The 568,287-nt window shown below is 39.6% G+C and overlaps 23 protein-coding genes, 2 long non-coding RNA genes, 1 other non-coding gene and 2 pseudogenes across 45 annotated transcripts; 17 read left to right on the plus strand and 11 right to left on the minus strand.

Annotated features, from left to right (window-relative positions):
• Positions 1–774: 774 nt before the first annotated feature.
• Positions 775–14,058, minus strand: snx16 (sorting nexin 16). Of its 4 annotated transcripts, XM_088001240.1 has the most exons (10): positions 13,698–14,058; positions 12,971–13,027; positions 12,046–12,572; positions 10,778–10,864; positions 9,570–9,718; positions 9,323–9,392; positions 7,707–7,843; positions 7,509–7,625; positions 6,360–6,402; positions 4,068–4,207 (listed from the first exon to the last, which is right to left on the minus strand). In XM_088001240.1, the coding sequence occupies exons 3-9, from the start codon at positions 12,451–12,453 to the stop codon at positions 6,384–6,386; spliced, it is 987 nt and encodes a 328-aa protein (XP_087857366.1). In that variant the 5' UTR covers positions 12,454–12,572; positions 12,971–13,027; positions 13,698–14,058; the 3' UTR covers positions 4,068–4,207; positions 6,360–6,383. The 4 variants fall into 4 exon arrangements, with proteins under 4 accessions (XP_087857365.1, XP_014836921.2, XP_087857366.1 ...); XM_088001239.1 differs by lacking the exon at positions 6,360–6,402 and having other exon boundaries at positions 775–4,207; XM_088001242.1 differs by lacking the exon at positions 4,068–4,207 and having other exon boundaries at positions 4,838–6,402.
• On the plus strand, positions 13,457–16,446 carry LOC148153317 (uncharacterized). The gene is made up of 2 exons (XR_015761577.1): positions 13,457–13,761; positions 14,057–16,446. It is a non-coding gene; the product is annotated as an uncharacterized LOC148153317 (long non-coding RNA).
• Positions 16,447–19,590: 3,144 nt separating this feature from the next.
• On the minus strand, positions 19,591–23,709 carry LOC148153318 (leukocyte elastase inhibitor-like). Its single transcript, XM_088001349.1, has 8 exons — positions 23,532–23,709; positions 23,308–23,448; positions 23,074–23,191; positions 22,743–22,885; positions 22,521–22,601; positions 22,298–22,387; positions 22,035–22,215; positions 19,591–21,256 (listed from the first exon to the last, which is right to left on the minus strand). The coding sequence occupies exons 1-8, from the start codon at positions 23,706–23,708 to the stop codon at positions 21,027–21,029; spliced, it is 1,161 nt and encodes a 386-aa protein (XP_087857475.1). The 5' UTR covers position 23,709; the 3' UTR covers positions 19,591–21,026.
• A 3,563-nt stretch (positions 23,710–27,272) lies between these two features.
• Positions 27,273–34,417, minus strand: LOC148153319 (leukocyte elastase inhibitor-like; annotated as a pseudogene). The gene is made up of 10 exons (XR_015761737.1): positions 32,297–34,417; positions 32,225–32,250; positions 31,990–32,155; positions 31,796–31,913; positions 31,584–31,610; positions 30,730–30,737; positions 30,547–30,623; positions 30,348–30,437; positions 29,985–30,158; positions 27,273–28,167 (listed from the first exon to the last, which is right to left on the minus strand). The product of XR_015761737.1 is annotated as a leukocyte elastase inhibitor-like (transcript).
• Positions 34,418–39,064: 4,647 nt separating this feature from the next.
• LOC148153320 (leukocyte elastase inhibitor-like) lies at positions 39,065–41,583 on the minus strand (annotated as a pseudogene).
• Positions 41,584–44,104: 2,521 nt separating this feature from the next.
• Positions 44,105–48,624, plus strand: LOC148153321 (leukocyte elastase inhibitor-like). The gene is made up of 8 exons (XM_088001313.1): positions 44,105–45,344; positions 45,430–45,570; positions 45,647–45,764; positions 45,947–46,086; positions 47,020–47,100; positions 47,232–47,319; positions 47,396–47,578; positions 48,407–48,624. Exons 1-8 carry the CDS (start codon positions 45,168–45,170, stop codon positions 48,622–48,624), a joined length of 1,146 nt encoding a protein of 381 aa, XP_087857439.1. The 5' UTR covers positions 44,105–45,167.
• A 39,227-nt stretch (positions 48,625–87,851) lies between these two features.
• On the plus strand, positions 87,852–93,296 carry LOC106914550 (leukocyte elastase inhibitor-like). 2 transcript variants are annotated; one of them, XM_088001439.1, is made up of 9 exons: positions 87,852–88,021; positions 88,805–88,986; positions 89,068–89,208; positions 89,285–89,402; positions 89,588–89,730; positions 91,587–91,664; positions 91,806–91,895; positions 91,968–92,148; positions 92,437–93,296. In XM_088001439.1, exons 2-9 carry the CDS (start codon positions 88,810–88,812, stop codon positions 92,661–92,663), a joined length of 1,155 nt encoding a protein of 384 aa, XP_087857565.1. In that variant the 5' UTR covers positions 87,852–88,021; positions 88,805–88,809; the 3' UTR covers positions 92,664–93,296. The 2 variants fall into 2 exon arrangements, with proteins under 2 accessions (XP_087857565.1, XP_087857566.1); XM_088001440.1 differs by having other exon boundaries at positions 87,855–88,021; positions 88,920–88,986.
• A 1,307-nt stretch (positions 93,297–94,603) lies between these two features.
• LOC106914568 (leukocyte elastase inhibitor A-like) lies at positions 94,604–99,605 on the plus strand. The gene is made up of 9 exons (XM_014981432.2): positions 94,604–94,982; positions 95,795–95,976; positions 96,062–96,202; positions 96,279–96,396; positions 96,589–96,731; positions 97,226–97,303; positions 97,413–97,502; positions 97,586–97,766; positions 98,690–99,605. The coding sequence occupies exons 1-9, from the start codon at positions 94,913–94,915 to the stop codon at positions 98,926–98,928; spliced, it is 1,242 nt and encodes a 413-aa protein (XP_014836918.2). The 5' UTR covers positions 94,604–94,912; the 3' UTR covers positions 98,929–99,605.
• A 2,237-nt stretch (positions 99,606–101,842) lies between these two features.
• LOC106914569 (leukocyte elastase inhibitor-like) lies at positions 101,843–111,059 on the plus strand. Of its 3 annotated transcripts, none has more exons than XM_088001248.1 (10): positions 101,843–101,962; positions 102,200–102,381; positions 102,528–102,595; positions 104,312–104,393; positions 105,691–105,808; positions 106,082–106,224; positions 106,981–107,058; positions 107,302–107,391; positions 107,469–107,532; positions 108,809–111,059. In XM_088001248.1, exons 2-10 carry the CDS (start codon positions 102,205–102,207, stop codon positions 109,018–109,020), a joined length of 1,032 nt encoding a protein of 343 aa, XP_087857374.1. In that variant the 5' UTR covers positions 101,843–101,962; positions 102,200–102,204; the 3' UTR covers positions 109,021–111,059. The 3 variants fall into 3 exon arrangements, with proteins under 3 accessions (XP_087857374.1, XP_014836919.2, XP_014836920.2); XM_014981433.2 differs by having other exon boundaries at positions 101,844–101,962; positions 107,469–107,649; XM_014981434.2 differs by having other exon boundaries at positions 101,877–101,962; positions 102,315–102,381; positions 107,469–107,649.
• Positions 111,060–113,574: 2,515 nt separating this feature from the next.
• On the plus strand, positions 113,575–121,637 carry LOC106914567 (leukocyte elastase inhibitor-like). 2 transcript variants are annotated; one of them, XM_014981429.2, is made up of 10 exons: positions 113,575–113,716; positions 114,042–114,223; positions 117,266–117,367; positions 118,688–118,828; positions 118,992–119,109; positions 119,781–119,923; positions 120,290–120,367; positions 120,453–120,539; positions 120,623–120,803; positions 120,899–121,637. In XM_014981429.2, exons 2-10 carry the CDS (start codon positions 114,047–114,049, stop codon positions 121,123–121,125), a joined length of 1,254 nt encoding a protein of 417 aa, XP_014836915.2. In that variant the 5' UTR covers positions 113,575–113,716; positions 114,042–114,046; the 3' UTR covers positions 121,126–121,637. The 2 variants fall into 2 exon arrangements, with proteins under 2 accessions (XP_014836915.2, XP_014836916.2); XM_014981430.2 differs by lacking the exon at positions 117,266–117,367.
• Positions 121,638–122,531: 894 nt separating this feature from the next.
• On the plus strand, positions 122,532–130,785 carry pigm (phosphatidylinositol glycan anchor biosynthesis, class M). Its single transcript, XM_014981428.2, has 8 exons — positions 122,532–122,798; positions 123,220–123,393; positions 123,489–123,609; positions 124,369–124,618; positions 124,799–124,902; positions 125,088–125,242; positions 126,400–126,501; positions 127,133–130,785. The coding sequence occupies exons 1-8, from the start codon at positions 122,628–122,630 to the stop codon at positions 127,298–127,300; spliced, it is 1,245 nt and encodes a 414-aa protein (XP_014836914.2). The 5' UTR covers positions 122,532–122,627; the 3' UTR covers positions 127,301–130,785.
• Positions 130,786–139,415: 8,630 nt separating this feature from the next.
• On the minus strand, positions 139,416–211,368 carry ahrra (aryl-hydrocarbon receptor repressor a). The gene is made up of 9 exons (XM_014981426.2): positions 211,023–211,368; positions 210,535–210,627; positions 209,022–209,203; positions 157,501–157,619; positions 152,371–152,460; positions 147,234–147,378; positions 147,018–147,151; positions 145,927–146,129; positions 139,416–142,980 (listed from the first exon to the last, which is right to left on the minus strand). Exons 2-9 carry the CDS (start codon positions 210,594–210,596, stop codon positions 141,867–141,869), a joined length of 2,049 nt encoding a protein of 682 aa, XP_014836912.2. The 5' UTR covers positions 210,597–210,627; positions 211,023–211,368; the 3' UTR covers positions 139,416–141,866.
• Positions 211,369–223,506: 12,138 nt separating this feature from the next.
• On the minus strand, positions 223,507–233,981 carry anks6 (ankyrin repeat and sterile alpha motif domain containing 6). 4 transcript variants are annotated; one of them, XM_014981425.2, is made up of 18 exons: positions 233,368–233,981; positions 231,770–231,988; positions 231,473–231,674; positions 230,074–230,224; positions 229,116–229,160; positions 228,821–229,025; positions 227,971–228,077; positions 227,745–227,896; positions 226,745–226,997; positions 226,599–226,648; positions 226,115–226,309; positions 225,861–226,023; positions 225,594–225,784; positions 224,633–224,825; positions 224,483–224,550; positions 224,264–224,380; positions 224,069–224,165; positions 223,507–223,977 (listed from the first exon to the last, which is right to left on the minus strand). In XM_014981425.2, exons 1-18 carry the CDS (start codon positions 233,703–233,705, stop codon positions 223,928–223,930), a joined length of 2,796 nt encoding a protein of 931 aa, XP_014836911.2. In that variant the 5' UTR covers positions 233,706–233,981; the 3' UTR covers positions 223,507–223,927. The 4 variants fall into 4 exon arrangements, with proteins under 4 accessions (XP_014836911.2, XP_014836910.2, XP_087857527.1 ...); XM_014981424.2 differs by having other exon boundaries at positions 226,599–226,651; XM_088001401.1 differs by having other exon boundaries at positions 224,264–224,550.
• Positions 233,982–235,588: 1,607 nt separating this feature from the next.
• On the plus strand, positions 235,589–236,978 carry rps20 (ribosomal protein S20). The gene is made up of 4 exons (XM_014981423.2): positions 235,589–235,804; positions 236,289–236,388; positions 236,559–236,632; positions 236,753–236,978. Exons 1-4 carry the CDS (start codon positions 235,604–235,606, stop codon positions 236,933–236,935), a joined length of 558 nt encoding a protein of 185 aa, XP_014836909.1. The 5' UTR covers positions 235,589–235,603; the 3' UTR covers positions 236,936–236,978.
• On the plus strand, positions 236,428–236,497 carry LOC148153322 (small nucleolar RNA U54). Its single transcript, XR_015761742.1, has one exon. It is a non-coding gene; the product is annotated as a small nucleolar RNA U54 (small nucleolar RNA).
• A 1,118-nt stretch (positions 236,979–238,096) lies between the features above and the next one.
• LOC106914561 (kinesin-like protein KIF20A) lies at positions 238,097–243,694 on the plus strand. Of its 3 annotated transcripts, none has more exons than XM_088001441.1 (18): positions 238,097–238,395; positions 238,497–238,592; positions 239,033–239,152; positions 239,222–239,360; positions 239,436–239,620; positions 239,708–239,804; positions 239,997–240,140; positions 240,214–240,325; positions 240,395–240,457; positions 240,594–240,740; positions 240,828–240,993; positions 241,079–241,243; positions 241,352–241,491; positions 241,573–241,738; positions 242,736–242,859; positions 242,933–243,000; positions 243,055–243,189; positions 243,286–243,694. In XM_088001441.1, exons 1-18 carry the CDS (start codon positions 238,318–238,320, stop codon positions 243,505–243,507), a joined length of 2,367 nt encoding a protein of 788 aa, XP_087857567.1. In that variant the 5' UTR covers positions 238,097–238,317; the 3' UTR covers positions 243,508–243,694. The 3 variants fall into 3 exon arrangements, with proteins under 3 accessions (XP_087857567.1, XP_014836907.1, XP_014836908.1); XM_014981421.2 differs by having other exon boundaries at positions 238,099–238,395; positions 239,994–240,140; XM_014981422.2 differs by having other exon boundaries at positions 238,104–238,395; positions 239,994–240,140; positions 243,070–243,189.
• Positions 243,695–244,322: 628 nt separating this feature from the next.
• On the plus strand, positions 244,323–249,301 carry rgs9bp (regulator of G protein signaling 9 binding protein). Its single transcript, XM_014981419.2, has 3 exons — positions 244,323–245,468; positions 248,078–248,384; positions 248,872–249,301. The coding sequence occupies exons 1-3, from the start codon at positions 245,373–245,375 to the stop codon at positions 249,252–249,254; spliced, it is 786 nt and encodes a 261-aa protein (XP_014836905.2). The 5' UTR covers positions 244,323–245,372; the 3' UTR covers positions 249,255–249,301.
• A 1,828-nt stretch (positions 249,302–251,129) lies between these two features.
• On the plus strand, positions 251,130–288,697 carry mcur1 (mitochondrial calcium uniporter regulator 1). The gene is made up of 9 exons (XM_014981417.2): positions 251,130–251,562; positions 284,973–285,089; positions 285,203–285,306; positions 285,535–285,636; positions 285,831–285,872; positions 286,038–286,109; positions 287,017–287,070; positions 287,149–287,263; positions 287,866–288,697. Exons 1-9 carry the CDS (start codon positions 251,280–251,282, stop codon positions 287,919–287,921), a joined length of 945 nt encoding a protein of 314 aa, XP_014836903.2. The 5' UTR covers positions 251,130–251,279; the 3' UTR covers positions 287,922–288,697.
• On the plus strand, positions 269,814–273,554 carry LOC148153323 (uncharacterized). The gene has a single exon (XM_088001481.1). The coding sequence runs from the start codon at positions 270,005–270,007 to the stop codon at positions 272,519–272,521; it is 2,517 nt and encodes an 838-aa protein (XP_087857607.1). The 5' UTR covers positions 269,814–270,004; the 3' UTR covers positions 272,522–273,554.
• A 135-nt stretch (positions 288,698–288,832) lies between the features above and the next one.
• dph2 (diphthamide biosynthesis 2) lies at positions 288,833–294,691 on the plus strand. 3 transcript variants are annotated; one of them, XM_088001482.1, is made up of 8 exons: positions 288,833–289,092; positions 289,299–289,457; positions 289,549–289,661; positions 291,359–291,579; positions 291,659–291,799; positions 291,869–292,339; positions 294,031–294,213; positions 294,342–294,691. In XM_088001482.1, the coding sequence occupies exons 2-8, from the start codon at positions 289,308–289,310 to the stop codon at positions 294,464–294,466; spliced, it is 1,404 nt and encodes a 467-aa protein (XP_087857608.1). In that variant the 5' UTR covers positions 288,833–289,092; positions 289,299–289,307; the 3' UTR covers positions 294,467–294,691. The 3 variants fall into 3 exon arrangements, with proteins under 3 accessions (XP_087857608.1, XP_014836899.2, XP_014836900.2); XM_014981413.2 differs by having other exon boundaries at positions 291,659–292,339; XM_014981414.2 differs by lacking the exon at positions 288,833–289,092 and having other exon boundaries at positions 289,099–289,457; positions 291,659–292,339.
• On the minus strand, positions 294,574–301,736 carry ncf2 (neutrophil cytosolic factor 2). 2 transcript variants are annotated; one of them, XM_014981416.2, is made up of 15 exons: positions 301,526–301,736; positions 301,174–301,256; positions 300,898–301,006; positions 299,372–299,506; positions 299,189–299,296; positions 298,967–299,026; positions 298,359–298,402; positions 297,437–297,578; positions 296,604–296,672; positions 296,378–296,432; positions 296,256–296,284; positions 296,022–296,161; positions 295,827–295,932; positions 294,857–294,974; positions 294,574–294,784 (listed from the first exon to the last, which is right to left on the minus strand). In XM_014981416.2, exons 1-15 carry the CDS (start codon positions 301,697–301,699, stop codon positions 294,693–294,695), a joined length of 1,464 nt encoding a protein of 487 aa, XP_014836902.2. In that variant the 5' UTR covers positions 301,700–301,736; the 3' UTR covers positions 294,574–294,692. The 2 variants fall into 2 exon arrangements, with proteins under 2 accessions (XP_014836902.2, XP_014836901.2); XM_014981415.2 differs by having other exon boundaries at positions 296,378–296,435; positions 301,526–301,735.
• Positions 301,737–303,108: 1,372 nt separating this feature from the next.
• Positions 303,109–312,325, plus strand: garem1 (GRB2 associated regulator of MAPK1 subtype 1). Of its 2 annotated transcripts, none has more exons than XM_014981411.2 (6): positions 303,109–303,482; positions 304,026–304,166; positions 304,918–305,048; positions 306,476–307,672; positions 308,265–308,419; positions 308,502–312,325. In XM_014981411.2, exons 1-6 carry the CDS (start codon positions 303,341–303,343, stop codon positions 309,343–309,345), a joined length of 2,610 nt encoding a protein of 869 aa, XP_014836897.1. In that variant the 5' UTR covers positions 303,109–303,340; the 3' UTR covers positions 309,346–312,325. The 2 variants fall into 2 exon arrangements, with proteins under 2 accessions (XP_014836897.1, XP_014836898.1); XM_014981412.2 differs by having other exon boundaries at positions 308,505–312,325.
• Positions 312,326–313,665: 1,340 nt separating this feature from the next.
• On the minus strand, positions 313,666–351,103 carry prkdc (protein kinase, DNA-activated, catalytic subunit). Its single transcript, XM_014981410.2, has 86 exons — positions 350,808–351,103; positions 350,246–350,322; positions 350,047–350,151; positions 349,884–349,958; positions 349,475–349,583; positions 349,280–349,392; positions 348,943–349,042; positions 348,794–348,849; positions 348,103–348,133; positions 347,480–347,637; positions 347,212–347,358; positions 346,923–347,087; positions 346,672–346,840; positions 345,826–345,875; positions 345,604–345,711; positions 345,352–345,501; positions 345,141–345,250; positions 344,815–344,974; positions 344,633–344,719; positions 344,430–344,549; positions 343,980–344,139; positions 343,778–343,887; positions 342,959–343,046; positions 341,257–341,420; positions 341,020–341,172; positions 340,826–340,933; positions 340,520–340,746; positions 340,305–340,399; positions 339,757–339,859; positions 339,548–339,681; positions 339,218–339,448; positions 338,919–339,145; positions 338,628–338,836; positions 337,956–338,088; positions 337,425–337,583; positions 337,074–337,277; positions 336,688–336,876; positions 336,495–336,599; positions 336,233–336,400; positions 335,791–335,918; positions 334,841–335,048; positions 334,572–334,750; positions 334,316–334,484; positions 333,666–333,731; positions 333,520–333,583; positions 333,241–333,389; positions 332,240–332,380; positions 331,990–332,109; positions 331,634–331,777; positions 331,134–331,285; positions 330,601–330,732; positions 330,362–330,473; positions 330,138–330,262; positions 329,894–330,043; positions 329,107–329,280; positions 328,280–328,378; positions 327,980–328,190; positions 327,719–327,893; positions 327,434–327,637; positions 326,688–326,803; positions 326,467–326,598; positions 326,208–326,387; positions 325,919–326,127; positions 324,838–324,976; positions 324,506–324,694; positions 323,784–324,008; positions 323,426–323,534; positions 322,850–322,952; positions 322,606–322,768; positions 322,348–322,522; positions 321,224–321,417; positions 320,925–321,108; positions 320,501–320,661; positions 320,126–320,337; positions 319,942–320,029; positions 319,697–319,840; positions 318,361–318,568; positions 318,167–318,234; positions 317,863–318,083; positions 317,626–317,718; positions 316,841–316,924; positions 316,657–316,728; positions 316,375–316,576; positions 316,104–316,292; positions 315,579–315,718; positions 313,666–314,141 (listed from the first exon to the last, which is right to left on the minus strand). The coding sequence occupies exons 1-86, from the start codon at positions 350,968–350,970 to the stop codon at positions 313,937–313,939; spliced, it is 12,327 nt and encodes a 4,108-aa protein (XP_014836896.2). The 5' UTR covers positions 350,971–351,103; the 3' UTR covers positions 313,666–313,936.
• A 1,233-nt stretch (positions 351,104–352,336) lies between these two features.
• arhgap29a (Rho GTPase activating protein 29a) lies at positions 352,337–388,098 on the plus strand. 2 transcript variants are annotated; one of them, XM_014981408.2, is made up of 23 exons: positions 352,337–352,605; positions 354,032–354,414; positions 369,242–369,385; positions 372,645–372,741; positions 373,984–374,056; positions 374,469–374,529; positions 374,975–375,121; positions 376,782–376,846; positions 376,944–377,054; positions 377,164–377,244; positions 378,092–378,280; positions 378,369–378,506; positions 378,589–378,779; positions 380,264–380,433; positions 381,310–381,438; positions 382,836–382,934; positions 383,081–383,244; positions 384,085–384,273; positions 384,467–384,604; positions 384,706–384,941; positions 385,576–385,876; positions 385,962–386,070; positions 386,155–388,098. In XM_014981408.2, exons 2-23 carry the CDS (start codon positions 354,129–354,131, stop codon positions 387,114–387,116), a joined length of 4,080 nt encoding a protein of 1,359 aa, XP_014836894.2. In that variant the 5' UTR covers positions 352,337–352,605; positions 354,032–354,128; the 3' UTR covers positions 387,117–388,098. The 2 variants fall into 2 exon arrangements, with proteins under 2 accessions (XP_014836894.2, XP_014836895.2); XM_014981409.2 differs by lacking the exons at positions 352,337–352,605; positions 354,032–354,414; positions 369,242–369,385 and adding an exon at positions 371,366–371,712.
• A 140-nt stretch (positions 388,099–388,238) lies between these two features.
• Positions 388,239–431,584, plus strand: abca4a (ATP binding cassette subfamily A member 4a). The gene is made up of 51 exons (XM_014981404.2): positions 388,239–390,100; positions 390,452–390,572; positions 390,917–391,010; positions 391,143–391,284; positions 391,871–392,010; positions 394,163–394,290; positions 395,694–395,891; positions 402,061–402,150; positions 403,185–403,419; positions 404,485–404,624; positions 406,835–406,951; positions 408,602–408,799; positions 412,255–412,460; positions 412,533–412,709; positions 412,802–413,024; positions 413,538–413,759; positions 414,102–414,306; positions 414,402–414,479; positions 414,574–414,771; positions 415,098–415,275; positions 415,356–415,487; positions 416,602–416,741; positions 416,823–416,960; positions 417,087–417,265; positions 417,477–417,579; positions 418,507–418,712; positions 418,931–418,985; positions 419,422–419,502; positions 420,506–420,663; positions 420,817–420,941; positions 421,022–421,120; positions 421,211–421,400; positions 421,526–421,620; positions 421,727–421,759; positions 421,991–422,096; positions 423,093–423,167; positions 423,274–423,443; positions 423,582–423,759; positions 423,852–423,967; positions 426,733–426,880; positions 426,963–427,086; positions 427,660–427,789; positions 427,892–428,012; positions 428,102–428,164; positions 428,257–428,363; positions 428,608–428,749; positions 428,873–429,007; positions 429,107–429,210; positions 429,297–429,389; positions 429,482–429,731; positions 430,494–431,584. Exons 2-51 carry the CDS (start codon positions 390,507–390,509, stop codon positions 430,611–430,613), a joined length of 6,951 nt encoding a protein of 2,316 aa, XP_014836890.2. The 5' UTR covers positions 388,239–390,100; positions 390,452–390,506; the 3' UTR covers positions 430,614–431,584.
• A 989-nt stretch (positions 431,585–432,573) lies between these two features.
• On the minus strand, positions 432,574–442,300 carry tecrl2a (trans-2,3-enoyl-CoA reductase-like 2a). 2 transcript variants are annotated; one of them, XM_014981407.2, is made up of 13 exons: positions 442,244–442,300; positions 438,337–438,387; positions 438,174–438,225; positions 437,677–437,721; positions 436,592–436,695; positions 436,394–436,509; positions 435,209–435,314; positions 434,985–435,057; positions 434,336–434,379; positions 434,208–434,265; positions 434,007–434,095; positions 433,830–433,875; positions 432,574–433,064 (listed from the first exon to the last, which is right to left on the minus strand). In XM_014981407.2, the coding sequence occupies exons 1-13, from the start codon at positions 442,265–442,267 to the stop codon at positions 432,937–432,939; spliced, it is 936 nt and encodes a 311-aa protein (XP_014836893.1). In that variant the 5' UTR covers positions 442,268–442,300; the 3' UTR covers positions 432,574–432,936. The 2 variants fall into 2 exon arrangements, with proteins under 2 accessions (XP_014836893.1, XP_087857345.1); XM_088001219.1 differs by having other exon boundaries at positions 438,337–438,421; positions 442,245–442,267.
• Positions 442,301–493,778: 51,478 nt separating this feature from the next.
• On the minus strand, positions 493,779–499,816 carry LOC106906306 (uncharacterized). The gene is made up of 2 exons (XR_001415342.2): positions 498,319–499,816; positions 493,779–494,428 (listed from the first exon to the last, which is right to left on the minus strand). It is a non-coding gene; the product is annotated as an uncharacterized LOC106906306 (long non-coding RNA).
• Positions 499,817–500,656: 840 nt separating this feature from the next.
• Positions 500,657–530,934, minus strand: olfm3a (olfactomedin 3a). Its single transcript, XM_014971537.2, has 6 exons — positions 530,838–530,934; positions 513,069–513,212; positions 509,550–509,705; positions 505,114–505,333; positions 503,005–503,111; positions 500,657–502,019 (listed from the first exon to the last, which is right to left on the minus strand). Exons 1-6 carry the CDS (start codon positions 530,838–530,840, stop codon positions 501,342–501,344), a joined length of 1,308 nt encoding a protein of 435 aa, XP_014827023.1. The 5' UTR covers positions 530,841–530,934; the 3' UTR covers positions 500,657–501,341.
• Between the last annotated feature and the right edge of the window lie 37,353 nt (positions 530,935–568,287).

The raw sequence follows: 568,287 nt of genomic DNA on the forward strand, positions 1-568,287 counted from the left end.
AACTGCATCCTTATGACCGTTCATTACACGCAGTAATCCATTTTCAATTAGTCTGATTTTCTACTTTCGGTTCACCTCTACTAAGCGTTGCACAATTTGGACTCTGAGTGAAGTTTCTATTTAGGAACCCGCTGTCAAGTGATTTTAACTGCTTTATAAGTAGCAACAGGCAAGTCAGGAGAGGTAGCTTCCTCTAACTGTGGCGCAAACTTTGGATCAGGAGCAGAAAGCAAAACTCAGCAAAGGTCTATAGATAACTTCTCCAAAAGTCGGTCAAATTATCCAATTTGCCACATTGGGTTTTGTAATTGATGATCCTGAGAAAAGTATTGAGGAGAGCATGGAGTTATAATTAAGGTTCGCAAGAATGTAGACCTGATGTGATTTCCCTAATCGTATCTACACGTACTGATCAGTTTACCTAAAGCCCTTCCACCGCTTCTTGACACGCCTGAAGACACGATGTAATGGATAACATAGACAGGAACTGATGGAGAACTTTTCATCTGGACGAAAGCTTACAAAACGTGTGTTCGGACATCTGGTCGTCTGAAATTTAAGAGACAATTTTGACCTAAGTTGCTTTTGTTGTGTCAAAGGGCAAGTTTTAGTGGATTTGACACTTTTTATGTAGTTATGTTGTGCTATGTGGTATTTTCACAACCGATAACCAAAGCATCACTCCCCTTTTTATAAGCGATTCTCTTTTGGTCTTTTGTTTAAAATTCTAATACAGAAAATTAAAGTCTGTGGTTGTAACAAGACAAAAAGAGGAAAGGTTTAAAAGGTGAATTTTACTGATGCACAATTACATGTTGAAGGAGCCAAGATACCAAAAAGAAAAAAAATCACAAAAGAAGTTACATTCTTTGGTTTTTTATGTTCTCATTGATGAAAATCTGTCATGAAAATCTTATCTAAATGTAAAGAAAAAAATCCAACAAAGTGTCCTGTTAGTCATCAGTAAGTGGGTACATGAAACTTCATAAATTGATAGTCTGGTATTTTAAAATTTATGCACAAAGCGCGTAAAATTTACCAAGCAATACTGAAAACAGATTTGTAAAGAGAATGCAAGTACAACTTAGAAGGAACAGATTTCCAAAAGATTTAGATTCAGAACGGCGTCGATAGAAAGATGCATTCCTATTAAAGGTGTCAATTTAAGGAACAAGCTTGACATGAGATAAAACAATCTAAATCTCTTTCTGCATTTAAAAGAAATGCGGAAATAATTGTAATGAAGCAATATTGAATAAGCTGATGTTTTGTTGTGTATTTGAAATACGTCTGTAATAGACTGAGCTGACTAACTTTCACTCATGATTTCGTTGTTACATGAACTATTGATATGCATTATTGAGCGAGTGAAATAAAAATGAAATGAAAAGTGCAGTCGTGCTTTCAAGAAGAAAAATCTGTAAATGTTCTAAATGTTCTTTGACCCATGACACTGTTAGGCAAACAAACTGAAACCAGGACACCGTGAACCAGCCCGACCCCATTCGCATTTCAGAGGGACAATAAAAGAGGCAGCACAAAAACATCGTTTTGATAAACTGCGTCTTGAACAAAACGTCTGACTTAAGCTGACTCTGTCATGCCAAATGTCTGAAATGGGTCCCATATGAGCGAAAACCGCTAATCTAGTGAACGGCGCTCAGCAACAAAACAGCACTTTGGGAAATTAAGAGCTGAAAAATGATCATTATGAGTAACGACAGGCTATTTTTCCACATTAAATAATTACAACTTTTAGAAAGCGCCTTTTTCCCCATCCCCTTAAAAAGTCACAACATCTTCACAGCAGATAGATCCAAAATTTTATTTCACAGAAACCTGGTGACATTTATTGCCATGGTAACACCGAATTTAAACATAAGGAAACAGAAAACAAAGGTAGGTGTGTTCAATACGTTACTCCCTCTTTAATCGTGAATATAATGTTTTACATGATAAGCAGCGTGTGTTACAGTGTCTACAGTATCCTTTTCATATTTTGGATCTTGTTCGCATATATGTTTATATATTTTTAAAGTGAAACTACAGGTGTAAATAAGCTAAGATTCAATTTGTGTAATATTAGAAAAACATATCTATTCAAAACAACATTATATATATATATATACACACAAGAGTGTTATTTAAAACCTTTCCATCACAGGGAGAGAGAGAGGATATGTTTCATGTCCTGCATAAATCTATAAAGCAATCCCAACTCGTCAGAAGAAAAGCTAAGAAAACAAAGAGAAACAACAACACAACCCCTCAAGGCACTTAATGATGCAAGAGGCAAATATCCAGAGCGCCACAGATCATAAACAAAATATTAACGTTTTAGACCCCGTCGGAAATTAAGACGGCTTGTAGTGATCAAAAAGGCATGTGGCCTTCGTAGAAAGAGTAAAAACAACATCCGAGCAGTCGTTAAGCTTCGCCATTCATCCATAAAGTGCAAGACCAGGCCGAGCGTGAGAGGCCATCAGCTGCAGCCCCCCCCCCTCGTTAAACGACGATTAAAGAGCAAAAGCCACATATGCGTCTGCCTCTCCAGAGTTGCTTAGATTGAAAAAAAAAAAAAACAAACAAAAAAAAAGTATGGCTTGTGTGTGTCTGTGACGTGTTCGCCAGGAACAGTCTGGGTGTCGTTTTCGGAGAAGTTAATTAGCACCATTCGCGATGTAAAAGACGGGCTGCTCTTCGCTAAGTCTTAGTTCACTACAATCTTTCTCTTGTAGTTTTAACTCACGGTCACTTGGCCGATCAAGTCACCTGAACACCCCGATGCCAACTGTGACAGTTGGGAAGTAAAAGTGTAAAAAAAAAAAAAATCTCACTTAGTGTTGAGTAAATTAAATACATCGAGTGTAAATAGCAAATTATTTTTACAGAAATTGCAATAATCCAGAGTTCAGAATCTTAAAGTGCAAGTGTTGATGTAAAATATTCCAGAGCTCAAACACAAAGCTGCATGTTAACATGTAGCTGTATGGAAGTAAACTGTCTGAAATGGTCTTTTAGTGTTACACTGCAAAAAACACAACTAAATCTTACCAAATGTTTTTGGTCTAGTTTCTAGTGTAAATATCTTATTACTTGAAATAAGACAAAAGTAACTTTTCAGCAAAATATAGGAGCTTGTTTAAAGCCAATAATTTCCTAATATTGGTGAAAAAGTACTAATTATAGTTGGAACTAGTACTTCTTCCACTTTTATAAAAGGAAATTCTGACTTTATTTGCTGATATGTTACTTGAAAGTCAGTATACTTGAAATAAGACAAAAGTAATATATTTGCAATAGAAACTACACCAAAAAAACTCGTTTTTTTTTTTGTAGTGTACCTTACATTATTAAACAATGACTGTAGCTACTAACACGACAGGAATCAGATGTGAGTTTTTTTTTTCTTTCTTCTATTTAGTTATGAAATGATTGGTGTACGGTATTGCATTTCATGTCTCCATCTTGATTCGTTGACGCTTCCAAACCACACTTGGCACTTAAAACAAGAGGGAATGTTGGCTTCACGATGCAAACCGAGGGCTTGTTTACACCGATAACAGTCAGTGGGAGCACAAAGTACCTGGATATCGACCGTGACAGAACCCACCTGGGTACATCTGCCCAGAAAGCCACAAGGGGGTGCTGTTTCTCAGTTTGGAGAAGCCGTCTTCTCAAAAAGGCAACAAACGTCCAGGGATGTCAGTGTTTGCTTTTGTTGTCGATTGTCGGTTCTGAAAGTCGTCAAGCCTTCAGGTTTCGTCGGAGCCACACTTTCCGCAGGCAAAATTATAACAAACACTCAACCTGGCAGAAGCAGGAGGAGGTTAGAGAGCGACCCGGATCGGCTTTTCGTCTTGAGGTTGTCGGGTTTTATAAAGTGTTTCGGGTGCCGGGTTAAATAACCCACAAGGGGCGTCAGTGTGAAACCATTTCCTCTCCGTGCATCGGGTCGAGCTCTGCCCCCTGTGAGGTCAAACAGCAGGTCCAGCCTGAAACATGGAGGAAGGTGAAGTCACATGAAAGTCAAAGCCAATTGGACGTTGGAGGGGAACGGGCGGAAAGAAAAAAGAAAAGGCTTGGAGTTGGGCTTCAAGTGGTCTTGTGGAACAGCTGAGTGACCTGGATGACCGGAGGGGAGGTGCTGAGCGCCGGGCCGCACCAACAGGCGGCGGACCGCACCGGCTGGAGCTGACACCTGCCACTGCCGAGACAAAACACACGTTACTTCACTTCTTACTGCAACTGCAGACTGATATTGTTATAGAGCAAAACATGGAGAAAGAGGTGGTGCTTTGCAGATGTATTCATAAAACTTTGACTTTTCCACATGTTGTCATGGCATAATCACAAACTTTAATGTCATTTATTGGGATTTTATGTATAAAGGACTTACTCAATTGTGACGTGGAAATAAAATTATAGATGACTTCAATCTTTTCACAGTAAAAATCTGAAAAGTGTGATGAAATTTAGATTCAACCAATCGTATCAGTGCAAGCTTGTTCACCTTACATTTTTGACCTTAGGCAGACTGAATGTTTTTGCCTTTTCTCAGTAAGATCCAAATTGTGAACATAAATTTTTCAAATCTTTCCATTCTCGTCCGGATGTAGCTCTGGACTTTGACAGGGCCGCTCTAAACCATAAACATGCTTCACTCAACACTGTACTTTACAGCGGGAAGCCTCCCTTCAGAATGAAGAGTGCTGTTAATTTTTGCCACATACAACATTTTGAACGTTGAAGTGATTTCCTGTCAACAGACTCTCTCACCTGACGACTGGATTTCTGACGCTCTTTTTGCCTTGGTGGGTTTACAGTTGTGAAAACATTTTCCTTTTCAGATATTCAAAGTTTAGGGCATCTATTTATACCTATGCCTGGTTTAAACGTCTATGCACCTTTCTTCCTGACGTGTCTGCTTGTGTTCCTTGGTCTTCATGATGCCGTTTGGTCACATTGTTCACTAAAATATCAACTTTGTGAATGAAATTATATTCAACATTAACGGGAACTCAAATGACATCTGCACTTTGGCAGATAAACCATATATCTTTAATTATGTCTAGCATAAATTCACTGAAGTCTGTTGGAATGTGACAAAATGAGGAAAAGTTCAAGGGGAGCAAATACTTTTGCAAGGACCTGCAGAACAGCCTGAGTTATGAGACAGCCACTGAAAGAGACGCACACAGTGAACACACACACCACTGTGTGAGAAGCAGTCAGCGAACGTGTTAGTTGTACAACATGACGGTCCTTTTCCAGCTAGCAGCTAGCAGCTAGCAGCGCGGCTCGTCTCAGCACAACTCTACACAGTGTCTGGTGGTTTTTAGCGGTGCACCGGCAAATCAGCCCCGATTTGCTGAATTTTCAGCGATTGGCTGATACTTGCATGTGAAACCAATATTATCTACATTTGCAAAAGTCTGAAAATCAGCCACTATCCCCGTTTTCTCTGCCATGAGAGGGCTGACTGATGGACCCGCCCATCTGGTCACATCCGCACATGCCCAGTTAGCAAGATTTTAGCCCGACTGAATGCTTACTAGTGGAAAACCCTTGTGACAGAGTCGAGCTGCGCTGAGTAGCCGTTGGTGGAAAAGGTCCAAATATGTCCAAAAAGGTTGGAAAGGCACAAAACATGGCTGCACAATAAATCCACACCACAGCTGGGGGGTCGAGTCTTCTTAGGTTTCCTCAACATGAAAGCCTTGCTATCAGCCAGGTATTGTGACACCACTATCCAGTGCATTTCTGTGGCCAGCAGCGATGTTTTTACTCGAAACATCAGCTGCTGAGCCTCAGGAGGTGAAACACTGGGCTTTGAAATGTGTCATCATGTCCACACACTGAAAGAAAGTAACCATGTGAGGGGGAAGACACCTGAACTTGCTACGGTGAAAAGAAACTCATCCCAGCTCTAACATCAGAATCTAAATAAGTAACATGTGCAGTGCACATGTTACTTCACGGCACCTGTGAAGTATTTCTTCACAGGTGCTGTGAAGAAATACTTCCCCCTGCTTACAGATTTCTTTTTTTTTTTTTGCCTTTTTGTCACACTTAATTGTTTCAAGTCATTCTACTGTGAGAAAACAAGAAAAAAACACAAGAAAATCCTTTTCCACAGCAACACCGACAGACCGATTTCAGGCATCAGACAGGAGAGACGCCAAAGTTAGCGGCACATTTAGCATGCAAGACTTGTAGAGACAGATGTGGGGAGGAAAAAAAGCAGCTTTGAACACCCTGACAACACGTAACAGAACACCTTTATAGCACGGGTGATGGGATGCGTGTTACTAGTAAGAATGCTGCAGTTCAGCCCGTCGAGTTCGCTTTCAGAATACCTGACGAGTAAAGACGCTGTGCTTTCAGACCGGAGCTGCCCTGCTGTGAAAGAAACCATCACAAACAGGAACACTGTAAAGACTAGAAAATAATTATAACGGTAATAATAATTACTGATTACTCTTCTAATCGTGGGGCGTCTGGTTTTGAAATCATGTTCGCTCTTGACGAACAAGCTCAGACTGGAGCCCAGATTTCTCACGTATTTCAGATACATTTCCCCAAATTAGACTGAATGGAGGCAGAAAGGAGGTGAAACTCCCTGTAGGTTCCAGCTGTGGAGGTGCGTGTGGCCAAATGCTTCCATCTTTGCTCTGTTTATGGCTGGGACTAATGATTCTTTTAGTAATTAATTAGTTTTGGGTAGAAAATATTTACAAACCAAAGAAGATTTTTTATCTTAAAAGCAAAATGTATATATATTTTTTGCATAGTTTTGGCTTGGTACGTTGCTCTTTCAGCAAATAGCCTTTTTTTGAGTCTATATAATCTATTGTGAACAACCAGGATTAAAATCTGAGTCTTTACATTTTTAAGAATATTTTGTGTTTTTCACTGTGAACCAGCTGAAAAGATCATCAGTATTGTTTCTGAATGTCTTTATTTTCCTGCTGAATGTGAAAAAAACGTGATTCTATGCACTTTATTTCTGGCCGTCCTTCAAAAGCTCTCTTTAAATGTACTCGTCCCTTCATTGTAAATAACACTGGTAAAAACTTAATCAGAATTATGTTCAGTAACTTTTATGGACATCATAAAACCACCATTTTCCTTCCCGTCAGATTGGATCACTGCAGTATTTATGCTTTTGCTGTAGCGAGGAATGCTTTTAAGAACTCGACTCTAATCAGTCTCGTCTGCAATCAATAGCTACTCTTCTGAAATTAGGGCCTCTTTCTTGGCTGCTTCTCTGATTCATGTTCTCCCCCTACGAGGTGGCAAATTGTCAAAGGAATAAAAAGTGACCAGAATGCAAGGCAAGAATCCAACGTGAAGGTTCAATTCACAAATATGGCGCAACATTTCGGATCATTTGTTCTGCACTGAATAAAGTTGAACGTTTAGCAGAGAAGTGAAGTAATTTAACACCTGGTGGAGTATCCACTCATGTATCTTTATAATATTTGCTGTCTGGGTGTGTGGTTTACCCCGTGTCGTCGGGCGTGTCCTGATCAGCCTCTGCTGCAGACGACTCCACGTCGGCGTCTGCACTGCTCTCGCTTCCCTGAGCCGACAGAGCGCAGGGAGACCCCGGGCTTCCTCCACTGCAACAATCACACATCCATGAGTAACAGGGTTGATAAAAACCCACTAAACATCAGTAAGGCGACGTTTGGTCTACTGACTTGGCGTGCTTCTCCAGCATCAGGATGGTCTGCTCCTTTTCCTCCAGTTTCCTCTTCAGAGAGTCGATCTCTTTCTGCTTCTCCAGCAGCTCCTTCTGCAGGCGGTAGTTGCTTTCCTCCAGCGTCTCACAGAACGCCTGAAGGGAGAGGAAAAAGCTTTAATCTATGACAGACTGATGCAAAGTTTGCTTTAGTAAATAAAAACTAGGGGCTTAATACAAATGCACAACAAACATTCTCTTTTTATTTTTTTCTTCTTCTTTGGGAAATAGCGTATTATTTCTCGTTCGTTTCACAAACTGCTAAAATACACAAATACCTGAGACCAACGCTGCTTTTTTCAATAATTTAAACACCAAATATCCCTTAATATGCATTAATACACTCTGGTGGGGACTAATTCAGCACTACTGCAGAAGCTAACGTCTAGTCTCTTCCTTATCTCCACTCTTGTGGTTACAACCAATCATTGCAAAGGAAAATAAATGTGCTAAAAATGAGAAGGATGCTCAGTTTCCATCTGACTTTAATGAATGAATCTTTTCAGATCCTATCAGTTCTGTACTCAGAGGATCAGTGACATCCAGTTCCTCAGACCCACTGCTGGTCCCAGATGAACACAATGTTTGAGCAGCATAAATTTAAAAAAGCGTTTCAGGAACATGAACGACTTCTCTCTCTGCAGAAGCAGAATGGTGCTGGTTCGGGTTTTCCTTGCCAGCCAGGTGTCAGGAAATGAGACCTGGCTGGACCGCTCCTTAAAGCAACAGAACTGCTCTCACACCGAGTTCTCCAAAAACACAAATCTGCCATTTTATGCCTTGTGCTCCTTTTCCAACCCACTCTGTTACATAACATGGGGGGGCTGTTCAAAATAATCCCAGCAAATATGACTAAAGCAGCTCAAAAATGCGGTAAGGTCTAAATATATGAGGACTATAACTTCAGAAACATCAGTAGGACTATTCCAGTCCTGTTCTAATCCGATACCGATGTCAGAAAATCGGTCTGATATCAGCCAAAATGTGAGTATCGGAGTATTATCTCTTGATAAAGCTCTTTCTAATATTCCGCACAACAAAATAAGTAATGAAAGTATACCTGATTTGTGCTGATATTGTATCAAGTCGATATCGGTATCAGCCAATACTCAAAGCTGCGATATCGGTATCATATCAGTTATACCAGAAAACCCCTACCTGTTTGCTTCAACAAAATAGCTAGAGGTGCACGATACACTCTTTTTTTCCCCACTTTGATACCGATATATGAGGTTAGATAGTATCTGAAACCGATCTGATACAGAAAATCAGTGCTGAATTGACACAAAACATTTATTTTAGAATTAGACTGAATAGATCCATTCTAATGGATCAGGCACATCATCACAGATACCAAATCTAGAATTTTATTTTTCAATATCGGGACCAATACAGATATTCATATCGGATCAGTGCATCTCTAAAAATAGATTCCTGCTTGTCATCTGTTGGTATAGAGAGTTCTCATCAAATCGTTGGTTATTACTGGATCAACAATCAGGCATATTACAAAGCTTCTACTGACTTTTACTCAACTGATTGAAAAGAGGAATAACTAGCTCTGTGTGTGCTTACCCTGCTCTCCTCAAGGCTGTCAAAAGGCCCAGGAGGATCATCGAGGCACAAAAACTCCCTCACTGGAAGGCTGTCAAAGAAAGAAAGCACAAAAACAGAACCACGCTTGATTTTTTTTAACACATCAGAGATAAAATTACATTCCAGGCTGTTTATATCAGATATCGATGCTGACTTCCAGTTAAGTTGAAATACACGGACAAAAAGCTGAACCAGCAGCGTCCACTAATACAGTTTTTCGAAGTACCAGTTGCCGATGTCTTTGTGTGCAACTAAGTTCTGCAAAAAAGCCTGTAGCCCCAGCTGCCGGTCCTCCAGGAAGTCGCTGTCGTAGTTGTCTTTAAACCACCTCTTAGGAGGCAGCGAGAGTCTGAAGCCGGGGAACATTTCCTTTAGCTGGAGGAAAAAAAACACACAGAGAACAAAAATAGCATAAAACTTACATAAACCAACAACTGTACAGGAAAAATTACCCATATGCCAGTCAGTAAATGTGATACTCTTTCTTTCCTTTATTTTTTGGTATTAGTTTCAACAAGCAGGATCCACCCTCCATTCAGAAACAGCCATTGTAGTTGAAAACAAGTCCAACATGGTCTCTACTGTTACCCTCAGCCTCACTGGGAGATCAAGTTTTCCAAAGGAAGACAAACTAGGAAATTACTCAACTTCCTCCTTTGACATGGAAAGTTGCGTTAGCTAGTGACCATTTACTAAATGTAAACCTTATGCAGTGGGATGAACTGAGTCATTTTACACATTAACACATTCCATTTGGCTGCTCTGATGGGCTATTTCACAGAAAACCTACAAACCTCAACAACTAAATACACGAGTTTCTCATTTTACCTCAAGAATCCAAAGGTTGATAAATATTAGCATCCAGAAAACAACGTCGCAGGCTAAACGGCTCACACAACGTAATCAAACTCTGCATATAATAAAACAGTGAAAAACAAAGTACGATGTGACACTATTACAAAAATACTCAGAAATGATCGGCGCGAACAGTGACACTTCGGAAGCTAGAAATACTGCAGGATTTTTGGAGGCGTCTCATGAAAAAGATTTTTAAAAAAAACAGCAGAGAAGACTATTCTATTATCTTTAATCTGAAAGAATGTGCAGACCAGCACGGATGGCCGCCAAACGCCTCAAGATTTCCTGTCTATGTAATGTGTATTAAACATTCCTTCCCCGAGGCGTGAGAGCGCCGTCCACCTTGTGGGCTCGGGTCTGCTTGGCTGTGTGGGAACAGAAAGATTCTTTGTGCAGCTCTGACCGTTTTCACCGCGCGCTCAAGAGAGAAAGCAGCCTGATAACAGAGTGTTTGCAAACACCAGCATGAGATAAAGATTGGAGCGGAAAACATCCTTAACATCTGGGACGGCTGCATGGAAACGCAGAAAAAAAATTTCACTACGAAAATAAATAACAATAAATAATCAAAAGCACCTTGTCGTTGAGTCTGGAGAAGTCGGTGTATCTTCTAAACACGACCCAGTTCTCGTCTTGACTCTTCCTCACCAGGAGCTTGTAAACCTGCAGAAAATGAAACTTAAAGCTGTAAGCATGTAGCGACGTGTGAAATAAAATGAAATCATTTTAGTAGGGGCGCACCGATTGCAGTTTTCTGGCTGACCGCCGATTACCGATCTTTTAAAAAGCCTAACTTACCGATTCTGATTTTGGCCGATACCATTTTTTTTGTCTGAAATGTTTCCTCTATATCAAGAAAGCTGCTGATTTGGCAACAACGAGGTGACTATTGTTAACTGTAAATGTGCAGACATGACCTGGTCGGGAGGTTTGTCAGTAAAACCTCTCTCATGGGAGAAATGAAAAGCACAGTGGTTGATCTTTAGTGGTTGATTTGCCGAGGTTGATAACATCGGTGGATAAGATCGGCTTCACGTGTAAAAATCGACCAATCACCCAAAATTAAGGAAATCGGCACCTATAAATCGGCTGATTGATAAATTGGTGCACCCCTAAATTTTAGCACTGCGGTCAATTCATGACACAATTCTTACTCTCAACACAACATTTAAAAAGTTCTGCTTATTTGGAGCGTAAGAGAATTTGTATTTTCACAGTTGTTTCTGTAGGCCAAGGCTGTTCGAAGCCATTTCCAGCCGCTGGACTGATTTTTGTGTGTGTTTGTTTTACATTATATTAAAGATTCCTAATTGGACTTTCTGAACCAATCGAAAGAACATTTGTTTCAGTTTATTTTTGTCAGCTTCAGTTCCTTTATTATTAATTTTAAATTGACTCTGATACTTCTAACTGCACCGACTGAACAAATTAAAGCTGTGTTGTTTATATATGTTTCACTGAGCTTATAGAGCTATTGGTGTATTTCAGTGTGCTGTATAAAATAAATGTGCAATTCATTGCATTTACGTTTGTGTTTAAAAAAAGAAACGTTTTAAATCAATTCAGGACTGATTTTCTGTATCAGATCGGTATTGGCTGATACTAAAACTCAGATATCAGTATCGGAATGGACATGAGTGGATTTGGATGCATCCCTCGTAAAAAATAAAAAAACAACTATGTTTTTGTGGCTTCAGTTTTTAAAAATTAATTTGTTTTTTGATCTGCAAGAATTTCTGAGCTGTAGATTTTGGTCAAGAGTGTTTGGACCCCCTGGTACAGTAAGACTGATCATCAGTAAAAAAACCTCCATCAAAGCAGTTGCTAGGCAATCATGTTGTTACCGTGAACTTGGCTCTCTCCTCCATGACCTCGTACCCCAGCACGGTCGGGGTGATCGGCCTCTCCTCCGCCTGCTGGCTCCCGGAGGGGTCAGACATGGAGCGAGGGCACGTCGAGTACTGGACGGACGCCTCCAGCGTCCCATTCACCCTGGCCTGGGGCAGGGGGCTCTGCTGCGGCGGGGGCGTCAGGCTGCGGTTGGCCCTGTCAGGGCAGCGCGACTGCCGCTGCGATCCCGACCCCCCGCCAGTCCGACCCCGCTCGTCTCCCGCCGACCTGGTGATGGGAGACGACGACTCGGAGCCACTGGAGACGCTTCCAAGAGATGCGGCGCGCTGCGGCCGCCTCAGCCTGCCGCCGGACAGCGCTCTGTTCATGGGGATGGGGACAGGCACGAAGGGTGAAGCCATCTCCCTGAGTCTGGCGCCAGAAACTGAGGCGTTTCACACCAACGCAGACCTTGGTTAGCCTCAGTAGTACGATGGCGGGGTCTAACAGCAGCGTTCAGCTTGACAGGATGACATTCACCCTGAAGAGGCAGTATGAAAGTATTTTCATGTTTTTAATTAAATAAACAGAGAAAACGTCACATTGCTTGAAATGTGGTTAAATCTATGTTCTAATTGTGGTATTAAGGACATCAGATCAATTATTATGTACCACATGTCATTTACAATTTTATAATTTTACAGGGCTGGGCGATAAACCAAGGTTATCAAATTGAATTTCTAGTTTTTGAAGGCTTAATTTTTGAAAAATCTCTCTCTTTTTTTGCAGAATATGACCATAAAAAAAACTAAACAATAAAATAAATAATACATACTTATTTTTGTATTAATATATAAAAAACATTGCAATAATAAAGTCATAATATACTTACTTAATTATATTACCCAATTTTATTATCATAATTTTTAAATCACTCACTCAAATAATGACATTTTTAGTTGAATTCCGGGCACTTTTGGACTTCCATAGAGAAGTCTGCAAATAAAAAGCATAACATGTGACCTGCTTATATGACTGACCTGGATTTAAAATGTTTGTAGACGTGTGAACACATTCAGCATTGAAACAAAAGGTGTAAATAGAGCTAAAAAAACACTTTCATGGTATACAGTTGCAAACCTTACCTGGAAAACACGTCAGCAAAAACACTCATGATAGCATAAATAATGTGACATCGATCCTACTAATCCTACTATTTGACAGTTAAATAATCAGTCTTTCCATAATGAAGGTTATTTTATGAGCACTGTCACCTCCAGCGGAATATTAAAGTTATTCTGAGTTCATCTGAGTGTCAAGGCAGGCACAACTACCAACAAAAATATTGCACAATGGGGAATACTCTTAATGTGCTGACTAGGATGTTGATATTACAACACGAACTAAGCAGCCAACTCGCCGAAATAGCTTCGCAGAATTACGCAGCATTTTTATATGACTTAATAAAAGCGGTAAAATATAGTTTTCTGATGCAGTTCTCCGCAAACTAAGCGGGTAACATTTTGAACAGTGTTCGGTGTGCCTACAATCTCTCTGACAAGACTGGAAAAATAAGCTATCATTCATCGTGCTCACCTTAAGCTAGCAAGCTACAAAGGATAGCTGGAGTGGAGAACAGCTGACACACGTAGTAAATGGGACTCACCTTCAGCTTCAGAGCGAAATTTAATTCCTTTTAAATTACAGCTTTATTTATCAGAAGATTAAAGGTAAATGTCTGTTTATCATATTCCAGTTTATCCAGCGCATCCCGTCCAACCCTCTGTTAGCTTGTTTAAACTCAAACCGATCCGAGTGTTATGTTTTAGAACAACCACCTGGGGGCGCTGTATTACCACAGCGGGACAGGTTACACCATGGGTTACACACAAGTGATTTCTGACCAGAAAACAGTACTTTACGTCTGTTGCAGCTTCCTGTTTGCTATGAGACAATGATCCATATTTTAGCCTTTCAAAAGTCACATAACCTCATTAATTAACTCACTTTGTTTCACATCTTCAGTGTGAGCACCTGGACATGATGAAGAATCTGCTGCTGCTGCTGGGTCTGAAGCTGTGGGTCAAGTGGATCATGATAAGTTAACTAACTATATCTCTAATGTCACAGTCTCACTGAAAGTTAAACATATTTGCTTGCAAAAAACAAACAAACAAACAAACAAACAAACAAAAACTAAACAAAAAACAAACAAAAATGCAACCAAGCTGTTATAAGTAATTACAACACCAAGTATAAAAATAAACACCCCAACATTGTTTTTCTTTGTCCTTAATTTCTTATTGTAATAAGTTCTTCAGTATTATCTACGTTATTCAGTGCGATTCCACAAACGACCGCTAGGGGGAATGTGGGCAGGTTGGGGCATAGAAGAATATACCGTCCCGTTAGATGCTAAAGGAAGCTGAGCTCATCGTGTGTGATTCATCTGGTCTACATCACAGGTCAGTTAAAATATATTTTCATGAATGCAACAAATGTGCAACAGGTTAAAGAGTAATGTTTTTGTATAAGAGACAAATTATTATTCTGCTAAAACAGTGGATAATTAAAAGCTTAAATGTTTTTATATAAAAGTATGCATTATGTGTGCAGAATAGAAGTTGTAAAAGTTATTAAAGTAGCAAATTCATCCCGTTAGTGAGTTTTAGAGTCCTCAGCTGGGCTGCGAGTCTCAGAAAGTCTTACATCCAATTTGCGTCTCTGTCCACACCAAGTGTTCGCTAGTTCGGCCAAGTCCGTCACAAATTTGTCGATAAGCCAGGAATCCACAAGTTCTAAACAGCAGAAATCCTGTTACCATGAAAAAATCCAGGGTGAATCCCACGGGGTGTGTCCCCGCAGAATAAGAGGGCTCTCCTGTGCCCAGTCTTCTTATCATAAATTTTCTCAATTGCGTTGAGAGATTGGTTGTCCAGAACCATAATTTGCAGATTCGGAGGATGTGCAAAGAAAGGCTCCAAAAATAGAGAAAAAGACACGACAAAAACAGAGCAAGGAAGGCAGGCATGGGCAGGGAGGAGGGAGCAGAGGAAAGAAGCGTCCGCTTTCGCCGAGAGAGAGAGAGAGAGAGAGAGAGAGAGAGAGAGAGAGAGAGGGAGAGAGAGAGGGAGAGAGAGAGAAAGTAAGGACCATAATTATTTGCACAGTAAGCCTTCCAGGAATATGGTGGAAAGTGAGCTGGCTTTGCTGTTGCCTAGCAACATAGGATACATTACATTATTCCACTGATGGAATCTGATGATGTCAAAGTGTTATGATGTCATAGGGGACAGATACCTTGAATGTTCTGGATCTGAAACAAATTTCAGAACTCAAGTAGCAGCACGGAGGTTAGTTTTTCCATATTGGATTGTATTGGATTGTATTTTTTCGTAGCTTTTCTGATACATCAGTCAGACACTCAAAATGGCGCCAGTTCAAACTGATTTGTTAACAAAGGACCAAATTAAACAAATGACAAGAGATGAATTGGTTATCGTGCTTCTGGATTGGTTACAACGGTTTAGAGAAAGATCTGCAGCCCTCAGTAGGGAGGACGCACTACAGGACAATTTGGAAAAAGCTCAAGAAGAAATTGAGCTTCTAAAAGAGAAAATTGATAAACTCACCATAGAGTTAAACTGGTCAATCAAGCAAAGAAAAGACCTGGAAAGTCAGAGAATCCCAATGTTAAAACAAGAGGTAGAGAGCCAGAGTTCCCACAGGAATCAGCTGCTGTCTGAGGTAAAACGCTACAGAAATAAAATCAAAGAGCTTCAAACCTCTTTAAAAAAACAAGCGAGGGACTCAAAAGTGCAGATTGAGAAGATGGAGGAAGAAAAAATGCAAGTGATGTCTCAATTCACAGCATACGATACGAAGATTGAAAAGTATGAAAAAGAAGTGATGAAACTTCAGTTTGAAGTGTCCAGAAAGATCGACGATATCAGCTTGAAGAATAATGAGATTATGAGAGAAAAAAACAAGTACAGACTTCTTGAGAACAAGACAAAAATTCTGGAAAAGGAGTTGACTGAGACAGTGAAGGAAAATACAATTTTTCTGAAGAAACTTTCAAAAACTCCAACGGAGCAAGCCATAGATAAAACTAAGGAAGAGTTTTTAGCAAGGTTGAGTTTAACTTCAGGGGTAATACTTGAGGAAAAAATGCGAAACAGGGAATTAGTACAACGTCTGATGAGAAAAGAACGTGAGGTGAGTAAACTCTTGGAGCAGCAGGCTAAGACCGCCAAGCTCTTAGCCTCACAACCACAGCCACAGAAAGAGGCTGTGGTTGTGAAAAAGAGATTTGAGCCCACAGCGTCTGATTGGGAAGAGCTGAAGAACGAAAATAAAGCTTTAAATTATCACATAAAAACACTAATCAAAAACAGGGACAGGGATCAAAATAACATTAAAGAACTTACCGACCAAGTGTTTATGGTAAAGAAAAAGTACTTCAGTGAGAAGATGAAGCACGAGACTTTGAAAGAATCCTACGAGACTTTGAAAGAATCCTTAAAGAGCCAAGAGGTTAAGGAAGAGGATGATAATGCTTTGGAAGTTCCTAAAGATGAAAACAAAGTTCAAATCAATGATAAACAAATCAATGATAAACAAATCAATGATAAACAAGATGCTCTTCTACCATCCATCCAAGAAACAACCCTCCAGCTACCCAAAACAAAGTCAATTAATAATCTAAGAGTTCTGCCTCTGGGTGAAGGCAAGTTATTGCCAGACTTTAAAGAAGACACAATCATAACACCAGGAAAGTTAAAACAGCTTAAGCCAACACCCCCGAGCAAAAGGAGACCTGAAAGGCCGCCTCATTCACCATCAGTCAGGAAACGTTTTCTCAGGGAAACTGAGCAGAGAAAAGATAGCGGGCAACCTGGCAGGAGTGCCACAGAAGAGGAAGGTAAACTTCCCCCTTTAATGGTTAAAGGCAAAAATATATCATGAGGTGTGTTTCTGAGCCCTTGGGGCTGGACTTTAACCCATGGAGCCCAGCCGGGCACAGCCGAAGAGGAGAGGGTTGGGCTGCAGTGTCGAAGGGATGGCAGCAGAAGGAGGGGACCTTGATGATCTGATCCTCAGCTACAGAAGCTCCCTCTAGGAACGGTGTCAGAGTCTGGTCCTCATTCCCAGCAGTCACTCGGGCTCGTTTCCGATGAGAGTTGGACTCCGCCAAGGCTGCTCTATGTCACTAATTCTAGTCAATACTTTTATTGACAGAATTTTTAGGCACAGCCAAGGTGTTGAGGGGATCCGATTTGGTGGCCTCAAGATCGCATCTCTGCTTTTTGCAGAAGATGTGGTCCTACTGCCTTCATCAGGTCGTGATCTACAGCTCTCACTGGAGCGATTCGCAGCCGAGTACGAAGTGGATCAGTAACTCCAGGCCTGTTCTTGAGCCAGAAAATCTGGTTGGGATGCCTCCTGGACGCCTCCCTGGTGAGGTGTTTCAGGGAAGTCCCACCGGGAGAAGGCCAAGGGGAAGACCCAGGACACGATGGAGGGACTATACTTCTCAGCTGATCTGGGAACTCCTGGACCAAGTGGCTAGGGAGAGGGAAATCTGGGTCTCCTTACTTAGGCTGCTACCCCTACGTCTGCTTAGACTTTCTTTTATTGTTGCAGTTTGGCCATAACCATAATTTTCAACTCTAGATTAACTAATTAATTAATAACTTGGATCCCTACCTGTACTAAACATTGTGTTTCTTTCTACAGTACACTCTTTAAATGGGATGGATAGTTTTTCTCCGGGTGCTCCGGTTTTCCCTACCATTCGAATGGTAGCCTAAAGAAGTGATTAGGCTAATTGGTGTCTTTTAAATTTACCTCTGTCTCTCGCTCACTAACTGTTGGAGACACTCTTTAAACTAAATGCATAGGTTTTCTCCGGGTGCTCCGGTTTTTCCTTCGGGAAAAAAAAGTGACTAGGTTGATTGGTCTCTTAGTTTTACCTCTGTGTCTCACTCACTGGCTGTTAGAGATACAAAGGATATGAACTTAACTAGTGCAGATTCTTAATGCGTTTCTTTTTAGCACGCACTCCTTAAATGGCCTCATACAACGTCCTATTCATTGGAAGCAAGGCATTGCGTTAGCCTTAGCATTAGCTAACAGCTAATTAGCACTTAGCTAATGCTAAGGCTAATGCAATGCCTTGCTTCCTGTGCATTGCTATGGTAAGAAGCACTTACTTACACTTATTTAGCAGCCCAGAACAAAGATTAGTATTGAAGCCCGTTTCTGCCACTCTGTTAAAATTTTTTTTTATCTCATTATAATGAGAAACTATCTCAAAATAATGAGATAGTATCTCAAAAATATATAAATATATGAAGAATTTTTTTTAATTTCCATTCATTTTTTTATGTTTTATAAAGACAATAAACTTCAGCTCAAACACACAGGATGTGACACAGAAACAGGAAGCAAGAAACAAGAAAATAAAAGCTTCTCCACCAAAATAAAATACAATTCAGAAACCAAGAAAAACAAATATACATAGATCATGAGGTGAAATATAAACATCTTTACACACTTGCTACACATACACCTCAGAAACTATGTCGTTGCGCCCCTGGCTTTGCCATTACTTTGTGGTTCATTCATTCCACAAAGTGGAATGACATCTGCTGCTGAAACTGTGGCAGCCTTGTCACTCAGACATATCTCAAAAAATTAGTAAATGCAATATTGTCACAAAGTTTTTATCAAACTCATGTTTAGTTGCAGGAGAGTCAATTAAATCATATTTAATTGTAATATTTTTTAGTTATTAAAATGATCTGTAGCCAAGTTAATGTTGACTATCAGTGGCTGTTTTCTTTTGTGTCATGGACTGATTTGAGAATAAAGACATTTGATGTTTCAGTGTATTGGGAGTGCAGTGCTTGTTGGAGCAGGCAGTATTCTTTGATTACTGCCTGAGTTTTAATTTGCCTCCTGAAAAACTACAATTCTTCAAAACTTCTCTTTTTCTTGGAGTTGGCTCTCTGTTCCCTTATATTTTTACTCATCAGGGAAGAATTTTACTCTTCCTACAGCTTTAAGTCTGTTTCTGCTGTGGAAGACTGATATATCTTTGCTGACCAAAATGATAGTGGAAATTTCCAGAATGTGAAAATTTTGGAGGTGGAGGAGTTAATTATTTTTATTTAATAATCTTATTGTGACTCATCATCTTAAAGTATTCCCAGAGGTCAGAGATTTTCTTCAATCAAGTTTATTTGTGTAGCACATTTCATTAACAATACAGTACATCATAAAAACACAAGTATATAAAGTCATAAAGTACACCATAATCAATCAAGAAAACCAGTAAGAAACATTACACTTTGATGAGTGCCATCATCAAAATCATTAATACATATCATTTATTTCAGACAGTGCTGAAGACAAATACTCTCCTCTGATGCGCAACCAATGAAGCAGCACGGCTCATCATGCTTTTATTTTGAAAACCGACACACAAAATGAATCGGTCACGTGAGTCATGCAATGCGAGGGGACAACTGCTGCTCCTCCAAAAACCAGAAAAACTGAAGAAGTGAGAGGGGGTCGAGTTTGGAGCAGAGGTCCAGCTCCACTTTTTCGTTGTCCATCAAATGATAATAATGACATAACTGCATTTTGTTTCCATCCTGTCTCATTAATATTCATCAAGTTGAACAGATAAGTCACATCGTTTAACTGTTTCTCTGCAGTGAGAACGTTTTTGAAATCAGGTAGCATTTCACCAATTGAAGTAATCAGAAGTGGGCAAGACTTTGAGACTTTGATCAAGATGCTGGCAGGGAAAGCGTACATGGAACGACATAACCAAGTGGCGGGCATAGTGTACAGGAACATCTGTGCCGAATATGGACTGGAAGCCCCGAGGTCAAAGTGGGGAACACCCCCAAAGGTGGTGGAGAATGACCGAGCTAAGATCCTGTGGGACTTCCAGAACCAGACAGACAAGATGGTAATGGCGAACCAACCGGACATTGTGGTGGTGGATAAAGAACAGAGGAAAGCCGTTGTGGTGGATGTAGCAATACCAAGTGACCACAACATAAGGAAAAAGGAGCACGAGAAACTGGAGAAATACCAGGGCCTGAGAGAGGAACTGGAGAAGGCCTGGAAGGTGAAGACCACAGTGGTGCCTGTGGTCATTGGGGCCCTCGGGGCAGTCACCCCCAAACTGGAGCAGTGGCTCAAACAGATCCCAGGAACAACATCAGACATCTCAGTCCAGAAATGTGCAGTTCTAGGCACAGCCAAGATACTGCGCAGAACCCTCAAGCTCCCAGGCCTCTGGTAGAAGACCCGAGCTCAGAGGATGAAAGAGAGAGACCACCCGCGGAGGGTGAGAAGGGAATTTTATTTTTTTTTTTGTATATATCTGACACTATAGTGTCCCGCAGGCGCAGTAGAGGGCGCAATAACCTCAGGGTTCTCAGTGTTCTGCCAGCCGCCATAAAAAGTAGTGCTCAGTGTTTGCGGAAGTAAACATAGAGGCTAACGGTGGAGCATAGCTTAACCATTTGAGTTGTTGTCCGACCGACTATATAATCCTCATATTGTCCGTCATAGTTGTTTTTTCTTCCCGCTTGCTCATATCAGAACACAGAATAGTGAGATTTGTTGAGTATCAGTGACGTTCAGATGAATGCAGCCTGGACGTTAGGTCACATTTGAAACGGATACATATCAGATATGGGTCGCATTCGAAAAGAATCCAACCTGTGCTGTTCAGACTGTCATGAAAAGATCGGACACAGGTCGCATTATGTCAAAAAATTTGGAATTGGGTCACTTTACACCCTTGTCACTAGTGGGGTCAGAAGGGGTGCTGGTGCCTATCTCCAGCAAGACATTTCAGGCGAGAGGCGGGATACACCCTGGAACGTCGCCAGTCTGTCGCAGTACTGCCCTCTATATAATTTGTAAATAAAGATCTTCTGCATTAAATCCAACCTTTCATCCACAAATTTCACTCAGGGCAGCAGAATCGTCCAGCAAAGAGAATGCTCTTGGTGGGGCTATGGCGGATGAAGAAGAGGAAGGGGTGGTCTGCAATGAAGATTGGTGGTGGTGGTGTATAAGACAAAGACAGCAATTTTCCAAAAGGAGCAGCTCCAGCTTCAGTTCCCTCCTCGTTCACGTCCACAAAAGCCTTGTGGGAGACTTTGGACAGAACGAACTCCTTGTTGCCAGACATACCTGTCCCAGGTAAGAAGAGAAACATTGCACGACTATGTACTATGAATACATAACATACAATTAGAACAAATATCAGTATTCATTTATCAGAGTCTGGTTATGTGACTGCATTTCCCTCCTTATTTCAGGTAAATTATAGTTTCCCCCCAGAGAGTACAGATCAATAAACTGCCGTCCTGTTGCCTTGATCTAACATACACTCCCCTCCAAGATTATTGGAACAGCAAGGCAAATTGCTTTGTTTTAGTTGTACAATGAAAACATTGGGTCCAACATTAAAAGAAGAGCACGAGACAAGAGTTCAGAATGTCAGCTTTACTTTCCTGGTTTCTACATGTGTTAAACAACTCAGGACATAACACCATCCATTTTTCAAGTGAGCGAAACCATTGGAACATGTGACTGACAGATGTTTCTTGTTGACCAGGTGTTGCCTTTAACGTTGATTGTTCAAATGTTAAATAGTTTCTCTACTTGACTAGTCTACTTTTTGGCCTGTGCTTAATCCTATAACGTAGGTATTATGGCAACATGAAGACCAGAGTCATTGGACAAACATTGGGCATAGCAAGCACAACAATTTGGAATGTTCTGAATAAGAAACGTCTGGTGTACTCAGCAACAGACATCGAACAAAAACAAAGCAGTTCGCCTTGCTGTTCCAATACTCTTGGAGGGGACTGTATGACAGATGCTGCAGCATCTGAGCACAGCTGGTTGTTCTCACAGTCAACCAAACTACATCTGAAACATCTCAGTCTCCTTCCACATGTCTCACCAGAGAAGTCACACTTTGTCTCGTCAAAAGCGTCCACCATACCCATGCTGCTCAGGACCTTCTTCAGGTCATACGTCTCCTCCAGCTTGAATCGAGGCAGCTTCACGTCAATCTGACAACGTTTCATCTTGCCTGGATGAGTCCACTTCATGAATTTCTCATAGGTCAGACTTTTTTCCAACTGGATGGACAATATATCAATAATCAGATGTGTCAACGTGAATATAGACATTCATTAATATGTGAGGCTGAAAGAGTCCTACCTTCTTCAGACCTGTTGTACTGTCTGCTATCCTTCTAGGTAAAATGATGAGCATGCTCAGTTCCTCCCCTTCGTAAGGAATCTCCAGGATCTGTCCAGCAGAGATTATAGCAAAGAAAAACAATAAATACATTACATCCTAAAATCACAGTCAGTGTTTACCTGGAGTCTGATGAATCTATTGATGAATATAATACCTGACTGATGACCATGTGATTCATTACCTGACAGTTGACTTCATCAATGACGGTGAAGCGGAAAACATAATTTTTCACACACATCATCTGCACTGGTTTTGTTGTTTTCTTAAGAAACACATAAAACTTTTTTTAAAATTACTTAGCATACAGAGAAATACATGGCTAGCTAACTAAGAACTCAAGACATTTCTTTAATAAATTCAAACCCTGCTTGCTGTGATAAACTGTGTTCATGTTCTCTGTCACCTTGTTGAGTCTAAATGGTTCCTCTCTAGTACGAGATTTTTTGAATGGTTGATTCCAGGCAGCTTTAAAGTAGATGGCATTAACCAGAACCATCCTGGTCATGCTGTCCACTTCGCCCTTAGCCACAATATCCTTGATTATACCTGGTGGCAACATGGAGGCAACATGGATCAGAACCAACACCAGAGAGACTGAAGCTTTTAACAACATGACAATAACACACTGTTCCACTAGATGGAGCTCTTGATCCTTAGAGTTCATCACCATCATCATTGTGTTGGTTAGTTGGAGTCATGAACTGATGGTGTGTGTGTCAGTGTGTGTGATCCACCTTGTGTCTTTTCCTCCACCCAGTTGTTGATCTTGACCCTGGCTTCCTCACTGCTGGTTCTGAAGTCCACAGCCTCCGGCTCTGAGTTGTAGTGAGTCTTTGTTTGGGTTAAAAACTCCTGGAAGAACAAACAGAAGATCCATGAATTCATCCTGAAAACATTCACCATGTATCCATGTGATCTTCATGGTTACCTGCAGAAAGTCCATGTATCCATGTGATCTTCATGGTTACCTGCAGAAAGTTGAAGGACTTCTTTCCATACAGTCTGTTGGCAACACTGAGAGCAAATGGAGCTTCTGGCTTGTTGATCTCACTCAGCAGTTTGGCAAACAGAGTGTGGACATCATCCTGACAATCTTGGGTTTTCAAACACTGCGGACAAAATTTAACAAATGTTACATACAAGCATCTACGTTTTTTATTCAGCAGTGTCTTGTTTAATGAATAAAGATCACCTCTGATATCTGAGTGGCTGTGTCTCCTCTGGCTCCCAGCATCGCCATAGCCAGAGCTGAAGAGATGCTGAAAGGAGAGAAGAAGATGTTTGCAGTGTTGTTGTCCTCACTCAGCTTTCTGAGCAGAGCCAGAGAGAAGATGGTGTTGGCCTTGGAGAGAGGGCTGGAGGAGGCCATAGTTTCTAAAGGGAAGGAAGTGAAAACATTTTCTTATTAGTCACTGTTAACTTGCCCCAATCAGATGCAACCTTAAGCCTACATTCATAGCAGTGCTGCTTTGATTCGTTCTAGAAATCTTGAACTGATAATCAACTCTAATCACTGACAAACTGTTTTGATTACCGTCTATTTGTTAGGTATGTTTGGGAAAAGGATGGACCTGAATGTCTAACTGCTTAAAAATTAAATGGTTAAACTCTAAGTTATATAACAATTAAGCGGGTTCTTTTGAGAATCATATCTTTCTAATACCTATGATGCCGTGGACAAGTTTTGTACTCCAGCTTCCTTTGCTTCCTATGAGCCAAAGGACCTGGCAGACCAAAGCTCACTAGATATCTAGTTCTAATTTTGGCTTTAGCACAAGAAAAATCACATCTGAGATTTCACCATTGTCAGATTAGCTCCTCTGAGTTTACTCAGACTCACACCAAGCGCAACAAAAGACGCCTGTTGTAATGATAAACTTTTCCTCTGAAAATACAAGGAAAGCAGACAGGCAGCCTCAGGAAGACCGAGGCAGATGTCAAGGAGCTGTATGAAAGGCGGGGTGTCCCGTCAGTTCCGAAAACTACAATAAATAAATAAATAAATAATAAAAGTTGTAAAGTCGCTCGTGGGGTCCATCGGAGGAAGTCGCAGGAAGTGTCACGGTTGTTCCACTCGACCCATCGTGGGACTCCATCCCGGTTAAAACTGCCTGTCTGTACACAAAATCTGAGGACCGTCCTTTCCCTTGTTTTTTTTTTTTTTTCTAGAAGTAAGATGAACAAAAGTTTTGTTTACGTGCCTTTTTTTCTGACCGACGTTTCTTCCTCGTTCGCATCTTTGAAGGGGAAACAACAAGCAGAGTTGAGCATTGCTGCTGCTGCTGCGTCAGGGCTCGACTAAAAACATCCCAAAACTCAGCTCAGATATAGAGGCTCGCTGCTCCGACAGCTGCTGTGTAGTGACGTCATTCTGACTTGGCTGTCCAGTCATCCTTGGCTCTTTTCGGAGAGCCAGCTCTCATGGCTCTGCTCCCAAAGAAGAGTCGGCAAGTAGCCTATGTTTGCTTTATGTTTTGCTTAAGGTTAAAAGGTGTACAGTGATAATTAGACCTTTAATAAACGGAAGAGAACAGGGATTCATTTCAAGCACCTGGAGAGGCTGCAGGGGTGTTGTTAGGATCCAGAAACACTGGGGCCTTAGCCCCAGCACAGAAATACGGCTTTATTTTCTACTTGCAAATGTAGAACATTTATAGACCTTAGCCTGTTGGCTGTTTTTAAAATGAATTTGAATTCAACATTAAACAAAAACATTTACAATCATTTTTACTTTGTTGTCTTTATAAGTTAGTGTATTTGGTAATAGTCTTACAGAAATCCTTCAACAGGGTTGGTTCATCCTGACTGATAGCCTACAGAATAATCAAACTCTAACTTATTTCTTTCTGGTCTTGGTCAGATTAGATCCCAAACCCATAATATTTTGATTATTTATTTTTGATGAGATCTCACCTGATGTGTGAACACAAATGAGCCTCTAACTATGTTTCATAACCGATTAACTACCCCTATGTATCATCTTTTAATTTTGGAAAAGACTAAAGGTCCAATGTGATCTTAAGGAAACGTTGATTGAAAGTTGGAGCAACTGTTGATCTGTAGTCACAATTTTTTCCACCATATTTGTCATTCCCCAACATGTAGGTCTTACTTTCAAAATAGTCTTTTCAACATTTTCCATATTTCCTTTAGCCCATGACTTCACCATCTTTACAGTGCTGTAGAAAAGTCTTTGTTTCCTTTAAGATTTATCCTGTTTTTCTCACATTAAATCTTTTTCAGAAACCAATTCTAATATCAGACAAAAATAACCTTGATATTAATAACTAAGTATAGTAATCAACTTATAATTTAACTAAGGGAGAAAACTTCTTTAACTTTGTCCAGTGTAAAATACTACTACTACTACTACTACTATTACTACTACTACTACTACTACTACTACTACTAATAATAATAATAATAATAATAATAATAATAATAATAATAATAATCCTTCCTTAATAACTTGTTTATTTACCTAGCTGGACTGCCATCAAATATTTGCAGTATATATGACCCACTCTTTCACTGAGACGTTCACAATTTTATTGATGGTTTAACTATCCTCCCACTTTGAGACATTAATATTTAATCAGCTCTGTACCGCTCTGGTCTAAACCAACCGATAAATCCCACCAATAAATTTTATTGGTGTTAATTTTAGAGTTTTATCACTATTGAGGAATGTAAGATTATAGTGATTAAAATAATTGAATTTCCACAACTTTTAAAACTTTAATCAGTTAGATTTAGCTACACAGCTTAATTCAGTGGAACAGAGTTCAGTGTTGGTCCATAACATGAAATACACTAAAGTGTGTAAATGTGGCATGAAGAACTGTGAATACCTTTTAAAAGGCATTAGAAAAATTGAGGGGTTAAGTTTTTTTTCTTTTTACAGTACAGCATTTTCAGAGAAAAATAAGGACTTCAACTGAGAATTAGTAACAACTCAGTATTTACTCTAAAAGCTTCCAAAGAACGACTTTCCACAGATATATGTTCATCTAATGTTTATCAAAACTGTCTTTTTCTATAACTGCTACTGCAGTTTCTCAGTGATATTTGGAGTATTTCATACTCTAAATATGTATTACTGCATATGAAGTAGTGTATATGGAGTATATTGATTACACAGAAGAAGAATAAACATCTTGTTTGATGTTAAAGGAAGCTCAACTTGTGACTCGTCTTTCCTAATCACAGCATCGCATGTTGAGAGACAGACAGGAAAATTACCACATTGTCCTCTGTCCATCTCAGCTTGCTGGGAAACACAACCATTAAGCAGGTTTTGGTGCAAAGACTCATGAGTCGTGTTTTTTGTACTTCCTGTGAACGTGATTTACTCGGTATCTTCTTGTGTGGGGCTTTTTTTCCGTTCTCTTTTTTTTTTTTTTTGTCTGTGCAGCTAAGCATTCCTTCTCACGCATCAGAGGCTGACTGACTTTCTGGTTCTCCTAACTTCTGCTGGGATCTAAGTTTGGCTCCATGTTTTTGCTTTTGGTATTAACTAACTGTAATCAAACCAAATATAGTCCATGTTTCCCTGATGGGTGTAAAGTTGCAGTTTCTGCTGGAGGGCTGTGCTGATTGTGTTGACAAAGTAGGGACACTGGTGTATAATTATTAAAAATACGCTTATCGCCAGATTTAAATAGAGGAATAACCTTTACAATTTTCATTGTATTTGGAAATGTTCCAGTTATGAATGACAAGTTGCAGATGTAAGTCAGTGGGTCTCCAATATAATCGGTTGTCTTCTTAATAAGTGACATGTTAATTTCATTCCAGTCCATTGATTATTTTAAATTTTTATTATTGTTACACTGGTTAACCATCTCCTTAATTTCTATTTTGTCTATAGGTTTCAGGTACATAGATGATGTATTTCGTATTATACAATTTTCCAGAGTGTCCCGATCCTGTAGGTTTGAATTATTTATTTGTTATGTTAACTTAGGTCCCACATTTACAAATATTCATTAAATCCATTCACTATCCCAGCCCAGCCATTTCATTCAGGGTTTTGTCATTATAGGTAAAATATTCAGGGTGAGTAGTTTCGGAAGAATTCTTTCTCATCAAAGGATTGATAAGAAAGAATTATGTTTTACTGCCATAATTTTAGTTTATATGTTTTATTTTGCATTATGCATATTTTTTTTTGTTATTAGGACATTTATTTTGATTGGTTCTAAGTACAAACTAGAATCCAGTATGTTGGTTCTGCTGAGGCACCAGGAAGAAGAATCACCCACTGAAGCATGACTGTAGCAAACAGGAGAAGAAAAGACAAATTTAAGGTAAAACTGTTTCAGGAATTTGTTTAATGACCTAATTTCTACCTCTAAGGAAGGGTCAGCCAGCGAAGTATGTTTATGTTTTTATATAATATTTTTATGTCTTTATTATATTCATTACACCATCTCATTTATGTTGTATTGTAGTTCGACGGTGGCGTCAGTATAGCTTTCTTTTGCGACATAGTATAGTGACAGTTTCAACAAATACAGCTGGTTATAGTTGGTGGAAAACTGCAGGTATCCAGTTAAACATGAAGTTTTTTCTGCCTTGTAGTCAGTTTAGTCCACATCACTCAGGGCAGCAGAAGCATCCAGCAAAGAGAACACTCTTGGTGAGGTTATGGCGGATGAAGAAGAGGAAGGGGTGGTCTGCGGTGAAGATGGCTACTTGAGGCATACGAGGTTTTCGATGACAATGCACTGTAGTGGCTGCAGCGGCTTCGGTTCCCTCCTCTTTCACCTCCACGAAAGCCTTGTGGGAGACCTTGGACAGAACAAGGTCATCGTTGCCAGACATGCCTGCCACAAGGGACAGAAAAACACTTTGAATTAAAAAATGAACTACTGGGACCATTTCAAAGACCTGATTAAGAAGACCTTGATAAGTCACTTCAACAACTTCCTCATAGGAATGAAATGAAAAATAAAAAGGTCAGTATCCTGCCCCAAGTAGAGGAGAGTAAGTCCTCTACTTGGGGCAGAGGTAGGGCAGGGTCTTGTTCCAAACAACTGAAATAGGTGCGTTGCACTAGGGCTAGGCTAGCTTCTCTGGGGGAAATGAGGGCAAACTACATGGGTCCCAGAATGTTTTGTCCGCAATTTCCAGGCCAGCCTGGTAACACCTTCCCAGACCAGCCGGGAAACGGTTTCCATTTGTCCATGGAAGCCACGGATAAAACCTTCTGGGACCCATGTAGTTTTCCCCCAGAGAATCTCGCCTCACTCCAGTGGGGTCTGAACCAGGCCAGCTCATAACCTCTGAGTTGTCAGTTGCACAACTCCAGATATTTTTTGTTATGGCTTGGTCTCAGTAACTAACATCCTGAGGTTGTTAACTGGAAATTGAGTCAGGACAAAGTGTTGCAGAATGGGATCTTTCCATTTGTGGTTTCAATAGTAGAAAACAACAGTCTCCGTGAGATAATTTTTTATATTTCAACATTTCCAAATGTCTCCCAATCTCCAGTGTACATGGATGCACCAAAAACTTTTTTTTTTCCTCAAATGTACAAACTGGAAAGCTTTTTAACCCTTCTGCGGTCTTAGCGCCACGCTCAGGAAGAACGTCATGGTCACATGCGCGGGTGTCCAATCAGTTCCCAAGCCCTCCCCTCCCCCCACACACACTCGCACACCCACACACGTTTGCATGGCTATCTTTGTGGGGATTTTCCATTGACTTCCATTCATTTCCACAGCCTAAATCTTACCCTTTTCCTAACCATAACCCTATCCATTTCATAACCCTAATCAAAACTCAATTCACACCTTAGTCCTAAATCTGACCCCTGACCCAAAAAGGTAAGGGTTTCCCCTAGTGGTGACCAGGCTTCGGTCCCCACAAAGAGCAGTGGGTCCCCACAATGTAGTGTGTGTCAGGAAAATTGTCCCCACAAGGTATTACAAACAACACACACACAAAAGAAACTTGCAAAAGTATTTGTGGGGTCAGTCCAACCCCGCCAGGTAAAAAGCAGTTTCACATGCTAAAAAAACTCTTGGGGTCCAATGGACCCCATCTCTTAAGACCGCGGGAGGTTTTCAAACATTTTGAAAGCTCGCATTCAAAGTAGTGTATATAGGGGTTTGGGGTGTAGAACTGTAAAGAAATAACTTTTGAAGTAGAAGATAAATCAAATCTTAATATCCAATAAAGATAGCCATGGCAAATGCAAAATTAGGTTTTTCAATTAAGAGTAAAACTTGAAAAAATTTATCAAAACCAACTCAATCTAAGTGAAAAAGTCATTGCTTCTCTTAACATAATAACTGGTAGTGGCAACTTGACAGCAGCAACTGTCTACGAGCACTGAATTAATGCAACTGAATTCATTTGTGGGGCAATTGCTAGCACGCTGCTAGGGCAGCCTCTTTCCCTTCCTAAAATAACTAGAAAAACCTTGCTTTTTGTATTTATTCAGGTTATCTTTGATATTCAGTTTTATTTAGAACGTCTGTAACATTACATATATAAGAGGAAAATATTTACTAGCAATGTAAATCATGAAACCAAGCAGATAAATAAAAATATGTGACTCTTAGTTAACCAGATATTGGTGTGTTTTAGCTCTTCTCTAGTTTTGCCGCAGCTGACAGACTCCTGTCCCATGTCTCACCAGAAAGGTTACACTTTGTCTCATCAAAAGCGTCCACCATGCCCATGCTTTTCAGGACTTCCTTCAGGTCTTCTCCAGCTTGAATCGAGGCAGATTCACCACAACCTCATAGCGTCTCATCTTGTATGGACAAGTCCACTCCATGAATTTCTCATAGGTCAGAAGTTTCTCCAACTACAAGACTCATGATAATACCCAGCCAGCATACCTTGGTGGGCCCCATATGGGAAAAAAGAGGGCAGACAATATGGGTCCCAAAAGGGTTTGTCCGCAGTTTCCATGGTCACCATGGGTCACCATGTAGCTCCACCATTATAATAATTCTTCTTATTATAATAATAAGAATGTGTATTTTTATCTCACGTCTTGCAGTCCTGTTGTGTCATCGTTGATTTCTTCAGGTAAAAAGATGAGCATGCTCAGCTTGTATCCTTCGTAATGCATCACCAGGATCTGTCCAGTAGAAACATGAAGGTCATTGTAAATGCTGGGATCACTGCAAGTCTCTCAAAGTTTGATCATCGCAGTAATTAATATGTTGAGCAAATTTGTGCTTGATTACCTGGCATCTGACTTCTGAAATGAAAGCAAGGGGGAAATAGTTTTTTGGGACATCATCTGGACCGGCTTAGTGACGACCTAAAGACAAGAAACATAAGAATTGCAATGAAAATATTTGACGATGCAATAAGTGAGACTCCAGTTGACAGCATTGTTTTCACACAACTTATTATAACTTGGTAACAGTGTCGTCTGATTAAAGATGGACTGATCACAGACTTGTGGCCAGTTTCCTTCTCTTCACGTTGTGGTTCATCTAAAAAGAAGCTGTAGTGGCTGTGATGATATGGTGCTGAGGAAAGATTCTACTGTTTTTGTCTTGATGAACTTTTTTAAAATGATCTTAGCATGTGTTTTTAGAACAAGGACATGTCCTAAAAATGTTTTGACCTGCTAATGACGTTATTTGGACATCCATTTTCCCCATTTTTTCACAGTACTCAAATAAATTCCATATCTACTGCCATAATCGTTCAACAAATGATACAACAACGAACTCTCGGTCATTCACCAATTCTGTTTCATTTGAAGAAGGTGGAGGGGGGCAGCGGCAACTTCACTCAGGTAGAGCAACATTTCTTTCAATTCAAGACGCTCTATTTACATCATTTGCCGAAGTAAACATCATAGGTCAATTCTGAAACTAAGATAAAAATGTGTAAATTTGAGGAAAGCTGGAGCTTTATTATTTGCTTAAGTATAAGTTTATTCAGTTCATTTTTCAGCATAGATATTGGAAAATATTCCAAAACAAATTATTGGGTTGATTTTGAAAAGTTCTATTAAAACTTATATCTCCAGGCTCAGCAATAAATTAACTTCTATCAATTAATGCTAGTCAGGGTACGCTAGTAAGTCTCCTGTTTTTGTTTGTTGTTATTTTTCTTGTTTGTTTATTTTTCCTTAGGGAGCGAAATACTTTATAATGCAAGCTGCCTTGTTATTCAAATAATAATTTCAAGATTTTTTTTGTTTTGAAACGATACACTTCTCTGGTTTGCTGAAGAAGAAACGGTGAGTTTCACACCTAATCTTCACCCTCAGGAACAATATGCTTGATTTTACCTGGTGACAACATGGAGGCAACATGGATCAGAACCAACACCCGAGAAACTGAAGCTTTTAACAACATGACAATAACACACTGTTCCACAAGATGGAGCTCTTGATCCTTAGAGTTCATCATCATCATTGTGTGGGTTAGTTGGAGTCATGAACTGATTGTGTGTGTGTCAGTGTGTGTGATCCACCTTGTGTGTTTTCCTCCACCCAGTTGTTGATCTTGACCCTGGCTTCCTCACTGCTGGTTCTGAAGTCCACAGCCTCCGGCTCTGAGTTGTAGTGAGTCTTTGTTTGGGTTAAAAACTCCTGGAAGAACAAACAGAAGATCCATGAATTCATCCTGAAAACATTCACCATGTATCCATGTGATCTTCATGGTTACCTGCAGAAAGTTGAAGGACTTCTCTCCATACAGTCTGTTGGCAACACTGAGAGCAAATGGAGCTTCTGGATTGTTGATCTCACTCAGCAGTTTGGCAAACAGAGTGTGGACATCATCCTGACAATCCTGGGTTTTCAAACACTGTGGAGACAGAAGACTGGAGCTGCTACAAGAAGACACACTGAAAAAAAATTAAGCTCATCGTAACATAGTCATAAGCTATTGGGTTAGCTACTAGATAGCAAATGATTGAAAAACGCACTGTACAAGATGACATAGAAGACCAGATGTCAAATTAAAAGATTGCCTCTGATATCTGAGTGGCTGTGTCTCCTCTGGCTCCCAGCATCGCCATAGCCAGAGCTGAAGAGATGCTGAAAGGAGAGAAGAAGATGTTTGCAGTCTTGTTGTCCTCACTCAGCTTTCTGAGCAGAGCCAGAGAGAAGGTGGTGTTGGCCTTGGAGAGAGGGCTGGAGGAGGCCATAGTTTCTGATATGAAGAAATCTTCTGTATTGAAGATAGAGCATTATTGAACTTGCACCTCGAGCGACTTGTAGTTGGATGCAAATGCATGAAAAGGGCTGAAATCATCCTTAATTGAACTCTCACAAATCAGATAAAGTAACGTTTAAATAAGAATAAAGAGTAACTGATACACCACAATGTGATCAATAAATGCAAAATGATTCTCAGTAAGAGTAAAACACATTGATAACAATGGACAAGCATCTACAGCTGAATATAAGTAAAGCAGAAGAAATATGAATGCAATAATAAAATGAGTAAATGTGTGATTATAAAAATGATAGCCAACACATTTCTTCCAATATAGTTGTCAATTTAGTTCACAAAGTAAGCATATTGATGTGGAAGTCCCTTAGGATGAAGAAAATCCATCTTCTGCATATAAAGCAATGGGGTTAATATTACGGTACTAATATTAATGTTATATTAATGTTAGTGACACCATCATAAAAAATGGTGTCACTGTCATGGTTTTTAGAATGTTCCGAACCCACATGCAGCAGACACTCAGGAGAAAACTGAAGATTAAGGGTTTTATTCAATAACGAAAAAAGGTGATTTGAGCTGGAGTGGCTATGAACAGCAGACAGGTCGGAAACGCCGGGGCTGGGTTTGGGGTTCAAAGGACGCCTGCTCAGGGGAAGCGAGGGAGAGGAGAGTGACTCGGTGCTGGTGGCGGCGCAGGGCTTTCCAGGGCGAGAAGATCCAGATCCCTGTCCGGATCTAGCCTGGGTCCAGGGCTCGATCAAACCTGAGACGAGGAGACGAGAGGTTAGAACAGGAACGTATTATAACTCAAGGCTTTCAGATGGCTCTTAGTTACCACAAGGGTCAACACTCTGGCGTTGAAGTGTTGGCTGGAGGCTCCTCTTATATAGTCCTGGAACTGATCAGATGATCTGCAGGCGTGTGCAGACACACCCGCAAGGTGGAGCGTGTCAGAGTCACTGCCACTCCATCAGCTGGTTGGCTGCACCTACAAGCCACTTCTTGGTAATACAACTAAAGGCATTCCCCACATCTGTTATCTTTCCTTATACGACTTTAATGTAGGCTGACCTTGTCAGATTTTTTGAAAACTTAATTTTATTTAGGCTAATTTTTGAAGTTTCCTTCTTGACATTATATCCTCAGGAGTCACTAGCCTGTTTTTTTTTTTTTTTTTTTTTTTTTTTTGTGGTTTATTTTATTTTTTGTAATTGCTCTGATGGTGCATTATGTCTACTGTAGATAAAAGGGAGAGTAAATTTTTGCCAAAAAAAAAAAAATCCAAAATTTTGAGATTAATCTCAAGAATTTTCTAGAAAACACAAGGACATTTCAGACTTTGAAAGGTCAAAAACTTGCCAGACAAAAAAATTAAATAAAAAAACTCAAAAACTTTGGAAAAAGTTTGACTTTTGCAACTCTGACATGTACTAGAAAACTTCTGCGTTTCAAAAGCCAAACATTTTCCACATTTTTTGTTTTCCTAGCAAACGTTTGACTTTTGGTACTCAGAAATTCTTGCGATACTTGATACGCCATCAGAGGACCCAGCAGTTAACTGCTTTTTAACACATCTCTTAAGCTACGCTCTGTGTACGGGTGAAATTCTGGATCCTCGTCTGATCTGTTGCAAATCTATTTATGCTGCTGCCCACAAATACAAGCCATTATGCACAGTAGTTGCTAAACCTGTTAAGAACAACCAGTTTTGTTTACTTGCCTGTTTCACTGTCAGATATTTCTTTCCGTGCACAACCTCGCAGACTTTATTCTCTGCCTTGCTTGCTTCAGGGTCAAAGTGAGGTGGAATTCAAGCAAGTCAAAGCCGCTAGTTATGCAGAATCTGCTAGAGAAAGGAAACTAAAATATGAACAGAAAGTTCAATAAGTCGATTCCACCACCACAACAAAGGCAAACAGAAAACTGACACAGCAATGACACAATTATTTTGTTCATTGCATAGGTAATAAATTGAATAAGACAGAAAATGTTTTGATAATTGTGAAAGGAGTAGAGACTGGGGTTTTTTTGGGCATAAAATATATGATCTTAGAGCAAATAAATAAGAGGCCATAGGCTGGAGGCCAGGAGGACAAGAACAAACAATCGATGATCACATCGATTGCTGAAAGTTTAAATTCAAACCGAGTTTAAAGGATTTATCAAAGATTTCGAAGAAGATCCAGATTTTGTGTTTTAGCTCTGCAGATAGGGAATATTTAGGATTGTTACTGACAAAAAAAAACATGCAAAAAGTAGATGTAGCTGGTTTTATTTCAATTTTCTCTGTATGTAATGTTATCATTGAAGCAGATAGCTAGGCCATAAGAAAGACTGGAGGGAAAAGGGAAAGGAATGTAGTAAAGCAATGACATTCAAATTCAAAAATACTTTATTGATCCCAAAGGGAAATTAAATAAATAATATTAATAATTAAGCAACAGAAGCAATGGCGTTTATAAATGATTAAAAAGAAATAACAGAATCTGACTGAGTATAAGACATTAAAAGCCAATGTGCGGAGAACTATTAAAAATGCAGAGAGATTATTGGAGGAGGTGGTTTTGTAAGACACAGAGAGGTGTGATCATATCCTCACATGTGATTGGCTACAGGCTGCCATGCTAATCAAAGCAAAGATCTGCCGTGAGCAGGCCATTCACTGAAAGAGTGAGAGCTGAGCAGCAAAAGCTAAAAAAAAACAAAAACACAATGGGGAGACGGCTTTCTCTCTCTTCTACTCTCTGTCGACTTCGAATGTAAACCATTTGCTCTGTGCACGTTTACGTGGAACATTGGGAGTTTTCCGACGCAAGGGAAAGGACGGTCCTCAGATTTTGTGTACAGACAGGCAGTTTTAACCGGGATGGAGTCCCACGATGGGTCGAGTGGAACAACCATGACGCTTCCTGCGCCTCTGAGCCCCGCATGCGACTTGACAAGTTGTTTTGTTTTGTTTGTTTTTTTTTCTTTGGTGGTTTTCGGAACTGATATTTTAAAATAAAGATTGAAAATTGAAAATCAAATTAAAACATTCAGATTTTTCTATTTTAGCATTTCTTTTCTCATTTCACCAGTGGTGGAGAAAGTACTCAAAAAATGTACTTAAGTAAAAAGTACAAATACACAGACAAAAATGTACTCAAGTAAAAGTTAAAGTACCACATTAATATTTTACTTAAGTAAAAGTACAAAAGTACTAGCTTTTAAAAATACTTAAGTATTAAAAGTAAAAGTACTTGCTGAATGCATTACCTAATCGCTAATATCATTAAGTGTACCATTCGTATTTAATTTCAATACGTTAGAAATGTGCCATTTTAATGAAAAATACCACAGATAAAGCATGTTTTTATTATGTTTACTCTCTGTAACATAGTTTAGACTTAGATATGTGATTCTATGCATCATAATTTCAGGGATGGAAACATCTTGTCTCCTGTCCTAACATAGCATGAACTTCACTTTTTTTTTTTTGCCACTAGTGGCATTTATTTTGAAAGAAATCCAACAGAAAGGGGATGGAAAGAAGGTGGGTGGGGGAGTTCATGCAACCGAGGAGCCACGTAGCAGAGTTGTAGTCAAGACCACCTACCCAAGACCAAGTCAAGACCAGCACCCCGTGCTACGTGACACAATAAAATTAAGTTTACCTATCAAAATTGCTTCACAAATTGATCTGAAAGATCCACAATCCTATAAAAACACCTAGATATTAAATACTTAGAGGTGAAATAAATTTAACCAGTATCAATTCAAACTCTTCTTCATTCTGTTTTGCTTTCATCTCTGTGCCACAATCCACAGAGGTCTCCTGCCATCCCTAAAAAAAATAACGCCCTGGGCGGTTGGCCATATTGTCCATGTCAGAAATAACAACTGTCTGCACCATTAAACATAGCAATTAACAGTCAATGCTCAACTATGAACACTGTAAGTAACCAAGCAGAAGGAGCACCGTGACTGTTCTCATCTTCCCTCCTGCTGCAATGTCTGCCACCATGACAGGAGATGAAAACAAAGAGCAATGAACATGCTCTGTGTTCTTATGTTCTTGTTTTATTTATTCACCAATTAAATAAATATAAATATATGTGAATAAAATAAAATAGCTACTCCAGTGTACGCAGAGCATTACAAGGACACAGAACGGCTCTCAGTGAGGCTTCAGTCCTATCAACCTTAGTAAAGATCCGTCCAGAAGAATCGGATTGTTCCTGAATGTCATATTACTATATTGCACTTTGGTCACAGCGTTGTCCCATATCTGCGACACCTCAGTCAACACCTCCACACAATAATTCAGTGCATGAGTGACAACTTTTTTTCATCGCGGATGCAACATATGTCTCTGTACAGCTAGCTTTGCTTTTGACACAAACGGAACCCCATACAACATAGAATCATGACGTAGATCATCATACACTTTGTTATTAACAGCAGTATGGCTTAAATAAAATCATATGGTAATGACTGCGTATACCTGTCTGAGCTAAGCGTATGACTATCTGACAACGTATGCTCATCTGACAGAACACCGGCTAGCTTTACCGCGGTATTTTGATGCTGGATCAACAGAAATAAATGGGCTGCATTTACTTCTGACTCTCCATGTGCATTGGGTGACGTCGGTGTTACGTCATCTGAAACCCAACAATACATTAAATGTAAAACCTTTCAATTCAGTTTTAGCAATCAGTTTTCTGGAGTTCAGATACCATCAGTTGTAGTGAGTCTGATCAATCTGAAATTAAGCTGAGCTGTCCTACTAGGACTTATTCAGATTTTCTTTGTTACTTCAAAATTTCTGGATATCTTGTGTCATTTTCTCTGATTTAAATGCTCGATCAGATATTTGATGTTTACATGTTTGTTGTCTGTACTAATACAATTTTCATATCGACTCATTTTGTTTGAAATAAAAATGAATAAACGTCCACAATTTTATTAAGTCAATGATTTGTGCACATTAATGCCTGGTCTTTTCAATCAGCAGTCTGCTACAGTAAAACCTGCTTTTTGTTTACGATTTACCGGCGCGTCGGGACTCATTTTTTAACACGACGCTGTCAAGGAAGTTAGAAAACAAAACAAACACGGCCTCGAGAGATTTCTGGTAAGTTTTCTCACAGAAATATTCGCCTACAAGCAAGAATAGAAAGCTGAACCGCTAGAAATGAGTAGCTACAGGCTCCAGTAAGCATATCATCTTTGTTAGCTCTGACGTCAGTTCCAGAATATTCTCTAATTTCCCAACTGGAGCGGAGTGATAAAAGGGGAGCATTTGCAGAGAGCTTTTAAATCCAGTGACCCACAACAGTTACTGCCAGTCACTCTCTCAACTTAGAAGACCCCCCTGTCCCATTTCACTGGAACTGTGTTCTAGTAAAGCTACATTTGTTTTATTTTTATTTTTTTTAGCTCTTGGGTATGGAGAGCAATGACATATGGAATATGTAATGTGGTTGGCCTCCATATTCTGGGTTTGGAACCAGAGTATAAGTTGTGGAGATCTCATAAGGCTGCATCCCAAATTTTATTTGCATGCTACTTGGAAATTAAATATATCATATCCTCTTATCCATTGTATCGACCACAGAGAGGTTTCTATGGGGACATAACTCACCTCATACAGAACAAACACAAGGACAGTTTTGATAAACACTTTTCGTCTGTGGAAAGTCATACATTTATATTTATTGATTTCATTTTTTGTAAGGCAAGAATGACAGAGACAACAAAATGCGTTATCAACAATGTGCAAAACACAGACATAATCAATGACAAACAATAAAATGTATACATGTGTTCACAAATGTAACTGAATAATCTGACAACAGCACAGAAGGACAAAAAATATATAGTTAGAAATAATGGTACATATCAATATCAATCTATCACTCTGCATGTTTGTACCAACACACATTGAATAAAGTTTCTGACTTGCAGGAATTTAATGAAATCTTTATTGGGATCTCTGTGTTTACTTTTGAATTTGTTGGAGTGTGACACCTGGGCGTCCCTGAATCGTGTCAGGAAGTTGAGATTTATGTAATCAGGTCATTTCAGGTTGATGTTTTTATGTTTAGTCTAAAAAATATTTTCTATTCAAATTAACTGCAACTGATAAATTTCACAATATATGTGGGAAAGGTTGTGAAATCATTCAGAAGAAGCTAGAATTTTAATTTAGATTTGTACAAATTTAAAAGCCACTGGACATGTACATGTATATGATTGTTTTTTTTCTTTTACATGCAAGTGTGTGTTTCTAATCGTTATGCTAAAATATGACAGCTGGTTAACCACAATAGAAGCCACAATTTATATTTTACAATTGAACTACAAACCGCAGTTGGAACTGCAAAAATACAAGAAAAAAAAATCTAACTATCATTGTTAAAGCAATATTTGGCAAAACATTATGTTTTAAGTGACATGTCTACATTATCTGCATGCTGATAATATATTTAACCATCTAGATAGATCTTTACTACCCTCAATAATTTTAACTAAATATCTGCTGCGTTAAATCCAACCTATCATCATTCAGACACAAATTTCACTCAGGGTAGCAGAAGCGTCCAGCAAAGAGAACGGTCAGGGTGGGGTTATGGCGGATGAAGAAGAGGAAGGGGTGGTCTGCAATGAAGTCTGGTGGCGGCATAAACATGTAGATCATAACTTCAGTAGCAGCTCCAGCTTCAGTTCCCTCCTCGTTCACGTCCACAAAAGCCCTGTGTGAGACGTTGGACAGGTTGAGCTCCTTGTTGCCAGACATACCTGTAAGAGGTAAGGAAAGACACATTGCATGGTTACAAACCATAAACACAAAACTAAAACAGCTGGTTGTTCTAACAGTCAACCAAACGACATCTGAAACATCTCAGTCTCCTTCCACATGTCTCACCAGAGAAGTCACACTTTGTCTCATCAAAAGCGTCCGCCATGCCCATGCTGCTCAGGACTTTGTTCAGGTCATACGTCTCCTCCAGCTTAAATCGAGGCAGCTTCACCTTGACCAGACAGCATTTCATCTTGTTTGGTTTAGTCCACTTAGTAAATTTCTCATAGGTCAAATGTTTTTCCAGCTGGTTGGATAATATATCAATCACCAGATGTGTCAAAGTGAAGAGAGAGATTCATTAATCTGTGAGACTGAGAGAGTCCTACCTTCTCCAGACCTGTTGTATCGTCTCTTATGTCACTGGGTAAAATGATGAGCATGCTCAGTTCCTTCCCTTTGTAAGGCATCTCCAGGATCTGTCCAGCAGAAACATTTCAGACATTACAGCAAAGAAAACAATTAATAACACAGTACATGCTAAAATCACTGCTGGTTTGATGAGCTTGTTGATGGTCAAAATACCTGATTGAACATTTGATTCATTACCTGACAGTTGACTTCACGAATGAATATGATGGGGAAATAGTTTTCCTGAAACATCATCTGCACCGGTTTAGTTGTGTTCTGAAGACAAACACGAGAAATATTTAGAATTAAAGTGTTTCAGGTTCAGGCTGTAATTTGGTCAATTACAAAAAGAAGAAAAAAAATTAAATCAAAATAAAACACTATTTTACAAAACAATAATTTACCAAAAACGAAAAGGGCTGAAACCACGGCGTATGGCGTATACTTGCTTATCCTCTTCATAGACTGTTTCTGATCAGCTGCCCCAGCAACTTATTCCACAAACTCCATCATAGCTAAATTAGTGGAGCAATAATTTCTGAAGCCAAATCATTATTTAATAATTCTGCTTTCCACATGTTCAGGTAATTTTACTCTAAAGTTAAAGGCTTTATCATATAAAATACACAAAATATATAATGATCAATAAAAGGAAATACAAACGAAGTTGCCGAAAAGAGAAGCAAACATTTATCTTATTAATTCTAACCCGCTTTCTGGCTAAAATTGTTCATGTTCTTTGTCACCTTGTTGAGTCTGAACTGAGCCTCATAAGTGGAACCTCGATCAAATGGTTCATCCCAGGTTCCAATGAAGTACAAAGCATTAACCAGAACCATGCTGGTCATGCTGTCCACTCCACCCTCAGCCACCATATCCTTGATTTTACCTGATGACAACATGGATCAGAGACTGAAGCTTTTAACAACAGGGCAATAACACACTGTTCCACTAGATGGAGCTCTTGATCCTTAGAGTTCATCACCATCATCATTGTGTTGGTTAGTTGGAGTCATGAACTGATGGTGTGTGTGTCAGTGTGTGTGATCCACCTTGTGTGTTTTCCTCCACCCAGTTGTTGATCTTGACCCTGGCTTCCTCACTGCTGGTTCTGAAGTCCACAGCCTCCAGCTCTGAGTTGTAGTGAGTCTTTGTTTGGGTTAAAAACTCCTAAAATCACAAACACCACATTACCACTTATACTCACAAAAAAGTCAGCTAAATGGTAGATACCCTATGCTTGTATATTGCTTTATCAAGACTTAAAACGACTTTACACTACATTCAGTCATTCACTTATTCTCCAGGACCAACTCCTACTGCTGTCGCCACAGCAACGCGTCCTTACCTGCAGAAAGTCATAGGACTTCTCTCCATACAGTCTGTTGGCAACACTGAGAACAAACGGAGATCCTGGCTTGTTCATCTCACTCAGCATTTTACCAAACAGAGTGTGGACATCATCCTGACAATCCTGGATTTCCAAGCACTGTGGAGACAGAAGACTGGAGCTGTTACACAGAGGCTCAATCAAGGAAAGAAAAACTCAGTGCAGAAGATTTGAAACATTTGTGATATGCAGAGTAGGAGACCCAAGAAGACAGGATGAAGAAACACTGTACAATAAACTCCAGTTAAGAAGAACACATACATGTCCATCTCAGTTTTACATTTAAAATGGACACACAGCAGTGTAATGGTGACTACCTCTGATATCTGAGTGGCTGAGTCTCCTCTGGCTCCCAGCATCACCATAGCCAGAGCTGAAGAGATGCTGAAAGGAGAGAAGAAGATGTTTGCAGTGTTGTTGTCCTCACTCAGCTTTCTGAGCAGAGCCAGAGAGAAGGTGGTGTTGGCCTTGGAGAGAAAGAGCTGGAGGAGGCCATAGTTTCTGATATAAATAAAGGAGATCAGGTGTGTCATCATTATTTATGCTGATCAACTTGTAGTAAGTTATCATTAAAAATTACAGACAATATATATATAATAACTCTATATTGAAAGGTTCATTTGGCTGTTACCTGGAAACTAAATGTATTTTATGTCCTTACGTACACATTATATCGACCACAGAGAGGTTTCCATTGTACGATCGCACATGTCATAGACCGTCATAGAACATCTGATGAAGATATTATATCTGCGGAAAGTTATTCTTCTGATCTTGTAGGTTTTTTCAAATAGAGGAAGCGCTGCCTCTATTACTAATATTAAGTAGATATTCTTATTTTTCTCTGAAAATGTTGTACTGCAAAAAGAAAAAAAAACATAACCCCTCAATCTTTCTAATGCCTTTTAAAAGGTATTCACGGTTCTTTATGCCACATTTACACACTTTAGTGTATTTCATGTTATGGGCCAACACTGAACTCTGTCCCACTGAATTAAGCTGTGTTACTAAATCTAACTGATTAAAGTTTTAAAAGTTGTGGAAATTCAACCATTTTAGTCACTATAATCTTACGTTCTTCAATGGTGAATGGTCATTTATTGGATTTATCGGTTACCTTAGTCCAAGATTATTCGATCAACACCCCTTGGTCTCCATATGAGTCACTAAAACGTTCCTGAATCTGATAAGAACCACTTGCAGCAGTCTGAACTGTGACACTTTGCTGCTGGGTTGGTACGGCTGAGTTGCAGAAGGAAGAGGGCTGGGAGGATCAGTCTAGCTGTTAGAATCCAGGAGAGGTTCCCTGATAGATTCTCTATGATTTCTGAGGTACAATCTGTAAATTTAGAGATCCAGGTACTGGAGCGGTACAGGGCTAATTAGGTATTAACTGAACACCTGTTATAAAAGTGTGAACATCTCATTGAAATTAGTTTGAGGCGAGGAATACAGCATCTCACACAACAACATAGCATTAAGTAACTATGCAAAGAAGAGTTGGCCACAAATATTGCAAATATTTGATGGACGCCCAGCTAGTTAACTAAACAAGTTATTAATGACTTTTTTTTTTTTTTTTTTTTTTTTTTTTTACATAGGACGAAGTAACCAAGTTTTCTCCCTTAGTTAAATTATAAGTTGATTACTATACTTAGTTATTAATATCAAGGTTATTTTTGTCTGATATTAGAACTGGTTTCTGAAAAAAAAATTAGTGTGACAAAAACAGGATAAATCTTAAACAAATACTTTTCTACAGCACTGTAAAGATGGTGAAGTCATGTGCTAAAGGAAATATGGAAAATGTTGAAAAAACTATTTTGAAAGTAAGACCTACATGTTGGGGAATGACAAATATGGTGGAAAAAAAGAGTTTGTGTCTAAAGATCAACAACTTTCAATCAGCTTTTCCTTAAGATCACATTGGGTCTTTAGTCCTTTCCAAAATTAAAATATGATATATAGGGGTAGTTAATCAGTTATGAAACATGTTTAGAGGCTCATTTGTGTTCACACATCAGGTGAAATCTCACCAAGCCCCTAGTGTTTCTGGATCCTAACAACACCCCTGCAGCCTCTCCAGGTGCTTGAAATGAAATGTTCTCTTCCATTTATTAAAGGTCTAATCATCACTGTAGACCTTTGAACCTTGAGCAAACCATAAAGCAAACACAGGCTACTTACTTCTTGTTTTTCGTCCGTCCACATCTCTCTGAATTTCTTCTGGAGAGTCTGTTCCAAAGCGACTTCATCCTGTTGCTCTTACTTTTTCAGTACCCAGACTGGATTCAGACTCTGGTTGCCTCGACAATGAAGGTAAACTATTTGCTCTGTGCGCGTTCACGTGGAAAAGTGGGCGTTTCCCGACGCTTCCTTCATCCTCCTACGAAGGAAACCTGAACTGATGATTGAATTAGTGTCATAGTGTTATTTCAAATTACAAAAACAAAGAAAAATAATAAGAAAAAGAAAAAAATCACTTTAATTTGCGTTAACTCTTAATGACGAGAATAGAAGAGGCATAAAAAAAAAGGCCTTGAATTACATGATGAGGGTTTTTCTGGGGGTCCAGATGTGAAGTGTGAGGAATTCACTCCTCTGGAGGGCTGCCTGCATCCAACCCTTCAAGAATCATCATTAAACTTGATGAAGAGGTTGTTGTCCTGCTTTTTTTTGTTGTTGTTGTTGTTTTCAACATCAAATTATATTTGAAACAAACTTTAGTGTATGCAGTGCAAAAGAAAAAAATTTTTAAAAGGGTTTTAAAAAAAATATTAGAGCAGTGTGTCTTTTTTTTTATTGCCCATCGCTGTTACTGTGTAAACAACGAGTCATTGTTCCTGGCAACATGAATCCCGCCTAACTTCCAGTTTTCACGATAACGCGCTCAGGACAGCCTGTAGTTTTCTGATAAAGTCCAGGTCAGGCTATGGCTGGTCTGCAGTTCAATCATCTCTAAAGCGGCTCGTCCAGTAGAGCTCCTGGAGCTATCAACACTTCACCAGGGTGTGCTATTCAGGTAGACAGGAGAGAGATATACTATTAAAATATAAATTTTAATAAACATATGTTGCTCATATCATAAGCAGCTCTAGTAAATCACCACAAAAATGATGTAATATCAGGGAAAATGAGTATTTATTTAGTTATTTGGGTCGGTCGGGAATGTTTCGGCTCTTGCAGCCGGCTCTTTGAAGTGAACGACTGGAGCCGGCTCTTCCTTATGAGGAGCCGTTCTTAATTATCACGGATGGGGCTACAAACACACACAAAACTGATTTGTTCATCTTACATCTGGAAGTAAAACAAGGGAAAGGACGGTCCTCAGATTTTGTGTACAGACAGGCAGTTTTAACTGGGATGGAGTCCCAGGATGGGTCGAGTGGAACAGCCGTGACACTTCCGACTTCCTCCGATGGACCCCACGAGCGACTTTATAAGTTTTTCATTGTTTTGTTTTGGATTTTTTTTCTATTTTTATTTTTTTCTTTCGTGGTTTTCGGAACTGACCCCGCCTTTCATACAGCTCCTTGACATCTCTTTATCTGTTTATCATTACAACAGGCGTCATTTGTTTTGCTTGGTGTGAGTCTGGGTAAACTCTGTGGAGCTAATCAGACAATAGTGAAATCTCAGATGTGATTTTTCTTGTGCTAAAGCCAAAATTTGAACTAAATATGTAGTGAGCTTTGGTCATTGCAGTTACATTTATACAAAAATCTGGCTCATAGGAAGCAAAGGAAGCCGGAGTGTAAAACTTGTCCACAGCATCATATCTTTTTAATATGATTCTCAAAAGATCACTTTATTGTTATATAACTTAAGAGTTTAACCATTTTATTTTAAGCAGTTAGACGTTCAGGTCCGTCCTTTTCCCAAACCTACCTAACAAACAGACAACAATCAAAACAGTATGTCAGTGATTAGAGTTGATGATCATTTCAAGATTTCCAAGGAAAACACTGTCATTTAAACAGAGCAGCACTATTATGAATGTAGGCTAAAGGTTGCATCTGATTATGGCAAGTTAACAGTGACTAATAAGAAAATGTTTTCACTTCCTTCCCTTTAGAAAATATGGCCTCCTCCAGCTCTCTCTCCAAGGCCAACACAACCTTCTCTGTGGCTCTGCTCAGAAAGCTGAGTGAGGACAACAACACTGCAAACATCTTCTTCTCTCCTTTCAGCATCTCTTCAGCTCTGGCTATGGCGATGCTGGGAGCCAGAGGAGACACAGCCACTCAGATATCAGAGGTGATTCTACACATCGAACAAGACGCAGCTGAACAGAGAATGTGGTGGGACACAACTGAAATAATGTAAAACAATTTGTCCACAGTGCTTGAAAATTCAGGATTGTCAGGATGATGTCCACACTCTGTTTGCCAAACTGCTGAGTGAGATCAACAATCCAGAAACTACATTTGCTCTCAGTGTTGCCAACAGACTGTATGGAGAGAAGTCCTTCAACTATCTGCAGGTAACCATGAAGATCACATGGATACATGGTGAATGTTTTCAGGATGAATTCATGGATCTTCTGTTTGTTCTTCCAGGAGTTTTTAACCCAAACAAAGACTCACTACAACTCAGAGCCGGAGGCTGTGGACTTCAGAACCAGCAGTGAGGAAGCCAGGGTCAAGATCAACAACTGGGTGGAGGAAAACACACAAGGTGGATCACACACACTGACATACACACCATCAGTTCATGACCCCGACTATCTCACATGATGATGATGAACTCTAAGGATCAAGAGCTCCATCTAGTGGAACAGTGTGTTATTGTCATGTTGTTAAAAGCTTCAGTCTCTCTGGTGTTGGTTCTGATCCATGTTGCCTCCATGTTGCCACCAGGTATAATCAAGCATATTGTGGCTGAGGGCGGAGTGGACAACAAGACCAGGATGGTTCTGGTTAATGCCATCTACTTTAAAGCCGCCTGGGATGAACCGTTCAAAAAATCTCGTACTAGAGAGGAACCATTTAGACCAGTGGTTCTTAACCTGGGTTCGATCGAACCCCAGGGGTTCGATGAGTCGGTCTCAGGGGTTCGGCGGAGTCTCTGCCGCGGAGATAGACACACTTGTGTAAAGTCGTGATGACGCCCCGTTTTACCATCACTTGCTGCAGAGGATCACGTTACATTGCTTAGCCAATCAGAGCTGCGGAGGAGCACTGATTGAAGGAGCTCCACTCAAAGCATGGATTTGAACTTGTGTCTTTAATTTCTTCAGCAAAACTCACCGCTTTTACCAAATTCTGTAGCTTTCGGTGTACTTCTAAATCTGCTCCTTAGTCGCATCTTTTCGGGCCTGCTACTGCCTCTAGCGGCGAGGGGGCGGTAACACAACTAATATAATTACATTACTAAATCAGAATACCGCAAAGTCTTTATTATTTATTATAAATTTTTCATTCTCTTAAGAATGTAGAGCTAATTACATGATATAAACAAGACATTAAAGTGATTCCAGTTTCTCTCGAAGGCCAACCTGTTGAAACTGTGGCAAATTTGGGTTGTTCCTGGACAGTCAGCTCAACTTTGCTGAAAACACTGACTACATTTTGAAGAACTGTTCTCAGAGACTCTACCTTTTAAGAAGACTTAGTGATCATGGGGTGACCCAACTAGCCTCTAGTTGGGTCACCCCTATGTCTTGAATTTGGGGGGACAAAAAATCGTATTTTATTTATCCCTACAGAAGGGTTCAGTGAATGTGCATATGAAACTGGTGGGTTCGGTACCTCAAAAAAGGTTAAGAACCACTGGTTTAGACTCAACAAGGTGACAGAGAACATGAACACAGTTTATCACAGCAAGCAGGGTTTGAATGTATTAAAGAAATGTCTTGAGTTCTTAGTTAGCTAGCCATGTATTTCTCTGTATGCTAAGTAATTAAAAAAAAAAGTTTTATGTGTTTCTTAAGAAAACAACAAAACCAGTGCAGATGATGTGTTTGAAAAATTATGTTTTCCGCTTCACCGTCATTGATGAAGTCAACTGTCAGGTAATGAATCACATGGTCATCAGTCAGGTATTATATTCATCAATAGATTAATCAGACTTCAGTTAAATACTGACTGATTTTAGGATGTAATGTATTTATTGTTTTTCTTTGCTATAATCTCTGCTGGACAGATCCTGGAGATTCCTTATGAAGGGGAGGAACTGAGCATGCTCATCATTTTACCTAGAAGGATAGCAGACAGTACAACAGGTCTGAAGAAGGTAGGACTCTCTCAGCCTCACATATTAATGAATATTCACGTTGACACATCTGATTATTGATATATTGTCCATCCAATTGGAAAAAAGTTTGACCTATGAGAAATTCATGAAGTGGACTCATCCAGGCAAGATGAAACGCTGTCAGATTGACGTGAAGCTGCCTCGATTCAAGCTGGAGGAGATGTATGACCTGAAGAAGGTCCTGAGCAGCATGGGTATGGTGGACTCTTTTGACGAAGCAAAGTGTGACTTCTCTGGTGAGACATATGGAAGGAGACTGAGATGTTTCAGATGTAGTTTGGTTGACTGTTAGAACAACCAGCTGTGCTCAGATGCTGCAGCATCTGTCACACAGTCCCCTCCAAGAGTATTGGAACAGCAAGGCAAACTGCTTTGTTTTTGTAGTTCACTGAAGACATTTGTTTCCAAGAAGAGCATCAGAAATGAGTTCACAATATCAGCTTTTATATTCTGGTGTGTATATGTAGATGTATAAAGTAAATTAGGATATCTCACCATTTGTGTTACACCACAGCATTTTTAGGTGAGCAGACGTAAAGGACCAAATAATCTTAAAGAGAAGTATTTAATATTTGGTGCCATAACCCTTGTTTGTAATGACTGCCTCAAGCCTGCGACCCATCAATATCACCAAACTGCTACATTCTTCATTTGTGAAGCTTTTCTAAGCTTTTACCTCAGCTTTTTTCCAGTTCTTGTTTGTTTCTGGGTGTTTCTCCCTTCAAGGAGCTGAAATGCATTCTGTATTGGGTTGGTGTCAGGAGATTGATTTGGCCATTCTAAAACCGTGCTTGAGAGTAGAGGTACGAGGACATCTGAACCAAGGCGGTCAGGTTTCTTTGGAGACCCTTTCTTTTCCCCCTTGATGAAGTCCTTTATTTTGTTGACTACGACTGATCAGTGTTTTTGCATCTTTGGGTATATACCCTCTATATTTCTGCTCTCTGCGTCTTCTTCACACAGTGGATTGGGATATCTTCCCACCCTTACTGTGGAGATTGTTGGTGATGTCACTTACTGTTTTGGGAGTTTTCTTCACAGCTCACAATATGTCTGGCATCAAGGGCGTAGGTTCGGTCTAAGTTTTGGTGGGGACAAGGCTTTTGTGGACGTGAACGAGGAGGGAACTGAAGCTGGAGCTGCTCCTTTTGGAAAATTGCTGTCTTTATCTTATACACCAGCACCACCAATCTTCATTGCAGACCACCCCTTCCTCTTCTTAATCCTCCATAGCCCCACCAAGAGCATTCTCTTTGCTGGACGCTTCTGCTGCCCTGAGTGAAATTTGTGGATGAAAGGTTGGATTTAATGCAGCAGATCTTTATTTACAAATTATATAGAGGGCAGTACTGCGACAGACTGGCGATGTGTCCACGGTGTATCCCACCTCTCTTCCTAAATGTCTCGCTGGAGATGGGCACCAGCACCCCTTCTGACCCCACTAGGGACAAGGGTGTAAAGTGACCCAATTCCGAATTTTTTGACATAATGCGACCTGTGTCCGATCTTTTCATGACAGTCTGAACAGCACAGGTCGGATTCTTTTCGAATGCGACCCATATGTCATACGTATCCGATTCAAATGCGACCTAACGTCCAGGCCTCATTCATCTGAACGTCACTGATACTCAGCAAATCTCACTATTCTGTGTCCTGATATGAGCAAGCGGGAAGAAAAAACAACTATGACGGACAATATGAGGATTATATAGTCGGTCAGACAACAACTGAAATGGTTAATCTAAGCTCCACCGTTAGCCTTCATGTTTACTTCCGCAAACACTGAGCACTCGGCTGGTAGAACACTAAGAACGCTGATGCTATTGCGTCCTCTAGTGCCCATGCGGGACACTATCAGGTCGTTGCCCGTTCACACTGCAGAACACATACAGGTCGCGTTTGGCAGTGTGAATGACCCTGGCAAAAAAAAAAAAAAAATTGACCAAAAAAAAAAAAAATCGGAATTGGGTCACTTCAAACTGCAGTGTGAACGCAGCCTAAAGGTCCATCCAGTTTATCAGTTTCAACTTTAAACACATGACTACTAGGGGGTGAATGTATTGCAATTTCATAGTACAGAGGACATCACAGAGCTCACTAAATTAGTCAATATAGGGGCAATTTCTGTCAGAGTATCATCTCTGATCTGGAAGCTATAATGGACAAGAAGTTTTGGAGCGCGTCTAGCAGTGTTGTGGTACTCAAAGTTGTTCTTGGTCTCGAGACCGGTCTCGAGAACATTTTTCGATGGTCCCGGTCTAGTCTTGGACTCGACCGCATTTGGTCTCGGTCTAGTCTCGGTCTCGGGCTCTGAGGACTCGGCATTTTATTTCAAGACCAGTCGAGACCGCAACTGTGAAAATATCACTAAACGTACAGCATATTGTCCAGTTTATTTGTTAACATCTTTGTTTTGAGTGGATGCAAAACGCACCGATTAAAATCCAAGCAACTACGTGTTTCTGTTACTCCCCCTCCCCCTTTCCCTCTCCACCTTTAACTCGCGCACGGCGCTCCAGGACATGCGCAGGGGTTTTCTCTCAGCGGCAGAAAATGTTTGTCTAATCGTCAGTAATATAATAGCGCTGCATAAATAGTAAGAAATCCGATGGCCAGAGCTAACTCAGCAGGGCTTCGCTTTCACAGACGGTGGAGACAACGTCTAACTTTTTTCATCACTTAGAAAAGTAGCTCAAAGAAAGGTAAGCGTGATGTTAGCAAAGCTAGCTGTACAGAGACACATTATTTGTGATGAAAAAAAGTTGTCACTCACTGCGCTGAATTATTGTGCGGTGGTGTTGTTAAGGAAGAAAATCTAAAATAGTTAACTTTGGTAAAAGTTTGGCTCTCTCTTCCTTTAGATCCCAGGTCCTCTCGGCGGGCCACGTGTAGCCACAAGGAAAACAACAATGCGTGTTGACGTCACAGAATTACAGAATTTAATCCAATATAAGACAATGCATAAACTTAAAAGTAAGACAATGCACAAACTTACACCAGAAACTGCAGAACAACGGAGACATACATTCATTTACCTCACAGACTTGGAAAAGAAGGAAAGAAAGCAAAGACGTGCAAAGACATCTTTGGAGAGTTGCAAGAGCAAATCTAATGTGTTACTTCTGTGTAGAAAGTTTTATAGTAAAAGGCGTATTCCTATCTTTAATTTATTCAAATAAGGCGTATCTTTGCTCCTCCAACCAGGACCTTCTCTGACCCTCTCTCTGAAGCCTAAACCCCTGCAGTGTTTACGGCCTCTCACAGATGCGTGTGAAAAGCCAGAACTTTCACTGTATTGTTTTGCGACACAGACAAAAGGCAGTTTAAACGATCCTAGCAAACCATCTGCTGTAACTACAAGTAAAATAAAGGTCAATAGGCCAGAATAAGTTACTGATTTAAAACCACAATTTAGGCCATTTGAATCAAGACATGTTAAGTTTTAAAACTAGCTTATTTTAAATTTATTTTCTCAACAAGGTGTAGACTGACTTGTCGCATATATGGGACAACGCTGTGTCCAAAAGTCTGCAACATAGTGATGTGACATTCAGAAACAGTCGATTCTTCTCCACGGCTCTTTACTTATTAGATAGGACTGGATTGTCACTCACTGAGAGCCGTTGTTCTATCAGATAGCCATACGCTGTCAGAATAGCAAACATGCAGTGGTACCATGCCTGCGCATGTGCATTAAGAAGTCCGACCGTCAGAGGAGTTGTCAGTTCACCATACGCAGCAAGTTATGACGAAAATAAGTCATTAAATTATTTTCAATGATAACTATATAGATATACATGCGTTGTCATGGTTTCAAAGTGTATTTAAAGCAGGGTCTGGCTGCAGCTGGAGTCAGCTACAACAACCTGTAACTGCTAAGTCAGGATGCCATACAACTGTTAATAACAAAGTGTATGACGATCTATGTCATGATTCTATGTTGCTGATTAAATGAAATCTTATAGTAATGATGTGTCTGACAGATATAGCCAGTGTTCTATCAGATAGCCATACGCTGTCAGGATAGCATACATGCAGTGAGTACCATGCCAGCGCATGCGCATTAAGAAGTCCGACCGTCAGTGGAGTTGTCAGTTCAGCAGAGGCAACAAGTTATGACGAAAATAAGTCATTAAATTGTTTATAATATGACATAATATGATAACTAGATAGATATACATGCGTTGTTGTGGTTTCAAAGTGTATTTAAAGCAGATCTGGCTGCAGCTTGATGCCATACCACTGTTAATAACCAAGTGTATAATGATCTACGTCATGATTCTATGTTGCTGATTAAATAAAATCATATGGTAATGACAGCGTATGCATGTCTGAGCTAAGCGTACGACTATCTGACAACGTATGCTGATCTGACAGAACACCGTGAGTTTGTGTTAAGCGTATGACGATCTGACCTGACAGAACACCCGTTCTTTGTTCTTGTAATGCTCTGTGTACACTGCATCATTATTTTATTTAATTATGTACGTTGATATTTAAATTAACAAATAACTAAAACACAAGAACGAAAGAGCACGCAGAGCATGCACATTGCTCTTTGATTGTTTTTTGTTCAAAGTGGCAGCTGTAATGTCTGCCATGGTGTCAGACTATCTGGCTTCATGTACTGGGATAGAGTGAAAACAGTCATGATGGGCGCCTTCTGTTTGGTTACTTCTTGCTTGTTGCTCCTTGGTCAGTGTTCATAGTTGAGCGTTATTTACCGTGAGGGCATTGCCTCAATTGCTATGTTTAATGGTGCAGACAGTGGTGGTTTCTTACATGAGCAATTTGGGCAACTGCCCAGGGCGTTATGTTTTTAGGGATGGCACGAGACCATCACACATTGTAGCACAGAAATGGAATATTTAATATTGGTAAAATGTATTAAGTATTTAATATCTAGGTGTTTTTATGGGAATATGGATCTTTCAGATTATTTTGAGAAGCAATTTTGATCATATTTTACATTTTATTGTGTCATGTAGCACGGCCGCTGGTCTTGGTCTTGACTCGGTCTCGGACCCTAAAAGTCTTGGTCTTGTCTCGGTCTCGATACACTCTGGTCTTGGTATTGTCTTGGTCTCGGGTTAGGTGGTCTTGAACACAACACTGGCGTCTAGCGCAGCTGATCCGCTTCTGCAGCATTTTCTTCCCACTGATGGGAGAGTGTGTGGGATCGGGTAATGATCAAAGTCTTGCCCACTTGCCCACGTGAATTATCTGTTCAACTTGATGAATATTGAAACAGGATGGAAACAAATTGCAATTATGTCATTATTATCATTTGACGGGCAATGAAAAATTGGAGCTGGACCTATGAGAGGCCCCATGGGCCAAAACTTACAAACTCTTTTGGAGAGTTTGATAGTACGTGTAAGAGAGTTTGTAAGTTTTGGCCCATGGGGCCTCTTATATGGACCTCTGCTCCGAACTCGACCCCCTCTCACTTCTTCAGTTTTTTTGGTTTTTGGAGGAGCAGCAGTGGTCCCCTCGCATTGCATGACTCATGTGACAAATTAATTTTATGTGTCGGTTTTCAAAAATAAAAGCATGATGAGCCGTGCTGCTTCATTGGTGCGCATCAGAGGAGAGTAATTTGTCTTCAGTACTGTCTGAAAGAAGTGATATGTATTAATGATTTTGATGATGGCACTCATCAAAGTGTAATGTTTCTTGCTGGTTTTCTTGATTGATTATGGTGTACTTTATGACTTTATATACTTTCACCAGTGTTGTGTTCAAGACCACCTAACCCGAGACCAAGACAAGACCAAGACCAGAGTGTATCGAGACCGAGACAAGACCAAGACTTTTGGGGTCCGAGACCAAGTCAAGACCAAGACCGAGGGAAGTCGAGACCGAGTCAAGACCAAGACCAGCCCGCGCTACATGACACAATAAAATGTAAAATATGATCGAAATTGCTTCTCAAAATAATCTGAAAGATCCATAGTACCATAAAACACCTAGATATTAAATACTTAATACATTTTACCAATATTAAATATTCCATTTATATGCTAAAAAGTGTGATGGTCTCGTGCCATCCCTAAAAACATAATGCCCTGGGCATTTGCCCATATTGCTCATGTCAGAAACCACCACTGTCTGCACCATTAAACATAGCAATTGAGGCAATGCCCTGATGGTAAATAACACTCAACTATGAACACTGACCAAGGAGCAACAAGCAAGAAGTAACCAAACAGAAGGCGCTCATCGTGACTGTTTTCACTCTCTATCCCAGTACATGAAGCCAGGTAGTCTGACACCATGGCAGACATTACAGCTGCCACTTTGAACAAAAACAATCAAAGAGTGCATGCTCTGCGTGCTCTTTCGTTCTTGTGTTTTAGTTATTTGTTAATTTAAATATTGACGTACATAATAAAATTAAATAATGATGCAGTGTACACAGAGCATTACAAGAACAAAGAACGGGTGTTCTCTCAGGTCAGATCGTCATACGCTTAACACGAACTCACGGTGTTCTGTCAGATCAGCATACGTTGTCAGATAGTCGTACGCTTAGCTCAGACATGCATACGCTGTCATTACCATATGATTTTATTTAATCAGCAACATAGAATCATGACGTAGATCATCATACACTTGGTTATTAACAGTTGTATGGCATCCAGCTGCAGCCAGACCTGCTTTAAACACACTTTGAAACCACGACAACGCATGTATATCCATTTAGTTATCACATTATGTCATATTATAAACAATTTAATTACTTATTTTCGTCATAACTTGTTGCGTATACTGACAACTACACTGACGGTCGGACTTAATGCGCATGCGCTGGCATGGTACTCACTGCATGTATGCTATTCTGACAGCGTATGGCTATGTGATAGAACACCGGCTATATCTGTCAGACACGTCATTACCATAAGATTTCATTTAATCAACAACATAGAATCATGACGTAGATCGTCATACACTTTATTATTAACAGTTGTATGACATCCTGACTTAGCGGTTAAGTGAGTTTTACACGGGCGTGTGTTGTAGCTGACTCCAGCTGCAGCCAGACCTGCTTTAAATACACTTTGCAACCATGACAACACATGTATATCTATATAGTTATCATTGAAAACAATTTAATGACTTATGTTCATCATAACTTGCTGCGTATGGTGAACTGACAACTCCTCTGACGGTCGGATTTCTTAATGCTTAATGCATGTTATGCTATTCTGACAGTGTATGGTAATCTGATAGAACAACGGCTCTCAGTGAGTGACACTCCAGTCCTATCTAATAAGTAAAGAGCCGTGGAGAAGAATCGACTGTTTCTGAATGTCACCTCACTATATTGCAGACTTTTGGACATAGCGTTGTCCCATATATGCGACAAGTCAGTCAACACCTCCGCACAATAATTCAGCACAGTGAGTGATAACATTTTTCATCACAATGCTTATGTGTCTCTGTACAGCTAGCTTTGATAACATCACGTTAACAGAGCTTACCTTTTTGAGCTACTTTTCTAAGTGACGAAAAAAGTTAGATGTTGTCCCCACCGTCTGTGAAAGCGAAGCGCTGCTGAGTTAGCTGTGGCCATCGGATTTCTTACTATTTATGCAGCGATATTCCATTACTGACGATTAGACAAACATTTTCTGCCGCTGAGAGGAAACCACTGCGCATGTCCTGGAGCGCCGCGCGCGAGTGAAAGGTGGGGAGGGGAGGAGGAAGGAGAGCAAAAGGTGGGGAGGGTGGGGGGAGTAACAGAAACACCTAGTTGCTTGGATTTTAATCGGTGCGTTTTCCATCCACTGAAAACAAATATGTTAAATAAACTAGATAGTGTGCTGTACGTTTAGTGATATTTTCACAGTTGCGGTCTTGACTGGTCTTGAAATAAAATGCCGAGTCCTCAGCGCCCGAGACCGAGACAAGACCGAGACCAAATGCGGTCGAGTCCGAGACGAGACCGAGACCATCAAAAAATGGTCTTAAGACCGGTCTTAAGACCAAGACCAACTTCGAGTACCACAACACTGACTTTCACAGTAAAAAATGCTGGGTTATTTTCATAACCCAATTTCTGGGTTGAAGCTGTTGGGTCATAGGTTGGGTTAGTTTGACCAAATATTGGGTCAGAATTCACAACTCAAGAGTTGGGTCAGAAATTTACCGGAAGTCTACAGCTTGAACACTTCTGTTGGGTCAGGGGTTTTGTAGATTTACCCAAACTGTTGGGTTAAAGACGAAACTTGGAAGAAGGCACGCCCCTCTTCACAAGCCTCCATTTTCAACAAGACTATGAACGTTGCATATCGGACTTCTCTACTTTGAAATAAGACATGGTAAGTAAAAAGAAGATAAAGTTTCACCGTGAATAGGATTTTATAAATAAATAGAATTTATTTTGAACATGTTTGATATTTATTTTTATGGTTATTTAAAATGTTTATTACAGTAGGTTGCTCTGACAAAGAGCTTCGGTGTTGCTACAACACGGCTGTTGGAAAAAATAATTAAAAAACAGATGCAGGGGAAGGGTACAATTTGTCAAGTAAATTAAATTCAGTTGTTCAATATAACCTCAATCATATTTGTTTGTAACTTAATATAGTCAAATTTCTAAAAATCGATTTAGTTTTAAAAGAAAAGATAGTTGACGGCTTGTCCCCTGATTTTCGCGGGCTTAGTTCACTAGCAGGGTGCAATATGCGCGCGCATTCTCAGCGGGCTGAGGCTACATGTTGGAACACCAGTAGTAATGGCGGAGGTGAGCGAGCAGAGCTATTAATGAAGAGGGTTTATTATGCTTTTTGAAAATAAAATAACTTTTACAAAGTTATTAGGCGATAAATTAGTTGTGTAAACCTGAATTATGTGCGCGGTTTATTAACATATAGCTTAATTACAAACATGCTCGGACGTGTTCGGACTCATCAAAGTGTAATGTTTCTTTCTGGTTTTCTTGATTGATTATGGTGTACTTTATGACTTTGAGATGATGGGTCACAATAAGATAATTAAATAAAAATTATAATGAGAATTTTTTCATTTATTGTGAAAATTTCATCATGATAAGAATTTTGAATTATTTTTGTCTCAATAATTTTCAGTCATTGATGGTAAAAAAAACAAACAAAAGAAAAACACAAAACGGATTGCATTATTGGACGTTATTTTTTCTATTTTTATTTTCCAATAAATATCAGTAAAATTGAAAATATGATTAAATGCAGTTGCTGTGTTCAGCTTGGTGATATAATCACACTTTTTTTGTTTAGTTAATGGTGTCCTGAAGAAGCCTATTTCAAATAGAAATGGAGGGCTGGAGGACATTGTATGAGGCCATTAATGAGCGTGTGCTAGAAAGAAACACAGTTTTGTTCAGTTCAGATATTTTGTATGTCCAACAGTTAGTGAGTGAGAGACAGAGGTAAATTTAAAGACACCAATTAGCCTAATCACTTCTTTAGGCTACCATTCGGGTTTTTCCTCCCAAACAGTAGGGAAAACCGGAGCACCCGGAGAAAAACTATCCATCCCATTTAAAGAGTGTATTGTTGAAAGAAACAATGTTTAGTACAGGTAGGGATCCAAGTATATATATATAAATATATATATATATATATATATAGCTAGCTGCTAGCTCTGATTACAGCCAATCAGAGCTAGCAGTAATCAGCTAACCGCCATGCTATCAGGAAGTTTTCATTTTCAGTAAATCTGGATTGTTTATTGTAATGGAACCTGTATTTGCCTTTGAATGTCAAGTTTCATACTTGAACTTCTTGGCAATGTTGAGAGGTTTTATTTTGGCTCTTTGCGTTATTTAGCCTCTTCAGAGCCTTCATATGTTATCAGTCTGTTAAAGGTAGTATTACTGATAGCAGTACAATTCGCACAATGCCTGTTTTGTTTAGTTTTCTTCTTGGAAAAACTTATTAAAAACAAGTTTTTGTCTAAATTAAGGTTAATTCATGGTTCCTTTTTCCACATAATGTAACCGGTAGTGTTTATGATAAAAAAAAAAAATAATAATAATTATGTGATCGGTATCGGTGATCGGTATCGGTGATCGGCCCTCATGGGTGATCGATATCGGCAGGAAAAAATCTGATCAGCACATCTCTGATGTCCATGTTTGAGTAGCTCAAACATGGACCGGATGTGCACTTTTATTGTGAAAGCAGCACGTAAATGGGTGTACCATAATGTCTTGAGCGACCACGCACTTGTATATTGTGTGCTGGACCGGCTGGAGTCAGAGCCGGCTAGCTTTACCGCGGTGCTAGCACCACCGCGGTTTAGCACCGACATGTATACGCTGTCATTGCCATATGATTTTATTTAATCATCAACATAGAATCATGACGTAGATCATCATACACTTTGTTATTAACAGCAGTATGGCATCCTGACGTAGCGGTTAAGTAGGTTAATGAGTTTTACACGGGCGTGTTGTAGTTGACTGCAGCTGCAGCCAAACCTGCTTTAAATAGACTTTGAAACCATGACAACGCATGTATATAGTTATCATATTATAAACAATTTAATGGCTTATTTTCGTCATTACTTGCTGCGTAGGCTGAACTGACAACTGCGCTGATGGTCGGACTTCTTAATGCGCATGCGCGGGCATGCGTACTGAGTGCATGTATGATATTCTGACATATCATACATGCACTCGGTGTTCTATCAGCTATCTATCGCTATCCGATCCACTGCAGTGAATCCGTCTCTCTTTATAGATATCTCCCTCTTCTTCCTCACATCCTGTCTTTAGGAAATTTTCAAAACAGAAACGGAAGATTTAGGATGTATCTTACTTTTGACAGAGTGAAAGAATATAAATAATAGTCTTTACCACCTGTGTAAACTTTGCCGGTGAATGTTATAACACATAATATAAGTTTTATAATATGTGTTATATTGTTTCATTTCTAATATAGGCCCTTGTGTCAGATAATCTAAGTCAATGTTAGAGAATAATTAATTTTTTTAGATTTACGGAATCTCAGTTAACCTTCATAGCGGGGCTGAACCCATATTACACCAAGCACTGTAGCTAATATTAGCTGGTATCTCGCCGGTGAACATAAATACAGTAAAGTAATATTCTAATCACAATATATACACAATAATATGTCCATCTTACTTGTGAAATGTTGTCTGTGGAGCCATCACATCAATAGTCCATCGATCTGAACAATATCCCTCAGTGCTGAGGCATCTTCTGCTGTTTTGATTGAGCAAAGTTGGAGGGTATACCGCTCCAAGATGGCCGCCGTATTTCCTGCGCCGGAGCGGTCCATGAGGCGTCTATGCTTATATTATGTCTATGCCGCACCTACTAATGGCACTTCTATGGGGCGCCACAGGTGCCACTGTTTTCGGGGCTAGCTGCCAGTGTTGTCACTGACTTCGGCTGACTTCGGCATAGACATACTATAAGAGTAGACCCTGCATTGGCTGGTCCGGCGCAGGAAATACGGCGGCCATCTTGGAGTGGTCGTCCCTCCTACTTTGCTCAACCAAAACAGCAGAAGATGCTTCAGCACTGAGGGATATTGTTGTTCTGATTGATGGACTATTAATGTGAAGGCTTAACAAACAACATTTCACAAGTAAGATGGACATATTATTGTGTATATTTTGTGATTAGAATATTACTTTACTGTATTTATGTCCACCGGCGAGATACCAGCTAATATTAACTATTGTGCTTGGTGTAATACGGGGTTCAGCCCCGCTATGAAGGTTAACTGAGATTCCGTAAATCTAAAAAAAAAAAAAAATTATTCTCTAACATTGACTTAGATTATCTGACACAAGAGCCTACATTAGAAATGAAACAATATAATACATATTATAAAACTTATATGTTATAACTTACAAAGTTGAAGTTGGTTTCCAATTCCAGCTTCCGATAGCTAAATTCAACTTAATTTTTCACAACCTTCCGCATCATTAATCGACTGTAGTTTAAAATTTACTACACCTAGACTCTTCAAACTTGGACTAGATTATTCTGCTCTAATAGCAGAATATTTAAAACCATGGTTGGGATTTGTGAAACCTTTTTCTGATTTGTGAAAACTCAATAAAGTTAGACTTACACCATTTTTTGGCACCACTTTCATTACTAGAACTGCTCTAATTAAAAATATACAACTCCTTGACTCTTCAAACTTCGACTGGATTATTCTCAACTAAGAACAGAATATTTAAAACCATGTTTGGGATTTGTGAAACTTTTATCTGATTTGTGAAAACTCAATGAAGTTCAATTTTCACCATTTTTTGGCATCTGGATCACCATAGATCTACTCTAATTTAAAAACTACTCCTAGACACTTCAGACCTGGACTAGATTATTCTCCTCTTCAAGCTGGATATTTAAAACCATGTTTGGGATTTGTGAAACATTTTTGGGATTTGTGAAAACTCAATAAAATTCGATTTTCACCATTGTTTTTCATCTGGATCACCATAGATCTGCTCTAATTAAAAAACTACAACTCCTACACACTTCAAATCTGGACTAAATTATTCTGCTCTAATAGTAGAATATTTAGAACCATTATTGTGATTTGTGAAACTTCAAAAAAGGCCAATTTTGCCCTATTTTTCGGTCTCAATCAGACAGGAGTTGCTCTAATTCCAAAACTACAAGACCTAGACTCTTCAAACCTGGACTAAATTATTCTGCTCTAATAGCAGAATATTTAGAATCATTTTTGTGATTTGTGAAACTTCACTTAACAGACCCCTGCAAAAGATCTTTCCTTCCAACAGCCATCAACATCTTACGGAAGCGCATTGCTATCACGCAGGAAAAAAAAATTCGAGCGCTATCACGTTATAACGTGATACGCATCTTGTTAAAACGTGATAGTATCTTGTTAAAACGTGATACGTATCTCGTTAAAACATGATAGTTATCTCGTTAAAACATGATAGTTATCTCGTTAAAACGTGATACGCATCTTGTTAAAACGTGATAGTATCTCGTTAAAACGTGATACGTATCTCGTTAAAATATTATAGTTATCTTGTTAAAACATGATAGTTATCTCGTTAAAACGTGATAGTTATCTCGTTAAAACGTGATGTGTATCTCGTTAAAACGTGATGTGTATCTCGTTAAAACGTGATGTATCTCGTTAAAACGTGTTATGTATCTTGTTAAAACGTGTTATGTATCTTGTTAAAACATGATAATTTTATGTCCAGGAAGTGGCGGTATTATGCTAGGCTAGTACAGTGGCTTACATGAATTGGTCAGGTTTCCTTTCATGTTTGGTCTACAACATGTACAGATACGGATGCTGCTTTGCACTGTGGTTAAAACCATTAATAGCCTGCGTACTCTGAGCAGGATCCTAAACAGAACGGGACTGCACAGAAGGAAACGTTAGTCCGGTCCTCTAGCTGTAGCGGCGTTCCTGACTGTCTGGATCGAAGCTCAAGTTGGCTTCCGATTGTAGCTTCTGATTTGGGAAATGGCTAAAGGGAGATTATAACGGAGGCTCAGACGTATTTGCTGAACAGTTTCTGTTCAGATTTGTCGTTGCTAATGATCTGCTCCATATAGTAAACACATCGTTGTCTTCAGGTGTTTTCCCCCAGACTTTGAAAACAGCAGTTATCAAACCACTGATAAAAAAGAACAATCTAGACAAATCACTACTGCAGAATTACAGGCCGATCTCCAACCTCCCATTCATCAGCAAAGTTATTGAAAAAGCAGTTTTTAAACAATTAAATAACTTCTTAACAATAATGAATCGCTTTGACTCCTTCCAGTCTGGTTTTCGTGCTCACCACAGCACGGAGACGGCCCTTGTAAAAGTGTTCAATGACATCCATATAAACACAGACTGTGGGAGAACCACAGTGCTGGTTCTGTTGGACCTCAGTGCAGCTTTCGACACTGTTGACCATGACATTTTACTGAATCGACTGGAGAGTTGGGTCGGACTCTCTGGTCCAGTGCTCAACTGGTTTGAATCTTACATAAAGAACAGGAATTTCTTTGTTTCAATTGGAAACTTCTCATCAGAGAGGTCAAAGGTCACATGTGGGGTACCCCAAGGCTCAATCCTAGGACCCCTTCTTTTCAATATTTATATGCTCCCGCTGGCTCAGGTTATAGCAGGAAATAGGATTAGCTACCATAACTATGCGGATGATACACAGCTCTACATCACGATGTCACCAGGTGACTCTGAACCCATCCAATCACTGAACAGATGCTTAGATCAGATAAATGTGTGGATGGGCCAAAACTTTCTCCAGCTGAACAGAAACAAAACTGAAGTTATTATCTTTGGACCGAAAGAAGAGCGAACTAGAGTCAATGCTCAGCTTCAGTTATTACAACTGAAAACCAGTGATCAGGCCCGAAACCTGGGAGTAGTGATGGACTCTGACCTGAACCTTCAGAGCCACATAAAGACAGTCACAAAGTCGGCCTTCTATCACCTGAAGAACATCTCCAGGATTAGAGGACTAATGTCTCAGCAGGATCTAGAGAAACTCATCCATGCGTTTATCTTTAGCCGCATTGATTACTGCAACAGCATCTTCACAGGTCTGACTAATAAATCAATCAAACAGCTGCAGCTGATCCAGAACGCTGCTGCTCGCATTCTCACTAGAACCAGGAAGATAGAGCACATAACACCAGTTCTAAAGTCCCTACACTGGCTCCCTGTAGCTCAAAGAATAGACTTTAAAATACTGTTGTTAGTTTATAAATCACTGAACGGTTTAGCACCACAATACATTAAAGATCTGTTATTGCTGTACCAACCATCTAGACCCCTCAGATCTTCTGGTTCTGGTCTGCTCTGCATCCCCAGAACCAGAACCAAACGAGGAGAAGCAGCATTCAGTTTCTATGCACCACGGATTTGGAACAAACTTCCAGAAAACTGTAAAACAGCTGAAACACTGGGTGCCTTTAAATCTCAACTTAAAACCCACCTGTTTACAGTTGCTTATGGCAATTGATGCCTTCTATGTATTTGCGAGTGACTGGGAGTCATTGCGCGTATATAAAACCCTGTAAATTCTAGACTAACAGGTAACCAATTAATGCACAAAATCCGCGTAGGACAGCGAAAGTCCTAGCGCAAAATTTTCGCGAAACAGGCGGACGGAGCCTGGTGCTGCAAGGCTGGAGGCCTTGTCCTGTTAGGCTGTGATTTTATCTTTTCTTTTTATCTTTTTATTACTTTCTTTTTCTTTCTCACTGTTTAACCCTGTAAATTCTAGACTAACAGGTAACCAATTATTGCACAAAATCCGCGTAGGACAGCGAAAGTCCTAGCGCAAAATTTTCGCGAAACAGGCGGACGGAGCCTGGTGCTGCAAGGCTGGAGGCCTTGTCCTGTTAGGCTGTGATTTTATCTTTTCTTTTTATCTTTTTATTACTTTCTTTTTCTTTCTCACTGTTTAAAATTATGTAAAGCACTTTGAAATGCCTTGCTGCTGAAATGTGCTACACAAATAAAATTTGATTGATTGATTGATTGATTTTAACGGTACACTTGCTGAACAACGGCAAGGGCTGTTCGTAACCAAGCAACCGAAATCAACAGAAGGCTCAATAGTGGCAAAAGACAAAACTAGATCCTGTTAAGCATTCTTCAAATAAAAGACTTCCTCTCTCCAAAATAAATCATAAATCAGCAAAAGCTGAATGGCCTCCTTTAAGTGTCCTGAGAAACAATCACCTAATGATCCTGATTCATAAATCTCTACTCGGCTTGGCTCCAGCATACTTAAACTTTCTTTTACATAGATCTGTTAATTCCCATTCTTTACGTTTTAACAAGATTTTTCTTTTGCATGTTCCACTTTTCTGAACTGAAAAAGGGAAGCAAGTTTTAGTGTGATTGCTCCTACAGCCTGGAATCAGCTCCAGTCTGAAATAAAGATGTCAAAACTGGTTCCACTGGACTTATTTCGAGCGATTCTTAAAAACAGACGAGATTCTATTAAACAGTGTCACTGTTTTTAAATTCTTTTCTACTGTTTTACACTTCTGCATATGTATTAATTAATTTTATTTTGTAACCAGGTTGCTGTGTGTTGCAGACTTCTACCCAGGTCCCTCTTGAAAATAAGATAAGATGTGTATCAACGGGGTTTACCTGATAAAATAAAAGAAATAAAATAAAAAATAAAATAATGATATTTGTCAAATATTGATCAAAGATTTTTAATATTTGTCGACAAACAAGGAGCAAAGAAGAGACACCTCTCCTTTACCATATAGGTGACTTAAAATAATGTCTTCTAATGAAGACAAAGAGGGTAGATAAAGATTATTGTGTTGCTTTGATAAAATAAAACTCTGAACTTGAAGATAGTTATAGAAATATTTTGTAGGAATATCATGTTTGTTTTTAATTTCTTCAAGTTACATAAGTACCTTCCCTGGAAAAAGATCAGACATTTTCGCTATATCCTTAGCAGTTTAAATCCTGCTCTACATGGATGAACATTACATCGGATTGTTGTTGCATTTCTCCCAAATAATCAAATGTTTTTTTTGCCAGATCATCATTGTATTTTTCAGAAATGGGTATTTTGTTTGCTTAATTAACCTTTTCCTGCCTGATGAGTACATGTACAAGTCTACAACAATAGAGATCCAGTGGGACACAATAGTAACCCATGCTGGGGGCTGACTGGCAGTAAAGTAAAACATTGCTGCCCTGATCTGGGTTGAAATAACATAATAGGTTTGATAATTGTTAACACCCTCTGTCATATGGCAGATATAAGAGAGACAGTTTCATTCTCGGGCGTTTACCATTTAAGTGAAGTTGGAAAAAGTTATATTTAGCTCCTTAAAGAAGAAGGGGAGTGAGGAAATTGAAACTGATTGGAAAACATACGAATTTTGTAATTTTTATAATATTGATGTGACCAATTAAGGAGATGGGTAGCATCTTTAACTATTAAACTTTTAAAGCTAACATACTTAGACACTTCCGACCTGGAATAGATTATTCATCTCTGATGCTATGTTGCATCACTATAAATCGGAATCTGAAAAGTTGTTGGCATTATTATCCCAGCTGATGGATCCTTGTAAGGCACACAAAAAGGCAGGTGCTCTAGGACAAAAAAGTGAAAGAAAACAGAAGGTTAAAATAATAACAAATATTGTAAATGTGATAGGAGTTTATTTCTAATGCATTCCAGATGCAAACATATTTTTAAATCTCTCATTACTGAGGTTTCAATTCAGATAAAGATTTCACAAATCACAAACTAGGTTTGAAATATTCTGCCATTAGCGTAGATTAGAATAATCTACTCCAGATTTGAAGTGTCGATGTATGTTCGTTTTTAAAGCAGATCAAATGATTTCTTAACATTTATATGTTAAATATAATTTCCATGATTAGTTACTTATTTACAGTCATATGTCAAGTCATATGTTAAGTATAATTTACATGATTATTATTATTCACCGAATTTAACTTGATTGTACACAATTCCAAAAGGTGACGTGAAAAATAATTAAATTCAAAGCTTTATGTATGATTTATTTTGGAGAGAGGAAGGCTTTTATTTTGAAGAATGCTTAACAGGATCTAGTTTTGTCTTTTGCCACTATCGAGCCTTCTGTTGATTTCAGTTGCTTGGTTACGAACAGCCGTTGCTGTTGTTCAGCAAGTGTACTGTTAAAACAAATCTGAACAGAAACTGTTCAGCAAATACATCTGAGCCTCCGTTATAATCTCCCTTTAGCCATTTCCCAAATCAGAAGCTACAATCGGAAGCCAACTTGAGCTTCGATCCAGACAGTCAGGAACGCCGCTACAGCTAGAGGACCGGACTGACGTTTCCTTCGGTGCAGTCCCGTTCTGTTTAGGATCCTGCTCAGAGTACGCAGGCTATTAATGGTTTTAACCACAGTGCAAAGCAGCATCCGTATCTCTACATGTTGTAGACCAAACATGAAAGGAAACCTGACCAATTCATGTTAGCCACTGTACTAGCCTAGCATAATACCGCCACTTCCTGGACCTAAAATTATCATGTTTTAACAAGATAAATATCACGTTTTAACGAGATAACTATCACGTTTTAACGAGATACGCATCACGTTTTAATGAGATAACTATCACGTTTTAACGACATACGTATCACGTTTTAACGAGATAACTATCACGTTTTAACGACATACGTATCACGTTTTAACGAGATACGTATCACGTTTTAACGAGATACGTATCACGTTTTAACGACATACGTATCACGTTTTAACGAGATACTATCACGTTTTAACGAGATACGTATCACGTTTTAACGAGATACGTATCACGTTTTAACGAGATACGTATCACGTTTTAACGACATACGTATCACGTTTTAACGAGATACTATCACGTTTTAACGAGATACGTATCACGTTTTAACGACATACGTATCACGTTTTAACGAGATACTATCACGTTTTAACGAGATACGTATCACGTTTTAACGAGATACTATCACGTTTTAACGAGATACGTATCACGTTATAACGTTATAGCGCTCGAAATTTTTTTTTTCCTGCGTGATAGCAATGCGCTTCCGTACATCACGTTATAACGTGATAGCGCTCGAATTTTGTTTTTCCTGCATGATAGCAATGCGCTTCCGTACCATCTACAATAACTCTTTGAAAAATTAATGAGTTACACCAACATTTTTATTTCCCATTGGGATTAATAAAGTAGTTTTGAATTGGAATTGAATTTGAAAAAAACTGCATGGAACATGTATGAATAATAATCTGAGAGCGCGGTCCATGAGGCGTCTATCCTTATATTATGTCTATTGTTTTCGGGGCTAGCTGTCAGTGTTGTCACTGGCTTCGACAAATGGACTACATATTCCATGATGCTTTATAACTAGTAAAAGAAGAACTTGAAGACAGACGAAGAAGAAAGAATTTTGTAGGGTTTTTTTTTTTCGCATAAAGACCTATGTTAGCTGAATTCCGACACTTTTTCGTATATCATTATGTATGATTCGTTCATCCTATTTATTCACTAAAGTTCATCTGAATAATCCAGCCGACTCCTTTCATCTTTGAATTAATCGAATACACAGCAGGTATCAGGGATGCCATTGGTTTCAGCACCTTTGCAACAGCTGAGTCTGGCTCCCACTAGAGCTGCCGTTAGGTGTCCAGGATGTTTCAGAGCTGTCACAACTGGTGCCGATGTTTTGGGGGATGGCAATGCCAGTTTTTGGAAAACGTGTTTCTTATATTGCCTGTTTATAAATTTTTATTTCAATGATAATTGTATTGGTTAATTATCCGTTTAACAACTTGAATATTTTTGACTTAATTTAATTGAAGGAAGATGGCCAAAGTAATTGAATCTACCACTAAGTGTCACTATCACAGTGGAACCTGTTGAACCCCGTTGGGTTGCCAGATAGGGCTTTGGCCAAGATGGAAATAGTAGTAGTTGTGTAAAACGTATATTGTAGAAATTAATAAAGTTTAAAAAAAAAAATTTAAGCATAATGATTATAATTTCTCATGGAGGAATAATAAGTTATTTGATCCTGATGTTGTAAATTCACTCGTTGACTAAACATGAATTTTACAGTAGACTTCAAATGATTTCAGAGAGGGATTTTATAATACACAAATATTTTAGTTCTTGGCTATTGAAAACTTAAATGATATGTTATTGCTGTTTAAAGTATTTACATACAATGGCTAATAAATATTGACAAATCAATTACTATGCATATACTTTGTGACATAAATTTTTAAAAATGTTGAAACATATCTGCCAAATAAAATATGTAAACAGCACAATTTTCTTTGAAAAAAGCATTTGCATCTTAAGTACAACCCAAAGTAATATTTATTTCCAAAAATATGTAACAATCTTGTTCTTAATGCTGCTTAGGATTCACACATTGTCAAAGTTTTTGAGGTGTACATACTTTGTGTTTTGACTTATCAATATTCAATATTAGTGTAAAAAATTTGAAGGTGTTTTAACTTGAAAGTGAAAGTCCTGCTGCCTTGAAAATGCTATTGAAATGCATTTTGTTGCTCAGATTTTAGTCATTCTCTCATCTTTGAATAAGAAAACTTTGAAGACAATGAACAGAACCAGAAACGAACACGGAGAAGCAACCTTCATTTATGCCACACAAATCTGTAATGAACTTGACAAATAATGAAAAATAGCAGGGATTAAATTTATTAAATAACAACAAGTAATAACTCTTTAAAACTGGTTAACATGCATTTTTGGAAAATTATGATATGTTTTCCAAAAACTCTGCATTATCTTAAAAAAAAACTCTGAAATTTATAGTGGCTGCCTGGTCTATTAAGCAATAGACCAGGCAGCCACTATAACTTATGACATCCTGTGCACTGTCATGGAACCATGGTGAACATAATGTCACTCTGGAATTGTCAATATCTCATGTTGCCACTGTCACCAATATTAACTAATAAATCAATATTAGCACTTCTGCTGACACCTGCCTGCCACTGGAAGTGTCATTAGTAGGTGCGGTGTTACGATTTGCGCCTGCTGTCTCTCCACCATAGAGCTAAACTGGTCAATCAAGCAAAGAAAAGACCTGGAAAGTCAGAGAATCCCAAAGTTAAAACAAGAGGTAGAGAGCCGGAGTTCCCACAGGAATCAGCTGTTGTCTGAGGTAAAATGCTACAGAAATAAAATCAAAGAGCTTCAAACCTCTTTAAAAAAACAAGCGAGGGACTCAAAAGTGCAGATTGAGAAGATGGAGGAAGAAAAAATGCAAGTGATGTCTCAATTCACAGCATACGATACGAAGATTGAAAAGTATGAAAATGAAGTGATGGAACTTGAGTTTGAAGTGTCCAGAAAGATTGACGACATCAGCATTAAGAATAATGAGATTATGAGAGAAAAAAACAAGTACAGACTTCTTGAGAACAAGACAAAAATTCTGGAAAAGGAGTTGACTGAGTCAGTGAAGGAAAATACAATTTTTCTGAAGAAACTTTCAAAAACTCCAACGGAGCAAGCCATAGATAAAACTAAGGAAGAGTTTTTAGCAAGACACAGTTTAACTTCAGGGGTATTACTTGAGGAAAAACTGCGAAACAGGGAATTAGTACAATGTCTGATGAGAAAAGAACGTGAGGTGAGTAAACTCTTGGAGCAGCAGGCTAAGACCGCCAAGCTCCTAGCCTCACAACCACAGCCACAGAAAGAGGCTGTGGTTGTGAAAAAGAGATTTGAGCCCATAGCGTCCGATTGGGAAGATCTGAAGAACGAAAATAAATCCTTAAATTATCACATAAAGACACTAATCGAAAACAGGGAGAGGGATCAAAATCGCATTAAAGAACTTACCGACCAAGTATTTATGGTAAGGAAAAAGTACTTCAGTGAGAAGATGCAGCACGAGACTTTGAAGAAATCCTAAAAGAGCCAAGAGGTTAAGGTAGAGGATGATAATGCTTTGGAAGTTCCTAAAGATGAAAACAAGGTTGAAATCAACGATAAACAAATCAACAATAAACAAATCAACGATAAACAAGACGCTCTTCTACCACTCATCCAAGAAACAACCCTCCAGCTACCCAAAACAAAGTCAGTTCGTAATCTAAGAGTTCTGCCTCTGGGTGAAGGCAAGTAATTGCCAGACTTTAAAGAAGACATAATTATAACACCAGAAAAGTTAAAACAGCTTAAGCCCCTACGTCTGCTTAGACTTTCTTTTATTGTTGCAGTTTGGCCAGAACCTTAATTTTCAACTCTAGATTAACTATTTAATTAATAACTTGTATTCCTACCTGTACTAAACATTGTGTTTCTTTCTACAGTACACTCTTTAAATGGGATGGATAGTTTTTCTCCGGGTGCTCCGGTTTTCCCTACCATTCGAATGGTAGCCTAAAGAAGTGATTAGGCTAATTGGTGTCTTTTAAATTTACCTCTGTCTCTCGCTCACTAACTGTTGGAGACACTCTTTAAACTAAATGCATAGGTTTTCTCCGGGTGCTCCGGTTTTTCCTTCGGGAAAAAAAGTGATTAGGTTAATTGGTCTCTTAGTTTTACCTCTGTGTCTCACTCACTGGCTGTTAGAGATACAAAGGATATGAACTTAACTATTTCAGATTCTTAATGCGTTTCTTTTTAGCCCGCACTCCTTAAATGGCCTCATACAACGTCTTCCTGCTCTAGTGTTTCTGTATTTTCTGTCTTCTGAATCTTAGTCGTCTTAATTTTTAACCGGTCATAGAATATGACTAGTCTCTCTACGTTGGAGTGTCTTCCTGTTAAAAACAAGTTGTTCCTCTCCACTTGACTGCTCAGGATGAGGGACTGTAATGTAAGATGATTTATTTTTCCTTTTCAATTAATATAGTTTTATGTGAGATTGGTTATTTGCTGGGGATGTTGCATGGATGAGTGGGGGCGCTGTGCCTTTCAGAGGATATATTTCTTTCTTCTTCGAGGGTGTAGCGGCTAAAATCCTATATTTTAGGCTACTGGTGGTTGTTGTTGAAAGGCGTTGGTTTTACGTGCGCTCAATTAAGATTCAGCATGCCGATCTTCCGTTTGATATAAAGTTAAGTCATTTATTTACAGTACAATGTCCATTGTCTTACTGTTTTCCTTAAGATCCACATAAATTCGACATACATCCAAAAACCAAGCACAGTAGAAAACTGTTTGCCTCTACCTATCAACAACACCTGAACAGAATCATGATTGACCTTAAATAACCCATCCCCCATCAGACACTCAGAACTCAAAATAAAATACGCCCCCTGGTGGCGATAAACACCAGAAAGGATAAATGGCTCCTACAGAGGGTTTTTTTTTTTTTTTTGTCTCTTCGTTGGGGCTCCTTCTTATGAGGGGCGGAGACGTTAGGCTGTTCGGTTAGACGGTTGAATCAAAGTCTGCAAAGCTACGCTATTCCCTCTCAGTGTCTGCTCTTTCTCTACCCACGACCTCTTATTTTATGGTGACCCATAAAATAGATATCACTACGCAGTGTTACACTGGTGGCAGCGGGTTGTGGACGCTTTCAGCGATTGAAGAGGTGAGCACATGCTACGCATGCTAACCACAGATAGCTCATGCTGCACGTGCTGAGCGGCGTATATAGCGGCTGCTGAAGACGGACTTTTTTTTGCCCTGTCTCTCATCCTACTGCTGGTTACGGAGACGAATACACAGCTATGGCGAGTAGTTTTGGGGATCAATTACCTTTTCATTCTACAAGTAGTCGCACCAGGCCTCACTACAGCCACATTTTCATGGGGGATGGAAAAGAGGATTTTTCAAAATGGTGCAGGCGTTTTGAAGTGACTGTTGCTGCTGATCCTGATACCACTGAGGACAGTTTGGTGAAGCTGCTACCTACATGTTTAGGAGGTGCTGTTTTTTAGACTCATCAAACGACCGAAACACACCTAACCACAGTTCCAGTTCATATGTGAAGGATGGACACAACCAGCGGGGTCCACGTACCCTATCTGGATCATCTGAACGCTACACGCAGGGCTATAGCTCTTCAAACAGAGGCTACGTGGCCGCTCTCCTGACCGCTATGAAAGTGGCCGACGTAATCACTCTCCCAGCCCAGGGCGAGTACGTTTCCGGTCTCCTTCACATTCGAACCATGATCAGGTAAACTAGGAGTAGCTGACAATGAGGGCAAATTGCTACTGACTTCGCCCTAGCCCAGACACACAATGACACCTACCATGACACCGTTGCTAGTTTGGCTGATGTAGAGAAGAGATATGTGTCAGTTGTTATTGAGGACACTGTAGTGCATGCTTTTCTTGACACTGGAGCGGACGTTTCAGTCATTAGTGAGGACTTTAGAATGGCTACACCTGCTCTTCACAGGAAGCCCATTGTAAAACGGTTTATTCCTCTCACTGGTGTCACAGGTGACCCCCTTGACTCTGTAGGCTCCATTTATGTGAACCTAACTATTGCAGATAAGCTCATGACACACACACTTCAAGTTGTCAGAAACTGTACAAAGCCAGTCATTTTAGGTTGGGATTTTATGGTGGCAAATGGGATTACAGTTGACACTCGGAACATGACTTGCAAGGTAGCAGGTACAGCTCTGCCACTAGTTAGTCCACATCTGTATGTTCCCTGCCTGACTGCTTTTTCAGTATCATCCACCGTTAGCATTCCTGCTATGTCTGAGAGGGTCATCACTGCTACTCTGGATGCACCCCAGAAAGGGTCGTTACCTAGTGGCTACATTGGTGTGTTTCAACCACATTATACCGACCAGTCTGCTGTGGGTATTGCATGGACTGTGGCCAGGGTAGAACGAGGTTCTATTTGTGTTAAAGTAGCTAATGTTTCACATAGTGATGTCATGTTACATAGTGGTACACAGGTGGGCCACTTTCATGCTGTCTTAGCAGAGGGCCAGAGTGAATTCACCATTATGGACAGTTTTATCTGTAACATTAATACTCAGACACCTGACAGTCCCAGAATAATCCCTCTTACAGATAGTACAGACTCAGATCTGACACCTTTGCAGAAAAAACGACTGACAGAGACTTTGACTTCTTTTGCAGATGTTTTTAGTCAACACCCACATGACTTTGGCAGGACTGACATGGTGACACACAAAATCACTACGAACTGTGACACCCCAATCTCACAAAGAGCCTACCGCACCTCTCCGGCCATGAAGGCAGAAATTCGCCGCCAAGTTGAAACCCTTAAATCACATGATTTGATAGAGGACAGTTCAAGCCCCTGGGCCAGCCCAGTAGTTATGGTGAAAAAGAAGGATGGCTCTTACAGGTTTTGTGTAGATTTTCGTAAACTGAACTCTGTCACCATTACTGACGCTCACCCCTTACCGAGAGTTGATGACAGTCTAGATGCGCTTTCTGGTTCGCAGTACTTTTCTACCATGGACATGTCTAGTGGGTACTGGCAAGTACAAATGGATCCAGCAGACAGACAGAAGACTGCGTTTACGACAGGTGATGGCTTGTATCAATTTAAGGTCATGCCAATGGGGCTTAAAAACTCACCTCCGACCTTCCAAAGGCTCATGGAGCTGGTTCTGAGAGGACTACACTGGACGACTTGTGTCATTTATTTGGATGACATCATTTGCATGGAAAAAACCTTTGAAGATCACCTAGGCAATCTCAGACATTCTCACTCGTTTTTGACAAGCTGGTTTAAAGTTAAACCCAAAGAAATGTGACTTTTGCAAACCTGCTGTGAAGTACATGGGGTACATTGTGTCTCGGGATGGACTGGCATTGGACCCTGTAAATAGTGAACGCATCAGAAACTGGCCTGTTCCACGCTCTCCAACAGAGGTACATGCCTTTTTGGGACTGTGTTCATATTACAGACGTTTTGTACATAAATATGCCTTTATTGCTCAGCCTCTGCATAGGCTTACCCAAAAACAAGTGGTGTTTGAATGGACAGATGACTGTTTTGCCGCTTTTCAAGCACTTAAGGATGCACTGACTTCGCCTCCAATAATGGCATTTCCCAACTTTGACCAACCATTCATTTTGAGTACAGATGCATCTAATTTTGCAGTTGGTGCTGTACTGTCTCAGACACAACAGGGACAAGAAAGGGTTGTATCTTTTGCAAGTCATGTACTTTCAAAAACAGAGAGAAAGTGGTCTACATATGACAAAGAACTGTATGCCATTGTGTGGTCAATTAGACACTATAAACATTATCTGAGTTGCAATCCTTTTACAATCATCACTGATCATCGTCCTTTACTCAGCTTAAGGAAGATGGACGTCACGCATGACCCTACCGGACGCAGGGGTCATTGGGCATTGGAGTTGGACCCGTATCAATGGAAAATCACTCACAGAGATGGCAAGAAACACACAAATGCCGATGCCATGTCACGTATACCATTGGAGCAGGACTCAACTGAGGTGACAGTTTCAGCCCTGCCTGATGGTCACTCTTCTCCTTGCGATACAGAAAAATCTGTTTCACCGGCCGAGTCGCCATGTTCAGGCCCTGAACGTTCAGAGATGACCAATGTTGTACCACAAGTGTGTTGTGTGGACAATGATAGGACACATGTCAATATGGGGTTTGCCACATTACAACAGACATTATCCAATCAAAACATGGACATTGTATGTGCACAACTCTCTGATCCTGTTTTCTTTGAAGTGTATACCTGGGTGAAAAACAAGAAACGTCCCTACCTCAGACAGGTAAAAGGTAGAGTTCAGAGAAAACTTTGGTGGCAGTTTCCTAAGTTATTACTATGTAATGATTTGCTTTGTCGCAAAGGTCAGAGTGCACCGGGGAAACCCGAGGTCTGTCAAGTGTTAATTCCACCTCCACTTGTTACGGAAACAATGCATTTTCTGCATGGTAATCCTTGTTCTGGTCATTACAGTGCCGAGCGTACATTTAAGAAGGCATTGACAGTGTGTTATTGGCCAGGAATGAGATCTGATATTGAAAACTTCTGTAATCTGTGTAAGACATGTGAAGCTTTCCGAAAAGCTGTACCAAAGCACAGAGCCCCTTTGCAATCTATTCAGACTGACAGACCATTTCAGTTGGTCTGTACGGACATTACTGAACTTCCGGTTACCTTTCTTGGTAATAGATATGTGCTTGTGGTACAGGACCATTTTACCAAGTATGTAAACGCCTATGCTATGTCTGACCAAAAAGCTGCCACAGTAGCACAGTTACTGTGTGAACGGTATATACCTGAACATGGTGTTCCTGAGGAACTGTTGTCAGATCAGGGACGACAATATGAGTCTGAAATTATTCACACAATTTGTCAGAGACTACAAATGACAAAGAAAAGAACCTCTCCATATCACCCAAGAGGGAATGGTGTGGTTGAACGGTTTAATCGGACTCTGAAAGAGCAGTTGGCCCGACTCATTCAGGACTACGGAGGCGAGTGGGACCACTACCTCCCTGCTGTGGTACTTTCTTTCAACTCTACTCCTCACTTGAGCACAGGGTACTCACCATATTTCCTTGCTCATGGACGAGAACCCCAACTACCTGCTAATGTCCATATTTCATCGCCAAAGGTTTCTGATTGCCCACAAAACTATGGTTCAGAACTGGCTACACGGATGAACGCTGCTTTTGAGACTGTTCTTCTCCATCGCGAAGAACAAAAACAAAAACGAGAGTACTACAAAGACACACGGTTTAGGCCTTATGCTTGTGGTGATCTGGTATGGATAGATGACCCCACCACACAACGACAAAAGCTTTCCCCAAACTGGACTGGTCCATTTAAGGTTGTATCTGTGGATGAAAAGGGACTCCTTTACAAGCTGGTGGATGTTAAATATCCTCAGGCTGCGACCAGAGTCATTCACTATGATCGTTTAAAACTTTATTGTAGCTCCACAGACACATTACCCACAGATGTCTCCCAGTCTGTATTTCCTCCAAACAGGGACACACTGCCGAGGTATACCGCTTTGTCTGGTTCATTGCCCTGGCTTTTTGGCCAAACAGCGGCAGCCCAGACATCAGGAACCACTAGGTCATTGCCATCTTCACCAAGGAACCCAACAGGACTCATTTCCCATCAGCCTGCACAACCACCCCCCAGCTTCCCGCCTTCTGGGGGTGCAGTTATTACCAGGTGTGGGCGTACTGTGCGGAAGCCACAACGACTGCTGTTATGAGAAAAATGATCTACAGTTGTTCTTATTAGGGGGTGAAAAACTGGTTCAGTTAAACCCAAACATGTTGACCGTTGTTCTTTATAAAGGTCTTATTGTGAGTTTGTGTCCTTGGTTTTGCAACCCCCCCAGGTGATATGTGACAGTCTGGAAGGATTGTGCTTTGGTGAAATGATTTATTTTTTTTATGTAACAACTTCATTTTGAAATGAGGACATTTCATTTAAAGAGGGGGAAGTATGTAAGATGATTTATTTTTCCTTTTCAATTAATATGGTTTTATGTGAGATTGGTTATTTGCTGGGGATGTTGCATGGATGAGTGGGGGCGCTGTGCCTTTCAGAGGATATATTTCTTTCTTCTTCGAGGGTTTTTTTTTTTTTTTGTCTCTTCGTTGGGGCTCCTTCTTATGAGGGGCGGAGACGTTAGGCTGTTCGGTAGACGGTTGAATCAAAGTCTGCAAAGCTACGCTATTCCCTCTCAGTGTCTGCTCTTTCTCTACCCACGACCTCTTATTTTATGGTGACCCAGATTTAGATATCACTACGCAGTGTTACAGTAACATCAGTGACTCAATTAGATGGATGGATGGGTTGGATGCTAAATTTTTCTCTGGGTGTTCCAGTTTTTTCTACTATTTGGGAAAAGAAGTGATTAGGTTATTTGATCTCTTAAATTTACCTCTGTCCCTCACTCAAAAGCTGTTGGACATACAAAATATCTGAACTGAAGAAAACTGTTTCTTTCTAGCACACGCTCATTAATGGCCTCATACAATGTCCTCAAACCCTCCATTTCTATTTTAAATAGCTTTCTTCAGGACACCATTAACTAAACAAAAAAAGTGTGATTATGTCACCAAGCTGAACACAGCAACTGCATTTAATCATATTTTCAATTTTACTGATATTTATTAGAAAATACAGTGGTAAAAATAGAAAAGATAACATCCAATAATACAATCCATTTTGTGTTTTTTTTTTTTTTTTAACCATCAATGACTGAAAATTATTGAGACAAAAATAATTCAAAATTCTTATCATGATGAAATTTTCACAATAAATGATAAACAATATGATAAATGTCAATGCATAGGAAGCAAGGCATTGCATTAGCCTTATCACTAGCTAACAGGTAATTAGCTAATGCAATAAAAAAATACTTTAAAAATAAAATTGTTTATAAATATAGCTGCTTGTATAAGGTTTCCAGTAACAAAACAGCGTGTTATGAAAGACTAAATGCTCAAATACGTCATTGTGCCTGTCAAACGTATAACGCTGAGTGGAGCGGTCGACCTCTCTAAGATGGCCGCCCTAAATCTCGTAAGCGAAAATAGGCAAGAGCGGTCCGTGAGGCATAGGAGGTGTCAGTATGAGGTCGTGGAAACCCTTGGAAGGTGCCGAAGTCAGTGACAACACTGACCGGTATCCCCGTAAACAGTGGCACTAATGGCAGGTGTCAGCAGAAGTGCCAGTACGAGGTGCCGAAGTCAGCCGAAGTCAGCGGCAACACTGGCAGCTAGCCCCGAAAACAGTGGCACTTGTGGCGCATAATGACACCTGCCGCTGGAAGTGCCATTAGTAGGTGCGGTGTCACGATTTGCGCCTGCTGTCTCTCCACCATAGAGCTAAACTGGTCAATCAAGCAAAGAAAAGACCTGGAAAGTCAGAGAATCCCAATGTTAAAACAAGAGGTAGAGAGCCAGAGTTCCCACAGGAATCAGCTGTTGTCTGATGTAAAATGCTACAGAAATAAAATCAAAGAGCTTCAAACCTCTTTAAAAAAACAAGCGAGGGACTCAAAAGTGCAGATTGAGAAGATGGAGGCAGAAAAAATGCAAGTGATGTCTCAATTCACAGCATACGATACGAAGATTGAAAAGTATGAAAATGAAGTGATGAAACTTGAGTTTGAAGTGTCCAGAAAGATTGACGACATCAGCATTAAGAATAATGAGATTATGAGAGAAAAAAACAAGTACAGACTTCTTGAGAACAACCTGCAGAGATGGAAGAGTGACTTTACAGATATTACCTGGCCAGTAATGTCTATTGTTAAACATGACATGAAAGGGGGATAGATGCCATGTTAAGAACTGTTTCATACAGGAAAGTGTACCAAGAGACTGTCTTCCAAACCTGTCTCCATACCGGCTGAAGACTCAGTTCTCCAGAAATGCTATTATGTCGGGACGATATTTATTTTGAGGGGGAGAGTGTGGGGGATCAGTTGCTGAGGACTTTGGATCAAGGACCCTCCCCCCCTTGAACCTCCCATCCCCCCACTCCCATTAAAATATGAGTCCATTCTCTGTTCCTATGAATGTTTTGTTTTATTAAAAAGCACTGTTTTATTGTCCATGTTTAGCGGAATATTCACGTGTATGTTGGTAGCTATTCGGACTGAGAGTGACACAAGTTTGGACAGTGATCAGTTTCGAACAGGCGCTTAGGGCAGCCTCGGGTCGGAAGGGTCCTAAGTTTCAAAGAAGAAGAGAAGATGGCGAATAGAGTAACGCTGTAGTGTAACGCACGGATCGATGAATGTGTTTTGAATGTTCAGAAAAAAGGAAGTAAAGGAAATTTACAATTTGGAAAAAGCTCAAGAAGAAATTGAGCTTCTAAAAGAGAAAATTGATAAACTCACCATAGAGCTAAACTGGTCAATCAAGCAAAGAAAAGACCTGGAAAGTCAGAGAATCCCAATGTTAAAACAAGAGGTAGAGAACCAGAGTTCCCACAGGAATCAGCTGTTGTCTGAGGTAAAATGCTACAGAAATAAAATGAAAGAGCTTCAAACCTCTTTAAAAAAAGAAGCGAGGGACTCAAAAGTGCAGATTGAGAAGATGGAGGAAGAAAAAATGCAAGTGATGTCTCAATTCACAGTGTGACATCACAATGAAATAAAGTATCTTAAGCAAAGAAAAAAATTAACCTCCGAGAATAAAACATGGGTTAATGAAATACACATAATTTTTGTTGTATTGATATGTATGCAAGGATGTCTTGTATGTATGTATTTTATTTGTGAAAGTCCACGAAGTAAAAAAATATCTGGGTCACAACTTTTACCGGAACTGATAAAAGGAACAAGGGACACTGGATAAAAAAAAAGGAGAGAAGTGGGTGTGGCAGCACATAGACATAATATAAGAGTAGACCCTGCATTGGCCGCTCCGGCGCAGGAAATACGTCGGCCATCTTGGAGCGGTATACCCTCCAACTTTGCTCAATCAAAACAGCAGAAGATGCCTCAGCACTGAGGGATATTGTTCAGATCGATGGACTATTGATGTGATGGCTCCACAGACAACATTTCACAAGTAAGATGGACATATTATTGTGTATATATTGTGATTAGAATATTACTTTACTGTATTTATGTCCACCGGCGAGATACCAGCTAATATTAGCTACAGTGCTTGGTGTAATATGGGTTCAGCCCCGCTATGAAGGTTAACTGAGATTCCGTAAATCTAAAAAAATTAATTATTCTCTAACATTGACTTAGATTATCTGACACAAGAGCCTATATTAGAAATGAAACAATATAACACATATTATAAAACTTATATTATAAGTTTTATAATATGTGTTATAACATTCACCGGCAAAGTTTACACAGGTGGTAAAGACTATTATTTATATTCTTTCACTCTGTCAAAAGTAAGATACATCCTAAATCTTCCGTTTCTGTTTTGAAAATTTCCTAAAGACACGATGTGAGGAAGAAGAGGGAGATATCTATAAAGAGACGGATTCACTGCAGCACGGATGAATCTCGCATCGGATTTTGGACTCGTCGGCTGAAAAACAAACATATATGTGTATGTATGTATATATATATATATATATATATATATATATATATATATATATATATATATATATATATATATATAATTCAGTATTAATCATTATTTATTTGTGCCATTATTAATCTTTATTAGTGTTTGTATAGTTATATAAATATATATTGATATTACTAAATAATTTATTAAATAGATTATGAACGGCTGTGTGCTTTGTAATATGCTCTTCATGCATCGATATCAGAATATTCCATTCCTATTCTATTGTTATAGCCACTAAGCATATTTAAATATGATGAACTATGTATTAAAAACTTAAAAAAATACAATTGTTTATAAATGTAGCTTTGATAGATGTTTGAATATGGTTTCCAGTAACAAAAAAGTGTTTTCTGATCAATTAAATCCGCTGATACGTCATTGTGCCTGCTAAACACATAACGCTGAGTGGAGTGGTGTACCGCTCCAAGATGGCCGCCCTAAATCTCGTCAGCGACAATAGGCGAGAGCAGTCCATGAGGCGTCTATTCTTATATTATGTCTATGTGGCAGCACGCTGGAAAAGGACGCCGAGCGACAGACCGAGGAGCTCGAAAGATTAGCCCAGAGATACCTGATTGTGGAATAAATGCGTTGCCAGATCAGCTACTGAAGGAATCAAAAGTCTTCTGGAGGCAAGATAAAGCCAGTTTAATTCAAGCAAGATGGCCAATTGAATATACTATAAAGTGTCACTATTACAGTGGAACCTGTCACTATGTTCAAGGACACATCTGGTTAATCACACATCACTGATAGTTAATAGGACTTTTTACTTAATCAAAATGACATTCAACTCTTGCCCATGTTTATATCGCAGAACAGTGGCTGACATGGTGCAACAGGAAGCCAAATGTTGCAACTGGATAATAGTAATAATAATCAGACTCTGTAAGCTATGCTAATTAACGTATATTGTAGAAATTAATAAAGTTTGAAAAATAAATTTAAGCTTAATCATAATTTCTCATGGAGGAATAATAAGTTATTTGATCCTGATGTAGTAAATTCACACGTTGACTAAACATAAATTTTACAGCAGACTTCAAATTGCTGTTTAAAGTATTTACATACAATGGCTAATAAATATTGACAAATCAATTACTATGCATATACTTTGTGACATAAACTTGAAAAAATGTTGAAACATATCTGCCAAATAAAATAATATGTAAGCAGCACAATTTTCTTTGAAAAAAGCATTTTCATCTTAAGTATAACCCAAAGTAATTTTTATTTCCAAAAATATATAACAATCTTGTTCTTAATGCTGCTTAGGATTCACACATTGTCACATTTTTTGAGGTGTAAATACTTTGTGTTTTGACTTATCAATATTCAATATTGGTGTAAAAAAATTTGAAGGTGGTTTAACTTGAAAGTGAAAGTCCTCCTGCTGCCTTGGAAATGCTATTGAAATGCATTTTGTAGCTCAGATTTTAGTCATTTTCTCATCTTTGAATAAGAAAACTTTGAAGACAATGAACAGAACCAGAAACAAACACAGAGAAGCAACCTTCATTTATGCCACACAAATCTGTAATAAACTTGACAAATAATGAAAAATAGCGGGGATTAAATTTAATAAATAAAAACAAGTAATAACTATTTAAAACTGGTTAACAGGCATTTTTGGATAACATGTTTCTTTTTTTTTTAATTGCATTATCTTAACAAAAAACAATGAAAGTTATAGTGGCTGCCTGGTCTATTAGATAATAGACCAGGCAGCCACTATAACTTATGACATCCTGTGAACTGTCATGGAACCATGCTGAACATAATGTCACTCTGGAATTGTCAATATCTCATGTTGCCACTGTCACAAATATTAACTAATAAGTCAATATTAGTGAACTTACCCGGTTTAATAATCAATAGCATTATATTAAGGTCACTGTATGAAAATAATTAGAATCCGGAATTGACAGGAGCTTGTCAGCACTGACATACCATGGCAACCGAGTGTTAGTTGTAGTGGTAGGTACCTATGGTAGCTATTATCAGCTGTTGCAGAAGAGGTCCCATCTGACAGTGCAGGAGTTGTCTTTCTCTGTTAAGTCTGAACACCGGCTGTACATTTAAATATGTATGAGAATTATGTTGTAATTAAGATATATTTTATTTCTATTTGTTTGAACTAAAGTTATCCATATGCTACATTCTGTCTGAAACAGATAGAGAATGAGGTTAGCAGCCTGTGGCACCCATGGCCACCTTACTTGTGCCACCTAACCGGTAGTAAGGTGGCACAAGTGGCACCTTACCCAGAAGCCCGTGGCACAAGTGATAGCTTATGGCAACTGTCAACATGTTTTCACTGAGGCTGTTTATTGGAAACTGAAATTTGAGACTGTATAAAAAATAGACCAGGGCATATTTGCTTTTTTAAGGGAACAGAATACTTAAGAGGAAATGCAATACTTTGTGCCAGATCCACCATTATTTTCATTAATTATAAATTCATTCATATTAAATCTGACACAGAAGCTGTCACCAAAGAATATTCTATTCCTATTCTATTGTTTTCCCCACTAAGCATATTTAAATATGCTGAAGTATGTATAATACAATTAAAAATACTTTAAAAATACAACTGTTTATAAATATGGCTGCATGTATAAGGTTTTCAGTAACAAAACAGCGTGTTATGAAAGATTAAATGTTCAAATACGTCATTGTGCCTGTTAAACATACGCTGAGTGGAGCGGTCGAACCCTATAAGATGGCCGCCCTAAATCTCGTCAGCAAAAATAGGCGAGAGCGGTCCGTGAGGCGTGGGAGGTGCCAGTATGAGGTTGTGGCAACCCTTGGAAGGTGCCGAAGTCGGCCAAAGTCAGTGGCAACACTGACAGCTAGACCCGAAAACAGTGGCACTAATGGCAGGTGTCAGAGGAAGTGCCAGTAAGAGGTGCCGAGGTCAGCCGAAGTCAGCCGAACGCAGTGGCAACACTGACAGCTAGTTCCGAAAACAGTGGCACTAATGGCAGGTGTCAGCAGAAGTGCCAGTAAGAGGTGCCGAGGTCAGCCGAACGCAGTGGCAACTCTGGCAGCTAGTCCCGAAAGCAGTGGCACTAATGGCAGGTGTCAGCGGAAGTGCCAGTAAGAGGTGCCGAAGTCAGCCGAACGCAGTGGCAACTCTGGCAGCTAGTCCCGAAAGCAGTGGCACTTGTGACAGGTGTCACACCTGCCACCGGAAGTGCCATTAGTAGGTGCGGTGTTACGATTTGCGCCTGCTGTCTCTCGGGCGAGGACCGGACCCGATGCGCTCACGTTCCAGGCCTGATAAAGGGAACCGCCTGGGTACACATACGCCATCCCGGTGAGACCCTTCCATGTTTTTTTTATTATTGTTTTTTGTGTGCACAAAGACTGATACATTTTTTGGGCCCCAACGTTGTTTTTTTTGCGTGGACGGAACTTTATTTTTGATCGCCCAATTATGGACTTTTCGATTAACTATTATTATTGATGAAATATTTTTTTCGTTTTGATTCATAGGCTGGGCTATAGATTTGAATGAGGGGTTGTTTAATTGCAAAAAGTTCGAGAGTGACTGATATAATGCCATGATTCCAGGAATCAGATGATTGGTTATTAAACGTAGCGGGCACCTCTTATCCTATCCTATCCTATCCTTTTTATTTCAATCAAATCATTTTTCTAGCTTTGATTAGGGAAAGCAGCGGTCATACTTATTTCTAAATTTGTATAAAAAATAAGTCAAAGAACTCTCTTGGGCGTGTACATTTCTAGTTTATACTAAGATTTGTTACAACAGCATACGGTATGAAGATTGAAAAGTATGAAAATGAAGTGATGAAACTTGAGTCTTACATCCAATTTGCGTCTCTGTCCACACCAAGTGTTCGCTAGTTCGGCCAAGTCCGTCACAAATTTGTCGATAAGCCAGGAATCCACAAGTTCTAAACAGCAGAAATCCTGTTACCATGAAAAAATCCAGGGTGAATCCCACAGGGTGTGTCCCCGCAGAATAAGAGGGCTCTCCTGTGCCCAGTCTTCTCATCATAAATTTTATCAATTGCGTTGAGAGATTGGTTGTCCAGAACCATAATTTGCAGATTCGGAGGATGTGCAAAGAAAGGCTCCAAAAATAGAGAAAAAGACACGACAAAAACAGAGCAAGGAAGGCAGGCATGGGCAGAGAGGAGGGAGCAGAGGAAAGAAGCGTCCGCTTTCGCAGAGAGAGAGAGAGAGAAAGTAAGGACCATAATTATTTGCACAGTAAGCCTTCCAGGAATATGGTGCAAAGTGAGCTGGCTTTGCTGTTGCCTAGCAACATAGGATACATTACATTATTCCACTGATGGAATCTGATGATGTCAAAGTGTTATGATGTCATAGGGGACAGATACCTTGAATGTTCTGGATCTGAAACAAATTTGCAAAACTTTTTTCGGACGTTGGTTTTTCCATATTGGATTGTATTGGATTGTATTTTTTCGTAGCTTTTCTGATACATCGGTCAGACATTCAAAATGGCGCCAGTTCAAACTGATTTGTTAACAAAGGACCAAATTAAACAAATGACAAGAGATGAATTGGTTATCGTGCTTCTGGATTGGTTACAACGGTTTAGAGAAAGATCTGCAGCCCTCAGTAGGGAGGACGCACTACAGGACAATTTGGAAAAAGTTCAAGAAGACATTGAGCTTCTAAAAGAGAAAATTGATAAACTCACCATAGAGCTAAACTGGTCAATCAAGCAAAGAAAAGACCTGGAAAGTCAGAGAATCCCAATGTTAAAACAAGAGGTAGAGAGCCGGAGTTCCCACAGGAATCAGCTGTTGTCTGAGGTAAAATGCTACAGAAATAAAATCAAAGAGCTTCAAACCTCTTTAAAAAAACAAGCGAGGGACTCAAAAGTGCAGATTGAGAAGATGGAGGAAGAAAAAATGCAAGTGATGTCTCAATTCACAGCATACGATACGAAGATTGAAAAGTATGAAAAAGAAGTGATGAAACTTCAGTTTGAAGTGTCCAGAAAGATCGACGATATCAGCTTGAAGAATAATGAGATTATGAGAGAAAAAAACAAGTACAGACTTCTTGAGAACAAGACAAAAATTCTGGAAAAGGAGTTGACTGAGTCAGTGAAGGAAAATACAATTTTTCTGAAGAAACTTTCAAAAACTCCAACGGAGCAAGCCATAGATAAAACTAAGGAAGAGTTTTTAGCAAGGTTGAGTTTAACTTCAGGGGTATTACTTGAGGAAAAAATGCGAAACAGGGAATTAGTACAACGTCTGATGAGAAAAGAACGTGAGGCGAGTAAACTCTTGGAGCAGCAGGCTAAGACCGCCAAGCTCTTAGCCTCACAACCACAGCCAACGAAAGAGGCTGTGGTTGTGAAAAAGAGATTTGAGCCCACAGCGTCTGATTGGGAAGAGCTGAAGAACGAAAATAAAGCTTTAAATTATCACATGAAGACACTAATCGAAAACAGGGACAGGGATCAAAATCGCATTAAAGAACTTACCGACCAAGTATTTATGGTAAGGAAAAAGTACTTCAGTGAGAAGATGCAGCACGAGACTTTGAAGAAATCCTAAAAGAGCCAAGAGGTTAAGGTAGAGGATGATAATGCTTTGGAAGTTCCTAAAGATGAAAACAAGGTTGAAATCAACGATAAACAAATCAACGATAAACAAATCAACGATAAACAAATCAACGATAAACAAGACGCTCTTCTACCATCCATCCAAGAAACAACCCTCCAGCTACCCAAAACAAAGTTAGTTCATAATCTAAGAGTTCTGCCTCTGGGTGAAGGCAAGTTATTGCCAGACTTTAAAGAAGACATAATCATAACACCAGAAAAGTTAAAACAGCTTAAGCCAACACCCCCGAGCAAAAGGAGACCTGAAAGGCCGCCTCATTCACCGGCAGTCAGGAAGCGTTTTCTCAGGGAAACTGAGCAGAGAAAAGATAGCGGGCAACCTGGCGGGAGTGCCACAGAAGAGAACGGTAAACTTCTCTCTTTAACGGTTAAAGGCAAAAATATATAATGAGGTGTGTTTCTGAGCCCTTGGGGCTGGACTTTAACCCATGGAGCCCAGCCGGGCACAGCCGAAGAGGAGAGGGTTGGGCTGCAGTGTCGAAGGGATGGCAGCAGAAGGAGGGGACCTTGGTGATCTGATCCTCAGCTACAGAAGCTCCCTCTAGGAACGGTGTCAGAGTCTGGTCCTCATTCCCAGCAGTCACTCGGGCTCGTTTCCGATGAGAGTTGGACTCCGCCAAGGCTGCTCTATGTCACTAATTCTAGTCAATACTTTTATTGACAGAATTTTTAGGCACAGCCAAGGTGTTGAGGGGATCCGATTTGGTGGCCTTAAGATCGCATCTCTGCTTTTTGCAGAAGATGTGGTCCTACTGCCTTCATCAGGTCGTGATCTACAGCTCTCACTGGAGCGATTCGCAGCCGAGTACGAAGTGGAACAGTAACTCCAGGCCTGTTCTTGAGCCAGAAAATCTGGTTGGGATGCCTCCTGGATGCCTCCCTGGTGAGGTGACGCTCTTCTACCACCCATCCAAGAAACAACCCTCCAGCTACCCAAAACAAAGTCAGTTCGTAATCTAAGAGTTCTGCCTCTGGGTGAAAGCAAGTTATTGCCAGACTTTAAAGAAGACAATCATAACACCAGAAAAGTTAAAACAGCTTAAGCCCCTACGTCTGCTTAGACTTTCTTTTATTGTTGCAGTTTGGCCATAACCATAATTTTCAACTCTAGATTAACTAATTAATTAATAACTTGGATCCCTACCTGTACTAAACATTGTTTCTTTCTACAATACACTATTTAAATGGGATGGATAGTTTTTCTCCGGGTGCTCCGGTTTTCCCTACTGTTTGGGAGGAAAAACCCGAATGGTAGCCTAAAGAAGTGATTAGGCTAATTGGTGTCTTTAAATTTACCTCTGTCTCTCACTCACTAACTGTTGGACATACAAAATATCTGAACTGAACAAAACTGTGTTTCTTTCTAGCACACGCTCATTAATGGCCTCATACAATGTCCTCAAACCCTCCATTTCTATTTGAAATAGGCTTCTTCAGGACACCATTAACTAAACAAAAAAAGTGTGATTATGTCACCAAGCTGAACACAGCAACTGCATTTAATCATATTTTCAATTTTACTAATATTTATTAGAAAATACAGTGGTAAAAATAGAAAAAATAACGTCCAATAATACAATCCGTTTAGTGTTTTTATTTATTTATTTTTTACCATCAATGACTGAAAATTATTGAGACAAAAATAATTCAAAATTCTTATCATGATGAAATTTTCACAATAAATGATAAACAATATGATAAATGTCAATGCATAGGAAGCAAGGCATTGCATTAGCCTTATCACTAGCTAACAGCTAGCTAATGCTAAGGCTAATGCAATGCCTTGCTTCCTGTGCATTGCTATGGTAAGAAGCACTTACTTACTTAAAGTAGCACTTTGGATCTGTTCCACCTAAGTTGCCGTGCCCATTGCTGAGAAACTCTGTTTCCAAAGACTGCTACAACTTCTGGGTGACAGAGGGACACCTCTAGAACAGAACCAGAAAGTTGCAACTAGATCTTATGTGTAATTTCAAAATAAAAGACCATTAAAGTAGTACTTTGGATCTTTTTCCCCTAAGTTGCCGTTACATTTACTCAGATTAAACTTTTGATCTGCCATTTATGTTCTATTAGGAATAAAATATTATATGTTGCCACCTCCACATCATTGCATTCAGTTTTTATTCACAAATTGTTTAGTGTCACAACTCTTTTGAAATCTGGTTTATATATAGGTAGTACATGTATAGGAGATTATAGAAAAATCTGTATATAAATAAGATGATTGAGTGAGGCAGCTCTTTACATTTTCTACTTATTTTTGTATATAAAAGTAAAAACGTATTATTTTAAAGGGATTTAATTTTGAAATTATAGATCATATGTGTTTGATATTTTCTGGTTGTCTTCTAGAGGTGTCCCTCTGTCACCCAGAAGTGGTAGCAGTCTTTGGAAACAGAGAGTTTCTCATCAATGGGCACAGCAACTTAGGGGAAAAATATAAAAAATGACTTTTTTGATAGGTTTTATTTTGAAATTACACCTCAGATCTAGTTGCAACTTTCTGGTTCTGTTCTAGAGATGTCCCTCTGTCACCCAGAAGTGGTAGCAGTCTTTGGAAACAGAGTGTTTCTCAGCAATGGGCATGGCAACTTAGGTGGAACAGATCCAAAGTACTACTTTAATGGTCTTTTATTTTGAAATTACACATCAGATCTAGTTGCAACTTTCTAGTTCTGTTCTATAGGTCTCCCTCTGTCATCCAGAAGTGGTAAGATTCATTGGAAACAGAGTTTCTCAGCAATGGGCACGGCAACTTAGGTGGAACAGATCCAAAGTACTACTTTAATGGTCTTTTATTTTGAAATTACACATCAGATCTAGTTGCAACTTTCTGGTTCTGTTCTAGAGGTGTCCCTCTGTCACCCAGAAGTGGTAGCAGTCTTTGGAAACAGAGTTTCTCAGCAATGGGCACAGCAACTTAGGGGAAAAAGATAAAAAATGACTTTTTTGATAGGCTTTTATTTTGAAATTATACATCAAATCTGGTTGCCACTTTCTGGTTCTGTTCTAGAGGTGTCCCTTTGTCATCCAGAAGTGGTAGCAGTCTTTGGAAACAGAGAGTTTCTCAGCAATGGGCACAGCAACTTAGGGGAAAAATATAAACATGGACCGGATGTGCGCTTTTATTGCGAAAGCAGCACGTAAATGGGTGTACCATAATGTCTTGAGCTACGGCGCACTTGTATATTGTGTGCTGGAACACCGGCTAGCTTTACCGCGGTTGAGCAAAGCGTATGACTATCTGACAACGTATGCTGATCTGACTGAACACCGGCTCCAATCTTCTTCCGTAGCAGAGTGATAAAGCAGAAAAAATGAGGAGCGTTTCCTTAAGTTATCTTCGCCACTGAAAACCAGTGACTCATCACTTACTGACAGTCATTCCTTTGGATGTGTGTGGACACAACGGACACATTATCTCAGGAGCCCTGTTACAGCAAAGCCTACGGAACTGTTGGCAAAAATAGAGATTATTAGAACAAAAGGTAAGTTTAATTTTGTTGTGCTGAAAACAAACTATTTTTAGATTATGCAGTAACAGGAGAGTGATAAAACTTAGTTTCAGGGGTTAAAACCCTTTTTCATAAATTGTTTAAAGGGGTGGTATTATGTGTTTTCCAGTCACATTGTGCCATTTATTAGCACAATCAAACCACTATGTTAAATTCAGCTGTTAAAAAATGCTGCATATATCAAATATGTCTGAAAATGAAATTTTACTTTGTAATTTAACACAATATTAGGCCTCCATCTTTTTAAAAATTCCTGCTCCTTCTGTAACTCCACCTTAAGTAAGTCATCACAACATAGCCCCACTGTTAACCATTTGACAACATTTCTGTCAGCGTTGCACTGAGAAGTAGCTTGTATAATGAGCTCAGCTGATTCACAGTTTTACTAAATGTTTGCTAAGTACTGCTGCTTAGTCTGCTGGAGCATAGTTCTCGAATGTGGCGCCAGGTCTACCCAAGCAATTTTTGCACAGCTGATTGGTTGCCATGACAGATTAAAAGATTTCTGAAACATGCATGAAAGAATCAAGGCAACACTCCATGTATGTTTTTAATGAGGGAATAACATCATAACATGATGTAAAGCACCAAATAGTTGATTTTTTTAAAACTGCCCCTTTAGTAAACACAAACAAGTTTATGTAGAATACTGACTAGATGAAATATGTTATATATAATAGTAAATAGCAAAGTAACTGTTCAAGATTGTAATTGTTATCAGTTACATTTTCAATAATGTCTTCCTATTTATATCAGAAACTATGGCCTCCTCCAGCTCTCTCTCCAAGGCCAACACAACCTTCTCTCTGGCTCTGCTCAGAAAGCTGAGTGAGGACAACAACACTGCAAACATCTTCTTCTCTCCTTTCAGCATTTCTTCAGCTCTGGCTATGATGATGCTGGGAGCCAGAGGAGACACAGCCACTCAGATATCAGAGGTGATCTTTATTCATTAATCAAGACACTGATGAATAAAAAACGTAGAGGCTTATATGTAATTTTGTTAATTTTGTCTGCAGTGTTTGAAAACCCAGGATTGTCAGGATGATGTCCACACTCTGTTTGCCAAACTGCTGAGTGAGATCAACAAGCCAGAAGCTCCATTTGCTCTCAGTGTTGCCAACAGACTGTATGGAGAGAAGTCCTTCAACTTTCTGCAGGTAACCATGAAGATCACATGGATACATGGTGAATGTTTTCAGGATGAATTCATGGATCTTCTGTTTGTTCTTCCAGGAGTTTTTAACCCAAACAAAGACTCACTACAACTCAGAGCCGGAGGCTGTGGACTTCAGAACCAGCAGTGAGGAAGCCAGGGTCAAGATCAACAACTGGGTGGAGGAAAACACACAAGGTGGATCACACACACTGACACACACACAATCAGTTCATGACTCCAACTAACCCACACAATGATGGTGATGAACTCTAAGGATCAAGAGCTCCATCTTGTGGAACAGTGTGTTATTGTCATGTTGTTAAAAGCTTCAGTTTCTCTGGTGTTGGTTCTGATCCATGTTGCCTCCATGTTGTCACCAGGTAAAATCAAGCATATTGTTCCTGAGGGTGAAGTGGACAGCATGACCAGGATGGTTCTGGTTAATGCCATCTACTTTAAAGCTGCCTGGGATGAACCGTTCAAAAAATCTCATACTGAAGCGGACCAGTTTAGACTCAACAAGGTAACAGAACATGAGCACCGTTTTATACAGCAAGCAGGGTTTGAATTGATTTAAAAAATGTTTACTTCTCTTTGAGTTATCTACCCAGAAAGCAAAATATGAGTGAATCAATGTTGTAACAGTCAAAAAATTGAATCCACGTTGAAGCCCGACATTGAAATGATATTGAAAGTGGTCAGTGACTTACATGTTGAATCAATGTTAAGATTTCAATCATATCTGACACTATATCAATATTGATTCAACCATCATCTGAATGTGGATATCCATGCACATTTTAGTTTATTTTACATTGAATCAAAGTTAAGGAATCAATATTGATTCATGTGGATTTTTTGGTCTGATAACATACCATTAAAAGTTTCTTCACTGGTGTTAAACTCTATTTTATTGGCAGATGATGGGTATTATCGTGTTCAAATTTATCTTACATTACTATATTTCCAAAAATGTATAGACAAACTTAAAAATGACAGCATAGCATTAATATTACATTTTATTTAAGAAACCAGGCATAGATCTGTAAACATATTTGACCTCTTTTTGACTGTCAGAACAAAAGTCTATTGTCCATGGAAAAACAGCGTCCATGAGGTTAAGCTTTGTACTGTATGAACCAGAGAAAAAATATAACTTGGGGTAACCCAAGTTTGATTCTGGTTGGTGTCACTTTGGTTCCTTGATGCCTTCGTCCTGCTCTGATGTGTAACGAAGCGACTTCTTAACAGTTTCACTGCAGACCTCCACATTCAGCTTTGGGTCAAACTGCAGAGCAGCAGCCGGAAAGCACAAAATGAAGAGTGAGGAAGGTCCTGATTTGGGCCAATTAGAAAGATGACAAACATTTGGAAACTTTTGAAGCACATTGAAATATTAAATAATGTACTGGTTATAGGCCTGAGGACAAAAACCGTACAGACCCCTTGTACACTCACAGTTAAATTAATAGACAGGCTAATGAATAGTCATGAATATTTCTCTTAATTTCAGTTGACATATATAATCACATTTACCCATCAAGCTGCAGCATAAGCACAAAAAAATGCTTTTATTTTTCAGTAAGCACAGTTAAGATGAAAGTAATTTCGCCAAACTTAACGCAAAAATGCTCAGAGTAGAATTCAGTTCATAAGCCGGTTGCAAACAAGCCAGCACCAAAGTGGCTGTGTGGCTTGGGACATCAACTCATGTAAAAACGCTGCTTGTAGTGTCTTGTAGATGTTTGTATGTCAAAAAAATGTGTGCACAGTCAGTAATAATATTTACAGACAAGTAAGAAAATGTACAGAAATGAATCACAACCCACTGTCCTTAATTTAAAACGTGATTAACCACCGCCCAATGATAACATCTTCTCACTCAGAGCTCAAGGAGGAGGAGGACAAACATAGGGGTGCAACAAACACTATTGATTACCAGTGTTTCCCAACTCTGGTCCTCAAGGAACACTGACCTGCATGTTTTAGATGTTCCCCTGCTTCAACACACCCCATTCAGATGAGTGCAATTCAGGAAAACCTTGTTAATCATCCATCAACTGAAATCATGTGTGTTGAATTAGGGGAACGCCTAAGACTTGAGGACCAGTGTTGAAAAACACTGGATTAGATGTTGGCATTTCAATCATTAGAATTCAACCACAAAACAACATTGATTCAATGACATCTTTTCAACATTGGTTAATTGGCTAGAACTGGATGATTGTTTGATGGTTGATCCACCTTCAATCATCAATCTGAACCAAAAATCAACTTTTTTGACCATAATTAGTTGAATTACCATTGCTTGCTATCTGGGTAGCCATGTTTTTCTTTGTATATTAGATAATTTAACAAACATTTTATGCGTGTCTGAAGAAAACAACAAAACCAGTACAGATGATGTATCAGGAAGAAGATTTCCCCTTCACTGTCATTGATGAAGTCAACTGTCAGGTAATGAATCACATGATCAGTCAGTTATTACATCCATCAACAAATTCAGCAAACTTCGTATGAAGACTGATGGTGATTTTAGCATGTAATGTTTTAAGTGTCATTCTTTACTGTAATGTCTGAAATGTTTCTGCTGGACAGATCCTGGAGATGCCTTACAAAGGGAAGGAACTGAGCATGCTCATCATTTTACCTAAAGACATAGAAGACGATACAACAGGTCTGGAGAAGGTAGGACTCTCTGTCTTGCAGATTAATTCATCTCTATCTTCATATCTGATGATTGATATATTGTCCGTTCAGCTGGAGAAACGTCTGACCTATGAGAAATTCATGGAGTGGACTCATCCAGAGGAAATGAAAGTTTGTAAGGTCTACGTGAAGCTGCCTCGATTCAAGCTGGAGGAGACGTATGACCTGAATGATGTCCTGAGCAGCATGGGCATGGTGGACGCTTTTGACGAGACAAAGTGTGACTTCTCTGGTGAGACATGTGGAAGGAGACTGAGATGTTTCAGATGTAGTTTGGTTGACTGTTAGAACAACCAGCTGTGCTCAGATGCTGCAGCGTTGACGTCTGTCATATGTTAGATCCAGGCAACAGTTTATTGATCCGTCCTCTCTGGAGGAAAACTATAAACTACATGAAATAAGGAGGAAGATGCAGTCACAAAACCAGGCTCTTATTAATGAAAATTTATATTTATTTTCATTATATTTTATGTATTTATGGTGTATAATTCTGCGATGTGTCTTTTCTTACCTGTTACAGGTATGTCTGGCAACAAGGAGCTCATTCTGTCCAAAGTCTCCCACAAGGCTTTTGTGGACGTGAACGAGGAGGGAACTGAAGCTGCTGCTGCTACTTTTGTAAAAATTGTTTTAATGTGTTATAGACGACCATCATTCTTCACTGCAGACCACCCCTTCCTCTTCTTCATCCGCCACAACCCGACCCTGAGCGTTCTCTTTGCTGGACGCTTCTGCTGCCCTGAGTGAAATTTGTCTCTGCGAGACGAAAAGTTAGATTTAACACAGCAGATATTTAGTTACAAATTACATAGAGACCGGTAAATGTCTATCCAGCTAGTCAAATATTATCATGCAGATAATGAAGACATGGCAGTTAAAGCCTAATAATCTGCCAAATATTGCTTTAGCAAGGAGGTCTAGATTAGATTTCTTTTTTTTTTTTTTTTTTTTGTTAGTCGAACTCGGGTTAGTAGTTAATATTGCAAAAGATAAACTGGGGATTCTATTATGTGTAATAGAATTAATTACACATAATTAACTGTTAATTAACAGTGCACTTATTCATATCACATGTAATATAAATATGTATGTGTCGTGGCTCTTACGTTTCTACAAACTTATGTTGAAATAGGTTCTTGTGAATCTTTTCACAAATGTTTCACATACTGTAAAATGTATCAATTAATCTGAAATAAAGTTCAGCTGTTCTATCAGGTTCTTCTTGACATTTTCTTCATGTCTCCACTTCACTGAAACACTGTAGCCATAATAAAAGATGGCAGTGGGAGTATCATCCTCTCGAGTGACTCTCTCGATATTCTTTACAACTTTAGCATTTGAATTTTGGACAATGAAAAATAAAGAGTGGAAAAAACTTTACACCTGACTGCAGCCTTTGTATTTTTTTCAACTCATTGATATTCAATATCAGTTTTGACATTAAGGAAAAGTTCAAGTGCTATTATCTAAGAATTGTTAGGAAATTAACATTAAAATATGCTAGTTTTAAATTTAACCATATGTACAATATTATATAAAATCATCAGCGTTTTAAAATAAGAACATTGGGTTCCAAGTTGCCTATTTGTTACTTTAGGTTTAATGCAGGAATCTGTTTTTTGATGAATCGCTCAGAAAAGGAAACAGATGCTCAGCAGTTCAGATAAAAACAGAATGGAAAAGACAAGTTCTGTCTGTTCACATAAGTCAAATTCTTTGGTGATTTTCTAGGGGTAAGGAAGACACTTAAAACCTGGAGAAAAACAAAACAAGGTCTAGGTGAAAAATAGATCTCTTTCTGACAGCTAGGGTCTTTGTTCAAATGTTTAGAAAGGGAGGAACAGGAGACATTCCAGATGTAACCAACATGAGAAATCCTGTTTGAGAATGACCTTTGCTCTCTGACTTTTACTCATTTTGGACCTTTGCTCTTTCTCTCTCTTCATCTTTGGTTTTGAATAGGTCTCAAAGAAGGTGACAAAAATCATTTAGACCATCCCATCTAGGTAATTTGAAACTGCTTAGAGGTTTAGAAGGAGAGGACACACCTTCAATGCATATATTAAAATTAGGAATACACCTAATGAAAACCTCCACTTCACAGAAGCAAATCGAATTGCTTTGTTTGCAGCCGCATGAGCAATTCCCAAAGGCGCATTTGCTTTTTCTCTTATTTTGGTATTTTGTTCATTTTTCTACTTTTCTCAGGTAATTAATGTCTGTTTTATGGTTTGGACTTCTTGATGGTTTGGGTGTGATGCTGATCTGTTTTTCTATGCATTTAATTGTCTGAATAAAACCCTGGATATGTCTGAAATTGAATGGCGACTGGTTGTTCTCTGTGTGGTTTCCACTTTGTACATGAGGAACCCTGAATTCGGGACACTAGAGGAAAACAACAAGCTCATATCATAAGCAGCTCTAGTAAATCACCACAAAAATGATGTAATATCAGGGAAGATGAGTATTTATTTAGTTATTTGGGTCGGTCGCGAGTGTTTCGGCTCTTGCAGACGGCTCTTTGAAGTGAACGACGGGAGACGGCTCTTCCCTTATAATGAGGAGCCGTTCTTAATTATCACGGGTGGGGCTACAAACCCAGCGCAGCAAGCACATCATGTGAGAGGTGGAGGCAAAGAGTAGAAGAGAGAGGAAGCTGTCTCACAGTGTTTTCCCTTTTTCCTGCTTAGCTCTCACACTGTAATTGGTTCCGCGCTGAATGGAGTCTGCTCACGGCAGAACTTTGTTTTCAGGTGAGTTCATCTCCTCAGTAAATAGACATGATGGGGAGGAGAGAGTGTGTGGCAAAAACACGCGCTTCTTTGGGAGCCGAGCCACAAGAGCCGGCTCTCTGAAAAGAGCCGAAATTCCCATGATTACGGGACAGCCAAGTCAGAATGACGTCACTACACAGCAGCTGTCGGAGCGGCGAGCCGCTATATCTGAGCTGAGTTTTGGGATGTTTTTAGTAGAATCCTGACGCAGCAGCAGCAACAATGTTCAACTCTGCTTGTTGTTTCTCCTTAAAAGATGCGAACGAGGAAGAAACGTCGGTCGGAGAAACAGGCACGTAAACAAAACTGATTTGTTCATCTTACATCTGGAAGTAAAACAAGGGAAAGGACGGTCCTCAGATTTTGGGTACAGACAGGCAGTTTTAACCGGGATGGAGGCCCACGATGGGTCGAGTGGAACAACTGTGACATTTCCGACTTCCTCCGATGGACCCCCCGAGCGACTTTATAAGTTTTTCATTGTTTTGTTTTGGATTTTTTTTCTATTTTTATTTTTTCTTTCGTGGTTTTCGGAACTGACCCCGCCTTTCATACAGCTCCTTAACCTCTCTTTATCTGTTTATCATTACAACAGGCGTCATTTGTTTTGCTTGGTGTGAGTCTGGGTAAACTCTGTGGAGCTAATCAGACAATAGTGAAATCTCAGATGCGATTTTTCTTGTGCTAAAGCCAAAATTTGAACTAAATATGTAGTGAGCTTTGGTCATTACAGTTACATTTATACAAAAATCTGGCTCATGGGAAGCAAAGGAAGCTGGAGTGTAAAACTTGTCCACAGCATCCTATCTTTTCGATATGATTCTCAAAAGATCCCACTTTATTGTTATATAACTTAGAGTTTAACCATTTTATTTTAAGCAGTTAGACGTTCAGGTCTGTCCTTTTCCCAAACCTACCTAACAAACAGACGGCAATCAAAACAGTTTGTCAGTGATTAGAGTTGATGATCATTTCAAGATTTCCAAGGAAAACACTGTCATTTAAACAGAGCAGCACTATTATGAATGTAGGCTAAAGGTTGCATCTGATTATGGCAAGTTAACAGTGACTAATAAGAAAATGTTTTCACTTCCTTCCCTTTAGAAACAATGGCCTCCTCCAGCTCTCTCTCCAAGGCCAACACAACCTTCTCTCTGGCTCTGCTCAGAAAGCTGAGTGAGGACAACAACACTGCAAACATCTTCTTCTCTCCTTTCAGCATCTCTTCAGCTCTGGCTATGGCGATGCTGGGAGCCAGAGGAGACACAGCCACTCAGATATCAGAGGTGATTCTACACATCGAACAAGACGCAGCTGAACAGAGAATGTGGTGGGACACAACTGAAATAATGTAAAACAATTTGTCCACAGTGCTTGAAAATTCAGGATTGTCAGGATGATGTCCACACTCTGTTTGCCAAACTGCTGAGTGAGATCAACAATCCAGAAGCTCCATTTGCTCTCAGTGTTGCCAACAGACTGTATGGAGAGAAGTCCTTCAACTTTCTGCAGGTAACCATGAAGATCACATGGATACATGGTGAATGTTTTCAGGATGAATTCATGGATCTTCTTTTTGTTCTTCCAGGAGTTTTTAACCCAAACAAAGACTCACTACAACTCAGAGCCGGAGGCTGTGGACTTCAGAACCAGCAGTGAGGAAGCCAGGGTCAAGATCAACAACTGGGTGGAGGAAAACACACAAGGTGGATCACACACACTGACACACACACCATAGGTTCATGACCCTGACTATCCCACACAGTGTGAACTCTAAGTCTTAGAGTCTAAGGATCAAGAGCTTCATCTAGTGGAACAATGTGTTATTATTATGTCATTAAAAGCTTCAGTCTCTCTGGTCTTGGTTCTGATCCATGTTGCCTCCATATTGTCACCAGGTAAAATTAAGGATATGGTGGCTGAGGGTGGAGTGGACAACATGACCAGGATGGTTCTGGTTAATGCTTTGTACTTCAAGGGCGACTGGTTTATGCCGTTCTCCATGGAGAAAACATACAAGTCTAAATTTAGACTCAACAAGGTAAAACATTAATTTAATTAATGTTAACTGATGTTGTGAGTTTAAGAAATTGAATTCCATGATCAGCTATGCAGAGCGACTTGGAACGCACAATTTTCAGCTTGACTTTCCTCACCTGTCAGTTGGAAACTGAAAAATAGTCACCACACTTTTACCAACTGAGCCACCTTTTCGCTTTGTTTAGTATTTTTTCCAACAAAAAAGAAAAAATGAATTGGCAATATTTTTCCAAGCATTTTTTCTTTTAGTTATTTTGGCTCACAATAAAATTAATTCAAAGTCTCATTATTGAGATGATGGGGGATGGAAATTCAAATATTCCTATCGGCAGGTCAAAACTTTAAAAACAGCAAATTGGCCACAAGTCCATCTTTAATCAGACGACACTGTTACCAAGTTATAATAAGTTGTGTGAAAGCAATACTGTCAACTGGAGTCTCACTTATTGCATCGTCAAATGTTTTCATTACAATTCTTGCGTTTCTTGTCTTTAGGTCGTCACTAAGTCAGTCCAGATGATGTTCCAAAAAAACTATTTCCACCATGCCTACATTTCAGAAGTCAGATGCCAGGTAATCAAGCACAAATTTGCTTAGTATATTAATTACTGCGATGATCAAACTTTGAGAGACTTGCAGTGATCCCAGCATTTACAATGACCTTCATGTTTCTACTGGACAGATCCTGGTGATGCATTACGAAGGATACAAGCTGAGCATGCTCATCTTTTTACCTAAAGGAATACGAGACAGCTCAACGGGGCTAAAAAAAGTGAGATAGAAATAAATATTAGCATTGTTATTATTACCGCACATTTTAATGTTGTTATTAATACACAACTTGTATCTTGCCAGTTGGAGAAGCACCTGACCTATGAGAAATTCCTGAAGTGGACCCATCCTGACAACATGAAAGACACTCTGGTTGAAGTGAAGCTGCCTCAGTTCAAGCTGGAGGAGACATATGACCTAAACAAAGTCCTGAGCAGCATGGGCATGGCGGACGCTTTTGATATAAAGAAGAGTGACTTCTCTGGTGAGACATGAGGCCAGAAATCTTTTCTGGAGGCACACCGATGTTTACAAATACACATCTTAGTTTTTCCTGTTTGGTTTACTGATTTTTAGTGTTTCAGATATTCAGACAAATTTGAATATCAGACAAATATAACTTGAGAAAATACAAAAAGAATTTTTTCAAGTTTTTTAATGATGATGAAACAGGTTGAACATGGCAACCTGCTGTTAATTGCCCCAAAAATTGAATCAGGAATTCTTTGTGATTAATCACATTATTTAGAAAGCCGAGTTCAGTTTTCTGTGATGGACTTATGACATATCCAGGGAGTAGCCCACCTCTCGCCCACTGACCCCTGGAGATAGAACCCAACCCAGCAAGGACAGTCGGGTGTAGACGATGGATGAATGGTTGGAGTCAGGCTTTGGGACTCCAATGAACCAAAGGGAGAGTCATTTACAATGAATGGAGAAGATTTGTAAAATACACTGTGATCTTAAAGTCATTTCTACTTGAGAACCCTCCATTGTGACTGAAATACAGCGATCCTCCAAAGAGAAGTGTTTCAAAGCCATATTACCTGATATTAAAATTGCATTGCCCAGAGACAGTTGTTGCTGTTAACCTTGGCACCAGTAATTATTTAAAAGGAGCATTTACTTTTTTTCTACCCAGGCCGAGTTTGTTTGAATGTCTTTTTAACCCTTTTAATCATTATTTGAAACTTGACACTATTTGTTAACCTTTGAATTCAAACTCAGGGTGTCGGAGGCTGAGACCAAACAATTACAATTCATCGTTTAAAAGAATATCTGGACTGGTGTTGCTGACTGTAAACACTAAGACCATCAGTGGTTACAAGCTGGTTTGGTTGAAGTTTTGACACGTAAAATGCAGCACTGGGATGATTTCAAAGTATCTTTCCATGTCCTTTATGGCAGGAATGTCTGAAAACAAGGACCTCTTTCTGTCCAGCGTGTCCCACAAGGCTTTCGTGGAGGTGAACGAGAAGGGAACTGAAGCTGCCGCCTCCACTCAGATGCGTTTCCGTTGTGGCAGTTCATTCCTTCCTCGAATTAATATTCCGATTAGCTTCACTGCAGACCACCCGTTCCTCTTCTTCATCCGCCATGACCCCACCAAGAGTATTCTCTTCGCAGGACGCTTCTGCTCCCCTTAGTGCGCTCTGTCTCTTTTAGAGCAATGACTGCATCATGAAAGGTTGCATCAGCTGAAGTATTGTCATTTTTTTTCATGACATATTAGGTCAGAGTACACTGAATAAATGCTGTGAGGATCAAGCCGCCTTACGAAGTTTTATGCACTGTTTTTATAGCAAGATGACTGAAGCTGCTAGAGTTAGAAACTTTCAGAAGCTCTGATTCTACCAAAAAGTAAACTTTCTAATAGTTTAAGTCACAAAAGATATTGAGGTAGTAATAGAAGTATAAACATATTCATCTTATCCCCTTCTTATTTGTCTTTTTTCCATTAAATTAGGACTGAAAAAAAAGTTTTCTGCTGCTTACCTACAGAGGTCTTTCATTTCTGTCATACCTCAGGTGTTTAAATTGATGTAATGTTACATATTTTTATACTTTTATAGGAGGGCTTGTCTTTTTGATGTATCTATTGCTTTACTTCTGTTCCTTTGTTCTTCCTGCAAATCATTTTAAATGTTTATTAATAGTGCTTCACAAAAAAAACTTGCACGGACGCACCTTGAAGTATTAAGCTCCTTTAAAAACAAATATTTTCTAATAGGAAAGTTGGAATGTTGATTATTTTTATGATGGGCTATATCTACATAAGTTATCTCTCAAGCAAACGCATAATAAATTTTATTTGTTGAAGCTACTTGAGAAATATTTGTGTGTGAATGTTGCTAACTAGCCATACCCAAAGGTGATGTGGATTAAACTGAGCAGAAGGGAAGAAAGGCTCACGTTCAACCAGATCCCTGCAGCTTTCCACTAACCATCCAAAAAGCTGCACCAGAATATTTTTTTTTTACATATTTGTTAAAACTGTCACTATGTTGCAACAGTAAGCTATAAGACAGATAATGTGTGAAAAAATCAAGGTGCTCTGCCTTCTCGCAGTGCTAACTGAAACAACCAATCAGACCCAGGAGGCATGTCTTAGCGCTGTCAATCACAATGTGTGCGTTTGCTGCAGCTGGCACAGCCTGTTGGGAATCCTCAAGCTAGTTAATGTAGTCACCAAAGATGGTAGATAAATCATTTTCCTTTATTAGTAAGGTGTTTCTCTGCCATTAGCACATTTAGCAGGATGTCCATGAGTCAAAGCTGCCTGAAAATGACCCTTTGATCAAAAATGGCTGACTTGCTGTTGTGTTTAGAGCATGCCTCCAACAGACCTTTTTTTTGTCTTAGTGGTTTCTACCTATGTACCAAATTTCAGCTTTGTACGATCTACCATTTGGCTCGTCTCACATTAGGGGGCGATGTAGAACCGCCCGCTTTTGATTTCATTAAAATTCTAAAAATTTCACGTGGAGGACAATTTAAAGTTTAACGAGTTTTCATACATGTTCAGGCCTCCAAACGGGCTTCTTTTTTGGGAGGAGATAAATGAACATTTGGATTCCAACTGGTCTTCAGAGCATTTTTACCTAATTCCATTCTTGTTGAAAACTAGTTTTCTGTACCTACCTCACCCAAAAGGACCAGTCACAACAGAGCTTTCACACACATATGTTCCCTGAAGGGCACAAACCGACTGTGCTCATCTGAATATGACACTGCCAAGAGTAATCTCTCTCTGCCATAGAAACCCATCTTGATCATGTCAAGCCTCTGGTGTCTTTCCATAAGCAGAGTTTTTCCATAATTCTCAAAGAAGGATGATGTCCATACTCTGTTTGCCAAAATGCAGAGTGGGCTCAACAATCTAGAAGCTACATTTGCTCTGAGTGAATTTCAGTATGTAAATAGTATGTTACAAGTAATATATGAAGCAAATGTACAAGTCTTCTTCTTGTATTATAACAAGCTATTAAAGTTGCAATCTATTAAAGTAGCAAAACGTAGTGCATTTCAGTTTCAGTAATTAATAAAATTGTACTTAAACTACACCTAAATAAGCAAAAATAAAGACTAGAAGTATATAAATGGAGAATTGGTAAGATAAGAGTGCATTTGTGGTATACTGCAAAGGTTCTTAATAAACCAAAAACAGAACTACAGGTATGTACTTAGTACATTATTTTGTAAACTTAAAATTGATTTTAGAAAAGTATTTGTTTATGAACGGAAATCTGTTTAGTGTAGTCTAACAGAGCATTAACTTAGCATACCTTCTAGTACACTACTGCATGGCACATAGTAGAACTTGCTATACTTAAGCTGATAGTCAAGTATTCTTAATGAAATAAACTTCAACTTTACCAGTTTTTAAAGGGGCTGTGAGCATTTCTGTTAAGAGGTAACATTCTGCTTTACTTCAGGGCCTTTCTCACCAGCTCTGCTGTCTCTAGGTTGGGATTTCTCTGCTGCTGGTTTGGATGTTATGTGGCTCGTTGTTGTGTTGTGAAGAATCTTCCAGCGGGTATTTCAGCATTTTCCGGTTCTTTGCGCGAAGAGGAGGTGCCACCACTTTGCCCCAGGACAAGTAAGAAAGAGAAATATCTCCTGTTCATGGGAAGTTCTGGCAGAAACTAGGTGACAAATTAAACTAGGTGGTTCTACATTAAACTGTAGTTGAAAACTTAATCTATAAACTTGAATCAATTCTTCTCTCGACACAATCTTAGCCAAGCTGTTGTAAATGATGAACTCATAAGTAGGTTAATCTGCAATATAAATATGACCTAAAGTTTTAAAAGGTCATTGTTCGTTGTCACTCATCTGGTTACCTAGACACACCCCAAAATCCCTATTGCCGCAGGGCAGAGTTATGCAAATATATGATACTCTGCTTTAAAACAAGATTGTCCTGAAAAATGAAATAGGATCTGATAAAAACACATACTCAAAGATGGAGGAGTTTAGATTTGGCAGTTCCAAGAACCAGTTTCCTCTATTTATCTCACCCAGAAGGACCAATCACAACACTCACAAAAATGAAAACGCGTTCCTTTTCAGGGCACGTGCCGACTTGAGTGTGCTCACCTGAATACGACACTGCAAGGAGTCGTTCGCTCTCTGCCACAGAAACAGCCCTGATCGCTTCAAGACAACACGGATCTTTTGGTAAGTAAAGTTTTCCTTCTCTTGGGAATATAAAAATTGTTCTGTTTAATGGCTAAACATTTATTACACGAATGGGATCTGGTCACACACAGATAAGTTTCATTTTACACTGAGTGTGTTAGGAAGTGTGGATAACTAGTATGTCAGCAGAGACTCACCGTAGAGCGAGGAATGAATACTAGTCTGAACAAAGTCATGCAGCTTGAAAATGACTGTTTTATCCTTGGTTTACGTCAGAAACTATGGCCTCCTCCAGCTCTCTCTCCAAGGCCAACACCACCTTCTCTCTGGCTCTGCTCAGAAAGCTGAGTGAGGACAACAACACTGCAAACATCTTCTTCTCTCCTTTCAGCATCTCCTCAGCTCTGGCTATGGTGATGCTGGGAGCCAGAGGAGACACAGCCACTCAGATATCAGAGGTGATCTTGTACTTTGATATCTGGTCTATGTTATTTTGTACAGTGCTCTATTTTTCAGTCATTTGCTAGCTAGTAGATAACCCAAAAGCTTATAACGATGTTACATTGCGCTTAACTTTTTTTGAACATGTCTTATGTCTCCACAGTGCTTGAGAATCAAGCATTGGGAGGATGATCTCCACACTCTGTTTGCCAAAATACTGAGTGAGCCCAGGTGAAAAAAGTATACTTTAGTATATTTCAAACATACTTATATTTGTCAAAGTACATTTTAAGTAAGTATTAAGTGTACTACCTATAAATATATCTGAGGTATACTAAAAGTATACTTGTACCAATTTTGAAATTAGAACTTTAAACACACTTAAACATAATTGTACCGAAATACACTTTTAATAAATATATTAAATAAAAGTATACTTTAAATTAATAAAATATATATTTGCCCAAGTGTAAAAATACACTTGCTCAAGTATATTTAAAATATATTTAAAATATACTTTGTGTATGTTTTAAAATATACACTCAAAATAGATTTTTTTAAAATTCACTTAACACTACTTTAAATGATTAATTTCACTATGTTTTAAATTACATCTCAGTGTAAATTTTAGGCTAATAAAGTATGCCTTTTTAAAATTTTCTTTATTTAACCAGGTGAACCCTGTTGAGATCCAGATCTCATTTTCAAGAGGGACCTGGGCAGAAGTCTGCAACACGCAGCAACCTGATTACAAAATGAAACTAATTAATATATATGCAGAAGTATGTCTTTTAGGCACCTATAAAGTACTTTTCATGTAATTTTTAGGCATACTTTTTAAGTATGCCTTTTTAGGTGCCTTAATAATCTTTTACTATTTTTGTTGAAATTGCAGAGAATAAAAAAATTATAATCATGGTGTAATGTATAAGAAAGTACCCAATCCATTTTCAGATATGACGTAAGATCTATAATCAACAGAATTAGCTCCAGTTCATACTCCAGACCAGATGGTGGCGGTATTGCACAGTTTCATTAAAAAAAATGAAATGAAAAAACGCCATAAAGAGAAGAAAAAAATTTGAACGCAGGGAAGATCACAGGCGCCATAGACATAATATAAGAGTAGACCCCGCATTGGCCGCTCCGGCGCAGGAAATACGGCGGCCATCTTGGAGCGGTATTACCCTCCTACTTTGCTCAATCAAAACAGCAGAAGATGCCTCAGCACTGAGGGATATTGTTATTCGCATCTATGGATTATTGATGTGAGGGCTCCACAGACAACATTTCACAAGTCACACTTAAATTTGCATGTTCATTGTGTTCATTTTGACGTGTAAACTGATAATTTATGTAAAGTTCATAAAGTTGTGAGTAAAATTGGACAATTTTAAAATGTCAGTAATAAAACAAAATATTTGAATTACCTTGAACATTTTGTGTAATTAATCTTTCCATGTAATTGTAGCCTAAAACAATGTAAGTGCTCTAGTGTACTTATGCATGTAATGTACAAAATAGGAAAGTATGAATAAAGATGAATTATGAGTAATTCAAATTGTACTTTATTAGCAATAGCAGTAAATCAAAACTAAAAGTTAAGTGTAATTTAAATACATTACTAATATATTAGTAGTATATTTAAAATATATTTAAAGCATATTAAAAGTATATTTTTTATATAATTCTGACAGAATTAGTACACTCAAAATATACTAATCAAGCTCTTGAATACTACATAAAAAAGTATACAAAGTACTGAAGTAGCCTGCGTACTTGAAGTTGTTCCAAAAAAGTACGTTTAAGTATACTAAAAATTGTAATTTAATACTATTTAAATATACTAAGCACAGAAAAAGTTGTTCCAAAATAGTACAGTTTAAGTACATCAATCAAATTATGTTAAAATTCAGTATACTAAAGAATACTCTTTTTTTTTACTAGGGAGCTCAACAATCCGGAAGCTAAATTTGTTCTTAGTGTTGCCAACAGACTGTTTGGGGAGAAGTCCTACAGCTTTCTGCAGGTGAGAGAGTAATAATACACGTTTTCATTACCAAATATATGTTCACTATGTGCTTTATTGGGTACACCTCTAGCAAGTCTTTTTAGCACAACTAGCGAATCATTCAATCAGACCTGGCATCCGTGGTGCAGAGTCCCACTCATTCAGCTGACTTGCTTTTGTTTAAAATGAGAATCAGAGTAGAAAAGAAAATGGATTTAAGTGACTTTGAACATTGCATTGTTGTTCGTGTTGGACAGGCAGTTTGTGAGTACAGTGATCCCTCTCTATAACGCGGTTCACCTTTCGCGGTCTCTCTGCTTCGCGGATTTTTTTTTTTTTTTTTTTTGTGTGTGTGTGCAGTTTTTTTCTCAGTGCATTGTGTTCTGCGTCCTGATTGGCTAAAATATACGTAATACAGATTGGCCATTCAGGAGATGAAAACTGAAACTTTGAATGCCTGCTGAAAAAAACTGTGGCCGGAGGCTCTGCCGTGTGAATCTCGCAAAGCAGCTTGGAGGAGACGCTTTAATGACACGACTCCGGATGACATTAATGCCGTGATTGATGAACACGCACATCCATTCGCTGACCTGAAAACAGGTTTTGTTCTTTGGTTTCAATGTAGAGTATTTAATTATGCTGTGTAATAATTGTAAAAAAAATAAAGGTAACTCTACTTCGCGGATTTCACTTATCGCGGGTTATTTTCGGAACGCAACCCCCGTGAAAAAAGAGGGATCACTGTACTTCAGAAACCGGTGATCTGTTAGGATTTTAAAGATTCAACCATATTTTTAGATGACGGAGCACTGTCTAGATAAAATATCCAGTGATTGGCTATGATTAACACAGATTCACCAAAATTAGACAAGAACAGATTTTAAGAACATTGTCTGGTCGTCACATAACTGGTTTCCTAAAACATGACAATGATTTGATTGTACTTTCTTCAGTCACTACCTCTCAATGTTTAGAACATGTCTAGAATATGGTGGAACAGGATAAAGGAAGACAACTTGCTGAATCTATTGTACAAAGAACTGAGGCACTTCTGAAAACAAAGCCTCTTTTGGTTTCAGACCTCTTTAGATAAAGTTTTCTTTACTTAAAAGCCTGTCAGGATACAAAGGTCAGTTTAAATTGTTTCATGTATGAAACATACCAAATACAATTTTTGGACAGATTCTGTAACACTAGGAAATCAGTAAAATTATACTAAAACCAATTAATCATCCTACAAAATCAGTAAGTAAATTAGTGATTGATTACAGTTGTTTTCAGGATGAATTCATGAATCTTCTGTTTGTTCTTCCAGGAGTTTTTAACCCAAACAAAGACTCACTACAACTCAGAGCTGGAGGCTGTGGACTTCAGAAACAAATGTGAGGAAGCCAGAGTCAAGATCAACAACTGGGTGGAGGAAAAGACGCAAGGTGGCTCACACACACCATCAGTTCATCATATGACCCCAACTAACCCAATATCAATGTCAATTTATTTACAAAGCACTTTAAAAACAGGTATTAACTGCGCCAGAAGTGCTGTACAATATTCATAAACACCACAGATAAAAACACAATAATGATTAAGAACTGTAAAGATCATTAGCTCCATCTAGTGGAACAGTGTGTAATTGTGATTTTGTTAATTAGGCTGTGTTTTCGGTGCTGATTCTCATCTGATCCGTGTTCTGCTCATGTTGTCAGGTAAAATCAGGAATATGGTGGTTAAGGGCATGGTGAACAACATGACCAAGATGGTGCTGGTTAATGCCATCTACTTTAAAGGCAAATGGAGTGTCCCCTTCCAGAGATCAAATACCCGTGAGGTTCAGTTTAGACTCAATAAGGTAACAATGGCCACCAATACAGAGTATTTTCTCAATATGTAGGTCTTTATCATTGCTGTTCAAAATAATGATCTTGCTTTTATAGTAACTGTGACGTGAAACGACTATGTTAATGTGGAGGGATTACTCCATCGTGTTCCCAAGCTACAAAGGATCTCTATACAGTTCTTCCAGGGTTTTCTTGGTCTGCCCAGTGAAATGTACAAACTTGAGGTGGTAAGAAGGAATCCTGAACAAAAGTCTAAACATCCCCAACTAAATCCATTGGGTGATAAGTACCAGAAGCTTCAGTCTTAGAGCTTCTGTCCATCAACCTCATCCCCTGAAATGATGTAACTACAAGGTTGTGATCCCATTCTTTACCAAGTACTCAAGACAGAACTCCAAAGGTCTGATGATATGATTGAAACAGTTGGTAAAAGGCCATCAGCTGGTTATGCTAGGTGCTCACATTCGTCTGCTAAATGGCCCCTTCAGTTTCTTTTGCATCAGAGACCAGCACAAAATTTAACCACTAGATATTAATCACCTTCAAGGAAGTGCCCTTGTCTCCATAGTCCTATCATTGTGATCTCTATAGTATCGTCATCGCCCAAACAAATGAGCAACCAGAGTCATGAAGTGCTCAAACCTCTCCACCATATTAGAAAAAAACCCCCACTGTATTTTTGCCCAATTATTGATCTAACTTAACTCATAAAGAAAGGTATTGTTATTTTTTTTCGGTTAATGAGCTCTTCCTGTGTTTGTCCACAGAAAGACACCAAACCCGTGCAGATGATGGAACTTAAAAGCCACTTCCACCGTGCCTCCATTGATGAAGCCAGTTGTGAGGTATTATTGACCTTGGAGCTCACAGGTGGAAGCTGAAATGATGTAATCAGAGACGTGTGAAGCGAGGCAGTTTGGAATGGGTTTTGAGGCGGGTTACATGTAAAGCAGCAGTACAACTCAAATCGCCTGACAGAACTTGCTCAGTGGGAAAATAACCAAACTTTATGAGGCGTCTCACTATGATTCAAGCATATTTGAGAGCCTGTACTTCTCTGTAATGGTCGTGCATCTTTTATTGGACAGATTCTGGAGATTCCCTATGAAGGGAAGGCCCTGAGCATGCTCATCTTTTTACCAAGACAGATAGAAGATAACGAAACAGGTCTGAAGAAGGTAGGGCTCTCTCTGCCTCACAGACTGATGAAACCTCACCACTGACACATATAATGATCGAGCTATCACCTGATCAGCTGGAGGACCTCCTGACTGCTGAGACATTCATGGAGTGGACTCATCCACACGAGATGGAAGGAGGTGAGATTGTCGTGAAGCTGCCTCGATTCAAGCTGGAGGAGAAGTATGAGCTGAACAAAGTCCTGAGCAGCATGGGCATGGTGGACGCTTTTGACGAGACAAAGTGTGACTTCTCTGGTGAGACATGTGGAAGGAGACTGAGATGTTTCAGATGTAGTTAAGTGGATTATGGGTGGAGTGGGGTCCATTAACTAGGCTTTTACGCTGTCAAATCATGATCAAGACTATTGCTTTCAAAATAGACTTGTTGATGACAGAAAATATCAGCCTGAAATTTAAGCTATATAAAACCTTTTTGGTAATTTTTCTTTAAAATTGTCCTTGCTGATTATGCTATTATAAGTCAGACCCCACACCCTTCTCCCATCAATGCAACTTCTGATTTTGTGGTTAGTAAGCCATTCTACTAGAGTTTAAATTGCGGCTACATATGTGGTGTTTTGGATAAATTATAGTCAGTGATTTTACAGAGGAGCTATTTATTCAACACTTTCCAATGACACAACTTTTATGAGCGGTGTGCTGCTGTGATCGCTCTGGTGGTGCCAGCAGTTTGTTTGTCCAAAAAACAAACAAACAAAAAACATTATCTTCCTACTTCTTCCTGTTGTCTTCTTTGTGGTTTTCAGCTGTAGTAACATCCGGTTGTTATTCACGTGACTCATGTGAGGTAAAAAAAAAGGTGTTTCCATTGCAATTTTGCACAATACATCTATTTTCATACGATAAAAAATAAAAAATTAATAGTATCGTAAAAACTTTTTATCAAAAAACTTGAGTTTTTACAAAATTGGCATGTTTCCTTTAATTCTCCTAATTTCAATTTGTACAATTTTATGGTTAATGGCTGCTGAGCACTTTCTATCATAGACCCGTCATGCATCGTTGCTAGTGGAAGTAGTAGCTAACAGGTCCGTCAGGTATGTGAACACATGTTCTGTTTTCATGGCTTGCTTTAGACTGACGTTCCTCCCATGAGCCCCACCGGCTGTAAGTGGGCTAAGCGGTGAAGGTGAGCAGCCGTAAAACACTGTAAACATATTGCTTTAGAACTTCAATTGGAAAAAGGAAAGGCTCAGGTCATAAGCATTTGGACCTCAAATCTGGACACGTCACACAAATTGTTCAATTTATTTGTAGCATTCCTTCGTGGAAGCACACTCTCTGTGGTAAAAGCAGCTCTTTTGTTTTGAATACTAATATATACTTTTGGTTAGATATATCCCTAAAGCTGTGGTCTGTAATCCTGGAATGTCTCTTCTCTTATCTGTGACAGGAATGTCAAGCAACAAAGGACTCTTTTTGTCACAAGTTTCCCACAAGGCTTTTGTAGAAGTGAACGAGGAAGGAACTGAAGCTGCTGCTGCCACAAGTAGCTTGGTGGCAGATAGCGTTTCCTACTTCACTGCAGACCACCCCTTTCTCTTCTTCATTCGAAATAGAATCACCAAGACCATTCTCTTCGCCGGACGCTTCTGCTCCCCCTAGCACGCTCTATGACCTTTGGAGCAGGTGGGCTACTAAACTCCAGTCTTTGAGGGTTAAAGTCCTGCCACATCTAGATGTCCTCCTGGTTCAACACGCTTAAATGAAATGGATGAGTTGCCTCCTGAACTTCCAATCAAGTTCTTCAGAGTCAAACTAGTAACCAATGGCCAAAAATTCTCACCAGCACATTCTATATCCCGTAAAATTACCAGAACAGCAGCCACACTACGTCGCTGTCATTCACAAAATTGCACTGTTACAGAGGTCGCCGAGTCCATTTCCAAAGGTTGTGCCGAAATTCATCTTGGCAGTCTATGTTTGCACTGTAGTAAAGATTCTACGATAAACATTAGGTGGAGACGAACTTATTTGAATGCACGTTTAATTGTTTTCAAGTGTTAAGCTGTCAAAATTGTAAATTTCTAAGACTAGCATGAAGCGTTAAGATCAGAGATGGTCATTCCCTGGGTGTAATGACATAAACTATGAAATTATCTTTATTCCTTCTGGTTCAAAGTGATATAATGATAGGGTGGTTTTTTTTTTTTTATATGATTTCCTTTGTAGTGCCAGAACTTGTTGCCATATCTTTGAACATTTTCTATGGATTACATTCTAAATTTTGAAATTATTTCTTAGTTGTCAAACTTTTTGTTGTCTGGACAAAAGTGTGGAAAATCCATGGGCAATAAATAGCTGTAAGAATCCAAGTAATTGTGTTGTGTGATGCAACTCTTATAAAGTAGGGTGAATAAGTATGTGATGGTCTGTTCCTCTGATTTTCTAAGTTTAGAAGATTAATTACCAGTAAAATTTCTGCTTATTTTTTACTGGATATTTTAATATGGTAGAATTATATCATTCTCTGATGTCATCATAACATCGCATTATTCTCATTTTTGCATAATACAAAATTAAAACGAATATGGTAGGTACAGTCTACAAGGTCACACACGCATGGACAATAGGTGGCGGTATGCACCTCCGAAGTTGTTTGGAATCCATTAAGAATGAGAAGAAGAAGCTTAATTAAGAATATTTAAGAAGAATGAGGATGTATTTTCTGCCATGATTACATGCCAAATGGTACAAGTTTTCAATATGTTTAATACTACTACTAACAATAAAAAATATAAGGACGGATCCCAGACGCCAAAAAAAATCCAAGAAGAAGAAGTTGACGTCATCACACGCCGAACGGTACAGATAGTGCTTCCGGAGCAGATTGTGGAGTATCTTTGAAGTGACAGGTTGCATTTAAAGGTGCGTTGATAGACTTGAGTCTTGTCCCAAAAGTGCAAGCTCCAGAAAGAGCATATGAAGATTTAATAAGACGAAGGCCTAAGTATTAACTTGAATGTGCCGCTTACTGCCTAATCCTTCTCTACCACCTGCTTTGTGTGACGCATAACAAACAGTTGGAATGTAAATTTTAGTAGTCTACTGTTTTATTGACATTGTACGGGTATGAATATGTTCACATTTAAGCAGTAATTGCATGTACTGAAGAACAAGAGGGACTCAAAACTCTGAATATATTTATTTGCAAGCACAGTTGCTGCAGCAAGAAGAAATGTGTTCATGTACATTTGCTCATCTACATTTTATAGTTGCATGTCGTATTTTGTACACATCTAAACGTTATCAAGCTTTCTTTGTATGAAATCGACATAGTTTCATGTTTGTTATGGCATAGCCAGAAATAAACTGAATAAACATTTATAGATATGTTATTTAGTAATATTTTTTGTCAAAAAAAATAAGTTTTGTTTTTTAGTTTGTTTTTAAAAACTCCTATTTGGAGTGAGGAGAAATGTGTTGTTCTTGTTGTTGCATTGAAGCAGCATAAAAATATAATTTTAGTGAATATGATATTAGCAACAAAAAAAAGTTGTCGTCTTTACTCATATTGCTTTTGCAAGTTGCTATGCTTGGGCTTGTTTGAGCAGTTCATTGCATCATGGAGTGAAATGAAGAAAGTCACTTTCCGTAATTCACTCCCAACATTCACACCCAAATAAACTAAGTGACCTTCAAGTAGCTGACTCTTCTCAACTGGAATTTTCTGCTGAATTTGCTTTTTTTTTTTTTTTTCATTACGTTTGACCTTTTTAGGTCAAAATGGCACATTAGATGTGTGAGACTGTTCCTTCAAAAATGACCAACACCTGAGCTATTAAAGGTTTTATCTAGATTTATTTGTATAAATATGTATAAATTTTGCTGCTTCTAATCAGATGTTAGAGAAAACTGATTAAAAAATCCTGGTGCGTGATGAAAGTCTACCTTTCATGCGTGGTTACTAATTTTTTCCTGCTTGGTTCCCACCTTTCTTTGAAGAAGTGGAGGTGTGGTTGGGTGGATGATCTCAGTCTTCACAGGAACAGATTACACCAGCAGTTCATGATTATTTTAATTTCATATTTGCCATTTGTTCTTGCAACATAATCTGGCATTGACAGCACCAGACCCAGAGGGCTTCCAGGTCTCAGACTTAAAATCATCTGAAGAGGTGCAAAGAGAACATTGACAATTCACGAATATCTGTATTCAATATTCTCCACTTCTATTTCCTTTGGAAACTGTGTTAAACTGTAGATTGATATATATATGTGTGTGTGTATATATATATTTGCATATATTTTATCAAACAACAAAGTTCTGCGACTAGTTCATTACATTTTCTTGTATTTGTTGTAATAGATTTTTGCTAACTAAATAAAGAAATATATCTTAAGTAAATTAATAATGTAATGCTGTATGTTTTATGCTGCATTGGTATCTTTAGTTTGTGGGGTTGGAATGGTGTCAGTTGATAGAGATAAAAGAATGAGCACGTCATTCATTTAATATGCTGAGTTTTGTGAATTTATGGGTAAAAAAAACCCTTCAAATATCTTTGGAAAATGATTTGTCATAGGTGTATTGTAGTAGTATTTATCAAAAGAAATTGAGGATGATCAAGGCATCTAAATACAAATAAGTAATCTTAAGGCTATCAGTTTTACTTATTTTGATTTTAGATTAAGCAAAATGTACCTAATTTACTTAAAAATCTTTAACTTTGTGCTTAGTATAATTTACTAGATATAGATGAATAAAGTATACTTGAATTTGTGTTATTTAAATTTTCTTTAAAAATTTTAGTGCAACTTGTCTCTAGGATTTTTTTGAGTAAATCTTACCTGTTGGTTTTTTCAGTATAGGGTAAGTTTTCCTTTATACAGTAAATTTGTCCCAGTTTGTTAATTAGTTGGCCAATAGCTATAAATAAACACTCATTGAGCTTTTTATATAAAAAAGTGAAACATTTCAGTTGATTTGTCCAAACAGTTCATTGACTGAATGAGACGTTTGTTTGTTTTTCTCAGTCAGAGATCAGCCTTTAAGCTTCATGGATTTATTTTTTTATGATATGTTCAATTTATCTTAAAGAAACAAAGGGTTGATGGGGTGACCTAGCCCTCCACCGCACCCACAAATTAGCTCCAAGAAACAAAGAAATATCTGATTTCTCAGAGAAGCTGCTGTGCAACCTGGGCGTGTGCGACATCAACACAGGTGGGACAGTATTTTGTGAGAATAAAGGTGTTGTCTCTTACCTGCTGCTTGAATTTAGCCTTGAAACTGGTAAATGTGGGACATCCAGTCTGTGACCTTAAGATGCCACCAAGTGTAGCACTATCAGTTATTTAGCTCAGGAGGCTGTTTGCCTTTCCATATAGGTTTTGGCTAACTTTTTATTCCTTAATAACTTTAAAATGGTTTTTGCGTTTTCTCTGGTTCTTTTAATAACAACTGGTATAAAGGCATTCATGATGATTTAAATGTGATTTTTTTAAAGTGCTGCAGGAAAGGAGGTATACTGAAATTAAATTGAGCTGTTAGAACATAAAATATCCAAGGTTATTAGGTGGAGATGTTTGTAATGGAAAAACCTTTTTTTTAAAAAAAAAAAAAAAAAAAAGACGGTTGAGACACAGACACACCCACAAAGTCACACTGTCCTCAATTCACATCAATGTAAAACACTGAAAACATGCAAAACCTGTGATTAAAAATCAATTCTGCCTCAAAACTTAAACTAAAAATGTATTTTGCGTCCGCTAAGCACTCATTGTCCCGTTGACTGAATCACAATTCAATCAAAGTTATAAATGTGTTAAAAGGTTAAAGTCATGATATGTCTTTTGGCAACTTATTTTGCACAGAGAAACAAAATTTCTACTGTAATATTTGTTTTATTAGTAGAGTCCCACTATATTGAAATACTATCTCATTATATTACAATTTTTTTAAATAGAGAGACGGAAACGGGCTTCCGTACAATATTATTTAGCTTTTTAACTATTTTCGTAATTTTTCCTGAAAAAGAGCTCATGACAGTGTTAAAACTACAAGATAACGTTTGTTGTTGTTATTATTATTATTATTATTATTATTATTATTATTATTATTAGTAGTAGTAGTAGTAGTAGTAGTAGTAGTAGTAGTAGTAGTAATTGTAAGAAAACTTTTTCTCAGCTCAGGCCGAAGCATTTTATCGCTATCCCCTCGGCTTCCGTAGTCATTTGCGGAAGTTTATTTTTTTGTTTGATGGGGTGTGTCCCGTGTCATTTATAAAAACCTGCGCTTCAACCAGCATTCTTCATGTGACCCAAACCCTTTCTGTGGAGCACACTACAAGCGTCTGACAGTGAGTACAGTTTGTGTCATTCAGTCTGTGAGACGCGACATTTCTGGTTTCCCAGCGAAACACCCAGAAGTAATGGAGTACAAATGATGTCGTAACATCATTTCCTGCGCCTTTATGCGTTTAATGTTGCAGCTTAAAAGCTCTCATAGTGATAGTATTGAACTAATTAGTAGTTTCCTCTTGCAGTTCAACATTCACGTTTATATTGCTCAGCTTGTTCTATTTATTGCAGTTTATTTTTGGGGGTGGAGTTTGACTTGAAAGAAGAATAAAACCTGATAATGTTCTTAATAATAACCTCTGTCTTTGTTTCATTGTCCTCCAGGCACGATGGCAGCAGTAACTCCTCTGGCTTCAGCCAACACCAGCTTCTCTCTGGCTCTGCTCAAAACGCTGGGGGACAAAGACAACACCGAAAACGTCTTCTTCTCTCCTTTCAGCATCTCCTCGGCTCTGGCCATGGTGTTGCTGGGAGCCAGAGGAAACACAGCCGCTCAGATGTCAGAGGTACAGCTAGTGAAACACACACGCCACCTGTTTAAACTGTCACATTATTAGCATTCATGAGAGTGATTTTAATTTTTATTAGCACACTAGTGACAGATTTCCTCACTTTTTGTTTTACTCAGCACCAATGAGGCAGTACAAAAACATTAAAAGTTCAGATTTTTTGAAGTGAGTTGTTAAAAGATTATAAGGAACCACCTGCAAGGAAAAACTCTTGTTTTGTCTTCATTTATTTTTATTGTTGTGAGTGTAGCTCAAAGTTTATCTGAAATTGATCAATTGAGGCAGATGTTAGAGGAAAATAAAACATAAGGACTCTATTAAATGGTAATGTGTATGTACTAAGCAGACCTCTATGCTTTGTTAGTATCTCCAATATTGCAGTCAATATGCACCACAAATTGTGTCTTTTTCTGTTTTTGGGGCGGACACAGTGCCTGTTTGTAAACGGACCATGGATGCCAAAACAACAGGAAATATCCGTTTTCTTGTGGAGGTAGTTGCCGATAAGTTAGCATCAAAGTAGGCAGGTATTAAAAGCAAAAATATCATGATGGTTTAACGTCACACAGGAAAGGAACAGGAATTAAATAATCAGCCTCTGAGTGGATAATAAGCCGTTTAAAAGGTTCATAAAACAGCATTTGTCTGAACAATTCTTTTACGATTAAGCATCGAGTTTGATATGGAGGGAAACCAAGCTTTGGGAAACTCCTACTTGTCTTGTTCTCTTCCAATTGGCAGGAATAATCTGAACTATTTTTTTTATGTGGGTCAAATCTGTGGTTGCGTTACTGTGGGAACAGGATAATCACTGTAGATGTTTAACTGTGGTTATCAGGTCTCATTATGTGCAGCAGATATGCCCAACCGTTTTTATGAGCGGTTCTTCTCAAAGTTCAGTCTGCACCAACACCGACTGTCATTTTACTACAACGGCACGTTCACGTTTAGTAATGTCATTATTTAACGACTGAAGTGAAAACTTTCTGCCGCCTTTCGCTGTGCATTGTTGATTCGGCAGCGATGGAGTTCCTACGAACAATATGAGAATGAACTGAGCTCTAGTTTTTATTCATTAGCGGGTTTTCCACTTTAGCAGAAAGATTCGGGGCCATTTTCCAGGAGGGGTGGCTGAAATTCAGGTGAAAGCTGATAACAGAGTGATTATTTGGCTTCTATCAAACTGGGACCGCAAAAGCCAAACCACACCCAGTTAAGTCAAGCTGGTAAATGTTAGTAAATGGGAGGAGCAGAGCCTCACCCATAATCTGCCCTGTAGCTCAGGTTAAAGAAACAACTCCATTCAGTGTAAATCAGTGCTGTTATCATAGCAACATGCTCACTGTAAAACTTTAAAGTGTTTTATTCCAGTCACAAATTTGTGCATTAACTTTCATTGTGTATGTTTGTTTTCTTACCTGCTTGTTCAGCAGTAGGGCCAGATTATCAATGACTTTATTAATCAGAGCAGCTAGTCTACCTGTTTTAAACTATTTTTTTTTCCTTTTACATAAAGAAGCTTTTATTTTTTCCCTACACATCCCTCCGTTGTGAAGGCTGAAGGAGGGAACTAAGGAGCCAACTTAACAGGGAAAATGATAAACTTCCCGTTTTATATATGTTGAAATCTCTAAAATAAAGCTGAGCACTTTATTTTAGAGAACACTTCCTATTGTGCATCTAAGGTATTTCGCACTGCATGTCAGAGGTTGTTATTGAGACGCTCGTTGCCATGGATGCTGCTGAGTAAGAGGGAGTGGTTGAGAGGATGGACTGGAAAGATGAGTTGGCTGTGGAGGAATGTGTCATTTAGCTGTGAAATCCCTTGGTTTGTTGGTTCCCTGTTAGCAGGCTGACATTTACTCTGCACCAACCACAGAAATGCTTGGATTTAGCTGCAGGAACTCTGGAACCGACTGTCACCAAACATCATGGCGATGACTCAGTCCAGCTTGGAAAAACAAGCTGGACTGGAAAAACAGTCCAAGTCTTATCTTAAATTTTAGTGATGATATTTAAAGTTTGTCAAATGTAGATTGTTACACAAGTGTTACTGCTCTGGCTATGCAAGTCTTTGTCAGTATTTCAGCAAATGTTAAATTGCACAACTCGGTTTGAAAGATTTTTTTTTTTTTTTAGATGGCTCTCTCTGCAGTCGAGCTTTTCCTTGTTCCAGTGAACAACTTCCAGCATCTGTAGAAAGATCTCTACTCAAACAGTGGAGAAAATACTATTTCAAGTTATTAAAGTCAAAAATGTAAAACACAATCTTAGTGCTTCTATTTAAATTTTAAAAGAAGCAACTATTCATTTAAAAAAAAAATACAGATTCTTCTTAACAATCATTACAGTTCTATCTTTGTTTGTGCAGTAAATCAGTGGCTACATTCCTGGAGACCTCAGTCTGGACCCGATTAGTAAACCTATGTTTCTTAGAGCATTCCTGTCATAAAGCAATCAGAGCATAATGTCTACATTTACATTTTCTTGACACAGCGTTCAATCCAAGTTGAACTTTACTCTCTGATTAAGCTGCGTCGAATTTGTTAGGAGTGGGAATTCGGAGTGGAGTCTCTCCAGGTTGTGAAAGACGCTTTAAATGATGACTCACCCTTTATTTATCTCCTGCTGTCAGCACAAATAATCAGTCCTGCTCAGACTCTGTCGAGGTTTTTTATGAGGATTTACCCTGGGCGGTCCTGAGTAGGTGCAACAAACTCTGCACTTTTCCACCTCTTATTGCAAACACAGAGCGCTGATGCAGACGGAGGATTAGGGCTGTACTAAGAAAAAATTAAATTGCGAGAATAAACTCGCATGAGGATAAAGTCATAACACCTCGAGGACGAAAAGTCGTAATTGTTTTTCTTAGCATGGCCCTAGAACTCCGTCATAAGAAAATGTGAATAAAGTTTAAAAATATTTAACTTCATGTGAGCCTCGGTCGCTACGTCACTGATTCGACAGATGAAATGGTTCCAACTGGAGATCGGTCATGTCTTACAGCTTGACAGTAAGTGTCCCAAATGTCGCCTCCAGGTTCTGTGCTTCACTAAGGCACAAAAGGTGAAGCAAGCAGGACCAGCGCAGATGCAGATGCAACAGAAAGCTCAAACCAAACTGCCACCACAGCTGCTGAAGGTGGTAAAAAAGCAATAAAAGAGGATCTGTTACCTGATACTACTAACAAAGGGTCTGGGTGGTAACATGGTCCGTGGAGGAGAGTTTACTTCACATTCTGCTGCCCTCTTTCTCTTTTGTCGCTCTCCTGATGCCATTTGTGGCACCACCATTAAATAATCCAGGAAGCAAACAGAAGGTGGAAGAAGCAACTTGGCCCAACATTCCAGAGTCCTTTTGCTTTTACACGATGCTGCGTTGTTATGCTTTTTCATCTGCCGCTTCCCGTTACACTAAACGGGCAAAACTCGTTTCCTCTACTGGTGTAGCTGTGATAGTGAGAAATAACTACTGTGACACTGCAAAGCTGCAGTGCCAGGCCACTGGAGTTAAATGGGTTTTACTTTTGGATGCACAGTAAAGGAAAAGATGAGATCTGGAGGAAGGAATAACAACATGGTGGAGGGATGGTCTGATGTTCTGTAATGACTTCTAAGGTCTGGATCTTTGCTTCTTTTTTATTTTAAAGGGATGAAGGGTTTAAGATATGTTGTACTTTTCTCTCTTGTGCTACATTTGGGTCTTCACGACTGATTCCTACACTCATAAACATCTTTACACCTTTTGAATTTTCCCATTTTGTCACATTACAACCACAACTGTAAATGTACTTTATTGTGTCTGGCATTTATTTTTATTCAGCCCTCCTTTACTTTGATACCCTAAATAGAATTGGGTACAACACATTGTCTCCTGAGGCCACATTTGGATGACTGTATAATTTAGTCTTAACATGGCCCAGTCAAAGTCCAGGGCAAGATGAAATCTGACTGAGCTTGATGTGTTTTGATTTGGTCTCAAGATGTGCAAATGTGGTAAATATACACCAAAAAAATCAGCAGACATAATTCCAGGAAAAAGCGATTCTGCAGTGAAATAATTGAAAGAGCTGAGCTGAGCATGAATGCACATGCATGCCAAACTTAACAGTTTTATTTGTAAATAAAATAAAAATAACTACATATCCTTTGCCTCCACTTCTCAATTAGACACTCTGAATAAAATACATTGAAGTTTGTGGTTGTGATGTAAAGCCGTTGGTGTTTGGAGACTTTTGGTATTATGGACGCTACGTAAATGCGTCTTTTTTTTCTATTAAGTGATGAGTTAAAAAATACTTTTGCTACCTTTAACAGGTTTAGATAGTTTTTATAGAGTATAAACAAATCCTTTCATCACTTAATAAACAAAATGACCATGAAAACACTTCTTTTTAAAAAAATGTTTTAGTTTGGTCTGCTTCTTCTTCAGTAAATCTAACTGGTTTCCTTTCATCTGCAGACCCTGAAAACCCTGGATGTGAAGGACGACCTCCACTCCAGCTTTGGCCAGCTGCTGAGCCAGCTCAACAAGTCGAACGCTCCGTATGCCCTGAATGTCGCCAACAGGCTCTACGGCGAGCAGTCCTACCAGTTTGTTCAGGTGTGACTTGGGGTGTGAGGGGGTTTCCTTTCAGCACTAGAGTGGATGTTCCTGAGTGGGTGTGGCTTTCTGTACATGCTAAGACCGACCAAATGAGGGCAGAAAAGCGGAACGCCGCATAATCCAGGACACATGCATCTACATTCGCTTGCTTTTGTTTCAGGATTACCTTGAGAGCACTAAGAAGCACTACCAGGCAGAACTGGAGACCGTGGACTTCGCCTCGAACGCCGAGGCAGCCAGGGTCAACATCAACGGCTGGGTGGAGAAGCAGACACAAGGTGGATCACACACACCCACACCCACCTCAATGTGTCACTAAGCCTTTAAAATGTCTTCATCAAACATAAAAATGATGGATTCATCATTTTTATGTGAACAAATGAAATTAAAAAGACAAATTAATAAGCAGCAAGAAATGGATCTGTTAATTTAAAATGTTCAAAAACAGGAAAAAGTTTCAGCTTTTTCTTTTATTCCCCTCCACTTCTGCAATATTTAGTCATCATAATCCTCAGATTAGCTTTTTCTTATTTGATTCAACTTCAGCAAACACATTTTCATGCACAAATTTGTTTAAGCCACACAAGAGACACACTGTTCTCGTGTGTGGTTTATTTGCTTATTTATTTAAGTCAATAAATAAGTTTGACTGATTTTTCTTTTTTTAGGTGATAATTTGTGCTATTTTTGTGTATAGGTATTTCTTTTAATTTGCCTCCTACATGTTTAATTATTTATTTTTAATCATTTTGAATTCATTTTTATGCTTATTGCCTCTCTCTCTCTCTCTCTCTCTCTCTCTCTCTCTCTCTCTCTCTCTCTCTCTCTCTCTCTCTCTCTCTCTCTCTCTCTCTCTCTCTCTTCTCTATATATATATATATATATATATATATAAATAATTGTTTAATTAATGTGCTAATTATAATTTTTTTGCATTGTTTCTCACCAGGTAAAATTAAGGATATCCTGGCCCAGGACGCAGTGAACTCGATGACCCGGCTGGTGCTGGTCAATGCTATCTACTTCAAAGGTCACTGGGACAAGCAGTTTAAGGTGGACGCCACCCGCGACGCTCAGTTCAGCCTCAACAAGGTAACGCTGCCATCCAGCAACCTGACCTCTGTCGGTGTGGAGAAAAAAACAACTCATCAGCTATAACGTAGACTGAATGTTAGTTTCCTTTGGCAAACAAAAAGCGTATTAGAAGCTGAACGCTGCTTCTCCATGTTTGGTTCTGGTTCTGGGGTTGCAGAGCAGAACCAGAACAGCAGCAGATTTTTAATGTATTTTTGTGGCAACACTTTCAGGGATTAATAAACTAATAGAAATTTGTGGACCTATCTAGACCTTTGTCTGATTCCTATATATTATGTAAGTGTAATTAATAACGTTTTACTGATTTCTGCGCATGAACACGATTTTGTTCTCTTTTTTTTTTTTTTTTTTTTTTTTTTTTAGAATGAGAAAAAGCCAGTGAAGATGATGCACATGAAATCAAAGTTTCCCCTGACCTACATCTCAGAAGTCGCCTGCCAGGTAACTGCAGAGATTCACAGCGCAGGTGGGAGAATCTACAACCTTCATCCAGACGACATTGTAAAAATAAAACCCTGTTTTACAGATCCTGGAGATGCCGTACAAAGGGAAGGAGCTGAGCATGCTCATCTTTTTACCCAACAACATGGAGGGTACGACTGGTCTGGAGAAGGTAGGTACTTAATCCTGCAAAGCCCAGAAAACGACAAGCAAAATGAGCCAATGGAATTGACTTTATCTTTGTCCAACCTCAAGCTTGAGCAGACGCTGACGTACGAGAAGTTCATGGATTGGACCAATCCAGACATGATGGATATGATCGAGGTCCAGGTGGGCCTGCCTCGGTTCAAGCTGGAGGAGAAATACGACATGAAGGCCGTCCTGATGAGCATGGGCATGGTGGACGCCTTCGACCAGGCAAATAGCGACTTTTCTGGTAGGACGTGTTTCCAGATTGTTTTTTTTCCTGACTCGTTCTCTGTGTCTCTTCTTTTACCATCTAAACGTTTCGGTCCCTCTCTGCTCCGACAGGCATGTCCCCGGCCAACGACCTGTTTGTGTCTGAGGTTTACCACAAGGCCTTCGTGGAAGTCAATGAGGAGGGAACTGAGGCCGCCGCTGCCACCGCCGCCGTCATGATGCTGCGCTGCGCCATGATCCCCGCCACCTTCATCGCGGACCACCCCTTCCTCTTCTTCATCCGACACAACCCCTCCAAGAGCGTTCTCTTCGCTGGCCGCTACTGCTCGCCTGTGTGAGGTCGTTTAGTGTGACGTGTCCGAACAGGAGGGAGGTTACATCAAAATGGATCTGAGTGAGGGAGAGGAGTTGGTGTAGAGTTCCCTCTCGCTAATCCCACCTCAGGTTTCCATCCTGTGTATTTAACACTGCTGTGTACAAGTTGGGTTTTACCTCTTCTCTAAGTGCCTTGCTAAAGTTTCTTCCACTGTTAAACCTGACATCCTTTGCGGGTGTATTTGTTCATGTATGTAATGCCTTACGGCCCTGTTTGCTGCAGCTGGTTTAACTTATAATGTGTCCTTTTAAAAACTTGACCTTTTAAAAATTTTACCTAATGCAAAATGGCAGCATAATTGCAACATTCTTAGCACTTTATCTTCATAAGCATTGGAATAAATAATCGCTTCACACTTGATGCAGAACCAAAAGGAGAAGAGAGACTACATGAAGCTTTACTGGTATCAGATCTGTAAATCATCGTAATGCACCCCTGAACTCCCGCATGAGGAATAAAAGTGAAACTTTCAAATCTCCTGTCTTGTGTGGTTTATTTGCATCCAGAACTTCTGGGATTTGGGTTAGATTTGGGAAATGTGACTTCATCAGAACGTTTTTGTTCTGTTGAATTAAACGTTGTATTATAGGACTTTGTTGTTTGTCACATTTGACTTTATTAGTTTGCCAAAGCTCCTTGGACATTAAAGGTAAATGGTCTGTATTTGAATAGCGCTTTTTTTCAAGTCCAGTGGACTCCAAGACACTTCACAATACATTCACATTATTTGTGTAAGTTTATGTTAAGAATAATATGAATATTATTTGGTTAAGCTAATTTCGATGTACAGGCTGAACTTGCATTGTTAGCTATTTATCTGTGTGGACTGTATGTGATTCTCACTGTGTAACTACCTAATATAACAAAACGTTTGAAAAGGTAAATTTTTGTGCCCCTTGTGATGTCATTGACCCAAACAAACAAATCTGTGTGTGCTTATTTATTGTATTTTCTTAAATTTTGTAATGGGAATCATGTCAACATTTGGTTTTGTTTTAATTTTAAGAGTACATATTTTAGTGGTAAAAATACAGCCCTGGACAGAATCTTTAAAATTTGAAAATTACGAACAAAAAAAATTCAAATCTGCCAGAATAACAAAGAACTAAACAAAATTCACAATAAATGTTACAGTAAAATAAGTACCTTTAAATCAACTCATCAGTGTGGTGCTTCCATATGTATTATTTCCAAAAGAAAACTTGTATTTGATAAGATTATGATGTGGGGTATAAATCATAATTGTGATGGCGGACCAGAGGGGAAATTGTGCAGCTATTTAAAGTTACGGAGAGTAAGGTCTATGTTGTAGTACTTACCCCACTCCAGAAGGTGGCAGCAGAGCAAAGAGTTTCTAAAGATCCAGGAAGAAGACGTTGTTTACATCCCTCAGACTTCCGGGTTGTCATGTTTGAGATGTGGTCATTCATTACTGCTAAATAGAATGAATTTGTCTGCCTGCTGATGGAGACGCTTCTTTCTAAGCTCCCCGACAAACATGTCCTCTTCCCGGCCTCCTTTGCCCTCCGACTGGCTTTGGTAGCTTATGGAGACTACCAGGACAGAACTATGGTGGTGAAGTACACGGATATAGACTACCATGTGTTCACAGATGCTGCCAGGTTCATCACACAGGTATCTACTCCCCTTTTATCAGCTGCTGATGCGTTTTTAAGAATGACAAAACTCAAAGCTAGGGAACAAGTTTTATTGCCTTTTTTTCTGTTTTGCTTCTGGGATTTGAATCAACTGCATTCCATATCATCTCTAAAAATTTTGTAGTACATTGAAAATTTTAAGCTAAGCTAAAAACGTCAATTGTCACTTTATAAGATGTAAAATATGTATACATTTTGTTCCTTCAGAGTACTTAGCATGCCATAACTTAACATAACTTTCTGCCTCGCTTATCATACCTACCACCAGGTGTCAGCAGAGGACGACAATGTATTCCAATTTGTATGTCAAAGATTGTAATATTGTGGCTGTCTAAATGAAACTCGCTATTTTCGTTAATTTTATGAACAGAAATCTTTGTGTTGTATTTTTTGGACAGGGCGAGTCTCCGTACAACAGGTCGACCTACCGCTACACCCCTCTGCTGGCCTGGCTTCTCACCCCAAACATCTACGTCGGCATGGTGTTTGGAAAGCTCCTCTTCATTTTATGTGACGTGTTGTCAGGACTGCTCATCTACAGAACTCTGTGTTTGAGAGGTCTAGACTGCAAGGTTTGACCCGTCAACATCTTTTTTTTTTTTTATTCTTTGATTTCTGCTTGTTTAGATAAGAAAAATGCTATCCGTTCCCTTACGTTTATTTTTAGACTGCAACCTGTGTGTGTTCTCTTTGGCTTCTCAACCCTCTGCCGATGGGAGTGTCGAGTCGGGGGAACGCTGAATCCATCCTGGCAGCTCTGGTGCTCGGGACTTTGCTTTGTATGGAAGGTAGGGGTACAACTAAAGATTATTTGAGTAATAGATTGTTATGTCGACTATTCTGACTAATTAATCGGATAAAAACAATTAGCACATTATACTCATTTTTCATTTAACCCCTTAAGCATTTTTGACAATATTAAAGAGACATTAGAAGATTAAAAATAACCACATATTAAAAAAAAGAACATAAACATTGTACTGTCTTAAATGCAATAACATAGGATTCCTTTAGTGTAAGCTTGATCAATTGTTTGATACTTTTTACTTCTAACATCAGCATGTGAAAACTTTATGCATGACTTAACATCAGTACAATGTAGCAAAAAGTGCTTAATAAGAGAGCAATTATTTTTTCTTTCGCTGAATGTAAACCAGGTTGAGTTAAACATATGGCACTTGAGTTCTGGGTAGAACATATTTACTGAAAAATGTTTTTTTATATATATATATGTCTTAAATGCAACTTTTTGTACAAGTTTGGCTTAATTACTGCTCTGAGTTTGTTGTTCTTTCAGGAAATTGCGTTTTTTGTGTCTTTGTATACTTCAGTTAAAGATAAATTGATTACTAATTTAGTTGAGGTTTATTTCAATAACTGATTAATCACTATTAATATAATTAATCTGATTTCAACCCTTACGAATAGTAAGGAATCTATGAACCCTCTGGGAGTTTAATGCCTCCATAAAGACTAGATGGATGTCACTGCTGCTGTCATGTTATCTCCGCAATCATGTGCTGATGCATTTTTTTTTTTCCTTTTAGCCAGGCATCTGGTGTGGGCAGCCGTGCTCTACGGCCTGTCGGTTCATATGAAGATCTATCCCATAACGTATGCCCTGCCCATTGCTCTGACCCTGAGAGCGCCGGAGGCGGGATCAGCGGAAGGCAAACCGACGCGGACGTGGAAGAAATGTGTCCTATTTCTCAGAAGTTTCCTGAGCCGCGACCTGATCCTCTTCGGAATTGTGGCCGGAGGAGTTTTCTCCGTGTTCACGGCACTCTTCTATTACATGTGAGGCAAACACATAAAGGTTTGATTTAGTCACTTCTCTCCAGGATGTTGTATATGGCGTAGTTTATTTTCATATACTTCATAGTACAAGCATTGTTCTTCATCATCTGTTGTTAGAAGTTGTAAAAAAAAAAAGGGGGCAGAAAAACAAAAGTTATGACTCCTCTGCTGTGGATGCAGGTATGGCTGGTCGTTTCTTCATGAGACGTACTTGTACCACTTGACAAGAAGGGACATCAAGCACAACTTTTCCCCGTACTTCTACATGCTCTACCTTACTGCAGGTACTCATCAGACTAGGCATGGTGGTGGTGATGGGGGGACAGTTCTTATTCTGGTCTGAGCTTATGAGAAAATAGGAGCTAAATCCAAGCAGTTTTTCTTTTTAAGTTCAAGACTGAATAAACGAACATGTGGTGCAGGTGTGTACAATATCTTGGGTTCATTCTTTTGCCTTTCTTGCTTTCAGACAGCAGGGGGAGCCAGTGGCTCGGCCTGGCAGCCTTTCTGCCACAGCTCCTCCTGCTGTTGGTGGCATCCTGGAGCTTTCACCATGACCTGGCCTTTGCCTGTTTCCTCAATACGGCCATCTTCGTCTCCTTCAACAAAGTGTGCACTTCACAGGTAACACAAGTTATAGACCACTCCAGATGTATCCTTAAGTCAGGGTTCCTAAGCAGTATTGTATGTCTGATGAAGTATGAAAAAATAAAATTGAGTTTTTGAAAATATTTTTTAAGATCTTTTTATTTTTTATATGCTTTTATAGGCAAAAGTTTATTATTTCTTAATGAAATTAATTGTTGTTTTTTTTTCAATAACATCTTTATCTTTTATTTGTCACGTCATACCTTGATGTTTTTTAACGTTGCCCATCAGTATTATGTTTTCGGACGTAACGACTAAATGCATGCTCAGTCGTATGGCCGAAATAAAACCTGGGTCGGGTTAAAATGACAAACAAAACACTGGATATTGCTTTGCTTTTGCAACAGGATAAAATGACCAATGTTCAAAAATTATACTTAAATTTTTTTTCTCTTAATGTCTACGATGTTGAAAAAAAGAACTCAAGACAAAAAAAAAGTCTAAAAATGTATGGGTTTAATATAATTAAATGTATGTTGTTAAAATGTAACTTATTTTTAATTGTCTGATTTGATGATGAAGAAAATGTGGGCTTTTTAATTAGCCTTGTGGAAATTGAATATATATATATATATTTTTTTTTTAATGGAGCGTTTGCATTAAAAGAGTTACTACTAATCAGCTCCGCTTGCTTTCCCTCATACTACTTACCACTAAATGTGAACCTGACATGTTTTATCTGTGTTTTTATTTTTTATAGGATAATTTTATTACTCTTTTGTTGTTATTATTATTACTGTTTATTTTGCTGTTTTTTTTTCAGCACTTTAGTGCAGCTGATGTTTTTAAAGTGCTTCATAATTAAGATGACGTTGACATACATTTTTATATTAATTCTCAGATATTTGGGGTATTTCTTCCTTAGACTGTGATTTGTTTGCTTACTTTTCAACTGAGTGGTTAGGGTTTTATACCTTAACGTAAATGAAGGGAATTGGAACATTTTCAACAAAACCATTGTTGAACTCATTGTGCATCAAACACATCCTAAAATCCACCAAAAACCATGTGGATTTTCAGGAAGCTTCTTAAATGTTTTTGTCCTGTAGTTTATGTGACAAATATTTTTAACCCTGCTGTAACAGAGAGTATATTATATTGATTAACAGATCCTGACTTGTTTCTGTTTCCAGTACTTCCTGTGGTACCTGTGCTTGCTGCCTCTGGTCATCCCACACCTGACTCTGTCAGTGAAAAAGGGTCTGGGTCTGCTGCTGCTCTGGTTCGCCGGACAGGTAATTCACCTTCACGTTATTTATGTTATTGTTGGGACAATTAATATCATCTCTCGTAGCTCTGACCATCTGAAATGTATATTTTTAATGTTTTTTTTTCTCTCTCTCATTTTCAACAAACTTACACAATGAGTAGAAGCTGTCATTGATAATTAACATGCTTGCAAAAAGATTGATAGTGCTTTAATGCTTAAGAGACATGTTTTTTACTCTGTATGGGGTCCAACGGGGTCACACTGACACTGTATGCATTTTTATAAGTGTGTTTTTTTTTTTTTTCTTTTTCTGACTGTTAATTTTTGGAAACGGACTGTCCTACGGGACAACCCCTCCTCCCCGCCCCGCCCTGCTTCCCCAGCTGTCCGACCGTGACATTTGCCACGCTGTACCAGAGCATCTTGCTAAGGCCGCGCCAAACCTTTGCCTGAATATGTCTGTTTTTACCCAAAACACTTAAAAAAAATTGCTTGCTAAAGAAGTTACAGTGAAAACCTTGTGAGAAATACTCGTAATTTTGAAAGTTTCCATTTATATCTTGCTATAAACTGACCAGCAAAAACAGAAAACACAAAGTTAAGTTACATTTTCAGGCTTCTTCTTCTGTGCTTCATCGGGTTTTCTCCCTACACAGGCTCTCTGGTTGGCCCCTGCCTACTTCCTGGAGTTCGAAGGCGTCAACACTTTTGTCCTGGTCTGGCTCGCCGGATTGCTGTTCTTGGTCATCAACTGTTTCATCTTGATTCAAATCATAACGCATTACAAACCCAGACCCCCTTCACAGAGACTGAAGGCCGAGTGACACTCCATTGGGTTGAAACAGGAACATCTACACTGCAAAAACACAAAATATTACCAAGTATTTTTGGTCCTGTTTCTAGTGGAAATATCTTGGTGCATTTGAAATATTCTGATAGTATTATGACTTTATTCTTGTCGTTTTAATTTGTTCTATTATAGCCCAAATACTCCCTCATCTATTTACAGTAGAAACTAGACCAGAAATATTTGGTTAAATTGTATTATTTTTGCACATATTATTCCAACCAGGACTCAAGCAGAGGAGACATTTGTATTTTGCTCAGTTTCTCTCAGCTGTCTTTTCATGGACTTCCTTCACTATAATCTAAATCATGTTGTCGGAGATCAGTCATATATTGTATAAAAGCCTCAGCTGGATTATCAGTTATCTGAGTTAAACCCTTGGATTACATGCTTATGTTGGCAGGCCGAAGCACTTAGATTCACAGCGATGCACAGACTGCAAACAATTATCACTCTGCTTTGTGTGGCCTAAAATCTTTGACTGTTTGCCCCCAAAATAACAGGAATTAGCAGATTTTCCTGACCTGTTGTTGGGAACAAAACACAGATTATAGACCTTCTGTTAGAGAATTTCCCTCTGTCTTCTTGTAAACTGAGCTCCAGGGCTAACTTAGAAGCCAGTTTTATGCTGGAGCTGTTTTACTTTGGGTAGGCCTTAATACTGCTGCTCACTTGTAGTTCTTGAACAAGGAGGGGCGCTGTGCAGACTGGATTAAATTCAGGTAAATCTGAGCTAAATCGTGTCATGGTGACCTGGATTCTGACCTGTAAGCTGCGCTTTGCTTTTCCACAAACTCTTAACATTCAGATGATATCCGCCCTGCAAACACATATAATTCAAGGCAAGGGTCCCAGTTCATATCAACGGGTGGGGGATAATGTTGATCAGAACAAGCTTCGCCGCAGCTGCAGTTCACAGTTTTCACCACTAGGCCGAAGCATTTGCCAGCGAAACGGAGCTCCGGAGCTCGGGCGTTTTTGTAAACCGCACAGATTAATCAACTGGAGCATGAATACGACTCAAAACAAACAGTGGTTCCCTTAATCTCGCCATACTTTCTCCTCCTAATCTCACATGGAAATCATCAAAGCGTTCACTTCGGTCCCGCTGATCCGGAGAGCGTTTGTTGGTGCTGCTGCAGCCCGGGGACTGACACCAGGAGGATACAATTTACGAGATAATAATACTTGTGCTTTGCTTGTCGTCTATGGCGGAAAAGGGTTGAATTTGTGGTGTTTTTCCAAAAACGTTTGTCTAAGTGACTTGGTTTGTGTGTCCCGTGTGGGGCCTGCGTGTTCGGGCTGACTCACGGTCAGCTGCGGCCTGAATACCCGGTTTATGAATCACCGGGTTGCACTGAGTAACCTTTCAGCTGGCCCGCTGCCTTTGGGCCCATACCTAAACCATTTTCATTCTTAACCGCCGTCCGTCTGGATACCACAACATTCTGGATTTTATTTTTGAAAGGAATCTGTTGACTGTAACAATGGTTGGGGCCTGTCCTCCTCAAACTGGTGTTATATTTTCTAAACGAGATGCGGTGCGTTCTGTCAGTACTAAGGAGTCACGAGAGGAACGACTGCTGAAGTTGCTGTTTTCACTCAGAACCAAAATCCAAAATGGCTTCCATGTGGTTATTAATATTTGCCATAATTCACTGTTGGTTCGTTCCTCAAGTCACCAGCCTCATGAACATGTTTCTGTGGTGTTGGAGTTTACATCATGTTAAATATTTTGTTGTTTGCATTGCTAGTGCCTAGTTAGCCTTTTACCCGAGCACTTCCGTTTGCAAACATGATTAAGTGGAATATTACGTTGTTTGTCGATTCAAATTTCAACCTCTGTGATTGAGTAGAATTCCTTGAAGCTTGCTTCAATAAATAACACATCCTCCAAAGATTCTGAAGTAAATTTCTTTACATCTAGTAGAGATCATGCTAATGCTAATTTGCTAATGGTGGAGCTAATTTTTTTTATTTATTTAGCCTGTTAATGTTTTTGCTAAATTTCAAAACATTTAGTGCACTTAGCTTCCTGTAAATCTATAAAATGAAGCACTAACCTGTAGCAAGTAATTTATTTCCATTTTATGTAGACATAATATGCAATGAAATGTAAAAGTCTTTCTCTTGCTTGTGTTAGAGCACTTTGGAGGAAAGCAGCACCTATAAAGCCTTTTCCTGCCTAACAGCAGGATGATTTTCCTCAAATTTTCAGTGCAAGTCCTTGGTCAGTAATGTCTGACCACTAGCTCATTCTTTGTTGTCATGGTAACCAACATGCTGCCAGAACCACATGGTAGTTTTCACTGTTTTCATCATGGCATTGGGTTTTTAATCAGACCTCCACCACTCAGAAGAAGTAAATAATCAGTTATTTCCAGCCACATAATGTATTTTCTACTTAAATTAACTTTTGCTCTCCTTTAGGTTAGAGCTGCAGCTGATCTGCTGATCCAGATTTTGGCCGATACTAATTTTTATATTTTTTATTAGAAAGTCCCTAAATACAGATACAAAGCTGCTAAGTTGGCAACACTGGTGTGATTATTTTTAGATTTTAGTGATGAAGGTGCTTCGGATCAGAGGGAGGGATAACTGATGTTGGAAAAGAGGGAAAACGTGAATTCATCACAATCGATAACCCCATCGCAAAATCCCATGTTTTCCTTATGCTTTGCGGCTCTAGTTTTTACTCCGCTGTCTGTTTGTATTGGATGCAAAAAGCACAGCCTATACTTAACACGTTCTATTCCTGGAATATGTTCTGAACATTGTAAAATGTTTTAAACTGCATTTTTATGGAACCACAGGAGCGTTTTAATTTTTTTGTTAGTTTTTTTTTTTTTTTGTCTTTTGTTTTTTTTAGTTTGGAAAATGATTTTATGGATGCAGAAATATGCTTTGGACTGAGCCTTGTGCTGATTTGCTCTGAGCGCTGCACTTCTTTCTTTAACCAAGCTAAAGCTGTTGATCAGTTTCGGACTCCAGGTAGGATGAGTACAACTCATAACCTGGTCGCAGAACCATAGTAGAGGAAAGCCTGAAATAACCCTCAAAGCCTTTGGATTGGCTGTTACGTGTCTAAATTGGTATTTCTCTTAAAGTGTATGGAGCATTGTAGCAAAAATGTAGTAAACTCCTGGGAGCCATTGGCTCAGATGACACCAGGAAGCCTGTGTCATTAAACTGCCTTTGACACAGAAGCCATTTAATGAAGACTCAAGCGGCTTAAGAAAATAAGCATTAAGGTGAGGTGCTTTGTTGTCCTTCATTAGCTAATTGAGGCAAACAAAGAGTTGGAGTCTTTTTAGTGGGAAGCTTCAATATTTTACTAACTTTAATATACCTTTGAGATGTCTGTTGGGTGGTATTCTTTCTTTTGATCTAATGTTTTTATTCAATGTATTTTTCAAGAATATTTTTTTATTCTGCAATCTGCAAATAAAAGCTTTAATCTAATTTTATGACTGTGCTTCAAAAGTTCTTATGAAGTATACTTAGTAGAAAGTTCCCACATTATGCACCAACCAAGCACACGCTTCAATGTATTTCTGTGGGATTTTTATGTGATGGAGCAACACAAAGTTCTCCACGAATGCAAAGTGGATGGAGGAAGATTTACCATTTTCATTTTTGTCATTTAAAAAGAGGAAAAAAAAGTAGTTTATTTGTATTCAGTTTCTTTTTAAGGCTGATTCCCCTTATTCATCACATGAGAGGTTAACTGTAATTTAATCTCCCCATATACACATTGGTTCAATCAACTTTATTCATATAAATAGGTAGATTTGATCAAATAAGGTCAGTCAGCCTTCCTGCCAGACAGGACACTTTACATCAATGTCACAATAAATATTAATATAACATCATTCAAAATGTTTTGGTGCTCAATACTTTAAAACATTAGTAACTTCTTTCCCCTTCATTGTGATTACGCTCTACTTTATGTTCTATCAACTCAAATCCCAATAAAGTAAACTATAGTTTAAAAAAATAAAAATCAGGGGGATGAACCCTTTTGCTAAACTCTGAATAAGTGCGTTAAAACTGTCTAATTATGGTTTCATATAGTCAGGTTTCTAACCCTCTTGTCGCTGAGAGGGTTTGGGAAAAGAAAACAAATGTATGTATAGTGTTTTTTTTTTGTTTGTTTTTTTTCCCCTTTGGTCCAACAAACATACAGAAGGTTGTTGGTGTCTATGCCGAAGAGTAGAGTTATATAAATGCTCATGCAACCTTTGCACTGTAAACGTAATACTGATCTCAGCCGACTCATATACTCACAGACTGCTCGTGCCTCAGAGTCCACAGCTGTCAGGACGCATCAGACGTGGCTCACACCACAGCTGCCCAGAGCGCCCGCTGCTGCCTCCTGATTGGATGTCCTCTTTCCGTCGCTCCTTTCCCCTCTCAGCGTCTCTTCTCACTTCTACGTTTGTCTCACTTTGTCTCCATCCGTATCATTGTCGATGCACAAACGCTTGGGCAGTTCAATCGAAGTTAAATATTCGAAATTTGCTCCGTCGTTTATTCTTCAGCTTTACATCTTTTTTTTTTTTTTTTTTTATACAGTATTTGCTGTTTTTGTAAAAATAAATAAATAAATAAATGTATGCCATGTGGATGAGAGCAGTGGGGAAATCCATGCCTCCACCTAGCAGTCATGTTTTTGAACTGAGGGAGGAAGCCAGAGTACCCTGAGAGAACTCCACTTTGGCACCAAATTTAATCCAGGATCCTTGTTATTTTCTGTAATTAAACTGACTGCCCCACTTTGCAGCCTTGAGAAAATTCAGAAATGACATATTTTGTTGCTCTTCAAACAGTCGAGCGTCATTAACGTGTGCATAAACAAACAAACTCACCTCCGACGCAACCGACATCTCCATATGCTGCTTAATGATCTATGTAACTCTTGGAGCTTGATGAACATAACTGGCATAAATACATTTTTGCGCAACGTTTCATACAATGTCATTAAAAAATAACCTCATTTTGTCGAACACATTATTTAATTTCTGCATTCTTGAGCAACACAAAGGGCATAATTCTGGAAAAACATAATTTTTGCATTTTATTGTAAACAAAAAAGCTAAAAAAAAAGTTTGGCATGCATTTGTTTTCCGCACCCTTTACACTGACGCCCCTGAATAAAAGTGGAAGAATTCACTTTATTGTTAAATAGGGCCTGTCTATCATCAGGGCAGACAACAGTTACATGTGGGGTACCCCAAGGTTCAATGCTGGGACCCCTCCTATTTAACATGTTTAATATGTTCCAACTAGCTCATGAGACTAGTTACCATAGCTACGCCGCTCACCAAGTGACTCTGAACCCATCCATCCACCGAACAGATGCTTAGATCAAAACAGATAGTTTAAAATGTAAAAAATACTTCTGTTAGTTTATAAATCACTGATCAGCTTAGCACCAAAACACATTAAAGGTCTTCTGTTGTCGTCGTAGCAATCTTCCAGACCTCTCAGGTCTTCTGGATATGGTCTGCAGAACCAGAACCAGACATGGAGAAGCAGCATTCGGCTTCTATGCACCACAAATCTGGAACAAATATCCATAAAACTGCAAAACAGCCGAAACACTGAGAACCTTTAAATCAAGCCTAAAAAAACCCCCTGGTAAACATTGATTTGTGGTATATTTGCCTGAAGAAATGTAATATTTATTGCTCGTTTCATAATTGACTGCTGTGTGACGTGCAGCGCTGTGAGCTGCCCGGTTGCTGATCATGTGAACTCGACTTGACTGGCGTTTTTTTTACTAGGTTGTTTGTCCTGCTGCCTAAGTGAGTTACTCAACTCTCTTTCCAAGCTAACATCTATCTAATGGGTGCTTGATATTCACTTACACGTGCACAAATGTACGTAAACACTCTCAATCATCCTAATTAGTCAAATCCCGGCACTAACTGATCCTGGCTCAGCCCAAAAGTCCCTGTAAGCTATACGCTAAGTGAGGAGAAACAAACACAGGCTTCTGAGAGGGATTAGAAGGAGGAGTGATTAGAGCGTCGCTGACAGTGTAAGGTGAGGGCTGCAGAGGTCCAAATTAAGGAGGAGTTTTAGGAAAACCTGGTGTAGCGATAGGTCAAAATAAAAATGAACCTGATAAAGCTTAAAAGCTGTGTTTCTTCGTCTTCTTCTAAAAGTTGGAATTAATTAATTTACACTATGGATACCAGATTATATTGGTTTCAGTGAATTTTTAATCTATATGGAGACTTTTCTCTCTTTTTTTTTTTAGCACAATGTAACGTATTGTTTGAGAAACCTGTATCTTTTTGATGAACAAATCTCTAATATTAAAGCAATACTAAGAGTAGTTGAGCAGACTCGCCTCCATTGGTTGCTACGCCAACAGTAACTATGGACCACAGCATATTCAGGCTTTGACATCATGTAAAGAGTCAGATCTGAAGGACATTGTCAGCTGGATGCCAGAAATGTCAAAATTTGCTCTTTTTTTTTGTTCATCTTCAGAGTTTATCACCAGCATGTTGAAGCGTACTCTGTTAGCTGCTTCAGTGTGAGGAGCAGGAAATAAGATTTCACCACAGAATATTTGCCGTTTGTTGAGCTTTGGCCTACTTAGGCGCTGCGGCCGTTCTGAAACCATTTTTTTTTTCCTTCCCAGATCTAATGAGTATAAACCTATGCGGTGTAACCAGGGATGAAACATAACAGGAACAAATTGTGAGCTTGTTTTTGTTTTCTGCGTGTGTGTAACTAGGTTACAGTCATATTTTGTTATAGAACTACAAAAAATATGTTCTGTTGCCAAGATAGTTCCCATATTTCACTGTAAATATTGCGAAAACATCCATGGCTTTGAGTTCCCTGCCTCGTTTCTTCTTCTGTGGTATTCTGTATTTTAGTTCTTTGGGCTTCCCTAAACTCTCAGCTTCTTGTGCTAAAGTGACGGCTTGAAGGAGATGTAGAGTCACTGTAAGCTCGCCTTTATGTCTTCATGGTTTTATGTTAATGTCAGAGAACAAATAGGACGACGGTGCCTCACGGCAAATACTTCATCAAAAAAAAAACAGCGCTATGCGTATATTTGTTTGTGTACAAACAAATTTCACGAGTTGGAAAAAAAAAAACAGAAGCAAACCTCTGTTTAGTTTCTGTCTTTGCGTCTCACTCTTCTACTGATTCCACTGTGACCTGACGGGTAGCAATCCCAGAATGCACTGCGGCGGACACTCCCTGTGAGAAATTAGGAGAACATTTGAGGCAGCAGCTCATTTTAAACAGCTGCTTTTCTAACTTCCTGCTGGGCATCTTCACTACTGCTAAAGCGGAAACAGGAACTAAAGATTTGGCTTCACCTTTGTCTTAATCTTATTTTATATTATTTTCTGAGTCATATCTCCAGCTGGTCATATTTTCTTTTTTGTTGACTTATAAATACTGCAACATTTTTAGATGAGTGGGTGAGAAACGTACATCGAAGTGAAAGGGACCTATGACGTTTGCAATATTCATGTATTCATGTTTTTGCACACCGCACTGATTCCTCTACAGTCACAATAACTTTGCTTAAACATGATCTCTTCATTATTTTCCGATACAGTATGTGGAGTTAAATATCTCGTTAGAACTGATGTGAAAAAGCAAAATAAAGCAATCTGAGAAGAATCAAAATCCACTTTTTTTTTCCAGCTCAGATCCGTTTTGACGAAATCGTCACACAATCGTTTTTTTCTAAAATTATCCTTATTTTTTCTCCTGAGAGACGGTACATGCAGACAGAGTCTTTGAATAATTCATTTGCTCCATCTCTTACAGTCGAAGTGAGCGGTGCAGAACGTTACTTAGTAATGTAATGAGGAGAGAACAGTGTTGACCGTTTTCCGGCCTTTTCCTTCTGCTTCTCTTCCAGGTTTATATTGGAATTCTGCGACTCGTGATCCTGCCGGATTGTGTTTTTGTCGTCAAGTTTCCGATTTCGTCAACTGCGTTTGCGGAGTTTTCGTGACTGCAAAGGAGTCTATATTGACCCATTTTATTGTAATTAAAATGGGTGACTCTGACAGAAAAGGGAGCGTGGGAAATTTAGCCGGGTGCTGTTCTCAGCTCTCTGTAGGTGCAGGAAGCATTTCGGAAGCAGCAGAATGTGTGAAAGTTTTCAAACTTAATGAAAATTTAACAATCGTCCATCGCATAGATGAATGCAGAAGCAGTTGTTTCATATATTTTGACAATTTCTGTTTTTCTAGTTCTTAATCTTTGATCTCAGAAAGTTGCTCTATGAATTTCAGCAGAAAGCCAGGCTTTTTCGCCCCCATGTGATTAACTCTAAATGCTTTTCAACTGGATCTAGACATCAACCAAACTCTTCTATGTCTGTATTCTTAACATTTCCCCTTTCATGCTTTTTAAAAAGGTGGACACCGTCCAGCTCTTTTCATCTAATTTATGAAAAGACCTTCCCCATTTATTTATTTTTCCCCAATTTTTTTTCTTGCTGTACAATCAGAAAAGGGTTGGCCAAGTTCAGCTTTCATTGGAGTTTTGCAAAGAGGAAACTTTTGCTCTCTAAGAAAAACACAGAGGCCGGATTGGAGTTTGCCAGGGAGGGAAGTAGACAAACCCAGGATCATTTGGAAACCGTGACGGGGGACGTATAAAATATAAAGCATTCTGGAAAATGAACCTGGTACCAAATGTGAAGCGTAGATGTGGAAGAGTCGTGGTTTTGGGATGCCCAAAACATCCAAGTGTGAAAACTGGCTATAGCTAAGACATATGAACTTGTGGGTCCAGTTTTAAGGCCAAATCTTGATCTTATTGATTTGTCGTGGGATGACTTGAAACATGCGGTTCAGGAGAGACGAACAGGACTGGAGCAAAGTTTCCTTAGTCTAACATCAGAGGTCGGTGTATGGCTAAAACAAGCTTCTCACAAATGGTATTTCAGCTTTAGGGGGTTAAAAATAACTACACCACATTGGCCAAAAGTATTTACCCATCCACCTTTCCAAACCGGCTTTCTGTTCTCACTCCATAGGAGTTCAGCGGAGTTATGCCCCACCAAGCTGGCCTTGCTTTGTGCTTTGGTTTGCAGTCAAGTTGGAACAGGAAGGGGCCATCCTTACACTGTTCCCACAAAGTCGGTTGGCATGAAATCCTCTGAGATAACTTGGCATGCTGTGGCGCTCACAGCTCTTTTTTACTGAAACAGTGGGGCCCAGCCCAGCTAATGAATAACCGCCCCGCAAAATAATCCCACTCGGTGCCACCAGGTAACAGTCGTTCTCCCGGCAACTGCCAAACCCAAACAAGCCCACGGGATTGTTGGAAAAGGGATGAATCAGCGCCGCACGGTGTACTTAGCAAACTGCTTCTGATATTTTGCGTCGCTCTTGACGATACAAGCTTCAGATTCTATCACTCGGCCGTTCCGTGTAGCTTCCCATGCGCTGTCCTTAACCCAGTTTGAAGGACACACATGAAGTTTAGAGGTCGGTAGCTTTCAACTGGAGAAAGTTGGGGAAATTTCTGTGCCACAGCTTCTGCCTGAGATGTGGTTTACCACTCAGTAACCGAGTTGTGGTCGTTCCCAATCTCTTTTAATGCTGCTAACGGTTGATGGTGTAATAGTTGTGAGGGAGTTTTATGGCTGGACTTTGTCTGCAGACGTCGTTTGTATCACCCTACGATGCGAATTCCTCAAAACTCCCGAGACCTTGCCATTATTTGACGAATGTTTCTCAAAACTGTGAAGAAGTCAAACTCTTCAAATAGAAATGGAGACTGAGAGGAAATGAAAATGTCTTGAATTATTCATGTCTTCATTACACTGTCCATGTTTCAGAGTTTCAACATGATATGTGCAGCCAACTAATCCTTAAACCAAACTCTCTCTCTCTCCAGGCTCAGAATCCTCTACACACATCAGAAATTATGGAGATTTGTACGACTATTACCAAAAGTTAAACTGAGCATTAAGGCTCAAGAGGAAGGCTCACGGGTCTGTTATTATTTCAGTGTGCGATGTTGGCGTTCAGGGGACGGCTCCAAACCGAGCGTGTCGGGTGTACGTTAGCTCTCTCCGCCTGGCAGGAGGAGTAATCCCGCTCTCCCGGGAATCCCGGAGATCAGGAGCTAACCGCGGCTTTTAGGTTTCATGTCCCCTGGCTCGCTCTCCGTTCTCTCTCTTTCTGGGGGGATACCAGCGGGACCCCGGGCCCTCCGCCCCGTCCCAGGCAGTGGAGAACGATGTGCGGTGGGGACTGTCAGGCCAGCTTCGCAGCACATTAATCATAGAACGAATGCGGCCAGCGGCGCTACGTATCCTCGCTGTTGTTTATGTATTATTAAAAGATTAAAGATAATCCAGAGGAGGAAACTACACTTGGTAAAATGTTTGAAAAATTCAAAGGCCATTAAGGAGACAAAGATGCTTAGCGAACAATAAAATGTGGTTATTGTTGGAGCTCTGGAAGGACGAGCAGCAGACTGTCAGACCGACCGATTTAATATGCTGCTCAAAACTATTTATTCGCCCATTATGTTTGCTGTAAAAAATTATATAAAATATGTTTTTATTAATGCTACAAAAGACTTTAAAAAAATGTCCGACTGTACAAACAAATTGAAGGTGTGACCGTAGATTCAAGTCATTAGATGAAACATTGCATGATATTTGTTTGAAGAGACAAGATTTTAGTGATGCTTTTTAGGAAAACTATGAGTCAGTTTCTTGTTTCCAAAAATCACAAAATTAGCTTAAAAGTATCACAATTAAGTCTACTGACCAATGATTTGAATGTGGCTGCCGCACTTCTCCTTCTCTCGCCATGTATGTTAACATTTTGAAAATAAAACCATACGACAGATCAAAACATGTGGACATTTTTTGTGAAGCAACAAATCCTCGTGTGCGTTTGAAGTATTTATGTCACTTTTGCTGCACTCCTCATCTTGAATATGGTGTGTATGCCGGGATCAGACGTGTGAAGTTTACAGTGTTGCGTCATGTCATGATTGGGTCGTTGACGTCATGCTTCATTAACCAGAGGGTAATGACCCTCTGGTTTTTATCAAGTCCAAAGTCAGATAAAGTTCTTCCAGTGCTTCCTTATTTTGACAAACTTTATGGAGAAGCTGATTTCATTTGCAGGACTTGGCACTCTTTGGTGTGCGCACACACACACACACACACACACACACACAACTACCAGTACCCAGTTTATTGACCTTTTTATCACTGTATTTGATTGGCCAGAAAAATGGCCTGATCTAAGCTCCAGAAAAATCTATGGAAATATGTCAGTGTTATGATCCTCAGGTCAGTTCATTTATTTTGCCCTTTGTGCTTTTGGATGTTGTTCACTTTGATTAATGTTACTTCCTCTGGCTCCCAGTTCAGCTCTCTGTTTATCATTCACCTTCCCTGAGCCTGCTAGTCTCCTCCACTTCATAGCAGTTGCCTGATTCTCCCTGCCTGCATTCTGCCTCAATATGGGTATTATGTAAAATTGTCGTTTTAGAGCTATGGTTCATACTATAATGTTATTCTGGAGTGTTGGTTTGATTCTTTCTGTTTAATGTCTGAAATTCTTGAATCTCCATGGCAACCACTCAGGAGTGCCCAAACGCTAGGCTCTCACAAAGCTCCGCCCATTTCCACGAAGATCCTCTTTGGAGCTTCAGTGCATTGGCTGAGCTTCCGCCGCACAAAGCGTGGCTTCCCCACTCAGCTCCTTCAGACTAGCCAGCAGCAATTAGCAAACACCTGGTGGAACTGCAGTGAAACGTTGGTAAAAATGGTGTTAAATGTGCGATGACTTCCTGAAGGTGGAATGTCGGAAAGAGTGGGTGCTTCTTAAAGAGACAGAGGGCAATTTCAAGGCGTCAAACTGTGAAGTCAAATTTCTTTGTGAACATTTTTCTAGCTACTGAAGGTAACAGTTGATTGATTGTCCTATAAAATAGCAATGTGTGTCTGGGAAATAAATAATACCACCTTTTAAAAACATCTGTTCACTGGTTTTGATAATTTTTTGCTGCCTTTATGGCAGTCATGCCTCAAGTGATTTTCAGACAAAAATTCAACATCCAGACTCTTTGTATGTAAAGAAAATCTTTAATATTTAAGTCCCATTTGCAAAAACATAAAAACATTGGAAGACACTGCATATATATATATGTATATATATATATATATATATATATATATATATATATATATATATATATATATATATATATATATATATATATATATATTCGCTACCTTGCAGCTACCTCCTCCATGAGATAAGCCTCTTTTTTTTGACAATTATCAAAAAGATATCAAGAAAAACCATTTTGTTTCTTTACGTTAGCAAAACGGGGAGAGCCTTCAAATTTAGACTTTTTGTTTTTTAAATTATACACTTACCATTTACAAATAAATACAAATCATGAAACATTTATTGACATGAGCACGCGCACACATGCACACAAAAAAGAAAAAGGACAAATCCACGACAGTGACACTGTGTGCAGTTGTGCGTGACGACTCAAACACGTGTCTGGGTAGGCTGAACTTCAACTGAACTATTTCCCAGTAGTGCAATTCAGAAGCTACGACGGTAGCTTCACAGAACTGAGACTCAGATTGGATTAGTCTTGAATGACTTTGTGCAACAATAACAACAAAAAAAAAATAATAAAAAAAATACTGACGTGAACACAAAAGCCAGATGCATTTGGACAGAGTAGACGACAAGGAAAGCTAACATTTCTCCCAATGACAATGTGTCAGATCTGCAGTGAGATGTAAGCTGGTGAAACGAAAATAAAACATATAATGATCTAGATACACTTTTAATGTGCTCGATAAATTAGGCGTGGGAAATCCGTCACGTTTGTCTTGACTGACTGCTTCAGTCAGAAAACATCCCGATGTGCTCGCATCGTATTTGTGCTTTAGGCACAGAAAGACTGATTTCACTCCCTTCATTTCTTCCAAAATGAGCTCAGAGCCGTGCAGCAAACGCAGGGCGACGCATCAAACCGTGGCCTGCTGATGAAAACACACCACAGAGACGTGGATGAGGCTCTGAGTTCCTCTACTTGCTGGGTTCAACCCAACAAGTGCTGTTGAATAAGATGCAAAACGTTCTTTGGCCTTACTATTAGTTGAACATGTTTTGGTGATTACCTGCACATGGACTGTGCTCTGCTGGTGTAGTTTGTAAAATCATCTCAAAATAAAGTAGTCTGTAGTGCTATTTTTAATAAACTTTATGCTAAAGCATTGGGATATAATGTTTTTTTTTTTTAAATGTAAAAAAAAATCTAGTCCAACACAAAACGTTTGTCGTTTGGTGGATTTTAAATGAGATGAATTGAAGTTCATTACATAAGCAATAAAAGACAAGCAAAGACGATTCAATTTCACATGATTTGAGTGCGTTATCTTGAACGATGACACTTGTTTATTTTTGTTTTATTACTATAGATAAGAATTTTCAAGTTTCTGCAATTGTAATGCTTGATTTCTGATCACATAGCGCCTTGCAGGTATTTATGCCTGGCTGACTTTTTAGCATTTTGTCATGTTGCAACCACAAGGTTTTATCATTTATGTCGCGCCTGACTTCTCGCACCTGAGCGACGATTCTATGGTAGCTCTTCCAGAGTTGCCGCACAGAAAAAAAAATTATGTACATAGTAGTAAATCATTTTGAAGTTTGGGGTTGATAATTTTTAAATCCACTAGGGGTATTAATACTTTTAATACACATCTGCTGCTGCAAAACAATATCTTAAATAAACGGATATGTCATAATTTATACACATTGATGGAAAATGTCAAGTACAAAGAGAAACATGAGGGCACAAATTGGTGAGATTGTCTCAGTGAAAAGCCAAATCTTAATATATCTGGCGTTCTATTGCATAAGAAAAGCCTTTCGAGTTTTTTTTCTTTTGTTCCATCTAAAGTTTGATTTAAATTCCTTGAAAGTGATCACATTACATGAATGGGGTTTTACACGGCACGCACGTTTTTGGATACATCAAAATAATATTCAAAAATGACTTCAAAGTGCATTATCCTAAACATCAGTTTAAACGAAACTGTCAGCGGATGTAAGTTTTCTCCTGTGTACAAAGTTTAGAAAAATAAAACAGTTCCTTGCAAAATCCAGGTGTAACAATACAAAAACTAAAGAAAATTTTTTTCTTGGACATTTTGCTCACTCTCACTAAATTCAAAAGTGCTATAAAACCAAAACCTGTACCTTTTTTTTTTTTTAAGTAACATCTTCTGAAAGTCAAATAGTTGATTGTCAAAACAGATTTTTGAACCTGAGACCTCTTCATTAAACTTGAGAAAAATGTCTGACATCGTGGTAGTCGTGGTAACCCTTCCTTTGTAATGCTAGCACACGTGTACGTGAAACGCTAAAGGGGAAAACAAGTTAATACGTACTGATTTGTTTGTGTCTGTGTGTAATTGTGCGTGTGAAGGGGGGTTGTGTGAAGGTAGATATCTGCTGATGTGTTCACGTGCGGCCGCCGTCCTCTCACTGCATGTAAATGTAGGGACTGGACTTGTGGTGGCCCGTGCTCATCACACATGGCATAACGTTCCTCGAGCCGCCCATCATGGACTGGTTCATGTCGTGGCCGTTCTCAGACCAGGGCGGGGAGTCCATCGGCTCCCGTTTGATCGAGTGGATCAAGCCGTGACCTTTGAACTCGTAGGCGCCGTGCTTGCTGTAGTCCAGGTGCATGTACGCCTTCTGAGGGTAGACGTTTGGCTCCATGAGGTTGACCGGCTGGTTGCTGCATAGAGAGTCCGAGTGAGAGAGTCTCTGAGGACTGAACTGGTTGGAGTCGCCGTTACTGACCAAGTCTTTGTCGCACTTCAGCAGACGAGCGGCGCTGTTGACCGCGTAGCCGGGGTAGGCGCCATTGTTGTACGTGGGGCTGATTCCTGCTTTCCCTCGTTGGCACGGGGAGTACTGCGGGTCGTAGTAGTCCGTTTCCGATTTAAGCTGCAGGCCAGTGCTTGGGTCGTACGCCCCGTTCCCGTAGTGACGGTCGATGGTGGCCTGGTTGCGGCAGGCCCAGGTTTGACCGTACGTCTCGCATCCGTTCTCCGAGTCGGAGTCGTGCTCTATCTTGATGGGCGGCATCTCGGACATCATGTGACCTTCGTAGCACTCCCCGAAGTCGTTCTCGCTCTTCACCAGGTCTACGCAGTAGGCGTCCGCATCCGACGACCCATACAGCTTTGACACGTACACGTCTGCGCCCCTGCCACCGTGGCAGCTCGGCGAGAGGCGGTAGGGCTTCCCGTACTGGCCAGTCCTGTTCAGGCGGTTGGATGGGACGTAGCCGACTCCCTGGGCGGCTCTGACGGGCCCCATCCGCTGCCGCATGGGCCACCCTCCGCCCAGGCCCGCGGCCGCGCCTTTGTGGTCCGTCACGGAGGACTTGCAGAAGTTGAGGGGTTCCTCCTGACCATAGAAGCCGTCGGAGCCACACTTGAGGTTGTCTTTGCAAAGAGGGGACCAGAGCGTGTGGTGGCTTCGCTGTGTAGCGCCCGGATGGGGACAAGTGAAGAGAAGAGGGTCTGTCATGTCACCCATTCCTCCACCAGTGGAATGTCTCCGAAGGTGTTCCCCACGCTCACTACGGAGGAAAAAACAGAGGCAGCATTTATTCACAAGTTCTTCTTCCCGGATACCAGCCAACATGTGAATTCAGTATGAAGTTTTGTCCTTTCTTTCTTGAGGGACTTATGAACAACATCTGATTAGCAAGCTGATGTAGCAATGGGTGACACGGTACAGATATGCTCTCAGTAGCATATTGCAGAAAAAAAAATCACAATTACTGGTGACCCCAGTTTCATCTTTCACTGTAGTGCACAGTCAGAGGAAGAGGAAAGAGCTTTTTCATCATGCTAAAATGACTCAGCACATTTCATACATGACAGGGAGGAACCTGAGGAGCAATTCAGGGCGAGAATTGTAACATTATTAGTTTTGTTGATCCAAGAAGGCTTTTGAATTTTAAAGGAAATGATGTTCACCAAGCTGCAGGGCGGAGATTTTTCTGGTAGATTAAAAATGATGTGTTTGGGTGAAAACCTTGTGGAAAAAAACTTGCTTTCACTCGTGACATGTGAGGGAATGAAGGGTGTTGTACATTTTGAGATTGTTCTATGATGACTTTTATCTGCTTTGAGTTTCTTCTTTCCTGCAAGAGTTTTGAAGGAAGTGAAGTGTTTTATAAATGTACAGATATTTTCGTCTAACAATAAAGATGTTTTACTACTTTATCCCAAGAGCACAATTGTGTTACCATCTGTCTTTAGCATTGTAAAGATGGAACAAAACACGTTAATAAAAATGCCCATTGATGTCAAAAATGTGGTTAACAGCTGGTTGAGTTTGATGAAATGTATCATCTTTGTTGGACAAATGGGCTAAAACGTTTTCAATTGAGTTTTCTGGGCTGAATAAACCTTAAAAAGCAACACAAAACATATCTGTGGACGTGATTGAAGGTTTTTGTGAGATACGTTTTGTTGTTCCATTATTGGCTATTAAAAGAACAAAGCACATAGTATGCACACAGCTTGACAATCCTTTTAATGAGCAACAGCCAGAGCTCACTTTCAAAAACCTCAATTTCAAATAACTCAGTGGAGTCGACAGATTGTTTGGCAAGTGTTGCTTCAGAAATAGTGCCACTCTATTCGTGTGACTACGTTGGGATTGCCCTATTTTCTTCCTTTTTACTTAAAGATGAGTCAAAAAATAAATATCTCGGCTTGATTCACTGTGGTGGTCATGAGAATAATTCCATATGTGACTCATGTTTTCTGGGATGTGTCCCATCTGAGGAAGTAACAACAGCGTTTACACGCACAACTCGAAGATCTCTAGGTTTGTTGGCAGCGCACAGCAAACAAACACAGTGGGAGTGTTATGTTTCTAGCACAGGTCGCCAGTCTGTCGATATCTGCATAAAAATTAATTAGTTTAAGGAAATGTAGCAATTAAAAAAAATAATTTTTTTGGTAAAACGTTTTTGGGGCCAGGATGAGGTGGTTTTTTGGATGTTGCTAATGGTGGAAATGACAAAGAAGGCAACAGGAAGTGGTAGGAGGATAGTGCGGGTTGTTTTTTAACAAATTATTGCATGAACAAAACTTCTCGTGTGATTTCAATAGCGTTTCTTATGTATTTCGAAATTGTGTTTTTTCGACATTAGCAGGCGACTGCTGAAGCAGATAGCCTAACCAATTAAACTGCTAATAGCTATTAGCTAATATCAGATAGTCCGATAGAGCGACTAAAAAAGATGTAATATTTCTGCACTGTTTTCCTAAATTTATTGAGTGTTTCACTTCTTTTTTCCTCTAGTTTTTGTCTCAGAATCAAAATAACAATAAATGAATGCGGATAATATTCCAACCAAGCAGTGGTCTATATCACATAAAAAACATTTGTTGCTTTCTGTTTTTAATGAATTAAATTAGATGATTTGTTTTAATACTATAAAGCGGCAGTGGTTTAACTTCATTTGAACTTATAATAACATGATAATCTCAAACAGATGCATGTCTATCCAACAGTGCCAAACACTTTGTCAAGGATCTTAAAATAGGATTTCATTTTTTTCAGCAAGTGGTCCATGAAGACACATGGACAGTGCCACATTACGAAGCCGCTCCCACGTTTGTTGATGTGCCGTTTGAGTTTCTTTTTTCTTTTCTTTCTTTTTTTTTTAATTTCCTTTCCCCCACCCATAAATCACAAACACTTGTGTGAAATGTTTGTGGTTCAGAGCAGCGTTTCATGTGTTTTACATTCAACCAGAAATGTAAAATTCTGCAAATATGTTGCTGTTTTTGTGATGTACTTATAAAAACAGATCTAATTTTGGCACCCTCTGTAATTTATGGTGCCTCCCAGGATGGAGTTTGGTTCGAGACCTCACACTGGAAGAGACTAATCTAAGCCATATACTGTTTTTTTATGCCTTTGTTAAGTCATGAATCACTTAAGTGGTACCTATTTGACTTCACCAAATAAAGTAAGCACTCTGGTGAAGAAAACCATAGTTTTCAACTAGAGTTTGCCAAAAGCAGCGTGGGAGACTCCATGATAAACAAGTTCTTTGGTCTGATGAAAGAACAAAATTGAGACTTCTGGCCATCAAACACACCATCTTCTCTGTGGAGCATGGTGGTGGCATTATCATGATGTGGGGATACTTTAAGAGCTATGGATTAAAGTTGCTAGAAAGATGCAAAGCTTAAATCAAACCACATTCATATGTCTTAGGCTTAAAATTAAAGCTAATTTCTGCTTTTTGTGAAGTTTGTGCTTTTTGTACTTTGCAAGTATGCATATTTTTCCTTTCTAGTTGTACAAATGCATAATTCAAATAAACGACTTGCAGCTGTAATTTTAGTTCAGTTTGTACCTGAATTTGCCGCTGCTTAAACACTTTGACCGCAATTTCAATCAGTGCCAGGCACATTTGCTTTCCAACCGTTTAAAGTTTCCGATTCTTCTAATCATTCAAAGTGAATGTAAGTCCTGTAGTGTCATTTTCTCTTACCCATGCTCCATCGGAGAGATAATCCCCCCACCTTTGTTCTTTCCCCGCATTAAAATATTTTTCACTTTCATCTCGCTGATGGAGGGCAGTAAGAGGGGCACGGCGATGCAGAACAGACCCAGCTGGGCGGGAACCAGCGTCCCAGAGGGCGACTTCTTTTTCTGCCCGTGGAGGAACTTTAACCGACCCTGGAACTGCATCGTCTGAAATGAAACAGAAACAAATAAAATATATGTTCATGTATTCATGCGAATTTCATTTGCTGCTCAATGTTAGCTCTTGATAATATTTTTATTTTTGGTACACCATGTGGCACAATCTAAATTCAATCTTGCGTCAAATGACTCAGCAACCCTTTTTATGCTCTAATCTTGATGAGAGCTGCTGCAGGCTGCAAGAGTGGGCACAGTTTATCTTTTATCAGCCTACGCTAAACCACGTCATCATTCAAAATGACAAAGCAGATCATTCTACTGCGTTGTTTTCCAAATTACACAGTGAAAGAGTCGACCTCTGCATTCACAGCTCTGGAAATTTAGCCAATTTGCCCTGAAGATGCTAACGCATTTAGCATGTAGGCTAAAATAGGCCGATTAGCTGATTCACCATCTTGATTTAGCTTGTTAGCAACAAATATTTGTCACTTTAATTTTGTTTTGCAACACAACTGAAAAGGGTTATTATATTACAATTGTTTGTGTCATATTTGTAAGATTTTTCAGTAGGGACTATGTTATCAACGTTTACTAGGTAATTGGCAGTAAGGTAGGAGGCAGAAGGCGACCGTGTGGAGCTTCTGGTTTGCAGAACATGGGAGCCAAACAAGACATTGTAGATGTCATTTTGCTAACTCCAGCAGAAACTTACACTCTTTTTATTCCCCAACTCTTGACCGTGATTATTTCCCTCTGCGGGTCTCAAAACCGTCACAAGCAGTGGTGCAAAGTGTGAACTAAACCCGATTAATGCTAGAGAAATAACCGTAAAAGCTGAAATTGTGCAATAAAATTGGTTGCACGAAGGCAATAATTTCAATTTTAGATTAGCTTGTGTCTTCTAGGAGTTTGCTTTGGCCAGTTCGGAGCACTCACCAAAAACCCAGACGTGCTGTCCAGGAGACAGCGGACTCTGGCTATGAAACATCTGTTGAGAAAGCAGGAGAGCTCTGGGGGAATTTCCCCTGCTTCCGGAGAGTTGAACATGCTGCTCACGACAAAGTCTTCACCTGTAATACGATGGTGAGAGAATGTGAATATGAGAAGCAATTTATGTGAGGGGAAAAAAACAAACTTGTGAGCAGTACGCACTTGTTCCCGCTGCTAACTGGCCATCTGGCTGCCCAGACATCGCCTGATGTTGTGGTGGACACATGGCCCAGTGGAGCTGGCGTCTGAACTCCTGGCGGTCGTCTATGTGGATGTAGTCGAAGACGTTTTGGTGCATCACGTCGGTCTGCGGGGAAAGGTTTCGGTCAGACAGAGGGAAGGACGAGAGGGTTTCACCAACGTGCGCCTAGCTTTAGAGAAACTAAGTCTTTTCATCTCAGAAAATCTTTAACATTGCATTATAAAGAATGAAACACTTTTTATTGGCGATCAGTAGCCTCTTTAAGATCCAACATAAGCCCCCACAAAGAACTTATTATGGATTGCTTTGTCTAGTTGCGCCATTTGAAAACGATGCTCCCAGACTGTTAGCTTTCAAAAGCTCATTTAGCAGGTTAGCAGAACAAAAGGGGCGTGGCTTAAAGCACACAGCGTTCATCCAATCAGAGGGATTTTCAGAAATCCGACTAAGCTAAGCGTCACGAACCTTTTGGTGCTTAAATGAATTTAGTGTTTCAGTCAGAAAACAAACCTGTAAGTTTTCCTCATCCTGTTATTTTCCGCTTCAGATTTTGCCAGTCGATATATATTTCCGAGATCAAGTGGAAGATGAAAGATCATCTGGTGGCTCTGCTCTGCTAATACCGACGCAGTTTACTTTGTACAACATTGGCACGTCACGCTCGTTCTGCAGTGACGTTCACGAAGGTTATGGGTTTATCATAAACTGCCAAGATGAATCAGGGTTTGATACTGATTGGCAGATTTAAACCTCCTGTCATTTTAGTCTTTCAGTTGATTGGGAGACATGCAAAACACACGTTGATCAGAAAAAAACAAGTGGTCTGAACTGGGCTAAATGTGAATTTGAAAAGGGTTGAATGTGACGGCTGAACAGAAACAGAAGCTCTTGTGTGGTCTACTGTGGTAGGTATTTATAAATTGTGGTCCAAATAAGGATGTGAGGTAATTGATTGGACCATACAGGTTTGCTTGCATCCAGAGAAGGTTCAGTAGTGATAGAACTGTGTCAGAGTACACAGTGCATCTCAGGTGTACAAGTGTTTAAGGAGCATTAAACTTCTGTGTAACAGTTTATGACGTCAAAGCGACATGCGTGCGTTGGTGTCACAAAGCAGTGGACGGTTTACTGAATCCATAGCTGCTCTCTGTGGATTCTTTTTAAAGTTATTCAGAGCCGACAGTAATGTCAAAAGAAGGAAGCTAATAAAAAGAAAATACAACTAATAGCAACGGCCTTCAGTGCAGCACTGACTACAACTTCTGTAGAGAAGTATGTCTGGATGCGCAGTCAGAGCGAGGAGTGGTGGGACTGTGATGTGATGCGCTTCAGTGATACAGACGTCTTTCGTAATTTTATAATCATAAATTATAATCATAATTTTCAACCGTTGTTTACATTCAGATTCACCACATTTGGGTTTGGCAGAATTATGATGCATGCCTCACATCAGCGACATAAATACTGGATAAAACGCGACATGACCGTTCATTCTGCAGACACTTTGGAAACTATCGGATGCATATCGGAAGTAGTACCATATGTGGAAGTGGCAGAGATCAGGTTTTTTTTGTGGGGCTCTGAAAAGATTGGAATCGGGCCGTTCAGACTGCGGTGAAAAAAGTTTCATATGGATCCCAAATGGGCAATAAAAAGTGGATTTGGGTCGCATTTAGCCACTTTGTGAACGTGGCCAAAGTCATAGAGCTACAGTCCAACAAAGGGTGTGTTAGCATCAGAACGGGAACATGTAGGTGGAAGAAGGTGGTCAGGGTGGATAAATTATGTGGGTATCCAGGTGCGGCACCAGAACTGTAATGGCGGAAAAAGGCAAGTGGCAAAGGTAGTGAGATACTTTGGACGGTACGATGCTGGAAAACCTTTGGTCCTGTGATTCACGTTAATGTCACCACGCTCCACATACAGCACTGTTGCAGACCAGGCATGGTATAATCTGACGGCTATGGGCTCTTCCAGCACCATAATGACTTCCACCACAAAGGAAAAGTGGTTGAGGAATTGTTTGAGGAGCATAAGAATGATGGCCTCATGTTTTCCCAGACCCTAAGACAGTCTACGATCTTTGGGGTGAGTGAGTAAAGAAGTGCAACGCCTGGAGGCCGCACCTCACAACATGCAGAACGTAAAAGGTATGATGCTCCAATACTGGTGCCACACTCTTGGTGCTAATGGAGTCCACGCCTCAACATGTCTGGGGAACCAACACACAGGCAGATAGTCATAGCGTTATGCCAGATCAATACACATCCCTATAAACACACACAGAGCGAGACACACAAGTCAGGAGGATTTAGTCAGTGCAGCAAACAGCCGAAGGGCAGCTGCACGAGCAGAGAGGGCAGCTGTGTTTGTCAAACATTGCGTGACACCGGCTCCTGAGCAGCGGTCCGGCTCAGCCAGCCCTCCCCATCCCTGTCCGCTCTCACACACACACACACACACACACACAACCCGAGCCGGGGCTCCATCCCGCTTTCATCAGGCCTCTCCCCTCTCTCTTTTCCAGCAATAACTTTTGCTTTCTGTCATTCCCTGACAGATTCCTTGCAGTAACGTTCAACCTTCTCCTCTTCCCTTCTCTCCCTCGACCCCCGCCCTCTCTCAAGAATTTCCATGGCGGTGGCACGCGAGGGTTTTTGATCGCCTGCCTCTGAAAACACAATCTGTTCCCACCGTCTTCGCAAAGCACTTGGCCCCGCGGACTGCGGTTCCCTACTGGCGTTCGGGCGCACAGACGGATCGAGTGACTATTGTTTTTGTGTCTCGTAAAGAAACATGCAGAGAGGGAAAGAAAGAGGGGGAAAAAAGAAGAAGTGGAGAGTAAGTGATGTTTTAACTGACCTTCAAAGGCTAACTGCTCCAGCAACAAATTGGATCAAAGACCAGTGAATGTTTTCTGCCTCTCTCTGGGGCTTTTGTTGTGGTGCCACTCAGTGGAGCCTTCTCTTTTCTTTGTTTTTTCTGTGGTATATTAATAAGTGTCCTCTCACTACAGTTATGGGCCCAAACTGGTGCAACGTGTTTGTTTGAGGCCTTGTCAAGGAAAGTATGTGTGTGTGTAGGGCATGTGTGCGTGTGTGTGTGTGTAGGTGTGTGTGTGTGTTTGGAGGAGTGGGAGTGTCTCATTTTCAAGGCCTAAATGTGGGGAAATGGAACCTTTTGATCACCAACAAATACTCATGAATGTGGTTTGCGTGCTGCGGTGTTTCGGCTCTCCTTCATGTCCTTGCGTGTCAATACCTTGTCTCTTTCAATTGAACACGCATTTTTGCATTTCTCTAATGAAAAAATACCCATGTGGAACGACTACATCAGGGCCAGTGAACTGTCACACCACCGCGACCGCACCGCCAAAACAAAGAGCCGCTTGTACGTGACGGGAGTTTGACAATTTAATTTGTATTTTAATGTTCAATTCGCAGTCCATCTGCATGGCAGGTTGCAGAATGTCCTGTCAGCCGACACAGCTTATAAAGATTTAAGGACGAAATCTTTGGAAATGATCTTTAATTGTTTTATCTAAAACGAGACCAGCAGTTATTCCTTCTGCTTCTAACGTGATTTATTACAGTTTGTAATGTTAGCTGTAGCATTTGCCATTATTTACATTTAACACATAGACTTAAGCAAAATGTAAATTAAACATTGAAACACAAAATTTAAAAGTGCGTTTTGAGAGAAAAAATATGTTTTCATTTCAGCTTTTAATGGAGTAACGACATAAATAAATATGAATAATCGGTTGGGCGAACGCTGAACTTCTGTGTGAAAAGTGGTACAAAACTGAAGATTTGATGTTTTAATTCTCTCTAAGCTATAATATCGCCACCACAATAAATTAATGGCATGAATCCTTTTTTTTTTTTTTTTTTTTTTGCCAAAAGTTGATTTATGTACAAATATCACTTTTGGCAAGAAGAAAAAAAAAGATTTATTCCATTATTTTAAGAAGGTTATTATTGAGATCACTTTAGTTTTGCTGCACAAGCTGCGTCTGGGAGTGGAATCTGAACTCTAATTCAAGAACTGGTTAAAAAGATTCTCAGAATTTGATTTTGTCCTTAAATGTGTGTGAAAACAATGGCAGCATTGTCTTTTATGGGAGCACTTTACGTTTAGCGCTACTGTTCGGACAGCTTTACGCCTCCGCAAGATGGAAAATTTGGATAACCAAATAGCATAATGCAACAACCAAATGATAAAACTGTTGATAAGAACATGTGAGCAAAGATATTCAGAGTATCCAGCCAGAATCCAGCGCTTCACTTCATTTCTGTCCCGTTACTGCTTGTATAACTACATAAATAATTCTGAACTGTCCTTTTTCACAATTTAACCCTGAGTACAAATACTCAATTATTATTAGCACAAAGGATCATGACACTTCCTAAATTTAGTATCAGCTTTTTACGCAGTTCTCTCAAAGCTTGTCTTCCATAATGAACCTTGCACAAATGCACACCGACACGTAGATAAAGTGAGGCAGAGTGTCTCAGACCACAGTGGTTTATATGTCGACCGCCTGCGGACAAAAGAGAGATTTCAACACTGAAAAGCGATTTGTTTATCGTTTTAGAGGAGGGTGGTGGCGTTAGCATGACGGAATGGGATAGCCAGTGTTGACACCAGAAAGGGAGAATGTTAAATTGTGGGGTGATTCACGCGCAGGCATCCAAAGAGTGTCAGGGTGGAAGAAAGGCTTTCTGGTACATACTGACGGTGAAAACACACCAGAACATTTCTACATGGTTGATTTTCATTTGTTTTATCAAAAATTGTGTTCAGTCGGTGTTCTTTTTATTAGTAAACTCTCTGTTACCTCAATGTTTTTTTTTCCCCCATATTCCCATAAAACACATAATCCCAAGCCAATGGTAGTTCTTTACATTATTAGCATTGAGCACTTAATCCTTTCCCACACACCTGGCAGCTTCGTTATTTTGAATATGGATTTGTTTAATCTCAATTTCCACAGCCTACATGCGACGAAAACCTCGGCCACTGTTCATACGTTTCTAATTTGAAACATATGATTTATGTATTATGTGTATATAAGTATGAAGACTTTCAACTCACCTGATGGAAACCCAAGTAATCCACAATGGTTGAGGAAGCATAAAAAACCATGCCATCACTGCTCACCACCAAGGCAAAGCCTGTTAGAGACTACACACACACACACACACACACACACACAGAAATTGTAAATTCATGCAGTAAATAAACATAAGAGCAATAACTACATTTATTTCTCTATTTATTTATTGTGACCTAAAGGAACTAAAGTACAAAATGTTTCTTTGAAGCTAGATGCTAAATGTAGCACAAATTCATTAGACATTTTCTTTTCATGAATGTATGAAAGTCTTCATAAGAGTCAGTAAAAATGGAACAAAGGTACAGAGTTCCAAATGTCCCAAAACATAATAAATGACAAATAATTAATCTTGCTGGCCATAATGGAAAAGAAATCTGCAATTGTCTAGATATGTCAATAATAATAATAATAATAATAATAATAATAATAATAATAATAATAATAATAATAATAATAATAAAACTTTGTTGTTCTTAGAATAAAAGAACAATGTTCATTTTACTCAACCATATACCTACAAAAAGTAAAATCAGAGAAATGATCATTTTAAGTGGTCTCTTAATTTTATAATATCCTATTTTACATGATTTTTGGCACTGTAGGACATCCATACAATACAATGTCAACAATAGTGAAAATTAAATACAGAAGGTCAGGTTGAAGAGTAGGCAAAAGAAACCCATGTTGTTTCTGAAGTTGTTTTTCTTTGGGGAAAATAAAGTCGTCTCTGTTGGCATCTAGGCGTGCTGTACTAGTGAAGTGACTGTCAACGTGGCTGAAACAGACACAAAGCCTTTCACCTTAAAACTAAAGTGATCGTTTTGGTCTTGTGAAACAAATAAATAAATGCGAGTAAGTCTCCAAAAGCAAAACACATTTCTTTTCTGCTGTTGTTGAAAGTTCATCTTTGTTTGGTTTGTTTGAGCAGCCTGATGAAAGCTGATCAAATAGGAATGCTGCACATAAACAATGTGGCGGCTTCAGTCAAATGTGCGGATGGAGAGGGAAGCAAAAGGTACGAGGAAAAACCCAAACAGAAGAGGGAAAAGAAAGAAGTTACAGGAAGGATATGTGGAAGGGGTCCTCTCATCTGTGCGGCTTGGATTGCGTGACAACAGCAGGACCGGCTGACTTGCGTGACTGCTGCTGCCAGAGTCTGTCACCTCTGTTTTACAGCGAGAATATGCAGGACTTTTCGGATCTGTGTGTGTGTGTGTTGGGAGGGAAAGGGGGGAGGTATTCTACATGGAGTACATCCTCATGGTCACTAAATTCACACTCACTCCCACAGTTTCCTCCCCCTTTCACAAACACCTTACAGTGATCTGATAACCATCCACAGGGGACGCCATTCCACTGCACACACTCCGTCACAACTCGGCCTGTGAACTCACTGAACTGATCGCTCTCCTTTCGCGCCGTAGAGCTCGTGATGCACTGAGAGGCGGACTGTGAAAGCCGTAACCCAGAAAAATGTCCGGACTGCGGCATCGTAATTAAAGAAGATCGTGTCCGGAAGCGGGATGAGCGCGACGAGAGTGAGGAGCCGGGCGGTGGAAGATAGGTGCTCGGTCGCGTTGATGCAGACGATGTTTGACAAGTTCAACTGCTGGCACATGTCCCCCCGCTGACCCCAAACACACACACACACACACACACACACACACACACACACACACACACACACACACACACACACACACACACACACAGAGGCACCGACTGCTCTGGCAGCCACTCAAAACACACGACTGTGAACATTTTTGGAAGAACGAATAAATACTGAATGCAGCTTAACATATTTAAGATTCCTAATTTCAAGGGATTTGGAGCGCTCGTAATATCATCCAGAAACAGAACGCCAGAGCCAGATTTAATAAGTGTGCATGAAAACAGTGACTTTAATCGTGATCCGATGCGCCTGTGGCGGAAATGTAAACATTTCTGGCGTCTGTGGGATAAAAAACGCAGCTCCGCAGGTGAAAACGTTCCGATATTTCAGTCAGAATGACCTTTTAAATGATTAAAACGACGAGTTTTTCTGCCGACGCTCATCTCTGTGATTGTTCATTCAAACAATAGATGTGAGCATATGCTGTATATATAGAGGAAAGCCATGTTGTTTTCATGAAGTCCTACAGGGGCCAAAAAGAGGTTAGTTTTTTTTTCATGTCGGTCGCACGCAAGTTTATGTACTCAGTGATGCACTTTTTTCCCTTGTGTCCTCCAAGTCACTGAAATCCTGCAATAAATGCAGCAATAAAACCCTGAAGGGCTCTGGCAGTTTTATTTTTCTGGAACAAACAGGATCTTTTAACCTGAAAGGGCGTATTTGGGCAATAAAAGCTAATGCATAGTTTTTCTACTGATTACTTCAATTAGCTTTACAAAAAAGGTAATTGTGATACATTTCTAGTGGCAAATTTATCACAGATGAGCGCAGCGCAGTCGTCGTTCCCGTGTTTGAGCACAAAACGTGGAGATTCGCTGGTTTAAGGGACACAGAATTGCGTTTGCATCGTGTTTTACATAAAACACAAATGCCAAGAACGACTAACTATGTTCCACTTGTCCACAGTTATGTGAAAACTGCAGAGCTGCAGAAGTCAGGAAAAAAAAAACTACTGTACTAACACTGGCAACGCTACACAGAGTGCCGTTTTTATATGTTTTTCTCATCATTTCCCTCAGTTTCTTGGATCCTGAAGCTTTTAGGTAGTGGAAACACCTGTTGCTGTCCCGCGGCACAAAATATCTGCAACTACAGATAGCCCCCAAGAGAAACTAAAAACTTTAACTTTCAACATCTTAAAAGTTGTGGCGCTACATAGAGAAAAATGTCCAGTTTCCCCTTGTGTTTGCTTTATCTGTTACGTCATGCAGCAAACGGCAAATAGGAGCTTTTATCGTTTTCTTTCTACAGTGACTTTCTTCTCGCCTGTTTTCCATAAAAGCCAGCTTCGTACTGGTTGTCCTGTCAAGTAGGAATGCTTAATAAAGACCTAGGATTTTATCACAATATTTTGTGGTGCTATTAATGATAGAATAACAATTACTTCTTTTGTAAGGTAGATTTATGGCACAGCGTTAGTTGCACTGCAGACATTCCTGTCTGAAACAGGCTTCTTCAGGAAGTCATTTACCTTAAAGAAGCTTGATTTATATCACCAAACTGAACACAGTAACGGTAATTGATCATATTTTTCAATTTATTGATATTTATTGACTGTCTTGTGGAACAAACACCGGAGAAAGTCAAATAATTTTAGTGTAAATAACAGTTTGACAAAAATTTTTAAAAAATGATGGAGACCACAAGAAATCAAAATTCTTATGATAATAAATTGTTCACAATAAATGATAAAAAATTAAAAATAATAAGACAACAAACTGTAGAGTTCAGATTGAGCCACACATCCCAGAAGATTTGACTTGACTCACTCTGCGGTTACAACAAGCGAAAAAAATGGAGCCGGGACATGTTAAAGAAAAGCAAAAATATAAAGGGAAGAAGCTACGCCGTTTACTTAAACAGCAGATTAAAATCTAAAATAGTAAAATCATAATTTAAAAAAAGATGTTGAGTTAACCAATTGGGTTGGATCAACACTGTGTGTCTGTGGGCTAGAACTGGGCCCAATCTAAACTAACAAAGTCTTTCACCTGGATCTCTTCTGCTCCTAAAGTTATCTCAGGCCTCTTGGCTGCTGCCTTTGGGCTGCAGCGTTGACACACTCTTCCCTGTTTCATGCAACAGCCAGAGCTCTGTGAGGCGTTTAGAGCCCGGAGTATTGTTTTATAACCTAACCCAGCTTTAAACATCTCCACATTTGTCTGTCTGACCTGCCTGCTGTTTTTCTTGGTCTTTGTGACGCTGTTTGTTCGTTAATGTTCTCCAACAAACCTTTGTGGCCTTCCCATCTGGATTTAGACTGAGATTAAATTACACACAGGTGGCCTCTATTTACCAATCAAATGACTTTTAAAGGCAAATTTCAGATTTTTCCACTTTGGTTTTGCACTATTTTTGTTAGCTTGTCACTTAAAAAAAAAGAGATGAAAAAGTGGAAAGGATTTGAATACTTTCTCTATGATGTACACTCATACAGAATCCAGTTGCCAGAAACTTTGGTAAATAAGGAACTTCACCACATTTTTGTTTTTCTTTAGAGTTTTCAATTCTGTAATAGATTGCCGATCTAGCCTAAAAGAGGGGGAAAAAACGTGTCTGATCTGATTGTTTGGACTCCACTGCGTAAAAACCCGGTGTTGCCATAGGGCTTCGGTCCAAGCTGAGTCACGCAACAGTAGATGGAACATCATTACGGTCAATCTAGTCTTTTGTTAACCGTTCCTGTGAGGAACCTAACACATTAACAGAGGACGGGGCTCTGAATCCCTGCCTGCTGGAAAATGACCAACGTCATAATTTGCAGCCTCACTGAGAGCCAGCGGGTCATGGAGAGTGTAATAATGATCTGATGTGTTTGCAGTTCCCATGCAGCGTGCTCCTGATCTGTTTCACCAGCAACAAGCGGTGCAGTGTGTTATCTATCAGCCTGTCTGTGTGTCTCCCCTAATGCGTGTTTACGTTAAAGTCCTGGTGTGTCCCATTTTGTTGTCAAACGCAATTTGCTTTGACCGTCAAGAGACAGACTGAGTCTGCGCATCTCTCCTGCTTGCTTTCACACTCCGTGAGCGCATCAAGACGGGGAGATGTGCTTCACGCAGACTCTCACGCACCTCGTCGGCTGCTTGTGGAAGTTCCTATCGCCATCGCCCTCCATCGGCTCCAACGCAGCCGCATCGCCCACCGTGTGTCACGCAACGCCGCGGCTCCACGAGGGAGGTCGCGCCGCAGGGCAACTCACTCAGACAAATCTTCTTACAGGCACGTGCGTGAACTGCAGGGCGAGTTCACCGACGGTGCCATCAACAGGGGGGGAAGGAAAGAAAGTGCAATGGCACGACATGACGGAGCATTTTGTCGCCCGAAACGAGCCGAACCGTGGCGCTTGTATGCCGAAAACACTTTCTGTTTAAGCGATCAGAAGCAGACGTCACTCACACAGGACACACACACGCACATGGGTCATATGGTTTCTTACTTCCAGGAGGAGGCTGCTTTCATTGATGGTGGTGACCAAAGGAAGGCTATCTTTCCTGGGTTCAGGGTTAGAGGATGCTGGGGTGGTGACGTGCTTCCTGGAGGGTTTGTCTTGACTCGCTGCAGAAAGAAAACACGTAAATACATCAGCACATGTGACGGAGACTGAAATCAATTACTTCAAAAGAGACTCAACAATGAGATCATTGCTTTTGTTTTTTTCGGTTGGTCGGTCGGTCGACATCGGTCAAGCAGGAGCAGATGTTGTTTTAAGCCCCACGCTGGCCGGCGCCGAAAAAAATTCAAAAAATGACTGACTGACAATGATGTTTCTGTTTACAAAGGCGCTGTTGTGAATGATTAAAGGGAGAGCTAGAGCATTTCTCAGACATGTGGCAGAGTCATTACCCGTATCAGACTCCCTTTTGGACGGCATAAATGCTAGTCACCACACCAGGCGAATGTGTTGGGTCAGTTTAAAAACAGGGAAACAGTTTGAGGGTTTGTCTAACTTTGTAGGGTTCCTTAAGCACAAAAAAGCACATCCAACAATCACAGAAAGTTTGGGGCAAACTGGAATGTCAGACTTATGTGTTCTTGCTGCCCAACCTGCAAAGCTAACCTCAGATCCTTAGTAGTTGAAGTAAATACTGTGTGATTCAGCCTGAAAGTGATCATTAATAGTGGATCCAATCCAGTACAAACAAGACTTCTTAAAGTTTGAGGAATTTGAGTGACTACTTATAAATTTAAGACTACTTAGAAAATACAAACATTTGCAGATGTAAATTTACAGAACTAAAACTACAACCTGTTTCTGGCTACTTTTTTCTTTAAAATATCACAACACTCTCTCATTATCCTCAACCTCACAGATATTTTCTCTCTTAAAGTAAAGCCTGCACAAGACAGTGCCTTATAAAAGTCTTAATGCTCAATGATCTTCTTCAAATGTTACGTCAAAGGTCCATCATCTGAAGTTGGAAAGAGGGTTACACAGCAAGCCAACCAAAGACTTTGCCGTCCGCCATAACTGACTTGAAATGCTGGGCATGGAGAGCATTACTCTGAGAAGCCTGTGGTGGCGCTGCACCAAGAACAACTGAAGTAAATGACATGAAAACCTCTGAAGAAGACACTGATCGCAACACAAAACATAAACACAAACGGAGTGTCGTCAGTTTTTAGCAGTTGTAGGATTTCTCGTTTTCTTTGGTAAGAGATGACAAGCCATTTCTCGTGCTTGCGCTACACACACACCTTTGATTTGGTTGTATTTACCCATAATGCCCTGTGCTACAGTTCCGTTTCCTGCTTTGGGAGCGGCCTCCGATCCGCTTAGCATTCACTGTGAACCACGGAAGAGTTTACGTCAACCGAACTGGGACTTAGGTTTATAGGCGGACCAGAGTTCGCTGTTTTGGTTCGCACTATAGTTCAACTGCACATTCACACAAACTGGACCTTCTAGAAAATGAATTAGTTATATTAAAGTGGACTAAACAGGGCTGGTGTGTGTTCACCCTTAAAACGGCTTGAAAACTGATGGTGACAGGTGAGTCTGAGGTATTTTCAAAGAAAAAAGAGCAAAAATGTCAAGTCTCAAAGCTGGTTGAGACATACTCTGAAAGCCTTAGAGCTTCAAATGCAGCAAAATGTGTTTTTCTTGACTCAACGGGACTTAATACAAAACACATGCCAGACTTTGTGAAAGATTTTTTTCTTTCCTCTTTCATTTTCCTTCCATCTCAAAGTTTTGTGCCGCTTTGTGTCGATCCGTCACACGAATTCCCAATTTGCGGTTGGTAACGTCAAACGATGTGATAACATTCAAGGGGGTATGAACACTTTTTGCGAGGCACCTGCTCTCCAGAGTTTGGTTTACTGAACTGTCACATGCTCTCCCATCACTGCATGTTTGGAGGCATGTTTGCGTGTCTGTCCTGTGGCTGTTCGGTCGGTGGGGCATGTGGCTCCCTCCAACAGATCAGCCCTTTGATCCATCATTCGTTGTAGCAAGCACAGATCAGTCACGCAACTCACATCCCCACATACCTCCATCTACATTATGAAAACCATTATGATCTCCACGCCAATATGTCCTCTAATGTTTCCACCAACCCCTCCCGACGCCACCACCCCCAACGTACAACCTCATTACGGCTTCAGTTCATCACCCTTGACCTTCTACTGTGTTCAGTCCCTTCCCCCTTCGAACTCTACTTCATTGCTTCATTCTCTCCACCCTATCTTTGCTCAGCTTTGTATAAAGGGTGATCAACCAATTTTGGTGCAAACAGAGATTCGTGCATCCATACATTTTGTTTGGACTCTTTTTTTTTTCTTTTCTCCACCACAAGTAATCGTTTCTTTCTTAAGCTGAAACGCAGCCCATGAAACGCACAGACAGCCTGAAAGCCGGTGCTTGTGCTAATCGTTTTGTCATCACCTCCACTAAGTGAGAACACATACAAACAGCTGCAGACGGCCGTCCCACAGAAAAATCCTTCTGTTCAATCACCAGAATATCATCCAACCAGTGGAAACCATTGCGGAGGGGAAATGAGTCTAATGACCGTCTTTATTTCCCCCCCTTTCAACGCCTCATATATTTTTGTTTTCCCTCTTATGGCGGCTCTTGGAGAGGATGCTACGTCAGGAAAGACAAACACTCGGGATGATTAATTATCGGCACCGGCACTTCCCCTGCCAACAATGCGGGCTTTATTCCTCGCCCGCTAACGTCTTCGGCTTTGCTTTTCTTCGCCTGGAACTTTCTCCGTCTCTGGTCCGAAAATGAAAACAGAGTGGGTAATGGTGAGGCGTTTATGGGTGCTGTGTGAGGACTGGGTGTTGGGGAAAAAAAAAAAGTGACAAGTACAGGGATGTGGAAGCTGCCAAAAGGGTGAGGCTTGAAGTGTTTGGTTCCTTCGGTCGGCCAGAGCCGTCTTTCCACTGAGCGTACTGAATATCAAGACCACCATCCAATTATTAGGTTACGCTCTGACTTCATTTTTACGGTAATGCCGACAAAGGACTGCTCAGAGAGAACTTTGGGTGGGGAGTTATCAAGCATTTTGCTTGTTTGATCTGAATTAATAACTGGGTTGAAATATCTTCTTACGTGTAAAGTGAAAAGGTATTTTACCCTCTTATAGGGTTGGGGTTGTCTGTTAAACTCATCAAAATCAAATCATAATATCAGACCAAGACTCTTCACCATACATTTTTGCCTTTGCGAATCCAATTATTGTCTGAAAACTACTTTTCGTTTCCCATAGCATCTGATTTTCAGGTCAGTTTGATGACATGAAACATGCAAATAAGACAAAAAGTAAAAGAAAAAAGGGCAAGAAACCCATAAGTATGCATGAACTTTTTTCACAGCAGAGGGAAAAAAAAAATAAAAGTCTTCTTTATCAGCTCCAGACGCGCCACTCCAGTTTCAGAACCTCCTGCTCTCTGCCAGCGAGCTGGCGCTCCCAACGAGCTGTTTGCTCCTGAAGCCTCCAGGGGGAGAGGTGAGCGCGGCCGCAGGGCCAACAGATGAGCAGAGAGCACAGTGTGGTTGTGTTTGCCTGTTTTCAACATCCCCTCTTTTTAAAGCCACTTCCTCCTGTAAAACCAAGAGTAGCTGAAAAAGACAATAACGCAGAGAAACGCAGCCGACAGAAAAACGAGAAGGTACTTAGATGATTTTACGGTGCGGATTAAAGAGACAAAAGAGAGGGAAATAATTTTGCCAACGTCAAAAAAAAAAAAAAAAGCTGTTGAGAATGAGTGCAAGTGATACTATTATTATGATGAATAATAATAAAGTTATAAAAGTTCTTGACTTTAATGTTGGATTTTTTATTATTATTGTGAAGCACTGCACTATTTTATGAGTGAAAATTGCAACATGATTAAGATTTACAACTTTTTTTTTTCTTAAGCATCACTTTTTCTGATCAATTACTTGAGCCGTGACACCTGTTGATGGTGCTGGCTACTTCAAATTTGTCTTTTCTGGCTGCACAGCTGCAGTTTGTTGTCATTTCATCACTATTTCCCTCTGATTTCAGTAGCATAGCACAGCTAAACATTGCAGTTTTACATACAGTCTATTCTATTTTGCTGATCTAGTTAAAAAGACATTTTCTTCATTTACAATAATGCTCACAGTGAATATGAGACAGTGTTGGCTGATGCAGTTTTTTTTTTTTTTTTACATACATTACATACATAATTCACTAAATTATTAGTGAATGTTCAGAGTTAAGGACTTAAGAGACAAGAGAAAGCAACATTAGAAGAATAGCAGAGTTGCAGCCATCAGGCTTTTCTTTATAGTCAATAACTTTGTTTTTTTCCTTAAGCCTGGACCACTGTAAATATAAAAAAATAAAAAAATAAAAACACTGCAGGTTTCTTGATGGAGGTGCTGGTTTAGAATCCAATGACAATAATGAAGGAAATACAAGATCATCCCCGTCCAGAGGCTGTTTCCCTGTTAGCTTTATTAGACTAAATTAAAAAGAAGTTCAAAATACATTTTGAAACCTAGTGTGTAAAAAGTCCTGAAAAATTGGGAATTCTTAGTTCTGATGCATTTAATGAAAAGGTTTCAAATAAAAGTCAGATTTTTCATTGGCACGACCTGCAGGTTACCGATCAGAGAACCAAACCGAGGGAAAACCAGCCAAATCTGAAGTTAAACAGCAGCCGGTTTTACGGTGCAGTGGAGGCCCCCTGCTCACTTTGACTCATGTTTTCTATTAATTCTCCCCTCCTCGTCTTGTAAAATGACAATAATTGAAGCAGCATGGGTGCCATCTCTTGGCTGCGTGTACATTTTCCGGAGAAATGTTTTCGTCCTGAACACGCATGACGCCGTGCGGCACAGCAGTTCCTCCTCTCCTACAAGGCTACAACATGTAATAGCATGCGTGTAAAGACTACTGTATGCATGTGTGTGTGCGTGCGTGTGTGTGTTGAGATTCGACTGGCTTGGTGCCACCTCCTTTGCCTAGTCCCGCCTCTTCCCTCACCACTCTTCTCTGCGTACGTCTCTCTCTCTCTCTGCAGGCACAGGAAATCCACAGTGGAGAGAGCAATACTCTCAGAGAGAGAGAGAGAGAGAGAGAGAGAGAGAGGAGCTGGCTGATCAAGGGCTGCTTGTCACGCGAGCGAGCCGTCTGTCAATCTACCCCCCCCTTCCTCCTGACAGGCTGCTGGAAGGCGGCCAAGGCCTTGCGTGCAAGCCGGCAAGCCACATTAACCCATAAAGAATTTCATAATAGCAACAGCTGTTAAATATTGATGACTTCTGGCAAGTTCTCAATGGTCGATTCGCAAGGAAAGGTTAAGCCTCGCGCTAGTAATTCGAGCTTGTGCTTCATTGTGCCACAGATCAAATGTCCGGATGTTGGCCGGTCCAGATCCGACCATTACTGCCTTCTTGTTTCACAAATAAGAGGTTTTTTAAATTGTGCTCTTCTCTTTAGAGAAACACTCAGACTCTTCCACTGGTTTTCCTCTGCTGCAGTTGCAGCTGTCTCAATCCTCAATCAGCCTATATACCAGTATTAATACCGAGTTGTGCTTTTCTAATCTTTCCCATATTGTTCCGGATGAGAATGTTTCGTTTCCCCCTTGTGACATGGTTACACGTCAAGGGATGAAACGATTTAGAGACATTCCCCCCCTGGTCTGTTGACAAAACATCATCCACGAACAGTACTTTTTTTTTTTTTTTTTGGCCAGCAATTACAAATATGCATCTTTCTGAGTAGATTATGATGCGAGTGAGTGATGTTTGCTGGGATGAACGGGGGTTAGAGTGTGCATGTGGACCTGAGAGGGAAAGCCTAATCTCTGAGGCGAGTTGGAGGGGGAAAAAAAATCTAAATAGAAAATTTGATTCCTGAACACAACAACAACAAAGGCTTTTGTTGTGCGCTGAGATGCCGAAGCAGAAAGGAAGTGATATTATGACAGCACAAATGGGATCACGCAGAACAAAAAGTGGAGATGTAAACTCTATTGTTTCCACTTCTCTGTTTTAGTTGGCAGGCGGAGGCGCTTGCCTCTGTTGTTCTACACGACTAATATGCCGACTAACTCGAGGCCTCGGGCAAAACAAACTTGAATGGCAGCTTCTCCAGTCTGCTACTGTATGCGGTTTGATTGCACGGCCCGTCGTTGTGAAAGTTTTACACCGATCCGATTTTGAAAGCCACCTCGGCGCTACTATGAAAAGCACCACCGGCGCGACAGATATTTTTTTTTACGGGGGGCGGGGCAAATAATCTCGTCTGTCGCCTTTCCAATGAATCCACCGAAAGAGTGATAGATGGGGCCAAGGCGCTCTAAGTCTGTCTAAACACTCCTTATGTTTGCCTTGTCGAGCCTTGGCAAAACGAACCACAGCGCAGACCCGATGTGGTGCAATACTTACACAGACAATTAGAAAAACTAACTCAACGCTAATGGCTGGAGGCCCTTCGCTGACACACTAGGAGTCGCATCCAAGGCTCGGGTTTGCGTGACGCGAGCCAATTAGGCAAGAAAAGAATTTTTATTTGCCAGAACCCGGGAAAGAGAGAGAGAGAGAGAGAGAGAGAGAGAGAAAGAGAGAGAAAGAGAGAGATCCTTCTAAAACGAGGCATAAACAAGTTTGCGAGTCTGTCGCTGGAGACGCGAGCGCGTTCCACCAGTTACGACCTCGACCGCGAACAGCGTGTCCTGCAAGGCCGGACTCAGGATACGGCGTCCCTCGTGACTCATGGTGATGAGAGCGACAATCCTGTCTGTGGGCTGAAAGGCAACGGATTCACACAAACTGCATGTAGAGAGAGAAAGAGAGGAAAAAGAGGGGCACACTAAAAAACACAAAGAGGTTGTATAGTTTGAGCTCAGTGGAAAATTTGTTGCGCAATTTCTGGTGCGTTTAAGTTTCTCTCTTTTTCTCCTTTGCTTCTTTTATTTGGAACATACCTGTTTTAATATTCTTCTGTAAGTTTTATGAAAAATTTGATATCACCGCTTGATTTTAGGTGGTTTCCTGCTGGCAATCTTTGAATTTAATAAAATTAGATGCGGATCCAATTTGCAATAGTTTTTTTTATTTTATTTTATTTTGGAGAGGAAGGAAGGGATATGAGATGTAGACAGACCAAAAACTACAAGAGAAAAACCAACTTATGTCAACCAGACATGCAAATTAACATCACCATGGTTTCAGCTTTTAATGCAAATAAACGACAATAATTTATGTTTTGTTTTTGTTCCTTTGAACTCTATTTTATAAGAAATTTCAGTGCTAGGAAGTAACTCTATTAATATCATTCCCTTGAATCCTTGCTTAGGTCTGTAAGGTTGTGACCTCTTGCTCTCTCTAAAAGACTAAATTGCTTCATAAAAGTTGCATTCAAGCAAATCCAGCTGGCCAAAGCAAAACGCAGCATTTCTACAACTGCACACACAATCTAAGCTTTTACAAGCAGTCTGGAAACTATTAGACCTTAATTACAATAAAGTCTTCGTTAAAACTATAAAGTTCATGTGATGTTACAATGGAGCAATTTTACTAAAATAAATACAAAAAATATGCATGTGCATATGTTTCAATACGCTATTAATGCATGTTCCGAATATGATACGTGAAAAATGGCTGAGAAAGATGAAGAGGAACGTTAGTAAGTTAATTTAACTGAGGCCCTGCTTCAAACATCTCCTTCAACATTCATTAACCAGTTGAACTCTTTTGCTCCCCATTCAGTTTATGTTTATGTTTTATTTTGATACATTTTCAAATGGATAACAATGAAAAGGTTCAAAATACACGATGATTTAATTTGATTTGCGCCACCCTGTAAGAAAGTCGCCAACGGAACAGATTGTCTAAAAGTTGCAACATCATCGCCTGACAAAGTTCTGCAGCAGTAAATGTTCCTCTTGTTAGATTAAAGTCAAAAATTGTGAGAAATTACTATCATTTGTAAATGTTTTGGGGGAAACGCAGTTTGAATCTAAGACTGCATATAAAAAAAATTGCATTCAGCCCATGACTTTCAAATTCGACACAAATGTTATCCCCAAAACTCCACATCATATTATCAGCACTTAGCAGTTAGTCAGATAAGAAATCTGAGAACTGAACTTGAAATTCAGAGTAAAGGCTTGGTTGATTATTATCTTTCACAGTCCTAATTCTGTCAGTCTAAGCTTATGAAATATGACAGATATGAACCCGGATTAGACCAACATACGTCTGACCAACTTCCTCTTGGTAGATAATTACAGAAGTCATAAAACGACATTTAGTTACACTAAGCTATGATAATCTTTGAAAATATATAAAGGGTGATAATTATGAATTTTCCAGCCACATAGTGCTGATTTACAGCACAATCATGTAAGTATGTTACCTGCAGTTGTTTAAATCATACATATCACATATGACTTAAAAGAAATTTTGAAATTCGAGACTTTGAAATTGGGGCTCTGTCTCTTTAAGAAGCTTTTACTCTTCCCAACAATCCGCTTTAAGCATGACATCACAAGATGTAAAATAACCACATCATCTCTCACCTCAGTCAGTACATCTTTTTTGTTTTATCCACCAAAATGTAATCTGATAAATGATCCTGTTTTAGATTCACTCACTGATTATTAGAAACAGTTAACGGTGTCATAGCACAAAGTTCTTGTAAGTTGCAGAATAAAATGCCACCTTTAATGTGTATAACAATGAAGATTGTAATCTCGCGAGCATTCTGTTATTTTCATAAATATAGCAGCATTAAAATCATACAGGAATTTGACTTCAAAATCAATCTATAAATTAAATTTACCAGCAAAGCAGTTCAAAAGGCTTTATGTCATAAAAACACAAAACTAAAATGTCATAAAAACCCCCATGGTGTTACACGCCCACTGGTTATGTTAAAAAAAAAAACATCCTTGGTTTCAGTTTGGTCATTTCATATGTTTCTCAGGAAGTGGGTAGATTACTTAAACTAATAATGCACTGATCTGAAAATCTGGGCTGATATCAGTATCCGATATTGGTATTGCTGCTGTGGATAATAAACAATATCTACCAATATTATATGTCCATACCTTTTTGACATGGTGAATTATCTGTTTTGCCAAAAGATGATGTAGGCAAAAAAAAACAAAACAAAAAAAAACGTTTGGCCAAAAATAACTTTGGCCATTATTTCAGGAAGGTGACGGGATACTAAAAAATGACAAACATCGTCCAGTACCGACGTTCATGACGACATAACGTACATCCCTAAGCTTAAAAAAATTCCAGTCCGTTGATCGACTGGTTTCAGGACTCAGTTTATGCCAAGGAGAACTTGACATATCTGTACACATTGTCTATGAAGACACTGAAAGGCCAAGCAGTGTGTAATTAAAGGGGCGCAAGGTGTTTAATGTACCCGAGGTTCAGAGGGATCAAGTGCCAGCCATAATGTTAATCATGTTTTATGCATAGCGGCTATTATCATGTCGTTCAGAAGACAAAGTCGAGGTATCATGTTTCCATGCTGGCTTTCAGTGTGTGTGTGTGTGTGCGTGCGTGCGTGCGTGCATGCGTGCGTGCGTGCGTGTGTGTGTGTGTATTAAGAGTTTTTTTTTTTTTTTTGTCTTCATTATACTTGTGGGGTTTCATTGCCTCATAAGGGCCAAAAAAACTAAAACACGAGTTCAAAGAGCTGCTTGATGATCAAAGTTTTTATTACGGTTCTTGGATGATGGGAAAGGTTAAGATAATGCAGATTCTGTTGGTTAGGGTTATGGGAAGGGAACAGTTAATATATGCCATATGTTATAGGATCTTGGTATACATAGACATGTACGTGTGTATGTCAGTGTGACCACAATAAAGCCAGAAATCAGAGACAAAGTACAGCATTTGGCTGGCTGTGTTTCCTGTACGAACCAAGTTTACAGTATCTGTGGCGACTTATTATGCTTCTAATTTACAACATTACTTTTCCTCACCTTAATCTTAGAATATAAAAGGAAAGAATAGAATAGACAAATCCTTTATTGTCCCACTGTGGCGAGGCAGCAAATTCAGGTGAGTGGGACATGCGTATTCACACGAAGGTAAAACTAAAAACTAAACTTCGTTTACAGCTCCTATTACTACAGCTTTATATCATGTCAAGCTTTCCCCATATATTTGTAAGGAAAGCATCATTTATGATCAAACAGAAGTCTGACTTACATTATTTAAGCACACATTTCTGTGGTAAAAGGTCTGAACAACTTCAGAAACATTTGATTTTACGCGAAGGCTCAGCTGCTAGAGCCACACAAGCCTATCTCTTCTTTAATTTTGACTTGTGTTCGGAAAAGTAAAATATAAAAAAATGACAGAAAACAAACTTGCAATTAACTTGTACGTTTGCCTGTTCTCACTGCGTTCCTGTTTTTTTTTTTTTCGCCACCATCGATTAACAATGCACTTTAGGAATAGTGGCTTTTCTGAATCTCTCTTTTTTTGTCTAAGTGACTGAGTGACAGAGATCCATGTTATTAGCTGAGTCCCCATTAGCCATAGAACTGTGCAAACTGAAATTACACAAATAAATTTGCTTAATGGAAACACGTCAATTTTCGGTAAAGAGTTTTTGCGCTGGGATGAGGTGGTTTTTCAGCAGATGTAGTTCAAAGAACTGCAACGACAAAATCTTTTTTCACACCAAACGAGCCACATGATCAACAGTCGGATGTTACTACTGGCAAAAACCACGAAGAAGACAGCAACAGGAAGTAGTCTTTTTAGTGGGTTTTAGGGTTTTTTTAGATTGTTTTTTATTGTTTGACAATCTGCAGTTGGCTCAACCAGAGCTCTCACAGCATCGCACAGTTCATAAAAAGTCGTGCGTCATTCGAAGGTGTTGAATCCATGGCTGAATCATGAATATAATCTCATGCGGCTGTATAAATCCGCTGCTGTTGTGAGTTTTAACAACTTATCATGTGAACAAGCTTATTCACGTGTGAGTTTAATTTAATTTCATATTTAATGGAATCACCACAGTTGCAAAGTTGTGTTTTCTCGACATTCGAAGAGCATAAACAAAGATTCACTCACATTTGCAATGAAAATGCAGCTACTTCTTACGCTACAACAAAAAAATTGTTAAAACATTTTCAAAGCTTTTTTTTTCTTCCCCCAAGTGAAATATAATATCCTGCAAAACTTGAACAGCACGTCTAGACTTTCACAGTGAAGAAAAACGATTTTAAAAAAACCCTTTTTTTCAGGTATTGAGTGTGAACTCTACCTCTGCGTGTGATTATGACAGACCCGTGATTGTTTCTGCTCACGGTCTTGTCTCTTTGAACTTGCAACACATTGTTCGATCACTTCAAGTAGCGCAGGAAGGAAGGACATATGCTCCCTTTGCTCTGGCCCAGCAGGGAACATGTGCGGTACTGTGTGAAATATGAAGTATGAGTTGCTGTAAGACGTCAGGGGACGGAGGGGGCTCGGCAAAAATGATGGTGGGATCACGCAAACTTGCTGAAAAAAATGTTGATGAAGGAAGGCGACAGTCACGCCAGCTTGGGATTGCACTGCAGACGTCACTCAGTCGCCACTGTGTTTTGGCATCTGTGGTTAGCGTGATCCTTTGAGTGTACATGGGTACATATAGCAACATATATGCATGTGTGTGTGGTTAATTCCCAAGCATCTAAAGAGATTTTCTGAGGATAAACAAACACTGACCCTCCCTGCCCTCACTAAAGAGACCATTGCTGTGAATATCAGGATTACTTTCTGCTCTCTGCACGTGAAGCGCTGCCAGCTGCAGCCCACACGTCCATGCTCCCCGTAGAGGGAACGCTACAAACACAGCGAGGAGGGAGATTTAACGTTTCAGTCGTTTTCAGTCTGAATCGGAGCAGGAAAATGTAAATAAAAGCTCAACAAAAACACTTTTTGCCTCCAGTTTATATGGTTTTCTTCCCTTGTTTGTTCCTTTAGCAGTGTCACGACCTTGTGGGAGAGTGTCTTCCTAGTCGAAAGCAGGCACAGCTCACCTCTGATAGTCACAGAAAGGTAACATTTACCATGACAGACAAGTCTCAATGTCGTACTAGAAATCAAACAAGATGACAGACTTCAGCGTGAGAGGAAGACAGTTCTGATTTCCTCAAGTAATTATCTAGGTAATTGTTAGCACAGAAAAACAAAAATAAATGTGAAAAAGCTTTATTTTTTCAATTTTAGAGTGTTACTTCCTGTAGTTGCTAGCTGTGCTGCGAAGGAAATACTACCTTGCATGTAAACATAAAGTGGAAATTTATTTTCAGCTTCAATCTGCTAAACGGGAAGAACGCTGTGAGTTTTTTATTTTTGAAGCATTGACAGCAGTTTCCCTCTGCTACTTTTCTAACTTCCTGTTGGGACTAGCTGTGCTGCAGTTGTATGATTATCTTGTATGTAAACAGAAAACAGGCATTTGGTTTTAGCTGGGCAACAATCAGAAAAATATGAAAGAAAAAGATACATATGTCTATTTTTGAATGAATGTTTCACGGGAGTTTTTAACTGGTTCTTTTCTAACTTCCTGTATTAGCTAGCTGTGCAGCAGTGGCAACAGTAGAATTTAAAATCTTTCCTCCACAATAACAGTGGCTTAAACAACAAAATGTTTTTTTTCTGTTTTCAAATGTAAACGTTAAAATTGAACATCCATGCATGTACGCATCAGCTGTTGCTGTGTTAAACTTGCTGCCAGAATAACAATGAAATAATTGTATAATTAAAATAATTGTCAAAATGAAAAAGCCAAGTTTAAAATACAGTACAGTGAACTCAGTGTTCTTTTAAATAGCAACTTCAAACGTCTGAAACCTTATAAAAACACAATGATGTCAACTGTGAGACAAACACAGAGCGATCTTGTGTTGGGTTTAAGGCGTGCGTTATTTTAGTCCTCACCAAAACCCAAATACAGCAAAACCAAACTGTACTTCTGTGTGAATGTGTGTCTGCGTAGATCATCCTTCCTTTTTTTCTCTCGCTTTCTCTCTCTCTCTCTTGCTCTCTGCTTGTGTGCGTGCAAAGCCTGATGATGATCCCATCACCATGTGGTTAAAATGACACCGCTTCTCACGAAAGCCAACTCGGAAGCAGGGGTGAGCGTGTGTTAGTGTGTGTGTTTTCGTGTGTGTTAGTGTGCGTGTGTGTGTGTTTGAATCAGAGGGGGTAGAGGGAGAAAATAAAAAAAAAGAGGGATCGCGTGGGGCAGCAGCGCAGAGTCCAGGAGGGTACGGCCGGGTCAGTCGCTGTCTACTGACCCAAAAGCCTCTACATCCCCCGCATCTCAAACAGAGGCACAAAACACTGAACTGTCAGTTCCACTGCCTTCACCGGACTGTTGAAGAAGATTATCGGCCTGAAAACACTTCTGATGTCAAAAACTGAAGCTGCATAAAAAATGTTTTGCTTGCAGAATTGGTAGACGAGGATGTTCTTCTAAATCCGATCGCTTCCAAGCGTTGGCACGAGAAAACTACATCAAAGATTCACGGAAATATCAAAACCTGTTGTCATTTTACATTTTTCCTTCTCAAATATGACATTGACTTCTAGAAACGGAGTGCATTTGCTCCATATAATTGAGTCTGATGAAACTCTGAGAGCCAGTCTCTCAAACGGACTCCGTTGGGCCATATTGTCTTCAATTCTCATTTGATTCCGTGTTTGATATCATTAGAAATCTTAGAATCCACACTTTCTGTAAATAACTCATAACTCCCCCCTCCTGAGGAGACTTAGGTTTTCCTGTGGCCAGCCACATTTCGGTTACCTATATAGACATCTGCAGGATAAGAGACTATAGAAATCATGTGCTTCTGATATCTTTCTCGAAGCCGTAGCTTGAAATGCAATCAAACGGACGGGCATCTGCCAAACGTTTTAAGACCAACACATGCTCGGCCTCGGAGAACCCCGGAGCTACTTTTATAAGTCTTTATATTTTGAGCTTATTTCCCGGACGGAGCCAAGGCATTCCAGAGGAGGCTGGAAACTCGGAGAGGCGTTCTGAAAGCTGTATGTTGAACATAAAGCCCTAATGTGTGGCACGCTTCTCCCGACGAACCCTTCAATTATCGCCCGCTCTCTAATGAACCTCAGTTTACACCCCGCGTCAGTAAACCACCGCTTAGCAGCAGCCACTTATAAACTTCGACTCGTTGTCGGCGCCCTACAGCTGAGACCTGTGGGCAGCGCCTGTTGGACCGGCACCCGCTGGACCGGCGCCCGCTGGACCAGCACCCGCTCCTCGGTTGTCTAGTGCTTTTGAACTCCGAAATTCGAGGGATTTTGGAGCAACTTTTCTCGTTTCTGTTCAAAACTTCTTTGACCAATTCCTCAAACGTCCGTGTATCAACGTCCCTTATCTCTTGTGCGCTTCTGATGTCGCAACCTCCGTTTCCTCAGAGAAGTCATAAAAGCCGTGTTTAGAAGCCTAACTGCTGCTGATAAGTGAGTTGGCAGAAGGTGGCAAACGACTAGTGAAACAAGCAGAAGTGCTGTGGTCCACTGATTGACACTTTATTGGCTTCATCTTCAAGGCTCTGCTAGTCCACTCATCACCCCCCAGCCCACGGTTCACTTGTCGACAAGCTGCTTTTTGGAAACTTATTTACTTGAGTTTTCTGAAACATCAAAACAAGGTAAAACCGAAGAACTTAGAAATTCCCAAAGCCTCAAAGCTGCCTGGACTTTTTGCCGTGTCTTCCTGCTGTTTCCTTTTCGACTCTTCAGCTGGGGCGTGATTTATGAGCGGGATAGCAGAAATTCCTGTAGAATGGCTTCAGGATGTGCGCCAGGGAAGGAGCAGCATCTCTAATTCGGGAAAGTATCAGCGGCTTAGAACACATGGGATCAACACACGGGAGCCTCATTCCTCTCCTTAGCATGAAAACGCAGTAAACTTTAGTATTATTTTCGTCTCCTGCCTTATAATTACCTAAACAAAAAAGAAAGTTTCCCATTACTAAACGTAAAAAATAAAAATAAAAAAAAAGGCATTTAACTCATTTACGGTGCCTGGCAAAAGTATTTCCACTCCTTTTTAAGAGCAGGGTACACGTGTATTCAACTCTTCTAAATGAGTGGAGCAACAGTAGTGAATGTTTGGGGGATTCGTCAAAATAGCTCAATCTGAGTCATTTTGGATGGAGCTATGTAAAATCTACATCTGGACTTTGACTGGGGCGTTCTGCTCTGATCTGCAGTTCCATTGTAGCTCTGGCTGCATGTTTGGAGTCATTGTCTTCCTCCCATTGACTCTGATCAGTGTCCATTGGGAAGAATAGCATTCCCACAGCATGACAGCGCCACCACCATGTTTCGCTGAGAGGAGCTCTGTCACCTACAGCTTGCAGCAAAGTGCAAATGGACTTTTAAATGTCTTTCATTCAGCAACGTTCACACGACATCTTTAAAAATAATAATTTCATATTTATGGGTGAAACGGGAATAAAATGTTCTTAAGGAACTTTTACAGTGCACTGTCCGGATGCTTATTCTAGCAATTGATTTTTATTTTTTTTAACGATTAATCGGTTAATCAGATAAAAATTTGATACATTTTGAAGATTTTTCATTCAACCTTAAGCCTTTTCTTATACAATATTAAAAATACAAATAACAAATAAATTCATTTTTAAAAAATAATAAAATAAACATTTTATTGCTTAAAATGCAGTAACTTAGCATGTGAAAAGCTCAGCCAGGCCTTCCTGCTTGACTTCGCATAAATACAATGTAGAGCTGATCTGTTTTTTTAATAAACCAATTAATAACCAGTTAATAACCCACTGAACCAGGTGAAACTAAAACTTTACCACTCGAGGAGTTCTGGGTAGAACATATTTACATTAAAAAAAGCTTTTATTTTTTTCATTTTAAATGCAAAATGTATTGATTTTTTTGGTACAGTTTTTGGCTTAATTGCTGCTCAGTTTCATGCAAATTAGCCTTTTTTGGAGTCTGCATGCTCCAGCTAGCAACTGATCAATCCCTAAACCAGTTGCCGATTATTTCAATAAATGATTAATCACGATTAATCGCTTCATCTCTACTCAAATTAATCCCACTATTTGTCCCAGTTGAGCCAGTTCCTGTGGAGCATCTTCCTAAATTCTTCTAAATTCTTGAACTTGCATGGCAGGTTTCAAGCGTCCATTCAGGGGGCCGTTCTCCTGTTACACACACACGCACACGCACGCGTGCACGTACATTCTGTCCTCTCTCACACTGTAGAATAAACACGCCAAATACCCACATCCTCCTCATCCAACAACAGGGCTGCAACTGTTTCTCATGTGACAGGAGAGGGTGGGGGCGAAGGGTTGGGATAAGGGGTGGGGTGGGGTTGGGGGGTTCTCCTGAGCGGAGGGAGTGGCGAAGAATAGCGTGCGAAGACCTAATGCAATGTTTCGAATCCAGATGGGTCACATCAGCAGCCCGCAATCAACATATTTGGCCCTGCCAAGTTTACACGCTTAACAAGTAAAAAAAAAAAAAGGACAGTAAAGAAGAAAAGAGCTCTCTTCTCCCTCCCTCTACTTTCATCACCATCATCATCATCATCACCAACGTTTAGGTTCTGTTTATACTACTCTGCAGATTGTTGTTATGTATTACTGAAGAGAGAGAGAGGCAGAGGTTTGCCTCTCTGACACCAGTAATTGTTCCCACCACCACAAGGCCACTTCCAGCTGCCAAAACTACCTTCTCCATCCGCCAAGCTGGGGGCTGAAGGGTGGGGGCGGGGGGGAGACACCTGGTGAGTCAGTGCAGCTTGGAGCCCTCGCCGCGCGCGCTCACTGGAGCCCTGTTTGCTTGAGAGACTGATGATATCTGAGCCTCCAGAGCAACACCGGCGGCAAGAGGTTGCAAGAGCTTCAACATCCTCACTCTGAATTATCAGCGACAAATCGCACACATGCATGGTTGCATTCGCACAAACACACACCCCAAGAGGCTGATCTTTAAGAGATTTCTGCCCTGACGGTGTGTGTGTGTGTGTGTGTGTGTGTGTGTGTGTGGTCTTGCCAGTTAACTTTTTTTGTTTCCACTGTGTCCTCTGATCTTTAAATAGCCAGCTGTAACGTGTCGGTTCCAGCTTTTTAAACCGACCGTCCGAACCAGACAGCCTAAAAGGTCTGCTTTACCGATTGTGCACGTCTTTAAGTTAACTTTGTCTCACGCTGAGGGGAGCTCACCAATCTTTTATGGTGAGGAAGCAGATTTAAATGCCGCAGATGGCGAAAAGAGCAAGCAAAGCTCGCCAAAATGTACAGAAACGTGCCGGGTTTCTTCGGGCTTTTGCACTTTTGTCGCACTTGAAAGTTTCAGATCTTCAGACAAACTTTGATTTCAGACAAAGATAAGAAGAGTCATAAATACAGACGGCAGCTTTCAATTGAAGGTAACTGAAAGTAACTGGTTGTGCTGCAATTAGTGGCAAAATCTGCCTTTGAAAAACAGAGAATGAGTCATTTATGTGGTTGTGGAGGACTTTTGACCAACACACTGGAGTTTGTTGAAAGATTAATGGTCAAGTTTAGGGTGATGGCACTGTGGTTTAATCAAAAAGTCTGGACTTTGATGGAGACAAAAAAATCTACATTTTATTGATTTATTTTTAGGTATTTGAGGGTTTTTTTAGTTTTCACTTTAGCACTTAGGGTTAAGGACAGCTCTAACCCTATAAGGCTAAAGCTCCAAATACGCCGAAGCTTAAGCTCACAAAGTGATGGCTGGACATTTTCCTTCAGGATCTCCTGCTAGACAGCAGGCTCCACTAAAAATGGAAAGTTGTTCCAGTCCTAAAGCAGCAAGGAAACCACAGATCATCATACCACCACCACCGTATCTGTCGGTATGATGGTCGTTTTTCTGGAACGGTTGGTTTTTCACCATACGTAACAGAACTAACATCACTAGTGAATGCACTTAAGTCTTGGGGATCATCAATTGATTGATCAATGGATGCCATTTTTGATTGATTTTGAGTAATTTTAGGTAGTCAAACGACTTGGTCTCTCATCTGCTTTGCGTTTCTTCAGATTAGGTTGCAATGTTTTAATTTTTGAGATCAGCATACTTTAGATATTAAGGGATTTTCTGACTCTGCGGGTCAGGCGGCTGGTGAAACTGGACCAGCAGAATGTAGCTTAATCAAAGTTAATTCACAATTTGTCAAATGTGGGTAATATTTCACCTACGATCGGGTTGATGTGGATAGATGTTTTCCCTTAATACATGAAATCAACTTTATCTTTGATGTTAAAATTTTATTTCAGTGACCATAATCTGTTAGGGGTCAAAGGCTTTTAAAAGCACTGCAGCAGCATAAAAAAAAAACCTTGGAGAAAAAGAAAAAACAGTAAAGAAAAAAAAATATAAGATAGGAGGAGACGTTAAGAAGAACAAAGAATGAAATTCTTCTCTTTCACAGGCAGGCAGTGAAACATGAAGAAAGCATGTGGTGGAGGGAGGGAGAAAGCCTTTTTAGATTTCACCATCCTGCGCGACGCCGTCATAGCCAGTGCTCCAGATGTGGCTCAAACATGCATCGAGTTTCATTGAGATAAAAGTTGGGTCGGCGCAGACTTGGCTTTCGGATCAAACCCATTCCGGCCTGGCGAATGCTCGCGCGCACACAGGCAGCTACGGTAGTGGATGAGTGATGGGCTTTGGCTTCAGTTTTAAAATGTATTTAAAAAAAAAAAAAAAAAAGTGTTACACAAGGGGAGCCAAATTACTCGGTTTTGATTTATTACACAGCCGCACCGTGATGAACACCATTTACCCGGCATTTATCCACAGCTGTCGAGACTGATTTAGGGAGTCTCAGAGTTCACATCATCGCTGTGAGCTGAAAACTAACAGCTTGAAATGTTCGAGCACTTTATTATGCTCCTAATGGCAAATGTAGAAAGCCTTGCAACTCTTTTCAGGAACCCACATACTCCTTTGCTTTGTTTGTTGTCGTCAGAGGGTGAACTTTCAGCCAGTCGAGACTTAACTCCTCCGTTCTAACAAAGGATATTGAACCAACTGCCTCATTTCAACACTTCCCTGATGTGAAAGTCAGCAGCTAACATCACATCTGCTTTCCCTCCCCTTTCCCTTTGCTCCATCGTCACAGCTTCTGCCTTGCTACACATTTAGAGTCATTACAGAGAATGTTACACGCAGAGGAAGAGCATGAACTCAGATGCTAGACGGGTCAAGCTGACGGCAGCATAAAAGTGCTCAAGCGCCTTGCTTCAGACATTTTTTTTAAATGTATCTCTCAGAAAAATGAGTTGCAGTGAATGAGTCTCTTGTCATCATTCATTGATAATAGATCCATATCCAGGAAGCCGGCGGCTGGTCCAGAAGACCAAAAACCACTAAAAAGTTACAAATCAAAAACATCTCAGCAGTTAAGTCATGAACTGTCGCCTCGCTTGCATTGAGTGATTGTTTACAGGAACGTCTAATGATTATTTACACAGGAAACTGAGGTTGGAGGCAGCACGGCACCACAGATCTTCCTGTGTGAAACACGATTAGAATTAAAAATGACAAGCCTTTTCAGATAAATTAACTGCCTAATATAAAAAGTAAAGAGGTATATAAAAAAACCTTCACAGTCTTAACTTAATTTGACATACTCTGATTAAAGTAAGTGTAAATGCTCCTATGTATTTTCTAGATGAAGATCATTGGTGCTGCACAACCTCCTACCTCAATTTCCCAAGTAAATATTCCTGTCACTTTGTAAATAGCCACCCAATCAAAGTAATGATGGTCTAAAGTGTTAGTAAAATGGTGTTAACATTAAATAATGTGACAGTTTTTAAATTGGAGCTGATCAGACTAGATCTCAGCTTCAGTCCAGTCCTGACTTCTGCTATTATCTCTTGGCATACAGTTTTTTTTAAGACATGCATTCCATCACTTGTTCTGGTGAAAACTGTGTTTTATGGATGCTTTTAGATTGAAATATCTTCCTTGTTTTGTTTTGGGGTTTGTTTTGTTTTTTTAATCAGCAATAGCTGATTTATTTCAGCTATTTCATTGGTTCTTGGTACACTTGGTCTTTTCACACCTGATAGACGGTTAGAATTGGTACGATTGGGGACCAAAACTGTAACATTTGTTACATTTTGTGCTTGTGTTTACTGTCAAATGATCCAAATGCTTATAAAAACCCATTTCCCCCGCTTCACCAATAGTGGCGCTGCACCAAGAACCACTGAAGGAAGCAATGTGAAAACCTCTGAAGTAGACATGAGCGCAACGTCTTTCTTCAGGAAATGTAAACAATAGTGGAGTGATGTCAGATTTTAGCAGTTTTCATTGTTGGTAAAAGACCATGCTAGGCGTTCACATAGGCGTTCGAACCATGCCAGAGTTCACTTCAACCGAACCGAGACCGATGTTTTTAGGGGAACCAGAGTTTGTTTGTTGGTCCGCATCAGAGTTTGATTGTACATTCATAACCCCCTCTGGTCTTCCCAAAGGAGCTGGACCTTTTAGCTAAACAAACTATAGTTGGATTAAAGCGGACTAAACAGGGCTGGTGTGAATGCACGCTTAAAGAGCAATGCTATGCTTACACCTGATGTCTCAACAAGCTTAAAATGAAAAACCCTTATATGTGTGCCAATCTGCCTATTGATGTAAGAAAGTCATTAATATTCAAGGTACTATAGCATAGCATGAACAAGCGATCTGTATCTGCTAGACCTTTTTGCATTTCTATGACTTGTATTTGTAAAAAAATTACAATAGATCATGTCATAGGTGCTTTCTGTGTCTCCAGTTCATGTTTCGTTGAGTCTTCGCCAAACAACCCGACTCATAGGCTGCCAACAGGAGCACTGACTGTTGCGCTTAAGGCATCTTTCATGGAGCCTTTTTTATCTTATTTGTTTTCAGTTTCACTTAAATCACATCTGAGAGAACGATCTTTAATCTGCCGCGCAATCAAATGACATCTTCCTCTTCAGACTTCTCATCAGAAGTAAGGTGAGTAAAATGGAGGCTAAAAGAAAAAGTAAAGAAGAGGAGAAGGAATGTTTGTGATCACCGTTTCCAGACACAGATGATGTGTGTGAGTGTGGAGGCTATCGGTCATGCGAGGGATCTTATCGGATCGGTGTCAGAAACGACCCCCCCCCAACCCCCCGGTCTCTGTGAGCGCGTCTCCCGTTGTGTTTACATGTGGCTTACATTTACACGGCCTACTGCACCACATCAGTCTGTTTCCTCCCAGTGTGCCGTGCCTCTATCTGCGAGTGACTCACTGTTTACTGTGTCAGCTCCCCGTCCCAGAGGTGTGCGCTCGTGCATCTGTCCGCGTGCGTGCACGCCTCTGGGTGGGTCTACATTGGCGGAAGAAAGCAGGGAATCCCTAAAGTGTGTTTATCCTCGGCCGGTGCAGACTTCCAGGCATCGCGTGCGGCGGGGCCGGACCTCTGGAGCCAGGCCGCGCCTGTGCCGCGGCTCATAGCAAGAGGCACAGGCTGACATTTAGGCACAGGGCTTAAAGCCGGCGTCATGGGACGGTTAATGGATTTCAACCATCCACTCACCTGTCATCCCTATTAAATCCAGAGCTTCTCTATCCGTGGCCAAACGAGATCGCTTATTGACACAACAAGCCTTCATCTGGTTAAGCTCAGGCCTGTAGTCTTGAGTTTTGTCAGAGGAGCTGCTCCCGGCTTCCCTTCTGGAAACACCGGTTTGCGCTCATCTCATGTAAATGCCAGATGGAAATGTTTTGTCTTTAGGGGAATCAACAATGTGCTGGTGATTTTGAGCAAAAAGTGGCTCCTCGGCTCCAGAACCAGCTGTTTTCGATGACGGATCCAGAAGCGCAGTGTGGGTGGCCAGTCCACAGCAGATCACAGCAATGACAGCAGAAACCAGTATGAAGTCTCCTTTGTGTGCGAGAGTATGTTGAGGTTTTGATGTTAGGGAGTCAGAGCTGTGTCTATTTATGGCCGAAATGACAAAAACACGACACTGCCACGAAGGGGCTGAGTCTTCATCTCAGAAGTATTTTTAGGGGCAACGTTATTTTTACTCATACATTCTGTAGAGGAGTGGGAAAATACAAAAGACTTCATAACACAAAGCATGCAGTCCCGTTTCAGGGCTGATATTTCTGTCCACAAATCGCTGGTGTTTAGTTGTCACTTATGCCTGGTTTCATGCGGCAGGTTTTTAAAATTGTCCGCTGATTTTCACAACCTGTGAGACTCTTATACATGACGATACAAAAAAAAAATCATACATAACCGGTTTGGTATTACCAGACGCGGACAGATTTCACCCAAACATTCAGATGAGAGACGAGAAATATCACAAAACATCTCGAGTCCTGATGTGAGGTCAGAAGTAAACAAACATGGCCGACAAGGAAAAAGCAATGGCGACAGTTTGTGACTTCACTGGACTTTCTGACAGTTGTTTTGTCAAGTCAAGTTTATTTGTGTAGCACATTTCAGCAACAAGGCAGTTTAAAGTGCTTTACGCCATAAAAACATGCTACAGCACCCAGTTTAGAGATAATCAAAATGATCAAGCAGATACACCAATGTTCCAATTATTATGAATCAAAGGAAACCCTAAACAGGTAGTTTTTAGCCTTAATTTGAAGAAAATCAGTGTTTTGATTGTTTTGTAGTTTTCTGGACCTTTCTTCTGGATTGGTGAAACTTGTTGAATATCCCCGATTTAAGACCAGAGTAGGCCAGATCTCTCTTAACCCACCGTACACTGGAGGAATATCTCCTAATATTATCTTAACATTCGCCACGATACTTAGGCCATCCTTAAGATATTCAGAAGCGGAAAATTGGGTAAAAAGTCGACATGATTATATTTCCATGCTTAAGGCGAATACAGTTGGTAGAACTGGATTTTATGAGGGATATTAGACAAAGGAGGTTGCAGACAGAGGCAGACCACACTTATCAGCTTCAGATTTTGAAAACTGTTTTTTCTTCCAATTCACAATTATGTATTTTGTTTGTTTATATAAAATTCCAATAAAGTGTGCTGAAGTTGTACTGTGACAAAATCTGAAAAGAGGCTATTAGTACATTTGTATAAGTTGAAGATCTTGAAGATCAAACAGCGCCATCGTTTTTTTGTTTTTTCTCTAACACACCACACAGTAGACTGTTGAGGCAACATACTTCTTCTCTCCCACATCTGGAAAAAGTCATGAAAGGCCTGATTAGATGGTTCACCAGCAGTTCTTCGCTTCAGATTGTAAATCTCTACAAACATGGCAGATTTTTTCTTTTTGGTGTGTGTGAGTTGAGCTTTGGTCATCGACATATTTCTTCCGTCATGCCTTGAAAACATTACGGAGGAGAAATGAGTTTTTTTTTTGGGAGGTTGACTATACGAATGGCAAAAATGTCTACGCTTTCGATACATCCCTTCACACACACACACACAAAAAAACTGGACAGTCTGCAGAAACAACGCCATACCACCCTGGCTGCTGAGCTTCTCGGTGAAAGGGAGCGGCGATAAGGAAGATCCAGTGATAGCATCTCTAGACAGATTTACAACCCACATGTAGGCGCTTGGAAGCGCAATATCCAAGGCCTGTTTAGCTTATTCTCTTGACGGATGTCTTAAACAGTTTGCGCTAAAACTACAACTGCCTCAAAATAAAGAAACAATTAAGGAGAAAGAGCAGACATAAGTCGGCAAAATGTGTACAATGCATAAGCGCAAATATGCGTGCACGTGACGAGGGAACCTGACACCGGGTGCAGCTTGTGATGCACACCACCTGTGAAAACAACACCACAAAGACTTCCTCTGTTTATGGACTGGCCCTTTAATTAGCCTTTAATTGGGGCGCAGCTCTTACAGTTAAGACAGTGGGAGACAAGCAGCCAGCTGTGCGGTCAGAGGAAACAGCGAGTCCTGTGAACGCAGGCACACGTTAAGCTAGGGGATCGCTAACGCTTACAGACCTTAAGGTCGGTTCCAAACCTCACCTCTAAGACCTTCCCCCCACCCCCGAAACGCTTGGAGATTTACAAACCGCATCCGAGGAGTTACGCAATGATCAAACATGTGGCCAGCAGTGAAAACAAAACCGTGGCACGCAATGGGAAAATAGGTCATTTTGCACACTCGCTTCTCCGTCTATATTTTCCCAACTCCCAAAGGAGCGGTTGTGCAGGAAAACTGGTCGGACGGTATTAGCTCACCAACATACCACCGCTTTTTTTCCTGACATTAGTCTTTCAAACAGTCTTTTTTTTTTTTTTTTTTTAAATAGTGGAGCAGGGGCACGCAACATCTTCTACTTTTAGAGCCGCTGGTGACAGGAGGAGAAATCTACCAGGAAGTGTGACTGAATGTTACTGGGAAGAGAAAATGACAATGTGGGGATGATCCAATGGAAAAAAAAAGATGTGTGTGTTGTGAGATGGCAGAACAGCCATATAGATTTCATGACGCCCTCCAGAACATCTTATTCTCTCTCTAGCTCAGCTAGAGACAGATTTCCTATTTGTTGTGAAGCAACCCTAAGGATGACCACATTTCCAAAAACGGCATGTTTCTGTGCCGCGGCTCACGTCATTCAGACGCTGGAGCCGTAAAAAACATCACGAGTGTGAGAGACTTGGCACAAAGATGTGTTTTGTTTTTGTACTGAAAATGCGTAATTTGATTATGCTAATCCTGGGAACCCAGTGTTGTGATGCTATGAAGATTTTATAGGCCTTGCATCTTGAATTTGGCAAGACCTACATTGATGAAATCCCCGTTTTATTGCAACCAGAAGAAAATGGTGTGAATGTAAGAGTGGGTCTCATCTAGTTATGATGTGACCCACTCTGGGGGGCTGTTTTTTGGTGCCCCCCCAAAAAAAACAGCACCATTAAAGCGGGATGTACCGTACTCATTCTTCTTCTGTGGTATATCTCTATCAGCTTTGCATGCTAGCTTTTTGATGGTCCTTTGTGCAATATATATAGCTTTTTTCTGTTTGAAGCAAAATATGTCTTTTCTGCCATTGAAATCCATCTTTTCTGCACCACCCAAAAGGCAAACTAACATGTTAAAGCATCACTTCTGCTCTTCAGATCCTCCGAATCACATGTAAGTTTTAAAAACAAAAAGAAAAAAAAAATTAAATACCTCATTTATTATTAGAACCAGGGATGTGCACATGTGGACGCCCCTGCCTGCACGCTCAAAACAAACCACGCGCCTGGCCTTGATCTCACGCTCTGCAGCTCCGACGGGCAGTAGATGTGACAGGCACGGCGCGGACGGGAGCAGGCGGGGGCCGAGAGCGAGATGATAAAGCATTGTGACAGAGCGATTTAGCAGAAGAGGATGAACTGTAAATATTGACCCCAGATACGAGGGGGAAATGGGCATGGCGCACCAGCAGGGAGTCGGTACAAATCGGGCGTATGCACTCAAACACAGCATGGCTCTTCAGGGTGCATTCACACCAGCGCTAGTTTGTTTTACTAGAAAGTCAAACAAACTAGTTGGGGACGTGTGAATGCATAATCGAACTCTGATGCGGATCTAAAATAGTGAACGCTGGCCTGCCTAAAAGCCCAGGTGTGTGGTCGGTTGAAGCGAACTCGGGACCAGCAGAGACTGCTCCAAAAGCAAGAAGTGGGCTGTAGAGCAGAGAATTCTGGGTGAATACAACCAAACCAAAATACACTTCAAGAGTCTAACGCTAGATGGAGAAACGCCTCGTGGATTTTTAACAGCGACATTAAATCTGACGGTAATCCATTTTTGTTTACGTTTTGTGAAGAATAAAGTTGTGCCCACTCCTTCTTCTGAGGTATCTTTTTGTCGTTTCCTTCAGTAGTTTTTTGATGCAGCGCCACCGCAGGCGAGAGGGGGGAAACATATTTTTCGATTAGTTTTATGCAGTGCAGTGTGAAAGCGAACCACACCAGCTGAAAATGTAACAAATGTTGCAATTTTGGTATCAGGTGTGAAAGCACTCCTTAAGGCTTTGGATCTTATTTAAAGAAGTAAAAAGAAAAAAAAAATCTCCATGCATCCATAAAGCTGTACGGCTTAATGTAAAGCTCTGTTTAAAGTCGACTTTCAGGTAAGTGCTGCATAAATCACTGGATCATCCCCCGTTGACACGGCGGAGGCACCGCCAGCAACACGCGCTTGGCCCTGACCCCCTCGGCGTAAACTGTTTATATAAAAGCAGCGGCCGACCCCGAGGGAACCAATCGGGTGACTTCTTGACCTTTTGAACCCCAACGACTAATCCTCACACACGCCGCGCCGCTCGCTGACCCCTGAACTTCTGGAATGTGCCCCCCCAGCAGCGGTACGGTGCCGGTTCCCAAGCTCCACGAAGCGCTCCGGCTTCGGGAAGGAGTCACGCCGCCTGATGCTGTAACTCAGCTGTTGTGCAGGCCGCCTCGCCTTATGTAACAATGCTATAAAACAGCACTTCTTTTTTTTTCCCCCCCAGAGGTTTCTGTTTTACTGCAGCTTGGTTGTTGCTTGTGTAGCGTTTTATAGCCGCTTTAATTCCTGCTCTAATTTTAACACGTTGGCCTTTGATGTAAACAAGGCTATAAATTTATGAACATCTCTATATTACTTAGTAGGGATGGCGAGTATATTTAGGGATGGAGCTACTTTAATTAAGGTTGGCCAGGACTTAAGCAGACTTAAGCTACTTTCTAGCTATATTAGAGCCATTTCCTAGTACAGATCAGTGTGACTCTGCTACACTTCGCCTCCTGCTTAAACTTGCAGCATTCTGTGACTCTAAAGTTTCAGAGTTTGGCGCTAATTGCTCAAACAGTTTGCATCTCTCCAAATGCATACCACAGAGACAATATGCTGTATAGGTAAGTAGATTTTTGTTACTTTGTGCTTAAATACGTGCAGGACCTCATTCCTACTGCAGACACACTGCCATTACAGCCAAAGGTTGAAGATTATCTCTGACGAGTGACTCGACTGCCGCGTCTTTACGTCACCGCCCAAGCTTGCGTGGATATGGGTGAGGTATTACTTTAAATTAAATTGAAGCAACAAACAAAGGATCACACAAATGCAAAAGAATAGAGTTGAGTGTTGCTGTTTTATTGAGGAGGGAGCAAAATTCTTCATTGTTCTTGAACTTTTTGATATTTTTTTTCCATGTCACAGCTTTAAACTTCAAACAATTTTAAGTTGAGATTTTATGACTTACCAGCACAAAGTAGCACATAAATTTAACATGGGAGGAAAACGGCGCATGATTTTTAAGCATTTTTACAAGTAATCTGAAAAGCGTTGGACACAGTTTCATTTAGGCCCCTTTACTCTGATATCCTAAATGGAATCTCATAATTTGCAATGTTGTGCTTTTAGCCATACAAAGTTCAAATATGGTTAAATATTGGGGACGGTTGGGCAATCCTGCTGCTTTACAATCAAGTATAGCAAAAATAGTGACATTTTTGTTTCTGTCTGTGGCTCTTGTTTCTCACACTGCATATAGCTCTCTAAGCCCCAGAGTCATGAGCTAAAAAGTTATTTTTTTAAGCACAGAATGCGTATAACCTTGTATGGGTTGTTAACAGAAGTGAACCAGTGGAAACAATGAACGTTGTCTAGCTAGCCAACTGGAAATAAATTTGCGCTTACCCACATTAGACGCAAAAAAAAACTAGCTAGATAGCTAGAAAGAATATATTAGCAGCAGGCTAGCGGCAGCTGCGTGCGACTCAAACTTTTGCCTGACAGAAAAATACCGGAAGAAAAAAAAACTACATATACGAGATTAAATAGTCCTTAAGACCTATGTGTGGACATGCTTTAGGTCGGGTTGCTTTTATCCTGAATAACAGAAAAATTAGCTTTTCTCTGTCTTTCATCGTTTTCCTCCTGGCTAACCACAGTGAACCTCATGTCTTTTTTTTTTCAGCTTTATAAGTCATAGTGTAACCAGCAGCAGGATGTTTTAACACAGCCAGACTTTGTTCCTACTGTTCCCCTCTCCTTGCTGTGGGACCTGAACAGCCAGTGCTGGACAGAGACTTTATCTCACACCCAAAAGTGTGAGAGCTGTGAACCTGATTCAAAACAAAGATGATAATTGTCATGACAGAGACTCATTCAGTCTTCCTCTCCATCTGTGTGTGTGTATGTGTGTGTGTGAGTCTCAGAGCAGGTCCTGGTGCCCTGTCCCTCTCCCCTCCCTCTTGCCCCGCTGCCATCCCTGTAGAGCGGCTCATGCATGGATACAATGTGCTCCTCTGTGCTCTTTGAAGGCCGGCATTAACGTTCACACGCAATCCCCACCAAACACTGATACGCTTCTGTCTCAATCCGCTTCTTCAAGCCGCTGTTTATTTCCCCTCCCCAAATAAACTTTTAGTTTTATTTCGCCCTGCTTATGACAGCGCACTGGAATGGCATATTTGTTGTTAAAGTGAACACACTTTTTCTTTTTTTTTAAATAAATCCATGGTGTTCCTTAGAAATGTCAAATGAAAAAATGACGGACCTGAGCCTACAGACACATTAAACTCACCTGAACTACAATAACTACTGAAAATAAATATGAGATAAGTCAAAGCAAGTGTTTAGAAGGACTAAGCTGCTAAATAACCAATGTTTTGTTTTTTTTACTTTAGGTCATTTGAACACAATGGAAATCAAAGTATGGGATATTTAATTTTTCAAGTAAGCATCAAGCTGTTTTCATTTATTTAATTATGCTCATCATTAAAGTTTTAACTTGTCCTAAATGATTTCAGATGTAAAATATCAGCAGAATGAGACTCTTAACTCTCTTTGTTCCTTTTTTCTTTCTTTGTTTCTTCCTTTCTTTAAATCTTTTTTTTGATTTATTTTGTTCTTTAGGAGCATAAATGTAAGGCATGGAATCTTTTTTTGTAATGTGCAGTAAGCTACAAATATATTTTTTTAAACAACAAAAAAAAAAACGGAAAATGTGAAAAAATTTAGTTACATTATTGACTTGGTAGCCTTGGATGTTCGGTGAGTAGGTAGTTGTCAGAATATATTTCCACTTTATGTGAAAATTTTTTTGGATGAAATTGTTCCACTGTGAGAATAAACTACATAAAACAAGAACAAAATAAGAATAGAAAATAATATTTATATATATATATATATATATATATATATATATATATATATATATATATATATATATATATATATATATATATATGTATCTATGCAAGCTTCAGTATATGCAAAACATCTACCCAGGAAATTTGAATCTTTTGTTTTTGCAGAATTTTAAATACATTTTCATTCCACCTGCTTTGCATGAAAAAACAGCAATCGACCAAAAGAAAAACATACACTTTTAAAAATCTGTAATCGTTTCTCGTATCAATGCCATTTTTTCCTCAATAGCCACCATTTATCTGTTTCTTTGTGGCAGCGATTCTAATTTTTATTCATTTATTTACTTATTTTTACTGAAAATTATTGCACATATTGGCCAAATACGCTGCTTTTGCCTCTTAACGCGTCGCTAACAGAAATATGAAAATAAAACATAAAAACAAACTAAACAGAGAGATTAAAAATCATTTAAATGCCATTTAATTTTGTCCATAGCAGTCCAGCACGGTGCCAGCATCCTTTTTTTTTTTTTTTTTTTTAAATGAGTTATTAATAGGTTTGCTTTTGCTCTTTACTTCCTCGTCTCCGTCTGCAGATGGTCGCGTAGTCAGGCGAAAATAATCCCCATCAGACAGTTATGTAATAAATGTGACAGGCCTTACAGTAAGGCCTCGCTGTCCTCTGTCTGACAGTATGTGAACAGACTCTGAGAGCTTTTCGTCAACATGCTCGCCTGCCTTTCACTGCCACCTTGCACATTTGTTTTTTTTGTGCTGCATTTTTTGACCTGTGCTGTTTGTTTTGCCCCGCGGTGCGAACCAGTCCCTAATGCTGTCGCCAGACAGAGCAAAGGAGCAGACCACACACACACACACACATATGCCGTGCATGACAGGACGGTTTTAGTCGGCGTGCAAGCATTTTATTAAAAAAATTTTTTTTTAAAAATGATAGGAAGCAAATGAAACGCTCCTTCTTTTTCTTTTCTTTTCTTTTTTTTCTCTCCCTGTCTTTTTCATTCGCTCCCTCCTTCCTTCCTTTCCTCGCTCTCTTCCTCCGCTCGCTTCAACAGATCGTTTTCATAACCACTTTTCTGAGGTCACAGCTTCGTCTGCAGTAGTCACGCAACCCTTTGCCTGCTCAGTCAGCTTTACACATACACACACACACACACACACACACACACACACACACTTTGCCACAGCAATACTACGCCGCACTACAGAACAGCCAGTCTTAAAGAGACAGCGAGCGTCTTTCTCCCAGCCTGCACAGCATGTTGCAGACTCTGCTCTTTAAGGGTCAGAGGGTCTATTTTTGGCTCCTGGAGCTCGGAGCGCTGACACATGGGTAACCTGTGTCTAGATGCGAGGAGCATTTATATTTAAATTCTTTGACTGGATCAGAATTTTGCAATTTAATCTTTAAAATACAATAAATTGTTTTTTTCCCCCTAATGTGTACAAATAAAAACGAAATGTTGTTGTTGCAGCATCCTTTTTTGTGCTTGTGTGTTTCTGGGGTGGTGATGAAGACTGAGAAGGCAAAGCCATGTGTCCTCCTGTCTTGATCAGGAAGTGTCCAGTTGCTGCTCCCACCCTTTCATCACCTGAGGCCCCCGAGGGGGAAACTACAGTAACTGGGTTTGACAGTGGGGCCAGATGAGGAGGAAATGAGCAAATGGTGGGCAGGAAGAAAGTAGAAGTCGCTGATTATGAATGAACTTAAGGGGCCATACAAACAAAGGGATTATTCATATTACCGCTGACGGAAAGCGAAACCTTTGCACAAGTATGCAGCTACTCTGGCATAAAGGAACACCAGATACAGTCGTGGTAGAGAGAAATTTAATTTTATTTAAATGCTGGCGTTTTATATGTCTTGTATTGTTTTTCCCAGAAACATAAGAATTTTGGTGTCATGTTTTGTTGAAAAAAAAAACCAAAACTGTAGAAATCGTTGACTAAGTATTTTTACACTTGAATAATAATTTGTTTTAAAAAAACAAATTTTATGGTGATATTAATCTGGAAAATAATTTTAAACTTATTTAAAAATCATCTTAAAAAAACTAAATGTTCCATAAAAGAAAACTAGACTTTTCTTTTATGGAACCAGTTTTAAGCTAAGCTAATTCTTGCACTTTTTTGTTCAAATTAGTCAAATATTAAAGCTGACATTCATTGTGTTTTGCATTCATTTAGCATCTTAAATTAGACTTTTACATGTTTTTCAACTACAACGGAAGCTACATACTTCTTTAACTCCTATTTTATTCTATATCTAAGTTAGCTGGTTGACAAGCTAGCAAGTGTTAGCCTGTAGCTTTGCGAAAACATGAGCAAAAATGTCCTTATGTTTGATTAAAAATACCCACTAAAAATGTTGTGCTGATAGCTAAAAGATCCCATATCCGGTTACAGTTTGTAACCAGCTTAGAATTTATTAAAGTACGGCATCAAGATGAGGAAGGCCGCATGGAAAGAAGTGGAGCATCTTCCCCATCTGTTGATGCACACTGCTAGCTAGCTGAAAATTTGACTGGATATAATTTCAGTTGTGGAAAATAAAAAAAACACTATAAAAAACAAAAATGGCTAGAAGATTTCATATCCCGGCCAATAAGCTCTTGAAAATCACCAATAAATCTAGTGGCTGTTTATTCTTTTTTTTTTTTTGACTGTGCATCAAATTGACTAGAAATATTTGTTATGGATGATATTATTAGAGATATTTTTGAAGCTGTAAGAATGACTGTTGCTTTTCTATCTTAAATGACTGTTGCTTTTCTATAATAAAATAATTTGAATTTCTTTGTATGAAATTTATGCCGATATTATGATGGCATAAAACTATTTTAACACAAAGCTATCACAACATAGGGATGCCCAACACCCAATGGTTTAAAATTTAAATTGGTTTAAACCTTCAATTATCAATTATAAATTTAAACCAATTGTTTAAATTTATAATGTAAACCATTGGTTAAAATTGTAAATTTTAACCAATGGTAACAACCCCTCACAGAGGGTGTGAGCGGTTGTTACCCGCTCACACCCTCTGTAATTTTTATATTGACTCTAATTTGAAAAATATTTAAATATATTTATTCAATGATGCCTTAAATGACACAAAAGCCTTTTTTTTGGAAAACTCTATGAGCATCTTCCCTATGACTTCCTCTAAAAAACACACTTGAAACATCCCTTACTTTTATTAATGATCAAATTTAAATAAGATGAAGAAAAAAAAATCCCCACACGATTATGTCGCTCCTCCCACTGCCACCATTTTTTTCATTGAGCAAATCCAAACGACATTAAATAAACCAAAAGCTCTAAGCCTTCCAGTTGTCTAAAAGCTAGGATTGGTTTGGTCTGGTTTGAGCATGTCGCTTATGTTTATTGTATTTCATGTTAATCTTCGTTTTACTTTAAATCGACTATTAAAGGTCCCCCGAGGGACGGGTGTTCCAAACTAGTCACGGCTATAAACTAGCAAAAAGTGAACAATAAAAAACATATGAGATTCGAATGTTGTTACCCGCTCACACCCTCTGTAATCAAAGCAGACTTTATTGTTATTTACCCAAAACATAGTGGACAATAAGTCCTCACCAGATAGAATAAGTTGTTCCAGCTCATCAAATTGTGATGTTTGTGTTTTTTTTGTTTTTTGTTTTTTTTTGTCACGACACCAGCAGCGAGCGAGTGGAACGCTCTGAATATGGCCTGGAAATCGACAGGGAGTTTGGCCAGGAGACGGGTTGCATGAGAAGAGGAGCGGCTTGAAGTAGCAGGGAGGAGAGGAGCTTGCCAAAACTGAAGGCTTAGGCCTGAAGGCTTTTGGCAGGTGTTTTGTCTCTGCTATCCATCCAGCTGCTGACTACAAACATGGGAGGCGTTTCAAGAAAATCTATTAGCTGTTTGGACAGGCTGTAATCCGAGTGATCTTCTGCTTTGCTGCTTGTACTCATCTCTGCAGGCTGACTGCTAATTAATTTTTTACAAGACTACATTTTATGAAATAGTGAAACAAAAAAGAAGAAAAGACAATGACGTGTCTGTGAAAACCTAAAATTAAACTTTAGAGCCTCTGCTGTAACCTGCAATAATAAGTTGTGAATTACAACTTGTATGTTTTTTTCTTTTTGTCTTTTCAATGATTAGCAGGGGTGTAATAAGATTTTGAACGAAATTACCCAACATAGTTGCTCCTCAATATTTCTCATTTAAGCTTTACAAACAACTGTCTGTTTGCTCTCAGATATGAAGAGGACTTCTTTGAGATTTACACCTTGAATGTGTTTACGTGGGTCTCATTTTTAAGTAAGACAGGAAGTAGTTCTTGAGTTGACCTGTTGTGCTGACAGAGTTGACTACAGAAGGCTGCCTTCTGGTCTAGCTAGCAACATTCGGTTGCAAATGCGTTGAAGAAGCTTACATTACCTTTTGAGTAGTTTGTCTGCCAGCACAGAGACAGAAACTATAAAAATACTGTGACTAGCTGTAACCTGCTAATGACGCTAATGATGCTAATGTCGGGGTGTGCTGCGGAGCTTCCTGTTGCCATCAAACTTGAGTCTGAAACCATGTTTACATACGTTTTCTCGAGGATTCAATAATTATAATCTGTTTATGGATTTAAACAATGTAGCTTTGCTAACTGTGACATCATAATATTGACCCCTCTCCAGCTAAATGTGGGTTGTTTCGTGGCAAAATAACTTTTTTCCGTTATACTAGAAGCATCATTCGTTACAAAAACACTTTTAGCTTGTCAAAATAAAAATCACTTCCTTTTCTGTTCATTTAAAAATTGAACTTTCTAGCTAACTCACCACCCTCAAAATGGTTTACAAACATTTAACAAAAAACAAAACTGGCACTTTGACGCATTCAGTCATTCAATATTAACGTGTTTATTTCTTTATATTATTTTTCCACAAACATTATTGCAAATTTGTCCTAAGTCAAAAGGGCACGATGGAGGATTGAGGTAAATAATACATTTTATCATTTTTTCAAGTAATTTAAATCAGCTCATCAGTTTTTTTTTTTTGCACAATTGAAGGGAAATTGTTGAATGCATTTCTAATCCATGTGAATGTAGTGGTGTAAGCAGATTAGAAGGATGACAATATTTTTCAGACTTGAGTTGGCCTTGAGACGAAGGATTTATGCGCATCTCTGCTTATTGTTAATGCTAAAGTAAAGGATCTGAAATACTTTCATCGCTCAAATTGAAACGGATGCTGAACCGAGATTCACTAAAGCACAATTTGAGATTCATGAAATCTTTTTTATTAACTATTCTGTTCATGAAAACACAAAAAACCTTAGCATTTCAGCACTTTGAATTAGGAAACAAATTCTACAATATCTCTATTTCTAGATTCTGTATCTGCTAAAATTGTGATTCTTAGTTGCTAAAAGTATTATTGTAACTTTGTCTGATTTCGTTCTAATCGTGTATTGTCTCATCTCGTGAGCGGGATACATAGTTGCATCTCCGTTGATTAGCAGATAAAAATGCGTGCAGTCTTTCTTCAGACAACTCCTAGCTTCTGGAAAATCAGCAGCATAATTAACCATCTACCTCAACAGCCTCAGTGCCATCAGCAATCACATGGCTCTTCCAATTAGGTCAAGCCCAAGCCTTTTCTACATGAATTGGCCCATCTGACATTTTTATAACAATGTTGATCCAACAGTAGTTGGATGGGGAATTGGTGTTGTGATGGTCCAATGAATTATGCAAGCCTGTTTTTTTTTGTTTGTTTTGTTTTTTTGTCCTTCCTTTCTCCCTCCTTTTATTTCAGACAACTTCTGTTTAGCTCACAACCCCCATTGACCTTTTTAAAGCACGGCACTCTGTTCAAATTATTCATGGTGTTAAGGCTGCCGCGACATGTTGACCTCAATTCAGAGTCTTCCTTGTGCTGCGTATCTTCCAATCAGAGGCATTTCTCAAAACTAGTCGAGAGTTGAGCAAAGCGAGGAAAAAAAAAAAGGAAAAGGAAAGCTCCGGCGTCAGTGGCTAAAATAGAAATAAAGTAAACAGAGCAAGTCAAAAGTGGAGAGTGGGAAGCAAGCTGGAGCAGCAACAGACGCGGTCAGGCTGAGGTTGCCCGACACTTGACTCTAAGGTGTGGCGGCTTCTCCAAGAGAAATGGGATTGAGGGATTGAGGGAGATTAACGAGCTCGGGGATAGCAAAACAAAACCAAAGAGAGGGCAGCCATAACTTGTGGTAAATATTAGTCTTTCCTCCATCTTTTAAACTTCTGCTTCTCAAATCATGACTTCATCAATTAGATACATGAGTTTACAATTTTTGTGTTTGTTGGATTTCCTAAGATTAGGAATTTTTGCAAAAGTTGCACATAGACAAGTGTAGCAATTGTGAGCCACATCAAGTTGTTTTCCATTGAAGCTGCAGTATGTAACTTTTATTAAAATATTTTTTTTAACTTATTTATTGAAACCATCACTATTTTGTGACAGAATGGTATAAGATAGATAATGAGTGAAAAAGATTGAAAGAAATTCTCCTAATGCTATCTGGAAGCAACCGCTGCTATGCTGCAGCTAGCATAGCCTGTCGTTAATGCTCAGACTAGTTAGCATAGCCACCGATGACGACAGATATTGGTTTTCCTGCAACTGTAAATTGTTTCTCCACCATTAGCACATTTAGAAGTGAGTACATGAGGATGATTGACAGCGCTAACCCCTCCTCCTGGCTCTGATTGGTTGATTTTGTTTGGTGCATTTCTGCAGACGCAGTATTAGCTCAGTTTATTTGTCTTACAGTTACAACATAGTGACAAATATGTAAAAAAATAAATACTGCACTTTTAAAGATGAATAATAACTCATTAAAAATGTAAACGATTATGCTATAAACGTGTTGTAAAGATAAGGCATTCCAAAGGAATCCACCATCGACATCGGCTCAAGATAGAACGGCAATCAGTATCTGCGGCCCACGAGGATTTCTAAAAGCACCACCGCGTCGTCATGCCTGAGACATGTGAGCGGCCGCAGCGCCTTCGCCCCTTCGCCCCTTAACTCGTTTACGGACACGTTGAGGTTATTTTCCCCCCAGTTTACGCAACATTGCGTGACAAGAGGATGGGTGTCTGGTGGATCCAATTGCCCTGTGCGAGGGCGGGTAGTGCCTCCATGAATGTGGCCTTTGAATGGCGATGGGCTAGTAGACATCCAGACAGTCTATACTTTACTGTATGTGGGAAATGGCCCTGATGTGACTTCAAAGGCCACAAAGATGTTATTATGCCACCTCTCTCCCCCCCTCAAGCCTTTCTGCTTCTGAGTCACAAGGAGGGAGTCTCCTCTGATCTGTTGTTTTCCCTCTGTTACACATGGGATGCTTGGTTCAGATTCCTGTTTTTACTTTGGTTGGTCAGTCTCTCTCCGAGAGATAGAAATTGAATTAAACCTCTCTTGGTCAGAGTGCTTTTATTCTATTGAGCAAAAATATTGTTAAAAATACTGGGCATCAAAAGAACGTGGTTTATAGGCTGTTTGATGGAGGATTTGCCTTTAAAAATGTTGGTTTTTAAAGGTAAATAAAGACAATTTGAAGGGACGGAATAGAATATATAAGGTATATAGGTATTATAAATGAGGATAGCCAATCGTAAACATGTTCAAATCTTCCATATAATTTAATTTCATGGTACGTTATGATAAAACTTTTCTTTTACGTCCTATTCCCATTGATTCTGATCCCAGCTTTGGTCAGCTGATCCTCATGAGATGTAAAAGGTTGGTTATTCCCTGGTAGTATCTCTTTATTGGAGAAACATAATCACATTTTATCAGACTCTTAGTAGGTTATAGAAAATCACTTCAATTCAGGGCCAATTCACAACAAATGCACCTTACAAAAAAAACATGTCAATTCGGTCCATAAAATTCATCTAGAAAGATTGCAAGTCAATTATATATGCTGCAAATTGATCTTTTAATAATTAAAATACCTGGCAAAGCAAAATCAAAACGTTTCCAAAGTTTGTACGAGATAATGAACAGTATGTACATGTGTAAACAGGTTAGTTTTGCTGAAAAATGTTCTTTGTTGCAAATTACCTCAAGGCCAAACATTCTTAGTTGGATTTAGGTCTGGACTTTGACTAGGCCATTCTCACCCATGAGTATATTTTGATCTAAATCATGCTGTTGCACTCCTCCTACGCTGCTTTCAGTATTAGATGAATCCTAAAAGCAGGTGGTTGCAATGCGTTTTATTTTGGGGGCGTCAGGGTAAATGGGGCGAGGCTCACTTTACATATTATTATTATTTTTTAACAATACCAGGTTTTCACAGTCACATACTTCCACCGCATACTTAAGCATTACTTTCTGTTGGTTTATGAAATAAAATACGTGTGGTTTGTGGTTGTGTTGCGACTAAATGTGAAGAAACTCAAGGAGTGTTAATACATTTACAAGCCGCTTCTCAGCAGAAGTTTAGACAGATACTTGAAACTGAGAGAGAGGGAAAAAAATAATAATAATAATAATATTTTTTTTTTTTTTTTATCAGATTATTGACGCTCGGGTGTCACCGGTTCCATATGTAGTGTGGATGTGATCTCGCTTTGATTCGGCTGCTATATTTACCCCAGACACTGAAGGGCTGCCACATCAACACCTCACCTTGTCAAAACTTCTGCTGGGCCAAGTGGATGTTTGACGGCACGAAACGGGATAACACCTTGGCGCGACGGCGTCGACATGTTTAATTTGCCGAATGACGCCGGCGACATCCTGAGCAGAACTCGACGCGCGAAGCGAGTGTGGAAGGATGAGGCTGCGGTCCTTTTGTTCTCCTCCGTCATTAACTGACTGTCACATTGTTTTGACACCACTACTTGTTCGTTGCAAAAGCCCGAGGCGTGAGTATCTGCTTATAAGAGCAGCTAAGAATCTGCTTCAGAGAGAGAGAAAAAAAAATTGTCATTGTGTGATACGATTATGATCGATCAATATTAGATGAAGAGATTTATTTCAAATTTCCCAACTAATCTTCCTGCACTCAGACTAATTGCTGAACATTAGAGCAACAACCACGACTACAAATTAGGAGTCATCTTTTATGTGTGTATGAAAAAAAAGGGGGGAAAAAAATGTAATATGACTTTAAGAGTGTTGTTTGGAAACAAACATGGGTACTACCAGTTCTACATCTGACAAACGACTCTGTATGAAAACAGGGATTAGGCTGTCAGTGCTCCGGCTGGATAAACCCGCGTGCGCGGAAGAACATGTGATGCATATTTAAAACATTTGCAATTTGATGATGAAAACAAATCCTGGCACATTAGCGCTGAGAATTTCACCCCTTCGCACGCAAAACTTCCAGCTGGGGAGGGCCTCAGTGTGGGCGTGCCTATATATATATGTATATCTATATATGTGTGTGTGTTTAAGTGTCGCCATGGGTGAAGCCCGCAGCTGTTTAAATTCAGTTCATCTGTGCAACATGCCAATTTGAACAAGGTCCTCGGGGACGAAAACAGAGCGACACCTCTCTTCAACATCTCTTTCCCGCTCTTTTCCACGCTTCTAAACACGTTTTGCTTCCATCACCAGATTTATACGCCTCCCCGGCTCCCCCTTCCACACCCCCATTTCACTTATTCAGGCTCAACAACCATGTTGAGCTCAAGCACCTGATATGATGATCTGACCCGATCTCTCTGCTCGCCGTTATTCACCATCTGTCAGAGGTCGCGACCCCGTTCTTAAAGAATTAGATCAGCGCTGCGTTAGCCTCCGAGAAAAAAGGTCCAAGGCGCCGCCACCTGAGGCAGCTACGTAAAAAAAAAAAGGTCACGAGGAGCGTTTAGAGTCCATTAATGTAACCGCAATTCAAGTGTTGAGAGAGTTGATAAACTGTCAGACGCGTCATTTAAAGTGAGAGTCTCTGTTGTAGGAGTTGAAAAAGAGTGACAGCTGAGCTGCTGGCGGCAGACAGCAGTTGTAGTGAAACGGCTGTATGATGAACGGCGAGAGGGGGGAAAAAAGCAGAAGGTGGGGGTTTGTTTTGGCTTCAGAGCGAAGATCTGAGATTTGAGGGGATTAAAGGTGTCAGCTCGGATGCCTGCAATAAAAGTAAGTGAAGTGTAACTTTGAAGACACTACAGAAAGTCAGTCATCGCCTCTCAACTAGAACGGCTCACATCCTGCATGTTCAGTGGATGTTCTGACAGTAAGCTGTCCCTGCATGACAACACTGACATTTCAATCCAAAAAAATAAAATTTAAGAAATAAATTTATTTAAATCTGAAAAACAATTACTTGTATTACAGATAAGACAATATAACACATCAAATATTACAGCTCTATTGATGGTATCGATGATGCTTTATATTAAAGCAATCATTTAAAGGGGCGGTGTTGTCTATTTTCTAAGCATAGAGTTATATTTTATTACATTTTGATCAAGTGTGCATCTTCAGTTGTAAGAAAAATGCTCAATATATCAAACACAACTCAAAAGAAATTTGACAATTTAACACCGTGAAATTGAGCTCTGTCTCTTTAAGAAGCTCCTGCTCCTTCCGACACATTCAGCACAGGAAAGCAGCACCAAAAGATTTTATTCATTTGAGCTAGATAATAATTCTTAGCTGCTAATTTGGAGAATAGATAGCTAAAAAAAATTAAAAATTTCTCCCATCGTGTCTTCGAAATTTTTCCTGTTCATCTTTCTTTTCCACTTGAACTGCGGTTCAAACCACTCAGAAACCTTTGGAGAGCTTTTACAACTAATTCCCCCTGTGGGGGTTTTTTGGTTGCTGAACTTGTAAGTGAAGTAGTTACTTACAGATGACTTCTCATTTTAAAAAAAAAGACTAATAATTTGAAATATCTTCCAGGGAATTTTTACCTGCATAGTTGCGGTGGTTTCCAACTTTTCCCAACAGATATTATGTAAAGAGTTCCCACTCGGGAGGATAAATTATTATTTTTATATGTCAGCACACAGAAAACGATGCAACGCTTGGATGAAATCCGGTTTGGCGCTCTGTTTACCGTGGAACATTTACATTACACCTTCCTTTCTGCTGGCTAACAGCTTCTGCCTGGAGGCTGCAGAGCTAAAACAAGCACAAGTCACGCAACTGCCTCACTGTCTGTCTCTTCCTCTCACTCCCTCCCTCTACACTCAGAAGAAACACACACACACACATATCTTAATGTACACCTGTGTGTCTTGGTGAGATGTTTGCCCCTGTAACAATGCACCTGAGTGCCGGCGAATCAGAGGCTACACTGCTGCCGTCGGCCGAGGTTCAGCCTCGTTACGTCTTCATTCTCCTTCCCCCGACAACAAGAAACCGAGGCGCACGTGCGCGTTTGTTCTCGATAGGGAAGAGTCGTCCATCTGCTCGTCTCTCTCGCATCGTAAAGAAATTATCATTATTTTTCTCGTCCAGCTCACTCATTCGATCATAATTCAGCTGAGAGCGAGAGTTCATTGAAAGTTCAGACTGATGTGGGAGACAGTAGCGAAGGCCCTGCCAGCCAGCGAGAAGCACAGAAACCTTTCAAACACATTCTCTTGTCCTCTTTAATTACTCTGCCCCTTTCTCACAACAGTATCTGCCTACGATGCCGCGTCAGCATTCATTCAGATTAGATCGTGCATCTCTGAGCTTAAATAAAACAATATACCCCCTCCACCTACCCCAAAGCTTCCTCGGCTAACTCTTAACTTCATGTGACATGCTCTGAGGAACTATTTTCACTCAGCCGGGTTTATGCCCTGCTGTTTTTTGTTTTTTAATCAAAATGCAGCTGAAACGGGACCTCGTCTGGTTGACGGTAGTTAGCGTATCGAGCTGTATCGGGTCAGATGCCGCTTTGGTCCGCAATCTTTTCAAGCGCATGGAAACATATCGATCAGCGTGGGGGAGGGGGTGGGCTCAGACAGTTTGTGCACACTGATGCATGCTTTGATTAAGATAAATGGGGGGTGACGGATACAGCAAACAGCCAGATGAAACCAGCATGCAGACACGGGCGGATGGCAGAGGATACATGTGTTAAATGTGGTGAGGCTGTCTCGTCAGTCTCTTGCTTCGAAAAACCAACGCGATCTTTATCAGTGAGGCAGCTTATCAAAGGCACGTGCCTCCTCTCTTTTGCTCTGTCTGCCGTTTGTAGAGCAATCAATAATTATGGTCAGCAAGCGACAATTTGTTCTCTTACGTTGACTACAACTTTGCCTCTACGACGTTTTCTCTACTGCCTCCTGACAGAGCGGCAGTGTCATGGTTCATTCATCAGGAAAAGCACATTGTGTATCCCTCCACCAGCTTTGGCCATAGGCAGACTGCACTACTGAGACCCATGAGAATGATGTGCTGCCGGCCATGTTTATCCGGGATATTATATTATGATATAATATTCAGTCAATGCTAGAAGTGAAACAAAGCACAGTTGGGCTTTTCTTCTAAAAACAGCCAACGTTTAGGAAACTTACGGGAAATTGTTTGACTTTGAAGTTCCTAACATAAAAATAGCAGTTCTGAAGCTTAAAGAGGCACTTTGGATTTTTTAAAAGTGAGATTTCAAGAAGTTTTTCTCAGTAACACTTCCATAACTTTAATAGAAAGATGTTACATTGCAGTTAGTTTGAAGAAAACAGAAGGAATCCCCCTTCATATTGGAAGGCTAACTGCTTGTTTTAGTGCATTTTTGCTACTTAAGCAAAATTAAAAAGCTATTTTTAGTGTATAAGGTATTGGGAGATATCAAACATTACCTCTTTCGACTTTATTTAACACCACAGTTGTTCAGTTGTCTCTGTTGTCTGAACCAAACAACATCCTGTGTGATCATTTTTAAACCTGGACAATTTTGAAAAAGTTAAATTTTGATACCATCGTATGAATGACAAACCAGTAACTAAAATACAAAGTCCACTCTGTAGTTTTCTGTGTGTTTGGTTAGTCTCATGTGGGAATCACGGCACTGTGCAGTTTGCTAGCCACTGTTAGCAACGTAAGCCAGTAACAATTTCCCTCAATTTAATTTGTACAAATACAAAACAACCATGTTCACAAATTGACATTATATACCACTGTGTGTCCTATTTATTGAGACCCAAACCATCAAAAAGTGCTAACAAAGAGTTTACGCAGCCATATTGGATATTAAACTAACGGCTTAACTAAAAGAACAGCAATAGATGTAACAACGGTCTATTGTGGAAGCATTGATGTGAAATACAGCACATTATCCCAAGCATATAAGCATTTTCTGCTTGAGTTCTTGAAATTGATCAATTTAGCTAAAACAGCGGCTAGCTAAAACTGTCTGGGTACCTGTTAGCCTTCCACCACTCTGAGGACTTCCTTATTTTTTTAAAAAGTGAATAGTGACATAACATCTTTCTACCAGAGGTGAAAAAACTAATTTCATAACTACTGATGATAACTTTGTTTTTATCACAATTGGGAAGGCTAAATCTCTAAGCTATGTTAAACGTTAGAGAAAAGACCAACAAGGTGTGTATTTGTTGTAAAGGGGAATTGATGTAAATTCCTAACCTGGAATGATGTGAAATAATCTCTGAAATGTGCAGCAGCTTGTATTTAATCAGCACAAGACAAACTGGTTTTCTCCCTCAGCCAAACAGTTTTCTTCAGAGCAGCATGTAAGATTTGTAATCGTGTAAATTGAACACGCCGTTTTAAAACAGCTGGGAAATGTCAGCATGTTTTGCAGCATTGCTGCACTGTTAAAGTGTCACCATAATATAATTATCAAGTTAATCTCCAGGGGCTTTGGAGTGCTTGTTGCTTCCCTCCTTATCCCTCTGCGCTCCCCTTGCTGAGGCGGAGCGCCTCGCTAAGCGGCAGCCGTGACACTAATTGCACACGACAGCTTCCAACAATAGTGTTGGACCAACAAAGGCTTCTGCTCCCTCTGCAGGAGTCCCTGGCTGTCTATTCATACTCACTTACACCCGAAACACACACTATACCCGACTGTTTGCACACAAACACATCACCCAGTGCTGCGTGGCTGCCTCTGGCTGTTACAGTGAGGAGTCTAATGGAGCCCCCTCTGCAGTACTGATGGGAGTAATTCACTTATGGCCTCTGTGATCTTGAGGGGCTCTGCTGGCCCCCTTTCCTTTAAAAAGTCCCACTCTGTTGAAGTGAATTCAATGTCTACGGCGACTGAGAGGCCCCAGCAAATCCAGGGTCATTCCTTGATTTAACTGTCATGCTTCTTAGCACACACAAGGGATTAGCATTGCTATTCTTTAGTACTAGATGGTAACAATTGTGTTTTACCATTTCAGACGGAGTGTATAGAAGAGGGTGGGCAGAGTCGCACATTAAAATGAAGAACCAAACATATCTGTGTCTTGTTTTAGAATTTTTGAATTGCTAGAACTTACTAAAATTTGAAAATGTAACCTGAGCAAGAGGAAAACCAGCCTAGTCAAAGTACAGTAAGCAAAAATAGGCCAATAGATAGGCAAAGCAAAGGTGTACTGGTTTAAATTCAGCTTGTTTCAAAGCAAAAGTAATGTTTTACTCTCTTGCCACTCTCTTGAGAAGCGCTTGACTAATTCTTGTCCACAAACACGACATTTAAAACAAACTGCGGCTCTTGTGCACCTAAATCAAGGAAAGGGACGTTAAGAAAGTGATTCAGCCTGCAGTAGGTGTAGATTAACCTAAGCACCGTCTGTGCTTTCAGCTGCAGTACATCTTCACAACTTGTTGCACGAACGTACAAACATCGCATGCGGAGGAAAGAGGAAGAGGGAAGCTGTAGCAGTGGCACCGAGGCCTGATCACGCACTGTTTATGGTGGAAGGTGATTTTCCTGAACAGATGCCAGTGCAACAAACAAATGTGTTTAAGAAACGACTGAAAAGGAGACAAGAGAGCAGAGAGCAGGTCGGTCTGACCTACCCATGTCGCATGAGGAAAGCTGTAGGGGGTTTCACACCAACATCATCACGTAATTGGGCTTCTGGCTTGGAGTGACATTTTAGTGTTTTTTGGAGGGAGTCTGAGTCTGTGCTGGTCCATTGAAGTGTGTGTCAAGTTGATGCCTGCTATCCAATCATGTTTCACTGATTCCAAGTGATGCTTATCTCCTTGACCCTCTAACGCCGTAATTGGATCAAGCAGTAGGTGCAAATGGAAAAGCCAAAGGCTCTCTGGCATCTACCAATCACCTTTAAACCTTCGCAAGGTTTAAAAGTTCAGTCTGACAAAAGTACAGATAAAATAAAGGTATACAATTTTTAAACAAAAAGAATTTAAGGTACACTTAAATTCACGTTTTTGTCATATTGCAGCCACAAATTTCAGTGTCTTTTTTGGGGGGGAATTTTATGATAACACAAGATATTTGAGTAAAGGGAACTTTGTACAAATCAATGCCACACTTTTCAGATTTCTTTGCTTATGTGCTTTAAGAATATTTATATAATCCAATCAGTGTATCTAAGTTGAAGATCTTCCAATGTAACTAAATTGTCGCATTAGAGAACGAGAGCCCCGCTTTAGATGTCAGGAGTGAATTAACTTTGTTTCAGAAACAATAAATTGACCACACCGTGACCTTTCCGCGACTGAACCTTTGCACTTCATTCGCTATCGTGCCGATACATCTCGGATTCCGCCTGACCATCTTGTCTGTGTGTTAAGGAAGGAAAAAGTGTAGGGTCACTGGGAGTTTAGCAAACACAAAAGTCTGTCTATGATTTGACCTGATCCACAGTTCCACCCTTGAGCAAAAAGACTCCATTCAGAAGCGGCTGTCACGCTGCTGCACTTCCCGCTTTAGGAAATCAAACGGCCTGCACTGGTTATGACCAAATTTGATACAGACCTGATATGGGAAGAATAAACCCAAAGTAATGGCGACGTGGTGGCTTACCTCTGTGAAATTGTTTTTTAATTACCTGGTGATACAATAAAGATTCAAACTGATTGTTGTGTCTTATTTCCCTCCTTCCTCTGTCGGGTGGATGGGTTACAAAACTGTCTCCTGTCTACTTGCTGACGTCACTTGCCTGGCGTGAGTCTGTGGGCTCTGTGGTGTTTCTCTTCCTCTTTTATTATAGCTCAGCAAGCAGATAACAGCCCAAGGAAACTCATTTTGAAACTGCACTGCATACGCTTGATTAGCAACACATATCTACACCAAAGCGCTGCTGTTTTTTTGTTGGTTTTTTGTTTTTGTATTCTTTTCTGTCTAGGTTTATGTTTTCCTACCTTGTCACTACCTAACATGGCATGAAGGCTAAGAAAGGAGGTTCAATGGAGCGTCCAGCTCGATGTGGATACGTTTACATCAAAGGCCTTTATACACAGCTGGCTTATGAGATCCGTCTCAGAAGAAACACTGGCTTGTGCAGTTCACAGTTTCTGGAGCTTTTGGGTGTTTATTATGCACTATAAAAATACATTTTTGGAGAGGATAGATATAAGCCATGAAATTACTCACACTTTAAATCAAGCTAGATTCAAGCTAGATTTAGTTTTTAAAAATCTAGTGTCAGATAAGGGTTAAGTTTGACCAGTAGCCACTTTATTTTGCAAACTTAAACATTTTAATGAAAATCTATTGGTGTTTGTTTAGTCAGCCGCAATTCCAGTTCACCATTTTCAGCAGAGATCAGTAAGGCTGGTGTGTTTATGCGGGTTATATATTCATAATTTAACTTTGAATAAAGCCTTAGCTAGCTTAGCGCTAATGCTGAACTTGCTAGCAAGTTGAGGTCCTGAAAGACGGCATTCAGGGAGAAGGTTTTAAAATAGATTTAAAAGCTTTTTAACTATTTCATAATTTTTATGCCTTAATTGTATCTTTTTTGCAACAGAAAACAGTTGGGCAGGTATGTTTATCAGGGGTATAGTTTTAATTTAACTGTGAATAGAGCCTTAGCTAGCTTAATGCTAAAGCTGTACTTGCTAGCCAGTTGAGTACCTTATAGACGTTATTCAGGGAGAAGTTTCTGGAAATCTTTGAACCATTTTATGTTTTTATTACTTAATTGTGTCATTTTTAATGGAGGGCAAACAAGATAACTAGATGAAAAAACGGCGTGAAAGTCATCAAGCTTGAGCTAACAGGTGTGAAACTGTATTGTTACTGGGTTTATTTGGTTTTGTTTGATCTAGACTTGCAGGTTTTAAGTGTATTTTAATTGACATTATTCCATGTGAGGACATTTTCAAATATGTACTACAGTCTTGATGATGAACATATAAATATGAATGACAACAGTTAAAATTTTATTTATAAGTGTCTTTTAGCCCTTGAAACTTAATGTAACATTCAAAAAATAAAATAGCAGTTTAATGTGTTAGCATTTACAAAGCTGCATGCATAGTAAAACCTAAAAACAAACAGAATATGTTTCTGGATTGTATTAACTACATGTATGTTTGAATTATTGCTAATATTTCAAATGATTCGCCTGAAGTAGTGGAATAGTTAATGGTTTGTAATAAAAAAAAATGTGCAAAAAGATTATTTAAATACTTTTATTCTGAGAAAAGTATGATGACTCCAGCTATTATCCTTAAAACTGATAAAGTAAAAGGATCTTTGCTTAACATTTCCAGTGGTTTTAAGAAACCAAAGTCATTTCAGAAGCACACGAATCTGTTCTAAGAGTTTCTCTGTTCATCTGACAGACATTTTTCATGCCCTTCACACAAGCTAGATTTACAGATTGAAAAAAGCAAGCAAAGGAAATGTTGTATAAATCAACTGCTGTGTAAAAACATAAGGGTAAACATTAACTATGGCTTGATTTATGCCTGACAAAAGACGTGACCATGCAGAAACGCAAAGAAAAACTATTAAACAGATGCTAACAAACTTTTGATTTCCAGTTTAATATTCTTGTTTTGGGATTTTTTTTAATACATCAAAACAAATATAGTACTAGGTGTACTGTTTCAATTTATCAGAAATGCTGTGGTGGGTTTTCATGTGATGTTGAGAGTCAATTTAATGAATTAGGGTTTGAAGCGACACCACTGAAACAAGATGTTGGTTACACCATTTCCCTATTGGGCAACTGACAATTAAAAACCTCCCACTATATGCAAACACCAATCTTACTGAAAAGAAAAGAAGCTTAAAAAAAGCAACAAATTTCAAGGGTTTAATTGTTTTGGGGTTTTTTTTTTTTTTTTTTTGGAAGGGCGGGGTTAGCAAATATACAAATGTAAAACCATCTCCTACACAACACAAAGCTTTTGTACTGCCAGTCACTAACTTACTGTGGCATAGTGCCTTGCTAATCAGTACATTTGCAGAGCCTTAAGCTTTCTAAAGTAATATAAACTCTCCATTTGTGTCCAAAGAGAGGGGAAACCGTTGGCCGCAGCAGGCAAATTAAACCACGTGCTGCACTCCTAGTTGAAACCACAACACAGGCACACAAAGGCCACAGAAAGCAATGCAATATTGTTGGACATTGCTTTAGACGCATAGCGTGCCAACAGCAAATAGGTGGGTGTTAGCAAGAATTAGATCAGCTGATCTGATAGCCTGAAGAGCGCATTTCATTAGGCTCATTTACTGTATAAGACTGTGAGCGTAGGAGAATAAATAGACTTTTAACCGTGAGGTCTTTGGGTTCTCCGGTTTAAAAAAGCCTCTTTTTCTCTTTTATCAGTGTGCAGTGTCGACACCTGGCCTGTTGGCTTAAATGCCAGATGAAAGGAAATGTATCATACCTGTCAGGTCACAGGAAGAACAAGGGAACTCCTTGCAGAAAGATTCAAACCAGAACCTTGTCTGCCTGTGTTGTGGTTTCTTGCTGCAAGGCAACAGTTTGTTTCTTTGTTTATTTTTTTGAATATGTGCAAAAAAAATACCAACAACAAGAAGCACAAGTTCAGATCTTTTGTTTTACATATTTAAGGAAGTGCAAAGTTATCAATATTCCCGCTCCAAATCCATCCACATAATCATGCATTTATTACACGTACAACCCATAATATCACTGAACCCTTTTTTTAGTAGTTAACCCATGACTACAGTATCTGTTTGACTTTAATTACAGTGGATGAACAATCGTTATTTGTTTCGATTTCACAAAAAAAAAAAAAAAACTAGCATGTGATTGTTTGAACAGTTTTGTCTGCCAACTGTGAAACCCGCAGGAGAGACGATCAAAGAGTGTTAAATTAATGCTAAATATTTAACCGGCTCAGCAGTTACAAAGAGGGCAGCGACCTAACACGGCAGAGAGGAAATTACAGCTCACCTGTTGACGTGCAAGCAAATTCACACCTGACTGGAAAAAAGTAGATTTAACTCAATCTTTGAGGAAATACAGAACATTTTCACTCCTAAAATCTATGATCTCTGGAGAGTTTATATTTAACTTTTTATTTCATTCACTGTCTTACATTCTAACAGTCATACTAAACCTTTTCTTGCATATCGTATACTATATGATATAGTAGTATTTTAACACACTTTCCTGCCTTATGACTATTTAATAAACCACGGAATAATTTCATCTGATTGTATTTTGTTTTTAAGTACATCAAATGCTGATTGGCTGCCTTCCTTGAGATCAAAGTGAAATAGTAAAAACTGTCAGTTGCTGGTTTTTATTTACACACATGCAGGTAGATACAGCCTGAAGGTATATTTGTACAAAGTACACAGGTGAGCACTTGTACAAATCCTCCAAAAAGCACCTGCTTCATGACCTCTATCTCTGTCTCTCTGAATGAAAAAAATAAAAAAAGGTCATTTTCTGATTCAGTCAATAAATGTGTATCTAACAGTCCAGTCTGTTCTCAAAATCTAACATCTGCATAATCATCAGCAAGCAACTTCACACAGCCCCTGCTGGACAACATAGATAACTGCACCCTCAAAAAAAAAAAAGAAAGAAAAATAGATTCTTCCTCACTTAAAACGGCTCATAAAGACAAATGAAACTTAAAGCTGCAGGTTTCATGTCTTATTTTCTGTCAGTGACTCATAGACAATTCTGACTGTTGTTTGAAACCACAGGAAGGATGTGGACATGTACTTTGCTGCTCATCTTAGATTTATGTAGCAATGCTCCAGCCTCGCTCCGCGTTCGCACTTCGGATGGGGATGATGAGGGTGGAGGAGGGTGAGGGTGGGACAAGAGGCGTAGGGAGGTGTTGATAATGTGGGTCAAGGCGGTTCATCAGATGGAGGCCGCACAGAGAGACTCCAGATGTAAACACAACCAAATCTCTCATGTTCCTCTCTAATTAATCTCATTTGTGAAGCATCAAAGGTCAGATAAGCCGGTCACTACTGCCACTAATAACAGCAGAGGAGGAGTAAACAAATACAGGCCGCGGGCCAGATGCATATTCCAAACGCTTGCAGCGTTTCCCACGGCGGCGTCTCGGATGTTTGGAATACGGAGCGCAACTCCGAGCTGACGAAGACGCCAGCTGACGATGCGACTCACTTCCATCGCTTTACGAGAGTTTTCCTGGATTCCCTCGGCTGGGATAATTCTCAGCATCGCCCCATGCCTCGGAAGCGAAAGATATCTTTACCTCTCCATGAACTCATGGCCACTTAGTTACTCAGATTAGCACCTGTTCTTCAACTTTGCGTGCCGGCTAAGCTAAATGAGTATTCAGGTACATGCCAAAGAGAGAGACAGAGACAGAGAGAGGGAGTAAGCATGTGTGTGAGAAGGAAGGAGCCAACAGGATGCCAGTTGTTGGGTGTCATGCCAAACCAAGGCACCGGATGGTGGAGATTAAGCGTACTCTGGAGATCACCGGGGCAAGGGGGCAAAACTTTTAGTACAGATGAAGCTTACAAATCCCCAAACAGACTTCTCAGAAACAATGATGGGAACTTTGTTTCACCCCATTGAGGCAGACACAATAAGCGTTGAACTTTGCGGGACCTTGACTTTTCCTCCCCATTCGCCTTTTTATCCTCCTTACTCCGTGTCACCACATGTAGACACAGTGGAGTTTCACCGAGGTTTCTGAAAGCTACGGCTTCAAAATCGCTCGAATTTTTTCCGTCACACCATTCCTACAGTTTTGAAGCATCAGAAAGCTTCGCTGAGATCAGAGTTTTCAGAGCTCACCCTCAACCATCAATCACTGTACTGGTCAACTGGCTACAAGTAAAACTACTGATCCCATGTGTGTGGAGTTGGTGGAGGACCTAGGAGGTAGGAGAGACACTTTTCAGGTGATTAATTAACTTAGCAAGCTGAAACACAGAGGAAAACTCCAGAAAACACGAGAACAAACAAGAGAATCCACTGAAGAGAAGTTGAAAGCAGAGTGCTGAATCTTGCCTCTGAGTACATTTACCTCAATGAACTGAAAATACACACGCACGGAAACTCTGGAGTCAGAGTAACTAAAAACGGAATCTAAAAGTTTATTTCAACTATATTTTCTTTATACTTGCAGAGAATATCAGATTTGTTGTTTTGGGAATTTTTCTTGCCTTGTAAAATGCAGTCAAGTTGTGAGAACTACTTGACCGTATGCTGATTCACTCTTGCTAAGGAAACAGTTTCAACAATGACACCTGATGAGTTCTTTTTGTAGAGAAAAGCTATTACATCACTACTATGTTGCTGTTTATAGTTTTAAATCTCTGCGTTAATACCCTGATGCTGTGCTGTTTTTACTCAAGGTTATCATGTTGTGAGAATCTCATATAAATCGTGAAAGTTTCTCTCTGGGAATATTAAGAGGCGAATGTCACACGCTGCTGTTATTTCACTTGAAAGAAAAAAAAAGAATCTAATTTTCATCATCTGCGCCTGCAGCGTTTGCATTAATAAAGCAGCATTCAAGGCCAGCGGCAACTGAATACGGTCTTCAGGGACACATGAATATTTGAAGTTCATGGCGGAGCAACATGAGGAGCAGGAGGAGGAGCAAGACGGCGCATGGATCAGAAAACAAGACTCCAAATCAGCCCCCTTTCCATTTACATGTAACACAAGTAAACAAAGGCACAGCGGTGATTTAAGCCAGAAAAACAGACTTTTTCTCTCATATTTATGAACCGTCTTGAACTCATGACTCATCCTTAGCAGCTTGGTAAAATGTTTATGCTGTGGAGTCTCTCACAAGCATTCCAGAAGAAGGGCGCTAAGAGAGATGGGAAAAAGATGCCCTGACAGAATATTCTCCATTAAAACAAACAACTTGAAATTAACTATTTTCATCAGCCGAAACACTCCACACCGTCTTCTGTGCTCGCACAGTAAGGGGGAATGGGGGAACCAAAAGTTCTGAGCACCACAATACAAACTTTTGAGGCACTCTTTACCTTGGAAGAAGCTTTTGACGCGCAGGTAGGAGACGGCGAGGCGCAGCACGGACAACTTGTCCAGTTTGGAGATGACGTCCGGAGGGAACGGCAACAGGCTGGCCAGGCGGTCCAGCTCGGCGTTGAGCCTGTCCCGGTGCCGCTTGGACGGGTTGCTTTTCTCGTTGGCAGAGGACGGCTTCCTGTCGACGACAAGGCGGACGGGAATAAACGTCGAGACGTGAAAGTTTGGGATCAGGCGGGTGTAAAAGACAAGAAGCATTTCCTTCGGTGAACTTCTGAAGCTAAACTTAGACTTGAGAAAACAAGCCGACAAAAATGACGCATTTGGTGAACTTTACTTAAAACAGTTTTTTATCTATTTAAATGTATACCTTATGTCAGGTTTTTAACATCACAGGAAAAAAAATACACCTGACAGCAAGTCTATCAGCTTGGACCCTGAAGCAGAAATGACTACTAACTTTGTCAATTTTTCAGCAAAACTTTTTTTCAGCAAAGTTACTTTTAGGAAATAATCTGCGTTAAATGCAAACCTAGTCTTCATAACCTCATAACCCTCTTAGCATAAAAACAGGTTTATTTTTAATGACTCTTGCAGGGCAAGCACCGCAGAGTCAAGACTTGATAAAACCACACTGCGCACAAGGAAGTCTTTCCTCTCTGCCTTAAATACACCATAAAACCACATTTATTTGTCTCTTTTGACAATAGGCTTGGGGTGGGGGGAAAATGACTAAGAAACAGGAATCTTGCACGATAAAACCCGTTCTTCCAAGTGTTTTCCGACAGTAAAGTTAGTGTGGGAAGACTTTGTGATTTTTCCCGGTATTATCTTGAACAATTGCCGTTGGTTTGACTGGAGCATGGAGGTGCAAATTAAGTTTTTTGTTGTTGTTTTATTTTTCACTTTACCGAAATGAAAACAAAAAACAAAGGCAACCACAAAAACAGCAGAATACCATTGTGCTCGTTTCATTTTAGGAGCTGAAAATGTCCATGCAGAGAAGTGGTTTTGATGTGGCAAAGATTTCCTCTCAGATCAGCAGCAAAAGGCAGGGCCGACCATGAAAACTTTATAAATGCCACAGGCCATTTTTGGGGGGGAGTAGGAGGGAGGGGAAAAAAATTACCACTTCCCTCTTTATTAACTTATATAACAGTTATCACTATTCATTACATCCCTTAGGATCAAATACGAGAAGTCTGCATCACATAAAGTGACGAGAAGTCACTAAAATAAAAATAAAGAAGCAAAAACCTAATTTATCAACTGTTCAGCCTCATTATCTTAAAACCATGAACTTAGACTAAAATACTTGTAAAATCTACTCTACGGTGAAGACTTAATTCATAAATATGCAACAAAAACTCCAAAAGCAATTGTGCTTAAAGTTTCTTTTTTGTTGTTCTTAAGAGTAAGCCTGAAAAATATATAAATAATAATAATAATATACGCGCACTCGCGAGCACTTATCTAATACATGCACAAGATCAAGCATGGCTCCTTAACTGTTTCTGGACGGGCTTCCTCCTCTTTCTGCCCGCGTACATGCAGTCTCCAGGTGGGATCATGATCTTGCGCTCCGTGGAGGTAACAGGTGCGCTGCGGATAAGACACGGCAAGTTAGAGCTGCTTTACGAAGCGGCTGGAGGAAGACACTTCCAGGGCACGTGCAGGATGACAGCTTCAAAAGCAGCATGTTGTTGACCATTACTACGTTTCCAAAGGTCAAGCTTTGACCCCCCCCCTCCAGATCAAATGTGTAGAAAATGAGTGCATCCCTTCCGTCCCCCCCATATTAAGTTAAGATGAGCTGGAGAAGTTGTCAAACGTAAATGCTTAAATTATCTTGTCATCAAGAGTGTTAATCATAACTTATTGTTGATGTTGTTAAAAGGACGGTGCAAATTCAAAAACAGCATTTAAAAAAATTATCACGAAACTTAAAACAAACACAAAAAAAAACTAATAAAAAAATCTGAGAATAATACACTAACCCAGAATCTCCGTGGATTAAATCCAGAATCGAGTTGGCTCCAGAATCACATCCACTTTAAAATGTTCCAAAGAGATGCGCCTGGCGGAGGTGCACCGGCTCCGGGAAGTGATAGATCCAGCGGGAAGACAAAACACAACGCGGCCGGGGTCCCTGCACGAGCTCCGCGCTGATGTTTTCATCAGCGTCGCTCTGCTCGGAGGCAGATGTTGGCTGATTCTTTATACCCAATTGAGTCGCCTTGACTTCCTCGCGTTTCAGGTGGCGGATTCCTCTGAATGACATGTCGAGCTCTTCGCACGCAACTCGCTGCCTCGCAAAAACCGGCGCGAGCGCACACACCACCACACGAGCTCACACACACACACACAGAACAGGAGCTTATGCTGCTTTCAAATGCTGTGCGTAACGTGGGAATTGGTCGTTTTGTTGTGGTTTGAAGATTATCGAGACTGTGGTTCCCACACTGAGCATCCAGCTTACGAGGGGGAGTTGGGGTCGGTGTGTGTGGGGGGGGGGGGTCTTATGAAGTCTGTGGCTCCCATCTCCTCCATGTCGGGTACTGGGGGGGACGTCAGTGTCTCCTCACCCCTGCCATTGCACATTCATATGGAGAAATCTTATAAACACACAAGCTTGTATTAATTAGTCCCCCATGCTTTTCATTGACATCGTTGTTGTTAAATATGTTGTTTGTGCTGTGGTTTCTTGATTCTTGATTTTTTTTTTCTTTCTGCAGGTGTAGAAGCAAATTTCTAGGGTGAATTATTATGCACTATTTCCCCTCCTCTATTCTTTTCTTCCACTTTTCCTTTTAACTCTTTACTTCACCTGTCATCCTTTCTTTTTTCTCTCTCTTTTTCAGTCTTTTCTGTCACAGTGTGCATTGCATTTGAAATGACCATGAAGCATTTTGTAATACAGCTATATGAGCTATTGTTGTTGTTGTTGTTTATTTATTTAAAAAGGGACACTTCACATCACATAGCATGCTAGAGGTAGCCATAAAGGCTAGTTGTCACGTGTAGCTCCTTAAGGTACAATCAATACAATATATCGCAGTGCAATACAGACAAATGAACAAGCTTTTTCATAAAAAAAGATAATAAATAAAAAGCCTTTTTATCTAAAAAAATAAAAATCATATGTGTTTTATATATTTTTTCTATAAAACAAGTTAACATCACTGACCTGGACACTACACCAGGAACAAGTTTTGGTGGTGGGACCTGGAGGGTTTTGTTGACTGGGCTTACCAAGCTGAGAACTTACTTTAATGCATGTTGTACTTTCAAACAGTGTAGAAAAAAAAATAATTCCTTTGATTTCCATATTACAACTATCCAGAATTTTTACTTTGAATTTTGCTTTCTTTGAAGCAAGCAAAAGCTTTTCTTCAACCACCAACTTTCTCTCGTAACTCAATATAGAATGTTAAAGCGTATGGGAAATTTTAACGCTACTGTAGCAAATTTTTATCAAAGCTGTGCATACCTTGTTGCTAGATGCATGCCAATTAGAAATACAAATAAACCAATTTTTGTTTGTTTCTTTTCCTGTAAATATCACCAAGTTTAACATGCAAAGCAGACATTTTGGATTTTGAGGTCAGGATTGGGAATTTTCCTCTTTTAAGCTGAAACATTTGAATAAAAATTAAATGCATAATTATACTTTGTTTATTATTATTATTATTATTATTATTATTATTATGTTCAGTGGCAAGTATAACGTACTGTCCCACTGTAATTTTTGTTTTAAATGTCTTTCATGATGCTTGTGCTTACATAAGTAATTTACGAGGGCGGTTCTTGCTGTAAAAGTTTGATAACTATTGCATTTGTTTGTTTGTTTGTTTGTTTTTTGTTGGGTTTTTTTGTTAATCGTTTTCATAAGAAAAAGGGAAAAAAAACTGGATGTGTTGAACTGGATTCCAATCCCTACCATGTTTTATTTCGAAAGAAAAACTCGGCTAAATTTCTGCATTATGTTTGTGTGAATCCCCGTTTAGTATTTGTGGTGATACATCAGTTTTTATCTTTTCGAGGAGCACGTGAAAGCAGCATATGCTTAAAATGGCTCGCGCGAACTGCCGCGTGCGCATACACAGACACACACACACACAACGAGAGGGGCGGGACCTCGCGCTCACTACAGCGGCTGTCGCCACTTTCAAACAGGACAGTCGAGACTGCCGACGCGAAATTCCGGTGGAGAACCGGAGACTCGTGTCTGGGAAACAGCGGCTTCACATCCAGGCACGAGCCTTTTTTCTTTTTTTTTTTTTTTTTTTTTTTTCTAATGGACTAACGGGGAAGTCTTTGAACCAACTTAAATGTAGTTTCCAGCAACCGGATGGTTCAGCGGGAAAAGCGTGACAGTTGCGTCAAACGTGAAAGAAATCCTTTTGTTTATCCTGGAATCCTCTTCAAAACAAACACATAGTGCCTCTATAAAGTCGCGAGATTAAAGTTTGGCGCCTGCGTGGGTTGTTTACATGAAAGTATCATCAGGAGTGACTTGGGACTTACGAAACTGCACTGGGTGTACCTATTTTTACATTTATCACTGGAAGAGCTGCGGTTATTTTCAGTCACCTGACTCGGATGCCCCATTTCTGTTTCTGTAGCCTACTATTGAAATCTAATAATTTGGTTAAGATACTCTCCCAAAACACCAGCCTCAACTTCCAAGGGTGGAGGCTCTGACGTCACAGGGGCTCCGGAGAGAGCCACTCCTTCTGTCGCCACACAGAAACAAACATCCACCAAAAGAAGCTCGTTCTGCACAAGAAACAAACAAAAATAACTACACTGCGTTACAACTACATTACAGAAGACTAATACGACCCTAATAGATACAATTAAAACATCCATAATCGATATAGAAACAGTCAGTTTATATAATGTGATTTACATGCTTGTTTTTAATGCCTAGAAAGAATCTGAAAATTATTTGTTTGTGGCTTTATAAGTAGAGTAAAAGTCTTAAAATCTTTCTTACAGTGCCTACATGGCACATACCACAAGGGGGCGTCCATTTTCTTTGACACGACATTTAAACAAAGAGAAGAAAACGTACCGTGTTCAACTTGGAGAACATATCCGAATGTGGCCGTACGCACTGTAAAGTTTTTCCTTTTGTGGTTGATAACGAACTTTTGGAAAGGAAAAAAAAAACGACTTTTGAAAAAACCGCTAGCGTTAAAATTTTCTTGTTAGCACGAAGTATTTGTTTCCATGTGGTAATATGTCGTGTTTGCTCCGTGGAAATTATAAACATGATTAGGCAAAATAGATTTTAAAAGATAAAAAATAAATAAATAAAACAAAGGGGCTATCAAAAATCCTATCTCAATAGATTAAATTGTCTCGATAAAATTGTCCTGTTGTCATGAAATAACCTCGACTCTCTTATGACAAAATGCTAATTTCTAATGAAGGGGAAGCCACAAAAGACCTGAAAATATAATAACATTAATTCATAAGTTGGCTCATGTTGTCCCCTGCTTGTGCTCTCTTGGGTGAAAAGACATTTTACCCTAGATGAGGTAAAAAAAAAAATTAAAAAAAGATATTTTTTACAACTGAGCTGTAGCTGCTACATTACAAAACAAATTTTATTTGCTCTATTTTCTACTACCAATATTGTGAAAAAGTAATTTATTTTTCTTTTCTGTTTAGCTTTAATTTGGACTCATGTATAATTAAAATAATGTTAACATAACTGAATAAAATCAGCCGATTGAAACTCTTGGTATTGTCAGTGAGAGACGTGCAACCAAAGATGTAAACTCCATCTTTCCAGTCTTAAGGTTAGAATTTATGAATATCTTCTCTACTGCCCACAAGTGTAACGCACAATGGCACAAAGCTAATGTGAAGTGGCCCTTTCAAATCCACAGGGATATGCATAACAGGCCTTTTGTTGGTCATCTTTAAAGGTGTTGACGTACGCCCTCTTCTTTATGCCTTTTATCTTCTCTTGACTCGAGTTTCTATAACGGCCCCTTAGATGAGGAAGAGAGGAAAAGAAAAAAGATTCAGACGGGAATGGTTTGAATAATTTTTGATACCTGTCAGACATATGGGAAGGTATAGAGGGATGTAATGCGGCTCAAGAAGTTTGACGTCAGCCGTTTTTATTAGCTCTAAAAATGTTTGCGTTGTGATTGTTTTGCTGAAACTTTGATCTGCAGGCTAATAAAGCCTGCTGACAGCATGTAGCTGTCACTGCCCATTTCGACAGCAATAAAGTTGAGTAAAATAGCTATAATCACCTCTGGTCCTTATTAATAATGCATGTAGTATGGGGGAGAGGAGGGGGGGAAAATAATGGTGGTGAAGTTACTATGAGAGCAACCAAATCCATGTGTTCCCAGTCTACTCTTCTGACAGGCCTGACATTGTAATCATTAGCATGAAGCAGTCAGGTTGCGCTAGTGACAGCGCACGTGGCACTTTACCAGGGGAGATGTTTTATTTGTTGTGACAGGTGAAGCTGTGGATCCATAGAGGCCTTGTTAAGACTGTCAGCTGCTGCCGTTAAAGCTACAGGGAGCTTTGGTATCGTTGCAAATCCACAGCCAACATTATCCAAGCTGCCTTCCAGATTAGCCCGGGCTTAAACTTCCGATAACCCTACCGGGGCTGACCTTTGCACGCAACCCTGAATGCGTCTCCATACAGCGTGCCTTTTTTTTGTGTGGTTGAACACGCGCTTAGGAACAAGGAGCTCGGAGACGAACCGGGGTGGACCTGCTGAAAGCCCCCGCTTGCCAAATGCAATAGTGTGGCTTTCATTGATTAAGACGTTTCCATTAGTGTCGCAGTGGGATTCCGTGGAGACATGCGGGGGGCCGTGACACGACCGGTCTGATCGTAATGGACGTTCATAATTGATGGGAGGGTCAGGATCGGAAAGTAGTCACACACATACACACACACACATGCACCCGCTGATCCCCTGTCACTGTCATTTAGAGCAAACTCTTTCTTATTAAGTGCCACATGACTGCTCAAATGGAAGTAAAGCTATCTGCAAAACAAAGGACACAATGCGCAGTGTGTTCCGTTTGAAATGGCTCAAGCTCAGTCAGATTGGATGGAGAGTATGTGTCGACATCAATTTTCACTATCTTGCCGCAGATTCCCAATTGGATTTGCATCTTAGGACTTTGACTGGGCCATTCTAATGCATCAACTTGCTTTGGTCTAACCTAGTGATGTCTGAACGTTTTGCCATATGGGTCAAAATCTTCAACTGAAAAGTACTTCGGGGGCCAAAAAAGCAAGTTTGTATGTTCTTAATTATAAACCAAAATCAAGTTTAGATTTTTTTTTACCTGCTCAACAATGAATATAGAACTTCTTCTACATATTTGCTGTTTACCTTATAGGGACAATATTATATATTTTCCAGGTATGTAGTGGCATTATATGTACAATCAAGTCATTTTGTTACCTATATATATATTGTATATGATGTAAAAGAAATTTGACTTTGTAATTTAACGCCTTAAAATTGGGACTCTCTTTCTGAAACTCCACCTTCAGGCAGTCAATATATTTTTCCTCTATGAACTATTTAACAATGTTCTCCATACTGAGCTCAGCAGGTATGTCTTTTAAATTAAAATTAAAGCACCTTTAAAAATTTTAATTTGAAAAACTTCTCAATCAAAAAATGTCAAGATTAAAATACATCTTACACCTAAGATGTATTTTAATCTTAGGTGTAAGGTGTATGCAAGTGTTCAACCAACAATAATGCAGCTTATTTATTCAGATTTTATTTTTTTCAACATATTTTTTTCCAATTGTATTTTTTCAGATTTCATTCTTTGAAACTTGGACTTTTCTTGAGATAATATTGGAAAAAATTTCTCACCGTACACCGAACACCTGGACTTACACTGACATTAAATGACGCACAATATGTGATATGTGAACACATTCACTAATTAGGTGACTTCTGGCAATTATTAGACCTGGACTCAGAACATCCACGACACACTTCCAACATTCATATTAATGAAACATTTCAAAAACCATGTTTCGTTTCCTTCCTCTTCGCAATTATGCAATAGTTTGTGTTAGTCTATGAAGAAGTTTGCGGTTGTAACGCGACAAAATGCGAAAAAGTTGCAAACTTTTGCAAGACCGAGTGTAAAATAAACCACAGGAAAGTGATTGAGTCACATGCAGAAGTTGTTGAAAACTCATCATTGGGCAGGAAGTATAGAAGAGCTGGATTTGGTGTGGAAGTGGAGCCACTTTATGAGCCCTGACATGCAGAACATTGTTCAGCCAAAGAAAAAAAAAAAAAAAAAACAGGACTGAAATTATTTTATAAGATGTGGCGCATGTTCTGACTTTTATGGAGCATGTTTTTAATATTAAGGTTTGAGCTATTTGCTCTAATTTGGTTTAGTTGTAAAGTTGCCGAGCAGTCCCACTCCCCGAACGTCAAGTGTTTAATACCACATCTTTATCAGGCTGACATTTGTTTGGGGACAATAAGCCGATCTTCTTTTATCTCATGGGACTGCAAATCTCAAATCCGGAACAGCATTTGAATGTGCTACAAACTAGTAACTCACAAAGAAAAAATATCCTGATTCATAACAATGATCACTTTTCAATAAAACTGCAAAAACTATTCTATTATGAGAATATCCTGTCAACACTCAGCATGAAAGGTGCTAATCATTTTCAAACCCATGCTTTGGTTTCCTTTTTTTTTTCTTTCATTGATTCTATTACGATTTGCATCAACTGCTTTAGGGGGGAAAAAAAAGGTACATTTTGGGATTTCGGAGATAATCTTTTGTTGACGTTTGGATTTTAGGTTTTTCAAAGGTCGTTCGATGGTCAGATTGAAGAGGTCAAACAGAGATTGTCTCTCTTTTTCCTGTGTCCCTCGATCATTCTGTAATCTGCTTGGGCTCTTTGACTTTACACAAGAATCAGGGGCAGCAGGGCTTACACGGCTGCGTGACACCCGGAGTTTCAGAAAGCGTATGAGTCATATTTGTTTGATGGAGTAATGATGATGATGGATGGCAAGCGTGGAAGCAGGCAGCGGCTAAATGTCGGGACGCTGTTGGCACGGGCAAACCAAAAATCGGTTGCAAAGGCCGAGAGATTTTATTTACAACTGTTTATAACCCACGAATCCTAGGATTAGTAAAGAGAGAGGAAAACAGGAGAATCTGAATGAGAGCTAATTTATTCACTGATAAATACAAAACTGATTATGACTTTATTTTTGGCAAACCATTTCTGTTTTGGGTCACTGTCCTGCTCAGTGATTTTCTAAAAATATGAAACGTTCTAACAGTTCGAAGACTTCACAATGCCATCCTCTGACAGGGTTTCTCACGGTTTTTGGAAGTGAAACGGGCCCACATCATCCCATATCCTCCTCCATACTTAACAGATGATACACCAAAAACGGGTCTGTGTCTAGAAAGCTCGATCTTTGTCTCTTCTGCTACTGAAACTCGGAGCTCTCACGACAATTCTCTCTCTAGCACTTCTCTAATCCTCCTCGCCCTACATGGTGAAAAGATAAACTTTGCTCCTCGTCCAAACGTGTCTGTGGCAGTTTCAGCGATTGTAAACTTTGTATATTTATTGCTTTGACCATTAATATGGGCAGGGTTTGGTAGGTTGTTATTTCTTGTAGCCATTTACTAACTTCTAACCAACAGCGTGCATCTGCCTTACTTTATTGGCATCTTTTTCATTTTGATGAAATGTGGCATCATATTAATGTCAAAGACAAACAAGAGGCAAAAAATTACGGAATAAACGAGCGTCGTTCAGTGTGTAAATCAGCTTAAAATTATAAAGTGGAGAGACACAAAAAAATCTTCTGTTGCATTTGTTTAAAATGGATTGTTGGATGTATCAGTAAGTAATTTTGTAATAAAATCCAAATAAAATCAGTGACCTCATGCTACTTTGGTAACAAAAAAATACATACTATTGCTTTTTGCACGTCTTTATCAGAGGTGACAATAAGTGTGGAGATGAATAACAATAAAAACGGTCTATACATGGTGATCCTGCTGAGAATCACTGCTTGTCACTAGAGAACAGGATTAACCCAGACACAAGGGAAGTAAAGTCATTGCCTGAGGTTATCCACATTTTAAAACAGCTGTCTGTTGTACAGCCAGAGGCTGTGGTAAATTATTTATTGCATATGTTGGATTTATTTGGAAACCTCCCAAAAAACATTCGTAGGGATCAAACATAAGCAAAAAGGGACACCAATGATGAAGTACTCGGTGTTCTTCCACATATGGGGTTATCCAGGGATACTGCTCGGCCCACTACTTTTTTAGTGTTTTCATTTCTTTCTTTTTTCTTTTGTTTTTGTGAAGTTGCAGTAAACCCCAGAACTGAATTTCAACACATCACTTTAATTCAATTCAGTTTCTTTATAGTGGCTTGCAAAAGTACTCATACCCCTTGACCGCTGCCATATTTTGTCACATAACAACCACAAACACAAATGTATTTAATTGGAATTTAACGTCAATTTAACCAACACAAATTAGTATACAACTGTGAAGTGGAAAGAAAATTATACAGGACTCAAAAAAAAATTTTTATAAGTAAAAAAGTGAAAAGTGTGATGTGCAAAAGTATCCGGCCCCCTTTTCTCTAAGTGCCACCAGTTGCCTACAGAAGATGCCTGATGACACTGAAACTCAAAAGTTTGAAAGCGCACCTTTTTCACTGTTTCAAATATTTCGACTGTTTGATCCGCCTTGCCACATACGTATGCTTTTCTGTTCTGAAATGTGACTTTTAAGTTCTCGTGGGAAACCCAATTCCGAAATCTAATTTCATGCCTAATCTCGTCCCTTCATGCCTTCCACACCCTCAGCCTCTGCTCGGATCGCCTGTGGAAAACCAGCTGCGGCGTCAGGAAGGGTTTTCTGCCTTATTTGGTTTGAGACGGACTGTTGGGAATGCCAGGAAATTGTATAATAAGGTTTTAAACACAGAAGTCATAATTTTAACTATAAAATATCTATATTTTAAAATGTCTGAGTGTAATCGGATTGCATTCAGACATATTTCTTAAAATCATTAGTAAGTAAAGTAGCATGATGTAACTACTTCAGTCTCCTTTGGTAGACATGTTGGGATTTTGTGTAAAAAAACCAAACAACAATAACAACAACAAGAGTTCACTTTTATTATTCACCATAAACAATTTCTAACCATCTTTAACCAGTCACAGTATTAAGTTTACTTTCAGAATGCAATCATGATTCATGAATGGTGTTCCCAACCACAGCACAACTACTGTACTGACAGCTACAAACAATATTATTTAATGTTATTCAGCGTAATCAAAAGCATATGTGCATGAAAACAATTATGAGGAAATTGAATGAGTCACTCCATTTGCTTCCCACATGCCGCAGCCATGTTAATATCTTCCAAATGTAGCTCTCTCGCTCCTGCAAATTCCTCCCCGCGAATGTACATCTGAGCTCCGGCTCTGTCGCGGCAACGGGAGAGGGAAGCCTTCCTGCGCTGCAGCCATGTTTTTCATTAAACTCTACAAGATCTCTGTCGCCTGCCTGTCGGCTTCGTCTACATCCAGGTCATCAAAAAACGGGTTTAAAGGGGCCAGTCTGTTGCAGATTTTAGTCAGGTCGGGGATTGATGGTGGGTGTTGAGGCTTGTCAGAGAATGTAGATGAAGAGGGTCTAAACCAAAATTTGTTCATAAAACAAAAATGGTCTAAATGAGAACCGTTATATGCGTAATTTGTATGGTAATGAGCACACAGGCCCACTTCACGGTGGGGTTTTCCATTCGAACACAATCCCAAGGCCAAAATACAATGTATTGTGTTTTCTGATTCCTCTTTCAAGTTGGAGCTTTATCTATATGAGACAAAAATAGCGTTCTTGTAATATCCAGCACTCAAAAGCCTTTTGTGTTCAGAAATTGAGAATTACAAGAAAAGTCAACAAAACATCTGTGACTGAGAGGAAAATAATTACTTTACACCCCCTTTGAAATTACAAACCTTCTCCGTCCACCTCAAAAGTTTTCTAAAATGTGCAAATTCTTCGTATAGCCAATAATCAATTGTGACTCATGAAATCTACGTCTGCAAACTCTGGCTAAGCTATTGAGTGTTTTTATCGTCTCCTTCTTGCTGTTTCATTATTTCACTGCTGGCTTTATCTACAACATTTAAAACTGCAGTATGTAACCTTTATAAACAATGTTTTGCTTTTATATATTTGTCAAAACTGTCACCAAACCATGAAAGTGTAACTGCTTTGACTAGTTAGCATGCTAACCGAGCTGGGGGCAACTGCCTTGGCTAGCTAGAACGCTAACATATGGCCACCAATGACAACGGAAAACAGTTTTCCCTTTACTGCTAAGTTGTTTCGCCATATAGAACTCTAAGGTTCTATACAAGTCTCTTTTTTTCCATTTCTTTTTTTATTTGCTGAGGATCCGATTTTAGAGGAAAATACTTCCTCAAGGCAGAGCCGCTTCTAGTAGCCTTGTAGTGAGACAAATTTCAGTCTAATCCACTTTCTGTAGTAGTTTCATAGTCATGACATTTTTTGTGCGTGTCAAACGACCCGTTAAATGCCTTACTAGATGTGGTGATAAATAGTCCAACAGGCCCAATTAATTTTACTGAAAAGATTTGGGAGATTTGGGACATATGAATGTTTCCTACAAAGCACAGCCTGCAGGCTGGTTCTGGAGCTTTAAAAGTAGCTACTCCAAACCTTGTTAAAAACGAAAAAGAAAGAGAGAGAGAGTAAAAGTTGGCTGGGTATGTTCATTTAACATGAAACGTTTTAAGATGTAGTTGTACAAAAAGTACCAAATATATCCTTAAAGGAAAAATTACGATAAAGCTTTTCCAGACAGCCATATTAAACCCTCCAAATATGTTTTACAACAGGTGACGACATTCAAGCTCGCAATTTTTTGGGAATTTCTTTATAATGAACGACGGCTGCGAGGAAAATGATGCAAATAAAACATGTGAGGGTGGAAACTCTGGAGGATTTAAAATCAACTCCCTCCTAATCAATGTTGGCACAAATCAAGTCGTGTTTTTGTACTGGGATATCCTTGTTTTATTGATACAGTGGAGTTCGAGGAGGAGGAGATCTGGCAACAAAAATAAATAAAGGAACTTTACAGGACTAAATGTAAATGTATTTTACTTATTTTTATTTTATTTTATTTTACTATTGCTGAAGTCTTCAACTTTAGTCAAAAAGTTGAAGTCAATAAGTTCAGAAGAGCTGAAAGTTTCATGTAGCGGTAAGAGCTTACTGCCCCCTTCTGGACGATAGGAGGATTTTCTCCTCCGTGTTTGTGGCAGCTTTCCTTCAGCCCTGACACATAGATTTAATTATTTCCCGCGGTCAGAGAATTTAACTGTAAAACCTAAGAGTAATTCAGATTCCTTTGATCAAATTCACCAAATTTCAAGTAAAGATTGTCTTCTCTCTGGCCAATCTACTCTGAAGGTCCTATCATCTGTAAGGTTCTCCAGCCTTAAACCACTCAGACTATGAACACAACAGAGACACAATCAGATGACTGATTATCTTTCCTACTTACGGAAAGTTTCTTTTTATATCATAGGTTTGTGGTGTCTTTCTATACTAAAGAAAATTATATAAAACGTCAGATATTTCACAACGAGATATTAACATTCATGGAAAAACCTTATATTAAAGCAGAAAGTTCATGCAGTGTTCAATTATACCGCATGAACTGATCAGTCGATTATTGCAAGGGAACGCAAAAGAAAAAAAATTCCCCATATCCCCTGGAGGGCTCCGTACTTTTTCACTTCTAGAAAAGCAAAAGAAAATTTCGTGTTATAAGAGAAACAATCTGCCAATGGAACAATTTTTTTCTTTTTAAGATTAAACAATTGTTGACTTACAACGAGCTCTTACATCTTGCTGAAAAGTTACTTGTGAGTCAGTTTTGTCTTATTCAAGTCAAGTGTAGTAAAATATTTGCACTAGAAATTGGACAAAAATAAAACTTTGTAAGGTTTTGTGTTTTTGCCGTGTTGGACACTTTTCCTCTTAAGAGTGATTTTTCACTCTGTGTAAAGTTCAAAAACAAATAATGTGGAGATGGCCTTATTACAGCCCTTTTGCAATAAGCAGCAGAAATTATGTCTCCAATGTCATTGCTGAACTCCTTGTTGCTGGTTGCTATTTTCCCTTTTAAATCCAATAGAAGTTTAAATGTGTTTTTCTTTTGACATACTGAATATCTATGATGTTCCGACTCTCGACATTAAGTGATTTTTCTTAATATAACATTTGTAGGTTGGAATAATTTCCTTGTATCAATGATGAAAAGACAATTTCTTTAGACCACCTGATGCAGCTTCATCCTTTGACTGTTTCAGTCATTTCACTTCAGCAGCTTCCAGAGCCAATAAAAGACGATCCAGATACCTTTTATTTCCACACACAACCGATTTACTTTATAATCAAACCGATGCTTTTATTCTATGTTTGTTGCATCTCACGTTCTTATCACAAAATGTCTGATAATTGACGGTGTACCGCAGGGTTTTGTCCCAACAATCCTGTTTTTTTTTTGCTTTTTTTTTTTTCAATTTTTTCCATTTCCTGTTTCCCAAGCAGCTCACGCTTCAGTGGAAAGAAGAGGCTGCTTCCTTGCTTCCCAGTTTGGTCCAGCCGTGTCCCATAAAGCGCTCTCTCAACTGGAGAGCTTGGCTGATCCTCTTGCACTTATTTTTGTCGCCATTCAGGAGCCTCCACAAAGAGTCGTCAACATCCACGCTCCTGCTGGAGGGACCTTTGGAGTGTTTCCCTTATGGGAATCAGCGTAGATAAGGTTATCTTTTGCTGCAGGAGCGAACCTGATGCCTCATCCAAGTTGTTGGAGCTGAACAAGAAAAAAAAAAAGATGACAAAGAATAAGAAGATGCGATGAATGCTCTTTTTTTAAAAGTCTGCAGTAATCGTTTTGTGCTTACACCGAGACTGGCCTGGTGGCCTCGGGTTGCTGGCGCTGCTGCCGAAGGACGACTGGAAGTTATGGATGGTCTCTTGAAGGATCTGCCTCTCCCGACCCTAGAGGCGGCCAGAACCCAAATGTCATAAATACATGTAGACGAGAGCGCAGCAAAGATTTGAACTGAGCACAAAGAGCTGCGGTGAGCTGAAAGCACCTTTCCAGCGTTGAGTTCGGATATGGCGGCTAGGATCTGCTGTCTGGGGCCGTCTGTTTTGATCCCCAGCTCCTTCAGGTCTCCGTCTGTTAGAGTCAGGAATGCTTCCATGTCGACCTGAAAGAGAAACAAAGAAATGAGGAAAAATCGCTTCAAAAAGAAAACAAGAAAAGTTTCCTTCACGCCTGAAAAAATAAAAATAAAAAAAGATGGAAATACCTCCTGCTCCTCAAAAATAGGCTGGTATTTCTCAAGAGACAGTTTCTTCAAAATACTAGACAGCTCATCTGGGGGGGGGAAAAATAAAAACACACATTGAGGTTTGAGAGAACGTGATGAGTCTGCGCTGACGACAGAAAGAGCCGCCACCTTCGTCGGTGATGGTGCCGCTGCTGGAGCCGCCGCTGCTTTTGGAGCGCGGGTGAGACGAAGCCGACGACAGAGAGTCGCCCGGGCCGGCGGGGATCTTTGGGGTCGGGGACGGAGACGGGGTTAAAGTGGGGGACGTGCTCTTGGAGGTGGACGAATTCCCAGACTGCGATCTCTTTTTCAGCTCCATCTTCTACAGGGAAGGAAATAAGAGAGCAGCTTCCATGTAGAGCTGGCCAAAAGACTTACACATCCATCTGGGGCGTTTAAAGGGGCGGTTTTGTGTGATATCCAGGCACACAGTGTCATTTTATAGCACAATCAAGTAGCTATGTTAACTTCAGCTGTTATAAAAATGCTGCATATGTCAAAAATGATCTAAGTAAAACTTGACTTTGCAATTGGACACCTTGAAGTTGGCCTCTGTCTCTTTAAGAAGCTTGTGTGTGGAAAAGGCAGAGCTTGGTGAGACCACGAGTTTTGAGCAGCTGAATGGTTGCCACGGGAGATTAAAGGATTTCTCAAACATAAAGAAAAGAATCAAAGCAACACTTCAGATATGTTTTTGATGAAGGAAAAACATTATAACACAACATAAACTCAAAAATGTCGATTTTACATAACACCGCCCCTTTGGCAAATGTATTCTTTTTTGTTAAGATTTGTTGTGGCGTTTCTATAGATTTGTGCACTAATATTTTAATAAACACAAAATTATTATAGCCATTCCCTATATACATATTATAGACATTCCTGGAGTGTTGCCTTGATTCTTTAACGCATGTTTGAGAAATCCTATAATCTCCCGTGGCAACTATTCAGATGTGCAAAACAGCTGGGTGGACCTAACGCCACCACTCAGCTCCTTCAGACTAGTATAAACCTCTGACCAGAACCGTATTAACGACTGTAAAACTGTGGAGACGTTCTGCTGGAAGTCACAATTAAAAGGAGCCCAAACCCTTCTGGCGTGGAGGTCCGAGGCGACCAGGCTGGGGTTGGACGGGATGTCAGGCAGGCTGACCGGTACTGACGCCGGCAGAGGAGCGGGGCTATGGTGCTTCTCTGCCGTTTGGGTCTTCACCTCTATCAGCCCCGCAGCTCTTTTACGCTGGGCAGCTATCTGGGAGAGAACACTGTCTGCGCTGCCTCCTGGTGGAGGTGAGAAAAGAAATATTGGTACACTCACCCTCAGCTCATTTCCATCGAGTGATGTGTCTGTTTGCACCTGAGCGATTGTGAGAGTCCCGGTTGATCCCCGCTACTCCGTTCGACCCTCCGGAGGAGTGAGGGGAGTGATAGTGACCAGAATTAGAGGGCGAGGATGAGGAGGGTCCCTTAGGGATGCTCGGAAACTTGATGGACCTGTTCACAACACGACTGATGGACGTCTTCGAGAGGAAAACAAAAGCAGAGAGAGAGGAGGATGGTAGACGAAGGAGTGATGGTCGTTACGGGAGCTAGAAATGTATTTTCCCTCACAATGTCAGAGTTCCCGCTGCTGTTGAGTTTCCTTTGAGGAGGCATCGGCAGGCGCGCTGCCTCGCTCTTCCCGTCTTGGAGGAAACGTGATCGGTCGGAGTTCCAGGGCTCAAAGTTGGACGGCGGCAGGAAGGGAGGGATCACGGCTTTCAGCTTGTCATTCGGCAGCCGGGTCAGAGGAGCGCCGCTTCTCAGCTGGGGGAGAAACAAAACGTAGGGTGTCAGCAACCGATGGCATCAAAACCTTGAAATCTTTAAACTGGACCCTGAAAATGTTTTTTTTAAAGCGTATAAACACGCCTCTGCTCCTAATATAACTAATAATTTATGGCAAGAAAGTTGGAAAAAATATTCAGAATCCTGTTCCAGGAAAAAAAACAAATTGGTATCAACAATGCCAAAATTTCACCAAAAAATCGGACCTCAAAATTCTGATAGGTGCATTTCTGCTTGAATCTATTTATGTCAAACCAAACGCTCTCACCATTGTGGTTATCAGAGAGTCGTCCTTTTCTGAGGATGTTCTGCAGTGACCTGCTGAAAGGTAGAAACTCATTTTACCCAAATGCTACGTAACATTAAGGTTTAAATGGTCAAATATTCAACAACCCCTCAGTTACTGAGTCTCACCGGCGTCTTTGGTCTTCACGGCCCACGTGGCGCTCACATCACTCGCTCCTGGAGCTGCAGTAGCAACTGCCGCCGCTGCCGCCGCCATCCCATTAGGCACAGCTGCGGCCTTCGCGTCTGCCCTCATCGTGGCGTCCAGCGGGGTCTCGGCTTCGTCTGGAAACGGAGCCAGCCGATTGGTTGAGAGGCCGTGCCTCAGGGTGTGAGTCAGCTTCAGCCTCCGGAATCGATTGGACATCCTGCTCCACCAGGACTGCAAAGGTATGAACACCACACAAAAACTGCAGCAACACTTACAGAAGTATTTACACCCAAACACAACCACTAACTTTAACCTTCCTTTTATATGACAGACTTACACAAAGTAGTGCAGTGAATACTTTTCCCAGACACTAAAAAATGCCCTTTTTTCTCAAAAATGTAACATTCCTAGCATGCTTACGTGTAATGTACATTTTTACGTCGGTTTTGTTCTTAATATGAACAAATTGATCAAAGAAAACCAAACATGAAACATTTAGTATAACAGTAGGTATACAACCAACGATTATTTTAGTAAATGATTATTCTATCAATTATTCTGACGATTGATTGATTAATCGCATAAAAAATTGGCACATTCTGCAGATTTCTCATTTAACCACTCAAGATTATTTTATACAATATTAAAAATATGATCAAGAAATGCAAATAAATAAATGGTTCAAAAACTTCTTTGAAATAAGAAAAACACTGTATTGCCTTAAGTGGAACAAGAGCAAAAGACAGATCTGCAGCTAAATAAAAACTTAAGTAAGCTGTTTCTACTTCACTTAACATCAGTACAGTTTAAGTCTGATCTGTTGACTGATTTTTTTCAGTTAACCAAGGCAGTCAAGGCAGTTAACCAATCCAGCGATTAATCGGTTATTAAATTAGTTGATGATTATTTCCATAATTGATTAATCACAATTAATCAGATTAAGTTTCAGCCAGAAATAAAAGGAATCAACCTCTTTACCTTGAGGCCTCCCTTGTCATCGGGTGGCACTGGAATGTTGTTGAGGGACTGTCTGCTTTTGGAGCGGCTGATCAAGGCTCTGCCGCGATGTTTGGACTTGTCCTTGTCCACCTGCATGCACACTGATGCCAAGAGACGCACCAGCTCAGTGTCTGATAAAACAAGAAGTAAAATTAAATGCACAGTTGAGAGTCAATGAGAACAGAGTGACGTTCAGCAGGTCTACCTGGGTCATTGAGCAGCATGACCAAATCAAAGGCAGTGTATCCATTCTTAGCTCGCAGGTTGACGTCGGCTCCTTGACTCAGCAGGTACTTGACAATGTCTTTATTGCTGGGAGGGAGCGGGAGAGAGGGCAGCAAAACAAAAAGAAGGAGAGGTGATTATTGTGTCAGCAGTAAAACCTGGAGCAGAAGCAACGATAGTTTGGTTGGTGACGGCCAACAATAGAAAAGCTGCTGCCCCAAAGATGGAAGGAGTCTGGGGAAGCAGCTAACTTTCACCGCATGAATGACGGAACAATTTTTGCAAAGTGAAAAAAATTAATTTGCCTATTTGTAAAAGAAATGCACAGAAAAATTGGTTGATGTCAGAAATTTTGTGTTTTTGTTTTTTATTTTAAGTTGACTGGCGCTAACAAAGGTAATCTTTTGCTAGCACAAACCAGGTGATGCTAACAAAAGCACACTGAGTGTGTATGGATTGAAAGTGAGCTATTTTCAATTTGTTGCTCTTTTTAAAAGAGGAAAAATGAAGATGGAAGACGCTATTTAGAAGGACCAAGATTTTTAGGCGATAAGGCTAAACATTTTTACAGCTATTATTTTTATCCCGTGGGGCTTCCGCCATCTATCATGGTACATGCTCAATTTGGAAATCTTGGCAATCTTTAGGAAGTCTCACAATTAAGAGAGGATGTACACACTCTAAAATATTAATATAAACTGTTGTCTGACTACACTAGAAAGTTAATAGAAATTGTATTTTCAACCCCTGAAATCTCTGTATGCCCGAAAAGTGCAATCAGTCCACCGAAAGCCAACACTGTTTAGAATAAGCCAGCGCCTCCCGCTTACCCGTGATAAGTGGCTTGCATTAAAGCAGTCCAGCCGTGAACAGAGTCCTGTTTGTCTATGTCAGCTTTCTTCTCCACCATCAGCTGCACCACCTCCAACTGCCCACTCACCGCCGCCATCATGAGCGGCGATGCTCCGTCCTGATTGGAGGAGTTTACCTGAGCTGGATCCTCCTCCAAGATGTCTTTAACGAGCTGGGAGTTTCCTGAATCATCACAAAAAGTTGAAAAACATTTACACAAATGCTTTATTTAAAAGAGGGGGGAAAAAATGTTTTCTTGAAAAGCGAGCTCACCCAGTTTGAGAGCGCTGAACACGTCCGGCCTTTTTCTCTCATCGTCTGTGAAAGAGGGAGAGAAGAGCAGAGGAGACCTCAGCTCTGCTTGGCTGCACTCCACATAGCTCAGTCAGCGGGGGGCTATGTACACAAATCCTGATGATAGCAGAGTTCATCACTTACAAAAATAACAGAAATACTAGAGCGGAGAAGGAGAGACAGGAAAGACGAAAAAAACAAAACGTAAAGGCCGTTAAAAAAACTAAACGGTTTGTGTGTTTGGTGTCGGGATGAGAAGAGCTTCAAGGCTCTCTGTCAAGCTAACGTTGAATGCAACGCATTGTCGGAGACACAAAAACGTAAGACGGGAAGTAAAGGCTTTTTCTACAGTTCAGGACATTAAATGTTGGAAGAAAAAGTCCAACACATGCATTATAAGCCTGGCGGGCCACCAGGCTTTACTTGTGCCCCCACCAGACTAACCATTTTTTGTTATTGTAGTTTCTTCTTATACACCAGTAACAGTGATACCGAAGATGGATTAAAGAGTCTCTTTGGTGAAACGACTGGAAGCAACACATAAGGAGATTGAGGTCAGATTTCTTTTTTTATTCACTAGAACACCGTCTCCACTTCCTGTCTTTACCTGTCCACATGCTAACAACTTTAGCAAATTCATTTTTATATCTTTCCAGAAATTCACAAAAGAATAGATGCTGACTAAAAACCATCAGCACAAAACTTGTAGGTGAAGATTAAAGAAAATCATTGGTGTGTTTTTGTTTTTATTTCCTTGTCTTCCGTCAGTTTAACTGTTGGGTCATTTGATGTTAATGTTCAGGTAATATGAATTTGTACATGTAGTTACAATTCATACAAACATGGACTATTTAAAGTGTGCCTTGTATTTCCAATACTATTAACATAGTGAATGTATGAATGGTTCCACAACACCAGCTCAACAGTGGCGCTCTACCCGTTTGAGGTCTGACGGTGGTGATGGAGTCCAGATACGCCTTGACGTCTCTTTGCTTCAGCTGCATAGCTAGCTCAAAGGCCGTCTTGGAGAGAACGTTGACCCGGTCTGGATCGGCCCCGCGCTCCACCAGCTGTTGAGCTATTGATTCCTTTCAGAACACGTGACACAACGTTAGCAACCCGCCGCGCCACAGAGTGAAATTGCAGACAAACTAGAGACCTATTGGTAGGGCTGGACAATATCACCAAAAAACGTATCGCGATATAAGTGTGTCATATCAGTCGAGATTGATAATTGTTGATATTGACAATTATTGACTAGTCTTGTTTTTAATACCTGAAATACTGCCAAACTGGTGGTCTTTCCTGTTTTATGCAAGGTTTTCACTGCACACTGTTATTTTCATTTTTAAGCAGTTATGATGCACAGTGGTGAAACCTGAAACTGCTGCTGTGTAAGTTATTCAGCAGGTTGTTCTGATTTAATCAAAGCGTGAGTGAGTTAATTCAGGACTTCCCAAACTTTTTCCATTCTATGGCCCCCAAAGAGCATTAACCTTTGGCTAGGGACCGTCTACGCAAACCGACAATGCTATGAAATAGGACTTTAGAAGATTTTTATTCACTATTCAATAACTATTACATCCAAAATGCTGCCTCAAGCTTCTGATTTTAGACTGCCATAAAATTTTATCAGTTAGCATATTATGACTTTATTACAAGATAAAAAATTTCAACACAATCCCTTTTCTCAGAAACTTTTCCATTACTTGCTTGCTACGCTAGCTTGAGAAGCAAAGCAACTTGATGAATTTGACTGGCATCCTATCAGAAAATGAGCATCAGAAATAGGAAGTAAATAAATTTGAACTTATATTTGGTAAAAAAAAAAAAAAAATAAATAAATAAATAAATAAATAAATAAATAAATAAATAAATAAATAAATAAATAAATAAATAAATAAATAAATAAATATAACAAAATCGAACAAAAAAACAATTACGGTGAAATTTTTAACATTCAAAAAATTTGTGGGATTTGAGGGTTTTTTTTTATTTGCATGTTTTTTTTTCCTCATCTTCTCTCTGACTTTCTCAAGCCTCCACTGCGCCCCCTGGTGGCCCCAGACTTTGAAAAACACTGATTTAGATGATGCCACCAATTTTTCTTAGCTGAACCTAAGAGGCTGAGCGGCGAAAGCCTTTCCTCTGCCTGTATCTCCCAGAATGCTGTGTGGGTCACTGAATACTCTGTATACTGAACATCGAATACTCTATCAGATGTATTATCTATTGATATTTATCACTTGTCTATCACAATATACATTGTTATTGATTTCTTGTCCAGCCCTACCTGTTGGACAGCTGTGCAGAATCAACAGTGAGATCAGCCTCACCTTCCCACTGAGCGTAGCAGCCATTAGTGGCCCCCAGCCGGTGGTCTTCTGGGAAAAGTTGACATCAGAGCCCCACTCCAGCAGCAGGCGGACGGCGGCCTCGTGACCGTGCTGGGACGCCACCATCAGAGCTGTGATGTCCATAAAATCCCTTCCTCCTCCTCCGACTGAGTAGCCCTCAGCAGGTCCAAATCCAGCTGTGCTGTTGGGAAACACACACAAACACACACATCAGTCAGGATGATAGAGGAACCCGGATGCCCGTCAGTCAGTCTGAACAAAAGTCTGGTGTTTAACCTGCAGCTGTTGTTGTTGTTGCCATTGGAGATGGTCTCTGCAGCCATGGCCAGGTGGTCGAAGTCATCGACGTAGGCCCCGCCCTCCAGGAGCAGCTTGACCACATGAACGTGGCCCCCACGGGCCGCCATGGACAGGACACTGGCGCCAAGCCTGTTGCGGCCGTTTATCTCCGCCCCGTTCTCCAGGAGGAGGTGGGCAACAGTCAGGTGGCCAAACCTTCACGGAAAACAGAAACAGCTAAGTTAATCACGGATGGATTTAACCTGCAGGATTTTATAAAAACAGAGGACAACACTCTATTTGAAGGGGTATGCATTTGACTAGTAAGACATAAATATGAAGGAGTCTTCATAAATGTTTGTCATTAAGTGTCATTCAATAAATAACACTTTTAATTAAATCAAAATTAAATTCAAACCACTTGCCCTTTGGTATTATTGACATTTTAAATGATAAACCAACACAAAGTAACATATTTATAAAGTGGAAGAAAAAGACTCTTAAGTTCTCAAAACTGTTTTCATATAAAACATCTCAAAAGCTTTGTCTAAAGTACTATGATAACCCTAAATAAGATTTGGTGAGTTTGGGACATGAGTAATAAGCAAACGGGGTCCATGCATGTTGATGGGTGGATGGATGAAGCTGAATACAGGAACCATGGCAACTGCTTCCCTTTTAGACAAATTGATGTATTTGTCTGTTACATCAATTCTAAGTGAAATATACTCATGTTTGTAATTGTAACATGACAAAGTCGAAACGGTTCAGTGGCTATGAAAACTTTGACGAGGCGCTATGTTCAAATATCCTCTGATCTTTAGCTGCGATTCTATTACAAATGTGCACAAAACTTTGTCAATATCCAGCTAATGTAAAAAAAAGCACACACAATTTCACAATTAAGGTGTTTCTATTAAATACAAAACACAATTGTGAATAAGTTTGTTCACACTGCTGCGCCATTCTTCTCCAACTACTTTCCTGCCTTCTTCTTCTTCTTCTTCTTCTTTGTAGTTTGCGTCAGTTGCAACATCCGGTTGTGTGATTTTTGTGATGCAAAAAAAGTGTTTCCATTGCAGTTTTACAAAATAGACCACTTTCGTTATGGCTACAAAAAAAATGACTTAATCTTAGCGTCGAAACGTTTAGTAAAACACAAGATTTTTTCCAAAATTGCCCTGTTTTCATTAAGCAAATTTATTTTCAAAATGTTAAACTTCGCAATTATGTGGTCAATGGAAGCGGAGCTAGTGACTTATGCCTCATGTGACGTCACCAGAGGTATGTGACATCATACAAAGAAAATAACAACCAAATACCAATAATAACTAAATACCAAAAGCTGATTATAACATGTTGTGCGATGGGTGACAGACTACCTCCAAAGTGAATTTGACTGACTTTCCAGAAACGTCGGGCTGATAGCTTTAAAAAAAAAGAGAGAGAAGTGAAGTTTATATTTTTACCCCGTTCGTTGTGACATTTAAAAGCTCCTCATTTTATATTAGAAATGCCCAGTTTGAATGCCTATAAGAAAATATCCAAAATATCCCATGTTAAATGGATCCTGGTTCTCCAGACCGCAGCCCCACCTCGCAGCCTGCATCAGCGGGGTCCAGCCGTAGTTGTTGCGGCTGTCCACCGAGGCGCCCTTCCGCAGCAGGAACCGCACCAGGTTCTCGTGGCCGCTGGCCGAGGCGAACTGCAGGCCGGTGTTCCCCTCCTCGTCCGTGCAGTCCACCGGTACCAGAGACACTCCGTCCGGGGCCGCGCACTCAGAGCCCGCTTCTGACCGCAATCTGCTCTGCCGACCCGACTCTCTCGGGGCGCCGGGCTCCAGGAGACCCCGGGCTGTCTCGTAGTCCCCGTCATCGCAGGCACGTAAAAGCAGCAGCGAGTTCGCAGGGACGCCGAAGTTCATGTCTTTCATTTGACGCGTTAGTCCGTCTCCATTACTCTGTAGTTTTGTCTCATCGAGGGTGAGGTGAAAACTGTTTTCCTCTGTCACTTGGCCTGAGTTTGGAGCTCATGACGCGCAGTGAAATAAAGTTCACCCTTTAGGACAAATCTTCTTTCCCCCTCCCAAAACGTTAAAGTAGCTCTATAGCTTACATTCAATCTCAGTAGTTTGTCTAATAAAAAACAACAACAAAAACTTTCTGGCAACCAGCCGCGGAACTGCCCGGTTCCGTTACTTGTAAATGAATCTGAGAACCATCAAGATGTATTCAACACAACCGATTACTTCCGCTTTTAGCTTTCAAAACAAAACCTAAATTATTACGCTCAAAAAGCTGGAAAGAAATTGTGCTGTGTAATTATGAAACGTGTCTATTAAACCCCTAAAGCATAATATAATTGTTAAAGTTTTGACAAATAGAAAAGATAAATCATAATGCATCCGATACGTACCAAAAATATGCTAATTTTGTAATTAACTAAAACTCAGCTGCCCGGGGCACAAGTAAATAAGGCAACTGATGAAAGGCCTCCGCACCAGCAGGGGGCTCTCTAAAGCACTTGAACTTAAAACTTAAGGGTGCTAGTTTGCAAGGAAAAGAAGGGAAAAAAAGTACTGGAAACAAAATTTCATCTTCCTTTTCTTTTCCTTTGCAACCAAGATAAAATAAATAAATAAATAAATAAATAAAAATAAAAACATTTGGAAAACAGGGCCACCCTTATTTTTCTTCGTCTACTGCTATGTGAATTTCTTTTTCTGCATATGCGTGACACCCTTTCAAGTCATTCTCTACAAACAGTCCTGACATCTGAGCTGTAAAGAATCACTTTAAAAACAAAATTCTACCATTTCAAATTAATAAATGTAAAATTTACTCCAAGTATTTTCATTATTTGAAGTCGTAAAAAGTCGGTTTTACACTGATGTTTCTTATTTTAACTTTTAGTATTTGAACCGAAATAATGTTATGCGTAACACATTAGATTACTTCTAATGTGTCAATATCCACCACTATGTTATTTTACGTCTAGTAATATTCATCTAAATTTACTTTCACTTAAAATAACCTTAAACAGCCCTGCTAAATATGTTTCATTCACCATCAATTATATTCTGACATGTTTCGTCGCTCCTGCAGGAAACCTGCGAAAATTTTTTTTCCTACTTCTTCTTCTTCGTTGCTTTTATTAATTATTAATTTATAAATCGGAAGGTTTGATGTTTACTGGACTTAGTTCACGAATTGAATTGCATCTGCCTTGACATGATTCTGGTGATTCCCTCGGGTTATACAAATATATGTCTGCACTGCCCTCTGGTGATAAAAATTGGAACTACAAAAACTGACTTCGAACTTTTATGATTTGCTTTATTACCAGTTTGGGATATTTATTTCACTATTTACCGAGAAAAACAAACAAACAAACAAAAAAAGAAAACAGAGCTACAACATTTCCATCACGGTTTTAAAAGCAAGGTGTTTTTTTATTGCAGCAGAAAATAATAGTAAATTCCAACCCCTTTAACGAACCCAAACATAATTTAGCATTTCCTCGGATGATCAAAATTGTGTACAGAATAATGTAACGTATTTTCTAATTATTCTCCTCTGTGATTCGTTTTTGCACTCCTATAATCTTCTTGGTGTAGTCTGTTACCAAAAATATGAAATGCTTATGTTTCTGGTGGTTTTAGCGAGACGCTGAACAGTAATCCAAAATCCATACTCAAGAATCAATAATTGTTGATAAACAATGTGAGACCGGATTAATTATATCGGCCACAGTTTCTGATATTGGGGAAATTGTTCCTGATTTTGAGTCTGAACGTTACATCGTGGAAGTTTGACGAACGCGGACCAGTAGATGTCACTGTTCCCTAGTAAACCCTGGTGCGAATACAGAAGAAGAAAAGACAGCGACCCGGATGAGGAGAATATAAAGCGGAAGCAGGCCTCGGCTTGTCCTTTTTCCTGTGGAGCTAACCACGTTGGTAGCGTCCGTTCCTGGCTCACCGCTGATCGCTTGAATTTTTTCCGATTAAGTCGGTCAGGAATAACTGAAATGGTATGCTCTTTTTCAGTATACTCAAATCTTATGTATATTTCGTGCATGACATTCGTATAGTTTAATTTAGAGCAAATAACTAAATCTTTACCACCAATAGCAAGAATTCCACCTGGCTTCCCGCCGTATGTAATACAAAAAAAAAAAAAAACTTTAAGAGAACTTATCTTGTTCGTGTTAAACATGTCAATTAGCTTAGTAAATTGACTCAGTATTAACCTAGGGTCGCTGTTAATAATTCGGCTTAAAGAAATTTAATATTTGTATTTAGTTTGTAGACATTATGTTTAAATTGAAGCACAAATCAAGCTAATGAGATTTTTAAAACCAAAGTTCTTCCTGGTGTGAATTGAACAATATTAAAGTCGTGAAAGCAATTCTGTAACTAAAAACAAATCACTCCAAGTGCAGCTTCTTTCAAAGATTAAGGTAGAAAAAAAAAAGAATCACGATTACGTGTCTGGGTTTTCTTCTTCTACTCCAGGCTTTTAAGGACACTGGTAAGGCGCCGGTTGAGACCGAGGTCGCCATCCATCGCATCCGCATTACCCTCACCAGCCGCAACGTGAAATCTCTGGAGAAAGGTAGCTGGTCTCCATTTATTTATTTATTTTAGATCAAATTGAGCGATGAGGATGAAAACATTTGACAGTTATTAAACATGGTGACTGTATACGCTATTCTGAGCCGAGACGTCTTTACTAAATTTGTTGGTTGTAGTTGAGTAGATCTTAATTTTCTTTTTTCTTTTAAGTCTGCGCAGACCTGATCCGTGGTGCCAAGGAGAAGAACCTGAAGGTGAAGGGACCGGTCCGTATGCCAACCAAGGTGCAGACTTTTCTAGATTTTTTTCATTTTCCCCTCTAGTGTCACGCCACTTTTACTGAAACCTTAAAAATCTTTTGGATGTCCTAAAGCATTCTTTAAATTTTTTTTTCTCATCTCTAGACTCTGCGCATCACCACCAGAAAGACTCCCTGTGGTGAAGGATCCAAAACCTGGGATCGCTTCCAGATGAGGATCCACAAGCGACTGATCGATCTGCACAGTCCATCTGAAATTGTCAAGCAGATCACCTCCATCAGCATCGAGCCTGGCGTAGAGGTCGAAGTCACCATTGCAGATGCATAAGCAGTGCAGTTTTTCAATAAAAAACTGAAAGAAATTACACTCATTTCTTTGTGTGAAACTTTTCTGACAACTAAGAATCCTTAGAAAATAAGGAAATACTGATGAGTTTGAAAGTATTCAACCTGTAACTTTCAAACTGGTTTAACAGTTGAGCATAAAGTTATGATTTGCTAACACATGTGGGTGGAAGTAGAAATGAACATCTGAATCTGGGAATGTGTATTTGACTGATTCATTACACTAATTTAAGTATTTGAAACTACAGCTTCCAGATATTGAAAGCCCATAATTAAGGTTCTTAGATAATTGACAGAGGGTGACACAGAAGCATCACCCTCTGTGTTGTGGTTAGCTCTAGCCCCTTTCAGATTTTTTCATTTAATTTTCATGTGTTACTATTGAAAAGTTTGAGGATTCCTAGTAAAAACAAGCAAATCAAAGGGAGGGTCATTAAATAAAACCTGTGAATGGCAAACAAGGAAGATAGGTTTTATAAGACTGTAGGTGAAATAAAATAGATTAAAACTTGAACATACAGGACTAACACTTTTTAAAATACAAATGCATAATACAGGCAAATGTAGTGGACGAAACCACAGAGTATGTTGGAATGTCAGAAATGTAAAGTGGTGAAAGTTTGAAAAATAAGGCAAAGTTTAGCATAGATGCAGTGGAAAAAGAATCATTCTAATTTGAGATTTTCATTACCTTCTAAATGAACCAACAAATGGCTAAAATGTATCACATAGTGGTCATACAAATTTACAGAGGTGCACATATAATATGAGCCCAGATGGATGTCAACTGTTAATTCAATTATATTTAGAACTATATTGCATTATTAAACAGAGTTTATAGAACATTGTTTATTTAAATTATCAATTTGGTGAATAATTTGCAAATATCAAACACATTTCTTAAAAAAAATTATATATTTTTTTACAATAAAAGCTCCAGGAAAGCCATGTATTTGCAGTGTGAATTGGGTGTGTTTGCCCACATTTTCCAGATGAAATTGGGAAATATTTGGAGTATGAGGAAGAGAGTAATCTCCAACTAAGGTGTTGATTTTCAACTAAAACTCCTCCTTTGCTTGTTCCTCATCGGTTCTAGCCGAGTCATTCGCCAGCTGACCGTTAGGGAATGGACCTCAGTGCTGGAGCAGAACCCTCTTCTGTAGTTGGTCCCACAAGATGATGATGTGGGTAGGCTCACACCTGCTTCCAATAAAAAGTGATCACATGTCCCTTTGACACTTTTCACCGGTAGATCTTTTTGCAGGTAGTGGTAGAGTGGAAGCTCATTTCAGGCTGAAAAGTATTAGATTTCTCCTTGAAATCAAAGCTTTTCCTCAGGAAGAGCACTGTTTTGATTTCACCAAAATGGAAAGTGAGGACATGCAGCCTGCTGACATGGATCTGACTGGGGAGTTTTCTGTCTTCAGTCCTTCACTCCAACAGGTAAAGGCTTTTCGTAGCCTATTTCTGCTCCAATCAAATCACTTCAGACCAATGGCGATGCCATTCTACCTGAAATATGTATGTTTATTTTCCTTTAATAGACTGTGATGTCTTCTGGTGCTGGGCAGCAGATGATGCAAATTTACCTCAGAGTTCGGCCCTTTTCCAAAGAGGAGCTCTCTGCCAACGAGGATCAGGTGCAGTTTAGGCCTCAAGTAACCTTTTCATCTTAGTTCACATCCAAAGACAGTTTAACTGAAGTCTGTTTACTGACAGAGTTTTAGTTCACCTGCCTTCTTGTCCAGCCAAGGCAAAAGGTTTAATGACTTGCGTGTTGCATTAAAGCAACCATTCGCCAGTGCTCTTTCAGTGTTACAATGGCTTCTATCTTCTAAAGGGTTACGGTTACCTTTAGAAGAGTTAACCATTCCTTTAGCTTTGAGAAGCTAAAGGAAGCTCTTCAAAGAGGTCATTATCATGGAAATGGTCACAAATGTGATTAGAAGCTATTTTACCCCCTTGGGTTTAAGGTACAATTGAAAGATTGGGCATCGGCCCATAAGTTACTGAGGCATCTTGAGTAAAGCTTTAATTTTAAATTGCTAAACCGACCTATACCCCTTTTGTTTCTCGTCAGGACTGTGTTGTGATTGATGATGGCCAGACGGTGACTCTGAACGCACCGAAGGGATCTGCCACCATGAAGAGCAGCGAGAAAGGAATTGGCTTGTCGATCCACAAGTTCTCCTTCTCAAAGGTTTTAAGCAAGCTCCGCACCTCTTTCAATATCTACGCATCAGACGTGGCTTAATTTTGCTGCCTCTAGGTTTTTGGACCCCAGACGACACAAGGCGAACTCTTCAAGGGTGCAGTGAGAAGCCAAGTGTTTGATTTCTTGGAAGGAGAAAATGCTTTGATATTCAGCTATGGCGTAACCAATGCTGGGAAAACCTTCACAATCCAAGGTAAGTGTGCAAGCACCCAACCCTCTGTGAATAATCAGGCACAAGCCCTAAATTCAGGCTTTGAAATCCTTTTAGGAACACCAAAAGATCCGGGGATTCTTCCACGGGTGTTGGATGCTGTCTTTAGCTACATCGGAGGTCTTCAGTACCATGGAATGGACCTAAAGCCATATCTGATGAATGGCATCCAGTTTCTGGATGCCGAGCAAGTCAAGCAGGAGAGGACTGCTAAAATGACCATTCTTGCTTCAGTCAAAGAAGTGAAACCTTAGATTTACCTCCAACTTTTTGCCAATCATCTAAAAATGTCTCGGCATTGTCATAACTTCAGTGTTCTTGCTCTCCAGGAATGCGATCATCAAAGACTCAGCAGTAGTCCAGAGCCTTCGATCTCTTCAGATATCACTCTTTCATCTTCTTCTTCATCATCCAACAACCTGGCAGGTAGAAAACAAATACTCTTTAATTTGCAACTAAAAACTTTCTCTTCTTGGGCTTCCTTAAATTAAAAAAAGACACTGGATCTTCATCTCTGGCATGAAAATCCAATGCGTGTTTGCCAAGATGGTGGCAAACATTTTATATTTATTTATTGTCACATAGCATCTACTTTTTTTTGTTTCCTCTTGACAGAAGCTGGTGGCGACCAGTTTGCCCTGTGGGTGGCTTTCTTTGAAATCTACAATGAGTGTGTGTATGACCTCCTCCAGCTGTCCCAGTCCAAGAAGCGCTCCTCTCTCCGCGTGTGTGACGACGGAGCTGGAAATGCTTATGTGAAAGGTGTGACGCATGTAAATACAAATGCAACATTTGACTTTTGCAGTAATTTAAATACTCTTTATCTGACTTTAAGATCTCAAATGGATTAATATCCAGAACCTGAGTGAAGCCAACAAACTGCTGCAGTTTGGAAATAAGAACAGAAGTGCTGCAGCCACTAAAATAAACCAGTCATCCAGCAGAAGGTGAACTATTAAGTTTTTCATCTATCTTGTTGGAATTGGGTCTGTGTGTTTATTTTCTTTTTTTTTTAGTCACAGTATATTCACCATGAAGTTGCTGAAGATCGACGGACAAACAGTGGAAAGGATTTCTGAGTAAGTAATATTGATATCAGGGGATCCTAACGTCTGGAATTTAAATCTCAACATGAAGGCTGCAAAATATATTTAAAGATTATCCTTTTCTTGTTTGTTTGTTTTTTCTTTTTTTTTTGGTGAATAACTTTCCCAGGTTCTCTCTCTGCGATCTGGCTGGTTTGGAAAGATGCAACAAAGCGAAGACATTCGGAGAGCGGCTGAAGGAGGCTGGGAACATCAACAATTCCCTCCTTATTCTAGGAAAATGCATCAGCGCCCTCCGTAGCGGTCAGGCTGATGGGTAAAAGGAGTTGGAAGCTGGTTGCCAATCATTGGGTTTAAATTTACTTTTTGTTTAACTGGGACAACTTTGTGTCTCGGTGTCAAGAATGAAGGTCACCTACGTTCCGTTCCGAGAAAGCAAACTCACCAAGCTCTTCCAGGCTTTCTTCTGCGGGAAAGGAAGAGCCGCGATGATTGTCAACATCAACCAGTGTGCGTCCACTTATGACGAGACCCTCCATATTATGAAGTTCACTGCCATCGCCAAACAGGTTAGTTCAGGCAAATGGACACCAAGGTCATTCCCAATTCGAATGAGACTTTATGCAATCAGAACTCCCCCCCCACGCCCCCCAGGTGGTTCAGGTGATTCCAGACGAACCTGCGGCGCCTTCAGGCCCTTGTCTGGTCGGCAGGGATGGGAAGCCATTGATGAGGAATGGCATTCTGGAGGGCTACCTGTCCGAAGACGAGCTGTTTGAAGAAGAGGACGATGTGGACATGTCTTTGCTGCCACAAAATGTAAAGCTAACAACTATCTTACTCCTTTTTTTTTTTTTTTTTTTTTTTTTTTTTTAACTTTTGTGGCTCTAATGAAAACTCTTGTCTGCATGGATTTCTCTTTTTAAGGATCTTCTGAACATAATTGAGAACCTCCGAACTAAATTTCTTGCCGAGCGAAAGAAGAACCTGGTCCAAGAAATGGAAATCCGTAAAGAAATGGGGGACGCCATGTTGCAGCAGCTCCTGGAGAGCGAAGAACTCCGCATGTATGCTCAGTGCTGTTTAGATTCATCTTGGGTGGTTCACTTTAACAAGCCATTGTTGTATGTGTATATATATCCTTAAAGCCGGCAGGCTGAGGAGCTGAAAGAGAGTTATGCAGAGAAGCTGGAGAACACGTTTGAGATGTACAAAGATGCGATCAAGGAGCACGCTTATCAGTGTGCGATGAGCAACCTGGAGGATAACTATGTGCCGCTTGATGCGTTCACTGCTGAACAGGAGAAAGCTGAGGTAATTTCTTTTCCTTGTTTTTTTTATTTTTACCCCACAGTGAATTAAAATATTTGAAATGTTCTTTCACATTGAAAGAATTTTGTAGAAGTGATCCAAACAAACAAAATAAGTCTCTTAAAAAAGACAGATTAAATACAAAGGAGTGAATATGAATGACAATTTCATATTTATAACAACTGGCTAAACTCAAATTACAAAATATAGTGGTGGTAGTTTATAGCTTAAGAGTCATTGGTATTACAGCTCCTTGATTGGTCCCAGCTTAACAACTATGAAATTGATTACATTCAGTTTTGATACTTGCATATTTATATGCTAGTATTCTATGTATAAATATACATATTATATTTGGTGTCAAAGGTTTTGCCCCATGCTCATTTACATTTTTGCTTTTTAACATTTGTCATATTTCAGTAGGCTTCAGTGTTTCCAAACATTAAACCAACTTAAGGAGTGGTGTGGTGATGCAGGGGTTAAGCACAACACACATAAGGAGGCCTTAGTCCTCAACACGGCCGTTCGATTCCCGGCCTGGTGAACTTTGCCGCATGTCTTCCCTCTCTTCACCTAATTTCCTGTCAACACTTTCAAATAAAGGTCACTAGAGCTGGAAAAAAAAACTTAAATATTACATAAAGATGAGGCAAGCCTACAAATCATACAGTTTTAAAATTGTTCATTAATGGAGAAAAGTTTTCTGTGCACATCTAATAATTTCCATGTTATTACTTCTCACTTAATTACACAAATATAACCGTTCTCCACTACCACGAAAACAAGTTGCAGATTATTTCCATTATGTTGATATTACAACACTGAACTAACTTCAATAGTTTTTTGTTTTTTTTGTCCTCCTTTACCTCAAAATAATAGAACTAATTATCCAAAAGGTGGGACAGAACTTTAAACATTTTAAGTTGGCCACTGGCTACATCACATGACATATTTTACAATGCAGTTTCTATATATAAATATGATTTTTGTTTTTTGGTAGGCGCTCAAACGTAAAGTGTCTGAGTTGGAGGACTTGCTGTCCAGCATAGGACGAGGAGTTTCTCCAGTGCCGAGAGTGGATCAGTGGTGTCAGACGGAACCGTTGCCAGATGCAGGAGAAACGGGTAAAAAGTTTCCTCTCTCCCGTTCTGAGATCTCGAAATTCATTGATGTTAAATTACTTTTTTGCCCATACAGATGATCAAATCAAACAGCTTTGCCAAGAAAATGGTGTCCTTGAGAAAATGTGCGAGGATAATAAACAGGTAACGGTGTCAGAACCTCTCACTCGGAGGCTGTTTCAACGTATAATGATGTAGATGTTTGGTCTTCAGTTCATTTTATATTTGGAGAAAAGGCTGGTGGATCTTAGCCAAACCCTGCAGCATGTCCGGGATGATTTTCTGGAGAAATCGGATGATGCAGAGGCTCTGCGGAAGACGGTTGACGAACAGGTGAGACGATGTCGCCGTTGGGGACAGAGAGTTCAGAAACTTCCCACGGTTGCAATCGTCTTTTGAGTGTAAATGTTTTGTGCTGTGTCACAACAGTCCAAATCCATGGAAGAAGTTCTGTGCCAGAATGCTGAAAAAGACGAGGAGATTGCCTCGCTTAAAGCTGAAATCGAAAAACTCTCACAGAAGTCTCCAGTGCAGCTCAAGACCAGGACCAGGAGAGGCCTACTGGCCAACATCAAGGAGGTGGTTTCATCCCCTAGGAGGGGCCCGTCCAGCAACAGCCTCGTGAAGCCTCCCAGGACTGCCAAGTACTGAACATCCCACCGTCTGTACTTTGGTGTTTTTTAAATGCAACTTTGTATCTTAGTGGCTTAACTCAGCAAAATGTTTGAATTTATTGAACTGGAAATCTCTACAGAAGGTTTCAAATGTAATTTATTTCCAGATATTGTTTTTTTACATTTTAAATGTTTTTGTTAATAAAATTCTATTGTTGATCCCTGCTTCTTGATATTATAATCATTGACTCAATTTGATTGCTTTAAAATACCAGAACACACCAATTTCTTCCAAACTGCTTTCCTCACACAAATTGCTGCCTGACCTCCCTGTTCATTAGGATTAAATTAAAACACAGGTGGACTCAGTTTATAAATGGGAGTGGGAACTCCCAGCATTAATTTGACGTCAGACCAGCTTTCTAGCTCAGAAGTCAGAACATGGCGATGCCTGTAAACATTGTTTGAAATGGCTCCTAAAACATTTTAAGCTTTACTTAAGCAAACGTCACTTTTTAGGTCCTTCCTGTAGGACCTAAAAAGTGGTCCTTTTTAGGACCACTTTTTATTAATGTCTAATAAATTAATGTCTGACGTCATTAATTTGACGTCATGTTTACAAGCATGGCGATGCTTGTAAACATTGTTTGAAATGGCTCCTAAAACATTTTAAGCTTTACTTAAGCAAACGTCACTTTTTAGGTCCTTCCTGTAGGCTAATTCCTTACTGTTGTCGATGCTAGCACCCGCCATATTGAAACGTGAAGTCCGTCTTATTGGCGAGTTGCTCCCACTGGGAAATCTGACTTTAGAGGGCATTCATTTTGTTTTTTCTCCTTTTTTGCTGGGCAGTCAGAATTTCCCAGTTCAGAGTACAACTGGAAGTCAGTATAACTTGGTGACTTTGGACGGAGTTGGGTTTTACTGAATTATAATGTGGGCCCTGGGCTGGATCCAGTTTTGGTGCCCAATCCACTAAGGAAATTTTATTTTAATAGTGCATATTACAGCAAATAATAGCAGATATGTCAATACATAGGCAGTAACTCCCATGTTGTTACCAAAGAAATCGACTAATTTTATAATTTTCAAAGACTTGAATTTTGTTTGTATTCATAAAAAATCCAAAATACTAATACAACTCCCCTAATTTGGGCAGATAAGCTTTGTATAAATTACAATGTTTCCAAAACATGTATTCATTAAAAAAAGAAAAAAGAAAAATTGGGACCTTGGGCTGCTACCCCTGTAAGCCTTCTCTAAAGTCTGGCCTAGATGATCAATGTATTGGACTAAAGGTGGAAATATTCATAAGTTACAACTCCATAACTACTTTTTTTTAATTGCACATTTATTTGTATTTTTTCTAAGTGGATGCGCTCTACTACGAACCCTAGCTGTGGGACGACTGCATGAAGTGCAGCACGTTGACCTTTACAGATGAGTGAAGGAGGTGTAGCCTGCATGGAGCGCTTGAGGTAAGGGAGCAGAGCCTCCTCGGTTAGTGAAAGGACCATCGTGGCTCAGGCTGCCAGCTGCTCTCCTGTCTCGGTGATGGTTAATGAGATTAGCAGTCCGTCTTAGCCTGCGTCAGTGCAAAGGGGTCAATCACTGGATTATCATCTTGCTTAAGAGTTACATCAGTTTAATATACTTTTTTCTTTATTGCTTTCACTTTCCAAAGCATGTTCAGCACGTACAATTGCACTTTATCTGCAGATGGGGGTGCTTCGCTCTGCAACATGCTTCGCCTCGGGACCGAGCGTGTCCGGGCTCTCGGGCGCTGAATGAAGCATCTTCCAGGGAGAGAAGAGGAGCCGGGGCAGCTGGAGAAGTGAAGGGCAGTGGGGCCGAGATCTTGCCTGCTGTGGCAGAGTCTGAGACTCTGTGCGAATCATCCCCATGCCACTTGTAAATAACAAAGTTGGCGATGATTGCACGGCGAGCGGAGACAAGGCTTTGGCCGATGGAAAGGCGCTGGTGGACTCGTTGATAAAGGTAAGTTGCAGCCGGCTTTTATTCATGCTTTCATAACTGAAGTTGATGCTGTGACCCAGTTCTAGCATGTCATGTTCTACCAAAAATAATAAAGTCTTTTTGAACATTTTTTTAGATGTCTGATCTTAAAACATGGCCCCAAAAAGAATGGAAATATGTGTTAAAAAAAAGATTTTTTAACATAACTTTCTATTTTAAATACATCCTCACTCTCTCACCATGCCCAGACATGATCATACACAAAAACAGGAAAAAATCTTTCCCCCCTGCAGCTAAAAGAGCACTTTATTTGAAAAGAATCCCCCGGTCCAGTGCATCTTTGTGCTCCTCTATTAGCTAATGTCATGGTCCTGCCATGCAATTCTGTCCCCACACTTAGTATCAAATATTCCATTTTTCTTTCTTTTTTGTGAATATTTTCTTGTAGTTTTGTCTATTACTTTAAAGTTTAAGTATATTTAAATAATTATTTTATATCTTCCTGCCTGATGAAATAAATGTATTGGTGCTGAGACCATCTTCATGTCGCCACCAAAAAATATATATAATGTAAAATTGAATTTTAAAATGTGTTATATGAACTGACTTTTCCTCTGAATACTGTCATCTCTGATTAACCATGTATTAATATGTTACTATATTTTATGTAACATACTTTAGTGATTAAATTGAACAAAAATCAGTTCTATAAATAAAGAGTTATTATTGTGTTGCGTCACGAAAAAAAAAATGGGGGCCTCTTGTACTCTGGTCCACAAGGTTGTTTTGGCTTATCTAGAAATAGATCCACGATAATGGGATTATATCTAATATTTTTAATGAATGAAACCATGGCTGCTAATCGCCTGAGGCTAAGCTAATGGTTCTTTATAAAACCCATGAACTGCATGATGAATATCACACCAGACAAACTGTACTTTTTTTTTCAGAATACCTAGATCCTTGAAAATTCAGCTAATTATTTTTTCTCAATGAAATGTTGCCTCTACAAGTCAAAATTTTTATAATGTGTATTATAGTTTTCCTGCACTGACTAAAGTTGTCATAGGGACATTTGCATTGCCGTTTATGTAGTTGCTAAGATGACTAATAACGTTTAATGGAGATTAGTGGTGCTGTGGTTCACGTGACGTGAAAAGCCACAGCATATCAGTGTTTATCTACAGCACCTTGCAAAAATATTCACACCCTTGAACTTTTTTTTTTGCATTTTGTCACATTACATTACAACCACAGACCTCAGTGTAATTATTTAAGAATTTATGTGAAAGAGCAACAGAAAGTACTGCAAATTTCTGAAGAGGAAGTAAATGAATGTGCACTACTTATTCATCAAACTTCTTCAATAAAAATCTGAAAAGTGTGACTCTCTTTGTGTTTGGAAATCGGATATCCAGAGTTCCCAGTCGGGGATGTGACAAGAACATTCTTTGGACTCAGAAGGCCCGAGTTCAGCAACCAATAAGGCAGCTTTCTGTTTAAACATAGTAGAAGTCACAATTAGAGACTGTTTACAATCAGTCAAATCAGTGATTTGACTGATTTTTAGACTTTTATAAACACACATCACCCTAAAAACACCATTCCCACTGTAAACATGGTGGTGACAGCATCATGTTCTCAGGATGTTTTTCTTTACAGGGAAGCTGGTCAGAGTTGATGGAAAGACAGATGAAGACAATGAGAAAAAACATGAAGCCAAAGCTACTGTGGAGGTGTTTAGATCAAAACATATTCTTTTGTTAGAATGGCTCAGTCAAAGACCAAACCCAAATCCAATTGCAGAGGTTTAAAAACTGATATTTAGAGATGTTCTCTGTTTAGTCCGACTGACCTTAAGCTTAAAAAAAAAAAATCATAAATAAATTAAGAAAAACATTTGGTTTCTAGGTGTGCAGAGCTGGAGATATGGACCAACAGACTTACAGCTGTAATTACTTAAAGTGATTTGATAAAGTATGGATTTAGGGAGAATTAAAACAAAGGCATGCCAGACTTCTCATGTTTCTTATTGTAAAAAAAAAAAAAGACTTATTTTTCTATAAAACAATTGAGCTACTTTGCATAGTACATACCATTCTACTGAAATATATCAAGGGTTTGTGGTTGGAAATCTGGAAAAGTTCAAAAGATGTCTAAACATGGCGGCTGTTTGAGTGCTTTGTTTGAATTGTTAATTCCCAGGTGAATAGCTAAACCATAAAAAAAATATATGATCACTAATCTATACCGACTTACTTTTCTGTGGAGAATAAGTTTTCTCTAATGTGAATTTTTTCTTGTTTATAGTTGCTGAAATTCAGCATCTGTGTGTGTGTGTGTGTGTGTACTTGTTTTAGTTATCATAAAGGGTCCGAACCACGGAAACCCACCTCAAAGAGGGACCTTGTGTTTGCGTGGGGCCCAAAATCCTGTGTGTGTGTGTGTGGTGTGACAGGAATCTTTAATTTTGTTGTCTTTTAAGAAAAGATACAACCAAACACTAGGTTTGCAACACAGTTGCTCTGTTTTTGACATGTAATATTGTTTTATGTGTTGTCCTTGATTAAACAAATTCAAATTGAATTGAGTTGACGATATAAATCCCTTTTTTTCTCTCTCTTTCTCAGGTTGTAGCTTGCTACAGGCATTTAGCCTCATGCGTGGGTGGTTGCACAGACAGCCTGCAGCTCCGCGATGAGTTGAGGCAAACGAGAGAAAAGGCCCAAAATTTGGCTGGGGACATCTGCCACCACCTGACCTCACACCTCAGGGACAAGAGCCTGCCCGATGGACAGCGCAAGGAGATGGAGCTCCTCTGGGTGGCCTTCTCCTCATGCCTGGAACTGCTGCACGTTGACATGTGCAAAGTTTTGAACATCAGCGGCATTGTCTCGTTAGCCGACTCTGCATCACTTGTGCATACTGGCCTGGAAGGTAGGTAATAATCTGAATGCATCACTATCCGACCCGTGTGAAGTCGACGCAGAGAGCTAGATTGGTCAAGCTGATTGGTCAGCAGGCCAGTCAACATGTTTGAGAAAGAAACATGCTTTCTCAAACATGTTTTGCATGTATGAGAAACCACACAAAACATGGCTTAAAGAGAGAATCGTTGAATTTGTTGTATTACTTTACACTCACTGTATGATACCAACAGTATCAATTATCTTAGACCAAAGTTTTAGATGAGTTAACACCATTAGAGAGCGAGGATGTTAAAATGAAAGTCTTAACATCCTCACTGGTGCTTTAATTTAGATGCTGCCGTGGTAACAGCAGGAAGCTGCAGTTTAGGAGTGCTCCACTTAGGCTAAAACAACGTGATCAACAAATAGTTGTTATCAGAATATCTATTTGTTCTCATTAAAACTTTTCATAGTTTTTATGTTCAAAACACGTTTTGTCACCCTTCGCCCAACAGGAGGATGCAGTGACGTAGCAGCCCGGGCCCTGAGTTTGCCCGACCTGAACCAGGCTCAGACAGATTCCCTCCCTGCCGGCCTCGAGAGCCAGGAGCGCAGTACCATGGAGCTGGAGATCAGTCAGATTGACCGCATGATCGACGACATGGAGATGAAAGTCAATGTGCTGCGTTGGATGGTGGAGCCCCACGGGCCGCAGTACGCAGACCCCCTCAGCAGCACTGACAGCGCCTCCATGGCTCTGCAGTCCATAGACGAGGAGCAGCAGGCCCCCACATCACAGCCCCTGTGCCAGCGGAGCCACATATTTGTGCTCTTACTGCTGGTTGGTGTTTTTTTCGTAGCGGCCACTTTATCTCTCTGTATTTTCTTTTTCTCATGAGCAAGACCTTAAGAAATTTAAATTGATCATCTTTTTCTGAAAGTGAAGAAAAATTACTTATTTGTTTAAACAGTGTACCAGACTTAATCCAGCTGCAAGCTACAATTTTTTACACTAAATCTAACTAAATGCTTTGATTTTAAAGTATTCCACTTAGGACTTGATTCATAATCTGAAATTGAGTGTAGTCCAGATGGTGAATTTTCCTTTTGTTCTCTGTTCTCTGAATTTATCAGTAACAGGTTGGAAAAATCAAATGGATTGCCTCCTGAAGTTGGATGTCCCTGAACAACCCTGAACATATCACTATTAACTTGTTAAATCAATAACACATGCATGTAGCATTATCACATTTTTTGTAAAAATATTCCTCTAGGTCCAAAATGAAATCCTCAATTATTGCTAGCTTGCAAGACCAATGACTGTTAGCTTGCATGGCTAAAGGCTGTTAGCCTAGTTATTAAAATTACATTCTATTTGTTCTCAAGTTAGAGACTGAAAAACAAAATCAAGAACATCCTTAAAATCTGAATTTGTTTGTCTCTAACAGCTAAAAATGCAACATATCTTCCATGGATGTATGAATTTGTGGTGGTTGCGTAAAGCTAGCTATTGATAACTTTTGACAGTTTTTGTCTTTTTAAACCTTTGGTGCACATAGAGCTATGAAAATCTATTTTTCCAAACATGTCCTTTCAATGTTTTGAACACATTAAATGAAGAGAAACACATGATTGACAGCTTGTGTTGCTACTAGTAGTTGACAATAAACCAAAGAGCAAATCTCAGTGGAAATCCCACAGATTTTCCAGCTCCTATATGAGCCGCGGTGAAGTTCGCTGGGAAACTGGAGCCAAGATTTAGTTTTTCTCTGTTAAATGTAATAAAGTACGTAAGACAGAAAAGCTAACATTTCTGTACATTTTGCTTAATGATTGGAGGAAAAAAAAGAAGCTAGAATGACACTTGCAACTTATTTTTTCTGATTGCCAATAAAAGTATAAAGTTTGACGAAACCCTGTTGTCATTTCTCTCTTTTTTTTCCTCAGAGGGACAATTTAATAAGATCTACTTTTGAAATGAGGTTTCATTAAAGCAAAATAAGATAATTCTCCTGGCATCTTCATTTTGTTTTAAGCCAGGCTAGATGGCCCAGTGAGCACACCACCAACCCGGGATAGTGTTTAACATTTATGAACCTTTAAATTGTCATACTAGCACTGGGAACATGCAACTGATTCCTATCAGAGTAAAAAATTAAAGAAAACAGTGTAAACATTGTTCACTGAGTTTTATTTAATGTGTTATTTTTAATGAACCAGTTATTGTGTAGGTTTTGCAGCTCTAGAAAAATTAGTAATTATCATGGGTAAGGGGAAATATGTCTCTTTGGATTCAAATGATTGCTACTGCTTGATCTATGCATGAAAAATGTACAATAGAATATCAATTTTCTATTGTCTTATTATGAAAGCTTTTGTTTAGGGTATTTTGAAGAATTTTAGGTATCACTTCTCAGTCCACACCTTTAAAATTAACCAATCTCCTCTTGGTGTACAATGAAAGAAGATTAGGCAAATAGTTTTGTAAATATTTTTAGCAATTTATCTGCAGAAGCGGAACCTATAGACAGATTTTGTGCTCATGTTCATAATGTCCTGATGTTCTTTATGCACTCGCCTCCTGTAAGCACAGGAATTATTAGATATGAAATATAGATCTACTACATAAGCATAAATATAGTTTTCTTTGTGTTTGAAATATTGGGAAACGTCTGGCATAATTTTAAAATAAATTTGTAATCATGCAAACTGCAATTTCAGAGCGTGTTTTGCGCTTTATTTTGACAGGCGAGACAGGAAGTTTGTATGGTATACATGTCATACTTAATTGACAATGGGTCATTTACTGGGTGAAATGCGGCGATGACAAAACGAAAAGGCGATATCAACACTTCGGAGATTTTTAACAGACAGGGGACCTGCTTTGGGAAGGACTTTCTCCACAACGACGCAAACTTTGACCATGGTGCTGAAACAGCAGTCATGGCTGCTGCTGAAGCTCTTCCGTTTGAACCAATCACAGAGGCGCTTTGACCCCGCTGCTTTAATCCAGGACAGGGCAAGTAGGTGGGCAGCAGCACTGCGATCGAGCATTGCCCCGGTTCTGTGGAGTCTGACAGCAGGCAGCACCTCAGTTCTCACCGCTACATCTCCGCCTAACTTTGAGCCTCAGTCACTGAGATGGAGACGAGCTCCAGGCCTGAAGGTTACGGGTTTCTCCGTCCTGAGAAACATCTCAGTGCGAGGTAAAGCTGCTTATGGGGTGGGGTTTCATTTGTATCAAAAATAAGTAGAAGTCATATGTGTAGATGTGTCGTTGCTATGTGTTGTTGGTCTATGTCGCATGTAGATGATGCATATGTAGATGTTGCATATGCGTTCGCTGCATATGTGATGAACGTCGTTGGTCCATGCTGTTGGTTCATGTCTTTGGTCCTTTTCGTTAGTTCGTGTTGCTATTGCCTGTTTTCTGCGCCATTAAAAAGTCCTGAAGTAGGTCATGTATGATCAAATTGTTTATTAGATATTACAAAAATGTTGGTCTTTCAATATCAGTGGTTTCAATATAATTGTTTTCAAAATGTTAAGTTTTCTACCTCGTATTTTCTTTAGGCATTAGTCAGGGCAGCTAACGAGGTCAAGGGGTCCTGGCCCAGTGAAGGGGCCGCTAAATTTCTTTTTAAATCTGTGATATATCTTCAGTTTAAGAAGAATTTTCACTGGTGGCATGTATTTGAACTTCTGTCTTTTATTCACTTCAGCGCACCTCACAGTTTTAAACAAATTCTGTAGTTTTCGGCGTACTTCTAAATCTGCTCCTTATTCGCATCTTTTTGGGCCTTCTACTGCCTCTAGTGGCGTGAGGTGGTAACACAACTAATATAATTACATTACTAGATCAAAATCCCACAAAGTATTTATTATTAATTCTGGCATTAGGATAATAATAATAATAATAATAATAATAATAATAATAATAATAATAATAATAATAATAATAATAATAATAATGTGCATTTGCACATAACAAACTGGATTCCAAAAAAGTTGGGACACTAAACAAATTGTGAATAAAAACTAAATGCAATGATGTGGAGGTGCCAACATCTAATATTTTATTCACAATAGAACACAAATCACAGATTAAGAGTTTAAACTGAGAGAATGCATCATTTTAAGGGAAAAATATTAGGGCTGTTGTAAACGAATATTTTAGTAATCGAGTAATCTATCGATTATTCTTACGATTAATCGAGTAATCGGATAAAAAAAAAAATAAAATGAAATATTGGTAAATCTGGCATAATACCGGTGTTACTATCGGATATCAATATCAGTCCAATTTTTCATATTTAAGCATCCCTAACAGTTGCTTTTTTTGTAGTTTAGAAAACTAACCTGTAACAATAATAGCTCACTTTCTAAGTTAACCAGAAGAAAAGTTATAGAAAAATCTGAAATTATATTGAATTTAATAACAAAGAGGCAGGCTCACAAATATGCTTATAAAAAATGTCTACAATCCAGCTTTTAGTTTATGTATTCATCTTCAGTGAGTTTAATAGATTAATTAAACTCACCTTGCCACCTAACCTGTCACGCTTTGGGTTTGAAAATACGGGAAATGTCGCCTGGAGTGGGAGGAGAGGGCGAATGAACGAACATGGGGTGGAGGGGAGGAAATAGACCAGCGGACTGACGAACCGTTAGACCGGGGGACGAACACGGGGGGAAGCAATACGGGATATTTACACACCTTCACTGGTCACACTCAGAAACTCATCTACCAGCCATGTACGATGCGCTCCGCCACCCGTTTCTTCAGACCGGGATATGAAATGTATTGTGCGGTTCGTCGGTAAAGCTACATTTACACAGTAAGCATCAGCTACTCAGCCGCCCGCCCTGTTCAGGCTATCCGCTGACCTCAGCGCTCTTCCCGCCGTTCGCTTTCAACCAGCAGCCCCGGAGGAGAAATGCTGCCGTACTCCAGGCATTCCCCCAGTCATTTTAAGGATGCTTATTGGTTCCCCCAAAACGATAAAAAGTCGGGCATTATCATCAATCAATAAAATCCCCACGGGTCAATCTTGAAGATTGGACTTTATGCCGCTGAGACTTAGCTTTTGTCAACAACTCAGAGGCGGAAGTGAGAGCTCCGCGCAACGCAAATGAAGTCCCGGCCGGAACACGGTGCGCTAACTAATAAAACATAAATTAACGAAGCTTCGAGGCAGGTAAATTTTCCTCGAGGAATTTTAGTAATCGAGGTACTCGAATCATTCGAGGAATCGTTTCAGCCCTAAAAAATATGTTGTTTCAAACTTTCATGACGTGTCTACAAATCCCAAAAAAGTTGGGACAAGGCAATTTTTACCACTGTGTGGCATCCCCAGTTCTTCTTACAACACTCAGACGTCTGGGGACAGAGGAGACCAGTGTCTCAAGTTTAGAAATAGGAATGCTCTCCCATTCATGTCTAATACAGGCCTCTAACTGTTCAATCGTCTTGGGCCTTCTTTGTTGCACCTTCCCCTTTATGATGCGCCAAATGTTCTCTATAGGCGAGAGATCTGGACTGCAGGCTGGCCATTTCAGTACCCGGATCCTTCTCCTACGTAACCATGATGTTGTGATTGCTGCAGAATGTGGTCTGGCATTATCTTTGTGAAAAATGCAGGGTCTTCCCTGAAAGAGATGACGTCTAGATGGGAGCATATGTTGTTCTAGAACCTGAACATAGTTCTCTGCTTTAATGGGGCCTTTCCAGACATGCAAGCTGCCCAGGCCACCAGCTCACATGCAACCCCAGACCATCAGTGATGCAGCTTCTGAACGGAGTGTTGATAACAACTTGGATTATCCTTGTCCTCTCTGGTCCGGATGACATGGCGTCCCAGTGTTCCATAAAGAACTTTAAATCGTGACTCATCTGACCACAAAACAGTCGTCCATTTTGCTTCACTCCATTTTAAATGACTCCTGGCCCAGTGCAAACGGCTGAGCTTGTGGAGCTTGCTTAGAAATGGCTTCCTCTTTGCACTGTAGAGTTTCAGCTGGCAGCAGTGAATGGCGCAGTGACGTTTAAGGGCCCGGAGACCATCAGCCTCCAGTAGAGTTTTACGGCCTTGACCCTTACGCACAGAGATTGTTCCAGATTCTCTTAATCTTTTGATGATGTTATGCACGGTTGATGATGATAACTTAAAAGTCTTTGTCAATTTACGCTGGGTAACACCATTTTGGTATTGCTGCACTATCTTTCTGCGCAACAATGGTGGAATTGGTGATCCTCTTACCATCTCATCTTCAGAGACACTGACACTCTAAGGAGCTCATTTTATACCCAATCATGTTGTCAATTAACCTGATTAGTATTAATTGGTCTTCCAACTGTTTGTTATATGTTCAATTTCCTTTTTCCAGCCACTTATTGCTACCTGTCCCAACTGTTTTGGGATTTGTAGACACGTCATGAAAGTTTGAAACAACATATTTTTCCCTTAAAATGACACCTTCTCTCAGTTTAAACTTTTAAACTGTGATTTGTGTTCTATTGTGAATAAAATATTAGATGTTGGCACCTCCACATCATTGCATTTAGTTTTTATTCACAATTTGTTTAGTGTCCCAACTTTTTTGGAATCCAGTTTGTAATTTGCACATTATTATTATTATTATTATTATTATTATTATTATTATTATTATTATTATTATTATTATTATTATTATTATCATCCTAAGGCCAGAATTAATAATAAATAATAAATACTTTGTGGCATTTTGATTTAGTAATGTAATTATATTAGTTGTGTTACCACCCCACGCCACTAGAGGCAGTAGAAGGCCCAAAAAGATGCGACTAAGGAGTAGATTTAGAAATACGCCGAAAACTACAGAATTTGTTTAAAACTGTGACGTGCGCTGAAGCAAATAAAACAGAGAAGTTCAAATACATGCCAACAGTGAAAATTATTCTTAAAATGAAGATATATCACAGATTTAAAAAGAAATTTAGTGGCCCCTTCACTGGGCTTGGACCCCTTGACCTCGTTACCTGCCCTGACTAATGCCTAAAGAAAATACGAGGTAGAAAACTTAACATTTTGAAAACAATTTTATTGAAACCACTGATATTGAAAGACCAACATTTTTGTAATATCTAATAAACAATTTGATCATACATGACCTACTTCAGGACTTTTTAATGGCGCAGAAAACAGGCAATAGCAAACCGCAGTGAAGTTAGTTTCAAGTTGGATATTCGATATTCGAGCTCCGCGGAGTAAGCGGCGTTTAGCTCAAGGTTGATCCGATTTATGAACGCTACTGTCGGCCAGCGGTTCTCCACCGCTCCCGGCCGCAGCGCCCGAAAGTTCACTTAGGGACTATCAACAAATTACCGAACCAAACATTCCTGTGAAAAAAATGTTAATAAATGCCTTGAATTGAAACCAACTAACTAATTGTCAGTGCTAATTCATGCTTTTACATGAGCCAAAATAGCATCTATAAAATTTTAAAGTCATATACAATATTTTCAATAATTTTAATATTAAATAATATAATGTTTTCTTCAATAGCTTCCAGGTCATTTGACCTAATGACTCAAAATCACTTTGAAATAATTATACTAGTCTCTTTAGATGAGGCACAGACATTTGATTTCCATTTTTAGCCATTTTCCATTTTTTATTGATTTTATTTCATCAAAATTAAGTGTTTTTCTTCAATAGCTTCCAGGTCATGTGACCTATTGATTCAAAATCACTTTGAAATAATTATAATAGTCCCTATAGATGAGGCACAGACATTTGTTTTCCATTTTAAATCATTTTCCATTTTTTAGGAATTTTTTTCATCAAAATTGAGTGTTTTTCCTCAATAGCTTCCAGGTCATGTGACCTATTGATTCAAAATCACTTTGAAATTGTTCTACTAATCTGTATAGATGAGGCACAGTGATTTGTTTTCCATTTTAAATAATTTTCAATTTTTTATTAATTTTTTTCATCAAAATTGAGTGTTTTTCTTCAATAGCTTCCAGGTCATGTGACCTATTGACTCAAAATCACTTTGAAATAATTATAATAGTCCCTATAGATCAGGCACAGACATTTGTTTTCCATTTTTAGCCATTTTCCATTTTTAAAGAATTTTTTTCATCAAAATTGAGGGTTTTTCTTCAATAGCTTCCAGGTCATGTGACCTATTGACTCAAAATCACTTTGAAATAATTATAATCGTCCCTATAGATGAGGCACAGACATTTATATTCGATTTTAGTCCTTTTTATAATTTGTAGGTATTTTTATATTAGCTTCTATGTCAATCAGTCAATCCAATTTTATTTGTACAGCACATTTCAGCAGCAAGGCATTTCAAAGTGCTTTAAATAATAAAAACATGAAAACAGAGTCATGCAACATAGAATCAACAATCAAAACATTACATTAAGTTAAGAGCTGTCATTAAATTCGTAATTGATTACGTTTCAAATACAGCTCTAAACAGGTGGGTTTTTAGTCGAGATTTAAAGGCTCTCAGTGTTTCAGCTGTTTTACAGTTTTCTGGAAGCTTGTTCCAAATTTGTGGTGCATAGAAACTGAATGCTGCTTCTCCAGTTTTAGTTCTGGAGCAAACCAGTTTAGTAGACTGGAGCAATGAGGTACACTCATTTTTAATTCATTTTGACCCATTTTATTTTTTTTAGGCAATTTTATATTTAAAAAATATATTTCCTATTTTCTCTTCACCTCCGTAGGCTGCCACCTTATCATGATGAAAGTGTTTGAGTGTTGAAGTGACTCTAGGAGGCCATCTGACCCTGGGCGATAGACTTTTCATGGGCATCACCTCTCTGGTGGGAGCCTGAGCTGGTGTGTGAGGCCCTACTGGCTTTATCAGGTCATGATCTACAGCTTTACTGGAGCAGGATGCAGATGAGGAGGATCAGTACCTCCAGATCCAAGGCCATGGTCATGGAAAAGGGTAGAGTGCCTTATTTGGGTCAGGGAAGATTGTCCTGACCCAAGTGGAGGAGTTTAAGCATCTTAGGATCTTGTTCACTGTTGGAGTTCATTCATTTCTGTCTCTGTTCACCACCCATGTACGTTAACCAGTTTCAGGACCCGACCAGAACCACTCATCATAAATGACCTTGAGAAATAATGAGATTTGGTTATATATAAAAACAAACTTTAATGCTAAAAGATGATCCAATTCCACAAGCCATACTTATCCAAATGGAACATCATGCTTCTTATGTTACATTCACTGTCCAGCATTGGGCCAAGTGAGGCAAAGATTGTAGCAAGTTTAGCTTTTTATTCATCTCTGCAATCTGGACCCTCCCCAAACGGTACTCTAATCAGTTTCAGTCTGTTTACATGTCAGCAGTCACATATAAACATGGTTATGTATGCTGCAGCGTGTTAAGAGGGTAAAAGAGATGGAGGAAAATACAGAATCCATAACATCAAGAATGAGGGCAAAATGGACAGGAGATCAATAGAAGGATTGGTGCAGTAAAGTGGGCGTTGTACCAGTCTGTCGTGGTGAAGAGAGCTGGATCGAAAAGCAAAGGTCTCGATTTGCCAGTCGATCTATGTCTCTACCTTCATCTAAACTAACGGCCAAAATTAGTTTTTTCCATAAGGTGTCTGGGCTCTCCCTTAGTGATAGGATGAGAAGCTCAGTCATCCAGCAGGGACTGAGAGTAGAGCTGCTGAATTTTCACTTCGAGAGGAGCCAGCTGAGGTGGGTCAGGCATCAGATTAGGATGCTTCCTTGACGCCTCCCTAGTGAGGTCTTTTGGGCACGTCCCACCAGGAGGAGGCCCACAGGAAAACCCAAGACACGCTGGAGGGACGATGTTTCTCCAGCGTGGACAAGCGTTCCAGCTCCTCCTGGGATTCCCCTGGAGGAGCTGGAACAAGTGGATGGGGAGACGGAAGTCTGGGCCTCTGCTGACCCCGCAACCTGACTGCAGACAAGGGGAAGATGATTGATTGATTTTTCTTCAATAGCTTATGGGTCATAAGACCCATAAGTTAATTGGGTCTTATTAACTCAAAATCAATGTGAAATTATTCTACTAGACAGGATAGGTGGTGCAAACTCATTTTTATTCCATTTAGCCCTTTTTATTCCTTTTCAGTCGGTCACATGAAATTTAAGATATTAAACACCAATCATATTTTTTAATTTGTAAATTTAAATGATGTAAAAAATAGATAAAGATCTAAAATGGGGAAAAATGAGGGTGCCTAATCTCTAATGATTAGTACAACAATTTCAAAGTAGTTTTGAATCAATAGAACACATGTCTTGGAAGCTATTGCAAAAACATACTAAATTTTGACAAATGAAATTGCTAAAACATAAAAAAAAATGTTAAAATAGGAAACAAATGACTGTGCCTCATCTATACAGGATAAAAGAACAATTTCACACTGGTTCTGGGTCAATAGGTCACAATACCTGGAAGCTATTGAATTAAAATACTAAATATTGACAAAACAAATTGCTAAAAAAAAAAATGTTAAAATGGAAAATAAATGTCTGTGCCTCATCTATAGGTACTATTATAATTATTTCAAAGTGATTTTGTGTCATTAGGTCACATGACCTGGAAGCTATTGAAGAAAAACACTCAATTTTGATGAACAAAATTCCTAAAAAATGGAAAATGGCTAAAAATGGAAAACAAATATCTGTGCCTCATCTATAGGGACTATTATAATTATTTCAAAGTGATTTTGAATCAATAGGTCACATGACCTGGAAGCTATTGAAGAAAAACACTTAATTTTGATGAAATAAAATCAATAAAAAATGGAAAATGGCTCAAAATGGAAATCAAATGTCTGTGCCTCATCTATAAGGACTATTAGAATTATTTCAAAGTGATTTTGAGTCGTTAGGTCACATGACCTTGAAGCTATTGAAGAAAAACACTTAATTTTGATGAAATAAAATCAATAAAAAATGGAAAATGGCTCAAAATGGAAATCAAATGTCTGTGCCTCATCTATAAGGACTATTAGAATTATTTCAAAGTGATTTTGAGTCGTTAGGTCACATGACCTGGAAGCTATTGAAGAAAAACACTTAATTTTGATGAAATAAAATCAATAAAAAATGGAAAATGGCTAAAAATGGAAATCAAATGTCTGTGCCTCATCTATAAGGACTATTAGAATTATTTCAAAGTGATTTTGAGTCGTTAGGTCACATGACCTGGCAGCTATTGAATAATTACCTTCAATTTTGATGAAAAAAATTAATAAAAAATTGAAAATTATTTAAAATGGAAAACAAATGTCTGTGCCTCATCTATACAGACGAGTAGAACAATTTCAAAGTGATTTTGAATCAATAGGTCACATGACCTGGAAGCTATTGAAGAAAAACACTCAATTGTGATGAAAAAAATTAATAAAAAATTTAAAATTATTTAAAATGGAAAACAAATGACTGTGCCTCATCTAAAGAGACTAGTAGAATTATTTCAAAGAGATTTTGAATCAATAGGTCACATGACCTGGAAGCTATTGAAGAAAAACACTTAATTTTGATGAAAAAAAATCAATAAAAAATGGAAAATGGCTCAAAATGGAAATCAAATGTCTGTGCCTCATCTAAAGAGACTAGTATAATTATTTCAAAGTGATTTTGAGTCATTAGGTCACATGACCTGGAAGCTATTGAAGAAAAACACTTAATTTTGATTAAATAAAATCAATAAAAAATGGAAAATGGCTCAAAATGGAAATCAAATGTCTGTGCCTCATCTATAAGGACTATTAGAATTATTTCAAAGTGATTTTGAGTCGTTAGGTCACATGACCTTGAAGCTATTGAAGAAAAACACTTAATTTTGATGAAATAAAATCAATAAAAAATGGAAAATGGCTCAAAATGGAAATCAAATGTCTGTGCCTCATCTATAAGGACTATTAGAATTATTTCAAAGTGATTTTGAGTCGTTAGGTCACATGACCTGGAAGCTATTGAAGAAAAACACTTAATTTTGATGAAATAAAATCAATAAAAAATGGAAAATGGCTCAAAATGGAAATCAAATGTCTGTGCCTCATCTATAAGGACTATTAGAATTATTTCAAAGTGATTTTGAGTCGTTAGGTCACATGACCTGGAAGCTATTGAAGAAAAACACTTAATTTTGATGAAATAAAATCAATAAAAAATGGAAAATGGCTAAAAATGGAAATCAAATGTCTGTGCCTCATCTATAAGGACTATTAGAATTATTTCAAAGTGATTTTGAGTCGTTAGGTCACATGACCTGGCAGCTATTGAATAATTACCTTCAATTTTGATGAAAAAAATTAATAAAAAATTTAAAATTATTTAAAATGGAAAACAAATGACTGTGCCTCATCTAAAGAGACTAGTAGAATTATTTCAAAGAGATTTTGAATCAATAGGTCACATGACCTGGAAGCTATTGAAGAAAAACACTTAATTTTGATGAAAAAAAATCAATAAAAAATGGAAAATGGCTAAAAATGGAAATCAAATGTCTGTGCCTCATCTAAAGAGACTAGTATAATTATTTCAAAGTGATTTTGAGTCATTAGGTCAAATGACCTGGAAGCTATTGAAGAAAACATATTATTTAATAATAAAATTATTGAAAATATTGTATATGACTTTAACATTTTATAGATGCTATTTTGGCTCATGTAAAAGCATGAATTAGCACTGACAATTAGTTAGTTGGTTTCAATTCAAGGCATTTATTAACATTTATTTGACAGGAATGTTTGGTTCGGTAATTTGTTGATAGTCCCTAAGTGAACCTTCGGGCGCTGCGGCCGGTGTTATGCCCAGAAACGCATGCCTGCCCAAAATTGCATCCCCTCTCGCGGGAGTGCGCATCGCTCTGTTCTCTCGCATATTGACGAGAAAACGGACTGAAATATGACCGAAGAGGAAATTTTAAAGATATTTGTAACATTATCACGTTTCTTAACCATGTAATCCCTAAAATGGTGGGTTTTATTTCGCAAATTACTTGAAATAAATACGGTTTTTACACCTTTATTGACACATATGAGTCGAACTTTTTTTCAGCCCGTGTCTGTTGAAAACGTTCTCCGCAAATGTATGTTATATTTATGTAAGAACAAAATAAATATGATTTGTACATGCTATGCATTTAGCAAGGTTGCATATCAAATTTACTTCCTTCAGTATCTTTGAAATAGTGATAATAAAGAAATAACTTTTTCCACATAATCAGAGTAGTTCCATGAACTACTAGTATAAGTTTTAAATCACTAGAATAATATTTGAGGAGAATAGAGGGGGGATGCATATTTTGGCAGGCTGGAAAAGCAAATTGCCCAAAAATGCATCCCTGTGCTAACTTGGAGAAATAGAGTTAAGAGTGAAATAACTTTTTCTACATAACCAGAATAGTTCCATGATCTGCTGGTATAAGTTTTAAATCACTAGAATAATATTTGAGGAGAATAGAGGGGGGATGCATATTTTGGCAGGCTGGAAATGCATATTGCCCAAAAATGCATCCCTGTGCTAACTTGGAGAAATAAAGAGTTAAGAGTGAAATAACTTTTTCTACATGATTAGAGTAGTTCTGTAAACTACTGGTATGAGTTTTATATCAATATGATAATATTTGGGGAGAATATAAGGGGGATGCATATTGTGGCAGGCTGGAAATCCATGTTGCCAAAAAATGCATCCCTGTGTTAACCTGGAGAAATAGAGAGTTAAGAGTGAAATAACTTTTTCTACATAACCAGAATAGTTCCATGATCTGCTGGTATAAGCTTTAAATCACTAGAATAATATTTGAGGAAAATAAAGAGGGGATGCATATTTTGGCAGGCTGGAAAAGCAAATTGCCAAAAAATGCATCCCTGTGCTAACTTGGAGAAATAAAGAGCTGAAAGGATTTCACCTTTTCTACGTACTGACACTTGTTCTCTGAGCTAATGCTATAATTTTTATATCAACAGGATGGATGCAAATATTTTCAGGCTCATGAATTAAAATGCATTCCCTCCTACATTAACAGACTAGAAAGTTAAGCATGATGTAAAATGTTCTACATAATGGGCCTCTGTTTTGTAATGCTTTTAAGCTGTTATGGTATCAAAAGAAAAAACAGAGAATTTCAAACCATTTGCGGAGAACGTTTTCAACAGACACGGGCTGAAAAAAGTTCGACTCATATGTGTCAATAAAGGTGTAAAAACCGTATTTATTTCAAGTAATTTGCGAAATAAAACCCACCATTTTAGGGATTACATGGTTAAGAAACGTGATAATGTTACAAATATCTTTAAAATTTCCTCTTCGGTCATATTTCAGTCCGTTTTCTCGTCAATATGCGAGAGAACAGAGCGATGCGCGCTCCCGCGAGAGGGGATGCAATTTTGGGCAGGCATGCGTTTCTGGGCATAACACCGGGAGCGGTGGAGAACCGCTGGCCGACAGTAGCGTTCATAAATCGGATCAACCTTGAGCTAAACGCCGCTTACTCCGCGGAGCTCGAATATCTAATATCCAACTTGAAACTAACTTCACTGCGGTCCTGCACCGAGTGTATTCAGACAGGGTTCAGAACTTTAAAGATTATCACAACCAGTGGTGGGAAGTAACGAAGTACAAGTACTTCGTTACTGTACTTAAGTACAGTTTTCGTGTATCTGTACTTAAGTAGATTTAATAATGGATACTTTCTACTTTTACTCCACTACATTTTACAGTAAGTATCTGTACTTTCTACTTCACTACATTTCTACAAAACCGTTGCGTTACTCGTTACATCCAAGTTCAGGGTCTTAAGGTGGCGCCGTAAAATCTAAGCAATAACGTGACTTGGTGTCTGTTGTCATCCATCGCCTCCACCTTTACTCGCACGCGGAGCTCCAGACATGCGCAGTGGTGGATATCCGTCTAATCGTCAGTAATATAATAGCGCTGCATAAACCATAAGATATGGCGACATGTAAAATCAGCAGCGCTTCGCTTTCACAGACGGTGGAGACTTCGTCCAACTTTTAGCGTCACTTGGAAGGAAAGCTTAAAGAAAGGTAAGCTCCGTGGATGTGATGCTAGCAAAGCTAGCTGTACGGAGACACATGTTGTATCTGCGATGAAAAAAAGTTGTCACTCATGCCATTGTGTGTTGACTGAGGTGTCGCATATATGGGACAACGCTGTGACCAAAGTGGAATATAGTAATATGACATTCAGGAACGATCCGATTCTTCTGGACGGATCTTTACTAAGTCCTAAGGACTGAAGCCTCTCTGGGTTCTTGTGTACACTGCAGTAGCTAACACATACACACGTTTATTTAATCGCCGAATAAGTAAAAGTTGAATGAACACAGAGCATGCTCATTGATTGATTTCGTCTCCTGTCATGGTGGCAAACATCGCAGTGGGGAGGGAGGGCGAGAACAGTCACGGTGCTTCTTCTGCTTGGTTTCTTGTTGCGCCATTGGACAGTGTTCATAGTTGAATATTTACCGTTAATTGCGATGTTTCAGTTGTGGTTTCTGACATGGGCAATATGGGCAACCGTCCAGGGTGTTATTTTTCTAGGGATAGCAGGAGACCTCTGCGGATTGTAGCATAGCGATGAAAGCAAAACAGAATGAAATGAGTTTTAATTGATACTGGTTAAATAAATTTCAGCTCTAAGTATTTAACATCTAGGTGTTTTTATGGGAATGTGGATCTTTCAGATCAATCTGAGAACCAATTTTGATAAACTTAATTTTATTGTGTCATGTAGCGCAGGGCACTGGTCTTGGTCTCGGGTTCGGCGGTCTTGACTACAACTCTGCTATGTGGCTCCTTGGTTGCATGTTCTCCCTCACCCACCTTCTTTCCATCCGCTTTCTGTTGGATTTCTTTCTAAATAAATGTCAGTAATGAAGTTCATGCTATGTTAGGACAGGAGACAAGATGTTTTCATCCCTGAAATTATGATTCATAGAATCACATATCTAAGTATAAACTGTTACAGATAAACACAATAAGAACATGTTTAATCTGTGGCATTGTTCATTAAAATGGCACATTTCTTATGTATTAAAATTAAATACGATCAGTTCACTTAATGATATTAGCGATTAGGTTATGCATTCAGCAAGTACTTTTACTTTTAATACTCAAGTATTTTTAAAAGCCAGTACTTTTTTACTTTTACTTAAGTAAAATGTTAATGTGGTACTTTGACTTTTACTTGAGTACATTTTTGACTGTGTATTTGTACTTTTACTTAAGTACATTTTTTGAGTACTTTCTCCACCACTGATCACAACTTAGGGGCACTGATGTTTTTAGCAACCCTCCAATATTACAAAGTGGCAACAACAAGCATGACTATAAACATTATTATGTGACTTTATCATGGCTAATTAAAGGTATTAAGCACAGGTACACTGTACAGGAACAATTAGCCTCCAAGAGGCTAATTTAGCTAGCTTCCACCGTATATTTTCCGGCAAAAAAAAATGTTACAAACGTGTCTTCAACCATTCGCATCACAGTCCGACTGCCATTAAGTCCTAAAACTACCATCAGTAATTTTATAACGTAACACTTTGGAGTTATTTTTGGTTTTAGAGTACAAAAACATTTTGACAGATGCAGATTTCTACTCACCGGAGTGTAAGTGTCGCATAGGATGACGTCAGCTTATTCTTCTTCTTGGGTTTTTGTGGGATCCGTCCTTATTTTTATTTCAATCAAACATATTAAAAGGTTTACAGAATAGTTTCCATGCAATCACAAACGAAAACACATATTAATTTTTCTTAAATTTATTTGGTGTAAATCATTGATATCATACTCAGAAATAGTTTTTTTTTTCTTTAAGGGTTTTAAATCAAGCAAACAACAAGCACAACAAAACTCCTCCGGTTTTATATTTTACGGAGTTATTTTTAAATACCGAATTAAAGTATTATGACCGATACGTCTGACATGTATTTGTAGTAAATATTCTTAATATCCTGTTCAAACTAGCACATTACGGAAGCGCATTGCTATCATGCAGTAAAAAATTTTTTTCGATCGCTATCTCGTTATTACGGAAGCGCATTGCTATCATGCAGTTGCAACAGACGTAAAGTAATGTTTTCTGGTCAGAAATCACTTGTGTGTAACCCATGGTGTAACCTGTCCCGCTGTGGTAATACAGCGCCCCCGGGTGGTTGTTCTAAAACATAACACTCGGATCGGTTTGAGTTTAAACAAGCTAACAGAGGGTTGGACGGGATGCGCCGGATAAAATGGAATATGATAAACAGACATTTACCTTTAATGTTCTGATAAATAAAGGTGTAATTTAAAAGGAATTAAATTTCGCTCTGAAGCTGAAGGTGAGTCCCATTTACTACGTGTGTCAGCTGTTCTCCACTCCAGCTATCCTTTGTAGCTTGCTAGCTTAAGGTGAGCACGATGAATGATAGCTTATTTTTCCAGTCTTGTCAGAGAGATTGTAGGCACACCGAACACTGTTCAAAATGTTACCCGCTTAGTTTGCGGAGAACTGCATCATATTTTACCGCTTTTATTAAGTCATATAAAAATGCTGCGTAATTCTGCGAAGCTGTTTCGGCGAGTTGGCTGCTTAGTTCGTGTTGTAATATCAACATCCTAGTCCGCACAGCAAGAGTATTTATTCCCCATTGTGCAATATTTTTGTTGGTAGTTGTGCCTGCCTTGACACTCAGGTGAACTCAGAATAACTCTTTAATATTCCGCTGGAGGTGACAGTGCTCATAAAATAACCTTCATTACGGAAAGACTGATTATTTAACTGTCAAATAGTAGGATCAGTAGGATCGATGTCACATTATTTCTGCTATCATGAGTGTTTTTGCTGACGTGTTTTCCAGGTCAGGTTTGCAACTGTATACCATGAAAGTGTTTTGTTAGCTCTATTTACACCTTTTGTTTCAATGCTGAATGTGTTCACACGTCTACAAACATTTTAAATCCAGGTCAGTCATATAGGCAGGTCACATGTTATACTTTTTATTTGCAGACTTCTTCTATGGAAGTCCAAAAGTGCCCGGAATTCAATTAAAAATGTCATTATTTGAGTGAGTGATTTAAAAATTATGATAATAAAATTGGGTAATATAATTAAGTAAGTGTGGGGCCACCTTTCCTTTTCTACAATTTGTTAAAAACATTGGATTAATATCGCATGGTAATGGAAGACAACTGTTCCTCATGAAAACCTTGCATTCCAATAAAATTGCTGCTATGTTAGCATTTCCACGGACCTAGCATAACCATTATATAGCTTTTGATTCTTGAATAAAATGCGAAAGTCTGCTGAAAGTAATCAGCGGACATTCAAATGAAAGTCCGCCGAAAGTCTAATGGTCAGGCACGTGCAGAGGGAGAGACAGCAGGCGCAAATCGTGACACCGCACCTACCAATGGCACTTCCGGTGTGCCACTGCTTTCGGGACTAGCTGCCAGTATTGTCACTGACTTCGGCTGACCTCGGCACCTCGTACTGGCACTTCATCTGACACCTGCCATTAGTGCCACTGTTTTCGGGGCTAGCCGTAAGTGTTGCCACTGACTTCGGAAAATGGACTACATATCCCATGATGCTTTATTACTAGTCGAAGAAGAACTTGAAGACAGACGAAGAAGAAAGAATTTAAGAGTTTTTTTTCATAGAAAGACTTACGTCAGCTGAATTCCTACACTTTTTCGTATATCATTATGTATGATTCGTTCATCCTATTTATTCACTAAAGTTCATCTGAATAATCCAGACGACTCCTTCCGTCTTTGAATTAATCAAATACACAGCAGGTATCAGGGATGCCATTGGTTTCAGCACCTTTGTAACAGCTGAGTCTGGCTTCCACTGGGGGATGGCAATGACAGTTTTTGGAAAACGTGTTACTTATATTGCCTGTTTATACATTTTTATTTCAATGGTAATTGTATTGGTTAATTATCCTTGAATATTTTTGACTTAATTTAATTGAAGGAAGATGGCCAAAGTAATTGAATCTACCACTAAGTGTCACTATTACAGTGGAACCTGTTGAACCCCGTTGGGTTGCCAGATAGGGCTTTGGCCAAGATGGAAATACGTAGTAGTTGTGTAAAACGTATATTGTAGAAATTAATAAAGTTTGAAAAATAATTTTTAAGGGTAATGATTATAATTTCTCATGGATGAATAATAAGTTATTTGATCCTGATGTAGTAAATTCACACGTTGACTAAACATGAATTTTACAGTAGACTTCAAATGATTTCAGAGAGGGATTTTATAATACACAAATATTTTAGTTCTTGGCTATTAAAAACCTGAATCATATGTTATTGCTGTTTAAAGTATTTACATACAATGGCTAATAAATATTGACAAATCAAATACTATGCATACACCTTGCGACATAAACTTTAAAAAATGTCGAAACATATCTGCCAAATAAAATAATATGTAAACAGCACAGTTTTCTTTGAAAAAGCATTTGCATCTTAAGTATAACCCAAAGTAATTTTTGTTTCCAAAAATATGTAACAATCTTGTTCTTAATGCTGCTTAATATTCACACAATGTCAAAGTTTTTGAGGTGTACATACTTTGTGTTTTGACTAATTTGAAGGTGGTAGATTCAATTACTTTGGCCATCTTCCTTCAATTAAATTAAGTCAAAAATATTCAAGGATAATTAACCAATACAATTACCATTGAAATAAAAATGTATAAACAGGCAATATAAGTAACACGTTTTCCAAAAACTGTCATTGCCATCCCCCAGTGGAAGCCAGACTCAGCTGTTACAAAGGTGCTGAAACCAATGGCATCCCTGATACCTGCTGTGTATTTGATTAATTCAAAGACGGAAGGAGTCGTCTGGATTATTCAGATGAACTTTAGTGAATAAATAGGATGAACGAATCATACATAATGATATACGAAAAAGTGTAGGAATTCAGCTGACGTAAGTCTTTCTATGAAAAAAAACTCTTAAATTCTTTCTTCTTCGTCTGTCTTCAAGTTCTTCTTCGACTAGTAATAAAGCATCATGGGATATGTAGTCCATTTTCCGAAGTCAGTGGCAACACTTACGGCTAGCCCCGAAAACAGTGGCACTAATGGCAGGTGTCAGATGAAGTGCCAGTACGAGGTGCCGAGGTCAGCCGAAGTCAGTGACAATACTGGCAGCTAGTCCCGAAAGCAGTGGCACACCGGAAGTGCCATTGGTAGGTGCGGTGTCACGATTTGCGCCTGCTGTCTCTCCCTCTGCACGTGCCTGACCATTAGACTTTCGGCGGACTTTCATTTGAATGTCCGCTGATTACTTTCAGCAGACTTTCGCATTTTATTCAAGAATCAAAAGCTATATAATGGTTATGCTAGGTCCGTGGAAATGCTAACATAGCAGCAATTTTATTGGAATGCAAGGTTTTCATGAGGAACAGTTGTCTTCCATTACCATGCGATATTAATCCAATGTTTTTAACAAATTGTAGAAAAGGAAAGGTGGCCCCACACTTACTGTTTTCATATGGAACGGTTGTCTTCTGTTTCCAAGACATATTAATCTAATGTAATAAATTGAAAAATCTCTTTTTTTTTTTTTTTTGCAGAATATGACCATAAAAAAAACAAAACAATAAAATAAATAATACATACTTATTTTTGTTTTAGTATATAAAAAACATTGCAATAATAAAGTCATAATATACTTACTTAATTATATTACCCAATTTTATTATCATAATTTTTAAATCACTCACTCAAATAATGACATTTTTAATTGAATTCCGGGCACTTTTGGACTTCCATAGAAGAAGTCTGCAAATAAAAAGTATAACATGTGACCTGCCTATATGACTGACCTGGATTTAAAATGTTTGTAGACGTGTGAACACATTCAGCATTGAAACAAAAGGTGTAAATAGAGCTAACAAAACACTTTCATGGTATACAGTTGCAAACCTGACCTGGAAAACACGTCAGCAAAAACACTCATGATAGCAGAAATAATGTGACATCGATCCTACTGATCCTACTATTTGACAGTTAAATAATCAGTCTTTCCATAATGAAGGTTATTTTATGAGCACTGTCACCTCCAGCGGAATATAAAGAGTTATTCTGAGTTCACCTGAGTGTCAAGGCAGGCACAACTACCAAAAAAATATTGCACAATGGGGAATAAGATCTTGGAATCAAGATGGCGCCGGTGTGTGTGGCTGCTCGTCTGTCATTCTTACGTTTGCTGGTCGTCGTTGAAGTCCCTGTACACCGCCGCCCCTGCCTTTCCCGGCTCAACATGCGCCGACGGTGTCACCAAAACCTGAGACCGCTGTGCCGGGTTTCCCGACCTGGCGAAGCCCAGGATCAAGTTCCTGTTAGGATTGGCCTGGTAAACGCCAGGTCGCTTGTGAATAAAACTTTTATTCTTCGGGACTTTTTTAGTCACCAAAACCTGGATTTTCTGTGTGTGACTGAGACGTGGCTGAGTGTTGGTGAGTCCAGTGCTCTATCTGTTCTTATTTTAACTCACCACGGGCTTCGGGGAGAGGCGGAGGCACAGCGACTGTTTACAAACAGGACTACAAATGTAAGCAGTGTTTTCTACAGACATCTTTCCCCAGCTTTGAGTTTACGTCTTTTGAGATGAGACACGTAAACCCAGTTTTCTGTGCTGTTGTTTACCGCCCCCCCAAATATAATAAGGATTTTATAAGCGACTTTTCTGATTTTTTATCTGGGATTTTAACTAACTACGAACATGTTCTTATTGTTGGAGACTTCAATATACATGTGTGCTGTCCTAATAAGCCTCTGGTAAAGGACTTTTTAAGCCTTCTGGACTCTTTTAACCTGGTACAGGCCGTATCCGGCCCCACACATGAACATGGACACACACTGGACCTGGTCATTTCCTGTGGTCTGCCTGTGACTAACCTGGAAATCTGTGACTCTGTGTTTTCAGATCACCTGCCTGTTTTATTCAATGTTACCTTGACACCTACCGCAGTTAAAACTCGCGCTGCTGTTCGGCGCTGTCGGATTATTAACCCTTCCACTGCTACTCATTTCTCTACTGCTTTTCTTCAACTCTGTGGATCATCTGACTTCCTCCACTTCGATACAGAAGAGCTCTGGTCCTGGTTCCATTCTTCCTGTCAAACCATCCTGGACTCGGTTGCTCCATTAAAAACCAGGCAGCCCAGGATTAAACCTGAGCATTGGTTTAATGACAGAACTCGTGCTGCAAGGAAGGAATGTCGTCGTGTTGAACGCAGGTGGAAAAAGGATAAACTGCAGGTTACTCTTCAGATTTTAAAAGACTGTTGGCGTCTCTACCAGAGCACAGTTAAAGAGGCAAAAAGGGAATATTTGGCAAATATCATTTCCTCAAACAGTCATAACCCACGTGTTTTATTTAACACCATTGACTTTGTGCTTAATATTTCTCAGAATGCCTGTTTGGAAGCTTCTCCTGATGTGTGTGATGATTTTATGCGTTTCTTTATTGAAAAGGTTGGTAGTACCAGGGCTCTTATCACAGCTCCTGACTCTGACCCTTCAATTTCAGTCCCTTGCTCGGCTGCTTTCAATCAGTTTGAGCCTGTGACTGTCTCACTGTTAGAGGATGTGGTTGGCCACATTAAGCCATCAGGTTCCCCCCGGGATCCTGTCCCTCCTCGATTTTTTAAAGATATTTTACCTAGCATAGGGCAGCCTGTTCTTGCAATTATAAATAGCAGTCTGTCCTCAGGTGTGGTCCCTGCTAGTTTTAAACATGCAGTAGTGCAGCCACTGCTTAAGAAACCTGGCCTTGATTCGACTGTTCTGGCTAATTATCGGCCTATTTCGAAGCTGCCTTTTCTTTCTAAAGTTTTAGAGAAAATTGTGTACTGTCAGCTGACACAGTTTTTAGATGACAATGGCATTCTGGAGGTTTTTCAGTCAGGTTTTAAAACTCTTCATAGCACAGAATCTGCTTTAATAAGAGTTTTTAATGATGTCCTTCTTGCATGTGATTCTGGTAACCATGTGGTTCTGATGTTACTTGACCTAACTGCTGCCTTTGATACAGTAGACCACGACATTTTAATATCGCGATTACACCACATTGTTGGAATTGATGGCACTGTTCTTAAATGGTTCAGGTCTTACCTGGAGGAGAGAACATTTTCAGTGAATGTTCGTGGCTCTGAATCATCTGTTGCTTCAATGTCTTATGGTGTCCCACAGGGCTCAATTCTTGGCCCACTGCTTTTCTCTCTTTATTTACTGCCTCTGGGTTCTATCCTTAGGAAACATGGGATTTCTTTTCATTGTTACGCTGATGATTGTCAGATTTATTTGCCCATAAAGCAGCAGGATGTACATTCAATCAAACATCTCCTGGCATGTCTAGGAGATATTAAAGCTTGGTTGGCCTTGAACTTTTTAAACTTTAATGAAAACAAAACAGAGGTGATGGTGTTTGGACCCAGTGGCTCCTGTGAGTCCTCCTCTGTTGACCTGGGACCTTTGGAGGAATATTTTAAACCTGTTATTACAGATCTTGGTTTTAAGGTGGACAGTGATTTTAAATTGGACAGCCAAATCAGAGCTGTGGTTAAGTCCAGCTTTTATCATTTAAGGCGATTGGCGTCAGTGAAATCTTTTCTTTCCAGGCAGCATTTTGAAACGGTGATCCACGCTTTTATTTCAACTCGATTGGACTACTGTAATGCACTTTATCTGGGAGTCAGTCAGGCGCTGCTCTCACGTCTGCAGCTAGTACAAAATGCTGCTGCACGACTTTTGACAGGAACTCGAAAGAGGGAGCATGTGACCCCTGTCCTGGCCTCACTTCACTGGCTGCCTGTATATTTTAGGATTCATTTTAAAATTCTTATGTTTGTTTTTAAATCATTGCATAATCTTGCCCCGGCTTACCTCTCTGAGCTTCTTCATCCCTACGTACCCTATCAGTCTCTCAGGTCAGCAAATCAGCTGCTCTTGGAGGTACCGAGAACAAAAAGGAAGCTCAGAGGGGACAGGGCCTTCTCTGTTATGGGCCCCAAATTATGGAATGACTTACCTTTGCAGGTCAGAGAGGCCCCTCTGTCCACTTTTAAAGTTCGTCTTAAAACCCATCTATTTTACTTGGCTTTCAACACCAGTGGGATCTAGTTTTAAATTGTATGTTTTTGTTTTTAAACTGTTTTTAATTGCTTTTTGTTGTGTTGTGTTTTTGAATTGTACAGCGCTTTGTGTCAACTGTGGTTGTTTTAAGGTGCTTTATAAATAAAGTTGGTATGGTATGGTATGGTAAATACTCTTGCTGTGCGGACTAGGATGTTGATATTACAACACGAACTAAGCAGCCAACTCGCCGAAACAGCTTCGCAGAATTACGCAGCATTTTTATATGACTTAATAAAAGCGGTAAAATATGATGCAGTTCTCCGCAAACTAAGCGGGTAACATTTTGAACAGTGTTCGGTGTGCCTACAATCTCTCTGACAAGACTGGAAAAATAAGCTATCATTCATCGTGCTCACCTTAAGCTAGCAAGTGTTGTTGCACAACACCCCCCCCCCCTTCTCTCTCTCTACTTCCTCTTCTGAGAGGAGGGAGATGTTGCTCCCAGCTCTCCGTCTAACGGGTGAATTGAGTTTCCTAAATCTGCCGAGATTTACCCTACCCAGAACTGAAGTAAACTCTGTTTAAGCTGGGTGCGAGAAAGACTAGCCTGGTTTCTGACGACCTTCATCCAGATGTCCCACCCTTTTTCACCCTGTGAATTAGCCAGATAGAGTAGCCCAGAATCAGCTAGTTTCACAGAGCACACCTGTTAACGGTCGCTCTTTCTCTTATTACAACTTGCACTTGTTATTGAACCAGGTTGGTTTTAGTGACTCGGCGAGTCCCAAGGGTGTTGTTTTAGTTTTGGCTAAAAGAAACCTATAAAACATTTTCCACCTTCTCCTCCCAGAATCAAACTTCATAGCTATTTTACAACCATCAAAGAACTTTAAGGTGACTCATTAACTGAATGTCCACAACATCTTTTAGATTTTCTTAATGCTAATTATTTTATTAGTAAGGCAGTTTTGCAAGGGTCAGTACAGCTTAAATCAGTAGCAGAAATAATCAAATAAGTAAAATCAATAATCTAGCCTATCTTTCCCTAATGCTGACACTGTGAACTAAAAAAGAAAAACTTTGAGAGAGACGGATGGTGTTTGGCATTTTGAACCCCAGAACTGGCCTGATGATGAAAAAGGTGTTGCAGCAGCAGGAGGCTCCCAGTACAGGAAGAGTACTGAGTCAGAGCGGCAGGTCTCGGGCCTCAGGGTGACTTCCTCATGCTCGTAGCGGCCCTCTCCTTCTTGTCTTGCAGCTCTGTAGCTCCTTTCTCCTCGTCTCACGATCTTTCTGGTCTCTCGAGATGTAGAAGAGCTGGTCTCACGGAAGGAACACACCAGTTCTTCCTCTTTGCCTTTGTTCTTTATCTTTGTCTTTATCTTCATCTTTGCCTTGGTCTTGGTCTTTGGCTTTGTCTTTGGGGTCTCGAACCCAGCTGAGAAAAGTGCAATTTGAAGCCACATGTTGCGGGGCTAACGGGTTGGTCCCCATGTGCAGAACAGTCTTCGGCTCTGTGGCTCCGGCTCTTCTTCAGCTACAGAGTTCTTTGTCCATCTCGATCTTGGCTCGAAGCTGCCTGAAGGATCCAACCAAAGACTCCTCTTTGCACTCACCTTATATAGGATATACCCACCCTTTTGGTGCATTTGCATTGGCTAGCTTTGTCTCATTGGCTGACTGCTTGGACCGATAATCTCATATTCATCACCATCTTTGGACATGACCTGATGTCTGTACCAGTGTCCCAGGTTGCTCAACAGTCCTCTTGTGTCTAACCTTCTCTTAGGAAAGTTGAAGTTTAGCAATAAGGCGTTGGACACCTCCGCTCTCCCATCAGTTCCTCTTTCCACCTGACCCTTCACCTACCATCTACCTCTAACACAACATCAGTGACCTTTAGTTACAGTTACACATTTTACACCATTTCCAGTTCAATGTCAAAATCACATTTATAACCTTTTAGTTTCTCTGATTTAGCATTCACTTATAATATTATAATAACCATTACTTATTAGTTACTCTTATTATAATCATGATGTGAGTTCTTACAGACATTTCTGAAAAGAAACCAAGAATAATCCATTATTCTAATCATTTGACACCATGTTACAGTTACTTCTTTCACCTGTAAGTATTTCAATAAGTGTAAGAGTAAGTGTTAAATATTCTTATAATCAAACCAACATCAACCAATATTAATTATTAGCTTAATTATAAGTTATCATTATTAATTCAAGTATTTTACTCTGGGTTTTATCCAATTACTCAAAATGTTTAGATTTTATTCTTTAAACCTTTAATGCCCAAAATGAGCAGTCTGAACTATTTTAATCACTGCAGGCTGGAAACTTCCTCTTTTTCCAGGAAACCTGCTTTTCCTGTTTCATAACTCTCCTTCTGTCTGACTATGATTTTTTATGATTAAATAGAAAAAAGTAGAATTAAAGCAGGACACAATAACAACACACACAACCAGATTAATTTTATTACCATCTGACTCTACTGTTGGGTCTTGATGTCACCTGTATAATCAGTTTTAAAGATAACTTTATTTATTGTTATTATTAAACTAAAATCTCCAGCATGGGGAAGTGGGCTGAGCTCGACTTTTCTCGACACAAGCTACAAAGGATAGCTGGAGTGGAGAACAGCTGACACACGTAGTAAATGGGACTCACCTTCAGCTTCAGAGCGAAATTTAATTCCTTTTAAATTACACCTTTATTTATCAGAACATTAAAGGTAAATGTCTGTTTATCATATTCCATTTTATCCGGCGCATCCCGTCCAACCCTCTGTTAGCTTGTTTAAACTCAAACCGATCCGAGTGTTATGTTTTAGAACAACCACCCGGGGGCGCTGTATTACCACAGCGGGACAGGTTACACCATGGGTTACACACAAGTGATTTCTGACCAGAAAACATTACTTTACGTCTGTTGCAGCTTCCTGTTTGCTATGAGACAATGATTCATATTTTAGCCTTTCAAAAGTCACATAACCTCATCAATTAACTCACTTTGTTTCACATCTTCAGTGTGAGCACCTGGACATGATGAAGAATCTGCTGCTGCTGTGTCTGAAGCTGTGGGTCAAGTGGATCATGATAAGTTAACTAACTCTATCTCAAATGTCACAGTCTCACTGAAAGTTAAACATATTTGCTTGCAAAAAACAAACAAAAAAAAAAAACTAAACTAAAAACAAACAAAAATGCAACCAAGCTGTTATAAGTAATTACAACACCAAGTATAAAAATAGACACCCCAACATTGTTTTTCTTTGTCCTTAATTTCTTATTGTAATAAGTTCTTCAGTATTATCTACGTTATTCAGTGCGATTCCACAAACGACCGCTAGGGGGAATGTGGGCAGGTTGGGGCATAGAAGAATATACCGTCCCGTTAGATGCTAAAGGAAGCTGAGCTCATCGTGTGTGATTCATCTGGTCTACATCACAGGTCAGTTAAAATATATTTTCATGAATGCAACAAATGTGCAACAGGTTAAAGAGTTATATTTTTTTATAAGAGACAAATTGTTATTCTGCTAAAACAGTGGATAATTAAAAGCTTAAATGTTTTTATATAAAAGTATGCATTATGTGTGCAGAATAGAAGTTGTAAAAGTTATTAAAGTAGCAAATTCATCCCGTTAGTGAGTTTTAGAGTGCTCAGCTGGGCTGCGAGTCTCAGAAAGTCTTACATCCAATTTGCGTCTCTGTCCACACCAAGTGTTCGCTAGTTCGGCCAAATCCATCACAAATTTGTCGATAAGCCAGGAATCCACAAGTTCTGAACAGCAGAAATCCTGTTACCATGAAAAAATCCAGGGTGAATCCCACCGGGTGTGTCCCCGCAGAATAAGAGGGCTCTCCTGTGCCCAGTCTTCTCATCATAAATTTTATCAATTGCATTGAGAGATTGGTTGTCCAGAACCATAATTTGCAGATTCGGAGGATGTGCAAAGAAAGGCTCCAAAAATAGAGAAAAAGACACGACAAAAACAGAGCAGGGAGGGCAGGCATGGGCAGGGAGGGAGCAGAGGAAAGAAGCGTCCGCTTTCGCCGAGAGGATGAGAGAGAGAGAGAGAGAGAGAAAAAAAGTAAGGCCCATAATTATTTGCACAGTAAGCCTTCCAGGAATATGGTGGAAAGTGAGCTGGCTTTGCTGTTGCCTAGCAACATAGGATACATCACATTACTCCACTGATGGAATCTGATGATGTCAAAGTGTTATGATGTCATAGGGGACAGATACCTTGAATGTTCTGGATCTGAAACAAATTTCAGAACTCAAGAAGCACAGACAGCACGGACGTTAGTTTTTCCATATTGGATTTAACATTGTATTTTTTCGTAGCTTTTCTGATACATCGGTCGGACACTCAAAATGGCGCCAGTTCAAACTGATTTGTTAACAAAGGACCAAATTAAACAAATGACAAGAGATGAATTGGTTATCGTGCTTCTGGATTGGTTACAACGGTTTAGAGAAAGATCTGCAGCCCTCAGTAGGGAGGACGCACTACAGGACAATTTGGAAAAAGCTCAAGAAGAAATTGAGCTTCTAAAAGAGAAAATTGATAAACTCACCATAGAGCTAAACTGGTCAATCAAGCAAAGAAAAGACCTGGAAAGTCAGAGAATCCCAATGTTAAAACAAGAGGTAGAGAGCCAGAGTTCCCACAGGAATCAGCTGTTGTCTGAGGTAAAACGCTACAGAAATAAAATCAAAGAGCTTCAAACCTCTTTAAAAAAACAAGCGAGGGACTCAAAAGTGCAGATTGAGAAGATGGAGGAAGAAAAAATGCAAGTGATGTCTCAATTCACAGCATACGATACGAAGATTGAAAAGTATGAAAAAGAAGTGATGAAACTTCAGTTTGAAGTGTCCAGAAAGATCGACGATATCAGCTTGAAGAATAATGAGATTATGAGAGAAAAAAACAAGTACAGACTTCTTGAGAACAAGACAAAAATTCTGGAAAAGGAGTTGACTGAGACAGTGAAGGAAAATACAATTTTTCTGAAGAAACTTTCAAAAACTCCAACGGAGCAAGCCATAGATAAAACTAAGGAAGAGTTTTTAGCAAGGTTGAGTTTAACTTCAGGGGTAATACTTGAGGAAAAAATGCGAAACAGGGAATTAGTACAACGTCTGATGAGAAAAGAACGTGAGGTGAATAAACTCTTGGAGCAGCAGGCTAAGACCGCCAAGCTCTTAGCCTCACAACCACAGCCACAGAAAGAGGCTGTGGTTGTGAAAAAGAGATTTGAGCCCACAGCGTCTGATTGGGAAGAGCTGAAGAACGAAAATAAAGCTTTAAATTATCACATAAAAACACTAATCAAAAACAGGGACAGGGATCAAAATAACATTAAAGAACTTACCGATCAAGTATTTATGGTAAGGAAAAAGTACTTCAGTGAGAAGATGAAGCACGAGACTTTGAAAGAATCCTACGAGACTTTGAAAGAATCCTTAAAGAGCCAAGAGGTTAAGGAAGAGGATGATAATGCTTTGGAAGTCCCTAAAGATGAAAACAAAGTTCAAATCAATGATAAACAAATCAACGATAAACAAGACGCTCCTCTACCACCCATCCAAGAAACAACCCTCCAGCTACCCAAAACAAAGTCAGTTCGTAATCTAAGAGTTCTGCCTCTGGGTGAAGACAAGTTATTGCCAGACTTTAAAGAAGACACAATCATAACACCAGGAAAGTTAAAACAGCTTAAGCCAACACCCCCGAGCAAAGGGAGACCTGAAAGGCCGTCTCATTCACCAGCAGTCAGGAAGCGTTTTCTCAGGGAAACTGAGCGGAGAAAAGATAGCGGGCAACCTGGGGGGAGTGCCACAGAAGAGAACGGTAAACTTCCCCCTTTAATGGTTAAAGGCAAAAATATATCATGAGGTATGTTTCTGAGCCCTTGGGGCTGGACTTTAACCCATGGAGCCCAGCCGGGCACAGCCGAAGAGGAGAGGGTTGGGCTGCAGTGTCAAAGGGATGGCAGCAGAAGGAGGGGGCCTTGGTGATCTGATCCTGAGCTACAGAAGCTCCCTCTAGGAACGGTGTCAGAGTCTGGTCCTCATTCCCGACAGTCACTCGGACTCGTTTCTGGTGAGAGTTGGACTCCGCCAAGGCTGCTCTATGTCACTAATTCTAGTCAATACTTTTATTGACAGAATTTTTAGGCACAGCCAAGGTGTTGAGGGGATCCGATTTGGTGGCCTTAAGATCACATCTCTGCTTTTTGCAGAAGATGTGGTCCTACTGCCTTCATCAGGTCGTGATCTACAGCTCTCACTGGAGCGATTCGCAGCCGAGTGCGAAGTGGCCGGGATGAGGATCAGCGACTCCAGGCCTGTTCTTGAGCCAGAAAATCTGGTTGGGATGCCTCCTGGACGCCTCCCTGGTCAGGTGTTTCAGGGACGTTCCACCGGGAGAAGGCCAAGGGGAAGACCCGGGACACGATGGAGGGATTATTTTCTACTGTCTCTCGCTCACTAACTGTTGGAGACACTCTTTAAACTAAATGCATAGGCTTTCTCCGGGTGCTCCGGTTTTTCATTCAGAAAAAAGTGATTAGGCTAATTGGTGTCTTTTAAATTTTCTACTGTCTCTCGCTCACTAACTGTTGGAGACACTCTTTAAACTAAATGCATAGGTTTTCTCCGGGTGCTCCGGTTTTTCCTTCAGAAAAAAGTGAATAGGTTAATTGTATTACTGATTGCACTTTAAAAATTAGATAACTTTATGTTATTAAAGGTAAAGTTTAAACAGTAATGATTTCTTGGTTAATGTCAAGTTGTCATAACAAAGGCATTTTGAATAATGTCAACTTTGTATTAAAAGTGTCATAATTTACCGAATGACGCTTTATGACAACAGTCATAAATATTCATGAAGGCTTATTCATGTTCATGACAGGTGTTATGTCATGTTTATGACAGTGTCATGTCAGTCTTATTCACCCCCCTTCAAATAAAGTGTTACCACACTCATTTAGCAGCCCAGAACAAAGATAAGTATGGAAGCCCGTTTCTGCCACTCTGTTAAATTTTTTTATCTCATTATAATGAGAAACTATCTCAAAATAATGAGATAGTATCTCAAAAATATAGAAATATATGAAGAATTTTTTTTTAATTTCCATTTATTTTTTATGTTTTATAAAGACAATAAATTTCAGCTCAAACACACAGGATGTGACACTCAAACAGGAAACAAGAAAATAAAAGCTTCTCCACCAAAATAAAATACAATTCAGAAACCAAGAAAAACAAATATACATAGATCATGAGATGAAATATAAACATCTCTACACACTTGCTACACATACACCTCAGAAAGTATGTCGTTGCACCCGTGGCTTTGACATTACTTTGTGATTCATTCATTCCATAAGTGGAATGACATCTGCTGCTGAAACTGTGGCAGCCTTGTCTAGTAAATGCAATATTGTCACAAAGTTGTTGTTTTTTTATCAAACTCATGTTTAGTTGCAGGAGAGTCAATTAAATCATATTTAATTGTAATATTTTTTAGTTATTAAAATGATTTGTAGCCAAACTAATGTTGACTATCAGTGGCTGTTTTCTTTTGTGTCATGGACTGATTTGACAATAAAGACATTTGATGTTTCATTGTATTGGGAGTGAAGTGTTGGAGCAGGCGGTATCCTTTGATTACTGCCTGAGTTTTGCCTCCTGAAAAACTACAATTCTTCAAAATTCTCATTTTCTTGGAATTGGCTCTATGTTCCCTTCTATCTTTACTTATCAGGGAAGAATTTTACTCTTCCTACAGCTTTAAGTCTGTTTCTGCTGTGGAAGACTGATATATCTTTTCTGATCAAAATGATAGCGGAAATTTCCAGAATGTGAAAATTTTGGAGGTGAAGGGGTTAATTATTTTTATTTAATAATCTTATTGTGACTCATCATCTCAAAGTATTCCCAGAGGTCAGAGATTTTCTTCAATCAAGTTTATTTGTGTAGCACATTTCATTAACAATACAGTCCATCATAAAAACACAAGTATATAAAGTCATAAAGTACACCATAATCAATCAAGAAAACCAGTAAGAAACGTCACACTTCGATGAGTGCCATCATCAAAATCATTAATACATATCATTTATTTCAGACAGTGCTCAAGACAAATACTGTCCTCTGATGCGCAACCAATGAAGCAGCACGGCTCATCATGCTTTTATTTTGAAAACCGACACAAAATGAATCGGTCACGTGAGCCATGCAATGCGAGGGGACCACTGCTGCTCCTCCAAAAACCAAAAAAACTGAAGAAGTGAGAGGGGGGCGAGTTTGGAGCAGAGGTTCAGCTCCACTTTTTCATTGTCCATCAAATGATAATAATGCAACACATTCTCACTCCCAACTCGTCACATATTGACGCTTGGGCAGGTACCCTCGGCGTCACATGTTGACGCCAAGGGTACCCCCTTGGCGTCAACATGTGACGCGGAGGGTTCTCTCATTGAATGCTGTACCGTTCCCTAAGCGTCCGATACTGACGACTTAGGAACGAATAAGATGACGTGACTATTCTATTTTTTAAAAAAACCTTTATTTACAATTTATGTGCTAGTTTGAACAGGATATTAAGAATATTTACTACAAATACATGTCAGACGTATCGGACTTAATACTTTAATTCGGTATTTAAAAATAACTCCGTAAAATATAAAACCGGAGGAGTTTTGTTGTGCTTGTTGTTAGCTTGATTTAAAACCCTTAAAGAAAAAAAAAAACTATTTCTGAGTATGATATCAATGATTTACACCAAATAAATTTAACTATTCTGTAAACCTTTTAATATGTTTGATTGAAATAAAAATAAGGACGGATCCCACAAAAACCCAAGAAGAAGAATAAGCTGACGTCATCCTATGCGACACTTAAACTCCGGTGGTGAACCGCAACACGGACCAACGACATGAACCAACAGACCATACACAAACTCAAAATTAATGAAAACGTCTGCAATGATCCCCGCGAAATTGCCTCCTTCTGTGCAGATTTTTATAGATTATTATACAGCTCCACATATAATGGTGAATATGCTGCACAGTTCTTTGATGCTCTTCTAAATCTTAAAAAAATTGATGAAAGTAATAAACTTTTTTGTGATCAAACATTCTCTCTACCTGAGATTTTAGATGCAAATGAACACCTCAAAATGAACAAATCTCCAGGAGTAGATGGCTTGAGTTCAGAATTTTATAAATTATTTTCCAAACAGCTGGCCCCCTTTCTTCTACAGGTATATTTGGAAAGCTTTGTGAGGGGAACCCTCCCTGCTACTCTCACTCCAGGCCTTACCACCCTAATTCCTAAGCCAAAAAAAAGACATTCTTCTTTTAGATAACTGGCGCCCTATTTGTTTGTTAAATAACGATTATAAAATACTTGCTTTAGTGTTGGCCAAACGTCTTAAGAATGCTCTACAGGATATCATTGATGAGAGTCAGTCAGGATTCATGAAAGGACGTCACATATCCAACAATATAAGGTTGATCCTTGATATAATAGATTACTCAGATTTAACGGAAGATAATAGTTTTATTTTATTTCTTGACTTCAAAAAAGCTTTTGATTCTGTGGAACACGACTTCTTATTCTTAGCTCTTGAAAAATTTGGATTTGGTCCCGTCTTCATTAAAGCTATTCAAACTCTTTATGCTAATGCCAACAGTGCGATAAAATTAAAATCTGGAACTTCCCCCAGATTTCAATTACATCGAGGCATCAGGCAGGGCTGTCCTGTTTCCCCATATCTCTTCCTCCTAGCTGACCAACTCCTTTCAACCCATCTTAGAGCGAGTCCTATACAAGGTATCAACATAGCAAACAGGAGTTTACTAATAAGCCAACTAGCAGACGATACTACTCTTTTTTTTTTTTGCGTGACTTTGAACAAGTTCCCCTTGCCCTTGATAGTATTCAAATCTTTTCTAGAGCCTCTGGTCTATATCTAAATATCAATAAATGTGAACTCTTTGCCATTAAGGATTGCACTCTATCCACTATAAGCAACATACCAATTAAACAGAATGTAGTCTATTTAGGAATTACCATTACTAAGAATGACAAAAATAGATGTGTTGAAAACCTTTCTCCAGCTATTACCAGAACCACAACAAAGCTGAACCTCTGGCTGCATCGAGATCTAACTCTGAGGGGAAGGACTCTGCTGTCTAAGGCTGAAGGCCTTTCTAGTTTGGTTTATTTTGCATCGCCTCTCTTTGTTGACACTTGTAAAGAAATTGACCAGTTACTACTCAATTTTCTTTGGAAGCACAAAATCCATTACATTAAAAAGTCTGTTATCATGAACCCAGTTAATATGGGGGGGCTAGATTTTCTGACCTTTTCTACTTTAAATAGTACACTCAAAGTCAAATGGATCAAACAATACCTGTCATGTCCCTCCTCATGTTGGAATTTCATTCCCAATTACTTATTCTCTCAGTTAGGTGGTCTTGATTTTCTTCTGCTCTGTAATTTTAATCCTGAAAAAATCCCAGTCAAACTGTCCGCATTCCACAAACAATGTTTGCTGTCTTGGTTACTGATCTACAAGCACAACTATTCTCCTCACAAATGTATAATCTGGCACAATAAGGATATTTTATACAAGAATAAATCTCTGTACTTTGACCACTGGAAAAAAAATAACATATTGTATGTGAGGCAGCTATTTAATAATCAAGGGTCGTTGTTCAGCTACAGTGAATTTCTGTCTCGCTTTAAGTTTCCTGTAACTGCTAAGGAATTCGCTGTTGTCTTTGATGCCATTCCCTCTGGCCTTGTTATGATCATAAAAGGCATCTTCCGTCAAAAACCAATCTCCACCTCATGCAATTTAATGGACACTTCTGTTGCTAAAATGTGTTTGGCATCTAATTCCAAAAACAAAGAAATTCGTGCCCTTTTCCAACAGCTGATCATCTCTCAACCTGGTACTGCTGTTTTTTGGAACAGGCACACTCGTGATCTTATTTGGAAGGTTTGGTCTCTACCTCATAAATTCTTTACTAACAAGGTTAAAGAAGTATCTTATAAACTTGTCCACAGATGTTACCCAACTAAACAATATATGTGTAAATTCAAGAAAAATATTGACACATTGTGCTCTTTTTGTACCACTCAAACTGAAGACATGAATCATTTGTTTTGGAGCTGTAACTACACCAAAAAACTTTGGGATGATATTATGATCCTTATTGTTTCTATTTCCCCACAAATTCTTCTCAGTTTTGAAACTGTTATCCTTGGATTTACTGCTTTTGACAAAAAGAACTGGGACTCCTTTTTTGTAATCAACCTTATTATACTTCTTGCTAAATTTTTTATACATAAATGCAAGTTTAGCAATAGCAAACCTTTATTCTCTATCTTTATTAAAGAATTGAATATGTACATTAATCTCATTGAGTTTTCTGATAACCTAAAAGCCATAAAAACAGTACATTTGTTACGCAAATTTAATATTCTTTAACTCTCCCCAAATGACTTTCTTGACATTGTTTCTCTTTGGGGATTTTTTTTTTTTAAATCCCCCCTGGCATATATATATATATATATATATATATATGTATATATATATATATATATATATCCTTGTCCTTATATATATATATATATATTTTTTTTTTGTTCTTATGTTTTTATTTCTTTAATTTTTTTGCCTTTCACCATGCTATTTTATTGTATATATTTTTGCTGTTATCTGTTTGTTCTATTCTTTCGTTGATGTACAATGCTATTGTTTTAAAGATTACTAATAAAGACTTATTAAAAAAAAAAGACATGAACCAACAGCATGGACCAACGACGTTCATCACATATGCAGCGAACGCATATGCAACATAGACATATGCAACATCTACATATGCATCATCTACATGCAACATAGACCAACGACACATAGCAACGACACATCTACATATATGACTTCTACTTATTTTTGATACAAATGGAACCCCATATTCTACTTATTTTTGACACAAATGGAACCCCATAGATGCTAGTTTCTTAGGTCATTGAGTTTATTCAAGTCTAAAATGTGATAACATGCAGTATTAAACCTACTCTGGAGACTTTTAAACTCCTAATACGGAAGTTTCACTTTGTTTAAAATGTAAGTGTTGAACGGGTACTGAAGGTTTTTCAAAAATAAAAGCTCTTCAGGTCAGTTGAGACCACATTGACGGCTTTATGATATAAAGAATTTAAAAGACATGTTTTGCGAGGTTAGCCATTTTGTGAATGCCTCAGTATCTATTAGTCAGCACAGCGCAGGCTACTTCAAAGTCCCATGCCCATATAACACATTCTGTTTCCATAACACAAATTTATTGCTCCCATTCCAGGAGTGTTTGTGCAACAGTGTGTCAATTTACAAAACTAAATCAAATTTAAATATCTTTAAAGTTTTGATAAATTTGTTGTTTCTTTCCCTTCAGAACTGAATACCTCCTCCAGGGTCTTCCAATACGATCTGAAACCAGACATACCAAAAACCGAAGGCCGCAAGCTGTTTTTTGACACTCGCGCAGTTGTGCGACTCCTCGAGGAAAACGGTTTGTTCGGTTATTGTAAAACATGCAACTTGCATCTTTTTGAAGTGTTGATTTATTTATTTATTTTTTTATGTAAACCAGTATTTGTGGTAATTTCCATTTTTTAATATCAGGATTCAGCACTCAGCAAGCTGAAGTGTTGGTTAAAGTGCTGATCGGGACAACAAACTCTAACATGGATTTGGTTTATACTGACATGGTGACCAAAGTGCAACAGGTGAGACTCTATGAACGATTATGCACACCATATTTGTGGTTTTCGTCTAGTAAGCACAAAATCAACAGGTGTCCAATTGAATCATGACTGTTTATGTTACACACATTGAACAGAGTATGATGCCAACTAAATTTTATTGCACTGCCATGTGAACCGACAGTCAAATCTTAAGTCGCTTTTTAGTTGTGTTGTGTATTTTCGTTTTTTTTTTTTTTTTTTTTTTTGCAGGAAATCATGTTGCAGCAAGTAATGTCTAAAATAGCAGCTGTTAAAAAGGACATGATTATCCTTGAGAAGAGCGAGTTCTCCACTCTTCTCACAGAAAATGAGGTAAAAAGCGATTATCAAGTGTTTTTTTTGTTTGTTTTTTTTACCTTACTTTGTTCTCAAACCAACTGGTTTATTTCATGAACCAAAGATTACCTTGCTTTTTTTGTAGAGATTAATCTAAATGACTGTAGAGTGTTTTGTGTTGCGTTTGTGGTCTGATGGCTTCTGTATTTTTTTTTTTTGCTATTTCTCAGAAACTCAAGATCCAGTTATTACAGCTCAAAGTCCAACTGGCTGTAAGTGCTTATGTGTATTTTATTTTCAAATCTGTTGTTTTATTAATGCCATCATAGAAACCGTGCAAAGCAAATGGGTTTTAATTAAGTTCTTCTTAATTAAAACTCAGCATTATTTTCCCTTGTCGGGTTCCCTGTTTTTTCCTCTCCTCCCTCGTCTGGCAGGATGTGATGAACAAAGTACGCTCGGATAATATTTTGGACCTGAATTTGGAGAAAAGCCGCGGAAAAGAGCTGGTGAGCTTTACAGCCGGGTTCAGACCAATTTCTCTAAAGGATGTAGATCTATATTAGATATGGTAAACTGATTAATAATGGCCTGAGGATCTTTATGACACTCTATCGACTTCAATGCAGTTGCACTAGACACTCTTGGCTCTCTTAAAATGCTCATTTCAGTCAGAGCTTTGCACATTTAGGCAGATTTGTAGGTGATTTGGATTCCCCCCCACCCCCAAATCTACCTGTTTGAAGGAACTTAAAATGTTTATTGCATAAGAAAACATTTTTGAAAAGTTACAGCACTGTTTTCCTCATCACTATATCACTGGGTTTATTTATTGAGGTATATATTCCTTTGGCTCTCAGTTTTTACGGGTTTGTAAAATTCTTTTAATGAAACATTTTATTTCACTCATCAGTAAAGTACATGTTAACCTTTCCCAGTATTGTGTCCTTATTTTTAAGGATAATTGCTTTTATCCGGCTTAACTCTGTTAACAAAAGAATTAGTTTCATCCAAACGCCTGGTTTGGGTGTTTTTGTCCTGTAAACACGACATTTGTTGCCAATTAAAAACGGATTTGAAAACCTGGCCTGGATTTCAACATCAGACATGTTTGTGGTTAAGGCTTGACATTTAATTATGGTGGCTGAACATTAGTTTTACTGCTATTTTTTATTTATTTTTTTCCAATAGAGACCAGGGATTCTGCTCTCAAACTCTGAATTTCTGAGTTTTAGGCTTAAAAATTGGGATAATATAACTTAATCCTGTTCCTCAGAGCCTACTCTCTGCTCCAGTACATCAGATTAAAATGTCAGAATTACATTCTGTATCTGAGATAAGTCTGTTAATTACCCATTTATTTAAGCCAGGTGTGGCAACATTAAAACATTTAACCTAAAATGTTCTTCTTTCCAGAAAGCACAACATGATAAGAAGCTTCTGGAAACAAGAACTGAAATTCTGGAAATGGTTTGTATAAATGCTATAAACATGCAGTTTTAAAAAAATATTATTTATTGTATTTGCTCCAATTGTAATTTTTTGCAGACAGTAGAGCAGGATCGCCATCTAACCCAAACAAACATGAAAATAGACACTGAAGTAGCTGGTCTGAAAACCATGCTGGAATCTCATAAACTGGATACCATCAAATATCTTGCTGGTAAGAAAGTGTAATTTATTGCAGATAGGAAAAATGTTCAAGTGTTTTGGAATCTTTCAACACTAAAAACATAAACAAAAAAACTCAGAAATTTTGTGCTTATTTTAAATTTTCAAGAGAAAACAAGGAATTTTGTGAGTTGGGAAAGTTGAAAATGCATGAGAGGAAACTCAGAAATTGTGAGATTAATCTCAGAAATTTTCTAGAAAAAACAAGGAGATTTTTTTTAGTTTCAAAAGGCAACATTTTTTTTATTTTTGAAACTCATAAATTTCCCTGTCAAATTCTGTTTTGGCCAAAAAAGGCCATCTTCTTTTTTTTCTTCTTATCAACAATGGTCCTAATACACTATAGTATTCATAAGTGCTTAAATGTGAGGAACCTATTTGGGGCCTTTAGGAAATAATCTACTTTATATTTTTTTCAGTTAAGTAAATTTTCCAATTAAATGGATAATTTTTTCAAATCTATTTCAGTCCATCAGTCTTCTATGTGTGTTTGTGGGATGACCTCCTCAGTGATACAACCAGAAAAACTGTTGTAAATGTAATCAGACACTGCTCTTTAATAATGACTTCTTCCCGTTTTTCTGTATCCTCCAGGTTCGGTGTTCACCTGTCTCACTGTGGTTTTGGGTTTTTATCGCATTTGGATGTGAGAGAAGGTTAATGACGAAAACTGTCGACTGCAACGATGCAGTCGACAGTGAAGCCAAGGAACCTGCCAGCTAAAGAGCAGCTATTTCATGACGAATCTCAATTATGTTGTTTCATTCCCATTATTTTTTTTTTTAATTTATGGACAATCCAAACTCTTCTGGTGTCTAAAAAAAAAAACAGTTCTTATTTTTCTGCTTTTTCTTTCATTAATACTTTACACTTTCTCTACCTGTTAAAACCAGATGTGTGTTACTACAATGGTTTTAAGTTTCTCTAAGGTGATGGATGCATTTAACAACTTATTTCCTACCGGTATTTATTCATAATGACGGCTTGTTTCCTCTGCAAACTCAAGATGTCAAAAAGAACTCAAATGATGTTGTGATGCACTGAAAGTTCTGGTAAAAATAAAAAAAATGTCCATGTACCTGTAATTGAATATTGATGAACTCTTAGTAACATAATTATTTTGTTTTAGTAAATCTCATCTGGTAATCAGTAAAACATTTTGACGAAAATAAATGTATTGTAGGTGCATATTAGTTATTCTGCTGGTAGCAATTTTATTTTTATTTTATCTTTTACATATTTTCAACAAAGCCAATTCAGTACTGGTATCTCTTTTAATCGAAGCATTTTTAAAATGTAAACATATTTTTGTACCCTGTAAATGTTTTTATGCACAGCACGCTGTACATGTTATATTACTAAAGTCTGTTTAATTAATTTTCAGATCATATTTATTTAATTAAAATAAAGTTGTAATTGACCGACATTACTTGAAATCATCTCTTCGTGGTGTCGCGCATGAGCTGTCGAAATGCTGTAGTATAAATATTTTTTTGTCAAGTACGGCAGCGCTTGGAAAACTATATTTAGATAATTAAACATGTAGACTGGAAGTTCTCACAGGTTTGCACAAATAAACACGTAAAGCCGGACTTTATGGCTTTATTAACTTAATTGTTGCAATGCTAATTGGTCCCCAGGTGACTTTCTACAACTTCCCACTCCTGGTTTAAAGCGCGAAAAGAAGTTTGGATTTTATTTTGAAAAGTATGTGAACCGGAAGTGTTCCTACCTCTACCTCCTGTTGTACTCTAGACACGTGTTTACGTTTCCGACAAGCATGTAAAGATTGTAGCAAAACTACCTACATGATACTTCGCTGTAAGTTACATATTAAATGCCGGCTTGTAACAGTTTAATTTGTTTAATTTTACAGTTTTAATTTTACAGTTTAATTTTACAGTGAAATATGATACTTTTTTTAGCTAGCAGGGACAGTGTTAGATCGTCCTGACTAGTTTTATTTTTGTACTATTGACGTCTAGTGGTGTCAACCTTAAAACATTTGTTTTCGAAAACATTTGTAGCTTACTGTCATGGCTGATCCGTTCAGTAGCAGCTCGGAGACTGTGATTCAGCGTGTGGTTGACGTTAGCCTGAAGGAAAACACCCCTGCTGAAAAACTCGTCGAGTTGTATCAGATTACGAAGACATGCGCGTTCATCAGCGAGCATCACTTTGGAAAGGTAGCATTAAAAAAAACGATAAATTGTTTTTAACAGTGGATGAAAGGTAGATATTTGTGATTCCTGTGTGGTGTATCTGTGTTTTTTCCAGGTTGCTCTGCAGTTTCCCGATGAGCTGCTGGTCGACTCGGCCGCTGTGGCTGCGGAGATTGAGAGAAACAGTCAAGCCAAAACGTTTATTTTGGGAGACACCTCCTATGGCAGGTACTAGTAGTTTGTTCAACTTCTCCAGTATTTTACAACTGTTCTTTGGGATTTTTTGCAAACAAAATCTCGGATTTTGTGGCACTATTTTAGAAATATATCCAATAAATTTTTATGATAGTATTTCCTCCTTAAAGCGCTACAAAAGTCTACATCTAGAAGGACACGATGATGGGAAAACAACAGCAAAAAGTCAGATTGGACATACATTTAATTCTGTATAGAACTTAAATAATTTCATTTTTATAGGAGCCACATAGATCATGAACTATAACTTAATATCAAGTAAGGTTGAGGCAGCAGTGTAGTCAAAGTAAGAAATACTGCCGCCTGCAGGTGGGAGTTAGCAGTCACTTAAAGCAAATGTTTCAACAATTTTTGAGGAAAATTTGTAATATATTCAGATATGCATTAGCATTAAAAAATATATGGAGATCTGGGTGGGGTGGGGTATTGAATTAGAATCTATATTGCAGTAGGGCTGTTGTAAACGAATATTTTAGTAATCGAGTAATCTATCGATTATTCTTACGATTAATCGAGTAATCGGATAAAAAAAAAATTATAAAATGAAATATTGGTAAATCTGGCATAATACCGGTGTTACTATCAGATATCAATATCAGTCCAATTTTTCATATTTGAGCATCCCTAACAGTTGCTTTATTGTAGTTTAGAAAACTAACCTGTAACAATAATAGCTCACGTTCTAAGTTAACCAGAAGAAAAGTTATAGAAAAATCTGAAATTATATTGAATTTAATAACAAAGAGGCAGGCTCACAAATATGCTTATAAAAAATGTCTACAATCCAGCTTTTAGTTTATGTATTCATCTTCAGTGAGTTTAATAGATTAATTAAACTCACCTTGCCACCTAACCTGTCACGCTTTGGGTTTGAAAATACGGGAAATGCCGCCTGGAGTGGGAGGAGAGGGCGAATGAACGAACGTAAGATGGGGTGGAGGGGAGGAAATAGACCAGCGGACTGACGAACCGTTAGACCGGGGGACGAACACGGGGGAAGCAATACGGGATATTTACGACACCTTCACTGGTCACACTCAGAAACTCATCTACCAGCCATGTACGATGCGCTCCGCCACCCGTTTCTTCAGACCGGGATATGAAATTTATTGTGCGGTTCGTCGGTAAAGCTACATTTACACGGTAAGCATCAGCTACTCAGCCGCCCGCCCTGTTCAGGCTATCCGCTCACCTCAGCGCTCTTCCCGCCGTTCGCTTTCAACCAGCAGCCCCGGAGGAGAAATGCTGCCGTACTCCAGGCATTCCCCCAGTCATTTTAAGGATGCTTATTGGTTCCCCAAAAACGATAAAAAGTCGGGCATTATCATCAATCAATAAAATCCCCACGGGCCAATCTTGAAGATTGGACTTTATGCCACTGAGACTTAGCTTTTGTCAACAACTCAGAGGCGGAAGTGAGAGCTCCGCGCAACGCAAATGAAGTCCCGGCCGGAACACGGTGCGCTAACTAATAAAACATAAATTAACGAAGCTTCGAGGCAGGTAAATTTTCCTCGAGGAATTTTAGTAATCGAGGTACTCGAATCATTCGAGGAATCGTTTCAGCCCTATATTGCAGACCTTCTGGTTTGGTTTTCGTTTTTAAGCTGGATGAAATAATTTCTGATCTGAAATTAACCTGTGTGGTTCCCCTCATTCTCATTGAGCAGCTGCTGTGTGGACGAGATAGCAGCAGAACACGTCTGCGCCGACTGCATCGTCCACTACGGCAACGCCTGCCTCAGCCCGTCCAAACGACTTCCCGTCATGTACGTCTTTGAGAAACGGACCCTGGATATGGAGAAGTGCGCCGCCTCTTTCAGGGAGCTTTACGCGGACACACAGACACACATCCTCCTCCTTTATGATGTCAACTACGATCATGCTATCGGCAAGTTTTCCTAGGAAAACATTCATTTCTTTGTCAAATTTCATTGCCTTTGTTAATCTTTTCATCTTTTTTTTCCCAGGTGATCTTCTGACGCTCCTCTCACCAGAGTATCCAAACCTTGTAGCCACTGAACTTGTTGTTGAAGGGGAAAACTGTTACAGTCATGCACGGATCAATAAAGAAACCCGTCCATCTGAGGATGACAACAGCCAGACCATTTGTCAGTTCGGACGACGGTTCTCCTTAAAAAGTGGCTCATCTCTAACGGATTACCGTATGTTCTACGTAGGTCCGGAGGGAGCCACGTTACGAAACTTCATGATGACCTGGAATCGCTGCTTGTTTTGTTCTTTCGATCCTGCATCAATGACTGGAAGGGTTGAGTCTGTGAACGTCAACCGTGCTCTCATGAAACGCTACTATGCCATTGAAAGGGCCAAAGATGCTAACGTGGTTGGCATCCTCGTCGGCACCCTGGGCGTGGCCGACTACCTCGCCATCATCCAGCAACTCAAAGAGACTCTTCACAGAGCCGGCAAGAAGAGCTACATGTTCGCCATGGGGAAGCTCAACGTTCCCAAACTAGCGAACTTTCTGGAGATCGACATCTTCGTGCTAATCGCGTGTCCCGAGAACTCACTGCTGGACTCCAGCATGTTCTACAAGCCCGTGGTGACGCCGTTCGAGATGGAGGTGGCGTGCAACAGGAAGAGGGAGTGGTCCGAGGAATATGTCACAGATTTTCGACATCTTCTTCCAGGTTTGATCACAGTTTATGGAGTAATTCTTTGGAAGCTAAAGGGAGCCTTAAGCCCTGAACCAGACCATGGATTGTTTGGTAGCGTTAATGAGATTATCTTATACACAAGGGTTAAGATGTAGTTCTGAAAAGTCCGTAAGAGTGTACAATCTCCAGATCTTAGTATGGAAAATATTTTTTATTTACAATCCCCTTGGCAATGTGATACAATATGAATTTCTTGAAGTTCATCCATCCTTCTCTTTTCATAGTTAATCTTTCTATGCATTTTGTCAGCAAGCATAAAAAATGCTCCTTATTAATCCATTCGATCTTTCATTCATCCGTCAAAATCCAAGGCACTTTGAGGTCAGTATGCTTCCATCCATCCATAACTTTGTCCATCCATAGCTTGTAACATTAGAAGCCAAACATGCACTAATGGAGAACTAATATAATTCTCCATCAGTGCATGATGGAGAGATGCACTGATTGGGCCATAACAGGGAACAGCATTCCAATGTGGATGAAACATGGGCGTGGCTGACTACCTCAATCTGTCCAATAATCCATACATCAGTCAAGTCAGTTAATGTCAAACATTCTCAAAAAAAGAAATGGCAAAATGTCACAATGCAATTCACACTCTTGGTATTGCTGTATGCCTATTTTCATAATCTAAAGTCTGAAATATATGCTATAAATTCATAATCAACTTCTGTATGAACTGACTTAATTGCATTTTAATTAAATCTACATCAGCAACACTTTCACATCAAAAACCCTTTTGACTACTAAGCTATAGACATATGGGCAGCATGTATTTATTGTTTTTAATTTGTTGTTTAGGTTATTCAACCTCCAGATTAGCGTAAAGTGATTTTTATACCCAGTCAGCTTTCAGGCGTGTTGTGAAGCCCTGATCATTCATGAAACTTCTTTGGAAAAATACTTCTGTGGACGCTGACATTAGCGTTGGTGACGTCTGTGCTGTTGCAACATGTTTAGCATTGAGATTATGTTTTAGGCTAGAGTAGCTTCGCTGATAGGCTAACTCCTTTTAGCACAACTTGCTCACAACAATAGTCTTTTCCAGTCGCCCTACAGATGATTTTTTTAAAGTAAAAATTTATCCCAGCGGGCCTAAAGAGGCAGATTTGTTGTCCATCACCGTTTGTGGATGTCGCTTGTGCATCTTATTTATGGGTGTACCAGAAACACACAAATACAAAGGTTCCAACCAGAACCTTTGTATGTTTAAAAAATAATAATAATAATAATAATAAATAAAAAAAGAAATGTGATTTTGTTCAAATTTTGTAACGCATCAAAATCTGTGTAATTAATTAATCAAAATTAACACGTTAAGAGTTAAATTTTGTAATATTTTTTCAAAATGCTCCAGATACTGGCTGTACACTCTGGGAAAGTATTTAATTTAGAAAAGAAAAGAACATGTGCTGGAATCCTGACCACATTTTGCAGTAAAATCGACGGCTTTAACAAAAACAGCAGAGAGGTTTTCCATTACTGAAGGGACATTAGCGTTTCCTCCTCTTCATCGGCATCCTGATTCGTCTCTGCTGCAAATTAACTTCCTACCAGGAAGCTGCTCTTTATTTAGGGGGAAAATAAAGATCGCAAACATCATTTCACATCTGCCGTTTCTATCATTTATCAACGTTTTTTTTATTTTTTTATCCTTGGGTCAGGTGGACAGAGTCACGTGCCGATGGCCGATCAGCAGGAAGGCGACGACGAAACCGACGTGTCGTTGATCACCGGAGCGCTGCGGAGTCGGAACCTGCTGAGCGCCGAGCCTGTGGTCTCCTCCTTCGGGTCTTCTGTGGTGCTGAGGAACCAGACTACGACCGTCGCCGACGCGAACTCGGCAGGTACAGAACAGTCAGAGACATCCAGTATACTTATTTGTTGTTGCTTCTTTTTTTTATAGCATGTCCAATGCTTTGACACGGTGGATCATATACAGTCTTGTGAATACGCTCCTTTCATTGTTTTCTAGCGACTTTCCTGGCAGGTCGAAGCTGGCGAGGCCTGGAGCAGAAGCTGGGGGAAACTCCTGTAGTAAAGGCAGTGCAGGGCAGGAGAGGCATAGCTATCGCCTATGAAGACGAAGGAGCGTCTTGATGATGCCACAATTTATTCATTTTTGAATGGACTCGGTATAAATTTAAACTATTTTACCACCAGGAGCTAAATGTTTGTAATTTTTCTGAAATGTCACCCAGCATCACTTTATATTTCAGTAATATTTAATGAATACCTGAATGTAACATGACTTAAATCACTGATTACAATTATTTCTTATTTTCTGCCTTGTGCACAATAAAACAAAAAATCAATTTGCATAAAGTTATTGTCCATCCACAGGAACTTCTTCTGCAAATGACGCAGGAAATATACCAGTGTTCCCATTACACTGCCCTTCCAACCAATCCTGGTTTACTGCAGAGAGAAAAAGAGACGTAGTTTAAATGATTTTATATTTGCAACATGTTGAAATGATTTGAAACTCACCTTTGGAGAGCAATTTGATTTTATCTCCTTCCTGGAAGCTCAGATCTTCTGGGTTTGAAGATTCGTAGGAATGAAGCGCCACCAAGTAAACCTCCTTCTGTGGCTTTCCATCACTTTGCTGTAATTGCAAAACAGACTTTAAGTCAAAACTTCAGAACGACTGAAGAATCTTATTGTTTTTTTTTCCTTGCCTGAATTTAGAATGTTTTGATCAAGAAAATACAAAAATGTCATGTGGGAAAAAGCTGAAGAAGTTTCTGCTATAGATTCTTGGTGAACTTTAATATGTTTTCAAGTGAATGTTAAGGATGGAGAACTCTAGAAATTTGAGTGGGATTTTTTTTCATTTGAAATCTGCAGGTTCTCTGTATTACCATTCTTCACACAAGTAAAAAATAAACTGTGTTCATATTCTTCTGAAAGATATTGATTGAAAACATACATGTAAGGCCAGTTAAGTTCTGTCACAAACAGGGCTGCACCGATTGCACTTTTCTGGACGATCACCGATCTTTAAAAAGTCTGACCTGCCTATAAGAATTTTATTTTTCCTTCTGAAAAGTTACACATTTGAAAGTAACACTCTGAAAGTAAAATGTATTATTAAATATGCTGCTTAAAGGTACATGAAGTCATAGTTTTGAATATATTGATTTAATTGATGTTCTTCTGAAACCAACATTGGGGGGAGGAGGAACAGGAACAATTAGGGGTGCACCGATTTGATTTTGGTCTATGGATTATTACATTTTTTTTGTCTAAAAAGTCACTAGGTTGGCAGCAGTAGGGCGACTATTGTTGGCTGCACACATGCACGTGTGACATAGGTAGCGGTTGGTTTTCAGAACTTTGCAGAAGGTGATTGGTTTCGCTTCTATCTGCCGATCACCCAAAGTGGTTCTGATTTGTCAGTGCAACATTAGTCACGAGTCTTTGGAAAGCCAACACAGAAACCGAACCACCACCATACCTCTTTGGTAGTACACCACAAGGTGATGCGCCCACCCTGAGCACGACTCCACACGTCTTCCATCTCCGTGTTGTTGTCAATGAGATTTTTCCCTCGAGAATCCGAGCTGGGGAAAAAAAAAAAACTCACATTGTTACATATGAGTTTTACAGCCGTAAAAAACCACACAGACGATAGTTTAAACGGAGCTTGCACCTCAAGGTGATCACAGTAGAGTTGAGGTTCAGCTTCTTACTGATTTTCTCTATCAGGACCATGTAAGAAGACCCAGACGGCACCAAGACAGCAAAGTTGAAGGTGAAGCGGATTTTGACAAAACAAGAATTGTCCTCTGGCTGCGAGATCGGGTAACAATAGAGAGTGGAAATGTGTAAATTAAAACATCTCAATGTAATCATTGTAGTACTGGAAAGGTTAGCATCAGCGTACCTGCTGCTGAGTGCTGCCAGGACTAAGACCTTCCAGGTACCGAATGAAGAAGAAGAAGAAGTGTTTACATCTCTATCAAAAGAGGATTTTAAACTCGGTTTGCTTGACCATAAATGCCATACCTTGAATCCTCTCCGGTATTCTCGGAGGATCTCGACTGTGAAGTCGAGCCACACCCTGCTGATTTCCATCGAAAATGCAAAACAATGAAAATTACAGCAAGACTGAGGTATGCTCAGAAATGTAAATTTGGACAAATGACATTGGAGGATGAACGAGTTAGTTGAAATGTGTCAAAAAACAAGAAAAAAAGTCCAAACAGCACAAAAAAATGATTCATATAAATACCTTGATTTTTTTAGAACCCAGGGAGATATCCAGGGTTGGCTCCAGGTAGTTGTACGGAACGAGTCCCTTCTGCAGTGGACATCACACTGAATTACTATTTATTTATTAAGCTTAATTATGATCAAGTGTTGCAGTGCTTCCCACAGTAATTGGCAGTGCTGGCAAAGATGTCTGAAAAAGCTTTATAAATATTTTCCTCGCATGGGTGGATGGAAATCATCTATCATGATTGAAGGGCATGTTCACTTGTCTTAATTAAAGTTTAGGGGTTTTACGAAGTTTTCCTTAATTAATTGTGCTTGATTAACCTTTATACATCTTTACCAGAGGTCCCCATAGGTTGATGCATATACAGGGTGTCAGCACCTTCTTAAAATGTCTTAATTAGACATCGTGTCGTGTCAGTACTATTTAATCTAGCTTTGTCTTGTATATATAGATTTTTGTCAGAAGTTTGAGTCACACGTAGACATCATCACTTCGTTCTGTGACTACAGGTGGGAACTAGCTGCTAATATGCCTTTGGAGGGACAAACGGACGGAGAGTAAAATGCACAAAAGTGCTACCAGTAGCCACAAACAGACCCCAGAAATTTCACAATATATGGTATGCTATTATTGATTGTAATACAGCAAGATCTCCCAAACATCCTTTATATTTATATATTTTTTGATTTTAAATCTAGATTTAAGGTGACATTAAAAAGATCTTAAAATGTCTTAATTTTGTCTTGCTGAAACCTGCAGATACCCTGTATATAGGCATCAAAAAGGAACAAGAAATCAATACAAGCGTCTGTTCTGAGCACAGACTGCATGACTGCATGTCTTACCCGTTCATTGAAGACTACGTAGGCCCAGTTGTCGGTCCCTTTCTGCAACACAAATACGATGTTCCCCGGCACTACAGCCAACTCATCGTTGGTCTCTGGAACAAACTCAAACAGCACGGTGTGTGCCTCCCCTTCCAACGCTCTGCGAAAACAGCAACGTCAAGAACACACAGAGTCGTCTGATATTACAGCAAAATGTTGGAAGCACTGTTGTGTTGGTTGATTTTATGCGCGTTACACAAAAACAAGTTTAAAGCAACGCCTCTGCGCATCCTGAAAAAGTCTTAAACTTGTGTGTCTAAAATGAGGCCTTAAAATATCTTAAATGTATTTTTTAATTAAGTTGACCTTAAGTAGGTATTAAATTTTGTTGTGGCAATACTTTTTAATGTAAGTGGCACTCACTGTATCTTAATTTCATTGCATTCTGTGACTCAAGGCGGTTGCAGCTACCAGCAACTAGCTGCTAATTGACTCTTGCTAGCCTTCTTGCCTCTATCTCGGATAAGTGTAAATTTATCGCCAGTTGGCTGACCTAAACAAGGGCTAAACAACATTTAATCTTGGGACTATGGGGGTTAAGGCTGTAGCGCGTCATATCGAATGTGATTAGCATATCACTCGGTTTGCAGTTTTTCCTATGCTTGATCGTAATGCAGCAGATTTCCCCCAAACACTCCTTATATTTGTAGTTTTTCCCCATCTTAAATATAATTCAAGGTGACATTAAAGGTCTTAAAAAGTCTTAAGTTTGAACTGCTGAAATTTGCAGAAACCTTGTAAACAAATAATTATTCTTCTGAATTTGCTATTAACAGAAACGTTACAATTTGAAAGGATTATGTTCTGAGGAATCATGTCTGTGATTTGTATTCAGCAGTGTGCTTATTGGTGCTGTAGTGCTCCAGTGTGTGCTGCATACCTCAGGACCTCGGGTTCTTTTGGAGCAGCTGGACCATCTTCAACCTTCGGTCAGAACACAGGACAGTTCAGTCACACAGACTGGATGCATCAGAATGTCAATTGTTTTTTATTCATCTGCCTTAATTTTCTAATACTACATTTTTATCAGCAAAAATACAGAAAACAAAGAAGTGAAGGCTTCAACACAGTCTGTGTGGAAGTAATCAAATTACAAACTGTATCTTAATTTCAGCAGGTTTTTATTTTCAGGTTTTTATTTAAGTGACTAACTGTGGGTAAGGATTATCACATCACTTCCTGTTTGGCTTGTAGTCGGAAAGTTGTGAACTTTTTTCCATCTTTTCCAGCAAATAACCCCAGGTTGCCTAGTGATCTATATTAGTATACTGTGAGTGCAGCCTGGTGACTCACAGTAAAATAGAAATAAAAGTTAATAAGTAAAAAAAATAAGTATAAAGTTAGTAATTCATACATTTTAAAAAATCTAACACTTTTTTTTTTTATTGAGTCGCATTGACCCAAACTTATCATATGTTGGTAAATTTTGGATTTCTAATGCAATTTATTCAGGATTTTTTCTCAGTCTTACATGAACTAATGTCTCACCTGCGGCTGCAGCGGGGCAAATCCAGAGAACTCGTCTTGTGGAACAACGGAGGCAACGACCTGATGGTTTAAAACAAATGAAAATCAAAACATATTCCACAGAATTATTGTGAATAAAAAGGAAATGGGTGACTATCACATAAAGACAAGTCATCCACACTTATTTCCAAAAAGCAGAATTAAGCGGATGTTTCTGTTTGTTCCTCAGCCGCGTTGTAATACCTTTGCTTTGCCCAGATAGTCCTTCTTCTCCAGCTCTGCTACGTAGTGCTTGTTCGGTTTGAACAGAGTCTTTGAAGGGAACTCGACTAGTCTGAAAAGCTTCTGTTTCTGAAATTGAAAAGAAAACCATTTAAAAGATTCCCTCAGTGTTAATACGTGCGATTCAGAAACATCGTAACTGACCAGAGTTGCCTGCAGAGCTTTGTCGATGACGCTGAGCTTGGCCTCTGTCTTGTAGTCGAGGGCCTTCGCCAGGTTTTTCTGGGCGTTTTCCCAGTTGCCCAGCTGAGCCTCAGCCAGAGCTACATTGTGAAGAACCTGCAGCATCAAAACTATCAATGTCATGCTACATAAGAAGCTTGCCTCTTTTATTTCGAAACCCTTTTTGTTTCTGACGGCACACGAGGGACGGTGCAGACAGCAAAAAGAAAAGGAGTAGATTTCTGCCAAAAAAATTCAGAAATTTTGAGATTCATCTCAGAGATTTTATAGAAAAAACGTGGAAGTTTCTGAACTCAAAAAGTCAAAAATTTGTGAGAAAAACCCTAAAATTTCTGAGCTTAATCTCAAAATTTTTGAGAGTTTTTTTTTGGTAGAATTTTACTCCTTTTTTGCAGAATAGAGCGTATGTTTCTAAAGGCATCCATCCATATAGATTTGGACATACAGCACCTTGCAATAATTATTCGTAACCTTTGAACTTTTGCACATTTTGTTGCATTTCTACCACAACCTTTAGTGTATTAATCTAATGTGTTGGTATTATATGATCAACGTGAAACAGTCTACAAATGAAAGTCTGAGAAGTGTGGCCTGCAGTTTATCCGGGAGTAAATACTTTTTAAAATCACTTGCAACTAAGAGGCAACTCTTTTTGTGGTATGCAACAAAAAAAGAAAAAAAAAGAAGAAAAAAAAACAGTTTAGCGCTTTCTCTCTCTGAATGTGTGGTTTCTCTTTTGAATTTTAAACCAAACTTTAAACAGAGTAAGAACTCATCTTTCTGGATAAGTGGGAGTTTCTTCCCCACAAAATATATATATAAGAATAAAAACTTGTGTGTTTCTCAGCGTTGCTCGTCATAAACTCCTCATTGATTCAACCTTAGTCAGGTCACAGAAGTTACTCAATGTGATGTCATCAGGCGTTTTATCAGTCCGTCAAGGAGGGGGGAGCGTGAGAGGATTTGGATGAAATGTGTGTTCCTGGCACATTACGCAATTCATTTCAAAATAGAGTCTGCTGTTTACCAACTTCTTCTGTTTAAGTTTCAGGGACGAGTCAGCATCTGCTCCAAATCACAAGACAACATATAACTGCTGGTTGGAGCTGCTTACTCTAAAGTTCAAAAATCATTCACAGATCGACTACAAATCATTTTAAATGTCTAACAGGCAACTATTATCTTTAAATAAATACTTTAACTTACCGATATGTGCCTAAACAAACTGTTTTTGATCACAACAGCATAATGGTTATAAATCTAACATCACGTCTGAGACATCTATTGCAGCTCAGGGCCTTGACGATGGATCTGATCGTCATGGTAATTACGTGTGAGCCAATAAAAGCTCAGGGAATGTGAGTAATTTTGCAAGGCCTAGTAAATGCTGCTGCTTATTTTACAACTACAGAGAGTCAGCTGGGCTCTTTCTGGGAACAGCTGAGTGGAGAGGGATATAAAAAAACATATATAAATAAACTGCTTACCTCACATGCATACAGGATGTATCTGAGACCGAGCGCCTTGTAATCGATCAGCTGGTTGTTTCGGAGAGCTTTAAAAGCTCTCTGGAAATCTGCTGAGCTCTCCTCATACCTTCAGGCAGAGTGGTGGAGTAAATAACACATCATGAATCTGACAGGTAAATCTATAAGTGGTGCCCAAGAATCAAACTGGATGGAACATATGCCAGGTTTATTTATTTATTTTGAACAAAACAGTCAGAAAGTTGGCATTTTATTCAAATGATTTGTGCTACTTGCTTCTTCTGTTTGTAAAAGGTGATTCCTCTTTGAAAGAAGGCGACTGCCAAATGCTCATCCTTACGTATGCTGCAGTCAAATGCCTAAGAAATAGAAGAAGAAGAAAAAAAAAAAAAACTCCTGTAACTTCCTCTTAAAGAACAAAAATGGTTCAACTACTTCTTCTTTCAGGGTGACTCGCACTTTCAGACACTATCGCTTATGCATCGTCTCACAGTTGACCCCAGCAGAAACTGGATGATTTATTTTTAATTGATTGATTTATTTTTTTTACCCTTTGATTGGCGGAAGAATCTGTCACTTTCTGGTCAAACGTGACCAACATTTCACTCTGTGTGTATTCCAGACGTACCTTTTCAGCAGCGTCCAGGTCTTGGTTGAGAAGGTGGAGGCAGCCAATGTCAAAACAAATTTTGGAGTTGGGTTGCTGGATGGACAGGAAGATGCTGAGGGCTTCCGGCCAGTCCTCTCTGTCGGCACAGGTCACAGCCTCATCCCACTGCCGCAGGGTGTCCACGAAAGACATGTTTGCCGGGCCAAGGGCACACTGAGAGCAAATTGGGGAAGCTCTTCTGATTTGTACCAGTGAGATCAGGAAGTGCGGTGACACGTAACAGTGCTTGACAGTTTCCCTGCACTGCAACAAGTCCAAGTGCTATTTATATGATGAAATATGTGGAGTGCATCATAAAAAGGTGTTTAAATCCAGGGCTGCTGTAAGATCATTTAAGGTCACATGAAGAATCCAAAATATTCATGGAGCAAATACTTATAAATGGGATGATGTACTCAATTTGTTTAATAAAAGGAGCTCTGTATACTGTATAATATGGTATTAGACACATGATACACTCAACAGTTATTTTTTATGACGAAGCCATTTATATTTCCATGCATCATTTCACATTATCTCTGCCACAGTCTATCATAAAATACTTTTAACAGCCTCTGTGTTCTGATATCTGAATGATTAACCTGCACAGCAACTTGTAGCAGCATTAGCCCCGCCCACTGACTTTGACGATTATGATTCATAACTGTGCTTTTAACTTACATTCACTTCAAATTTTATTTGAAGATTTATGCATAAATGTATTATTAAATATATGATGTATTTAAAAAAATATTGACACCTTTATTTATCCATTTTTAATTATTAGATATTAGTATGTATTTTATTAAACTGCATCATATTTGGCCCTTGATGACCCATGTTATTTCACATAATTTAATAAATAAATAGCAGAAAATAAATTGAGGAGACAATGTATTTCTCAGGCTTATCCATTTGGTCTGACATTCATTGCATTTCAACGCAAACCCAGTAAAGCTGGAAAGAAATTGATACTTAGATTGATTTTACATGGAAAAATAATATTTCATAATATTTTTTTTTCTCCGTATAATTTCAACAAGCACATTTATTAAGTATTGCAAATTATAAATTCATTTAAATTTTAAATTAATTCAATTTTGCAACTTGGCAGATTGCTTCTAAATGTGTGGTTTCAAAAAAGTATGTTGTCTAGGTAGTTATTCAGTTTTATTTTTTATGCCCACTAAGCTGCATCATTTATTTTGTTTTCCTGTTTAAGAGAGGCATTCCCACAGAATGATGCTGCCAACACCACCTACTGGATTTAAACTCGGCAGCAGCCACCAAGGATTACCTCCTAATCTATTTTAATAATGAGCTCCTGTGCCAAACTTCACAGCACAAAATACAACCTCCGGTCTATACCTTTCAAAGTAAATTACTTGTAAATAGCCAAATGTCCCCTTTGATAAAAAAAATACTACATCCTCCAGTAGGACATAAAGTATAAATTACTTTCCTAGATATTGTAATGTGTGTGAATACATTTAAATGTTATAAATAAAGTTTCTCATTAGGCTCTAAATAAACAACGTTCTTATTTTGAGAGACCCGAAACGCGTTTCCGTTAGCCGTCGCTAGCTAAACAAACATGGCTCTGCTACTTTTTCGGACAACGAACCCTTATGATACTTAGGCACGTAGAAAAAAGGGAAACATGCAACAGATAAAAAGCGTCATGTTATTTGATATATGACACTTCAATTTAAGAAAAGCGGTATCTTTGTTTTATTCGGCCCAGAGAAGCCCTTCGTAGCCGTGTTTACATGCAGCTAACTCCACAGTTGGCTAATGGAAGCTAATTGTAGCAAAATGGACCTTGGAACAATGTTGTACAACAATTTAAAAGATGTTACATGGAGCACGACGTCCCTACCTTTAGACCAGCTGGTCAGTACATATAAGCTGCCCCAGATTGTCAAACTGGATAACGGTGAGTAACATTGTGACTACACTGACTTCTCAAGCTGTTATCTTTACGTTGGTGAGCAGAAAATTTAGTCTTGTGGTTTATAATTAATGTTGGACTTGGTTGTTTAAAATACATTTTTAGAGATTTTCTTTGGTAGGATGCAAATGGTGCATCTGCTTAGCAGGTCACACCATGTTAGGCTGAAGAAATGTATGTAAATGTGAACAATAAAAATGTTCTCTAAGGTGGTGTCACTGTGTTTATGCTAAGAATGAAAACCAATTCGTTTGTGTTGAAGCTAGACTATGCAGGAAAAAGTTTAGAAATAATTTTTTTAAGCACTACAGACCGCTCGGAAATGTGATTTTAATATAAACGAAGCATGTAATGTCAATGGAAATAACTTTTTGCCGCAAAAAGTAAACCGTTTGAGAATGTCTGCTGTCATAACTTGTTTCACAGCATCCTGTGTCTTAACAGCATAAATCATGTAGCCTTTGTCTGATCTAAAGATGCACATTTCAAATTTTTTATTATTTATTTGCCACTCCATAACTTGTGCAGGCCAGTCAGTTGAAGGGCTTCGAGACAATGACTACCTCTTGATCCATTCCTGCCGTCAGTGGACAACTATTACTGCTCACAGTCTGGAGGAGGGACACTACGTGATTGGGCCCAAGATAGAGATCCCTGTTCATTATGAAGGTAAGCTCCAGCAACAAGTATTTTTTGTTTGATTTCTCTATATCAGTTTACTAGTTCAGTTTATAACCCACATATGAAAATTTTGTCCCAACCAGCTTCCATTTCATGACTGTTTAAAAACAATTTGTACCCATGTCTGCGAAATGGGACTGCAAAATATTAGGAAATATTAAGGGTTTTTTTGTTTATATGGTGATGAAACCGTTGTGATTAACCAACATTTTCTATATTTTCCATCATAATAATATCCCCACAACTTTTTGGGGTTTTTGATTTCCTTGCAGCTTTGGTCAATTTGTCCCCCAATGGTCAAAAAAGTCCATCCTGCTGGCCATATGTAGTACTTGAAGACAGTGTTAGTGTATTTATTTTGAAATGTATTATTCTACCAAATATTTCATCTAAGCCGTCCTGTAAAATAGTTTTTTTTTTCTCAACACACTGACAGTTGTAATTCGAAATATTTAGTTTTATTGCTATTGGTAAGTATTTTTGATGAATTGTGAAGGTAAATGTAACTCTAAAAATGATGTTATAAAATGACTAGCAGCTCTGTGTGATTTGTCTTTCTACCTCCACCTTTGTTTCACTTCATACACAAGGCTGTAGCAGTTTGTATTTTGAAAATCCATCACTTCTGGAATCGACAGTATGGTCGACTGTTCATCACTTGGAGAATATTTTTGATACGTGAGCTGACCTTTCTTCTTATATTCCTTTGCTTATTTGTTTGCTTTTTTTCCAACTTCAGGTCAGTTTAAGCTGTTGGAGCAGGACAGAGATGTCAAGGAGCCTGTGCAGTACTTCAACAGTGTGGAGGAGGTGGCCAAAGCTTTCCCTGAGAGGGTGTACGTCATGGAGGAGATCACTTTCAATGTTAAGGTACATTCAACTCGTTAAACTGACGCTGATTAAAGCTGCTTTAGGCCAGGTTCCATAGGAAAGGTGGATATGAAGATAACTCCTCAATAATATATCATAATATGTAGAGAGAATTTGTGGTAACTGTGTTCATGAGACTGTAGCAACGAGTAAAAACAGTAGTACATATAATTAGAAAACTATCAGAAAGAAAACTATTAAATGATCCTGGTCATACTAGCACCATTTATTTCTTCAGCAAATTAAGGATTTTTAATGTGATAAAGATGTAGTAGTTATAATTTGTGGACGTTATCAGGCTATCTGCTGAGGTTGCTAATAGAAATGTCATTGGAGGGGATGTTTATTTCCAAACAGGCAAATTATTTTTTTTTCCCTTTTTTACTCTTTAAGCCAGCTGACTGGCTGTGCGCAGCAACGGCTGGTCGAGGAGTGACGTCAAATTCTTTTTATTATTGCTCTCAGTAAAAAGAATCTGAAGTGTAGTAACAGCAGGATGGGAAAATTTGCTGTCTTGAAATGTTTAAAGCCTTTTGTTTATCTTGATTTTGATGACTTCCTGCTAATCTATGAAGCACTACAAAGGACAGCATTCCTCTTAGACCTGTTTTATGCTTGCCTTAACTCCAGCAATAAAAGGAGTGTCTGACGAGACAAAATCATCCCACCGGCATTCATGACGATGCACACCGGGCTTTTTAGTCCCAGTCCTTAATTCTCACTCCATTATTTAATATTTTGTTTGCTTGTTTTTAAAGGTTAAAGTAAAAAAATAATAATAATATTTTGACACTCAGCCAGTTTCTACCAGACTATAGATAAACACATAGGTTTAACTAATTACATTTTAGGAATGTTGACTGGACCAGTTTGTGCCTGCATACTGTTTAGATTCTCACCTAATAATAGAAAAGCATCAGCCATGAAGCTTTAGATTATAAAAACTCATTTGAGCAGCTCTATGAACTACAATCAGTCATAACGCCAGAAAACAAGAAGAACTGGCCTTCTGTTGGTAGAAGAATTATGACAATGGCAGAATAAGGATGGAGATATTTTTCTAGGAAAGATTACAATGCCTTTAAATGCCAGAGGATGATGTCACTACATTGTAAGGGTAATTCGCTATATAGGAGTTAAATGGAAGCTGCTCTCCTGTGGATGTATTTTATGACATCACCTCAGACACGATGCTTCCTTGTGTGATATCATGAAAAAAAAAAAAAAAATCAATTGACCAAGTATCCAAAAAAAAGTTGAGATGTGGATACATCTGGTTTGTCTTTGGATTCAATTTCCAGATGCCTGAAAATGCCGCATTTATGTACAAGCACCATGGCTTGTAGCTACCTAAAGATTTGGGAAAGATATCCCAAAGATGAGTGTGTATTGGTGCAAATTTCACATTCATTACCTTTTGTTCACAGATGGCTTCAGGGGAATGTAATGAAGACACAGAAGTTTACAACATAACACTAAGTACTGGTGACGAACTGACTTTAATGGGTCAGGCGGAGATCCTTTACGCCAAGAGCTCTAAAGAAAAGTCGAGGCTCAACACCATTTTCAAGAAGATTGGGAAGCTCAACTCCATCAGCAAGATCGGCCGCGGGAAGATGCCCTGCTTGATTTGCATGAACCACCGCACCAACGAGAGCATCAGCCTGCCCTTTCAGTGCAAGGGCCGGTTCAGCACCTGCAGCCCGCTGGAGCTGCAGATGCAGTACGGCGAGCACACCATCCGGAACATCGTGGAGAAAACCCGACTCCCAGTCAACGTGGTCGTGCCCGGCACGCCGCCCCGCAACCAGCACGACCTCCACCTCATCCGCGAGGGCCACCGCTACAAGCTGGTCAACATCCAGACCAAGACGGTGGTGGTGTGCTGTGTCCTGCGGAGCAACAAGATCATCCCCACCCACTTCCCCTTCCACATGGCCATGCCGAGATTCATCGTTCCGGAAGAGCTGCTGCAGGGAGAGCTGTGGCTGGAGACCATGGTGCACCGCTGGTTTTCCTTCTGCCAGGAGCAGTTCGACATTGACGACTACTCTCGGGCCGTCCGGGACGTGCGGGCCGACTGGAACGAAGACGGCAGTAGCCCGAAGAAAAGCAGCGGGAACGGCAGCTGCGGAGGGAACGGCGGGAGTGGCAGCTCCAACGGGTGTCCCGGCCACAAGCAGGTGCCCAGCTCGTTGACGTACGCCAGAGATGAGCTCACGCAGTCTTTCCACCGACTTTCGGTGTGCGTGTATGGCAGCAATCTGCACGGGAACAGTGAAGTCAACTTGCAGGGTTGTATGACGCTGTGCGGAGACTGGGCTCTTCCGCCTTCCGACGGCAGCCATTCAGAATCCGGAGAGAACGAGCATCTGTTCCCTGAGCTGTCGGACTTCGCAAGCCAACATGCTGATCTCAGCAAGCTGGACGTTCCCTATGAGGAACTGTGGTTGGATCACCTGAAAAGGCAGAGCCCAAAGCCTTCCTCAAGTGAAGGCGTACGAGTCGCCAACGATGACTGTGCAACAACGGCCTCACTGTATCCAGTCACATGTCCTCTTAGTGCCAGAACCAGTTTGGACGTTCCACTTACTCCGCCACCTGTCCCACCAAAGTCTGAAGCTGTGAGTAGAACGGCATTCTTTGATACACTCTGTGTGTTGAGTGAAACAGAGTTTGACTCTGTTTGACTCAATGGAGTCAAACTGCTTCTGTTGAGAGTTTCACTCTTCAGTGTCTTCATGCTTAGGGTTTTTTTTTTCTTTCTTTAATTGATGAATGTAGAATTCTTGAGTATTTTTACTTCAAGGTCAACATCATTATTGGGATTTTATGTTGCACTATAACACAAAGTAGTTTATGTGAAGTGGAAGGAAAATGTTCAGGCACCTGTTGTGTCTCTGTTGTCTCTACCAGCTTTAGACTTTTAAAGGTAACCCATCTATCTTTGAATAATCATTTTGAGTCTTACCAAAAATCCTTAATTGTATTTATGTCTGGACTTTGACTGAACCGGTCTAATTCACGAATATACTTTGATCTAAACCATACCATCGTAGGGTGACCGTTTTCTTTGACCTCTAATTAGTTTTCTTCCAGTATCGCTCGGCCTTTAGGAAACCAACTTCCCATTGGCACTTGCATTACTACAGAAAGTTTCAAGTATGAAACTTGGAACTTTCTGACTGTTTTCAAATTAATCCAATATCCGTTTAGGTGAAGGAGGAATGTCGTCTTCTGAACGCTCCACCCATTCCTCCCAGAAGTATGAAGCAACTACCGTCGGTGCCCATCCCGTCGAAGCCCCGCCAACAGGACACTCGGTCTCCAAGTCCAACGCTTTCCTATTATTCCTCTGGTCTCCATAACATGTAAGAATCAGAAACATTCTAGGAGGACGGCGGGAGATTTAATAGAATTATTTGGCAAATGAGTCTTGTCATTTTTCATTAGCAGTGGAGCAACTGAGCAAGAGGGAGCCGAGCTACAAGAGCAAAGTCACGTCTGCTACCCCTGCAGCTGGGGTAACGCCAGCACTACGGAGAAAAGAGCCACTTCGCCCAGCGGAGGACCGCCGTTGGAAGGTGTGTCGTCCCGTCTGTCTTGGCCTAACAACTTTATCGGAGGAGACGCTCACTGCACGGACGAGTTCGTGCCCGTGAGCTGCCGGAGCTACTTCAGCTACCCCAGAAAGAGGACCCCGAGTTCCTCGAAAACCTGCGCAATCAGTCTGGATGACTACGACGGCCGAGAGCTGGCATGCCACCGCGGGGAGTTCAGCTTGCAGAAAGGCCCCACGGACCAGATCTGCATTAAATCTTCAAGCTACAACTCGGAAATGTACCGGAACAAGCCTATAGAAGAATCGAACACTAAGCAGAGCTTATCCTGCCCAATTTTACCACCAAGAACACCTAAATCCAACGCCATCAAGAAGTGTCCGGATTTCCCGACGGAGTCCGTCTCTGACGAGTCGCAGCGAGCCGCCGTTCAAACCGAGCTGGGCACCAACGAGATTTGTTCCAGCTCTGCAACTCTAAACTGTCCCTCCGTCTCTCCCACCGCGCAGTGGCAGCCGCCTTTGAACTTGTCCGGCATCTCCATCGAAGAGGTGTCCAAGTGTCTGAAGTTCATCGGCCTGCCCAACGACATAGTCTCCCTTTTTGTGTCCGAGAAGATCGACGGGAATCTCCTCCTGCAGCTCACCGAGGAGATTTTGTCGGAAGACTTCCACCTAAGCAAGCTGCAGGTGAAGAAACTCATGCAGTTCATAAACGGGTGGAGACCCAAGATATAACGGTATGAAACACTAAATCTGGTTGTAAAAGCTGAGAACATAATGCCTTCAAGTATACACGCTATGCACAGCGAGCCGCAAGCAGGCTTGGGATTTTTCTTTGATATGTTGAACTTATTTCCATCGCTTCGTCTCGAGAAATGAACCGCGGTTCGGTCGTTTCTTCAAACGGACTGTCCGTGACTTTAACTGAGTGAAACAAATTGGCACTTTCATTATAAGGCGTTTATTAGTGTGTTTCCATCCACAACCCACTAATTGTTCATGACAAAAATGTTTTTATTAGAGTCAAATTAAATACAAACGAAAACAAATGTGAAGAGCTATAGGATGCTAGAATCTTAAACTATTAAGATTTCTGAGAGCACAAATTACATGCGTGTCTAAAAAGTAGCATAAATAATTTTTTTTTTTAGAATAAACAATGTTTTTTTTAAACTAAATCCAAAAATACATTATTCACTAATTATAGGGAAATTCATGATTTTTCAAGCAGTTTTGTTGCAATATAAGAAAAGCTTTTTGTCTTACCTGCAATAGCCAACTTTCACTGTGTCTTCATTTAGTATAATTTTATGTCAAATTTTCAGTTCAGTCTATTTTATTCAAAATGGCAGTGTACATAAAAAAAGTAAATGCAACACAATTCCAGTTTAGTTGGTCGAGTCAAGAGCTAATAGCTAGCCAGACTAAAATATTTAATAAAAATAAAGTCAATCCATGTTAATATGTCATAATAAGCTAGTTAACAAGAATACTAATGTTGCCGTTACCCATGTTGCATCGCTTGAAAGTTATTTAATGCTAGAAATAAAGCTAATCTTTAATTTTTGTACAGAAGTTGTGCTCTCTGTGGCCTTCTGTATATTTAAAATAATTTTTTGTTACTTGAATTTTAGACACAAAATGAAAAAATAAATAATAATTTCCAATAATACTTTATGATCTCAGCTCACCCATGTTTTCTACATTCATTATCTATGCAGACCGCTCACTTTTCTGCCCATTGTTATCCATATATGGTACTCACTTCCTGTTTTTGAGAGTGATGTAGCTACAAATAATTTTTGTCAAAAAGTGCTTTTGAAATTTATCTGCTTTGAAAAAAAACAAAACAAGAGATTTTACAACATTTATGCTCTTGAACAAGCATTGAAGCTCCAGCCTCCACGTCCAACTGATCAGATTTTATGCTAAATGAAGACACCAAAGGAGTTAATCTGCTGCAGGTAGGATATTAACTGAACCTCGCTTCAGAAATCCTGAACTGTCTCTTTAATATTTTGTTGGAGAAGCACCAATAGTATTTACGTGTCTGTAGTATTTGTTTCGTAAGGACAGGGATGCAAAAAGAAAAAGCTACTGTGCAAGTCGAAACATAAAACAAAAAAATTGATTTATGTTTAACTTTATTGTGTTGCCTGTTTTATTTGATACTTTTTAACTCGGTTTTAGTGGTGGTCTGCAGCAGTCGTTTGTTTTTTTGTTTTTGTTTGTATTTTTACTCCATGTTTAAAATACAGGGAGGTTTTTAAGCTCATCCTTCAGCTTTTTTCGGTACTGTAGTGGAGTTCAGGTTTCTTCGAAAAATCATCAGCTGTGGCATTAAGTTACTATGAAAAAAATGTGTGAATAAATGCGAAATGAACAAAAACATGCATCACAGAGAAGTATTACACGCAAGAATATTGGTTCATTCTTGGTTTGAGAAGCTTAATCGTTTAGTGCATATAAACCCAACCTCACTTTGTTTTCGGAAACGGGAAACACACTAATCTTTTATTATGCAAATCTTGTTTCCGTTCGATGCAGTACAAAGGTTGTAACGAATTCCACCGACGTAAAGCGAGTGAAATTCTGTCCCAACTCCAAAGCGAACATGGAGCTGAGGCACAACGCTGTTCATCATCAAGGATAAATTATGCATCATGCACTTTGGCAGATTATACTTTAATAATGCAGTCGATTTTAAGCGTGTTGAAGTGTCTTTTTTTCTTCTTCTTTTTTTTGCGAGTAAATGCACTACATGTTTTTTTTTTGTTTGTTTTTTTTTTCAAAACGGCAATGGTACGTCTGTTTTCTCGTCACTGTTTGTTCCAAAGTGTCCTCTAATGCAAAGAGTCTCTCAGCGCCTTAACCGAAAAGCCCTTAAAAAGAGGTTTAGCAGTTTTAATTCTGGCTCCATGTTTCGCCAGTTTTTCTCAAGATGATGTCGACAGACCTCAACGGGAGCCATGTTGTATTTCAACGCCCCCTTCCCCCCCACCTAGTTTTCCCTAAAACTCCTAGGGGCATTGAAGCTAAAACTCAGAATGATCTGCTTTTATGAAATGCTTGTGTGCGTCACTTCAGGTTTGTTTGTGAACGTGATGCTATGGCGCTTTGCTAAAGTATTCATACCACATGAGATGTTTTTCACATCTTCAGTGCATTTTTGAAGATTTCCAGAGTAATGGTGAGTAATTACAAATACATGCCTCATTTTTCACTTTACTTTTTTTTTGTTGTTGTAAAATTATATATATATATATGAATGCCAAAACCCTCTCAAAAACATTTCCCTTTTAATTGTACACTACTTTGTGTTGGTCTAACATAGGATTGGTGGGTGCCACGTTAAAAGTGTGAAAACGTTTTAGAGGTGTGAATACTTTTGCAACGCTGTAAATATGCAGACCAGCATCTCGTCAGGACTGTTGAACCCCAACCCGAACCTAAACCCCCTCTGAGACACTTATTGCCATGGGTTGTTACATCTTTTACTTGATTTTTTTTTTTTTTTCAATGTATAGATTTTTTTTAAAGTCAATAATTACTAATGTTGCAATTATTTTTACTGAGATATTGTGTGAATTCTTGTTGGTAACTGTAAGATGTGGGTTCTTTTTTTTTTCTGACTGAAATCATTTTTGATCATTACGGGGGAAACCCCTGAAAGAATCAGTCACACTACATGTACATTAAAGGAAATTATTAATAAGCTTTGATCACGTTGGGTTTTTTTCCCCCATTGTGTTATATGTATGGTAATGTCTTGTATAGTAACGCAGGCTCTTTAAACAGAGGAAGGAACAACATTGCTGCACAAAAACGATGTCCGATGCCGCATTCCAAAGGATTTCTCAGTTAAATCTGATAAATGACCTGATCTGTCCCAAACTATTATTCCATTTTTTTTCTGATAAAGCAGAAAACAACTTTCTCCCCTCAGGTTTGTTTCATGTTTGTGCTGCAGATCACGTCCGAGCCTTACCAGGAGCGATTGTGTCAATAGTTCTGCTTTCCTGTGGAGTCACAGAGAGCGTTTCCTGTTTGATGACGGACACTTCAAATGTCATAAGACTTCTGCTTTTCTTCCTTAAGAAGAAAAGCAGAACTCTTGTTAAGATGGTATTAATAAACCCACAATTAAAATGTTTAATCATCGTTTTATACTTGTACAACCAGGCATGGGATTGATAGAAGCGCGGTCAGGAGTACATAATACACAATATCTTACTGTAGAACTGAACCTTGGCAAACTGTAGTTGTGTGAAATTGAGCCTTGCACAAATTGCACAACCCTGTAATTAATTGGAGTTCTAAGTGAAATTATTCTAATATCATTCTAATTAGTTAACTTAGCAGTCTGCAATAAATTCTTTACTAGCATTTTAAGACATACAAGCTGCAGTACGTAACTTTGCATAAATATAAATATGTTTGCATATTTGTTTAATCGGTCACTCTGTTGTGACAGTATGGTATGAGACAGATAATCTGATTTATTTTTTAGCTCCTCCACCTCCTCCGTGCTAAGTTTCTCCGCTGTTGTCGGTGGCTATGCTAACTAGCCTGAGCATCCCTGGAGAGATTTTGCTGGCGAGAAGCTGTAGCCAAGCAGAGAGCAAGGTGGAGGCACAAAAATCTTCCACTTGATTGTCACATGGGGAATTTTTTTTTCTTTTGCGTTCCCGCAAAAGGTTTTATTAATGCTTTGGTGCAAAAAAACTGATTGAAAATCGATCTATTTACTGCATGTTTGTGTCTGTTCAGGCTCAGATGGAACGGCACTGAAAGCTGCCCTTTAAACCATTCAGACACAAACACAGAGACACAATCAGATGACTGGTTACCCCGAGATAATAACTCAGTAGTCCATGGAAAAACCTTACATAAGCTTGTATTAAAGCAGAAAGTACGGCGGCCACCGTAAAAAAGGCTTACAGTATTCAATTATGCCGCATGAACTGATCAGTAGATTATTGCGAGGGAACGCAAAAGAAAAAAAAATTCCTCATGTCCCCTGGAGGGCTCCGTAAAAAAAACCTCACAAACCGATGACTTTGTAATATTTTATTGAAATTCAGATGCTTGCCACGATCTTACAGTATTAGAATTCCAGTGTTACATTTGACCATTTCCATTAAAATGCAGCAATTTCCCCATTTCTATAAAAAACAAGGTTAGCATTTTGATGCTAACCTTACAAGCATTTCTCCTTCACATTTAACACCATTCCAATCACAGAAAGAATTTCTTTCCCAGTAATTACTTTGCATTTGCCTTCATCCACAACAATTATTATAAACACTAAGGACAGTGATTCACATCAGATCCATGGCTCCCATCCTGCATAAACTCTGCCAAGCACATTTGGGTCCATGGCCTGGTCCAGCAGGCAGTCCACCTGCTGCTCCACAGACAGGTTCGCGGCTGGAAGCTTCGCCCGGACATTGTGCTCCTCAGATCCCAAAGCCACTGCCTGCATTCCTTGGAAGGCGGGATCCTTTTCAAAACCCAGCTTCAGCTCCTCGCTGATGAAATAAACACATCATGGGACACAAATAATATGTTTACAAAGTTATAGTAAGAGTCTTTGTAGTAGCTGTGTATAAAAAATGTTCTCTACAAGGAGAGTTGCCTTGCCCTAGATTGTGGGACAGCTATTCTTTCCACCAAGCCTTGGGGAGAGATTTCATAAACCATGTACAATACTCACGAAAAGTTTAGGATATTTGGCTTTCAGGAGAAATTTATGGAGAATGTAAAAAGTTCACGCTACAATTATGACATATCATGAAGGTAGGGGATGTAAGTAGAAGCAAGCAACGGTGGTTTTCCTCAACTCAAACAATGTACTAAAAGAAGTCAACAACAGTGGTGGATATGCCACAACAAAAACTGTCAATACATCAACGACATCTCATGCTGTTCACAACAACCTAAGCTCTTTAGCATGGGCGTGGCGTGCCGCCCTTGTTGAACAAACAGTGTTGTGCTTGACGTCTCCACCATCGCTGGCGGCCGTTATTTCTGCTCAACATGAATTGACCTCCATCAAAACAGCCCTGGTGGTGTTATGATGTCTCTTGTCTGGTGTAAACACTTCCTTACCCAAACAAGACGATGAAGCCTGTGCCTGGTGGTGTGGTCAGTTACCTTGCAGGTTATTTAGCAAGCTGATCATGATGATGTTTAAGGTTTCAAAGGGTCTGATGTGACACTTGGGTGCCTTTCACCTCCCTTAAATGGGTCAGGAGTTGAATGCCATTCATCATCAGTTACCACAGGGTTCTGGCCTGGAAGTGGCCATCAGTGTGGGATGTATATGAAGAACATCCACTTCTAAACCTTTCTGTCACTCTTCCAGTCCGTCTACAACCTTCTGATGTCACTCTAAGCTCAGTAGCCACTTCCGTCTGAGAACTTCCTGTTTACAGACCTGTAAAGGTGGGGTACTGTTGATCTGTTGATGAATCAGCATTCAGGTGGATGGATCAAACACCTGATGTGAATTCTACTGCTAAGTTCCTTGTTAGAGAACAGCAACTTGAGCAAAAGGTACAGAAACACTGAACAGGTGAATGTTCAGTGCACCTTTCAAAGGTTTAGAGAAGGTCATCTTAAGGTCACCTATTAGGGTTCCTGTGCATCTGAAATTTCACCAGAAAGCCAAAAATCCTTCACTTTGTCAGCAAAGTAAGAATGACCTTCTATTTACACAGAGGTTTGTGTAAATAGTTTGTAAATTTGAGGAATGTTAAGAGGCAAGAATGTTTTTGCCAAACTATAAATCTACCACCTGAAGGAAATGTTGCAGTTCATTCAACAGAAGAGCATTCAAATAGCAGCTGATTTACTCATAATGAAAAAATAAAATAAGAACTAGATTATAAAGCGTACTTGGCCTTCAATATGAACTCCTTAATATCAGAGTAAATCCCATAAAACATACAACAGTTTGAAAGTACCTGGTTATTGCAGATGGATTAGCGCCCTCTAGTTTCCTTCTGGCGAAGTTCACCTTCTGCAGAGGAAACCAGTTGATTTCTTTGGTATTTACGCTCTGGGTCCATGTTCCTCCTTTCTTCAGTTGTTTCATCTCAAAGTTCTGCATAAAACCAAAGTAGAAAAAAAAAACTTTTTTATTGCACTTTGAAAATAAAGACTATTTTTTATTTAAACTAATTCAGACATAAGATTTTGTCTTTTTTTGTCTTTTGCAAATTACAAAAAGAATCCCAAAATGAAAATCAATTTTAGAAAAGGATAGAAGGGATTATATTTGAGGTTGACCTATGTATCATGCTAGTATCCTGTACTGGAGGAAAGCAGATAAATGAGCTCAATCATAATTTTAACATCCACAATCATAACAGAATGGAATAAAGAGCAACAACAAAACACAACAGAAGAGAAAAAAAGTCACTTTCAGTTGAGGGTAGCTCTGTCACAGCTTCGTTATTAATGGAAACCTCAGCAGGTGTTTCGATTACCTTCCAGTCCAGTGAGGGTTCCTTCACAAACACATCCATGGTGTTGAGCAGCAGGTCCGGTTCTGCCCTGAAGGCTCGCAGGGAGTGGACCATGGTGCTCTGGATCAAACCGGACTCCTTCAATGGCTGGATCAGATTCACAAACTGCTGAGTCAGCCGGAAGGGCATGAGCTCCGGCACCGGGAGGAACTGGAAGTAAGCGCAACATTCGACATTCAGACCTTGAGTCCTACCTTTATGCTGTCTTTACGTCTGAAGTCATTGGGCGTACCTGTGTGGCCGATCCAAACGCATGGCCGAAGTCGATGCCGATCATACCGCCGGTTTCCGTGTTGATCATAAAGTTGGAAAGGTGCCGGTCTCCGATTCCGAGAACCCAGTGGCTCACACACAGCAGAGCGTGGGACGTGATGAAGTGGGATCGCAGCGAGAGGAACGCCTCGGGGCCGTTGCACATCTTCAGGAAAGCTCTCCTAAACATAAAACGCAAGACCAAACGATCTCTAACAGACCAACGCCAGTCGCTACATCCGTCGTGAAGTTTCTGACGTACTTGAGCAGATCGCTGGGCACATGCTGCAGGACTTTGAGGAAATTTCCCACTGCGTTGTCACGTTTTGCTTTCCTTGTGAAGAGAAACACGGATGTAAACGTGGCATTAAAATTTCACACTTGATACAACAGAGACACTTTCCCATGTGAGCCCCAGAAGCAAAGGCAATCGTCAACCAACTTACTTGTACGACAGTCCGTACAGACTGATGCAAGACGTAGAAGCTTCACCAAAGGTGGAGAGCCATTTATTATAGATTTCAACACCCCTGAAACAGAAGGAAGCAGCTGATGGTATTCAGAAATAAGTAACTTGTTTAGATAAGCAAGTTATAGATTAATGACTGAATCTAAAGCCGTGTGTTCTCTTGTATCAGAAGGGCTGACCATCTTTTGAGAACAGAAAAGGGCAACATTTTCACGTTGCAATTTTTCTCCGTTATGCTTCCGCTATTCTGTCATCACATCCTCGCCTTCGTAGAATATCAGCAATTTTTGGTTGAGAAGTTGATTCTGCTACATCATGAATCTTGGTCGAATGAGCGACATTAAGGTGAAATTTAAGATGCTTCTCCAGTGTGTTTTTAAAAAAAAAAAGCGTATATTCCGTCACACACCGGACTTCTTTCCATTCCGGTAAAGTCCTGCCATCTTTATTTCTGTATCAACTGGCTCCACTTTTGACCTGAAGCACCTCTGCTGAACAGTTGCCAAACTACAGCACTAAAAGGAGGACTTTATTAATCAATTAGAACAAATTTTAATCTAATAAAGCATTAATCGACAATTAACTGTAAGCCAATTAATTGATGGCTTCCCTAAAAGCATTACAAACGGTGTGCGGTAATACTTGAATAAGACCTGATTTATTTAATATAATAATTAGCTTTTCATGTATCTGAGCGACATTTCCAGGGTACTGAAGATGAAAAGCTAAACATTCATGTTGGTAATGCTGCACACACTGTACCTTTGGACCTTTTGCTGCTCGTCTCCCATCATTGTGTTGTACAGGAACTCTCTTAGCGTGCACGTATTTTCCATCCACTCAATCAAACCAATTCTGGAAAGGAAATAAAATCTTATAGTTCTTTTACAGTAGAAAGCAAATATGTTGCCACAGGAAGGAAGTTGATTGATTGCGTTCTACCTGAACCCTCTAGACGTCTACGTAGTAAAATGAATGAGCAACGTTTGCGTCCAGTACCTGGTGGTTATGGGGATAACCTGGTAAGTGCGGAGCTGCAAGCCTCGGCGTGTGCAGGACGTGTCGTGGCTCAGCACGATGTTCATGACTGCGAACAGCTGCTCGATGCGCTGGTCCTGCCGCAAGTCCTCCCCGCCCTTTACCAGGAAGGGGTGGTCCCGCTCGTCGTCCCCGCGGATGATCAGACGCTTGGGGCGACGGATGGAATTCATCACCTTTACCTGCGAGACGTGTGCAGGTGCCAGGTTACGACTGGACATTTAAATGTGTTCTGGTTTACAGTGGATGTGGGAGAAATGCCTACCCTTTCATCAAAGCCAGTTATTTTTGCATGGTACTCTGGTAACGGTTTAGATCTCCCATCATACTGTCCTGCATTTAAGAAAGGCGGACTCAGCATTAGGATTATGATAACTACAAGGCATATGACTCAATGCCACAGATAGACATTACAACCACAAGCAACAGACAGGTTCACTTTAAATCCAGTTGACAAACCTGGAATCTCCAGCTCGTTGCTGAATGGGTCGGCTTTGAAGCCGCTCAGCCAGGGCGAGTACTCCTTCAGATTCCCCGGTTCCTTCTGAAATTCCCGCATGGATTCCATCAGCTTAGCCACCTCTTGCAAAAAGCTTTTGTTTTTCCTCTTCTCGAAAAGATTGCTACCCTTAGGTCCCAGGAGTTTCTCTACATCTTTGGAGAATTTCTGCAAGGACAACGAAGAGTCCAAGGTCACCTTCTGTCTTCTTTGATACGACAAGTGACATTTTGGCCAAAATTGGCTTATTTCAAGACGTTGATGATGTGCAACGTAAAGGAAATGCATCAAAACGTCTACTAAGTTCACTACATAATATAGTGCTGATAGTACTATATTATGTAGTGATAATATAGTGAAAATGAGAACAATTTGAAAATGAAAACAATTTAAAGCCTGTTAGCTTGTTATTTAAAAAGCAGTGTAAAATAATCAAGAAAAAGGTATATCACAAACTACTATAGCAGAAATTAACAGACAAATATAGGTCAGTAAAAGGGATTCACTGTGACTGTCGTCCATTTAAATGAACTAGCCAACTAGCTAGTTACAAATGTAGCTCTTGTGTTGAGGAAAAATAAAGCACACCTGTATACATATCTATATATCATTCATATATTTTAATGCTAAAAATATTTTCGGACCTTTCATTTTCTATTTTTTATTGTTAAAAAAATCCAGTATTCTCACCCACTCTTTAACTAGTATAGCAAGGAAGCTATGTTTTTCAGCTAGCTACTAGAAGCTATTTAAATTTAAATGAAAAAAAAAATAATAAAACTACATGCCAACACATTTTATCTCTCACTTTATAAACAAAAGTAACTACAATTATTCTGAATTGATTAAAATTAATAAGTGTTATATAGCTCAATATTTCAACTAGCAAGTTAATGTATTTCAATTTTAGACAAAAAACTTTTCATCAGAGATTTTGTTGCTCTATGACTCTGAGTTTGTAGGAAATACATGTATGTTAGAGGTGGCTGATGTGGCAAACCGACAGTAGTAATAATATTAATAATAAAAGTTTCATAATAATTTCCCGGCATAGAAAAAAAGGATCATGACTGTACAGATTTGTATCGTTTTGTGCAATTTTGTGTCAAAACTTATAAAGGCCTACACACACTTCCCAAAAAACAGAGAAGTTTGTTATTTTACTCTATGTGGAGTAAAATATATAACCCTTCAGAACTTTAAGGGTTAACTCCTGGGAAGTTCTCATGTTCATGTCTATCCACCTTCATTTCGATGCACTTTTGAGCATAAACAACGGTAAAACGAGGAACCGACTTGTATGAATTTCCTGCGAAACCCTCCGTGGCCCTGGCTGTTCCGATCGCAGAGCAAGGAGCGGATCTCCTCGCACATTTCACCCATCTGCTTCTTGTTGAAGGTCGACTTTTCCATTTCACTCTTCACCCTCTCCCACCAATCCTGTCCGAAGCAGCAAAAACACAAAATGTCAAAAAGAATCCTAAACAAAAACAGCTGTTTGATTCTTTGCTTTCTTTTTTATTTTGTGGTGTGAAAATAACCTTAAAAATCATGTCAGGATTCGTGAGCTGCTGCAGGGCGTCCACAAAGCTCTTCACAGCTCCTCCTTTATCCAACATGCTCCTAAGCCTGTTGATATATTAGCATTCCCAAACAAAAATGATGAGAGATAATAAAAAGAGACTTACTTTTGATGAAAAACAAAAACACAAGAAGTCAGACTACCTGTTGACAAATTCCTGCTGCTGGTGTCCCGTTGCCGACTCTTCAAAGCGGTAACTCTCACTGCTGATCAAGAGGGCGTAGACCAGCGCCTGAGGGTAGCACCTGGCTATCTGCTCGATGGAGTGCTGCACGGCTATCGCTTCAGGCTTGTCCAGCAGGGCCACCATTTGACCAATCCAGCTGATGAGTATCCAGCAGGGAATCGAGGCCATCTGAATATAAACAGCAGGGAGCGATTGTGGAACGTTCTATTTGACAGTTCCACGTATTTTCTGGATCATTTGCCCTCCGTACACAACTAAGTTTTTTTTAAAAAAAAAAGGAATTAAAGTTTGCAACTGAATTCAAATATACCGTATGAATGGGTAAACGAACCTCTTTAGTCATGACGTCCAGCGTTTCCGACGGATACAGCTCAATGATCTGCAGCAGCCGTGGAAACCGGAGGCGGGCCTCCTCACAGTTCATCTTCAGGGCTTTCAGCATGCTCTCCACCACGTGCACAGACAGCGCCACGAGGTCCGGGAACTGACTGGCTGCAGGCAAAACGCACCAAAATGGCCGCCGTGAAAAACACTGAATCATCTAGAAGAGAGGAAGAATCTAAACGACTTAAGTAATTGAATTGTTTAGCGTTTTTCTACACGTGTTTGTAACGATGAAACGTCTCCACAACGGCAAAGTTCAGTATAAGTTATTATGAGGTGGGAAGATAATGATTCAAAAATGGAATCTGAAAAAAACAAAAACAATGGGGAAACGCTTTCCCAAGGCGGTGTAAACGTGCGGCATCAGTCACCGGTGCCGTTCTGCTCCTCTTCTCGAAGCAGCTTGTCGCAGAAGTTGGCCAAAGCCATGTACGTCTCCGAGACGCTGCTGGTCTTCACAAAGTCGTGATCGAAGGACTGGAGCTCCTCATCGGCCTTTCTGCTCGCCTCACACAGCAGCTTCAGGGTGTGCTGCTGCAATCCCACCTCCACTTCCTGCAGAGAAAACGGTTTTCCAGGATCAGACAAGGAAACGTGAAACATTTCACTGTGTTATGAAAAGTGGGGAGTTGTTTTTAGGCTGCAGAAAGACCAAAGAGTAGAAGAGGACCTTTGGGTTTGCACTGGGCTTTGCAACTCCTGAAAGCTGGACAACGCTCTCTTGTTTCTCTGCGGCGAGCGTTCCCAGGACGGATGGACTTCTGCCCACCGCTGAGGCGAGGATGTGGAATGACGTGCCCTGGAGAATCTTCTGGCGTCTGAACACTTTAGATGTGGCGCTCTGACAGTCCGTCTCGAGATCCTCTGGACAGGAAGAGGAGATTACACGAAGTCTCACTCAAATATGCAAAAATGAAAAAATTCTAAATATGTCACGGAGAGAGAAGTTCTTATTCATGGTTTCTATCTGAAACAGCCTTAACCCCCGTAGTGCCAAGAATGAATGAAAAAAATGATCCAAAGGCAAAAATTAACGTTGTCCAGTCAATTGGTGGTACAACTTACACATACCAGTGGTAGAAAAAAAATCTATCTAGCTAGCTAGCAAGGGTTTTTGCACTTAAACCATGATAGAAGCAAAAAAGTTTGAGTCTAACTGTAACTACCTGGCTAATATAGCCTTGCTAGCTAGTAAATGAATATTAGAAGCTATATAACCAGGAACAATTGGTTCTGGTTCCTAAATAGGAGAGAGGAGAAAAATTAGCTAGCATGCTAGCTGTCGAACTCGTTTTTTTGCTAGCTAACTAGCTAGTTTTTCCTCCTGCCTCCATTTCAAGAACCAGAACCAAGTGTTCCTGCTAATATAGCAGTAGCTACTGCTATATTAGCTGTTAATAAAGTGGCTATACTAGCAGCTAGTTACAAGTAGTACAAGTACAGACAAAAATGTTTGCCTGACAGAAAAGTCCAAAAAGAATACATAAAGTAATATGTATTGTATTTTTATATATAGAATATACAAGATTAAATAGTCCTGCCACTACAAAATTTAAGACTTGTGATTGACATATTTAAGGCCAACTTACCTTTAAAAACAAACAAACAAAACAAGAATTTAAGTCATTTTAAAGCCTTAATTTTAGATTAAGGCTTTAAATCTGAAAAGCCTTAATCTAAAGGCTTTTCAGCCTTTAGATTAAGGCTGAAAAGGTGTCTGCCTTTTGAAAGGCAGACACCTTTCAAAAGGTGTCTGCACACCTTTTGAAAGGTGTGCAGACAGCCTGTTATTACCGAGGAGGGGGATGGTCTTCAGCATGGCACCGATCTGCTCTACAGGCCCCTGCGACTGGCTGCGCTTGTGGTTGTAGCTGCTGAAGCTGTGCACCCAGCGCAGCAGCCAGCCTCTGTTGCTTTTGGCTTCCTTGTGAAGTTCCTTCAGCAGCTTGGTGGTGACTGGGAAGTTTTTCTGAAAAGGTTTGAAGCTCTAGATGAGTTTGACAGGATGTAATGGCTTAAAAAAAAAAAAAAATCCCTCCAATGCTTCCCTACCTGCTGACAGGCACTGTCCGCCATGTGCAGCTTCATGGTGAACTTGCAGTCGTTCACGATCATCTCGACGTTGCGCGCCGCGTCTTGTGCCTCGTCCACCTCCATGCTGTCGCTGGGAGCCGCGCCCTTCAGCTTTTCCCTAATCTTGTCCAAAAAGAAACACCTGAGAAAAAAAAGAAAAAAGAAAAAAAAAAAGTGAGATTTGTAGTCAGTTTTCACAGCTGATTTTCAGTCCCATCCTTACCGAGATGTGATGATGTCGTCCCACACGACCACTGGATCCACTTTGGTGTCGGGATACCGATCAGTCCAAGACTTGATGAGGCTCTTAAGAGAGTCCACAGACACTAATAGTGTCAGGTTAAAAGAGAAAACAAGGTTAAAATGTGTTGAAGAGTTCCAGAAAAAAATTTGGAAAAATTAATTCTATATATTTTTTTAAATTTCAATTATGATTCGCAACATTTTCCACTGCAAAAACACAATAACTTGGTCAATTCAAAAAAGACAAAACTAACTTACGAGTAACTTGTCAGGAAGATACAGGAGCTTGTTTTAAATCGATAACTTAATATTGATGAAAAAGTACTAGTTCCTCTTGCAGACTATTTCATTTTTAAAAATGGGAAAAGCATGGTAGACATGCCATAAATGAAATAATCTGCCAACTTTAAGTTGCATTATGTTTGACATTTTCTGAACACGCTGTTGAAAATGACAATTTGCTCTCAATTAACCTACCTGGTAAAATAAAAGGTTAGATACGAAAGTAAGACGGAAAAGTTAACGGTTTTGAGATCTCCAAACAGCCGGATCTCACCTTCTCCTTTGATGAAGAGCAGGAAGTCCTGGATCTCTGTCAGTGCCTGCACCGGCTGCAGGACGGCCAGTCGGCTTTGGGTCAGGAGAGTATCTACGCTGGAGTAACTCTGCACGAGGCAAACAGTCGGTGTAAAACTTAGGAATCTCTTTGCAGGATACTTTTTACCCTAGATTAATTGGATAAAATCCACCAATCTCATGAACCCGGTCTTTTATTTTGAAAACCAAATGTTGACTCATACCCAATCCAAAAGCCCAAAAGTATTCCATTTCCTCTGATGAATGTTTGCAAACTTCTTGACCGGTACCTACCGGTTGACCGGTCTGTTCTATCCAAAGGAAGGCTTGGCACAAACCTCCATGAAGAGCTGCATGGCGTGGTTGGTGTAGTACTTGGCGCGGTCGTAGTCGTCCTGCAGGATGTAGAGCAGGCTGAGCTCCTGGCTGTGGTGACTCTCCAGCAGCTTCTTGCGCTCCTCCACCCTCATGGCTTTGTCGATGAAGCTGAGCAGCGTTTGGTCGCTCTCGCCCAGCTGCAGCTGCTTCAGCATGCTGCGAATCATGTGCTGCAGGTACATGTCCTGACAGAAAACAAATATCCTTACTACCTAAATCCAATTGAGGACCCATGTAAAGTCTTGAAAATCAACACTCACAGAAGCTCTTGATACAATCTAAATTATTTTTTGCTTGAGTCACGGAAAGTGAGAACAGTATGGGACTGAAAACACGGCCTTGAGGAACTCCCCAAAAGTTTGATTTAGAGAATAAGACAAAAATGCTAAAAAGTGAAAAGTGAATTACAAACCTACTAAACCTACTTGTAAACATAAAAGTGTGGTTAGAAACTAATGAAATATATATATATTTTTATTAATTAGAAACGTGAAAGAATAAATCTAAAAATACTCAAACTACAGCATAAAATTTGCCTCCATGCCCCAAAAATTTGGGCGTGACAGAAACATTTTCAATTATTGATGAATATAACATAATATTCCTTGATAGTTTTGTGTGGCCTAAAACATAAATAATGGTTTTATGCTCAAAAACGTGTCAAAAAGTAACTTTTTGCTACCTGGTAGAGAGGGTCTGACCACATCCTCTCCAGGTTGGGTGGCGAGTTTTCATCAATGTACACAGTGGAGCAGTACTGAAGAGACTTCCACTCTGTCAGCTGGTTATACGCCTCCATAGCTGCAATTTCCCAGAAATCCTTCTCGGATTCGGTGGGTTCTCCATCCGGCCAGTCCTCTGTGTTCAGCGCCTGCCAGGATGTTTGGTTCACACAAAAACAATCAATCGCTGTCTGGGTTGAGCTTTTTTTTTTTTTTTTTTTGAGCCGTGATCCATTTTCTTAAAAATACTGCAGGATTTCAGCAGCAGTACCGCCATAAGAGGTTGCTGTACCTCATTGTAAAGTTTCACGGCTTCTGCAAAGTCCGTGTTGGCTTCAGCTTGGAGGGCGGAACAAGTGATCGACTTTGTGCCGACTTTCCCACCGAAGATGCCGCGCACAACATCGTAGTCCTCCAGGTCCCTGTAAAGTCTGCAAAAAAGAACAACCAACATTAGCCAAACCAAAGACTGTTTGAGATTAATTTTTCAAAGGGCAGTCCAGACTGAATACCAAGAGTGGAACCAATTTCATTTTTATGGCCAATCACTGATCTTTAAAAAATTCAGATTCTGTGAAAAAATATTTTCTTGTGTGAAAAGGGTTAGGGTTAGAAATTGCAACAAACTCACTAAGTTGACAACAGTGGAGTTACTATTGTGGTTAAGTGTCATCCAATCATGATCGGCCAACATTTTGAAAATCTGGGCCAATTTACCAGTGGGCCCTTATAAACCAACTTTTACTTTGAAAAAAAAAAAAAAAAAATATTTTACAACTTTGTCTATAGGTAATTATTCTTTTTTATGCATTTAGAAATATAAATAAAAAAATTTAACTACTTTTTTATTCATCCATTTGGGGCCTTTTAAATCCAGGGTTTCTGGATTTCACCAATTCAAATATTAAAACTTTTTAAGACTATTCTGAATTAAATTTGATATCAGGAATATACAAAAGAAAACTGCCCATTTTACATATCGCCTAGCTTTTTTGCACAGAAATCACAAAGGCACCGCATATGTCGCCATTGGCCACAGAAGTGAGTCAGTGGCGGAGAGAAATGTGGTCCAGCGAACTGGCGATAAATTTCCCCTTACCCATGATAGACTCAAAAAGCTAGCTAGCAGGGTTTATTAGCAGCTAGTTCGCGGTAGCCTCACAGAATCTCATGAAGACTCAAACTTTTGTATCTGTAATAAAATATATAAGATTTAATAGTCAGTTCTGCCATGACCAAATTTAAGACCTGTGATCAACATATTCAAGGCGAACTTATAGATTTTCTAATGAATTTAAAACATTTTAAGGCCTTACTTGTAAGACTTTTTAAGGATGCCTGACAGCCTGAAAACCTGTTGCCTCTGCACTCACCTGGCCAGGTGGATCCATTTCTTGGTGTCTGGCGGGACTTCTCGTCGTCCTCGTGCCCGTTTGGCCGGGCGCTCCTCCGGCTCGGCGGCGTGGAGCAGACCCTCCTCCAGCAGCAGGATGCCCGATGGCTGCTGGAGACTCACCAGGCAGGTGGAGCTGACAGCGGCCGGATCCAGCTGCTGCAGCTCCCTCTGCTGGTAGCACATGTCCTAAAACACAACTTCTCATCAGTACCCAGTACAAAAAAGTTTTTTTCCCCCCAGACTGTTTCCAATTGTTACATTCTCACCTGCACGCATGCTATGAATGGTGGGAAGCAGAGCGTGCTCTTATTCAGGAACGTGTTCATGTTGCATTGCAGTTCCTCCTTGATTCTTCCCCTTTCCTGCGGAGTGTGCGTTTTATCCATTTCTTGGAGGATGCCGGCAAAGAGGGAGCTGAAGAGTTGCTTGGCTAAGATCGGGTCTCTCTGAGGGACGGGCAAAAATATTCGTCGTCAAAAGCGAGATAATATTTTACCAGATCTTCTACTGCAGAAACAGCCTTGCCTGAGCTAAAGCTTGAAGGGGAGCGATGAGGCTGCTGTACGGGATCTGGATATCCGGGAAGTCACCCACTCGGTAGCTCCTATACAGAGTCACCTGCGCTTCTTTCCGCAGCCTCTGGTCAGCTTTTTCTTCCTGCGGGAGAAATCCAGCCGGCATTAACGCAAATAATAAGCACAGACATATACTGGTTTGACCGTCGGCAGCCTGGATCTCGGTCTGACCTTCTTCTGTCTCTGTTGTTGAATCTCCTTCTGTGCAAAACCCAAGCTGACTTTCTCCTGGTCCTTCAGGAATCTGCGCCGCAGCCTCAGAATGTTGCTCCGTTGCTCGTTTTCAGCTGCCGGACAACAAGGGGTGAAAACATTGCGGCGCGTTCGGGGTTTCTGGGAAATGTTCTCGTCAAAATTATAAACATTTTCACGTGATTTCAGAATTGAATTTTAGACCATTTTTTTTAAGCATAGATGCAAAAGTTGAACTGTGTGAAGATGGATGGATGGAAAACATCTGATTTTTGAATTGAAAGGTTTATTTTAGAATAAAATCTAAAATAAATGACAAAAGGATACAAAAAAAAACAATTACAATTGATAAAAATAGCTTGTTTTTTCTGTTTTATTTGTAGATATCTCAAGATGTAAAAGGATTATAAATTAAATGTATTATCATTATAAACCAAAACTTTCTTTGTATTCAGTTTTAAAAGTAGTAGAAAAAATATTTGTTTTCCATCTATCCATCCTAACAGCACAACTTTTGCATTTGCAATTTTAAAAAGTGATCTAGAAATATAAATATAAATTCTGAAAATATCTGAAAAGGTTTATTTTAACAAGAACAGATTTTAACAGTGTTTAACAAGTTTTAAATTTGATCATTACTCCTATTTTTCTCATTTTTTAACCTCTTCCAACATTTGTTTGATCTACATGCGTAAAGATTTGGATGCGGTTCCTTGAAAGCCAACCTCTGGTGCGACTGTCCACCTCGTCTGTGGACGCCGTCAGCCGCCTCAGGCCAAAGCCCTCTCCCACCGGTCGTCTCGCCGCTGCCTGACGCTCCGATTTCTTATCAAACACAAGCAGCGAAGACAGAGACTCTGCGCTAGCCGAGTAGTCTGCCAGCGTGTCCACGCTGCTCCCAGTTAGCCAGTTATAGGCCATACGGCGACCTATGGAGGACAAAAATAAAAAAATGTTGAATTTAATATTACTTCTTGTTGTTTGCCAAACATATGGGTTGCCAGTAGTACCTGGTGTTTGGGTTTGGCTAAACTCTAAAGAAGTCTGTGTCGCTCTGAGTTTCCCCTTCATGGATCCGGACTGGGAGGCCCCTGCGCTCTCCGGGCCCTGAGAGCTTTGGGTCTCAACAAACATGGGTGTCATTACTGTGCTCCTGAAGCGCCAATTTGAATCAATGACGTAATCCTGCAGACAAAAGATGAATAAAAACATGATTACAAGCTCTATTTGGATGCTCTGCATGAAAAAAAGTAGGGTAAATGTGGAAGGACCTGGAAGGTGCACTCTGACAGAGGATACTCAAACATGTTCCGCGTGAAGTCGGGGCTCTGGCTGGTCATCTCCAGCAGCAGGTTGGTGGCCAGGCTCAGGAAGCAGCGCTCTATCTGGCAGGAATATAGCGAACGCAGCACCGTCAGCATCCGCTCCAGGGTGGCAGAGGGGAGGCGCTTCTCCTGGCTCCAGAAGTTACGGACGTAAAGCCTGGGAACGAGGCAGACCGTCCAATCATTCGACAAATCGAGTAGCGACGATGTCTCGTTTGGCCAAGTTTTGAACTGGTGGCTACTCACTGAAGGCCTTGATTTTCCTCTGAGAGTCCTTGAAGTAAAGCTTCTTTAGCTGCATCCAAAACCTCCAGCGACGTTTTATCTTTCATGCTTTCTTCGTCACTACGGGCAAAAATGAACACAAAGCAACAAACAACAAGACGACTCAAAATTTTAAGTTTAAATTTGAAAAAGTTTCAAGACTTTTCACACATTTTAACCAGAGCTGCCAAAAAGCGAGAGCGGTGCAGAGTGACTGTGACAGGGTTCTCGCAGGTTTCAGAAAGTCAAATTTCAGACCTTTTAAAGACTTTTTAAGGCAATTGTTAATTAAATGGCACATTTTTAAGACCAACATGGCACATGATCAGAGACATTCAAATTGGAAATTTAACAAAGAAACCTTTTATTTTTATCAATTTAGTTATCAAATAAGATTCAATTTTATTAATTAAATTAATTTGAAAAATATTAAATGACCTCAGTTTTAAAACAATCAACAGTAATCTTTTTAACCCAAGTAAACTTCCTGACACGACACTATTACATGTTTACATACAAATTGATTCCATATAAGTCTGAGCTAATCTCCTTTAGCACCAATCTCAGTTTCAAGGGTAACCGTAACATGAGTGTTTTTCAGTGTTTGCTGGAGGAGAGCACACACATGGTTAACTCAGACTGATGTAACCCCTGTTGCTACACTAGGAAAAAAAAGAAAAAGAAGACTTGACAAAATGAAATTTAAGAACTTGAATAAAAATCTGGTAAAAAAAAAAAAAAGACTTTTTAAGACCTGTCCTGAACCCTACTTTGATCCACCTTGACACATTGCGCATTCGAAGACTGACCCATAGTTGTCCTGGATCCACATGAGGATCTCGTACATCCTCTCTTTGCAAACAGGTGAGGGGTGAGAGACGAACGTCGTCACAGCTCCCAGCAGCTCCTGCAGTTCCACCGGAGTCAGGAGGGCAATTATCTTGTGTATGATATCCAGACACACCTTCTGTCTCGCTTCGTCCCTGAAAGAGGCAAAAATAAGTCCAGCAGCTGCAAGTTTGACAAACTAAATGACAAATCCCAGAAAGATTCAAAAGATAATCCTAGATGTTTCAAATGTTTTGGTGCACTACAATTCATTATTTCTAGCCCAGCTGAGAAAGAGAACAAAATAACTATTGTTGGAGCAATTGTATGTTATTTTGAAAACAGATTTTCTGGTATTTCAGGGTTTCTGCAGGTTTCACCAACTCAAATTAAGACTTTTTAAGACCTTTTAAGACCATTAAGAATGGGATGTAAAACCGATATCTCCACAGAATGCAGGATTATAGCCACAAAGCTAGCTAGCAAGGGTATGTTATCAGTGACCAGTAGCCTCCAATGTCTTGAGTCACAAAATTTAAGACCTGTGATTAAAGTATGTAAAGCCAACTTGCATTTAAATAAATTTATTTAAGACATTTTAAGGCTAACTTCATCACTATTTAGTGAAAAATCTGAACTTCAGTTCAACACAAGTTCAATCAACCCCATCTTTGTTGTGGTTTAGAAACTAATCACAATCTAGTTTACACTTTCAGGAAGAGGTGAATGATGCCTTCCTGCGACATCTTCCAGGTGTGTGGGACCCACCTGTGGCTCATCATCTGGATGAAACCTGAGCTCTTCAGCTGCAGAAAGATGTCCGGGATCACATCGGCTCGGCTGAGCACGCACTCCAGACAGAGAGTCTTTAAGATGCCGTGCAGCTTCGGCAGCAGGTAAAACACATGATTGACGAACCTGGAAGTAAAAAACAATGTATATGTGGCTGTGGTTATCTTGATGTAAAGAAAAAAAACCCAAAAGAGTCAAAGCTGTTCATTTATTCACCCACCGATCCATAAATGGCGGGAAGTGTTTGGTCACTTTATTCAAGCAGATGATGAACTTGTCATCTAGATCTTTTTTCTTCAGATCTGTTATCTTGGCTGCAGCAAGTTTGAAAAGTTCTTGCTGTTGCTTTTATATGAGCAAATAATAATAAAAAAAAGCATTAGTATAAATATTCTACTAATTCAAAGGAACATATAATTAGGCAAAAGGAGATAAAGTCATTACATCTCCCGTTTCCGTCATGCTCTTCAGAACGAGGCCGATAATTTCCGCCGCAGCCGAGTAGACATCTTTATATCTGGTAAAGGACAGGTTGTTGCCGAGCGACTGGATGTACCTGAACATGCAAAGCACAAAGGAGAAAAGAGAGATCTAATAGGTCAAAGCGCCACATGATGTGAATTTAACACCATACATAAACACAACTTAAATGGGGACGCATTTTTTATTAGCAGGTATCTCACCTCTCGTATTCAATTCCGCACGAAGCGTCGTAGGCTGGCAGGTTGTTGGCCAGGATGATTCCCAGCAGCTGGAGTCCCACAGAGTTGTCTTTGCTGTTTGGGTCGGTGCCGCAAAAGCGATCATATATTAGGCTAGTGAGGGGAAGAATAAAGAATTTTTTTTCCAATTATTGAATATAGATGAGAAATCCAGTCATTTTACAAACGTTGTTGAATATCCAAATTTCTGTTATTTCTTGTATTTGTCAGCTTTTACTTGACAAATAAAAGCAGGAGTTTTTAAAGAGACAGAGGCCTGATTTTAAAGGGTTAAGATACAAAGTCAAGCTTTTTTTTTACTCATATTTGATATATATATATATATATATATATATATATATATATATATATAGCATTTTAACTGAAGTTAACATGGTACCTTGATTATGATATAAAATTGCACCATGTGCCTGGAAAATACATAATGCTGCCCCTCATATTAAAACATATGACTAATGCAGCCTGTGACATGCAAAGCGTGCTCGGTGTGTCACCTGTAAGGCACATGCAGGCAGTTTTTCCAGCACTCTACCAAAGTGCGGATGATCTCCAGGTTGTGGCGGAAAACGGCCCGTTTCGGGTGGAAGCTGTGCTTCATCAGAAACTCTAGCAGCCGATTGGCGAGGACTTCATCTCTTGGGTTTCCCTGGAATGGACGTCGTTAGTGAGGTGACTGACTAAAACTGACAGAGATGGTGACATCTTGACTCCGACTGCCATTACTACATTTATCATTTATTTGTTTGTTTTGTAAAACAAGCGTGTTTTATGTTGTTTATCTATAATTACATTGCTTTTACTATCAATGAATTTAAAAAGTTGACCATTTCTTGTTAATGAAACACAATCTAACATTTTTTTGACCAGTGTGTCAACTTCACAGTCAAACCGCTTTAAAGCGTTTCGATAACCTCATTCTACATAGTTTTTTTCAGTGCTATAAATTTTAAAATCCTCAACTTCTGATCTTTTGAACCTCAGGTGTTTCTCTAACCTTTGGTGTGACCAGACTGGTCCAGGACAGAACCGTGACCACGACATCCACCACCATGAAATGGATCCCCGCTCCTCCGTTGCTTCCAGACACGACCAGCTGCAGCAGCGGCCCGAGCCAGTGCTTGGCGTACGGCCGGAAGACCTGCAAGATAACGAATAATCATGCGTAAAGGAGGGAGTGCTGCGGTAAAATGCTAAAGAGCTTACGCCACCTGAATGTTTTTCCACAGGTTGCTGCGTTGCAACTACAAACTTTTTAAAGCAATCTATCAGGATTTACAGTGCTACACAGAATTAAAGTTAGAGGTTGAGGCGTAATAAAATGTGAAGGTGTGACTACTGCGTGTCATTCACCTCCTCTGTGTTGATGACCAGCTTTGAGACGAAGAGTCGGATGTTCAGAGGCGTTGCTGGGTTTGCCAGTTTGCCGTGCAGAAACTTCATCCACGGCGGAAGCTCATCGGGCGCCGTTCCCTGTTTCAAACGGAGCCGACGCAACAAACACAAAGTTCTCTGCGTGTTCTTACAGCGATTTTGCTTTGTTAAAGGGAATCCATGTGATATTTTGATGCAAAGTCACAGATTTGGGTGAAACGCAGCCGACCTGTTCGATCTTAGGTGTTATGTTGCTCCTCTCCATGTGTTGTATCAAAGCCGTCATGGTGGTCATGCATTCATGCTGGTTTAACTCGTCCATTTCCAGATCCACCATCCCATCCGGGGCGGGACTTCTGTCCTCAGGTTCCTGCACAGGAAACACAAACCACTGCAGCTCAGCGGTCTCACACATTGAAAACCTAAAACCAGACCAAGACCCGTCACGACAACAAATTTTGCTGGATGGTAAATTGTTCCAGAAATTTTTGCAATAAATTTTGAGACCATTTTCAACTTATAATAATAATAATGGAATATTAATGCAAGTATACCCACTCAAAAAAAAACCCCCCAAAAAAACCTTGAATTTCTAAATAATGTTTAATAGTGGAATTGGAAAACATTTTAAATATTCAAAATAAAAAACAAAAATGATAAAATCTTTGCAATTAAAATGGCAAACTAATATTTAATCAGGTAAAAGTTAGTTAGGAATGTTAGAAAAAAAGGGCAAACTGATCATTTTGTACTGAGTGCTCAATGTTTGCAGTGTTTTTCAAAATGGCGGCTTTTAAACAATATTAAAGAGGAGTGTTTCTTTAAGGACTGTTGTTCAAATACACATTATCAAACTTATTTTAATTTATGAGGCGATCAATTGATTTATTGCTTAAATTGCTTATTGTGGCAGGCCTGACTGGACCGGAACTAAACAACATAATGGACTTTTAATGAAATATTTTAATCGATTCAGTTCAGTTTATTTATATAGTGCCAATTCACTATATAAATGTCATTTCAAAAAAAAAAAAAAGAAAAAAAATTAAATAAAACCAGTTAATTCAGTGCAATAAAAACACACACTCCAACTGATCATAGTTATTAAACCACGCAAATTCATAAAATCATTCAAACTGGCAGATTGCATCGACTTTGCAAATAGTTTTATTTTTTTAACGCGTTACTGGGAGCAGAAAATAAGGTATAAAAATAAATAAATCGCCAAACCTTTTTCACCGCGGTGCGTTTGTGTCCCTGTGGATTCTGGGAGCTGAAGGAGAAGCTTTGGACGCCCGTGGAGAAATCAAACTGGCTCATCTCCTCACTCAGGCTGCTGTCGGCCATGTAGGACTGGGAGGAAAGATACACCGGCGCTTCTGTGGAAACCAGAACGGCAACATTAACCAGGCAAGAATTGGTTAATGTAGTTCATGGAGGGGGGAACGTAAATAAAATCGTATGTAGAAGCGACAAAAGTTCAGAAACACTGATGAGCTCGAGTCCCACCTCCTGTCTCATCACTGACTTCTTTTCGAATCATGAAATATTTCTTCTTCCTCTCAAGTGGGACCTAGAGCAAGACGAAAACGACATTACATAAACCCGCATGTGAAACCGAGAGTACAGGTCCAATCGTTTCCAAAATGGCAAACCTCGATTTCAATGGGAAAGTTGTAGGTGCGCTGGACGTCGATGATGTTTTCAAGAATGAACTGATTCTGGGGGGTAAAAAAAAAAAGGTTGAGAAAGTTTCTTTTGTAATCACAATTATACTTGTTTATCCGAAAAAAATTAAAAATAAAATAAAATAAAATGGTGGGTCACATTTTTTTAAATTATATAATTTTAACCATAAACACAATTTAAATAGATGTTAAAACCTATAAACATGGATGCACTGACATGAAATATGGACCAATATTAATATGTGATATAAATATTGCTGCTATTGGCGATAACCAATATTTACCGATATTTTATACATATGTATATTTTCTCACTATCCTTTTGACACCTTAGGGAAAAAAAAAACAAAAAAAAAACAGCACACCGCTGACTTCATCATTGCTTCTGTGATCCAGTTAAACTACCCACAATCCTTCACTACATCACTATCACCGTCACAAACATGACCAACCTCAACTAATAGGTAAGTAAAAAAAGCATTTCTTATAAAAGTCACATACTGCAGCTCTATTGTGGGTTTCTCATGATTTTCTAAGACCCGTTCCGGATTTTTTTTTTCCATCCTGTGGGATCAATAAAGTATCTCTGAATTGGACGCAGGGTTATGTTGGAGCACCTTCTCTGGTTTCTCGCTGAACAGGAAGCCCTGGTAGAACTTGGGCTCGCTGAAGCTGCAGCTGATGACAGCCATGGCGCAGTTGTATGCGGCGCAGTGGTAGCCTCTCCTGAGCTCCAGCAGCTGCGTCTCACCGGCCATGTTCTCCGTGAAGGCTTCGAAACACGACCTGCGGTTTGCACGAGTCGAACATGTCTAAGGATTCTTTCATGGAAAAAAAAAAAAGAACAACGCTGAAAGAACTTTTTAGCGGTACTTGATCAAGGTTTTGGACAACTCGTTCCCCTCGGTCTTCTCCAAGCGGCAGTAGGCCTGGTTGATGCGCGACTCCTTCGAATAGACTTCGTCTTTGGGAAGGCGGGAGTACAGGAGCTCCATCATCTTGTAGCAGCCGTTTTTCCTCAGCAGCTGGATCTCGAAAGTGGCTTCGCTAGACTTGAATAAACAAGCGCGCACGTTTAGACACACCGACCTGCCCCGACTGATGATCTTTATCTAGGTAACCGGATTTTTAATAGGCGGCACCTTTGTGAAACGGCTTTGCAGGAAGGCGATTATGTCGAAGACGTTCGTCACAAAGAAGTCGCTCAGGGCCTTGGTGCCGCAGTGGGAGGCCATAGGCAGCAGGACCCGCTCCGTCAGGCCCTGCAGCATGGAGCTCACCGGAACGTCGCCCTGCTGGATCACCTCGTACGCCGCGCCGAGCAGCTGCAGCTGCCGCTCGCTGCTCGCCCTGGCAACACATGGACAAAGGCTGGGATCAGAAGTGGTTCGGATGTTTTTGTTTAGACCCCTCCACGCTCAAGAGTCAAACTTTTGGAGTTTCTGGCCCTTTACACCAATTTCTGCCTCATAAAACGCAATAGATTACTGTGGACGGCTCTGGTCGGATGTTAAACTGAAGGGATGTAGGACACAGACACAAAAAAAGAAAAAGGAAAGGTACAAGAAAGGAGAGAAAGGAAGTAAGTAAAGAAGGGACAGAAAAAGTGAATGAAGCAAGGAGGAAAGAAGGGCAGAAAGGATGGAAAAAACGAAGTTAGGGAAGAAGGGAGGAAGTAAGGACACTAGGAAGGGAGATAGGAAGAAATGACATAATGAATGGAGGAAGGAAGAAAGAGAAGACAAGGACCAAAATATGGAAAAAAGTAAAAAAAAAAAAAAAAAGACACAATAAAGGACAATAGAAAGAAATTAAAGAAAGTGGAAAATGAACAGCGAAAGACAGCAGGTACATTAGCATGTATAACAACTCTTAGAAGAAACCTGCATATGAATTCAACACCTAAAGGGAAGGAAAGAATAAATGTTGGTAGAAAGGAAGACAAAAAAAATATTTTCAAACTTTAAATACGGCTTGAAAATAATATTTTTTTTCCCACAGTGTTATTTTGCATAGGAATCCTGTATCATTTCTGTATAATCCAGCCACCTAGTGATCCACAGTTTCTCCCCCCGCATTAACTCTTACTTACCTCTTTGCGATTCTTTGGAAACACGTCTGAAACTGCTCCTCCATGATGTGCTTCCCGTCCCGACACAGAACTCCAGCCATCAGTCGGAGCAGGAGAGGACTCTGGGAAAGCTCCAGGGCATCCAGCAACTAAAACATGGATGTTTACCTTTTTTATTTCCCCCCTTCTTTTGCGTTTCAGCACACTGAAATCACACTTGCATTCATAATTACAGTCGTACTTTGTAAAGTAAAAAAAAAAAAAAAGGTTTGTGAGCCTCATGCCAGAAAAGTAGAAAAGTAGAAACCCTGTTTTTTTTTATATGATTGTCTTTGGATGAGAGAGAAATATTTGAAGGGAAAATATGAGAAACTATGCATCAAGTCGTGCATGGTCAAGAATAAGTTACAAAAATGACATTTTTTTAAAGCTTCTGTAGTTTTTCTCCAAGCTGTAACGTCACCTTCCGGATACAGTCCATGTAGTTGTTGCGGTGCAGCGAGCCCTTGGTGAACTCGTCGGACTGCATGGGGAAGTGGGAGGCGACCACGGCGTCCAGAGCTCTCTGCAGCCCAGCTAGCGGCTCGTCTTTGAGTGTTGTGAAAAACGGCAACACCAACAGGGCCTGACTCTGAAGAGGCGAGAAGATTTCAACGATCAAACTCCCGTGTCCGTGGGCTTTAATAACCTCGCCGGGCGAAAAAGACAAGGCAAACGTGCGTTACCTTGAGATTCAGAGGCAGATTCATGTCGACCAGCAGGAGAGTGAAAGTGGAAAACACCTGCTGGAACGCTTTGTGGTCGACGTCCGAGCAAACGGAGGAGTCGATCTAAATCGGAGAAGAAGAAGATCGACGTTAGGCCAAAGTTGAACAAGTTGGCCTCTTCATTCTGGACTATTTGCTGTTTTCCTTCCACCTGCAGCAGCTTGGAGAGCAGGAGGAGAATGGCAGTTTTACTCTCTGAAGTGGACGATGGCCCGTCCCACCAGGACTGCAGACTCATCCACCGCCTCAGAACCTCTTCCACCAGCTTCTGGCCCTGGGTTTTCCTAACAGAGCGCTCTCTGAAGCTGTGGTCCAGCATGCCGTTCAGCAGCACGCTGACCTGAAGGACACAGAGAGCCCATCACTCTACAACAACAGGGACGGCAGCAGCTGACGTACGGATGGCACAAGAAACAAACAAGCAAAAACAACAAATCTTTGCCTGCACTCTTGTGTCCCAGAGTACTTCCTGTCTAACCAAAGATTTCGCAGGAACCCCAAGCTCAAAGCCAGCCCCCTGAATCAAACATGTACTACCATGCTGGGATTCTCTGAGGAGGCCTTCATGAGGCGTGGCACGGCGGTTTCCAGATTTCTCAGCAGCTCTGTGTTGATGGTGGCCTGGAAGAGGCTGTAGAAGTACTCGCCATGGGAGAAGCTGAGGAAGTTGTGGCTGTGACCGCCTGATATTGGCACAGACAGCATGATGGTGTTCAACAGCAACTCCATCAGCTGCTCACTCTGCAGAAAACCACAAGAGCTCAAATCATTCATTTGAACAGGGAGGTGTAGAGTTTAATTTTTTAGTAGTCTTGTGGTCAAACAAACTGGCGTTGCTGTAACCCAACATTGCCCCATTTTTTTCAGTGTCGGCTTTGAGCAACCAACCTGTTGGCTTATAGAAAAGGCGAGCTGCAGCAGTCCGTCCGCCAGTCTCCTGGTGTTGACGTCCAAGGATGGAAGCGCCTTCCTGTCTCCGCCCGGCGCTATGCCTTTATACACCGTCATCAGGAGTTTGTGGCCAAGAGAGCTGCCGTACGCCGAATCCTTCAAGAGAAACACGCAGGATCCAGGGTCATTTCTAGGCCTGTCGCGAAAACAAATTTTGCTGGATGATAAATTGATTTAATCGATTAATCACATTTTCTGCTTTTGAAGATCTAATTTTTTGGAAAATTAACACAGCTCCTTTTTTCCCCCCTGACTTTAAATTCAGGTCAACTCACCTTAGAAGGAATGGTTGAAATAAAAGCCAGTATTTTATGCTTTTTCTTTTTTGTTTTTACAAATGACAGAAATTAATGAAAAAAAAATTAAATTGAAAATTACATTTGGTTTTTTAAAGAAAATATAGATTTCTTAATAAAACAAGAAAAATACATCTTTCCGTATCTTCAGTGGAGAAGAGCCGGTTCTTACCTGGTGGTGTAGGATGGAGCTGAGGAGGCCAGCTTTGTGAATCTGCTTACAGGAAGAAAGGACCATTTCCATTTTCTCATGGTGGCTGAGAGGCCCAGAGTGGTACAGGTCTACTTCACACAGCTTCTCCACACTGTGGCGACAACAAGGGGAAACAAAAAGTTTTATTGATTAAAAGGAATCCAACATGTTTCCGATTTGGAGTGCACCGATTGCAGTTTTCTGGCCAATCACAATTATTTATTTAGTTTTTTGTTGTTTTTTTTTGTCTGAGAAGAAGTCACTAAATATAGCAACAAACTCGCTAATTAGGAAACAATGGAGTGACTATTGGTAACCAAACTTAGTTTTCTAAGTATCAGCCGATTGCGTTCTCCCAAAATTTTGAAAATCTGGGTTAATATAAGGATTTTTACTTTGTCCATTTGAGGTTTCTGCAGGTTTCAAAAACTCAAATTTAAGACTTACTAGCGATCCAGACGTTGGCCGATACCAATTTTTCTTATCTGAAAAGTTGCTAAAGGTCCCTTGCGGAGGTAGATAAGATCGGCTTAATAAGATTTTGGGAGATTGCCGACCTTTCAAAATTACAAAAATCTGGTCAGACTTATCGGTGCACCCCTACTTTTGATCTTCTCAACAATCGCAGCATTTCATTGCAGTGGTGGAAACCTTTTACGGGAGATTTTTGTCCGCAAGCTGCTCTCGAGGCAGCCGCCGTAAGGTGAAGCCATCAGAGCCTTCAGCAACGGCACGCACACCTCTGGCAAGTTCCTCATCACCTCCACGTCGGCCATGTTGAACCCCACAGCGGATGGCTCGCACACCACCGCTGCGGTCAATTCGAAAAACACTGAGCAGAACACTTCCTGTTCCAGCAGCTGCGAACAACGTGACAAACGTCTCATTTAGAACTTCCAGAATGAACTCGACAATCCAACCTGGTGACTAAGCAAGCGGTACCTTCCAGAACTCTTGGTCTCCTTTGACGAGAATCATGGAGGCAAACTCCAGCAGGCGGACGGTGATGGTGCACTTGCTGTAGTTGTACTGGTCCACCTCTCTCGGGCTGAAGTGAGACATCCTCTCGCCGAGACAGAAACAGCTCTCTGCGGCCGCCAGTCCGCGACTCGCGAGCTCCGTCAAGAAGAAGTGTGTGGCTTTCAGGAAGCTAGATTTGTCTTTTGAGCCTTTGGAGTATCATGAAAATATCAACTAAACTGATTAAGTTCTCATACCATAATCACACAAACACAACCTACTGAGAATGTGCTGAGGCTTGATGATGTGCAAGCCGATGAAGGTGTTGTAGCAGTCGAGGACGGCGAGTAGTAGGTCCATCCACTGCAGGGTGGCTCGGACGCTGAAGGGGCTGGTGAGGTCCCGGAGCGTCGGCTGGGAGAGGAGGCCCCAACCCTCAAACCGGGAGATCAGGAAGTCGATGCCACGATCCTTTAGCATGCCTTCCAACCACTGGGGCGGAGATTTCTTTCCTGATTCACACAACCCACTTAAAGTCAGATGAGGTTTTTTTTTTGTTTGTTTGTTTCAGAAATTTACCGCATGAACAGTTCCAAGTCTCCCGTTCTCACCTGGGAGGAGGGGAATAAACTCATAGAGGAGCTCCATGCATTTGTGGCGACACTCCGTCTGCGGTCGGCCGCACTGCTCCAGCAGCCACAAGACCAGATCTGACAGGCACAGCTTCTCGTCAGGCGGGAACCCCCTGAGAGAGGCACACGATGTAGTTCAACTCTAACACTTTACCTTTGTCGAAGTGGTGCGCACACAGACTACCCACCTTGGGATGCGTCTCTTTGCATTGTGCTGATTGAGACTGGGGGCTTTGTGTTTGATTATTCTCTTCAGATGGTTGATGGCATTGCAGCACTGCGGCACAGTACCTGGAGATAAAGATTATAGATCTTCTCTTTCTATAATCATTTTCTTTTTATGTGGATTTTATGCCAACGTTTAAGTGATCTCAATTCACTGTTCTTTAAAAATTGTTCCAGAGACCACGTTTCCCATGTGACGGACCTTTGATAACCATAGATTAAATATTTCTTTGGTATGTTCATATATCTCGATAAAGACTAGTCATTTTTAGCCAGTGTCGAAAGAAAGTCATGTGAAATCTCAACATTTTAGTCTATTTACTATTTACAAGGATGTTAGTCATTGTTAATGGGAAGGTGGATGTAGTTAAATTCAAGGAAATCTTTGAGGAAAACCCCTTTTGAGACTACAGAAGACTTGAGACACCTTTTTTAGGTTTGCCATCACAGAGTTTGAGGGGTGGAGCTATTTTTGGTACTGCATATATGGAGAAGATGTACTGAAATATACCCATGGATCGCTCATCCGAGTGTGCCAGAGCCAGACTTTCAACAAAAATGACGAGAACTTCGAAGACGAACTGCTCCACCAAAGAGTTTTCTTCTCTGAAGGTAAAAAAAAAAACACTTAATATCAGACATAATGCTAGTTTCTGGTTTTTTTTTTAGATAACTGGATCAAAAAAGCAATAAAACTGAAACCCTTAGCAGAACCTGGGGTCATACCTGAACTGTCTGTAGATGCTGTTGAAAGCCAGGGCGGCGCCCAGTCTTTTAAACCCGTTGGGGTGGAGAGCCAGGCTGTAAATGCGCTTAAACAGGGACTTCATGTTGGCGGGGCTCTTCTCCTGCTGCTTGGGCGTGGTCTGTTTGATCGACCACTTGACGAACTCTTCGATGCATCGCCCGCAGAAGTCTCTGAGGGTGCTGTCGGTCGGGTCAATCACGCCGTCCTAAACGTGAGCTCGGTTAGGACGCTGCACATAAAACCAGCTGGAGGAAAAACTTCAAAATCCCCAACGCGTCACTCACCAAAATGGCCTCCAGAACGGCCACCGTGTCTTGGCTCTCGAACTTCTTGTTGTTGGTGAACCAGTGAATCAGCTGCATGACCAGCGGTTCAAAGAGTTGCCTGGTTACCTGCAGAACAGATCAGAAACTCTAAATCAAAACGATTAAATTCAACATGTACACGACTACATTTGTTTCCCCATGAAAACATGTACCTGGTCTACGTCGCAGGCCAGACGGAGCAACACAGGAAACAGCTTTTTGTGCAACTTGTACATAGGAGGAAGTCTGTTCTCCCCTTCCACCATCTGAGCGCTCTTCCCAACCATGTAGACCACCAAGCTGTGGAGCAGCTCGCAGGCTGCCACCTGGAAAGGCAAATGAGATGTCGGTGAAGATCTGTTTCTCTGAAAGCATTTGGAGCGTCGTCTATCTGGTGAGTGAAGGCGCACTTTGGTCTGTCTGTCGCTTGTGGACAGAGCCAGTTCGCTGATGCGCGGCAGAAAGGGATCCAGGTAGATCACGGGCTTCATGTCGGAGAATGGCACGGCAAAGCTGAGTCTTTTCTCCGAATCCCAGGCAACGAATTTCTTCATCATTTCTTCCGATGAGACCACTGCAAGCCAAAACGAGGAAAATACAGCATCCTTCACATTTAGTGGCACCTAAAACTGAATAAATCTTTAATTGCAACGGCCCATTACATAACACTAAAAAACTGTAAACAGACAAACAAATAAAGAAAAAAGTCCATCCTTCCAGCAGGAAATGTGTGCTTTTCTGAAAACAAAGATTCAACACTTTTTATAAAACTTCAACCTTCTCCAGACTTAAGTGTTGCTCCTTTTGGTGTATTCTTATGAACATTATTCAACATTATTTCTCAATCCGTTAGTCTTTAAATAGGGAACCTGCAAAAGCTACAAACTGTGAAGACGTTTTTGGTGGGTGGAAGAGGGAATTTATTGAATTATTTATGATTTATCATAAAAAAAAATTATTTTTGTAGGCCTGTCACAATACATTTTGCTGGACATAAAATTGCCCCAGTAATTATTGCAGTAAACGATAATATCATTATTTTGAGACCACTTTCAAGCAATATATTAAAAATGGCATAATTATGCAATTCGCTCCCTCCGTATTTTCCGCACTATAAGGCGCACTGGATTATAAGGCGCACCTTCAATGAATGGCCTATTTTAAAACTTTTTTCACATATAAGGCGCACCGCATTATAAGGCGCATAAAATAGACATTACAATAGAGGCTGGAGTTACGTTATGCATCCACTAGATGGAGCTCCACTAAACGGAGTGTCAACAAAACAGTCCGACTCTGGTAGGCGGGGAGAGCCTTCCTCAACTGGGCTGGGGCGTGGGCGGACGATAGTCACCATTCTCCGTTCGCGCACAGCATGTTCGTGGAGAACGTGGTGCTAAATGACCTGCAGACGACCTGATTCTAGATGGTCGGTAGGTAGATAGGTCAGTCAAACTTTATTAACAAACCAGCGTTCTGACAACTATCCCAGCATGCACTGTGCGCTTCTTCTTCTACAGGCGAAAATGAAGTCGGCGGCTGCTTACCGTAGATGCTAGACCTGTTGTGGCTCAATATTGGTCCATACATAAGGCACACCGGATTATAAGGCGCACTGTCGTCTTTTGAGGAAATTGAAGGTTTTTAGGTGCGCCTTATAGTGCGGAAAATACGGTAATATATAAATTTTTTAAATTACAACCTTCATAAAATATTGTGATTAAAGTCCAAATTGCCCGCTGCTAGGTGGAAGCATGAAAAGAAGGAAAAAAGTGAAGGAGGATGGGAATATAGCTGGCTGCATGATGTACAAATACATGGATACGTAAATGGATGAACAAAAAAGTGAATGGAAAGAAGAATAGATTATAAATGGATGGGTGATCACAGCTTTTAGTGAATGGGAATAAAGTAAGGAAATACAATTATTTTCCATGATCTTTATTCATGATTTTTCAGACTAAGATAAAAGATGGAGCTTTTCATCACCAAACATTTAAGCTAGGTTTGGTGTAAAACAAAGGATTCCTTAGCATCTCATAATGAAAGCATCCATTTCTTCACCGTTGGGCTGAATCCCTTTAAATTTACATCTGGTGTTCAAATCTTTACCCGTCACAAGGTTCCTGTTCAGCTTTCCTCCCAGGTGGCCGAGCAACTTCACCACCCTGACCCTTAGCATGACGAGAGGAGCGTCTTCCTGTGCAGAGAAAACAATTAAAAAACGCTGGGTTATGAGTTTTAAGAATTTATTTTGCTTCAATAAATTCTTGTTGAATTTCGCTAAATAGAGGTGGTGTATTTCACCTGCTTTATCAAAATATAATGTATCGGTTTGTTTAGATGACGATACGATGTTTGCCAATAAACAATATGATTTCAGTTCAATTTAATTAAATCTGTGATCGATATGAGGCGATACAACACAATCACTTACCAACCAGGTCAATCTAACAATATATTAAACTTTAAATGACATAGGTTTTTTATTTATGTTTTGCACCGATGTAACTGGATAGCAAGGTTTCCTCCAGAAAACATGTGGAGTCCAGTGCTACTGCAGTCATTCATGTGGCGGCCCGTCGTGTTTGTTTTTGCTAAAAAATTTTTTAAGATGACAAGAAATTTGAAAATATCACTTGATAATTATGTATTATTGAAAGATTGGAAGATTAATACCTGACCACCAGCTATAAAGTCTGAAAAGAATGGAAACATAAAAAAAACTTAAATAAATAAGCAATGCTTAGCCTGGTGGGGGCACAAGTAAAGCCTGGTGGCCCGCCAGGCTTATAATACACTGGGGGAAACCCTGGATAGATAATCATTTAATTGATAGAGGAATATAAATTTACAAATCTATATATATATTGTTACCTCTAATGAATAGTTTGTGATTTTCCTTAGCAAAAGAAATAACTTGGGTCCTACCATGGAAAGCTGGTTGGATTTCTTGAGGAGCCTCGTCATCACTCTGCTGTATCCTTTGTCCCGTCTTGAAGACAATGAGGACATCACCTCCCAGTTGCTCTCATCTTTGTCTGAAGCAAAAAGAATCAGATTTAAATCTTCTGCACCTAGTGAAGTGAAAACAAAAGCCAGAAGACTCCCGATCCCCCCCGAAGCTTCTTACCACTGGAGGAGGTGGTCTTCAGGTATCCATCCAGGAGGGGCAGGATGTCGGCGTAGCACGGCTGCATGGTGTCCAGTGGGAGGCGGGAGGACCAGTCCTCCAGAGCGTCCAAGGCTGCATTCGCCAGAGGAATGTGACTTAGACCCAACCTCAGAGCCGTCTGGAACCGAACAGAACGTCTTTAACGATCTTTGTAAGCTAACTAAATGTTTTGAGCGATTCATGAAAACTCATCTATGATTCTATAGCTGTTTTCACATTAAATGTTAATTAAATGTTAACGATGTTTTGAATTTGGACAGAAAACTCTGGGAGTGTGCCAAAATGGTTTTAAATTCTCAGGATAAATGAGGTTTAGCTGCTTTTTCATCACCAGATCTCCTGGTGATGAAACCCCAGTAACATCACTAAGCAGAAGAAATTTCAGAACCCTCCGCCCCCTGCCCGTACCTCCAGGGCTGGACAGTAGGCCTTCATGTCCAGAGCAACAATGTTGTGGTGCAGAGAGAGGACAAAGGTCAAGCAGGAAGCCAGCAGCTCATCCTTGTACTGCTTCATTCGGACACACACCTGGAAAGAAACACGTGCGTTATTAAATGTTAGGAAATGGCCCCCCAAACAAACAAAAAAAGTGTTCCAAAAAGAGAAAATACCTCTTTCCCAAACTTTGAGAAGAGAGCAAAGCAAGCACTTCTGACTGTGTCATCCTGAGTAGATGCAGAACTTCTCACTCCCACACCCTGATCAAAAGAAGATTTTATTTATTGTAAATTAAGGCCTACATTTTAGAAGCGTACTTAAAAAAATTTCTAAAGTTAAACAAAGGAAAAATGACCTGGTAGTACTTGATCCTCTTGGCGATTTTCATGGCGACCGACAGCAGCTTGTAGAAGCCGCTGACGAGTGGATTTCGTATGGAGTGCAGGATCAGTTCGTGGCTCAGGGGATACATCCAGGACTGGAAGTTCTCCACGTGCGTGTTCAGCAGCAGCTCGCTGCAGAGAAGAACAAAACTAAAGCCTTCATCCTGTATTGGATACCTACAACCGTTCTATATTTAAACGCTTTAATAAAGTAATGTTTATGTAATCAAAGCTAAGTGGAAAATAAAGCACACGGCTGGTGGGTTGACAAAAATTGGGTTTGATCTCGTTTCTGTACCTGCAGAAGTCGACCAGGTTGATAAAAGCAGTGAAGTCTTTGATCTTATTGGGCAACAGGTTCGCCGTTGGGTCTGAAGAGGGAAGGACGTGGGCTGCATCGTCGGGGGCCTAACCAACACAAAGACAAATCCAGGGATTACAATCAGAATCATCGGGCGAGGAGGAGTTTTGAGTATTACTGATGCAGATGCACAAAGAGCGGCCGTCACCTCCTCTCCTGTTGCTATTTTCTGCACCGATAAGTCCAACTTTTCCACAATGCGCAGAATTGACTTGACCAACTCGTCGTAAAGAAGGCGGCTCAAGGAGCCCAGAGCCGCGTTCTGACTCAGGAAAGCTCCGTCTAGAAATCCCGAATCCTACAGGAGGTGAAATGACGCCAAACACGATGACGGTGGAAAAGAAGGCCAAACAGACACATTTCACCTCTGGAAGATAATTAAATTAAAACAAAACTCCACCTTCAGCTGATCGCAGTCCAAAAGCCCCTTATAGAGCGGGAGGTAATTGGCACTGGCAGGAACTTTCCATTTTCCAGTCCGAACTTCCGCGGACTCAGAGGAACTGTCCTAAGAAGAGAAACAGAAAAAAAAAATCCTCTTTCGTTTTTGCGGTAAGATTAAAAAGAGCGACTGCCACATTCAGTAATTCTGTGTGAACCACATGTAAACAGCATGACTGACCTCAGATAGCGTGATGGGTTTTGAACAGACTCGAATCAAACCCTGGTGCACTGAAAAAAAAAAGAAGCAAGGCTGAACATTGACTTCTGTCCAAAAACACAGACGTACAGAAACAAAAAGCTTCAAGTTTGAATTTATCTGTACACACATTGATTCGTTCTAAACGGAGAGTCAAAATGCATCAGTATCACAAGAGTCAGATTGCTGCGATGTTGAATGAAGAAAAAAGACCAAAACAAATAATTTCAAAACTTTGACATGCATTACTGCTCACTGCAGAAGTGGCGTTTCATAAAAGGTACAGTAGATGAAAATAAGAACGGTCCCAGCCGGAACGCCGAAGACTCTGACCATTCAACCAGATCGACAAAACAAAAGGCTTCACCAGAACAACAGAAACATTTTTGAAATGACCTAGTCAGAGTCCAGAATGAAATCTGACGTAAATCTGTTTGGTTTCCTGACAAGAGCAGTGGACAAGAAACTTCCTCCCAGTCTGAAAGACTTAGACATAGATGTAGAAGTACACTTAAGCTTACATATTTATGTATGGATGGATATATGGTTAATTGGTCAATAGATGGATGGTTAATTGGTCAATAGATGGATGGTTAATTGGTCAATAGATGGATGGTTAATTGGTCAATGGATAGATGATCAACTCGTGAAAGGCTGGACAGTTAATTGGTTGTTGGATGGACGGTTAACTGGTCAATAGTTGGTTGGATAACTGGTGATGAACGGATCAATATAACACAATAGGAGATTAATAGATCGTCCATCCTAATCCCACCCACCGTTCAAGACGTCAGCCACTGGATCCAAGTGTTTTGCGGCTCCACCTACCCACTGAGCTGATAAAACTCCACAGCACTGGTCCTTTGGAGGCCACGGCCACAAAGACCTTCAGGATGGACCTGCTGCAGGCAAACTGCATCCTCTCGCTGTACTGAGGGAAGGTGTCAATCTGCACCACCAGGAGGCGCTCCAGCAGTGGGGTATACACCTCTGGAATCTGTACACACAAAGGAGTTGCTACAGTACATTAGCACAACCTTCTCCCTCTGACTTACTGCGCAGTGTCCTCATGTCTCTACCTTGTCCAGATGAATAAGGACACTGGCTATGGAGTCCAGGAAGCTGGGCAGCTGGTAGAAGCTGTCATCTTCCCCGTCAGACTCGGTCAGATACATCTGCTTGCAGCGCTGAATTAACTCCGTGTACATCAGGTCCACGTCTTGGGGGCACACCTTTTTGCACGGCTGCGCAAATAAAAGACAAACAGGATAAACTAAGAGCGAGAACACACACAGTAGTAAATCGCATTTATTGCGGTTTCATGAGAAAAGCAGCTGATTGGGCATTTAAAGGCTGCGATTAACATACAGCTGCAAAGAAGCCATATCCACGTATGGCGATGGACAGCTCCTTGTGCGTCGATTCCATGGTTTTAATGATGCCGCAGAACTTCTGCATGAAGAACTTCAGCTTGCTTTTGTGCTCATCAATGTTGTCCGCCACTAACAGGGCAACCTGGGAGAAAAGTCAGCAGCAGCACAGGACTTCAGGTAAATGAATCAATAAATAAGTGCACACGTGTAATAACATCATAAGCAGATGAAAGGGGTTAGGATTGGAGTTTTTGTTTTCCAACCTGTTTGAGGAAGGCTTCGAGCGCGCTGTAGCTCGTCTTCTTCATCTCGCCGTTGATGTGTCCGCAGAGCTTACACATGGTCTCGAACAGAGCCCTGTAGTGGTCCATGAGGCAGCCGCTGAACTGGGACGCATGTCTGGCAAACAACCGCAGCCCGGCTGTCGAAAGAAAGACACACTTTTATTCTAATTTAATAATCTTTAAACACTGTTAGGTGTAATGGCGTAATTAGACCCACCGTAGATTAAACTGTAGCTCCAAAAAAAAAAAAAAAGAAAAAACAACAACTCAGAAATGTTTTGATTTCTTGAAAACAAACTTGGAAATTTCTGACTTTGAAAACTTGCAAGAAAAAAAAAATCGGAAATTTGGAGACTAATCTCAAAATTTCAGAATTTTTCTAGCAAGTTTTTTTCCAGAAAATTTCTAAGATTAATGGCAAAATTTCTGAGATATTTTCAGCAAATTTCCAACTTCTCAAACCTGGTAATGTCCAAGTTTCCAAGACATCTTTTTTGGCATAAATGTACTCCTCCTTCTTTTCTATCTACAGTGGCCCTATTACTCCTAATACATAGATACTGTGTTGCTTTGACTAAAAAAAAAATAATAATAAGGCTCACCAAATGTGACAGCGTAGCGATTCATTTCCATCTGTGAAAGAGTAACAGCCACAAAGTTTTGGTATACAGCTTTTTAAAAGTCTTCAGACCTCTCAGTCTTTCAGATTTTGTCACGTTACCACAAACAATGTGTTTTTTATTACATTCTGATGAGACCAAAACAAAGTAACACATAATAGCGTCGATGCACAAGGACAGATTAAATGTTTACACCACGAAAACCGGAAGAAGAGGAGGCGACGCTTTTCTTCGACAGACAGAGGGAGACGAATCACAACGTTTTAGAAATTATAAAAGGCACAATTTTCTGTAATTCTTCCTTCCTTTTTCCATTTCCCATTTTTTTGGCCTAATTTTTGTCCTGTGTAAAAGTTGCATAATTAATTTTCTTGGAAAAAAAATCTGAATATAGAAATATTTCTTTTTTGCTGAAGTTCCTCGGATTTCAAGAAATAAAAACCTTAACTACGCACACTTTACTAAAATATAAAGACCAGGAAGCTGTAATTAAAGCTAAAAACAGTTCATTATTACACCGACTCAAAGGAGCAGAAATCCACACATCCTTTACCTTCAACTTCACATTTATGCACTACTTTGTGTTGGTCCATCTATAAAAAAATGTAATAAAATACTCTGAATATCTTGGTCATGTCCGAATATAAAAAAGCAGATAAAGCGCATTAATAACCTGAGGAGTGATGGACTTCAGGGCATATTGAAAGATCTCTTTGGATGTAACCGGGTCTGGAAGGGAGAGGAAAAAAAAAAAGTACTTTTTTTTTATCTCAATATAAGTCGACGCAACGTAAATATGTCGACAAGCGCATCATCATCCACCTTCTTCCATGGCTTTGGTGAAATTAACCATCAGGGCAGTTAAGCCTCGTAAACATCCAGCCACAACCAAAAGCTTTGGCTCTTTTGTTGAGGAAGTCATCTGGGAGACGGAAGAGGGAGGGAGAACAAGAGAATCAATCAGTACAACACACGGGTCTGCTAACAACAGATAGCAGCTTTTTCATGTCTGTGTCTAATTTTAGATGCAAGTTCTGAACGTTGAGCTGGTGGGAACTCAAGATTACAGCAATCGGTCTCAAACCATTGCACGCTTCTTATCTTTTCTGTGCTTTCCCGGCTCCAAATGAAACAAAAGGAACGAAGAATAAAACACAACCTGCTCTTTGAGCTCCGCAAGATAGACCTTGTACAACTTGTCGGAGTTGTTGACCATTTCGCTGGGATGAACCTCCGCCAGAACCCCGAGCAACTCGTAGATTTTGCCGAGAACTGAGGAGGACAAAGAAAGGGACGCTGATGAGCTCAATCACCTCATGTCCAAATAAAAGAAGAAAAACAAAAAAGAACTCACCCGAGTCGGGTAACTTGCTCCTCTGACAGAGTTCACTATAGAATCTGTTGAAGATGTCGCCGATTTTGAACTCTGCAGCCACGCTGGAGGCCTTGGTTGATTGAAGAACCTGCAGAGCGGTCAATGAAAGTGATGTCAAGAGAGGAACAAAATGTCTCCTTTTAAGATAAAATGCAGTAAGAATGAAGTCTTTCAGATCCCTGTTGAAACATTTTATCCCTCTCATCTTACCAGAATTGTTTCAAGTCATCTACATTTGAAGGGGTTAGATAAATACAATAATCAAGACATAAATTTGTATTTACTTGTCAACTTTGTCTGATATTAAAGTTTATTTCGTAATGTGAAATAGTTAAGTTACTAACTTATTTGTACTCAGTCGACACTACATAGGAAACAAAAAGCTTACCTTTATAAGCAGCTCCAACACTGGCGTCCTACATTTGGCAACTTTTTCTTTTGTGTACGCGCCCATGCACATGTCCTGCACAACGAAAACAATGAATAAACTATGAAACCATTCTGCTAGTAAAAGTAACATAGCAAACATCCTAGACTGTGGACGAGCTCACTCTTATGTCTGTGGCATAGGTTTTCTCCCAGCCTTTGACTCTCGGTGACACTTTGTCCAAAAATTTCTCTAAGAACAGCAGAATTTCCACACGGGTGTCCCGCAGCTGAAGAAACAAACAAACAAAAAATATAAAAAAAATAAGATTGTTATGTTGACTTTGTGATTGTTTAATGGCAGAATATTGCAAAAATGCTCACCTCCTCCAATGGCAGGGACTTCCTGAGGAAGCTAAGCAGGCCATAGTCTTTTGAGAACAACAGTGACGCCTGTAAAGCTTTGTTAGATGGAAATAGAGAGAAAGCATGTGTCAGTGCTTCTTCAATTCATATTACAAAAAAATATTTTTATGAAAATCAATCTGATTTCAGCCTCAACAAAGAAACTAATCTGCTTGTGGATAAACTTTGCAAGAACCTAATATGTTAATATGGCAGGAAAGTGTGTGCTTTGCATGGTTTGAACTTCTCAGCATCTTTGTTTTGCTCAGAAAACCACGTGGTTAAAGAATAACAACAATAGGAGCTCAGGTGCAGTTTTGGCGGTAGATCTTTATGGTACAAGGTATGAAAAAATGACTTTAGCAGGCTTATTAAAGTATTTTCTGCACGACGAACAAACAACTAATACTTGTGCATTAGCAGAGCGCCTTGTTCATCAGCATATTTCACCGCTGTCAACAACTCAAGCATGAATGAGTTCAAACTGTAGTTCTCTGAATGGAGTTTGGCGCCGTTTTCACTATGAGACCACCTCTCTTACCCAGTTCATTCTCAGTGGTTGTTAGCATGCACTCCTGCCCCAGATCACCGATTATATCGTGAGATTTCAGGGCTGCAGAGCGACTGTCTTCATCTGAAAGTAATTCATGAAGTTTGAGAAGAAGCCCGTGAATCCCTGAAACGGGGACGCTTTGGGAAGACATGGCTCCAGCCACCCGTCCGAGCTGTAACAGGCTGCTAAACGCACCACATTACTTGAGCTAGCGCGAGAGCAGCCACAGAATGAAGGAGGTCAGAAGAAGCAAAACAAACTGCCAGCGGAGGGATTTCACTCAAATCCTACACCAGGAAGAGCGACAACAGGAAGTCACCTGGAAGAGTTTCAAAATGAAAGCCGCGAAAAAAACCCATTTTGTTTTAAATACAGCCTATATTCACTGAATTAGTAACATATGCACATGTCAGAGAGCGAATAAACAACATGAATCGGCAATGTATTTTACATTCAAACAGTAACAAACGTATAGAAAATTAAATGGTTATATATTAAATTATTTAGTTAGGAACTACGTTAGTTGCAAGCATTTATGTCGTCTTCTTCATCGTCCAATAAATTTAGTGTAATTAATAAAGAGTCCCCAAAGGCTGATGTAGCTGCTTGAGTAGTGCCAAGCAAACATAAGCAGTAAGCATTTTTGAGGAGGTCAGAATTTAACTATTCACTTGCGGTTGTGGTTTGTAACAACTTTACTTACTTGACTTTACTGTCTGAGTACAAGTAAAAAAGGATCGCACTTTTCAGTTTAACATTTTTTAATATAATTTAACAGATTTAGTCAAGTCTGATTAAAATTCATATTAGCAAAGTAACTAAGGTAATCTGAAACAAACATTTTTTCATGAAACTTTACAGATGACGCCTGCACTACATTTAACCTTCCAGCAGATGTCATCAGTGAGCGATGTTTGCCCACGGGTCCTATGTTGATGCTGGAAATCTTTTATTAAAGGCCAAAAAGAATAAGATATTACCTTATCAAGGTTTACATTAAATATATTGCGTACAAAATGTATCATGCTTTAGAAATAAATAAAATCCAGTTTTTACGTTTTCTTAAATGTATTAAAAGTCTGACGTTGTGCGCAATCTCGACCACTGAAGCAAAAAATTATAAAGTTTTGGTTCATAGACATTTTGCAGCGAGTCTAATTTTAAGCCCTTCTAGGACTTGCTAGATTAGAATGTTCTGATTTACTAACCTTAATCAGTATTTGTAATTAGATTTGGATTGTTTTTACTAAGGTCCGTGATATATATTTATTTATTTATTTATTTGTACAGCAATTTAATTTGTCTAATCAATTTATCTGAGTTTTCCCGTTTCATTAAAATTGTGCAAAAAGCTTTTAATTGTATGGTTTTATAGTCGGGTTTACTGTATTGCCGTAAAAGGACACTTACTTGCTGGCGACTAATTTCTGCAATGCATTTATTTTGAAAGGCTCAACAGGATGTACCAAGCATTATTTTTTTTGTACTTCACCAGTTTAAACTTCGGGGCACCTGTTGTTCTCATAGGACTGTAGAAAACTCCAGGGCGCGTGCATACCTTCACGGTCACCAACCAGTTGCGGTGTGTATCACATGGGGATAGAAGGAGCTCCCACTCTGAGGAACTGAGTTGCACTTTACCGGCGTTTACGTCGCGACTGTAACCGACAAGGATATCACAGTGTCCATGTGGATTAAGTAACTTCTTTCCGTTCTGGTGATCGGATTTTTCTCCGTTTCTGGATATTTCTCTCCCTCCCTGTAATGTTTGAGGATTCAACGGCAGGTGCGTACGTTTACTTTCTCAGCTATAAGAAATGTTTTTAAAAGGCATTTGATCAGTTAGCGGAATACCGCGGTCAGCAGAGATTTATGCTCTCACAAATAGCACACTTTTAGCAACCTCTGTTTTAGACAACTTATACGTTAGTGTTTGTTGAGTTGTATTCTTTCTAAATGTACCCCCGTATTACTTTTAGGAAAACTACCTTTAGCTTTTTCTATCGTGAACACGTTAGTTTGGCGTACGCTAAAACATGAAAGATGCGCGTCGGTAACAATTACGTCAGTTTTAACTTGGAGTATTTTTGTTCAACTAAACGCCGACATTCAAAGTCGTAATTTGTCAACTTGAACTGGTCCATCCTTTGTGAGCAGACCACATGAATAGTAATATACTTTTTCAAGAAAAAACGTTTAAAAATAATGACGGTATCTTGTTTCTCATGAAGTGGCGCGTTTGTTCGTGTTTACGCGCAGAAACACCTCCACAGCACACTGATTCGCCTCCAAAAATATACTTTAAATAGACTTTAAGTTTGCGTGTCATTAAATAATATATTTTTTATATGTAAATTACAAATAAAAGTGGAACATGTAACATGTAAATCAAGTTATTTTAACCTTAAAGGGTTTTCCCTGCCAGGGATCTGTGTTAAATTATCTTTACTATAAACAGGGGGCTGTTATTATGACATGTTATCGACATCACAATAAAACGACCTACTTCCCTGTTCAAAGCAATGCCTTACATTTCAAAATGAAGTGGACATTATGAACTGTATAAGGAAGATGTAAATATTCACTTAAAATGTTCTCACCAATATTGTGTGATATCTATTGACCTGATGATGACTATGATGACAAAAATATTTTAAAATTGAACTATTCTTATTGTCTCTAGATTAAATCTATCACTGCTTAAAGTCTCACAGAAACAACTACTATTAAAAATTATATTCTGTTGTTTTCTGAGATATAAACAGATTTCTGTTTATTGGTGATCTTATAAAACCAGCAGTAGAAAGTGGTTCAAATAGCCAAAGTAGCAATCCCAATCCTTTGAATTCAATTAGTTTCTCTTTACAATAAGTATGCATCATTTCTAACTGTTAAAATACATAGTAATTGATTGTCTCCACTGCATAGTTAGTCCCTGTAGTAGTCCTTGTGAATTTCAAAGAAAATTTAGAAGATTTACTAGTGAAAGATACATAAGCAAATGGCTGAAATAAGTTCTTGCATCATTTTCTGACAGGAAAAGAACAGCAGACGGCAGGAATAGTGATGTATTATTCCTCGTCATGCATTGCGCAAATCAAACTGATTGCATTCCTGTGTCACTGCCATAAAGCGGTTGATGATTTCATAACATTGCCTTTGCTTCTGACCAGATTAACGCTCACAAAACTCTCTCTCTCTCATTTTGACAGCGTCCTCCATCCCTGCACAGCAGTGGTCGGTCTGAACACGGAGCTGAATCGAAGGGAAACTGGGATCGAGGTCCCAGGGCCACGGGACCCCAAAGGCATGCTTGCAGCTATGCTGCGTCAGAGCAGTGGCGGCGGAGGACCGGGTGGATCGGGCGGAGGCAGTGGGGGTGTCAGCGGGAATAAACTCACTTTAGGCATCTCCCGACTCTCCAGCTCCAGCCTGGGGTCGGGAAGCCCTTCCAGGCTGGCCAAGAACAACTCGGTCACCTCGGACAACCAAGACGCCGCCCCCGCCGATCCAAACTACATCATGCAGCTCGTCAGCGACGTGCGCAAGTTTGCCGACGTGCTCCTGCAGCTCAAAGAGGTGTTCAACTCCAAAGGTGTGTTACGAAGCCTGCTGTCTTTGCATGCATCTCGTGTGTTTGCTTTTGCTGTATTTCTCTGCTGTTGATGGAAAGTGACTGAAGCGGTGTGTTTTTATTACTAAGCTGAGTTGCAGCTTAGTAATAAAAAAAAATAATAATAAAAACATGCACTCACACACCATCAACCTAATCTGAGCTTAGCTGAGCTTTTTCAGATATTCCAAGTGTCATTGGAGGGGACCTGTGAAAGATTTGTTTCCACAACAGCCACGTGGATGTGGGCTTTGCACCCAATTACACAACATCACTATGTCACACTCGTGTGAGTGTGTGCGCTTTCACATATGAGCCGAGCGATCTGGTGTCAGTGTTCCGTACCAAAACATGTCTCTCTTGTGCTTTCTTGTTGCTTTGTTTGTCCCCCACATGAGTCCCACACTAATTGTTGAAGTCATGGCTTTCAGCATCAGCGAACGGAAAGGAAGAAAACAAAACAAAAAAAAAAAAAAACGCTGAACAGTGTAAGCACAGCGAACGGGATTTATAACGGAATGCAGCCGTCGACATCGTCCTCTCACTTGTTTACACACACTGTTGCTTTCACCACAGTGCACACTACAGCCGGGCCCGGCTACCTGTTTTGTCCCGTGGCGGCCTTGGCTGTGCGGTCAGTCAACCCGTCTTATCTCAGTCTTGCTTTAGTTCTTATCTTTTCCTGTAAAGCAGAAAACGATGTTTATTTTAGCGGAGTAACAAAACGCCACTGAGGGAAAAGTTAAAAGCTGTCTTGAAATGATGCACTAACTGTCCCCCGCGGCGTGATTATCACTCCAAGTAAAGATGTGTAAAAAGCTTGTGAGTGTGAAGTCAAATGAAATCTTTCTTCATTGAAGCATCAATAAATTGGACCAGATTTCTTAATTTTGGGGGATTGGATGATAGTTTCAAGTGAAAATAATTGTATCCACTGAACTTTTCTATCTCCACCAGGGTCTAAAAATCGCCCTCTGGCCCCTCTTGCTCTTCTGTGAGAAAGGGATGACTGATATAGACCAGATATATAATCATTATTCATCTATCATTTGTTTTGGAGTGAGGCTGAAAAAAAAGTTCTAACTTCTTAACAGGAACTGTGTGTTCTGGTCAGATTGGAGTAAAGATGTTTTCATTCCTGAGGTGTTTTAGTTCATTCTAGGTGAACTTTGGTTCGTTTCCCCTATTGGTGCGGCTGGTTTGAGCACTAGGGTGCCGAGCAAACCAACTCTAAACCAGTTTGTTTATGGCAGCGTACGCTACAAACCTGAGCCAAACGCCTTAACGTAGCCAAGTTCATGTTGCGTTGTGCCGTACAGTATGGTAAATAAAGCAATAAAAAAGGTGGTACATGATTTTTGCAAAAGTCTCATGCAGCATTCAAGATGTCCTCTCAAACTCATTTGGTAAACTGAGCATTATTTTGCCTGAAGGTGATGCCAGGAATCTTACTAATGACATGACATGATTAAATTTCCCCCATACACACAGCATTTGTATTTGGTTCTGTTTGTCCTAATGTCCACTTTTAAGTCTGATTGAAGATCTATAACGTTGTTGGCATGGGAACCTTGTTGGAAAACAATTGAATCTTCAATTTTTGATAAAATAAAAAACAAACTCCAGTAATTCTTGTACGAGAGATTATGTAAAAAAAAAAATCACAATGTTTTGCTTTAGAAAGCCCTAATTGATATAAAGTCAAGTACATGGTGGTGTCGGCCATTTTTGTTCACTAGCAGCACCATGGCTCCCAAAGCATGATGGAAAGGAAATCTCAGATTTTTCTTGTTTGTCCTATTTTATTTATTTATTTTTATTTATTTTTATTTTAATTTCCTCGAAAGGTGCAGTCCAACACAGAGCAGCTTGAGCAACTTTTCAGTAACCATGTTGGCAGACTTGCGGATCGACGCAGTAAACCACCATGTGCCAGGGGATTTAAACCTGTAGCTTTATGGAGCAGAAGAAGGCTTTAGCTACAAGTTGATCCCTCGTGGTTGTTGGATATTGTCTGCCTGGAGTCTGGCGTAATCAGATAGAGTTGCAGTTTTGAGTCCGTTTAAAACCAGATTAAACGGGATCGACACACAGCGTGTGAGCACAGGTCCCTGCTATGTGGCCCAGTTGCATAGCTGTCATTTTAGACAGTTTGGCTTTGCTGCTAAGGAACCGTTGAGAAACCAGTTTGTAATCCCCTGTTCACTCAAAATTATAATTATCTATGATTGCTGGTGAGATGCATCCTGAACTGAAACGTCAGTGCCTGTCAGTCCTCTGAGCTGTTAATGCAAACGATTTATAGGTCTAGCGAGTACACCTTTTTCTTCTCCTTTTTTCCCCCCCAAATTGAATTAAATGCATGCCAACATGTGTTAGAAAAGCAAAGGATTCCCCTGGGATGGTTATTCTTGTCTAATTACAGGAAGGGGCAGATTTGGATAAACGCAGCCACATTGCTACCTTGTACAGCCAATATATTAGATTATGTGTTAAGACGAGGCTTGTTAGTTAGATTAAAAGTAACTTTTGAAAATAAGACTGAAACTGGTCTTCATTAAGCCAACATTTTTGTTGACCTAAAGTTTTACGATATTTATTGGTGCTACTGTAACACATCCAATTGTGTGTAATGGTGATGAAGTTCCTATAGACTTTTTGATGACATTCTAACTTATCGAACATTTCTGTGAACGACTCCCGTCTACTATGGAGGAACAGAAACCGATACGTGGGAGTGACCAGATTGTGCAGTGATTGGATGAGATGCAACTTTCCTCCTAATTTATGGCCATATTGTCTCTGAAGCACAACACAATAGTTCAAACCTCTCATTACTCTAAATCTTTTCTTTCCCCCACTCCCCCCACACAGACACAACCCCTTCTCCCCTCAACTTCACAGAGCCAGTAGTCACAAGCTATATTCAACTTAGGGCCCTGTACCCCTCGCAACAGTGCTCGCATTCACGGTCAGTGATGTGAGACTGACACTCATTGTCCCCGAGAGGCATCTCCAGACGAGCATGCTTCTGCTATCTGGCAGCTCTCGCACAAACGTTTCTTTCCCAAGTCAAGAATAGCTCATTGCCGCAGGATTGATCCCCTGGGTGTTTTGTTTTTTCCCCCCCTTCAGTACTTGTTTTATTTTTCAAGCGTTGCTTATTATCCTTAAAAGGACACTGTTGCATAGTGGCTCCGTAGTTGTGGCTGGAGTTGGTGAGGCGTGGTAGGATTTCGTTATTTACTCACGCCAGAGAAGATGGGGTATCGGGGTAATTCGCTGCCAAGTCAATGTTTGGGGGGGGGGGGATTTCATCATCAGGAGTTTGCTTGAAAGGTCCTGGCCTGCTCCAGTGAGTGCCTATGAGAGACATGTCAGCAGTTGAGTATGATTTTACTTTGAAGGACGATGGTAGCGAGGGTCACAGAGGGCATTTGTTGAGCTGTGGACATGGACTCCGTGGCTCTAGTGTTTGGACTGGGGAGGCCCTCTGATGCTCCCCGTCATGGGATTAGTCTGTCAACAGCCAAATGGTGCATTGGTGCTTTCCGTGAGATCAGGAGACGATTGTTATTTGTTTCAATATGTGCTTAAGGGCTAAACATGTTATTTGTTTTGTAAGCATAACCCGGTCTTAAAGGGACAGGCGTGTAATCAGGTGTTTTATTGCTTTGAAATCCACCAGGCAGAGTGGCGGTGATGACATTTGTGTCATTTGCTGAAGACTAGAAATGGCAAAACAAACCATGTATTAGCTATAGCTGCATATAGCAGGGTTTTGACACTATTTCTAATTTAATTCTAAAGCGTGTCTATTGTTAGACCAGACTAGTAATAAATTCTTATCCAATCCTTTTGGGATCTCTCACTGTTTGTATATTTTTTGGTCCTTTCCCATGGAAAATGAGGCTTGACCAGGGCTTGTGTGTTTAGCTGCATTTCTTTCTTGAACTGAACTATTTACAGAGCTATTTCTGTCACAAACTGCACATATTTTGTTTATCTTTCTTATAGAAAGTACTCCCGGTCCAGTGTTTTTCCATGTGTGTGTGTGTTTTCTGTCCCTCTCTCTTATTGTTCTCTCAGCTGCTAGGTCAAGTTTACTTGTATAGCACATTTCATCTCCAAGGCAGTTCAAATGCTTTACATCATAAAAGCATAATAGAGTATCCAATTATGAAACGAGCAATTAACATAACACATTGTCAAAATGCCATCATCAAAATCATCGTGATCACCATGGTTACTGCTCTTGAGCTCTGATTTGCTGAAAGTAGGAAGTTGTTCCTTTCCACTGTAGCCACATACTTAATGAGGTTTTACCAACTGACAAAGAAACCCAAAATCAATCTGAATTTGACTGTATTATGATTCAGATCAAATTGGACTGCATGCAGTTAGATCTGAATTGTCTTAAACAATTGGATTATTTCTATATAATTGGATCTGAGTTGGACATTTGCTATGAAACAAGCCAAGCTGAATTATTCAAGCTTTTCAGACATGTACTGATCAAAGATATGTGCCTCATTTCCAGTGTGAAAAGATAACAGAGGAGCTGCTGTTAAACAGGGTGTTTGTAATAGGTTAATAGTTTTTTTTTTTTTTTTTTTTTTTTTTAGAAAACAATTGGTGTACATTTTAAGCTATTTTTAGCTTCTTCTGTTAGAGATTAGTGTGATTTCTAAACGACATTTCCAAACCGACCAGGAAAATTGCAGAAGACATGTGTCAAACTCTGATCCTGGAGAACCAGTGGCCTGTGACGGTTTAGATGCATCACTTATTCAACAAACCTCAATTGACTGGCTTGACTGCCGCCTCCGTGTGCAGTGAAGTTTTCTCCAAATTATAGCTACTCATGGCCTGTATGACCAAACATGGAAAAAAAAAAAAATTCTTTTGTCTTTAAGCAAGCTTTTGCAACCTTTGTGCTTTGCATGACTTCACTTTAAAAGCTCCCTCTGGTTATGAAACGGCTGAGTAGCACTCGGGCATAGTATGTCCTGAAAATGACATACTGAAAATGACGGTTCTTGGAAAACCTTCTTGTCCTGCCTCACTGAACCCAGCTTAAACTGATCTCCGTTGCGCATTCTTTCAAGAAATACCTTCAGCGCACTGTAAACTGGTAAAAGCTGGAGTGTACTACGACTGCTGGCCATATTTTTGTTTTGTAATTTGTTGCTGTTATTGGATAATTCGTGCTGACTTAGCTCTTACGTGTTTCTCTGTGATTCACTTTGACTCACAGCTGTCCTCGGTTAATCAGTGTGGGATTTAGCGGCTCTCTTTGTGCACACACACACACTCTGCCGTACAGGATTTTAATGATTAACACACACCTACTTAGTATGTTTCCAGCAGACTTGTGCAATGACATACTGTAACATACCATCAGCAAGTAACGGCCCAAATGTTTGCACAACTGTTGATCACCGATGTGAAATGTCACTTAACCTACATGACGTCTGGTTTACTTTTTGGTATGCTTTTCATTCGTGGGAAAATGAGCATGTTCTCTCCTTTTGGAGGTGGGTTTAATATTCTCTGCTGATGCAAATGCCTTGTGGGAAAGCGGTTCTGCTCTGGGTCCTCTGAGAAAGCCTCGATGCCATTTTAGCGAGCAATAGTCTAAATCACCCCTCGCGAAATACCAGCCTAAAATTAGCCTCTGCTCGGGTCTTTTCACAAACCCTTCCAGACTTTCTTAATGGCAGCGGCTAAGCTTTGTTTAACTTTAGGCAGTCTATCCCCACTGGGTCTGGGATCCACTGTAAAAGCTTCGCAGCCTCCCCAAAAAAAGTTCCTTTTATGGCTCTTTTACTGCTCCCCGACTTAAAGTCACTGTAAATTGTCCCGAGTGCAAGACCACACAAGCCTTTGTTGTTTGCTGAATATCGCGTTGGAGTCAGAGAGCCTCGGTGTGCTCACAGATCTGCTGAACTCTCTTCGTGTTAATTAAGCAGCCTTTCAGGATATGTTACATTAGCTTAATTGTCCTGGGTGATCCTCGTTTTAAGGACCAGATAATTTCCTTCTGGGATTAAACTTGATGGGTGTTGTGACATATGGCGGACCTATTTATCCCATCTGCCCGAAGAAACAAAGCATGACATGACCACACACACACGCTGCCCTGTGCGGGTAATAAATGCATGCCGTGTACAGGTGATAAAGCTGAACTTGTCTGGCAAGTTTGTAAGATGTTTTCATGTCATGGGAGAACCTTCTCAGTGCATCTACTTTTCTTTTTTTGTTCTGTTTTCCTTAGAGATTTATGATGATAGCTGCCTTTTTTTCTGCTGGAGCAGCTTTGTTGTAGGAGACTGTCAACGTCTGTGACTCTGTAAGGTCAAGCTTCAGGATTCCCACACTGCCTATGAGAAGTTGGGGACTGATGATGATATTTGTTGGAAAAGTCTTGTGCTTCTTGTCTGTTTACAGCTGATTTAGGGTGCAAGGAGGTCACTCTAGAAGCTGGTGTCTGTCCTAGTATGTCTGTGAAAATGATTAAATGGCAATATTGCAGTCGAATAGGCAGTGACATCCAGTTAATCAAGTGCTCAGAAGGGGCTTCCCCTTTAACCTTTTGGGTTAAAACAAACAGAAATGTCAAATCGATCCCACACATAGGCTTAGGGGTGCCCCTCCTCAACTTGTTCATGCCTTGGATTAAATGTCAATAGCATTAGAGGGATTTACTGCCTACCTTTTTATAATGTCTAAAATATTGATTAATGCAATCAGCAGAGATGAAAACTGAGCCAAGTTTGCGCTTGGAAGACTGAGAATCTCCTCCAGCATGTGAGCTAACTCAAATTAACTGATTGACACATTCGAGTATAAACTGTGCTGGCTACATTTGTCTCCTGCGATTATCCGTCATGAGATTTAAACACAAACTTAAAACAAAGATGTATAACATGACATAACTGCTTTGATTTAAACCAGAAAATAGCCAATACTCTTGCAGCTGTTTCAAGGTGCCCTACTCTTAGCTTCACTACTATTAGTTGTCATCTGTCTCGTGAGTTACTCATGTTGTTAAGGTGAATCATTTTTATCACCCTTATCTGTCTCTGTTGTTTTGACAGAAACTACACCCTAAGTGTTGGCGCTTTTTTCCTCTTCCTGAACATTGGGTCATGCTCACGTGTGACTTGCTCGGCCTCAAACTGACTAAAGCTTGGTACTTATTGAAAGGCCAGTGAAGATGTTATTAGACAGATAACCAGCTGTACTAATGACCTACAACGTTTGATAAATTTAGGAACTCTGTCTGTGACATCTTGTGTTTTTTTTTTCTTTCTTACATTTATTCCTGATGTGTTGCAGACAAACAAGGAAACGACTCATCTGTGGCATAAGTTGATTTAAAACACTTTGACTCAAAGTTCATTTCCCTTTATCTTGATCAGTGGACTATAAAACACCTCTTTGTTGTTTTCCAACAGAGGGATTACACTGAAGCCAATCTTTCTTCAGGGCAAACTGCGGCTCAACATGGCTCTACATGTTTGTTTTCTCAGACAGGCCGAATACAAAGCGCCACAATAAATAAATCATATTTTTTTGGCTCGTTTGAGGTCTCAGTTTCCAGATACAACGAACACATAGCCAGCAGATATTTTGATAATATTAGAGCTGCTTTGTAGTACAAGCCAATGTTTGATCTTATGGTAAAAAAGGCAAGTCTCTCCTGTTTTCTGCACTCAGATTGCAATCGCATTGTGGTGTTGAATTTGCCAAATTACAAGACTTACAAGCAAGACGTAGCTGAACACTTCGAAGCATTATAAAGTCCTACTTCAAATACATCTTCCAAGGAAATGCCGACCGTGTCACTCAACAAACTGTATCTGATGACCTTGTTGATTGAAGGGGTGAAGCGGAGTCTTGTGCTCACACTGGCCCCATTATCCATCTTCATTAGGTTGAGAGTAGTTTGGCTTGTTTGTCCGAATTGTCCCTTTTGCTGCAAATTTTTCTTTGTGACGCACGGCACAAACTGTTTTCTTGAAGCTGTTTTTGTTGTTGCTTTGACAGCTGTATCAGCATTGTCTCAGGATTAGGATGATGGCTAAAGCTAAATGCTCCACTCACCTCCCTGCACAGTCTCTTGACAGGTGCAGGAAAAAGGCCACCCCCATCTTTAAGCTTCTGTCCAACAGACTCCCTACTCTCTGGCTGCTGGACACAACTTTTGGTTCAGCTATTGAGCCAAATGCCTGAACAGTTTGGCTGCCAACAAGAGGTTACACAGTGTGTGTGTGTGTGTGTGTGTGTGTATGGGAGGGTGTGGGGGGCATTCCAGCTGTGCTTTTCTTGAAGCATAGCTGGAATGCCAGCTTTCAGAGCTGGGCGGTAGAGGTGGTGTCCATGTGGTGGTTGTGGAGGGGGTGATGCGTCCCATGATGATGATGATGATGAGAGAGAGAGAGAGAGTTTGAAGTCTGCAAGTTCAACCATCATTGATCATATTTTCTCATTTGCATTGGCTGAATAAAAGCTAACAAGCTTGACGAAGGCAGTTGCTTCCAGCGTGGCGACAAGAAAGCCCCCCCCCGTCTAGGTGGAAGGTGCTGTGTGTCTAGCCTAGGGGTCTCTCTCGCTCTTTGTGTATGCAGTCATGGGGAAAAATGGCTTCAAAGGTTTAAGATCCAGGAGAATGTTTCAGTGTGACCGGAGAGGTCTGCAAAGGCTAAGTTCCCTTGCCTTTTACCAGCTGCATGTAATCTGCTAATCCACAGAAGGGACTGTCGGTGGTCTGTCCACAGAAGGGGGGGTAAAGAGGGGTAAGGGGGTGCGCTGACCACAGGAGATAAGCTGAGAGAGAGGTGGGAGGGGATACCAAGCCGTATTCTGACTCTTCATCTGCAGTGACCCTACAAAGCATTAGAGGTTAAGTGGACTTTTTCTTTTGGTCAAGACCACCGTAAAGTGCTGCAAATACCTAAAATTCAGACTTAAACAATGGGGTCAGTTTTAGACATGGCTTGGTAAAGAATGTGGCTTTTCACCCCCAGGCTGCTGGAAATGAATCACTTTTGAACAAAGGTCATTAGTACCAGAGTTGCATTTGGTTGTCACGCTAAGACAAAGGGCTGAAAAGTCTGAAGGGAGCCAGTTTGTTGCGCCTTCGATGACTGTCCTTTAAGGGGAATAAAGGATAAGGGTACTTGTCGGAGGAGTACGAGGAATGTCCAGCTGTAGTCAAATCAATTGGGACAAATGAAGCTTTTAAACGACGGCGGTCAATGCTTTCCTGTCCAGCGTCCCGTTTCTCCTCCTACGTGATTGGACCCGGTCCAGGTGGGGATCTGTTCGGGGAGGTCACAAGAAGATTCGAGTTTGAAGGATGTATTTCACGTCAGTCCTACAGTAATTCATTGGAAGAGTTGCAAGGGGAGGAATGCCGCCCAGTCTCTCCGAGTCGAGGCCCAAATGGAAAGCTCAAGATGACAAAGAACTGAGTCACTGATAGCAAGTATCCAAATGGAGATTAGTAACATGTGGTGTACATCACCCTAACTCAGCTGTTTTTATGTTTGAATCGTGATGCTTTTTTGCTCAACAGAAGTGCTGGAACATGTTACACTGCCCACCCAAGAACACCAAACAGTTAAATTATAAACTCAATGCATTTGAAGTACTTTTAACAATAAGAATCCCTTCCTTTTAAGACGGCTGTAACAATGTTAGTCATCGCTTTTTATTACCTTGACTTGTGAATAACTGAAATGTTTCTTTTCATGTCTTCTGGATGACATCAGTGCATTCAGGCTTCAGATAAAACTGTAAAAAAAAAAAAAAGCCATTCCAACTATGAACTATGGACACTTTGGAAATAAACATCAGGCTCCCACAGTTGCCTGTACTTTGACCCCCTTCATGTTCGCACACTAATACTTTACATGGTTTATATTATTATTCTGCTGCTTTGTAATTTGCTTTTCTTTTGTTGCACCTTTTTAGAGATGCAGTGATCAGATTTTTTTTCTTTTAGATAATTTCAGATCACTGGTTTTTGTGAAGACTTTACCTGGTGATACAATGTTCTCTTCAGGAAGGAACAATGTTACAAATTCATCCACGATGAGCATTCAGAATATTGTTTTTCCATAATTCTGGCATCCAGCAGTCACTAAATGTTCATTTTAAGTAACCAACCAACCGTTTGCATTGTTGATCAATTGCAGATAAATAAATTTAAGTCTAATTTATTTTAGACACCACCCACATAAAATCCCATTTTCCCTGTAGTTACATTAAAGTTTTAAATCTTCTTTTTTAATGTAGCCTTTATTGTTATATCTTGTAATAATGGGCGTTTGATATGTGATCCCTTTAAATTTTGGGGTAAGGATGACATGAAACGGGCTGTCATTATTTTTGGAAAGCCGGGCCGCTGAAGCATCTGCTCGGTGTTTTAGTACCGAGATGTCACCTCGATTGTGAGCGATCTGACAATGTTTTCATTATGGATTTGCCCCCCCCGCCCCTTGCCCAGACACACGCACACACACACCACCCCACCTCGACCCTTTGCTCCCGCAACTCCTGCCCCAGCTCCCAAACAAGAGACTGGAATGCTGGGTTTCCATGACGCTAATGAAGTAAAAACCTGGCAATGCGTTGCTGGCAGGCTCCTGATCTGCGGCCTCCTTCTCATCAGGATCCGAGTCTGATCCCCATGTAGCCTTCATTCACCAGGGCTTCATTATGCCAAGGAATGTCTCTCCTTCTCTCCTAGCCGGCAGATGAAGCTGGGATGTGAGGGGTGGGTGCACAGGGGTAAATTTGGGACAAATCCCAAGGGATAGCACAAGCCCAAAAAAAAACACACAAATTTCCAGTCTTCGCTCAAATTCCGATACTCCCACAAATGACTCCTTTCGCACTTTCTTTTTTTTTTTTTAATCTTCTAGAGACTACTCCATTTAGAGCAAAAAAAAAACAAAAAAACAAAAAAAACAAACAAACTCCAAAGCTTCTTTTCTCAAGGAGCAGGAAAAGCTGTTGTGATTTATTGGTCCATAAATGTGGCATGCCCATGAGGCAGCAAGGCTCACTGTTGGCTCTAGGACAACAGACAGCCTTGGACACTGCAGAACCAAAGATTTCCCTGTGGAAACAAAAAACGGAACATCACCTTAGCAGTATGTTGCCTTGTGTGTTTAGGAGCCCTTGATATAAATTTCTTTCGTTTTCTTAATTTCCCCTCCTTGTGAAGAATCACAGTACTTCCTCTAAAACAAATCCACCTTTTACGATTTCCATTTAACAGTTCCTCCCTGCTGGGAACGAGCCGTTCTCTCTTTGTGTTGCACCCAGAGTGGCTGCGAAAGGGTTAAATAATCAGTCTCTTTACATTATCCTGTGTCCTGCTGGGTTGGTGGATGCAACTATAATGTCTTGCTAATTGGCTCCCTTTTAAGATTTAAAAAAAAAAAAAAAAAAAAGCAGGCAACAGGCCACCATTGATGAGTGGAGCACTTGGAGATTGGCAAATGAAGACCCTCTGTGTCTTTTTGAGGAAGTTATGGTTTATGTTTGCATTTAATAAATCTATTGCTTTCCAAACCTTGATGCTTTCAGGACTTTCAGTTTGCTGGACAAACGATTCAGCCTTTGGCTTTGTTGTAGAGATGCACTGAAAAACTGGACAATTTTTAGCTTTGTGTTCTCCAATGAACTGCTCAGAAACTAAAACGGTGTCAGAAAACTCAGTGTGTGTCCATATAAAGTCAAAACTTTCCAAAAATGTTGAATGTATCCACAAAAAAACGGGACTATAATGAATAGAACATTTTGGCACAAGTTAGAGGTGCTTGTGTAAACTTTGCCCTTTATCAAAGTCATTGCGGTTTTGACTTATGTTTCCCAAACTAAATTTTATACGCGTTTCCTGCTTCTATGGTAAAAGAGTCCAGTGAAAATGATGCATGTGCATTGATTATGTCAAAATAAGTAATCTCATGTTGATGCATAGTTATACGAAAAGCACACTGGCATGTTTCCTACCTCATGTGGCTCTAAGACAAAAGCACAAAAGGCTGTTATGATGAAAAACACACCAGGATCTCTGTACTGGTTGGGTCTGTACTTGGCAAATGATGAAGATAAATGAGCACGGTTGCTATGGTGAAAGATGGGCTTTTACAGGTCCTGTGGAGAGACGTTTGAAAGCATCATGGTGTACAGCTGGTTTGGACTAAGTTATGTTGGCAAGAAGTTGCTAACTTTTATGCTAATAGATGGAGCTAATGGTTGGTCTTTGAAGAATTTCTCCTATGTCCCTTTTATGTTTTTGCCTTAATTAGCTTAATTACTTTATTAAATATTTTTCATTCATGACAAAAACCATCTGAAAACTTGCTAAGCCCAGTAACGGGGCGCTGAGGCAGTCATCCAGCAGCCTGCTGTGTTTTTGAGTAAAAAATGTTTAAAGTTGACAGGAAATTTGAAAATATGACGAGGTAATTATGTTATTGGAAGACATTAACAACACCCATTCAACAACTATGAAACCTTTAAAAAAGGCAAACATAAAAAAAGTACATTTAAAATAATTTTGACTTGTGACTTTGTTTACTGAAGTTGTTGGCATGTAAAGCAGTAAAGACGGAGTTCCAGTGAATAAAAAAAAGACACATGACATCAGTCTCCCTATGTGTTCATAAACTAACCATACTATATTGCTATTGTGCTTCCAAACTTTTCACCAAAGAGACTCTTTAACCTGTCTTTGCTATCACTGTTGTTGGTGTATTAAAAAACCCCACAGGCGGTTAGGAATCCAGTCCAGATTTGTTTCATATCCATTCTATTTATTCCAATAATATCCAATCATCCAGGCCTAATACTAATAATACAGTAGAAGCGAAGATAGTTTATGGTGTGATGTCTATTGATAGAACGTTATCCATTTTGGAAAGCCCAGCTGTGATTGTACTGTGCCGTCTCTCCTCTCAAGCAACCATGAATGTTTACTACAGTTGGTGAGTTTCGGCCGTCACACGTTACCTGTCTGTTGGTTGGCGTGAACTTATCAGTCCCATCAGCAACCAGCATTGTCATGCGGCCCCAAAGAGCCCAGCAGCTTTTTGTTGTCTGGCAGCAGCGTTTGTCTCACTCTGTGGGAGGGGAGAAGAGGGCTCACGAATAAAAGGCAAAACCGGGAGATGGCTAAAGTCTTTCTGATCCCTCTTTCCATGACGGTTAATCCGGGGGCGATCGTCAGCACAAAATGTGGCTTTTTTTTCCCTTTTTTTTCCTGCCTGTAAACAGTCTGCATGCGTTTCCAGTGAGGTGTGACTAAGAGGCAACCAGTCGTTTAAACACCTGACGTAGATAATTACAGTGTGCGTTGTGTTTAAAGCATCAGATGACACAATGTGTCCGGCTGCCTGTGTGTTCAACATGTTTACAGTCTAGTTACTGCAGAGCTTCTGGGCCACAGTGACAATTATGTTAGCATTTGGTTGATAGATGAGGGAACGGATAGAGGCGTCGCTGCTTTTAACCGTTTTGTCGTCCTCACGTGAGCGAAGGCTTCACCAACCTGTAATTCTAGCAAGTCGTAAAACTTTGTCGTCTTCTGACTTCTCGCTCATTGACATGTTCCCTTTTTATGAGCCTTAAAGCATGCCAATAGCAGAGTTTCACAAGGTTACTTGATAACAAAGTGCATTTTGTCCTTTTGTGAATGTGTGTGTTGACTCACTCTGAGTGAAATGTGTACACCTGGATGCCTGAAATGCCATTGTTTGTATAATTAACTGAGGATATAGCCTGTAATTATAGAAATACCACACATTTAGCAGTTAGCTTAGATGGTTTCGCTGCATAGATGATGCTGTGACTGATTGACTGGTATCTGAGGTTATCACCAATGTGACCACAGTTTACTGAATCCTACTGATTTTTCTGATAGGTTACGGTATACAACTTTGATTTTATTTCTGACCTTGACATTTAAATCACAGTGAGCAACATTATTTATAACCCTTTGTTATAAATATATGGTGGTGACCTCACTATGGTAAAAATGATTAGTAATACTGATATCTTGGGTGGGTCAAAGGTGTCCAAGTTGAGTTCTGTTCACCAGATTTTGTTTAGTAGCAGCTGATTAAATTTGGTTGAGTACAACAACAATATTTTAGGTTTTTATTGGTATAAAAGTTAGGGATGCACCGATCCACTTCATTCACTTCTGAAACAGTTATCTAAGATTTAGTATTGGCTGATACAGAAACACAGACATAAATGTACTTTGCACCAGCAAAGCATGCTGAAATACACCAATAGCGTCACGAAATCAGTCATTTAAAACAACACAACTTTAACTTGTTCTGTCAGTGCAAGTACAAGCGTAACAGCCAATGTAAAGTAAATAATAAAGAAACTGAAACTGAAAAAAGCAATAGGTTGGCTGCCTTGGTCAAAACATGTATAAATAATCTGCAACAAACCTTGTTTCAAATGGTTCAGAAAGTGCAATTAGGAATTCAAATCTAACGTAAAATAAATAATAAAACATAACGTTAGTCAGAGCACAAAGCATAGAATTGGACTGAATAGATTTGCTCTCATGGATTGGGCACATTGTTACCGATACCTGATGTAGATCTGTTTTCAATATCTGTTCTGGTACGGATAACAATATCAGATCGGTGCGTTGCTAATAATGGTTTGACTGGGATGGTTGTTGTAAAAACACCCTCAGTGGTAACAGCTGACTTCCTGAAGTAAAGCAGTCATAGGTAGAACTAATTGGGCCTTCCTTTCTGACTTCCAGAGCATCAGGATTCCCTCCATCAGGCGGTCCACGAGCGACTCGGCGAGCTGCTGCGAGTCCTAAAGGCCATCATCAAGAAGCACCAGAGCCTCAACTCTGTGGACATCCTGAGCAAAGCTGGAACGGTGATCGCCACAGTCAAAGGTATGCTGAGCTTTTGCCAGCTCTGCCTACAAAAAAAAATGTGTAAACACACAGCAGAGCTGTCAGGTTTCCTGTGAAACATGCCAGCCACTCCTCCACTCTTCCTCTGGTCTGTTTTCCGTCTCTGCCATATCTGATCCTCCCTTCTCTCATGACAGCCTACTCTGCTGAACATGCATTTTCTGTGTCCTGCAAGAAGAATAACAAAGCTTCTTAAAGTGTCCATAAACTGTTTTCAAAAACAATCAGCTCCTTATGGGAGGCTTTGAGATATGGTTTAGCTAATATGTTCTCTTTTCCGTATCCTTTGGATCTAGATGGGTGTGTTTTACATTTAACTTGAATTTGACATAAAAAATTTGATGCATTCAGGTGACAAAAAAAATAGATGATATGAGATGAAATTTCAGCAATAATTTATGACAAACCAACTTATTTTGTATTCACAAATGGAGTAAAGGTTTAATAGAATACGGTGTAGTCCAGGTTTGATTAAACCCTGTGTCTACGCCGATAACTCCACGGTGCTCCTACTGCTAAAAACATTAAAATACTCAAACGGAAAAGATTTTCTAAGTTTTAAAGAATCCAGGTTTTACTATAAAACCATCCACTCAACGTTTAGTCAAAGTACTTTTTATTTTGAACACATAAAGAGTATAGTGCAGTCCTCAAAGGAAGGCCCAAAGCAGATGCAAACATTAACAGTAACTAAATTTCAACCAACTTTAATAAAAAAAAAATCCAAAAATTGGTAAATATCTGCTGTAGCTTCCTCAAAGAGAAACAGTTGTGGCCAGGTCAACTAACATTAGGCGACTATTATACTAAGAGACCAACTTGAGAACTACTTCCTTTTTCGCTTCAAAATAAGAGTCTGAAACAGGTCTACAACAGAATATGGAACTAATTGCTCTCACCTTTATGCCTGGGGCTCATGATGGCCTAAGCTAACTTCACCAACAACTCAATAACTTCCCAAAACTGTGTTCACTAAGACAACATATATTATTACAAAAATCTAAAATTAATGTAACCTTTTGGGAATAGTTAGGAAAGTTTAAAAAGATTTTCCAAGATAAATGTGGAACTTCAGCCCAAAATAATGATTGATTTTCTTATGCTTTACTAAAGCACAATTGAAGGATCTGATTAAGACTATAACATTTTTGAGTGGGTGATGGGGTGAAGCTTATAAACATGTCATTTCCTGCTCTTTATCTTTGAATGCAGCCTAGTTTTGGGCAATAAAACCAAAACAGATAAGTCTTTTAAAAATCTGGAGAGTACAGAGTCTTGAAACTGAAAATCAGGAAGTGCATGATTTAGCTGTTTTGAAAAAAAATATTCCAAATGTCCTTGTTGTTAAGACTGATTAACAACACACCAGAACAAACTCCTAAACAAGTTTCCACAATAATCTGCGTGCAATGTACACATTAAAGCTTTTAGTGACTAATTCTGGGGATCTTCTGCCACTAGGTGGTCAGAATTGCTCACTTCCTGACCCTCCAAGCCCCACCCTGCTGTCCTCTTAGTAATGATGTGCTACTAACTGTCCACATGTCAATACATTTTAGAACCAAATCTCAAAGCTTTTCAGGTAAAAAAAAAGAAAGATATGATGAAGTTGTATCAAATTTTATTCAGTTTCAACTTTCTAAGAAAGTAATTTTGACTCAACATAAGATGAAGTACAGAATTCCTCCCATGATTCTTGGAATGAAGTCGTTTACTGCTCTACCTCGGCTTCCTTTTAAGTTCCGCGGGATCCCAAAGCGGTCTCCGGTCGCCGAATGTCGGACAGGTCTTTGCTGCTGACGAGTTGCTTCGACGGTGTTGTGCGTTTTCCATGCAAACAATACCATTTTTCCCAGATGATGTAACTTCCACATTTGGACCGTTGGTTGGGGCCTGAGCAAGTAGTGGCATTGTATTCCAGCAAGCCTCAGGATGTCCTGTTGAGTGGGGGGGAGGTTAGGGGTGGGACAGGAGAGGAGGACATTCAGCGACCCAGGAGTTGTGTCCTTTTCATTGGAGGTGGCCACAGTAGCTGCTCCAGGATTGCCAAGAAGCTTCCCAAGGACAACGGAACCTGTTGAAGTCATTGTTGCCTCGACCGTCACCTGTGGCCTACTCAAAGACAATACCATCTTTTTCTTTTTTTTTCCTCAATGGATCTGTTTTTGTTGTCATCTTCACGTTCCTTAAAAGATTTGGAAATGTGGGATTTTTAAGGTGGTTCTGAAGCGTTTACATATAGGACTTGTTGCTGGAATCAATGAGGCTTATTACGGTTAGAACGAGGCCTGGAAAATCCTGTTAAGGTGGGTCGTGGTTTTTTTTTTTTACGTTTAATTTAAGAAGTTTCTACAAAGAATCGGGACATACAACGGAGAATGCTTTGTCTCATTTGGAAATCTTTACAGGGCGTGTTACATTAGTTTGATCAGACATGAAGGAAATCGTTAACCATTTTTGTTGGCCTCCCCAATAGATGACAAAACTATTGAAGGTATTTTTCCCTCGTTTTACATTCCAATAAAACAAGCAAACCAGAAAACTAAAAATCAAAAATAAGAATGTCTCTGTTCATCGACAATAAGGTTGCATTTCCAGAAAGCTTTCTCCTTTCTCGGCCTTTGAACTCTAGAAATCTTCATTGTTCCAGTGGAAGGGAAGGACCGAGGAAACGACGGAGGCAGCAGAGAGCGCGCGCTCCGTGACATCACTGATTTATTGTTGCACATTTTCTCTGCTTTTCGACCATCTTTTTTTGGGGGGTTATTTTCTTTCTTCTAAGTCAGAACAGGAAGTTTATTGTGGAGACTGATTACAGCTGTATTTGCGCCGCTTTCCCTCCCCCACCTTCATTCTGTCCTCAGTCATCACCGTGTTTAGACTCGCAGCAGGAAACTACTGCTTGGCCAGATTACAGCAAAATATACACACTTGCAGTCCCCTGCTTATCTCTACAGACTGCCAAAGTTGTTTTTGGACGCTTCCAGAGGGGAGGGTACTGGGTGATTTTCGGATTTTTCAAATCTCAGCACGTAAACAGATTGCCAGGAACTTCAGGTTCTTGAGGAGTGCACCGTGACTCCAGAACGTTTCATTAGCGCCATGTTTGACATCACCAACAGGATGACGATGAATCATACCATGGAGCTGATGCCTCGAACAAAGGAGGCACACAGCATTCATCAGTTCAGTATCCTGCCAAAACCTGACTCAGTCTCTCTTTATTACATGTTACCAGGAGTGAACTTCAATGAGGTGAACGAGGAGAACAAGCAGAAGCTTTTTGGGGAGATCTACACCGCTATCGACACTTTGGCGTTCACCTTTGGCAATGTGTAAGTACGATGTCGGTGTTGGGCAACCATTGTAGAAACAGTTATTGTAACAAGGTTATTGTTCTTTTTTTTTTTTTTTTTTAATAGATTCAAGTCATTTTGTCTTTTTACCACTTATTTATGCACTTTTGGTGCGTTTGCACCTGACTTGAATCAGGTGCAAACGCACAAATTGCTGAGTTGAAAAGCAATTTCAACTCAGGTATGAGTTGAAATTGCTTCAACTCATACCTGCAGTGATTACGAGTAATTTAAAGTAGATCTGATATGAATATCTGTATCTGTCTTGATATTAAAACCTTCTAATTCTAGCAATGTTGCCAATCCATAAAAGCAGATCTATTCAGTCTAATTCTATGATTTGTATTCTGAGCGATGTCGTGCTTTATTTAATTTACATTTAGAATTTCTAATTGCTCTTTCCGAACCATTTGAAAGAAGGTTTGTTGCAGTTTATTTTTTACATGTTTAACCAAGAAAGTCAACCTATTGTTTTTGTCACTTTCAGTTTCTTTATTGTTCATTTTCACATTACGTTTCACATATACTCTTAATTGCACTGGCTGAACAAATTAAAGTTGTTTTTACATGTTTGACCGAGCTTGTGAAGCAGTTGGTGTATTTAAGTGTGCTGTACTGGTGCAGAGTTATAAAATACAATTGTAAATCAACACATTTATGGCTGTGTTGTAAAAAAAAAAAAAGTAGTCGATTCAGCACCATTTTTCTATATCTGATCGGTATCGGCCAAGACTAAGCTTCGGACAATGGTATCAGAAGTGGAAAAAAAAGTGGATCAGTTCATTTTAGACATTAGACATTCGCCAATCCATTGGCAAGAATTTCCAGTCACTGAACAACAGCATGATTCTTAATGGTGTTTAAAATTGATTAATTTTGTATTTTTTGTTATTTTACTTTGGATTCCAAACCATTACTCCAGTCGAGAAACCCGCCACATTTTTTAAAATTTCTTATGTGTTGTTGTCCTTGGTGAAAAAACCTGAATCATTCCTAATCAGAATCTGCTGGTCAGTTTTGAGTTGTTTTAACATAGAACAAATAATCACATCACTTTGCATTTTTAACGTAGTTTTGGGAGTTTCTGTCTTTTCTTTCAGAAACAAAAGGAACATAAGCTTTATTGATAGATGACAAATGCACTTATTTTATTTTATTTTTTATAATTCTTGTCTCTTTCCTCGGCTAATCTTGCTTTTATTTTTGTGTTTCCTCTTCCAGAGTGTCTGACTTCCTTATGGGAGATGTAGAGAATGGATCAGTGTTGGGGCTCCCCCTGACCAAGAGAAGCAGGGTAAGGAAAGTAGGACAGGTGGCCTTGTGTTAGAAGTCGCCGCCTTCTATTAATGCACCTAAAATAAAAACAAATGGCTCATGTCCTGCGGAGTTTTCACAGCAGGATGTAGCTTACTGAAACCGAATATGAAAGATTAGCCAGCAGAGTTCAGAGTTCAAAGGTGAACCAAGCCCTCGTCGGCTGACACAGTCGCCTTAAGCATCCTCCCCTGGTGATAAATTGTTGTTTTCCTGCTGGACGTTTTACTGTAAAAGTGGTCTAAGGAGGAAGTTGTCTCTCTGATAAGGACTGTACCATGCATGTTACTGGAGCATTCTGTTTTTCAAGGAGGAAGCACTTCCTTTCCTCCCTTCTTTGTATTATTGTTATTTTTCTTTTTTTTAATAAAGGCATTTTGTGTGTTTTTCAGTCTTCTGAGAACCTCTCTGTGGAATCTGGAGGATCCGGTCCTGAGAAAGATGATCCGCCAGGTAAGACGGCTTGAACACACAGCTACTGTACTCTCTGCGCCCGCTGTGTGAAAGGGTCTGGATGAAAACTAATCTTCTCACATTGAGAGGCAAGAAGAAAAAAACTTACACGTAAATGATGTGTAAATCAGTATTTAGGTGGAGCTGGTTCTTATTTTGTGGAGCTTTTTTTTTTTTTTTTTCCATTGCCTGCTTTGTCTGAAGGATCAAGTAGGTAATAGACAATCACCTTACTGACATAATACTTCTGCTGTCAGTGTTGGTTAGCCTTGACGGTATTAGCCCATATTGCTAGTAGTCAAGGTCAGACTGAGCTCTTCCTGGATATGGCGTTGTGATCGTGCACGTGGCACATCCAGCAGGTTCCGGTTTGTAGAGCCTCCATCGGTCATGGCAGAGCCCACCTCTTACAAAGCTTTTTGTTGGATTTCCTTCGCAACCACAGGGCCGTCTCCGCCGGTTCGGCCTGAAGAGGTGGACAAGACGCTGCAGCGGCAGGACAGCGGAGTGGAGTCTGTGCTGCTCTACGCCAAGGCATGGTCTAAGTACACCAAGGAACTCCTGGCATGGGTGGAGAAGAGGATCAGCGTGGGTGAGTTGGACCACTCATATATTTGTAGTTGTGCTCCTAAAGGCTTCGGTGAACAAGACTGTACGACAGGAAAGCATTGAGAGCAGTTTCTCGCAAGGACTAAAGAGATTTTCCTCAAAGTGTTGGTCTTTTACTTTGAGACGGTCAGAGGAATCAGCTGGTGAAAGAAATTGGGCAGTGACTCATCCTGACTAGTGATTGGCAGGTTACGAACTCGGAAGTCATATTATTTTCTTACCACACACCATCTGTAAGCACTGAAGGCAACCGTTCTCTTTGTTGAAGTCGTTACTGCAGGAACAAGAGTCAAAGTTTGCTGTTTTTACTTCATAGCTACGCAGATGATGCGCAGCTCTACATTATGATGTCACCGGGTGATCCATGCACTGAACAGATGCTCAGATCAAACTAATTTCCTCTGATTTCAAGGATGTGCCACAACATTCTCCAGCTAAACAAAAACCGAACTGAAGATATAACTTTTGAACCCAAAGAGGAACGATCTAGAGTCAGCGCACAGCTTCATTTATTACAGCTAGAAACTAGTAATCAGGCCTGGAATCTGGGTGTAGTGATGGACTCGGACCTGAACATTCAGAGCCACTTAAAGACGGTAACAAAGTCGGACTTCTATCATCTGAAAAACATTTCCAGGGTTGAAGGACTAATGCTCTTTTGTAAAGTTTCTAAAGTCCCTACACTGGCTCCCTGTAGCTCAGAGAATAGACTTTAAAATACTTCTGCTAGTTTATTAATGACTGAACAGCTTAGCAACACAGTGCGTTAAAATCTGCTGCTGTTGTATCAACCCTCCAGACCTCTCAGGTCTTCTGGTTCTGGTCTGCTCTGAACCAGAACCAAACATGGAGAAGCAGCATTCAGCTTCTGTGCACCACAAATCTGGAACAAACTTCCTGAAAACTACAAAACAGCTGAAACACTGACTAAAAATCCACCTGTTTAGAGCTTCCTTTGATTCATAATAATTGCCTGACGGTTTTGAAGATGGCATTTGACATATGTAATGTTTACTACTTGTTTCATAATGTTTTTTATATATATATATATATATATATATATATATATATATATATATATATATATATATATATATATATATATATATATATATATATATATATATATATATATATATATATATAATGTTTTTACGGTATAAACTGTCTTGTTGCTGAAATGCTCAAATAAACTTCACTTTTAAATGAAATCAGAGGAAATTCAAAATCTGTCAGAAAACGCTTCATTGTTGGTTCAGTGTTTGCTTAATTATATTCTCAGCATTGTTGTGTTTTCGTTTGTTTTTTCCTTTAATGCTAACTGAACTCCAGTTCCAAGATTTTGCTATAGTCACCACTGTTTGCTCAGCTTTATTACTGGTTTTATGTCCAAACAAAAAGATTTAAAGAGATTCTGAATGAGGGGCTTTACTGCGGGTTTGTTTGACGATATTACCTAACTCAGGGTTTGAGTTTGTAGTGTGAGATCTTTTGTTTGTTTGACGAGTTAATGAATGCTTTCAGCTGAACGCACAAAGCTCACATTCGCACTGTACAGGACAGACCGTAAAGTACCATCGATCAGCACAATAACAAAAGCGGCGTTCAGAAACGAGCTGGAAATGTTCTCCTTTTACTTGCAGATGTCGAGTGTGCCAAAAGTTACGCCAAGATGGCCGAAACCGCCAAGACTCTCGCGAGTCAGCAGGTGAGGAAAAGGAGGAAAAAAAATGCCACAGCTCATTCCTGTATCAGACTAATTGCAAGCGCTGACGTTCAGGAATTTTTCCCCTCCCACCTCTAAGGAGTTCATGCCGTTCCGTGAGACGTACATGGCCGCTTTCAAAAACGACATCGAATACAGCCAGCTGGTACTTCAAACCGCAGCAATACTCCAAAGCAACAAATTTGTGCAGGTAAGCCATGAAACCAACTGCGGCTTCATTTTTTATTTTTTTTATTTTTTTATTTTTTTTTAAGTAGGATTGAAACGAGATCTTAAAGACGGTGTGTCTGTGTTTTCAGCCTCTCCTGGGTAGAAAGAATGAGCTGGACAAACTACGAAGAGAGGTCAAAGAGCAGTGGCAGAGAGAGCAAAAGAAAATGGTGAGTGGTCAGTTCTGCTTAGCAACGTTAATTTAGAATAGAAAAGAACGTACTTTAGTGATCCTTAAGGGGAAATTATTTATTTGTTGACGAGCTACTCCATCCAAACTGTTAAATACTAGTAAATACAAATATGACCTTAAGCAATGTACAATTTATAAAATGTATAGAAATAAGCGTGACATTGTAAGTAATTTAAATATAACTAAATGTAAAATAAATAAAGTAATAAGCACACACATCTTAATCCATAAATAAATCTATGAATGAGTCCAAATAAATAAACTATATAAAAAAAATGTATTTACTACTGCAAAATAGTCAAACAGTGGTCAAACTAAAATCATCAGATGTAAAATGAGTGCTTGCTTATTTAAATTGATTCTATAGAGAATCACAATTCCTCATGCTGCGAATTCTGAAGAGATTCAAATTTAAAAAATAAATAAATAAACTTTTAAAATGCATCTTTGCCATTCGCCCACCTCATACATTTTCAATAGATTTTTTTATATATTTATATTTAAGAACAACCCAAGCAGCTAAGCTAACCTAATGCTGGTAATTAGAGTTACCGAATTTGATACACAAACCCCAATTTTGTCTAAATATGACCTGATGGGATTCAATTTTTTAATTAAACGTTCTATTCCTTTGCAGTCTTTTCCTCTTGTCAGTCAAATAATTTTAAACAGTAAACCATTAAAATAGAAAAACTCAATTCTGAATTAAAAATCAGACCGGTAGACACTGGAAGATTTGCATCTTTGATGTTTATTGTAGTAATTTCTCAGTAATGTTTCTGCCCATTAATTACCTCTTTTTTTTTTTCTATTTTTGTCTCCAGCAAGAGGCAGACAGCGCTCTGAGGAAAGCCCGGCTGCTGCAGGCCCAGCGGCAGGAAGAGTACGAGAAAGCCAAGGTGAGCACCAGCCGCCTGGAGGAGGAGCAGACTGCAGGAGGAGGAGGAGGAGGCACAGCTGCAGCCAAACAGCTGGAAAAGAGGCGCAGGCTGGAGGAGGAGGCCCTGCAGAAGGTAGAGCGCATCCTCCAGTTTTTTTATTTATTTTCTTCCTTCCGAGTGTCCCTCATGTTTAAGTTGTTTTGGATCCTCACTTTTTCAGGCCGAGGAGGCCAGGGAGCACTGCAAAACTTGCCAGATCGACGTGAGCGTGAAGAGAGTGGACCTGGCCAACACCAAGAGCGAGATCATCACTCAGATCAGAGAAATGGTCTCCCAGTGCGACCTCACCCTCAAGGCCGTAAGTTCACGTCTGTAATGTTCACACATGAGGCGTAGATGGAAACGGAGAGACCAAGCAGCGCACGATTTCACCGTTGCAGGTGACCGTCAACTGGTTCCAGCTGCAGCAGGCCCAGGTTGTGTCTTTACCCGTCAACCACCAGAGCCTGTGTGAGAACGCCAAGCAGTACGAGCCGGGCCAGCGTTACATCGAGTTCGTCCGGAGCCTGCCGACCAACGGGCCCCGCGTGGAGTCGCACTCGCTGGATTCGCCCATCACCCCCAACGCCTGGTGAGATGCATGAATATCAGACAGATTATGGCTTCCAACAGGGCTGCTGCACAATGTTGTTTTAGTTATCGATTAATCGGATAAAAAAATTGGTACATTTTTTATTATTATTCAAACCTTTTTTTGTACAATAATAGAAATACATTAAGAGATGAAAATAAATTATTCAGTTAGTTTTTAAAATGAGAATATAATATAATAAGAACATTTTATTGCATACATGCAGTAACATACAGGATTCCTATATTTGATCATTTGTAGAATAGGATGCATCTGCATCAACATGCTAAGCTCTTTCTACAACTGTTTAATAAATGGATAACAAAAGATGCTGTTTTTGAAAAAAGTATGCCACTTGAATTTTGTGTAGATCATGTTTAAAAGTTTTTTATTTGATCTTAGATGAAAAATCCACATATTTTTTGTAAAATAATTCATTTTTACACTCTAGTTAGCGATTAATCGATTATGAAATTAGTTGACTTGTTATTTCAATAATTGATTCATGGCGATTTATCTGATTAATTGTTTCATCCTTCAAAGACTCCCACACAGGGCTCCAGCAGCTACACTCCACTATGCAGACATTACTGGATAGAAGTTAATTGTCTCCCCACAATGTTCACAATTCTTTTGATTAAAAAACAAGCGAGTCCTACGAATTTCGGGATGTAATTTTGGTCCCATCAGCTGGGCGTGTTTTCACACCCTCTGTGATAAATATACGCCGGACCTCATGGAGATTGTTTTGGAAAGAGTAATGCGATTGGGGCGGCGGGCTGCTTCCTGTGGAAACGATTGCGGTCAGCGGTCAAAGCAGCTTCCCGTCAGTTCACCTCAACTTCTATGATTTTCAGCTCCCACTTTGCTAAGATTAGCTGTCCCGCTAATTTGGGTAATTGACGTTGGTCATCTCTCTGAAGTGTTTTTAGGGGGAAAAACTACCAAAAAAAAAAAAATCAGAAAGGGTATTGTTGACATAGGTTTGTGATCTCTTACACACACCCATGCACATACCAGACGGATGGGAATAAGAGAGCGCTTTGTTCTCACTTAGTTTTCTCCCAGCCCCCCCGACTCTGATCCCTCTGATCAAAAGAGTTCAGCTTGGGAGAGAGGAAATGAAACTTTGGCACATACACACACCCACGCTCGCATTCACCCACAACACTGCTCCCCAAAAGCTTAAATATAGAGCGAGCGCTGACCTACTTAGTGATGAATTGTGGGACACTTTTGGTTAACAATGGAGAGCATCGTTTGTTGATGTGCAGGAGTCAGTTAGTCATCATTATGCAGTAGTTTATTTGTGTTTGGTGTCCTGATCTCATGATATCAGGATTAGTCAGGGATCCTGTCACCGCTGATGGAATTTACTAGCATAATTAGGAGCTTAATGCCCGTATTTATTAATCTAATTATAATTCAGCGTCTCAGTCCTGAGTTTTGGCTCATTTGCTTCCGTGTTTTTTTTGTGTCTTCAGGTTGCCTTCAAACAAGCGCTCACTGAGTGGGAGCCACTCCTCCCACAGCAACCTGTCGCAGACATCCGTCACCTCCGACGTGGTGGGTGGAGAAGACGTGGACGGTCACAGCAACTCCCACCACGCCAAGATCGCAGAGAGACGCTCCAATGGTGGCACCGATATACAAGGTAGATTCGCCTCAGTGGGTTAATTAGACATTTATAGGAAAACAAATGGAGGGAAACTGTGCAATTTGGGCCAGAACTTAGGATTTTTATTTTTTGTGTATGAAACCTTTCCTTATTAATTACCATACTACTGGCAAGAAGGAGTTTATCCTTTCTATATAAATCCATTCTGCTTAAATTACAAGCTTGTGATCTTCTTTTCAGTCCATCTACTTTGAAATGTAAGTTGGCTTTAAATATACTAATCACAGGTATTAAATTTTGTCATGGAGACTTTAATCTCAGATTGTATGCATTTATTTTTCTGACGGAATTTTTCTATCAGTCAAAAGTTTGCGTTGACTCGTGTTGACATCTTCACTCAATGAGTTCTGTGATTGAAGGCAGTTGAGACTATCAGTAACAGGCTGCTAATGCTTTCTTGCTAGCTAACAAGCAAACAAACAAGCCATTAGCAGCCAGCTAGAGAGCCACAGGCATATGAGAAGCAGAAAGTTGTTGCCAAGAGCCACAAAAGGCCCCAGAAATTTTAGTTTTGGCTCCTTGCTTTTCTTTTGTACATCCTTATCATAATTTAGGTCTTAAATGTTATCCATAATGGCCTTTAACAGGTCTTAAAAAGTCTTATATGTAATAAATAACCCTCATAGATCTTATGATGACATTCTGAATCAGAGCTGTTCTTTCAGTGGCAGAAAGTACAGGACGACCTTTACAGATATGAGTATCAGTGATTAATGAACTCCCAACGTTTACTATAAATATTGAGAAATTCCACTTCATTTGTTGCAAATGTTGGCATTGGAGAGCGTTTATGAAGGTAGATGGGTGCAAACGTTTTTTTTACTCATGTTTGGATTCCCCTTTCTTTCACAGCACTTCGAATTCAGGGTCCCTTCCGCCCCTGGGGTTCAGCCAATCAGGGCGGTGGGATGTGCAGTGACTCGGAAAGCGCCGGAGGGAGCAGTGAATCGCGCTCCATGGACTCGCCCACTGCAAGTCCAGGTATATTAGACTTGCACCTCTTCACTCCTTCCCCACCCAGTGTTGTCTGAACTCACAACATGCATGTTACACCCTGATTTTATATTTAAATCACTTGCTATCACACTGAGCGACTGAGGCAATAAATCACTGTTTATTATTTTGAAAGGCTTTATAGAAAGTTTGCCAAAGAACGTGAATGTGTGCTGAGATGGCAGCTAGAAACAGAAGATATAGTGGGTTTTTTAATTGCCCCGGGGCGTCTGACATTTTTGTTTGAGTGATCTTGATGTTCACCCAACGTCGCTGGCATGTTCTCTCACAACCAGGAGGCTTAGCAACCGCACACTGTGAATGTTATGCAACTCTAATACAGTGCGTACCACCATAAAAACGTGTGTTGAATGGGGTTTATGTTTTCCATGTTGCTATGCCACTGTACTTGAGGTGTACTGGTGCATCGTGTCACTTTTTGTCACGTTTACATCACAAACTTCAACGTGCCTTGTTGGGGTTTATGTGTCAGAGCAACACAAAGGAGGGAATAATTGAGAAATGATAACTTTCAGTTGTTCTTGAAACACAAATTTTGATGTTGCTTATCTCCAAAATAAACAACAAAAAAAATCCTTCGATTATAAAAACAAACAAAAAAATCTTAACATATGCGTGTAATATGTCAGCATGTTGTTGGAGAACATGGGTGAACAAACGGTATCATGAAGACCACAACAAGCGGAGTTGGGTCAGATTGGGATTGTTTTTGACCTGCATGCAAAATCCTGCATGTGGAGGTAAACTGAAACTGAATCAACAATGAACAGGCCTAGTCAAAGTCAAGACCTAAATCCAGTTGAGAATTTGCCGTAACATTTAAAAGCCTACGTTCACAGTGCAATCTCTAGATGCCCAAAGCTGGTGGACACAAACCCTAAAAGTCTTGCAACTGTAGTTGCAGTGAAAAGTTTTACTCAGAAAACATGAATAAAAAAAATCATGATCCTTTATTTATTTTTTTCTATGCACCCTTTGTCATTTAAAATAAAAATAAACTGTTTGGGGAGAAATAACCTCTCCTGATTGGTGGAAGTTGGTCCACCGTTTGCATTATCGCCGGTTACAGATTGAGGATTTGTGCCGCCCCATTGACCATCGTGAAAGTGTGAACAATGTGCGAATTTATCTCCGATTAGCCCCCTCATCAGGTTCTTCAGAAGCCAAGCAGCGTTAATAAAACAATCCTACAGGTGACCATTAATCAGCCGCTGTGGATGGCAATCACTAACAATCAGCTGCCACGTTTAGGAATCTGACACCTTTTCACATGCTGCATTAAATCATCAGCTCTTCCATAGGATGTTTCACCCTGTGCAGCAGGAACGGATAAGATGATGTGTGTGTTCTGCCTTGTTGTTCAGGGGATTTCAAGAGAAGGTTGCCAAGAACTCCCTCTACGGGAACCATGTCGTCTGCTGATGACCTGGACGATCGAGAGCCTCCCTCACCACTGGATAACGGTGAGTCGAACCAGAACTTTTCTACTTCCTGGTCATTTGGAGTTATTTTACCCTTGCTGTGTGATTTATTTTATTTTTATTTTTTCCCCTAATCTGTTCCTCTCTACGATCATGTTTAAAGCTTACTTTCCCCTTCTCATTGGCAGGTTTAAGTGAGATGATGATAGAGACGGCCAGCTCCCCGGGGCCGTTCAGAAACACCCAGATGTCCAAAGCAGCTCAGACCCACAAGCTAAGGAAGCTCCGCGCGCCCTCCAAATGCAGAGAATGCGACAGCCTGGTGGTGTTTCACGGAGCCGAGTGTGAGGAGGTAAAACTCGCATTCCTTGCTTTATTTGATTCTTTTTTTTTTCTTTAATGAACAGAACGAGAAACCCGATCCAGGCCAAAACCTTTAGTGTTCAGACCTTTTTAGTAACTCCAGCTCACTGCATTCAAACGTCAAGAAAAAGCCTGCCAAAGTCACACAACAGCTTCTTTATCACCCACGGGAGCAAAAATTTGAAACAAAAACTGAAGGGAAAAAAAAAAAAAGGAAAAACGCCACTTCTACCCCCCTTAATCAAAACCCTTGAATGAGAGGGAATAAAAGAAAAAATGTTGAAAATGGTCACATTCTCTCCTCGGAGACCAAACTAAGGGGGGATCAGACAGGAGGAAACTGAAGAGGCTTTGTTTGTCTTCTGAAGAGTCCTCTCCATCATCCCTGTGCAGCCTCCCTCTTCTGTTGACTTTAGATCAAGTTTCTGTCCATATTTATTAGATACACTGAGGAAGGCAAATAAAGGAGTCACTGGAAAAAGATAGATTATGTAATGCCGGTTGACATATTGACAGGAAGCTGGCATAAGTATTCCTGTGGCAGCATGTTGGGAGTCCCATACTGCTGGTCGCAAGGATGTCTTGGCCTAATCTGAAGTTCCCAGGAAATATTTCTCGGAGTTCTATTTGTGTCTGCAGATTTACGCACTTCCTGTTCTGTATTCCCTTTTCACTAGAAGAATGTTTCTTTTGGCACTTTAGTGTGTCTTTGTATTGAAATGTACTTGGCCTACCATTTTTTATTATTATTTTTTTTAATCTGCGGTCTGCTTTTGAGTTGTTTTGTTTTATTCTGTTTTGCTTAAATTGCCCGTTGCTGTGTTTGCAGTGTTCATTGGCCTGCCACAAGAAGTGCCTGGAAACGCTGGCCATCCAGTGTGGCCATAAGAAGCTCCAGGGGAGGCTTCACCTGTTCGGCATCGACTTCACGCTAGCGGCCAAGAACACTCCCGACGGCATTCCCTTCATCATCCGGAAATGCACATCTGAAATCGAGAACAGGGCGCTCAACATCAAGGTATTGTTATTCCACTGTAAAGCCTGCCTACAAAGCCGTGACACGCCTCGATTTAAAAGTTAACCAAACAGTTTTCAGGTTGCGTGGCCTTTTAGAGTCGGTGGCCCCGGTTTCTCCTTTGTGAGTCAGAAAAGGCCATCGCAGTTTCCTGTGCTGAAAGCTTTTTTTTTTTTTTTTCTTTTGTGCTCTGAAGGGGATCTACCGCGTGAACGGTGCCAAGTCCCGGGTGGAGAAGCTGTGCCAGGCGTTTGAGAACGGCAAAGACCTGGTGGAGCTGTCTGAGCTCTACCCCCACGACATTAGCAACGTGCTCAAGTTGTACCTGAGACAGGTAGGCTGCTTTCTCTTAGTGTTTGAGTCCTAATTAAAAAACCCAAAAAGCAGGACTTTCTTATCAAGTTTGGTGCTTCTTTTGCACTTTGTGCTCTCCAGCTTCCAGAGCCGCTCATCTTGTTCCGTTACTACAACGACTTCATTGGTTTGGCGAAGGAAAGCCAGCGCATCATCGTGGAAGAACTCGAAGCCCAGCGGCTCAATCCTGGCGCCGCTACAGCGTCCCTGGTCAGCGTGGAGCTCAACAGGGTGTTGTTCAAAATCAAAGATCTGCTGAGACAGCTGCCTCCAGCGCATTACAAGACACTACAGTTCCTCATAGAGCATCTTCACAGGTACAGAGGGAAGGAACTTCTCCAAACATTGCTTTAACATGGGTATTGATCCACTTCTCAGGGTGTTTTCACACCTGATAGTTTGCAAGAATCTGTTCGATTGGGGACCAAAATTGCAGCATTTGTTACATTTTCAGTTGGTGTAGTTCGTTTTCACGCTACTTCAAACAAACCAAACCCTTTGAAAAGCCTGTTGCCCGGCTTGCCTGTACTAGGAAACAAAATGAAAACCTCTGAAGAAGACACTGAGCGTAACTTCATTCTTCACGAAATGCAAAACAAAATGAAGTGGTGCCAAATTTTAGCTGATGTAGGATTTCTCTTTCGTCTTTGGCAAAAGACCACAAGCCATTTCTTCCAGTAGCAATAGACTTGACCATTTGGTTTGGTTGCATTTAACCAGATTGCCCCACCAAGGGGTCTCTGGTCCACTTGGCCTTCACATGCAGATTCACTTCAGCCAAATTGAGACCAGAGTTCGCCATTTTGATCCTTATCAGAGTTCAATTACATTCAGACCTCCCCAAATGAACCAGACTTCCTAGACAAAAGAAGTAGAGTTTGATTGAAGCGGACTAAACAGGTCTGATGTGAATCCACCCTCAGACTCTCATCTCCTTTGCTTCCTTTTAAGGGTGACCGAGTGTTCGGAGGAAAACAAGATGACAGCTAGCAACCTCGGGATCATCTTCGGCCCAACGCTGATCAAGCCGAGGCAGGCAGACGCCGACGTCTCCCTTTCCTCTCTGGTGGATTACCCATACCAGGCACTCATGGTGGAGCTCCTCATCCGACACTACCAGATGATCTTTGACACCCCCCTCAGCCCTCTGCGTCTCACCTCACCCACAGAGGCGGATTCTCACTCTCGCCTCAGCCAGCAGGAGAAGGAGCAGCTGAGCAGGCACTCAAAGTCACTGGGAGACATCAAGGAGGTGAGAACTTGTCAATTTCCACCCTTTTGACCAGTTTACTAAAGCATCTACTTGTCAGTTAACATTTATTTTCTAATTTTTACAGCAGAGCTCAAAGGTGTTTAAGAGACATTCCTCCATAATACCATCTTCGCACTTATTAGCTGAGGTTCAGGAGGCCATGCCAGCCCTCGATGGAAATGACTTTGAACCTGGTCAGTGTTCATCTTAATAAAAAGCATTCCTTTAAAGCCCATCTGGATTTGTAATATATGCACACTTTTGATCTGTGTTCAAAGGCGACGAGGTGGACTCGGAGACCCTAAATGGGATGTTGTCATCGAGCGTCCCTGAGATCGCAAAACCCAGCGAGAAGGGTCTGTGCCGCTCGCAGTACGTCACGGTCAGCAGGGTTCTGCTTCGACACCCTCGCAACAAACTGGTTTCCCGGCCGATGAGCATGCCGGCCGAGCGGGTTCTCGGCCGGGGCCAGGTGGACGAGAACAACACCCGGAACAGCGCCAACTGGGAGAACAAGAAGGGAGGCGGCTGCAGCCAGTCCATCGAAGAGGTGGACGAGACGGAGAGCTCCAAACTGCGAGCGGGCGCGCATTACCGGAGCACCTTCATCGACACGCAGACGCTACGGAGAACGTGGGACAAACAGTACAAGTACGACGTGGCGTCCAGAGCCGCCAGACTGGCGGCCAGCTCTCCGTCGGAGGGATCCGCGCTGGACGCCAGCGGCTTGTCGGCTTCTGTGCCAGCCTCCTTAAACCACGGGACGGCGGGGAGCACCATCAGCACCATCTACCCTAACAGACCTTACACAGTGGCGGTGCGACCCAGCAGGACTTTAAAGAGGGAGGAGAACGTGTCAAGGAACAACACGATTGCGACAGTTTTTAGAGCGCCGAGGACTCTTCAGCCTCCGCCAGGAACTTTCTACAAGCCTCCCTCAGGGAGCAAAGCTAAAGGGCAGCAGAACTGTAAGCTAGCGAACAGCGCAGAGGAGGATGATGATGAAGAAGAAGAGGAGGAGGATGACGACGATGAGGAGGATGAGGAAGAGGAGGAACTAGGAATTGAGATAGAAGTTTCTGTTGATGAACCTCTTGAGGAAGTCGACCAGGCAGCCATGTCTCATTCTCCCAGCTCCAGTCCTGAAGAAATGGGTCAAAACCAGACGAAACCTGTGTACCAGAGACTGAGGCCCAGGCGCCTTCAAGAGGTAGAACACAGAGAGGCTCATTTCGTCTGAGTGAAAAGTCCTGGGCTTCGAGAGTCAATATAAACTGTGGTCAAAGGTGAACGAGTTCCATATTAGTCCAAAAAAGCAAGCCGTCTTCCAACTGTTGATTTAATTCTCAGAAGACCAACAAGACGCACTTAAACCACTGCAGACACTTCAAATCTTGTAATCACTTGCTCACAACACTCGGCACCATATTTATAATTTCTATAAAACTGTGCAATTGTTTTTTATATATATATATATATATATATATATATATATATATATATATATAGATATATATATCTATATATATTGTACAAAGTTTCTACAAACTTACTATGGATGTTTGCTTTAATGCCAAAAAGTCGGGTATGAGTCATTAAATTAGTGCATAGAATTGGAATCACAACACTGAAAACAATCCAGTGCACTTAGCTCGATGTGAATACCGATGGAGCAGTGTTGTCCCCACTGTGAGAGAGAGTGTTTTAATCTGTTACAAGTAGGTTATTTTCTAATGATTTGTGTATAAATCTGGGTAAATATATGTACACACATGGCGCGTTAGATAGCTGTACTGGCAGCTAAGACATGTTCTAAAAGGAACAAAATAGCAGAAGCTAGTTTTAGCCTTTTGCGTTTATTTTTTAACTTGGATGATGTCAACTTTGTCTGACAAGTTCTTACAAATGCCACTAGTGGTTTTCACCCCACTGTTTGTAATATCACTTTTAAATTTTAATAGCCAAAGCTTTTTTGTTCTTTTTTTAAATTTTGTTTTTACAACTTTAGTAGTCTTACCAGTAACAAACCTTACATGTTTGGTTACATGTAATAGGAAGGACGTCATTTATTTAAACTGTATCTGTTTTTTCATTTTTATGTACACAGTTGATAAACTGTTAAAAGGTTCAATGTATTAAAAAGGAGAAGAAAAAAAAACAGGTACATTTAAACAAACACTCTTTTGTAACTTATTAAAATATATCTGGCAAATTCTAAGAAAGATGCTTGTTCTTTATTTTTAAACATTCAGTCATTTCACCGTCTGCTGATGTAAGCGGGCAACTAGCATGGGTTGAAACATATTAGTAACACTTCTAAGTTACAAGTTTTGTCATTTAATCATAACATGTTTTATAGTTAGTGAGAAAATTCAAATGTTACGCAAGACCAACTATAAACCTACACTCCCACCTGAAACGCTCAGCTAGGGTGTGATCGGGGTGCCATTTACCGAAACCACGAGAAAAAAAAATCGGAAAACGCACGCGGGGGTGGAAAGCGCGCGCGCGCGGACAATGAGATCCCACGCGGATGGCTCACTAAGGGGAAGTGTGGGTCCAGGGGACTTCCTTCGCAACCGAGCCAGGTCGTAGTGTTTTTTTGTTTGTTTGTTTGCTTGGCAAGAGCCGAACCCGAAATTCGCGTCGAGTCGGACCCGGGCTTCTGTGGCACGCGCGTTAATTAAGGAAGGCTCCAATACGTACAGATAAAAACGAAGAAGAATGCACGACGTGAAGTTGTGTTAATCTACTTATAGTATTACAGAGTTGGCTTTTTACTCTGTTGAGGGCAGAAATGAAGTAAGGTAAGTTCATTGGACTGTTCACAATGCGCATGTGCTGCCTTGCTCTGCTCCAATCAACCCCTCATCAATTTGCTGTCACAACAAGCAACACAATGGAGCCGCAAGATGTTGACACTAAATCTGAAAATGGAAGAAGTTACACTGGTTAATTTAAATCTTAAATAATATGTCTGTTTTATTTCAGGTTTCGGTCTATAATTAAAGTTAGTCTGGCGGGAGGGGTTGGATTTATCTTTAGGCCTAAACTAAATTAGTGGAGGGAGAGAATTTAAAAATATATATATTTACAGGTATGGATAACTACTTATTTGAAATTTGTCCTGTAGAGAGTTACTAACACTCGCCACTAAAGGTTGGGATTAACTGTCTTTTCACGGAGGGTTATCGTGTTAATGGAAATGGAAGTTCAGAGGATTTTAAAGGTTTATTCAAGATTTTAGGCAGGTTCACATGTAGACAGCAGCAGGAGACACTTCCACATACAAAGATGTATGTTGAAAACAGGCTACATCTGTGTCATTCCTTGTGTTAATCCAAGCAGGCTTACCCAGGCTGAAGGAAAAAAAAAAGAATGAACTGTTTCTCATTGGTCAGAAGAAAGTACATTTTGCATTGCAATATAAATTGAGTTTGGGCACAGTACATTGCTTAAGTTCAGTGTGAAGTTACCACAGTCAAGAGATGATTTGGGGCAACGTAAGTGCTCTCATTACCTGCAAATTCTGGATCACTTCAAGCTAATTTCTGCTAACAAGCTTGATGAAGATGCTGATTTCATTTTCCCAACAGGATGCCAAAGACAACAAAAGTCAGTTCGTTGACCCTGGTATTATTGGTGCTGTGTCGGACATCCAACTGAATCTATTGACCTTTTTTCTAGAGGAAGATGAGAGACACCAGACCCCACAATACAGATGACCCAAAGGCCACTATCAAAACATCTTGAACCACCTTAGTGCAGAGCCACAGGCTTCTGGATTTTCATTAGCTGCCATTAAATATAAATATCTAGTCATACTGTGAGGAATAAATGTTTATAATATCGTAGTTTCGTTGTCTGAATTAAACTATTGAAATAACCTGTTGAGTTTCGAATAACTCTAAACGTGATTGGATTGAATTGTGATGAGATTTTATCACACACGCCCCTCAATAAATCTATAACCATGCCTGTAATTACAGTACCTAACGAAGCCTCCGTTGGTTAAGGACATGAAGGGCTCTGCCGGTGGCAGAGGGGCGTTAGCCGTCTCTCCCGGTGCTCAGAAAGTAGATTAAATTCAATCCTCTTACGTATTCACGAGGTCTGAAAACGAGCTGCGTTTGCAACCACAGGGAACAGTTGAGAGAACATGGGCTCTAATGTTTTATTTTTTATTTCCTGTGCATCCACCCACAGCTGAGGTGTTCGTCTGAGGTAAGAGGCACGTCAGTGTAATGTTGTATTTACTGTAAACACGCTGTGGTATAGTAGCTACAGCCCAATCCAAAAAGAACAAAGTGACGCATACTGACACTCTAATTGTTTTGTAAATGTAGTAGGAAAGAGCAAGATCACTTTGCTTTCTAATTAAGACAGATTGCAGCATATTTGTAATATGGACACCTCTGTGGCTGTTATTCTGACTATGAAGTGTGTTGAGCTCATTAACCGTCTTTATGAGCCATTGCTGGCTTTGACGTGGAGCTTCCTGCAGCTCAACGGGCCGATTACATGAAGGACGGCTCTTCCCAACACAGTGGATCATTCTGGACTGGTTGCGTACAGGTCTGCCGGGCCAGAGCCGACCCCCGTGGGGTTGGGGCGGTGAACAGGAGCCACCATGGGGTCAGGAGGTCAGGTCAGGCTCCTGCTGTGGAAGAACTGGACCATCCGCAGGCGGCAGAGGGTAACCCCTTCTCATCTGCGCTTTATCCGCCCGCTTTAAGACCAGCAGCGTGGGGCAATTATTAAACATGGTGGAAGTTGGACTCCATTAAGCTGTTACTGCTTCCAGAAACGGTTGCCCAATTGTTATTTTCAACAAATTAAATACCTTCCTGCTACATCTGCTCAAGTGTTGAATGCTTTAAGGGCTGCCACACCCTGCTGGGTCTGAACAGGCGCTGGAGGATTACTGGTCTTTTGTGCCAGGCCTTCTTTATTAACAAAAAAAACAGGTTCATATTTAATACCATAGGAATGCTCCGAAAAGAATCGTTAACATAAACTGTAAATGTTCCTTTGAATCAGATACGGTTCTTCGTGGAGATCATGTGGCCTGTGATGCTGTTCATGGGACTGGTGTGGCTGAGGAGAGTGAACCCGCTCTACCGTCAGCATGAATGTGAGCCGACAGCTAAATAAGGAGGAAAAAGCTGCTACCGCTGTCATGCAGGCATTCCTGGGGGTTTTTTTGTTGTTTTTTTTTAAATAAATGTTGCATAACTATTTAGAAATGTAATGTTTTGTTCTTCAGGCCACTTCCCTAACAAGGCCATGCCCTCAGCCGGCATTCTGCCATGGATCCAGGGAATCGTCTGCAACGCTAACAACCCCTGCTTTCAGTATCCCACCCGTGGCGAATCTCCGGGTCTGGTGTCCAACTACAACAACTCCATGTAAGCTTTGACTAGGCCATTCCAACATGGATGTGCTTTGATGTCTGTTGTAGATCCGACCGGCTTCCCCTTTCCCTTGCTGAAAGAGAATCCTCACAGCATCCTGCTGCCACCACCTTGTTTCATGGTGGAAATGATGTAACAATGTAACATCAGATCACGTGTTTTGAACTTTGTAATTACAGTATTGACATGTATAACACACTGTGTAACAGTCGGTGTTTGATAACGGGGTTTCACACACACACGTAAGAGTAATGTTTTTGGATTGACATTAGCCGAAAAATTACAGTGTTTTCATTTACATATTACTCTTCATTAGTGTTGACTCTTTATATAATATTACATAATTAATCAGATCTCTAACGAACTTCTGAGACCCTCTCAGAACAGCTGCAGTTTACACACTGGATTTCATTTAGGGGTATCACAACAGCAAATCTTAATTTTCTAAGTTTTATTTGCAAAAGAAAAAAACGTGAAAATTTTCTTTACACATCCATGCGTGGAGTAGACTATCTTCATATGCTGTGTGATGCTAATGAAGACAGGGTGTGTTTGAGCTGTTCCTGATGATTCTCCGTAGTCTGGCCCGGTTCTACTCGGATGCAGAGGAGCTTCTTTTCAGCGACCCCGAGTTTCTGCAGGTGGGTCGCCTCTGGAGGGAACTGAACGCCATGAGCAACTTTATGGACATGCTGCGCACTCATCCCGAAAAGGTCTCAGGTCAGTGCTCCAGGCCTTCGTCGACTTCCTGCAAAGTCCTTTACTCTGAGCTGTTTTATTGGAGCTGGTGTTACCGCTGCAGAAAAGAAGAAAAAAAAGCTTTCCCTTAGGTTTTAATCCGGAGTTTACGTGAGTATTAACGCAGTTTACTCTCTGGTTACATTTAGCTTCTGGCAGAACTTGCAGTTCATGTCGGCTTAAAGACATTCATAAATGAGTTAATCTAATGGGATTTATGAAAAAATCCTGTTTCAAAACTGTCATCTCATCTGAAAGTGCATCTGAGGTTAGTTAGATCTCACATGCTTTCCCATCATTGTGTCTGGATGCTTTAACACCATTATATCACGCGGGCTTAAGGCGGGTCCGAACTCTAAGCTGCTTACTTTGCGATGTCTGGCCACGTCAACCGTCCGCTTTCTTGTTTCTTAGTGAGATTGCCGATGCATTTCTTCCATCTATTGCTCAGTCAGACGGTGCCTTGCAAAGTATTCATACTCCTTCAACTTTTTTGTTTTTAGCATTTTTTTGGGTCTGAAATCGTCTGGAAGCAGATTTTATACTTCGCTTCTCAGGCTTCACATGTAAATATCGGCAGATTGCTGATCACCCAAAATTAAAGACCATCAATGTGGTGCTCATTAAATTTCTTTGATCTAAACATTTTAAAAGTCTTGAGCAGTCTTTAATCCTTTCATTACCTTTGACCAAGTTCCCACACACCATTATGCTGCCACCACCAAGCATAACTTTCTCTTTGCCCTAAAAGTTGTTAACAGTTGGGCAATTTAATAAATAGGTGATGTCAAAAGGTAATCGATTGTCATGGGTTTTGTTTAGGGGTATGAGAGTAAATGGGGTAGAATACAAATGCATGCAGCATGTTTGCAGATTATATTGATGAAAAAAACATGCATTGTTTTTGCTTCCAGTTCACAATGTTGCTGTTTCACACAAAGTTGCCATAAGATACGTTGATGTTTCTGTTTGTGACATGACAAAATATAAAAACAGATCAATGAGTGCAGCTGCGTTTACATTCTTCTCTCCCACCTCAACAGCAGCAGCTTCATGCTTTGGGAGTTATGGTTCACCATAAGTTGAACTTGATAGTTTTTTTATTTAATCCACCCGACATTTTACATGGTGCTGACTGATGGTGTTGTTTAAACAAGTCAGGCTAAAAGATTTACCTTTAACTTCCAGATGCTTAAAAAACTCACCACTCTTCCATAAAGACCAGATTTGTAACATGCACGATATTTACAGTAGTAGCAGAAAAGGAGGCTGAATACAAAAACATACACCCCAATTCAGATTTTTGTTTGCCAGCAAGACTCGACATCCCTGAGATTTTCTTGATCATGGACTACTTTATTTTTATTTTTGAATTATTTTTGGTCTGTACTAACATACAATAAAGTTTGTGAGTTTAGTTTGACAAAAAAATAAAATAAAAAAACGTAAGGGTTGATGGAGTATGAGTACTTTTCTGTGATACTGTATCCAATCTCTTTGTTCCACTGGGAAAAAATGAGCCTCCGTAGTGGGAGTGGATTGATGTAATTCACATTCCTGTGAAGTTCTCATGAGCTCAGAGAAAGAGAATGAAATTCTCATGAATAAAGTTACAAAATGAGCGACATTAATTCACGACTGCTTGTATTACACAAACATATAGAGTCTGCGGTTTTGTCAGATGTAAACATTTCACTCTGAAGGCCCCGCGGTGCATCGTGCCGCTCCGCTTGTTTTACGGAATCAGTTAAGTTCCCTGTATTCGTGTTCCCACTTGTTTTTATGTCGTATGTTGTTTCCAGTGGATGGAACATGAGTGAGATCACTCAGAACAAAACGGGCAGAACTGGATCGAGACCAAAACTGCACTCTGCCCGACAGAGTAAACTCCGTTCAAGCGCAGGCAGGCCGATGGAAACATTGTTACAGTGTGTAGAGTCGGAACATGCGGGAAGCGCTCAGCGCATTGATTGCTCCACTGAAACTCACTTGTCGCGACTTGTCCGCGGTATGTGCCGCTAGGACTTAAGGATTTCTCCGCCCGGACCGGTTATTCCAGCGCGAGGAGGCGCCGTTATCCGTTGAGGCCAGTGGTGCGTGGACCCACACAAACCGCTTACGTTATTTGCCGCAGGTCGCGGAGTGAAGGTGGAGGCGATCCTAAAGGACGACGAGACCTTGACGTCGTTCCTGCTGAGAGACATTCCCCTGACAGAGTCTGTGGTGTATCATCTAGTCAATGCCCAAATCAGGCCTGAACAGGTACACACGTTCAGAAACACTCACACACAAAGCCAGGAATACTCACTGCAGCCTCTAACTCAGAATGTAAATCCTGAGACTTTACACCCAAAAACAATGAGCAGTGTGTGATATAAATAAAGTTCAAAATGAACATGTTCAGCCAAGAAAATGGAAGGAAACATTGATAATGTTGGGTGGCAGAGGTCCAGAGCAGTTTGGCACTTTGGAAAATGTACATTTAATGGCAGGCCATATTTGATATGTAGCATTTTTATAACAACTGTAGTTATGCTATAAAATGGCACTATGTGTCTGGAAAACATAATACTGCCCCTTTAATTAGTAAATGGTTGAGAAAAGAAGGATTCTTGATGAAGTTAAAAATATGAGCATCTGCTTTATGAGACTGTTATACAGCGGAGTCTTCAGTCAGAAGCTTCTTCAGATTTGCTGTATTGCAGACTGCTACTGGTTGTCCTACCTGCCCACAGTCATCAGCATTTATGACTCTTTTGATGAAACTTGGACTGCATGATCTACATTTAACATCCTACTTGGGATTAATAAAGTATTGTTGAATTGACTTATTGTCATAAGTTTAGCGTGTATCTATATGTTTACTTTACTCAACGTATCAAAGTCAATATAATAAATAATTTTAATACAACTGGGATACTTATACATTGTGTTATATTTGCAGTCAAAATGTAGGATTTTTATCCAATGCCATACCTCAAAAATTACTTCATATTCAAGAGTAACATAAAAATTCTCCATTTAGATTAAAAACATTACATTTTTGTTGCTAATTTAAAATTAAAGTAACACACATAAGTGGGGAAAAGTCATTAAAGTCTATTATGCAGCAAAACCAATAAAGGGAACTTCTGGTAAGAGCAAAAAGAAAAGCAGTGTCTAATGGAAAAAAACATAAGGAAGCATAACTGAAGAAAAGAAGACCCAGAGGTACTGTGAGTTTTGGTTTCTTGCTAGAGATCTAAAGCATTGCATTTCTTGGAGTTGATTTAAAAATAAAGTAGTGTGACGCGTATTTACTAAAATTCCAAATAAATTAACAAGAAGGGGAAGAAAAAACTCTTCCTATGTTCCTTCCTTTGTTTTTCCCTCTTGCTCAACACCCGCAAATTCCTGGCAGCAGCTCAAAACGGCATGCCAGCCTTGAATGTTACCGTTTATGTTCAGTTGTAAACAATAATGCAACAAGACCTACGTGGATTGCAGCATGTAAATTATTCAACTCACATACTGTAGTTCCAAGGCCCAAACACAAAACCTTTCCTTGCCTGAATTCAGCCAGTGAATCCCTCCAGTGTTTTTGACGCGTAAACAGTGTTTGTGCTAAAGTATTGTAAAGGTGACCTTTAAATCTCGTGTTTAAATGCTACGACCTCCTGTTTCAGTTTGCCTTCGGGGTGCCAGACTTGCATTTGAAAGACATCGCCTGCAGCCTCAGCCACCTGGAGCGATTCCTGATTTTCCAGAGCCATAGAGGACTCTATTCCGTTCGGAACGCCATGTGCATCCTGACCCCGCAAAGGCTGCAGATCATCGAGGACAGATTTTATGCCAACGTGGATTTTTTCAAACTCTTCCGACTGGTCAGTGTTTTATTCACTTATACAGTTGTGGTCAAAAGTTTACATACACTTGTAAAAAAACATAATGTTATGGCTGTCTTGAGTTTTCAATAAGTTCTACAACTCTTATTATTCTGTGATAGAGTGATCGGAACACATACATGTTTGTCACAAAAAACAGTCATAAAATTTGGTTCTTTCATAAATTTATTATGGGTCTGCTGAAAATGTCACCAAATCTGCTGGGTCAAAAATATAGATACAGCAACAAAATTTGTCAATTTTGGTGATGTAGCGAGTTGTGTCAATCAAATTAGCTTCATGTCATGGCCTCTTCACTTCTTGTAAGTGATTCTGATTGACTACAGCTGTTGACTTCTCATGAGCCCATTTAAATAGGGCTCATTTGACCCAGTGATTAGACTCAGCTACAAAAGCTACAATGGGAAAGTCAAAGGAACTCAGTGTGGATCTGAAAAAGCGAATTATTGACTTGAACAAGTCAGGGAGGTCACTTGGAGCCATTTCAAAGCAGCTACAGGTCCCAAGAGCAACTGTGCAGACAATTATACGCAAGTATAAAGTGCATGGAACAGTTGTGTCACTGCCACGATCAGGAAGAAAACGCAAGCTATCACATGCTGCCGAGAGGAGATTGGTCAGGATGGTCAAGAGTCAACCAAGAATCACCAAGAAGCAGGTCTGCAAGGATTTGGAAGCTGATGGAACACAGGTGTCAGTCTCCACAGTCAAGCGTGTTTTACATCGCCATGGACTGAGAGGCTGCCGTGCAAGAAAGAAGCCCTTGCTCCAGAAAAGGCACCTTAAGACTCGGCTGAAGTTTGCTGCTGATCACATGGACAAAGATAAAACCTTCTGGAGGAAAGTTCTCTGGTCAGACGAAACAAAAATTGAGCTGTTTGGCCACAACACCCAGCAATATGTTTGGAGGAGAAAAGGTGAGGCCTTTAATCCCAGGAACACCATGCCTACTGTCAAGCATGGTGGTGGTAGTATTATGCTCTGGGGATGTTTTGCTGCCAGTGGAACTGGTTCTTTGCAGAAAGTAAATGGGATAATGAAGAAGGAGGATTACCTCCAAATTCTGCAGGAAAACTTAAAACCATCAGCCCGAAGGTTGGGTCTTGGGCGCAGTTGGGTGTTCCAACAAGACAATGACCCAAAACACACATCAAAAGTGGTAAAGGAATGGCTAAACCAGGCTAGAATTAAGGTTTTAGAATGGCCTTCCCAAAGTCCTGACTTAAACCCCATTGAGAACATGTGGACAGTGCTAAAGAAACAGGTTCATGCAAGAAAACCATCACATTTAGCTGAACTGCACCAATTCTGTCAAGAAGAGTGGTCAAACATTCGACCTGAAGCTTGCCAGGAGCTTGTGGATGGCTACCAAAAGCGCCTAGTTGCCGTGAAAATGGCCAAGGGACATGTAACCAAATACTAATGTTGCTGTATCTATATTTTTGACCCAGCAGATTTGGTGACATTTTCAGCAGACCCATAATAAATTTATGAAAGAACCAAATTTTATGACTGTTTTTTGTGACAAACATGTATGTGTTCCGATCACTCTATCACAGAAAAATAAGAGTTGTAGAACTTATTGAAAACTCAAGACAGCCATAACATTATGTTTTTTTACAAGTGTATGTAAACTTTTGACCACAACTGTATATTAAGAAAACATAGTTCTTGGTTTGCAAATCTCGCTGAAGTCAGTTTTTGCCATGTTAATTATATTTTTGTTTAGGGTGGATAATAAAGATGCAACGTTTTTTTTTTTTTTAAAAGGGGCCTGACAGAGCAGCTCTCCCTCACTCACCCCCCTCCTTCAGACTAGCCAGCAGCAATTAGCAAACACCTGGTAAAACTGAGCATCTGCTGAGCTCATTATACAAGTTGCTTCTCAGAGCAACGCCAGTAAAAATGTTGTTAAAGGGTCAATAGAGGAGCCATGTTGTGATGACTTCCTGAAGGCGAAGTGTCAAAAAGAGCATGTGTTTCTTAAAGAGACAGAGGCCCAATTTCAAGACGTTACATTACAAAGTAACATTTCTTTTAAGTCATATTTGATATACATAACATTTTTAGAGAAGGTAACATAGTTACTTGATTGTGCTACATAATGACTCAATGTGGCTGGAAAACACATAATACTGCCTCTTTAAAACAGAAACTTGTGGTGCTGGTTTCAATTTATTGCACGGGGGCCAAAGATATATTAAACACATCCACAAGAGGCACTTTGACTACAAACTTATTTTAACCATCAACAAGCTTCTGGGTTGGTTCTCGCAGCATATTTGACTACGTCTCTTGCCATAAAAAGTTCATGTAAATTGGTCAGCTAATGACACATCATTAGCTTTTTAGCAATATTTAAATAAGATTTCATTTGGATTGAGGTCAGAATCTTCCAGATGTTTGGTCTGCTTTATCAACTCCATGATGGTTTTCTTTTGAGTTTGGTGATTTGAACTGTTGATCGAAGTTCTCTATCTTCATTTTTGGATTCCTATGCATTAGTAGTATTGGTAGTTCATCTTCTTAATTAAAGCTTTTTTCCTGCTCTTTAACAGAGAGAATATTTACATTATTTCTGTATGTTCCTTTCTGTAAAGCTTAAGCAATAAGTCCTACACTGAATAAAATAGCACTACATTACAAACAAGAAGTTAGTCTAATATTTTAGAAAAAAACTTTATGATGAGGAACAAATCAGCTCTGCTTATCGGTTTTTCAGCCTGTGGTATTGATAAATCTATAATAAAGTCACAGTTAATGTTTAATTCATAGTTTAGTCTGGCTGGCTAATTATTGAATGACCAGAACACAGAGTATGTGAACTGTGAACTAGAAGGAAAAGGATCTGGCATTGTAGTGGCGAGTCTATTGTTTGTCAAACCAAGCATCCTTCATTAAGAATCAATCAGCCACTGCTGCACTGTGGTGACATTTTGTACACAAGCAGAAGAAATCAAATGTATAAAAACCTTAAAGTTGCATTTTATGGTTTATTTATCCAGTTTAACAAGCAATAAATACAGATGCAGATTTCTGTTTGTTACTGTTTCTCCCGCCCTGGTAAAAATGAACAAATAAAGGCCCAATCACAGTGCATGCTGGTCCTCCACCAGTCCCTATACTTATAGGAAATGGCTCCATAGTTACAAAAGCAAATAAAACACAAACAATAGCAAATTAAGCAATTGTTGACCTATGAATAAACCTTGTAAATAACCCAAGACTATAAACTAGGAACACATTTTACCAAAATATAAAAGAATAAATACCTCCAACAGACATGTTTACACATATTTTTGTTTTAAATGATAATCTGAAAATTTCCCCATCATGCATTTTGTATTGGTTGGTTGTTTCTGACTGGGAGCGGTGTATTTTTGCAGTTGGCAATAGGACAACCAGGAGAAGACAGAGGAGCTTCCTTTGTGCAGATTGTCATGCTAGTTTTAACAAATGTGAAAAAAAAAACCCATACAAATTTAATGAGAAATTACGTACTGGAGCTTTAAAAAAGTAAAAGTTATAAACAATCATAAAAAGTTTTACAGTAATTGTTGTAAAAGATGACTTTGGCAAAACCTTCTGTCAGTAGATAACCTTTAACATCAAACAAATCTTGAGTCATCAAAAGCCTATCATTACCTTATTTTTTTAAAAATCATTTAATTTCCTTTTCTTCCACATCAGCAGTTTGGGCTCGTCAACACATCCCACTGCAACATTAATAAGGACAGAAAGTACTCTCAGGTGACACATATGTTTAAAGACAGTAATAAAGTGGATAAACATCAGTTTGTATTTGTTTTACAAGCACCATGACTCACAGGGTGGAGCAGATGTTTTTCAGGAAAATACAGTGCAAGTAAACACAGCATTGTTCAGCTGTCATACTGAAGAAAAATGTGAGCAGGGAAGCACGACTGGAGAAAGTCCAAAAACCTGCTGTTTTTACGCGTATTAACTCAACACAATCCTGGTCCTAATGTCTCATGACCACACTCACTTTTTTTCAGTGGATTACCATTTAGCTTCAAGATAAACAAAAATAGAAACTTCCAAAAATTAATTGAGCACTAAATGAGGAAAGCACTTGAGCTTAAATAACCACGGATAAATGCCAACAACCTGTATTAGCAGGAGAGCAGACGGACTTGGTCTCAGTCCTATTATTAGCTCAGCGCAACGGATGGTGTTTATTCAGGAGTGTGTGCAGGGTATTAAAAAAGTCTGACAAATGATACATCAGTAAGGCAGATGCGTGTTGATTTAGAGGAACTTTTCTAAACTATCAACATGCTTTTAAAAAAACTCGTATTGTGACAAACGAGCCACTGAAAGGACCCAAGTTTGCCCAAAGCTTTCTGTTATGGAACAGCAGTGAAGAGTTGTGTCTCGAGGCTCAAGTCAAGTCAAGTATATTTGTGTTGTATATTTTAGCAACAAGGCACTTGAAAACGTTTCACATGATAACACAGTACCAGAAAATGGTTGTATTACCTCCACAAACTTCATTGGAAGTGCTGAAATCGGCTCTCGTTGATGTAGACACGTGTCGAAAATTCCTTGATATCGTTCCCAGGGAAGCGCCCGCCTGCCGAACTCAACATCAGGTCCGGGTTGAACTCTTTCGTCTGGAGCTCTGTGCAAAGTGTTGCGTGATTGGTCAAAATTTTTTTTGCCTAAATTCGCTCGGACTGCAACTTTGATATTTTACTTAAGCTGCTCCGCTTCAACTAGCCGTTTCTGTGTCTGCCAGAGACATGAATACTATTTGAGAAACGTCTTTTCTGAGATGGCAAGGAATTATGTACATTTGTACGGGCTCTTCACTAAATAACTGCAAAGACTGTCAAATGAGTAAAAACGGAATTTGCAACATCGTTCTCCACAGGGATCACCCCCAGGTGGTCTACGCCGAACAACGAACAGTTCAGAACCATGTGACATCGCGCTGACTGTTCGGCTTGGGATGAAGCATGTGGGAGCCTTTAGGGTTGCCTAGTCTCCATAACAACCGCTAAATGTAATCAACATGGCAACCAATTTCTTAGGAGGCCAGGAATGAGCCTTTTCTTGAAAGAGCTTAAGGGCACCTCTACCAGTAGACTGGCAATGGTTGTCACTCTGTTGTTCTAAGGACAATAATCCAACATATCCAATTGTGATATGGTAAACCAATTACCAACTGGTAAACCAATTGTGTCAATGACAAACAGTCAAAGATCCCTCTGTCTACTTATAGCTTAGCATATAGACAATGTTTAGTGAAGAGTAAACAAGACTGACAATGAGACAGACAACAACAGATTCTGCTGTCTGCCTCATCCTTACCTAGGCACTGTCCAGTGGAACCGTTCCAAATGGTATTTAGTGTTTAGTGTCTCTCTCTGACTTTGCAGTAGCGAGAAAATGCTACGAACGTTCTTAGCAACAAAACTTGTTGGGCAGCTACTGGGTTCAATCCAGTACAGCTGCAGCGACTGACAAGTGTGACTTGAAGCTGATGTCTCCCAATTGTTCACAAAGACAGAAAAGAGGAAGGATGTTTCCGATGGCAGCTCTTGTGTCTTGGCTTCGTGCAACATCCTGAACCTTTCTTCTATTGTCTTGTGCGCTCTTCTGGAAGCTGCTTTGGAAAACCCAAACAGTACTCAAGTAAAGACATGGGAAACCAGGGGCAGGCAAAGGATCATGTCAGTTTTCCAGATGTTTTTTTTTTTTTTTTTTTAATCTCAAGAGGTTTTTTTGCTCTGTGTTTTATGAGAAATGTTTGAGAAACTTTCACTCATTTTCTTTTTTTTGGTCTAATGATATCGAAAAACTTGAAAAGGTTGCATCGTTTTCAATGTTGTACTGGGGAAAAAGAGAAAAATCTGGCACAAATTCATCCTCTTTCCACCATCTGCTATTGTTTCAGAAGAGTAGAAGATTTTGTGGAGAAATAAATAATCGTGCCTTGCCTGTATGTTTTTTCAAAAATGCAATTTAATTTATATTTTGACTTTGTTTTTTTCATTTTTGGTTTTGAAATCCCTTCAGATCTCATCAAATTCAACAGCAACATTCCTACCATTTTTTGGACTTTCCCTGCAAATAAAAATTAACAATCATACACTATTTAACTCTCATATCCATTTCTCCTCAGCTCCCTCGTGTCCTGGATAATTACTCTGATGGCATTGACATTCACTTCTGGGTCCGTATTGTCTCCACCGCTTCGGACAGACTGCGAGATGTAAGAACCGGCCCGCGGAGCAAACCAGTAGCTCCCCATTCAAAAGTTCACGGTTTCCTATTTTTAGTTGGCAGGAAACAGTTGCTTCCCTTTTGCCTGACTCTGCCTGAGTTTTTACGCAAACAGATGGTAGGTGGGGGGTATTTTCTGGTGCGTGTTAGGAAATCTAAATACAGAGCAAGCCTGTTTAGCCTGAAAAAGAAAGATAGCTCATTATTGTAGGACAATACTGTGGGGGGAGAAAAGCCTCCAGTCTAGGAAAAGTTGATGAAGGGTGACAGCTGATGATTTCTTTCAATTTCACTATATTTTTGTCACTAAAGTGTTATATTAAGGACTAAGCTAATTTTTTATGTTGATGTTTCCAAATCCACATTCATTGCTGTTGACAGTGCGACATCCTGCTGGCGAGATAGTTGTCTCTGCAGACCGTGTACGCTCGAGGTGGAACATGTAAACATGTCACTTCCTGTAAATCAGATGAGGAAGATCCTAAAACCTAGCAAGTAGAGAGCCTTGAAATATTACTTTTCAAGAGTTTTTTTTCACACATTTAGATGCATTGAATCATCAAATATCACCCAAAATAAATACAAAAATGGCGTTTTCAAACGGGGATTTCCCTTTTGTCAAACAAAAGCAGTCATATCAGTCTGATTCTATGTGGACATATAATTTCCTCGCTCTCGTTAAATCACAAATCAACTGCTACCAACCTTCTTTTATTACTTAAACTTCACAAGCTGCATCTAGATCTGTTTCCGGTCTTACCTTGCAGCGAAAAAACTGCTTAAACAAAACCTGCCTGTCGACACGAAGTAGACTAAGCGATCTCTAAAAGCAACACATCATCATTAGAATTTGATGATCCGAAGCATTTAACTGTGTAAATCGAAGCATCCTGCAAGAGAGAAAGTAAGTTTTTAGCAGCACAGTATTTTCTTTTTGTTAAATTCAACTTCAAATGCACATCCTGCATTTCCTTTCAACTACAAGCCCAGCTTTTGAAATCAACCCTGGATCTGTCTTCCCAGCTGTTCCACAGGAGCAGCTCCAGGGAGTTCATCCAGGTCGTAACGCCTCTGTTCCAGAAGAATCTGTCCTTCAGGGAGGTGATGGCTGCTGCCTCCAGCCTGGTGTGCGGCTACACAGAGGGGGCTTTCTCCAGGGTTGCCTCTTTTAACTGGTACGAAGACAACAACTACAAAGCCTTCCTGGGAATCAGCAGCGGCTGGGCCAAGGGTGACTACACCTATGACAACAGCACCAGTGAGTTCAGCACTTGTTTTACAAAACACAGCAGATCAAACCACAGGTGTTACTGCTGGAGCTGAGGGGCAAACTCATGAAGCCACACAGAGGAAGATCTGATCCTAAAACAGCGTTACTAACACCATGGCAACTTATGGCAAAAATGAAAAAAAACTTTGATTAAATCTAGATTAGATATTATGCTTTAAAGGGGCAGTCTTATGTAAAATCAAACTTTTTTTTTTTAGCATTATGCCATATTATAATGTCATTACTTTCATGCATGTTTGAGGAATCCTTTTATCTCCATGGAAACCATTCAGCTGTGCAAAACACCTGGGGGGACCTAGCCCCGCTTTGAGATGAAGCTCCTCCTCAGAAACTTGCAGTTTCCAAGCTTCCGCCTCACAGAGTTTCCAACTCCCACAACTCACCAACTCAGCTCCTTCAGACTAGCCAGCAGCAATTAGCAAACACCTGGTGGAGCTGCACCTTCCGCTGAGCTCATTAGACGAGCTGTTTCTCAGTGCAATGCTGGTAAATGGTTTTAAAGGGTTAATAGAGGAGCCATGTTGGAATGATTTCCTGAAGGTGGAGTGTCAGAAAGAGCTGGAGTTTCTTAAAGAGACAGAGGCCCAATTTCAAGGTGTTAAATTACAAAGTCAAATTTGTTTTTAGTCATATAGTTACTTGATTGTGCTGTAAACTGGTGCTGTGTGGCTTGGAAATACACAAAACCTCCCCTTTAAGGTTCAGATCTCCCTCTAGTTATGTCTATTTCAGCAGCAAAAAGGACTTAAGATTCTTAAGAACCATCGCTGTTTGTGGCATGCAGGTTGCTTGAAATAAAAACTATCTGGTTAAAGCTGGTGGTTTACTAATGCAGGTGAAAAAAAGGAAATAAATTTCTGGCTTTATAAACTGTTACTCCTGGATTGTAGGTGACTCCAATGTTTTCATTTGTAGTTTGAGAAATCCTTTTCTGTTTCATGATGCCTGTTGTCATAATCTGTGTGTTTTGGTAATTTAATAATAAACTGACTTCCTCTGTTACATCAGCTGACTGATAACTATTTGTCTCAGCTCCTTTCTGCAATGACTTGATGAAGGAACTGGAGTCCAGTCCTGCCACATGGATTGTGTGGAACTCTGTGAAGCCAATGCTGATGGGTCGGATCCTCTACGCTCCAGACTCACCAGCTGTCAAGCAAATCATAAGAAATGTAAGCAAATGGCTGTTATGTTGATTTTTAATATATCATTGTTAGTATTTTTCTTTATATATTAAAATTATTTGGGTATATACAGTTATTTTTATGATTTTAATCTTTCTCTATTAGTTGTAATATTTAAGTATTGATAATTTACGTTACGGTGTAATTTAAATTCCCTTTATTTTACGTTTTATGAAGCTACAACCGTAGACTTGCATATATTTTACTGGAGCTTCATATGAAACATAAATACTGGAGCAGATGTTGGCAAGATTAAACATAGACTCAGAGCCACAGGGGAATAAGTTAGATCCAAACATGTGCAGACTCTAGAATGGCTTAATCAAAGTACAGACTCAAATTCGAGTCTGTACTCTGTACTCGGCAGGACTGGGAATATTTTCCTTACAGACTCGGCCCATCCAATCTGACTGAGGTTGAGTGTCCAGATGTTCAAAACTGCTAGAGAAATACACCAAAAGAAGGATCTATATTGACTCTTCATCATATATTGGTTCTATTTTGGCTAAATGCAAAATATTTTATTGTGCTGTATATTGCATTGGTGTGTCATATAATCCTAATAAAATATGTTCAAGTTTGTGGCCGTACCGAAATAAATGGGAAAAATCTTTTGGGGGGAAAGCTTTTATGGTTGAGGAAATCTGATTGAGAGTTGATTTGTTTAGATCGATTGAAAACATACAACTAGAAATGCACAGGAGCAACCAGAAACATCAAAGACACTCAAACACGACACCTAGAAAGATAAATGAATATGGCCACCCAGACATCTCGGTGACGTCCCTATCTGTGTTTCTCTTCAGCGCTGGCTCCTCTGATGCGGTGAACAATGCGTTTCCACCCCAGAAAAAGTGATCAGCTTCCCCCATGGCGTGTCCAGGCCTTTGTATCTAGATATAGATAAGTGTTTGTCAAAGCCGTTAAGTCTCTGGGTGGGAGGTGGGTACAGGCAGTCATGGTTGGCTTGGTTGCAATGGAAGAACACAAACCGATCGGCGGTGTTGACTGCTGCCCAGTCCGTTGGCGCTGCCGCTTTTCTAGATGTGCCTTACGCCGCCGTGGCTTTTCCTTAAAGACGTGAGAGTGTGTAGAAAGGGTCACACACCCTCATGTTTGTTCCTACCCAGCCCTTTATAGACCTCTTTGTTTTCCTCTTGCCTCAGCTGGAATCTTAATTGCACTAAGAATGTGACAACCACTGGGTTAATCCATTACTTTACAGGAGGGGGAAACAAAGACTTTGGCGGCTCTTTGTTGTCATGCATCAGAGTGTTTCAAGGAAATGCTGGTCAAGAACTTTGTGTTTTAGGACCATGCTGTCGTCATACGTGGTTGCTCTCGCAGAATATTGAGCTACATTGGTCTTATCTACATCCTGCTGTACCCGAGCCATGTCTGTCGGATTTTTAGGACATACAATTAAAGGCTGAATATATCCTCAAACTTCAAATATTCCTCCATCGTCAGAACACGCCACATCTTAGCTCCTACTCGATTTTTTTTTTTTACAAAATCGGCTTTCAGGAGCCTCCCCGTCCGCCCTCTCCTCCTCTGTCGCCTGCTGTTTTGAAGTGTCTCATGGAATGAGGAAGCTCCCGGTTGTGGGAACCTGACTGGGATTCACTGGGCCGGCTGAATGCATTCAGCCAGTCGTCACCAGCGGCCTCCATTGTCACCCCCCGGCTCCATTGTCCCCTTTGTCACCCGAAATCAGACACACACAAGAGGAAGGCGTTTAATTGGGTGTACTCTTGAGTGCTTTTATCCCCCCCACTGCACATGACTGAATGCTGGAGTAGCCGACCTTGGGTGCGCTCCTACACAAAGCACTGTACACATGCGGGGTTCTGAACGATAAGCGTGCAGTAAATATTTGACGATCTGGCACCGAAAAGGCCTTCGTCGCAGGTTATCTGTAAAAGCGGGTGGGAATTCTTTGTGGGAGAATGCGCGTGTTGTCTTTGCAAAGCTTGTTTTTGCACAGTTTGATGTGGGAATGGTATGTAGCGGGAGCTTAGGGTGTATGTGTGACTGCGTGCATGCGTGTGTGTTTTTTTAAGCGTCCAAGCTTTGAGTCCAAGTTTGGATTGGGTTTGGGTGTTATTCGCTCCTACCAGTGTTTCCTGCAACCTGAATGCATCTCTCTATATTTTCTTTAGGGGATGTTCAGCTTCTCACTTTCTCCTCCGCTGCAGGCAAACACAACGTTTGAGGAGCTGGAGAGACTGAGGACGATGGGAAAGGCCTGGGAGGAAGTGGCTCCTCAGATCTGGGCTTTTTTCCAAGATGGAGTCCAAGTCAAGATGATCCGGGTGGGACAGCGTTGCAGTCTGGCTGAATAAATAACTTGCGAGTTTATCTCGCACCAGATCTGCTCCTTGTAACATGGGAGATGTGCACGATGACGATCTTTATCACTGCTGCCATTCAGCTGAAACTCAATGCCCAACTATTGTGCCTTTGAATAAGTTGATAAATGATGTTATTTCATCCCGAGCTTCTGACCATTTAGATTAAAGTTCCTGCTCGAATATGGAGAATTTTCTCGATACAATGACTCATCTCTTTTGCTTTCCAGTTTATTTATCAAAATGCGAAACTAGGTCATTGTTCAGATTTACGCCTGCTTGAAACCAGATATTTCCATATACATAACACATCTTTTTCTTCTCACTCTCAGAAGGTAAATCTGATCAAATTTATCCTGTTTTACAGGTCAGTTAGGATTGAGAACATTATTTCTATTTGCTAAATGCCAGAAAAACAAGATTTCTTTTAACTGTTTGCAAGTATCAGTGGTGAAACGGCCTTTTAAACTGCATGACTTGGGCCGAATGTTTTGAATATCCTTCCTCAAACTTCTCACATTGGCCCCTTCCTCCTGGAAGAAGTGATATAACCGAGTCAGGTTTGTAGGCCGCTTTGCCCGCCCACATCCTTTCAGCTTTGCACACAAATTTTCTATGAGAAGGAGATCTTTGTGGTGGCCACTCCTGAACACTGACTTTGTTGACCTTAAGCCACTTTGTCACTAATTTGGCTGCATGTTTAGGGTCACTACCCACTTGGGAGATCCATTTGTGTCCAAACTTTCACCTCCTGGCCTGAGGTGTTTCTTCAATATTTCCACTTAATGTTCTTTCCTCGTGATGCAAATCTAATTTCCCGCTGCAGCAAAAACACCCACAAAACATGATGCTGTCAAACATCACAGTTAGGAAGCCATTGCCCTTTTTTTCCTCCAAGTTCTTCCAAACACTTAAATGTTAGTTTAAACATACCAAAAGAAAATCTCTTCTGAAATGCAGATTTTTTTTGTCCCTGTGTACATTTGCAAATGCCAGTCAGCCTGTTTATGTTGATTCTAAGTCATAACATCTTCCTTCCTGAGTGGCATTTCAGGACATATAAATAACGAAGCTGTTTTGCTCAGGAGGGCTCTCTCTCTCTCTCTCTCTTTCTCTCTCTCATGAGCTTCAGACAACATTCTTACAAGATATTTTGCCTTTGTTTAGGAGTTAATATGCACATTTCACATTTTTAAACAGGTTTAATTAATGTTCATTCTGGGATACAGAACATTTCTCCTTCCTGAAAAGTATAGTGGCTGAATATTTCTACAATGTTTATACTTCTCTAATACTGAAACTGCATGAGCAGATAAAACTGCGCCTTTCAGTCTCTGGAAATTGTGATCAAAAGCTGTTAATTTACCTACAAAAAGAAAGAAAATCATTCTTGGTGGTGTGGCTTCACAATGCTCCGACGGGGTCATCATTTTAGTAGGTTCCACATATGAATTTAAAAAACAAAAACATAATCGCACACTTTCTTTTTTGTTACTGTGGCATTTTGCAAAAAGAATACATTTATCTAAACATGTCTCTTTCTACAGTGCATGTAAACCCATGAATTGATCTGTACATTTTTCAAATTAAGCTCAAAACTTTATTTTATTTCAGGACACCATCCGCAATCCCTCCGTGATGGATTTTATAGACAGGAGCCTGGAAGACGCGCCGTTCTCCTCTGAACACATCCTCAACTTCCTGCACAACGGGCCGCCAGAGGAGCGGCGCTACGACATGCCCGACTTTGACTGGCGAGACGTCTTCAACCTCACTGACCGGGTCGTTCGGATGCTCAATCAGTACGGGGATGTGAGTAAGAAACCACAGTAGCGCATTTTATATTATCTGCCTCTTCGCAGAGAGCACCAATTTATTCTTCAGATGTTTGATTAGCTTGCTAAAGAAAAAAATCACCCCCCCCCCAAAAAACAATTAATCTCACATTTAATAGTTTTATTTCTTAAAATATAGGCAGAAAAAGTGAAGCATCCTGCATGATCTGAAATTAGTAATAGTGTCTCTGCAAGACAAGAGAGCTTTTGTACAGCTAGTAGATTTTTTGTTCTTATTTAGAGGATTAACATTCTTGCAAAATCCTTCTTGTCTTTTAACATTTTTGGCCTGCCATGCAAGCATTTCTGAGGACACTCACATACTTTCTTGTTTGACATGTTAGGCTGGGATTTTATCAGCCTAAAAATAAAATCAAACAAAAAACAAACTGGAAATATGTTGTAGATGTCTTCTTTGGTCATTTTACGTGGTCACCTTTTCAGCAGGTGATTAGCAATGCTTATATCTGTTAATAATTTGCGTTTAATGTGTGAAATTATGCCTTAATTATGATCAAACTAGCATAATCTTCTGTTCTTTAAGTATATTTTTCACCTACAGAAGAAAATCTAAGAGGTGATTTTCACATTTTTTGGCAGTCTTAATAGTAGTTTAATGTTCTGAAGGTCTATTTCTTCTATTCTCTTTTCAAAATGGGAAAGGCAAGAGAACATGCCGTTCCAATTAGGTAGACGTGCGTTGGTGTAAGTTCCCCTTTGGTCAGAACTTCTTTGCGATGAACGTTTTAATTATTGTTCTGGCAGCTGGATAGTTTATCTCCATGTTGCCTTGATGTTAGCTTCCACCTGGCTGCCTGTAGGAACACGGCTGGCACTGAGAGGTGACCTGTAATTTGTAGTGTAGGATCACTTTGCAGTGGGTACACAGCAAAGGGCTACATTTACGCTACTACAACTTCCTTTAACTTTCTGTTCTTAGCCTTGCCGAAGAACCTAAGCCCTTCCAGCTTAGTCATGATCTTATTTCTCAGGTTAGCTGCACGTCTGGGCTTCCTAAGTGGCCTTGATACCCATTCTCATGCTTGGATGGCAAGCATGACTATGTATCCCCCTCCTAACCTGTTGTCTTGATTACACCTTGCAGTAGCGTCTTTGTTGTTCCGCGCCCGTCTGTATTTATGATAGCCAACAATAAAACACTGAGCCAGTAGTCTCTTCAATGTGGGATTTTGAAACTTTACCTTCTCGTCTGCATACAGGCTCTTTTATTAGGCTTGCTGGTATTTCAGCCTTTCAGTAGTTTTCTCTTTGGTCTTCCTTGTCAGAATTTGATTTGAGTTCCTTAAAATCTGTTTTCTGTTTAAGCAAAGTTCAAGTAATCAAAACTTTGTTGGGTTTGTTCTAATTAACTTGTCAGGTCTAGCAGTACTTTAACTTCATTGTGGTTCCCACGAGGTTACACTGAGCTGTGCTAAAAGACGACCTCTGATGTATTTTAATTGGAAATTGTCAATCTAAATGTTTCGCCGTATCAGACGTTTTGGTCTGGTGTTGACACAAACACATTCCAACAGCGCCCCAAATTTCCAGATAAGCCTAAAGTTTCAGGACAATTATTCAAAATTTTCCCCATTCTCTCTTGTGACTTTGATGGTAAGAATTTGGACAGTACTGCCATTATGTTCCTCTGGAAATGTCAGGCTCCAGGTCAGGTCTTTTTCACAAAATAATCCAATCAAGCCTCGCATTTGTCAAGCTTAATGCCCTGGAAGCTAAGCACTGTGCTCTAAGCACTACTCTTGACGTTTTTAGGAGATTCTTGGCTCTCCAATTTGTTCCCTTTGTACAGAAATGTGGTAGTCCACCCAGGTGGGCATGAGCCAAAGCTACAAAGCAGCTGGCCACTCTGTTTTGTTTCATGTTGATTGAGTAGAAGTTAAAAAACAAAGAGAAACCCTTGCGTAACGCTTCTTATAAGGGTCATCTACATTAGTAGGGGGGAATGCATTTAAGACAAAAGAGTAAACTGGCCCTTTTACTGCAGAGGCTCATCAGAATGAGAAGTATATTGCCCTGAAGGGGTTGAGGACAGGGGGGTGTACCTGGATACAAGGCTGGGTAGGTGGTGGGTGCACTTTGTTTTTGTCCAAGTTGAAGCTTACAGCACTTGAGTTTGACAGGAAGAGTGGGAGCGACTGAGGCCGATTAGACACAGCTGTCACTCCATCGACTATCCTTTATAAAGCCTCAACAATAACCGTGAGCTGAACGGTTGGCTCACTCACATTGGTGGCATGTTTGCATATCACACCACCTGAAGAGACTTCACTGTTCGTGTTGGGGAAAATTTCCATAAACAAAGAGATTCTCCCCTAAATGTCACTTGTTTATTAATATTGTTAAGTCTGAAATTGCTCAAATGCATCCAGACCCTTTTTTTTTTTAGGTGTATATCTGTGTTTGCAAAGCAAATGGTGTTTGTGTGTGTGTGTTTTGGGTTGAGGAGGACTGTCGGTAGCCTCGGTGGTAAATAGCTGTTTTGGAGGCATTCCTTTTGGACCACAGCCGTCCTTATTTGCATGAGTTTTCGTTGAATGGTTTCATCGGACACGCTTTTCAGGAATGAGACAAACGCCTCTGCAAATGTGTAAGGGGTCTGTGGAGTCTTGGGCTAGCGCTGGTATTTGTGGGCTTTTCATCTTTTGAGCCACGCTGGAGACATTGCTGAAGCAATAGCAGCTGTATGATGGCAGCCAGTCCACAACTTCTTTTCTGGCAAAGATAGCATTACAACAACAGAACCCTTCAATACAAAATTATCATATTTTTACCCTTCAAATGAGTTATTCAGGGTTATGCTTGTGTGACTGGCATTAACATCTCAAATATTTGACACCAACATTTTCTTTGTGTACTTTTAACAGCAGCCCATGTGCTGCCTGTGGTACTAGAGATTAAGAACCATGACCTTGAAACATTTGCAGTTTACTACAAATGGTCTTTTAGTTAAACTGTAAAATAATTTTACATTTTGTAATGTAAATAAAATGCTGTCTTGTTTCACACTGAACAGAATGAATTGTAGTCATATCCATTAAATTCCAATTGAATTACAATTAGCTGGGATTAAAAGCAAGTATGTTAACATGCTAAGCTGATACGCTAACTGCCAAACAACTTGATATTACTACTGTTATATTAGCATGCTAGCATGTTAAACTGAGCTGCTAACTGCTGAACAACTTCACCTTACCATTGTAATATTAGCATGCTAACATGGTAAGCTGAGAGGCTAACTGCTAAACAACTTGATATTGCTATTGTAATATTAGCATGCTAGCATGCTAAACTGAGTGGTTAACTTCTGTTCAGCATTGTAACTGAAAGTCGGTGCCATTGTACTCCATTCTGGCTTTACTCTTATCTATGTCCTAATGGATGCTTGTCTCTCTTTTATTCCCTCTCTGACAGTGTTTAATTCTTGATAAATTCATACCTCTACCTGATGAAGACGCTGTCACTCATCGGGCCTTGGACCTGTTGGAGGGAGGCAAGTTCTGGGCGGGTCTCGTCTTTACAAACATGTTCTCTTGGACCACCAGCGTTCCACCTCATGTCAAGTTCAAGATCCGAATGGACATCGACATAGTGGAGCGCACCAACAAAGTCAAAGACAGGTTAGATTTGGCTTCCAGCTGATTGTAGGTATGAAAAAAACAGGATTTAAAATGTGTGTTCGCTTTTCTCAGGTACTGGGACCCGGGCCCCAGAGCTGATCCTATGGATGATTTCCGCTACATCTGGGGTGGCTTTGCCTACCTCCAGGACATCATAGAGCATGGGATTATCAGGACTCACACAGGAAAAGAGTGGCCTCTCGGTGTCTACCTACAGCAGTTCCCCTACCCCTGCTACGTGGATGACCTGTGAGTGGAAACATTTCGTTTGATACACTTCGTCTGTCAATAAGTATGTCCTCCATATCATTTCTTTCCTCTCTCCCATCTCCTTCCTTCAGCTTCATGCTGACGTTGAACCGCTGTTTCCCCATCTTCATGGTTCTGGCCTGGGTCTACTCCGTGTCTATGGTAGTTAAGAGCATAGTTCTGGAGAAGGAACTCCGTTTGAAGGAGACCCTGAAAACGATCGGAGTCACCAATGGTGTCATCTGGTCCACCTGGTTTATTGACAGCTTTTTCATGATGGGCACCAGCACAGCTCTACTGACCGCCATCATCATGGTGAGCTTCACATTTGTGCTTCCATGCCTGCATGTCTTCCACCTGAATCATCTAATTTATCCCCCTGTCTGTTTTCGATATAAACTCACTTCACAGATCATAAACGCCAAGTAGTAAACCATTCTACAGTCAGTCATCTCTCTTTTTTTCTGGAACAACTGAATTGATATTAATAGCTCACTTAATGCATACTTTCTCAGTAAATCATTAATGTCAGAGTGACTGATACCATGACATCACGAAGATTATGTCAGAGTTCTACGAGATTTGCAGCAAAGGACTTGTAAATGATTAAAAGCGGGCAGAAACAGCACCTTCTTTATTTTAATACGGTGGGCTTATGCGACCCCTTGTGGACATTATGTGGATCAGTGTTACACCAAAATATCCACATTTTATTTACAAAGAAAGAGAATGATGATGATGTTGTCTTTTTGATTGACCAAAGCAAAACACACATGTTGATACGATTACAGTATCTGAACCTCGTGTGTGTTTCTTTCCTGTCTTCAGGGAGGGAGGGTTCTGAACTACAGCGACCCTGTCATCCTCTTCCTCTTTCTGCTCTCATTCACCACTGCCACCATCATGCAGTGCTTCCTGTTCAGCATCTTCTTTAACCAGGCCAACCTGGCAGCCGCCTGCTGCGGCATCATCTACTTCGCCCTCTACTTGCCACACATCTTCTGCTTCGCCTGGCAGGAACGCATCACCAAAGACATGAAGATCATGGCGGTGGGTGCCTCCACCTCAAAACACGGTTGTATTTCTCTTTTAATCGATAAGCAGATAGATGCCTTGAAAAAGAATTCATCCAACTTAAACCTCCAAATATCTTGTCACTTTACAACCACAAGCAGCATTATAAGGGCATGGAGTTATCATCAATGAAAATGCCATTGGCCCAACTCGAAACTTACCGAGACATGACCACATCCTTAAACCGACAGGCTGAATGGGAGAATCTACTGATATGACATACACCATAGCCCACTTCTTCATGAGAAGTAAAAATGCTAGTCAAGTAGTGGTGGAAAGGACTTGACCATTCTGATTAAACAATGCTTCATCATGCAGAGTCTGCTGTCCCAAGTGGCATTTGGCTTTGGCACAGAGTATCTATCCCGGTATGAGGAGCAAGGGATGGGCCTGCAGTGGGACAACATCCAGACCAGTCCTTTGGAGGGAGACGAGTTCTCCTTCCTCACGTCCATCTGCATGATGGGTTTGGATACGGTTCTCTATGCTGCTCTGGCCTGGTACCTGGACAACGTTTTCCCTGGTCAGTGTGTTGAAATGAACCAAAAGGCGTGCTCTCGTCATAAAAATGTGCTAAGGTTCTGGTTTTATTTTTTTGTTTTCTTCTTGTCATCACAGGACAGTACGGCATTGGTCGCCCCTTTTACTTCCCCTTGCTCCCATGTTACTGGCTCAACAGTGTTGCCCCAGCCTCCGGTATTTCATTCTTATCCTGCGTGGAATATGTTTTAGTGACTTTACACAAGATAATATGGGTGATTATGCCAGGATACTTTATCTTTTTCCAAAGGAAATTACAGTACGGAACTGGAGAAAAAAAGCTTCGACAATCTGACAAACAAGGAGCAAGGAGAGAAAAAGGCTGCTGCGGAAACCGCCGAGCAGGTGGAACCACAAGCTAAGGAGAAGGAGGACATACCTTCATGTGAACATCATGATCAGCGTGAAAAGCTCAGCCACACAGAGCCTGAGAAGAACCAGAAGGACGGTAAACCCAGAATATGACTGTAGCTGCCTTACAGAGTGCTTTTCCATCCCAGACAGGATTCATTGTGTGGAACCTTGATGACCTTGTGTGTGTTTGAACTTGTTGACATTTGTAAACTCACACCTCTCACCTACCAGTCTCCTGTTTAGTTAATCAGTAGACTTTTTGACTCCGTATTGCATTCCAGGCACATGACTTCATCAACCGTTAGGCAACAAAACACATTTGTTTCACTCTCTGCATGAAACTAACACGGTTTAAACTCAGAGACATTTAAAGTCTCGCTCCAGACGGTGGAAAAACAGAGTTGTTTTTGGTATCCACAGAGGAGCCGTTCTTCGAGGCAGAGCCAGCAGATCTGGTGAAGGGGGTCTGCATCCAAAACCTGGTCAAGGTATTCAGCAGCTGCTCCTCGCCGGCCATCGACGGACTCAGCATCAACTTCTACGAGAGCCAGATTACGGCCTTTCTCGGGCACAACGGAGCCGGGAAGACCACCACCATGTATGTCGCTTAGACTCTCTGTTGGCATGTAAGCGGAATGCTGAACGTAAGAGAGAGTCTATGTCTTCTCTTTGTCCCAGGTCAGTCTTGACTGGAATGTTCCCTCCCACCTCGGGGACGGCCACCATCTACGGCAAGGACATCCGCACGGACATGGACAGCATTCGCATGTCTCTGGGAATGTGTCCTCAGTACAACATCCTTTTTCAGCAGTATGTCACTTCTCACGTATTTAACTAGCATAAGCTGTGCTCTGAGAAAGACATTCTTGACCCTTAAATGATTTCACATTCAACCCTTAAAGATTTGTGCTTTTCTCAACCACAAATCTTGAAGCATTGTGTTGGGATCTCCTGTCACAGTCCAACACTTTTGGCATATATCTGAGGTTCTTATCTTGCTGGAACGTGGACACCTGCCCTCATCTCAAATCCTTTGAAACCTCTAACAGGTTTTCCACCAGGACTGCCCTATTTTTAGCTCTTCCTGTTACCTCAATTCAGTTTCTTTATCCTTCTGACCATGAATTTGGCACAGCTGCGGTTCCCCATGGGGAGGGGACTGTACATGGTGTTGTACGCTGTTTTATACCCTACATAGTCTTCTACATGTAAGCCAAAAAGTTCAATGTCTTCTACTTTCTTCAACTCTGTCCCACATACCTTTGTGGCTTGTGCCAAAATGCAAACAGGACTTTCATAGCTTTCTTTAAACACAAGGTTTCTTTGGGAAGTAATTTGTAGAGTACAAAACTAACAATTTCCTCGTATTCCAATTCTCTTACCTGAGTTGTTGCTATAGGCATTTTGACTCTTTGATTAAATAATGTTCTCATAAAAGACCTGGGTCTTTTAGACGGACAGCCATGGTGTGGTAGGTTTGCCACCGTGTCCTGCTATTTCATTTTTTTGATAATGAATTAAAAAGCTCTTCATAGGGGTTTAAAACCATTAAATATTTTTTATAATCTAGCCCTGCTTTAAAATTTTCCACTAATTTATCCCCGAATTGTTTGATGAGCCTCTTCATGATGCTGTTTGTTCTTTAACATTTTCTAACAAACCTTCACAGAGCATCTAGATTGATGCCGGAGACTAGACACTAGAGTTTCACTTTCCTTCATAAATAATTTCTTAAAGCCAACATGTATTTTCAACTCTCAATTGTCCAGTACTATCACACATAAACCCGACGAAAGATATTAAAAATTGAAGTTGCAACTTGAAATTTCAAGCTAAAACTTCAAGTGGTAGCACCTTTTGAAGTTTTAGGTTTTAAGTTGGAAAAAACGGTGGCACTCATTTGTACCAGCTGCTTGTTCCTCAGCATGACGGTGGCAGAGCACATTCTCTTCTACGCGCTGCTGAAAGGCCGTCCGATAGCTGAGGCTGAGGAAGAGGTGGAGAACATGCTGCAGGATCTGGGCCTTCCTCACAAGAGAGACGAACTGACCCAGAATCTCTCAGGTCTCTTTAGAATCGCGTGCAATCCCTGCCCTCTGGCACACACAAAGAAAACACACATTTATCTGTTGTTTCGACGTCCAGGGGGAATGCAGAGGAAGTTGTCGGTAGCTTTGGCTTTTGTTGGTGGAGCCAAGGTGGTGATCCTGGATGAGCCCACCTCGGGGGTTGACCCGTATTCCAGGCGCTCGATTTGGGACCTACTGCTCAAATACCGTTTGGGTAACACAGATTATTCTAATTCACACCACAGGAAACTATCACCCGTATTCATGATTATGTGATACATCAAACATCCCTCCATGTTTCCTTCTCTCACCATCACTCGTCTTGATTTGTGGTTTTCAGGACGCACCGTGATCATGTCCACCCACCACATGGATGAGGCTGACCTGCTGAGTGACCGCGTGGCCATCATCTCTCAGGGTCGCCTTTACTGCTGCGGCTCACCCATCTTCCTGAAGAACTGCTTTGGGGCAGGCTTTTACCTCACTCTGGTTCGCAGGATGAAGCACGAGCCTCCTAACGTGAGGAACTGGGAAAATGAAAGTGTTTATTTGTCTGAAACACAGTAGATTGAAAAGTCTGTGAGAACTGCTGAAATGCTTAACGTCATGTAGAGCAAGCTTGACTGACATCTGTAGTGATGTGTAAAAAACAGTATAGTAGAAGTACAGTTTTTCGTTTTTGCCTGAACGTGGTCATTTAATCCTGGTATCGCTTCATCTGACCAACCAGACTAGCTGCGACTGCACACAGGACTGCTCGTGTAAATGCTCCAAATGTTCGAAGTTTAAAGTCAACCAGGAAGAAAGCCACACCCCAGACAGACAGCTGGATGGTAAGACATTCACCTCATTGTGATGTGTATGGTCAGTGGTCAGTCTGCTCTCCTGTTACGAAAACAGTGGAGTGTAATCTCTTGATTACTGTCCTTTCACAAAATATTACCAAGTAATTTTGGTCGTGCAAATGTCTTAGTAAACTTGAAATAAGCTAAAATAACTCAAAAGTAACTTTTCAGCAAGATACTTGAAGACACCAAAACTAATTTACAAGTAACTTTTTTAGCAAGAAATAGGAGCTTGTTTTAAGTAAATAATTTCTTAATATTGATGAAAAAGTCCCAGTTCTATTGGCAGATACATTAACTTGTAACATGGGAAAAATGTCTTGTTTTATGTGAAATAATCTGCCAGTGGAACAATAACTTTTTCATCAATTTTAAGGATTTACTTACTTAAAACAAGCTCTTATTTCTTACTAAAACAAAAAGTTACTTGTAAGTTAGTTTTGTCTTATTTCAACTATATTAAGATATTTGCACTAGAAACTAAACCAAAATTACTTGGTAAGATTTTGTGTTTTTGCAGTTAACTGGATTGTAGTCAGTCCACTGTCAACCGATACACCTAAAACGCATCTGTTTTAGTTATAGAAAAATTCAGATTTACGTTTGACTTGCAATGTCAATGATTTTCTTCTATGTTCTTCTTCACTGACTATCATTCTAAGTGCAGGACAGCACTAAATTGGCACTGCTAACAAGCATATTGATAAGTCTCTATGAATATTTGAATAAAACTATGTTTCAAATTTCTATTAGTCTTCAGTGGTCAGTAACCGCACTACAGGATAGTAGGAAATTGTTCACTGTAACATATTAAGGTTTTTAAAGACGGGATAGCAATGACCATAAAATCCTTCAAACTAATTTGACCCATCCTGGTGAAAAAAGGAACATCTTACCTCTTCCACCCACCTTCAGGTAACATGGAAAGCATCACAGCGTTGGTCCACCACCACGTTCCACAGGCTCGGCTCATCGAGGCCATCGGACAGGAGCTCACCTTTCTGCTGCCGAATCGGGACTTCCAGCCCCGGGCGTACGCCAGCCTCTTCAGGGAGCTGGAGGAAACCCTGGTGGACATCGGCCTCAGCAGCTTTGGTGTGTCCGACACCTCGCTGGAGGAGGTCAGTGGAACTAATCGAAAAATAATTATAGTTTCCAATTACAGCCACATTTTAAGCCCATCAAAAATCTCCTGGTCCCTGTCCATTACAATGTCTTAAATAGTCCTCCTAATGCAGTGAACATAAAAGTTTAAATAACCCAAAAAGGTGTGGATCTTTTTAATAAAAAGTGTTCACCATTAATCTTAAGTCTAAGAAATGAATCTACTTTCTTGCAGATTTTTCTGAAAGTCACAGCAAATGGGAATGCAACCAACAAGAAATGTAGTCAAGGTATCTCAAAAGCAAAAGCAAAAAATAGTAATAGTGGTTCCTCCATTTTGTGTCCTTGTTCCACATTTTGTTCCAACCTGCCATTTTGTTCTTGTTGCCAACAATTAACTTACAAGTACCTTTCACTTAACTTAAAGAAAAATACTTTTGATTATCTGTTGTGAAAGTGCATAAGAAACATCTTTAAGATAGGATTTGACCTATTTTCTTTACAAAATGTCTTGTGTAATAGGGCCAGAAAAAAATGTGCACAAAAAGTTCATAAACCTTACAAAATACAAAATGGCGAAGGGGCAAAATGACTAACAAAATCCCCTTATAAACTCCCCACTGTTGTAAAAAGTGATTTTGTATCCAACTCTAGCTCTAACCATGTATCAATCTACCTCCTACCCTGTGTGTCTTGTCTTTTGTATAATTTCTTTTAAACCTTCAGACAGGAAATCATTGCAACAGATTTCTCGAGCTAGTCTCAGTGGATTCAACAGAGTGGCTGTTGATGTGGAGGCACAGAAAGGTGACAAAGGCTTTCAGCTCTCAACAACTGCAGCTGTTGTCTGACAAACATGTTCTCTGAGTTTTTAAAGAAAGAGAAAGTAATGCTGTGACATTCTGACAAATGTCACAGCATTTTTTAAGACAGAGCAAAGGCGGATAGTAGGTTGCCAATGCCTGGGAGGCTTATCATTGTAAAAAGGCAGCAATTTCCAGGGTGAGGTTGGTACAAAACAAAACCAGACTGTCTACATGTGAGATTCCTACAAAACAACACCTCATCATGACACCATTTACATTGTTGAAAGATTGGTATAGGATTTAACCCCATACACCCACAGTTTGCTCCACCTTAAGCTAGCTGTTAGCTTGTGTGTCATTAAACTAAACTTGTTAGCATCTGGGTAATTTTTCTACAGCAGAACAAAGGATATTTTTATATTTGAAAAATATACTTTGGTATGTTTTGCAGGACAACAGCACAATGAGCATCACATCGTAGTAGCCAACAAGACCAGCTATTTATAATGAGCTTATGCTGCATTTGATTTATCTCGGAAGTCGGAGATCTGGGAAATCTCAAAAAGATGATCCATTTAATGTGTTCACTAATAAATTGTTTTTGTACAGCAGTATGTGTTCCACTTCTTCCATGAGACACAAAACGAATGAAGTTCTAATAGATTATACTTGCAAGTTTCACTGTGTTTTATATGAATGGCAGCCATATTGGATAATGAACTCAGGGCTGACAGGAAAAGCTTGACTTTTCAACTAGGATTTCTAAGTTCAGGTCTGGTTTTATTTCCAACTGAGAACTCAGAAACTACAACTTCCAAACATGGCACACCGCTAGCCACCAACTTCCTCTGGCATGATTGCATTATAAATAGTAAACTCTATTAGTCTTGCTGGCCAATAGATTTTGACTACTGCATCTAGAACTCAATGCTTGGGTAGCTACGGCTTTAAATATATTAGTGGAAGTTACTGTATGCCAATGTGGTCTCTGTTTTCTTTTTCAGAGACCAATGGCCATGGCCCTAATGAGTTCCCAGAGGGCAGCGAAGGTAAAGGATCCTACCAAGTCAGAGGCGTCTGTCTCATCATCAAACAGGTCCTGGCCCTGCTAATCAAGAGGTGGCATCATGCCACACGCTCCTACAAAGACTTCATCGCCCAGGTTACCTTTCTGTGATTTTTCATGCTAAGTCAGCTACTATTTATTATACTCAATGTGCTTCATAGTGGTATGAATATGTTTGAAAATCACATTTCAGAACTGTTTCGTTTCATTTCAATTGTTTCAGTGTAATTATTTCTTTGGTTCTGGTAGATTGTCCTTCCAGCCAGCTTTGTCTTCTTGGCACTGATGTTTACTCTCATAGTCCCGCCTTTTGGAGAGTATCCAAGTGTGACGCTCACTCCTTGGATGTATGGGAGACAGTACACATTCTTCAGGTGGACGCAAAATCATTTTGAATTCAGCTAAAATAGACGAAGTGACGTGAAGTTAGAAGACTGAAATCTCTCCATTGCAGCAATGAGCGTCCCATGGATGCACAGATGAGATATTTTGGGGAGGTTTTGCTTGACAAGCCTGGTTTTGGGACCCGCTGCATGGCCGATGAACCTTTGGAGTAAGTAGATGTCATTGCTATGGATGCGTTTTGTGTTTATTTTCTGGAATACTTTGGCTCACAGAACGGCTCGATTTCATCCCATCCTAGAGATTTCCCGTGCAATAACATCACCACAGAGTGGGAGATGCTGATGGTCAACCCTTCCTTGATAGAAATGCTGGAGAGCCCAAAGTGGACTCCTCTTAGACCCTCTCCAGAATGCCAATGCAGCACATCCAAGAAGCTCACCATGCTCCCTGTGTGTCCTGAAGGAGCTGGAGGCCTCCCGCCTCCACAGGTCGGTTGGTGCTGAACATGTCCAGACTTTTGTGCAGAAAAGCAAAACATTACTTTAGATAAATCATCTGATGAGAATCTAGAATCACGTTTTTTTTCTTTTCTTTTCTTGTTTTTTTTTTTTAGAGGATCCAGTCAACTGGAGATGTTCTGTTTGACCTTACTGGTAGGAACATCTCTGACTACCTTGTGAAAACGTATCCCACCCTAATCAGGACCAGGTATGGAGGCTTTGAAGCCCTTAAATGAAAATATGTAGACTTGGATTGCAGGACTTAATTGGAATCGTGTGAAATAATGTAATATCTCTGTTTGATCTCTCTGCAGCTTGAAAAGCAAATATTGGGTGAATGAGCAGAGGTAAATACCAGCAATATTACACAGTGGAAAATATACTTACAATATCACATTTATATTGTAAGTATACCAAATATATGTATTTCACCTTGAAATACAATTCACAGACAGATGTAACTGTTTGTGTTGTATTTCCCTCTTGTGGTCAGATTGTTTACTGCAGTTACTCCTCTGACTTAGATGTTTAGATGCTTAGATGCAGGTTTCATAAAGAGGTTTTTCTGTGGTGTCCAGGTATGGAGGGATATCAGTGGGTGGACAGCTTCCTGTTTTAGGAGTGCAGCCGAAGACGCTTCAGGACTTAGCAGCTCAACTGGGACAACTTCTGAACCTTACTGGGGTGAGGCTGAAAGGAATAGTTAAATAAAATTGTGTTAAAAGGTTACAAGTAGTTTCTTGCAGTAGATAACTCCAATCTCTTTTGTTTCAGGTGGTTATTTAAAGAGTAACTGATGGGTATTTAAAAAATAAATATAGAAAGGAGGTGGTGCAGCACCTAAAAATCTTTGAGTGAAAATGTACTGACAGTGTAAGCCCTTTTTAGTGAGAATAACTGTCCAAAAGTGGTGCAAAAAGGTAAAATAATTAAAATAGCTAAATAGCTTTTAGTTTTCATAAAGAAATTATATGTACTGATAATGTATTTTACACTGTCTGAATTTTCTATTTTTTAGTCACCCTGACTAGATTTGGCTTACATGATCTGTTCTCAATTTCTCCTGTAAATTATCATGTCTAAATAGTTTCACCAATAAAACTTGGTCCATAAAATAGCATTTGCACAAACTGCTGTGACGGATAAAGTGTTTGTTTTTTTTCTTTTTAAGACGGTCTTCTTTAGTCTTATGATCAGCTCTTGGGACCAACTAATTTGCATTTATCTGAATCAAGACAGTAAGAGAGTCAGAAGTCTTGACATTCAGTTTGAGTCTGATCTTAAGTGTTGTACTGAGAACAAATATTGCTGTAGCTCCTTGTTTCACGCAGGAAGATAATTTGTGGTGCGCAGCCCTCTGCTTATGTTTTTCTGACGTTTATTATATTAGCTTCTTTGTAAGTCACTGTCCAATGCAAATAGGACAATAAATTAGAAATTCATGACATCAATGAAACAAGATGATTTTGACGTTTAAAGTATTTTAAGAAAATAAAAGTCAATTTTGGTCTTGGTTCTTCTTGATATGCTGATCTGAATTTATACTGAATAAAGGAACCAAGACAGTTAGCTACTACTTAAAACCTTTAATCTATTATTTTATGGGATTGTTTGGATTAACTTCCATTTAAAAGCCTTTTTAACATATTGTTGCTTTTAAAAAGGTAACTTTTTTTTCAGGGTCAATACTCCAAAGAAACACTTAAAGGAATAGGGAAGTTCCTCAGGTACATGGAAACAGAAAACAATGTCAAGGTTAGTCCTTTACAGCTCATCAGTCGGGTAATTTATCTAGATATGGATCAAATATGAAATACACGATACATGCTACATTATGGTAATCAGTTGCAGTTTTTCCTAGGTCTGGTATAACAATAAGGGCTGGCATGCCATGGTGTCTTTTATGAATGTGGCCAACAATGCCATCCTTCGTGCAAATCTTCCAAAAGGAGCAGATCTGAACGAATACGGGATCACAGTCGTCAACCATCCTCTGAACCTGACCAAAGAGCAGCTCTCTGAGATCACCGTGTGAGTGTCCTTCGTCCTCACCGTTCTTCCTCCATCCATTTTCTTGAATTGTTCGCCTATCGTGATTAGAACACAGCAAATGATCTTGTTTTCCTTTCACCCCAGCTCATGAAAGCTCTCCCACTTCTCCTTTTCCAGGCTCACCACCTCGGTGGACGCAGTGGTGGCCATCTGCGTCATCTTCGCCATGTCGTTCGTCCCAGCTAGTTTCATCCTGTACCTCATCCAGGAGAGGGTCACTCAGGCCAAACACTTGCAGTTTGTCAGCGGTGTTAGTCCACTGGTGTATTGGACGGCCAACTTTCTGTGGGACATGGTACAGTGGCCCAGTTACCTTCTTGAGATTGCTGGCACAATCTAGGCCATGTAATTAGAGCTTGAACCGAGGCTCTCTGTGACTACCTCCAGGTGAATTACTCCATCAGTGCAGCGATGGTGGTGGAAATTTTCCTGTTTTTCGATAAGAGGTGTTACACCTCACCAGCCAACCTGCAGCCCCTTATTGCCCTGCTCATGCTGTATGGGTGAGTTGGACTAAGTCCTGTTGTCTGTTTTAAAGGTCCTTCTTTTTTTTTTTTTCAAATGGAGGAACAAAAACAGAAAAGTAAGTTAGTGTAACTATACCACAACTGGGTTATTTAGGAGCAATCCTGGCCCCAAAGAGGAAATCTCAATTACTATTTGCACCCCTGATAAAGAAATATAAAAAAAAAATTCCAGCCTTCTTACTGTTTGCATTTCACACAAAATAATGTTACAAGAAATAATTATTTCACAAATTCACTGGTGCAACACTTCTCAGTGCTCCTACAACTCCTTTTTAGTAAAAGTAAGTGGATAATACTTTGACTTTATTCATTTTTCCAAGCTGTATAGGAACTTTTTATTGGTCATCCATGAGCGTCTTTTACCTTGGGTATAAGAGGTGCCCATTTATCTTGGCCACTAAATGGAAAATCCAAGAGAACATACCAGCAGTCTAAACATAGCTACAAGAACATCCCAACTCCCCTAAACATACCTTTATCTACAGTCAGAGTGATAATTAAACAGTTTAAACAAATGCAGCTGTGACAAACGACACTGTTTAAGTTTACTCTGCCATCAGGCTCAGAAAGTAGGACGGTAGTGAAGGGGAAAAAAATTAACAACAAAAATCTTTAAAGTTAATTTATCAAGAGCTGCAAATTTTTTTCAATTTCGTTTTAATTAATTTAATTTTCTGATATAACTTTTAGTGTCTTTAATAGTTTGCCAATCATTGTTGGGTAACACTGTAAATCTAATATGATGTAGTTCCTTCCCAAAAACATAAGCAAATAATCTTTATTCACATTTTTTCTTTCAATCATTTGTTGATGATAAAGTTCCCTCCCCCCCTGCTATTGTTTAAAAGGTTTAATCAAAACTGTTACTGCACTCTCCTCTTATTGACTCCTCTGGTATAGCTGCTGCATGAAGCAGCATGTTCTCCTGTCTTTCTCCTTTTGGAGAATGCCTAAGTGCATTGAGGATTAATGTTGCCTCATAGGGAAGCAAAATATCAGGGATAATTGATTGAATAGTCTGAGACAATCTAATCAAATTAAAAAAATTATATATATATATATATATATATATATATATATATTAGAGATGTGCCGATCAGGTTTTTTCCTGCCGATACCGATACCGATCAACCATGAGGGCCGATACACCGATACCGATCACCGATACCGATCACATAATTATTATTTATTTATTTTTTATCATAAACACTACCGGTTACATTATGTGGAAAAAGGAACCATCAATTCACCTTAATTTAGACAAAAACTTGTTTTTAATAACTTTTTCCAAGAAGAAAACTAAACAAAACAGGCATTGTGCAAATTGTACTGCTATTGATACTACTATCTTTAACAGACTGATAACATATGACGGCTCTGAAGAGGCTAAATAATGCAAAGAGCCCAAATAAAACCTCTCAACATTGCCAAAAAGTTCAAGTATAAAACTTAACATTCAAAGGTAAAAACAGGTTCCATTACAATAAACAATCCAGATTTACAGAATGAAAACTTCCTGTTAGCATGGCGGCTAGCTGATTACTGCTAGCTCTGATTGGCTGTTTCTGACTGAGCGGAGTAATTATGCAGATCAGGGAGGAGATCGATTATTTTTTTAGAGATTATCTGTCTCATGTTAGGACAGCGAAAGTTTTAATACGTAGGTAAAATGTATTTTTTAAGTTAGATGCTGCAGCTTTAATCAGAGGTTCGGTGTGAGAGTCACTACCAGGTGGAGCAGAAGCGAAGCTCCGTCTGTCAGATATTACTACCTGTAGCGTAGCAGCGGCTCAACAGCGAGAGCAGAACCAGCGTCTGACATCGCAGCTCGAAGACTTAAATAATTTTGCGGGTTATTTGTTTAGCTTTCTGACCGTCATGCTAATCCGGGTGAGTGTTTGTAGCTGTGCGCTGCTTTACCTGCTATCTGATCGCTCCGTATGTCTTTTTTACTGCAGTGAGCCTCGATGTAGCCAAACTCCGTCAAGTATGGCATTGTTTTTATGTCGTATTAGATTCGTTGTGTTGATGCATTTTGACCTGCTTCAATTTTCCCCACAACACGCAAACTTCCCCATTCACTCAGTGCGTTATAGTTCCACATCGCTTAGGATTTGTTGCTGCGCGTTTGCGCAGAGTGAAGGAAAGAGGAGACCAGCTGCACAGTCAGGCTGCGAAATGAGAAGCAGGTGATCGGTATCGGTAAAAGAGACAATGATCGCCGATCACCGATCATGCACTTTTTCACGAAAATCGGCCCGATTATGATCGGTGACCGATCGATCGGCACACCTCTAATATATATATATATATATATATATATATATATATATATATATATATATATATATATATATATATATATATATATATATAAGTGTTTGGGAAGTCAATAACCACTTGTTAAAACCAATTCTATATGGGATTTTTTTAAAACCTACTAAATAAACACTAAAAGTTAATTTTTTCTAAAAGTTTACATTAGGAAATTATGCAATAGCAACAAACAAGAGAGAGTTTATATCAAGACTTTTTCCCTTTCGTTACCAGTGTTGGCAATAACTGATACAAAATGTATAAAATATTGTTATGAACAGTTGGAAAATTTTAAATTGTCTGGAAATACAGATTTGTTGTTAAGGTCCACACCTGATTCGGACAATCATGACTAACAGGATGTGAACGGGTATCGGGTATCGTTCATCGTTCATCGTTTCAGACGAATTGACTCTCTTCCCCAGCTGGTCAGTGACACCCATGATGTACCCCATGTCCTACGTCTTCAGCGTCCCCAGCACAGCCTACGTCTCTCTGTCCTGCATCAACCTCTTTATCGGGATCAACAGCAGTGCCATCACCTTCATCCTGGACCTGTTTGAGAGCACTACAGTAGGTCCATGGCGAATATCAACCTAAATTCAACAAGTTTCCCTCTTACTTACACTTCCTTTCTTTCTTCTTTTCAATTCAGGCTCTTTACAGATTCAACCAGATGTTAAAGACAGTGTTGCTCATCTTTCCCCATTACTGCCTTGGTAGAGGTCTCATAGATATGGCCATGAACCAGGCTGTGACTGACGTCTATGCTCGCTTCGGTAATCACACTACTTTTCTGTGTCTCTGTATCATGTCTGAGCTCGACGAATGTCCAGTCACTCCATGTGTCACAGATCAGATTCTATATATTCACTTTAGTACTGCGGCTTGCAAAAACATTCACACCTTTTGGACCTTTTCTTATTTTGCAACATTGGAACCTCTGAACTAGATTGTATTTTATTTGGATTTAAAGTGATAGATCAAGATAAAGTAGTGGATAATTGTGAAGCATGTATTCTACACACTACACCAAACTTTGAAAAATGATTGCTTAATGCAAACACCATGTGAATGTGGCGCAACTACAAACCTACCAAGAGCTTTGATGAGAGAAGCAGCCAAGAGAGCCATAGAAACTCTGGAGGAGTTGCAAAAATTAGGAAAATACTATAAAGCCCGTTTACATGGACGTGGCTTTAACTTGCTCTTACACTGAAGACTGTAAATATTGAGCAACGAAATGGGAAAAAAAAAGTTTAATGTGTATGAATACAAGGCCTTGTACATCCTTCTGAAACAGCTACAAATAAGAGATATTACAAGTATGCTGTGTTTATCCGCGGCCTCAGGTGAGGATTACAGTCCAGATCCCTTTAACTGGGACTTCATTGGGAAGAACCTGTCCTGCATGACCGTGGAGGGATTTGTTTATTTCATCCTCAACATCCTGTTTCAGTACCGCTTCTTCCTGGATCACTGGTAAAGGACAGGGAACCTTCACAACACTTTTCTAAGATGTAATGTCATTTCCAGGATTTTGGATTTACTAAGAAAGCTTTTTTTTATTTGTTATAATTATAGGATTCCAGATAGCCCAAAGCCTCATATGCTAGAGGAAGATATAGATGTGGCTGAGGAAAGGGAGCGAATCCACAGGAGTAAAAATACATTCGATATTTTACGCATAAAAGACCTGTCCAAGGTGAGAGATTTCAATATGTGAGGATTAGACAGAAATAAAGTGATTGAAAACTAAACTAGTCAGGATTCGTTTCGCTGTTATCTGACCAGACGTACAGAGGAACAATCATCCCCGCAGTGGATCGGATCTGTGTTGGAGTTTCACCTGGAGAGGTGTGTCCCGCTTTCTTTAAATCCGTCCCGAACAGCTGCTCTCAGCAGTAGACAGTCGGATAAGTTTTTATTTTTTTCATCTTCATCTGCAGTGCTTTGGTCTGCTGGGAGTAAATGGAGCCGGGAAGACCACAACGTTTAAGATGCTGACTGGAGACATAGACGTGACGTCAGGAGAGGCTACTGTCTCCGGCTACAGGTTCATGATATAAACAATACGATTTAATGTCAACATTAAAATAGGTGACACAGAGTAGGTAGTGTGACATATTGAGTCTGTTTCTAGTTTTTTTTTTTTTTTTTTTTTTTTTTTTTTTATCAAGTCACAGCTTTAACCACACATTTGATAAGATGTGAACACTAGGATTGTAGCTTTGTAGTAATCTGTTCTCTCATCCGATCTTCAATACTAAGTTGCCTTTTGATGCCACGCTCTGTTTCAGCATTTTGACCAACATCCTGGACGTCCACCAGAACATGGGTTACTGCCCCCAGTTTGGTGCCATCGACGAGCTGCTGACAGGAAGAGAGCATCTGCACCTGTACGCCCGCCTCCGAGGGGTCCCAGAGTCTGAGATCAGCAGGGTGAGATGATGCATCTTTCATGATGATGACCATCATTTATTGCATTTCACTTGGGTAAATAAAGAATGAAATGTTCCACAGAGCTTACATCTGTACACAGTATATATTTTCTGTCTTTTTCAGGTGGCTGAATGGGCCATCCAGAAGCTGGGTTTATCAGAGTACGCAGGTCGAAGCGCTGGGACCTACAGTGGAGGAAACAAGAGGAAACTCTCCACCGCCATTGCCATGATCGGCTGTCCTGCTCTGGTGCTGCTGGTGAGCATTAAACCATCCGGCATTTCAAGGTAGAACCGACAAAACTCTGCTGTGAACATTTATAAATATGGCTGTCGTGGTTTACTTCCTGTCCCTCAGGATGAGCCCACCACAGGCATGGACCCCCTCTCCAGACGCTTCCTTTGGAACTCCATCATGAGTGTCATTCAGGACAGAAGAGCAGTGGTCCTCACCTCACACAGGTAAACCGAGGGTTGCTGTGGATTGAGCTCTACACATGCATGAGCTTACAGATGTTGCCTCACAATGCAATTGCTATTTCATTCAGCATGGAAGAATGTGAAGCGCTTTGTACCCGCTTAGCCATTATGGTTAATGGATCCTTCAAATGTCTGGGAACTATTCAACATCTCAAATACAAGTCAGTCGTTGCACTTTACGCTCGTTTCATTTCTAGCAACAGTAACCGACCCGTGCTAAGCATAACTTGATAATATTACTATTGCGATCCAGGTTCGGTGACGGCTACGTGGTGACCATGAAGATCAGGGCGGCCAAGCCCGGCTGTCTGCCCGACCTGAACCCAGCCGAGGCGTTCATGGAGAGCACCTTCCCCGGCTCCATCCAGAGGGAGAAGCACTACAACACTCTGCAGTATAAGATCTCCTCTCCATCGCTGGCCAGGATATTTCAAATGGTCCTGGCTAACAAGGACAAGCTAAACATAGAGGACTACTCTGTGTCCCAGACGACTCTTGACCAGGTCAATGTACACACAGAAACAATCCAGAGTTTGAGTTTTCTTTCCTATTACATTTGACCTCTGTATAATATTTTACAATGGTCCTGCAAAGTGTACACCTCTATGTATTCTCTGAAAAGTAAAAATCATATGAAAAAAACATTTTCAAACTTTTTTGACCTTTAGTATGACACCTGTTATGCATAATTCAACTAGGAAAACAAACAAATCTGTGATGGGAAAAACATATAAGAATAAAAAATGGCAATCTAGTGTACACTCTTAAACTGATAATTTGCTGGAGCCAATTTTAATTCAAAAGCAGCTTTTGGTTTGAAAAATGAAGTTCCTCTTTACCTTCACCCCTTTGAATGTTTTGGGTCGAAGCTAACTCGTATTTGAATTTCTTCATAATTTCATTCATATGCAATGAAAAACAAAAATAGATGCATTTGATAAAAAGCAACCCCACATCATGATGCCACTAACACCGTGTATCATTGTGGGTATTTTGTTCTTTCGGTTAATTCCGCCACATTTTTGCATATTTTAATCCAACTCAATTGTAAAGGATACATGTCACATTAAATTTAAACTGATTTAGTATTATTTGATGCTGTTTTTTTGTGTGTGTCTTTTTTACATCACCCAAATGTGGAATTTCAACAGAGATGCGTACAGTGTTTAGAGCCAGTGCTTGTGTTTCTGACTAACTACAATGTTAAAACATGAAGTCGCTTTTTTTCCAGTCAGCTCTGATCTCATCTTCACCTGTCTCTCCAGGTGTTTGTGAACTTTGCCAAGCAGCAGTCCAGAGAGGACGACACCATTGTTCTGCACCCGAAAGCTGCTGGTGCACAGCGGTACATTGAAACCACAGCCATCAAGTCTTACAGGAAGTAAACCGAACCGGACGGGCGCTCCGGGTGTTCGCTTCACTGCTCCGTTGATTTTAGTGACCTGCCATACAGCTTCTACTCTGGTATAGTTAAAAAAACAAACAAAAAAAAGCTCTGACATCATATTTAACTGACCGGACTGTTTTAATTGGCTTAAACAAGCGTGGAAGAAGGAAGTCGTGTGAATCAATTTTTTTTCCTCTGTTGCGTTTTGATAAAACAAAGTTAGTATAGTGGAGCATTTATGTGCCTGCTGCATGTTCCGCGCCCTGCTCGCCTTAGAACTGGGTTTTACAGACTTGAAATATATAGAGGTGAACCGATTGCAGTTTTCTGGCCAATCGCCGATCTTTAAAAAAATCTGACCCGCCGATTCCAATTTTGAAAGACACCAATTTTTTCTTTTTTTTTGTCTGAAAAGTCACTAAATATAGAAACACAGCTGCTAAGTCTGCAACAGTGGTGTGACTATTGTTAATCATGCTTCCATAATTAAGATTTTATCGCACACCCCTAATGAAAAAGGATGGGGACATCTTCCGAAGGAACATCAGAAAATGCGAAGCCCGTCGGCTGGGAAGAAAGCATAGCTCTTTGTACTTTCTGCTTCAAATGCCAAGCGAGAAACTTTTCAACTGCCTTTATATCCCTGTGAAAGAAGCACTTGAACAAGCTTAGTTTTTCATCTTTTTTTGCACTTTATTGATTATAAGTATCACAATCTCCCAAGTTTTGACAGTTTTTTTAATGAAATACATTTACTGATTATTACAAAATCCTTCGGCTGCTGCAAACTCGTTTTTCAGCCCGTTTTTTTCTTTTTGAATGTTTAAATCTTCTAAATGCTTTTCTTATACATGTCCAGCTCTGATTGTTTGCTCACATTTATTACACTTGGTGTCGTTAGAAGGTGAGGAATAAATGTGAATGTTTCTATGAGAAGCATCAAATAAAGTAAAGTGCATGTTTCTTTAAGATGTGCACCTTTATTTGTAGTTAGTCACATTTTATTTTATTTCTTATAAAACCTGAGTTTTGAAAGAATAATTGTTTTTAAAGTAACTACACAGTGAAAGCATATACATGTTGATTTCGAATGGTTGCTCCACATTCAGTGTTTTCAGTAAAAAGCTTGACAATTTAATGACTAAATGCTTCAGCAGCATCCCCCTGAGAGCACAAAAGCGACTCTAAACTCTTAACATCAGTTTGTAGGTTTGCTACTTTAGGCACTTACTTATAAAACAACAACCATTATTTCTAACATTTGTTGGCTAAAATTCCTTAAATCTTCATTTAAAAAAAAGAGTTGATGAATTATCATGAAATGAGAACAGCCAGCATGCCTAGGTGGGCCCCATGTGGGGGATAGGAGGGCTGGTATATGGGTCCCATATGGGTTTGTCCGCGGGTTCCACGATGGCCCCACATGGGTTTGCCCATGTAGGGCCACAGCCCACATGGGCCCTAAATGGGCCCTACATGGGCAAACCCATGTGGGGCCATCGTGGAATCCGTGGACAAACCCATATAGGACCCATATGGCCTGCCTCTTTTTCCCCACATGGGGCCCACCTAGGCATGCTGGCAGGGAAAATGCTGGTTTTATAACAGAGATGCAAAATAATGCGTCCTCAAGCTTTCCTGAAAAAGCTAGCCAGATAAATAAAATGTTGCAACAAGTGGAAATAAAACACAGAGAAAGTGATACATTTACTTAAAATCCATTAACATAGTGGTGTTGGAAAGTCAGTCCTGAGGGACCAAAGACCTGCAAGCTGATGTTTATATCACACCATGATATAAAAGTTTCATTGACATGTTCCCACCTAAATTGATGGCATCATGAGGAGCTAATTCAGCTGCTGAATCTGAGTTTGCGTGGGACCTCAACTAAAACATGCAGGACGCTGACTCTGCAGGACTTCAGTTGGACACATTTGGATTAAAACAAATCACTTAAACAGTGTCCGCCTGTGCTTAATATGAATATACTAAAATTCATTCTTTGTCAAGCAGAAAATCCAGTAATTAACTGTTTTTTTTGTTTTGTTTTGTTTTTACAATCGTTCATTCTGTATTATGACCTGAACAGCTTGATTTTTAGCACAAAAACTAAAAGCTGCATGGTAAAACGATACACTTATGTCACTACTAAAAATGTTGGTCCATGTGTGCTGAAACTGAAAATAAAATAAAATGTTCTCAGGAGGTTTTGAAGGCTCAACTGTAGTGTACATCTAAATTATTGCGTCTTTTAAGCCCATCAGTATTAAAATTGCATAGTGGTGGATTCGAGAAAACAATAGCACAGGCCTAAGCAATTATCAAAGAATCAGGGGAATAATGGCCGTCCGGACACTTGGGTAGTCTTTGAACTCTCGTATGTAGGCTCTGTGCTTCACTTTGGCCCAGATCGTCATCTGAATGAACCCGAACAAAGTGTATATTGCCACTGCAAGACAAGACATACAATGAAAAGCAACGACATGTTACTGTAACAGGCGATCTTTGATCTTTGGCTTTTATAAAACTATGACCGGCTGATAACGTTTTCCAAATTATGATCTATGAACAGCATTCAAAACATTGATTCCACCCTTCTTGCCATTAACATTCGTGAATTATTTGTATTAGAAACAAAAGTGATGTCCAAATCTGTATAAGATAGAGCACAAAATGATTACAAAGTTCACATTGTAAATTGATTTCTTATATTAGTGATTAGTGCAGTTAGCATGGCTACATTGACTAAAACATCAATCTCAGTGAGTATATTCAAATAATGTATAACCTTAGCTTAACTCTACGATAGACAATAGGCTGGTTACATTTCCAAATTTAGCGTATTTTACAAGCCATCGAGGCTATAAGAAGAAGAAGTATTCAACCTTCCTGTTAACTGTTGAAAGTCTCTTACAGTGAGGATAAACTTCTGACATTTCAGTAACTTTGTACCTCACTGACACTGGAGATAGCAAATTTTGAGTCTTCTTCCCTCAGTAACAACCTCAACACTGGAGATTGTTGTTAGCAATTGCAACTTGAAAACTGTCACGCATGGTCCAATTACTAATTAGAAGAAGATGATCTGTTTGAGTTTCGGACTGACTGTTCAAGGGTCTTGGCCAGTTAAGCTAGAAATATCCTAATTCTGGTCGCCAGCTGATTTCTTGGTGAGTCTCTTGTTTTGCCAATTATGGATGAATACATCACATACCTGGAAGACACTGGGTCATGACTGTGAAGCTCAACCAAGCTCCAACCTACAGATGTCAAATGACAACGTACAGACATATTAGGATTATAATTAAACAATGAAACTTCACAGCTGTTTTAAAAATTTACGGTACATGTCATTTTGTGTAATGTATAACATAGTTGCTGTAAATTTTACCTCATAAGTATAATTTGGACAGGACACGAAGAAAAACAACCATGTGAAGGGGTTCTTGGTTGGCGTAGGAAACCTTCTCACTCTGAACCCTGATGTTTCCACAAATGAGAAAAATAAACAATCGGGAGGAAAAAAGGACTTTAGTTGGCCTGATTCTTAAAAAAATGGGATTTATAAAAAAAAAAAAGATCAACAATTCACCGTCTGTTCTTAGGTTACTCAGACTCATATGGATGGAGAGGTTGCCGATTTCACACATCTAAAGCAAAAATTCACAGATCAGAAGTCTTGAGTTTAACTTTACCCAGTGTGAGCCTGAGTTTACGTACCGCAAATGTGAATAGTGCATACTTGACTTGAAGTTCTCCATATGCTGTAACAGAAATATGTCAGAACACATAAAAAAGTCACAACACATAAAAAGCAATTAATAATTATTATTGTGTAGCCATGGTTTCCTGTATTTGTGCAGTCCATAACTGCAATAATACTTGACATGGAAAGGCTGCGTGGGGACGTACACATTTAAAGTCAGGTAGTACCATTACTAAAGTTATGCAAAATAGTCTGAAACTGCCTCCTGGCCTAATGCTGCCATGTGCAATTAATGCACATTTTACAAATACCAAGATAGAGGACTTCATGATCCCTATTGTTTCCCGAAGATGCTGATTTTCTGCCATCATCTCAAAATTAACAAATCACTCTTCTAATGTAGCAACAACAATTATATTAATAACAGCGCAATAATGGAAATGACATAATTTCATTGTAAATCCAACAAATTTCAGTTTTTAGCAGATTTGAGTTTTCTAGTATGCCCCCAAGTGGACAACAGGAGGAATAGCAATAATCGTGATTGTGTTACCAGTTTTGCTAACAATAACCCTGATGTCAAAGTCTACCAGATGTACATATTTTTTACAATAAGGGGATAAGTGAAATAATCCCTTAATATCTGCACATGGCTGGACTTACATGGAGGTGTATACAGAGGGTGGTTAATGTAGTAGGCTAACCAGGCAGAGAAACCCCAGTAGTAGGCACAGTTCTACAGAAAAGGAGCAACAAAATTTGAAGACAACGTTGTTAATTGTCAAAAAAAAGTTTCAAATGAAGTATTATGTAATTTTGTACAGCAACATTCATCAAGGGCTAAGTCCTGTAGCTAATGGTTGTACAGAGGGGTTAGTGAAACTAACTTTGACTATCATCCTGAGTGGCATTGTCCCATGGGAGAAGCGATGCACGAAGATGGTCTCCATCAGCCTCTTCACATAGTGGAACGTATGGCAGACACAGGCCAGTCTGGGGGACAAAACCAAACAAGGTCAGAGGTCTAAGATAAATGAAAACTGCTTATTAGTTTAGATTTTTAAAAGGGAGATTCTGTGAAGTTATCTTCTCGTCCGTGTAGCAGACAGATGGTACATCACAAGTAAGTGAAATTTAGTGAAGGCAGTAAACTGCATACTCACTTTTCTACCTGATTCAAACCTACTGAAACTTAAGACCATAAAAGACTGTTAAGTTTCATGCCACTTTTTAGCCGAGGAATGTGTTTATTATTACTATGGTTAGGTTGATGAATGCTGCCAGATGTATGTATCTATCTAATTTGATCAATCTTGCTGAGATTATTTTCACATGTATGCAAGAATGTTTAGCAAAAGAAAAATATGGAGCCCCTAAATTGAAAAAGAAAAACTTTATTTTTAACTTTATTTTTTCCCTTTAATGTCTTTTTAGTGGCTCAGTAGAAAAACTATTAAATACTTCAAAACTAATGACCAGACTTGCGTCGCTGTTTTCCTACAGACAAGATGCTGTACACTAGATATAACAACCCACTGCCATCATTTGTGTCTCTCTAAGGGAGTGGAAGAAACTTTTGCATGTTTGTTGTTGTTATAGCCTCATATATGGTACATTCCTGTGGTTCTCCGTGCCTTAATGCCCGGAAACTATTCAGAAACATAACTTTATTGTATCTGTAACACAGATATTGTTAGGCTGAGAAAGCGGAGGAGTATCACAATGGTCTGTTTTGAAATTGTTGCAGTTCAATGTCCTACGTCGTCGAGTAGAAATTGAGGACCTTACAATTTACCACCACTAGAGTGCGCTGCTTTTCCCTAGTGATACCATAAACCTGTGGGAAGTTCAATAAAACCGGAAAAACGCTGCTTTGAACGCACGTATCTCCCACCTCTTGGTTGGAGGGAAGTTGAAGTTCACAGTCAGTAAATATATAACTATCATTATCTTTATCCAAAAACAGGCAACTGGAAAAATGACTTTAATAGCACAAAGACAGGAGACGGACTTTGGCTTGTGGCTCGTGATGACTTCTGCTTTGTTTGGTTGACATTTTGTTTTCTACTTACGTAACAACAGGATGGGGACTGGAGGTAAGGGCGTATGTGTGAGAGTAGATATATGGCACTCGAAAAAAGAAGACGAGGTATGTGAGCAGGGCTCCGATATACTCAGCAAAAAAGACCTGAAAACAAAATAGGCTTATATTAATTCTTGTTTTTAGGATGTAAGTAAGGTAAAATAGTGCATTAGTAAAGTCTTCTCACTGTAGTCCAACCTAACTGTGGCCCAAGATCTTTGAAGTACATGGTGGCAGTGGTTCCCACTGGTAGGTTCTGTAAGATCTCATCATCTCTGAGCGACTTTCCCCCTTAAAAAGGGGAAAAAGTATTTACATACAATGTTTATTGAGTTATTTTATAGAAGTTTTTTGTTCACACACTCTCCACTTGGAGCTTTCATCCAGATTATAGATAGCGTGCCCTGCTAATTGGATGGCATTTTTAGAATTTCCCATGGGATAATTGTCCTTAATATCTCTATGAGCAAATTCAAACTGTGCAATTTTTCACAGCAAGGTAAATTTGAAAGCCTTTTGAAACTCACTTTCATTTACGGCCACATAAGATCATGAATGTCCTCAAAGGGCTGGTTGTGGCAGAATTTAACACACTGTTAAAATATTAATAAATAGCTGTTTATAAGATTAAACAATATTAATTATTTTTTCACAATGATGTAATTTGGCAGTATACAAGTAAAAACTGCTTTGATTTGATTGATAAATTAATATTTAAGCACACAACCATTATCTTTACGGCTCTGTTTTTGCGTGTCTCTAAAAGTCTTGAAGGCCACATAAAATGTTATCAGCCCCCAGATTTGGAGGATCACCTTCAAGCAGGACAGTGAAACTTAGACATACAGACATACAAAGACCTGTCCTAAATTACAGACTTAAATTGAGCATAGTTAGCAAAGACAAGTCCCATGCGTCATTTACCTTCAGCGACACAATTTTGTGCCACTATTTCATGGTGTCACTTAAAATCCCTATAAAATACCATGAAGTTTGTAAAGTGACAAATGTGACCAAGTTAAAAGGACTGTTTGCGATTTTAAGGCACTCTACATCATTTTTCAGACCTACAAAAAGCTACTACTTAGAAAATCCTCAATCTAAATTTACCAGTTGCCCCAGTTATACCCACGTTAACCTCCACATGGCAAAACATAAAAATAAAAAATAGCAAACAGTTACACAGATTAGATCACCACTTAGCTCTCATGCTGCTTATGAAGTACCTGTAATACATGCATTTAATACTGAAATGAAAAAATAGCCACTTACTGGTATCAAGTCTTAGTGCCTGTCTTGCTGGGTACCACTGAGGATCTGAGCAGAAAACACACACACGCACACACACACACACGCACACACACATACACACACATAGAATACGTATACATTCACACAGAGGCACGGATGGATGGAGTTTGCATTGCATAAAGAGTTTTTGGCTGGAGGCCTTGCAATAATTGACCGCAATGGAATAACGTTAAGCTGCTTTGCTCTAATAGAAGCCGACAGCCTCAGGCTTGGCAAACATTTAGCAACATCTCTTGACCAGAGACAAGCTTACAGCAGAAACCACTGCAAAGCTTTGAGGTAACAAACAAGAAATTGTTTTGAACAAGAAACCCCTCTGGGGAAGAGGTTTTATATCAAGTGTGTTCAGGTCGTTGGAACTTCAATGCAGAACAAGTGTGTTAATCTTCATCTTTGTCCAGTAAATCCATTTACAGAGAGAGATATTCAAGTAGCAATAATAATAAAAAAAAACTCACATGATTTGTAAAACAGACTCTTAATATCTCCTATTGTAGAGTGAGGATCCACCTGACCAGAATACAAGCAGAAAGTATTGGTCCCATTGAATGAATACCCGTGAGTCTTTCAATTATTTAAACTCTGATGCTTGTGTGTTCACACCAAAATCGATCGGCATACCTTATCTAAAAAACAAAGCTGCTCCTTTGTCGTGGCATCAAGGACCTCCACCTGGAAAATGATGTAAACATCACCTTTACCGCCCCGTTAGTTAATAATGGAGAGCAATCTGTCCTATTAAATGGTAAATGGTCTGCAATTGTATGGCGCTTTATCAAGTCGGAGGACTCCAAAGCACTTTACTCTTCATTCACCTTTACTGGAAGTGAGGCTGACATGCGATTGGCATCACAAGACCCTTTTGTCACAGCAGGAAAAGCAGGGGCAGCACCTTGCCCAAGGGCAAAATGACTGAACCAGCAACCCACTGGTTACAGGATGAAAACCTACCTTCTGAGCCACCATTATACGCTTAACAATAGCCAGTCAACTCTTATATTTATTTCAAATAAATTATATTTACAAATATATATTTTTATGTAAATCATTGTAAATATACTGGACTGCAATTTTTAAAACCCATGTCAAAAAGCTAAGAAATTCAGACTTTTGTGTTTTAGACATTCAAAATATTCTTACTATTGATGCTTCCACTAAACTTTAAATGCAATGATTGCTTCACATTTTCTGTACTGTATCAGAAGCTTCTCTTTGTCATGTAAAACAGTTTGACTTCTTGCTTCATTTGATAAAAAAAAATCTACAGATTCATGAAGGAATCTGTAGATGGAAAAAGCAGGATACCACCACTCTCATATTCTTGGTAAATATTCTAGTTTGAACTTTAAAAAATCTTTACAACGGCTCCCCATCCTTTGTAGAAATGTTTTACTCTCCACACTAAAAAAGACAAAACATTCATGCATTTCAAGAGAACTGTGTGAGTGAATATATTTGTGTTTTCTGGGTATGTGCTAAGGGGTGTGTGCGGTCTGTCTGAGATGTTTCTTATCATTTTTATGCTGTGAAATATTTTATTACTGTCTGCATTTAAAACTTGCTGAAACTCTGTATTGATTAACATATCCTACAGTAGAAAGTAACGAACATGTTATGACCTATGCAATATTTTAAACGTTTTTTTGTTTGTTGCCTCTTACAAAATAAATATACATCTAACATCGATCTATTTAATGTACAGGTAAATTTTGCTCCTTATGACTTAATGTTATTTCTGCGGTTACAAGTCCTTGATTTGCTTATTTACCTTCTTAAAGTCAGATACAACTTATTCTGCATGAATAATATTTAAGCTTTTCATTATTCTACATTTTTCTTAGACAACAGTAAAACACTCAGTAAGCAGAATTCAAGAACGACGGAGGGCAAGTTAAAAAAAACAGCAACACATGATCAGTTGTAGGGTTGGTTGATGTGGACTTAAAGTGGTCCAGCCAAACTTCACTGAGTTATTGAGGTCTTGCGTCATCAAAAAAGATTTATTTGCTCTTTGTTGGACCTACGTGCCACGTGAAACCCTACTAGGGGGCATGCCTAACCCCCTAACAACATATCCTCCATGTTCATCGGAGGACTCAAACCCTTCCACCAAATTAAGGTGCCAATTCTGCAGAATACCTTTCATTTTTACAAATTTCGGATGAAATGACCAATAAATGAATCATTGTAACTACTCCTATTTCTAGGTATCCAAAATGTTCAAAGCATAACAATCTTGCTCTGAATAATGAATTTTGGCCCCCTCAGAAGCTCTGTGTCTCTTGCGCGCGTTTTTCCGTCTTAATTAGTCCACGTCAGTGGTGATGTACAGCATATGCAAGGAGGGCGCTGGATGGGCCCACAATTTGCCCTGAAAGCACTCCGTACTGTGCTGCTCAGCAGAGCTGTCCCAGCTAAATTGGTTCCTTTACTGGACAGTGTAATAATCCACTAATGGATACCTGAGGATTTGCTGAGTGCACAGTCAAGAAAGAGAAAATGAGTCATGCCACGTTCATTGTAAAAGAGCATTCATCGAAGGACTTTATACCAGCACAAATCTGTCTGTACATTGAGGCTTAAAGTAAAATACTAAGCAATAGACTTCAGGGCTTTACATTAAAAGACTGGAGTGGATGTTATATAGTCACCAAGTAACTTTTTATGAATGTATTTGTAAGTTTGAGACTATAAAGGGCTGTCACTAAGTGTGTTCAATATCTGTGATCTCAAACTTGACCTTTTAAACCTGAATATCTTATGACCACTCCAAATCTAAGATGTGCAAAAATTACAAAAAGACGCACCAAAATAATCCTTTATATTACCTTTTATATTATGAGTATACAGTATTTGATAAGTATATTGTACAAATAATTGCTCTCACTATTGGTTATTATGACACCACAGGCTTCACTCGGGTCAGTTTGTGATACAGAGTCGTTGGAGCTTTTTTTTTTTTTTTTTTTTTTTTTTTATACTACAAATGCTGCTCGGCTAAAATAAATCAGCTAAGCGTTTGGCCGACAAGGACACTCATGCAAAATTAGTTTGGGCTATAAATGTTGGCGTGTACATTTGTTGATGCTTCACTTTTGCCCCATTAAATATAAACCAGAAGTGCTTGTGTGCGATTGAGTTAAATAGTGATTATGTAGAAATTTTTTTTACTACAAATGGCTGCCCGGCTAAAATAAATCAGCTAAGCATTTGGCCGACAGGGACACTCATGCAAAATTAGTTTGGGCTATAAATGTTGGCGTGTACATTTGTTGATGCTTCACTTTTGCCCCATTAAATATAAACCAGAAGCGCTTGTGTGCGATTGAGTTAAATAGTGATTATGTAGAAATGTTTGTGTGTCAGCTTTCGCCAACCACTTTTAATGAGAATTTGATTTTTGTGTAAGCGGGTTGTAAACAGATTGTATTTTGTCAATCTTATGCACGAAATTTGTTTTGACTGAAAAAATAGCAGACATCAGTTGGGTTGTTTTTAAAAAAAAAACCACGATGGTAAATGTATAACACTTTTAATCTCAGCTGGTTATGCTAATGACTGGCTAATGCCAGAGACTTTGGCTAAAACCAGTTAGCCAAAGTCTAACATAAAAGCCTTTTAATTGTTAAGCTAGTGCTAGCTATGCTCAACATTCACATAAACAAGCGTTATTTACTATAAATTTTCCTATCAAAATTTGACTGTGCAAAAATGTCACATAAGAAGTTAGCAATTTTCATTCAGAAGTAAACTAAAAAAGTAAATTTAAATGGGTCAAATTCATAGTTCAATCCTGTTGTGTTCTGACCCAGGACTAGTTTAGCAGGATAAACCATATTGGATTATTTCAACCCAGTGGCTTTTTGTGTAATGCTATGCTGTAGTTAAATGAAAGTTTCTTGTCTTTAGAAATGTCTGTTCTCTTTAATATGGCAGGACGCTCATTGCTAGTGTCTTTTGTTTGCTGAGCAATTAGTTAGCTTAGCATCTTCAAACAACAAACAAGCCTGCTCTGTTCTGAAGACAAGTTCTTCCTTTAATTACATCCTCAGCAGAAGGGACACAAGTTCAAATACTTTCTCATGAAAATTAAAAAAGCTGTCACAATGACATGTTTCTCAAGAGATCAGGTTTCGTCACCCTCTAATAAACTATTTAAATAATTGTTAATTTGCTCTCCATTTTTGCTGTTGAGCTTCTGGCAATGGCAAGGTTCCCAGAGCAAAGTTGTAATTAGCTTTAGATTGTAGGCTTGTTGCTGTTACAGAAAATTACTTGTCTTTTTCTTCATTAGTGATCATCAGACCACATGAGACATGAGTAATGTGAATGGAGAACACAAAACCAAGACACAGTTTAGAAGGCCTATAAAGTTTACACTTTCTTGACACTGCTTACATTTCTAAAACTGCCCAACTGTGTTTATGTACTTTTTTATTCTTAAATCTCCTTTACATTTTTACACAAGACATGGTTCTTTGTTTTTAAAAGGTCAAGTGTCAGTAAAAAAAAGTGTGCGCTGACTTACCTCAAAGAACGTGGTTCTGCTCATTGTGCTGCTTGGTAATAATTACGTCCTTTCTACACCGGCACAAAAAGAAACACAGAACAGATACTCATTCCTCTCACACACCCGGTCAGAAATAGCTCCTCTCCTTTTCAGGACAATCCCCGGACTGACCCTTATTCTTTTCAGTCCTCTCTGCCTCTCTCCCTCCCTTGATCCGAGAGGCAGCAGGACACAGAATCACAAGATGCGCTCCACACATCCTGCAGCATACGGTCTGATCCTTTCTGTTTCAGTGCTGCCGCCTCCTCCTCTTTGGAACATTGTTTTCTTTTCTTTCTTTCTTTTTTTCTTAATTAAGGTGTCTTTAGAGAAAGGGCTTTATGCAAACTGGGAGAAATTCCTCTGGAGACAGACTGCTGAAGAGCAGAGGAAAGTACACAGATGTACACATATTTTATGAGATGCTCTGCAGGCATGGACTGTGTAGAAAAGGAGAATATAAAAACACAAGCATATGCCAAAATGTCAATGGTAAATGGACTAAATTTATATAGGACTTTACATTAGAGCTGCATCATCCATTTGCTCTCACATTCATAGACTTATTCACAGATCACTAAGCAACTTGGGGTTAAGTGTCCTGCATGTGGCAGGAGTAAACTGGAATTGAACCCACAAATTTTGGATTGGGGGCTGGGGGGAACTATTCTATCTGCTAAGAATAGTCTCAGGCAGTCAGGTTGGATTTTTGAGGTAAGGATAGATTAATGTCATACTCAGATTTCCTCCTTTTTTTCCTTTAAATTGTGCCTACTTCAAACTTGGAAATTCACCTTTTGCTATAGTAAGCTGGATATGTTTGGCTCAGCTGGGCTAATTAGATATGGAATTCCACAGGGCGTAATGTTTGGACCACTTCTCTAGTTTATATGACTCCACTTTGTAAAAATATTAAATAAGAGGACACATTTCTGTTATGCAGATGAAAATGATCAAACTATTGGTTGCTGGAAGGAAAACTCAGCATTTAGGTTTCACAGATCAAATTAATCAGTGAATTAGAACACTGAAACGTCTTGGAGGTGTAAAAGACTGGATGACCTACATGACATGAAACGGCTGCGTGTCATCTTTTAACCTCATCACCTTAGAACTGCTTTAGCTTCTCTCTCTCTTTACATTCAGTGTTAATGTAAAGGTTCTTGCCCTAATCTTTGATTTTTAATATTAATCTTATACAAGATAGGATTCTTGTACATCTCACATCATTATGTTATATCGCTACAATTAGTAATGCCTCTGAGAGATGCGGGGAAAGTAGGTAATGCTGTTTTAATTGTACATTTTTAAAATTTCTTTCAACATTTAAATCTCTGAATGGCCAAAACTTGTGAAATGAATATATTTCTAGCAGAACACTTAGCTATCGATTTTAGTAATGTTGCTATAGACTGCTGGAAAACACACCAGTGACCTTTTCTCACTCTGCCATCTTTCCTCTCCATTTATTTGGAGTTATTGTTGCCAATAACGTTGCGCTCTCTCTCACTCTCTCTCTCTCTTTTGATGGAAATTCTGCCGGGTCGAGTGCTTCATTGTTTTATGTTATTTTTACTGTCTTCACCGCCAGTGGGTCTAGACAAATGACCACTCACGCCAAGTCTAGTTGTGCTGGGGGCTTTTTCCTATTAATGAGCGCTTTATGATTTGTCAACTCCCGACTGCACTTTACCACAGTTGGACTGAACTGTTGTAACTGGATTTGGATGTGAGTCTGATGACAATGGAATAAATGTTAAACTGAATTAGATTCACCTTTATGGGTATAATTTATAAAATAGAGTTTTACTTTAACTTTTTAAAAGTGATGCCATTTTGTCAGGCAGAACTTTGCAAATTACTTGTTGGCTTTTACAAGTAGGCTGGATATAAACATTAACTTTTTTTCCAAAACATTTTTTCACATTAATACAGCATATAACAGGTAGTGGACAGACTGACTCAGGTGAGTGGAATACAAATCAATCTTTCAGATTTTATACACAAAAAATCTTAGAAAATTACCCATCATTTTCCCTCCACCTAACAATTAAACCCTACTGTTACTATTTATCACGTACAATAAAAAAAAATGCATTTAATTTTGAGCTCACGCTCATTGGTAAATTTCAAGGGGCATGTAGACTTTTATTGAAGCATTATGTAGGAGAGAGGTGAAACCTTTGCTCCCATCCCAGCATATTAGCTATAAAGACATAAATGAAAACTTAAAAGTCAGTATTTAATTCAGTTCCAGTCACCTCACGTCAACTCCAGCGCTTAATTTTAAGCTATCCATCAAACCTTTATCACAGGAATTACAACAGCTATTCTACATGACGGTCTGTTCAGAAAGGTACGTAACCTTGAATGGCCTTTTCTCCTCTCATAAGGTGTCATAGAGCGCCCTCTACTGGCGAGTTGGGTTAGTGTACCTCTGTGACTGTTGAGCTGGTTGCTGGAAGGAAAACTCAGCATTTAGGTTTCAAAGATTATAAAGCATTGATGTAATAAACTTATCTTTGTGATAAACAGACCTGTGACCATGTCTGCCTTTAAAATTCACCAGAATTTTTTATTCTTTGAAATATCTTTTTTTATTCTTTGAAATATCTTTTTAAAGCAACATGGAACAATTTTTTTCTGTTTTCAAGGTGTAGCAGGAAGGGAAACTTTGCTTATTTGCTTGGAAATAAAGAGACCATTTTTGTTTTTAGGGTTTCTGGAAACGCAGGCGCTCTCCCTTTTAGCAGCTTAGGGATTTTAAGTTGTGGAAGTCGCTGCCTATGATCAAAAGTCCGAGGCCGCATCGCAGCCGGGGCCCGCCGCCCGCTGATCCCGAAGGTCATTACTGGCTTTTCCATCAAGCTCCATCACCCTCTAACCTGTGAGGGCTCCGGCTCGGGGCAGTTTGAGTTTTTCTTCTTCTTATCTCGATGTGGAGTTTGGATGGAAAGGGGCTAGAGGCTACGGCTAAACATAATGGAGTCACTGCGGGGTGAGGGGCCGGGATGACGGCTGGGAGGAGACATTTCCTTCTTCTCTCCCCCGCGGAGATCTGAGGCCGCGACCCCGCCAGAGAAGCCTCTGTGTGCTCGTGCAATACATGCTTACCTCTGAGCCTCTGAAGTTGGACGATAAGCCGGTGGAGGCTCTGCTGAGAGGAGAAAGTTCGCGCATGATACAAGAATGAGGTCCTGTCCCCGGTTAATAATGTTTTCTCGAAATGTTGCTTTTAGCTAAAAGAAGAAACTGATGTATTTATAGGTGCCCTTGGTGAAGATGTAAAAAAATGTGGGAAAATGCAACTTTAAATTCTGGGTAGGTTTATTTAGTAGGGAAATAACTCCATAAGTCTTTGACTAACCTCCTTTTGCCGGTCAGGTAGCAGTTTCTGAGAATGATTGGAGCAAACAAAAGCAGATCTTTAACTATTAATCTTTGCATCATCTTTGAAACTCTCTTATTCTAAAGGATTCATGTCTGACCAGAAGTTTATTTTGGGCTGGGTAAACTTTTCATTATCATTTTGAAAGACTGTGACAATACTGTGTTTGTATTCGAAACGTCCCGGTATTAAAAGGAGTCGGGTTCCCAGGCAAAACATCATCATAACAGGGGGAACGGGGAAGTTTTCCACACTACAATTTCCCTGAGAGAAAGTAGTAGGGAACACTCTGCAGTTTAAAGTGGTGGTATTATGTAAAATCTACTGTTTTGAGTTGTATGTCATGTTAAAATGTTATTCCTTTCTCAAAACATTTCTGTAGTGTTGCTGTGATTCTTTCATGCATATTTCATGCAAACAAAGTTTTTAAGGTGCTCTGCATTAGTCAGAAAAGAGCAAAAGAATGATCGAAAACAGAAAGTGGTATAAATGCTCAGCACTAGACAATATGTTCGTGTTTATGACAGGAGGACGAACAGCTAGCCAGCAGGTAGAAAGAATCGAACAGTGGTTGGGGCGTAGCGGACCTTCAACTAATATTTCTTGGTTTGTTTTCCTGCCTCCTTTACCAGCCTGCTCATTGCCTGTGTGTTGGTGAGAAAAATGGGATTTCTCTTCAAGCTCAGTGGTCAGCGGCTAAAAGAAACATTCCTCTATGTGATTTCATATTTATACCCCGAGGAAACAGGGAAACAGATTAGTAGTTGGAGGTTCCTATGAATCCCGATGAACTTACAAAATAAATACATAAAATGCTAAATGCTAGATTAAAAAAATAAATAAATAAAAAAAACAACCAAAACAACAAATTACTATTCCCTAACAGGTTTATTTCCCCTCAAACTGAATGAATGTAGTTTATGTGTTTCCACACATTGTTTCCTGGGGGACCAACAAGTCCATCAACATCTACAACTGTTAAACTTGCATATTTATTCCAGCGTGCACTTTAAGACCTCAATGTAAGTTTTCCATTATCGTCTATGCATAATAAACCACTACTATTACCTGCCTGAAATATATATATATATAAAAAACAATAATATTAATATAAAAAAATCTTATCATAATTTCACTTTCCCAGGACACACTTATCTCTTCACACAGCAGATTCTCCTTAAGCTGATTTGCAGTGCACCAGTGAAAAAGCTAGATGCCCCGCAGCAGTTCTACCACCTGGTTCCCACGGGAACCAGGAATCCTGCGCTTGAAGGGTTACAGCAGCGTGGACTGGAATCCAGATAAAGCAGCCAGGTGGAGCGCCCGAAGTGAAGCTATGCTTCGCGTCGAAGCGGCTGCTCTGCACTGGCATTTATTTATTAATTACCTGATTCAACATTTACTCTCCCTTTCACGCTGCGGCGTGGCTGCTGCTGCAAATTGCAATCTGCACAATAATCTGCAACTGAGAGATTTTGTATTACTTGAACACGGTCCACTGCACACTCTTTGATTGTGTGTTTTTTGGGGAGCGGGGGGGCAGGTGTTTCCAGTTGAGATGATGCTCCGCCAGCAGGGGGCGATAGTGACACAGCGCCTTGGGTAAACGTGTTCAGAAAGATGGCGCACTGGCACATCGAGCAACCATTAAATAATTTTTTTAAACAGATTTTTTAGATTATTCAGCCTGCCTCTTGTTGCTGAAATGGAAATACAGAATGTTCTGAACTGAATCTGGAGAGCAAAGGACTAAAGTTCTGCTACAGGTGCAACAAAGTCGGATGTAATTTATTTTTTTTAACAAGTACAAAGATTATATCTGGCAAAAATCCTGATATTCACACTGTATCCACACATGGATACAACAAAATATGTGATAATGTTATAACAAAATAAAATCCAGTCAGGTCTACTTTTATTTTAACTCTAAAAAAGTTTTATTTTATGATAGCCCTTAAATTTTATGTGTGTGTGTGTGTGTGTGTGTGTAGGTGTGTGTGTGTGTGTATTCTAACAATTTAATGTTAAATGAATACATTTATCTATCAATGTGCTAATTGACCAAGCTGGAAGTTAAAACTTACAATAAAAGCTAATTTCCCCTATTTTTGAATGCGTCTTCAAGGTAAAGTAAGGTCATTTTATTCATCTAACACATTTTCAGCAACAAGGCAATTCAAAGTGCTTTAGTTTTTGTAATATAAAGAACATTCAGCACATTCAGTGCAAAAGTATTTGCCGCCTTACAGAGTTTTTTGTTTGTTTTTCAAAGTTAAAGCCTTTTTGGTCACATACAAAAGTTTCTATCAAACAAATCTTTAACAGAAAAAGCTATCCTGAATAAAGACAAAAGGCAGATTTCATATGAGAATTTATCACACTAAAGGAAAATCGATATCAAAATCCACCTGGGTCTATGTGAAAACATAACTTGACTTGAAATTCTATTGTCTGGTTAGCATAATGCTAACCAGGTTAGCACAACGTCTAGTTAGCATCAGGCTAACCAGACAAATTACCTGTTTTCTTTGGGAAAATATTATTGCTAAGCTTAGAAAATCATGCTTTGAAATATTAATCCATCAAACACGCTAATGAGACAGAAGCTGTCATGGATATTATGATCTGAATCATGTCTTCACCATGTTAAAACAGTTAAAACACTAAAGACTGACAGTATTCCCTCTCAGGGTCTCCTCACCTTAAGTATCCTAGAGCTTTGCTAAATAAACATTCATAAAAGATTAAACAAAAAAAAAAAAGATTAAAGTAAAGGTTGGGGAGAAAAATCAGAAGGCAAAAGAAGACAAGCTCTTGAAATAAATAAATGAGGTTAAATAAAATCGCTGTAGGCATTTCTTAGTCATTGTCTGCAAAATAAATCAATAACTGAAAAACAAAACAAAAAACAATACAATACAAGCGTGTTCAACATCTTTGGACCTTATGAAACTCAGGGAAGCAACACCAGTAGATGACATGGCACCTCAAATTATCAGTAGCTGCCTTTCCACTAGTTTGCAAAACTTTGTCAATATAACAACCAGATATTGCCATTAGTGCAATCGAGGAAGAAGAAGAAAACAGGAAGTAGTTGGAGGACGATGGCACAATGTTTTTTTTTTAATGACTCATCAGGTGGACAAACTGGGTTTCTTATTTAATGGAAACACCGCGATTGCAAAATTGTATTGTTGCAACATTAGCGGAATATTGACAAAGGTTTGCGAACATGGCCACAACCTTTTTATATAACCATATTAGTTTCTGTTTGTCTCATGAAATCTTGTAATTTTCCAAGGAAAAATATTTGTGGCTTTTAATAAGATATAAGGCATAATAAATAATAAAAATAATAATACAAGCCTGAAAGAGATGCTGTAAGAGAGTTGTTTTCTGCACTAACTTACTGATTTAAAATAACTTTTCACTATTACTATAAATTATTCAGACGCACCTTCCAGATACACCTTTTATTGTTTCTCTCCGGCTAGTGAAATATGTTATTTAGAAATTCTCTTTTAAAGTTCTCTGCTGAAAATAAAAAAAATAATAAAAAATGTTGGGGAACTGTACAAAGGATAGGTGCTCTAATGCACCTTCTGAGGCAAAAAGCAACCTTTCAGTCTAACTAGAATACTAATGGGTTTCTTAAAAGAAGGACCATGAAATTCTGCAAATCTGCAACTTTAATCAGACTATAACTCCAAAGAAAGCATCAAAATTATGGTCAAAGCAAAACCAGAAACCGGTTAAAACCAGATATTCACATATGGTGCCCAAAAGAAAAACAGATAGCCCTTTTATTTCTTAATGTCAGACGTTAGGTCAATTAGGAAAGTGTCTGTCTGTCTGTCTGTCTGTCTGTCTGTCTGTCTGTCTGTCTGTCTGAGTTAATTTGTATAGCACATTTCACCAAAAAGGCAGTTCAAAATGCTTTACATCATAAAAACACAGTCATAAAAAACACCATACATGTACTCTGGGTTGCACAGAAATTACTCAAGTAAAAAACTATCCTCACATCGAATTGTTTTATATGCAATACCAAGCTGATAAGGTTGAGAACTGTCGCAAGGACACACAGTATACACTGTCAGTCTTTGACGTACTGAAAGGTGTGCGGTGGCTGTCCTGATAGAGAAGAAACAGAGTTGGGTGCCCAACTAGTTAATCAAACTTGCTAGTATCTGTTCAGATTGCTGGAAATGAGGGAATGTGTCTCGAGAAATGTAGGCAATTGGTCCACTCGACTGTGAAATCTCCGCGGACCGTTTGCGCGGAGTCACTGCAGCTCACTGAACATGAACTGTACATCCAAGTGTGTGGGAGCCTTAACAACTCTAGGTGGAGGAGGCCATACTGACAATGAATATGACTGAGTCATGTAGCCTTAAACATTTTCCACACAATCCTCATTTGATCTCATCTTCATGTCTATCATAGCCAAACAACTCACCCAGCCAAAACTGTGTCTGCTGTTAACAACGCCGAAGTCTGCCGCCCAGCAAAGATGATGGAAATGTTTCACCACATTACCCACCACAGATAGAAGGCTCTTATAAAAAGGGGTGTCAGATGCTTTTTGTTGTCATGTCAGCGCTGTATAAAAGACATACTCCCTTGGTGGGCAAGACACTTGAAGCAATAAGTCAACATGTTTCTTTGTGTCAGTAAAACCTAATACATCATTGTTTTCATTGGTTCTGCTCACATGACGCCTGAACAGATGGTGAAGCAGTCTGCCTCACTGAGAGCTATAATAAAAGTTTGATTAACTCCAGCAAAGTCTCTGTGAGGATCCTCTCTTACCTGTCATGAGGTTTTTAGGATTCATCTGTGCGCTCTCTTATTTCAGACTTTTTTTTATTGTTGAACACAACCTTGGCTGTCATTTATTGCTTTGTGAACTAAGATTTGATTCTTTGTGGATTTGTGCTCATGTCTGTCGTTAACTCAAAGTGTCTGACAGGTGGTTAATATGTTCAATGGATATATTTCTAAGATGCTTTGTGATTTACCAATGATTGTGTTGGTCTATTACAAGATCCAGTTCCCTTGGAAACTCCGGTTCTTTCCTTTCATGCTAATGTGTTGATGTCATGTTTCACCATCTTAACTTAATTAATTTTCAGCACGTCTTCATAAAACAAAGAATCTCTCCTTTCTCCTTTATAATACGTTACCTTTCCCTTAAAGAAAAATGATATATGAAACACGCAATGTGTTTCATATATCATTAAAACAAAATCTCTCGAGATATCTAACAGAACAACCTTCAAGACGGACATCTTTTGAAAATTAAAATTACATCAAATACTGAGATGGAAGTAAAGCACTCCCAGTAAATGATCTCAACACATATATTTTTTATTTTGTTCTCTTGCTTGAAACAGGCAGACTTTTTTTCATTTTAGTAATTTCCCATCAAACTTTCCATTTATGTACATTTACAAAAAACTGTAAGGGTGTAACATCCACCTCTCAAGATGATACAAAATACACTACTGACTATTAGAGGACAAGGCCTGATAATATTTTAGAAATTTTTGGGAAAACTAAGAATTTTTTTTTAAATGACTTCATAAATCAAAAATGGTGCTTTTAAAAATCAGTCATGATTGAATAATAATCCAGTCGAGTTCATGTAGTGGGATTTTACGCTTGTCTAATTCCAAAGTGGTTCTTAAAATCTTTTTTTTTTCACAATGGAAAACAATGTCTCATAAATCTAAATTTATTGTAAAAAAAAAAAAAACACTTCATCTATGAAAATATTTTTGTTAAACAGCCCTTCAGTTTAGAGGACAGTAAGCAGCTAACAATTAGCATTTTGCAGTATTCTCAGTTTGTTTACATGTAGGCCATATTTTGTCTGTCACGGTATTCTTTTATCATACCGAATACACAAAATGCTACAAGACAACCACTTTAAGGTTTGTATTTGAGGTAATGTTTTAGATGAAGTCTGAAGCTGCTTTGGTTTATAAGTCGCAGCTTCAATCTGAGTCGATTTTTCCATTGTACGGTGTTTAGATTAAGAAGTCAAAATGTTCAGTCTGTGTAGGTTTTTCGGCAAAAAGTTTTGGCTGCATATATTCATTGCTCAACTTTTCAGTTTGAGTCGATTTTTCAGCTTGTTATGGCCAACGAATCAAACGCTGATTTGGACATTTCAGTGAAGACAGGAACGTCAGCGGATTATGATCTGTAAACACCACTATGTCAGTGCCACCACTTAAATAAACATCAAAATGTTTTAGGGCTAAGATCAAAGCAAACGTCTCCATCTCAATCACAGAGTAGTTCAACTGATGCTTATTGAACTTTTTTGAAAAATAGCTCACTGGCCTGCCAATCCCCAGATCGTCAGTCTGTATAAGGACAGCTCCAGCAGCCACGTGACTGGCGTCCACATAAAGCTGGAACGGATGTTTAAGACGTGGTGCAGCCAACTCCGGAGCAGCACTGAGGAGTCTTTTCACCTGCTCAAAAACCTGTTGACAAAGTGTAGACCGTTCAAACTTTACATCTTTACGCAGCAAATTTATCATAGGCACCACAACAGATGAGAAGTTTCGACAAAAACATCTGTAATATCCCACCAGCCAAACACATTAGCTCCTTCTGTGTAGCTGGAACAGGAAACTGCTCTACCGCCTGAACCTTCGCTGCCACAGGGCGGACCTCATCTTGGCCATCCACACGACCTAAATAGGTAACGGTTGCCCTTCAAAACTCACATTTGGCCAGGTTGACCGTTAACCTCGCCCCGCCAAACGAGTGAAAAGCTCCTGGATGCGCTCCACGTGCTCTTCCCACGTGTCCGAGTACGCCACAACGTCGTCCAAGTAGACCGCACAACCAGTCATGTCACCAACCACTCTGTTTATTAGTCTTTGAAACGTCGCTGGCGCATTTCTCAGACCAAACGGCATCACCGTGTAAGAATACAAGCCTGTAGACGTAACAAACGCAGACACTTTACGTGCTGCTTTGTCAATGGCACCAGCCAGTAACCCTTTAAGAGGTCAAATTTACTAACATTTTTGAAACTTTGGGTTCCTCTTGAGTCTTTTCTACATAATCCCTAAGATTTAAGTATTTTATTTTACTGTTCTATTTATTCTTGCCTGTTTTTTTAAATTGTTCTTTTTTTCCCCCTCTTTTCTCTTAACGGTCTTGAGGTGACGTGGAGTGGAGGAAGAAACTAACACATCAAATGTAGCTAAAGCCAAACACTTAGTTCACCAGGCAGTGTGTGTGACTTTAATGCCAGATGGAGTTAATGTAGGCAAGATGTATTGTCACATTTTGATATGTGATCATGTTGCATCCCTGGTAAAGAGACTTTTTAAAACTGGAGGCTGATATTAATATCATAACTATTTCTTTTTTAAGTGCCGGAAACGTTGCCCTTTCACAGTCTCTTCCGACCGAACCTTGTGTTTTGGGTGGGCTAGAAACGGTCTTTGTTCTAAAAACATTACTCATTTTGAAGTAGTCAACAATGACGCAGTAACGGAAGGTGAAGTGTTTGTGTGGTGAAGAGACAGGATCCCCCAACAAAGCTAAAGTGCTTCCGTTAAAAGGGGGGAAAAAAGGAATAAGCTTTGCTATTCTTTTAGCATTTTCTTTCTTAAATGGTTTTACTTACAAAGGTGTTTATGTCAGGCCTACATGGTGCAGTTCAAAGACTCTTACAGGTGCTGGTCATAAAATTAGAATATTGTGATAAAGTTCATTATTTTCCATAATGTCATGATAAAAATTAAATTGTCATATATTTTAGATTCATTGCACACCAACTGAAATATTTCAGGTCTTTTATTGTTTTAATTTTGATGATTTTGGCAAACAGCTCTTGAAAACCCAAAATCCCTGTCTCAAAAAATTAGAATATTATGAAAAGGTTCTCTGAACGAGCAATAAAAATAATCATCTGAATCAACAAAGTAACTCTAAACGCCTGAAAAAGATTCCTGAGGCCTTTAAAAACTCCCAGCCTGGTTCATTACTCAAAACCGCAATCATGGGTCAGACTGCTGACCTGACTGCTGTCCAGAAGGCCATCACTGACATCCTCAAGCAAGAGGGTGAGAAACAGAAAGACATTTCTGAACGAATCGGCTGTTTGCAGAGTGTTATATCAAGGCACCTCAGTGGGAAGTCAGTAGGAAGGAAAAAGTGTGGCAGAAAACGCTGCACGAGAAGAGGTGACCGGACCCTGAGGAAGATTGTGGAGAAGGGCCGATTCCAGACCAAATTAAATTTTCATCTCCATAAAACTTTTCAGCAGATGGAAGCATGAAGTGCTCCAAAATCTTCTGATAGCTGCTGCATTGATCCTGCCCTTGATAAAACACAGTGGACCAACACCAGCAGCTGACATGGCACCCAGACCATCACTGACTGTGGGTACTTGACACTGGACTTCTGGCATTTTGGCATTTCCTTCTCCCCAGTCTTCCTCCAGAGTCTGGCACTTTGATTTCCGAATGACATGCAAAGTTTGCTTTCATCCGAAAAAAGTACTTTGGACCACTGAACAACAGTGGTCCAAAGTGCTGCTTCTCTGTAGCCCAGGTCAGGCGCTTCTGTCGCTGTTTCTGGTTCAAAAGTGGCTTGACCTTTGACCTGGGGAATGCGGCACCTGTAGCCCATTTCCTGCACACGCCTGTGCACAGTGGCTCTGGATGTTTCTACTCCAAACTCAGTCCACTGCTTCCCCCAAGGTCTGGAATCGGCCCTTCTCCACAATCTTCCTCAGGGTCCGGTCACCTCTTCTCGTTGTGCAGCGTTTTCTGCCACACTTTTTCCTTCCTACTGACTTCCCACTGAGGTGCCTTGATATAACACTCTGCAAACAGCCGATTCGTTCAGAAATTTCTTTCTGTTTCTCACCCTCTTGCTTGAGGATGTCAGTGATGGCCTTCTGGACAGCAGTCAGGTCAGCAGTCTGACCCATGATTGCGGTTTTGAGTAATGAACCAGGCTGGGAGTTTTTAAAGGCCTCAGGAATCTTTTTCAGGTGTTTAGAGTTACTTTGTTGATTCAGATGATTATTTTTATTGCTCGTTCAGAGAACCTTTTCATAATATTCTAATTTTTTGAGACAGGGATTTTGGGTTTTTATGAGCTGTTTGCCAAAATCATCAAAATTAAAACAATAAAAGACCTGAAATATTTCAGTTGGTGTGCAATGAATCTAAAATATATGACAATTTAATTTTTATCATGACATTATGGAAAATAATGAACTTTATCACAATATTCTAATTTTATGACCAGCACCTGTATACCTAAAGCTGTGTAGTGAGCCTGAGTCTTGATAAAGAGAGCATTTCAGTTGTCTTGAAGCAAATAGATAATCATGGTTAGCTCCTTATCTTCCTTTGCACTGCATCTTACAGATTTTTATCTCTTTTCTCTATATGTTTAATCAATCCACAAGGATTCTGTTGTCTCCTGCTTGCTTTTGAGTCCAAACAGTCATGATGCTAATAGTTTTTTTTAATATCTTGAGCAATGGCATTATATCATTTAACTTTTAGACAACAGAAGTCAGGAGCTGAAGATCACTTTACAGTTTTAGTCACACGAACACCGCCTGCCAGCATTTTGTTTGGAGAAAACAAAAGCTCAACTTATTCTACGACTGTTTTATGAAAGGTCATAGTGTTAGTATTTATTTCTTTATTAGTATAGTTTAAGATATTTCATTTAGACATATATTCTAATGGGTGCACACTTTAGTTAATGTCTGTCTGAATGGTTTATTTATGTTTGTGTTTTGAGGTGCTGCTCATAGGAACCAGCTGGTGGAGGATCCTGGGGCAAACCATCCACAAACTACTGAGACTGAAGGGGGAGATGCCAAGATTATTATTTAATTTGTCACTTAAAATATTCACTTATTGTTTGTGCTAAGTTAAATTATTTTGCTTTATTTGTTTATAGAATGCTTTAGTTAATTTTGTATTTATTTGTTCTTTTGTTTGGTCAGACATCCCTCCTGTGGTAGATTTGGGTTACTCCACCCCTATTTAAGCAGCCTTTGTTCTTTGTTTGGTAGGTCAGTTTTGTTTGTGTTTAGTTAGAGTTCAGTTGACCTCAGTTAATTTGGATCCAAATTTGTTATTTATCCTTTGATTTATTTTTGCTTCAAATCTTTATGCTTTATTAATGATTTTTTGAATAATTAAATGGAAACCTTTTTTCTACTTTGAACATTTTTTGTCCTTGTTTGAGTCTGGTCCCTCACACATGACATTATTCTGTTCATAATTTCTGCTGTGTTTGAACCCTGACTTTCTCGTTTGTCCTTCAGGCTTCTCTACCACAGCAGCCCACAACTGCATATTGTTGGTCAATCCATCAATAAGGTCTTATTGTGGTCGTCTTTTTCTCTCCCTTGCCAACCTATATTAGAAATCCTTCGTTCCATAATAGCCACTATCTATTCTCTGAACATGTCCACATAATCTCAGGCCTGTCGATCTAATTTCAGACCTGCCTTTTCTGACATTTTCATTTCTGTGCTGAGGAACCTAACAGCTTCAAGTCCTGCCATCTCCACCGCTGACTTTTATGTGACTTTACATCACAGTGGATTTCACCTTCCATTTTTCTCCCTGACTCCTGTCTGTCTCCGCCTGCACTCTCTCCTCTCGCTGCATTTTAAGGATAATCCCAGGTATTTAAACTCATCCCCTCTTCATTACCTTTCCTCCTGGTGGCTCCATTGTTCCTCCTGTCTTCCTCTCAGTCTTGCTTCTTTTAACCTTCGTTCCCCTTTTTCTCAAGAGTATGTGTTTGTCTAGACTCTCTTTCACCTGCTGAACCTCTTTGATTACAGATCACGATGTCATCTGCAAACATGGAGGATCCTCCCCGATTTAATCTGCCATGCTGTCCATCAACATGCCAGTAACTGAGAAATTCACATTCACGACTTTTCGGTTTTGCTTATCTTAACATCTTGACAGCAACGTTTTAAAATTTGTTTTGTTCTTCAAAAAAAAACAAAAAAACAACTTTTCAGTTGGGATTTTGTAAGTGTCTCTCTTACAGGTTCAAATCAAATTTCACTTAAAATAGAAATAACATTTCTTTTACAACAGAAAAGAAATTTGTGATTTAAAGGCTGAAACATACGTTCCACCGCAAGACAAATCCCAGCCAACAGAATCCACATAAAGAATAATAATCAAACAGTGGGATTAATTTATGGTCCAATTTGATCTCAATTTTGTGAAGAATGACGTAAAAAAAAAAAAAACAAACAAAGAAAGGCTTCTCCCATGACCATAGCCTGGTGTAATTATCACTCCTGTTGGCTTAGTACAAATATTGAGCAGGCCGGCGTTAGCTAAAAACACCGATGGTTCAATTATATCAGTAAACAGTCATCATTGTTCTTAAACTGTTTGCTCAAGGGATCCCTGCTGTGTACATAAAGGTCCACTCAGCAGCAGCTGCAGCGTGATGACTGCCAGTTCAAACAGCAGGACATTCTTTATTCTCATCGAGGACGACAGATGTGCGTAATTTATGGCTGTGCTGGGGGCTTACAGTGTCATATTATGTTGAGTTTAGCAAAAAAACGAAGACCCCCGTATATGTAGTCATCTACGACATCTGTTTATATAGGTATATGAAGGGATGGCTACACATTTCTTATGTCAACAGTGCAATATTTTTTCCCATATTTGGCTTTTGTTTCATAGTTATCAAGACCTGGAAAGACCCAGGTTTAATTCAAAGCATTCTTTCCCATTCTTCGTAGGAACCCTGTACATATAAATGCATCACATGTGCTTATTGGGGCTTTAGGGAAAAAAGATTAAATCTAAGACCTTGATCTAGAAGGGCTTATGCCGCATGTAAGCAGGCAATGAGATGTTTTGCTCCTCTGACTGCCTCGTTAACTAAGCACCACCAGGGAGAACACCTAGGTGTTGAACCGCCAGGAAGGAGCCTCAAGTCAAAATAGGGAAATGGAAATGACCTTCTGGGTAATAACATGCAGTGTTTGGTAAAGGTCAGGGGCAGAGAGGCAGGAAAGTGGAAAGCGCGGGGGAGAGGGGAAAAGCGAAAGCCATCGGTAAAAGGTTCTGAAGATTGTGGATTACACCAAGAGAGGAGCAGAAAAGGCGATGGGGTTGCAAAGAGGCGAAGCCGTCCGCGGGTGGAAGCAGACTATAAAGAGGCAGACATCAGATAAGAGACAGAACAACAAGACCACGTTAATGGATATAACTTCAGGATTCTATTAGTGGACAATAAAAGGGATGAGATGCGGGACGAGGGCAACAACGTACGTGAAGAAATAGCAGACAAACTGCAGATAAAAATCGATAAATGTGTGCCAAGGAAATTAAAGTGGGCAGACTGGGAGACAAACAGCGAAGGAAAAGCTGCAGGAAAAACTAATCAAACTATCAAAATAGAAAAACATTACTTTCACACTTTAGAGGATGTCTCACACTTTTTTTTTCTAAGGAATTACCACATGCTCACTTAATTACTACGCTTAAACGATGGGGAAAATTCAGAAGCCGTCAGAGCAGAAAGTTACCTTCGCCACTTTACATGGCTTTCCTGTATTTAGCCATGAAAATCGTCTAAACATGAATCTTTCATTCAGTTCATCCTCTCACTAGGATTTTGGTTTGTGTTAGATCACCTGGTCAGTAAGGTGGGGTTTTTTTCTCTTTTGATTTGGCCTGTTGAAAAGGAAAATAAGTGTTAAACCTGAGCTGTTAATGTTAAAAATGTTCCTTGTGTTGTTTCTTTCATCGTTTTTACTTTTAGCCATGAGTGGTTCTTTGCCAATATGGAGGCCCTGAGCGGCATAATACAATAATTCAGTTCAAACAAATAAATGAAAGAAAATTACCTAAAGTAATGAACTTTTTTGAGGTCAAATGCCTAAAGAAGCTATTAACCTTGATAAACTAAAGAATATATGCCAGGTGAAGACAACTGAAAATGTTTTTTAAAGATGTTTTCTAAATTTTAAAACCGACTTGCTAAAGACCCACTCCAAGACAGGAGTTCAAACTCAGGTCAACCTTGCTGTGTATTTTTAGTAACTACGCTTCTGCAAGTTTTCATTTCTAATACAGTGACACCAGTACAATGTTCAGTGTTAATTAGTGTCATGATTGAAGACGTTTTATGATTATTGCTTCATGAATATGAAGGACGATACTCATTTAGCTTTAATGTTTCAAAATGACAGTCACAATTATAAACACAAGATCTAAAACAAGCACTAAATAAATAAAGTGGCATAATATTAACTTTTGTCAATAACAATGGATTGGTATAAAATCTGTTTAATGTTTCTTCAGCTTGTATCATATTTGCTGTTTTTGTTGTCTTTTTGTTTGTCTTGTATGTATAATAAATCTTTTGATTTTTATGTGTCACTGGTAAAAATGTTAATTATTAGGTCAAATAAGAAAAAAAAAAACTCAATTGAAATCGCATCTGTTGTGTAATTTTTGGTTGGATTCATGTGTACAATTTGTCTTATTATATGGAAAATATACTATATATTGACAATTTACACAATCTTTTGAGTGTTTAGAAAATCGAAGTTGAAACTTTGCTGTTAATTTTTTAGTAATTATTTTTTTTTCCATTACTTCACCTAAGGAGATAATTTTTGTTCTAAGTTTGTCCTCCTTCACCATAACTTTACATGCAGCAGCTTTCTATTTAACCCCTCCGCTTTACATTCCTGTGGAACTCAAGTTAAAGCTGTAATAATATGAGCGTCAGCAGGTCTTAATAAAATGCTGTTGACATGTGGCAGTGGGTCGGCCTGGTTGATTTAAAACGGCGGACCAATGCTTCTGCATGTTTTGGCCCATTAACTACAAATTGCCTGAACTTTACACAGCGGTGAACCGTTTTCCAAAGCAAAGCTTGTGGTTCCAGATTGACTTATTTAATATTAAATGCTCATTAATTTTAAGATGACTTGGAATATTTCACAAAAGATCTGAACATAGTGTAGCAAGCTTCTTTATTTTTCTTACTCTTTAAAAGAGATGCAATATGGAAATGTTCTAGTGATGATGTGTTTCATCTGATTTACTGGCAGGAATTTACAAGCCCGTTATATTTAAGGCTCAAATTTATTCCTGTATGAACTCAACAGCTCAGAGTTTGCTCTGTTCTTCAGCATTTTGGAGACAGAGCGTTGCAAACGGAGAACACAGAAAGTCAAGTCAAGTGTAGTTCATTGTGTTTATGCATTATTTTATCCTGTGTTGAGGTCAGAGGTCATCGCCATAGTGACTCAGCCTCAACACATAGTAGTGAACAACACAGTGCCTAACAATCACAGCCAAAGGTTTGGAGATTGACAGAATTGCATTCAGTCTAGGTTTCAGTAAAGACTGATCGGATCAAATGTCCTTCATGAAAATTTATTCAATCCAAAAACTCTCAATTGCACCGATTTTTTAAAAATAATTTGTTTTTAGCACTGCATTGATGTTATTGTCACCTCAGCAGGACGAAGCAGCTAATACTGCATCGTCGTTCTGATGAAATAGGAGAACCAGGCTGGTTGCTTTAAAAGGGGATTGATGTTTGAAATCGTTATATTTTCTTTCCCACCCGACTGTGGGTTCTAGCTCCGAGGAAATCTGCGCTGTAATCATCGTTTGCTTCAAAAGCACTTCAAAGGCGTCATCGGGAACTTCAAAGAGAAAGGATTTAGCTGCTGTGAAGCTCGAGGGTTCCCGAGAAATTCCCACGAGAGCCCAGACCAACACCTAAAGTCCCTGAGAACGAGCAGCATGGCGCTCAGTGACACGCGCAGACCCCTGTTCATCATTTATTACAGCTCAGAGGAAGCACAGAGTTCACCACAGAGAAAAAACTTTTTAAACTATGGGCTCATGTTCAGCAATAATTTTTTAGTTTTTTTGCTTGCACAGAAAATTTTGGGACTAAAAAGAGTCCTCTCTCCAAGAAGACATCATAAAGTAACTGAAAGTTTTCAAGACATGTCCTAATTGGACTGCACATATTGAGGTAAAGTTATTTTCTCTCATTAATCTTACATGAAGAAATTTAACAGTGAAATCTGTAAATTTTTGCTCTGTGTGTATCTAGATATTCTCTTCAAATTGAAACAGAATGTTTGACCAGGTGATGTAATTATGCTAATTGCTATTTGGGCTTTTACTTATTTAAGCCTCTTTGTTACATACTCTGCAGTGCGTTGCATGGCGAAGGAAGTGTTTTTGTCGCAGTTCTGGAAAATACACAAGTTTCGAATCCAGCTCAAAAAATGTTATCGAGAAACTTGAGGGGGTTTTTTTTCCTGAAGTTGCCGTGTTTCCATTAGGCAAATATATTTTTGTCATTACAATTTTGTGCATTGTCGACAGTCTAGCATTTCCATACGAGCACTTTAAGTGTGACCAAATCCCAATACACAACAGTTACCTTCACAACTTTCATAAAAACTGTCATTCAGACATTGATGGCTGATTTCTTTACACATTATAGACATGATTAAGTATTCCTAAGTTACTCTGAATTTCATGATTCCTCCCCCTGTGAGACAAAAAAAAAAGGTCAACTTGGAATTGAAATAAAGGCAGATTCACATCTTTGTGAAAATCCGTCAGAGCCTGCTTGAGTATGCTCACTGCAGTGTGGGTGCTGACTGGCACAAGCACATGTAAATTCTGCTGAGCCGAGAGAATGCCAGCATAATTATTTCAAAAAGGAGGTGCTCAGTGATCCAGAGGTTATTGGCATGTCAACTGAGTGTCCTCCCCTTCGCGACAGCAGCTGGACTTTAGTCACACGGAGAAGTTTTAGGGCTCACCTGAGTTTGTGGTTCTACCTGATTGGGTGCTGATGTCAGCACCCTTCGTCCTTTGGGTCTGACACTAAAGCTCGATGTGCGATCGCCGGAGGCTGTTCCATGTCTTGGGATTTGTTCTGTACTGTTGTCCTTTTCCATGCCAGAAAGAAAAAAAAAACGTCCACCAATTCCAAATCAGCCATAGTTTATTCAGTAAGCAAAGAGACGCTCTTGATGTTTCTGCACTCGATGAGACGACATTTATGTCTCCTTGAGATGAGAGTTCATCTTACTTGGTTCTTGTACACTTGACAACTGTCAGCATTTGACATTGCTGCTTCAGACAGGATGTGGGGGTGAATATAAACTTCAGCAGAAAAGGGAAGTGTTTTTTTTTTCTTTCAGAAAAGCTTCAGTCTCAATTATATGTATGTCAGTAAGACCACCTGTCAGGGTGATTCACAAGATGTCAACTCTAAATCCATCCATTCTCTCTCTATGCTCACGTTTTTACACAGGGTCAGAGGCTGGTGTCCATCTACGGTGGTTATCAGGCGAGAGGCAGCATACACCTTGCAAAGGGTTATGACACGGCAACATGGAGATGGATGACAGAGTATAGGTGTTAGGGCCATTGTAGAAAATAAAGAGAAAAGAGCAGTACATTTCTGCCAAAAAATAAGGCAATTTCAATTTGAAAATTCAAAATTTTGCTAGAAAACTCTGAAATTTTGAGACTGACAGTTTCAAGAAAAAAACTGGGACATTTCTGAGTTTGAAAAGTTGAAAATGTTTGACTTTTGGAAATTTTCTGACTTTGTAAATATTCAATTTCTTGAAATTTTTTCAAGAAAATTTCTGAGATTAATATAAAAAATGTCAGTATTTTCTAGCAAATGTAAAATTTTTGAAACTCAAACATTTCCAAGTAACAAATTTAATTCAGTTAATCTTAATTTTTTTGTGAAAATTGACTCCTTTTTTCTGTCTTAAATGATCCTAATTCGTCCTTTTTTACTAGGAAATGTGGCTTGACTTGGCTCAATTCTACTCTTCAAATTTCAGGTGGATTTCCACTGCAGCTTCGTAACACCTCTGGTGCGGAGCATGGCTGCATATAAAAAGTACTTGCTCCTTGGATATTTTACCATTTTATTGCTTTAAATAAATGAATGTAAGTCAGTGAGTCCATGACAACACTAGTTGTATGATAAGAGTTAACAGGTTAACAACAAAAAAAGGACAAAACTTTTAAATTCAAAGTGAAACGTAATTTCTGCAACTATAGCTACAAAGAAATTTGTTTTACATAAAATAAGAAAGTGCACAACACTCTTTAAGTCAGAAGATGCACATTTGGCTGCAATCACAGCATGGAGTCTATGTAGCTTGTTCTCAATCAGGCTTGCTCATTTAAAACTAAATGTTTAACCTTTCAGGTTTCTTTTAAATGGACAGAGAACACAAACAAAAGGTAGAAGAATAAAGTTTACATCCATTGCCAGTCTATTTGTGGTTGAAGGATGTGATGCAATCACATGAAATTGTTGCTTTTACGTTGGTCGAGAAACCATGAATCCGAGTGGAAAAGTCGGAACCCCGCTCTGAAAATGCAATACGGATACTCTATTTAAAAATGCAACTGTATAAAGAAACTGTATACTCTCCCTTTTAAAGTTAATGTCTCATTGAATAATTCACACACACAGTACTGCACAGCTTCTCAAGTTGATTAATTTTAAAACTACTCCATTCATCCCAAAGGGAAATTAAACTGTGTAGAAATGTTCAACTAAGCAAAATTTCTTTGAAGAATGGCTGTAGAGACAGAAACGTCTTTGGGCAGGAAGGGTTGCCTGTTGTGGTCATTGTGTATTCTAGCAGATCAGAGGAAACCTATCGAGAATGCTCAGAGCTTTTCTGTATTTTATGAAGCACATTTGTTTACACAACCATCTCCAGAGCAGTCCCCAGAACAGAATCCATTTGTTGAGGTTTTTTCAAAGTCCCAGCTCTGGTGATTGGACTCTTCAGAACAAGACCTTCGGCATCTTCTACAAACATTGAAGGATCCAAGTTTCCTCTTTATCCTCTTGTGTAAGGCCTCTCTGTTGCTTCTTCTTCGTTGGTTTTCTAGGAGGTGTACCCCGAGATAGTTATAACCTCCACAATCTCCACTTTTTCACCATGAAGCAAACAGTGTTTGACATTTTCCTCCGTCGCCTGAAGTCTACATTTATCTCTTTTTTTTGTTCACATTTAAGATAAGATTGTTTCCCACACTATGCCACAAAGTGTTCCCTCAGCCCTCTGTACTCAATGCCTTGTCCTTTTTTGATTCCTGGGAAAGTTGTCGGAGTATTTCCGTACATGAAACATTCCATTTCCCTTCGGCGTTATGAACGTATCTCTGAATTACGTTGAATTTGAACTGACTGCGGCTTTGTACCCTCAGGTCTTGGCGTTATGTGAAACAGGGACCTTCTGTTGTTCAGACAAAAACACAAGATGTCAACGAGCCTGAGCGGCTCCAGGACTGTCACGCTTCATGTTAGGTTGCACCACAGAGAGGCTCATCAAGTCAAACAAACCCTAAGGCCACATGTTGGTGCAGATTCTCAGCCTACCAGGTAATCCTAAATACAAGGCAGCTAAATCTCTCGTCTTGATCCTTAAGGGTATTTCAACTCCCATGAAAAGATTCTTTAGTTTTAATCAACTCAGGGGATTGCTTGGACTTTTTGGGTGGATGATGCTCCTTCAGACAATAGAGATTCTGTTTACAGCTCTCTTAGTGGAGCCTAATAGATTTATTTTTTTTACATTTTATTGATTTTCTTTGAAGGCACTCTGCAGTAATTCATTTAATATGGGAAATAATCACTGGATGGAAGGATAAGGCAAGATAGAAAGCATCCCACTAATGTGCTATTTGCGTGATATCCAAGTGTGAGTTTTGTTAAATATGATTTCAACTGAGATTAGTGGACCAGAGTTTTATGTCTGATCATTTGTATTTTTTTAAATGTTTTTTTTAAAGCATTTCTTGTCCTGGACTTTCCAATATTACTCTTTGATTTGTCGTCAGATGCCGCTTTGTGGTTGTCAATTCAGTCAATGAAGCATGTCTCTTTGTTCCTCACAAGTTGCGTTTCCATTACAAATAAGCTTAAAACTTTGTCTATATTCCGTTGATGTTGAAAAACACAAATTTCGCAATTGTGGTGTTTCCATTAAATAAGTCACTAAAAAATATTTTTTTAATGACTTCTTGTTCACACAAATCATTAAAAAACATGCTCCAAATACTTCCGGTCGTCTTCTTCTCTTTGTGGTTTGCACCAGTGGAAGCATCCATGCGGTGACAGCATAATATGAGACACATAATCTGTGAAAAAATTCAAGCTCCTCTGCATCCTCCCTGTGCTACTATTGTCGTCCGTAGAAATGCATCTCTCCTGGACAGAAACAACCAATCAGAGCCAGGAGGAGGGTCAATCATTCTCAAGTATGTGCTACTAAATATTGCAATGGCAGAAAAGCAAATTACCGTTACAGGAGAACTGTTTATCTGATGTCATCAGTGGCCATAGCTAGGTTGTGGAGAACCAGTACATACACAAGGTTGATTGACAGCACTAGGACCCTCCTCCTGACTCTGATTGGTTGTTTCTGACAGAGCAATGTATTTATTCAATTGAAGGCTGGACCATAGGGAAAAGGCAGAGGAGCTTGATTTTTGAAAAAACAAAAGCTGCGTACTGCAGCTTTAAAGGAGTTATCATGTAGACGTAAGATACAAGCAACTCGAACCCTCACTCTAGAGCCCCAAATAAGTCAGTTATCCCTTTTAAGAAGAGTGTAATGCTACTGCTGATGCCTTGTGTTGTTTCTTTCGCACCTTCATTTATTTCTTGTCAAACACTCTGTACCTTGAGCATGTGCTGATGATCCTTCATAAAGTAGATTCAAAAACAAGATTTAATATTAAACCAACGCGTAGGCCCAACTCATCAAGCATTCTTGGGAGACTTCCAGCTGCCTTATCAAGTTCTGAATCTGATTAATGAATTTTTTAATAAAAAAACTCCTTGCGCTTTGATGTCTCATCAAACAAAAAACCTCTCCCATATCATTACTCCGGAAATAAAGCGAGTTGGACAGCAAAGGTGAACCGAAGGCTCTTATTCTCCCAGTGAAGCCAGATTAAAAAAAAAACAAAAAACGCGTAGGTAGAGTGGAGGTGACCTCGCCTGGAGCCAAATGATCTGTGAGTGTCCCCGGTAGTGGCTTGCTACCCTGCAGAGAGCGAGATCTGCGCCTCAGCCATCGTTTCGCTTTATAAATGTTCAAACCGAGTCACTGAGCACAACAGAAAATAATGGGGGAAGGTTCGACTGAGCACCGCTCCCCCAGTGTGTCAGGCGTCAATCCCAGAGCTCAGGATGGACAGCTAATGAGAGCCGAGAAGGGGAAGCATGACTTCTGCGTAGCGCCAGACCCAATGTGAGATTCCCCCTGGCAGGAAAGGACTGCATTCATCACGGTGCCACATTTGGATTCGGCACCGCGTCTGTTTTTGCGTTTCTACCCAAACCGCCCCGCTGTTTCCTCTCAGCTGCCGTGTCGAGTTTTCTGTCACCGGCAGCAAGCGTAGCAGTGCGCGGTGTATTCTGCCGGCTCCTTACGCGTTTCATGCTCGGAAACCCCCGAGGATTGTCAGATGTGGGGAAGCGGGAGGCGAAAACAAAGCTCGTTCCTTGTCTCAGAGAGGAGGGATGGGTAAAGCGCTTTAGTGTTTTCACACTTTTTACATTTCCAGTAAGTAGAGTAGGTAATAGGAGTACCTCAAAATGAGAGGGGAGGTTTTAAAAGAGCCTTAAGCAGTAGATGATAATCTCTAGATATACAGCATGTGCAGCTAAACATGATATGACAACCACAGACCTCAACCCGATACCGATACAGATGTCTGAGATTTAGTATTGGTTGATTCTGATCTGATAGAGAAAAACAGAGCTGCATTGACTTAAAACGTTTCTTTTCATCTTCACAAGTTCGGTCAAAGATGAAAGAACAAAACAACTTTAATTTGTTCAAGGCAATTAGGAGTATAACAGCCAAAGTGAAATAAATACAGGAACTGAAAGAAAGTGACGGAAACAATAGATTGACTAGCTTGGTAAACATGTATAAATAACCTGCAACAATCCTTTCAAATGGTTCAGAAAGTGAAATTAGGAATTATAAAGATAATGTATAATAAATAATAAAGCATGATGTTGCTCACGATACCCAATCTAGGATTTCTGCCAGTATTGGGGCCGATATGTACCACTTAATCATTTCTGAACAAAATCCAATTGAGAATCCACAAAAACATTTAAGAATTGATGCTCACACAGAGTCATCCATCCAGCCTGACTGAACTTGAGCTACTTCAGAAAGAACTGTTGATTTCCAAGACAAAATGCCAATAAAATACATCGGGGTCGGTACTACGACAAAATCCCAAAACACGATTTACTGTTTGACCTCCTTAGGTTTAGATTTATTTACATTACATTATATACACACACACATATATATATATATATATATATATATATATATATATATATATATATATATATATATATATATATATATATATATAAAAGCAAGAATATTCTCCTCCTCTTGTCTGGAAGTGTTTCTTTTCGCTTCCTTTATAAGGTGGAGAGCTGTTGGTGCGTGATAAGCAGACATTAAACCGGAGTAATGATTTCCCTCCTTCTTCAATCTCAGATGTTCCTTTTCTTTTATGGGTGACCCTCATAAACTCCTCTGCTGCCCAGGAATCTCTGAGTCAGTTAAATCCAGCGCATATAGATTTTTTATTTTTTTTATTGTTATTATGAGAAGTCTGTCATCCTTATCATGCTATGTAGCTCTCTGGGACAGGAGGGATTCCGGTTGAAGGAAGCGAACGGCGCTTTTAGATAACGTGTACGTCAACTCGCCGCTTTGACCCCATCTTCTACTTTTAGCTACCCCCTTTTTTTTTCCTCAAGAAGGCCTTTTAGATATTTCCTTCCTCAAAATGTCCCCTTTCTAGAGATATGCTACATTCTTTTCCTATGACTTGTTTGGAAAGTTGTTGATAAGAAACCTGGATAAAATTTCTTATTCGAAAGAAGCCATTATTAGACATTATTTGGGAATTATTATTTTATTATTTCTCTTGCTTATTTTTTTTAAGTATTACAGCTTTAAGCAGTGACGGAAAATGACCTTTGCGTACTTTCCGATTTGTAACTCAGTCACATTCACCTTGTCGTAACGCCAGCCCAAATGAGAATGATCCAACCGAGAATCGCTTGACTTTCAAGAGAAAATTTAACATTTAGCATGCGGGTTGCCTCTGCTGTCAAAAAGAAAAGAAAAAACGGAAAAAAAAAACACACCGTTGTAGGAAGCTTAAATTAAAAATAAATAGTCTGACCTTATACTAAAAGGTCTAGCAATTAATTCCTCTTACCTTTGATTAATAATTCCTATCACATTGTTCATAAAGTTAATGCAAATTTCGCCACAGGCTCGGATGTAAAATGGTAAATGATCCAAAGGCGTCTTTTAACCTCTGCTGGCTCCTAAAGAATTCGTTTCCAATGGGGTTTCTCATTAACACATCCATTCAGTCTGGGGTCTCGGCATTCCATCGATGCAGCACTTTTACAAAGCGCACAAACTGATTAGCATATCGGGGCCGCGTGCTGTTTACATCCGTCTGTAGGAAAATAAGGAAGGCGCACATGTGATTGAAAGTGTCCTCTGGTCAGATTAGACCCCAAATGAGGTTTGTGACTTGTATAAAAATTCATATGTAAGGTGAAAATAATAATACTAATAAAAAACGTGATGCTGAGACATGGCAGATGCATGTTTAAATGTAGAAAGATGATCTGAAAAGGGATTTGGTTTCTGTCTGTCTGTCGTGGCGTATCCGCCTCACTCCTGGCTCTTGTTGCTGTAGGATTAATTGCGGGCGCAGCATCTGGTAAGACGGGCAGAACGAGCAGCGACACGGTTTGTTTTACCGCCATGTTATGTGTAGCCAGGTGTGTTTTTGACGCGGCTGCTCTGCAGTTTAGCTACGTTTCTACTTTTCTGTCTGTTTCCAAAAATTACACATTCATGAATTTTATGTCTTGTTCCAGTGTTCAGGGTCGCACCTGTCATAAGACTAAACTTAGCTTGTGGGGTTCAATGGATTCAAAGTGAACCAAGGTTCTTCCTGCCGTCAAGTTACCAACAAATAAGGAATTAAGCAAAATGTATCAACTAAACTCAAAAAGATGTCAAAACCATTTGTTTGCTGATTTCATTTTCCATGAAGTATAAAAGTGTAGCCCAGCACCATGTATGGTTCCTGTAAGAAACGTCATTTTCTTAAAGTGACTGATGCTGCTGACAGCGAATCATGCATAACTTTATCATGATTTTAGTGAAAAGTGGTTCTGTCCTTGACTGCATTCATAACCAACAGTATAATCCCTTCCTTGCAATAGTCAAATAAAATAAAATTCAGTCAATATAAAATTACATTGCTTTTCTATTTTTGTTCGCAGCAAAAGCTATTAAATATCCTAGTGCAACAAATTCCTTTGAAAAATTAATGCTTTTATGGCCACAAGAAATGCTGTTTACACTGTTTCTTATAGGATGTGTTTAATCTTGTTTTTTTTCTTTCTTTTGGGTTTTTATTAATTCTCTGTCTTTCTTCCTGTACCATCAAGCGGGGGGAACAAATGGAAATCAACCTTGGCTGAAATTGAGTGCATTTACAATCGTATCATTCAAAATGTCCATTAATGCACAACGTCCCTCTACAGCAAATGAAATAAGTGAAGTTAAATGAAGGCTGTTTAAATCGTAAAGTTGATACTCCCTCATTTTAATCCTCTGCTCTGCGAGAGACTATTTCTTTGTGCGTAAGAAAAATGCTCTGGAAACCACACACACATTTCGAACTAAACATCTTGGGTTATGGGACTGCAGCAGATACACACACACACACTTCTGAGTTTGGCAGACAGCACAGCTCCTACCGCAGCATAAACACCAGTAGAGAAAAGTCCTGACATTGAAAAGGATTCGTGAAAAACAACTTCAATGAAAAAAAAAAAAAAAACAGTTAGCATGCTAACGCTAGCTTAGCCTTTCTGCCGACTGTTCTGCTTGAAAACGTCCGACAGCAGAAGAGGTGAGTCTGTGATACAAATTGATACTTTTGATGTTTTTCCTGAAAACTTGTACAGCTCCAGTCTATTGAGGCTGTTGTTTGTGTGGAAACTCTGTCAAGCACTTCAACATCCTGAATATCACTGGTGAGTAAGTGCACTACAGCTAATGTGTTGTCCAGTGTGTGTCATGTTATCATTGGTTATGAAAGACAACTTAGTGCTTGATCGTTTTACATTTACCTAGAGTATTATCAAGAGAAGCAGCCAAAAACGAACCAATCCGCGAATAGGCGAATTTTCCACAAATAATTTGGAGTCATGTTCCAAATTATGGAGCAGAAAAAAATTGTGAATATGGGAGTAGGCAGTGACTTTCTGTTCTGATTAAATACAGTGTGTCATTTGACTCTACAGTAAACCTACTGGTTTTTCAACCACATGGAACCAGATGTAGCCGATTTTGTTAACTGTAATGAAGCATCAGACCAAATTTCAGTATTGACCAAAAGCCTATAAAAGGTGAAGTATTATTGTTTTACAGCCACATAGTATCATTTTATAACATAATAAAGTAACTATGTCACCCTCAATTGTCATAAAAATGCTATATTCAGAGAAATGTGACTTAGTAATTCACAGCCTTAAAATTGGGCCTCTGTCTCTTTAAGAAACTCCTGCTCTAGCTGAAACCCCGCCTTCAGGAAGTCATCACAACATGACCCTTCTATTAACCCTTCAATAACTAGAGTCATTGCTCATAAAATTAACTCAGCATGCGCAGTTCTGCCAGGTGTTTGCTAATTGCTGCTGGCTAGTGTGAAGGAGTGGAGTGGGGTCGTGAGGGAAAATCTTACTGTACTCTTACTGTACGTTCAGCCAACTCGCCTTTTTAATCGTCTAATGAAAAACAAATTCTCTGTCTCTTCTCTCTTTCCAGTCGTGTTTTTATGGCGGGTTTGAAATTCAACCGAGCTACGATTATCATGCATGGCAGCTCATGATGATCAAACACTCAGTGCGATGTTTAAAGACTGATAAATTAATGATTCAACATCAGAGCTGGAGGAAGAGTGATCAAACAGGCAAACAAAAAAAAACAAACAAACAAAAAAAGCCTTTCATTGTTGCCAAATATTGATGTGCTGAAGGACACTTTGCACTACAGAGGCACTAAAGAGCTGCTTTGTAGGTATGCAGCAGGGAAACGGTTTGTGAATGAGAACAACGAAATACTTTCAGATAAATGTAAAAAAATAAAATAAAATAAAAAATACTGGTTATAAAAATGCAAGAATTTCTCACGCTGGAGGAGGGTTCTGCCTTGAGATTAAAAGTCGTAGCGGTGGGCTAAGTTTATTTCTGTAGGCGTGAATAACCTGGAGCTCCCCTCCTTTTTGTAGTAAAGCCAGGCTGAAGGGACAGATGTGATATGCGGTGTTGTTTCCTGCTAACATCCCTGAGGCTCCAGAGTCATCCTTAGCACAGAGTTACCCCTTTTTTTTTTCTTCCCTTGTGTTCAGTTTCTTTATTCCACCGACTCTGATGCTGCTGCCTCAAAAAATGCCTGCAAAGAAAAAAAATGTCTCTCCCCTACAGACACATAAAAAAATAAAAATAAAAAAAAATGCCTGGATTTGGACACTGATGGACTGAAGCTATCTCAGACAGGAGAGTATGTTCTGTTCTCTCTTAAAAAAAAAAAAAAAGAAAAAAGAAAAGCCTCGGTGTTGCATTCCCATCCATTCCAGTCTGTTGTCCGGGTGCACACGCACACACACATGCACATGCGCGAGCAAGAATCTGTTGTGTATCATCAGAGTTTGAAACCTGAAACATTTTTGTTGCCAAGGTGAAGGTACCTAATTGAACGAATTATTGATGGTTTAAGTTTCGAAATGCATCACTTTTGTTTCATTAAAGTGGAATCCCTGGACCTGGTGAAGCTGCAAAAACAAATGTGATGAAAGTGACTAGCAAAAACTCATAACCCTTAATAGATTGTGCTCGCGCAGATAAAAGCAAATGGGCTATCATCACAGAGCGCTGGGCTGTTAGGAACAGGATGCCACATTACTGTAACCACACGCTCTTTTTTCTCTCTCCGTGTTCTCGAAATGGCATAAAACAAACAACTTTCAGACTGCACTTAATCTTGCCATGAATGTTCCCTTTACACAAATTGCATTTTTATAATTTGTCACTTCATCCCGTTCTCTCTTGTGTAGCTGAAGAAGCTGAAGATAAACTGAAGTTTGATGTTGTGTCTTTCAGCTGTCAGTAGTTGGTTGGATGTTTAGATAAACCAGTGTGCAAGATGTACTTGAATGCACCGTAAAAGCCCAACTGTTGGGATTGGACCGGTTTAATGATGCAGGTGACTGGATTTGGACATTAGCTTTTTTTTTTTTTTTTTTTTCTTTCCAGTGTCTGTAATGTTTACGTTCAGCTTCACGTTGTTTCAGTTGAGTAATTCAGCTTAGCTGCACTATGTAACTTTTTTTAAGTGTTTTTATATATTTATTAAAAATTATCATTATGTCATGACGGTAATATCTCTCTCTCTCTCTCTCTCTCTCTCTCTATATATATATATATATATATATATGTATCTGCTGTAACTGCAGACCAAACTAGATACCTTGTGGCGGCTGAAGGACGCGCATGCTGGCATAAAGTTTTAGAGTTTTAATTCGGTCCACTTTTCTTTCTTCAAAACCTTGATGTCCCCAAATAGCAGAGCTTAGTGATAGCTGGGAGTCCTCTCGGGTTTGTTTGGTTTTGTTGCACATGTACAATCAATAAATTAGAATACGCATTTCGGTGAGACTTATTTGTCAGATTAAAAATCCCGCTCGAAAATTGACATCTTTTAAGCAGGTGTTAAACACCCTTTTCATTAAGGCTACATCTGATGTAATATTCTAATTTTAAAAGCTTTCAAAACATCCATCAGTGAGTAATTAATCCATCTAATGTGCTTCAGTTGGTGACGAAGCTCCCAAAAACAAATGGACTTTTCAATGTTGTAATTTATTGAATGGGTCTGTTGTACCACACAGAAACATGCAGTTATGACACAATTCTATCTGAAACCACGTGTGTTCAAGACCGACAGGGTAGCACCGGATATATTCAGCACAAGTGTTTGTGTGTGTGTGTGTGTGTGTGTGCGTGTGTGTGTGTGTGTGTGTACCGTTACACCTCCGCTGTTGTGTGGTGAAGAGCATCCTGACATTTTCCATCCTCTCTTCAATGTGATTCACTCCAGCAGATGAAGAACCAAAGCAAAAGTCAATATATCTCCAGTGTTGCCCTTTACATGCTAAGAACATAAATACAGAGTTTTATTAACTGGAACTCTCCTCGACACTGTGTGTGATAAACTGGTGCTAAACCAAGGAAGTGGAGCGAAAAGAAAATGTCCAGGATCCAATTACAGCTTATGGAGATAAGAGCACCGCATGTAATAACTCCAGCTTTGGAATAATCAATATTTCTCCACAAATTTCTTTTTTATGGTCAAAACTGTGTTTAGAAATAAATTTGAGTGTCTGTAAGGCATAATTAATGAAGCCTCGTTGGCGCAAGCAGCGAAGATGATCAAAAACGTATGGAAGAATTGGGAGAGTCACGTTTTTAACAACAGGAAGAAGAGGGTAAAAATGCAAGGGAGCAGAAAGGGGAGAGACAAGGGCAGAGAGGGGATGAAAAGAAAAGGGAGCCTTTCTGCATCACAATGTCCTCACAATCTTTTTTTTTTTTTTTTTGGTGAAACCTCCAGAGAATAGAAATACTCCTTTAGAAAACCAAATCCACAGTGGGGAAAAAAAAAATCATTGAACTTTTCGGTATCTAGAAATGGAGCTGCTTTCAGACTTCATTTGTTTCTGTAAAAGCGCGTGCTTTGTTGATATCAGAGCCACGAGTAGAATCTATTTTAAAAAAGAAATAATAAAAAAACATGTTTTTTCAGCCTGTTTATTTCAATACCATCCATAGTTTAAACAGAATGCATTGGAGGTATTTTCGCTGAATTGCCTTTAGCAAACATAAAAAAACAAACAAAATAAAAATACATCACAACCTTGAACGTTTCTGTGTGCATAGTGTACAGTAACTTGCAAAAGGTGTCACACTTTGTAATTTTTATATTTCACAAGGACTTTTTGGAATAGTTTTGCAAAACTGCACGGAATTGCATGAGTCTCAAAATTGTAAGCCATTTTGAGAATCATTTATCATGTCAATAATAAAATTATTATTGAAATTAAAAGTTTTACACATGAATCTGACAGAACTCATCTATTTATATGTTCTTAAAGGGTAAGTATTATGTAAATACATCATGTTATAAAGTTATTCCCTCATGAAAAACCTTCATGTTGCAGTGATTCTTTCATGCATGTTTGAGAAATCCTTTAATCTCCCATGGCAACCATTCATCCATGAATTACTTCTCAATGAAGCGCTGGTAAGAATATTAAAACACAATACTGCCCCATTAAGATTTCTCAGTTTTTAGCCACTTACTTGACTGTTTCACATACTTTTTGTACTCACTGTTCAATATATTTTGTTATTTACAGACTATCTGGAAAAACGATGCTCTTCGACAGCTGTTTCGTAATTTGAACAAATTGCTACAACCGAATCTTCCTGTACTCCTTTTCTCCGTGGCAGCCCAGGCGGGAGCTTGTGATGACTTTCAGTCGTGGACGCTCAGAGGTGATACAGGAGAATATAGAAAATCAGGATCCGGAGAGGTATACAACGAGGAAGGTTAAGTAAAAACGTGGCCACGGCGTGAAAGTAAATTGCAACACTCTATCACGAAATAAAAACCTGGGATGTATTGGAAACCACAAATGGGTTCCATTCTGACTGGGATTCCTCATCGTCCGCGCTGTCTTCTTATCGTGTCCTGTCCGGCCTGGACCAATAATCTGGATACTCTGATGGAGCATTTGGACACCATGCAGCAAACAGGGATTTTTATGTGATGATGACGGCCGTTCAAGCATGTCTTTTTGAATGCAGAGGGCAGCTTTGCTATACACCAGCTGCCTAATGCTGTCAGAATCTCCAGCCGTCCCCACCTCTTGATTTCCACTGACCCAGCATAATTGTAAATGGATTGTTTTGCGGGGAGTCAGGAGGAGGAGGAGAAATGCAACAGGGGTTTAGGTGAGGTGATAACAACAGGGGGCTTCAGCAGCAGTGACTGGCATGTAAAAGTGAGGCAGATTTTCTTCAAACAGCCTCGGGTAGAGTGTTGTTTCTCTACCAGGGCGTTGAATGCTTCTTGCAGCAAAGATAACACCGGCCATGTTTTGTCTTATGAAGGAACAAGAATATGTCTCTTGCATACAGTGTTGATATGATTTACCATTTCATCTGGTAAAATGGTATCATGCATATGAGACGCAAACTAACATACATAGAACAAAACATTATTTCAAATTGCTAAATGTCGGCATAATGGGAGAAAGAATTTCCATAAACTAAGATTACAGTGTGCGTTAAAAATTCGGGGAAGACCAGATGATAACGTCAAAATACAAAATAGAAGAAAATACAGTAAAAATACAGTAAAATTGGCGGGAAAGGTTTATATTGTTAGTTTTCCTTTTTAGTGACATGTTCTGTTAATAAACTGAAATCAGTGTTTGGTCATAAAGCTCATTAAGACGAAGGCTTGCAAGCCTAAAAACAACATACCAGCAGAAAAGGAGGGACTGTGGAAACAGTGGAAGAAAACATTCAACCCAATTGTCACTGAGTTTGAAGACAATGACACCAGAAATGAAGGAAGTGTGGTGTAAATTTCAGAGCTTAATAAAAATGCTAACAAAGGAAAATCCTAAACATGTTTTATCTCATTATATGTTTTTTTTTTTTCATTTTTTCATTTGTACATCTAGTACCAGCTGTACATCTTTTGCTTGAAATCATGGGATTTATGGAGAGCAAATGTTAAAGTCTTGGTTAAAATAAAAGTTGCCTCTAATTGCTGATTCTCTTGGCCGGAGCTCGTGGATTTTGTTAAGTCTGTGTCCCAGATTTCCCAACTTTCCACAGAAGGACGTTGGTATCTCATTGGGAAGCCTGCAGCCTTTTGTTAAAATGCTGCAGCCTGGCATTTAACATCAGGAAGGTTTTTTTCTTTCTTTCTTTCTTTTTTTTTTTTTTTTTACAGCAAACGGCGACTACTGCTCTGATTACTAATGGTCATGACTGCTGCCATTTCTACTGCAGCTGCTAAAAATATGATGTATGTTCAGAATTCAGCTGATGTTTTCTCTCATCTCCGCGGCTGCCCTTGGGATGCTGAATTACAAACGGTGAACATTTACACCTGTTCATGATTGATTCCCCCCGCAGGGCACTTCACTCAGTAAAATGTAAATATACAACTTGAATGATATTTCACATAAACTCTCACGTGTTTGACGAAAGACCAAACGTTCACTGGAGAGGAGTTGTGCTAAATTGGTAAATTCTTTACATTTGCAGGACTAAAAACTAGTAAAGTAGTATTTTGTCCCCTGTACCGTTTAAGAACAGGCATTTGTCAATATCCCAATTCTTAAGCTGAATTAGGGTTGCGACAGTGTCGATGCAGGGTTGATGCAGTTTCTTTTTATTGTTTACGGACTAAAATGACTGATTTTGCGACACCTTTTTCAAAATGTTCCAGACAAATTTCTTTCAAGCTGTACCGACTACAGTGCTAGTGAGTACTGTAGCCAAAACTAATTTTAGATCTCATCATGGTTTTTTCTTAAGTTCATTAACACTTTTAAAAAAAATTTTTTTTTACTTTTCAAGTATATCTAAAACAAAGTAGCATTAAAATGCCCTCTTAAATTGAAAGCTACAGGTGGAGCCCTATGCTAGAACTGAATATAGGTCTAACATGCTGCATGTCCAAAAACGTCCTTGCGTTTCTGTTTCCTTTTTTCAGACGTTTTTCTGCTGTTCTGCACCGCTCTCCGTTTTCTCTCGACGTGTCTGAGCTCTTTGGTAAACCGTCGCTCGCTGCTGTAATGCGCATATGCATGCAAATTAGTTCTCTGAAAGCCACAGGAGTTTCCTACCCAACTCTGTTACCGCAATGAATTATACACCACAGAGGTGGATATAGTTTATTATCACATGAATATGCAGATTTGGGTTTCAGGGAGGGTGTTTTTAGGATAGATGCAAAGCAGGTGCAGCGATTCCTCCCCCCCCAGCCCCCCGGTCCTATCCCTCTCATCTTACATTTCTGTTTTTATTTTGTTTGTTTTTTTACTAGAAGTTGAGTTGTGATAAATACGAGTAACATAAGTAAACTGTAAAGTTTGGAAAACTTTATATAGGAAGCATACATATGAGCAAAAGTGATTTTTGAGTTTGTGTTTCATCATTTCAGCAATGTGTGATTTTAATTTGGGAATTCATTTCAGTGAAAACTCTTTTTCTTTTCTTTTGAACAAAAAGTCTGTTTTGTTGCTTCTGTTTTCCGCTTGTTTGGGAAAGGACGTTTCCTCAGCTGCTGCCCTGCATCAACGTTGTCGCAACATGAACCAAGGCCAAAGCTATTACACCAGAGGTCAGTGGAAGTCATGTTTTTGTGGGTTTGAAAGGTGTTTTTTATTTTTTTTATTTTTTTTTTAACCTAGTGTCAGCCAGTTTAGGTCTGCAGAATTATGGATTTTTTTTCTTTTTCAATTTCTTTACTCTAGTGTGTGGGAGGAGCAGGTTGGGGACTACAAGACGTACAACAAAATGAACATGATCGGGCCACGGCAGCAAAGAGCTCTGACGGATGAATGGAGACAGAAAAGCTCAGTGGAAATGGTGAATTAATGCTTGAAAAGCAGCTCCAGTCTCCAAATTAACAGATTTGCAGCTTTTATTTGTTAACATGCACATTCGCTCAGTCCCTCCAGTGTGTTGCGATGTTTCTTTTAACTGTTTACGGACTAAAATGACTGATTTTGCAACACCTTTTTCAAAATGTTCCAGCCAAATTTTTTTCAAGCTGTACTTTTGCCATGACGATGTCTTACAAAAAAAATTGAAATTGCTGCACATAACCATCCCCCAAAAAACAAACAGGATTTTAACATAGTTAACATTTAAAGTGCAAGTAATATTCTTAAGTACTTTTTAAAATACAAATTAAATCATATCAGTTGTTATGAGTTGTTAAAGTGCAAAAAAAGAGAGAAAAGAAATAAATTCTGCTTTGGTCATTAAATTTGACATGAGCATTTATTTTTTAAAAAGGTAAATGTTACAGTTTAGTGTCACACATGCTGTGTGAGACAGGAAGCTGAATTAGAAGGATAAAGTACAAAGTCATTGTTTTATTTGCAAAACTAGATCAATTTTAACATTCGACATCGGTTACAATATTCAAAGTTCAGTTTTTTTTTAAAACTCAAAACCAGCAGCTCTCCCTTACTTGTTCCAATAAAATCGTTTTCTGTCGTTGGCAGTTCAGTTGTAATGAGTAAAATGAGTTGGAATCTGTATGTGTTAAAGTAGGATAATCAGTCCTGCTGAGTCATGCAGAGAAAATCCTTCGTCATATTTCAAATTGGTGAATGGCCCAGAACTAGACTGCAAGTTTAAGGAGAAAAAAAATCTAATCAAATCCAATCACAGAAATAATAACAACCAGTCAGCTGGCTTTAAAAAGCAGACAAAACCGCATCCATAAAAGACACAACATAACAAATGGACGTGGCAAAAAGAACTGTAACTGTAAGTATCCATCCATCTGTCCCGTAAACCAGATTTATCAGTGGAGGGTCGTAACCGGAGGCTCAGCCCCGCCGTCAATGAGCGAGCGAACAACCTACAGTACGTAGAGGGTGATTACAGAATGAGTGATATAAGCGATGCTTATCTGATGGATTGCTGCTTTGACAGCAGCAGAAAACCGAGGCAATCAAGTAAGAGGCTTTGGTGGAAAGTCAGAAACCAGAAATTGAATCAAAGCCCCAAACACAATGTTTCTACATCTTTTTTTGATTATTTTCTAAATTCCTGTTTTCAGACTCCCTCATTAAAATTTGTTTCTGTTGACTTCAGTTTTGAGTCGATGAATGAAGGTTTTTCAGCGAATCTTTACTGACAGAACAATTTCTACAATTCCCAGAAGAAACATTTGAAGTCAAACACCAAACAGGACATTATATGTAAATAGGTTATCTTCTTATTTCAGTGTAAAAATGATTAAACTGCTTCTTTTTTTTAGTTTGTTTGTAGCATTACAGCATAAAACAATTCTCTTTTCACTTCTTATACCAGCTGTCAGTGCTTTGGTTGCCACTGACACAGTTTTGGATTTGTTGCTCTCAGATATCCAAAGAAATTGCCTTTCTCCTATCTTTCCTCTTCTGTTCTTTTTCTCTAAGTAGATATGGGAATATGACAAACAACAAACATCACCAAGCTCTGGCTGGAACTTTGATAAGGCATAAACAGAATTTGCTATGATGCAAATAAACTGTGTTTCTGATAGTGTTGTTGTACATTGTCTTACAAAAGTATTCACAGCTACTAAAGTTTTTCTTTTCTTCACATTTTTATAGTTAAATGTCACAACTGCAACTGTTTACGTTTTTGAGTATTAGTATTATGACTAATACAATAGTAATTTATATTATGTAAAGTGGAAGCATTAGCAGTTTCTGATACAATGTGGGTGGCTGCCCAGGGCGGCTTCTCCTCTTGGGCGGCATGAGCTGCCACACTGATAAAGAATTGTGCAGTTTCTTGATTTTTATGTACAGGCTATGACCACCCCTAGCGTAGGCTTTTTTTTTTTTACATATATAAAACTGTGGAAAAATGCGATATACGTTTATATTAATTACTCTGATACGTTTTAAAAAGACAGGAACCAGATGTCTTTGCAGTTTGCCACAGGAAGATCAGAATCAGAGCAAACTTGTGGAAGTAGTGTCCAGAGAACGAGCTTTTTGACCCACATGCAAAATTCAAGACACCTTTAAACATGCAACTGGAGCTACAGGGGGATACTTAGGTCAGTGTTTCAGATGTTCCCCATGCTTTAACACACCTGATCCACATTTTTGCACTTCAGCAAAAGCCCTGTTTACGAGCCGTCGATTGAAATCAGACGGCTCACTTTGGACTTGACTCGGGTGCAGAACACAAATCATTTCACACTTCCCAGATGTTTTTTTTTTGTTTGTTTTTTGCAGACAGGAAATATAGAGGCTGCTTTATGTTGATTCGTCACATTTACCCGGAGGTGAAATTCACTAATCGTTGTGGGTGAAAACATTGACTGTGCCACCAGGACTTCTACAGGGTGCTGTAGCAGCTCCAGATGTACAAGAGAAAGTCAAACAATGCGCTTCGTCCGACTTGTTCGAACCAAACTTGTGTGGGTGGACAAGTGTTCTCAGCAGAGGGCCGGGGACTGAAGGAGATAAAGCACTTTCCCGCACACTCCTGACAACTCGCAGAGCTGGCGGAGAGCTGCATTGCCAACAAGTTTGTCAAGCGATTGAAAAAATAACGTTGGCTGGAAGTCAAAGTATTTAAAAATTCAGTATAAGCACTGTACAGAATTAGCAGAGGACGCCACGAGGCCCCTTCTTCCTAATCCGACACTGATAGGTTTTCAGAGCTCATTTCTACTGCTAAATAAATGATTTGCATTCACATCTTTTAGGTCGATTGTGGCAGGGATCTAAAAGGAGGGAGCGCCGGAATCAAAAGTTTATACTTTTTAATTGCCTCTAAAGTCTGAAGTTTTGGTTTTCTTGTTTCCGTTTACAGAAGGTTGGACGAGCGCCACTTTCAAGCCGCTCCGCTCTGAGCGTATTCTTAAATTATGCAAATTTTTTCTTTTATTTTGCCCTTTTCCTGCAGCGAGCCGTTTTTAGACGGCGCACTGCTTTCGCGCTGATCAGAATGACAGGACTATTTGATGAAACAGCCCCGCGCGTTTGTTTCCCATTGAAAGGATCAGTCCTGATCATTTTTGGTGATCCCTCTCCCTGACTTTTGAGCACCAGCCCTGAGAGATGCGGCTCCGGGTTTCATTTGTCGGTGTCACAAGCCATAGCGGGTGAAGGATCACACAGATGGGGAAACAATGAGGTGCTAAGAATAAAATAAATAAATTAAAAAAAATAAAAAAAAGAAAAGTGCAATGGTAACAGGTTAATATGCATTTTGTTCCTCTTACAGGTTTCTTGTTTTTTTCTTCTTTTTTTTTTATCAGTGCAGACGTAGACTGGACTGATCCATCTGATCAACTAATTTGCTGAATCAGCTGATTGTGGCTGACAGCTTTTCCTTTTAAAAGATAGCTGTGAGATGTGCCAGCACCTTGTCTAACAGCGGGAACGATGTTTTTCAGGAGGGGTACAGAGTTACATTTCATATAACATTTTCCAATGAGCTCAATTTTAATCTCATCTAATAAGGTCAAACAGAACTTTATATGATTTTTCTCCATCAGTAACCCTCCTCTTGCCTAATAACCCAATAAAATACACTAAAGGGGCAGTATTGTGTAAAATAGATTTTTATGATGTTATTCCTTCATGGAAAACATACTTGGAGTGTTGCTTTGATCCTTCCATGCATGTTTGAGAAATCCTTTAATCTCCCATGGCAACCATTCAGCTGTGGAAAACGCCTGGGTGGACCTAGTCCCGCCTTCCAGACAAAGCTCCTCCTCGGTGCTGCAGTTTTCAAGCTTCAGAGTTTCTACTCCCCCAACTTCTCCACACGGCTCCTTCAGACTAGCCAAGAGCAATTAGCAAACACCTGATGGAACTGTGCATCAGCTGAGCTCATTGTACGAGCTACTTCTCAGTAAAAACGTTGATAAAGGGTTAATAGGGGAGCGATGTGATGACTTCCTGAAGGCGGAGATTCAGAATGAGCAGGAGTTTTTAAAGCAACAGAGGTCCAATTTCAAGGCATTAAATTCCAAAGTAAAAGTCATATTTGTTATATATAGCAATTTTTAGCAACTTTTTTAAACAACATAGTTATTTGATTGTGCTATAAAATGACACTGTGTGCCTGGAAAACAAGCAATACTTCCCACTTTAAAATGATGAAACGTAGAAAATGTTTCAGGTGACTGTAAATCTAGAATTAGAAGCGTTTGAGATTTTTAAGATACATCTCTAAAGGACTGTGCAGTGTATTAAAATAAAACTAAAACAAAAAAAAGAGGCCATTCTTAAATGTTTTAAAGCTCCATCTCCCCGCCCCTCCCCTGTCTCCCTGTATCGCGCATCCCTTTTAATTAAGATAGAAATGAGTAAGGGTACGGCTTTCTCCATGCAAATGGGGTTCTACTTGCAATGCAGCAACCCAAATTTGCATTTATAGTGTTTCAGTGAGCTTGTTTGGTTGCGTGTGTTTAATCATCAGGGGTTTTTCTTGGAAAGAAGAGGCTCATTAAAGTCTTGTAAAGCCTTATATTGCTGTCAGCGTTAGTCAGTGCAAACTAGAAGAGAAAGCATCTCGAGGCCAAAAGTTTTTGACGAGGCGGACCGCGAGCACGCGCCTGGGCCTTCCCCACTTGTTCCGACTGAAGAGGCTCCAGAATGAGTGAGATTTATGACAATAATTTGGCTGATACAACAGTGGACACAGAGAATGTAAATAACAGCTGGAATGATTAATTTACCCCCAAAAAGTGACACGCAGGCAGCATGTCAAGTGGGGCGGTGAGTCTGCGGAGTCAGATTTCATTATCAGAGGAATTACTCTCCCCTCTGTTATTATGATAGTGATAAAGACCAGCGATAGGTTGCTGAACTTCTACCGCTCCTCTGCTCTGCTTTCCGAAATTGAATTAAATCTGAAGGGGAAAAGTAAAATCAAAGATTTTTGGGAATATATTTTAGCAGAATCTCATTTTTAGTCCTCTTATGAGTACCGTCTAATGTCTTCCAGCTAATTAAATATTTCACATTAAATAGCCAGTGTTAATTAATGGGATTTCGCTATCACTGCGGCGCTTCGTGGATGTCGCGTGCGAGCTAAATGACTAAACGTGTTTACATGGCGTTATTTCTCAAAGTAGCGCGTTGTTTATTGTAAGCTGTCGTCTGTGTTCAGTGTGAATTATTACAGCTGTTCTGTCCCCACAGTGGATGTTCTCTCTAAATTCATAATTCTTCCCAGACAGCTGAAGACACTTATTGGCCCAGCGTTCAGACCGCTGCTCGTCTTTATTGTCTCCATCAAGCCGCAGCGGAGCTCCCTCATATCTCGGCGATTTCAAATACGCTTCAAGCTGTTGTTTGGCAGCTGTGCTGTTTAGGCCTTATTTGTTTTCTGTATCGTCAGCCTCAGTCTGTGACCGTTTTCCATGCATGGTTTTCAAGCTTTGTCACAGAATAAAGAACTGCACACGGCAGGATTGGTATCTAGCCTGCCTCACCGAGTCGATGTCTCACAAAAACCACCGAAATTTCATTTAAACTGCAGCTGCGAGTCTTTTGGTATGCAGGTACATCTCAAAAAGTGGGAGTCTTATTTTTAAAAGTTATGTATTTTTTGTCACTAATTTAAGAATATGAATATTATGTAGATACATTATACATAGAGTAAAATATTTTAATCATTTATTACTTGTAATATTGATGATTATAGATTGCAGACAATGAAAACCCAAAATTCAATGACTTAGAAAATTAGAATACTTCTCCAAACCTTCATCCCTGACCTGTCTGCTGTGTTCCTTGGTCTATTTATATTGAGACTGAATAATGCACAGGTTAATTCAATTTGCTAATTGGGTGAGACCAGCAGGAAATTGATAGACCTAATTTCACTCTGGGTCATTGGACTAAAACGACCCTAATGCTTCATGCCATTCTTAAATTTTTTTCTATTGACAAAAGTTATAGTTTTTACCTTTCTTCCACTTTACCGTTATGCTCTAGTTTCAAGACACATTTTGTATCTCCACCGGTATCTGTTAGGCTTGCAATTCTGTTTCTTACTTCTTGTCTTATTTTGAAATTATTATTTTACAAATTTTTTTTGCTGTTTTTAGAGCCTTTATGCCATTTCTCCATACTTGTTTTGCAAAACTCTCTGTTGACAAGTTTTCTCACCCTCTTTCAGGTGTTTTCCTTTAGTTCCACCCGTCTCTCTCAATTTCTACGAGTTTCATCATTCCTTTTGACGTTTTTCGGAGACTGTTAATATTTCAAGCAGCTTTTTGTTTATTTCTCCTGGTGGTCTACTGTGTAGGACCTCTGCTGTGTCTTTGAGCGACCCAGATCTACTGTGGTTACCTTTACTTCCCCACAGCAAGGATGTCACCAGTTTGGTAGTCGCCTCCAGGCTTTCTGGGATTATCTTGCACGTTCCTCATGTGGATCTGTGTTTTTGTTTTCTTTAAGGGAAGGGGGGAAACATTTAAAATAAGACTAACCCTAAAATTGGACATGGATATAATAAACAACTTTACTTATATGAGTTTCATATTTATGTCAAAGTAGTTTTGGATGTTTTTTTTGGAGACTGTTCATATTTCAAGCAGCTTTTTGTTTATTTCTCCTTATAGATTGAATAGATTTACTATATATACATTTATTAATGTTGATCACTATCATTGTTTTTCTGTTATGTTTTGGTCTACAGAATCATGGCAAGGATTGAAAACTTGTAAGTTGCCTAGCTTAGTCTATTTTTAAAGGAGCTGGCTGTTTACAGAGAGCTGGATCCAAGCAGTTAGTGGAAGGAAAAAGTGAGGAAGAAAAAAAAAATCAGAGATACTGCGATCTTTAACAAATTCTGATACAAGGCACATATAAGAATTTGGGGAAGATGGGATTCATGAGGTGTGGACCACAGCGGGAGTCAGGGCTGCAATCACTGCTTTTTTTCTGTAAGTCTGCACCTTTTTCGAGCAAACTTTTTCCTTCTTCTCTACTTTCCGATTAAACTCTTGAATACAAGACTTTGAAAAAAGACAATCTTCTTTGTGGAGGGTGTCGGTGACTGCCAGGTGTGCAACATCATGTGTTTCAAATCAATTACCACATGCTGTCTTTGGCCACACAAAATACACTGCAATAATAATAAAAAAGATTTTAGAAGGGCACTTTTTTGTACAGTGAAAAAAACAGACTCTCTAGCACCTCCTAGAGTATATCTGTGCACAATACAACATGACCATTTCACATTTTCTTTTTAAACACAATTTACTTTATTTGGTCTTGTGTAACGTTCTAATCTTTTACAAAATTGAGATTTTTGAGCTTTTGAGATTTTTTTTTTAAATGTAAGACCTAGCCATTATAGTTATTAGGAAATTATGACTGAAATATATCACCACATGTCCATGAGGTCCATCTCTTTACATTTTACGAGATCCACCTATGCCTGTCTAAAAATGTAAGAGAATAAAGTTAAGTAAAATGAAGCGATGGGTCATAAAGGAGACCAAAAATAAAAAACACTGCAGTACACTTAGAAATTGGCCAGTCCACGCCATGGGAGCAACGGCAATCTGGCACTGGAGGAGCATTGTAGCTTTTAATAGCAGCTGGGAGCTGATGAAGATGGGATGCAGTGTGTGACGGCGGCCCACAATTCCACCTGAGAAAAGGAGAAACTGGAGAAGAGGAGCAGAGTAGAAGGAAAAGAAAAAAAAGGAAAAGGAGACTCTGGAGAACTTGAAAATGACAGCAAAGGTCAGGCAGCTAAGTTTCTAATGAGCAAAAAAATTTAAATGAGCATAATAGTAATAATTACAGAGCAAAACCCCTGATTTGAGTTTCTCTCTAAGGAAACATGTTGCATTTCCAGCACACGCTGGTAGTAATCTGAATCCCATTTGCTCTTGTTTCTAAAAAATTTCTTGAAGGGAGGCCAACAACTTGAGCTGAGTCCACAGCAGACCCGCTGGGTTTTTGCTTCATTTGCATTTGCAATTTGGCCGTCAATCATACCGCGGAGTTTCCTAGTCCGCAAGGACGATCTTGTCTATCAAAATGAAGACATGCTGACTTTAACCCTCCCGAGGAGTCAATGTCTAATTTACGTGCTTGGATAGAATATCCAGATGTATCCGTTAGGGAGGAGAGAATGAAGTTTAAGCTGAGATCCTGCAGGAAAGTACGATACGGCAGGATGTTCTGATCGCTAACTTTATGAAGTACACTGACTGTGCAGCTTACTGAGAAACATATGTTCTGATTTACAGACCTGAGTATCAATAATATCTTACATTAGATCTTGCAAAAGTGCTCATACTGGTTAAACATGTTCACATTCAGAAACGTTTCAGTTACAAACTTTGGTGTATTTTGCAGGTGCTTTATATGATTGAGCAACAAAGTTGTGCACAATGGTAAAATCAAACATTTGTGAACAAACAGCATCATGAAGAACAAGTCCCTCACCAGGTCAGTGGAGAGGTTCACAGCTAGCTTACATTAGTTATAAAACATCAGTAAGGTTTAATCAGAGAACCAAACCAGATTAGATCAGTGGTGATTGGTGATGCAATGAAGACATGTAAAGATAAATGTAGAAAAGAAAAAGTTGGACATTGCCAAAGAGTTGAGACTGAGATGAAGATTCACCTCCCAGCAGGACAAGGACCCCAAACATAAAGGGGCAGAACTACAATTGAAATGGTCTGAATATGCTTCTGTGGCCTAGTTAAAGTTTAAATCTAAGCTAAAGTGAAAATCGTTCTCAGTTTGAGCTGTTTTGCAAAGAAGAGTGGACAACGTCGGCTCTGGATGTACAAAAGTCCTGCAGCTACAAGTGCAGTGAAAGGTGGCATTTACCCAAGTAGAAGATGCACAAGTTCATGAGATATTTGCATATATTTTAGATTTTGAATCATAAAAAAAATATGAAAACCATGTGTCATTTACCTTACACTTACACTTGGTCTACCATATTATCTCCAATAAAACTCTTTTTGTTGTTGCAAAGTGAGTCCAGGAAGATGAAAGGCAACTGTGAAATGGGTAAAAAAAAAAAAAAAAAAATTACCATGTGAACTTTCTTCAAAAACATGTCCTGTCCAGCAGTGTGACACTCAGAAATGTTGTGCGAGTTCCAAGAAGAAACCAGAGAAAAGATCAAGAAGCACATGGATGAAAAGGGGGAAAGGTAGCATAGAGAGAACACAAGTCAACACCTTAGAAGTCTGTTTCTAAACCTGCAAAAAGAGAGAGAGAAAAAAATCAAAAACTGGTAAAAACCACAGCAACAAACACATGGATATATAACACCAATTATAACATTACTGAAACAAAGTGTCATGTCAACTTGCAATTAATAACTAGTTGTGTAACCTCAATCGACGAGAAAAAATAAAAAAAGAAGATACAAAAAGATGACCTTCTCTTCTGCTTAACAGTCCTGCCGCCCCGTTTGCATCTCAGTCTGCAGATGAAGTTTCATCTCTTTGACAGCCAAGCTCCAGTAAGTGACAGTGACATTGACTGAAGTCTGATCCCTCCACAAAGCCGAAAGAAATGAACACAACAAAAGCCCGAGCCGCAGCTGAGACAGCAAAGTGAGAAGAAAATCCATTGCGGATGTCTCTATATGAAGAATATTGATGCGCTTTAGTTAATCTCTGGCAGCATACCAGCTCTGGAGGTATAAATCAATGTTTGTAATGACAGCCGCTCATTTTTTATAGTATTAAATTGTACGAAAAGAACCCAAAACAAAGAGAAAAAAACAAGGGAGTGTTGAATCTCCAGCTACAGCTCATTAACCGTTTCTTCCTCCAAGCAGAGACCTTAATGATTCAGCAAACCTCTCAGCTCTCCTGTTTCAACACTTTTAAGCCTGTTTTGTCTTATTAAAAGATTCACTCTGTTGTCCAAACTCATGTTTTATTCCGTAATTTTAGAGGGAAGAGCTGCGCATTATGCCGGTAGTCATCGAGTCCAATAAAATTTGTTAGCTTTGCTGCTGTTTCTTTAATAAGACATGTTTTATATCCGGGTACGGAAAGCCGACATATGGAAAATAAATCTCTGCAGCGGTGAGACGGAGTGAAAACGGCGCGCGCTCGCTCGCTCGCGGTGATTTGTGTACTCGCTTGTTTTTTGTTAATTAATTTCCCTCCTTTTGGCTCCCGACAAGACGCATCCCGTCAGCCGCATTATATCTCTGCTGTGCCACTAACCTGACATGAAGGCCATTCATCACCCGAAGCAGCCCGGCCTCACAACAGGTGGGGTCGCATCAGCTAATAAAGCATCGAAGTGACGGGAAAGGCGTCCGCGCGGACCGGGGGAAGCCGCGCCACGTGAGGACAGATGAGTTATTGCTTCACTTTATCGCTTCGGACAGTTAGATTATGATATCTGTAAATCTGTATTCCAGCGAGAAACATCAGAGAAGAGAGAGGAGATCTGGAAAGTGATGCAACTAGGGTGAAATATCTCAAGTTGCCCAGAGACTTTGAGTCATGAGGGAATAGGGTTATTTTCGGAGAAAGAAACAGAAACTGATTGCCGTCATTGATAAGTGAATGACTCTTTTCCAACCTCTCTCGCTTTCACCCAAAAGTGTTTGTACTTCTTTAAGTTTTTTTTTTTTTAAGAATTTGTCATGTTTAAACATGAGTTTTTACCAAAAATCTCAAAAGAAATAGTTCATGATCAGATTTGATAGAGCATATCTGTGACAGATTTTCAACAGTCATCATGCCACTGGTTGCCAGGTTGATTCAGGTCTGGACTTTGACTGGATCTTTAATGATACTTTACTGTGGAGACGCTGTGTTGACAGTGAGGTACAGTAGCTTTCTGCTACCAAGGACATTATGAAAGTGGGCCAAAACGTTTACCTTTGGTCTCATCTGACCAAAGTCCTTGCTTCTAAATGTTTGTTAATGCTAGCGTTTAACATTTTCTCAGATTTGTAGGACTGAAGAATTGAAATACCAGTTTGCTTGGGTGGAGATGTGTCTTAGCAGCTTTGTGGTTGTGCCATGATCCTTTCACTTTCAGATGATTGGCAGCGCTAAGCTCCTCCTCCTCTTGGCTCTGATTGGTTGTTTCTAGTTTGACTAGAAGGCAGAGGAACTCGATTTTTTTCACAGATTATCTATCTCATATCATACTGTGTCACGACAGAGATAGTTTCAAGTGGGGGCAATACTTCAAAGAGAATGTACAAGGACCAGAGGTCTGTAAAAATGTAAAGGACAGCAAGTTTATTTGGAAAAACTTAATGTGACAGGATCCAGTTTTTGGTGGATAAAAGGAGAATCCACTAAAAAAATTTTGTTTTAAAGAGACTCCTGCTTTCAGCAGTATAAACCATGATTCAACTACACTGTAACAAAGGCATATATCAACACTACATCTTGCCTGAGATAGACAGAAAAACTGTTATCACACTTCAGCTTTATGCAGATGTGGGGTCAGATCAACCACAGCGGTGACTTCTATCGGAGTGAAGGTGCCACTAATGAGCTTTGAGACAAATATGTCAGTGAAATCAGCAAGATCCTTTCCTGGATCATCTGCAGTTGTTTCAGCACCGCGGTGCTTAGCAGCCCAGACGTGTCAGCCGTTGTCAGTGTACAACACATCATGTGGAGGAGAAACAGGAAAAGAATGACAATGGACTCGTATATGCGACTATTTGCATACATTTTTCTAATAAATCTTCAGTTTCTGAAAAAGTGGAATAAAAAGAAAAGATTGATGAATGGTAAAATGATAAATGGCTGGCAAAGAGCTTTATCAAGTCAGAGGACTCTAAAGTGCTCCACAAATGTTCATCTGCACCAAACTTTGGACTAGAACATACCGGAGAATCAACCAATGAAGACATTGAAAGTCCTGGACTTATTAAAATCCAGATCTTTCTTACCTTGAGGTAATGTGGTTTGGGGGTAAGGTGCCAACTTTTCCCCCGGAAAGAAAACAGATTTCTCTCTTTTTTTTAATGTATAAAACAATGTTGATGTTTCATGTTTAAGTGAAAGTAATCTGCCTTATTTTTCAGAAAAAAAAAATAGTTAAGGCATGAGTATGTAAACATTTTTGTAAAATATGGAATATTTGCTGGAGCGTTCTAACTTTTTCACACAACTGTAGATCACATGTTTGTTCATCCTGGTTAAATAAATATAAAAGTGTTTAAAACAAACATAGTAACATTACACCAGGAGTTACCATCAATTCAAAACCAACATGTCAAACACACTGCCTTCAACCTAAATTAGAAGCTGTATCAAAATGATCTTCTTTCTACTTCTTTCTCTCAGAACATTGACGTTTGCTTGCTCTTTGTTTTACTGCACACATATTACCTGCTGGGTCCCAACTCACCAGAACCTTGTTTCCTGAGAGGAGGCTTCACCTTCCTGTTGGGTTAAAACAGACACGTTCCCCAGCTGACAAGGCCAGGCTGCTGATCTTTAGTTCCTCTGTTGGTGGAAACTGCTCCAAAGGACCGATAACTTATTTATATCCTACATAATGAGCAGCAGTATTCTCTTGGACAGCTGATTAAAGACAATCGTGACTTTGGGAAGGTAGTTAGACTGGAATGTCGGCAGTAAGAGGACGGAGCTTGTTTGCCTTCATGGATCTGTAGCCCTTCAAGGTCAAAGTTCAAGGTTTCTTCGACAAAAATGTATCTACAGAAATAGTTATCTGTGTCTGCATACAAAGCATACAAATTAGGACACTTTCTTTGATACATTTTAGTGGAAAATAAGATGCAAGCGAGTCTGTGGAATTCATAACAACGCTAGTGATGAACAATGCATTGAGAGTTCAACAAATAGTAAAACATTTTGGCATCTCTGGATGGGATTCGACCATCAATCCTTCAGCTAACGCCTGGTTTTCAATTCAATAAATATGAAAAGGAAGCAAAAAAAAAAAAAAAATGCAGACGTGACAAATTAAAGTGGAAAGAAAAACCACAGAAAGAACTTAAAACAGTTCTGGGCATCGTCTTTATACATGCAGTACCTTACTAAAGTATTCCTACCCCTTGGAAAACCACCAACACTTCAGTTTATTTTATAGTTGTGATTTAAGCAACAGACTAAGATGACCTTTTGCGTATATATAAATATTTATACATTTGTCTGCATTTACTCTGATACTCTTAAATAAAAATCCGGCACAAGACAACTGACTTGAGGAGTCATCTGTTTCAATCCCAGTTTAAGAAAAGTTGTTCTGCTCTTTTAGAGGCAATTTAAAGACTATAAGGGATCAAAACAGGATGCATTGTTGGAAAAAAACAACAAAACATTAAAAATTGAATTTGCAGTTTGCCTCAAGCCATGTAGAAGAGACAGCAAATATGCAGACGAAGGCGCTCAGGCCAAAACTGAACATAAGACACGTTGGTGGAGGAGTCATGCTGTGGGGATGCTTTTCCTCTATAGGGTCATCTTTTCATGCGAGAACATTAAACACACAGCAAGCGGTATAATGAAACAATGCAACAATGCATATTTGAGTGTGAGAATAGCCCAGTCAAAGTCCAGATTTCAATCAGTTTGATCATCTGTGTACTGTAACCTGGACTCAAAGGGACTAGCCAAAAATGTCCGCCACGATTTGTAAAGATCATTTGGATAAAACGTAGAAGAAAAACGGAATTGTTTGTTTTCCGTGTCGATGGCATTAAACCGAAGTAGTTTGTGCTTGTAACGTGACAGAGTTTAAGCAGCATAAATACATTTCCTAAGTTACTGTACAGCTTTATTTCATTTTATTTTATTTTTTTTGAGAACATGTCAAAATCAGTGTACAGCAGTTCCCCAGCTGCCTTCCTTTGTGGAGGAGCCGTTTTGGTTATTTTTAGAGGCAGTTCCAACACCTATGGCTTTCTTAACAAAACCTCAATCACGAGGCGTCACTCTTTGCACGAAGGCGCTCAAACCCAACGGTACGCTACGCCGACATACCAGGAACAGTCCAAACGTGTGCATAGCTCCTCTGCATTTCATATGGAAATAAGCAGCGCCTGTATGCCGCAACATGAAATGAAAACGGAACCTTGGCGCTGATAGGAGGCTGCAATTACTTTTGTTTTGGTTTTCCTTTTTTTTTCTTCCTCCTCCCTTGTAGTTGGGAGAAGCAAGCGATGAAAGGTGGGGAAGGCGTTCCACCTTGTTGCTTCGTTTCTTCTGCTGTGTTGCGGCGAAAACGGAGCCGGAACACAATGCCTTCAAATAGATGCCGTTCCTTTCATTCATCCTTTAAATGTTTTCAAAGGAGGCCGTTTCATAGCAGAAAACAAAAAAGTGAAAAAACCCCCACTTTTTTTAATATATACATATATATTAAATGAGCATTTTAAATGACACTTTGGCATCCAGAGACAAATGTGGACTGAAGATTAACGACTTTCGGCACAAACTGTTGTGGCTTCAGAACAAGCATCACCGCAGCAGAAGAGAGTACTGAATTGTCTAGCTGAACCTGGTGATGGCACTTTGTGATGTGTGAATAATTTTTGAGTGATGTCCTTTGGCGAGTAATCTTTGGCTCCCGAAGGACTCGGCACATTAAACCACGAGGCGGGGCTTTCAGAAATCCTTTCAGAGAGCAAATTAAGAAGACGCGATTAAAGCCTGTGTCACAGCTAAGGTCACATGTACACACACGCCTTGTCACAATTTCAGCAGCAAAAGTGGAATAAATGCCTGACCTAAAAACCTTAAAATAGAATGAGAAATGAGCAAGATACAGGGTATTCTAAACTCTCTTAATACATCTAAAATGGTAATTAAATACATTTTAAATGACTCACATTTTTACATTTTAGCTGCTGGTAATGGGGTTCTGCTCAAATGAAAAGTATATATAATTAACTAATAATGTTAACACCAGGAACTTCAATGTATCTTATCAAGATTTTATGTGACCAACACAAAGTAGAGCATGTCTGTAAGGTGGAAAGAAAATGATGGAGATTTATTTGTTTTGGCAAGGATGAAAAAAATCTAAGAAGTGTGGCGTGCATTATTAATCAGCGCCATCTGAGTGAGAGATTTGTACAACCGTCGATTGCCACTGTAGCGATTAAAATCCTTGTTTGCTTTATTTCACGTTTTGCACTCAAAGTTCACTATGACAATCTTCTTTCCACTTTCAAAAGTCATTTATTTCTTTTACAACTAAAATCTAAGTTGCCGTTTCCATCTAGAGAAAATAAAACCCTCCAGAACACAAGACTAAACCAGTAGAAAACTTTTTGCCTTTTCTCATTAACACCTGAACAGAATCATACTTCACCTTGATTAACCTCGTACCTGCCGCTGCCGTAATTGGTACACAAAATGAAATGCAGCCCCCTGGTGGTGAGAAACGGTATAAAACAAGAAACATGGCTCCTCCATCCACAATTTCAGCTGCAGGTGTTTTGGGGTTTGTCTTACTAGCATATAGGGTTAGGGTTACATATAGCGAACAAATCCATACATAAGAATGTATCAGTGTGGCTAATGAAATATGATACGTGATAATGTATGGAGCTGTTCCTTTTTTGAAATGTTCAAAACTTGGGATGTTTTATAACGCAAGAATTCGCAAAGATCCACATTTGTCTCAGCGGTCCACATACTGTTTTCCCAAAGGTTTTAGCTAATATCAAGATATTTTGTTTGGCTAATGTGAGAAGGTCCTTTGCATTGTTGGTTTTGGCCTTGAGAGTTTCCATGGATACCATTTTTTTGCTTTTGATTAACACTGACCTTAGCTGAGGTTGGCAGTGGTTTAGATGTAGCTTTGCATTATTTTCAGACCTCCTGGACGAGTTGACCGTTCACTCTTTGATTCTGGTAGGTTAGCCACTCCTTGGAAGGTTTCCCACTTTCCCTTAGTTTTCTTGTGGATAATGGTTTCCCTGGAATCCTAAACATCAGAAATGGCAATCCTTTCCAGTTTGATAGATATCAATAGATAGATAGTCTTTGAAAACTTTCTTCCTGATTCAAGTTGTCAGACAACTTCTATTTGAATGTTTTACTGATTGTGCAGTAATCAGGTCTTGTGTGGCTAATGAAAGATGACTAAAAACATGGGGTTTACCACAGTTAAATTATTATTTTAATTAAATTCAGTTGAAGTTCATTGAATCAAGCCAGCACAGTGAACAGTGTTACATATTTAACTGTTGTTTTGCACAAAGGTTTTCTAGCCATAAGCTAATTAGCAAACCCGGTCCTCAATTTTTATGAAAAACATCAAAATTTAAAACAGAGGCAGTTTTACTTTTACATCGCTGGTTTGGACAGCTTGTTTTCTTTTTAATAAATAAAAAAATAATTTAAAAACGGTACAATATGTTAAAACCACTTCCAAAGATTATGTAAAAAGAAACTGTATCTATGCTAACAAACATAACCCAGGCAGCACTGTGTGGGAAACCCTTCCAGGCGTTGATGTTGTCCGCGTCTCTGTTCTGTAAATGTTGTTAAGTGGCAGCTTTACCTGCTTCTCGGTTTAACTTCTCGTCCCGCTTTTGGTGACAGTTAATATTCCGGTTTCATATCGAGGCATGTCACACCGTGTAATGTGAAGCAGCACAACTTGCACTTGGGGTGACACGATAATTATGTACCGCGGCGACCGAAAATGTTGTGAGGTCATCACTCCCACGGTGTGGTAATTTTCCAGGCCCCTTGAAGGAAATGAAACTTGCCGAATAGCAGGTGAGAGACAGAGCGAGGGACGCTGTGAAGAGGGAAAGAGTGAAGGCAATTGACAGGATAAAAATTAGCATTTGATTTCAGCCGCCCCATGGCAACAAAAACTCCCACTTTTGCTGAAACGGCTGTGGATGTTTCTCATAAAATGCATATTGCATTGCAGAGCCTGAGTGGAGATAATGGCTGTGATTTCCCGATACAATTAGAGGGATATCAAAGAAAATGTTTTATCCTTATAAGCCAGCTGGAATAAAAGTGGCTTTTATTTTTTCTTTTTGGTTTTGGGAGCGTAAACCTGTTCAGGCAGATGTTTCCTTCTTTTGTCTTTTTCGACTCCACTTGAAAACTGGTCGGACGCTCATTTATTTAAGTAAGTTGGCACATCAAGTGGTACTTTGCAAAAGTATTCATACCTCTTGGGCAAATAGGATGTCTGAACTAGCTTTCAAACTTAAATAAAATTGGAAGAGAGAGTCATTCAATTAAGTCTTCTCAGATTTTTAATTGAGTTGAAGTCTGGAATTTGAAAATACCTCCAACACCTTATTGTATATCTTGGTCTATGAAAAGAAGAATCTCTGGAAATCAGTAAACATCTTTTTACCCTATTGAATATTACATCAAAAGTCTTCCTAAATGACTATGGCATTGCTGAAAATGATTGATATTTTTGAAAACTGCCTAAAACTAGGAATGCATGGATTGGGATTTTCTGGCTGATTATTGAAAACATCTTTATACTTGATATAAAAGCACCTGTTAAAAAAAAAAGCGTGTGAAGTTGTGTTAGAAGTTCATAAGAAAAAAAGAGTTAAACAAAAGACCAGTGGAGCTAAAGCACAGCAACAGAAGAGAACGTTGAAATAAATACGTTTGCATTTTATGGATGAGCAGTCAAATTTGGGCAGATGGCAAAAGAAGAAGAAAAAAAAAAGAAAATCCTGTGGAGACACTTAGTTTCATGGGCCTAATTCAGCATGGCATTAATTTGAAATTAATTATGAGCCCAATTAGATTATTGACAGGTACCACATAATCAATACTGCAGGGGGGCAAAATGACTTTTCACAGCAATGGTCATTAATTTAGCTGAAACAAAGCGGCTCCACATCGGAGTCAATTCAATGGAACGACAGTAAAACGTCAATTTATCCCCTCAGCTATGTTGAACTCTGAGCTCTGTTGTTATACAAAATGGGATGAGTTTTTTTTATTTCAGGAATCGTTTATGTGACCCAGAGACTGACAGAGAAGGAATTGTGGAAAGACGCACTATTCTGGGATTTATAGAGAAAGAAGCACTTGATTTAAAAAAAAAAAAATTATGTTGACAGAAGCTGCATAAATAGAGATACATATAGATGAGACCATTTAAAATGATCTAAATGCGTAATTTCTTGGCAAAAATATAATGTGACATCTGAAATCACTGTAGATAAATACATTACTGAGTCTAAATAAAATTGGTTACATTCAGTTATGTGAAGCAGACATTATGGTGGAGATTGAACAGCTTCAAAATTAAAATGTAAATAAACAAACAACAAAGCAGCAGATCAACACAGTGTTTAAACTGTGCAGTGGAAGGATTTCCAAGGTTTTTTTTTTTTTAACCAATAAAAGAAGGGAAAAGTGCAACGTGAATTAACATTTAGTCTGAACTACTTTTCAGTTGAAATGAAGCAAAAGTAGCTGAAATATTTAGTTTCCCTTTAAGATCGATAAAGTATTTTCAAATTTTTAATTAAATTTGAATTTGAAAAAACCAGCCCATTCACATTTTCCACAGACCAACATCATCGAAAACATTCCCACAGCATGATACTCCCACCACTGTGTCCAGACTAATATGTGTGATGTCAACAAATTCTTCCAAATTTGAACTTATGAAAGAATTGCTCAGGAGTATAGAAGTGTCTTAACGGTTTTATATCCAAAGTTCGCCTGTCCTACTTGCTGTTCTTTAAATTCTGAGGTCCGTTCCCAGACTCGGATCCTTCCACCTGCACCAAGAAATATGAACAGCGAGTATTTATGAACAGGCACAGCTATTTGCTCCTAAACTCACAACTCTGAACCTTTCATGGTTCTATCTTTACAAAACATTTTTTTCCCAAACTTACATCTTCGTCATGAATACTTTCTGAAATTGGCTTTGATTATGGTGGAGAGATTGTACTTAGTTGGCCTGAAAAATGACTGGATGTCTTGTTTTCTTTTCTCTGTTATTTCTGCTGACCTGGCTGTCAAACATGCGGACAGTGAGAGCAGTTTGGTGGTTTGTCAACCAAACTAGTTTTCCTGATGCAGCACATCTCATGTTTCTCAGTCAAGGTAAAAAAAAATAATTTAAAAAAAGGAAAAACTTTTTCAGAATTTTAACCTGACAGTTCTTTTTTTTAATATAATTTAGTCATTTTATCGTATTAGATCTGCATTTTTAAATAAACAAAATTACAGAATGATAGTCTTATTACTAAAATATACAAAGTAACTTTAGCTTAATATGACAAATATAGCAAACAGATTTCAAATAAACTCTAAAACTGTAGCTAAAATTGATCAATTTACATTATGTCATGAAATACAAAAATACTGCAAGTAAAAGGAGGAAAAAAGTTCAATCTGTAACAACTTTAACACATTTTGCACTATAGATATTAAACACATTCCAATTTAGGAATTAACATCAGGAATATTTTTTCTAGCAAGCAGAATAGCTGCACTGTATTTGTCTTGGACGTTTAAACTACATGAAAGTCACCGCAACTGTTCTAGCTACAAGTTGGAAAGCTAAGATTAGCTAATTGTTGTGTTGCTAACTACTATTAGCAACAAAAGGGGATATTGCTCTTCATGTTATGTCTTCAAACACTTAACATGTTCACAATAGAGACTAGAGGTTAGGGTTTGGAGTAAGGATGGTACTTGTTTAAAAGTAGTGAAGGCTAACTGCTAGCCAAATGGCTGCAACTAGCTAATTTTAGCTTTTCAGGACACTCAGTCCAAACGTAGCATTTCTAGGATACAAAGCTGTATTAACAGACGTTAACTTGACTTTTTAGATTTGAATGGTGCTGCTTACCCTGGTTTAGCAATTAATAATTTACGGCAGTGTTGAATATTTAAGTTATAGTCCACATTAAATAATTCCCAGTAGGAAGTGACTTAGAGATATTTTGGCTTGATCAAGACATTTCATAATTGAACAGGCTCAAAAGGGAATCTTCAGATAATAATACAACTGAATTAATCTCAGCAATGTTTTGACTTTCACTTCCTTTATTCATGAAAAATAATAATTAATCACAATGAGTAGTTTAAGTATTAAGGGAGCTTTATAATTTGGCAGGTGTGAAACAGAAGCAGGAAGCAGGATGAAACGGGAAAACGGGGAAAACATCCCGGAGCTGCTACTGGGATCAGATAAACATGAGTGTTGTCAAACACACAGACTCGAATCAGCTGCTTTCAGCAGGCAGACATCCAAACCACCACATGCTGTGTTCGCAGGGGAGGAGTGGGAAAATCAATGCTAATGGGGTTCTCCGCAGGGCCATTTTGATTCAATTAGGTCGCACTGATGGGATTTTTTCCCCTGTTTTTTTCTAAAGTGGAAGAGTTGGAAAACAATGGTGATGCATGGGCTTTTACCGAGTGGCACTTGTAGAATTGATCCCTACACGGTGAACTGATGGCAAAAAAAAATAAGCAAAAGGAAAGAGAACAAATGTTTGTCAGACTGACTTTATCTGATTAAAAAGTTAAATAGAGGAGACTTTTTAATGGAAAATCACGTTTTTTTTTATCTTTCAACTGCAGCTTAATGGGACTTTTGTAGTACGCATTTTTACCTTCTACCTTTAAGAACTGACAAAATGTCTAAGTGACCATTGAGACACATTCAACACTCACCATCAAGCACTAGGAAGTAAACATCCTGCCCAAAGACACGTCGCCGAAGACGGAAAGCCAGCAGTGAGACGGAAGAAATGGCAGTTTTCCCTTAAATCCGTCCATCATCTTATCACCACCACAGGCTGATGGAAATGCCAAACGATGTCTGGAGCCCTCAGAGAGAGACCGCCTCATGCTGAGTGCATAAAAATCCCTCCTCCGCTCTCTGAAAAATGCTGTCATCACCGCAGCCATCATATCCATTCATCTTTACCCTTATTATGATAAAAAGAAGGGGCTGAGACGTCTTCATAAATTACTCCGAGCCCCGCCATCGCCTGAGTTAAGGGCACAACTCCCCTTCATTGTTTACCATAAACGGCGAAGCGGCGCATTGTTAAAAAAAAAAAAAAAAAAGGTTCCTGATTTAAATCCCAGCCAGGGGCTTTCGGTGTGGAGCTAGCATGGTGTAGCTGTGCATTTTATCTGGATGCTTTGGCTTCTAGAAGCATCCGCGTTTTAGTGGCGGTCCGAACTGCATTTAGGTTGATTTTGGTTTGCGAGCCGTCCAGGCCTGAAAGATAAGGACCAAGGATTAAGAATTGATGGAGGTGTACCTGCTAACGTGATCTGTTTTCGGAAAGCTAATTACGTTGCGGCGCTGATTGCCCTGCACTCATCAGCACTTTAATATCAGATCAATTTTGACCTTTTGATGACGCATCGACTTATTTCTTCAACTCCGCTGATCTCTAGAAACAAGAATTCAGTTCACAGCTTTTGAACTTATCGCAAATTGTTTCCAAATTATATACGATTAAAAGTATGCACATGGAGTACAGTACGGAGATGAGCTCTAATAATCACCTAAATGTTCCTGGGGGGGAAAAAAAACCGCATAATTTTTGTTGTTAAAAAAAATATCGATTCTTCTAAAAGTTACATATTTTAACTAAATATCGGTGGAGGTGTACATGTATGTTTCAGCATTTATATATATTAATGTATTAGAAAAAAAATCAAACTTAAACTGTATTGCATATTATGCAAACAAAATAGGGCATTTTGATCAGGGGTTGGTTGCATGCAGCTGCATATTTAGTTGCTATTTCTCTTGGGAAAGTTGTCCTGTTGTGCTTTCGAGTCATTGATGTTCCAGGAAAAAAAAAGTAATCTGTGCCATGCAAATTCATCATGGAGGAGACTCTGTTTAAGAGGTTGTGCTCAGTATTCATAGCTGGGCCTGATCCTCTGTGTATTATGAATACTGTATGTCCAGGCAGGCTCTGTATGCAATCTAGCAAGAGCACAGGCAACAGGTTTCATGATTGGAATAAACTAAAATAAAACCGCATTTCCATGAAAGTCGGCATGCTGTCTGTAGAAGGTAAACACGAACAGAAAGAGGACATCTGCATACTGGCTTGACAAAAAAAGAAGAAGAAAAAATGTCCCTATTTTTTACGGGACACAGGGAAGATTCTTCAAAAATGATGGAACAGGGTCAAGAAAACAAACATTTGGAAGCTGTGGAAACTAGATTTTGAAGCCAAATGTTTTCTAAGAGGCTACAAGAGTTTGATGATTGTTTTGTTTTTAGTTTGTTACAAACAGACTTAATACAAAATAAATCTCTTCATAAATCTTTCTGGGTTTTGACACATTTGTAAAATGTGTAAAAACATTTTGCAATGTTTTCACACAAAAAAAATGTATCACCATTTTTATGTGATACAAAAAAAGGTTTTATATCACTTTTTTTAAACAAATGTTTCCATTTTTGCTTAATTTTGTTGAATATTTAATATGCTAGTGTTGAATGTTTTCTTGAGGTTAAATTCTTTTTTCTTGGAGTCGAACCATATCATGACACAGTAATAAATACTGACCTACATTTCTTATTCATAAATCTCTTCAGGTTTTATGACCATTAGAAAGCTTTGTTGTTGTTTTTTGGTTAAGCCAATTTTTGAAAAAGTAGGAAAAATGGCAAAATCTTCTTGGTTTTGATGTATAGTTGGATTTAGTGAGAAGCCAAAAAATTTTTTATTTCTTTTCTTTTTTTTAGCTTTCTAGGAGTAACCAACCTGACGAAGTTAAGTAAAAAGTAAATGGTTTCTGATTTCATTCACCCAAACCAAAAGTTTTGTTTTATATAATGACACATAACTCCGGACCTTGATCCCAACTCCACCATATTTCACGATGGCTATGGTGTGTAGTATATCTTTTTTTATGCCAAACTTACCTCATGTTTTTAAGGAAATTCAAAAATATTTGACTCCCATAATTTAAGAAATATTGTTTCTTCTTCAATTTTGCTGTCATGCTTAAAAAAACTGCAAACTTTATCAACTAGTTTCCCTTTTTTGATTTTATTATCTCTTCATCAGATCAGATTTTTTTTTCAGCATTTAAAAATATTTTTCATGAAATGTACAATATTCACTTTTAATGAAAATGCACAGACATTCTTCAGTGATTTTGTTTATAAAAAATACAAACATTCTTCTTTCACAGAGACATCGTGTCATTAATAATTTACAGGGTCAATCCCTGACGAAAGCTCAACCGCGTTTTCTCATTTACATTGTGGCGAACAGCCGGCAGGTTGCTTTCAAATATTAAATACAACTTTAAATAGACTTTAAATATACAAACAAAGCAAACACTGGAAAGCAAAAAAAAAAAAAAAGAAACAAAAAAAGAAAAATCTGATTTGCAACAAAACAACTAGATTTTTAGCAAAGTACAGTGGACAAGTTTATGACATTCATGCAAAAGATTCGAGTTTTTGGCTGGAAAACTCAACACTCTGCAAATAAGGCATACCAGACTAATCAGCAGCAATGAAAAGTTATTTTAAAAGAAATGCTTTTTATATTTTATTGTAAAGTCACTGGTGTCCATGCTCAAGAATACAGAGCCAGAAAATTCAAAAGGTTCAAGTAGAGACAGCAAAGTTCAACTCTGGTGAAAGGAAACAGTTCATTGGCTGGTCCTGGTATCACAAACAGCGGCTCTTCTTCGTTGCTTCACATTTAGGAGTCATCTTCAGTTTTTATGACATGAAACAGGGTGACATTAAAGATCACTTGGTGTCCGTTGTTCCAGGCGTACAGCGCCCGCTCTCTGGCATTGTAGTCAAGCATGGAGATGTGAAAGTATTGGTTGTGGAACGGGATGTCTATGTACTCGTAGCTGGACGTCTTGGTGGAGTACGCGTAGTAAACCTTCGCTCCCGACAGGTGGGAGTTGGTGATATACAGCGTCCCGCAGATCATGAACGATTCGCCCGCGTTCCTCTTGGAGTACTCCGTATTCCACGTCTTCAGCACCTGCAGGGTGTCGGGGTCTATCTGTGAGATCACAACGTTGCCGGCGTTCTGATTGGTGGCGTACACGGCCCACATTCCCAGTTCGTCGGCCATGACGTCGATGTCGGAGTACCCCCCCCAGGTGTACGGGTACATGTTGTGGAAGCCGGCGAACTCCAGGGCTCTTTGGGCGAGAACGGTGCCCGTCTCGAAGTTGTACTTGACGATTATGTTGCTCTGGTACTTGTTGTAGTAAAGCGAGCCGTTGTAGACGATGTGGTTGGTTCCCTCCCATTTGAACGGGAGGCTGTAGGTTTGAGAGACCACTCCCGACACAAAATCATCTATCGTCTTGTACTCGCGCACAATCTTGCTGTTGGTGTAACTGTCCATATACCAAACCTATGTCAGAGAGGACGGAGGAATGAGTTAGAGTTGCACCTGATTCTGCGGGGACTGGCTACAATATTCCACTCTCTCAAATTCTTTCACGGTAACACCACAAAGTTTTTATTTTACGAGGTTTTACGTGATCGACCAACTTTAAGAAGTGGATAATAATAAATTGGAAGGAAAATAGTTTGCGGTTTTCAGCTCTCTTTACTGTAATACCTCAAAATAAATCCAGTGTCGCACATGTGATGGATGACTACTTCTCTCACAAGAAAAATGTATTTAAGTTTCTTTGCACATCCCAATATTCAGGGCAAAAACTGCAGCACGCGTTTGTATTCGGCCCAATTTACTCATATTCCTCTAAATAAAATCCAGTGCATCCAAATGCTTCAGAATGTCACTTTAAATACATTTTTTCTGTGAAGGCCTCTGAGATGATTTCAAGGGTAAAAAAAAAACAAAAACTAACAAAATTGCCAGCATGTATCAATGTCTTAATGTTTCCAAAAGTTATTTGTTTCCTGGAGGTTTATTGAACAAACAGCATCATGAAAACCAAGCGACACACCAGAGGTATTACTGGTAAATATCCATTACTTAGAAAAAGTACCAGAACTATACATATGCAGACCAATATTTTGGGGATTTTATTATTATTATTCAAAATTTTCCATCAATATTCTTTTTTTTGTCTGTGTTGGACTAACATAAAATTTTAACATAAGGTGGTTGTGTGACAAAATGTGAGAAAGTCTAGGTCTATACATTTGCAACCCACTGTGTGACACCATCAACTATTATCATTGGTAATTCTCTACATGATTATATCAAAATATTACAGCCACAAATAGAAAATAGTCCAACCAGAATCACTGCTTCACTCTTTCTCTTACTGTTAAAAATCTAAATCTACTCCACAAGCGTTCTCCTCTCTGATCTTTGGGGAAAAAAAAGAAAAAACAACAACAAACCCAATCTTCTCATGACTCACCCTGTTGTTTCGGGTTGCTGCAAGCGGATCCGTCATCCAAGCCCCAAACCGGGTTCCAGATGTCTTTATCGTAACGGGTCCAGTGATTTTCATTAATTTCCCGCATGCTGTTGATACAGAAAAGCAGCAATAAGATGTTCTGGGGGTGGTTTCAGTCTCTAACTAGATTCCTCAAGCCAATTTCATGCCTGCGTCGCCAGGGAGCGTGCCCCCCGTGCATACTAAGATAGCACCGACAACCGCATACTTTATTTAACTCGAAGCTTAATTGTCCGACTGTTGTTTGAATCTAAAAGTTACTCTGCGTTCACGGGGTTTCTACCATTTTTTCTGTTTTTTTTTTATCGTAGCCGCGCTGGTCCTTAGTTCAAAACCGTGTACAAAAACAACCGTCTCTTAAATGAAACTGCGGTTTTCCCCTCTTGCCTCCTCCAAAGCAGAAGAAAACAAGAGCCTTAAAAAGCTCAGGGTTAGTTAGTGATTCAGACCCCGAACTTCTGACTAATTCATAGCATCACAAACTTCTCTGGAAAAGGGAGGCTGCAGTCGAAGAAGATTAACACCACAAGCTGCTTCGTTTTCTGCTCATTAGAAGGCGATAAGGGAGGACATGTTACTCCTAATTGCCTCCTTCAAGAGATCGTGGAAGATTTTGCTGTTAAAAGTCATCAATCCAAAACAAGCCGACACGAGCGCGAACCGGATTGGCCTCGTTTTGTCGCACTGGAGTGAAAGTGAGGGAGCTAACCATTAACCACTTGGGATTTCTTTGGAAGGAAGACAATGTTCACATGCTTCAGTGCAGCGACTGACTGGACATAACCTGGCAACATATGCAAAAAAACTTAACTGTACCTGCAGAATGGAGGCGCAGAAAAAATTAGATTCGCAATTCTGAGTGCGTGGAATTCTGAGTTGATTCAAAATGCCCCCAAAATGTATTTTAAAATGCGTTTTAGCTGTACATCTGTGATGCTGTTATTTGTGAGTGTAGTCCCAATTATTCAAATGTTATTTTGAATAATTCTTGAATATATTTTTTTTTTTTGAGAAAAAGCCAGGCGGCTAAGCTAACGTAATCCTGGTAAGTTAAGTTGCAGAGTTTGATGCAGAAACATATTTTCGTCCAAATATAAACGGATGCAATTTGATTCAGTGCACCACCTTCCAGAACTGTTTTAAATAAATGTTCTGTATGTTTACAATGTCTTTTCCTCTCAGTCACACCATTTAAACAGAATCCCCAGATTGTTTGACTAGAAAAATTGGTTTCTGAATCAAAAATTGTTTCGGAATTGCTGACAGATTCGCATCTCTGTCGCAGTAGAATGGCACTTCAGTGCAGCCAATGCACAAGACTCCACTGCTGAAGAGAAATCATACTGATTGTTCAAACTTTACTACAGAAGACGTGCAATAGTCAGTGGAGTACAGGGAAATATGTAAGGAAGATTTTCATCCTGGAAATCACATGCCAAGGTGACGTTTCTAAGTGGGAACATCATAGCATGGACTGTGAATGGGTCAAAAATCACACCTGACCTGAGCAATGCACATGACCAAAACAAAATGAAAAACAAAACGAAAAACAAAGTACTCTGTAAATGTTCAGTTCCCTATGTTATTCCCAAAACTTCATTTGTGGACTAATTCCACTAATTTATTTTTCATCTATTAAGTCATTGCAGACAATTGTTTTGAATTTTATGTCAATTGCACCAAGTTAAAATATTTAAACTGAGAAAAACCCTTGTGGTGTTCAACTCTTGTTTTACCAGCTGCATATAAGAAGCTTTATGAATATGTGGACAATACTTTTTACTCACGTATCCCATATGGTTATTTTTCTATATGCTACCCGGCAGCATAAAAAATGAGGAAGGTGAAGGTATGGTTCTGACAACTTCTGGCTGCATGTAATATTTCTTCTGCTGGTGTTATTCATTTTCCTGTGGAACGCCGGGGCTGTTTTTTTTTTGTGTTTTTTTTTAATAAGACTTCAGAATAACGCTGAGCTCATGCAGGTTTCACAATATATCAGCTTCCTTGAGACATGATTAAAATTCTGACTTAATCCAGTGGGGAGCGGTGGACATAAACAGCACTCACTTAGTTTGCCCATGCAGCTGCGCAGCCTGGTGTCCAGCCGCAGGACTCGCTGGTACAGTTCGTCGTAGTCGTAGGCCCCGATCTCTTCCTGGATGCCCGTCAGCACCACTGACAGGTTCCTGATCTCCTCCTTGAACTGGGAGATGAGCGCGGCGTCCATCTTGTACTGCTCCAGCACGGGGATCAACGGCTTCAGCTCGTCCATCTTGTCCTTAAGCTCCTGAGGTGGGGGAGGAGAGGGAAGAGGGATGGTGGCGGCGGCAAAATGATGGGAGACGGCATGATGATGAGAGACACGGGAGAGGCAGTCAGGAGGGAGACATTGTGCTGTTTGACGGGATCAAAACCTACTTCAAGACGTGATGGATGTGTGAAGCCAGAACAGCGTGGCTATTTGCTGGGAGGAGGGGGGGGGGGGGGTGAAAGCATCTGCTGCTACAGTGACTTGAAAGTTTACGGCCAACATCTTCCACAAATGCAAAGTTACAAAGTTTTACAGTTTCGAAGTCGGCCTTCTATCACCTGAAGAACGTTTCCAGGTCTGAAGGACTGAAGTCGTAGTAAGATCTAGAAAAACTCATCCGTGTGTTTATCTTTAGTTGCTTTGATTTCTGCAAAAGCGTCTTCACAGGCCTGCCTTAAAACAACAACCAAAAAACATTCAGACAGCTGCAGCTGATCAAAAACACTGCTGCTGGCATTCTGACTAAAACCAGGAAGTTAGAGCATGTCACCCCAGATCTACAGTCCTTCCTCTGGCTCCCTGTAGCTCAGAGAATAGACTTTAAAATACTTGATAAGTTTATAAATGACTGAACGACTTAGCACCACAATACATTAAAGATCTACTGTTGTCATAGCAACCTTCCAGACCAATCAGGTCTTCTGGTTCTGTTCTGAACCAGAACCAAACATGGAGAAGCAGCATTCAGCTTCTATGCACCACAAATCTGGAACAAACTTCCAGGAAACTGCAAAACAGCTGAAACACTGAGATTCTTTAAATCTAGACTGAAAACCCATCAGTTCAGGAGCTGCCTTTACATTCATAATAAATGAAACGTTGACAAACATATTTGATGTGTGCTGATAATTTGAACAATGGCACTTGACAAATGCAATGTCTGATACTGGTTTTAACAATTGTTGATTGTATGAAGTTTATGGTGTTTTGCCTGTTTTCATGATGTAAACTCCTTGAACTGCATCTCCATACAGATAAATACCAGAGGACTAAGTTGGAGAACCAACAATGAGGTCATGATTCATTTGCAAAAGATGTATTTTTAAAACTTATTGATGAGAACCACTAAAACTCAAAGGACTGCGGAAAAAAAGAAGAAGAAAAAGTCACAGAACAGAACAATGGTAGAAAAGTGCTGCGGCAGAACTGGGAGAACAATGACCGGGAGATCGAGGCAGAAATGGGCAGTGAGATCAGCACTAGTAAAACAATGGCATGGCGAATCCGGCACAGATGAAGCAAAGCAGCAAACAGAACAAAACAAAAACCCGAGGTCCTGAACCTGCGGCTTCAGAGTTGCGTTTGGTTCTTTAGGCTCTCCACGGTGCCTCTTAACAGCTTTGAGCAGTAATGTTGTAAAACTGTTCCGATATCTAAAGCGAAGAATCATTTTTTCCCCCCAAGGCTGGTGTAGATTCTGCAGCTCAAGGCAAAATCTATTTGGGAGTAGTAAGAAAAATGTCTTTCTGCATTGTAAATGTTGCAAACGCCTGATGTTGAACAAGAGATATTTCCCAGACATTATTCAGGAACAAACTCCAAACTATTTTTTACATTTCTTCTGATACTTCCAATGAATAAAAAGGGAAAGCCTAATCACCACAAAGGTCAAGAATGGTTCTGAAATCCAACATTTTGTGACAAAAATCTCACAACTAACATTACCTTTCGTTGATTGTGTCCCACAGTCACAACAAGTCGTTTTCACAAAATTATAGGGTAAGAAAACCATCAACAACAAAAACTTCAACAATTTCTTCTGGTTTTTACATCAGGGTTTAGCATCAAAACATCTTCTTCAACAGAAAAGTAGAATGTTTGCTCAATGTGACTTTTCTTTCTAGGAAAAAAATGTTTTTTTTTCTCCCCAAAATAACTTGACATAAAAGCAACTTTTAACTATTTCATACTCCAGCATCTGCTGTCCAGGGTAATCTACAGACCAGAGCTACAGCGTTACATCATACTGTATATTATAAGTATTGTAACTTATGTCTTAACTTTTTTCATGGGCTTTACCACCTTAGTAAAGCCGTTAGCCTGTTAGCTCAAGGGAAGGGTAGTAACTTGTTACATTTACTCAGCTATATTTTATTCTATAAAATTTAGAGAAAAATTAACCTTTAGAAGTAGCTTTGTAGCACCACACTTTTTACTTCTACATGAACAATGTTATTATGAAGTAACTTTTACTTTAGTAAACTTTCTGCCTACAGAAGCACACACACACAGTTTGTGTTTAAGTGAGACTTCTTGTTTGTTCACATGCTTCATTGTCCTGTCATTTTCGCTCTGCTGAATCTGCTGTTCCATTTGGAGGTCAAATGAATACGAAGTAAAAAGAAGATAACGCCACAGGAAGAACTTTGTCCCGTTCTACAGTATTTCTATTACCTGCTGTAAGAAAGGATTCAGAGAGTTTCATGTTGGGAGGAAAAATATTTGGAAATGAGTTTCTTAGCTTGAATTTGTTGTTTTATCATGATGTTCTCTTTTTCAGATAAGCTTATATTTTTGTTTTTTGATTACCTTATTTTCACAAATTAAATCAGATGTTACAATATATTAAATTGCCCTTTTAACCAAATAACTTTTTAGATTACTGATTTTACTTCTACTTGAGTACAAATACGTTTTTGGCCACTCCACCCACCTCTTCCCACAAGCTGCACAGAGCACATCTGAGAAACTGGTGATGAAATGTTACAAACATGAAAGCCGAACAATAGAATTAATGAAATGGAACAATCATACAGGCTTTTACCTCTCTATTTTATGGGGGCATTTATCAGTGAGTCATATCAAAACACAGAGCAAGCACTTTAGAATTAGCAAAGCGCTAAGGTAAACTGCTTCACATGAAAATATTGTCAGCAGGAGTGAGGTGGCAGTTTTCTGTAGACGACAGTTGGATGTGCTGAGTGAGCCAGGATAAGGCTGCTGCATGAGTTTCAGATTTAGAAGTGTTCAAAAAATTGGCTTTCCTTAAAAAAGTCTGTGTGAGCAAGAGACCAAACATCTCTTACTGTGAAGAAAAACATACAATGTACTGAAATCATTGAGTTACGAGGGATAAAATAATAATAATAGCAATCTATATCAAATGATACTCTTGAAATTTGTGATTTTACTGCACTTTAAAACCACTGTGGTTTTAAGAAAGTGCATGCCATTCAATTCAACTTCATTTTAAAAGGGCAGTATTATGTAAAATTGACTTCTTTGAGCTTTACATCATGTTGTAACATTATTCCCTCATCAAAAATATACCTGGAATGTTGCTTTGATTCTTTCATGCATGTTACAGAAATCCTTTAATCTCTCATTGCAAAAACGCCCAGGCGCACCTAGCCCCGCCTTCAAGGACAAAGCTCCTCCCTGGAGCTACTTCCGCCTCACAGAGCAGCCTTCCCCCACGATTCCCATACTCAGCTCCTTCAGACTAGCCAGCAGCAATTAGCAAACACCTGGTGGAACTGGGCATCAGCTGAGCTCGTTATAGGAGCTACTTCTCAGTGCAACGCTGGTAAAAACGGTTAAAGGGTTAATAGGGTGGCCATGTTTGATAACTTCTTGAAGGCGGAGTTTCAGGAGCTTTTTAAAGCAACAGAACAAAGTAATTTCTTTTAAGTCATATTTGATATATACAGTAATTTTAACCAAAGTTAACATAGTCACTTGATTATGCTATGAAATTGCACTGTCTGGCTAAAAAACAGATGATGCTGCCCCTTTAATATGGTTCAACATTGTGGCTTTGTATTGGCAGTGGCTCATCTTGACTGATTTTGGGTCTAAATTGGACACAAAACATTTTAAGCAGGAAATCCTGAGGCCCAGGACTCCAAAGTGCTTTAAATTCAGTGTAAAATGTGGGTAGAGGGTCTCTTCTGGGGTGCGGCGGTGGAACAGGGCTGAAGCACAACTCAAGTCAGGAGACGCCTTAGTCCTTCATGTGGCCACGACAGGATCGCGTCCCAGCCTGATGACCTTTGTCTTCCTTTCTCTCACAACACACTTTCCTGTCTGACAACTGTCAAATAAAGGGCAACAAAACCCGCCTCTTCTACTTATAGTGTAAAAAAAGGGTCTAAAACGAGATCTGAATGAAATACAATAAACCCAGGCAACTAAGTGAAGTAAACCCAGGGGTTTAAATGAAGCGCTGTGATAACAGGGTGCTTTGGAGTACCTGAAAATTCTTGGCCATGATGGATTTCCTGTCATCTTCAACCTGTCTGAACTTGGTCCTCAGGCCTTTCATCTGGTTCTCCATCTTTATGACATATTGGAAATCCCTCTGAGTGCGCAGGTTCAGCACTTCAATGGACTGAGACATGTTCTGCACCTTAAACGAAAAAGGTCAAGGTCAGCAACGACCCGAGACGGTCTCTGTTCGCAGACTGATCTAATAGCATGTAATCAATACATTGTACAAATGGCTCAAAGTACTGCCACTGCACTGTAAAGAAAAGCTCAAATTTATGGTAAAATTCATATTTATATGGTGAAATTCTGGTAACCGCATTTTTTATACAGTGTAGTTAGTGTATATTTTCTTTATATATATATATATATATATATATATATATATATATATATATATATATACCTGCAAGATCAATTTTAATATTTACACTCAATAAGTGTTATTCTCCATAACATAACTGTCATTATATGGTGATGTCAAAATGACCACCAGTCAGTATGCAGCCAAAATAAAGCTGTATGGATATAGTGTGCTTACACAACACACGCATATTATATTTAAAAAAAATGTTAAATTGAGGCATTCATGAGAATATATTTAATTTGTAGCATTTTTCATATGCTAGGGATTATTATAGGATTCTAAAATGTTCTGAAAGTATTGGAGCTAGCCAGTTTCCCATTACCTTTTTCTATTTCTTTATGTGTAGGTGTGCAGGTCTTTCCACGCGTTGGCTTGTTGTGTGGGAGGTGGTGATTAATGAACATGGGGTCACGGCGGGTCTAGCTTTTGGACTTTTGTCACTACACACCGAACAGTAGAGAGGGCTGTGTTTACTCTATGAATCACATTTCAGGTACAGGGGAAAAGATCAAAGACAGCAACCTGAGAAATGATACACAGTCTCCACAAGCTGTTGTAGTCAGTTCTACTGTTTGTACCCGATTACCACGTTTATTAGCGTCAGGTCAAAACAAGCTGTGTCACCGTAGATGTAGGGCTGTTGTAAACGAATATTTTAGTAATCGAGTAATCTATCGATTATTCTTACGATTAATCGAGTAATCGGATAAAAAAAATTATAAAATGAAATATTGGTAAATCTGGCATAATACCGATGTTACTATCAGATATCAATATCAGTCCAATTGTTCATATTTGAGCATCCCTAACAGTTGCTTTTTTGTAGTTTAGAAAACTAACCTGTAACAATAATAGCTCACTTTCTAAGTTAACCAGAAGAAAAGTTATAGAAAAATCTGAAATTATATTGAATTTAATAACAAAGAGGCAGGCTCACAAATATGCTTATAAAAAATGTCTACAATCCAGCTTTTAGTTTATGTATTCATCTTCAGTGAGTTTAATAGATTAATTAAACTCACCTTGCCACCTAACCTGTCACGCTTTGGGTTTGAAAATACGGGAAATGCCGCCTGGAGTGGGAGGAGAGGGCGAATGAACGAACGTAAGATGGGGTGGAGGGGAGGAAATAGACCAGCGGACTGACGAACCGTTAGACCGGGGGACGAACACGGGGGGAAGCAATACGGGATATTTACGACACCTTCACTGGTCACACTCAGAAACTCATCTACCAGCCATGTACGATGCGCTCCGCCACCCGTTTCTTCAGACCGGGATATGAAATGTATTGTGCGGTTCGTCGGTAAAGCTACATTTACACGGTAAGCATCAGCTACTCAGCCGCCCGCCCTGTTCAGTCTATCCGCTCACCTCAGCGCTCTTCCCACCGTTCGCTTTCAACCAGCAGCCCCGGAGGAGAAATGCTGCCGTACTCCAGGCATTCCCCCAGTCATTTTAAGGATGCTCATTGGTTCCCCAAAAACGATAAAAAGTCGGGCATTATCATCAATCAATAAAATCCCCACGGGCCAATCTTGAAGATTGGACTTTATGCCGCTGAGACTTAGCTTTTGTCAACAACTCAGAGGCGGAAGTGAGAGCTCCGCGCAACGCAAATGAAGTCCCGGCCGGAACACGGTGCGCTAACTAATAAAACATAAATTAACGAAGCTTCGAGGCAGGTAAATTTTCCTCGAGGAATTTTAGTAATCGAGGTACTCGAATCATTCGAGGAATCGTTTCAGCCCTACGTAGATGTAAGCGAGATTGTGTTTGAGGGTAAGTAAAGTACATTGAAGGAAAAATGTGTTCTCCAGGGTCTATAAGTCTTTGGTGAAAAATAAATATGTGACAACTGGTTAACGTTCTGCTTGTAAGCACTGAAAAAGAATTTTACCGAATGCCCATCCAATTCTATGTACACATTTCTGACTTTACTGGCTACTGAATGTGCCAAAAATTTAGTGGTACATTATGAATTTGTACTCTTGTGGGCTAAACTTGTTTTTCTGCACATTTGATATGGTCAATAAGACTTAGATCAGATGAATTATGTTGTGTTTGGCTTTGTCTTGGAGCTTTAATGACATCTTGCCAGGGTTGAGCACCTTCTAGTTTCAAGTCAGAAAGCCAGTGGAATTAGTTGCACTAGGCTAGGTGAGCAAGCTACCTACTGCTAGCGATACATGCCAAAGATGGGTTTCTCCACATTCTACGCAATCAAACCCTTTAATAGGAGTGCACCAATTGCAGTTTTCTGGCCGATCACCAATTAAGTTAAAAAGCCTAACTTAACGATTCTGATATCTTTTTTTTTTGGTCTGAAATGTTGCTATCAAAAAAGTTGCTGATTTGGCTACAACGGGGTGACTATTGTTAACTGTAAATGTGCAGACATGACCTGGTCGGGAGTTGGTCAGTAAAACCTCTCACAGGAGAAAAGAAAAGCACAGTGGTTGATTTTTAGACCTTTGCGGAGGTTGATAACATCGGTGGATAAGATCGGCTTCACATGTAAAAAATGGTAAATCACCGATCTCCCAAAATTAAGGAAATCGGCACCTATAAATCGACTGGCCGATAAATCAGTGAGAACTGTTCTTGGTTTTTATGAATTTGTTTGCTTGTGATGCTCTGCTTACATGTCTACAGCTACTGTTATTTTTATTTAATTAATAATTATTAAATTAATTAAATACTATAAATAAATACAGCTGACAGAATTTGATGGATCATTTTTATATTTAATGGTGCTGAAAAGGATATTTTGTGTTTCTGCTAAAGCAATTCAAGAGTGTTTTTCTTTAATTGAGCTTCTAAATCACAAATAGCCCTAAATCTTTTTAATGCACATAACACATGGTAGTAAAGATCAACTTCTTTCTTTTTAATTTCCATGTGTTTGACATTATTGAAAAGCCTAGACTCTACGCTTTCAGAATCTGTAAATAACTCAAAATCCCCAAGTAGACATCTTCATGAAAAAAGTTTTTCTAAATGTGTGCAATATATGAGATACTGCAACAAATGAGAACGCCAACGAACAAAAAGGTTGCAGGCATTTCAGGCTTCCGTATGTGTGCCTGTGCGTGGCGCACTGGGGGAGGTAAACATCCCTTTTGTAACCATGCTTACCTTCTCCAGCAGCTGTCGAAGCTGTCTGCTTTTGGCATCTCTGGAGCACAAGCTCTGTTCCGGTGCGACCACGGTGCAGATGCAGCGGCCGTCAGCGTCCTGGGCTGAGCTGTACACCTGCCAGCCCTCCTTAGGGCCGATAGTCTGCAGGTACAAACAGACACAGCAACACTCAAAGGCTGGAGCGCGGCCATTTTAATAGTAGCTGAAATTATACAATGCGCTACGTTTAAATCCACAAAAAATAAATTACATTTAACATAAGAATACTCCATCAAACCAATTAAAACATAATTCTAATATGGAAATTTGGGTTTGGATTTAATGAAAACTTTGTAAAATACCTGCTTCAAGGTTGTCATTGTTCAAAAGGTATTTTTAATCCAAGAATCGAGCCTCGTCAAAACACATTTGGTCAAATAATACTGAACGAAAGGACTCTACAAACTAATTATTAGATGGGTTGATATGATTCGGTCTATAAAATGTATTTAATTAGATCATCACAGATCATACTTCAAAAAAACCAAATGAAAACTGGGAAAAATAGCTATCTGTTTTGCTATTTTCAATTTTCATTTGGAGTTTTTTTTTTTTAGAGTCAGGCCCAATTTCAAGCTCAACACAGACAAAGTCACTGCTTTTCACAATAATGAACTCTCGCTACAGTCCTGGGAAGGCACTCTAGTTCTCAGATCAGCATTCATTTTTAAAATATGTTTAGAAATAACTGCCTCTGTCTTTCTTTAAAAGCTACATAACGGTCATTGACCTTATCATCCAAACTGTGTCATTGCTGCAGTATCATTTTTAAAGGAGATGTTACCCAAGTTCGGACCTACGCTGAGATGTTAAAGTTTTCTGACTGAGCGTCCTGCTGCGGGGAGCAGATGTGGCTGCTAATGCTGGAATTAAACAGCAGGAGTTTAATTACATTGTTCCAGCACAATTTAAATTCAAGCAGTAAATTCTTCCAGTTTCCTGGACTGAGGAAGAAGCTGCAACAGCCTCTTTCCAGCAGAGGAACTAAGCAGTGGGATCAAGCCAATCATGCAAATATGATTGTATTCCCTTTAAAGACACGCCATGCTGTTACCGTTGAGTTTTAATTGTGTCGGGCCAACTGTGGTTTGTCAGTGTAGCTGTTTTAAAATGTCATTTTTATACATTCATCTAATAACCCACATTTAACTCTGTTGCATTTTTTTTTTGGTCTCTGAAGCTATAAGGTAGCAAACAGAGCAAGCTCAAAGGTTCTGCATTATGTAAAATTGTCTTTTCTGCGCTTTAAATTATGCTGTAATTAGGCCTGTCGCGATAAACGATAAATCAATTAATTGCACGATAAATTAAACCTATCAACCTCATTTTAATTATCGGCTTCATTGTCTCTTTCTGCCTTTTTTCTTTCTCTTGATGACGCGGAATGAAAAAAGGCTCAGCTCCGGTGCTCTCCACTGACCCTCCCGTCCTCATTTCGTCAGTGTAATGTCCAGCTCACACTACACGAGTTGTCGGCCGACTGTCGGCCCATTTTCAAAACCTGAGAGACCACACGTTAGCCGACACAAATCCTAGGTATAACGGTTCAATCGGGTTCGTCGTGCCGTGTGGTGTCCAGCCACATGGGCACAAAATAATGGCTACAAGTTCAGTTAACTAATTTTAATATCAGGCATTAATCAGTGCTTTACTAGAATCTACCTGTGATGCCACATGCATCTACCTGTGAAGTGTCGGCAGCTCCCTCCTCATATACTCTTCCAGATGATCTGATTAATTGCAGCTGTGCAGGAATCCTAACAATTTAATTGTTAGGAAATCAGTATCAGAGGATGTGTTTAACTGTAGCTAAGAACAGAAAACAGGAAGCATGGAGGTGGAAGGGTCATGGTTTGGGGATGCTTTGTCGTAGCAGCACTTAGCTGGTTCACCATCACAGAATTCCCTATGATTTTCGCTGTTTTTCAGAAAAACAATATGGCATTATCTGAACCAAATTAAAACCTGAAGCAGAGCTGGGCCTAGCAACATAACAAGAACCCAAACAAATACCACTAAATCCACCAAGGATGAAAATAATGGACCAGTCAAATCAAAAACCCAAATCCTGATCTCACTGAAACACTTAGCGGTGACGTCAAACAGGCTCTACATGCATGATTTCAATTAAACAAGCCATTACTGTTTAGAGTAAGTTGAGATGTTGACGTAAGCATTACTTTATAAAAGTTCTGAACATCTACTTGGGCGTTCTAATCTTTTTCTTTTTTGTTTTTAGCAGTCCTGTACTGTATCACCTCCCCTCAGGGAAAATTTCTTTTGGACTCATTCCTGCTTCATGTCAATTTACTAATTTCACAACACAGTTTTTCTGTCACAACACAAGCTTCTGGGCTGTTTTTACGACCAGAAGAGGAGGTTTCTAAACGCTTATAAATCTTAATCTTTCCCCTCTCTAAAGAGAGAAGCAGTGTTTTCTCAGACGTTTGCAACAAGCATCGACTCGGTAAATAAATAAGCTTTTCTAATACCAAAAATAATGGCAAGCTTTTCAGGACAATCATTGGATTCAGGTCCAAACTTTGATAAGGCCAGTACCGAGTCTTTCGCTTTGAACCTACAGTGGTTTGCTTTGAATCTTTATCAGGCCGCATAACATCAAATTCATTTGAGTTTAGGATAAACCGGTGACTGGTCGTTCTCCTTCAGGATTTTCTAGAGAGAAACATTTATGGTTTCCGTTACAACAGTCCTCAATATCCTAAAGAATCAGAGCACCCTCAGATTACAGCACTACCACCCTGTTTGACAATGTTGGGATGTCTTGGGGGTCGCCGCGATGCTTTCAAGACGGAGATTTGTGTCTTATTTGGTCAGCTGTGTCAAGGCAAGAAAAACACTGATGTGTTTTACCTTGAATCTCTGCTATGGATGCTGTTTTTCTTAAACACTGACCTCGGCTGAGGCAAGCCAGGCCTTTAATCATCATGTTTTTTGTTGTTTTTTTAACTCTACTTCCTGTTCTCAGACACTCTGTCCAAGTGTTTACTTCATTCAACAGCTCTGACAGGAATCAAGCCTGGATCTGCCAGGTACATTTGAACTCAAAATTGGTTAATGAAAGTTAATCCAGGATTTAACAAGGACACAATTACTTTTTGACATGTTGGTTTAGATTTTTTAGTATTTATTCAAGTTATATTCGTCTAATCTTAAAATGTATTTTTTAATTACCATGAAACATTTAAGTGAGATCTTTTTTATATTATTATTATTTGACTTTTTTTATATATATGCTGTATATACAAGTTGTCTCATTGAAATCCAATATCTCATTCAGAAGAGACAAACACAGCAACAATACAATTAAAAGACTCAAATAAATAAGCTAATAAAATATGTTTTCTAAGGAGATTGCTCGTTTTGTCTCTAAGTGTAACTTCTTTGAAAAGATAATTTTTTCCCTAAAAAAATAAGTTATGTTTGTGGGACAGAGGTAGTTATAGTAATTTCCTAATAGAAAGAGATGCAGTAGAAAGAGATAATGGGTTTATTATGTGGGTAAATTATTGAATGAACAATCGTGTAGGTAAACAGCTGCTGAAATAAACAAAGAAAGTAGGACAATGCTGACAAAGAGTTGCAGAGAAGCACACAGTCAGCAAGCATTAGTGAGCTGCAGAACGAACTGGATGGGATCCAGCAAGTTCTGAGAAGAAAAAGTAGGCCAGGAAAACCTCTGCTTGACTTTTTACCTAAGCCGCTTTAAATATTCACAAAGCAAAAAAGAAAAAAAAAAGAGAGACGCTACTATCACAAAAAAACAAACCACACGCTGTCCGTTTCTGACTAAGCCAGGCTCACGACGCGTTTTTCCTTCCTCGTTTTTCACGATGTGGCACGTCGTCGGCCAACTTACAGTACGCACGGGAGGAGGAGGCAACACCTAATTTGTCAGCATTTTCGATCTCTCAGCATGTTAAATGGAAGAGGATCAGGCTTTCAGGGCTACAACGGCTTCACAGAGCTCCAAGCCAAAGACTTGGTCATTAATCATCCTTACAAAACAGCATCGAGCAGCTCAAAAACCCAACCCAACACCCAGTCGTCTGCCCAGCAGAGTCGTGCTCTCTGCAAAGTCGTCACACGCACGCACGAACGCCCGCGTGCACGTCGACCTGCTTGACTGGTCAAACACGGCGCTCAGACCCAAATACAAACAGTTGCTAAGATGGACTCACATTCCCTCTGTTTTTGCCTGCTGTTCTTCACCAGCCTCCCCTCCTCTTCTTCTTCTTCCCGCCCGCCGTCTTTGTTAGCCGTATTTCTGTTTAGCCTAACCTATGAGAGGCTCTTTTCTGATACAATAAAACATTTAAGTGAAATAAAGAATTACGTCTACATATTAAACATACATGTACATATGGATTCATCAAAACGTCATATTATACACATCGGCAGCACACACTATGCATACATGCATTGTCATGTATTTGTGTAAATCCACTGAAAAACTTCTGGAAACCTAATAGCCATTGTTTTTCTGTTAATATAACATCCATGCATTTTATGAGTGTCTCATAAAAATTATCTGACTATAATTACAAATGTTCAATGCCTCGTTTCTTTTATTACTACACACATGACCGCTTTTTATTCCTTCCCTCAATAATGTTGAACTCTGTTAATTTCCTCTTAAATCCCTTCTGCTTCACTGACATGCAGAAGGACATTCCCATTACGGAAAACTACGGCCGCCTCTCAACTGGCTAAAAAGAGGGAATAAATTGATTGGCTGTGGCTACTAACACTTCAGTTGGCTACGGCTTTGTGTTTACGATAATTTACTTTACACAAACAGAGCTCAGAGAACGTTAAAAAAAGAAAGAAAAAAAAAGACAGCAACACAATGAGGAAACATATAATTAAAACTCCTGGAGAGCATAGAAAAGAAAATAAGCTGTACATAGAATTATGATCCTATTTCCAACATGTTATATGGAAATAACAGAAACGTGTGGGGGGAGTAAACGCCGGTTACTCTAAATTCTAAACGACAACAACATTGTCGAGAAGGGATTAAAAATCTACATTTCGCAGATGATTGAGACTTTCACCGTTACTGCATGTAGGAGATGGAGAGAGCTGCAGATTAAATATGTTACTATGCAACCTAAAACCAAACTGATTGGAGGAGCAAATAAGGTCCAAAGTCAGCTTACTCAGCCCATAATGCCTTTATAAATCAGTTCTGTCAACACAACAGTGAAACTCAAGGACAACCTCCTTTTCCCCTTCAGTTTTGACTCTTTGAACGTGACGTCACGCTCTCCAGAAAGCAGCCCACTCCACCATGACTGATGTCAAAATAACCCATGTGTGCATTAAAGTGTAAATTCTGCAGGTGCTAACTAGTGACTAGAATCAGTGTTCAAGCCACAAAGCCTCTGGGATCTGCTGGACATGGACCTATGGGGACTGGCCCACTCTGCATGTTATTAAACTATATAAACAACAGCAAAGCTGTTCCAAAAGAAAATCAGGCCTATTATGCCAAAACACAATAATCAGCGCATTAACCACCAGCAGAAATGGAACAATGCCAGACTAATTAGTAAAGCTGAAAACCTAAAAAATGACTTGTCTTGTTTTTGGATTACTCCCGAGTCAACCGTAGTCCATTATCATGAAAAACTGACATAATTACCTCACAGTGGGGAAAAAAAAACTTTGTGAAATGAAAAACAGTTTCAACCAGTGATTCTGAAAGTTTGATGACCAGGGACAGAAAATGCTTCACTCTGCAGGTACCTGCACAATGACTGAGAAGAGAAACATTTGTCCTCGCATGGCCTAGCATCCAGACAGGTACCTATCCTCATACAAGTAAAGGATTAACACCTCACAGGTGATGCATATTCTCACTTTGAAGCATTCTTTCCATTTGGCACTAGATTAATAAAGTGTGACTGAGAGAAGAGAAAGTTCTGGCAGGCAGCCCAGAAGTCATTTCAATGAAGAAAGGAGCTTGACAGTGACACTACAGACACGTGAAAGGTATCCTTACTTGACAGTTGTTGGTTCATATTTGGAAGCTGAAGGTGAAACAGGTGGGCTGATGATGAAACCTGGAGGCATTACAAGTTATTAGGTCAATGAAGCTGGAGGTGACGAGGGTTCGTCTTTTGAGGCGAGACTGGTGAAAACAACACCTTCCAGACCCTCTTGGTTACAGGAACAGGCAGACCTTGACAGACTCCCTCAAAAGAGTAACTGGACCAGAACTTTAGGCCATCAGCAACCAAAACAGAAGCTGCAAAGGTATGCCACCTGAAGGTGCCTGCTGAGTCCTTGTATTGCCTGTACAACTCACCATGATAAGAACTGAAACTGAACTGAAATGTTTGTGCTATGATGGCAGCAGTAGTGCCTGAGATGTTGTGACCAGGACTGTCCAAGCACACCAACTGGAGAAAATAGGTCCAAAACTGTGGTGTTGATTCCCACAGTGGTTGCGACTGAGGTGAGGTGTGTCTACTTGTAGAGTGAGGAATCTCTAAACGGTTCCAGAGATCCATCTTTAAGATCTGGTAGAGGGAGCAGAGAATGACCGCCCCTACTTGTCCTTCTCTTTCTCCTTTCATCATTACATATATTTTTCTTGTACCAGCAAAAACATTAAAAAGAAAAAGCAGTGACCTTACCCACTGTGTCTGTTGTCTGGCTGGGTAGAAAAGAAAAGTAACAAGGGGACAGAAAGTCAAACCTGACAAAGAGCAACAGGTCAAAACTCCTCACAAGGGAAATCCAGAAAACTGGATAACAGGTGAGGAAAACGTGAGCTAGAGGGAAGCAAAATGCATTTTCAAGGAGGATATGAAAGGTAAGCAGCAGCAAGAATAAGCACTTAATGCTTGATGACCCTAAGGTGTTTGTGGCAAAGGAAATCCCTTTTAAAATTCTAGTTTTTGGTGGATTACATTCAGATTCAACAAATGTGTTGTGAAAGAAGAGAAGAATCAAATTGCAGAACTTGGGAATCAAAAACACAAGATCAGAACATAAATTCAAGCAGAACTGCTTGGTTGGATAAATCCTTGTCGTTTACTTACAAAACCAAACCTATGCAATTTTTTTTTCTTTAAGTGTTATGCTGTCAGATCTGGCAGCCGCCATGTTTACTTGTGTTATTTTCATTGGTACAACTTCAAAATCAGGCTCAACTTCCCTTATCATGGATAATTAAATAAAAACATGCAAATCAGCAGCGCGCATCGGAGGCGTGAAAAGTGATGATAATGAATGCCTCCCTGTGGAAGACATGATTTGTGCTCCTCATGCAACATAAGTATTCTGCCAATTATACACATCACTTAATCTCTTTTCTGTTTGTCACCGTGGCGTCTATCTGTATGTCCCCCTGATTTGCCGCTTAATGTGTTTGTATGAACCTTTTAGTCTGACGGAACTGAAGATGGAGGAGGCTGACGAGGGATTGAAACTGAATGTGTGGGATAAACTGAGGGATTTACTGATTACTGAGTCAAATATGTGTAGAATATTTGACTACAGCCATTACGTCCAAACTAATTCTCTTGTCTGTGGTGGATATGAGCAGGTCAACTTTGCAATTTAAAATAAATGTTAATATCACAGTGGCTTGAAAAGGCATCTAGAGCTTTTCAACATTTTCACATTTTTCTCAGCTTACAAACAGAAACCTTGTCATAAAATGTGTATATTGTTAAAATTTTATGTAAAATTAAAAAAAGGCAGGAAATGACGGTGGAAGAAAATGGTTTATTTATCTTTTTAGAGCCCTTTAGTAAAAAGAAAAAGAGTGCAACCAATTGGCTTTAGAAGTTACTTAATTGGTCATAGTCACATCATATGCATATGATATTGTTGAGCCTTTCTAAGCATTGCATTAGATGTGAATACAAATGAACACCACACTTTTATTTGTGATTTATTTTTAAAACGTATCCTTTTTTTCCACTTCACAGTTACTTCACTTTTTTCACATTTTGAAGCATGACATTAGAAAAAGTTGATGGAAACAGCAAAATTCAAAATAACTTCCTCAATTTCGCAAAAAAAAAGAAAGTTTCTCCTTTGGTATGGTTTCTGGCTTTTCTGAAGAAGAGTTAATACACTAAAGGGGAGATGGAACATTAACCCACATGTCTGATCAGCAGTTTTTTTGCTGCTGGGATAGTTAGAATGAATTTCTTTATCAATGTCTCTGGACAGCGTGGAACATCGCCTCAGCACATTCCTGAAAATCTCAATTTTTCTGAGAATTTTTCAGGCCCATATTAGTTTGCAACCTGTTCTTCATGTTTAATACAGCCCTGCGTAATGCCCACATCTGGTGAAATTTGTGTGGTCTGGCTCATTCGCTCCAAACTAGTAGATGGAAACTGTTGAAGAAGATTTTAGGTTATAATAAATTTTGGAAAAAGAAAGAAAGAAAGAAAGAAAGAAAGAAAGAAAGAAAGAAAGAAAGAAAGAAAGAAAGAAAGAAGAAAGGAAGAAAGAAAGAGAGAGACGTCTTTGCACGTAAGACGTGCAGGCCCGTATTAGTTTGCAACTAATACGGGCAAACTATGTACAAAGTTTTATAGTACAAATTCTTGTCTTTTAATTTATTCAAATAAGGCGTACCTTTGCTCATCCAATCAGGAGCTGTCTCTGACCCTCTTTAAAAGTTAGAAACTCCCTGCAATTTGTTTCCAAGATCAAAGGCCATTTGTCCCCTTTGTCTAAACAAAGTGGAAGCAGAGACTCTCCTCCACTGGGCTGGACTCCTGCTGTTTTAAGGCTTTTCACAGATGAATGTGAAAACTGGAACTTCTCCTGATTGTTTCCCACACAGACAAAGGGCAGTTCAAAAACATCTTAGCAAACAATCTGCTGTAACTACAGGTAACATAAAGGTCAATAGGGCAGAATAAGTTATTAATCTGAAAACTATAATTAGGCTATTTCAATCAAGACGTTAAGTTTTACAACTAGCATATTTTAAATTTATTTTCTTAACATAACACACCCAATACACATTTTCTTTTGTGTGATATTTTAAAATACGTTGGAAATTCACAACAGTTCAATGGAAGCAATTACAAACGATACCTGTTTGCATGCGAAAGGACTATGTGAATGCAATATTTGACCAAATATCAAATTTCAAGTGTTACAATAAAAAATGTTAGCCTGTTGGCTGGACTTTTTCTGCTCCTTATGCTCAAACTGAAAATATACTTAATGTATATTTTTATTTAATGAGAAACAAAAATCTGATTTATCATAGTCAAAATCGTCATTGCAATACTCAACAATCGTATCACCTTTCCATATGTTACTGACATGGGTTGTCAGGTATAATCCCACAAAATACATTAAAGTTTGTATGTAAAAGTTGTGGAAAATGTATTTCCCTACTATATTATTTATATCAAATATGTAGGGTAAACGCCATTCTGCAGTGATCCAGTGTTTGTTGTTCGTAACAGCAGCACTAGAAGTTATATTTTTAAAAATATTGTTTTTTCCCCCCGTTTTTCATTTGTGAAACTGGGAAAGAAATGATCCTGTTTATGTTTTTTATAGCCGCAATCACAATTCTCAGTGTGACTGTACATACCGCTGCTCTAAACAAATCTCCACTCCGGCATAGACAGCCTTGGCCCTTTAATATAATTTCTTTAGGTATTTTCACACGGCCAATTCAATCTGCGGCTCTGCCACGGGATCATTCTGGCAATTTGTGAAAATTCTCAGAGGATTACCCGAGATGAGATTCCAAGGATGGGATAGGAGAAGAAGATGAAGAAGAAGAAGAAAAAGAAGAAGAAGGAAAAACGAAGAATGCCAGTGGCCTTGGCAAAAATCTGTCTCTTATAAATACAGCTTTGATAAACAGTGACAGGTAAAGGACTCCCTCTGCAGTAACAGTGTGACCCACAGGCAGCAAATCATCTAATTTTGATAAGCCGTTGTCACTGTTTTGTTATGGTGGTGTAAAAGATGAAGTGTCACACCTTCCTTGCCGCTGAGCCAGGTCATTAAAGAAGAATGAAGGTAGCTTGGCAAATAATTCACACAGCAGCAGCCAGCAGCAGCAGCCACAACGTTACAAGCCTTATTGCTGCTGTCACAATGTTTGACATCTTGCCATGTATGTTGGGATATTAAAAATGTGAGGTATATGGAGCTCAACTTGACGAAATGAGGCATTTTGTGGAACATCAAATCCTTTTACGTCTTCGTGTGTGTAGCGGATCTTGACACACACACTTTTTACATAGTGTGGGTGTATTGGGGCAGAGGTCACAGGGTTGAACCGCATCAGGCTCCACCAGAGTGCAAAACATTTGGAAAAGCGATTGCAGATCTCAACAAGGTTTTTATCTGGTTAAATAAAAGATATTATCATTATTATTAGATGTTTTATCAGATTGCATAAGAACTTTATCTCTGGAGGTTGAATAATTATAACAGAACTAATCGCACAACGGGTCCGGCTGCCATTGACTGGAGACACTCCAAGCATTCTGCATGAAGAGCTAAGTGATTCTTCACCAGTGCAGACAGAGCATCTGCATATAGTACCATAACATTAAGTAGTATTTAGTTGAATAAATTCCATAGCGGTGGTGGACAATTATACAAGTTGGTGACAGATGTGTAAGAAGGTATCATTTACCAAAAGGCATGATGACTTTCTATGCAAGAAGTCTTCACATTCTCAAAGGCCCGTGTCCTCCAACATTTCAACGTGTCTCTGCTTCAACACACCTTAGTCAAATAATGAATTCGTCAGCAGGACTCTGGAGAACTTAACTGCATACTGTGGAAGCAATTAAGCCATTTGATTTAGGCGTGTTGGCCCAAGAGTACACCTATAAGTCACAGGATAGCAGCCCTTAATCCCTGGATTTGTGGATTCCTGCTGTATGCGGATGAAATGTAAGACAATTACGTAATAATCTGATGAAGGTAGGCTCAGCCCAGTTCCAGCTGAAATGCTGACACCAATTTCCCTTCATCATCATCTCAATCGTCCGTCAAGACACAGATGTCTCCCTGTATCCCAGAAAAACATAGCAATGCTCTGACAAGCGGAGCAAATTAGTTGGATTTTTGTACTTTTCCTTTTACCTTTCTCTGAATCTGGGTTTGAATTAGCTAGTCAGTTTTTGAAATTGTGCGATACAGATGTTTTAATTAGACTCAAAGACAAAATCAGGGTGGCAATGACTTTCGCAAAGCTAAGTCTTGATCACAACAATGCTGCCACGCTGCCTGGCATAAGACAGAGGCCCTAAACAGATGCTATCGCTCCAGTCATCTATCAAGCTGTCTAAGCAAAAAGCCACCAGGGAACCGGAGGCCAGTGAAGTAGTATGTGCACGTCGGTACTGTAACTGATGATCATACCACTTAAACGAGTTAACATTTTAGCTCTAATGGCAGGGGGAAGATGAACTTGCATGTGCAGCCAGCTCTGTAACCACAACGATGCAGACATCTAGGACAGCAGTGACAAATGGTTACGCCCATGAGCAGAGGAGCAACAGCAATAATCCCAAGGCTGGGAAAAAAAAGCCACAAGAAGACACTGACAAAGAAATAGCGAACACTGTTGAGAGAAGTGGGGAGGGTGGGACAACACGGCAAAAAGAAAAAGCCATCTTCCCTGTCAGATTTGACTCTTGTGAAAGGCATGCGGGGAGATTAATTTCCTAGAGGCGTGCCACCTTCTTGCCTTTTCTGACCTCAGCAAAGAGGAGATTGAATAGATAATTCTGCTGCACCTCGGCACATTCTGGCCCAGACAGACTCCGAATGAGCTGCCGTATTATCATGTTCACACTCTCGCGTGTCTTCTCTAGGGTGCGCTTCAGTGAATTCCTGGGGCCTGAACACGACGACGTGTCAGTCACGAGCACCGCGACGGACGATAATGAAACAGTCATCAAACATTATCGGTGAGGTAAAGTCGGTGGGCAGCTCCAGGCCGTGCTGAGTGGCACACTGCAACACTCGAGCAGAATACTAAGCAGCTGTCAACACAAACTTATTAAGGCGTAAACAAAGATAAACAATGACGAGCTTCTGTGTACCTCAACTTCTTGCCATGGGTTAAATGTCTGCTTCACGGTGTTTTGCTGAAGTACATCAGCTGAAAGGAATAAATAGCCTTACAAGACTTATTGTAATTAAATTTTAAGCACCGACGCGTAGGCAGTACTTTAAACTAGAGATGCAGCAATCGGGATTTTGTGCCCAATTTCCAATCTCTGCTTTGTGTAAAGTTTTGACTTGCTGATCAATTTTAAATAATTCTGATTTCTCTTTAGCAACTACAGCTAATATTCAAAATATTTTTCCTAGCCCTCCTAGCATGAGAAGATATGTGCCATGTGTGAGAGAGCAGAAGCTGTAATAGAGGGTTTTTAATAACTTCTTAAAACAAAAACAAAATGAAAAGAGGTTTTAAACTGAGTATAGCATCTTATATTAGCATTTAGTACATTAAACGTAGCTAGCATTAGCTGCATACCAAATATGCAGCTAATGCTTATTTGCAGCAAATAGCTGCAATAATTGAGTGATAATTATCACTCAATGATAATTGAGTGTTCATTATCATTGTTGATAATGAACACTCCAGTGTTCATTATCAACAATGTAGATGTTTAGGCTAACTCTAAAAATGTCTAGAAAGCAGCCAACATAACAACTTACGTTATGTTGAACGTTAAGGATAAAAAAAAGCAAATTTGCTGTAATATCTTCAGACTTTCTGTTACCTGCTGAAAATCCTGTTTTCTCTCTACGTACTTTATTGTAGTAAAAACTGCAGACATGTCACAATATGTTGTGGCATAAACACATTTCTATTTTAAAATTGATTCCTAAATATTTGTCCTTCTTCTGACTTCATTTGAACTAAAAACAGCCAACTGTGAGTTTTCTTAACTCAGTAACAGCCCCCACATAGAAGAGTGTTGGTGGAGCACAATCTGGTAGAGTTACGTATAGTGCATTGATTAGAAAAAAGATCAGATTTTTGAGTTTCAAAGTGTCAGACAGCTCTAGTCAGCTGATTTTTTAAAAGTCTCCTGTCCAGCAACGTGCCACTCAGAATTGATGTCTGATTGTCAAAGTGAGACCCAACACATTTACTTTCACAAGGAGTAAATATACGGTTCATTAAGGTTTTTTGCTATGATGCTCCACTTAATATATAAATTAGATTAGAACATGTTTTGGGTTTATTTCAAATAGTAATGGAAACTGAGACAGAAAAAAGATAGGGGAAAGAAAGGAAGGCAGGATGGAAAAATAGTTTAAAGGTAATGGAGAAGATGAGTGTAGGAGAGAATGCATGTCAGCATCTTAAAAGTCTGCTGCTACACCTGCAGAAAGAGAGAAAAAACTGAAACCATAGCAACAAACAACAACTGCATATACAATAACATCCCTGAAAAGTACATGCTACAAGTTAAATACATCATGAAAACATGCTAATCTAAACACCTGTGTGTGTGTTTGTATGTGTGGTTGTGTATGTAAAGTTTCTCCATTCACATGTTCAATGGAGAACACAACAGCTGGTTTCTGTTTGCATCTCTACATAACACCAGATCATTTCTGTAATTACGACTTCATCTCATGGTGTAACTCAGGTTATCTCAGTTAACACATGTTGGAATATGAACATGCTACGTCAATGTAGATGTGCAGATTCAGGAATGACCAGATTTTATAAAATGTTGTCTCAAAGGTTGCTCACCTGATCTTTTTATTTTTTATTTTGTTGCTCTCAAAGAGCCCTTTGAAATTCTCTCTTTCTAATTACATTCTGCAGTGGTGTCAGTGGATGGAAAGCTAAAGCTGCCTCAGAGCCTTTTAACTACACCTCCGTCTCGATCTGGAAGCAAGACGACATCTGTTCCTTTAAATACAGCTTTTAGCTAGTAAATACCACCGCATTAATATGATCAGCACATTCCAGTAAGCTCTTTGAAGTTATAGAGCAATTTATTTGCTTCAACTACTTTCCTTTGCTTCAGAGCGGTTTGAGAGAAGTGAATAGTTCTTGGTAAGACGTTCATCAAAGTGCCCAGACTTGTTGCTTCGAATAAAAGAAAAAAAAAAAATCTGCAAGCACAACAAACATTCCTTTAAATGCCCAGCAAATCTCGCTAACTAGCTCATGTGTTCGGTGAAGACAGCAGAGACCACGCTTCGCTCTACGGTCGACGAAATGGTGAAAATTCATCTTCGGCGTCGATTTCATCTGCAGTGATTACAGAGTTTGCAAAACAATAACTTAAGAAACAAGAAATGTATTAAAGTTACGGCTTTAATGAAATAGTTCCCAGAAATACAAACCGAATTTGAAATTTACAGCCGTTACTTTTTTTTGTATTTAAGTCTCAGACTAAAAGGTACATTTAAGGCTGGGATTTTAATGTGTCATTGTCACTGTGTTAATTGATTTCATAGATTTCAATACATTAAAAACTTTGACGCAATTAATTGAATTCGTTGTTTTTTTCCATAGAAAAGTCTGGAGCCGGAACCTTTGGAGCGTGTTTCTAATACCACCCATTAATCTGACACACAAACAACATCTGTAAACAAAACAATGCAGGCTCTTGGTCCACCGGGGGTTAACTTTTGCTTCATGAAACAATCTGATGGGACGCTGGAAAAGACTGTTGTGGTGTGCCAGTTGTACTAAAGTGAGTTAACCTACTATTGAAGCTATTCAAGCCTAAAATATGATTTTAATTGGAAAGGAAAATGTCAGCGTCCATAGCTCCCACTTCTAAAGATTATTTTTTAAAGGGAATGATCAGGGATTCCTAAAATGTTTTAAAACTGATTGGGCATAATAATAGCACTTTGCAGCAATCTAATGGTTGAAAAACCTAAATAAATTAAAAACTAAGAATATTTTTGTTGCTGAGCTCTTTTGTCCATTCAATAATTTATAAATTGTGTTTTTTTTTTATCGATATATGGTTTTAGACTAAACAATAAATAACTAAGAAACATATTCCTCAAGTCCCACCGCTAATATTTCTAACAACGTCTCAAATTCTGAAGATAACAATTCCACTCTCCATCGAAGAGAGGGAAATAGAAAGAGAGATCTGGATAATTGTGGATATTTAAAGTATAAAAATTACAACCAAGACAAAGTATTCAAATAAATAATCACCACCAAAACATTTTCTGCTGTTAGTGTAGACTGTCGAAAACCTTTACATTTTATACAATAAAGTTGAAATAAACTTGTCTTCTTGTGGTTCTGTATAAACTCCTGCATTTCCAGCTGCTAAGTAGGTTATTTTACATTTTGTTCCCATTACAGTAACGAATTAAAAAGTCTCCTGCGGCAGAAGTACAGAATAAATACATGGAGGTCACAAATGGCTTTCCCTCATATTCCAGCCTTTTAGCTCCCTTGAAGTGATATCTATCCGATACAGAGACTTCTTGGGCTGTAATTACAGTCATCACGGAGCAGGGAGAGAGCTCTAACTGTGCCCCTGGTAGTTTCAACATCACGTCACAACTCCTGTAATTATGGCTAGACGTGCTATTATTGGAGCCGCATTCACTCAGCGGAGCACAAAGGAGTTAAGAAAAAAATTAAATAAATAAAAAATGTTTAAAGCATCATATTCGTCATTTAAATCAAAGGCGCATTTTGTAATTACTGATATTCATACTGGCGATGTTGATAGATCAGTTTTCGGATGAGTACTTTCAGGTAATCATTTTCCTGTCGGTTTTGCGGCCTAACTGTGTTGACGAATGGTTAAAAAGTGACATCTTCAGTTTACCTCCCGGGTGAAAAATGGTCGCGTGAGGAATGAAACCTTTCGGCATCTTTTAATTTGTCGCAAACCCAGATAAATTAGCCCGGGCACGTTATCAAGGTAAATGCTAATGCGAGAATGAAAAGAACATCAAATATGCAAGAAACGGTAGCAGCTCGAGGAAGGCGATGCCCCCTCCAAAAATTACTTCAAAAGCACCCTGTACGTTTGGAATGAGTAACACGCAACAGGATGCTGCATTAATGACAAGGCGTCACATTTTCCCTCTGTGATCTTTCCTGTCATGGCCACACTTCATTTCATGTTTTGTTATTTTTTTGTTTATGCGATCAGAGTTTCATTATGTGACCTAAAACCTTTCAGTGGAAGCGGAGGTTTAAATCCGCTGCCTTTTGTGTTCAGATGTGAGCTCTTTCTGTGTGTAGCGTGTTGCATGTGCCTGCCACCTACTTACAATGGCTAACAAGAAGGCAAGTGCCTACACAAATAACCCCGTCCTACAGGTGCCGAAGCCCAATCTGTGAGTGAAACTATGTGGAAAGACTCAAATCATCCACTCAGTGCTCATGTTCAGCGCTGATGTAAAGTGCCTCGCAGAAATATTCGCACACACCACATTTTGTTGCAATGAAACCTGTATGTATCTTATTGGAATTAGATGTGGCAGACGAAAGCAAAGCAGACGATACCGTGAAGTGAAAGAAAAAGAAAACCTGGTTTTAAGGCTTTTTAATTTTTTTTTTTTTTTTTTATCTGAAATGTTTCCTATGGTTTTAACTTCTGCCTCCCTGTCTCTGGACCAGACCAAAACTTTAATATCAGGGTTTCGCCCCAGTGTTTTATAAGCCTGGCGGGCCACCAGGCTTTACCTGTGTGACGCCTTTGCTTTTCACTTCACATTAATGCGTTTCGTTGTGTTGGTCTGTCATATCAAATGCCAAATATGCTAAAGAGGATGGATTTGTTTCTACTGTACTAAAACATCACCTGGTGTAAGAGAGTTCAGTTCAACTGCAGCATGAAAGTCATTTTAATAATAAAGTAAGATTAGTCAAATGGGTAAAGTACGTCAAATATATGTCGGTCTATAAACATTGCAGGTTCAGAAGCCATGAAAAATGATTACAGTCTTATTACACAGTAAAACTCCTGTCTTTAAAAGCTATGTTTTGACCTTCGTTATTCTTTTTCTAGTGCTTTGCTTTCTTTGGAAGAAAAATGTGAACGACTGGATAGAGATTCCATCAATTTCAAAAGAATCAACATCTCATAGCAGTGAAAACACAGTCATATTCAGTCAATTGGAATGTTATTGAAAATGTTTTATTATTCTCAGGCCTTTACTTCTGGTTAAATAAATATTTCACTTACTCCTGCTAAATAAGCATTTACATCAGACAAATAAAAAAAAAACATTTTTGATGTAGAAATGTGAGTTTAATGAAAGGTTAATACCTTCCTAGAGGTTATTATATTCAAACTGTACTTTATTAAGACAAATGTTCCTCACTGAGTCACATATTCTACTTTATAAAACAAGACTGTAAAGTACAAATAAACATGCAGCATTATTGATACATGGGCTTCAATCTTAATCTTGTACATCCAAATCAACACAAACTTAAAGCACAGATTTAAACCTTTAAAGTGTGATATGAGCATAATGTCACCAATTATGTTTGATTTGAACAACAAACTGTAAAGTGCATTTACTCCTTGAACACTTTAGAGTACAATAAACATCAGCCTTAAACACCACTGTACACTAATTAGCTGCTAAAGTACAAACTAACCCATGAAACTCTGGCATTTCCATTAGCTTAAAGCTAACTTGCCAAAACCCAAATGTAGAATGAAAAACGTATCTCTCAAAACTTTACAACATTCAACATCAACTCACCATGTTTGGCAACACTCAAAACCGTAAGGAAGAAGTATTTTTAAGGTTAATTTAGCTTGCTTGCTTCAGAAAATGGTGACAAAAGAAACACTTCCAGTTCACCGTTAAGTCCCTTTAAACCATGTGAAATAAACTGTAGCGACCCCTAGTGGATGAATTCAGCAGTTTCTCAAAACTCAGCATGTTTATGGAAGCTGCTCTGCTCAGATGAGTCCACAGCTGATCTATTTAGCTAAATATAAAACACGGTGTGGCAGAAAACTAACACTGCAGAACACACCACCGCCCCCTGGTGGCAGAACCCTAATAAGGGGATTTTTTTTTTTTCTTCAGCAGGAACAGGAAGCTGTTCAGAGTTGACGGGAAGATGAGTAGAGGTAAATAGAGAGGAATCTCTAAACATACAACCTTAAACATACATACAGCCAGAGGCTAAACAGAATTTATATCAAAGCTTTTCTGTGTCTCCCAAATGTACAATACCGAAACGGCAATAAAAATCTTTGTATGGAATTATGCATCTTCCTGCACTACTGAGACCTGAGGCAGATATGCAGAAATGTGAAAGTGTTGTATAACAAAACTAATCAGGAAACATCCAACACATTTTCCATGATGTAGGGGAATTGTTTTGATTTGCTTTGCCGCATCAAGGTCATGTTAGCCTTGACCTATTGATTTTAAATTGTGCATTGGACCATCATATTCCTTTTCAGGAGTTCAAGATCGACAGAAAGAGCTTTTTAGTCTGTTAAAAATCTCTCACAGGGAGCATAGCCAACTCAAACAGAAGAATGCTTCATATTTTAAAATTCATATTAAACATTTTACTGGAGAAATAACTTTCTCTGTAGGTGTGTTATGGGCATATTGTTTCACAGGAGGTCTGGTGTTTGTTTGTGTTTGGAAAATTGACCGAGGCAAGGACTTTTTTTTAACCCAACTTTCTAAAACAAATTAAGCTTCACAATGAAAAAAATTAGATGCATTTTAGCTTCAGCCCTTCTGTATACAAAACTCTAAGTCATCTGGGTGTTAGTAGTCTTTAGAGTCGCTATTATGTGGTGTATTTTCCCCTGACAAATTTACACAGAAATAAAAACACAACTGCATATGAATGCTCACTGAAAAATTTCACTAAATGCTTCACAAACATTTGCATTGTCTAACGACATCACAACAAAATACAGCTGATCAGACGGCAGCGGAAACCTACTTTTTGAGAAATCTTTCCAGCAGGCAGTCTATCTAAATCGTGTGTTTCGTTTGAATCGGAAGATGTTTCACCTTACACATTTGGCTACGGCGATCCCCAAGCTCTGACAGATCCTGCTGTGGATGGTGGAGCTGAAGCAAATGCGGGTGATTATCATAATTGTCTTCTGAACTTTAATCCATACAAATCTGTTTATGTTTCCAGTTTGAATCTTTCCATCTGATTGGCTTCCTGGCATCAACCTAGTTATGTGATTTGCCAACGAGGGACACTGCATCCAGTCTGAACTCTCATTTGAACAGCTTCTCTCTTCCTAGATGCCAAGCGATGACATTTTTTTTCCCCATCTGTTTTAGATTTGAGTGATGGTGGCCGTTTGGTCTGTATAGGAACTTTGATGTCAGTCTTTTTATTTTTAACATAATATATGACATAAGTCCCATAAAAGTTGGCCGATATTAACATAGCAGTAATATTATTGCATGCTGTCGATATGGACCCACAGTTTCATAAAGATCCAACAATTCTCAAAATGATCACTAGAGATGTTTTATAATAATCGGTCCATTTCAATATGCTCTGATCCACCTCATAAATCACTTTTATTTGCTTTACTGTTGCTAATTTTTTTAGGATTGTATGAAGTGTTTTCAAATCAAGCACTACACTACTATTGCAATATTTGTGATATAATTGTGCAGCCCTAAGCTATTCAGTTCTTAAATGAAACAAAATCAATAGCAAAATTTTGTAGCATGTTAGGGTTTTGTCATTACCTTGACAGTACACTCTATTAAAGGGGTATTATGTATTTTCCAGGAACATAGTGCCATTTTGTAGCACATCTCATGGTGGCATAAACAACCGTTCTGAGGCGCATTGGACTGAGAAGTAGTTTGTGTGAACTTGCAGTTCCACCAGGTGTTTGCTATTTGCTGCTGCTAGTCTGAAGGAGCTGAGCGAGGACGTTGCAGGTGCAGGATGCTCCGTGGGACTGCAACTCTATGGCAGAGTTTTGGGGGTAAAACTTTGGGCTTTCATGAGTGAATAACATAATAACATGACATAAAGTTTACAAATACATAACACTGCTCCCTTTAAGATTATCTGTCTCCTTTAACCACATGTCTTCCAGTCACAAGAGTAAAACCTTAACTGTAGTTATGATGAGAATAGTAACTGGGTCCCATTAGCAACCACTGTGCAACTATCCAGCAGGCCCAGATGATAGGGGGAAAACATCTACATGCAAATACTCCATTTCATACCAAAAGCTCTGAAGGGATCTTTCATGAACACTGCAGCAGCAATAGATGCCAAACCGAATCGTCACAACAAAGACAAATCCATACCATTAGCTCAACATACAGCCCCTTTATTTCAGAAAGCGGCTAGTTAAAATGCTCTCCCAAAACTGCAAAGCTAAAGCTTGTGTGAACGGCTGCAGGGGTCGTTCTGGGGCATCCGCAAACACATACAGTTAAATGCCGAGAAGTAATGACTGCCACCCCTGAACAAAGCCTCCTGTACAAGGCCTGACAGCCCGAGACTGACAGCTTAATCATTTCCAGCTCTGTATAATACCATGAAAGGTTTGTCTTCCCAGACAAATCGAAAACACCGAGGCTGAAAGGCTGAAGCAATTTGCATGCAGCTCCAGATAAAATAATGTCTCCTTTTTTTTTCTTTTTTTTTTTGCCTTAATGGCAGCTTGGCAATTATTATCAGAAGCCGATGAAAGATAAAAACTGGCTTCATAGAGCCAACAATATGCACAGAGATAATTGCACAGGGATAGTTCATCGAAAGTAATTTCACAACTTTCTTATGAACTGAGAACTTTAGAAATCCTTCTACAATATCGAGACCAAATGCATTCGACAAGCACCAAGCAGGAACGGGTAGAAACGCACCAATCTGTTGGCCGGCAGACCTGATTAGCCAATTTTCTCTAGACTGTGTCTGATTTGGGAACAATGGGTCAAACACTAAACAGGTAAAACATTCTTCCTTGTATTTGTTTAAACAGCCAAAACTGAGAAATCCTACCATTTCCAGTCAGAAAATGCTACAACCAATTTTGTATCTTGATCATTTTTTTAAAAACAGATACTAATCAAAGAAAAAAAAATGTTTGGAATATATATCTTGTAGTACGTATTGTACAATTAATACATATTTTAGTTATTTTTCTGCACTTTCCCCCCTACTCTCTGTGCTTAATCATTAGAATCAAAAAATCTGAATCAGTCAATCTTGGTGCATATCTAGAAAAGGTATGTCAAATCATTTTGATAACTAAAAAATAAAAACAGTCCTGAACCGTATTTCGTCCTGGCAAATGACATAAGGCATGACCTGACTAACAAAACTGGCACCGACTAGTGATTAGTGCTCTAATTGATTAGTCACCAATCTCTTAACCAAAGAATCTAATTTTAGAGAGCGAATGAGCAACTACGTCTTCACAGAACCGTTAAAAAAAGAAAACGGTTTAGAAAACTGGTTTTCATTCTTTGAAGACGCCTCTGTTTTTCTGCAAAGGCAGGGAAGCAGAGCAATGATGTCGCAGATTCACGGAGTGGACAGCAGCTCCCCCACTATCACTAACACACAGAGACCCTGATCCCCAAACAGCACAGTGTCCCTCCCATTTATCATATGCGACTTTTTGTTATTGCACTTTAGTCTTACCATGATCTGAGCATGCATCTCCATTGCCAACAAAACCGCTCAAGGTTAGGTTCAAGCAATAAGCCAGCATCTTGACAGGAACAGGCAGACATAAAGATGATTGTGTTTTTTCTTTTTTTTTGTGCAGGGTACTGAGGTTGTGACACAAACACAATGAGAGTGCACAGCATACACACAAGCCACATAAGATATAAATGCACTGTAAAAAATAAAAAATATGGAATTAATGGTAAAATCCTGCTGCCAGAAATTTACTACAAACTACAAAGATCCTGTATATCACAGTAAAATATACTTCATTTGATTTCAGTGTGATAGTTAATACCTTATTTTTGTCTAATGCTAATTAAGCTTATCTGACAGATTGAAATGAAATGATGTAAAGTAGAAAACCATCACATCATTTTCTGTTTCTTTAAATCCACAGAAATTTGATACAGAGGTGTAATCTTCATTATATGTAATTTTACTTAGTTTCAGGATTTTTTTCCCACTGCTTTTACCTAACTGTAACATTTAATGTCTCTTTTAACATAAATGACAGTTTGGGGGGGGGAAAGAAAGTGTAGCTTGATCACTATCAGTTATCATGATAAATTTTGCCTTTTCACAGTTTTTTTTTTACAGTTATTTTTACAGACATGTTTTAACAGTGCACAGATTATGTTGGAAGATGGAGAATCACCATTGTTGAAGGTAGTCAGTTACTAATGTTGACGTGCTTGTTGCTTATTCCTATTTCATTTTAACATATTTAATTCTCAGAAATATATTCAGTCTGTCTTTTCCAGAACAAATGAGGAACCGTGCCATAAAGCCAATATCCCAACTTTAAATCTAACAGTCAGATTAAATCAGGCTAAGTCAGTAATATTATCTTATTTTAGGAGTTTTCAGTTGAGTTTGTATTGTCTGTATAAAGAAACGAGCAACGGCGCATCGCTCCGAATATCAAACTCCAAAATAAATGGCAGTAAGTGCAGTATTTCATTGTCATTCAGAAGGAACAAGTGTGGGACAGCAGACGAGGCAAAATGTAGGAAGAAGCAAACTCACCATGGACGGATAGAGTCCGAACACGGTGAGGGAAAGGAGCGGGTACAGGACGCTCAGAAGGACCCTCATGCTGCCAGGCTCTGGGCGGCCACTTTCCTCCGGGGGTCCTCAGTCCTTTCCTTCTTTTACGCGGAGCTGCCGCCTCACGGCGTCTTCGTGTGTTTTTATGACCGAGGAACCGCAGAGAGCGCGCGCTGACAGCGGTACGGAAGCCACGCGTTCAGCGGCATCACACCCACCGTTCCCCGGTGCTCTGACTGGAGGCAGCGCCGAGGAGGGGGAAAAAGAGGAAAAGTTTGAAGTGGGGGATAAATATTTAAATATTTCAGTCCTTATGTGGACTGCAGGGGAGGCGCACCAAGTGACATCACCAGATAGATAGATAGATAGATAGATAGATAGATAGATGGATGGATGGATGGATGGATGGATGGATGGATGGATAGATAGATAGATAGATAGATAGATAGATAGATAGATAGATAGATAGATAGATAGATAGATAGATAGATAGATAGATAGATAGATGGATGGATGGATGGATGGATGGATGGATGGATGGATGGATGGATGGATGGATAGATAGATAGATAGATAGATAGATAGATAGATAGATAAAAATTATATTTTGCTGCACAACAAGCACACAGCTCCGTGTAATTTATTTGAATTTTATCTGAGTGACACAAATAATCACATAACTGTAAAATGGAAGGGAAACTATATAAAACCATAAAAATAGACAAATGTCGCATGGATTTGTATTCAGCTTCTTTTAATGTGACTGAATAAAATTCTGAGCAACCTTGTGTTTTCAGAAGACCCCTGATTAGCAAATATAAATAACAAGAGTGTTATTTAATCTGTGATGCTCTTGAGAACCTCATGAAGATAAAAGTATATCCTGCTTGCCTTACTAGCTAGCTCACTACCTATATCTATCTTTCCATCTACTTACTTGCCAGCCTGCCTACCTACCTCCATAACTAAATAATATATTATATATATATATTATATATTTCCAGAAATTTTCCACAGCTTTAAAAGACAGGCACTGTCTGTTTGGAATATTTAGAAAATCTGTTTTCAAATATCTAAATGAGCTAAATGAATCCTATTTGGGTCCAGCTGAAAAACCAGCAGAAATATGTTCCATCGACTGCTTTCTGGCATGATAAGAGGCAGAATTGTCCCAATCATTGTCTGTTTGGTAACTGATCTCTGGGTATAAGTACATTCAAGTTTCCCTATGCATTTGTATATTTCATTGTCAACTAACATCACATAGAAGTTTGCCTTCTCTTAAAAAGTTAGGTAAAAGGGTGAATATTAAATTAAACAGCTTTCTCTCTCCTGATTTTTATCAGCATAAAATATTTGCCTGCTCTTTCAATTTTTCAATATCGAGATAATTTACTATGTACTCATCATTGAAATGTATGAATTGTGTATAGATACATTATGCAAGAAATTGATTTTTTTTTTTCTTTTGATGCAATTAATTTACACATTTCCGTTTGACTCTGGTTCAGTATTTTATTGCTTTGATGTCGTGTTGTTTTTGTTTTCAAAGTCCGTTCTCTTGCTTGAGTCAATCTTCCTTTCCCCGTTTTCTGCTCTCCAAATCCTTATTATTGAATCATCCCACCTGCATACAGTCAACAGTTTAACTCCTTCAATGTAATCGACACACACACCCATGCACACGCACACATACACACACACACATTCCTCAACCGAACATACAACAGTGAAGGAAGATGGAGTAGCCAGAGAGAATTCACTCACTCACAGAGATAACATTCTTATTCCAAATGTAGACCCTATATCGTCTAGGGGTGCATTCACACTCGCCATGTTTGACCCTCTTTAATCGAAATCTGGTCAGTTTGTCTTGAAAGTCCGTTTTGTTTGGGGCGGTGTGAATGCGTAATCAAACTCTGGTCCTCCTAAAAAGCTGAGTCTCTTTTCGATTTACATGAACTCTGGTGCAGTTCAAATGCATATGTGAACGCAAAGCCACTCCAAAAGCAGGAAGCTTAAGTTGGGTGAATTCTACCAACGCCATGTTGTGACTCTAGCTTTAGCGTGAGAAATGGGTTATGGTTAAAAATAAATTCTATAAACAATAAAATCTGATGTTAAAAATGTAAAAAATGAAACAAAAATGTAAACAAAAATTCTTGTTTTGTGGTTCTTGGTGTACCTTACATAGCTACAGATGCCCCTATGTGGTAAAACTATGTACATTCATTTACAACACCATTTCAAATATGAATTTTTTTTATTTTATTTTTTTTTTACTTTTGATGAATGTGTGCATGGTTTTTATCATATTTGTATACACACAAGTAACAAGCTCATGTTTTAGCTTTAAAGCATTTGGTTTTCTGTCTAGAGGTGGCCAACACAAATTACAACATGTGTTTAAACCACCGCGCATCGCTGGGCAAATTGCCGCAGAGATTGAAAGTCTCATGGCCTGTGAAAGTGAACTCAATCGTAAAACCACAAGGATGTGAGACAGATGTGAAACAGGCTTGGCGACAATAAAAACCATTTGCAGATAGAAAGAAAACGCCACCTTCCATTTCTCCCTACTCTGTGGGAGGGGAAGGCAGCGAAGAACACCTGCTTCCTCACGACGCTCGATCTGCATCGGGGCTGAGGGGGCTTTTTATTTGGAAGACTCATGCTTGGTTTCCCTGGTGCTCTGTGGTTACATTCATGAAGTTTTTGTGAATATCACAGGTATGTTGTATTCATGAAACCAGTCATCAGTGGAGCAGCAGCAAAGGGAGGGATAAGATGCTGGTGTAGGCTTCCATGAAATGCAACGCCGTAGGAAAGCTGAGGACCTTCTAATCTCGTCATCTTTAGTCCGATGCAAGAGCTGTACGTGTTACCTTGTACTGTTGATCTGAATCTATTAAAGCTGAACTGTGTAATATTTATGAAAAACATGTTTTGTACATATTTGTTGAAGGTGTTACTATGTGTTGATATTATAACATGGGACAAATAATCTGTGACATTTTTGTGGTCCTATAGCCATCTGTAGAAATACACCAGGTAATCTGAAGCAACCAATCAGAGGCGGTGTTCTGTCAAATCAGCATACGTTGTCAGATAGTCATACGCTTAGCTCAGACATGTATATGCTGTCATTACCATATGATTTTATTTAATCATCAACATAGAATCATGACGTAGATCATCATACACTTTGTTATTAACAGCTGTATGGCATCCTGACTTAGCGGTTAATGAGTTTTACATGGGCGTGTTGTAGTTGACTGCAGCTGCAGCCAGACCTGCTTTAAATACACTTTGAAACCACGACAACGCATGTATATCTATATAGTTATCATATTATAAACAATTTAATGACTTATTTTCGTCATAACTTGTTTCGTATGCTGAACTGACAACTCCACTGATGGTCGGACTTCTTAATGCGCATGCGCGGACATGCTACTCACTGCATGTATGCTATGCTGACAGCGTATGACTATCTGATAGAACACCTGGAGGAGGGTCAAATCCCCTCATGTGCTTTACACCCTGCCCCTTTCTCTCCGCTGGCTACGCTATTTCCTCACACCAGAGTCAAGCTCGCTAGCATGGCCACAGATGACAGCCGATAAACAGTTTTCCTGGAACGGTAACTAGCTTATCCGCCATAACACATTGAACAGCACGTACACAAGCATGACTGACAGCTCTAAGACCCTCCTTCTGACTCTGATTGGTTGTTTCTGATCGGGGGCACTGCTTTTCTGCAGATGGTAGTAGGACAACAGGGAGAAGGAAGAGGAGCTTGATTTTTTTTTTCACAGATTATGTGTTATACTGTGACAACATAGTGACAGTTGAGACATATTTGTCAAAAAACATGTTTATAAAAGTTACAAACTGCAGCTCTAATCTACAATCTACCTTTTGGTCTCCTCCTTTGGTTGTGAAAAAAGCACTTTTTTTTTAACAGAATGCTCTTTTTATGTATTTGTAGGCACGTTTGTTTAACGGGATGTGACGTGATGCTTCATGAGATTCCTAAAATGTTTTCTTTTGATTTGATTGTTTTAAAATTCTTGGGGGGCGAGGAATCTCCATGGTCATATTTGTCTACCTTGCATCATTAAGTACAGGCCAGAACTTCTGAGTTAAAACAAATGATCTTTCAGAATAAAAGCAACAAAGACAAAAACAAAGCTGTATTAATGATACATATCATCCTGTTGTGCGTCACCTGACAAAGAGCAACAAAAACAAAACCAAACGTTGGGAAAAAAATCTGAAAAGAAATTCTAGAAAGTTCCATATTGTAGAAACAAAATCCAGAACACGTCCTGTACGCACTCATAGATCTACTCTCGTGCTCTAGAAAGACCGGACCGGGTTGTATCGTATTTCTTCACTGAATCTTGTGGACTGTGTCGCAGTTTTTCCTTTTGTAAACTCACCATTACGTCTCCCACCCACAAGACAAAAGATGGAGGTCGAGCATTCTTCCAGTTCAAGAGTGTCACTGTGCAGACATGCAGAAGCAATTATATTATACTGAAAAGAAGCAAGTCTGTTTGATAAAACACCAAAACAACAACAAAAAAATGCTACAAATGGGTCACGATCCAAATCTTTTTACAGACATGAGGAAAAAGCCTTAAAGATAGCAACCCAGTAATCACGCTGCAAGACCAGAACATGTGACTAGTGGTGGCTGCTGACTGATTGCACCTGGTATAATATGTCTTCCTTTGGTTAAAGGAGCATGGTGAAACATTTTAAATGAAATACGGCATATATTAATAGAGGATGAATGAATACGGCTAATGCTAAGCTATTAAACCTCGTCCATAATCTGTGCTCCCACATCCCAGGCTGACTGAGCTGCAGACATGCGAGGTGTAAGCTGAAACGTCAACAACCTTCTAAAACCAAAGTTTTGATTTTCTGAATAATCTTTTCCTTAAACAGTAATGTCTTCCAGATATCACTGAACATGAGCACGAGTATTTTTTAATGCTTTCTGAACCGTCAAACTTTACTCGGCTCACAGACGCTGCTGATCTGCAAAATGCAAACGTTTCAGTTGAAATAAAAATGCTTATTTCAGCTTCTGTGTAATTTTGTGTTCTGAATGTGAACATATTAAATGCTTTCATACTGTTTTTCTGCCTAAAACCTGCTGGTTAGTCTGTTTTACTCGCAAATATCTCAGATCAGATCGGCAGCCTGGATTGCTCCACACATTTCACATTTTTTTGCTTTTTTTTCCCTTCCCCTTCCTCCGTACTGTGTGTGGAATTAGTTTTCCATATCTCCAGGTATAAATCTACACAACCCACACTTAAGAGTGGAAGTGTAAAACATCGCTCCGGAGCAAGCCGGACTAGATTACATCGAGCTTCTGCCGACTCTCTTTTTCATACACGAGGCTCAGATGTGATGTCACACGCCTTGTTTCTTCATGTTTTGTTCACATCGTGACGCGACGTTCCCTCGGTATCGGATATTTTCTGCCAGGGAACAAAGCTTTCTTAGAGTACATCAGATTAGGGTTCTGTTTGGCCAAAAGCTTTTTCAGTTTTGGGCAAAAAAAGATCTTTTTCTTGCGTTGGCAAGAAAAAGATCCATGTCAGTATCTTAATTATGCAAGAATAAACTCTAGTCCTTGTGGGGTAAATGATTAAAAGAATGAAATCCTATCTGCAAAGTAGATTACTAAAAGAGAAAAGAAATCCGAGAGTGATGCAACACCTATTCGCGGCAGTATAATAGACTTTGATAGAGCCAGTTTAGATGGTGAAGTTCGGGGTAATTAAAATGAAACAGACCACAACTGCTGGGAGACCGACAGGCCCGTTTCTATATTCTTCCAGAAAATTGTGTTTTTGATCTCCAGGCTCAGGCTGATCTTTTTTCTGTCATGTGTGAAGCTCCGCGTACAGTAGATGCCTCTGCATTCATGTGATCCCGTTAAACCGACGGTTCAGTTCGCTTTTATCCGGAGGATCTCGTCTTCTCTCTGCGCGTTTCATCTTCAAAACAAATGTTTGAGGGTATTTTGGATGGCGTTTGAAAAAAAAAAAAAAAGACAAAGAGCTCAAATGAATCCCTTTTTGTTGAAGGTTTGCATTTCATCATGCATAATTAGTTATAAAATGGGCACATCAATGAGGAAAGCTGTAAAAACAGAATGTCAGTGTGTCATGTTTTTATTTTCCAGCAGAGAGTCAATCAACCAAGCAGCCAAAAGCCAGGGTGACTCTGGAGGAGCTGCAGAAATCCACAACTCAGTGTAAAGTTACGCAGTAAAAAAAAAATGAACAGCAACATATTGCTTTATTTAGACGGTCATAGAGAAAAAAAAATTGTAGGAAGAAAAATAACCGGTCATGAAAATAAATAAGTCAATAAATAAACGTTACTTGAGCTGTTCAGTGGAGTTTATATTAAACTCCGCTTTTATTTTGACATTCCACTTCCGCTTATCAGCAAGCTTATTTGCATATTTTGCATATATTTGCTAGATGTTTAGCCTGGGCCTAAATATTTAGCTTGCAATCAAAACAGTTAGCAAGCTAAATATTTAAATCTGAGCTAAACATTTAGCTTGAAAAATAAATGCTTTGGAATTAAGTATTTAGTTTGGAAAATAGATATTTAGTTAGCAAGTTATATATTTAATTTGGAGCTAAATATTTAGTTTGTACTCTGCAAAACATTTAGCTCAGACTTAAACGTTTTGTTTGCACACTAAATATTTAATTCCAAGCTAAATATTGAGTTTAGTTTAGCTGTGCTTATTACAGATTGAAATGAAAGCAGAAACAAAGTTAATAAATGAGAAATAATGTGTTGTAAAAAAAACACTTTTTTTTTTTTTACATTATTTCATTTGTCTGAGAAAATCTTACATTAATTAAAAACAAAACAAAAAAAAACAAATCATTAATCTGTGTCACTGTCGGTCAGATTTTCTCTACCATTGTCAAGGGCTGAAAAATAAATCCTTCATTTAGAATAAAGCATAGATTTATGGACTTTGTGAAGATCTACCTGCATAAAACACAATAAAGTTTGTCATTAAATTAAAACATTACAAAATGCAAACGAATTCCAGGGATTTACATTTTTGATAGTTGAAAATTGAGCTGTAGCAACTTAAACTGGACAGATGTTCATAGACCCATGTAACCCAAGAGACTATGGGTTCATGCTGTTCGTTGGATCCTGATATTCTGGTTTGAATCTGAAAAAGGATGCAAATGCAAAAATAAGCAAAAAATAATAATAAGCAAGGGTAGAAGAGGCGAGGGAACAACAAAAATCCACAAAGATACAAAACCTGCAAAAAAAAGATGAGCCAAAATGCAGCCTAACACTGCAAACTTTTCTGAACTGGGAGGAAAAAAAAATATTTACCTCGACTCCACCTAAAATAGTCGAAGCACTGGGACTCGTGGGATTTATTCATGCCTTAAAAAAAGAGAGGGAGAGAGAGAGAGAGAGAGAGAGAGAGAGAGAGAGAGAGAGACCGATTCTCCAGGAAATATTTCCAGAAGGAGCAAAAGAAAAACTATTCCAGCAGCATATTTAAAAAAATTTAAATCAAGTGAGCAGTGGATGCGACGGGAGTCTGAAAGGATATGAACAGAAACAGGTAAACACCAGGAAATATAAACTATGACAAACAAGAGCACAGCGTCGACGGTACACATTGAAACAGACATATATCTATTATAACCCCTGATGTCTGGTTGGTCAGGGGGAAACTTATCAGAGCAAAAATAAAAATATGGATGATCCTTCAGGAAGCCCCTTGATGAGAAACTAAAAGCTTGCGTGCCAGAAAAGTGTCTGCAGCAGCGAGACGGAGGGGCGACCAGACAAACACCCGCAGGGCGCTCGGACTTTGAGGAAGGCTTAGAATGAGGTTTGCACTCGAGAACCCTCAGAGTGCCTCTCTGTGACATGAAGCACAGCAATAACTCAAGACATACACACATGTAGAAAAAAATAAATTGCAACCCCGAGCACATCTTCAATCCCAAGGCAACAATTTTCCATCCAGTGATAAACGATTTCTTGCAAAAATGCAGAGGTGGCGCAGGTGTGCAAGAACGATCCTCAACCTGTTGAACTTTTGGTCACGACCTCTCACGCTGCGACCGTGAAACCTTACGTCTTTTAAAGATTTTTGTGACAAGTTAAAGAGAAAGCAGTGCATAGATGAGTGGAAGGAAGATAATATGCAGCTGCTTTTTAAAAAAATTGAAATCTGAAAAGTTTTATCTAGTTCACCACATTGAATCCTAACATCTCTCCTTCGTTCTCTACTATAGGAAAGTCAGAGTACGGGACATTATTTAGTCATAAGATAATAAATCTGTTCTTTTTTTGGTATCTTTTCTTAAGTTTCTTTATTTTTGTCACTCTCTGCTTTTCTCCACATCGTCAGAAGTGCATTTCTGCACTCGCCGCCTTGTCCTTCCACTGTCTTTCCTTCCTTTGTGTTGTTCCACTTTTATTTTCCGACTTGCTCTTTTCCAGCATCAGTTGCTCGGCAACATCAAGTGGTATTTGCTGCAAACGAGGAAGAAAAAAAAAAAAAAGAAAAGAAAAAGTGGTAAGAAAGAAACAGTACTTTGAGTGTGCAGGGCCTTTTGTCATGTTGTGGAGCTGGTGGGTTTTGAAAAGCTTGAACCAACTACTCCGCTTCTGTTCCTCTTGGTGTGCGGCTCGTCTACTTTGTGCTCCTAATAACCTAAAATTGCGGGCAGAAATGAGGGGGTCCATCGGAGCTTATTGTTTAACTGGCAGCGCCTGCTTTCCGTTCAGTTCTGTAGGAACTGTGCGAAAAAGCGCAGCGGTGGCTCTGTGCTTGTGCTAACTTCAGTCGCAGCTACGTGTTGGAAGTCTCCACGCCGTTGTCGACGGCAACTATTCAAAGGCTGGTGAAAACTGGATAGGTTTTAAGAGAAGTTTTAAGAAAACACATTCACTGAATTGGAAGGATATAAGGGCTTATTTCAAAGTGTGGACATACATTCGCACTTTGAGATAATTAGCCTGCAGAGAGCTCCAAGTGTTGGATCTGTTTCTGCAATTTTCTAAACTGCAAATGATGTTGGAAAAGTTGAAAAATAAAAAAAATTGGCTTTCACTTTCATGGTAAAAAGATTTATCAAAGGGGCAGTATCATCTAAAATTGACTTTTTTGAGCTTTACATCATGTCACAGTGTTATCAAGGACATGATTCTTTTCAGCATGTTTGAAAAATCCTTTAAATCTCCCACGGCAACCGTTTCGATTAGCAAAACGCTCGGTGCGACCCAGCACCGCCTTCAAGGACAGAGCTGCAGTTTCCAAGCTTCCGCCTCACAGATCACCCCTCCCCCACAACTTCCCCACCTCCACTCCTTCAGACTAGCCAGCCGCAATTAGCAAACACCTGGTGGAACTGAGCATCAGCTGAACTCGTTATAGGACCTACTTCTCAGTGTAATGCTGGTAAAAACTTTGCTAAAGGGTTAATAGAGGAGCCATGTTGTGATGACTTTAGGAAGGTGGAGTTTCAGAAATAGCAGAAGTTTCTTAAAGTGACAGAGGCCCAATTTCAAGGCGTTAAATTAAGAAGTCAAAGAGAAAAAGTCAAACAGCAAATGTTAATTCTTGTCCTTTTTCACTGCATACATTAATGGCGACAAAGCAAGTAGATTAGACTTTGACCGAGCCACTGCAACTTCTTGGTTCCTTTCTTTTTTCTCTCTCTGCTGCAGAGATGCTGCTGTGTTTGGCGTCGTGTTTCGGTTGATGTACAAATCTCAGACAAATCTCAAGCTGTCAGGAAGATGCTTCAGATTTGAATCCAGTGTCATTTGCTAACCCTCTATCATGTTGCTGTACAGTTTAGAATGAGCTATTTGTTTCCAGTCAGGCTCTTAAAATTATGAATAATTCCTTGGCATTATGATCAGATACAGGACGGCTTTATGAGTTTTCAATGCTTCAGCGATCTTTGATTTTCTTTTTATTAATGTTCAGAAATTGTAGCTCAGGTCATCATGAGCTCTTTTAATAACAGCTGCAAAATAGCCGACATCTTTATCTGGAATAGCATGCTCCATAAAATACTATGACAGATTTGAAAACATTCTCTATCGCAGAGATCGAGAACTGTCTGGAAACGTAACAAGATTACGCTCACTTTTAATATCTTAGCTTCTTAAACACACTTGTGTTGTTTGTGTGTGTGTGCGCCGTTATGGTGATTGTATTAGCTACACGTGATATAGATCTTTTATTGTTTGCTGCTGTGTTATGTGGCACATTATTATTTAGTATCTAAGAAAACCTCAGCCAGGGAGTTGTATATCAGCAAATTGCTACATACGCTTTGGGCAACACATCAGAAACACTGCCACAACACACTCTTGTCACTGGAAAGAGGGAAATAAAGAGAATTTCACCAAATATCTTCTGTGAATTAAGTTCAAACATGTCCTCTTTAGTCTCATCTGTCCCAATTTCGCTACCATTTCGAAATGCTGCCTTCGTCCTTAAAGGGAACTACGACTAGTTATAAAAATAGACCTTGTTTGGGAAATATTTATCTCAGATGTAAAAACAATACAGTAATAATATGGTAGGTTATTTAGTTTTTTATAAATTTTAATAAAATATTTTCACAGGAATGTCGCCATGTTTTTTCACACTGCAATGCATTCTGGGTAAATGACGTGTAATGGTCCAACTGCCTGTCTCCTCCGGCCAAAACAGTGATGAGTACCGTTATATTATCCTTTTTAATTTGAACCGGAGCGCAATGAAAACGATCGGAACATAGAAATCAGAAGAGGTGATGAAGATGACGAGGAGCAAACAGAGGAAGAGAATAGAGTTGGCTGTAGGAGCTGGTGTTTTGCTGCTGCCTTCAGCTTCATAATGAAACGATGAATGACATTTCCAGTAGTAATAGCTCCATTAGCGCTGCCTGTCTTTGACGTTTCTCCCAGTGTCTGTAGCGCTGTGTCTGGTTCGGCATCAGCTGTGCTGCTTAGAGTTTGGTGCGGTGGTAACAGCCACACTGAACTTAATTACCACCGACACCGGACCTCCATGGACCTGGTCGATTGGTGACGTCAATACCGCAGGCGGTATATATAGGTCCTGTTAGCATCTCAACTAGCATCCAGCTCTGCCTGTCTCAGCGGCAGCACGGCATTTATTTTTAGCTCGTTAAGGTAGCCATCACCTTAACGTTGGCTGTTAGAGCCTTCGTTGGCTCTGCTGGTATAATTGGCTCAAAGTGTTGTGGAGAAATGTCCAGGGTCCAGATTAGGTACTTCGTTGTGTTCCGCTCCGTCTCTCGCACTGCGCTCTCCTTTCTTTCATGTGGGAAATTATCCAGATTTTTTCTCAATTCTTATTTTTTATCACGGCCGATAGTGACACAGTGTGCCATTATCTAAAATGACACCAGTCAAACGCAATATCATAAACAACTACTGGGGTAAAGGTAGCTTTCCTGTGTTTACTCTGTAGACTCCGGTTCAGAATAGACCATTATGCGTTATCAACCCAGCGGTGAAAAAATGGTGACCTCCATGGGTGAAAAATATAACAAAAGACGTACATTTTTTAAATAATTTTGAGTTTTGGCATATCAAAAAGCTGCGACAGAACCTGAGCAGGAAACCTAGACCAAGTGACTAATGGACACAGAAGGAAATAAACATGAGAAGTTCACAAGGAGAAGGTGGACACAAAATAATACTAATAAAAATAATAATAAAGTCTTGTTTATCCAAAATACATTTTTCCAGAAGTCTGATGGTTCATTCAGAGGACTTTTCCTGGTCTCCTTTATATAAAATAAATAATTTTTGGTCTGTTTTCAAACACTACAGTCACAAATGTTTTACTTTTAATAGATTGGTGAACCATCTTTCTCACTGGCAGTTTAATGAGCCTCATCATTAAGGTCGTTGAGGATGTTCTTCCTCACTTAGCATTGTGCTAACACACCCTCCATGACATCATAATGACATAACTACTGCATTTATAGAGACGGTTGCAGTTGCTGATATTAATTATTTTCATGAATTAGAAACTTGAATGACTTGTAACATCATTGACGTCAATTTTCCTCATTAGTGCGTTGCATTTTTAAAAATATTTCTTTTAAATTCACCTTTATTTGTCTGGGTAAATGTCACTGAGACAGGAAGTACTATTTTCTAGAGCGACCTGGTTTAAATATGAATGAACTCACCATACTCAACTATAGTAGCACTGACACATAATATTGCTGCAATGCTACATTTAAATCATTGGCTATTTTACAAGATCTCTCACCGAGGATATTAAGCTCAAAACATAAATCTATTATTTATTACGATCCCTTCCCTCTTTGTTATGGTAAGACTTTCTGAAAAGAAGCCTGGGAACTTTTAACAACAGCAACACAAGGATCCCAGCATGCACAGCTAATTAGATTGTACAGTGCACCAATTAGCTTCAGCCTAAATAATTGCTTCTCGAGAGCTGAATAGCCTCTTGAGTATGAGTCCTCTTTAGATTGAGCCAAATATGGATTTCTTTATTAGCCTGCACAATAAAATGTGTCTTTGCTTATTAGTTCTGTGTGATATTAAGGAAGGTAAAGACCAGATGAGAAGTGTAAACCCGCTGCATTTACAGGGCTACGCTAACCAGACGAAGGATTAGCTCAATTAACTCGGAACACGCTTGAAGAGGAAATATGTTTTGGCTCACCAACTTTAAATAACTTTAATGAACTTCTGTAGATGACACCAGATTCACAAGAAACATAAACCGGCAGCTCAAATCAATCCAACCAGCAGTTGAGGGAAGATATTTAGAGATATAATGGGTTTTTTTTTCTTTCTCACATTAAATCTTGTTTCAGGTCAGTAAGGGTGGTTAAAAATATTTCTGTTTGCTTAACAGAAGAACGACAAGCGAAGCCTTGCTTGATTTTCTTCAAATTCAGACATTTTATTTATTTATGCTACAATTACTGTACTTTTAAAAAACTGAGCGACACCACTACAATAAATTCATGTCTTTATACTTCTGGTTGGTTTACAAAATTTTAATCAACAGGTATATCTGTGGCTGTGGGTGGACTCAAAGGCAACATCTCCCAAAGCAGGAAGTGGACTCCAGAGCAGGGCATTCTGGGTAAATACAATCAAACATTTGAGCCTAGTCATACAGCTAAAAGGCCGTTCTTCAAAAAACTAAGTGAATTTTCTTCAAACTTTTGTATTAGAAGAAAATGTTTCTAATTATTCTAACAGTAAGCAAGTGGGAAAATAATTGTGCTAATCTTAAGTGGTCCAAAATGTAAGAAATGTAATGTCTGACTACAAAAATAAACCCTGCTTATGTCCCTTTTTAAACATGTGTAGACCTCTGTTTTCAGCTGGAAAATTGCTAACATATTCATGTGTCTACATAAACATCAGGCTATATTTAATTGTCAATTTTCAATATTATTTTAACATTATTGTTCTTTAAAATAGCAAATACTGGCATACACTGGGATTTGCAGTGAAATAGTTATAAATTTAGAATCTTGCAAAAGTAACACAATAGTTTAAGTAAATTTACTCACTTGTGTGAGCCACAGTTAAGATTTGTTACCTCAGAAGGCTGAAGCACAAAGTCTTAAAGATTTACAGGTTACACATGCGGAGCTACTATAACGCCAATGCGGAATATGAAAGTGATGGGAATAAAAAAAGAAGGTTTGTGGAACTTGGAGAGTTTTTTCACACAACATAAAATATTAGCGCTTTTCTGTAACACTGAGTTTAATTAATTCCATTTAATGAGCCTTGCTCTGTGTCATTCTTCAGAGCTGTAAACCCATTATTTAAGGATTCAAAAGTCAAACAATAGTCAGAGTACTTTGCTTTGAGGAATAAAAAAACCATTTCTTTTTACACGTTTTACAAGACACAAGAGCTTTTCTGCCATGTGTATTCATGATGAGCCGCTGTCTACAATTGCTGGAGATAACACCTCGACTTCATGTAATGACGAGAGTGTTTTACACCAATTTTCCCAATGAGTGACCAAGCTTTGAGTCTGCATGATTCACAAAAGCTTCCAACTCCCCACAAGCATTTAGAGGCTCGTCTTTCCTCTCACCTTCTTTTCCCCTCAACAGGCTTCCACTCGTCTCAAAGAGACAGAAAGTTTTCCCCTGAATGTTAGATGAAACGGCGTGGGTAGGATATTTCGCTTGATGTTGTATTTTTTTATTTTTTTCTCGGATCACTGAGAAGACATTTTGCAAATGCCAGCTTATACCAGCTGCGCTGCATTCTGATTTCTTAAAAAAAAAAAAAAAACGGGGAAGATTTAAACCGTCTCATGAATCTCACATTTCCTCCAACTCTCAGTGAGCGAAATCTCACCATTTGAGTGTTGTGAGTGCTCCGTTTCTGGCGTGCATGCAAAGACGAGGGCTTTGATTAGAACCTCAGTCTGAGTAAGACAAAGCGCCCAACAAGTTGGCATCCATTTGAAGGAGATTGCTATAAGTGGACAAAAAGAAAGAGAGGAAGAACGCTCCGAAGAATAAGTGTAAACATCTGCCTGATTGGGACAGTTTGGCTAAATCCAGGCTAATTACAATATGAAGCTGAGCACTGTTTAGGTTTAAACGGTTCAACAGAAGCTTAAACCAATTTTAAGGGATTATACTGGTATTTGCCGACTCTTGAATAGAGATTATAGACTTTACTGTTAAAAGTAAACAGCATAAGTGTTATTCAAAGCTCCCTATTATATTATAAAGCCCTGACTTAACGTGCTATTTCTGAAATTTTCAAGTGATTTTGTTAATTTCTTCAACTTAAAATGTGTCTAGATTACAAACAAAAAGGTACAGCTTTAAATGTTCATCAAACTACACATTCTGAAAAATACAACCTCAGTCATATTTGATTAAACGTCCTCTTCTCCGCTACCGTAGCAAATGTGCGCAACAAAAACACAATTTTCCAATTGCGGTTGTTAAGGAAGAATAATATCTAAATTAATTAACTTTGGAAAAAGTTTGGCTCTCTCTTCCTCTGGATCCCAGGTCCTCTCGGCGAGCCACGTGTGGCCACAAGGAAAACAACAATGCGTGTTGACATCACAGAATTACAGTTTAATCCAATATAAGACAATGCATAAACTTACACCAGAAACTGCAGAACAACGGAGACATACATTCATTTACCTGACAGACTTGGAAAAGAAGGAAAGAAAGAAAAGCAAAGACGTGCAAAGACATCTTTGGAGAGTTGCAAGATCAAAATCTGATTTGTTAATTCTGCGTAATAAGTTTTATAGTAAAAGGCGTATTCTTATCTTTAATTATTCAAATAAGGCGTATCTTTGCTCCTCCAACCAGGACCTTCTCTGACCCTCTATCTGAAGCCTAAAACCCCTGCCGTGTTTACGGCCTTTCACAGATGAGTGTGAAAAGCTAGAACTTCTACTGTATTGTTTTCCCACAGACAAAAGGCAGTTCAAACGATCCTAGCAAACCATCTGCTGTAACTACAGGTAAATTACAGGTCAATAGCCCACAATAAGTTACTGATTTAAAACCACAATTTAGGCCATTTGAATCAAGACATGTTAAGTTTTAAAACTAGCTTATTTTAAATTTATTTTCTCAACACGGTGTACGTTTCGCATTTTAAATCACGCGTGAATACGGTCGTTCGCGTTTGTAAGTTATTAAAAATATGACGTGCCGTCATCCTCTTACCACTTCCTGTCGTCTCCTTCGTGTTTGCCGCCATTAGTGGCATCCAGGTGTCGATCACGTGACTCGACTCAAACTATGTTTGATGCGAAAAAGTGTTTCCATTGCAGCTTTTGGGAAAAACACAAGTTTCGACACCGTCTAAGACCGCCCACCTCATTCTACGTTGAAAACTTTTTATCGAAAAATGTGAGTTGTTTCAAAATTGTCTTGTTTGTATTAAACAAGTTTATTTTCATAATTAATTTGCGCTATTATGTGGTCAGCGGAAACGTTGGTACAAACAAACAAACAAAACACTTTTCACCAGCTAGAATAATATTGAACCAGAACTGAACAGGTAGCTATTTATGTAACTGACTAAATTTTCTGTATTACTGCATTATCATGAATATTCAATTCAGTTGTTTGTGTGGTGCTTTGAGATGACATTTGTTGCAAACTGATGATATATGAATAAACTGAATTGAATTGCCAGGAAGTGTATGTGTCACTTAAAGTGTAAGCTGCTTGTTCATCTTTTTAGTAGGGTTGCCACCCGTCCCGTAAAATACAGAATCATCCCATATTTGGCTTATAAATGTTAAATGTTGCGTCCCGAATTGAGCCGATACGGGACACGATTTGTTCCGTATTTCTATAAATGTCCGATAGACACACCTATCACACATATATCAACACTAAGTGTAACAATAATGGCCAAAATAAAACACAGGAAATATTAAGGTCAGCTAAATAAAAATAAAACTGTCGTGGCAGGAGATAAAGCACCTCCCTCCCCCTCCCCAATTCCCTGGAACGCTACGGTCCGACGCTGTTGTCACGGTTGCCTAGAGACGGACACTACGCAGCCGTGGTGAGTTGCTATCAACCCGCGTCTTTTGAAATGTCCTCAACCCAATACTCCACCGTCCTTAGAAGTAAGAACTCTGACAGAAATACAGACTTGAGTGGAGAGACGCACATTCTAGGCTGAACAATGTCTGATTCTAGGCTAAACTGGCAATTATTTGAAAAATGTGTCCATCGTGGTGCTGTGTGCTGCTGTATGATGTGGTTGATATCAGACAGAATGGATCAGGAGAGGAACACTGCAGACCCGTTTTTGCCTCATCACTCCTACCTGTTCTATACTTTTTGCAGGAAAATCACCATCTGTTACACTGACACCAGAACACATGCTACAATCTTTAATATGTTTTCTGGAGATGTTGGCATCAGGGCTGCGGGCCCAAGCCTCCATATGGACTAAGCAAAATTTTATTTTGGGGCCCTCTGTGACTGTTGGAAATCAGACGATTAGATCATTTGCACAGCTGCTATAAACTCATTGCATCTCTGAATAAAGTTGTTTATGTTATATGGTATATGCATATCATCTAGTGGTGGAAAAAGCAACAAATGCTCTGGACTTAAGATGGAACATATGCACACATATTCATGACATACTTTGATTAAATTAATAAATGTAATTCCAGTGATGAAAAATTAACTTTATACCAAGCGAGTTTCTCACCTGAGAATGTGAACCTGTACTGGGCTGATTCTGTGCGTTCAAATAATTTTAACAGCTCCTGAAGAAGTTTCATAATTTACAAGTCTGAAACAGGAACAGGTCTGAAAAAACCTGCTCCTGTTTGTCATTTGAGAGAGATTCCTTTGATGCATCAAAGAATGATGTCATCACTGCTGATGTCATTGTTACCACTGGACCTAATATGATGGATTCATTGTTTTGGGTCAGGGACAATGTTTAGAGGTAAGATGTGAATTAAGGTTTAGTTAATGTTAGGGTTAGGAATATACTAGTCTTGGTTAAGGTTAGGGAAAATGTCTGGGTTAGGCAAAATCACAGCTACTAAAATGAAGGGAAATGAATGCAAAGTTCTAATATGGGTCTAAGTAGTTTTGACAAACCTGAATTGCACTTTGTTTTCTAAATCATTCTATAAATAATTATTATAATGTTAGGTTGTTTTTCTGCCAATTGCATAGCTGCAGCATACCAGTAGACTAATGTGTTGAATGTGCTGAGACACATTCAATGCATTAGAAACCAGTTGATTTGATTGGTTCTGATTGGTTTCTAATGTGTTGAATAGAAACCAATCAGAACCAAAAGTTTGCCTTTTGGTTCTGATTGGTTTCTATTCAATGTATTAGAAATCAATTGATTTGATTGGTTCTGATTGGTTTCTAATGCGTTGAATAGAAACCAATCAGAACCAAAAGGCAAACGTTTGGTTCTGATTGGTTTTAATAATGCCCAGTGTTTGCAAAACCTGGGTTTGGATAGTGATCTAGGTTAGTGCCACCTGGGTGTGGGTCGGTGTAAAGGCCGAGCCGGGCATAGATTGGCCTTCATGCCAGTGTCAACATGAAGGCCCTCCATGCTACCTGTGGAGGTTGGAGGCATGGATGTCTGTCTTTCCTCGGACCTCCTTGGTTGATTGGAGGTCCATCTTTCCTCAGACCTCCTTGGTTGATTGGAGGTCCATCTTTCCTCAGATCTCCCGGGTTGATTGGAGGTCCATCTTTCCTCAGATCTCCCGGGTTGATTGGAGGTCCATCTTTCCTCAGACCTCCCTGGTTGATTGGAGGTCTATCTTTCCTTGGACCTTGGTTGAATTCCACGTCTTCCACTAAGGGGGTGATCTTGAAGTCAGCAGAGGGAGTTGTTTCCTGCTCAACTTTCAATGATCTTGGACTCTTCAAATTGCCGGAAGGACTTGGTTCCCCTGGATCTCTGCTGATTCATCTTATGGCTCAATGGGGCTGTCGCTGTCATCTTCCAGAGGGAAAACAATAGTGTCATAATCGACTTGGATGTTGAGGTTCATCATTTCGACCCATGAAAGCTCAGCTGGAAAAACTTCATGTTCACAACTAATCTGTTGTTGCTTCATGTTGATATTCTGGTAAATTCTTTCTTGACTGAAAGGCGTGTAATATCTGTGATCGATATCTCGCTTGTTTCGATTTCGAACGTGCTCTGAAGAGTGATCTGTCACAATAGAACTGTGGAACAGGTCTGAGGAAACGGTGTCTGGGAGCTACATTCAAGAGAGAGATGCCCTTGTGATATCATAGAGCAGGGGTGTCAAACTCCAGTCCTCGAGGGCCGCTGTCCTGCAGTTTTTAGATGTACCACAGGTACAAAACACTGGAATGAAATGGCTTAATTACCTCCTCCTTGTGTAGGTAAGTTCACCAGAGTCCTGCTAATGACCTAATTATTCTATTCAGGTGTGGTGCAGCAGAGGCACATCTAAAAGTTGCAGGACACCGGCCCTCGAGGACTGGAGTTTGACACCTGTGTCATAGAGTGATGACATCAATGCTGATGTTATTGATACCATTGGAAATGAACATTCTATTGTAGCCTGACGTAAAAACATTTTGCTAGACAATGTCAAACACTGAGAAGTTTTAATATTTGTTATCAAACATTATGAAGCTAAAAGAAAAAACCCTCAGAAATATACAGGGTAGGGTTGCCACCCGTCCCGTAAAATACAGAATCGTCCCGTATTTAGCTGATAAATGCTGCGTCCCGTATTGAACTGATACGGGACGTGATTTGGACGCATTTCTATAAATGTCCAATAGACACACCTATCACACACATATCAACAGTAAGTTTAACAATAATGACCAAAATAAAACACAGGAAATATTAAGGTCAGCTAAACTGTCATCGCATGAGATAAAGGACCCCCCATAACCTTTTGGAACGCTACGGTTCACGGCTGCCTAGAGACGGACACTACGCAGCTGCGGTGCGTTGCTATCAACTCGCGTCTTTTAAAATGTCCAGGACCCGATACTCCACCGTCCTTAGAAGTAAGAACTCTGGCAGAAATACAGACGTGAGCAGAGAGACACGCATTCCAGGCTGAACAATGTCTGCAATTTAAATAATTGCTAAACAGGCAATTATTTAAAAAATGTGTCCATCGTGGTGCTGTGTGTTCCTAATCCATTCTGTCTGATTGATATCAGACAGAATGGATCAGGTGAGGAACACTGCAGACCCGTTTGTGTCTCTTTATCCCTCAATCATCTCCTGAGGCTGATACGGTACAGAACTTTTTATTATCGATTCAGTTTCTTGTAGTGCTTTTAAACGACTTTTATGGTTTGATTATTTGCTTAGGTGTTCAGTTTGGATGATAATTTATTTAATATATAATAGTATCAGCCAAAGTAATATGAATGGAACAAATCATGCTAATAGATTAACAGTATACCTAAATATTTCCTACTTTAAAATGGTTTATTACTTTCTGAATGTTTTATTTAGAAATGTTGATACATTTTGTGAATAATTGTTCAGCGGTCATTTAATGTATTATTTAACTATTATTTTATTAACCTAGTTTACCAGTTTGGGTAAATTGACTTCCTATCAATGAAGAAAAAACATGCCAACCAAGAATATACCAGACACAGACCTGCAGCCCATGGGCAGTTCTGGACAGGGGACAACAGAGGAACTGAAGAAATTATACTAAATAAATGTCTTGTTTTGATATTGAGTGGTAGATATTTTTAATCTTCACAATTTTACTTTAACAATTGCCAGTAATAAAAAAAAATAATTCTGCACTTTTAGCTGCTGTATGGAGACAGGATCACATTTTCAATTTGCTTCGGCTAGATCAGGATCTGCAACCTGAATCTGGAGACACAAGTGGCTCTTTGGCTCAGAATATTAAATCATGAAATATAGTGCTCTGTTTTTTTTTCATTCTTTTTTAAGTGCTCCCCACAAAAAAAAAATTCTGACTACACTGGCCCTCATGGTACATTTGGTCTAGAACCAGCCTCCAAACCTAACTCCTTATTTGTATAAATATTTTGGTAATACTATTTTTAATACCAGGATGTTCACTTAACTTTTATATTTTGGGCTGTCTGAGGCACATTTTGAATATTAAATCAGGTGTTATGATTAATTACTCAGTACTTGAGTAGATTTTTACCAAATATATTTTACACCTACTTCATTAAATCTTAAGTAAAGCTACTCAAGTATAAACGTCTTGAAGGGATGCTACTGTGATTGGAGTACAATTTTGGTGGGCGTCCCTTATTTTGATTTCTGAAAGGTGGCAACCCTACTTGTTAGATGACAGCATTATGTTGTTTCTGGTAAAAGTAGGTAAGGGAACTTAAATAATTAGGATGTGTAGAGCTGGAAGAAAGCGTGCTCTTTCCAGCCTGTCATGGCATCGCATATAATACAACATGATTCTGGAGAAAAGGATTATTTTCTAGTTCTTATTTTTCCATTTCTTCATTACCTGGCTGCACAAAGACTGCACACGTTTCTCCTCGGTAGGTCTGTGTCTGAATAGGGTGAGGCCAAGTTCATCCTCTGAAACATTCTGCCGAGACGCGTACCTCGACTGGGTCTTTGACCGAGCCGCACAGATATAAAATTACCCCAGAAGTGTGTTATTAAAGTGTCAGCCCGGCCACTTCTGGGTCAGCCGCTCAATAATAGTTAATTCATCTCTCCACTGTCAAAGCTTTAAGGTAACAGGCCGTTTTAGTTTTTCTTCCTCCAGTGGATATCTGCCTTTACTTCTGAAACAAAAATGGCTAAATTGGCTGGAATTTACTCCTGGTAAAAAGCAAACTCTGCTTCACTTTATGAGCATTTTTCCATCAGTATAAGCCCAGATGATGAGGCAGTTAAGTAAAATGTCGAGAGAGGTTGTTTTCTTTTATTCGTACAGAGAATGTTATGATAAACTACGAGTTTTGATGTGGGTGAGAGGGTGAATTGGATTCGATCAGATCTTGCTCTTCCTCATGACCTCTGGGCAGTGAAATAAGTATAGTTTAGTGATGGCACTGCCAAGTTCAAACCCTGTGCAAGCAGGCAGCATTGAATAATGTCCAGCGTCTGCCTCAGAGGGCTTTTTCAGCTCAAAGGATCAAAGCACTGACGTGTGACATGATCAATCTTCTGCACAAATAAGGGATTTGGCTCTAAAGCTATTGACTAGTTAAGTGAAAATGCAAAACAAAGTGTGTAGATCTCTGTCGTCAATAGGCTTTCACATAAACATACAGATTTAAGCTTTATTATTTTGACAAGGAAAGTAAATCTCGAAATTAGACTAATTGCTAGCTCAGATTTGTGTTTGGTCTCCCGCTCAGGAGAAGAACACTTCTCCCATTAAAAAGGAACAAGAGTTACGAACTAGTATTTCAGAACAGTACTGAAAAAAAATGTCAAAAGGATGATGGGTCTTCGCTAAGATAAAATATCATTTATTTTGAACCAGTGTTTTCCCAGAATGTTCTGGATACTTTCTCAGAACTTAGAAGGTTTTTATTTCCTGGAACGTATTACATACTTTACAGACCTTACTGAATAATCTCTAGAATATTCTTAGAACTTACCGTAGACTTTTTTCCCAGAAATTCCCCATAACATCTTGAAACTGTACTGCAACCTGCTTGGTTACTTTTCTGCAAGTTTACTTCTCCTGTTTCTGACCATTTCCTCTTGAAATACAAATGAAAAAAACAAAACAAAAAAACAACAGTTTGTGGAAGTACAATAACCTTTTTTACCCTCATTTATTCGCTAAAGCATTGGCCACGGTGTTGGATTATCCAGGAAGCAATCACACCGTGTTGCAGCAATTGACTTATCAACAAACTAGCAACACTTTCACATACTTAATAATTCATCAACTTACAAATAGATGGGTGGAATTGATAACAGATGACTTAAAATATTTTTCCCGCCCTTTGTCGTACTCACACAGCTTCAACCGAACCAACATACCCACTTTAATCGTTATTACCAAATTTGCTATAATGAGACGGGCTTCATTAGGATGCCTCACTTTATCCTTCCTCCAGCTTCATTAATTAAATATGAACACAGAGACCTGTCCTCTCATTGTATTGCCTTTCCCGTCCTCCTCATCCCCCCCTCAAAGATCTATTCTCAACCTTTCAAGTAAAGCAGTGGCCTTTGAAAAGTCAGGCTGTTAAATGTTTTAACAGGTGCTGCCAAGATGTTTTCCACGATGTCCTCGCCTCGCTGAGAGATTTGCCTCTCTTGTCCTTGGCAGATAAACACAGTCTTCAGGCCTGTCTCCTCGCCTGATATTTAAGAGCGCATCGGCTCTCCTGCCCCACACACAACCCTCCCATCGCCTCCCTTGAGGTGCACTAAAATTTATTGATAGCTAAGGTGTGTGAGTGTGTTGTCCTGCTCGAGATTCACGACCACGATCGGCGAGCGCGAGTCAGATGAGAGAGTGCAGGGCCATGGCGCATCCGGACTTATTTAAATGAGTCGGAGCCTTTGAAGCACCGGACGGGGTGAGCTTTGTCACGAGTCCCAGTGGATTTCCCGCCGCCGAACGTCTCTGAGGTTTTTCTAACAAGGGGTAGCCGTGGCGTGTGCCTCAGGGCTTATTCACAATCGCTCGGTGCGTCTCTCTGATCACCCTCTCCGCTCCTTTATCTCCTTTCTTAATTGTGACCTTGAAGTTCACGCGACGACCTTAAAGCAGGAAGGAGAAGAGCAAATAAAGCGTTCGCTGGAGAACCATTTCTGTCCACTGAATCACTAATAAAAAAAATAAATAAAAAAAAACAGGCCAGGGTTTTTTTCCTCCAAGGCAATTCAGTGAATGATACCTGAAGACGTCTGACTGCTGGTGGCCATGATGGTGGATTTAAAAAAAAGTCAGACATGGCTCCCTTATGGCAGTTTTGAGCTAAGAAACCATCACTATTGCAGGTCTTCAGATGTTGATTTGAGCTATAGATGATGCAGCTGATCATCAATGAGATGATTGCAAAAAAGGTATTACCCTAGCTATCGTTAACATCAGTCTTTCCAAAAATCCTTCAAAGCCAAATACCATAAACTAGGCAAAGTTTTTAAATGTTCCAAGTGTTTGCGATTAACAAATTACACAAGAACAGTTTAAATTGATAGATAAAATTAAGATTTCAAGGATTTTATCCAAACTCAACGCTGAATCACTGGTCCTTAAGGACCAGAACTGAGAGACACTGATCCAAATGTCCCTAGAGTTAAACTTGGAACACAAGTTCAATGTTAAACAGGCCCCCTGGTGGCAGGAAGAGGAAGCGGCCTGGAAAGACCTCATGCCTGAACTCTGGCACAAACACCATGACCTTTCACCTGCTTGTCATGAAGGAGTTTTGAGATTTTATGTTGAATTTGAACAAACCTAGTAATGTTGTTCTTTAAATTGATTGATTTGTTCACAGGTTGAATAATTGTTGGGAAGAGGTTACCTTGTGGAAGAACTAAAGAAATATTTCTATCAAGAGATCCAGAACTTTTTTTTCTCCAAAACTTATTTTTCCCCAAGTTTTATATAACTATAAAAGTTATAGATCTGAGTCTCAAACAGGCCCATGAGAGCCTCAGACACAGAGCGGTGATAACTGCACCAGTGTCGACTTGCTCAGCGACTGAGAGGAGAGGCTCTCGTAGCAGGATTTAAAGCATTTTCACCAATAAAACCAATGAAATGGTTTTATTGATGCTGACACACTGACTATTAATTAATGCTGACACACTGACTATGCTTTGTAACTTAAGCAGAGCTACAAACTCAGTTACACAGAAATGTCCAACTATAGCAAATTTCTAAAGGGATTCTGCCGACATGGACTCCCATGTTGTATCACTTCCCAAAGCAAATGAAGAGGACAGACAGCTCCGATCCGGATTAAATCCCAGTACTGTAGCTCTAAACAAGTGATCATTGCAGAGGATTTAAACTGTGTAAGTGTAAATGTCAGTGGGAATTTGCAACATTCACAGATTTTTATTGAATAAGGCCTGAAATGTCCCAAAGGAGCCACACACACAGCAGCAGGTCCAGCATGATTATGGTTGTTTTTCTTTGTGCCTCAGGACATAAATATTTTAAAACCTTTCCAGTGTTACTTTAAATGGTTACTTTTCTGAACTTGCAATGTACTGTATTTGCTGGAAATGAAATATTACATAAGCATTAGAGGTAAACTGGAAAGTTCTGGTGGTACCTGGCAAGTTCAAGGAAAGTAACTGTATTATGTACTTTTTAAATTGGTAAGGCTAGAAAACTGAGATCACAGCTTCTCAATACCTACATCATTGGTTGGTGATTTAAAAAAATACATGCATCCAATCTAGATCCAGGAATTTTTCATGAAAGTGACGCCTTTAAAACAGGTCAGAACAGTGACAAGATGATGCTTGATGATGGTTCTGTGTATCTAACCTTGTACTGAATAATCAGTATCAATGTTTTCCAACGCTAGTCCTCGAGACACGCTGCCCATAGTGCTTTAGACGTTTCCTCTTTCATCACACCTGATTTTGATTGATGACAATCATCTAAATCAGGTGAGTCGAAGGAGGAAGTCATCTAAAACATGCAGGAAGTAACTGAAAACATAGAAGTTCATCCTGTAACAAGTGGTTTACTGGTTCCACCCTCTTCTCTGTCCATGTCAGTCATCTTGCCATTGTCTCCTTGGGCAAGACTCTTCACCTGCGCCAACTCAAATTGTGTAGCAGTCTCACTTTTGTTAATCTGCCCCAGTGGATTAATTTATGGTTGAATGACTGAACGTAGTATAAAGCTGTTTGAAGTCTTAATAAAGCAGGATTTTAACCATTTACCTTGCGGACCAGAGCTGAGAAACATTGATCTATGCAAATTACTTCAAAATGCAACGACACCAACCTCATCTGACCACTCTATGACGTCTTTTGACGTTAGAAGATTGAACTGTGACCTTGGCCGGCTTTACCAAGCCTTTAGTTAAACACCTAGAGGTAGGAGTTAGATCAACACCAGCCCTCGCAAGGTGCTGTGAGGATGAATCGAGATTGGAAAATGGAAGGATGGACAACAGCAACGTTAGAAAACCAATTTATTTTTAAATTAGAACAGAATGGGTGATAGATTGATGCAGAAATATTATACATGCGTACTAATGGAAGTATGAAAGTGCACATTCAGTCGTTACCAAGAGTCACGGAAATGCAATCATGCAATAAGTTCAGTATGTTCAGATCAACAGTCCTATTTCCTATGTTTGTTTTTTAATGTAGCATATTTTTTAGGTCACAGATTTTGGATATGTAGAGTGTGTTGAGATCATAATGAGCTCTGACTGATAAAAGTGTTGGTAAGAAAAGCAGAAACAAGAAATCACAGTAAAATAACAGAAAATAAAAGGTGGTTTTCTTCGTCTTCCCGGTCCTGCAGCAAATGAGAGTAACTGTGTTCACAGGTTTCCATATTTTTGTAGCTCGTTTTATATCAGAAGCTGACATTCTTCAGCACTCCCACAACAACCCCACCTCCACTAATACACCCAGTGAATGATTCCCGTTTATTTTCCCTTTCAAAATCAGCCCCCCAGGTTCTTTGTTCACGCACACTCAAACAGCTTTTCAGTCCCTGCGTGTCTGTCAGTCTTTGTGTGCGACACTCAAATAAACAATCCGCTCTCCACAACAAACTTAGATGTGAGGTGTTAGGTCCGCACAATGTTCGCAGGTTTCCTGTGCGCTTGAGAAAAACAACAGATAATCTTGTCCAGAAATGCATTCACACAGCTAGATAAATTCTCCTGTATCGCCATGATAGAGTGAACTGGAGCAGAAGAGATAAAATAGGTTTAAAGGTTATCAAATATGTGGATTACAGATGAATCATTAGAGTCTACATCTTCATTTATGTAATGCCTGGTAGGTGTGCAGGTTCAGTCAAACACTGTATTTTACAGCAGAGAAGAGGCTCCTCTACAGGAAGTCAGGGTGATTGTGCGGGTAAGCAGATCTTCTAGAAGGCTAGTCAGAAAGTTGAAGTTTGGCATCAGGCTGTCAAAACCAGTGAGGAAGAGATTTCTGCTGTATCAGATCACAGCATGGTAGAAAGAACAAGACAGTGTTCCTAAATGAGTCTGGCAGACACAGTCATCAAAGTAAAGTTCAAAATAAGGTTCTTAAATCAACGGCAGAGACGACATGCCAGCTAGTGAGTGTTTTTTTTTTTTTTTACTAATTTCATTTAATAAGAATATGTTTCGATTGTTTTGGTCTCTAGATTTTTATTATTCACTTTACCAGATAAATCTACAAGGCAAAGTACCAGGGATAGTGAAGGAAACATTTAGAAGGATCCAGCTGCTAGATGGTTCAGAGACAAGCAACAGAGTCGATAGTCACTGGACTTATGAAAAGACAGAGAAGAGGTTGGTTAGGTGAGCTTGAAAAAAACTGAGGAAATTAGTTTTCAAGTCAAAAGCTGAGGACTTCATGCCAAACCATGGAGAAGGCAAAAGATTTGTGAAAATAATGAGGGACAGAAGGATGGATGTGATCAAAGAAAAACTACATTACAACCAGAGATTAGAACCTGGAGCAAAACTATAACAGAACAAGCCACAAGGGGAGTAACAGTGATAATAATCGCAAAGCCTGATGCATTAACCTAAAACTAGTTTGCCAAAAAACAAACATACTCACAATAATCCCTGAAAAAACAAGAGTACAACTGACTTGTTTTTATACCTTTTATCACTTCTGTGATCAACACCTACAGATGAAGAAAGAAATGCTTTAGGATGACCCCCCCCCCCCCTATAAAACGCACAACTTTTCCTTGATTCAGCAATGCCAGCACAAGAGAATGAACCGCAACACCTGACTGCATCTGAAAGCTCAAGTCCCACGGAAGACAAGCGAGACACACAGATGCTCCTGGCAGCAGTTTCGGCTCCAAGCCTCCCTGCAGCAGCTCATCAGTCCCTTCGTCTTCTCTGGAGGGTTGGGCCAACATCAGGCCACTGTCTGCTAATTAACTGGAGCAAAAATAGCGGCTCGGAGCAGATTACATCCACACTCCAGAGCTGCCCGTGGAATCAGAAAGCGAGATCCTTCTTTTAGTGCTTACCTGGCATATGGAGGAGTATTGTTTAGATTAGCTGGGTCCCTCTCGGAGGACCGCGAGAGAACTTAAAAGTCAGGATCGTGTTTAAAATGATTACCTCTCAATTCCTGCTTCTGCTGACTTAGCGCTCTGCCCGCATGCCTAATACGCTGCTTTGGCTAGGCGAATCACACAGGAATAAAAAAATAAGGAATACATCTGGCAGTGAGTGGAGGGGCTCCCAGCTGGGCAGAACAGCTTCTTCTGTAAAGAGGAGGAAGATATGGGGATTACAGTGAGAGGAGTTTGAAATACGGCGAGGCGAGACTCGAGAGTATTTGTTGAGAATCATTTATTTCTTCACTTATTTGAATAGTGACTGAAGGAGTAGACTGATCGAAGAGGTTTTCTTTAGCCATGAGAGCGGTTTCAAGTAAGCAGTGTTCCCAACTGTAGTCGAGGGCGAAGGTTCCCAAACGTTTCCATCCTAAAGAGCATCGACCTCTAACCTGAGACCCTCTTTTGCAAACCCACACACAATCATACAAAATATGTACAGAAATACCAACTTTTAGAATATATTTTTTATTTTAGTTAATAGTTATTCATTTGGTATAAATGCTATCTGATTTTAGATGACCATGAGTTCTGAGGTGGAAGATTTTATCATCAAATAATATATTAGGACTGTAGTACTAGATCAGTTTCAACACAATCTCCTCTTTTGATTATTAATCACGTCATCTAATTTTATTCTAATCCTACAGTTAGGAAAAAATTGTAACTTATTGTATTTTCTAATAAATTATTGAAAAAACAGAAAACAAAAATATGATTAAAGAATTTATGGGATTCCATTTTCTTTTAATTTTTACCTTTTAATATTTTTTATCTCCTAGGCCTCCACAGCGCCTCCTGGCGGCCCACACTTTGAAAAACATTGGTCTAGTTGAGAACAGAGCATGTTGTAAAACCAAAAAACCTTCAAAAGTCCAAGTAAATCCGTGACAGAGAAGAAGTAAGTTCATTCAATCAGTCTGCTGTAATGTTTTCATTGAAAAACATCCGTCAGTCCAAAACCGCTCCAAAAACCGGAAGCGAACTATAAATCAGGTCATTCTGGGTAAATTATACAACTAAAACAAACGTGCGGGTCTAGTGCTAGCGGAAGAAGTACATCGTGATCTTTTACCACAGACAATAAAGAAACAACCGCTAAAATCTTACCCTATTCCTTTTTTGTTTATATTTTGAGAAGGAAGTTGTCCTCGGTGTCTTCTTCGGAGGTTTCTCTGTCGTGTACTTCAGTAATTCTTGGTGCAGCGCCGCCACAGGCGACCGGATGAACATGTTTTTCAAAGGGTTTAGTTCGTTTTACACTGTGCAGTGTGAGAACGAGGCTCAGCAGCTGAAAATGTAACAAATGTTGACATCTTGTTGCTCAATCGAACAGAGTCTACCAGACTATCAAGTGTTAAAACACCCCGATACAGCGATAACTTCCTCCAGTAAGAATATGCTGCTTTAACAATTTGCTAAATGCACGTAACGAGAACCCTTCGCCTAAACTGCGTTCATTAGCGAACCATCACGGAGGAGATTAATCCTGTTAGACCTTAAAACAGAATAAGTATGCAGAGACCTTAAAACAGAATAAGTATGCAGAGGATAATTAACACCAAACATGTTGTGACTCAGTGAGCTTTCGACCTCGACCATATAGCCCTGCAGGGCCGTGTGTATTCACCTCTGACATTTAGACTCCTTTCAGTTTCTGCATAACAAATTATGAATAGATAAAATTGTGTTGTGAAAAGATGACACTGAAATGCTAATTATTTCACAGGAAAAAAAAACAGGCTGGGAGACGTGTCAGGAAAGTGATTTCTCTATTACCTCGGTGTCATCTCTAAAAATATGAAATCTTGATCTTAAACACCTTTCAGTAAAACTACATAAGTCACAGATTATTTTATGAGCATACATGTAATTTCTTTGAGATTAAAAAAAATCTTTAAAGGAGATGTTTATTGTAAAATCAGCTTTTAAAAAAATCTTTATATGTTATTCCCTAATCAAAAGCATACCTGGAGCATTGCTCTGATTCTTTCATGGATGTTTGAGAAATCCTTCAGTCTTTCATGGCAATTCGCGGCGGCAGCAGCAAACGAGTGACAGGAAGAGCAGGAGCTTCTTAAAGGGACAGAGTCCAAATTCAAGGCATCAAACTTAGATGTCTAATCTTTTTTTGAAGACACATTTCATACAACATTTTTATAGCAGCTGAATTATGAATGGCGCTATATGGCTCAAAAAGACAAAATAGCCACCTATGCTAGTATTTGCTATTGCTAATATTTGCTAATGCTAATATTTAGCTCCCCTCAAAGGCACTATCAGATTCTATTCATTATTTATTATTAATGAAATGTTAAGTCTTTTAAAATCAAACAATTAGTGGAAAAGTAAAAGACTGTTGAATAATTTTTAGCAGTAGCTGTACTACAAATATTTCAACAAAAGCAGCTTACGTTTATCTTGATTCGAGAACCTAAAAAAAAAAAAGAATGAATAGCTTTGGTGGTTTGCATAGCAACCAGCAAGAAATGTGTATTTTTATAAGAAAATGTTTCATAAAACACACAATATTGGCTTCGCCCCAGATAGAAAGGAGAACTCCACTTCATATTTAGTGGAGTATTTGCTGCATAGCACTTTATTATTGCCTCATAAAAGCTAAAATGTTCCCCTTGAGGCTATTGTTATGGAATCTTCCATAAAAACAAAAAAGAGGTCCAAATTATCTATGGGTCATCCAATGAAGCGTGCTCTTTATATCTTTTTTTTGTGTGATCTCTTTAATACAGAATAACATCCTGGTTGTGAGTCCTCGCATTTCCACAACCGTTTACACCAGCAAATGTCACAAAAGTTGCATTTATATGATAATCCAGGACATTATTGCAGCCACCTTTCAGAGCAACTCTGGAAAGTTTGATTGCTTCGTTTTAATGAAAAGATTGTGCTGAATGCATTAAAACAAAGATGAAAGATGGCAGTAATCTCCTGAGACAAACAAGGTGTTTGTAAAAAAAGGCCCCTGAAGCAGGTTGAAAGCTGGTGTAGATTGCAGATTGATTGATTCTCTTGTGAAGTTACGGCTGAGCCTTTTCTTGATTGTTTTCTTTTGTGGGCGCTGTTCCACGCGGCCCGTTCTCATTGGGCTCTTTGCTGCAAAGCCCGGCAGATAAAAGAAGAAGGCAGTGGCATCTATTATTTTTTTGGCTACTCAAACACACGCACACACGCACACGTTCACGCGAACATGTGTCAGTTGCCATTATGTAGATGTCTTCTCAAACGTCCAGCAAGAAAATGAAAGGACTGGTCGGGCTTTCCGAGGCGCAGCAGACCACGGCTAACATTTTGTTTCATGGAGACGCAGGAAGACCGAATACTAATTAGTTGTTTCTTTTTCTCTCCCACATCAAAATTTGATGCAGCAACATTGCAGGGTCTCAGTAAAATCAAAGAAATCTTTTTTTTTTCTTTTTTTATACATACTGGCACTTCAGCTACAAGCTTCAATGGATTTAATGTGATGGACCAAAACAGAGCAGCGCATGACTGAGAAATAGAAGGGGGGAAAAAATGACATGATTTTCAGATTTGTTTTAGAAATAAAACCCCAAATGTTAGTTGTATGTTTTTGCATACCCTCTCCCCCCCATTTGCTTTGATACCACCAAATAAAAATTCAGTGCACCCTGTTGCTTTCAGAAGCCACACAGCTTATAAAGGGGTTTGTTGAAGGACATCAAGTCGTCAGCCGACATCATTAAATAGAAGGAACACACCAGACAGGTCAGCAGGTTTTTAAATAATCAAAATCTCTGAAATGTAGCTCAAACGTTCTGTTACAAAAGTGTTGCATATAATAAAAACAACTGAAAACTAATTTTACTTATCATATCTAACGCCTTGAACTTAGCCTTTGTCTGTAAGAACCTCCTACTCTGTCAGACACCCACAATGCTCCACCATTATGAGGTTTTTAACTGCTCTCAGGAGAGTTGGACTGAGAAGAAGCTCAGTTTCTTCAACCAGGTGTTTGCCAATGGCTGCTGCCGCTAGTCTGGAGGAGCTATGTTGGGGAGGAACTGAAGCTCCAAGGCGGAGCTTTGGGGAAAAAGGCGGGGCTTTGTAGGAGTGGGTGTGAAGGTACCTCTGAATGGTTGCTACGGAGATTCAAATAATCCTCAAACATGCATGAACAAATCAAAGCAACACTCCAGGTATGTTTTTGATGACAGAACAGCATTAAAACATGTTATATACTGTTTTAGGTTATAATGTCACAGGATGAAAAAATACGTAAGAGGATTCGCCGTCCTATGTACTGACTGAACAGAAACAAGAATTTAATCACAGGCAGATTTCTATGCTGTTTGTATGGCTTTCTCCCTTCAAACTCACTCAGGTGAGCCATCTTTACAAGAAATATCTGCTTTTTCCTTTTTGTTCTCTAATTCCCTGAAGACTCTACTTTTTTTTGCCAAACCACAAATAAGTTATAGTTTTGGTTTCAAGGTTTCTTTTTACTTTTCACACACACACGCACGCACGCACGCACGCACGCACGCACGCACGCACGCACGCACGCACGCACGCACGCACGCACGCACGCACACACACACACACACACACACACACACACAAACAAAAGAAGCAAA

This window comes from Poecilia mexicana, unplaced genomic scaffold (genome assembly GCF_051168715.1).
Source record: "Poecilia mexicana isolate PSO_F unplaced genomic scaffold, ASM5116871v1 scaffold_20, whole genome shotgun sequence".
NCBI lineage: Eukaryota > Metazoa > Chordata > Actinopteri > Cyprinodontiformes > Poeciliidae > Poecilia > Poecilia mexicana.

Excerpts from the sequence above, each read along its gene's own strand:
- snx16 (XM_014981435.2), bottom strand. The coding sequence starts at position 12,453 with ATGGCTTCACCCTTCGTGCCTGTCCCCATCCCCATGAACAGAGCGCTG. Across the intron at positions 9,719-10,777 it reads TCTCCAGACTCAACGACAAG|CTAAAGGAAATGTTCCCCGG; the intron begins GTGCTTTTGATT and ends TTTTTCCTCCAG. Across the intron at positions 9,393-9,569 it reads CACAAAGACATCGGCAACTG|CCTTCCAGTGAGGGAGTTTT; the intron begins GTACTTCGAAAA and ends TTTCTTTGACAG.
- LOC148153318 (XM_088001349.1), bottom strand. The coding sequence starts at position 23,708 with ATGGCCTCCTCCAGCCCTCTCTCCAAGGCCAACACCATCTTCTCTCTG. Across the intron at positions 23,192-23,307 it reads AGTCCTTCAACTTTCTGCAG|GAGTTTTTAACCCAAACAAA; the intron begins GTAACCATGAAG and ends TTGTTCTTCCAG. Across the intron at positions 22,886-23,073 it reads GGTGGAGGAAAAGACACAAG|GTATAATCAAGGATATTGTG; the intron begins GTGGATCACACA and ends TGTTGCCACCAG.
- LOC148153321 (XM_088001313.1), top strand. The coding sequence starts at position 45,168 with ATGGCCTCCTCCAGCTCTCTCTCCAAGGCCAACACAACCTTCTCTGTG. Across the intron at positions 45,345-45,429 it reads CAGCCACTCAGATATCAGAG|TGCTTGAAAATTCAGGATTG; the intron begins GTGATTCTACAC and ends ATTTGTCCACAG. Across the intron at positions 46,087-47,019 it reads AGGAACCATTTAGACCAGTG|AAAACAACAAAACCAGTGCA; the intron begins GTTCTTAACCTG and ends GTGTTTCTTAAG.
- LOC106914550 (XM_088001439.1), top strand. The coding sequence starts at position 88,810 with ATGGCCTCCTCCAGCTCTCTCTCCAAGGCCAACACAACCTTCTCTCTG. Across the intron at positions 89,209-89,284 it reads AGTCCTTCAACTTTCTGCAG|GAGTTTTTAACCCAAACAAA; the intron begins GTAACCATGAAG and ends TTGTTCTTCCAG. Across the intron at positions 89,731-91,586 it reads ACCAGTTTAGACTCAACAAG|AAAACAACAAAACCAGTACA; the intron begins GTAACAGAACAT and ends GCGTGTCTGAAG.
- LOC106914568 (XM_014981432.2), top strand. The coding sequence starts at position 94,913 with ATGTTCAACTCTGCTTGTTGTTTCTCCTTAAAAGATGCGAACGAGGAA. Across the intron at positions 97,304-97,412 it reads TTTCAGAAGTCAGATGCCAG|ATCCTGGTGATGCATTACGA; the intron begins GTAATCAAGCAC and ends TCTACTGGACAG. Across the intron at positions 97,503-97,585 it reads GCTCAACGGGGCTAAAAAAA|TTGGAGAAGCACCTGACCTA; the intron begins GTGAGATAGAAA and ends GTATCTTGCCAG.
- LOC106914569 (XM_014981433.2), top strand. The coding sequence starts at position 102,205 with ATGGCCTCCTCCAGCTCTCTCTCCAAGGCCAACACCACCTTCTCTCTG. Across the intron at positions 105,809-106,081 it reads GGTGGAGGAAAAGACGCAAG|GTAAAATCAGGAATATGGTG; the intron begins GTGGCTCACACA and ends TCATGTTGTCAG. Across the intron at positions 106,225-106,980 it reads TTCAGTTTAGACTCAATAAG|AAAGACACCAAACCCGTGCA; the intron begins GTAACAATGGCC and ends GTTTGTCCACAG.
- LOC106914567 (XM_014981429.2), top strand. The coding sequence starts at position 114,047 with ATGGCAGCAGTAACTCCTCTGGCTTCAGCCAACACCAGCTTCTCTCTG. Across the intron at positions 117,368-118,687 it reads TGCCACCACAGCTGCTGAAG|ACCCTGAAAACCCTGGATGT; the intron begins GTGGTAAAAAAG and ends TTTCATCTGCAG. Across the intron at positions 120,540-120,622 it reads GTACGACTGGTCTGGAGAAG|CTTGAGCAGACGCTGACGTA; the intron begins GTAGGTACTTAA and ends TCCAACCTCAAG.
- pigm (XM_014981428.2), top strand. The coding sequence starts at position 122,628 with ATGGAGACGCTTCTTTCTAAGCTCCCCGACAAACATGTCCTCTTCCCG. Across the intron at positions 123,394-123,488 it reads TGAGAGGTCTAGACTGCAAG|ACTGCAACCTGTGTGTGTTC; the intron begins GTTTGACCCGTC and ends GTTTATTTTTAG. Across the intron at positions 124,619-124,798 it reads ACGGCACTCTTCTATTACAT|GTATGGCTGGTCGTTTCTTC; the intron begins GTGAGGCAAACA and ends CTGTGGATGCAG.
- ahrra (XM_014981426.2), bottom strand. The coding sequence starts at position 210,596 with ATGATCCCACCTGGAGACTGCATGTACGCGGGCAGAAAGAGGAGGAAG. Across the intron at positions 157,620-209,021 it reads CGTCAAAAGCTTCTTCCAAG|CGAGTCAAGACAAACCCTCC; the intron begins GTAAAGAGTGCC and ends TTCTTTCTGCAG. Across the intron at positions 142,981-145,926 it reads ATCTCTCCGATGGAGCATGG|TGAGCGTGGGGAACACCTTC; the intron begins GTAAGAGAAAAT and ends TTTCCTCCGTAG.
- anks6 (XM_088001400.1), bottom strand. The coding sequence starts at position 233,705 with ATGAAAGACATGAACTTCGGCGTCCCTGCGAACTCGCTGCTGCTTTTA. Across the intron at positions 226,652-226,744 it reads CGTGAAGACCAAAGACGCCG|CAGGTCACTGCAGAACATCC; the intron begins GTGAGACTCAGT and ends TCTACCTTTCAG. Across the intron at positions 224,166-224,263 it reads CCGAACTCAACGCTGGAAAG|GGTCGGGAGAGGCAGATCCT; the intron begins GTGCTTTCAGCT and ends GGCCGCCTCTAG.
- rps20 (XM_014981423.2), top strand. The coding sequence starts at position 235,604 with ATGTCACTGTTCCCTAGTAAACCCTGGTGCGAATACAGAAGAAGAAAA. Across the intron at positions 235,805-236,288 it reads GGTCAGGAATAACTGAAATG|GCTTTTAAGGACACTGGTAA; the intron begins GTATGCTCTTTT and ends CTTCTACTCCAG. Across the intron at positions 236,633-236,752 it reads CGGTCCGTATGCCAACCAAG|ACTCTGCGCATCACCACCAG; the intron begins GTGCAGACTTTT and ends TCTCATCTCTAG.
- LOC106914561 (XM_014981421.2), top strand. The coding sequence starts at position 238,318 with ATGGAAAGTGAGGACATGCAGCCTGCTGACATGGATCTGACTGGGGAG. Across the intron at positions 239,805-239,993 it reads ATCATCCAACAACCTGGCAG|AAGCTGGTGGCGACCAGTTT; the intron begins GTAGAAAACAAA and ends TCCTCTTGACAG. Across the intron at positions 243,001-243,054 it reads TGTGCGAGGATAATAAACAG|ATGTTTGGTCTTCAGTTCAT; the intron begins GTAACGGTGTCA and ends ATAATGATGTAG.
- rgs9bp (XM_014981419.2), top strand. The coding sequence starts at position 245,373 with ATGCCACTTGTAAATAACAAAGTTGGCGATGATTGCACGGCGAGCGGA. Across the intron at positions 245,469-248,077 it reads TGGTGGACTCGTTGATAAAG|GTTGTAGCTTGCTACAGGCA; the intron begins GTAAGTTGCAGC and ends TCTCTTTCTCAG. Across the intron at positions 248,385-248,871 it reads TGTGCATACTGGCCTGGAAG|GAGGATGCAGTGACGTAGCA; the intron begins GTAGGTAATAAT and ends TTCGCCCAACAG.
- mcur1 (XM_014981417.2), top strand. The coding sequence starts at position 251,280 with ATGGTGCTGAAACAGCAGTCATGGCTGCTGCTGAAGCTCTTCCGTTTG. Across the intron at positions 285,873-286,037 it reads AGCTCAAAGTCCAACTGGCT|GATGTGATGAACAAAGTACG; the intron begins GTAAGTGCTTAT and ends CTCGTCTGGCAG. Across the intron at positions 287,071-287,148 it reads GAACTGAAATTCTGGAAATG|ACAGTAGAGCAGGATCGCCA; the intron begins GTTTGTATAAAT and ends AATTTTTTGCAG.
- LOC148153323 (XM_088001481.1), top strand. The coding sequence starts at position 270,005 with ATGAGACACGTAAACCCAGTTTTCTGTGCTGTTGTTTACCGCCCCCCC.
- dph2 (XM_014981413.2), top strand. The coding sequence starts at position 289,308 with ATGGCTGATCCGTTCAGTAGCAGCTCGGAGACTGTGATTCAGCGTGTG. Across the intron at positions 289,662-291,358 it reads GGAGACACCTCCTATGGCAG|CTGCTGTGTGGACGAGATAG; the intron begins GTACTAGTAGTT and ends CTCATTGAGCAG. Across the intron at positions 292,340-294,030 it reads TTTTCGACATCTTCTTCCAG|GTGGACAGAGTCACGTGCCG; the intron begins GTTTGATCACAG and ends TCCTTGGGTCAG.
- ncf2 (XM_014981415.2), bottom strand. The coding sequence starts at position 301,699 with ATGTCTTTCGTGGACACCCTGCGGCAGTGGGATGAGGCTGTGACCTGT. Across the intron at positions 299,297-299,371 it reads AAGCTCTGCAGGCAACTCTG|AAACAGAAGCTTTTCAGACT; the intron begins GTCAGTTACGAT and ends TTTCAATTTCAG. Across the intron at positions 296,673-297,436 it reads ACGTAGTCTTCAATGAACGG|AAGGGACTCGTTCCGTACAA; the intron begins GTAAGACATGCA and ends TGTCCACTGCAG.
- garem1 (XM_014981411.2), top strand. The coding sequence starts at position 303,341 with ATGGAAGCTAATTGTAGCAAAATGGACCTTGGAACAATGTTGTACAAC. Across the intron at positions 303,483-304,025 it reads GATTGTCAAACTGGATAACG|GCCAGTCAGTTGAAGGGCTT; the intron begins GTGAGTAACATT and ends TAACTTGTGCAG. Across the intron at positions 307,673-308,264 it reads TCCCACCAAAGTCTGAAGCT|GTGAAGGAGGAATGTCGTCT; the intron begins GTGAGTAGAACG and ends ATATCCGTTTAG.
- prkdc (XM_014981410.2), bottom strand. The coding sequence starts at position 350,970 with ATGTCTTCCCAAAGCGTCCCCGTTTCAGGGATTCACGGGCTTCTTCTC. Across the intron at positions 347,359-347,479 it reads TCGAAGCCTTCCTCAAACAG|GTTGCCCTGTTAGTGGCGGA; the intron begins GTTGGAAAACAA and ends CTTTTCTCCCAG. Across the intron at positions 335,919-336,232 it reads ACATGGACTGTATCCGGAAG|TTGCTGGATGCCCTGGAGCT; the intron begins GTGACGTTACAG and ends TCCATGTTTTAG.
- arhgap29a (XM_014981408.2), top strand. The coding sequence starts at position 354,129 with ATGCTTGCAGCTATGCTGCGTCAGAGCAGTGGCGGCGGAGGACCGGGT. Across the intron at positions 354,415-369,241 it reads AGAGGTGTTCAACTCCAAAG|AGCATCAGGATTCCCTCCAT; the intron begins GTGTGTTACGAA and ends TCTGACTTCCAG. Across the intron at positions 378,281-378,368 it reads AGGAGGAGGCCCTGCAGAAG|GCCGAGGAGGCCAGGGAGCA; the intron begins GTAGAGCGCATC and ends TCACTTTTTCAG.
- abca4a (XM_014981404.2), top strand. The coding sequence starts at position 390,507 with ATGGGGTCAGGAGGTCAGGTCAGGCTCCTGCTGTGGAAGAACTGGACC. Across the intron at positions 414,480-414,573 it reads CAGTGTTGCCCCAGCCTCCG|GAAATTACAGTACGGAACTG; the intron begins GTATTTCATTCT and ends CTTTTTCCAAAG. Across the intron at positions 416,961-417,086 it reads ACTGCTCAAATACCGTTTGG|GACGCACCGTGATCATGTCC; the intron begins GTAACACAGATT and ends TGTGGTTTTCAG.
- tecrl2a (XM_088001219.1), bottom strand. The coding sequence starts at position 442,267 with ATGAGCAGAACCACGTTCTTTGA. Across the intron at positions 437,722-438,173 it reads GAGTCTGTTTTACAAATCAT|ATCCTCAGTGGTACCCAGCA; the intron begins GTGAGTTTTTTT and ends TTTTCTGCTCAG. Across the intron at positions 433,065-433,829 it reads CATGACCCAGTGTCTTCCAG|TGGCAATATACACTTTGTTC; the intron begins GTATGTGATGTA and ends CTTGTCTTGCAG.
- olfm3a (XM_014971537.2), bottom strand. Across the intron at positions 509,706-513,068 it reads TTCGACAGCTGCTGGAGAAG|GTGCAGAACATGTCTCAGTC; the intron begins GTAAGCATGGTT and ends TTTTCGTTTAAG. Across the intron at positions 505,334-509,549 it reads TCATGGCCAAGAATTTTCAG|GAGCTTAAGGACAAGATGGA; the intron begins GTACTCCAAAGC and ends CCCCCACCTCAG.